We start from the raw sequence: 576,716 nt of genomic DNA, 5'->3' as shown, positions 1-576,716 counted from the left end.
CACTGATCACGATATAATATCAATCTCGGGTACAACTTTCAGTTGTTAACATGTTTGAAACCAATTTACTACCTTTTCATAGTGTGAGTGATTTTTGTTAGCATCCCTAGGACACCAGTACTCGGTTTGTTTCAGGCCTGGTTGAAGGCTGTTATTTAACTAGTAGGGAAGAACGTACAAAAAACTTTCAGAAAAGTGCATGTTGGTATAATTTCAGTGGTTCCCAGTAAATGTAGGTTTTTACCAATATTATTTTGGAGGAAAGAAGAAAAGAGAGAGGTTGTTTTGTGTATTAGCTCAGCAACAATTCAGACTAGAAATCTTACTGTGCTCCTTGCATCAGATACATTTCTTGGGTTCCTCCACAGTTGCATGTACAAACCCACTCAAAGTCTATATTCCAATTCATGTGTCTCTATAAATAAGTTACACCAGTATTTTTTTCTTAGTTTGCTGTGAGTCAGACATGAAACTTTCTTTATACTGTTTTTGCAGTACAATTAATATTAATTTGTCACTTCAGGCTTTTTGAGGCCAACAGAAAAAAAAATCCTCTTTCACAAGTCAGGGTTTGCAATCTCCAGGTATGGGGTACTCTGCAGTCTTCTGTATTCAGACTTTCTCCTGTGTTGGTGCACAAGTGCATTGTTTCCTCTGTCCCAGTTTGCAGGCAGATTTACCATGCCTGTATGGTGGCCCAGGACAGCTGAAGATTTACTGCCCCATTTTCTTTGCCTCTTAGGCCAGGGGTTTGAGTCTCAACTCAGCTTTTGAATTGTCCCAGTTTACCATGCAAGTCTTAAAGGCAAACCAAAATCGGTAGTTTTCTTTAAATGTTGTGCCCTAAACTGGGAGTTAGTGAGGAGTTTGCAGGCAGCTCAGCCATCCTTGTACTGGGAGTGTGCTGGACTGCGAGAGGTGCACCTTAGTAGTAAGCCATTGTTAGGAATGAACAAATATCCTTTGGCCATTAGTACTATGTCCCCAAATTCATGTGATTTTTCCAAAGCTTTCTTAAACATATGCCATAAAGAAATTGAATAAGAAGTAATTTGTAATTCTATAAGATTCCAAATTTTGTAGTGTAACTTCAAAGGAGTTAAGGGACGAGCACTATAAAAGTGGTCTATAAAATGCAGTTTAGAGTTTTCCTTGTCTCCATGTACTACATGCATCCCTTTTTGACTGTCTTATGTTTCATCATACAGTTTCTCTGGGATTGTTACTGCCAAAGTAGAATGCTGATAGAAGAGGTAGGTAGTTGGGGAAACTTTACTTGCAAGGCAGCCAAACAGAAAGGCAGAACAAGCCCTTAACTTTAATTTTCCATGCATTTGTTACTCAGTGACCTCAATGCTCTTCTGTGTGTTTGAAGACTGGGTCCATCCTGCCCTAACACCAAATGTGTGAAAAGGAGGTAAAAGTAGACAAAAGCAAATGCTAAATAAGCTTTTAGTCTCACTTGTTTTTGTTTTTGAGATGCAAGGCCTGTTAGTCTCACATATGAGTGCTGCCTGGTCTTAGGAGTCTCCTCTGAAGGGCTATTTTACGAGGTAACAGAGTTTCAAACAGCTTTTTTATTATTATTTTTTATTTTTTTTTAGCTAGAATTCTTATTTCTTTTTTCCATTCTATCTGTACAACTTGTTTTAATGTTTGGGAAAATGTACACATACCCTGTTGACCAGTACTCAGAATGACCTTCTAGCACTGGATGTGTTTATAATCCTTCATTGATCCATGGTGATCTAAGCAGTCCAAATTTTGAATGTTTTTAATGGTGTTATGTCTACCATAATTTGTACCACGTATTTTAATAGATCTATATTTTTTAGCAGATTATTGGTAAACCAATATTTTTATGATTGTCATTTTTTTGTGTTGCATACTTAATGTAAATATGTGATGACACCGTCTTTGCTCTATAAGCGTCTGAGTAATCAATAAATTAACTCCATTAATTAGACCACAAGCATGTTTTTCCCTGTAAGTTCCTAGGTTTTTCTTAACATCTGTCTCCATGTTGTGTGCTAATGTTGTTTTACAGTCTTTTGAGGGTAGTTTTAACAGTGTGACTACTAGGTTTAACTAATCCAAGTGACACATTTCACTTTCAAGTTGATAAAATCACTTCCTAGCTACTGTTACAATTTTGTGAGCTGATGATGCTAAGTAGACATTGTTGTTAGACTAACAAACTTTAATGTCCCATTGTTCAAGTAAGATACAGTTTATCATTCTCCATAACTTTATCAGGACCCTGTGGACTGTAGTGAAGCAGTCATTGGCATTTCATTAACTTTGTAATTAAGGGTGAAATCAAATAGCTTAATTATTTTACTGAAGTCTGAAAAGAAGCGCTTAATGAAGTTTTCTAGTACCTAATTCCCTTGAAGTGAGTTATGACATCTGGCATGAAAACCTTTGCGCTTCATCCAACTATCAGTCTGGCGGTGCCCTATCACCTTCCAGTGAATGATGCCAGTTCACCATTTCCCCAAAAGCAGAAATTCTACTGCATACACAGTCTCTTTTCCATAGGAGTCTGGATCTTTTATTCACACCTTTTTCATAACCTCTTTTCTATTTGAGTGTTTCAGCCTCTAAGCTACACAGAATCTCCCTAGTACTACTTCAAACTAGAAGGGATCTTTTTTTTCCCTTTTTTTTGGACTGTTGCTTTAATAGCTAAGATGTAATTTCTTAAAATCCTAGCTTGAAAAGCCTTTTTTTCCTCCAATTCCTGAAATCTAATTCAGGGGTTTGGAATCTACAGTTCAAGCCAGGGCTGTAGTACACATAATAAAAACATCTACGTGATTGGTCCAGTTGGTTAATTAGCTGCAAAGATACTTGGGATGATGCAGGCTTGCCTGACAGATAAAATCCTTGCACTTATGCATATCTCAAGGGATTGGGCAAGTTCACTTATTATCCTCATTTATTAGAATAATTGTCATTAACAAAAGCTTGAGCTACTTTCCCTGTGCATGGAAATACAGCCTGTACATAGGTGGCATTAAGGCTTTTAACCTGCCTATGCACTGGTTATTTCTCTGCCAACATTTCAAAAAGTATGCTTCAAGTATTTTAAGCATACAATGCTTTAGAATGCATTATTTGTATTTTCATTTAATGAGGTTATTTAGACATAAATTACAGGCTAATGTGGTTAAAAGGTATATGGAACATCACAGGATTAGCGTGCAAGTGGTAAATGACAGCAGTATTCACTTAATTTGTGGCTCGAATAAGAAGTTGGTTTTGTAAGGTAAAGGCTCGTGAGTCTTCCAAATCCAGATGGAAATGTGCTGGGAATGAAAGAGACCCAACTCTCTGCAGTTCTGTTGAGTTTATTTTCAGTTCCGGTCCTTCATTAGTTTTTGAGCACTTCACAGTATCACAGTATCACAGTATCACAGATTTCTAGGTTGGAAGAGACCTCAAGATCATCGAGTCCAACCTTCGACCTAACACTAAGTACTCCACTAAACCATATCGCTAAGCTCTACATCTAAACGTCTCTTAAAGACCTCCAGGGATGGTGACTCAACCACTTCCCTGGGCAGCCCTTTCCAACGCCTAACAACCCTTTCGGTAAAGAAGTTCTTCCTAATATCCAACCTAAACCTCCCCTGGCACAACTTTAGACCATTCCACCTCGTCCTGTCACCAGGCACGTGGGAGAATAGACCAACCCCTACCTCGCTACAGCCTCCTTTAAGGTACCTGTGGAGTGCGATAAGGTCACCCCTGAGCCTCCTCTTCTCCAGGCTGAACAAGCCCAGCTCCCTCAGCCGCTCCTCGTAAGACTTGTTCTCCAGACCCCTCACCAGCTTGGTCGCCCTTCTCTGGACTCGCTCGAGCACGTCCATGTCCTTCCTGTAGCGAGGGGCCCAAAACTGAACACAGTACTCGAGGTGCGGCCTCACCAGAGCCGAGTACAGGGGCACAATCACTTCCCTAGACCTGCTGGCCACACTGCTTCTTATACAGGCCAGGATGCTGTTGGCCTTCTTGGCCACCTGGGCACACTGCTGGCTCATATTCAGCCGACTATCAACCAATACTCCCAGGTCCCTCTCGGCCAGGCAGCTTTCCAGCCAGCTTTTGAGCACTTCCCTGCTAGTAACTGAGTTCTGTTGGAGAGGGAACTCATGTCAACTCTGTTTTAAAGAGGAAGAGCTGAGCTTCAGAGAATTACTTCCAAGGTCACGTAGACAGCTTGTGAGCTAGAAAGCAAAGCCCGAGGTGTAATTTTTATTTTATTTTAAGCATGAGGCAGTCTTCCATTTCCCATGAACACCTGACTGTTTCTCCACCAGCCTCCTTGAGATAGCTCCTCCAGCCCCTTAAACCAGCAATTTTGCCCAGTTTCTGTCTGCAGTAGGGCTCCTTTGGTACATACAGTGGAATCTTCTCATTGCTGTCCTGTGCTTCACTGAAGAGCTGGGCCAAAATCCAGATAAACGCCTGAATGTGCCCTTTGACTGCTTGCAGTTATGTTCCTTGCACTACAGTTGAAAACATGTTCTGAGCATCATTGAGATACTCTTTTCATCTTTAAAAGCAGAAATGTGTTTATTCAAGCTTCTAGCACATGGAGAAGAGGGAATTTGCTACTTCTGATACAACACTAGGCATTGCCAAAGTGCAGCATTTCTCCTTCCACAACTTTGACGAGGCAGTATGTCAGCCTTCCAAAGAGGTTCGGAGGGGAGGAGTAGGGAGAGGTACATGGTGGTATGTGGGTACAGTGAGTTTTAGATACAGGCAGTAAGCTGTGATTTTACTGTATCAGAAGGAAAGGTCCCTAAGGTCACATAACTGTGGTTGGTCTCCATCCTCAAGCATTCCTTAAGAGTTGTCCCAAAGCAAACAACTTCTAAAACCTAGTTTATTAGCCTGTGAACAGTAAACAAACAGTGCATTATGTGCTGCCTTCTGGATAACGTACAGAATGCTCAAAGTAGTTTCTGTTTCGGAGATTTAAAAGGTTATTTTGCTCTTAGCCATGTCATGTGCAAACTAGTGCAGTGGATGCATGCCATTTACTGGACCTCACAGCCTGGATTCAGAAAACATCTCTCAAGTTCCAGGGAGGAACATTGACAGCCTCATGAGACCGCTCTGGATTTTGTTCTAAGTTCTGATGGTTCAATATGATTTTGCTAATTGCACTTAAATTCACATGTAACTGTTTTTGTTTTGCTTTTTTTTAAAATGAATTTTGTGTTCCTTCCCTCAGGAGAGGAATGCTAGTATTGTCTAAAATATGCTGATTCCACTTTCAGGAACTTTGGTTCTTACCTAAAATAAATGAGACTGCCTTAAAATGCTAGTCTTCATTACTACGAAGCACACTACTAGGAATACCGGGAAAGGTTAAAAACAGCTTTTTTTTTTTCTTTTTTGGCAAGCTGCTGATTGTTCATATTTGTATAGAAAAAATATGGTTCCTTATTTACTAGATACTTGCTCTGTGTTCATACTAGTAAAAGATCCTCCTGCAGGCCTGTAATACTGCTGCTATTTTACCTCCCATAATGAATATTCAAAAGCTGCAGTCATTGAGGACTCAGGTGGCAAAAATAGTAAGATGATTGAAGTGAGCCTTGACATAAAAGCCTAAAAGTACATTCCTAACTACATGGAAATAGTGCTGATTCCCCTTTCTGACCACGTAAAGGATGGTGCCAGGAAATCTCCCATGAATTAAATGCCTCTTTCACATACTAGCATGATCGCATCTTTCTGTATGATGTGTTGTAATAAGTATGTTTAAAAAAAAGGAAAAAGACAACAGGGCTTTCTGTAATCCTCTCTCACCAAATGTATCGGAATTGAAAAATGGGTATAAAGGACACAGTGTTAAGATATGGCAATGCATGCATTGTTTTCTACATAATGCAGTCAGGGTCTCCATGGTAAAAAGAAATTTTTATTTTATTTTTTTTGTCACCATCAGCAGTTAACCTAAAGTAGGAGCTGCTCCATTTCATTATAGGTTAAATGACTTTCCACGCAAAACTGGCTGAGAAATGTAAATCATTAATGCTATTTTTTTTTCATGCGTTTTTAAAATGTGCTTCAGGATTAGTGAAGAAAATGCAGCACAGTATATGTTATTGTTCTGGAATTTTTTTTAATAGAAAGCCCTGCTTTTCAGCATTCCCCCTTCAGTGGAGTCACTTAGACACTTCCAGCTGGTGGCAGGGGATACAGCCATAATACAGCTTTCTCTGTCCCAGCTGTCTTTTTCATTACGTTAAATGCATTACGATGGCTGCAGTGTTTTATAAAGGTTCAGGTACAGAAAGGTACAGGAAGAAATCTGCAACTATGTATTTTTGTAGTGACTGCAAGCTTCTGTGAGATCTCTGAATCCTGAATGTGTTCCTGGCTCTGGTCACAGATTTCCTTCCAGTCATTGGAACATTTGCTGTAAGGGCTGGTTAAAGGTGCCCGAGGAAATCACCTTTTACAAGGGAGCATTGTTGTAAAGGATTTCTAATGCATTATGGCTCACGCAGCATCACAGTTAAAGAAAAACAGGGATTTAGAAATTAATGCTGATGAAGAAACTGAGAAAAAAAGAAAACACAGGAAAAGATCCCGGGATCGGAAGAAAAAGGTATCTAGATCTGTGCCAAATTGTGACAGGGTTTCTTTTGTTTCAATTTTCTTACCTTGCAATTGAACTATCAAAACTCGTTCTTGCATGTAACGTGATAGCTGTCGTAGTAATTTGTTAACATTATAAAACGGCATTGATAACTACAACTGGGGGGTTTGTAAAGCAATTGAATGTTTAATTGGATATTAGTTGAATGCAGTGATGATGCAGAAGGTGTGCATTCATTTCACAGATAAATCACTTGTGTTACCTTGATATGCAAACTGTCTGTGAGTTGAAAGTAGTTTGTAACCGTGATGTGAGGTAAAATGCTGAGCTTTCTCGTGGGTTTAACAGAATAATAGTTAAGCCTTACATACATGTACTTAAGGGGAACGTGTGTGGAGGAAGATTTTTTTTCTTTGTGTTGGGACTGTGTCACATGCTTGGCTTCTGAAACATCCATTTTTGGGATAATGTTACAGAAATAAGGTGTCTTATTGTTTCTATTTTTTCTTCAGAGTGAACTGTGTTACAGAATTCAGCCACAACAATCTGTTATTAGCAACTTTCTATTGTTAAGGAAATAGGTGACAGATCTCAGAGCCTGTTTTTTTTCTTTTCTTCTGTAGATTTGTCTTAGATGCAGAAAATCCTCCAGCATACTAGGACCTGAAAAATTCAGCAGGCACTGCATTGCTCATTGTTCAGTTAAGGAGCTTCTGTGTGATTCAAGCCTGACTATTTTTCTCCGAGGTATCAGGCAAAATAGTTAGTTTGTGGTGTAATGACAGATAATGAGGACAGCCAGTTTGACTGCTCTGTGGATGTCCTTAAAAATGACACCTTATACCCTGCTCCACCGAAATAAGGCCCTGCCATGATTTTTGGTTGTGTTTCATGGCAATTTTTTAAGAAAATATCAAGAAGCCTGTTGTCTTAAGAGAAACCTGGGCATGTAGTATTTCTGTGTGCCTTTGTGAAATCCCCCTAAGGGGGATTGGATAATCTTCATATGCTTAGAGAAGCGGTGCATGTGCTTCCTAAATGACATGTAGATTTCCTCTAACATATGTGCATCTTTTGGTTGGGTGAGAGTCAGCATTTCCTTGCCCTTTTCTCTTATTCCTCTGTGGTGGCAGTGCTATACATAATGAAAAGCACTAAGAAACCCACTGCCTTCTGTTCTAGTGAACACATTAGGAGACCGTTTAGATGGCTGCAGTGAATGTACTGCAGCAAGTTAGCTGTACATATTTTTTCTGGGTGAATGTATATGTAAAGATCTTCTGAATCATCTCCCAATATAAACGGAAGTGTGAAAAATAAGATTCTGTCTTGGGGCCTTGCTGTTTGAAACTGGCCCGAATTAGTAATATTTTTTTTCTCTGCTGTTTAGGTTCTGTGCAGGTCTGTAATGTAGCTGCCGGGGTGGGTTTCCCCACCCCAGCTGAAAAGGACCACAGCAGTTGTGCATTTTAGGAGCTGGTTGTCAACCCATATTTATTTACCTATGGGTTGTGAGTTACAATGTATAGTTTGTTACCTCTGCTTGTGGTGTAAGAAGCCCACGTTGTACTTGATGTACTTAAGTTTAACAATAGTATGCTTGCCAGTATACATATACTGTCTTTGTGTGAGGGTGCTTTGGCACAGTTTGTAATTAGAGCAATGTAGAAGGGATGTGGCAGTGAGAGGCACTTGATTCAGTGAGGTGAGACAATTGCTTTGTGGACAAAAATGCTTTATTGTTTATAAAACGTAGTGCTGTAAAATGGAAATCTCTTAGCAACCAGAGTGGCACATGGATAAATATCAACCTATTAATCTCAAATGCCTGGATTTTTTTTCAGTATTTTATTTCTGCATCTTAAGAGTGAGATAAAATAGAGTTTTCACTCTATCAAAGACTTTCATTGTTTTTTTTCCTTTGTGTCATGCTGGAATTTGGTAGCTTGTTCCAATTTCTTTCTGGACTTCCATAGCACTCGGCAGATTCAGGGTGGGTAGAGGCTATTAGGAGAATGGAGCAAAACCCAGCAACTTTAACATTTATATATTTGGACATCAGTATACCTACAGCAAAAAACGGTTTGCCAACCGGTATGTGGGGCGTAGGAAGTCCAGTAATTGTGGTTTGTCGTTTTGTACTTTCCTGACTATTTAAAACATTTTCCCCCCATTTTTTCCACTATGAGTTGTGAGTCACTTCTTGTTCCTCTGCACCACCCACAAGCAAGCAGTACTCGTGGTTTTTTTTTGTTGTTGTTGATCACATGATACTGCACAAAGCTAACCCTTTGCCTAAGCAGCATACAGAGCTTTAGGGTCTTCCAGGCACATTGGTAGCAGCAATTAGTGCTAACATTTCTGGATGATTTATTCAGCAAGGTGACCGAGGCAACCAATGGTTAGAAAGTAAGGCTGGTGGGAGCACGCAGTGTCCTAGGCTGGATGATGCCAGCAATGGTCATGCTGATTTGTGTCCCTGAGTAGTTTTAGCATTGCAGTCTGAGGTTAATATTTCACAGGTTTTGACTGGTTAAGCAACTTCGAGTGTAATAATGTTTCTATTAAGGCTTCCTTCAATACTTGTATGAGAGAGATGACCTTTTTAAAAATATGCAAAACAAAACCCTGTATTATATGCAATCCCACTTTATTTCAAGCTGAGATTTTCCGAATTGCTGCACTTCCTCTGTAGAAACACAGTGCTTCTGTGCGCTGTGGGCCCACTACGGTGTGTGTTTGCTTGAATTCAAGACGTTTCTAAAGATTCAGAGTCTAAATAGTTTAGTTCATACAAGAAAAAGATGGGACCAAGAAATGCAGCAAGTACAGTGAAGGATCTGCATTATACAGTTTCCAGTTTATTCTGTTCAATTTTATTTTACAGCTTCAAGCAATCCTGCTTCTGGGTGGTTGTGCAGTGTCCTACACTGCAAGTATTTTGAGTATACCCAAGGACAGACTGCCTTAAATGACACCTCAGAACAAGCCAAGACACCTTTAATAATAAGTGTTTGATATGGTTTGCTTGATTCCTTATAGTTTGGTTTGTGAAAAGTAGAAATTGTTTATCCTGTAGTAATGTCTGGAAGGAAGTTACTTAGTGTCATTCCTAAAATAGTTTTTTTTTTTTTTTTCCTTCTGTACATAATAGCAGAGAAGGGTAGGTCTTGGCACATACTCAATGATTTATGTTTTATGCAATATTCAATAAGACTGAAGTGGTTTCCGTTTGCCTGTAGCGTTCAGGAACTAGCATGTTCTTTGGGGACACAGAATAGCACGATCATGATGCAAGGCCTGTGTGCTGCTGTCTCTGAGATGTTGAAGGCTGCTGCTGTCACATCCACTGCTACTGCAAACTTGTGGGTAGCAGGGAAAGTAATAGATGCTAATGTTCCAAGTCTTGGCTATTTCATCTTGAGACTCGTGGTGTTTGAAGGTGTTACAACTTCCAGGTGTGCTGGAGAAATTGCTCAGGACTATCCTACTGGTTAAATTTAAATGCTCTCAGCAGCGATGGACCTGTAGGTGTGTGGCTGCTGGCGGGGCACAGAGGAGCTGGCCCACCTCCTGGGCTGGGCTGCTGCTCGCTGCCAGGGCCTGCTGGGGCTGCTCAGGTGAGCAGGGCTGGGAGCACCCCTGGGTGGTGGGACCCCAGGTGGGCTGCAGCACGAGGGGCTGCTCTGTGATCTTAAAAAGCAGTTGGTATAGAATTGGTGCGGTGTTCACGTGCATCGAAGCCTAATAGTTACCAGGTAAAGCTAGGAGGGTGAGCTTCAAAGCTTTAAACTCAGAAAGCAAGTGCAAATCACCATGTATTTTAAAATTTTTAATCTCATGATTTTCAAACAAATCTGCGGAACAGTGAGATTTACTTTGTGGTTTCTGAACAGTTGAATTTGATAGTAGCAAATCTAAACATGTAGGGCACAAATGATTGTGCCTTAACTCGTTCGTGTTAAGGCACAAACCCTGAAGGTATTGCGCAAACGCACCTGGGAGCATGATGTCACAAAGGAGAGGATGTAGATTAGAACATGAAGGAAAAATTGTTGAAGTCGATGGATCTTGCTGAGGTGCTAGGAAAACTTGGATCATGTCCTTGATTTTGGACATGATGCTCCCTGTCATAGGCAAATACTAAAAAATTGCAGGACATTTTGGTAGATATTCAGGATCACTGGTGGACGTGGTATCTACTAGCAGCAGTGAGTTCTTAGCAGCTGGAGTTCTGTTGGTGAAAGAGTGTTTCTATTCAGCTGACAAAAACAATTATTTCTTTGAAGATGACCCCCCAAATAATGAAAAGATTGCATTGTATTGTGTGGGTAGCACTACAGCATCATTTGAAGTGGGCACTGTGCAGTGTTACTTTCTTGTTTATAAACCCAGAAAATGTTTTGTGCTGTTAGAAAATTACATTTAATCGAGGCAGGTTTTAGAACGTTCTCACCTCTTCCTCTGCCTCCTTGATGTCTCAGGATTGGGCAACTGCCATGGATGGCTATTAGTTATTATGGAAATGTCAGTTTGGGTTATAAACCACATTATATTTAATTAATGTTATCAGCTCATGGTGGGAGGAGATGGGGAGGACATAGGACTTAACAATAGGTGATCTTTCCATTATAGGAAGATTGTTAAATGACTAGATTTAGAGCTGGACTCTCAGTGAGTGTAAATCAATACTGTTTCAGCTACCTGGATGGTATTAATGGAGTCTTTTATTCTTCTGTCTTTTCCACCTAGGCTGGGCATTATTTGTACTTGGGGGGGGGGGGGGGGGGGGAGGGCTGAGGGCTGAGAGGAGGAGGGGCAGAGGGAAGTGTATCTTCCAGGGAAAATGGATGCTTTTGAAGAAGAAGAAAGTTGAAAAAGGTTATTTGGTGAACAATGGCTAAAAAAAAAAAAAACAACAAACCAACAACTCTTGTGATTATGAATATTCAGCACTGTTCCAAAAGTCAAAGCCCTGCTAAATGTTGTGCGTGCTATAAAGTTGCCTGAACTGTGTCTTTGGGATGAGTCCCAGGTACTTTGATACAATTCCTTGCCTATTCAGTAAATATTTGTGACTGTGAGTCAAAATATTTGTGACTAGTGTAACTGACTGAGCACCTGCTAAAACTGGCTGTTAGACTCAATTAGCCCTTGTCTGACTTGGCTAGGGTCTGCGTTATTGAGGTGTGGTGTGGGTAGAGGCAAGAAATGGAGAAGAAACAAATTTGAGTTGAATTTAACTTCCGCTCTGGCCTTCCCCCTGACTTAATTCGTTTGCAAAGCCTAATGCTTTCCTGTGTTGATTTAGATGGGAGTCAGAAGACAGGGCACTGCTGTTCAGTCAGTCATACAGCTGTTGGGACCACCGGTGGAGTGGTAATGGGGACAGCTGTGGTGCTAGCACAGGAGTTCTCTGCGAAGGGGATGGAACCAGGCCCAAAGATTTTGGTTGGCCCTGTGGGGTTGGAAACCTCTTAGCAACTCTATGAGGTAATGCCTCCCCCCAGCTAGACTGGGATATGTGGGCGCCCTTTTAGCTAATGAGCTCGATTTGGACAATACAGCTGCCCCACATTGTTCCTGCCTTCAGTTACCTAACATAGGCCATAGCCCTTTATATTTAATGGAAAAAGCTAGGTGCCTTCAGAGGATAATTCAGTGCATGTAAGTAAGACAATTTACAGCAGTGCCCTCATTTTCAAATGTATGAGTATCCTCCAGCCCTTCAGCTTCAGCTGTGAGCTATGGGCATTTGGGCATCCTGTAAATCAAGCCCTGGCATCTGTGGTGCATGTTTGGGATCGTATACCATGCTTAAAAACTGTTCTAATATGTCTGCTGCCTGAGTGGACTGTTTTTGTGAGCTCAGCTTTGTTGGCTGGCACGTTGGTTAGTTAAAGCTAACCTAGAAGAGGTAACGTAGAAGAGGTTAGCTTTTGGTTTTATTTTTGGAGAGATGGAAATCACTGTATGGAGTCTGGAAAGGGAAATACAACGGAATGCTTCTTTAGTATTTATTCAAGTAAGACTAATGTGGGCAGGAGAACTAGAGTGAAAGAAAAGGCTTGTTTTGCTAATTGAAAAAGAAAATTGCTCTGAAATGTGTTTATTTAAAAAAAAATTAAGCTGATGTTTCCCATTATTTACAAAGCTATGACTTAAGTATTGAGTTCATCCCAAGTGTGAGGTTATTAGTGCTCTGAGATGTTCCCAAGTAGTTTAACACCTTTGTGTTATGTACCAGAAATAAAACTTGATACTGCCTTTGTAGTCACAGAAGGATGCAGGACACATTGTATTGCTTCATCTCCTTCATCTCAGCAAAATCTTAGAAAATTTTCTTTGGTTTATTTGAATGAATTGAAATATAGTTTACCCAACTGTTTGTTAAGCTGTTATATTCTGTTAATAATAACTGTTTTGTTAACAGTTTTGAATTTTAGTTTATTGGGCAGGTGAAGGGTCTAAGATGTTGTGCTATAGCAATTTATGTATCAATTTTAAATGTTTGTAGTTCATTTTAATATCTTTCTAATCCTTCCTTGGAAAACATCATTAAAGAGAAAACGACAAGGTACAAGGGATTCAATTATGCTGTGCTTTTTATTGTACAAATGCTGATCTCCCATTTTAGGCAGAATATAGCCTACTCCCTATTTATCCAATTGGAATTAAGAGGATTATAGAATTTGTTACTTCTTGTTAAAGTTGGTGGTATCCTAGGCATCTGTTAACACATTGATTGTGTTCATGAGCACAAGAAGGAAATGAAGTTCTGTACCTTAACCAGGTATTTGCTACCCAATCATGGCAAATGAAACAAAGTCAGCATTTATTTTGTGAGTGCGGCATGCTATTTATCATAGTGCCTAGTGGGGGGCTCAGCAAAATCTGTCAGTAGTGTTAAACATGGTGTGTCTGGTGACCCCTTCTCTAACCGGAGACAGGAAGGCTCCTGAGGTGCCTTATGTTTCACCCATGGAAGCAGTCCTTTGCACAGTGCCAGAAGGCTGTGGTCTTGCTGCTTGTCTCCCTTGTGAGGGAGGGGATGGGTATGTCATGTTGATACCTGATCCACTGTCAGTGGAAATCAAGGAGAGAGCCTCTGATTTTTCACTTTTCCGCAGAACATTCAGTGATGGCTTGGAGAAAATTGTGGTTTGTAAACTCTGAGCAAGTTCCTGAATAGCTGTCAGTTCTGGTGCTTATTGAGGGAGAAATCACTGGGCACTATGTAAGCTTTAATTATGTTCATGTGTTCCACATCCATTTGTACTACCCCTTTAAATGCATATACGTAGGCAGGATGAGGCTATAGTATATCATTACTTTTATTTTTGAAAGCAGGAAAGTCTATCCCTTACTTTTTTCCATCCTGTGAAAACTTGTAGCTCTGAACTACAGTCCTATCTTTAACCCTGTGTCCTCTGTCTTTTGAAAAATGATTTTAAGTATCCCAGCTCTGCTGGAATAAGAACTGGGAGGGAAACTGCTGGATTCTGAAGTGCAGCAAAAGGATTTCCAGTAGCTGCTGAAGTAGTTGTTGCATTATTGTATTTAAAAGTAAGCACAATGATTATGCAAATCTTTGAACAGTGGTAGGCTACAACAACTAGTAACCAATCTGAATTCAAGTACTCTCATAGTTCACCAGTACTGAGGAATAACCATAGGGTGTAACAAGTACTTTTCTCCCTAATGATGTAGTGATCTGCCAGGCTGAGGATGGTGCTCTTGTAAACAGCTCTTTGCATGGCAGCTTTGTGCTCTGATCACAGAAGAGTTCTGAGTACAGAAATTCACTCCCTCTAAAATTAAAGGATTTATATACAGCAAAACACGTGTGTAATGCAACCACTATGTGAGTGAATTTGCATTTACATGGGGCAAGTGGCAGTCAGGGATTCAGTTGTGACTCCCCATCTGTGTGCCTTTGCACCAGTCCATCCATAGCCTCGAGCTGGGCATCTCCAAACTTTCCCTGTTGCCTACAGAGAGCCTGTGTCTGTGTTAAGCAGCACTTAGGCTGGGAGAGGTTGCATGGTGCTGCAGGTGGTTTCACTTTCGAAGCTTGTTCCTTTCGTTCCTGTGCAGCAGCTCCTTGGATGCCAGGCTCATCCCGTTGCCTGAGCTGTTGGCCAGGCTGGGTCCTGAGGGAGAAGCTTTCCACAAAGTTGTTAGCGGGGTTTTCAAAAATACACAATATGGTGGAGTATATAAATAATTTGTTTCTCCATGAATGTAGTTTATAGTGGGATTCTGTTTCTGCTTTAAATGAAAATATAGTTTCAAAAAACGAATCGTGAAATAGATCAAGAAGTTAAACAATACTTTTCAAGCATCTGCCACTTTCCTGAAATTTTTCAAATTAGAGCATCACCAGAAATTTTTACATCATATTTGGAGTTCAGAACTGCAACTCCTAGTACCTGCCTTCCAGTTAGAGCACGACGATGTGCATGTTCTAGAGATCTTTCTTAAAGGCAGTATAAAAACGAGCAATCAGTTATGCTATCCTGTCTGTACCCTATAATAAGCTGTACTTTTAGATGCACTTTTTAGTGTTGGTAGAAGATACAGTAGTGGAATTCACTTTGTCCACCACATCAGTTCATTTTCTGGGGGATTGCTCTTAAATTTCAGGACCTGGAGTAACTCTGTCGTTGACTTCCTTCAGCTAAGCGAGGCCATCCCATCTAGCTGGGCAGTTGTCCTTCACAGTGACGTGTCCTGTATGTTGTACCCAAGCTTACCCATCTGGAGGTGGCTTCCCATGTGTTCTTGCAACCTGTAGAAAACCAAAGCTGTGCAACGTCCACTGAACATATATTCCCACTGCTTGTCAGCACAAGTTTACGGGGCATTATAGCAACAAAAGGCAAAGGAAAAATTGAGCCACTGACTCTAGCTGCGGTATGTATGATTACAACCCTGAAAAAATGACTTAAAATTAGTTTATCTTATATATGTAAGCATTCATAGCTCTGGGCGAGATTCTTTCATGGGCTGAATAATTTTATTTTCTACCACACTTCATTTTCTTTTTCCTCTAACTGCATTGTTGCTCCTTCTGGACACTACCATGGTATCTCTGAAACTGCAATGATTTCCCATTCATTAATCACTAGCTTAATGTTTAGCATTTACAGCCATCTCATCAGCTAAATTTACCATTGGCCTGCGAGCAGGTATCAGCATCTGGGTGATCTGAGTCTCTAACCTCTTCTCCTGCCCACTTGGGATTTGTATGAATCCAGCAATCATCTCTGGTGCTGAAGCTCATGTGTTTTCATGCCCAGGCTGCAGTAAAATTAATGCAGATATTACTCAGATATAGATTGCTGACTAGATAGTGAAGTGAATAAGCCTGAAGTGCTCTTCATGCCTGAGGATGGAGATCCCCCAAAAGAAGAGATGCATATACCAAGCCCCTCATGATGCAGCAAGTTTAAAAAAAAAAAAAAATGGGTGGGGGCTCAGTGTGTGTGAGTAAATGCAGCATTTTCCTGTACTGCTGAGGAAGCCTCTCAAAAGAGTTTTTTTTTGGCAGGCAGTAGCAGACTTTATGTTCTGGAGGGTGGCTGTGGACAGTTTCGTTTTTCTTATACAAGACTCTGAAAAGTTAAAACATCCCACTGTGAAATAATGCTGAGAAGTGGGTGGGAAAGGTTTCCTTTATTACATTTTTACCATCTAAGCAGAGAAAACATTTTCAAGGAGAATCAGTGAATGCGCTGTATACCTGCAGTCCTAGTTTTTCATGCCACTTGATTTAATCTGAAACCACCAGCACTTTGAAGCTGTTAAACATCAAAATTCTGATAACTAAAGACTGCTGTTTTTCTACCAGTCTGAAAAGATTAAAAAGATGTTGAGAGGAAAGCGTCTTATGACAGTGGGTGCGCAATCAAAGTTCCTAAGTAGGGCAGCCTGAGGAACAGCGAATGCTTTTTAACTTCTATGGGAAATTGTATTTTGTTTGATGTGCATATCTTATGTTTTCCTGTCTACCTTTTTTGTAATATCAGAATGTCTGGTAACATTAAAAAAAAAGCTTAGTAAATGTTTTGCACACTCAGCACACGCTACCCACATAAAAGATAAAAGTATGCAAACCTCCAGGTTGTTGAAGAAACAAAAAAGGGCAGGGGCTTCTCCCACCGACTCTTCCACTGGTTTACTCTTAAGCAAAGTATTTAATTTCTGGTTTTCCAATCTAAAATATTTCCATATTTTTCTACTTCTGCACTTTAAGGATCTGTTTTCAAATAACAAACACCAACTATTTTTCTTTTCCTGTTGCGTTTTGCATACCTCATGTGAGGATGGTTGCTACTCAGTCAGGCCCATGCACAGTTTATATTTTTAATGACCTAAAAGCTGTTCTGTGTTGCCCTGGTATGTGACTTCTTGGTCGTGTCCACCCAGGGACATCTTTGCTGGTACCTTGTCATGCTTCTGGAGGAGGAATGTTTTTTTGTTTGTTTGTTTGTTTGTTTGTTTTACAGAAGTGTGTGCTTTTTAAAAATCTTTTATTGGAGTGGAAACGTGTGGTACGCTATACCAAGACATTGGCTGAAAGGCTGCTTTAGTTCCACTGATCATATAGCCAAAGTTTCATGAGAAACACATTATTTGCAGAGATTTTGTAAAGCTTTCCAAATTGTTTCCATTTAACACACCTGATATACGGAATAATCATCAGAATTCTGGTATTAAAGTGCATGAATTTAATCTGAAATGGTTAAATGTACTGGAGTTTCTAATGTTTGTAACTTCTTGTTGACCTATGTGCCTGTTACGCTTGGAGCTAAACTCGTTGAATTGTGGTCAAGTCATAGGTCCAATTAGAAGAACCACTGAGCATAAGCAATAAATTCAGCTTGAAAGGCCACATGCACAATCTGCCTTGGGTCGGGAAGCCAAGAGACGCTGTGACCAAACAAGATCCGCAGGGGAGCTGTTCAGAACTGTAGCCCGTTGTTCCCAAAAGCAAAGCTGCACATTTCTCCTTGTTTACTACCAAATGCAAATGAACAAAACTGGTGACACTTCTAAATCGATTTGAAGGAAGATGAGAATAAAGGAATGGAAGCATGAGAAACGGCCTTGATGTTGGGAAAAGGGAAGTTATGCAGGAGTGGCTGGGACAGCTGGCCCAGTTTGTTTTTGTAGGGTTGTAAAGAGCTGTTGGGAGCTGAAACCCTTGTTACGAGGAGCTCCTTATTCATTTGCGACATCTTGCACAGGTGAGGTGGGTAGATAAAACCCTGGCTGCAACAAACCATTCATCTCTTCCATCTCTGTTGGGGTCTGGGCTGCAAACCTTGCTGAATTTAGGAGGGTCTGCAGCTCCTTGTGGGATGGTGCAGATAGGCTCTGCAAGCACTGAAGGTGTGATATGTGGCCAGTAAAGGTGGCTAAGGGATGGCTTTCCTCCTTGCGAGCAATAGTGGCATTACAAGCAAGCATAGTGCTGCCTGCAGGACCGCTGAGCTCTGATTTCACTGCTGCTGTGGGATTGCAGTCGTCTTTGTGAAACCCCCCTTCCCTAGGCAGAGATGCTGGCCTGTTAGGGGCAGAAATTCAGGCGTGGAACGAGACAAATGATAAAATCCTCTAGCTTTATATAGCAGGGTGAGAAATTTAATTGGTTGAAGGACATCCAGGAGATTGCATCTGATTAAGTCCTTGAAAATATAAGATCTTTTATCCATTGCCTGGTTATGTGAATTTACACCACAGATATACAGCTTATTGCACTGTCAAGGTCTGCTTACAGAGAGGTAACCACAAATTAATCAGGGCTTGTCAGTTTTAAGATACTTCTGATACGAATTTGAGCATTTCGCTTACACCTACAAAATGGCAATTGTTCCCTAAAATAGCAGGCTGCTAAGCAAAATAATTTTTAACCCTTAAAGTTTAGGGGAGAAAATGAAATTCATATTCACTCTGCTCTTCTTTGCTTTGCAGTAAAATTTTCTCACATTTTCTTGACAAGTTAGAATCTCTGTCCTAGTTTTAACAAGATGCTCTGCTCTCTGTGACTGCCTGTTTCCTAGAAAACAGTTTCTGAAAAAGGAGCAAAGGTGATATCCTAAAAGAAAAATAAAGTCATGGGTTATCTTCATATTAAAGCTAGACAATATCTTAAGGAAATATTGATGAAATATACAAATAGGGGGGAAAAATGGGGGTTGGGGGAGATAAAACTTGTGAAGCTAGCAGCAGAAAAAATTATCTTAGCTTTTTGAGTCTTCCAGTGGGATCAGATTTGTCTCATTTATTCAAAATATTTTTGTTTGTATTTTTTCAGAAATATGTATGTTAACTAGTGGCAGTTGATTTTGTTAATGTCAGTTATTTTATGCATTTCTTGTTCAGATGAATATTCAGTCCTTTGCCTCTTGGATAGCTTTGCTCATGCAAACGTAAATGGAATATATGAAGTCTTATTAATATGAGGACTGCCTGGAATCAGTTTTGTTTCATGGGCAGTCAGTTATTGTGATGCACTAAACGTGATTTGTCTACAGTTCTTACATTTGGCAGTTGCAGATTTCAGCTGCATAGCTTTAGGGAGGATTTTCTAGCAGTACAAGTTAGGTCTAATGTGTAACAACCTTATTTTGAATACATCCTGCTGTTTGATGAAGAGACATTTATGGCTGCTCAGAGGAACGGTGGTGGCAGGAGAGGTCAAGGTCAGAGGTAACTCAGGGAGTGCGTGAACAAGCCTGCCAAAGACAAGGGGCACTTCCTGCAAGGGGCAGAACCGCAGTGTTTAGTACCAGAGCAGTGATAGTGTTTGATGTCAGTTTTTCTTCCATAATGAGGAAGTGCAGTTACATTTTGTGGGGGACTTGGTTGATGGCTGCACTGGCATTGTGTGGTAACCCAGTGCAGGGAAGCCAGTGGAGGAAAGCTGTTGTCCTTCAGCCTTACTGTTATTAGCATACTTCCCGTGTATTTAGAGAACACTTTTCTTCCATTCTGAAGTATTGTAAACATTAAGATTGGGCTTAAAAAGAAGCTGCATGTCTTTTACATCCAGTCACTGTGTACTTGGAATGACTTCTAAAAACATGTCATCCACGGGCCATGGCGTGTGCTGCCAAATGGAGTGGGAGTGCATCGAACACCTTGTAGTACAGACCGCAAAACGAAGGGAACCCACCTATCTCATCAGAAAGAGAGAATTTAAATATATTTCCCCCCAAAGAGCTAAGTTCCTTTGCCTTTAATCAAGGAAAGCTTCACTTTGCTTTGATTTTGAAAACCTCTAGTTTCAAAATATGTATTGGATATTGCAATTAAAATTCATAAGGAAAAGCACTGCTAAGTGCTGGCCACAGATTCTAGTTTTCAGAAAACAAAATATTTTGCAACTTCATAGGCTAATCAGCTTTATGTATTGAGCTGACAGAAAAGCAAAACTTTGTGCAGCTCCTGCTTCCACTTTCAGCCAGAGAATCAGATACTAAGAAGGTATACCGCTGTTCCTTAAAGCTCACAAATGACTAAGCAGACAGCATGATATCTTTGGTTCTGTTGTCATGGGTCTGGTTAGTCAAAAGTGCTAAATATTCTGGCACTAATCCAGCAAAGTACTTAAGTGTGCACTTAAACTTAAGCCTTTTTGTAATTCCACGGAGTACATAGGGAGCACTGTGTACTTAAAACTGAGTCTAGTCTTAAGTGATGTGGTGAATGGAGGCCATAGTGTTTATGCTATCAGAAAATGGTGAGTTTTTAGAGGAAAAGGTCCATACTAAAATGCTATCAGTTCTTCCAGCTCTGTGCAAACTGTCTTGGGTGTTAGCTCCTGCAGGCTGGAGATGACATCTTTAACTTTGAATATTGAATTAAAATACTGGGGAGTCAGATTAAATTATTTTCTTCATAGGTGCTCTAAGCCAATATTACCAGTATTTGTATATCAGTAAACAAAGGTCAAGAATTGACAGTGAGTAAACCTTGAAGGTGAGAACAATGATAAATCCATGATTTAAGGCAAGGAAAACCACCTAGCACTAAGTTACAGCTGAGAATTGCACTCACATTATTGATTTAATCATGCTTATTAGGCAGCTAATTAACTCGTTATTTGGCTAATGTTACAGAGGTGTTATTCCATGTTACTTATATATAACATATAAGTATATAAATTCTCCTTTGGGCAGTTATTTGTATGCCACAAACCAATGCAAATTTGGAACATACTGGCCAAAAGCGTAGCAACTAATTCAGGCCACGTTTTTCAGATAACAGTTTCTTAATTTGAAAACCAGAGTATAATACGCTTAAACTCACTAATTTTATTTAAGCTCAGCAAATGATTTAAGTCAATAGCAAGATGAGTACATATTGGAAAAAAAAAACACAACACAATAAAAAGCTGATTTTAAATTAGAAAGTGAAAAAAAAAATCAGTCCCTTGAAAGTTCTGATTTGGCTTCTTAAATGATTTTATTTTAAATTGTTTTGAAGTTTCTTTGTAAACGGTTTAGAAACCTTAAAATTCTGATTACAGTGTGTCACTTATATTCAGCAAGGGATTTGTAAAATAGTTTATGTATAATCTGGTGTTCTATCCAGATTTTTTCGTTGCTGTGAGCAAAGTGAGCCATTTCATTACTTACACTGCTCTCTTTGTGACAGCCTTCTGAATACATCATGACTATATAGCCACATTCAGTCTTGTGAAAACTATTAAGGATCAACTTACCCCAAGACAGCAAGTGAAATGAAACACAAACCCATGGTGATGGCAGTTAAGCATGTGCTGTCATTCTTGACACGTCCGTGATTATGGAGACTCAAATAAGCACTAAAATTGCTAAGTACCAGTGTTACTCAGATGAGCATGTTCTTTGTGACATTGTACAAGTGTGTATCATCTTGGAAAGTGAAGTTAATTACTTAGTGTTTTCCTAAATCCAGGAGTGAAACATGAACATCTCCTTTATCAATAATACAGGCATTTCATGCTGTGCACTCTTTTAGCAACTCTGTTGCATTGTTTGGAACTGCAGTAACACTGCTTGCAAGTACCTGCAGTCTGGGCTGCCCATTAAACTGGGGATGAAATCTTGGCCTGGAGGTTCAAAGCCCTCCACCTTCCATGCCCTGCAGGGGGAAAGCTTCATACACAGGAGGCCATCAGGGTGAGGCCCAGTGCTCGCAGAGAAGTATGCAGATTCTGTAGGTATGTTGACTCACATGTGAGCATTTTCTTTTTCAAGAGAACGGACAATTTTTTGATGTTTTGAAACCTTCTAAAAAGTATTTTAGGTCAATGGATTCAAACCTAAGATTGCTAAGAAGACTATTTAAAATCACAGCTATTATCTATTTTAATTTCCTCTGCTGGAGAGTACCCCAAAACATTCATTATGTGGAGGGTATAATCTCTGAACAAATGATATGGTGGAATTAATGAACAATTAACTATGATCATACGTTATAAACAGAGCTGATTAGAATCCACACATGCCTGGGTTTCAGAAAGACACTTTTGACTCGGCTTTGTATTGCTGAGGTAGGACCATGCCGCTCTCATTTCTTATTCATCGTGTAAGCATAACATCATTTCCTCTGAGGTAAGGCTCTGTCTCTTAGTTTTCATGGCAACCAGGCAAAGAATTCATCTATTCTTCAACTTGTACGTGTGAAGAGGAAAATCAGAATTCTTCTTGTTAATTTTCCTCTTATCCATTTTGATAATATACTTAGGCTAGAGACTTCCTCCCATATCCTGGAGAGCCTGCTCCATTATGCCATGTGGTGATTAAATCGGAGAGAATATTGTAAAGCTAGAAGAAAGGGATTATCTGTCCCCAGTAGATGCGGCTGCACGGTGGCGTATGCAGCGTGGAATGCAGTTACTGTGCTGTGCGATTTACTGTCTTCATTAAATCAGACAAGCGTCAGGTGAACCGTACAAATTCCATCTGCATTAGCAGTGGGCTTCGTGCATATTATTTACACTTTTTTTCCCCTCTCACTTTGTTTAGCTTCCACATATATGTGTTTAGTAAATGAATACCATTATAAATCACAACAATTCTTTCAAAGCAGTAATGTTACATATTATGATCAATAATATTTTCAACCTTTAAAGGAAAATGTTTTTGTCATTTCAAAATAGAAGCAGGCCCTGAGTTCTCCTAATGTCACTGGGGACACGCAAGGATTTGTTTCAGAAGCTGCAGTGCAGCACTAGGCAATGACTGGACATGCAGCTTGATGATTTTGCGTCACATAAAAGCACTAGCTTCCCTCTTATCGCTTCAGTGCTCTGATCATCCTGAAAGTGAGACAAAAGAAACGTTCCACTGTATATTGGCCTTCATTGTAAGAGCAGAAACCTTTCATTATTTTATCACATTACTCAGTACCCTCAAGGGCAATGCATTTGAAAGTAGGAAATTTCATTTAAGGGAAGAAAGCATGCAAAATTTCCATTGCATAAGGAGACGTGGAGTTTTACACACACACCGGGTGTGTATTTGAGCTTCTCAAGATGTGTGTATTTCAGAGGTGCTTAAGCAGTAATTTATATAACAGTTCTACAGTCAGAGACCACTGCCTGAATAATTTGTTTTGAAATGATAAAAAGTTATTCCTGAGGTAGGAAAAACTCAGATACAAAACTATAGGTGGAGAAATGTTTTTAATTGCACAGAGGTATGTCTAAATGGCACTTCCTAGCATGCTCATCAAGCATTTTCTCCCAGTAGCATTCTACTTCATTAGGGACTACGTGCCACCTGTTAAAAAATAAAGATATCATTTGGAGGTTTTGTTAGCAAAGTGCTCAGAATGCCAGGGTTATTCACATGCATGACATTAAATGTTGGTAGAATTGTATTGTTTGTAGGTTCATTATCTGATTCTTGTGCATTCGTTATCTTGCCTTACTGACTACTTTGAATAGTGTCTGGACACAAATAGGAAGAAATAAAAATTAGGCAGGTAAATCCCCAGATTTTCTGGTGTGACTTATTCAATTTTCAAGTGTCTTCTGCTCTTAGCGCGTTCCACTTTAAATAATGATTTATTCTAATATCTGTGCCCTTATAGTGATAGCATGAGACAGACTATTCAAAATATACCTGCCTTTAGATAAAATGCTTTTAACTAAGAATCTGAAGTGGTATTTGAATTAAGAAGTGCTAAGGGCTTTGGCCTCTCTTCTCTTTGCAAGGTAAATGTGAAGTCTGTGAAGCCTGTCTGCTCATGTACAGGCACTCAGCACTTACAGGGCTGCAGATACAGTGGCTTTAACCCAGAGGTGAGCGGTGAGCATAAGCAGGCCAAGGCAGCCCTGGGGCCATGCTCCTCCTGGGAGGTTGAAGAGCGCAGTCCCCAGCCAAAGGACGCTAAACAAAGCCCTCAGGAGCCTGGCTGGAGGTTAAGATGCTCCAGCTGCAGAGAGCCAAGGGATGGCAGAAAGTGTTAACTTCTGCGTGAAGATACAGGGGGAGTGTAAGGGTTTGGAGGTTAGCAGGCTTTGTCTTTCTTTGTGCCTACATGGACTGAGCACCAAGGAGGAGAACCTGGGTCTCAGGTATCCTCTCCCACGTGTTCAGTTTCAGAGCTGAGTGGCTTTCTGCAGAGCTGCAGCTTTTTACAGCTCTTGTGGATGTGACAACCTGGTATTAGAAAGGATTCTAATTACCTTTGGCATGAGAGAGAATGAAATTTTCTGTGTCACAGTACTACAGATTTTGAAAGCAGTAGGATTTGAAAATTTAATGTTAAGGTATGGTTTGTTAGAGCTGGTGGTGAGTCTGCAGTGAAGGCTACAGGGTCCGACTCTGCAGGAAACAGAGCGTTGTTGCTTCAATGGGATTGAAATGGAAATTGTTGTAGAGGGTGATTCCTTCTCTCTCAGAGGTGTCTGTGCTGCACACAAGGTAGTTTCAGAAACAGTACAGTTTTCAGACCATTGCTGCATATAAGCTAGTTATAACAGCTTTCCCATAGCGCTGCATTGCTGTAATTAGGACACTGCTGTCCTAATGCACGTGTTCTACTTCGAGGATCTAAACAGCCCTGTCTTCAGGGATTTTTGTTATTCGCTGTAGACACACTAGACTGTTCAAAGCTGATATGGCCGTCCTTCTTGCAGTTCTGCATGAAGTTGGGAATATGCTCTAGGGCTTCTAGCAGCCAAAATAACATGCAAGGTTTTTGAGTTGAACTAAGTCTCCTGAGCAAGCTGAGGAATGTCTTCCTTAACATGCAAATTTTTAGTTCTAAGGGATAAACAGCATAGTTGATATGTGTCCTCTGCAAGCAGTTTAGTTCTCTAATATTCTTTTCTAGGATAAAATGAATAAAAGTCATGTCTTGATGTGTTTTTTTTTCTTTTTTTTTTTTCTTCTTTTTTTTCTGCTTTCTGTCTTTCTAGACAGAGAGTGGATGTCTGGAGACCAAACCAAGAAAGCACTGATCAATACAGCCAAAGGAAACCTGCAGCCTCAGTTCCTCAGCCAGTAATGAAATCTGCTTAATAACTGGTGACATTGATTAGTGAGGAACTGAATAATGTGTGCTAAAAAATGAGAATATAGATTAATTTACAACAAAGCGGCTCATCTGTCTTACGTCTTTCAGAGAATATCTGTAACCATACAGTGAGCTACAACATGTTGATGTCTCTGGAGAAGCAACAGGGCATTGAGATGGATAAAAAATCAGAGACCTAGTCTCTATGTGATTTTGGAGTGTGGCCTGGTGTTTCTTGGAGTTCAGTCTGTTTAGACTCATTGAGCTAAAAGCCACTTGGTACTGAAAGCTGCAGGGCTTAACTCCTCTTTCTCGCCCATCTCAGTACCTGAGGTGTTCCCATGTTAGCATTGCAGGTATTCAACTCCTCTTTAAAGGGATAGCAACGATTTGGGGCAGCTGAAGTGCTGCCCTGATGGGAAGGACAGGGAAGGGTGCATGAGCACCCTTTTTTTGGCTGACAGTTGTCACCTTAACTTTACAATCAAACTGCACCCTCAGGACTTTCATGGATGGCTTCTTTCCATCGAATTGAAACAGAAACACCTTCCAGCCTCCAACGCTTAGCTGGATCGCGGATGTCTGAGAGGTCTGGTTGGTGCTGTACCTCGTGCTGTTGTCCTTTGTATTGCTTGCTGTAAAAGAGTAAGGTAGAAGAACATGTTTTCAAAACACTTTATCATTGTCTTTATTTAGCCTATAGATGTGGTGTTTTGTTGTTTCCTGTTTTTTTTTTTTTTTTTTTTTTTTTGTACTTAGGAAGTTGTAGCACAATCGCTACAACATCTCTAGGTTTTTAAGAACCTTACCAACTAACAGGACAGTATCTGTCCATTAAAAGGTATTATCTAGTGTGCACTCTGTTGTTTTATTTATGGTAGCAGATAAAATCCTGGTAGAAATAACAATCTTACTTTCCAGTTGCAACCGCATATCTGTGTGAATGATTATTGTGGCTTCAGTTTGACTACATAGGATGAGAGAAACTTCTGTGAGCTTAACTCAGGCTTTCTTAATTCATTCTCCCCATTGCCATCAGAAACTGAAATTGCTACCCATCTTGGTAGGAAATATCCAACAGCAAAAGCCTTTTTTGACCCAGCCTGTCACACCATTTATCCTTTCCTGCAATTAGAAGGGAAGAGAAGAGAACGCTGCTGAGCTGAATTCCCAGAACTTTATGGTTGGCAATGATTTGCATTTAGCTTTAGGGTTCTCTGCTGTTCTTCTGTTTATGTGCTGTGGTGGATTATGCAGGTGTCAGAACATTAAAGCCCAGTTATGTTTGTTTCCACAAACTTTATTGCTATTTTTGTCCCAGAAGTGGCTGTGAAATAAAGCAAAATGGTTTGGGTTTTGAAAACCTGACCTAAAAGACTTGATGCTGTTAAATCTCTGAGCTTTAACATTAAAATATTTTAATTTTCTGTTAAGAAGAAACTGGAAAAAGACGGTTGATAAAGACTTGACAATGGTGTGCTTTTGCTACATATAAAGCATGAGTCACAGCATCAGCAACATCAAAGCCTTTGCTGAGATAGAGGTGATATGTGGCTTACAGGTGTGATAGATGTGTTGCCTCACTGTATGGCGAATGCTTACTGATCAGGATGTTTAAGCTCAAGAGAAAGCTACAGACCGTATGGATGTAACTGTTCTCCCAGCACTGCAGACGGATGTAGTACAGCTGAGGACAAAAATGAAGTCTTTGGACTTGATCTTTCATTGAAAACAAAGTGAATGACACTGTAGATTGACTTTTTACCAATACTTAATGCTTTCTTCCTTCTTTCCTCTATCAATCTGAACATATGTTGAGTTCACTTTGTATGTTGCATTTGGCCATATGTTGAACAAGTCCTCTAGGAATGACTTAGCAAGTGCCAGAAAATGCTCTGCTGTGGCAAATTGACAGGTAGACTGATGCTTTTCTGTTACAGTGATAGTTGAACATACTCAAAGATTTGAGTGTGTTCAGGAAAAAAAATGGAGAAGGAGGGATTAAGGTTTTTTTGCTTTGACACAAGAAAAGAAACAGTGGTTTAAAAATGCCCCCTGCTATGCTGGGTGATTTTTATCAGATGAGAGGAGAGCTCAATTTCTTTGTTCTTTATGTAGTTATGTAACTGTTTGGAAAGAGTGTTAAAGACTCTGCTCTGTTAATGGTTAGTTTCTCACCTCTTTTGATTCAGATGTCCTTAGTTCCACTATGGACAAAAACCCAGAAAAACAGGCCCTAGCAAACAGGTTTATCACATGGAGTATTTAAAAGAGAAAGTTAAGAGCTTTCCGTTTAAGCCTACCAGCAAACGTGCACAGCCTTCATTGGCTAGGAAGAATCAGAATAGCCAGCCATAAAGGTTTCCTCTGATTGTTCAGTCAACTGTAGCATGTGATTTATTTACAACCATACAACTTTTCTTTTTTTTGTTGTTTATATGAAGAGTATATTAGCTTTCACAGTCTGATCTCTGTATTTGAAAGCATCAATACATTTAATTTCAGTTGCATCATCTTCTGAGACTGAACATTAACGTTTCTCAAAAGGAACCTGATTTCCAAAGGATTCCTGATTTCCCCAAAGAAGAAAATCGTGTAGGCTGGATTTTCTTGCAGTGTCATAAGGAAGCAACCTTCAAATGGAGATGGGAGTGTATATATACTGAAGCCGTAAAATAGACACATTTTTGCATGTGAGCAAATACGAACTCTTACACTGTTCAGAAACTGAAAATGAAAGTGACAGGAATCAGTCTGGAAGCCTTTGTGCTCTGCTCCTGTCTGTGCCAGGGTCATCTTGATAATTATATGAGAGCATGATTTATGGTTTATTTTGGTTCATTTGTTAATTTATTTGTTTTAAAATGAAAGTGGAAAATTGAAAATTTCTGCATGTTGTACTGAAGTCCTTAGATAGATAATGTGTTATGTGTTGTCTGTGGCTTCTCAGGAGACTGAGCAGAAGGGAGGCATAAGTAGCAGATCTTTGGAGAAAATTTTGGCTGCAGAGCTCACCAATATGTGGTGGTGTTTTTTGTTGTTAGCTATTTTTTGTTTCCTTTTTTTTGTTTTCTTTGTTTTTTTTTTCAAGATTGAGTTTCACCTTTAAGTATCCTTAATGCTACTGTAGTACATGGAATACACCTGCAATATTCAGTTTTCAGTGTTTCAGTAAGCACAGAATATCTGAGCCAAATTGTAACACTTTTACTTACTTTGAGGGTTTACATTAGCCATTTTTTTAAGAGAAATTTTTTTTATGCGAAACATAAAATTGGTGTTAGTTTACATGTGTACATACGCTTAAGTTATTGATTATGCTGTATATTTTTCAGAAAGTACCAATGAAAAGATACAGCCAAAATGACATAGAAACAGTATTAAATATTTTTCAACATTTGATTACAGTTTCCAGCATTTCTTCTGCAGTGCTTTCTGTGCTGATAAAATGAATAGCTCATCAACACCTTAGAAAACACAAACTGCAGCTTGCAGCTTTATTTTTCCTTCATTAAACAATTCACAATGTGTTCAGTATCCCAGCCCAGCTGATCATGAGATAAAGTGTGACTAAAAAGTAGATCATCTGGTGGATGCTCCAGTGTTTGATACGGCACAAAGGGCTCCTTTCTCCTATCCAGCGTGCCTGAGCTACTGCAGTTGGGGGGAGCTGTGCATGCCCATTTGAGACACGTTGCTATATCTGAAGCACTTGCTCCATTTCATCATTGAAATTAGCACAGCAATAGAGGCATCCAAGCCAAGGACAGCCTCTTATTTGTATATTCAGCTGGCTGCATTGTTAGGTTTAGTGGCTGAGCTTATCATTTTGCTTTTGTCCCCACTCCTGTAGTTTTTGGCATGAAGTGTCCGTGCAGCATTCACGTATTGTATGGTGGAAGATGCCTGTGGGTGGCATTAGACGCACCCATTAACTCTGTCTAGAGTCTTCTTTGCAGAAGGACTTTCTTTTTCCTTCTTTCAGATGACCCTTTTTTTTAAAAATTGCTTTCCTGTAGATGAATGCCTTGCAAGTAAGATTGACAACTGCTGAAGGTGCAGCTTTGGTAGTTCACACCAAGCCTGTCCTGGAAGGGCCATCCCTGGGGCACAGCAAGCAGGTGCTGCAGTTGTGTGCCTTGACCAGGTGGTGCTGAAGCCATGAGATGTGATACACAGACAGGCAGCTTAGTACTATTTCTGAACGCATGTGGGCGCATGAAGAGGGAACTGAGCCCTCCAGATCTCTTTCACACTGCTTTCAGATACAAAACTGCAGAGCTAGGATGAATTTGGACTAATGTCTGAGAGGGTTTCCTTTGGAAGACTCCTGCCAAATATTACATTACTTTTCCATGGCTGTAGTTGCTTTATAACAATTTAATTATTCAAGCTTTGTGTATTTTTCAGATGTGGTTTCTGACTGTGTTGTAGCACAGGCCATGGAGATGGAAGTGGTCTGTTACTGCATTCCTCTTTGCATTAGTGCTAAGGCAGGGCTGACCCCTGTTGGCCTCTCTCAGTGTAAATGCTTTTCTGTATCTTTGGGCATGGAAACTTAAGAGCTTTGCTTGTTCTTAGTACCTGACAAGGGACCAGAAACCTGTGGCTCATGGGCCAGATACTGCTGGAGGCTCTTAAGTATGTCATGTTGTGGGTGCCTGGGCTGCCAAAGACATTTGGAAATACTCAGCTCTCTGCAAACAGACAGCTTCTCGCATGTGTGCAGGAATTCACTGCAACTCCTTTCTTAGCCATCCCTTTTGTAAAATAAAAAAATAAAATAAAATAAAAATGTGTGTCTATATGGGCACAATGTTTAAACTGCTATCATAAGATTGCCTGTATGCCCAGAACTTGGAAGTATCCATGCACAGCCTTTGCTCTGGCTTCCTGGCTGCTGTGCAGACCACCATGAATGTGCCTGCATGGCTTTTTGTGTAGGCAGACCCTTGTGTTCCCTAGTCTGCTGGAGTTAATGTGGAGAGCCATGCTAGAAGCACAGCAAGATCTCAAGAGGTGAGGTGGCCTTCACAACAGAGTTTATTCAGGTCCATCCAGCCAGAGTCAAACGTGAAGACTGTGGAGGTCTGCTTGAGAATGCTGCCCATCCTGCAAATGGCCAGTGTATTACAAGCGTTGATATGAACTCAGTTTGGAAATAGAAATCAGAGAGAGAATGCTTGAACAAGTATGCAACATTTCAATCTTATTGTCCCAGTTCTCATTCTGTCTCTTCAGTGTATATATATATTTTTTTCCCCTCTGGGCTGAATTTATTTGTTCAACATTATTCTTCCAGGACTTGATAGAAGTTGATCATAATTGGGAGAATTCTTCTTATTTAAATGCCTGAGCTGCATACAAACAACTGTATCTTTCCTGTACACATGTATTCCTCAGCTCAGGTATGATCCAGTCCCCATGGAAATCTATGGTGTTTTTGTTTGTTTGTTTTTGCACTAACCCCAGTGGTTCTCGATATTTGGTAGTTGTGGGCTACTGTAAACTTAGCGTTCTGCCTTGTGCCATGAAGGTATCATGTGCTATTTGACATGTACGGCCTAGAAACTGTTCCTTCCTTTATAGCACAAGGACATAAAAATTGACAAAAATGCAGTTAGGGTTTTCGTGAGCTGAAGGACTAGACCATGCACACACAAGTACACATACAAGGGGGTGCTGATGACAATAGGCAGTGCGTCTGGCTCAGAAAGCTTCAATTGTCACTCAGTTCCCGCATAAATTGTAAACGGTCCTTTTCCACAAAACTAACCTTTTGCATGCATACATGAATTCTAAATCAAACTGATTGATCTGCCTCATAAGTGTAATTCTGGTATGTTCTGTTTTCTTATAAAAAAAAAGCCTCTGATAGCACTGAAGTGAATAATTCTATATTTGGCAATTATTTATGAACTGCAGATCTCATAAACACAGCAGATGCATTTCCTGGATGGCAGCCATTAGTGCATCTGGGGACTTATTTACTAGTTATTGAAAATATTGGACTGGAAGAGAAAAAGAAAAGATGCTACCACCTCTTCCTAATTTTCACCTCATTTCTGAGGTACTGCACAGCATTCTTTCCCTTGGATATGTCAAATTACAAACATCCTTCGACATCTTTCAAATATTTAGTTGTCTTAATAAACTGTTGTTCAGTCTTCAGACCCAGTGCTTCCAAAATAATCAGCTGCTGGGATGAATTGTAGACCTCACTCCTTGGAGATTTCTATCTGAACCTATTTAGGACATCACCCACTTAATTTCTTCGAAGAAAAAGAAGAAATCCTTGCAAAATGTTCTTAAAGGCTTTTCCTATTGTGCTATGTGTGACTTAACATTAGAATGACTTTTAGAGTAGATGAAAAGTAAAATTGGATATTTTCAATCCCCAGAGATTTGCTGTGATCTACAAGAAATGTACAAACCCAGGTCAATAAAGCGTGTCTTGTTCCCTGTGTGCAGAGGCCACTGACAGGAGCTAAGCAGCAAGCTGTTTCCGAGTTTCTCCTGTTGCAGGCTTGGCTGCCGTGGTCGAGGCTGATGGTAGCAGTGCCCCGTGTGATGCTTCCCTGTATGTCACTAATACACCTCTTCAGCTGGGCGGGTACTGGAGCTCCAAGTCATTTCACAGGCACCGGCAAATTACAGCCACGGGTGAAATTTTGAAGAAAAACAACCAACCTGGGGCATAATGAAATCCTTGCTGTTCTTTGATACTTCGCAAATGCAAGTGTGCATGTATTCTTGCTTTCAAAACTAAGTAGTAATATAATGGAAGAAAGACCCATTTTATGCTAATTCTGAGGATTTCATAGCCAATATCCCAAAGAACAAGATCAGGTGAATGTTACAGTTTGTCTAGTTTTTCTGTATTTTTTTTTTTTTGTTGTTCAGAACATGCCTCAGTGGTCTGGGCATGGTACTGCTTTTTCCAAATTCATTGGAATGAATTTTGTATTCTCATCTCCTGTCCTTCATTCTTTCTTTTTTTTCCTTCTCTAATGCCTTTCTTTTGAGGGGAGTTTCAGTCTTAATAAGGATAGATCAAAAGAACGGCATTTTTCTGTTTTTGATTATTTTTTGATTTGCTTTGTTTTTCTTCCATGGTTGAAGCAAGAGGAGGGATGATCTCAGGCTCTTAAACATGCAACAAAACTTGTGTATCTTTGGACTTAATATTTCCTCTCGCTGAAATTTAGAGCCTCAATTTTAATGTGGTCTTAGTCTGGGGAAGAGCATGTTCTTTATGATGAGCATTTCGTTCAGTGTGTGTTCGAATTTGAAGTGTAAATCTTTATAGCATCAGGATTGAATCCCTCTGACCTCCCCGAGAGGCAATGCCAGCGAGAGGGTTTGCAATACCCACTTCTGCTCAGGGAACATATTTTTCTTTAATGGAAGAGCAAATATCAATATTTTTTAGCAGCACGTGATCTTATTCCCTCTACGTACTAGCTGTATGTTATATTTTATATATGAAGTAAAACACTCTAAGACATGGATAAAGATGTGCCGAGTCAAATGCTGATACAAAAACACTTCTAATAGGCTTATGAGAGCATATCAATCTTGAGTGGTGGGTTTTCATGCTTGGTAGGTTATTGGGATTTTCCATAATGAGGTGAGACCAAAAGAAAAGCAGTGTAGCAAGAGTGACTGAAAATTTAGAGGTGTATGAAAAAAAAATCCACTTGTGTGCTGATTGCTTACTATCTTCATGGTGGTTGGGAGCTTTAGTCTTATCAGTACTTGAATATTTTTGAAGACATTTTTGGCTTCAATTTGTTTTTAAAACAGTATTTTTAAGATTTCTGTAATTGCCCTGTAAACAGCTTAATTGTAAATATTTATTCCACTAGTCATAATAGAGTTTGTCATTTTAAATATGAATTCATTTCCAGTTTTCAAAAATGTCTTGGGGCATATTCGTCTACAGTGTAGATGTGAATGTCATTTTTGATAATTTTCCTCTGCTGTATCTTTCCAAGAAGCATCTTGAAATTTCTAAATGGCCATTAGGATTTGATGCAAGATAGCAGACATTGCAGTAGCTCATAGCTCTTTGTAACCTATCTTTTTTCTTCTGTGCAAGACAGCAGTGTTGAGATGCAATCTTCTAAAGTGTCCCGTGTTCCTAAAAATAGGTTAATTTTTCATTAAAAATGGGTGGAAGTGGGTAAGAAAAGGGGATTCTTTTTCTGCCATTGGGTTTTTACGCATTTCTGTTAACACTGCTTATGTTCTGGCTTCCAGATGAGCCCTTAAGCTTGAGGATACTGCAGAATACATTACTAGACGTTTTAAGTAGCATACTGTATATAGCATGTGCAACTTCAGGGCATTTTGTAAGGTAGCAGTTTGCTGTTAAGACATATCCTTGTGTGCTGGCTGCACATCTGTCAAAACCAAGCTTTTTTTCTTGTGCGAACTCCAGCCTGTCATTTTATCACAGTCTCAGAAGTTGAAGTTTCAAGTCCAAGTCTGCAAATACTCTGTGGTGGAAACTTCTACTGATGTCTTCCTGTCATTACCCAGAACGCATACTGAGCCTGTAGATTAATGGCTGTCAGTCACTCATGTGTGAGCCATTAAAAGTCCATAGAGTATTTGCTGCTGAGGTGATCTTATCCTCTTTTTGCTGCTTTAAATGAAAATAAGTGGAAAATACTCGATTTCTATAAGCATCATAGAGTGTGTTGGGTCACCTATAGGGAGCTGAGGAGTATATATGCAGTAAGAGGGAGATGAGTCAATGAGATGATTGGAAATGATGAGAGAAAGCCATTGGATGACCGTGTCTACACTAGAGTTGGAGACTGAGCTTGAAGGGGACATGGTGTGACCTGAGTGCACCCGTTCTGCAGGCCCTTTACACACCTTGTCCCCTGTGTGAGGAGCAGAGTTGAGTGAAAACCATGCTCAGCCCCAGCTGCCCCCCTGGTATGGATCCTACTGAAATGTTGTGGGCTCTGGAAATGCTGACCTGGTGACACAAGTGGTTTCCTTGCACAGCCTGGGGAAGGCAGGCTGCATGTGCATTGTGCAGCAGGCAGCATTGATCTTTTGCACCTGTGCTGGGGAGAGCAGGAGCCGCAGGAACACATGTTGGTCAGCACATTTACTGAAGTCTCTTGCTCCGGAACAGCTCTTCTGAAGTCCCTGGACTCAGCTGATGCTGGGCTTGACTGGTCTCCCTCAGGTCAGTAGGTCCTGCCTCCCAATGTGGGTCACTTGGCAGCTGTTCCTTACTGCCAGTGTCACTAAGGGTAATGCCACGTCGGTAACACGGCTGACATCAGCAGGACACCTGCACTGCCACTTGCAATTACACTCTGTGGCCCGAATCGTCCCTTCCAGACTTGGACAATGAAGGGACTTCTCGTGTTTCCCTCCCTCTTTGCTGAAGAGAGTATTGGACACCAGAAAGACACAGCTTTGTCCCCTGATTTGGCAAAAGGTTTTCCTGTTACATAATAAATAGGCTGCAAAACCAAAAGGTTTGCCTGTATGAGCAGGGGTAGTCTGGTGTCTGGTGAGAATCTGTTTAGGGAAGGCAAAGCCCTGTCAAGCCCCAACGGGATAAGCCTCAAACCTGATGGTTCTCCTTGGAATCAGGGACAATGCAGGGACTTAGGAGTGGGTCACTTTCCATCTGAAGTGACTCAGGAGGACAGTGAGTGCTTACCTGCGGGTGCTTTTGGTGATGGTTTCCACTTGAGGCCCACACATTGGATGGAAATGTCAGGAGCAATGGGAGAGTTGTGCACTAGTGCTTGTACACGTGCAGCAACCAGACAACAGCATCGTACCCATTTCTGGGGACAAGAAAGGGCAGCAACCTCACCAGTCCAAAGCCGCACTGCTTTTATTCCTTATCCTCCGCAGAGTAGCAGAGGAAGAGCTGGGCATTTCCCCTGCACTTACTCAGTTACTCACCAGAGGAAAGGGGCCTCGTCAGTCAGCCTGAGCTAATGCTGCCCATGTCGGGGCTGAGCACCCCAGAAGCTCCCTGGCAGATGTGGGCTGTTGCATCCCAGCAGCTCGCTGGCAGCTCTGGCTGCTGCTGTGCAGCTCCTCAGAAAAGGATCTCCAAATCCCAATCTCCAGAGAGATTCTGTGTCAAAACCTGATACAGCACATCAGTTAAATTTTGAACAGTGCACTCTTGACCTGAGCAGTGAGAAGAAAAGTACTTGCTGAAAAAGTGTTCCGTAATTGCATGTGGTTTTAAGACTTATCGATTGTGTTGCATTGGTTTACTGAAAGATCTTAGTTGATGCATTCCTATAAAAGTAAAGAAGCTAATATCTTACTGAAAAAAAAGCAAAGTAAAAGTAATCCAATTATGCTGCTGCACATAGCTGGGATTTGTAATACTAATGTTGTCTTAAAATTGGCTGTCTTATAGTTCAGTAAAAGCTGCAGTGGAGAAGATATATTTAGCTGTAGTCGCTCTGAGATATTACTGTTCAGTATATTTTTTTAAAAGGTACACAGAACAGATTTTTAAAGAGACTTGTTTTTGCTTTACCGAGCACAAATATAACAGAATATGTTTTTAAATTAAACATCAAAGAAATAAATAGAGGGACTTGGCTGAAGCATGCCTGCACCTGTCTATTGTTAAGCTTCAGGGAGATGGCTCCTGTTTTTAGAGCTAAGCACATGCGTGGTACTACTTGTAAGATTGAGGCCAAAACCAAAATGTTTCCTATTGCAGTTTCCCCAAGGAAAGTCCACTTACGCTTCTTATCTTGCCAAGGGAAAATATTTTTCCACTGTGGTTCCTAAACCAAACAACAAAAAAAGAAATGAAAACCAGCAAAACCCCAAAGCACTTGGGCCAGCCAGGTGGCTGCAGCTCACGTATGCAAGCTCTGTCGATGAGGGCTGCAGCATTGGCCACTCGGCAGGACGTGGGATGGCTGCACAGGCAGCCTGATCCAAAACTAGCTAGAGCTTTGGTTCTAAAACCAGTGCTTTCAAAGTCAGCAAACAGGCAACAGCTGTAGCACAGTGATGCAATGTATTAGGAAAAGATAAGGAACAACCAGGGTGCTTTGCGCTAATCCAATTTAGAGGCAATATTAAAGCCATGGATCACAGTAGCAGAACTTGTATCTGAGAGCAAAGGGACATAACTTCCTCTATAGACAGATTAAAGAAGAGGTATTGATTACTGTCACTGTTATCAAGCATCTGGGACACTAATCAGCATCTCTGTTGTGCATTTTAGTAATGAAGGAGAGCCATGATTCAGCAGCTGGGAGGCAGCAGGATTGAGCAGGGAGGGAAGGGAGTCATTACTGCTTTTATTCAGCTTCTGTCCGAAACTCAACATTAAAACTGGTCATGATTAATTTTTATTTTTTTTTTAGGGGGTGTATCTAAAATATTAGTCCAGCAGGATATCTTACTTTTTAAACGTAACCTGGTTAAGTTTACTATTTCCCATATGTTTTTTTAGAAAACAGCTTGCAAAGTCTCATGTACTCTCTGAGTAAGGGCTTTGTGCCAAGGAGGGAATTAACCCATTAGTCATTTAACAGTTAAAAGTGTCTGGTAAATGAAATCTGTAAATCCCTATGAGATACTTCAGTACTCAGCATTTGCTGCTGCTGATTTGTGATGCCAGTACAACATAAAATGGAGAAACCTGGGTACTCTGTTGGGTCAGATGTCGATCTAACATGTGCACAAAAATGAGGAAAAGGACTGTTCTTGAGCATCTTTTGAAAGTGAGGAGGCAAACATAGCTTTCACTAGGACAAGATTCCTGGCACCTGAGTTAGGACCTGCGCTTCCCTCAGTAATGAGCAGAGAGAAAGCAAGCGGCATGTCCAGAACTTGTCTTGGGGGCACCTTCTTGAAGTAGTTTGGTGACTGTTCCTGCCAGTGGGATGTTACTGGCCTTCTTTGGGGGCCTTGATTCAATGTGTAAAACTACCCAGGATGAACCTGGGTCATCCTGTGCTGGACTCTTCTGTGTGCATTGCTGTTTGGCTTGCCTGAGTTCAAGCTGTGACAGCTCATTCCCAGGCAGCTCATTCCCATGCAGTCAAATTGTATCCTCCCAGCGGGTATCTCATGGTTGTGCTGACCTGTGAGGAAGCTTATCAAAATACTGTGATTTTTGCCAGTGCGTTTGTTGTTCAGCATAATGGAAGTAAACCCCTGTGCTGGAGTTCTATAAAGTACTGGTTGGCAATGATGCTATTTAAAGCACAGTCAGATGACTGTGTTAATAATATAAAATATTATGGCTGAAAATTCCAGTTTGCCCTTTCTGTATAGTACACGTGAGGAACTGGAATCTCATCTCTCTCACAAAGTTTTATTTCTTTCTGCAGTTCTTGAAACCTCATTGATAAAATTGTACGAAAAGCAGAAGGGATACTCTTTTTGCATTTAATCCTCACAGGTTTCCTCTGTTATCCCCTGGCTTCTATTTATTATATAGCTGTAAAGCTGTCTTTCCAAAAATACCAAGAATATCCTTCCCTATTGCTAGAAATCCAAACCAGTTAGGGTTAGTACCTAGCTTATTGCCTGTTGTAGCTGAGATTACCCAAGCATAATTTCTGATCATACTGGATCAGATGGTAGACTGAGTTCATTAAGTTGAAAAGCAATGTAAAATGTTACTTGAACATGTGGGGCTATGTACATGAATTTTGCAGGCAGATGTGTGATTATGAATGTTCAGAGCCACTGACCTGTTGACATTATTTATATTTTCTTGTGATTTCTGTCATTATACATTTTCACTACATTTTCAATAAAAAAAGCATTTAATTTGAAGAATCCTGAAGGACTTTGCCAAATAAACAAAGTAATTCATAGCATGTTGTGTATATCCAATATTTTTATGTGGATGAAAAGTAGAAGAAAAAAGTAAGGTAAGAAACCTCCAATGCTGGCACTGAAAACGCCAAATGTCTAGCAGCAAATGTAGCCAATAGCTGATGTCAGTGGATAAAGAAGAATACTATAGGTAATTGCCACTGCTTTGGGAGCTGGCTTAGGGAGAGTTTAATTTGCTGAGCTGGAATTTGGCCATTGCATCCATTTACCTCTAAGTATGCAAAAGGCAAGCTGGGATCTTTTAAAGCTGTGAGGTGCTAAGGGGGTTTTGTACTTGGTCTAAGCTCTTACTGGTAATAAGTGAAATAAAACTGTATAAAAATGTGGGGGAGCTTTTTAATGCACATATTTGTGCAGATACGTTTGCATATATAGTGAGATGCATGTACTGTATTAATGTTCAGTGAATTTCAAAGTGATAATTGCATTTGTACAATCGTCTTGCAAATTTAGCACCCAAATGTAACTCCTAATTTGAACCAGTTTAACTCCCAAATTTTGTTAATGTTTGAAGACGGTATCTGTCATCCTAGTAGGCCCACGTTCTTTGTGTGTTTATCATTCCTCTACAGTCCAGTGATTTTCCTGATATCACTGCTAATTATTTTATACACTATGGATTTACTTGATAGGCTAGTTAAAGCAGAAGAACAATACCAGGAGCAGCGCATCCACCAGCAGTGTTGTCACAAGAATCAAAGCTGCTGCCCACCTTTTTGCTTCTGGCTTTGTAAGCTTTTAAGTCGTGTTTTTTTGACTCTGTATGCACATGGCAAGATAAGATCCAAGTGCTGAAGTAGTTGGTAACAAAAATATAGAATGCTGGTTATTTACATTCCACTTGTATCTCTACTAAAAATTGTAACAGTGAGGACAAGACTACTTAATTTTTCTTTGGGTCATACACACTGATTTGCTGTTAGAAATATGGATTTTTTTTTTTTTTAAAAAAAACATTCTTTTAAAGATGGTTCTTTTTTAAAAGAACATTTTCTTACCATTAATTTTAGGAAATATGATTCATGTCAGTAGTGACATGGTTTTCTATCCTGGAACAGTCTATCGGAGCTCCCATGAGGGTTCATTTTAGTTTAATATTCATAGATGAACTGGCCCTTGTAGAAGAGCTTTTCTCTTTTTTTTATTTACATTTCAAATAGTTCCATGGAATTGTGTAGGAGCAAGAGAATTGTCTGATGAATGCTGATGGATACAATAGTATTAATGTCATTAGCTGTGCTTAGGAATTAAAAATAGATCACACAAGTTTGCATGTGACTGTCCTTTATAAAATTTTGTAGTCACATATTTTTCCTTCTTTTACACCGTGTTTATTGCTATTTTAATCAGAAAAGAAAATGCCTTATCATCCAGTCTGCAGAATGACATCTGCCATAACCCAAACACAACACACCCCATGGAAAAGGTTAGCATTGTGCATCTAGTGTGGGTTCTTTTTGCCAGACTAATATTTTACTAAGTGCTTGAGCTGAGCTTTTGTGGTAAGTACCCTCTTCTAGGGAGAAAGACATTTGCTCTGTAAATCAGAAATGACAGTTTATAATAGTACAGTGAGATAGAGAGGGAAGAGAAGCGGGGGAGATGAAGCTGAACTCTACATTACGTAGGGACTGTAGGTTCTCATTACAGCCTCAGGAATCCTGATCTACAATTCTTTGCAATGAATACATCAGCTATGCTACCCACAGAGCTTTGTATGCAGGTAGGTAGGGACAAGATTTCCTTAATCCTGTGGGTAGGAGCAAACCTTCTGTTGATTTTTATGTGGGTCTGGAGCAGGAGAGAGAAATAAATAGCTTTATTCTTGTTTGTTCTTTGTTTTACATCCAGGTGACATTCCCTGTCAGCTATTCAGAGAAGCTTGTAAACCACTATTTTTCTAATCGGCAGGCTTTATAGTTCCACAAGATGGTGCTTGCAACTCAAATCAAAATGGAAGTCATTCCCCTCCTCTTGAATTGTCTGTTGTTAAATCTCAAATGAAACCCAGTGTTATTGTGGAGAGTACTTGCATGCTGCAGAACATATGATATTTGTTAGCATGAAAAATCCAGCTGAACATAAAGCACAGTTACTAAAGTGCATTAATAAAGAACAATTTCTGATGCATTTGTTTTCCCTTTTGATTGTGTTCATTGCTTTAATTTATACAGTCAATCTATATTGCCTGTCCTTATAATTAATGAGGTTCCTAAATAAATGACATGGACATTTGCATCAGATTTTGTATTCAGATGCATACGTGCTTTTCCCTAACTTTGAGCAGGAGTGGCACGTGCAAATATAAGCAGTCTTTACTAGTGGTGAAAAAGATGTCTTTTACTTAGTGGTTATACTGGTTCATGTCTCGAGAGTGTATTACTTCTGTAGCCAGTAAAATCCAGTTGATGAGGACCATGACTTCCTTTTGTTTAAATTCAGGATCAACACTATTCTGTGCATTTTTCAGACCAGTAGCCTAGCTGTCTGCATGTTGAAGTGCATTGGACTGGGGAATATTTTAATAGATCCTTATTTATTAAGGATGAACTGTGTGTATATGTGTGTAGAGAATTGTTTGGCTAAACACAGAAATGCCTTTGAAAAGATCTGTAATATTTCCTACCATTACAAAAAACTTAGGTAAGTTATTGGAGAGCTGACTTTATCCAAAGAAAAGTTGGATCGGTGATACATTGATGTCTTTTAAAAACCACATTAAGCCTTGGCTCATCTGAAACAGCCTCAGAACAATCAGAGCTCGTTAGCTACTGCCCTGGAGAAGAATTGAGAAATATAGAAAATTTTTTGATTCTGGGATTATTCGCAGAATTTACAGAGAAAAGTTTGATGGCTTGTCCTGGAAGTTCACAGGATGTAGTTTCATTTTTAGTGAGTAAAATCCAGCATGCTATTTGGATGGGATAATCATTTTGGGGAAAGCGCTGGGCTGCAATAAAAACTATTGCATACTAAAATTATATTAAATACCACTTTGTGTTTTTTGTTGAGGGGTGAGGGAGAAGGGAAGGAATTAGAGAATGCCATCTCTGTGTGTTCATGATATTTTAACTATTCATGTCTTGCTCAGAACATGTTTTATGGTAACGTAAATGTTTATAAATAGGAAAATTATAGGATAAGTAGGAAGCTTCAATGTACTTACCAGGGGAAAGTCGTACTGAGTTTGCTGGAACAGCGTCTTAAATGCTTGATTTAGTCTACTTGCAACATTTTATTTTATAAAACTGTTGATATTTATTCCAAGGAAAAACATAAGAGTATTCTGCCTTGTGACTTTAGCCATGTGTTGTCAGCTCCCAGCACCAGAGCACACACTCCTGCCCTGCACCAGTGGGTGCAGCTGGGCTGCACTCCCTGCTGGGCTCCTTCCCCTCTGTTGTAGGGACTGTGCCCCGGAGGGTCCCCTCCCTGTCTCAGCGGGCTGGGTGAGGTGCCACCCTTCTCTGGGACGGCTCCTCTCACACACAGTGAGCCAGTGAAGCACCTTCTCAGCTGGCCCCAGCTCCTCTCAGTGCTGCTGTGTGTGGTTTTTATTTTACTAAGGCAAATAGATAACTAGAGGAAAGCGCCTACTTATTTAATGGTCAGCTTGTCAATTAAAGCTAAGAAGGATTTTGATCAGTCAGAAGAGGTGTATCTGCATCAGTGAGTTTTGAGATCTGTAAAACAGATTTATAATGGAAGAAGATATTCAGTACCCTAAATATAGCAGCTGCTGCCTCCTCCATAATTCAGTGTGAACACTAGCTAGTTAGTTGTGCCAAGGGACTGCTTTTTGCTGAAGCATCATGTTGGTAATACAGATATAAGAAATACTACTGCTGTACAGTGATTTCAGAAGCTCCATGAAAGCAATTTAGCATCAGATAAGAAATAACAGTTCACAAAGAGGAAAGGAAATGTGAGATCTAGCTACAGTAGTAGCTCCTCCCAAGGAAAATAAATGCATTGCTAGTAGGGCAAAGCTAAGCAGGTTAGAGAAAATAAAATATGGCCGTGTATGCTATCGTAATGACTGATGCTGGCATTGCAAGGTGCATTTGTGCATCTGTTCAAGACATTTGGTATGAAACCTGTTACCAGAAAGTCATGAGCCTGTTTTCACTAGCATAGCTGTGTCATCACTGATTATAATAATCACTAATTGTATCTGCATAAGCCAGGTCAAAAAGCAGTAGTAGTTTCACCTCATGCAGGGTGTGCAATGCTTTTTTATAAGTATAACTTGACTATTAGATACAAAATATGAGGCATGTGAATTAAGGCAGTGCAAAGAGAGGTACATAGTTTCTTCATAGACCTTTAATAGTTGTGACTTTCTTGTATTTTGCCTATAAAGACAGGAAAAGGCATCCTTAATTTTTGAACAAGGTTTAAGAGAGCTGCCTTACTGTAAAATGAAAGGTCTCATGTTGTAGCTTAAAATGCCTGTAGTAGAGCTGGAAAGTATCATGCTACAACGCAGTATAATGCAGTGTCAAATTTCTATGCATCTTGAAAACTCAGCTCTGTGTTTAGGAATTGTGTATCCTACAGTTTTGTCCTGCTCTCCCATCCTTAATTCCTAGGGAGACATAGGAACATTAATGTACTGAAGCTGCCCTTTTCTGTTCCTTTTTAGTGCTAATGTGACTTCGGAAAGTGTCTGGCTTAAGTGTGGCCAGCATCTCGTGTGTGTAATGCACATAAAGAGATGCAGAATCAAAGAGATGCAGTAGCAACACTTCAGGGATAGCGTTAATATTTCGGCAAGCTGCCAGCGCTAGGGTGAGAACTGAGAGACACTTTTACGCATCTGTGCTGACAAATGTACGTCCCGTTTGGAATGCAATTTGCGCAGCTGTCCTCGTTCCCCCACAGTATGTCAGCAATGATGAGCTTGATGGGAAGAGTGCTTTTTAGTCGATTCCCTCTGTTTAGGGGAAATTCCTGCATAACCCCAATGCAGAAAAGGCAATAATAATGACTGTTGTTACTGCCCTACCTAAGATTCGAGGAGGAAGCAGCCATAGAGGTTTCTTGTATTTGCTACTCAGACATTTCAGTGTGGACTTAAATATGGGGGACAGTTTCATACCTGACCAGAACACTGACCTCAGAGAAACTGGAAGTTCAGTGCATTATATATATTACTTCGTAATTTGTGCACTCCTTGATTTTACACTGTTCACAGAAAAGCCTACAGGTAATAATTTACGTAGCTCATGGTGCTTTCCCCTTGATGCACGTTTCCTTTGAAAACGATAGTGCCGTACAAAAGGAAGTTGATAGGGAGGAACCTACTGAACAAAGCACTTACTGAATGTCGAAGCTGGGCTTTGGGCATTTTTTCATGACAAATAAAAGTTAATATTTTTTTGTTGTTGTTGTAAGTATCTGTCCAGAACTGTGAATGTGTCCTGTATAACACACTTTTGCGCACCGCTGACCTGTTTGCATGTGTCCCAGCACGCAGTGCCCTGGAGAACAGCAGGCTGTGGCCCTGCAGGAGCAGTACGTTCTCCCATGCTGCAGCTGTAGGCAGAGCTCAGGCTAACTTGAAGTTCAGGGGTTTTTGTGTTCAATGGCATCTTTTTTTAACCTCCCTCTGCCTCCGATGCTGAGTGCAGTTTGCCTGCAGGGGAGCTTTGATGCTTCTGTATCTCACAGAACCATTAGAAATTCGGATGCTCCCTTCATCTACCTCCTTACCAAAGCCAAAATCATCTTCGCTAATCTCTTCCTGTTGATGTTTTTAATTCTGTTTTTTAGTCCTGTGTTCTTAATGTCTGTATGTGTTAGAAATCCAGTCACTTCATGGGCAAGCTATTCCCATATTTTACTGTTAGGAAGTTTCATCTTGTGTTGGCATGTAAATTTACAGTGTAATAATTTGGCTGTAGTCTGTACATCTGGAATGAGTAACAGGCTAATTGTTGTCTAGCAACCTTGGACATAATCCTGCTCTATCAAATTATCTTCATTTCATTCAGGAACAGAGTCAAATCATTAGTTATAGTTAATCCAGTGGTTCCATTTTTCTTTTATTGAATAATGCCCTGCACCATCTATAAATGAATAATAGTAAGCCACTGCAATATATCCTAAATGATGAACGTATAGGTAGTGTTAAATGGATGCATTAGGTTGTGTTTATTTCCCAGGGCATTGGATACCTCATACGACATACTTCCCATGGTGAGCTGGTACACTTGAATACTGCTCTTGGTGTTTCCTCCTAATAAAGGAGGAGAAAACTTCTGTTTTCATTTCAATAGTTCCTTTAGATGGAGGAATGAATAAAGTCAAGAAGCAAAGTCAAATATTTTGTTAACAGGGAGGCGTGGTTTTTATTTGTTTTGCTAAGCTCTTATGGAGACAGTCAATTGTCAGGTGTACTGGACAACTACAGCTTTTGCAGTGTTGTTCCTGGAGCGTATTACATGGTAGAAGTCTCTTCTTCTGTGCAGGAACCATGTCTGAGCGTTTTGAAACCATCTGGCAGTTCTGTGGCTTTGTATTGCAGTTATGTTCAGAATAAGCAGAAAAGATAGACAACAGAGAGAGGGAGTGTTTGGAATGGCTTATTTGCCAACAGTCACATTTCTGGTGCTTAACTTCAGTATGAAATACTTTGCTGTTGTCACCATGAATCGTATGGTTAATTCTTTGCTCCTGGCAATCCTGGAATATTGAATATTGCTAGAAATACAATCCAGACAGAGCCAACTTTGTGTCACATGGCTACCATATACAAATGGACAGTATACTTCATGTAACATTCCTCTGATACTTTCATATTTTTTCATATATTCTTAGAAATGTTTTTATGTTTTTATATACATATGCAGCTATGGAGACCATCAGCAGCCTGTTAGTAGTATTTTTTATTTTTAATGTTTTAAACACAGAAGTTCCATATTTACTGAAAATGCTGACTGTTGCTGTTCACATTCAAGGAATCTCCACTTTCTGGGTTCTATGCTCCAGTGAAGTATTTCAAAGGAGTAGCCAAGGCAGTTACTGTTCTCAATTTGTATAAAATCCCAGTTTTCAGCATGACTTGGAACAAGATGCATGGCATGCAACAAGCCATCTGATTAATCAGCAGAGAATTTGCAAACATCAGCAATGCTTCACGATGATATAGGAAGATTTTATATTATGTCTCCTTGTGCTTTCCATATATAGTACTTTGCCCTTGCTTTTCTCCTCATCTCCAAGAGAGTTCATGCAAGGTTTGTGGTTTTACTAAACATAGAGCTGCCTGGAGTCTCTGCCTTTTGTTTTTTCCCTTCCTAATTGGCTTTTAGTAGTTATTTTTCAAGCATGATAGTGTCAAGTCAATTTGTCCAGGAGTCGATCATGTGATTTTTATCATGATGATTATGTAAACACTTATTCTAGCTTGCAGCTTTATTGCCCCAGGTTCTTCCAAAGGCTTATTGAGGTGCTCTCCATAAAAAAGTCAGTGACATGGGTGTCTTCTAGGTGGTGAAGGATGCATTGGTGGAAGAGAAGGAAATACTAATAAAGCCAAATGCTTGTACCTGGCTTAACTGAGGCTGCTGCTGTCGGTGCTTACAGGATGGGTGTAATGAAACTGCTGCTCTCCTAGTTCTTTATGATTGTAGAGTGGTCTTGACAGCAGGAAGTTGCCTTGATAAGTATCATCTTGAGCTTGATTTTCATACAGTGGCTGATAATGGGATTTCTGTGATATGGTGGCTGTGGTTTTGTAAAGTCTTTCTCTAGGATACAGGTTGGAGATTCACCTGTAGAATCAGCATATTGAAAGAGGAGCTGGTGCTACTGAGGAAGAGAAAAAACTGTGTAAGTCTCGGTGGCGGAAGCTTTGATTGATATATTTTGAACATTTTAACGGTAAGATTGGGTTTTATCTAACTGTGTGTTCCACTAGGTCCTAATAGTTCTCATTCACAGCGGTCAGAGTTATTTTTGGGAAGAGTCTGCTGGTGTTATAGCCCCAAGGTAGATGCAAGTTGGAGGAGCTTTGGAACTTAGGCATGCAAACTACAACTAGTGGATGAAAATGAAGGTGCTCTTCCATGAAGCTTGAGATGATTAGCAGGGCAGAACACAAGTAATGTAACCATACCCTGAAAGCTTGAGGGAAGAATATAGGGTTAAGAAATGGAATTTGAAGTGGCTTTGTAGATAGCAGTTCACACTCTTCAGGCATACCACTCATACTCTACATGTATCACTTATTTAGTCCATAATCCTGAGAGCTCCTTGCCCTGCTGTATGTATCGTGGAGGTGACGCACTGATGGTGAAGTAACAGGAGCTGTTACGGATCTTGACAGAGTAAACACTGCAGCACTTCAGTGTGTGTCTTTCATGGGCATTTGGAATATCTGTAACATACTGAATTTCACAGGTCACAGCAGGGCTGGCTTAGAGGCATGCTGTTTCGAAGTATTTGGAGACTGGTGAAATTACTTGAGGCTATCCTTTAAAATGATCCCATTTCAGTCTTCGAGTTTTGATCGTAGCTGCTCTTGAGGAAGAATAGGATGAGACCGCAGGCTTTCTCTTCAATCATTTATAAAGCTGCTAAAGATAAATTTTAAATATTGTGGCAGAAGTTACAGGATTTTCTTTTTAATTCTGCAGAGCTTTAGATTATTTGGGGTGATGGCAGATAAGTATCTTTGTCAGAGTTAAGAAGAAAAAAATTTTCTAATAGATGAACTGAGCTGGCAGCTTTTTGAAAAAGTCACATACACAAATGATGCTGATTGTTTTGGTATTTTGTAACCAGGAAAGGATTTATTTATTTTGCTGTGGCTGTATGATCTCAGTATCCATAATACTAATAAAGTATAATGAGTAAATGTGCTTTTTCAGGTTAGTAGCTTTGTAGAAGCCTGGTAGCTGTCCGTAGGGGTTAACAATATAATGTGTTTGTGGGGTCTCCTGCAAGGAAAGGGGCTGTCTGTCTGACGAGGTTCATTGTTCCCCTCTTGTTCAGTGCAGTAAGCATCTTTTCTGGTCTGGCATGTGAACCTACAGCTTGTGGGTCCCACCTGCACATCTGGTTGCTGCGTAATAGCTGCACTCGAACTGCTGTTATAAAGTCTCAGCAGCCAAACTGTAGCGATAAGAAGTTTTTAGATGATTATTTTCTGTATCTTGGATACTAACACTGGCTCCTGTCACGTATGAAGCCTCTACAACTGAGGACTCCTCTTAGGTGTAAGTCGCATAAGCACACATCTGTAATGATGCTGTTTGTCAACCATTTGTTCTCTGGAAGGGGTGCCCAGAATACCACAGAACCGTAAGTCCACTGCTCTGGTGGGCTTTGGTTATATCTTTACCTTTCAGAATCATTTGAAATATCATCATGCAGTTGGGAGGGCGGGACACCACAACCACTATTTTTTCTTGAAAAATCTGCATCAGTAGTTCCAGATTGTTTTAAACTATTTCAGCTTGTCTTTCCCATTCTTGGGAATATATTTATATTGTCTGTATCTCACGTCAAACCATGTTTTTCTTTCTGCTGAATTCTGCCATGTGTTGCTTTGTTTGTAAGTTGCTTCCAAGCCAGTAATCATAAGCACTCCATCTGGTTTGGGAGCAGAGTACTGATAATGTAAAAGGACATTTCCACTATTCTGTTTAAAAGAACCCTCCATCTGTACCAAATCTGCCATTTTACTGAGATTGTAAAGGGTTTTTGTTAGTAGATCTTTTTCAAAGAGGGGAAGAGATTGAGATTTTTTTTTCTTGCTTATCTACTCGTTACGTGATTCTGTGTGCAAGGCCCTTTCTCTTTCCCAAGCTAAGAATGACTATAGGAATTTGCGGTTCGTGTAATTTAGGATGCTTAGTAACAAAAGGATCCTGATTTTTTTTTTCCTGATGTCTATAACAAATTGATTTTGATATTATCGTTGAGCCTTTGCTTTATTACCCTATGTTAATAGCATGCCTGTGAGAACCCATCCTGAATTCTGTAAAACTGATCCGCAAGGTTAAAAAAAATACAGTGTCAGTATGATTTATGACATGAGGTGTCAGAGCTGAATTGATGGATGGGAGTGTGCTCGGATGACTTTCTGGTACTGTCAGGTTTCAATTTTTCTTTGCACTTTTCCTTTGTAAATCTGATGATTGCCCTTTTAAAATTAATGGAGGGAGAATTAGGTATCTTCTCTTGTGGGAATGTCACAGCCTGACCTCGGATGAGTTCGTGGAGGTTAATAGGCAGCGGCCATCCACCGGTCTCATCAAACCAAGGTGAAGCTGAAGAGCCAGGAGCCAGCGACTGGAAAGGCAAAGCAGCTCTGGCAGATGCAGTAGGCATGGGACAGCGCTCCTGGAGGGGCTTCTGGAGGGAGCAGGCTGGTGCCTGGGCCCCACTGGCGCCATGTGCAGGACCAGGGCCATCCGTTGGGAGCAAATGGCACAGGCTGCTGGTGAAACAGGCGCACAAAAAGACTGTGTTGAATCTTTTTCTGCAAAAACTTTGTTGCTCCTTTCCAATCAAGCGGTGGTGTAGCTTCAGGAGAGCTGTCGGGTTGCCGGTTTTTTGCCAGCAGTTAAAACACCCAGTGGGCCTTGTCTGTTGGGCGAGCTCTTGCAAGTTTCCATAAAGCTGTGCAACTTAATGTTTTTATTGACAAAGAGAACTGTTCTGCAGGTTTAAAATTTCATGTGATTCCTTTGGATCCCATTGCAAAAATCGTATTTCCTTTCTCCCTGTTCTCAAGCAAATTTTTAAAGGCAGAAGGAAGGTACTTAGGCACCTGTTTTTTTCATTCAAAGCCATCCACTTTTCAGTTAGAAACAAGAATTTGGCCACAAGTTAGTAACCCTGTGCTCTTGGTTTTCAAAACTGATGTGTTTCCTTTTGGTATTTTGAAATGATAGTTCTCAGTCTTCAGGACACATAGTAACACCAAATCAAAATTCAGTTTTAAAAGTTGGATATTTCAGGAGGCTGTATTGTGGCAGCTCCCAGTGACACCATGGCCGAGGTGGCTGAAATCTCTGCTTGAAATTGAAATCTCTGATACAGGGAGCTCGGCCACAGATGTGTCAGAGAGGTAAAGACATTCAAACTGACTTGATCATTGTCTTGTACTTAATTGAAGGCTCTTCCACCCCTGCAGAGAACTGTTAACTTCTCTGGGTTTAGTCGGTGACAGAAGTGGGTCTTAGTCTCAGATACTGAAATGCCATAAGCAAAAATGTGCAGAAGCAGAGTGTAGTTGGTAATAATTAGAGTGCATCATCAGTAATATTAATGAAGTAATTTAAAGCCTGATCACCTGAGCGTGTGGCCTACGTTACTTACTAGTGATACATTGGGGCCTCAAATTTTTTGCCTACCTAGGTACTGCCGTCTCTTGGAAGCAACAAGTTCGGCATCGTAACCCAGGGGCACAGAGCTGGTGCCCTGTGTGTGGATTCTCATTGATGCAGACATGGAGGAATGTTCCTTGAAAATATGAAATTATTCTCAAAAACTTTAAAGAGGTTATTTCTGTATTTCTGGATGAGGCATTGGACATATATGGTCTGACGCAAATATTACAGCTAGATCATTTTTCATCATCTTACCCCCTTGTTCTGCTGTACTGGGGTCTATCAGGGTACAGCCTGTGTAAGGGGGAGCAGGATGTGAAACAGGCAGCGTGGATCTGAGCAGTGCGATGTGTGCTGTGCAGGTGCTTGTGGAGAAACGAAGATATGTAAGTAATCCCTTTCTCAGAAGGTGGACATTCTTTGTAGCCACTCCTAACAGCAGTAACTGTAGGAAAGCATGCAAGAAAATTCCTACTGTTGGTAGGGAAGCATGCAATAAAATTCCTACTGTTGGCAATAGTTTTCATTGTAAAGGAAGAAATCTTTATATTGAAATTGTGAATCTCTCTCAGGCTTGCCTTCCCTCTGGGGGAAAAAAAAATTGGTCTTTATAATGCTTTTTATTTCTGTAATTTTGGAACTTGAAGTATATAGAGACCAGCCTTTTAGTTCAGGAAAATAGCCTCTAGAACCAACAACTTAAATCTATAATAATGAGTCATCAGAAAATCTGAATAAATATAAAATTACCATGGAGTAGGAGGCAGGCATATGTGGTATTCAAAACACACAGAGTGTAAAATGATGTTATTGTTTCCTTTAGAAATAGTTCAAAGTAGTCTGCATTAGAAAGAGCTGATAAGCAGAATGACAAAAGCTTGTTTCATGAGTGATTCCAAGCAGCGGTGGTTTTCTGATCAGCTGATGCTGCAGCTATTTTGGGTATTCCACAGATCATGATTGCATGCACGGGGAATGATTGGAGGCTGCAAATATGGTAAGTGAGCCAGGAATCCTGGGACATGCTCTGTTACTAACTTAACAGTCTTACAATCACTTGTCCTTTGCCATTTAAATAGCCAGGGGAAGTCTAACAAGTGAGTGTGCTTAGTGCTTTTAAAAAAAAAAAAAAAAGAAAAAAAGAAAAAAAAAAAGAAAAGTACTTCCTGAGGCTGCTATTTTTAACAGTGATGCAGTGTCCAAAGTGTTAACTAATTGAGTCATCAAGTTTCATATCTGGCCACAGAAAATGGCAGTGGAAGAGGGAGAATGCTTTCCAGAACAAGTAAGCATTTGTAGAGTCTGCATTAAGAGTGAAATCTGCATATTGAGTTTCTTAGATGAGTTCTTTAAGTCTTTGATTGTATGGAACAAAAGTGGATGTAGGAAAAGGTATGTTTCAGCTTGTGTATTTTGTGCTCTGACGTTTGGGTTACAGCATAGGCTGCGGCAGCAGTCAAATGGTATATGGAAGTATTTGTTCTCTCCTTATGAATAATTGCATTCTGTTCAGGGCACTCTATAGAAGACGTGTTAAAATTGCAGAAACACTTTGTAATGTTTTGTTCTGTCATTGGGGCCTTAAGTAACCTGGGTATGCGTAACAGTTTTCTTCACTGAAATGTTTTAGCCAATCCTGCACATTTTGAAAAAAATACATTTTTTTTAAGGTGTATTTTATAAAACAACACATCTGTTTCAGTGATAATTCATAGGGCAATTCAACTGAAATGTAGCCTGCTACTCTACTACGCTGGTAGCCTCCTGTAAGGAGGCACCCTATCACTCTTACTCTCTAGGGTAGTCGCACTGACCTCCAAGGTGCTCCTTGTGTGCTTTAAAAATTCCTCATGTGAGTAAGCTGCTGTGAAACGGCATCCCTGTAGCCTGGGAGATAGCCTCTGAAGATCTTCAATAGCTTGAGTTATTCATGGCAGTTAAAAAACACAAAGTTAGAACAATTATGCTTCATGTGGCTTTACTGTGGAGTTAAAATAGAGGTTCCCAGGAAGCTGTGGTATCCTGTTACTAGTATTGATGAGTGCCAACCTTTCTGGAAACTTCAATTAATGGCAGTATTTTCTGTAGCTGGAAATGTTACTTATGATAGCGCCCAGCAGTTTACTAGCTACTTTCCATGTCAGCAATATCTTTGTGCTCTGAAAATATACCCTAATGAGTTCTCTTATGTATGTTTGGTTTATGTATGTATGGTTTGGTTTACCTCCTGTCAACACAGGACTGGGTTGTTGCTCCCTGTTAAAAACCATCTTGGAAATGCTGGTTGTTTTCTGGTGATACTCTCATTGTTTGTAAATTTGTTTCCACTAGGAATTTCAAAACTGAAAACATTTATTCCGGGGTTCTTCTTTGTGAAGCAGTTTCTTGTAGAGAAAGTTTTGTTATATTCTGATGTTTTATGATACTTTGTTGAATCCTTTTTTTTTTTTTCTTTTTTAGTCCTGCAAATAATTTTTTGCACTCCTCTGTCTCTTGGCACAATAATATCAATCTTCTGGGTGATAAATATCTTTGCTGATGCTTTATATGAGTCCGAGTAGTCCAGCACTCAGTGAAGCCCTACTAGTTTGTGTACCACAGCTTGGAGAGTAGGGTGAAATGGAAATCTCGCTGCTGCCAAGCCAGGGGCCGGCAGCGTGCGGGTCGGCCGGCTGCGCTGCAGCAGGGCAGAGTTTGCTCTTGCTTCTCGGGGCTTTGTTACGAGGCGCCTAGAAACTGGTCGTTCTGTTAGTGTGTGCACTGCTTGTTTATCGAAGGTGTAGTAGCTACTTGAAATGGAGTTGAGCTATGGAGAAGGGGTACAGTATATACCGGTTTTGTAAGTTTTCTCTTGCTGGCATTGCTTATGGTGAATTCTGATTCTCATTCCATGTGTATCTAAATCTCCTATAGGTTGCTGTGTATGTTTTAGGCATAAAGGAGAAACAAGGTCTGCTTCACTCTGTGTTTATCCTGTAGATTTGCTACTCAGAAGTGATATCTTTAACATTGTATACTAATGGCTTATTTTATCATCAGATCCTAGGAAAAATTACTGTATAGAGCTGCTAGGTAGTATTGTTGGCCATAGCTTATTTCTGTAAGCATATAATAAACTGGTCTTCACTTTAATGATTGAAATAAAAACTAATTCTAAATTTGTGCTTATTAAAATACTAAAGGTCAAGTCTTTAAAACCATCTTGAAAAGTGTTAATTCATTAGGGAAATACAATTATTTTATTTGATTAAACAGTGGTGTTTTTCAAACATACTTCATGACCATGCTAAGAAACAGCGGTCATTTTCACATGATAATAGACTGTGAAGTCTGGTTAAGGTGAAGTAAAATGTTCAAATGGTTCTGTTTTTTTTTATTTTTGTCAAAAAAAAAAAAAGAAAAAAAAAAGCTGAAGTACTTCCCTTGATATTCAAATTAACAGAGTTCTTCAAAAGGACTCCAAACCTGTGATTTGTCTGTATACTTGGTCATCTTTTTCTCACTTGAAGAATAAAAGCAAGCAATGTTATATTCTTTTTCCCTTTCTGTTCACCTCAGAATACCTGTAGAGCTAAGATTGTTCTCGGTGTTACTCACTGGCTTCATCCAGTTGGTACCTGTAAACCCTGACCCTAGACAGAGCCTGGTTGTACTAGCCTCTGCGGTTGTCCAGGCAGACAAGGCAGCTGCTGCCCCACTGGTGGGTCAGACTCCTTTTTCAAAACAGAGCTCTGTGTTTAGAAGCAGTGCTTGATTCTAGTTTAAAACTGCTGATAACAATCGAAGGGCTGTGTAATTTGTAGTTCTTGCTTGCTGATTTCAGTGCTTAGGCTGGGAAAAGCAATTTTCCCATTGGTATCTGGGTTAATTCTCAAATCTGAAATGTGCGGAGTGAGGAGCAAAACGTACTGTTTCCTCTGTGTGCAGCAGACAAGCACCCTGCATAATTCCTGCTGTGGCTAGCTCTGCTGTGCCTTTGTGGTTGATAGCAGCGGGGTGGATTCAAATGGATCTGGCGTTACTGGGTCATATCCACGACAGCAGAATCCCACCAAAACAAGATAAAGGCAGGTTGTGTTTGGTGGGGAAATTCAGCTCCCATAGAACAGCATGGCCAAGACAACGCCACCCAGGGTATCCACTGGTGCTATTCTCTAACAGGACTCAGGCGTCTTTGGCCTGAACATAAACTTGTCTCCCGGCAGGCTGCTCAGCTCCTGCGTTTAGGAGCTGTTACCTCTCCTGTGTACAAATGTCCTCATGAGTTTGAGAAGCACTAGCCAGGTTTTTCTCCTGAACTGAGGAGCCTCTGGCTCTGGGGTGTGTTTGAATCTGTTGGTTTATTGGTTCCATTGATAGCTTTTCATTGTACCAGGACATATATATTTCACAGCAGGTCTATACAAAGAGGCCAGGACAGATTGTTCTGTAAATGTTACAAGCTCTGCTAAACTGAACTGCTATTACAAAGCTCATGTGATGCCTCTAACCAGCCCTGCAGAACTGACTGTTACCAGGTTTATGTGTTGTGTTGCAAATCTTGCCCTGGGAGTCATCTTAGTATCTGGAAGCTCTTTGGTAATTCCCACTGACCCCTCGGATTCTGTATCTGTCACATGAGCCACATGGGCTTTTCCAGCCGGAAAAGCAAGGTATGCAGGTGTGTAAATTGGAAGATGCTCTTTGCTTCTGTCAGAGGTTATAATCCCTGCTAGGAAACCTGTACGGTTGGCACTTATAAACTGGTGGAGGTTTGTGAATCCTGTAAGGATCCTGAGTGAAAAGTATCAAAGCTTTTAAACTATAATATAATAAACAAAGCTTTACAACTAGCCATTCAAATGCCTCTTAAGCCCACAAAAGTGCACACTTTAATTGCATGTGGGATTTGTGATACTTGTAGTGTAAATGGGTGTGTTGGTGCATATATTATTGCCACTTCAGAAATGGCTTGACCAGTTATCCTCAAACAATCTTTTGATTTAATAATGATCAAACATCCAAGGCAGAATTATTTTGGTTTGAATGAGGGTATAAAATGGAAAAGTAGAAACAGAGCAGGAAAATTCCAGCTTCACTGTAGTAAAAGCTCTTAGTTTGTCTAAAAGAAGTTCAGTAGCCTGTCCATATAGTTTATTTCCTGCAGTTTATTTACAGAAAAGTTGTATTAAGCACTGACATGCAGTTCACTCTACTTTATCACCAGTAAATTTCACTTAACCACGTCTGATTGAAGCATGTTTACTTAGTAGTCTTGCAGAGAGCTCACTTTGACCAAGTAAAATCTCCCTCCCTAAAGTCAGCAATATTATCTGATTTAGGCTTATGCTCTACCATTATTTCTACCATTAACTTCAGAGGGGATGTATCTGAAATTACAAGTAAGTACACTTTTAAAATGTTTTAAATAGGGTTGTTTATTTTTCTCCTCTCCTTTCTGGATCCTGATTCTAAAACTAGGTACACAGGTGAGAACAGGAGGTGGACCAATGGTCATAATTCATGCCTTCATTCAGTGATCTGAACAATGTGATTTTGGCACAGCAATGGCTTTAAATTTGAGCCTGAGATGTGCTGAAATTACCTCTGTGCTCATTGTGTACCCAGTTTCTGAGAGAAAAATAGCAGGGAATGGATCAGTGGCGTCTCATCTGCCTTGACATATAAGAGAGTTGTTATCTTGTGGTGAATATAAACATAAGAAGAAACCCTCTGAGCATATCCAGCCTTTCTCTAGCTCTTTGTGACTGCAAAAGCAGTTAGGAAAGTCAGTGATTTACTTCATACTTAAAAGTGCATGAAAACAAAACTTCAGAGAGTAAGAGATGAGTCATTACAGACTTAGGAGTTGCTTCCCAGAGTTTGAAACAAACTTCAAGAAGCTGAGGCTGTCAGACCAGAGAACAAATTTTGAATTTTAGATGCTGAAATGTTTTTGTCCTAAACTATACTGGATGCTTTTCATTGGTAATATATTTGAGTTGGTCCTAACGTAGTACATGGACTCGCTGGTAAAACCAGTGATTTCTCTGCTTTTATGATCTTGAACAGTGTGTCCCAATTTACCTTGTTGTTCAGGTTTGTATTTTCACACAGGGTGGTCTCATAGCTCAAAAGTCAGTACTAAAGGGATGATATTTTCCCATTAAAATAAAATTTTCATGATTTATTGTTTGCTCATGCATACTCAGTCTGTGTAGTTGTGCAGATGTATGTCAATTTGTAGTCCAGAAAAATGAGGATCTTGCTTTTGGTGTCACTAATTTAACACATTCATACTTGTAAATGTTTTCATAAATTCTTCAGGGGAAGCTGACACATCAAAATTGTGTTTTTAGAGTCTGAAAACCTCATCAGTGCATGCTGGCAAAGAGGATTGCAAGTTGCATAGACCCTTGCCTCCTGTCTGAACATTGGCCCTGGGGGATTGCTTTGATGTCATTTCAGGTGCTTTTTATGGGGTTGTCAGACATTAATTAGAATTCCAGTTAAATTGTTCTGTATTTGTTGAATATCTGTGGTGACAAGTAACTACTATGGATGGAAATGGCAGCTTTAGGGGGATTTTCAGCAGGTATAAACATGTTGAACGTAACATCCATGTAATGTGGATGTTCGGCAAGGGTTTCCCATTTAACTCTGTGCATGTCTTTTGTGCCTTGGAAATCACACACCTTCACTCTTTGTAGAAATAGAAAGAGTAACAGCTGCTTTCCATTTCCATTCTGTGTTTGAGTTCCCTCAGGAAGCAGTCATTCAGACATTTAAAGACACCCAGGGCAGGATTAGTTGCATCACAGTTCTCATGAATGGCTAGATTTATTGTCCACTGGAGAAGACCGCATGCGTAAAGTCCAGGCAACTTGTACAGGAAGAGAGCTGCGTCACAGCTTCACAGGAGATGTTTGTCATTGCATGCAGACAACTCACCCCAGGCCTCCTGATACTGTTAAAGGCAGTCATAAACACCTCTTGCACTGGGAGGTGTGAAATGTTCTTGTGTGCCCCAGCCTGACCATCTCTGGGTCTGGGTCCTTTTCAGCCATCTTCTGCTCAAATACAGGTGGCTCATTTTCAGTGGTAGCACTGAGCACAGATTCAGCATTTTGCTGAGACAGCTAGGGTTTTGTAAATGATCTTCAAAAAGATACATGCTAAATCTGCATGTCAGCCTTACCTTGTCTTGCGGTCCAATAAGGAAAGAAACTTCTTTGTTTGCGTTGTTTTTTTTCTTGTTTTGGTCTAAGATTTCTAGAAGGGAGGAGCAGAATCTAAAATACGTCTTGAAAACTGCTTGGACTGATTAAATGTGTTATTTTTCTTGTAATATTTTTTTTCTCTGTAAACATATTAGGTTGGCTTCTGCAAAGGGATAGAGCCCTTGTAGTTGCAAGTACTGTTGATTGTGGAGTCAGGTGCAATTGCTGCAGAAATATGAGATACTTTAGTCTCCACAGGTATGACCAAGAAGAGGGATTTCACACAGCCTGAAACCAGTGTAATTTTTTTTAACTTTTGGAAATTGGATCACAGTTACATAGTTCAAATAGGGCAAGTTATGGGGACATAGTAAATAGTACAGTATTTTGGCTAGTTTATCATGCATAGTACAATAATACGACCAAGAAAACTGACGATTAAATTCCATGATAAGACAAACAAGTGGAGGGATTTTGTTTTTTGACCAGTAATTAAATCATTTATAATTCTACAATCATATTTAAAATAGCTAGCTTTCCCTAGCCAAAGGATGTATCCTTTGAATTTTCAGGCAGTGGGAATGGAGCTTTTCCTCTTGCCCTGTGGTTGTTTTTAAGGCTGTGATCCCAAGAGCATCTCTGAAGGATAATTAACAGCAGAACTGCAGATAGCAGTTGGCCCCAGGCTGTCACATTCTTATCAGAAGAAAACACTGCGGTGTGGTATGTAAAGCATGAGTACAGCCATCGTTGTTTGCACAGAGAACACTTTATCATCCATCCCATCCAACCAGCCCCTTTTCTACTGAAGAAGATGCAAGTGAATTTTTCTAATGCAGATTTAGTTACGAGGTAGGAGGGTGAATGGATGAAGAATCTCCCCTAGAAAATCATATGGCCAGCTTAGTTCACTTGGTTCAGTTATTGCTGTTAACAGGCCAGTATAATTTAATTGAAATAAATTTTGATCCCTTACCAAGTGAATGTAAGACATTTGCCTGGAGGAAAATTCTAAATTAACATAGGAGCAAAATGTAGGAAATGCTGAGGACCTCCAGTTTCCAGTGTAGTTCTTACCTGTCAGAGCTGGGCCTTGCACCAAAGAAAAAAACTGTCAGTTGCAGAAAGCCCACCCTTACCAAAATAAGCACACACGCTATCAGCTGTTTTCTCAGGTCTTCTCATGCTCCTGCAAGGCTAATTTTACTGAGCACGTTTCCAAATGGAAGTAACATAAGTTCATCACTTAAAATGAGGTCATTGCCTCCCCCCCCCCCCCCACCCCCCCAACAAATGTTAGGCATCGTTAGCATCTTTTTGTTGGGACTCAAGCCAGAATGCATCCTGCTCCAGCACAATGGGAACCTGCTGGGGGTTTCCCTTCACAACAGCTACTGTTAAAGATGGAGTGAAAAACAAAACCCTGCTCTCAATGAAAAAAAAAAAAAAAAAAAAGACCGGATTTTTAATCTGAAAAAGAAGTCACTGTAAGCAGAACACAAAGGCAAAAGGGATGAGCCGTAATAAAAATACTGTCAGTATGGGAGAGGGGCTGTGCATGTTGAAGATAATGGCTTTACACCGTAGGGGCCTGCTAAATAATACATAAGCTCTCAGTTTTCTGGAGGGACCCTCTCTATTCCCATGGAAAAGCCAAGCCAAAACTTGGGCTGACAGTCGGTGCGATATTTGCTAACAGATTTTGTCTTTACTCATGATAAATACCCTCTTACTTCACTGTGAGCACTTGCAGAAAAAGATACTGAATATGTATTTGCTAGTGTGAGTCAGCATCAGCATTTTCTGTTTTAAAATGGAGGCTTAAGGTAGTATCCAACTGACTTAAGAATTACTCTTTCCTGTAACAAGAGTGTTTTTAACTTACTTACATAGCTTTTCTTCAAAACAGGGCAATGGTCTCAGGTCTTACCCTTGCATGTCACAGGGACTAGAGGGCCGTAGGGTAAAGAAGGGCTGGGAAATGGAGCACTGTTGCCAGCACAGCTCATCCAGCCTCAGCCCTTTCCAGAGACATCCCTGGGATGAATGCTGTTAAAACGAGCTCCAGACTGGGAAACCTCCTCAGGGCTGCAGGCAGCCTGAGAGTTCATCATCATGCTTTGTGTTAGAGAGGTGAGTTGCACTGTAGGACATGGAAGGGGAATACACAAAATTAAAAAGAAAGTGTGCATTGCATAAGCGCTCTGTTCATTAGCCAGTCTGCATTTATGCATTTCTTAAAACCAGAAATGGTTCCTTTTTCTTCCGGAAAGTACAGCGGGGAAGAAACAAGTCTTAACATCTATGAAGAAAATGCTTGTTATTATGCACGCATCAATGCTGGTACTCTCATAAATCCACTATTTATGAAATACTGTCTGCCATTCCAAAACTAAATGCTGTGCGCAGGATCTGAGGTGTGTGTCTCCAAGAATGAAAACAATTGTAAGAACAATGATACTAATTTAGGTCTGGATATAGAGAATGAAAAGGCAGTATCCACAGGGAACACAACAGAGAGCAGTGAAAGGCTTTAGGGGATAAAGCCTGCGCCGAATGCACAAGAAGAAGGGCTGCAATCTTCGTGGCTGAGTGTAAGAACATCTGATGTTCAGGGTGTTTTGATGTATATCCCATGCCTGTTGTTCTCTTGGTATTTGTCAAGACTGTGGAGAATCACAAGCCAATTCTCATCTTCATTTCATATTGGGATTGATTAAAAAAAAATAAAAGGAAGTGGGGGATCTGAATAGACTGCTAGCATACAGGATGCCTCTTGGGAATATTGAGGTTTGAATAATTAAGAATGGAGTTTTTTTTTTAGTCCGTTAAGGAAATGCCCTGTAGATGTGCTGTCTGTAGGCAGCTTGTCTTTCAGACACCGGCTAGGGTGGGAAGTGGAGGTGGCTGTGAAAGAGCAGTGACCCACCAGGGAGCACTTACCTGCCTGACTGTCCCACGTGTAAACCTCTTTTGTTCCTTACTGCATTATTTAATCCATTTAACATAACAGGTCCTTGACCAGCCTTTTACATGGGCTCCCAGGCATGATGACAATCTGGATAAATAATTACTAACATTATTGTTAAACTTATTTGGACTCTAAAATCCTTCAGTGATTTGAGCCTCAGCTCTGATGCTGTTCCTGCCTATGCAATGCAGTGGCAATTACAGGCTCTGTCAGGGACTCCAAGAGTCTCTGTCCTAAGCAAAAAAGTGCCAATAGGAAACGGCAGTTCTCCATTTCATTGCAGTATTTGGAAAACAAAAGAATTTTAAATATCGAATTTAGGCTTAAAATAGGAATGTAAAGTTGAGAAAATTTTAGGCCCAGAAATGTGAGTGTTATGGTTTGATGTTTTTTGATCAATTTCTCTCTCTCTCTCTTTTTTTTTTTTTTTTTTAAGTTTCTGTCCTGGTCTGTGAATCATGGAAGTGGTAGTTCTGTTGCCTCGTACCCTTGTTTGCCTCTGTCGGCTGGTTCTCACTGTTGAACTGTGTCACCACGAGTCACTGAAGTATCCCTGTGACTTGAAACTCCCAAACGCCATGTGAGCTCTACTGCCACAGGGGCAGAAAAGGCACGTGAGGCTTCTGAACTGTACGTAGCAGCTCTGCAGTTCAGCTGTGGACTGTCAAAATACAATATTGCCCTTTTATTGAATAAAGTAGTTCAACACAGGATGACTCAGAGAAGTCTAGTGCATGTATTTTCTTACTGTCCCAGTGCAAAATAAAAATATTATGATAATACTAGAAATAGATTTTGTGTAAAAATGTTTTTTTTCATTAGAAATCCAGATGGATGATTTCTGATCAGCTATAATAATCAAACAGCTTAGACAGCAAAGTTCACATCTACTGGTCTCACTGCCATTTTCTGGGATGGGCTTATTTGCCCTGGGTTTGGGGAAGGATGGGATTTAATTGATTTGCGTCAGTTGTAGCTGATTTATTTTGGTGGTTTTGCATCTTGTTCTATTTGAAACTTTTCTGTATATGGCTGTGTTCTGGAAATTCAGTGGGTTTGGCTGAAATGATGGTGGAATATAAAACTGAGAAGTGACCGTAAACTGTAAAATATGTTTCTCCAGTCCACAAGCAACAGTAGATACCACTTGCAAGTCCCAAGACTTAGAGCAAATTAGGAGCTTAAACCGTATTATTGTAATACCGCACTCAGCATGCAAATCATAGAAGGTGGGAGAGTGCCATTAGCACTGCAGGGTAACCCATATTTAAGTGGAATTTCACCTTCTGATTTCGCCCGCCTTGTTCAGGTGGGAAGTTGGCTGCTGCCCGTTATTCTGGAATGCAAAATCTTTTTGTCGTCTTTGAAAGGTTGCTCCAGGTGCTGTGGAGCTTGTCCCCATGAGTTCTTGATTGCAGTCGCTGAACAGTATTTTCCTCGTTAAAACTGTTTTTGTGCATTTGCTTATTTAATTGGAAAAGGAGGTGATTGACCTCTGTGCTTAGCTTTTGTAAAAGTTGCATATGGTTTGTTAGTTCTCCTGGTTTTTGGAAATGGAATGCCTTAAAAACAAGAGTATTCAAGTCATTTTGTAAGATAGAAAAAGCTTGTAAGACTCTTCTCCATTGGAGTAGGTCTGAAATAATGTCTTAGTCGTAGGGAAACTGGAAGCTGGCAGTGCTGCTTTTAGAGAGGCTTAAACTGATTTTGGTTTCCGAAGATGCTGCCTCACTTTTCTGTCTGATGTTACTGCATGTTTCTGCTTATGGCAGAGACCATAATGGATGGAGAGAATCCCAGAAGCCCTAGTGAACTTTCTGCACAATTGTACAACCTCAATTTGTTGTCTCCTCAAAATTTCTGTGGTTGGTGCCCTAGAAAGGGTGAATTTTAACTCAGTCTGAGGACTTGGGAGCTTTGGCCAAGGTTAGTGTACTGGGTCTGGCTGGGATGGAGTTAACTTTCCCTGCAGCAGCCCATGCAGTGCTGTGCCCTGCACTTGTAGCTAGAACAGCATTGCTATTGCCTTTCTCAGTACGTAGGGATGTGTTACACCCTGGCTGTGAATGCAGCTCGTGCAGTTTCACACGAGCTCCATCACATTCAAGCAACTGGAAGCCATTAGTGTGGAAGCTGGGAGTGCCAGCTCAGACCACCTGAAGCGTAGGAGAGTTTTTGTTATCCCCAACGTGTTCTGAGTGGCAATTTCTCTGGGTGCTTCCAGGTGCTTTCTGCAGTGCCTCTGCACGTCTGCACTGTTTCTCCTGGTTTGCACAGTGAGAGCTGGTGAGCGTGGCTCTGTCCCCCCCAGCCTGCCTCCCCTGGCTGCTGCTGGCAGGGCTGTTGCTGGTAATTTGAGCAAAACAAGCGAGTTCTCAGTGGTGACTGGCAAAGGGAGGCATTCTCTTGGCTTGAGGGCTTTCAGGAATAGATCGGTGCATCACTTAGCAGCACCTGAGCTGGCTTGATTTGCAACATTTTTATACATCCCCACGCTGGGAGTGTGACCTAACCTTTGTCCTCCCTCTTTATAGAACAAGTGCTTCCAGGAGAAGTCCTTAAAAGACACCAGCACTGCTTTCCTCTGCAGTGAGACAGCAGTTTGCCATTAATGTGAATATTAGCCATTTATCATTCCTTCTTCCTCCTTTTTTTTTTTCCATTTCCCTGCATTTCGCTTGAGCAGATAGAAAGGTTCAAATGTTTCTGAGTACCAGCATGTTTCTTGTCTGGCAGGAATTAATGTGACTAGCTGGAACTGATTTTTCATAGCAAGCTTGTCTGGTGCATCGCTTCCCCACCCAGAAGCAGCTGTAAACAGCTGATGTTAATTATCGTCCACCTGCTGACTGTGCCAAACAGACATGCCATTGCGCTGTGACAAAAAAGGCTCCTGGTCTATTAAGCCCTTCCTCATACCTTTGGTAATGCTGATAAAGTGCTGACCTGTTTTTTACCCCAGTGACTGCTGTTGCTAAGCACTGAGAAAATGGCCTGTCTCCTGTAATAATCTGCATTGCACAGTTCAGATGATCTTCCAAATGCCATTGTTCTACTGTGTCTCTCCAGGCAGCTATTTTTCCCCATATTCTTTACAGTTCTCACCGTGCAGCACCTTGTACGTGTAGTAGCACCTTGCTTTGGATAGAGCCGAACTGAACATTGGTATTTGAGGACTGTTTTTTTGGAAGCATATCACAGAAATTGATTTGTATTCAATTGTAATGATCAGCATGGTGTGCTTGGAAAATAAAAATTAAGAGCAGAGAAGATCGTACATTAGTGATTAAACATCAAAAGTATAATGCTGTGTGGACAGAACTTAGAAGAAAATGAAGAGTCTGTAAGTAGTGGTTCTGTCCTTTAAAGAGAGAGCTTCTCATATTGAAAGTACTAGTGAAAGAGCCTTGTAGCTTGTCCCTGTGCAAGCAGGAAAGCCGTCTTCATGCAGCTTGCTGTTCTGCTGTCATTATGCCCAGGATTGCTTCATCCTGCATGAGAAAGTTACTTCAGATGGGCTTGGAGGCAGTGCTTGAACAGAACATCCAGTTTGCAGCAGCTGCATTGACAGGAGAGGAGAAAAGTCTATAGCAAATCTAGAAAATGCGGAATGAAAAAAATCAGTTAAGTGCTGGATAAGTAACTGAGTATTGGTGCCAGGATGTTTTATATTTCAGCAGTTACTGCCTTTATTTTGTTCCGCTAAAGGTAATCACTGCATTCTTTTGGAGCCGTACAGGATCTTAGAGCATTTAAAGCTGCAGCAATGGAAGCCTGTGATGAAATGATACTGAGAAAAAACGTGACAGTTCCTCTCAGGCACAAAAAGATGCGTTGACTTCCCAAGATGGCAGGGGAAGCTCTGGTACAGATAAAATCAAAGATTATATGATTTTGTCCCTCTTGAAAGCTAACACCGTTCATTCCACTTGCTCCAAGGCAGGATCAGCATTATCTAAACCATTCTTTGTGATTATTTGCATAACTCATTGTTAAAACCCTCTGGGGATGGGAATTACTTTTCAGTGATCTCTTTCATGACTTAACCATCCTTTCTGCCATCCTGACATTCAAGCTGAGGTCATAATAAAGCAAATTTGAAAGCCATCTTGAAAAGAAGATCTGAAAAAAATAATAATATGCAGTGAAGAGATAATGGCATTGTACCTAGGGATTTCCGATTACTTCACTGAAATGTGGACAAATATCGTAAATAAAATGTGCCATAAAGTGAGGGAGAATGGGGAAAATAAAACATTATCAAGTCACTAGATTGTAAAATGCCTTATCTCATAGAATCATGGTTTTCATTCAGGTAGTCCAGCCTTTCAACACAGAGTATTTTGCTTTTTAATCTGTCATGTAAGATCTCATAGTACTGGTCCAGTCTGTTCAGCTTGGATGTTGAAGATGATGCAGCTCTGTTGGAAAGAGCAGAATGGTTTCCATGGAGTCCTATCCTGAGTCTCACCATGTTTGTCTTCCTTGCTGAGTACCAGATGTGTCCCTGGCTACTAGACTTGTGTGTTAGACAGTGCTGCATAATTGACGTTTATATCTGAAGTCAGACGTGGTGCTGCCTAGTCAGGTGGAAAGCCTGTTTACACCACAGGGAGTTTGCATAAGCAAGGAGGGCAGGATTTGACCCATATTTGATAACTCAGTTTGAAATCCTTCCCTGTCTAGTTAAATGTGTGCACAATACATTGTGTCGTAAGTAACTTCTTTGTCAAGGGAATATATTTCTATATGGTGCTGTAATTTCTAACAGAATTTTTCCTTCTTTCTTCTAGTCTGACACGAATGCAAGTTACTTGAGAGCTGCTCGAGCTGGCAACTTGGAAAAGGCTCTTGACTACTTAAAAAGTGGAGTGGACATCAACATTTCTAATCAGGTTGAAAAATACTTTCATGAAATTTGCTTGATATGCTCTCTCCCTCTTTCTCGCATCTGTTTATATATTTGCGCTTCATGTCAGCGATAGCTTATGTTTGTTTTTGATGAGCCAAGTTTACGTATCTTACCCAAGTGAAACTTTTGTTTTTACACCTTACCAAGACATCATTTCAATTCCACTTACCGAATGTTGTGCTCTTTAACATTCTTTCATTTCATTTGTTTTACATCAGGTCATGGGACAGCATTCGGAACTTGAGACCCCAGAACTAGCATGTCCTGACTTAGTTCATACTCTGTCATTGCTATCTAGTTGTAAAGTTCACATAATAATAGTTTTTGGAAACAGCCCTCTCACTGGGATGTAATCTTTCATCTCCTGATGTGGTGTTTGGTGCAACGGAAAACCTGGTTCAGTCTTTTGTGTTTCATTTTCTTTTTTTCCCTTATATTTTTAAATAGAATGGGTTGAATGCTCTCCATCTCGCTTCCAAAGAAGGGCACGTAGAAGTTGTCTCTGAACTGATACAGCGAGGTGCCAGCGTGGATGCAGCGACAAAGGTTAGTCAGGCCTATCTAATTGTTCTCTTGTTCACGCTTATGCCATGGGTGCAAGGTGTTGGCCAACTGATTACAGACATTACTGTAGCACTAACTGCCCATTTCCCACTGGTGAAACGGTCTCAAGGATCCTTATAGAAACATTTTAGATTATAGTAAGTGTCACAGATTATTAGGGATGCAATTTACTCAACAAATTGTACATTTCTGTTTAGGTCTCCATGTGTAGGTTTCTGTATCTTCTAGAATTAACTTAGTCATTGGAAATATTCAGTAAGAGTATTTTATCCAAAGAAATACTGTATATATTAGACTGGACCATGTTCTTGAAAGCATTGTCATGTTTTCAAATTTTGTACTCTTTTCAAATATCACTCTCTCATTTCAGAAAGGAAACACAGCATTGCACATAGCATCCCTCGCTGGGCAAGCAGAAGTAGTCAAAGTGTTGGTTACAAATCGGGCCAATGTCAATGCACAGTCTCAGGTAAAGTAGTATTTCTGGGTCTTGGTCTATCAAAAACATTGCTGACATGAAAATCCTTCTCCCCTTACAGTGTTGTTAGGTTTGTTTGGTAGAGTCATAGTATTAATGCTGGTCCTTGAATGTATTTGATATATTCAGTAAGATTAATACAATCCTGAAAAAATCAAAAAACATCCTTTTCTGGCTGTTCCACACAATGCAGATAAAGGATGACAGGTGCAAGGACAAAGTTTAAACACACAGCTGCTGTTTTATTACTGAACCAGACATTTTATTGAGTGTAGTGCTGAGTTCACTCCCACCTTGTAACTCAACATACAATTAAAACTTCAAATGCTTCCAGCTCTTCTGCTCTACCCCTCACCAGGTCGTCAGCTGTGAGAAGCATTATGGAGACATCAAGTCTTGTTTTCCCCTGCAGACACAGTGAAATCCCAAATTGTGTTTAGGTCTTTTCCCACATGGTATGTCAACCATGAGGTGGGATTAACTCTGAGTTGCTCACCTAATTCACCAGCAGAAAAAGCATAGAAATAATATCTCCATTTTAAGCTGTCTGGGAGCCACACAGACACACCCCTGGAGATGAAAAAAGCACATCCATGTCCAGGGGTGTTTGCAGGTTACTTGAAGTCGTTCTGTAATAGGCAGCACAGAAAAGCATTTACCCTTCAGCCTTAGATCTGCCCTCCAGTGTCCTATGAGCTGCTAATTGTTACAGAGTCAGAGGAGATACTGATAAAACCACAGTGGAAGAGAATTTACTCAAATGAGAGGGATCTTGTTTCACATAATCCAGTGTCTCAGGCTTCACTGAGCCCTTCTCCTTTCCGTGTATGAAGAGATACTGTAAGCATATGCAGAGCTTTTAAGTTTTGTGAAGTCCTTTGAGTGAACATTTAGGTCAATTATAGAAAATTTGAAAAGAGGGAAAACAGTGTTGGTGTTCAGAGCAGCAGAATGAAACAGAGGAAAATGCTGGTTCAAAACATGCATAAACCACAGCCAGCTGGAAGCTGGGTGGCTCTGTCACAGGAGGTGTCCTTGGGTGCCTGCCCTGTTTCTGTTCTTGCTGCTCAGGGGCTGGCACGCAGGCAGTGTCAGAGAAGGGGGATCGGATTAGGAGGTGGCCTTATCTGGCCCAGTATTGCCATTATTCTGCACTATAAAGATGTGGGCATGATAGACGCTATTTTTTTACAAAGAAAATTTAAAAATGAACAGTAAAAATGTTGTGTAGTACATTTTAAAGAAACGTTCTTAATGTCTCTCAGATAACACAAACAAAAATTTAAGAGAATATTTCAAGCATATTAGTTATTTGTGATCTGTATTTCATGTTTCTCTCACCCAGACAAAGGAAACAGGCTACTTGGTTCCACTTTCTCGCTCCTTTATACTAGCTAGATACAGTAATATTTGGTTTCAGGCTCTACAGAATTTGAAGAGAAGAAAAATAGTTTCAATTTAAATTGTGACTTTTAGAAAGTAAAACAAAGCAGAAACATTTCCAGTGGTTTTCCTGTTGAAGTAGGATGGCTATGAAAGGATTGTCTCTTCTTGTGGCGCAGAACTTTTGTATTCAGCCCTGAAACTAAAAATAATTTGAGATTGTAAACACCTTACATAACTGCATTGTCCATATACCCTGAGGTTTGGCCACATTACCCTAATTCTGCTAGCATGTGAGAATAAAAGATTTCCCTCCTCCATTTGAAGGCCAGTGATGTGTTTGCTTGAGAGACATTTATATTGGCCATTTCACACCAGTACCTGGGAGTGATTCCACCTGAGATCAGTCTTCCTGGGGAGATCTTTGTTGTCCCTGGAGCACCCTGTTAACAAACTGCCCCGCACCAGCTTTGTCTGTGGCTCTGCATCACTTGAGCCTTTCTAAAGCTTATAATAACTTTCTGTTGAGTTTGGCTTACCCACAGAGAGACCACCCAGAGGTTTTGGTTGTTTATTTCTTTTTGATGCTGACCCTGTTTTGTGTGAGTTGGGCTTTGTTTCGTCTTCCCTTGAAGATAACAGTTCTACCTTCCTGATAGCACTAGCAATAGTAATGTTAGACCTTTTTTAACCAAATCTTCCTGTCCTTAAAAAAAAAAAAAAAAAGTGTGAATTTTGTACCACTTCTTAGGGCTTGTTGACTGTCTGGCAATTTCAGCCTCTTATTTTGAGAGGGATGAAAAAGCACAGTATGGGGGGAAAGATGATGAGTACTGTGCAATAACTTTAGCTTAGGAGAAAAGGTTCTGCTCTGCCTCCAGATGCTATAATAATACTTGGTTCTGAGAAATTTCACCTATTAATTATTTTCCAAAACTAATAATTAGGAATCATTTCCTGCTTGCTTTCTAAATACAAATGTTTAAAACTTAAAAAAAAAATTAATCTTAGTTTCCAGCTGAGTTAGTAAATAGATATTGAGTGTGCCATGAAACAATAGGGAAAAATGCCAGACACTGTTGTTCACTATAAAAATAACCTGTAATGTGGCATATTAGAGTCCTCAGCAAGCACTTTCTGGGTTCTTTCGTATTCATTAAACAGAATTTTAACTGTACAGTAGCTAAACTGTTAGGCCTTGTTTCTGGAGAGTATATTAACACATTGCTTGGACTCTGGAAGGACTTCGGTGCCCACCTTAGGCTTGTAGCTGTGCTTTACTAAATAGACACCAAATTACTCAAATACCGGAACAGCCACAGACCTTGCAGCCTGTGTAAGCCTTGTAAACATGTGGCTTCACAGCTGCTCAGTGTCTTGGTGATTGTAAAATTCTTCTTGGATCAAATGTCCAGTTCACGCCATTTGTCCAACTGTCTTTTTTTCTGAACTCCTATTTGTTTCTGCTGCCAGTGAAGCCTGCGTGCTTGGCCCCAGGTCACCTGCGCTCTCCTGTGTGCTCTGGGTTGGATGTGTGCCATGCAGCTCTGCCCCATTGCTGTGACAGTCAGATGTCTCTCAGCTGTTTTTACTGTGGCTACTATAACTCAGACATAATTCACTGCTGCAAGTCTTAGACTACAATTTGCCTTCATCTCTCCAGAATTCAGGATGTTCATGTCTTTGATGCAAATACATGGCCAGAGTTGTTACAGCTCATCTCTGTTTGGCTCTATTAGTTTCCTGCAGAAGCTAGGTCAGAGTCCTTTGTAAGAGTTGCAGCTGTAAGAGCTGCTTCCCCTGCTCCTTTCACTCTGCCGAAATGTCTGCCCTGGCCGTGTTGCAGACCTGAGAGTGCTGACACCATCTCAGCCAAACCCGGTCATATGGAAGCACTTCCTGAACTTCTCTGTTACTTAAGCCAGATGAAATACCTCTTCTGTTTTACCCATTGTTTTTAACTACCCCTTACCTCTTTGTTTTATTCTGTTTACTTCATTGACACTTTCAGACTGGGATGAGAAGTTTTCATGTCACTCAAAATCCATCTTTGCCTGTCTTAACTGTGTTTCAGCCTTTCTCTAGTGTTTGGACTTGATAAATCAGAGGAGAAAGGGATTGTTTTTGGTTGTTTCAGCAGTACCAAACAGTTCAGTCAATATAATATGAATGTTTTAAGTTGTTACTGTAAAGTGTGTTTATCCACATGATGATGACTGTTGCACTGTGGGGAATGCAGTGCTGCAGGAAGACCAAGCAATTTCAGGTGCAAATCAGCAACTTTCATGAATTTCTTTAGAAGTACCTTGAACCCAGGACACATTTCATGATTTCATTTTGCTGTTTTGGTTTTGTGAGTCATGAATTTCAGAACTGTGTAGAACAATAGAGAAAAATACAATGCTGTAATGTTAAAACCCAAAAATCCAATTCCTGAAAGGCTGCGGCCAGTATACAGTTAAGGGAAAAACAAAAACATTGACAGTAAGTGGAAAGCAATTGCCAAAGAATGAATAAAGCTCTTCAGTTTCTAATACTTGTAATGCATTGTCTAAAGTCACTCACTTAAGCATAGTTGGAGAAATGCTCTAATGTGGTCAGAAACAGTGATAAAACTCTATCAAACTACTGAGAACCAGCTGTCGTTGGGATCTCCTGGTGCCTGAAATAGGAAGTAGCTCAGTGACTTAAAGCAGGCTGTGCACTAAAGGCAGCTTTTTGAGGAGACAGAAGCTGTAAGTTGGAGGCAGAAGTGTATGAGAAGTCAAAGGTAATGGAGAAGAGATTAAAAAAACTGGAAAGTATTCTGAAGAGTCATTGTCCTTGCTGTTGCTACAGACTTGCCTTGTATTTGCATGTCTCATTTTGCATTTCCATTGCTGCCGCTGTATTTACCAAGGATCGGAGTTTCTCTCTTCCAAATGGTTTGTTCAAGCTGTTTTTTAGTTTGACTTCACATTAGATGTAAAAGGAAGTACTCTTGCGTAGCTGTGGTAATTGTATCTGAGCAGCTGAAAGATTCCATTGCGTCTTTTAAAATAACAGTACCCTTCTCCTATCTTCAGTTAAATCAGTAGTGATCATGCCACTAACCTGTATGTGAGCATGCAATTTACTTGTTTTCCTGCTAATCTACCAGTTTGGCAGATTTTTGGTATGTTTAAAATGTTTGTGTTTACACTCTTGTTTTCCTATTTCAGAATGGTTTCACTCCACTGTATATGGCAGCCCAAGAAAACCACCTGGAGGTTGTTAAGTTTCTTCTTGACAATGGTGCCAGTCAAAGCCTTGCCACAGAGGTAAAAGTTTGAGTTTTACAGTTCATGAACAAAACAAAATGTGCTTCAGCAGTGATCCTTGCCAGCTGATACCAAACTTGTCTTTTAAATACAAAATCAAAGAGCAGTAAAAATTCTCTTTGCGAAGTGTGCTAATGAATATCGAGTTACTGGCTTTTAAAGATTTTTAAACCTTCTCTTGCCGTTTCTAAAATAAAAAATGACTCTAACTAGAAACAGTTCTAAAAATAGGTGTGCTCTTAGTCATTACTGGTAATCTTTCAGGTTATGTACTCAAAAAGGGAAGCTGTGTGCATGATACAAAAATTCTCCACACTTTGTTAAAAGTACTGAGTGATGTAGGGGGCAATCATAAAGCGAGAAGTGTTCATCTATGCTTTGAAGCCAGCTCTGGGATACCAGTAAAAACCCAGGGTTACTTAGCGCTTGGAGTATTTTCTGAACTATATTTATTACCATGTTGATACCCTCTCTGCAGCATTCAATTATCCTGTCTGGTCTTGCAGTGATAATTTCAAGCTGACAGCATGACAGAAGATCTGTCCTTGAAGGGTGTTCTGTGATCTTTCTACAAAAAAAAAAAAAAAAAGAAAAAAAGTTTTTATTTCTTAATTTAAAAAGTAATTCTAACTCAAGTAAGGCAACTTGGAAGGAAAAAAAATACCGGTGATTATAAGAATAGCAAACAGTAATAGGCTTAAATTTAGTCTTAAATAGTACCTAAATGTACTGAATTTAATCTGGTTTAAAAACAAAAAGAAGTATTTCAGTATTTGCTCTAACCTTTTACTGACATCTGATTGCTCTATCTGAACTTAAATCACAAAGGAAATAATGCTAATTTGAGAAGGTCACACTTCTTGCAAAATACAAAGTGCAAAATCGCTTCATTGCATCACTATACACTGATACATGTATGGAAAATTTCATCTCTTTTGAAGACAGTATTATAGCAATAAATCATGGATCAAAATAAAGTTTTCAAAATCACTAATCTTTTCTTACAACTAGCGATGTGCATCAGAGAGTACTTCCTGGAAAAGCTCAAAGACACGAAAGCCAAGAAATAATAAAACAAAGTATTTTAAATGTAGAACATTAATTGAAAAATACAGCTTTCAGAAAACTAATTTCTCTTAGAAACAGTGAAGTCATTAGACACCCAGAGACCTACAGCAGATTCTGACTTTTGAAAATATCCTAGCCACTATATGATTTTCTAAAAATAGATATATACAGTTGTGCACAGGTACTTGGTTCTGATTGTTAGGTATTTTTACCCATGAGCTTTTTGTGTGTCAGTCTAGGCTGAGCTTTTCTCCAACTCAGCCTGATAAGGCGTGATCTAATTTTATCCTTGGAGAATTCCTTTGAAGATAACAGACTACAAAGCAGTGTTGCCTTTATTGCCCTACTTGTTTGTGGTAGTTGCTTATAGGTGCTTTATTATTTTCTCTTGGTCAAACCTTTAATACAAAGATTATTGATCTCTGTCAATTTAAGTTCAAAAGCCTTCCTTATTAAACAATTAATACGTAGCTAACTATTCACTAATAATAACTCTATAACAAAGGTGTTTAAATAAAAAAAATAGAACCACCTGTTTTCTTTAAATTGTTTTTATTTTTAAATTAATTATTTTTTTCCAAGGGTGGGCTTTACTTTATATTTTAAGGTACATTTACTAATTATAGTACTTGACGTTAAGATACTTGCAATTGCTTTTTGTAGGTTGGCATCTTCAGATAGCATGTGGTGGAAATGCATTTTTGTCATTGCTAATATTCTTGGTCACAGTTTGATTGGCCATGGCACAGGGATCCCTGCATAAACTAAAGCCACGGGCAGCTCTCATCAGAGTTAGGAAACTGGAGTATAGAAGATGGCAGCTGTTCTGGTGTTGAAATGAAGTGCTCCCCTTTGTCCACTCCCTTTTCCCTAAGGAAAGGAGAAAATGAATTCCTAGGACTTTTATTTTCTCATGAGATTTTTTTTCTCATTTTTATCAGAAGAGAAAGCCTGATAAGAAAAGATGATGTTGGTAGCTTGTCGTCATGAAGCACTGACTGTGCTGCAGCTGTTGGCTGTATAAATAGAGAGGGAAGCGGGTGCCTCCAGGTCACCAAGGCATGTGCTGTCTCAATCAGGGTTCCTCCAGGCAAGAGCATCCATTTGTGCAGGTACAGTGTAGCTATATTTCTGGAGCCCTCTTTGCGGTGCTCATGATGTTTTTTTGGCCTCCAGAGCTGTGCAGCATGTAAAAAAGAGGAAAGAAAAACAAAAAAAAACAAAAAAGGAAAGATAACTCCCTGCCGCCCCCACCCCGCCCAAAAAAAAGGGGGTGCAAAAAAACCTTGTTAGTATTCGAGGAATTTTAGTGATATTTTCCATCTGTTTTTTTCCTCCAAAATTTTGCAAAAATGCCTTTTTTTTTTTTTTTCCCAGAACTCCCTTCTGCTCTTAAAATGCAGTTTCCCCAAAAGTTAACATTTTAACTCCGCACTTTTGACGTGGTAGGGACCTGCATTCTTCTATGTCATTGCTGCACTTCTGTTTCACACTTAGACATACAGATTCAACATGACAGAAGTGGTTAAAAAGTCACAGAATGTGTTTGCCAACCAGACTGTAACAAAGTTTGCTAATATAAACTTCAGACATATTAATCAAGAATCACAAGTAATAGTGAAATAAATATCCCAAGTAGAGTAATTTGCATTTGTGGTTTTTGAGGGGTTTATGGGTATTATCTTGGGCAAATCTGTGTGTTTTTCTGGGTTGGAATGCTACTTAAATGTTGGGGAATCTAAATAACAACTCTTTCATTTTTCAGTTTTCTAAAAATCCATAAAAATAAAATTATTAAATCATCTCAGACTGTATTTTTCCTGTGTTTGAGGAATCCACTCTAAAATCTTTTAAACAAAAATTCTATTTTTCAGGTCTCTGATTCCAGATTTCTTTGGTTGGCTATTTACTAGTCTGAAAGGAAATAATTTCTGTTTATAAGTGGATTGTATGTCACATCTATATTTTCATAAGTGGAAATGTGCTCTTTGGTGTTGTAGTAAAACAACTGGTTTCGTGGGAGAAAGTGGAATTCCTTTTCAAGTGTTATTGAAATGTATTATTAACAGATAAATATATTGATAATTTAAAAATATATATATATGTTTAAAAAAGCATATATTTATGTTTTAATTGCCACATTTAGATATTTAAGAGGATAGAGATGAAATTTAAAAATAAAATAAAAATAAATGGATGCTATAACCTGTAGGTTTGCGGAAGAAGGATGATAATTTGTCTTGGAGACATCATCGCCACATATACTTATGTATATAATAAAATGTATTAAATGATAATGAATAATTCCATGCTTTTTTCCAAGTCCTAGTCAGTTTTGCTTGCTTGTGTCTTGTAATTTTACTCTCACTAATGCTGAGATTTCTTCCCTTCCAATTTCCATCCCCTGCAAAGTTCAGGATAGGTGTTGAGAGTCCCCATTGTATGTTGCAGGATGGTTTCACACCTTTGGCAGTAGCTTTGCAGCAAGGTCATGACCAGGTGGTTTCGCTGTTGCTTGAAAATGATACGAAGGGAAAAGTCCGTCTTCCTGCTCTTCACATCGCCGCTCGGAAGGATGATACGAAGGCAGCAGCTTTGCTCCTGCAGAATGACCACAATGCTGATGTGGAGTCAAAGGTCAGTTGTAAAAAGAAACAACTTTTGTTGCTGTTAAGTGCTGACCACATGTATTACGTCCAGTGAAGATCTCTCTTAGTGAGGTACTTTGCTTATGAGTTACGTGTAAATTTCTCCTATAGTGTGTAACTAAAAATAATATTTACTTTGCTTCCCTTGCCTCTTTCTCCCTCACCTCAGTTTTATTTAAATCAGGGTTAACTTCTCCTTTAAAATCTTTTCAAATGGTAAATAATAAACAATATATTATTACAGCTGTTCACTTGGAAATGAAAGACAATACTGTAGTGGTGTGCTTTAGAGGTCATCCAGTTAAGTCATTTGATTAGTTGTTTGTGAAATTGCCACTTAGAGAACTCTGATAAACATGTAACAATTAACATTCAAAATACTTGATCATTCAGCTTCCATTCAGTCAAGCTTCCTTTGTGCCAATTGTGCTGTCATCCGAGCTGCCGTGCCATGTAGCAACCATGACGCTTTCTGCATCCATATCACCAGTGGTGAACTAACCGTTCATTTTTTCCCCCTCTTTGCTTCCAAATGTGTTAACCTAGATGATGGTGAATAGAACAACAGAGGTATATATAAATATATATATGCATCATCACTCCTCCATGACTTAGTGCTTCTGCATCATTTCTTCCTCCTTTTTGCATTGCCTTTTATAGGATAGACACCCGCTTTAGGTGAAATAAAGTAGCATGTGCTAGAGAAGACTGTAGTTTAGATACCAGGGCTTTCTGCAGCTGAAACTAGGGTTTAAAAATGAGAGTCAGCATTCTTGGGAATTAATTGCCATCATAAAAGAGCTGTATTACGTAAGATGGAGTTTTCAGGGATTCTCATGGAGTAGATGTTTACCAGATGTGTCAAGAGCTGCAGACAACCCTGTCGTGTTGTGCATCCAGGACTGATTTCAGGCTTCTGCATGACACTTACCTTGATGGTGTCAGCAAATAGAGCAATCTGAGAGTGGTTTTAAATCTGCAAAACTCCCGAAGCAAGGCAGTGGCAGCTAGCATGGCTTGCTAACAATTTAGAAATGCATCTAGTTCCCATAAGGTTTCATACTTTGCAGGACTGATGGAATTGCTGCATGTTTTAGCATTATTTTAAAAGGAAGTAAAACTACTTAAATATGAAAATAACTCACTGAAGTGGTGTTATCAGTAAGGCATCTTCTAATTAGGTTGATAACTTGTGGTGTCTGAACATAACCCAGTGTGATCGCCCTCAGTGGGAGACTGATCTTTATGGTACTAACCCTTGGAAAAAAAAAATCTATATTAATCATTTAAAATGGTCTTTGATGTTGTTTTCATTTGCATCTACTTTGAATTTATTTTAAAAAAAAAAAGCAAGTATCATCAAATGACTTCTATCTGAACTTCTGCAAAGAATCTCTAAGAGATTTAACTTGCAAGACTGACAACACTGATAACAAGTAGATGTTTATATTAGAAACTATTTTCTTACAAAAGATCATTACTTTAATACTCACATGTTTTGTTGCTGTTTTTCTGAAGTAACTGAAAGTTTTGTCCTAGTTCTGGTCTTCTAGAATAGTTATGCTTATTTTTTTCCCTTCTGCAGAGCAATATGTTTTTATTTAGACTCAGTGTGTAAATAATTGTCAGTGAGTAAAAACTAGTACAGAATTGGAATGGTGACTTGCAGCACACTCCTATTACTAGCTTTTGTCAGTGATGTGATACAAATTTGGGAGTACCAAAGATATATATATATAAAAAAATTATCAATTGTTTGTTTGTTTGTTTTTCCAGAGTGGGTTCACGCCCCTCCACATAGCTGCTCACTATGGAAATATCAATGTAGCTACACTGCTGTTAAATCGGGGTGCTGCTGTGGACTTCACTGCAAGGGTAAGAGTGAAATCATAGTTACACTTAAGTTTGTTTCATCTTTACTTTGAAACACTTTTTCCACAAGGTATAGAAATGCCCATTGTGCAGCCAAGAGGCCTGGCCTGACAGCTCTCGTTACCTTAAGGTGTATGGAGCAGGGTGTCTGTGCTTCTGAACTGAACCTAAGCTCTAGTCCTCACTCTTGAATACCTCCATTTTAATCAAAACCAGCTGCTGATTTCATAGTGTTGCAAAGATTCAGTGAGATGAATGCCTCCACCTGTAGCCTTACCATATGGCAGGAATGCTGTCCCTGTTGAGTTGTCCTCAATATGCAGTTGTTTCCAGTGAACATGGAGGGCAGGTGTTGGTGGTGAATAAAGCAGCTGTGCCTTCACTGCGTATGCGAGTGTCAGACGATAAAGGAGATCTGAGAAACAAGACAGGTAGAAAATGAAGTGAGGTACAGAAATGAATGGGAGTCGATGATTTGAGCCGTATGGCAGAAGTCACGGTAGAGTGGGGGAAATAACTCTCCTGATCCCATAAGCTATGCTTGAAAGTCATGACCACAGCCCAGGAAGCGACAGGATAGTTCCTCAGATAAATGGAAAGGAGAGGAAGCCAGGAGGGAAATGGTGTGGGCTTCCCAGGTGTCTCCCGGTCCAGTGTAGAACAGCATTTCAATTAAAGTGTGTGTGTTCTGGGGTGATCAAGTGTGTATTGGAGATGGTATTTATGAGGGGAATTACTTGGAATGGTATCTGCGATTAGACAGAACTGAACTGGAAAATTCAGCAGCTCCTTTTCAGAGGTTTTGAGTATGTGTTGTTTTAATTGCTTTTGCATGAGAATAAGTACTGTGCTACTGCTTAAAGCATTTGCCGCGTAGCAAAAAGCAAATTGTAATGTTTTCTTTTACTTCGGATAATTGGTATATCTAAAAACTTCACTGTTTCTATAGTTAAAGAACATATTTACATAGAATTATAGAATCATTTAGGTTGGAAAAAAAACATATCAAGCAAAACGTTTGATAAACATTGCAAACCCACAAAACTGATAAAATAGTATCACGTTTATTTACTGGGGAAATTATTTTATTTATGGGACTTGGAGTTAAACGAAAAATGAACATTTTTTGGTAGTGTTCATCCATGGTTAATAAGGGGAATTGATGGAGGATGTAATAGACCAGGAACAGAAATGCTGGGGAAAGCACCCTCAGTGTTTTGACCCAGAATGTTTTTTCACTATAAGTAGGAGTGCAGGTGGAAAGTACAGATGCTGGCCACTATTCACTCAACATAGATCTATGAATGTAGTTAAATGATTTGTTAATGGAGATAAGTCCCCAAAGCTAAAAAATGCTATTATAAGGCATGATCTAGCACTTAATATTGCTGGTGAGAGGAATGCTAGTAGATACTGGGTGAAGCTGGTAGGTGCATATCAAAGGTAAGGATCTACTCATATATTTCTCACAAATTATTTTCCACATATGTGCATCACTCATATGGATCTTCTGTTACTGATGAAAGAAAGTCTGAGGTTAGATCCATGTGAAATTCAGAAACTAAAGGTAGATTTGGGGTGTAAAGGGCTTCTGGGAAATTTCTAACTGCATGCTTGATTTTCACTGATAACGTTACTCCCTCTTACTCCTGAGGCCTTAATCCAACCAAATTAGAGCATTTTAAGTCATTTCAAACTGTCATAAACTTTGGTGTTCAGTGTTTGATAGGTGCTAATCACAGGAGCAAGGAAGGTGAATGGGTTTGGGACAACTCTTTCTCACTCAGAAGCAAGATGAGGGGTTAGCCAAACTACTACATTAGCAATTAGCAGTGTTTATTACCAGTATCACTAAGCATCATCTGCATATGCTTATTTCAATAAAATAATAAATCCTGGGCTTCAGCAGCTCTGTTTCGGATTAAGAGCACTGTTGGAGAGTAGATCCGAAATAATAAGGGCATCCTCACTTCCTCTTGAAGATTTGGAAATCCCAGGTTCTGCCTCCATTAGTTGTCATCGTCAGAGGCAGACTGCTCAGAGAACCGGGAGGTCCAGATGCACTGACATCAGCCTGAAGAGCAGCGGGCTGATGCTGTGACTCAGAGCACGAAGCAGCTTGTTGTGCTTGCGGTAGCTGGGTGGGGGCATCCGCAGAGCACATCTCTACTGCATGGTGGCTGCAAATTTAGGTAAGGCAGCTCTGATGGGAGGAATAGTAGCATAAATAACAGTAATAATGGAGTTGAATTTAGTTCTTCAGTGCTTATCAGACTGATGAGTCAGATTCTGGGAGAGCAGTGAATTTGTAGGGAAATGAAGACAAATGTAAATGGAGTGTAAAGTATCGTTATCAGCACCAGGTAACAGACCTTACTTGATCCTTGATTGCCCAGAGTGCACAGCAGGCAGAGGCACTACAGCAGATACTAAAAAGGACCCGCAGGTACTGCCTGCCCACTGCCACCTCATTGTTTAATTTGTGTAACCAATATCCACAATGTGCAGCATGTCTTGCCTGGAGGAAAGCCCCTTGTTTGAGTTGCTCACAATCTGGGAAGACAAGCAACGAAGCAAAGTTCTGGAAGGGATATAACCCAAATAAAATCATACGGTGTGTCTGTACTCTTCTTTCAGAAGTACAAAGAGCAAACTGTAGGATGGGGGTATCAAAAGGACTTTTGACAACCAACTCTTCTCCCTTTGTTCTCGCTAAATAAATACAAATTGACACTTCTCTATCTCTAAATTCGTGTTAAAATGTTTAGGGAACTATCAGTTCTGGGGAGGGATTTGAACAAGAGCAGGGGATTATGGTAATGGTACACTTGTGTGGAAGGTGATAACACGAAGACACCTGACTGTCAGTGGAGAGGGATGGAGGTAATGAGAGGGACATGTAAGATGAAGGCAGAGCTCTGAGCTTTAAGGGGAAGGGCAAGTGTGGTGAAAAGAGGAGCTGGTGAAATGATGTAAGAAACAGGAGGTCAGATGGGAGGCAAAAGAGATTTCTTCAGCTGGTATGTTTTCAGTGGGTTTCTGAGAGGCCCAAGGGAAGAAAAAGGTTCCAGCAATGAAGGCAGGGAAAGATGAGAGCTTGATGATGGCTCCTGGTGTGTGTACAGGAGGTGAGCAGTGGTGCTGTATTGTAAATAAATGATGTCCCCAGTGATACACAATAGCAGCTGCTCCCCTCACCCCTGCCAGTGTACACCTGCCTGCCTCTCGGCTGTCATAAACTCCCTTGTTCCTTTCTTTCATTGCATCTAAGAAAAATAGGCATAGGTCCAGGAGCTCTTGCAGGTGTGACAGCACCTGCTGGCCTATGTACCTGCGGAACATAATGGCTGGGAGGGAGGGCTGGAAGGGTACCTGCTTCTGGTTTGCGCTCTTCCAGACCAGCAGTTGATTTAGTGTCAGCTCTTCCACTGAACTGTGTTTGCTCTTCTGTGCCTGTGCTTTCTCCTCCAACCTTGTTGCAAGTGCAGGGAAGATGGCACAACATGGAAAGTTCCCTGCAGGATGGATGGAGATGACTTCAGTAAAATCAGCTTTGTGATACCCCTGTTTCCACCCATTTATAGAGAGGCAGCTCCAAGGTTCTTCATAACCTCGATCCAAATGAAACAGAATCTCTATATTGGGCTGAGTCTTTGCCACTTTGTAGTGAAGGAAAAATACTCACTCCAAATTGCTTGACTTCTTGGGCTCAAAATCTACTGTAAACCTGTTACAATTACTGGCAGGGTACACACTGGCTTGGACATAGCAGGCATTTTACATCCGTTCATCATCTCTCTCTGTAAGAGACTTGCATGTGTGTGGCTATGCTTCTCTGAAACTCTTCAAAGCTAAGGAAATTCCTTCATCACGTTGCCTTGTTTCCCTCTTGCTTAACTGTGAGATAATCACATATGGGCTAAAGAAGGGGAGGAATAGAACAAAGGGTAACTGAGGGTGAAGTTGGTCTCCTTTGTAACAAAGCTAACGTGAGTATGCTCACTACTTGTGCTTTGAAGGATTGCAACAATTTGTTGCACCATTTCCTTACGAACAAATATCAACCACTTGTAGTTTCGAATCAAACTGTATCTGGTGTGTTACCCAGAGTTTTGATGGTTTTAATATCTACTTTCCATCTTCTGGAACTACTAATCTACTGGTTAGCATAGAGAAATGCAGTCTGCCAAGTGGGCTCTGCTGTTCCAGGCTTTCGGTTCAGGAGACCTGTTGCTGTGGCATGCAGTGACCAAACGCATGGTAATAACTGCCATGCTCCCATCTTAGCTGCTGCTTCTGGAGCTGGATGCAGTTACAGGGGCTTTGTGCCATCTGCTTGACTCTGATTTACCAGGAATCAGGTCTCCTTCAGCCTGAGGGCAGGGGACTGTGCTGGACATAAAGGACAGAAGGTCACAGAAGGTTTCCGTTCTCTTTTTGTCTCTCTGCTGCCCCCATCAAATTTGCTGTAGACTGCTTTGCACTTTGCTATCTAGGACTTGGAAAGATGCATCGAGGTACATGCTAAAACCAACTAACAGCCACTGGAAGGAATGAGAAACCAGTTTCCTTAGCAGTTCTGGTTACACCTACAGTATCTGGTGCAAGAAAGCTTTTTTTATCTAAATCAGCTCTAATCCCTGCAGAGTGCCTGCGCTTTCCCATTCAGGCCTTGCTCGTGCATCCCTGGGGCAGTGTGCAGGGAGGGCAGGCAGTTTGATCTGCTGTGCTTCATGGCCAGCTGTGATGGAGCTGTGGTGCCAGATTGCCCTGTGCGAAGTCAGCAACAAGAAAGCACAAAAAGTGTTTCTCCATGGCTGCTGTGCAGACCAGGGAGGCGGGAAAGGTGCTTTGAATAAACTGTATTTTCTGAGAACTGTAATTAGGCAAAAAGTATCTTTGGGGGGTTCGCAGAGTCTTCAGGTATCATCCTTCTGTCTCAGATTGTCTTCTAGTAGAAATATCTGTGTAGCCCAGGTAAGGAAATGCCTCACAAGCTCTGCCCCTCTCTGAGGAAGTGTAATGGCTAGAAAAGAATCAAAAAATCATTCTCTGCAGCTTCCAGGGCAGTGACTGAAAGAAACTTCTGTGACCCTCACATCCATTCCATACTTGAGCAGGTCAGAAGATTCAGGTAGCAAAGTAATTCTCGATGTGAAGGTGATCTCTACCCTCATCTTTCTTGCCAAGCAGATGGGAGGTAGTCACTGTGCCGTGTGTCTGCATCCAGCCCTGTGAAGAGCCTCCCAGATTCACAGCACTCCTTACTCTAGAGCAGATCTCAGTTCCACTGGGAGTGGGCTTTGCATGCAGAAAGGAAGGATTTGGTAATCTTGAGAGGGTGGTGTGAGGACAGCATGCATTAATGATGACCCTGAGGCTGAGGAGCAGAACACCATTAGCCCGTCAAAAAAAGCAGGCAATATGTAAGTGACAGTAACATAAGAGAAGAACATCTTTTTATTTCCCTAGTGGTAGTTTCCCATAACAGTTCCTTGTTATGTTCTTCCTTCTTTTCTTCCAGGATTCATTTTATACATCTCAGTCCTGAAGAAAGAGAAGTACACACAAGAATTAATTTAGCACAATATAAGATTCATTAACAGTAAATAGAGGAGAAAGAAGCTGAAGATTCTTTGAACTGTCTTAAGGTTTCCTGAAGAGCATCTGATTGTGTGTTTGTGGTTGTATGTCTAATTTCTTTTATAGTTGAAAATCCCGTGCAACTCTCAGTGATCCCAGTAACAGCTACTAGAACATAATACTTTTATCTGCAGGGGTTGTACTGAGTTTTAGCTCCAGTTTTGAATTACAGAAAAATATAGGAGGAGAAAATACTGATTGTTCTCATATAAAATGTGTTGTAGCTGCATGGTTACATATGACAGTCTTCACATACACGGCACAATCCTTCTCTACCCACACAAACTGGCAATGCTAATAATAGCCATGCAGGATTGTTGATGACAATTCCAGTATATGGCAATCAATGTTAAGCTCTTTTCTTAAGGACTCATAATGGTGGAGAGGTTTTCCAAACTTTACACTTCAGCAGTCTGCCTGCTTTCAGCTTCTATTTTCTTGATGCACTCTTTGTCAATTCTGAGTCTGCTCTCAGTTGGGAAAACTGAGGACAACCTTACTAAATTCCAGCTTCATCTGAACATTTTGGTAAGAAACTGTATTTAAAAAAAAAAATGAAGGTAAATAAATGGAGTTTTTTATAAAACTATTCTCTGGTGGGGGTCTGGGAGGATTGCTAAGCAGTGGAGGTAAGCTCTCTCACTGGTAGCAGGGAGAAATACCAATTTCCTACAAGACTGGCAGTGGGTCTTCACAGTTCCCTGCGTGGTCTGCCCCTGGCAACAGCTGCAGTGTGGGAATGAAGAAGGTCCTTCAAACCAACCAAGCAACCAAACTGCTTGCACTATCCATAGCCAGTGGCTGGCCCTTGCAGGACTGCGAGAGGGACAGTTCCCCCTTCTGACTGTGGTGGAGGTGCCTGGGGAATCAGTTGGGTATTGTGTCACTGGTAGAGCACCATTGCCTCAGGGGGATTTCTTGTTCTGTTCATCACTGTGTTACCAAGCTTATCCCATGCAAACAGCATTTAAAACAATGTAAGGCATGAACAGGAAACTTTCACCTGTTGTTTGTTTGTATTTAGAGTTACACTTCAGAGCCCAATATGATACTTATAAGTGGAAATATTTACTTTTCTTGTTTATTATTGGCATCCTTATGTTTGTAAACTCTGACAGCTGACACGAGTAAAAGGCAGTCTGTAGGATAGCATATCATACCAGAATCTAGGGGGGAATTCTTCATTTTCTAAAAGCATTGAAATAAAGCCCCAAGATACATAGTGTTTGCACTCTGTCCATTTTAAGTTTCTGTTTTTTTTTTCTCCTGACTTCCTAGCCATTTGTGTTGCTAATTTGTAACAGGAATAATTTGGACTGCTGTGGTGAACTGTGATGGATGATGGCATGTGTCAGAGAGGAGTTGATCTCATTTCAGATGGGAAATGTAGGTTGCCCAGCATAGGATAACTTGAAGTTTTTTGAATTTTCTTATGAAGCTGTAGATAGAGATGTAGTTGAAAGGGCTTAGTGTCTCCTCTCATCAGCCATGAGCAGAAGCCATCAAAAAAGAAAAGCAGATCAGTCTTCACCCATCAGATTTCTGAACGTTGGGAGACTCCAAGGGAAGGCACAGGCCCTTCATAAGAGGGTAGCAGCTGCAGCAGACAATGGGTAGAGATAAAGGGAAAACAGCCGTCCACAATGCTGTGAGGTATAGAAAAAAACGCATGCATATAATCCATCATACTTTGATCTGTATACACTTTCAGAATACTTTGAGTCGTGTACACCAGGACATCTGCCAAGGGGGAGAGAAAAGGCCATGTGCTGCTTCAGAACGCTACAAACATTTATTTACAATTTCATGTTGTTGTTCTCACAAGTTACGTTATATACTCCTTACAGAATTTGTTAACTCTCAAGTTGGATGACAAAGATCTCGCTGTCAAGGGGTCTGCATGAGACATTATCCAGCATTTGATTTTTCAACATCGAGGGCAAGGAGTGCTCCAATAGACATTCTAGATCTGAACCGCATCTTTTTCTGGCTACTTTTTGAAGGCATTTCAGCTTTGTTACAGCAGGAAAACATCTTCAAAAGTTTCCTGATTTACCATTCTATCTTGAGAACAAAGGGAGAAATTTATAGATCAAACAGTTAAAAATAGACTGAAAAGACAGCAGACGCTGTTGATTTAGTGAAGAATTCAGAACCTTACATTTGGTGGATATATTGTTTGCTGATACCACAGTTTTAATAACCTACACCCAAGCTGTGCATATTATTAAGCTTTTTTTTTTTTAAATCTCCGTTTTCGTGTGACAAGTACAAACAACTGGAGTTTGAATTTGCTTGCTTTATGTTTTGTCATCAGAAATATTAATGATGATGATGTCTGAGGTTTATTTTTATCTCAGTTGTACTTAATTGTCACAAATGTATGCTGAGAGGTGGGAGGAGCGTAATGCATCTGGGTGTGATACTTTAAGCCTTGAACAAACGCAGTCTTGACCAAGGAAGAGTTACTCACCCTAAACTTCAGTGTGCAGTTGCGTGAGCATTCACATAATGCTTCCCTTCTTCTGTTCAGGGTTCAGGACTCTCAGCATGCACAATTATTACTTCATACTGTTTGCTAACAGTAAAAGTGCAAATAGCTAAATGCCGAACTTAAATTCTGGATGGAGAGCTGTCCCCTCTCTTTTTTCCCTTTGATTTCCCCACAATATTTCCCTGAGCTGTTAGGGCTGAATAGGGCCAAATATGCTTTTTCTTCTTCGTCTCTTAATTCTTTTTATGAACTGTCTGAGTAGATTAATAGTGTGTGATGAAAACTAGAGAGTGAGGAAATACTGCTCCTGCAGTGCTCTTTTCCCAGGAAAGGGGAACTGATCTCGTTCATTCATAAGGACAGATATTTCACTGGGTATGTAAGGTTTCGTTTCTTTGATTCTTCCTGTTCAGTTCATTATTTCAGAGTAGCTGTGTGAAATTTGTTTACTTAACAAACTGTCTAAAGTGAACATATCCTTTACTTACCTATCTCTTCCTAGTGTGATCCTGCTGCCTGTTTTCAACCAAATGTAATTCAGAGTTTCAAGATCCTCAAGACGTTAAATTTATATGCTTTTTTTAAAGACAGTGTATCAGATGAAAGAAAGATGGATTGCTAGCTCTCCAGCAAAGGAATGAAGTTAGTCCCTATTAGATGCTGGAGAATTTCCTCATGTTCTCAGCCAGGGAGCTTGTCCCCTGCCAGAAGCTGAGACCAGCTGCACAGGGAGCAGGTCCTGATATTTCAGTACTAACCTGAAATGCGAAGGTCTTTTGAGGAGGACTCCTCTCTTTGACCATGAAAATGGATATTCCCCCACCTTTACTCTTGTTTCTAAACCATCTTGCAAATTGCATGTTATGCAATCACACAGTTTTACATCCCTGGGAGGATCAGGCTGAGCATACTCTTTGTTTAATGTGTTAAGCAGCCTTTTGTTTTATTTCATGTTTTAAAGAAATCACAAGTTACCCTGGAATAGTAACTTAGATGCTCTAATGGTGATTATTATTAGAGAAAGAAGTTATTTCTTCTTTCTAAAATGTGGTTTGCCTCTGTGGTAGTATTAATTAGTATTTTCTAGTAGCTGTAGGTTAGCTTTGTAGTGTAATTGCTTGTAAATAAAGATAGAGCATACTGGGTTAGGTGCTCAGCGTTACTATTAAACTGTGAGTCAACTTGTCACATCAGAGAGGAGATATTCTTTTGGTACTGGTTCTCTATCATTTCACTCACCTGCGGTTTTGAGGAAGTGCTGTTTAACGGTCTGTTGGCCAGGTAAGACACTTGTACAGCTCTCCAGCTATTCAAGGTGATGGGTGCCTTTCCAATTCAGTCAGCCATAGGATACATGCTCACTAAAATTTACTGCTTTCTGCTCAGTCATGGGGAAGCCAGTTTTACACAGCCAGCTGTTTGGCTGCCCCTGAGTGCTCAGGAACATGTTCTTGATAATTCTGTTTGTCTCCATACCCTAGCTGCATGCTCTGTTTAAGTTATTTTATCTTCACTTGGCTCCGTATGATCAAATATATACAGGATGTGGCCTTCATACACCAGAAGATAAAGGATTCATCAGAGCATGAAGAAATGTCCTAGCTACATCTTGTTAAAAAAGCATGTTTGTGTGCGCACGCATTGGTTATGTAACTGCCCTCAATGTGCAGCACAGCTACAAGCTGCCATCCTGCAAGGCGTTGTTTAGCAAAGCATATCTGCCTATTTACAGTCTCACTTGAAGAAAAGTATTACATCGATTGGAGGAACAATTTGTGTAGAGGAAATTAGTGATGTAACTGTGACGCGAAGGTCCTCAAGAGGCTATCAGAGATTGCTGACAGAAATAAATGGCACTGACATCTTGTTGGTTTTGAATTACACCTGCAGATGTATTTTTTATTATTTATTTTTCATGAATTCTAATTGACCAATGAAGTTTTGAGGTATTAATCCCTATCACTAAATATTCAGAAACAACTGTAGCTAAAGTAAATTGCTGGGGTTTAGAGAGTAAAATTGATGATATTTAACTCCTATACAAAAACTGAGGCACAGTCAGGATGTCTCATTTGAACTTCAACCACAATTTGAACATTTGCCTCGATAATATAAAGGTTGTAGTCTCAGACCAGTAATTCACATGTGTGGAAAAGAACAGCTTCCTTTTGCTTGCATGCTCCCAGGGAAACAAAACTGTTTTACCCTTTAACAAAGTGTGCATAGTTCATTCTGTGAGCAAAACTGATCATGGAGGTCCTGAAAGACGGGTAGATGAATATTTGTTTTCATGTGTTGTTTTGTGTTTTTTTTCTTTCACAGAATGATATCACACCATTGCATGTTGCATCGAAGAGGGGAAATGCAAATATGGTCAAACTCCTACTTGATCGAGGAGCTAAAATTGATGCCAAAACAAGGGTAAGCTTCAGTGTGAATGCTGTAAGTGACTGTATGGAGTTCTTGCCTCTGACCTGTTAGCTGCTGTACAGCTTAAATCATTTGTCTTCCTGGCAGGCTACCAAAACCGTAATGCATTTCTTTTTTGTAAAAACGATTTCAGTAGGATGCTAAGAATTTACGTCTCTTAAAACTCTGTGTGAAATACCATGCATGGCAAAGCTCAGACTCAACTACTTTCCATGTTCTCAGAGCATTTAATTAGATGCTGCTATGAGCTAGTTGCGATTAGATGTGAATACACTAAAAGCCAAGAATTCAGTTCAGATCTTTCAGAATTTGAATATTAAAAGAGTAACGTTCAACTGCAGCGTGGTTGCCTTTCTTTCACCCACAGGGCAGTGTCACAGAGCACAGTACTGCTGATGAGTCTCACCTCCCTCTTGCAGGGCTGTGCAGCAGCTCAGCCTCTGCCTGACTCAGTGCTTAGCTGCTGCCTTGGATTTGTCACCAAATGGGCCAGGTGTAGTGATGGTTTCCAGCAGGTTGACACCTGACTCGAGTCACTGAGTGTCCTGGAAGGTCAATGCAGGTGGTTATACCTAATTGTTGTTGTTAAAATCCAATCTAATTAGTTTAGGAGTGTTTTATTTACACACAGTGGTCTAAAGAAAAGGAAAGGTTCCGAAGTTTGGAGGTAAACCCAGAACAAGTGCTCTGGGCTGTCACAGCAGTCTTTGCAACATGCTCCTGTGCATGGGGGGAAATCTTCAATTGTGACACTAATTTTTTGACAATTTTCAGTTCCTCAAAATATTAGCTTGTCACCTATCCATCTTCCATTTTTAGTTATTCTGTATAATTTCCACCAGAAAAAAACTCTGAACAAATAAAAAATATAAAAAATATATAAAAAATATATAAAAATATTATAAAAAAAATATAAAAAAATATAAAAAATATATTTAAAAAATACCTTTTCTGCATTTGTTACTGTATCCACAGGTTTCTGTTTGGTTTTCCAGTGTTTCAGCAGTCTCTAAGATATCCTCTGGTGTTTGTTGAGGCATGTTTTTTTTTTTTTTTTTTGTTAATTTCTGTCAAATTTAGAAACTGGGTCAACTTACTTTCTCTTCACTCTGTCCGTGCATTTTTTATTGATTGTTTTTTTCCATTTTAGCTTATGAAGTCATTCATGATTTCCTTGTAAAATGTGTGGTGTTTTTTTTTTCTAATTGGGGGATATGGAAGAGATGATTTGTCATGGGTAACATGGAAAGTGGGTTCTTCTTGTGCTTGGCACTAGCAGAGGCACAGTATCTCGAGAGGGTTTACAGAGCAGCTTGCATAAAGTCTTCAGTCCTATGCACAGTATGATGAAACTAGCATGCATAGAATTGGAGTCTTTACAGCATCCCAAAGAAGCCTGTACTCTTGTCAGGACATAGTACCCCTTGTCTACAACATCTGTTTTTTCCTTTCATGTTACTTCCCTTTACTTTCTACCTTTGTGTTTCAAAATGACAGTGTATATAGCACTTGACCAGAATTAAACTTCTTTTCCCCACTCTGCAGTCTTTGTCTCGCACCTGATTTTTTGCTTTGTTAGCTTCTTAGAAGCACTTTGCTACCTCTCAGGGGTAGGATTGCCTCCTGGGTTTGTTTTGCATGCAGGCATGTGGCTGTTGTTCTGAGCAGCCGCCTCCTCTCTTCCTCTCTCTTTCTTCCTCCTTAAAAAAAAAAAAAAAAAAAAAAAGGCAGTTGTACTTGAGACATTTTTCAAACACTTCCATCCTTAACCATTCAATGATTCTGATTGATCTGTTCTGGACTAAAATACCAGCCTCCTATGTGGCACACTGGGGCTGCCAGGTTGAGGGGGCAAGTTTGCCTCTCCTGTCACATCCTGGACTCGGCTCACCTTGTGTTGGGGTGGGCCACGTTTTGGTGATGTGGCAGATGTGCATTTGGTCACAGCAGGGAGGAAGGGACCTGGCAAGGGAATCTTTGCGTCCTCTCTGCAAGAACTTACGTGGCCCACTGCAGCCAAAATGTTGGGACCAGGACTTTAAATAGTTTGAGTCCAGCTTGTTCTTTTCCTGTAGTTAAAAAAACTCCTGATATGTTTCATTTTTCTGTATCACAGACCCCAGGGTCAGATACTAGGATAATTTCTGTAACTAAAAATACAGGCTGCAACGGAAACAGGATCCAGGAAGAGGGCAGAAGCATTAACAGCTCTGGAGTCTGGCAGAGCTTCCCAGTGAGGCAAAAGGCAATGGATGAGTGTGCTTCATGAAGGTTTTGTTGGTTTTAGTTTTTGTTGTAGTTTTTGTTTGGTTGTGGTTTTTTGTTTGTTTTGGTAGTTTTTCTTTTTTCTTGTCTAACTTCCCCAGACACTGCCTGTTTCTCCAAACACCCCTTCTCCCTATAAATCAGAAAGGATTTGCATAACTTCTCCTGCTTGTGTGTCACTCATCATTGCACTTGTCTGACATTACCAGAGGCATCATTTTCTGCCAGTTAGTGACTAAGTGGAAGTTTAGCTCCCAGCGTCACTGACTCATCCTGGCAAGGGTTTACCAGCCCCTGGTCTGGGCAGTAAGTGGCTCTACCAAGGAGACTTGGAGAGGCAACAGCATCGCTGGAGTAGATCAAAACGGATTTATGAATCAGTACAAGAAGGAAGAGAGGTCTCAGAGTAATGTGGTGTTAAAGTTAAAAAGAATATTGTTTCAGGAGTGTCTGCCTGGCTGTCGTATTCAATACCAAAAATTAATTGCTGTGAGCCATTATAACACATGTTCCTGTTAAAGCTCTCTTTTTATTCCTACCTGACCCAATGTTGTTTTCTAAGGCAGAACAATTGAGGTATGTCAACTTTGCGGACGTTTCATTTTTTCTTAAGTGCCATCTGTTTTTTTTCAATGTCTTAGACTTAGAACGGTCTTAAAAAAACACGAGATGACAAAAGCTTCAGTCATATCTTTTTGCAACAGTATGACCACTTCTAAACGTATTGGAAGTCAAAGCAGCCAGGGCTGTGTTTTCTGATACTTGTGTCAAGTCACATCTATCAGCGGGATGCCCAGTCTGAGCCCAGCCTGGTAGTGCTCTGCAAGGGTAGGGGCATGTGCTGAATACACACACAACTTGAAAAATAGATGTGATTTGCATGTGAAAATAAGTGAGGATTCTGTTAGCAGATTTTTAAATGCAGGTGAGACCTCTCCAGGAATTTTAAACGAAGCAGAATTCTGTAGCTTTTTTTTTCTGCTTTAAATAAAATGTGTTGGACACATTTTATTATACTATTTAATATAGATACTATTTAATATAGATGTTGATTATGGAACACAAAATAACTCCTTAAAGATGAATGACAAAGGTTTTGTCCCCACATGAAAGGAGAACAGTTTTTGAAAATTGCTTGTTTCTCTTGCTCAGAGGCAGGAATTCCTAGCCCTTTGTTTCTCCTTCATCATGTAATTCACCTTTACATGAGTATGCAGAAGATACTGTCTTATGTTGTTGACCAAACACAGAGAAGACAAGGATTTGCTACTCTTGGATGGGACAGGTTTAGCTATTCAGCTGTCATTCTGTGATCTGTGCTCGCAATCCATTCTCTGGATGTGGTACTGTAAATGTTCTCCATGTAACATCAGTTTTTATTTTTCTCGAACATATTTTATAGATAAATACACACACAGTCTTTTCTGAGCATTAAGTTAAGTTGGGGTAATCATTTCTTTTCCTTAGTCATCTCCATGAGCATTTGTGTTTGCTTCTGGCAGATGGTCCTGGAAACTGCAGTGCTGAAGTACTGTACAAAAGGTTAACCTAAAGGGCTAAATCCTTATTCTGTTAAAATTACTGTAAAAGACATCTCTGGACTCCAGATTTCTCTGTATTCCTTAGGAGGAGGATTTGATGAGCAGCATAAACATTGTCATGCACCTACAAACTGCAATTAATTCAGATAAGGTGTGAGCATATGAGGTTATTTCCCAAAATATCTATTTTGAGGCTCAGCCATGTTTTTTTCTTTTAGTTCAAACTTACATTGACTTGTTTATTTTTAACCAGCTGCTTATCTTCTGTCTGTCCTTTTTTGTACATGATGTCTAGCAGCTGGCAGTTGGGGGTTTGTACTGAACTCTAAAGTGTACTCCTCAATAACTAACAATGCAAAGTCCTAGCTATGTGCCACTTCAGTCTGCCCAGGGCAACTTTTATCACTCTGTTGTTGTTTGTTTTTTTTTTTTTTTAAATAACATTCAAGCAAAGACCTACTGATGCTTCACATAACATGTTTACTGAATGTTGCCCTAATTACTTTTTCTGTCTTCCAGAAAAGACTTTAAAAATAGTGTAATTAGAGAGCTTGATTAAATTAGCTTGATTTGCTTTGGCTGTCTAATACTGCATATGCCAAAGTGAATTTGTCTGAAGGCAGGCAGTGAGCACATTTTAGCTTGGATTAACAATAAGTCTTCATAATCTTCATTTTACTGATTTTGCAGCTAAATAACAGGCCAGTACTCATATCTGCATGAGAATGTGCGGGATACACTCTTTTAAGATGCCTCTGATCATACATAAGCTGCTCCAGAAAAGCTACATATAGTAAGATATAAAATAATGACAAGAATAACACTGACTTGTTAATGTAAGTGCATTTTGCATGTGTAGGCAGAGCAAACCTCCTTTGTTCCCCTGCTGCACTGGGGTCTCTTTGCAATAGTGCGAGTGAAGTGAAGACTTTGGGAGTTTTAGGGCATGGAGGCACCATGCGATGCAGAGCCCTGCTAGGCTGAAGCACCTGCTCAGAGGCTCACTAAGCAGCTATGGGGATGATAAACCCTGGAGGCAGCAGTAGTTGCCCCGCTGGGGGAAGGATGCCTTCTGCCTCTGACTCAGGGGATTTCGCTCGAAGTCTGCCAAGCTCTTGCTGAGTATTGGCCTCACAGGAAACTTTTTACTGGGTGCTTGCGCTTCATTTCATCACTTACACACTGGGTTAAAGCTGCTGCTCACTGGTGCGAGCGCTGTGGTACTGGATTTGTGCTGACGGCCCAGTGGATCCTGTCATGCAGGGGAGCTCCTGGGTGGGCATTAACGGGGAAGGAGCCCTGAGGGGGACAGGGAGGCTGGTCTGTGCCAAACCACACTGCTCAGGGGTCCTTACAGCCACATGTAGGGGCAGGGAAACAGCAGCTAGGAGGCCCAGTGACCTGCACCAGCATCTGCTAAACTCAAGCCATTTGTGACCTCCATGCAAGTCTCAACAGGAACCAGAGATAGGAATTGTATTGCACTTATTTGGGGGATGGGGACCTTTGAAATAAAAGCTAAAGAAAGAGCTGCGGTCCCAGAGACAGTTTGTGCAATGTTTATGGGAAGCCTGTGTCTAAGCAGAATTCTTCCTATTGTCCTCCTGGCTTTTGCTGGAGCTGCTCTCGGGCTCTCTGGAGGGCTAGATAATACAGATGATATGATTTATTATGTCAGCACATACTTAGAGAGTCCTTAATCTGCAGATTATTGTCATAATCGTTTGTAATGGTTTTTCTGAGCCATTGCAGACTATCATATTAAGGCAAGTTTGTTTCCTAATCCACGTGATAGATTTTATGCTTCACATGGTATAGTTTATATCAACAGTAAATAAGCAACGAGAAAATCTCCTGACATAATCAGTAGAGTCTTGCTGAGTTCAGAGCAGTCTCTTCTAATCTCAGATTCTTTTCTTTTTTTAAAACAAAATTGTATCTCTTTCTCATCTGTTTGTTTGCCTCTTCATTTCTTTGCTTGCTTTTAGGGACGTATAGCAATTGACCATGCCAGGTGAATAGAGGGTTCCTTTTTAAATTCCAAAAAAACCTCCTTTGCAGCCAAGTGAGCTGTCTTGAAGTGTATTTGCTTTTTATGGTGGGAGTCCTGACATTCTCATAAAAATAGCTTTAGATGTGCTGTCCCAACAAGAACCTACAATGCATTGTAATGTTGTGTCATGCCGTGTGATGCACCTGCTGGTGGTGACTGCTGCAAAGACCAGAACGAACTCTAGCTGGCCGAGCATGATGTCCTGCCACCTCCTGGGCCCCAGTAACCTTGCCAGCCACAGGAAGGAGCCAGAGGGATGGCACCATGAGAGGGCTGGGGCTCGGTGCCCTGGGGAGCACTGAGGTAGCTCTGAGGGGTCTGTTCCAGCCTGTGAAGATGAGCAAACGTGTTTCGTTCTCTGTGAGCTTGGTGTATACTACCCCTGGCACGTTTGTTTGAATGAATTGTGGGGGGTCATAAAATGTGAAACATGTAAGAACATGGTGAGTCAAACTGTGTTTGTCTGGTGTGAACAAATGGCTCCCTCAGTCCTAATCAAGTTAAGTCTGAACCAAGAATCTTTCCTTCACCTACATCAGAATCCTATGCCTTCATTTAAGTGGAAAAACATGCACAGTGAGGGCCACATGATATTTAAATGAGAATAGCAGGAAAAATAAATCACAACAATTACAGGCTGCTATGTTTCAAAGGTTATTAGGAGAGGGCAATGTAGAAGCAGAAGAGCTTGAGGCTCAGAATCAGTACCTCCATCTCCCCAGCGAGCTGCACTTTATGAGTCTTAAACTGATAATCTACCAGAGAGTAATGGATTAGGAAGTATCAAGGAAGAATATTGCAATTATGCATGGCAAAAATGGGTCTAAGGAGGTAAACTGGGACTACTTGTTACCATACAGAGAGGGTGTGTGTGTTCATGAATTAACATGCACAGGATGTATGAAAAGAAATTTTAGATAATACTTTTTATTAAAACGTTGTAAAATACTTTAGACAACATAAAATACTTTTAAGAGTGCTGAGAGGCACTGGAGAGAGCCCCCTTCCTTTATGGCCTGTGTTTGGAAAATTAATATTTATCTTGCTGCTTTATTCATTTCAGTCTTTGTTATAAGGGCTTCTCCTCTGACATGTTTGATGAAAATACAATGTAGTTCCTGTCTGACAGTAGCTCCCGTGTATTTGTTTTGCTTGTAACAAAAGAAGTGCTTGTTGTTACTAATTCCAAAACCACAAATTTTTCTTCCTATTTTTTTTCAAAGCCACGACTTCCCTATTTGCAACAAACCATTATGTCATATAGTGTTTGAAGAACTCCATGTGACTTTACTCACAGTTGCTGAAGATGTGTGCTATCTTTCGTCATAGCACTCATGTAAAACAGGATATGGGAGTATTGTAAACAGGGTACAAATCAAAGAATAAATTAATTTGAAGTAACTTGGTTAAAAACTATAATAAGCATTGAGAGTAGACTGTGACTAGACCCTATTCAGCTGGAATTCACATGATTATGGTCTGCAGTACAAGAAACAGGAGTTAATCCAGCATACTTTTACCACCTGGAGTTAAGATGGTTTACTCATCTGCTGTACACCTGTCAAAATCAATGTAATAAAATCAAACTAAATAAGAAAGATTTTTTTTCCCTCCGATATCGCTATCATCCCTTCACTTTGATTCATACTGACAAATGAAATACCCATTTTTCTTAAAGTCATGCAGGCAAAAAGTACCTGATGTACAATTTCGTCTTTTTCTTGTATGTGCATTTACCACTTCAATGTATGTAAAGTGAGGGCCTGGAAGCAGCCCATTGCTTGAGCACCAATGTGATATGACTATTTACCTGTTTATAAAATCAGCCAAAATGTACTTTGTCTATTTGTAGGAACAGGTTTAGCTGTTCAGATATGCAAGATCAGCATCCTGCAGGGATTAATTACTTTCTTTAGATGTTGTAGGTTTTTATAAAAGTGCAAAAAGTCTTCCTGTGCCTAAAACTAATAGGTTATAATGTTTGTGTCCCACAGGATGGGTTGACTCCCCTCCACTGTGGAGCAAGAAGTGGCCATGAACAAGTTGTAGAAATGCTGCTGGATCGTGGTGCCCCTATTCTTTCCAAAACCAAGGTAACTGATACTGTTCTCTTCTCTGCTAGGATAATCCTTGTACTTTTTTCAAAAAATGTAATTCTGCATGTTTTTGATATTTAAGGGCTTGACAATAACTTTCCTCTTTCATAACTATTTAAAGTAACTGTGTGGGAGGTCTCCAGAGTGGATGCCGTATGTAGTGGTTGTCTGCATATCTAAAATATGTTAAATCAAGATACACAATAAAAGGCTTCTCTGCCAACCAAAAAGGCATGTATGGTAACACTATGGCTCAGAATTTCAGTAGCTAGAAAATCTCTGTACCCTGAATAAATACATGATGATTACAACGTATCTTCAGCTTGCACCAAATTACCCTAGAGGTAGAGTAGAGATAAGAGATAAAAATAGAGTAATGTCTCTTTGCAGGAGACAGCTCGTATTTCCTTAGGAGTTAGACTGATAACCAGTTTCTCCACTTCTTATCTCTCTGCAGTTTATCACACAAAGTTTTACATGGAAATTGCAAATCACCTGCACTAGGGTGTGCAGATTGCTTCAGAGCCAAGGGCTGGCATTAAAGCACATTCTTCCCAGAACTCTTCTGGTGGTGGTCTGTGCTGCACAGTTATTGCTGGCTTTAAATCTCAGTGCAGCAGCCTTGTTCGTAGCACAACACAATCCGTGACTTTCCCATCCAGGTCTGACAGTTGGATTGTGCAGTTTGCTGAGGTTCTTTCCCAAGATACTTTCTACCACATTTTTCCTCCCAGGCTGTAAGCCATGTATATTTCAACGTGTCTTGTTTCCTTCTGTTATTTTTTTTTCTATTCTGTCATCTTGTCCTATTCTGTCTCAGTGCCCTTCTATATTCTGCTGTTCTCCTCCCTCTTCTTTCTTTCTTTTTTTCCCCTCACTGGAATATATTTAGCATGTGTTTGGGGAGGTTGACACCAGCTTTTCTCTGCTCAGTGAGTCACTGGCAAGTGCTGTCATGGGTAATCTGACAGACAGGACCCACCCATCCTCTGCATGCGGAGTTTCCTTGGGCTCCCAGAGCCCTGACTTGCAACCTCCGCAAGCAGAGGGAGACAGCAAGGGGCTGTCCAGGAGCAGCCTGGGGCACGTCTCCGTGCCACTACCATGCTCAGAGCCTAGAGCTCATACTCGAGGCAGTCAGGCTCTTCCACACTCTCTGGTAGATCAATTAATTACTTAAAGGAGAAAACGTAAAGCCCATTGCTCTAGTTTTCACCTTCTTAAATGAGACCCTCTCCTAAGGAACTATGTTTCTTCACTATGCAGATTTTGTGCTGACAGGTGTTATTCTGAAGCTTAACCTGCCGTTCAGGGCCTGTGGGTTTTGAATTTGTTCCTCATCCTGGGGAGTTTCACACAGCTTGGCCCAGAGTTCACTAGCCAAAATTAGACAGATGAGAACATAGGATGGTGGGTTGGAAATAGCACAAGGCTGGAAGGTGCACTTTGGGTGTTGACCTGCAGAAGCTTGCGTGAACATCTACAGCAAAATGGGAGCTCCTCTTTGGAGGAGGGAAAAATATGTATTAAAAAGTGAGCAGAAGAAAGTGTGGAGCTTCCCGAGTTTCCCTCTGATATGTTAATTCTGCTGTTTTCAGAAGGTATGCTAAGAAGTAGAGGTACCTCTGAATGACATTAATGAAGCCATTCATTTGGCACTAAGCTGTGGTACAGTTCTCTGGAAAAATACATGGCTCCATTCTCTTCAAATGAAGTCATATATTATTGGCAATAGGACATATCCTTGAAAGAATTTTAACTTTTCAAAGTTTTCCTCTGTTATATGAAACTATTTAAAAAGAATACAGACTGCGGTTCGATAGCTATTTCCTGTTAAAGAGTATTTAGGGTAACAATGGCCCTTTTCCACACTGGAATAACCTTAGATTTATTTTCAGGGGTGTCAGTGACCTAATTGGTTATCTAAGTTTTCTAAGAAGAAAAGGAACTTGAATTGTAGTCATGAATATGCCAATGATTTGCCGTGGAAGCTATGACATCTCTTGTATCAGTTTCTGTCTTTTCTCATTACTGTTTTTGTCAGCTTATTTGGCTCTTTTCCTTTTTCTTTTTATTTTACATCAGAATTAATGACTTTCGTTGATTAAAATCTGTAGACACAGCTATCAAATAAGCTATGTATCACAGATTTTGTCTTTGCGAAGTCAGGCATTTGATGCTCTGCTTAATCTCTGTGGTCATGTTCTGATTTTTATTTAAGGTATCATATGGCCATCAATCTCTTTGAATCCTTTTAAACTTCACCTTTTAATATTTTCTTGGCAATCTGCATGAAAACAGTAATAAACTAATTATATAGTAGCTCCATCTCGTAATACCAAATCACTTCTTACAAACATGGGTGGATTGTCTCACGACATGGATATGGTACAGGAGAACGTTGTTGTACATAATATTTTTATTTTATTACTGGGAAGTTGAAGGCATTCAAATTTTACCTAGCTTGTTTAAGATCGCAGTATACCTTTATCTACAACAGAATTAAGAGCAAGCCTGTTTTAGATTGTAAGAAAAGACAGTAATCCTTTGTCTTCATCAACTTCTTTACCATCTGGTTCTGTCTCATGCTGTTCTGCAAAAAATCTAGCTATTTTTGCATACACAACAAATTTTTGTCAAGCATCTTCTTGATTTTCTGGAATGGATGTGTGACTGCTCTCTTTCTTCCCTTCTTTTTCAACACTGTCAGCCTCCATCATATAAGTCTCCTGTGAGGGAGCACCATGTCATCATCTTAATTTCGTACTCTATTAGTAAGTGTGGTTTACTGGCCGTTGTTAAATGAATGACACTTTTCACCTGGAGGTTTCTCCCGATGGTGGAACAGAATGATGTATAAACTTTCATGATATTTTGCTGTCACCTAAAAAGCATTATCAGTTCATAAACTGTTACAAGGAGGGCTTGGTGATTGTGGGAAATGAATGATTTATTTTAATTCCGCTATTTAACTAGAAGACAGAGAAAATATTTAAAATTCAATGCTTGTATCCAGCTTCCACGTATATAATTACTGTAGTAGCCTTTGGGCATGGGAGAGAGGCTTACCCAGGCCAACATAAATCACAAGTGAGATGCTCATGAGATAATTGTATTTGAAAGATAAAGCTGTGTCCAAGAATCTCCGCTTTTCAGCACTGAATGTAAACTGCTTTCAAATTATGACAGTATTAGCCTGTTTGTTTTTATCATCCTTCTTCCATTTCACTTTAAAAAATTATTTCACTCTTTGTATTTCCCCCTTATTTTTGAGTGCTTGTTATGCTATTATCCTGGTGTGTGGGAGAGGAAAGAAATCATCTGTTTCAGGTAGCCTGAGATCTCAGCTGGTTTTACAATGCCAGTTTGCCTTTGCTAACTGTGGTCACATGAGGGCACTGCATCTGAGAGCAAGTTTTTGTTTCTCCATGATGGCAAACAGTGTACTGTCAGTAATTTATAGTTTATATATTATTATGTGTTACCAGAGTAGCTCCTGAATTTGAATTTAATTTTGGCATTGGAAGGACTAAGTAAAAAAGAATACAAATGACAGAAGGTGTGTTGAGGTTTATCTAAGTAAGGTACCTCTGGTAACAGGAACTCTATGATTCAGGCAATATTTTTTAATCTTTGGACACGAAACAGAATCAGTCCTTTGAAGTTCTCGTAATTATTTCTCTTTGCGTTTGACCTGTTCTTACTCTGCAAGAGTAATATATGCAGCAGCTTGTTCATGAACTGCTGTAAGCAGTGCAAGCAACAAGTCTTGATAGAGATTTAGAAACATAAATCTTTCAGGTATTTCCCTGGCAAAATAGAGCTTTACTCTTTCTGGTAGGTCACAACATGGTTGTCTCATTCAGATACTATTTTTGTCCAGTTGCATATGAAGATTTTGCTCTTGTAAAAATGTTAGCAGGGAAGAATGGTCTCCACAGGTGTGTAATGTGATGTAAGGCATGTGTACAACCCAAATTTAGGAAAGCACTAGTGGAGGGAGCAGGGAAGGTTATAGCGATTGCTGAGTGATGCTCTGGCCTGCTTTCTCATGCCCGGCACAGGCAGGCTCTATTACTGTGGTGAGTTTAATGCAGCTTTTAAAAACAGCAGATTTCCTGGTTAGAGTATTAAAAGTCACAAAGTGCTGTTCTTCACATAACTCATTTAACTCTGCCAACTTGTCTGTGCTATGCTAGCTGAAATAAGCTATGCTTAGAACATTGCTGTTATGGCTGTTTTTTAAGGTAGAGCTGTCTATAAACTCTGACAACTCCATTATTCCATGCGGCTTTTGCCAGAGTAAGAACTTTCATTGTTACACTGAACACATTTAGTTCATTTTGAGTGCTCTATGGGCTTGTAAAATGCTTTTCATACAGGACATGCTGTAAGGTGAGAGTTTAATTTCTCTGAGCATCCTGTAACCCATCAGTGTTGGGTCCTTTTTTTTTTTTGCAGAATGGTTTGTCTCCGCTGCACATGGCAACACAAGGAGATCATCTAAACTGTGTTCAGCTCCTGATCCAGCACAACGTGCCTGTAGATGACGTCACTAATGACTATCTGACTGCGCTGCATGTTGCTGCCCACTGTGGCCACTACAAAGTAGCCAAGGTTCTCTTGGACAAGAAAGCTAATCCTAATGCCAAAGCACTGGTGAGTACACAGTGGGTTACTATTTGCAGCTTAACATTCTTCCAAAGTTGCCATGAGATTGATTTGAGAGTTTTCTGCCTGCTGACTGTTGACAGTGAGGTTATGTCGTGTTACTACAGCCCAGGAGATGATGCTCGAGGTTCAAAGCTTTGGTAATGTGTTTCGTGAAATCTGAGCAGACCCTTGCTTACAAATGATCAATGGATTTATGTATTTCTAGTATAACTAGAGCACTTTTGCCTCCTGGTATCTCATTATGATTCTGAATAGATGAAGCAGCTGCAGATTAACTGCTGTAGTTTTTAGTATTGAGAGATTTCTTACTTTTAAATGTTTGTAAATAAAAAATAATTACCTTAAACCTTAAAAAAAAAAAAAGAGAATTTTTATTAGCTCTCAAAGATGTGAAATGGTAAAAAGTAAGAATGAGTTGCATAAGGATTATTTGTGGTATATTGTAATTATATCAAAGGAGCCACATGCCCTCTTAGTTCAAAACCAAAAATAAAACCTGTTAGTGTAATGAAACTACATACAAACTGAATTCATTTTGTTCTAAATTTTACTTGCAATCCACTGTCTTTAAAATGTTGGGCTTATTTGAGGGGTCTTCAGTAGCTGTTCCAAACAGTCTGAAATGAATTGGGGTGATGGGTTTCACAGCTAGTAACTCATTCAGTACCTGCAATGTTACATGAGCTTCTGAAACCCTCAAAAGCTGGGTGGGATTGATTCTGTTTTGAAAATAGCACGGACTCCAAAGATTGGTTCTCACAATCCCTTTGTTTTCTGTGTCAGATTAGGTGTCTTTGGTCAACGTATTACGGGTTTTGTTCTCTGTAACTGGCAAGTGAGGAGGCTTGTGGACCTGTAATATTTGTTCTGGCCTTGTGTTATAATCAAAGCATTAACAGTTTTAGCTTTTCAGAGTTGCCAGCAGCGGCCTATGATTGGTCTTGTAACATAGCCACAAATTTCCATTTCACCTAAATCATTTAGGGTGTCCTGTTATTCTGTCTGATCCCCACTCAGGATGATTAAGCAGAAGGTAGCTTGAGTGCAGTACCTGGAATTTGGGCTCACCCTTCCCTGAAACACATCTGAGCTTACCCTGGATGTTGTCCACTGTTAACAGCAGAGTTGAGAGCTGCTCACACTTAACTGGAACAGACAATTGCACTGACCCGATGTTACAAAAGCATATGATATTATTTATCATCTGTCAGGTAACAAAGCTATTTTTGATCAGATCTGAGCAGTTTTCAGAATTACTTTGTGAAGACTTTTTTGATGAGTGTATAGAGTGGCATCAGCATTCAGTGACTAGTGTTGTGGTACCAGTCTTGGATGCTGTGGACGGCTTATTTTCTTGTGTTACTTGTTTTTGCTGTATCATCTCATGCTAAATAAGATGGTAGTTGAAAATGTTCACACTGCTGTACAAGCAATATTTTTTAATGGAGAAGACAAAATAGTAAAGTGGTAAGTAATGAAAGAAAAAATAGTAGTAAGATTAGTTTAGAAAAGGATCCAAATGTCAGAGCTTGTAAATGTGAAGTGCTCTTTTTCACCAGCAGTTCTGAAAAGTCCAAAAAAAAAGTAAACACTTAATAAATTTAAGCTAAAATGAAGTTTTTGGTAGCTTTAGGTGAAAAGATGTTTTTTAGAAATATTTTTTAATATGAGTGGACAACGTATTTCATAATAAAAAGTGGTTGTATAAGACATGTCTTTTTCTTCTTTAGAAGTTTTTTCTGTTTTACACGAACAGTTTGAAGCCAAAACAAATCTGGGAGGTGTTTTGTTATCACAAAGGAATGTTCTATATGAACTCCATAACCAATTCTACTTTTTAATGACATATGCAGTATCAAAAAGTATGTTCTTTCTCATTTACAGAATGGTTTTACACCTCTGCACATTGCCTGCAAGAAGAACAGAATAAAAGTAATGGAACTTCTTCTGAAGCATGGTGCATCAATCCAAGCTGTGACTGAGGTAAGAAGTGGTCCTTTCACATTTATCTTAGGTTTTCTTATATTGATTAATATTTGAATATTTCTGAAAGAGCATGTGCCATTCAAGTGAACAAGAATTTTCAGATAGATATCCACAAATAATAAAACTGAATAAAGTCAGTTGCACTAATGGATCACAACACCCAATTAATATGCTTTGGGAATACAGTGGCGATAACAAGTGAAACATAAGAGGCAAAATTTTCTACATGCTCATTTCTGCTTATTTCTGTCTGTAATTACATGCACAGAAAATGAAATTCACCCTGTTAAGGAGATGAAGGTGAAGACTGTGCTTCATTTCTTCATGTGCTTCAAGTTCTAATTCTAAAGGTGATTTAATTCACAGACCTTGTTTGGCTTTCCACACAGAAGTGATACTCAATCACCGTCACAGGTCATCACAAATCTGTTAGACAGCAATCAATATGCTGTTATTCAGTGAGCATGAGATCGTCAACAACCCTGTTATTGACACAATTCAGAGATGAACTAGGAACATGTGGCAAAATTTGGGTTCTTTTTATATGTGTGTTCAGCTAAGTTAGGAGCAAAGGTCACATAGATGAATGTGTGACCACTGTGGAAGAAGGCAAATTAGAAAATGATAAACAAGGTACAAATGGAAGCAGCTCATCTCCCCAAAATGGAGTTTCGTTTGATCCATGGGGTTTTGTTCTAGTTATTCAGTAGCAAATCACACAGTTCACTTCCTGGCTTTTCTGAGAGAACTGAGCCTTGCTACAGCTCATGTAGCTCCAGACCAGTTTTTTTTTAAAGCCACAGGGCTTGTAGATGCAGTTTGCAGAAGTCGTTAGCAGATGAGTGAAAGGCACAAAGAGAACCTTAACAGAAGAGTTATGTCTGTCCTTTATATTAATCAGTCACCCTGGATGTAGAAAAGCTATCTGTTCAATTTTATCCCTTTTAAATACAAATAATTACTGAAGAATAACAGCAACACATAACTACATTTTCTTGTGTGAATAAACCAGGTTAACCATCTGATCATTACGCTCTGAATTACGTTTTCAAGCAAACTTTCCAAACGCAAGAGCTCTTCCTTTATTTCCTGCCGCTACCTCACCACATGATCTCATACCACATTTGACTGAATTTGTTGAGATTCATCATGGTACTTTACTGCAGGGCTCTGCCTGTCTTCCTGCCTCTTTCACTGGCTGGCTGTACTGCAACAACCTTTCAAGGCAGAATTCAGAGCTGTGGTACTCAGCATCTGTACCTTACCAAATGTATTGCAAATAGCCATTGATGCATATAAGCTGTGTGCTAAAGATAATGCTGTTTATCTTCTTCTATGGTAAATTCTGTTTTCCAGGTAGATTCCATACTTTCATTCATACATTCATTTTCGGCTGCAGGCTCGAAACCCTGCAGTGTGAGTTAGTGTTTATGGCCAAATATGACACGTGTTCTATTTTCTACAGTCTTATTTTAAAAGTATTTACAAAATTAGTGAAAGAGGAAAAAAGAAATAACATACTCAACCAGTTATTCTGCCTTTCTGCTCATGTTTGCTGTTCCGCCTGAGAAAAGAACAAAAGCCTGTTTTCCTCACGTCTACTCTTCTGGGACTTGTCTACATTAATGGTGAAGTTGCCTAATCAGGGTATTTCCAGAAATCCACTGAGTTTTCTCCTTCTCCTGGTAGCAAAACTCCCTTTTGCAGGCTCTGGCTCACTTGCTGCAGCTGTGCAGGAGCATCTGTGAAGAGACTTTAGGGTAATACTGTTTGGAGAAATATTAAATATTGATTGGATCTCTGAGGCAAAATCCTTGAGGTCATGCCCTGCTAAATGACTACTCTTTTCTTCTCTCCTTCTCCCTATTTCTCTGTCTCTCCAGTTGGTCCTTTTTACCCTGTAGAAGGGCACTGGTACAGATTTACGATGGTAATGGTGCTGCAAGGTGCTAAGGGAAGGGGGAATTCTCTTCTGTGCGTGTTGTTTGTGCCTCTCTGGCTGGATGCCATGGTTTTGAATGCAATTTCTCATGAAGAAACAGTAGGGGTGGAGCTCACCACTGAGATCAATAGGCCTTTTTGTTCACCCAAAAGCAACTGGATTTGGTAGGGACAACGGACTCTGAATCTTTTTTTGCATTAGCTGTATGTTACAGGAAGTCTTCCCTTTGTACTGAATTCCTATAGCGTTCTTTCTGTTTGCTTATGAATCATACTTATAGGTATTTCAAAATCTGCCCTTTAAGGATGTGTGTATGTTTTTAAGTCAAGATCTTATCAGCTCTATTAGTAAGTATCAGCTGTAAGAGTAAGTGCTTGGGTTTACCGATTTCAGAGTAACTTGTTATTTCCCCACATCAATCTTGTAAAAGAGTGCGGAAGTAAACATTTATGTCTGATGTTGATTTGGTTTCCAGTCGGGCCTAACTCCAATCCATGTTGCTGCCTTCATGGGACATGTAAATATTGTATCACAGCTAATGCATCATGGAGCATCACCCAACACTACCAACGTGGTGAGTAACAGGTTGCTTTTCAGCATGGCAGAACTGCAAATGCATTAGAGTATCTGTGAGCAGTGCAGTTGTGAAGTGCCAAAGTCTGGTGTTGGCCGTCCACCTCCTTTGCATTGTAGCTCCTGCTGGAGTCATGGGAGAAGGCAGCCTCTGGCTCCGGCCTGGGAGGTGCTTGACAGGTTGAGGACACCTCACAAGAGGTTGACCTTAAGCAGGCTCTATTTTCGTTATTTTCTGAAGTAAAGAATGAGAATGTGCTGTAGCTTCCCTCGTGTGATTTCTGAGATGTGTACTTGACTGTTGAACACTGTTTTCCCAGGACCCCGGGGGCCTACCATTTAAGGGAAGTTCTGCTGTTATCAACAGATTGCAGCAGATTGTTGGGACATATTGCCTGTGTCCATACAGCCATACAAGTGTGCCTTTCTACTGGATGTGCACTGTGTGCCCAAGGGCTCCTGGGGCACATGTAAGAACTGAAGTCATTGTTAGATGGTACTTGAAAGATGAGAAATGGGAGGAAAGTCAAAGCTTGTTAATGGTTTTTAGCATTTTGGCCTCAAAAAACATTTTGGTGCACTTAGAGAGCCCTTTGTTAAAGTCTTCATCTGCTAACTGTATAAATTAAATAAATTTGCAATGCCATTTTTTTAAACTAGGTATTTGTTCCTAAAGACACACTGACGTCCAAAAATCTAGAAAGCTGTTTCCTTCGTGAATTAATTCTGGTTTCCATGAATTTTCCTTTAATTAGGTCTTTGAAACCTTAATGTAATTAGTAGTGATTTTTTCCCCGTGATCTTTCATTTCAGTGCTTCTCAGATAACATGATCCTAGGGACATAGGGCATAGCAGGAGAAAATCCAGGAAAAATATGTTTCTAAATATACAAAATTTGAAAAAAAGAAAAAGTTGGACCAAATTAGGCTGTATTTAAATGGTCATAAGTTTTAACGCTGTTAATAATGAGGTAATAAGTACAAAAATTGCGCTCTCTTTAAAGCAAAAGGCCTAGGCATACAGGCACTGTTGTTTTGAGCTTTGTAGCATACAGCTCAGAGGTCAACTATTGATTTTGTCCCCCATCTTGCTCACAGGAAAACTTGTATCAGATATTCTAGTGGTGATTATTCTGAATTGGATCTCCAGTATGTTAGTGTTTATGAAATATGTTGCATTTGTTTTTCCTGTATTTTTTCTCTGCTGATATTTTGTTTTTGCTGCTGCGTTTTAGAGAGGAGAAACAGCGCTGCACATGGCTGCCAGAGCTGGCCAAACAGAGGTTGTTCGATACCTAGTACAGAATGGAGCTCAGGTGGAGGCTAAAGCTAAGGTAAGGCAATGATCCAGGTCTACTAACCCCAGCTTATTTATATTTAACAAAGCAGGGAATTGCATTCATCTGACATGTAGTTTGGGAAGAGAAAGACATGTGAAGCCAAGGGTCTTAGCATAATGATCACTGATGTTTTATCACGTACTTTGTTACTGTAGTCATGAGTGAGCTGAATGTAAGAAGGAAGTCTGGAGATGTCAAATTGATACCATGTCTCCTTCTTCACCAACTTTTAATATAGAATATTCTGTCTTGGAGATTTGTTTTGGGGTAGGAGGCAGGACAAGGTGGGAGGAATGCCTCAGATCTGTTTTCATTTTTGTAAAACTGTAAACCCTATTCTGCCGGTGTCTGCTGTCATGTCGCTGAAGCATCAGCCTGTATGCATTCAGAAATAGTTATGCTTCTAAAGAACACTTCTTAAAGAGCCCACCAGAGAGATGGCAGCTCTGAAACTCCTTAGAAAACAGGTGTGGGAGCTTTGGGGAGAGGATACAAAGGAAGAGCTGGAGGGGACTGTCTCAGGTAAGCTGGAAATGCAGTGATATCAAAGGAGAAGAGCGAGTTACCTGTAAGAGTTGCTCAGTAGCGGATGAAGATTAAGGAGAGCAAGTTGAGTAGTGGGTGGATGAACATGGTAAGCTGTTTCAGTTGAAAGATCACTGTTGTGGATGGATGGGAAATGTATTAATTTAAATTATTTCTCTGCATCTCAAAGAGTGGAATAAAAAGGAGGATATTTTGACAGTTCCAGATAGGAAGGAAAGAATTTGGAAGACACTGGAAGAGCAAATTGTTATTACAAGGTGGCTCAAACACTGATGGGCATGTTCAAGAGAAAAGCAAAACTCCCTGTGTCAATACAACCAGTGACTTGATGTGGCTGTAAGATGGGTTGGTCTTGATGGGTTGTAAGATGGGTATGGGAAAAGCAGGCTTGAAAAGAAGGTGTGGGCACAAAGTCAAGTAAAGTTTGGAAGGCACAGAAAGGGAATGTGGTATAGGGCTGGAAAAAAGGAGCAGAAAGAATTAACAGAAACAATTGCAAATGAGGAAGGTAACGGAGGAAGAAAAAGAAACGGTCAGGAGCCACTGAAGAATCATAGAAAATTACAGAAATTTTAGAAATGATAGAGTTCCAGGAAACACAAACGGAAAGGCGATTAGGACTGCCATATATTGTGTCTGTTTTTAAGTCAAACCAGGAAAACTTTTTTTCAAATAGTGGTTAAATGCATACAATTTCCAATAAATCTGTTGGCGCTGTGAAATTATTGTATATGAATTGGCTCACAAATAAAGTTGCTAGTTAGAACATTTACTTATGAGGAAATCTTGATTAAATATTTATAGCAGACGTGTTTCGTATCAGGAAGCAGTCTGACAGCAGCAGTGAATCATGGGGTCTGTACATCTACAAAGAAAGTGACCAGCCTCGAAGGTGACCAGCTTGTACTCAGAAGTACTGTCATGCAAATAGTCTCTAAATAATTTCACAAAATGAATTAATCTGTGCAAACTGCCATTGCCTGTGATCAATTTGTTGCCATAAATAACAACTAAATACAAGTAATAGATTATACACCAGTGATAGCAGTGGTGAGGAATTTGTGGGAAACAGGTGTAAACTGGAAGTGTTTAAGAATCATAAAGGCTTTTCACCAGCTGGAGGAGAATTTCCCTGCAGTGAAGCAGCATTCACATCCTGACACTCTCTCGATCTAAATCCCAAGGATGTAAAATCAGCGTTTTGTAGGGTGGACATGGGCAGAAGTTTCCCTGTCAAAGAACACCCCAGAACATCTCTGTGGCAGGACATGGGGCTGCACTGCTCAAAAAGTAGGGGAAAAAATGGGTAGAGAAAGCTGTTTCAATAGATTTATGAGGAAGGGGAAAATGATAAAGTCACAGATTTCATTGGCCATGCTGCTGTGATAGTGTGCTTACTCCAAAGATGGTACAACTAGAAGAAGGAGGACAAAAATACAGAATCAAATAATGAAAAAGGAAGAAATTATCAATTAGATGCTCCAAACACAGTCACAAACTACAGCAGTATTTTCACTGAAAAAAAAAATATGCAGACTCACAGCAGTACAACCCCTACACATAGAACCATTAGGGTTACTGTGTTTGGAATAAGCAGTCAGAAAGACAGGGAACTTAAGCATCACAATTTTTTTTTTTCTTCCTAGTCTTTTTTTTAAATAGTTGAATTTAGTAATAATACGTCTTTAAAACATTGTGTATAGGTTAACTTTTCCAATTTACCTCCAATTGCCGCTACTGTAAAGTTATCTGCGAAATAGCAGTGATAAAACAAAACCCACAAAATACAGTACTTAATACAAGTTAATAGGTAGTAACATGCTAAGCACCTCAACTCATTCCGGACAACTAATGTTGTTGGGATCCTAAAAGAGATCAAGATGTGAGGAATGGAGCTATATATTCTCTGCATTTTGAGGAATTTCAACATTAAACTCAATGCGCTTCAGTGGCAAAGTAAAGCAAGGCAAGTCCAGATTAATAAAGTTGATCAGTTTATTTACTGTTAAGGATTATGCATCTGTCTGGAATATTTTGTGATGCATCAACAAAGCATAAATGTATCTTTATTTTATGACAAAGAGAAAGCCAAGGTTTGATACTCATCAGGTACAACCTCAAGTAGAATCAATGTTCATCTGCAATTTCAAAAAACAATGAATCTGAGCATTTTCTGTCAAAGTATGGGCTCAGTTTTCTTATGTAGAATTGTGCTTTTTCCTTTATGTTTAGGATGACCAAACACCACTGCACATTTCTGCTCGACTGGGAAAAGCAGATATAGTACAGCAGCTGCTACAGCAAGGAGCATCTCCAAATGCGGCTACAACGTCTGGCTATACGCCCCTGCATCTTTCTGCTCGAGAAGGGCATGAAGATGTAGCTTCTGTTCTTTTGGATCACGGTGCATCTTTGGCTATCATTACCAAGGTAAGGGAATTGCAAAGTGATAGCTTCAGTAGTAAAATGCATTCGTAAGAAGTGCTTCTTTTGAGTTAAATATGGCTAGCATCATAAACCTACACAGTGATATACATGAGCTGCATGTTGTTAAAAGAGTACAAAGCTTCACATTCTTACCTCAGTCTGATGTATAACACATCCTAGTGGTCAGCCATGCATTTGCTTGGAATGAAAGGAATGCAGGGCAGAAATTCCTGGTAGGAGTTGATAAACTCTTGCCCAGCATTGTCCTTGGGTCTTTGGTGGTGTGAAGAAAGGAACTGGCTCTTCCCTTTTTACAGTCATTTTAATGCAGATGGGGCGTTTCCTTGCAAAAGAGATCCTTCAGACCTGCCAGGGCAGTTGGGAAGCTGCAGACTTGCTGCCTGGACTTGGGACTTTCTAAGGGGTTGGATAGAAATAATATCCTTGTAGGTCAGAGGCAAACTTTGAATGCCTCTGATGTCTAGGCACTTTGGGAAAAGAGTGCTAGTGGATATTATGTAATTGATTTCTCTTACAGAAAGGATTTACTCCTCTACATGTGGCTGCAAAATACGGGAAAATTGAGGTAGCGAACCTCTTGCTTCAGAAGAACGCATCTCCTGATGCTTCTGGAAAGGTAAGACAGAAGAGGTCACTGCCACTTGCACAGCACACATAATGTTCTAGTAATATCCTTCTACCATTGCATGCACTAATATCCACACCCTGGGTTTCACTGGAATAGGCTTCTTGTAATATTCCAGTCCCTGTTGGGTCTGTCAGGAGTCTGCAATCTCTTTAACAAAAGTGACTTTTATTATCATTAATTGACAACAAAATTGTTATGCTCTCTCTGTATCCATCCAGGGGAACAGAGACAAGCCATTCCTCTACCTTCCTGCCCAGACTATTTATAGTCCTTATTGGAGTACTCAAGCAGCTGGCTCTGCTCCCCCAGGTCCCGTGACAGGGGGCAAAGCCCGGTAGGACCTCAAGCTTTTTAAAACAGCCCAGCTCAGAGTTTTACAGATCCAAGGGAAGGTTTACTTTATCCACTGCAGAAAAAGAAAACATTGCCGAGGTTTTGACCTCAGGGTCAAAATTCCTTACTTGCTCTGTCCTGGGGGCAGCACAGATGTGTGTTTCTCTGTTCACCTTCCCTGGGAAAAGTAAAAAGGGGTTTCACAGCTCAGTAAAGATTTTTAAATCCCTGTTTTGTTTTTTGATTCAAAATTTAACAAAGACTCCTGATACATGAATGAATAACAAATGTATTTTTTCACCTACCTGCTCTAATTTTCCAAACTCCTAAATTTTCTCTGAAGATCTGTAACAGCACTTGTTTGTTCTGCATGTGTTTTTAGAGCGGTTTAACACCACTGCATGTAGCTGCACACTACGATAATCAAAAAGTGGCACTCCTGCTGTTGGACCAGGGAGCTTCACCTCACGCATCTGCCAAGGTACAAGTACTAGCCACTCTGGGGATCAATACCTAGGCCTTTTGCCACTTATTTCCTATCTACCTCTGCTCTTTCTAGAATGTGTGTGCTTGCAATTACAGGGCACCCAGTTACTGTATCAATGTCTCACAACCAAATTTCTGTAAGTTGCTAGAATGATTCTGCAAGTGAATAAAATAGTTGTTTTACAAAGAAAAAAAAAAGCAAGCATAGGCATAGAAAAAATCTGAAATACTTAATTTCATTGAAGTTCAGTCTCAGTGAGTAGTAAGTCTTGCTTTCACTTGTCTAATCTCCTTAATACCTCAAAGCCATCTTAACATCTGTTCAGGGCTTGGAGTGCTTTGCTACACAGGGGTAGTAATGCTCATGTATTGTGCCAGAGGAAGTGTGAAAAGTTTCTCAGTATAACATACAGTATTATTAATGTGCTTCATGGTATTTACACCTCAGTGTAAGGGCACTGTTGAGAAAATAAAACCAGTCACAGCTCTGCTTGGTTTGTAGTATACTGTAGGCAAGACAACACAGTGTAAGATTTCAAGGGATGTGAAGGAATTTGTACTTAAATGCATAACAATTTGATCAACGGACAAATTTAGAGAAGCTTAAAGTCTCTATTTTCTGTGGATCCCAGTTTTAAATACTGGCCAATTGTTGGACAGCAGTGATAAATAAAAAAGGGTGGAAAGCTATGTAGGATCAGGTGGGGTGCATTGTAAATACCCCATCTGAAACAACCCAGATACATTCCTAAAATCACCATGAGGAAACACTGTGTAAAGGGAGAGCTAGTGGAGCAGCTAGTTTCGTACACAGACGGCTCTCCTTGATTGCATTCCTCTCACACATGACTGAGTACAGCCATAATAGAGGAGCCCTTCTGCATGGCTAAAGAGGAGGACAGTCTGTCATACATGGTAGGTCCCCAAGCTTATGGTGCAAAAGAGAGGAAAGTTAAACAAACATGGACAGCCAGCAGCAACGGCACAGTCTAAAATCAATAATGCCAATAGTGGCAGTCTGCCAGAGCAATGTCCCAGGAGATGAACTGGAGTGATCTCTGGTCTTTTACTGTTGCAACACAGCACTCTTAAATGTCACTGTGGAGAAGGAAGGACCTTCTGAAAGGGACGAGAAGACATTGACCTGGTTTTCATGGAAAGAAACTGCCAGAGGAAGCTATACATCATGTAGGGGCAGGGATTGCAGCTCCCGCTGCCAGGGGCTTGGGAAGCCCAAACCAAGGTGGAAACCCTATAGACTACAATATAATATTACACAAACCCATGTGTCAGGTCACGTTAGCTTCCCTGCCTGTTAGGGAAGAAAAAAAATAAATAGTTTTGACACTGCCACTTTGTGTCTTCAGTGCGAGCTGTAAACTTCCTAAAAGAAAGCATTTGTTACTATTCTGCAGCAAGTGAGCCACAGCAACACACTGAGCAGAGCATCAGTACTAAATAAAATTAATGGCAGCATGTTTGTTGCTGTAGGCACTCACAGTGCAGTCATCTGAAAGAAGATGTTGGTTTACAGCAGATGATTTCCTATTCCTTCTGTAAATGTGGTCTAATAAAAAAATGTGTTACATCAAAGTTCTCATCATTAGCTCCACAATTAGTTTCATCGGCATTTGTTTTCTCTGTGATGTTCCTCTGTTTAATGCTCATCTTAGGAGTAGCTTGTTAGCTAGGCCTTGAAGAAGAATCAGTGAAAGGGGATGAGAAGTGGCCAAGTACAAGTACAGCACTGTGATACAAACAGTTATTCAGATGAACCATTCATTCTTACAGACTAAAACAAGGCTTGTGCCCAATTTTAATTGGGCATTCATTGCCTTGCAATGTTTCCCTTCCTTCCCCTCCATCACCACAAACCTCAGTCTTTTTCTCTGTCCTTCCATCTTTAACCTTTTTCCGTTTTTACCTCTTTACCATGGCAGCCAGAATAACCCAATACTCGCCCTCCAAACTTCTCTGTTCCTTTCTGCATTTATTTGTAGTGACAGAACACAGCCCTTATTAAGAGAAGGTACAGTCTGAGACTGAGATGAATTTTAGTTTTTGTTTTTCATCTCTTTTTGCCTTTTCTTGGCAACCTGCTGTTTTCCATTCCACTGAAAGCAAACTATGACCGTTTCTGAAGAAAAGGCTTGAAACTGCATTTGTTATCTTACAAAATACACATGAGTTCCATTTAAATTATACAGGGTTTAGCATATATGCAGGATTTAACACAACTAACAAGTGCTCATGTGGTAATGGCTGTTCTACACATCAGTCTTGTGCAGGAAGTCTGAGAGAGGGGATTGTTTTTCCTGATATGTTTTATCTTCAAAGTGAACATTAAGTGATTGTGTGCTTCCCTCGTTAGCCGTGGCACTGCACTACATTTCCTGGGTGTCATTTTGGCAGCGTTGCAGCCTGCTTTGCTGAGGTGCCGAACACTCTGACCCCACTTATTTGGTGCATATTGTACTTTGAACAAAGAGCATGAGCTGTGTCATGCTGACTGCCCTGAAATATCTTAGTATCTAAGGCCTAAACCAAATCTGAAATGAATTTTGAAGGTTTCAGAGACTTTTCCATATGGAGTTAGTGCTGTGCAGCTCTCACTTCCAGATTACTACTGATGCAATCTTGCACTCATTGGTGTACCCCTGTGTATTTATTCTTTGCTCCTACCTCCATCACCCTCCATCTGTTATGTCTAGCCCTGGTGCCCTGTGAGGTACAGGGAGGACACAAGCCAGGTAAATGCTTTGTACATTTAGATTTTATTGGACCGTGTAATCTGAAATGCTCATGGTAATTATGATACTGTATGAAATGGTTTATGCAGCTAAGGTCTTGCGCCCTCCCACCCCTTCTTCCTTAGTCACATGCATACATGTTCATGTTTACTGTTTGCTTCAAACTGAGGGCTAATACATACCTGAAAGATAGAAAGTTCTTGATTAAACAGGTATTGCAATTTGTATCCAAAATCCTGTCATGCTTTGGTTAGTGTTTTGGTATGTGCGTTCTAATCGTTTATAAATATTCTTCTATTTTCTGTCAAATCCATTCTCTTTCAAAAGTAGAAAATTTTATCATGCAGTTTCATGCAGTTTCTGTTCATGGTAGTGGACTTGATGGGCTCATGTATTGGAAGGAAAAAAAGGAATGCAAGACTAAAGTGATATGTTTTAATTTTCTCTTGACCTGAACCAAGAGTCTCAGTAAGGTTAGAGTACATGCTGCAAGGAAGGCTATATTTCATATACATAATGCTTTCATTCATACTGAGAGATAGGAAAACAAAAAACAAAACAGCAACAAAAAAAAACAAAACAGCTGTTCTGAGTTATGTACATGCATCCTGCTCTTCTCTTTGTTGAAGATTGTATCACATTGTTTAATGAGTAGCTTGCAATGAAGTGCTTTCTGTTGACAGAATGGCTATACGCCACTACACATAGCTGCCAAGAAAAACCAGATGGACATAGCAACTACACTGTTGGAATACGGTGCTGATGCCAATGCTGTAACCAGACAGGGTATTGCCCCTGTACATCTGGCCTCTCAGGACGGCCACGTGGACATGGTGTCGTTACTTCTTTCTAGAAATGCTAATGTAAATCTCAGCAACAAGGTAAGTGTTTCCCCTGCTTGGTGCTAAGACAATAAACATAGCAACATGACATTTGAATGCACATCATCATTTCTTCTAGCAAAGAGAGCAGTTTGCAGCAAACATCCATGTCACATTGGATAAACTGTATTTTGTAGTACCTAAGTTTTGATGATGGCTAGTACCACGTGCTGCAGAGGAATTTATAAATCCATCTCCTTTCCTTCCATATCATGCTAGTCTGCCACCAGAGAAAATGTCTTCTTCACCCTAATGGTTAGCGGGGTAGGAGTGTGTCTTTTAGGATCCTCTAGATATACGCCTCCCCATTAAGCAATGGTAACAACTAACTTGTTGATTTTTAATGGGGTAGTAACAGTGAGGTTGTCTGAGATTTTGTTCATTAATGTAAGTGATTTTTCCTCCCCAGGGGTTGTTCCTCAGAGCATGGTGACTTTCAGTGTAATTTCTCCAGGGGGCATGAAAAAGAAGCTAGTAGATTTTAGTTTCTGTATATATGACTTTATAGGCTATTAAGTCTGCTCTATGGTAATGTTTCTAGCAGATCTGTAGCCTTAATTCTTTAAATGCCCCTCTAGCCATCCGAGATACTGTAAAGTGCAGTTTCAGTGTGGATTTATGTGGGTAACATAGAAGGGCAAGAGACAATTTTTTTCATGGAGAGCGTTTCTTGTTCTCAGCAGGGAGAAGGACTCTGTGTCCTCTGAGGCTGTGGGTGGTGCTGCACAGGGCTGCTCTGTTTTCCCATTTCTAACTTTAAAGCTTAATTATTTTTGGTCCCTCCTTCAGGTAGTTTCTCTTGCAGTTGTTGATTTGCCCTTGTCTTACTCAAGCAAATACTGTTGTGCAGTGCTGAATACACCTTGTATTCCCATAGTGCAATTTGCCGTGGGCACATTCTACATTACATTGGCTAGCTTGGTTTTGCTACTGAGGCTAATACGGAGAGCACAATTACTGTTGCTTGGCATTTTGATTCAGCCCCACTAGACATTAATTATCTGCAACATCCTTCAATCTGTTACTGCTCAGTTACAGTCTCTCGTTTCTCATTATACAGATAACAGCACCTTTTGAAAATAGTTCTCCTCTACTCACGTAGGGATACACATTTCCTCTGAGCTCAGCACCTACATTTGAAGCCAGATATTTAAAGCACGCCAACTTCTGAGTTTTGCCATGAGAGTAAAAGGTCATTTGTTTTCTTCAGGGTCCACAGGACAGTTGGGAGCTAAGTACTCAGAGCCCCAGCTTGGGCACTGAGCACTTAGTAAACATTTTTAGAAGGTTTGGCCCATAATATCCAGGTCTCATTAGGTAATTTGCAGTTGGTTACTTTTACATGTTTATGCAGTGTGACCCACCTAAGTTGTGTTGTCATCAGCATTGCCTGTTCAAGAGCAGTGCAGTTACTGCTATTGGTAAGGAATCCACACTGCAAGATGTAGGGGACAGCTATGCAGTTCTGTGGAGATGAATTTGGGTTTAAGGGTAGGAAACTACTATCAGTAAAAGGTAAAGTTAAAATCTGAGTGAATATTGGTACTAGAAAACTTATACAAGTCTGAACAATCATTCAATATTTCTTTTAAAATCTTTCTTACTCTGAGGAAGTGAGCTCCCTAGGAGGGGGAAAAAATGCTGTGTTTTTTTTTTCTTCAAGTGCCGTAATATAATTTGGTATCCCACATTTAACGTTGCATGATGAATTGTTCCTTGTGTAAAAGAACCATTATGTTCCTGGTTTTTAAATTTTAGTTTCTTGCAATTCAACAGATGTAATCAGATAGCACAATACACAGCTTGTAAGTGAAGGTAGAGTTTTTCATTTATTTATTTAATTTCAGTAAGACTTTTTGAATCTTACTTATAGTTGATTTTGTGTTTAATATTCACGTGTCACCTCTGAAGATTGTTACCTATTGCTCCTAATTTACAGAGCGGGCTGACACCACTCCATCTGGCTGCTCAGGAGGACAGAGTCAATGTAGCAGATGTTCTTGTTAACCAAGGAGCTGCTGTTGATTCACAGACAAAGGTATGAACACCATTATCGATATGTATTGTTTTCTTTCAGGGAAACAAGAGCCTGTAGACCGGTCTAGCAATCAGTTTCAGGGTGAAAATGAAATAACAGCAGTGAAATGTTTCTTGTAATAAATTGCTATAGAATATATTTTGAACACTGAAGACCTTTAAGCTTGAGTGTTTAGTGTTATGCTCAGTCTTTGAGCTATAAGCTTATTTCTTTCTTCTGTGCCAAATATTTAGATCAGCATAGCTGTATCCTACTATTTTACTGAAGGTAAGTGGGATTGATCTGTATTTTTATGTAAGGAAACTTTCAGAAAAGCTCTCTACAAAGAGTCATGTACTCTTTTACCATATGCATACTCTCGTCTGCTTTTGGTGGTTCTTACATGTTGCACATACTTCCCGCCAGCTGACAGTAGAAACCAAGCACAGGAAAACTGTTATATAAAATATCTTTCTTTACAGAAAGAAAAGCAATGAAAATGCAAAGTAGGCATTTCTGGTTATTAAGTGATTAATAGTTTTTCCGGTGACTTAAGACAATTTATGAAATGAAGTAGTCTTTTACTGAGCTGTTACTAAATACCCATCCATAGGCACAATTCTGCAAGTACAGCCATTGTTCATTTGTAAAGACTTACCCCTACTCTTAGAGCTTGAATCAGCCTTCAAGACTGCCTCAATTTCTAAACCATATTGTTTTGCAAAGCATGGTGGATTGGGCTGTTTTATAATATGGGTACATTTAGGAAGCAGACATTTTCTTGTATCCCAAAGTGAGACTTGGCCAGTGTTCTCCTGATGTACACATTAACCTGTTAGTTTCTAGGTAAATATTGCTCTATTCTGTCTTCAAAAATAGTATTAGGGATGAACCAAATAGCTCTTTAGGACAAATTCGATTTTTTTTATTGCTGTTACCTAACATGAAATACAGATACATGATGGTGGTCCATTTCAAACTTACTTGCCTAAAAATACTTTTGTCTAAAGTAAATATTTGGACTCTTAAATAAGAGACTTGACTTTCCAGGGTGTTTGGGGATGGATTTTGGGATTCCAAGCAATAACTACTCCCACTTCATGGCATTGGTTTGAGTGTGATGTCTGTGGCCTAATTCCAAGAGCCTGCTTAGAAATTATTTTATAACTGAGGGTACATACAGTGCTCAGAATTTAAAGATTCCCTCAGTGTTCGTTACACCTAGATTCTTCACGCATTGTCGGTATCTAGTAGATGATCATTAGGTGGATAAGAAATCAGTTGTGATCAAGTGCTTGAACAGTAGTTGATCAAATCAACTAAAATTAACTCAGTCTCACAGTTTGATCTGCAGATTGTAGAGAGTTGTGCAGCTTTCGCAACTTGTAGCAGCTTTCACAACTCCGTTACGTGTGTGTGCTGAGTTAACTGCTGTGCTTGCATCCCAGAAATATCCCCGTGTGTCAGACTGTCCAGCAATATTAGCATTTTGTCGTCACACTGACATCTCAAAAAAGGCTGAATCCATCATCCTTTCTGTCTGCAGGTTGGTTGATTATAATCCATGGTAGAGGGAAAAGTCATTGGTACCTGGTTTTGTGTTGTGTAACTCTAGCTGTACCTTTACATTAGGCTGTTGATTTCGATTACAGTATTCTGGCGTGAAAATTAAATAGTTCTGCTGAAATCCCAGGATTTTGACTGTCTTTATACTTTTGTAACATGTCTTCAGCCTCTGTTTTGCAGATGAATCAGTGTGGATTCTTACCAGCTGCTAGATCATCCAGCAGCAGATGAGATCTGTCCTGGTTCGTTCTTTGCATGATTTCCTCAAATGAATATGGTTGCCTCTCTGAAGAAAGGAAACCTTACCTGGTTTTGGTTTCTGTAAAATGACATTGCAGAACCTGCTCTTTTACTTTGGTCCAAGAGCTGAATCACTTCCTAATCTGTGAAGCTTGTCTGTTTGCCTTCTACTATTCCCTGTCCCACAAATAGTAAGTAGTCTAAGGAGACATTTACATCAACAGGTGCAGGCAGTCATGTGTCCCCTTTGCCTTCTCTCCAGCGTCCAAATCGTATCCAGTTCAGGGCTAATGGCCTTTTAGTCACGTTAGCATGGTGCAGTTTGTGAGATGCTGTCACAGCTGAGAAGGAGGGCATGTTAGTTGGGTCTCAGGGCTTGGCAGTACGTCTGTGTGGTGGAGCGGGCACGAGACTCTGTAGAGATGCATGGGAAAAGGGCTTCAGTTTCCTCATTCAGAGGTCTCCTCTGTGTGGAGCTGAATTTCTTAATAGCATCTCTGAAAATTGAACTAGTTAGTAAGTAAAATCATGCACAAGTTTAAAGAAAAGTCGTATTTGACTGCAGCTTGAATCCTATCATCAGTAATTCACATCATTTAAAAAAAAAAAAAAGGAAGTTTGTTTGTGTTTTACCTTCCTTCTTCAGTTACGTATGTAACTAGTGCAAGTAAAGAACAGTTTACCAGTATACGCTTGTTTCCATGGGATTTCCCCATAGTTGTCAGGAAGTGGAGCAGGGATTGATAGATCAGGCGAAGTCCCCAGTGTACTTAAGCAGAATTGCTTTGCGGTGTAACAAATTGCATGTCTGGAAAAATGTGAATTATTAATGCTGTAGGCCTTCATGGTGAAGAACGCCTGCAATGGCTTTATCCTTCTGCCGACCATGCTAGCTGACCTCTGCTGTAGGGGACCGTCTGCTCCTTCGGAAGAAAGCATCCACATGCCTTGTAGGATTGCATTAGAGTGGGGTGAGCTTGACGCTTTTTCACTGGCTTCAGCAGGGTCCCATCTGCCAGGTTTGCAGTGGGTGAGCCCTGCAGTGCTGTCTCCAGACTCCACACAGTCAGCCACATGGAGGTCCTCTGTCAGATATCCACTCACTGTGGCCTGTGACAGTGGGCAAGTGACAATGCAGTGCTATGTATTTCTGCATGGGATAGTTTCTGGATAAACTGATGATCATCTTGAGTTCCTTATGATTAGCTGGCAAACTTTGAACTGCTGCAGCAAAGGAAAAAGTGTTATGGTTTAAGAACTGCCACGCCTTGACCTCTTGTTCTATGCAGGTGAGGTTTTAGATGACTGGCTTGTAATATAGCAGCTCTGTAGTTGCAGGCTCTCTTTCTGAGATGGATTAACTATGGAATTAAAATGTCTGGGAAATATAAAATGTCCGTGCATGCTGTCCCTAAGAACAGAGGCACTGGGGAGCAAGATCCAGCAACAGCTGAGTGGGCTGCAAAAGCACTGTTGCTATGCTTGTGTGTTTGCACAATGCCATCCAGCATATACAGTTCAGATTCATGACATCGGGCATAGAGTGGCAGAGCTGTGGCCATCTGTGCCTTAAGTATCAAAAAGTCAAGCCACACAGCTTAGTGGCATTGTATTAGGGATCTCTGTGTGCCACCAGCAGTGTCAACACTGACCTTTCATTTTCTTCTCTCCGTTTCGCATCCGTATGTTTTTGTTACCTCATTTATTGTAGGCTAGGTGAGTAGTCAATAGTTTTTTTTGCCTTTTTTTTTCTTTGAATAGATTCTCTCATCATCGTGTTTCCAGGTTAGGTAAGTGTTGGTTGTGTCACTCCTGTACAATATCTGTCAATGAAGGGAGAACACAGTATCTCAGTAGGTCATTAAACTTGTTGGGTTTGGACCAGTGAGCTATCATCTTCCACTTCTGGTACATGTTCTTTAATCATCATTTATATATAACTTACACTCCCTATGAAAACATGTAGAGTGTGCAGCTGTAACACATGGAAACACTTCTTATCCCTGCCTCAAGTTCAGAGAGCCACACACATGATTTGGGGTTATTTGGGGATGAAAAGGGAAGATTGGACAGAAACATATTTGGTACCTTCAAACAATAGCAGAGAAGAAAAAGAATGTAATACTACAGAAAATCTCTTGTGTGGGAGATTGGTCTGTATGATTAAGATCTGTTCTAGTTCTAAAACTTGAGAGCATTATACAAATTACTCTCAGTAACCTTTGCAACTGTGGTTCTGACTTGGGGTGGTTTCCCTCTCAAGAAATTTTTTCCAGAACTTCGTGGTTGACCACTACAGGTGGTGAAGCTTTAGAGTCCTTCACATTTAAAAAGGTTTTAAAAAAATAATTAGTGTTTACAGGAGGCATGGTAGGGCCCTGCTACAAAGGCCGCAGTTTTTGTCAATTCTGACATTCTATTCAAGTGCCTGAATTTATGTTTGTAAGAGTATTTGATACTGAAGCTGCTATGTAGTATCATGCAAAAGCAAGGAAGTTAAAGCAAGGAGTGCTCATCTAACACATCATATTGGGAGTTAAAAATGAATTTGAAGCCCTGGTTGCAAGCAGATGTTCGTTCTGGTGATCATATTGAGTGCGTAAAAGCTATACTGGTACATGTGATGTTGGTTTTTGTTGCAGGGCTTATGTGCTGAGAGTTGGCACAAGTAAACACCATTTCATGGATCAGCAAGTCTCCACATGTTATTTTTCAACTCTTTTCCGTGTTGGATAGTGTTATGGTAGGATACAGCATTAAGGTGATGGATTGGCCAAAGAAGCCCAATGGGAGAAGAGCGCTGGTTCAGTCAAGGATGAAGAGCAGATTCGGAGCGTTTATCTCTGTGCAGGTCATTTTAGCCAAGCAGTTGTTACTCCGCACTTGGGCCTCTGCCAGGGGAACTGATTGTCTCATAGTCCTTGGCTGACGACTGTCTGGCTGACAAAGCCATCATAAAACTGTGTTTGTTTCTAAAACTGTAATACTGGTAGGAGATAAGGGTGACTAAGAGGTCGTGATGTTGTTTTGCAGGTTGGGCTGGGCCTTTTATTTCAGATTTATTCAGCTCTGCCTGCTCTCTTCCAACAGGAACTCTGTACCAGCCTGAGTGCTACAGTGGCTTATAACTGTGATCTTATTTTTCAACTGGAATACCTAATTTTCAAGTGCAGAAGAAGATGGGAAGGAGCAGGGAGGGTGGGAAGTGCTGTCCAGAAGAATCCCTTTCACATAGAACAAATACTCAGACATGGTATCTTCATAGTACATTATCTGTCTCTCCTTGGCTCTTAGTGCTCATTTGTTACCCAGGCGTTTATGTGGAAATGTCTAGCCTAATAATCTGAGATAAAGAACCTTTGTAAGGTACTTCAATACATTAGGTCCCGATTCAGCAAAGCTGTGAAGTGTGTATGTACATACAGGTTTGTTTCATTGGATCAAGGCTGGATGCCTTTGTGATCTTTAGAACTAGAGCATTTTCAGGTCTAACCAACGCTAATACTGTAGCTTCATTGTCTGACATTTATAGCAGAAAAACAAAAACAGAGCAGCTTGAGAGTCAGCATGACAAGAAAGATGCAGTAATTCAAGCTGTTAGGATTTATGGCTATTGCCGGTGGAGGATATTAAAGCAATATACTGACATGATATACAAGGCTTGTGATAATTTCCCTCAAAAAATGCTAGGGCAAGAAAATAAGGGGTGCTCTGTGTTTGAGTGTTCCGTTAGAGTAGAAAAGCTAAGTATTTCTGATCTTTTTTGGCACTTACTCTTGTGGCTTTTGATAAACCCTTCCCAGCTGCTAACTCCTGTATTGCTGCTCATTCTTAAGAACAACTAAAAGCAGCATGGCAGCTGACTACCAGAAGGTGATGTGCTTTAGAGCTGTATTAAACAAAAGGCCTGATTTTCTTGGAAGTCACTTATTTATATAATTGCAGGCTTTTTTTCTTTTTTTTCCTTAATAATTATTAGCAGTTCTTGTAGCAAAATATTTTAGCCTCCCGGATACATTTCTGTAGAGAATGAAAGTAGCATGCTCAAGTAGCAAGAATTACTGCTTTTATAGTTAATTTGGTTGCATAACCACAGAATCTGCCATTGTTTCAGAAAAGTTAACAGAATATCAGTTTTCAGTGAGGATGTTGGGATACAAATACATTATTTTTTTCTTTACTTTCCTGAGATAGAAACAGTTGAATATAGCAATCTGTGCTGTATCTGAGAAGCAAAGGATATCTTTTCTGGGTCTCAGGCACTGAAAAGACATGCTAATAGCGTTATTTTTGACCAGTGCCTTCACTGGTGACTGTTAACATGAAAGATGTCCTCTGGTGGCTGAGGAGGTCTAGCATGCCCAGTGAGATGTGACCCGCTGTGTCATATCTCTGTCACTCTGCCATCAGTGACTGAGTGCTGCATCAGGCACTGCCTCATCAAACATAATGTGATGTGACCACAGGGTACTTCAAACTTAAAAAAGAAAACTCCCAGGCTCCTCCAGGGAGTTCAGATGGGGAAACTGGTGTTTTGCCACGAGTCTAGCAGGTGCTCACATCACTACCCTGGACGTGCATGACTCCTGTGCAGAGAAGCTGCCTTTCAGTGAAGGCGTCTCCAGCTGCCAAGTCAGTGGTGCCAAGGGCTTCAGGAAGAGACTGCTTCAGCTCTGGGACACCAATGGTTGTGGTGGGAAGAATAGTGACTGTGTCACCACAGAAATGTCATCATGAGGCTTTTTAAGCCTCCCAGTTTCTACCACACATTTAGAGGGGAAAGAGGGAAAGCTTTCACTTAATCTCAGATTTCAACAGTGGGCTGGTCAGTAGTAACATAGAACATCACTAATTACTCTTCTAGCTGTTTATGGAGGTACCACAAGTAAACCTTTTATATGCCATTTGTAGGAGGAAATTGATGTTGTAGTGCAGTGAATACCAGGGTTTTGATAGTTCGTTCTTCAATATTCATTGTTACAGGCTGGAGAGAGGAGCCTTTATAGATCACTTCGAAGGGAGAGCTGAGATCAGCAGTTCTTGGCTCTCCAACTCTCTCCAGATTTTAATGTTTTAGAGTTATTAGCAGAGAGTTCCCAGCAGGTGGCCCTTGACTTTGGATTTCATCTCCCCAGTTGGTCTTTCAATGTATGATTTTTGTTGACATTGAAGGTCAAGAGGCCTGTATTTTGAAGGGTTTGTAGGGAGTTAAGTTCCTGTATGAGGAGGTTTCACTGCATTCTTTTGAACTGATGTTTTGATAGTTCGCCTGTTTTAGTCTGAATTTGTGTTTGGAAGCTGTGTTTGAGGTACATTAGTATGTTCTGAGCCCTGTCAGACTCAGATCCTGGGTACTGCTTGGAAGCTCTTAGCCCTGTAATAACAGTAACTGCAAGACAAGGTTCCAGCATTCATTACACGATGACTACTATTCTGGGGAAAAGTTCCTTGTAGTCATTTGGCATCTGATCCAATGTTCGTATAAGTCAGTGGAAAAAATCATTCTGCTGATGCCAGTGGAATTTGTATCCGTCACTGTTTCTTGCAATGATTAACTTGTCCTGGTTGTCAGTGCTAGTAGTTTCTTTAGATGGCAATAGGTATGTAATTAACTGAAGAAAATATAGACACCATAATTTCAAGTAGGTGGCACTGCTACCATCTATACTATCATTGCAAATATAAGTGAAATTGGGTGAATTGGGTTCACTACTAAGTGAAGTAGTGTCAGACGCAAAGCGACACGAAGAAAATGGTGCATCTAAACCCACAGATAGCTGAAACTTCTCTCTAGTGGAAATAGTTCACATCTGAGGGGTCTTCTTTCTTTAAAACAGCTTGAACATGTAGTGTAGGGCTGGCTCCTGAACTCCCAGTAGACCTTGGACTTGCCTCCTCAGTGCTTTTGACCAAGGTGTCTGACCTGGCCACACCTCACTGAGGTGGACACACGAATGAAGGATGCCAGGCTATGGCTTTTAACTCTGTGCCTCTTGGGCACCTGACTTTTCCCCTCGGAGCAGAAGAGCGAAGGAGCTTGGTCAATATGAGAATAATCCATCTTTCAGTGTTTCTATACACAAAGTTGGCTTTTGGATCTAGTTCCAGGTAGTTCAGTCTCAGTGTTAAATCTTCTGGCCATACGGCTGTTTTGGATTCTACTAGGAGCCAAGGCATGCATCATGGCCACATTTCTCCAACAATATTATTACTGATCTTTCTGCCACTGGAATAAATATTCTCAGACGGCCCCACCTATTGCCTTTTTCTGAAAGCAGAATTCTTACAAATTAACAGCACAGCACATTTGCAGTGTATTTTATGAAGCGTTCAGGGTATTTGTGTTCCTCATATCAGATATGATTTTTGCAGACTAGCAGTTAATTTTTCCATTAAAAACTGGTAATGGAGCATGGGTCCAATACCACATTGGAAGCCCCACTGAGTAGCAAAAGGACATACTGGACTGGCAGTGTAGTTTCATCTAGCTCACAAAATGGTGAATCTCTATGTGGACGCTGGCTGATATGACCCTTCTGGCATCTCAGAGCCAGTGGGCCCTTGAAACCTGACCTTTCCAGCGTAAAAGAATCCTGATGACTCACCTTCAGAGGAGGGGAAGCGCATCTCTGGGAGCCAAGCAAAGCATCTGCTGGAAAGCCATTGAGCTATCAGTGTGAGCTGGGGGGGAGATTTTGGGAAAAGCAGCTTCTCTCCATGTGGGGAAAAACGTAGCAAGTGTACTGTTTAGAGGTGGCCATCTCCTGAACTGTTGTTTGTGCAACTCTAGATTGATTGTAAGTATGTTTGCTAAGGAAGAAGAGATAATGATGTCTTGAAGGGAAGATAAGGCAGGAAAAGATAATTACTTCAAGATAGATAATCTAATCATTTCTACTACGTTAAGAATCTCAAATAAGTCCAGACTGTTCTAAACTGTTAACAGTGTTCTCAGTAATTTAAGAGATTAGAAAAAGAGCAGTGAAAGCAAACTTTGATCCTCTTTGTTTTGTTTTATTGTATGTTAACTCTTGATTCAAGTGTTTATTACAATTAACAGGTTTCGACCTGCTGTTTGACTTAAAGTGTGTGGATTTCAAAAAGAGCAAATTCAGACTCAGCCTAGCAAGCCCTCGTTTGCTACCCTTTTAGTCATTTTTTTTAAAGTGATACGTAATCTCCTTCTATTAAGCATTTTTGGAAAAAGTTCCAAACACTTAACTATAAAAAACCTTTAGTTGTGTTTAGAGCATTTGATAGGCGAGTCCTAATATTGACAAATGATTTTAGCCTGTTCACTAGTAATGAAAACCAAGTAGCAGGGACTAATAGGAAACATTCAACTTTCCCATCTTCACAGTTGCCACGAAAAAGCAGTTTCTTCTATTTTGTGTAACACAAGGCCAGACACATGAAAAAATTAAACCTGGTTGTTTTAGAGGCTTAATTTAAAAGCTGGGGTTCCAGTTTTGGTAGGATTATGTTGTTCTTGCAAATATGGCACATCACTTACATGGTTTCAGATTTACCTTTTGGATTTTTCAGCCAGAATGGATGGGCTGCACATTGGCCTATATTGAGGCAGCCCTCAGCAGGCCTGGTTTTTAGTAAGTTGCTATTACTTATTTACTTATTTGTTTGTTATCACACTGTAGGAACACCCATCAAGCATGAGAACCTCACTGTGCAAGGCAGTATACACACATTCATTCAAAAAACAGGCTCACCCCAGGGACCTGATGATCTTAGCATTGGAGAGGAAAGCAAATTGTTAATCAACATTGCATATGTTGAAGATTACAGAATTACAAGGCAGAGAGGTTCACAACAAACGGGACTTGAAATGGTATTGTTGGGAGGCATATTTTTCTGTAGTTGCATATTTCTTCTCATGGGAAAAGAAAGACAAAGAAATAAAGTTTGAAAGACAAAGAAATAAAGTTTGACAGGATTTTTGCTGTTTCATTTCTTTTTTTTTTTTTTTTTTTTTGTCAGGGGATGCATGGGGTTAGTCACATTTGCTATTTGCTTACATCCATTCTAGATGGGATACACTCCTTTGCATGTTGGCTGCCACTACGGAAACATAAAGATTGTTAACTTCCTTCTGCAACATTCTGCAAAAGTCAATGCCAAAACAAAGGTGAGTTTTCTGCCTCTGCCTTGCTCGTTCTGTGAGGGTGACAAGCGTGCTGTGCCCAACGCAGCTTCTCCCTTTCCTTGTGCCTGCAGAACGGGTACACGCCACTGCACCAGGCTGCACAGCAGGGGCACACCCACATCATCAACGTCCTGCTCCAGCACGGCGCGGCACCCAACGAGCTCACTGTGGTAAGTGCTGAGAGGCCACTGCTCAGGCTTGCTTGGTCATACCATCCTGTATAAAGCGTTGTGCTCCCGCTGTGTTGGAGCAAGGGAAATGTGAGGAGGGAGAGGAAAAGAGCAAAGGAAGCATATTCCCATTGCCTCTGTGTCCTCCATGTCCTCCATTGTCTCTTCCAAAACTAGGACAGCAAACATCTGGACAGTGTTTTTCCTTTTCATCCCGTTTCTGTAAAGAGTTAAAAATCTAGTTACATGTCCTACTACCCCAAATGTATTTCTTTCAGTCACTGACATGCAAACATTTATGTGGCCTTTATTGTGCATTTTTCCATAGCTAATTAATAGTTTGTACACTTACTATTGCTAACATTCAGCTTTTGTTTTACATGTTTCAATTGCTAGAATGGAAACACTGCCCTTGCCATCGCAAAGCGACTTGGCTACATTTCAGTCGTTGACACATTGAAGGTGGTGACAGAAGAGACCATGACTACAATTGTAAGTACAGCTCGCTTCAGTAGTGGATGGAAGGGTTTTTCCTAAGCCAGTGTATTCAGTTTTGTTTAGTTAATTGTCTACTGAGATTTCAGTCTAGTTTCTACCTATCCTTTTAGTGCTTACGGAGTGGATATTAAATCAGGTAAAACTAATACATTTTTAAGGTAGGCATTATTATATGTCTGTAATATATTTTAAGACAGACATACCAACAAAGCAGAAAATGGACAGTTTAAATAACTAGTCATAATTACTGTGTTTCTAAGAGTGCGTCTTGTTTATGTCACAAATGAAGTGAATTGGGGCTGATTTATAGTCGTGAAAAGACATTCCTAGAGGCTTCTGTAAACTGAAGTTGCTTCTCCCTTTTAAGAGAGTGCAGTTTGCCAAGGAATGATGTGTATTGGGTTGTATTTGATCTAAGAGCAACTATTTCAACCAAAAAAAGTGGTTGGAATTTTCTTAGAAGCTCCCCTTTGCCTAGGATCTGATTTATTCTCAAAGATGGCTAAGGCCTGTTTTCTGTACTCAGCCAAAGCTCCGCAACCCCAGCTCCCATTCACTGACATGTACATGATATCCAGGTCATCTGTCCTGGCTTTCAAGAAGGCCTGCTGCAGTGTTAGCCAAGGGAGATTAGAGGCAGTGGTCAAATATTGCCAGCAGAAAAATGGCAATTCACAGAATGTAAAATACTGCTCAGAGATACTTATTCACTAACATTTTGCCAAATTGCTTTATGAAGACTGTTCTAGTAAGGTGAGGAGCTTTCATGAACCACCGTAGTAGTTAAGCCAGAACAGAGTATTAAGAACATAAATTCAGAGCATTGTCTCCAAATTGAGTTTTTCCTTTCTGCAACTTTTTTTTTTTTCTGATTAAAAAGAGAAATATGTGCATGTACGTATTTTTAGGCATCTCTGAGGTGGAAAATGTTTACTGTATGTCCTATGTGTTGTCATCACCTGTTTGTGTGGTCTGTTGGTGCAAGCAGGTGGTTGCAATATAGTGAACCTTTGGGAAGACAGGCAGGTTTTAGTTCTACTTCATGTGCCTTTACTTCTTGTGACTTTCCTGGCTGTGGTTTGTAATACAGTAGCTTACATAAAATCCACCACATAGAAGATAAAATTGTGCCACAATAAAATACAAAGGAATATGCCAGAAAATAATAATGATTCTTTCTCACAGCCTCTCTTGATTTTCTCAAGGAGATCTTTCTTTCTAGTAAGATTCCAAAACAATTTTCTACAACCTGACAAATTTGTTGTTGAAAGTTATCCAGAGTAGCATAAACTTGAATGATTGCCTAGTATACAACTAGATAGCTGCAAGAGAAGTAAAACCATGTTGTTAGCTAAAAACTCCCGATACCATAAGGTCACTCTTAATTTGCAGAATTTATAAGCTATGTGAGTTTGTGCCACAAAAACGACATCATTTATTATGTTCCGTAGATGTAGAAGAGTAAAAAGGTGGTAGATCAAGCTGTGAATTGTTTTAGAAGCAATGTTAGAAGCTGCAAGGCCTGTATTAATGCCTGTGAATGTCTACTCTCAAGCCCAGAAACATTTGCATGAAAACCAAAATATGCTGCTTATCAGTCAAAGTGTGTAATTGGCAGACTTTGGAAGCCTAATCATGAAATCTGATTTATAACTGAGTATCTTAAAAATTCAAACTATTGAGGGTATTTCTGGGGTAATGTGGCTAAACAACTCTGAAAGGTAAGTTCAGTGAAACCAGGGATGAGCATAGTTAGTTTACTCTGATTTATATTCAAACACCAATAAAAATCCAGTAGTGCCTGAAAAAAAGTCCTGTGATTTTACCAGTTTAACAGCAACATGTTAAAAAAGCTGTGCAAGTAATTCTGACAAAATGAAATACTGTGAGGCTTTTTATAAGTTTTGTGATGTTTGAGCATGCAGGCGCTCTTCTGCTGTTTCAAGTGATGGCAGTAGCCCAAGAAACATGAACTGCCACAAGTAATTATGAGGCTATAAAAAATCTGAAATATTTTAAAAGAAGATAGAAAAGCTGTTCTGTCCTAAACTTACAAATGATTTCTTATTTGTATATGAAGGATGAGAAGTGATGGTGGTTTAAAAATATAAATAAAGATGGAACTGTTTTGTTTAATTTTTTTAATGCCACTACTTGAATGTTAGCCCCGCAGTGTCTCCTGCATGATCTAAAACTTTACCAAAGTGCTTGTTGCACTCTGCCCCAGCTGGAGAGTAAAATGTGCATGGTTGTGTACTTTGTGGGATGCATGGGTATTCTAGGAACAGATTTCAGGCATTCAGAATATCTTTTTTTCTGCTTCTAATTTTTTTATATTGGTTTTTGAGTCTGAATCAACGTAAACATCAGGATTAAAACCAACCACTTCTGAATGTCTTTCATGCACAAATTCCTTAAGGGGAATCATTTAGCCTGCATGTGGTTACAATTGTTCTCATTTGTGGGGAAAAAACACACGATTACTGACGAGGCACCTCTGATAATCTTCACATGGAACAACCCTGCTCCCAAATTACAGCATAGTTGGTACTTAATGATCTTAAGGGTCTTTTCCAACATAAAAGATTGTGATCCCAATGAAAAAGACGAAATAGGTCCCTCAAAATGAATAACATTACAGTTGAAATTTAGACGATGCATTCCTGCTTTAAATTTAGATGACTTTTTAGAGGGTTCTTATAAAAACCCTTGACTTATATAAATATAATATTGCATATTTCTGTATTATTTCAATGTAGTCTTTTTTTAATTTGTAGTTCTATTTATCTATGAAAAGCAAGGGAATAAAAAGCTTTAAAAAAAATCAAATCTCGTCTTGCTAACTGCAGATAAAAACGCATCCTACCTTGTGTTTAATTTTTTGAAATAACTACAATGTTAAGAAAAATTTAGTGAGCTCTGAAATATTTTTTTTCTTTGACAGACTGTTACAGAAAAGCACAAAATGAATGTACCTGAAACGATGAATGAAGTTCTCGATATGTCTGATGATGAAGGTATTTGAAAATAAAAAAAAAAAAAAACTTGTCACTTATTTTTCAGTCTGTTGTTTTTGGAAGAAGTATTTGTTTAACAACAAACAAAAAATGTATGAGTTGGATATGGTATCTGCACATTCATTGTTTTACATTGTTTTTTGACTCATTGATAGTCTATGCTTTTATTTAATTATTTTGTTTATTTAAATCATGCAGTTCGTAAAGCCAATGCCCCTGAAATACTCAGTGATGCTGAATATTTGTCAGATGTTGAAGAAGGTATTTGTGCATTTTTGTATTGCAGTGTTACTTAACTTAAACCTCTTCCTCTTATTTCCTGTGACTGGAAATTAATCCTTTCAGATAATTTTCTTGTTATCCCACTAACAATTTCTACTTCACAATTAAGAATGCTTTCAAAAATTCTTTGAGCTGTTGCTGATAATCCTCTAATTTTCTGAGTGTCTTACTCCCAGTTTTTAAATCAAATTACCTCCACTTTCCTGGAATAGTCCTTTTGCTGCTGCTTCTGTGGAGAATAGTTATATTATTGAAACTAAAAAAATTAAATATCAGACAAAAGAGTCAAATATCAAAATACTTTGGAAGAAATAGCTGATAGTGAAAGTGAAGACAGGAGGAATGAGGTGGGTTTTTTTTTGTTTTTTAAATTCTGCCATGTGTTCAGCTGTGGAATGATTGATTTGCATTGATAGTCAACTCTTAGTCTGAAAAGAAGTATTTTTAGGCTTTAAAACAAAGAAAATTGTATTTGAGTTGTCATATTCAATAAAACCACATCAGATTACTTTTGTGTTGAGTAAAGAGGATGCTGCATCGAATTTAGCATGTTATTTGTTGGGAGTAAGGTAGAACTTTTTAGCTGAGATTTCAGCTCTATCATTCTGCAAAGTGGCATGAAATCTGTGAGCAGGGTAATAAAACCTTATGGTTTCAGTTCCTCTAAATAGGATTTATGTGCTATTGGCACTAGCAACCTGCACATCCCAGCTCGATCCTTGGTGCTGGTGGCTTGGTGTGGCTTCAGTGGTCCCTAGCAATCTAAAACTCATTTGGCAGCTGGTTCCCTCCCTTCTACCAACAGCCTCTGCTAGGTCCGACCTTCTGTGGTGCGGATGCACAGGAGTCTGTGTGAGCCTCATCAGGAACTGCAGGTTTCCAGAGGCCACAGTGGGATTAGGTTCCCGGGTCACATTTGGAAGTAGGAAGGTCTTGAGTTGATGAAGAGAAGGACGACAATGTCCTGAAGGTTTTTTTGTGTGTGCCCTTGGTCACTAGCATTAGAGCTGCATTTTTTTCTTCTGTAGTAGGTAAAGAAGTGACCGGGTCCAATTTACTTGTGGCACTTCAGTTAGCCTTTGTGCCTAGCAATACGTTTATTTTTAATGTTTGTAACACTTAAGCAGTGAGGTGTAAAACCTCTTAGCTAAGCTCATTGTGTGCAGCTTTTGTTTAATTCATGCATTGAGGCTTCTGTTTTGTTTTCTGCTCGTCACTGTGTTCATATTGCTGCATTCTCAAATAGATCATGTTCTTACCATGCACCTGTGTTTTCCAAATAACTCTTCTAGGCTATTGTACCGCTCAGAACAATGTATTGTTTTAACTGACCAGAACACTGAAGTTAGTTAATTGAGCAGCAGCTATAGCCTCAGCCCATGGTGCAGATGAGAAATGCCTGTGTGGAATCAATATTAGATATGAAGACGTAAAACCTGTCTTTAATATATGGGATCACTTCTTATGGCCAAATGCAAAGGCTGAAGGGATGTGTGAGCTTTGTGGGAGATTTTTGTAGTCACTAGCTCTCATTTTGACAAAAAAAAAAGTACAACAACAACAACACAAACATATATATATAGAAGATATGGGTAATATAATCAATTCCTGACCTAGAGACTGTATTCTGCAAGTGTGTCGTTACTAGGGGACCTAAGAGACTGGTTTATATGTAAAAGGTCATTTTCAAAGCCTAATGCTGAACAGGAGCTCTCAAATTGAATAATAGGTATTTTATTAATCCATGCTGAAGCATTTCGGTGTGCAAGGCAGGCAGTGAATTACAGGCTTTGAGATAGTACCCGTTGGCCTGTCTCTCTTCTGCCTTGTGCGGCCATGAAGATAACATACTGATGCATTTCCCCACAGCTCCCCAGTGCTGATAGGGCATTTATACACAAAGCACCCGCTTAAGCTAGTTGAAACAAGTGTGTTCAAGGTGGTAACACACTCTGACAAAGCCAGTACCTGAGGAATGAATTCCCAAGTGCGAAGGGCACTAATTTACATCCCAAACCTGAACTCTCCTTCACGGAACATTCATGCCCTCATGATGAGCATTCATCAGCTACATTGTTAAATGAGAAACTTGTTCAGTGATTTCTCAATATGCCACAAACCTCAAGGTTTCTCTTGTAAGAGGAATTGAAGGCTTGGAAGGTATTCTCAGAGCTTGGAGACAGGTGTCAGCAAACTATTTCCTTCTGTTTGTTTCTTACTATGTCTGCTAAATAAGTATTTACACAGAAATTCTGTCTCTTCCCTGCAGAGGACAATTTAGTTAGGAGTCAGACTAGATTAGAGGGGGACATCTTCCTTCCTTTTCCTAGACTACCTAATTACACCTAAATGAGGTTAGGTGCTGGGAAACTGCTACACCACAAAAAAGAAATGGTCTTTTTTTTTCTGAAAGATTTCAACACGATTGTGTGGGAAGAAATGAAAGCTCATCTTCTTACATAGCAGAAAGTTTGTATATGAATATAGAACACTTCTTTTTCCGCTGCACGCTGAATAAGTGCTCTGCTTTTGTTTCTGAAGAGATTTCAGATCTTACAAATGTGAAGTCTGAGGCTGCCAGAACGAGGTCTTTCCTCTCACCATCTCCAGATGGAGCTTGCACCCCACCCGCTGTGCAGCTGCCAGCAGCACACCCTGTGGCTGGTGGGGATCCAGGGGGGCATCAGCACAGTGAGAGCCTTCTGTGGGAGGCCCCGAGGGAGCCTCCTCCTCTAGAGTTGGATGCTCAGCCTCAGAGCATCCCTCTAAGAGGGTGCAAGAGATTTGGTGGTGGAAGTTGGAGCCCTGCTGTGACTGCCACAGAGTGACAGTGAGCTCTGTCACAGCAGTCCCCTGTCCCAGAGGCGAAGGAAGCAAAGGAAGCTGATACAAAGAGGGGTGAAACTATGTGAGCAGTAAAGAAGAAACAAACAAAAAAACACAGCAAAAACCAGCAGTAGTTCACATGCTGAGAATTTAGATGGCCATTAAAATACAATGAGCTCTTTTTTTTTTTTTTAATTTGGTCTTTAGTAGATAACTTTATTTTGGTGTAAATAAGGACAGTGCTTTAAACCCACTTAATGGATATTCCTCTCTCTTGGTAGGAGTAAGTATCATGCTAATCAGTCTCTGGCAGATTAGGCAGATGTCCTAGGAGGACATGAGGACACACTGCCTGATCCCTGAATAGGTGCTGGGTTACCAAAAATGAGCTCCTTTCAGACAGGTCTGGACGTCCTCATGCGTTAAAGTCTGTTACTGATTTTAGGAGGGATGGATTTATTATATTTTTATGCTTTGTTTTCTGAGACTGTCTCCATAAACTTTTACAGATTAATAAAAGTTTCAGTGGTTTGATACTGGCTTTTCTTCATCCTTGCGTGAAACCAAAACCTTGGCTACAGCTAGAAGCACCCTGCTCTGCCCTGTGGCTGTACCTCTTCTGCCATCAGGCAGCTCCTGACAGGCTGTGAGGAGGGAGTGGCGAAAGCTCCAGAGTTCTTTAGCAAAGCCAGTGTCAAATGTCCATTTGGATCCCAGGCTATGATTAAATTTTGTTTGGGACTTTTCCCAAGCCACACGATCCCTTCAATCCTGCTGCCAGAGAGCCTGTATTTCTCACTGGCCTCTAAAAAGAGCACCTACCCTGTGGTTTTGCAGTTCCCAACTGTATGAGACAGGCTCTGATGGATCAGAAAAATGGGGAAAGTGTGGGAAAAGGTGACAGAGGTGATCAGAGATAGGGAAAAGCTGCTAGGGAAGAAAAGAGTAAACAGAATGGGATTGTCTATCACAGAAGAAAATCTAAATGAGGGATAGGCTAGAACATACGAAATAGTGGGTGGCAAAGTGAGCAGATAATGGGCTGCTTGCTGCCTCCCCCGAAGTCCAAGAACAGGATGCACCAGTGAGACCAGCAAGATGCAGGTGAGAAGCGCTGCTCTCCGTGCCACAGCTGGTTACATCCTGGGACTCCTTGTGCAAGTCCTTGCTGTGGGGAATGCAAGAAGCTGATGCGAGTTCAGAATGTAACTGAAAGAACTAAAAAAAGGAAAAAAAATAGCCTTTTTTGACTATACTAACTTCTCCTGGGTTCAGAAAATGTGTTCAAATCACTGCCAGCTAGAAAGTGTCCTGGAGGACTTTACACTGTTTCATGTTCTCGTATTCTTCTGTGAAGCGGGGCTGCTGTGAGAGAAGGGATATTCTTGACCAGACAGACCTTTGCTGTGACCTGCTGCTGCCATTTTTCCGTGGACTTCATGGTTTCCTGTAACTGCCAAGCGGTGCTTGCCCATGGTGTACAAGAACATCTTTCTGCAACACCTAATGTACGGTGAAGGAAAACAGAAGGATGGCAATTGAAAAAAAAAAAAAAAGTGATGCAATTTTCTTTTTATTTTTCATTGGGGCCTCACTTTTGGGGCATTTCTGTGTACTTTGTGTCCAAGAGGCATTTTGTCTTCGCGTTTTGGTGGGACGTCTATGAGACTGCAGCGTGCTGAGGGCAGCGCTCCTGACCTGGGAGGCAGAGGATGAAGCAGCGTGGGGCTGCTGCAACGTGCACCGCCCGTTTTGCCGGAGCCTCCCACGATCACAAAGCAACGCGGGGAATTCTTTGAAATCACCACTCCTAGGTGCAGCTCTCCCTTTGAAGGGAGCACCTCTCCAGCGCGCTCCAGCAGCTCGGCAGCGGCACGGGCTAACAGCCCGCAGCCGGCGGAGGAGCCGTGTCACCGGTCCCACCTCACCGCGAACCGGCGCCACTCCGAAGCAAAAACCTCACCGGCTGCCAGCGCCACAGCGCTCGCCTCACCTGCGGCAAGGGCAGGAGATTCCCGGCTCGGCTTGGAGCCGCTCTCGGCCTCCCCACCTCCTCCGCCGGGGCCTGGGGCCTGGGACCGGGCCGGGCCGGGCGCTGAGGGGCCGGGGCCGGGCGCTGAGGGGCGGTGTGAGCGCGGCGCCCTCCCGCAGCCCCGCTCCCGGCCCAGCCCCGCTCTCGGGTTACGGCGGAGCTGCACCCTCACAGCACCCCGATTTACATACAAATAACCCGAGAGCCTGCGCCTATGTCACCAGGCGAGAGGCTTGCCAAGGGAGGCTGTAATCCAATCAGCAGGAGCTTTAAAGGGATGTCTGCGGAGTGATTAAAAAGGGATTTTTTTTTTTTTTAAACCGTAGTCATTACTTTTCATTTTGTTTCATATTTGAAAAGAACTTTGATCCGAGTTGCGAGGACAAAGATGCACATGGCCTAAAATACACGCGAAGAGATCAAGATGTTAAGAAGATCTCAGTTGTGTGGGAAGCGAATATGACCCACAGGGATTAGTTTGCTTGTGCTGGTTTGGAGATTAACTCTAAATCACTGCTTTAAGGACTAATAGGACTAATAGGAATTCTTGGAAACATCAGGGAAAAAGTCTTCACCAGGCTGGTGAAAATGGCTTTCCAAAACAGTAAGACTTTTTAAAGTTTAACTTCATATGTAATGTTTCTGTTTCTGTTTTGTTTTTGTTTTTCCTTCCAATGTTTTATGGTATATTATAAACTATTTTAGCTTTTAAAGTGTTACTTAAAATAATCGTTGTTGCTGGGTTGGAGGAGAAATTGTCGTTTGTTTGCCGTTTGCAGAGCAGTAGCCGAACGGGTATTTTTAGAATTGATTGTTAGTTTAAAACCAGAGCTCGCCTGTGGTTTCCTGAGTTAAGTGAATGGAAACCAGCCGAAACTCCTTGAATGAAAGCTGGAACCGGAGCCGGGCGTGCAGAGTCGCTTACCTTTGCGAGTCCGCTGTTAAAGTTCTCTGTTGTGCAACTCTTACACGCCTAAAGGATATTCACAACAAAGGAGGAGAGCGTGAGCGTAGGCAAGTAATGAGCTTACAGGGAGCTCTCTGCTCTGCATTGTAGAAGGAACAGGGAAAAAAAGCTCCTTCAGCCGCATAAGGCATATTTTGGACTTGCTCTGTCAATGCAGGAATGTAGGTTTTGCATGATGTAATGGTATGCAAATGCTCCCAGCCAGCGCGAACTGCTCCGTTAACCCTTTGCGACATCTGCCCTCCTCCCCCAAGACTTAACTTTCCTATCCTTTTCTCTAACATGCTGATCTTCTACTTCTCAGCTGATGTCTGTGTATCAAACATGTCTGACGGTCTGAGCTCTGCGAACAGTGTCACTTTGGTGAATTTTGGCTGCCAGATGCTGCCGAACAAGGAGCGCTTGTCTGGGGCACGGCTTTGTTCTGCTCCCCGCGGGTGATATGCAGGAGCCATGCCCTAGCCCCTTGCCCCCCAGCTGGCTGTAAAGTCCAGAGCCTTGATAAAGTGCTTGTCTTACCTGGATAAAGTCAGTCAGGGCGTGTAGAGCACTGCATTGGGAAAAACGAAAACCAAAACCCTCTTACATTGAAACTTGCAAAAGTTATTGAGAAATATCAAAGGTGGAGGGCAGGCCTCTTGTATTACTCAGTGTCTGTTCAAGCTTCCTGCACTTTTCAGTACTGATGGGCAAGCGGGCTGTGCCTCAGAGCTCGTTTCTTTTAGCATACAGAGAGACCCAACGTAATTCGTCAGCTCAGGCTTCTTGGTAAGAAAAGCAAGAGTGAGTGTAATGGTTCAAAGTACAGAAGAACCTTTTAGCTCGCTTAAATGATTGGGCAGAAGTCATCCCTTGTATAGCTTTATTGGCTTTATGTCAGTGTGCAGACTCGCCTTTTACATTTGCCCCCAATAAAATTATTTTCTCAGGCCTGCTCAGAGGGTGCGTAATTGACGGTCTGCATGGAAAGAGCCTTAGGGAAAGTGGGGTTGACGGGATTGATTACTTGTTGGCAAGCAGAGAAGGGCGTTGTGAATTACTAAGCACACAAACATTTACGATACATGTAGCTTCTGATTTCAGCTTGGCTTTTCTTCTGGCAGGTGAGGATGCAATGACAGGTGATACGGATAAATATCTTGGACCCCAGGATCTAAAAGAGTTGGGAGACGATTCTTTGCCCGCTGAAGGATACATGGGCTTTAGCCTGGGAGCCCGCTCTGCCAGGTATTGCATTTGATGTTTCTTGTGTTTGTGTGTTACCACAGTTACAAGTTCTTGCAAATCAAGAGTGCTCTTTCACACAAAACTGGAGTCTATTTTGAAACGAAGTAGAGGGGGTGTATTTCTGTGTTATGATAATACTGCGCATTTAATGCATATGTTCATTGCTGTTTTATTTCATAATCTTTATTCATGTTGGCTTCTTATGGCAATGATACAGAAAAGTAACTTCATTTTTTCTGGTATCTGCTGATGTTCTGATCCGTCTCCAAGGCGTGTCTTTCCTGTCAGTTTGCAACTGGTCTAGAAATTGATCAAGAACAGCCAGGTTTCTTTTCACTACCACCTGTCAATTTGATACTCGTGTCTGAGTATTCTTTAATAAATTCATTTAGCTAAGGAATGTAAGTGCCAGAAAAACTGAATGAAATCATTTTGCTATTTTACTGCTTTTATTTCTTTAAAGGTGACAGTAAGTAAACAGAGATAATCAATATTAAAGAAATTGCTCCCAAAATTAAAAATAATAAATAAATAAATAAATAGGCATACCCTAAATTTGTAGTAGGGTTTCATTTGACAGGAAATACTCTGCATGTTGCAGCAAACAAGCCAGAGTTTCTGTGAACCCAATAAAATATTGTAGACTTAATGTAATGTCTGACTACTGCTGATTTAAACTCGTGTTTCTAGATCAACATTTTAGATTTCTTCTTTGAATCTTGCTAAAGCCTGCACTGTGCATTGCTCAAAACAAATAAAACTGTATGAGTAGAGATTACCTCCATAGTTGTGGATTTGCAATGTGTTTACTGACAGTTGGATTGTACTGAAGCTAATAATTAAACCTCGTAAGCTGGAGCCCCGAGGACTTTTTCCTACACTGTAGTTTAAAGATCTATTTCAAAAAGTGAGTTCATTGTCTAACAGTGAATGGCAACTCCCATAAGGTAAAGCTTAGATGTCTGCTCTTCAATCTTGTTTGTTATGGTTGCATTAGAAATGCAAGCATGCAGTGCACATTTGCTCCTTATAATAGCCCAGCCATGTTTTGCTTCACTTACAATTTTTAGGTAAGCTAATAAGTATTTATGTGATAATACATTGGCAAGGAATGCCAAAATGCTTTTAAATAGTCTTATAGCTAGAAAATCAGCAGAAGAGATCTGAAGTGAGAATCTTACGTCTCTGTAAAGTTAATTAGCAAAGTTGGTGTGCTGCTTTTAAACACGAGCTGGCATGAACAAGGTCATCACACACAGCCCTAACCGATGGGGTCAGTTCTGAAGTACTGCAGCAATGGTGGAGAGTGTGAAGTCTGTGTACAGAGCTGGGCACTCTGGTTTACAGGACACCTTCCCCACATCACACTGCTCTTCCTGCACTGGCCTAAATTCTCATTCTGCAAGTGGGAGAGCAGAATTTCACTGTTACGTAGATTTGAGGGTTCAACTTCATATTATTTGTTTCTTTGAGAGAAGTCTAATATTCCCATGCTTCTGATTTTAGCAGCGCCATTACTATTTGTTGCTGCGTAACTCATTTTTTACATTGCACATATGTTATGCTCAGAGGAGACAAATACAGTGTTTTTTACTTAGCAAAAAGTTTTCTGGGAACGTATCTTACTACTGATTCTGAGTGTAACATTAAGAAATAAACACATTAAATATATAAGCCATCCAGCCATAACATCTTGCTTTTCCCGTCTGATTCTTTGCTTTCTATTTCTCCTGTTTCTTTTCCACTGTAAATTGCTTTAGTCCAAAAGTCAGGTAAGAAGGCATGGCATCGTGTTACATCCTTCCGCTGCTGCCATTGCTCATCTTCATTTTATTCAGCATTAGAAAGTGACATGCTTTTATTTTTGAGTGGAGGGTGGGGGTAGATTGCTCAGTGTTAGAGATTATCCCTATGTTCTAACAAATGTAACTTGATTTCTTTATACCCTTTGTCATGTAAGAGTTTGCTTAACATATGTCTACAGTATGTAATAAAGATCCCAGTTCTGCTTCCAGCACAAGGAGGAACGTGTGCTAAGGGACTAGAAAAGTTATACTAACAACTACGAAGTGCATGAAACAAGTTGTAGAGTTTTGAGTCTGAACAGTGTTGCTAGTTCAAAAGTGTTAATATGTTGTTGGATGTTGCTTCTTATTAATTCACATTTTTTACTACTTTATTTTTTGTCACGTAGCAAGCATGTCTAGGCCTGCAGCATGTTTTTAGCACATACCATTATGTATCTTCCAGGGTTAAGTGTAACACACTCCTACGTTGATTTAATTGCAGCACATTCAGAGTGATCATTGTTATTTTTGAATAGTCTAACATGCACAAAATAATCCCCAAAGCATTGGCATTTGTATTTAATCATTAAGAAGCAAATCTATTTTCTTTCTTCATTTTTTTTTCAAAATTCTTATCCTTTTTTTTCCCCAAGTGAGTAACTAGGGCGTTTACAACAAAGTCAGGAGTGGTTCAGCCACAAAGAGAGAACACCACCGCATAAAACTTACTCATGGTTTAACCTGATGCAGCAATCAGAGCTGTATTGGCAGTCACTGTAACCTACCCACAGGTCCCCTAGGACCTGCCCTCATGGGTCTTCTTGCAGGATTAGGACATGAAGACATTTATCAAAGTTCACCTAAATACTCGAATACACTTTTGTGGACTTATTCTAGAGCCACAGCGTTGCTGCCAAAGCAGTAAACATCTGTTGTGATTTTGCTTATGTATATTTATAGGGAAGGAGATATTGAAATAGAGTCAAATACTACTTATTCCATTTTTCCCTTGTATTTATTTCATATATTATGTATATTTTGCCATCTTATGCTATCCCTGGAAGTTGCATGTATTAATTTTTTATTTTTATTTTTTGTTCATCTCATTGTCACCTGCACTTTCTATGATATATGGTAAATACAACAGCCTCCGCTCCTTCAGTTCGGATAGGTCCTACACGCTGAACAGAAGCTCTTATGCCCGAGACAGCATGATGATCGAAGAGCTGCTGGTACCAGCAAAGGATCAGGTATGTGCTGCCTCTCTGGCACCAGGTATTTGTGCTCCTTGTTTATAAGGAATGTCAATCTGTAGCCCTCAGCCATGCTTGCAGCAGCTGTCACTACTCATTGAAAAAGGAGAAGAGGAGAGCTGAAAGAAAGAAATCGTGGGTTTACCACATTGTGGTTTTGATCCTGCAAGAGACAGGATGATGTGTTCCCAAACCAAAAGTCTACAAGGGACCAGTTACATTTCTGAATGTAAGACTGTTCATTCAAGTCGTTGGGAGTATTCATGAGCTTAATGTTACATGCATCTTTAGAGTGCTTTGATAAGCTGAGAACAATAAATTTTACATTAAACAACCTTTGTCTGTACTGTATAGACCATGGATTATGTCTGCCCATTCTGTCCAAGTAGACTGGACTCCCACTGCTGTTCTTGTTTTTCCACCCTTGGGAAAAAATTGGCCTTGTGAAGATTAAGCTAATATGCACTAACCAGTTTATGTATCTTCCAAACATTTGTGCAATGACTAATACAGCAAAAGCAGAATCTTTTGACCTGACTATAGCGTGGGAAATTATTTCTAAAAGCTAATGCTGGAGGTGATAGGGTGCTGTACGCTTTATTTTGTGAGTTCCTCGGTGTTTGGTAGACTTGAGAGAATTACTCAAGAGTTTCTAGATCGTAGAAGCCAGAGGTCTGCTAGGAAGCTGGATAAAAATTCACCATAAAGTCTTTACTTACGAGTTAAAGGATTGTGAAGTGGAAATGTTATGTCGTGGAGGAGCTTAAGGTAGATTTTAATGAAACAGGTTTTCTGCTGCCCTTTACACAGAGGTACCTTTCAGCAGCGGCAAGTATTTCTGCACAGGGGTTTATTGATCTCAGAGGATGCTATCATGGGGAAAAGGGTCCACAGGGTGGGACTCTAGCATTTTAAGTCATAGTTGTATTAATCTATAAGTTCCAGTGTAGTGCAAATTATCCAGTTTTATTACAGCTTTTGCACACAGTTTTATTAGCATTCTGAGAATGGCATAAATTGGATTCTCTAGCAATTAAACTTTTAATAATAGGTTGCTACTTTCAAATGAAATGCTTTAAACCTCCAATAAGCTTAGAACAGCCAGCAAAAAAAAATTATTTTGAAGCTGAGAACCTAAAGTTGTTTCGACAGTTACTTCTCCTAAGCCTTCATTAAATCTTCTTGATATGATAGATGTAACAGAGGAAAGGAAGGCCGTCTTGTCTGAGAACATATTGTATTGTTTAATGGTTCTGGTCATTTTTGTGATTACCATCAAAGCATTGATTTAGCACTAGGTTGCATTTCATAAGTGACAAGACTTAAAAACAAGCATTGCACTAAATAACTCCATAGAATGTTGTTTGTTCATAATGTGTATTGTTAACCTGCTTTGTATTACAAAATAACTCTTGAAAATTAAGAATGACTTATCTGTACATGGAGGAGTTGCAGTGACGCCACATCACATACAGGAGCGAACTTAATATTCTGTATGAGTGGTTATGGACCTCTGTGCTTTTTGGAGAATCCCTTGCAGTGGTGGCTCTTCAGCTAAAAAGCAACAGATATGAAAACTTCCTAGTGTTAATGCTGAGCAGTAGAGTTCAGGCTGTTTTCGTTGCATTTATAGTCTTCATATTTCTGTAATTCCAGTTTTCATCCAGCAATGATTGTGCAATTATTGCAGTTCAGCTCTGATCCAAATTTGTCATGCAACATGAAGCCAGGCTGGAAGCCTGGCTGACAGTCTAATTCTAAATGTTATTTTAATCTTAATGCTCTAGACAAACTTCAAGTTTCTCGTATCCAGGAACAGAGCAGGAATGATGAAGGTAATAGTGGGAACAACGTCAGTTCTAGTTCTGGGCTGTCTTGAGACATTAGTAAGACCATGAATTCCCTGAAAACAAACAACAGTTAAACAAAGAATTACCTTCATGAGAAAAAAAAAATGCTGTGGCTTTTGCAAGTCTTAAAGTCCTGGCAAAGAGATGCATCTGTCCTCTGGAATTTTCTTCAGCCCAGCCCAAACATGTGCCAAAGGGATGTGGTAAGCTTTATGGTGCTTTGGCTGAAGCAGGAGGAGTACATCTGGGCAAAGGAGAATACTCCTGCCTCTACATCCGTCATCTACATCATTGGGCTTCCAGATAATCTGCGCTGTGACAGGAGAAAGTGAGGAAAAAAAATCCTGTGTTCCAGCCATGGAAGTCATAGGAACAAAGATCATGATGACTCAAAACCAATATCCTGAAAGACCATCTGGAAGCTGATAGTTGTTAAGGCTGTGTTTTGGGGCACTGGACAACTTTGAAGAAGTAGTGAGCCATTGCCTATCTGCGTATTTGGTTTCTTTTCTTTTGTAAACCTTGTAATTGTCTGGAGTTCATTACGGCAGCAGCAGTCTCAGAGTAAAGGGAATTAATTTTATCACAAAAGTGTATAAAAGAGAAGGGGCAGCTGTCGGCCTCTTAGGTGGAATCAGAAGATCCCATGGTCACTATTTCCCAAGATCACTGGGAGACTTGGAAGTCTAAAAAGAGTCAAATGAGGAAGACTTGAAACTATTCTTGGCCGAACCTGGCTGCCAGCATGACATGTTGGGTGTTTGAGAGGATTTTATAATAATAATCCTGAGAAGTCAAGACATTCCCTCTTGTTTGCATTTAGTGCTTTAGGTGACCTATTCAACAGAGATGGCTGAGCCCAGGCCATACTGTGCCTCATAACCAGACTAGAGCAAAGTTAAAATTGCTGTGTCTAAGTGCGTTACCATGGATGCAGTAACTCAGACCAAATCCAAGCGACTTTCCTCTGTGGAATAATTTACATGAGCCAAAGGCAGGATGATTCAGGCTGTCCATTGCATAGCAGCTTGCTGAATCTCTTCTGTCTGGATAAATTCATCTGGGAGGAAGCATAAATTCTTCCGTTTGCTGAACTCTGGCATTACACAGCCTGGATATTCAGTTATGCAACCAGCGGGATTCTTGCCAGCAGAACTGTCAGTATTTTCATACATGCATTTGCATCTGACAGCGCCACACCCTGTAGCAATGCATGTTTAATCTCCCTCAGCCCAGGTAGGGAATGCTGCGACCTGACCAAACGCAGGATCAATCCTGCGATTTGGTGTCAAGTATGATGTACCATCTCCTGGACTGCTCATATTGCAGCTTGCACAGGAAGATTTCTTTGCCTGCCTGGAAAATTCAACACCTCAGCAGATCGACAAAATGAGATCAACAGATGTGTGCTGTGTGTAAGATTCATTTGTTCAGCCATTAGCTTTTACTAGCCTGTTTCTCTGCCAAAATTATTGGCTGCAGGTTTTGTGCTTTTGCTGGCTGTAAATAAGTCCAAAAAATCTGTTTGAGTGCACTTTGTCAGAAAGGAATGCATCCAAAAAAAAAAAAAAAAAGGTCATCTCATACACAGACAGTGTAGGAATAGAGCAAGGAACCCTATGCATACATGGAAGTAAACTTACAGCAACTTGCATGGATATAGCAGCGTCTCTATCTAGCACAGAGTATCTTAGAGGGGTGGTATTTCCTTAGAAGTTATATGGCCACATTGAGTTTTCTGCATCGCACTGCTGGGAGATCTTAAGCATTGTTCATTTGTTTACAGTAAATGTGATCCCCTCTTTGTCGACGTGTGTGTCCTGGTACATGTCTGGGACTCAGCGCAGTGACACTCTTGCGGCTCAGAAGACGTTTCAATGACAAACTCTAAATTATGTTGACCTCCTTTTTTATGCATTTTTTACAAAATTTGTGTTGTCCTGTTTTTGATGATAAAGTTCATCGCTGGGCAATGGAATAAATGTATTTTTGTTTATCTAAATGTTTCAATTTTGATACCAGCTGTTTGGTGTCAAAAGCGATCACGTAGTCCGTATGAGCTCTTATGGAGTTAAATCACTTGGAACAGCAGAAATCCACAGTTGTGTCTTTCCTGCTGAAACTGCAGGCCCTTCAAAAATGTGGAAGAATCCCTGATGTTTTACTGAAAATTATAAAACTGTCTTCGGTAAACTAAATTATGATATATTTTTCAAAGCAGTGCTAATTAAATCCACTGCCATTGTTTAATTACCATTGTTTTTAATGGCATTCATTTTATCTTTTATGTCTCTTGGTGTATTTCAGTATTTAGCGTATGCCATGCTTTAGCAGTGTTTGCCTGTTACTGTTGTCTGTGCTCGTACCATCAGGCCTCGGTACCTATCTTACAGCACAAAGACTGATGGAAGATCCCCATAAAAGAGTTAAAGTAGCAAAAGAAGGAGGTATCAAAAAAATGTGTGCTACGTATGACAAAGCAAAGTTGTACCCTGCAGCTAGTACTACTGATGGGCAGAAAATGATAATATTGATGGGTTTTGGAAGTAAACCTGAGATGCTCATTTGAATTGCAAGGAATGTTTAAAGAGAAATTTTCTGGAACCCGGAGTAATGTAGGAAGGTTGCATGCTCTGGCCAACACCAGAGCACTGTCTGCCTGCTTGTCTTGTGGAAGCTTTTGAACAGAAGTATTTTCGTATGCTTATGACTGGCTTTCTCAGATTTACTACTAATGCTGATATTTCCATTTCAAATAGTTCATTTACAGTACCTCTGCATGCCAGTACATAATAATACATAATACAGTAAAATTAAAAAATAAAAAATAAAAGGTGGAAGTTATAAAACTTCCCTGTGTAAAGAGTATACATTTGGCTCAGGTTTGAGTAGAACGGTATTTAATTTGAAAACAGCCCACGAGGTTTTCATCTTCACAGTGTATGAGGAAAAAAGCAGATAACTGCTCTCTCTAGATGCATTTACCTGTGAGCAAAAAATAACCTGCCTAGAGGAAGCATGGACATTTTTTTAACACTGTCTTGGCTGAAGATGGTCTGTGCACATTGCATGACAGTATCTTGACTTAGTCTTATTGATGTAACTTCTCATGGTGCTTCCTTAAAAGGTTCAGAAGCTTTCATATTACCCTGGAAATATGGCCGTACAGTATTTACAGATGTAATCTGTTTGATTTTCTAGGGGGAAAACTGTATATATTTGACTAGAATGGCTTTGCTATCCAGATAAGAGGATGTATAGCGTGAGACCTTGTTGTGGGACACAGGATGCCTGCATGCGCGTGCGCGTGTCCACAGGGAACAGTCAGAAACAAATTGCGCCTTGATGTCTGTCAGATGGGGCAGTTTATTTATAGCACTGCTGTGCCAGTGCTTCACAGGGTTAAAACTATTTTTATATAGGTGAGTAGGGACTGTGGCACTCCAGAACAGTGTCCATGGTGGTGATTGTACAGATCTAAGTTCTGCTTTTAAAGGGTCGATCCAATGGCATTTTCTGTGTGGGAATGTTATGATGCCTGTCTGTATGGTGTATGATTGCAGTACAAATTGTAATAATCTTCTCTAACTTTTCACATGTAAATAAAGATTGGAGAGAGACACAGGTGTAACTGAAGGAAGTGGCAAAAGCAGACAAAAAGAAGGTTTGAAAGTATAAAGATGTGTAAGATTAATTTCTCTGTGGATTCCAAATTCCTGTTATGGGATTTCTAGTAATTTAACACCTGGGATATCAGCACTGTTATGTGGAAAGGGGACAGATTGAATTTTAATGGAATTATATTAACAAGCTTATATTTAAGACAAGCATTTTACATCTTAATTTTAAATTTCAATGTTGTGTTTCTTTTTTTAAAGCACCTGACGTTTCAAAGGGAGTTTGATTCTGATTCTCTCAGACACTACAGCTGGGCTGCAGACACCTTGGACAATGTTAACCTTGTTTCAAGTCCCATCCATTCTGGGTAGGTCACTTAACAGATTTCTTTTATCTTTAAATGTGGAAATGTATTGTTAGCTGAAGAATACAGCCTGCTGTAATGGCTGATAACATGCCTATTCCTGCTCTGGTTGAAGCCAGTGGCAAAATTTGTACTGACTTCAATGAGGGTGCTTAATAACAGGAGTCAGGCTAAATTCTTGCATATCAAACCAGAAGCTTGCTTCTGCACTTAATTTTCTGAATGCCAAAAACATTGTAATCCTACAGGCTTCTCTTTAATAGTCTTGTTTTGCTTTTTCTGTTGCTTATGCTTTGCTTTTAAGTGTCACAAGGTCATTTTGTTTGAATTGTATTAAATTATTTGAAGTACGAAATCAGAGATAGAACGTTATGATTTCTGTTCTTTCATACAGGAAAAAATAGGGGGCTCTAACTTCTTATTTTATTTATACCTCCAGACTCCTGTTTATTCTCCAAAATATGTAGTTCGAGTTCAGTTATTTACTCACGAGTCATCACTGCACTTACAGTGCTTCTTGAAAGTACCACATACACTTGATTTAAATGCAATAGGAGTAATTTTGGATTGCGTGTTTTAAAATTTACAAATAAATACATAGCTGAAAGGAATCATTGCATCTGAGATTGTCTAGTATAAATATTTGTTATAAAATTTTCAAGATCAGGACATAAATTTCATATCCTTTTTAATTTTGACTAATTCCATTCTTATAATGAAAATGTGTTCAGCATATACCAAAAGATTTCAGTTCAAAGCAAGTCCACAAGTTCCACAGAAAATCTCACAGCTCCAAAGCTACAGTGCCACAGTTAAGTGTAAGCACCTGATAGAGCTGAATAGAACTAAAAAATGTTGGATTTGTAGGTCCTGATCTAATAAAACACTGCATATGGTCAATGCTAGGGTTGAAATATCAGGAGCTGTGGAATGGAAAGCTGCAATCTGTTGGTTAGCACAGAAGGGTATGTTAGCAAAGGACCTCAGAAAGCCGGTAGGCCATCCACTTGCATTATAACAGCATAAAATGTAAGCAAGCCATTCCTGAAATACGTTCAATTTCTTCATGGTCACTTAAAATAAAAGAGGGTCTATAGTCCCTCAGCTTCAGTGGCTTGCTATCCTGTGCTGCAATATTCCTTTTCCTGATGTTCAACTTAAAATCTCTTTGCTGTGACTTAAGCCTATTTCTTGTCATGTCCATGATAGTCATGGAGAATAATATCCTACTTGTCTCTTTGCAATGTCTTTATTTTGCAAGATGCGTAGTTCTCTCTTTTGTAAAGTGTAATTTTCCAGGTTTTCCTAGGTGGTTCTTTGCACATATCACCAGATTCTTGCTTGCTGTCTCCTGGTTCTCCCCTTTTTGATGTTAGATTATTTCTAAGCCAGTTTTGGCACCAAACTCCCAAAGAGATGGCACCAGTACTGGCTAGGTAGGGCAGGACCACTACCTCCTTGATCTAACACATGACACACCTAGTCTAAATCCCGCAGTGAGAATTATCATTTTGGTAACTATAGCTCCTATTAACTGATGTTTGTGATTTGCTAGAGTTTCTTAGTTCCTTTCTGAAATTCTGCAGTCTTAGTATTTTTTCTATGTTTTGAGTTTGTGTTTGGATTCTTCCTTATGTTTGCATTTACCTTTACTGCCTTTCAACTTGTTGGTTTCAGAACCCTTTTCCATTTTAGCAAGATAGCTTTTAATTTGGATCCTCTTTTCCAAAGTAGTATCAGCCCTTTCTGTCCAGTCCTCAAACCATGAACGAAGATGTTATCTCAGTACTCGGCCCAGGACAACACAGTGAAATCCCTGGTGGAAGTTTTCTTTCAGTTTGACAGTAAAGCACAGATGGTAACTCTTTTGAAGTAGTTTCTCTGGTGATTGTACACTTACCTTATCTGTGCTGTTTCGTTTGCGTACTGAAATAAAAATACAGACCTTCCATACATCCACTGAGTAAGTTACCCTGTCAAATGAGTTAATTTGACAAGTTACGTATATTTTGTCTCTTTGTTCTTTTGAAGGACATGGGATCTTTTGAATCAACTACTTCAGATCTGTTCACTTTATACATCAGTCCTCACTATTGCAGCCATGGCCTTAGCTGCTGTCCAGAGGGGAAGGGCTGCAGACCTGCAGCAGTGGGGCAAACTGGGGAGCTGCAGGGGAGGTGGTAAGGGAGAGAATCTGATCACCAGAATATTCTGCCATGAGGTATAGCTTTTCTGACGTACCACATTTTTCTTTTGATGGATAAAGTCCATCAGAAGTGATGTTGTGATGACTCAGTTCCTTTCTCAGAAAAAAAGTCACTGTTTATTTTCTTTCTATTGTGGCTCCCTATTATAATATGATACTGTTTGATTTTCCTCATTATCTTCATCTAGGGGCAATCAACATATGATGCCTTCTCATCTTCCAGTAGCTCAGCATATCTGATATGCATAGGATCATGACTCCTCTTTTCTGAAAAGCAGCTCCTTTTCTGCTTGGTGGCGGTGCTTTATCCCCTTGCCTTGTCCCTGTCTGTTCTGTGGCTGTAGGCAATGGTGTGGCAGCTAGGGTCACCAGCCATCAACAGTCCTCATGGTCTGCTCTTTGCGTTCCTCATCCCCCCAAGCCCCGCAGTGTGCCATGCCAGGGGAGCCCCTCCGCAGTGTGTTCCCTCGGGTTGCTCCTTTCCCCTTGTACTCACTGTCAGAAGAGAGCATCAACATTTATTCCCATCTCTAATCTGAGGCAGAAGGGGAATTCTGGAGAGCCAGGGTGTGGATATCCAGGAATGTATCAGTGAAAGAGGAAGAAAGAAGGAAAACTTGGCAGGAATTTTGATTCTTCTGGTTTTTCCTTTTTTTAAGCCAAGATGGTGCTTCATGTTTTGTTTTTGAGTTCAGATAAGTTGTTTTGCCAGTATATGCTTTGAACAGGGTCCATTATAAGTAGTGCACTGAAATGTGTCAGGAATCTTGAGGCCTCTGGAAAGGTAGAGCTCCATCACCAAGGTGGCCTTCAGCTTTCAGATGTGAACGTCCTTGTACATCTTGAAATGTGGCTGTGCTCTCTTCATGTTGCCTTTTTTAACTCCTTGGTTTCCTGAGCTCAAAGAAATAAACTAATGTGTCATATTCTCTTCCATACTGAGAAACTCAGAAATGCTTGATCCACTCTTGCAAGGTGTCATACTTGAAGTTAATTGTAGTTTACACCAACCTCCTGTACACACAGAACTTTTTTGAAAGCAGTAGCACGAATGGCAAGGATTCTATGATTCCATGATTGATACTCCCTTCAGGCATCCTGCTATACATATCTTACACATCATACTCTGGGAAATAAAACTGTAAGAAAGCACAAGAACTGATTTTCCATGGTGCAGTGAACCATGTTTTGGGAATTAAAGAAGTTCTATTACAATAAATTCTCTGTTGACCTGAATAAATCACAAGCGCTCTCCTCTGTTCCATGTACTTCTGCACTTCCCAGAGAAATTACGGACTTGTGCTGACTAGTAAAAATGAATGCTTCTTTTTTTTTTTTCCATGGGTAGCATATTTTATATGACATATTTTACAATATGCAAAGCAAAAGCCAAATCATTTCTAAAGTTGGCCTTCAAATGTGTTGCTTTTGTTATTTTTCTGATTGTTACTTTTCCTTTGCGCTTATTATTGATATTTTCTGTTGCTTGCCTCTAATTATCTTACATTAATTTTTCCCATTTGCTTTCTAAATTATTTTGCAGCTATTCCTCTCCACTTCCCCAGTATGATTCAAGGTGATAACTCTGTGCTTTCTGTGAATCCTCATTTTGTGTTTTTTTTAAACTTGTTTCCCACAGTCAGAGTGTATGTAGATGTTCGTAGTGCATCCGCCCACATCCTCATCCCTTCCATGTATGCAAGTAGAAATTGCTCACCAGCATTTAGCATTGTGTTTTAGAGATCATATTGTAGTTTCCATTATTAGTGCAGCATTAATTTAGGCTACTAATCTTTGTGATAGAAAGTGCATGAAATACTGTTTGGAAATACTGTTACTGTTTCAAACAATAAAATACTAACTTGAAAACTAAACAAAGAAAGAAACGATATGCTGTTGATAATGATTACCTTTATGGCATCAATGTGTATAAAGGCTGATCTGCTAAGGGTTTTGTCTTCACTGGAGGCTGCAGTGTGGTGTAGACACCCAGGCTGGCTGTAAACGGGCTAGTTCCTGCGGTGGGGAGTGAGCTGGTGTGGAGGACTAAGCTCCCCTTGCTGCGAGTAGTGCGTGTTAGCAGTGCTGAGCCCCAGGCTGCCAAGGCTGGACCAGTGTAAGTGCCTGTCATCAAACCCAGCGTAGCTGTCCCTGCACAGCCTTGAGATCTGCAACATAAATGTTCCTGAGAACTCTGGGCCCAAATTTCATGCATACTTACTTCTGACTTCCACTGCTTTTTGGTTAATTTAAGTCCGTTGATTTAGGTGCCTAGGTTGTTGAAAATCTACTCTTACATACTTGCATCACTTAAATAGTATGGATGCAGAGGCATCTTATCTGAGTGGGAGCTCTGGCATTTTTGCATGAGATGAAAACCTTTTTGATTAATTATGAGCTGGCATAACATGCCAGTAATCATGTACGCGATAGGCAGCTCTCCAAAACACTGCCTTGTACTGAGCCATCAGGCCAGGCCCAGATTTTCCAGGCTCCCCGGGAGGCCTCTCTCTGCAGCTCTGCGGTGCACCGTGCAGATGTGCCTCCCTGAGCTGCTGCCACATCAGCCCTGAAGGGATGGATGCTCCAGCCAGCCAGGCCCCTGCTGCCCTGTGCACTTCCATCTAGTCAGGGTTGGCCCTGTCTTCTCTGCAGACCAAAACCATATACAGTTAGTTGTAAGAGGACGCCAAGGCACAACTGTAACAGATTCCTCTCAGTATTTTCCCAGTGGTGACTAAGGACTGCGAGTCCCCACTTAGTATTTTACCTGGCTTCATAGTAAATTTTAACGGATTGTCTTGAACTCCCCTCACAGCTAGTCACAAGCTGGCTCCTTGCCAGCTCTGAAGACCAACATTGGCCCACCTTTCAACATGCTCAGAGGCAACTGTGTTATCCCCTCAACATTCACCACCCACTGTATAGAGCAGTCGTAGGGAGGACAAAAAAGCAACATACACAAGCTGACAGGCTCATAGCACTTAGTGAGCAAAGAGAACCAAAGGTCCAGGCTCTACAGCTGTTGTCTCTACTTGTTACAGCCCCTTTGTAGCGAATGGAAAAGGTTCCAGTCAACAAAGTGTGCAGGACATCTAAGATCTTGTATCTATAAATAGTAACATTAGCATAACTTACTTACGCTGTAATTTAAAGATCAGGAATACTGCCTTTGATACAGATCTTATATTTGTAGAAAGTGGTTAACCATTCAGCAAAGATCCCCTTCCACTGAAACATAATTCCTCTTACCTGGAATTGGGGTACCCTAGTGGCAACATTTTGGATTTGTTCAGTGGTATGCATGGTGTTATCTAAGAGAGAAATGCAGATACAATTTATTTGTATGAAAACTCCTGTAAAATATGGTCAATATTATTCCATGCTTCAGTCTTGTGAAGTATCTAGGGCACAAAGAACGATAAACTGGAGTTAGGGTCATCTCAGAGGCCTGTTTTACCTTCCCATCTCTACTAACATATTTTAATTTGGCTTGAAGAACAGCATAGCATTTTTTTTCCCTGTAATACAGTTGGACAACTTTTTATTTGCTTTACAGCTCACATCCCCTATCTGCCTGTCTCCTACAGAGCACTAAATTCAAAGTTTTGATTATGCTCCTGTTTTTGTGCAGATTTTTCCCACCCACGTTGGCTGGACTTCGAATGCAACTTATCTGCAGGGCTGGCCAATGCATGTCAGCTGGTACTTTTGGTATCCCGCTGGTCTAAAAAGCAAATGAAACTGTCTTACATAAATTCACATTCATATTTAAGAGCACTTGGGGTCTTTTTTTAAAGGATCTTCACGACCCCCCCTGGATTATTGGCTCTTACCCTAAGTTCAATTTACAGTAGGGAGCCAGGAAATTGAATGGATTCACCTCTTAATCATCTGAAGATTTAGTCCATAAGTTCTGGAAGTTTTTGCAGCAGCTTTGAAAATAATTAAACCCTTCAGCAGATGTGCCAGCTGTGTCAGTGCATACCAAAGAGAAGGAGCAAAGAAAAAAATACTGGCGCCAAGGCTGAATTCATAACTTCACGTCCCCACTGATGCTGGCCCATTACCACATCTATCTGAAACTATAATCTCTCTTCAGCTTATGGTAGAGAAAGAAGGGAAGGTATTTTGAACCCCGAAGGAGTCCCTCAGTAACTACTTAGCCCTGCAGTAACCTGTATGTTTTGATCCACTTAAATGGGAAGGAGCTTTTGCAGCAGAGTTTTGAAGGAACATGAGGTGTGTTGCTGGTCCTGGAAGGAGGCTCCATTTCCCTGTCACTGTTCTTAAGGACAGTAATTTTTCACATACACAGCTTCTCATCATTTCAGAGGTGAAATAAACCATGGTTATTAACAGTAACTCATGTTAATATTATTATTCACTTGTTAACAAATAAAAAATAAAAAAAAATTCCCACTTCCCACTTAAAAATGTAATTGTTTACTGTTTTGTTATTAATTGAAAAATTATGCATTGGAAAATGTGTTTTTTCTCTAATGTAGCTTTTTGCTAAAGAATGTCATTTTCATAGAGGAGTAATGACATGACTTCCTCAAGAGTGCTAGCAGCCTAAATAAAGTTACATACTTCTACTGATTTTTATATACTTTACTTAAAGTACATACATACATGCATACTTTTACTGATACTAAAGAAAGTTACTGATATTACTCATTCCCCATCAGCAGAAGCAATTAATAGCTTGGACTGTCACCCACAGTGCCCACATTTGCTCTGCGGGCCACCAGGAGTGTTTGCAGAGGAGAGTGTGGGGAGATTTTGAAGACTGAGATCCCCAAAACAATAAGCAGTTTTGATTTTCCTTTTTCTACACTGTCTGGTTCCTTTCTGCATGTGAGGCTAGTTACTCATTTATGGGTAGTAGAGCTAACAGTAACAGAGGGCTGATTTTAAATTCCAGTATGTCACTACTAATATAACACTTGTGTGCTCTTTAATCCAAATTGCTCAGTAGCACCTGTTTTTTTTCGCCATATGTTGCTAGACCTTGAGAAATTCCTGCTCTTGTTAACCAGTAGTTAACATGTAAGTATAAGTGTTAAAACAATCTTCAAGTTCTTTTTAGTTTAGCTGGGATTGGGAGGACTTTTACGATAATATTTTGAAGATTGTGGTAGTTGAATTTTTGCTGTTTTTTTTTTTTTCTTGCTTATTTTTTGACTGTTTTCATTGACATGTTTCCTTTTCCCTACAGTTTCCTGGTTAGTTTTATGGTTGACGCCCGTGGGGGCTCGATGAGGGGTAGTCGCCATCATGGAATGCGGATTATCATCCCACCACGCAAGTGCACCGCACCGACTCGCATCACCTGCCGCTTGGTGAAGAGGCATAAACTGGCCAGCCCACCACCAATGGTTGAAGGAGAAGGATTAGCAAGTAGACTTGTAGAAATGGGGCCGGCAGGGGCACAATTTCTAGGGTGAGTTGTTTTATGAATTTCACTGTTTACACTCATGTTGCATCTTTTGTTTCCTTTATCCTGTGGATCTAAGAAGTTAAACATTGACTCTACCTCATATGACCATGTAAGATAGGCTACTTGTTTGGAAATAGTGAAAAATGCCAAATTGCCATTCCTACCTTGAAAGTACCCTTGTATTTTAAGGGGATCTTTGCCTCTGTGATGATTGTAGGGTGAAGCCAAAGGTAAGGAAAGCCATGAAAAGGCCAGATCCTGTCCCCTGCTACTCATGCAACCTCTCTTTGAAGTCAGGAGGAGTTGAGCCTGTAACCCAGAACAGGTTATGACCCTCTTGCTCATAGAGTACCAGAGTAATGTCACTGTCACAGAAATGTGGCCTAAAGTCACCCACATTGAACTCTGTTCCCTGTGCCACAGTGCATGCAGAAGCCATGCACGAGTTGCTGGGAGCTGCCTCAGTCCCTCTCAGTGAGCAAGGCCACTGCGAGCAAGGGTGGAGTGCTTACTGGAGAGTGTCAAGTAGTGCAAATGCTAGGAAATGACTTTTTTAAAGCTTAAAATAGGGGAAACAATCCACTATGATGTGGCTTTTTTTCCTAATTATAAATTTTGTTCATTACCGTGAGTGGCACCCTGGTGTAAACTGCCGGTTCTGTCGGGAATGACAGCTTGTTCCTAATTTCCCCTTCTCATTTCTCTTCCTGCTGCATGGATGTTATTCAGTAAACTGCATCTTCCTAAAACTCCTCCCCCTCTAAATGAGGGCGAGAGCATGGTTAGCCGAATCCTGCAGCTTGGTCCACAAGGAACAAAATTTATTGGGTAGGATATGTATGGAAAAGATACAGAATGTCTACAGTTTTTCTTTTGTTTCTAATTTTTTGTTATTCCCATTTATTTATTTATTTATTTAGTTTTCTGAAGCTTTCAGTTGATTTATGTCACTGAAAGAAAATCATAGTGGCTTGATTTAATATAGCTCTGCTACTACCTTGTGCTTACAGGCATGTAAAATTCACTGCCAGCATTCTGCTTTCATAAGTTCTGTGCTTCTGTAATTTTTTAAATTTGAAGTGTTTCGACTGCATCAAATACATTTTAATACACGGTGACAGTCCTTTAAGTTCAGCCCTGTGGTAGAGAAGGTATTTACAGGCCTTGAGTGAGTCTGTTTTGGGAAGAGCATTGTAAAATGTGGTCATATCAAGTCTATTATTTATGAAAGATTATTTAAGAAAATCTTATTGAGCAAATAACTTATTTTAACAGTGGAGAAACATTAATCTTTTCAGACTGTGAGAGGCATCTTGTTAAAATAGACTTACAAAGCCAAGTATGCTACCCAAAGGAGCTGCAGTGTATGGTCTAAAATGTAAGAATGTTTCTGTACATTTTTGACTGTTGTTTTCAAGCCATATTGTGAAATTTATTGCAATAGGTTTTCAAAATATTGGTGAGTGTTTGGTGTTCAATACCTGTTTAATACCTTCTCACTGAGTATTCTTGTTAAATGTCATGCACAAAATTGTGTGGTTTCTAAATATTTACAGAGACAGTATCTGAAATATTAGCCTGCAAAGATTGTACTACAGTGTTAGTCTTTAGTTTACACTCCTTTTGAACTAGAAAGTAAACATCTGAACAAGCAATGTATTCAAATTTTTGGTATTTACTTGCTGCACACGATGGGAGACAGCAGCCATGTTTCTATTCCTTGCTAAAGGACTTGAGATCGGAGTAACAGCCTGGGTGTTCTTAAAAGTATCTAAAATGCGTATTAACTGGGAAAAGTACTATATAACTTTCCTCCCTTGGTATGTAACACGAAAACTGGACTCCAGTTCATATTTTACTCATGATGGCTGTTGTGATTTCCGTACTCAGGTAATCGATAGGTTACTGCAGCCAAGCACCTTGCTGGTGCACCGTACTGTGGAAGTGCTGCATACTCCTCCCATCACATGGTGTAACTTTTCACTGAGTTGTTACAAAGAGGTGAAATCCTTTACAACCTCTGTAGGAAAATAATGATACTGTCTATTTAAATGTCTTAAAGCTGCATAATCCATAATTGTTCACTTACTGCGTGATTTCAGTCGGTTGTCGTAGCATACTTGAAAATGCATATCTTGCCTGTGAAGTGTTTGGCAAAAATGTCTGTTTTGTTAAGGAATGGCACATGAAGTGAATGGTGGTTTCTGTCGATTGTTCACAATAATTGTTCAATAATGCACTTGCAGTCCTCTGTTTAAGGTACATTGTCTGTTGACTTAGGTGTATGATTAACCACCTTCCCGTTCTCTTCCCTTTCCCCAAAATGTTTGACAGTAACTAATATAAATGTGGTCATGATGTTGCTAAACTCAGAAAAATCCATTCTGTAAGGATCTAAACATTCCCCAGTGATGTTTACAGATGTTGCAGCTGTGATTTTGGGCATGAGAACCAGAAAGTGAAACTAATGAGAAACAACCTATTGTATTTCACAGGAGCTGCATCAACAGAGAGCCAGGGAGAGTTTTGAAAAGTTTGGGACTTGGTTTGAAGCCTAAAATCTACACGCACACACAATTCTTGCTGCAGTCAATAGCTGTGGCATAAATTCGATTTCTGAACTAACTTTGGCCACTTTAAATTCCTTAAGCCAAATCCAAATTTTTGACTATGGTAATGTCAGTTAAAGGTCAGCAGTGCTGCATGTGCTAGATTGACCACAGGCCAGGATATATGTGCATGGAGAATTGTCTTCAGCAAAATTTGTAGCCATTTCTTAATGTAGGTAGCTATTTCAAAAGATTTATATTAAAAATAAGCTACATACAAATGTTTCTGAGTTATATATGATCTACAGTTTAAATGATAAAGGATTGTGCAGCTTTGGCAATTTTAAAAGTATTTTTACTGTAACAGTGCTTACAATTTAAAACGACTGTAGTTTTCTTAAGGATTTAATAACCATTTAATAACCAAAATTAAGGGTGGTGAGGAAATATGTGACTTAAAAATAATATGATTCCTTTTTTGTCTAGCCCTGTCATAGTGGAAATCCCACATTTTGGATCAATGCGAGGAAAGGAAAGAGAATTAATCGTACTTCGAAGTGAAAATGGTGAAACATGGAAGGAACACCAGTATGACAGCAAACATGAAGACTTAACTGAAATACTCAATGGCATGGATGAAGGTAAACGTTTTCTCAAAGTTTTAGCAAGCCTTATCTTTGTGCAGGCTTGCTGACATGAGCAGACTAAAGCAACCTAAAATAAAACAGTGCAGAGGATATCTGACTTTGGGGAATACAGCGTGTGTTACATATTAAACTAATGGAAGGATTGTAAAGAAAAATTGTTCAGCAGTGGCCTGGAGACATCCTGAAAAGAGTGGTAAGCTTTGGTCTGAAGTCGTGCCAAGTTTAAGCAAAGTTGCACGGTTGCCTTACAGCACGGAGTTGAGAATAACATCCCAGCTGGAGGTAAGTGTGTTTCTGCTGCTCAGGCAGGGCCATGTGAAGGTCATTCCAAACCAAGGGTAAAGAGTAAATACCAGTTCTGTTTGACTTTCCCACAGATGCAGACCTCATCCTATAGCTCATTCTTAGAAACAGTATTGTTTTCTAAGGGGTTGCCTACCCCAAACACACAACCTGCTTCTCGGTGCCCATCTGGGAAGTCTGGCTCCCTTGTTTTGTGTGGATGTTGCTGTTTATGTGAGAGTCCCTTAAGATGAGAGGACTCAGCTGTACTCAATTCATCAGAAGATGCTGTGACAGATGGTCCCTGCGGACATGTTGTGAGCAAAGCCAGGCTGGGGCCACAGAGAGCCCGTGCCACCACTGCTTTCTTTTCCTAGCAAGTATTTTTCAGTGCTTGTGCTGATAAACCATTGCTCTAGCTCTTTGCATCTGAGTGTGAATGAAATAGCCTGTGTGTAGGACTTCAGTGTTCTGTAAGGGTTTATCCACAGGATTTTCTCTGGATAACCTTTTACAGAAAGTCGCGGTGCGGTGAGCTTTCCACAAGCTGCAGGAAAGTTTTTTCATTATCAGAAAAAGTGTTTGAAGCAAATGATCAGGCTGTGGATGGCAGCTATGAGGTGTATCTGTGAGTAGGCTCTGTCTTTGATCTTCCTTGTTTGAAGAGGGCAGCCTCAGTAGAAGACAAACTTTGAGGATATAGAAAGGAAAATAGTGCTGTTGTGAGGGGTTCCCTGGGCAATGAGATTAGCATTTTTACTGATCTGGTCATCTGGGAATGGGATTTGCAGGATGAGCTGGTGTAGTATTGTCACTTTGAAGTAACTGAGCTGCACTTGAGCCTGTAAAAATACAGAGCAAGTGCAAAGTTCTGTTTGTTACATGATGGTAGCTATTTATTTGGAAATAAATATAATAGAACCAATCAAGCACTAGGGCAGAAACACTGTATATGTAGGGTCAGTGGGTTTGGAAAAATATAATAAACCTTATCACAGAAAGGTACCTAAAAGCAGTGGAGCAGGCAAAAGAGCAAGTGTGGCCCAGGATGGTATTGCTTGGGTAAGAATTGCACTAGGGTTGAAGGTGTAGTTTTAGTCTTTCTGAAAGAAAAAATCTCACCACCACTCCCTGCTTCTCTGTGCACTAGCATATGAAACAGAAAATAATGATTTGGCACTTGGGTGAAATATCTGTGCCTTGTCCATGATGAGGTAGTCAGAACTGAAAAGCAACTTGCTTTATTATTTGCTTTTTGTGCTTTTTAAACTGAGCTTAGTTCAATTTGGGGATAGGAAATCTAGGCACAAAACCCTGTTCTGGAGTGCTGCAACTTGCATTGATAACGGAGGCGCTCCCCAGGGGTGCTGTATGGATAAATTCACATCTTGCAGAGAAAGAGGGCTCAATAAATAAGAACAATTTGAGCGGTGGGCATGCAGCCTTCTGTACTTAAAGCCTAAAATAGTAGGCTTCACAGTTTGGAGCCAGGGTACAATTGTTGAGGATTTCAGGTGACTCTTCCCTTCTGGGGAGCTGCTGTTTGAGGTTAGTGGGCAGAAGTGCAGCTCGTGAATCACAGAAAGTGTGATGGACACTGAGCTATTCCCTTAGAGTGAAAATATTTAGCACCTTAAACGCCAAGCCACAAAAATGTCATTTATGAACCCAGGCGATCATTTATGTGAGAGAAAGGAGAAAAAATATTACAGTCACACTCGGAGCATTGTGTTGATCATTTGTTCAGTTCATTTTACTTTAATTCTTCTCTAGTTAGGAAAACAAAACCTTCATTAAAATAGTACAAGGGCCTTGACAAAATTCTGTTCCATACAGATGACACCTTTTCTGTTTCAAAAAGTCTTCCAAGTGATAATATAAAATATAAATGTGTGGAATTAAAAGCATTTTTTATCTGAGCTTTTACTGGTTTGTTGCAATATGCCACAATTAGACCTGGCTTTGAAGCAATATTTTGGCTCTCAGAAGCCATAGCTTTGTTAAGAAGTTTGATTCCAGGTATGAACTCTGGAGGTAGAAGCAATCTTGACTGAAAGAAAAAGCAACCATCTAGATGCTCAGTCATTCTTAGAAGTTTAATCTCTTTGCAACAAAATTCATCTGTGCAATCATCCCTAAATGCTGGATGATTCCTGACTGTTTCCATGCTGCAGGAATGGCCATTTTCCTATTAAAAGCAGTTGGTCTGTTCTGTGTTAGACCTGCTGTGTTTTACTGGTTCTTCCTGTCTGTGTAGAAGGATGGTCAGACTTTTATTCTTGAATCTTTAATATGCTGACTGTTTTAAAGGTGCAGTCTGCTCTTCTGTTCTGTTTTTCCTGTTTTGCTGTGCTGCTCAGCCTTTGGGGATGACAATGAGGAAGGACATCTTTGCTCCTCTCCCAGCATGGGGACTGCTGAAAACCTGCCTGTTCTTTACTTGAAGCAGCACCATCTGCTGGAAAAATGTGTCTCAAACTCAAAATAATCCAGAGCAGAAGAAAGTACTTCAGGGTATTAAATGCAGGATTAAATAATAGCAGAACTTTGCTTTTATTGCCATGGAAGAATAGTTAACCATGATGCAAAGAGCCTGTTCCTTTGTTGCCATCAGGCTTCTGCTTAAATTAATTTTATTTGAAAGATGGTGCTGGGTAAATATAGGGCTGATGGAATACAGGGAATATGTGTTTTTTTTAGGAATAGGAAGGGTTTGATTCCAAATACAAGAGTACTAGTTCACAGCTTTTGACCATATTACATTATTTAAAATTAAGTCAAGTGAAATATATGTGTGTGTGTCTTTATATATATGTAAAAAGGAAAAGCTCTCTGTCTTATAAATAGGTTACGTTTTCAGTAGGGCTCCTTTTAGGTATAACTTGCATTTGCTTTATACATTCTTGCACCTTTTACAGGTACCTTTCTGTACCTGTAGATAAATTATGGGCACAAATGCACACACCAGGGCAGCGAATGTTTTGACAGTCATTTGCAAACTATGGAATGAGACAAGAATTGTAATTGTTTGTGGCTACAATATGCTGGCAGCTGCACAGTGTGGTTTCAGATGGGAAGCGGGAGTTTTTATACAAATGCTTCTTTGAATCTACGGATCAAACCAGAATGACCTTGTTTATGCTTGAAGTTTAAAATACCACCATAAATCACTCTGCAGTGATTTTGCCACACTTCCAAGAAAAGTTTTTAAACTACCACTGTTAAACCTCATGTTGTGAACGGCAAGATAAGAGGCTGTCCTAAAACAGACAAAGCAGCACATAAGGGACATTGCCTCATTTGAAGATGAGGCCTCCTTGCTAGCTGTGGCACTGCAAGCACCTAGTTATGTATGTAAAACCCTGATGCTGGGAGGGGGCATTATCAGCATTGTTAAGGCAAGCCTCAATGCCCTCATTTTATTATTGGCCCTTCCCCTTTCTGCATCCCTCCATCTCCTGTAATTTTTTGCATGTGAGCACCTCCTCCTGTGTGACCTGCCTTTATTGCAACAATTTCTTAATGGACATGTCTGTTTACTGGGGAAACCGGTGTCCTGTGCTTGTCCCGTCTTTCAGTCTCTGCACAGAGACAAGGTCAGCTCTGCTCTAGCTAGTCAGGAGTGTAGGAAGGTTGCAAAACTCAGAGAGCTGTTCAGTCTGCTAAATACAGGTGAGCTTTGCTTTTTCAGAGCTAGCAAAACTCCTTTTAAGGCCCTGGCAAGGGAAATAAGATCCCAGATCACACAGAGACACCTTGGAGCTCATGGAACAGCCAGGTGTTCTGTGTCTTCTCTAGTACCATTTCCAGGTAAAAGTCACTTGCTCTGTGTTACTTTATTTGAAAGTAAAAATGAAAGGTATCAGATATGAGATGAAGCTGATCCACAGCTGGCGCTCACCTGACAAAACTGGTGTGATTGCATTTCTTGACCTGAGCTAGTCTATGTGAGGTCCACTTCTGACCTTGGAGAATGTGGCTGGGTTTCTTCCCTCCTGTCCAGGAACCATAACACTCATATGGCATGGGCTAGAGGGAGGGTAAGGAGTGATCTTCCTTTCCTCCCTTCTTTCCTTCTCTCCATCTCATCTCTGGCTACTCACTCCCTCCAGCCGCCTTACGATAAGTGTACCATATACTTTGGAGGCAGGGGAAGACCTGTGCAAGGAGTATGTGTAATACCTTTCTCTTGACATACCAAAACTCAATGGCAATAGGTGTTCTTTGGACTATTAGCACAATCTTGGACAGTGACACTGGGAGACTTCCCAATTCTGCCATTAACCTCTCTGCTTTGCTTCTCTGCTTTGCCATTCCTACCTGTAAGTTAAGGTGTAAAGCATACTTCTCTATGATTTAAAAACAAACAAAAGCTTTGAGGTTTTTAATTGTAATGCATTACATAGGAATGAAGTGTCAGCAGTTGAGGAAAATAGTGATGCTTGTTCTTGCTGTGAAATGCATAAGGTGTGTTCAGGAAACGTGACCTCTCCCAAGGCAAGTTTTCCCTGTTTCATTACTTCTGTCATGCTAACACTGCATTCCTTATGCATCCAGAGAGGTGGTTTAAGATTGCTCATCTTCTGTGTTTTTTGTGGGTCTTTTGTTTTTGTTAGAGGGCAACTTCACATAGAAGCTTACATACATATTACTCAACGTAATGTCCATATATGTAGTCCAACTCCTCTCCATGCCTGCCACTCTCATCTGTGCACCTTCCTCCTCTAAAGGAGAGTGCCTGCCACACTCAAAGGATTTTGAAAAGTTCTTACATAAACCACTTGATTTTCTACTTTAGGAGAATTTTAATTATCCTTCAGCTCTGTGAGAATTTTACAGTGGGTTTGTCTCTAGTGACAAACACTAGAGTACACAGGATTTACCAGTCAAGATTATACCTGCCTGTGAATTGAAAGATCCAGTTTGTCTCCAGCACAAGCCATTGCTTCCAGACGCTGCAGGCAGAATACCTAATTCATTAGAGGGCTTCAGATATCATCTCTGAGTCAAAGTAAATGGAAGCTGGCGTTATGATAAGAAATTATCATTTTCTGGTAGCTTCTTATGATCCACAGCAACACTATGCAATTAATCCAAATTAGCTGCTGAAGGTTTAAATGGAAAACTGACATTTTACCAAACATAAATTCTAATTCTTTTGGAGCTGTGATTGAGCTTACATGCTCCGTGGAGGAAAATGTCTCAGCCACACACAGACTTGTACAAGTGTCTGTTGTTGTGATACCATTTTTGGTCCTCTTGCTTTCTCTTGCTGCATCTGTTAGAAGTATAATCTTTTTGAGAATAAACTTTCTTCTTCAGAAATGTGGTGCTTTTTAAAGGATGAAAATAAGTGTGGGGGCTTGTGGAGTGCTGGAGTAAAACCCAATTACAATAGCTAAAAAGGCAAAATGCAAGAAAATTACAGGAGAAATGCCTGGTAGTCACATAATTATCTCCATTTGTGAACAGTGTTTATATCCCAGGGATTTCATTAGTGCATATATATACGCATACATACAGTTGCATGGTTAATTGTTCTTGTAACATAACAGTTTTCCTCAGTGCATACATGTACACAGAATTTACTTAATGCAGGTGGATCCTCCATATCTCTTTGTGAGTCCTGGTGACCCCACATGCTGGGAACGTGGCAGAGCATGCAAATTCTTGGTGACCTGTTTGTGTTCCAGGTGTTTCTGAGAACTCATTAAGTATCTCTGGGAACTGAGGAGCACAATGCAGTTATTTTGGGGCATATACCTGCATGACTGGAAGCCTTATTTGGGAAAGGATCCTCACTGTGGTTTCCCAGGTAGTGCTGGCAGACAGCTCTGTCACATCCACAGTCTACTACAGCCCTCAGTGTCTGGTCAGGAATATGTGGATGCCACTTTGGGAGATAACTTTCTCAAGTGCTTTAGCTGGGCAAGCTCTGGCTTGGACATCTGGTGTAAAGTTAGTCCATGAACTGACAGTGATTTTCTCTGCATGCCGGAGCTGTGTGAGGGAGGGGACTGGAAATATACATCTTCTGAAGGTGTACTCAGAAAGATCAGTGCACTTAGTGCTTCCAGATTTACATGAGAGAGGAAAGAAGCTTGACTACCTCTTCCACATCTCGGTGGGTTCCAGTGGCAGACCTGCCATCCTATGGCAGCTGCTGCTGCAGAATGTCATGTGCCAGTGCCTCAGTGCCGTGGCCGATCTGTGTCTGATGCTGCTGGCACTCAGAGTCATGATTTCAGCAAAAGTTCACTGAGCAAACCAAAGCTTAATGATTAATAGTGTTATTTTTTGTCTTGTTTTGTTTCTTTTTTTTTCCTGTAGTAAATTAAAAAAAAATGTTTAAAAGTATTTTAAGGCAGACTAAAAACCTTACACATTCCAGATATGTCTGGTCTGAACCTGGACAGGTAATGTCAGGTATTTTTAACTGTCTTCTCCCACCAGAGCTGGACAGTGTTGAGGAGCTAGAGAAGAAGCGTATCTGCAGGATTGTCACAAAGGATTTCCCTCAGTACTTCGCAGTGGTCTCACGAATCAAGCAGGAGAGTAACCAAATCGGCCCGGAGGGAGGGGTGCTGAGCAGCACAACAGTGCCGCGTGTCCAGGCGTCCTTCCCTGAGGGTGCTCTAACCAAAAGAATCCGCGTGGGGCTCCAGGTAAGGACATAACCTGTGTGGTTGGTCTTAATACACAAAGCTTACAGCTAAGGAGCCTGCTGCTCCCTAGTCCCTAGCAGTGAGTTGCGGATCACACATGAGCTCTGAACTGGTGTGTGGCTGCCCAGGCACATGCTCTGCATATCAGCGCTCCCCTGGTGCAGGCAAAACACAGTCCTCCACCCTGTGGCAAAAACCCAGCTCACCTTGAGTATCACTTAGCCTCTGAAAAACAGAAAGAAAAGGCAGAGGTTTGGAGCCACAGCAAGCTGCAGTGATAGTCTTCTATGAGCTGCACAGACACTGTGCAGTCCAGTCTCCTGTGGCCAAGTAGCAGCTTGTGGCTGGTGTCAGTGGACATAGTAGTGCATTTGGGATGGAGCTTATGCACCTGTTTGCCACCTGTTTCTGGGTCAAAGACCTCCTATATACATCTGTTGTAGCTTAGGACACTGGTGTTCCTGGCGATGGGTAGAATTTGGGAAGAGCAAATAGCTTAAACTTTCCATGAACAAACTGCACAGAAAGTGGAGGAATACTCTGAAGGATGTATCTTTTCATTGGGTTCTGCTAATTATCACTTAAAATTACTTAATAACTTGAGAGGTCTGATGGGTTCATGAAATCAGGATGCTGGGTGCTGAAATCAGGATGCTGGAATCTGGGTGCTGAAATCAGGATGCTGAAATCAGGATACTGGAATCAGGATTCCAGTGCTTGGTATTCACTCTGGAACGTTTTTCATCCACTAACGATATTTCACATAAAGGCAACTGAACTTGAGAAACTGGAAGCTCTGCTATTATAGTTATACAGCTGCTTTTCCAGAGCTATCTAGTGTGAAGGAAATACATCTCTATATGCAGTGTTGTCACTGCGGAGTTTGCAATGTAGCTGCATACTCTATCAGTACAGTGTGTAGTTTGAATAATACAGCAAGTCACAGTTCAGCCCGATTGAAACAAGGACTTCAAAATTATTTAAAAAAAAAAAAGTACGTGCAAAACGAGGGTTTCCCATGAGATGCCTATCATTTTTGAGTTCAAGTCTTGCATGACAAAAACTGTTAAAATTACATAGTTTTTCTTTCCATACTGCTTATTCTTTCTTCTTCCTTTACCCCTATAAAAAGTTAGGGAATCTCCAGAGGCACAAAACTGAGGTAGAAAGTCTGAAAATTGCTTATATCTCAGCTGCTGCTTACAGCAACTATTTGCACTCTCTATGAATTTGACCCAAGCAAATAGTAATCAATAATGGAATGACCTAGGAAGCACTGGGGACAGAGGTAAATCAGGAGTACAAAGTGTTCCTTAGGAGCATGGGTTCATGCCTGGCAGATGTGAGAATTGTGCAGCATCTGAGACAGCATGTCTAGTCCTCACTTCTCAATACTCTGCTAACAAAGTAGGGCGCATCTTGCATTTTGAAATTTTATTTGATACCACCCATCACTGTAAATTAAAAACAAGCAACCTCATAAAACCTCTTAGCAAACACTACAGGCAACCTTCTGAGATTTATAGCTTTGCTCAACAAGTTAGCTATTAGGAAATCATAAGTGGATTGTGGAGAAAAATACTAAGGCATGAATTGCACTAATAATCACACAAGGGAGCTATAGGAGAAAGCTCCCTAGGAAAAAAAAAAATCTATAGAAAATTAAAGGAAAATTGAGCTACCTTTTCAAAAACAGTTGTGCATATCTACAGCCAATTTGTAGCACTAGTTTAAAATATTTTCCCTGTGTTGACAGGCTCAACCAGTTCCAGAGGAGATTGTTAAAAAAGTCCTTGGAAATAAAGCGACTTTCAGTCCCATCGTCACTGTGGAGCCAAGAAGAAGAAAATTTCATAAGCCAATAACCATGACAATTCCTGTGCCACCTCCATCAGGAGAAGGTGTAACCAATGGGTACAAAGGAGACACGACGCCCAGCCTTCGACTTCTATGTAGCATTACAGGTTAGATAAAATCATTCTCTTTGCAAAGGTTTTGGTGACAGCAGTGCCCCTGTGCTCACTCAAGTAGCTGTACAACTCGTTCTTTCCAGTTAGGGAGGCTGATGTGCTCAGTCCAGTAGATATCAGATCACTTCTTCTCAGCAAAGCCAGCTGAGGTCACCTGGTAGGCTCCCACTGATTCCCTGGGCTTTTAGTCTCATCTCATGCTATTGTAAAAGAACTCCTGCCAACAGATATTAAATACTATTTTATATTTAGCTAGTACAAAGAACTTCAGCCTTGACTATTAAATGTAGTTGTCAATAAACGTAGTTTGCAGAAGTACTGGCCTACCTGCAGAAGTCATTCTGGCCTAGCTGATATCAAGAGAAGTTTCCCTATAGACTGTAGGTATGTATCTTGCTTACATCAGCATCATTTCCTGGTATGTAACATATGACATAATGCATATATAACGTGTAACTCAGCTCTTGGAAAACATTATCTAAGTTGTTTTTTGCTGTGTGAAGCAAAATAAGATAGAAATATTCCTGTGTAGCCTGTGCTTGACTTTTAAAAGAAAATCTCCATGATTTATATTTACGCAGGAGGTACTTCACCTGCACAGTGGGAGGACATCACAGGCACCACTCCATTGACGTTTTCAAATGACTGTGTGTCATTCACAACCAATGTTTCAGCCAGGTATGGTGGCAGAGCTTGTCAAATGCACCCAGGGAGTAGTTACTGTTGGTTAACTGTGTGCATTATTGTGAGGGTGCTTTTTTTGTTGTGGTGCTGGTGTTGTTGTTGTTGTTGTTTGGCTTTCTATAAGTCTTCTGCAAGACTGATAAAGCAGTAATGGACCAGATGCTTCTTTGTCACTGTGTATCAGCATACTACATATTTGAGGTTGCATATGAATCTTTGTCCTGGCCTTTTCTGCTAGGGGTGAGTCTCCTGGCAATCACACACGCTGTTTCTTTAAACAAAGGTGGCAGTGCCACACAGGGGTTTGTTTTTCTGGAAACAGCAACAGAATAGGGAACTTGAAAATGGACATTCAATAAAAGAATTTGGAGTTATTTACATTACATACATTGGAGAATTTGGAAAATGTACATTAAAATGTAAAAGTTGCTGCTCTTTGGCTTTTTAGTTGAAGATTATGTAAAATTACTTTCACAAAAATATAACTTACAAAAAAACCCAAGGTTTTAAATTAATTTTATGGAATTAGTAGAGTTCTTTTTGGTTTATTTTTAAAGGCTTGAGCAATGTTTCAGCATAATGAAAAGCTGATTTAATATTTCTTTTTCGTGTTCAGATTTTGGCTTGCAGACTGCCATCAAGTACTAGAGACTGTTGGGTTGGCAACACAGCTTTATAGAGAATTAATATGCGTTCCTTACATGGCAAAGTTTGTTATATTTGCCAAAATGAATGACCCTGTGGAATCCAATTTGCGTTGCTTCTGCATGACTGATGACAAAGTGGACAAAACTTTGGAGCAACAAGAGAATTTTGAAGAAGTTGCAAGAAGCAAAGACATTGAGGTATATTTCTTACAGCTGGCTTCCTCCTTGTAAACAGACAGTGTGTTTTCCAAATGGTAGTAAGTTCTGCAAAAGTCATTGTGAGCCCAGTTAAATAAAGGTTTGCAGCAATGCTGTTTCAAAAAGCTTCTTGAGGTGATGTCAAAAAAGGACGAGGGAGGGGGGAACATGAAGAGCTGTCTCCAGATGGATGCCCCAGGCTAGCCTTTGGTGGGGTTTGCACCTGCTGTTGTCAAGTAACCTTGGGTTTTTCAGAAAGCTGACCTGGAATTCTTTCTTGATGGCCTCACAGACACACAGTCAGAACTAGGGCTGGTTTATGGTGAATAGGCACCAAGACATAGTTTCTTGAAGGAAATCTAGATATTCTTACTTCAGAAAAGCCACTCATATAGCACAGTTTCCCAAACTGCTGGCGCTCAAAATGCCTTGCCATAATGCACAGTGATTTTCTAGTTTGTCATTGAATTTAATCTGAATGGAGATTTATGCTAAACTCAGGAACTGTAGTGGGGGAATCATGCTATACTTACTTGTGTGGATATACTATGAAATGAGGTTTTATTGATTTTCATTTTATTACTTTGATAGGTTCTGGAAGGAAAACCTATTTACGTTGATTGCTATGGAAACCTGGCCCCTTTGACTAAAGGAGGACAGCAGCTTGTTTTTAATTTTTATGCTTTCAAAGAAAATAGACTGCCATTCTCTATCAAGGTAAAAGCAAAACAAGCCAGCTAATTCTGCTGAGGTGTTTTTTTTTCTTGTGATAACGCTTTTTCAGCTAAATAGAACTAACTTGCCCTGAGGATGTAAGTGTCATTGTTTAATATGTGAATAGTGTGGAGAGTGCTTTGCATGAAGCCACAAAAGAGTTGCTGACAAAGCTGGGACCAGAAAACCCATGACAAGGATTCATGAACTTCTGTTCATGAGTAGCAGAATATCAGGATTAGATCGCTATGTCCCAGGGACTAAGAAAAGGTGATATGTTTGATAACATACTGTACAGCAGAACAGGCTCCAAAAAGTGCATACAGACTGGTCTCCTCTAAATTACCATGAACGGATGCTCAGTTTCCTTTGTGTCATCATAGCTTTTGTGCAAAAGAAGTTTTTAAGCACATAAGTTTTGAGCATAAGTGCAGAACATTGCAGAAAAAAATGAAGGTGAGCTGAAAATACCTCTCAGTTTTATACTGGGATATTGCTATCTGTTTGGACTCACCCAGTGTCCTTTCTTACATGGATTGCAGGAACTTTTTTCCCATCAGAGAGTTTCATGGTACCACCTTTTATCCTGCTGAGAGAGGAGGCTGAGTCCCAGCTCAGTAATATTGGTCTTGACCCATTAGATAGTTTCCTGTGGAAGGAAACTCTGAAAAACCCACCAGAAGCCTCCTCTAGCTATCTAAATTACTGCATATTACTCAACTATACTGTAATTTCTTCTCTAGGTAAGAGACACCAGCCAGGAACCCTGTGGACGATTATCATTTTTGAAAGAACCAAAGACTACAAAAGGACTGCCACAAACAGCTGTTTGCAACTTGAATATCACTTTGCCAGCACAAAAAAAGGTATTTGTTGGGAAACAAACATTTGTGTTAGGGTTGGTTTGATTTTATTTTTGCTTTTTTAGTTTGTCTTTTTTCTGCTAAAGAAACTTAAAGAAATGCTGGTCATGAGAATGCTTTGGAATATGATAAAGGCTTTTTAAATTTATGTTTTATTGGTTTCCTGTATGTAGAACGCTTTTAGAGTCTCTTGTTACTGTGGTGTCAAGTTCCTATAATTTTTATGATTCTGTTTACAGCTCATGCTTCAGCCTGCAAGTCATAGGTTTATGCTTTCAGTAATGTCACACAATGATTTGCATTGGATGTAAGATTTTTTTTGTGTGTGTTGGCATTTTGGATTTGCTTTGCATTATAAATCAGCCTGCATTTTGTGCTCCCAATTTGGTCCTTTTCATATCCTGATATTCTTTTCCCTGCTGTCCATTATAATATTCCTTGTCTCTGCAATGCATCTTTGGACCAAAAGGAAACAGAGTCAGATCAAGATGATGAGGTAATATAAACACTGTCTTCTGTTTTTATTTTCTTCAGATGTAGTGAAGTAGTGAAGAAAAGTAAATATGTTACAGAAAGTAATAAATACTATTATTAACTATGGCATTGAAGTAATATTTACAGAATAACCATATCCTCAACATACTCTGTTGCAAAACAGTTGAAGTTCATGAATGGACAAAAAAAAAATAATTATATTTTACAAAATTAAACTACATGTTGAGTAATAGTAGTCTAAAATTTAACTAATTTCCTTTTGGGAAAAAAAAAAAAGAAGATATAATTACTACATTCCGACCAAGTCCATTTTTTACAAAATTGAGAGGAGCTTATTGGGTGTGATTTTTAGCTCTTCAAATAATGCTGCCGGTACTTTGGTAACTCATGTGTCTGAGGAAGTATTAGCAATGGTAGCCTATAATATTTTATTTCTGAAAATAAACTGGACTCTTCCAAAAAAGCAAAATAACTAAGAAGAATTTCAAACTGTTGTGTATAAAGCTATTTTCAAATAGACCTCAGTTATTTGCAGCTTAAAAATCCCCAGTTTGCTGGAAACTGCAACATTAGATTGTCAGGAAATTGAGTGGATTTTACTCTAGAGATAGCAATAAATGAGATCACCTTATAAAAGAAACCACATAGATGCATCCGTTTTACCTAGCAGCAAAGTTTTCTTCTCTTCCTGGTGGAAAACAAATATCAGTAGCCACCTGCTGACTAAAATAAAAATAACACACTCCTTACATGTTAAAAAATAATAATAGCAACCATATCACTTTGTATTCACAGTGTTTGATCCCAGTGAGCTATTATATAGCTAGAACAAAAGTTTTCTTTCTAAACAAAGCATATTTTTAGACACAGTCAAGTGAACTGATTTCTAAAGGACTTGTAATATTGAAGACATCACACTAGCAGCTAACCCATCGAATGCAGCAACTTACGATACAATTTATTAGTTAACAGTAGTAGTCTGCTTTCTAATCTGCATCTTTGCATTTTGTGCCTATTAAAAAAATCCCCTCCCATGCCTTTTTTTTGTCCTTAATGTATTCACTTTAAAGCCAGTGTACATTGTGGTGTATGTGTTTTCAGGACAAATCAATCTGGGGAGAAATATTTGATCAGTCGAATTTGTACTTCTCTGAATGTTTTATGTCTGTATCTGTAGTCTTCTGTGTTGATCTCCTGTTCTCCTAGTCAAACGTGGTTTATTTTACAGAGAATTAAAAATATCATGCCATTTCTAGTAGTATGAAGCAGTTTATTTAGTGATAATGGGATAAGCTAGTATTGAGATACAGTAGGGCAGGATCATGAGCTATGTCTGCTAAGCTCTTCCACCTCGTAAGCAGAGACATTGAGCAGGAATGAGTTCATGTGGTCATCTCCCAGAGATGCAGTCTCTTCCCTGCTTGCTCTAGAAGGTTGGTGGTTCATAGCAGGTTTCTTTCACCTCTGGTAGCCATGCTCCCCGCTCCATAGTGCCTGACACTCATTACACGTCAGACAGGAATGGAGACCAGCTCTGGCCATTCCCTGCCAAATCTGACTCCAGCATGCCTTCCTGAAGCTGAACGGAGACATCCGTTCTCCCTTGTGGGGATATGTACCGCGATATGTGGCCTATCATGCTGAGGTTTGATGATTGTCCAAATGGGGGATGGCACCAAACAGCATTATGTTTTGTTACAGACGGAGAAAGCCGACCGGCGTCAGAACTTTGTCTCCCTTGCTTTACGTAAGCGCTACAGCTATCTGACTGAGCCTGGAATGAGTGAGTTGCTCTTAACAAAGTACTAAACCATATATACGTGACTTTTCATAAGAAGAGACATTTTTTCTATAAACGTTGTATTTGGTGTCACTTTACAAAAAAAAAAAAAAGGAAAGAAAAAAGGAAAGAAAGAAAAAGGAAAAAAAAATTAAAGCAAAACTCTTGGATGGTCTGTGAAATCTTGTGTTGTGAGAGCTTGAAGAATCCTGACTGGCAAATGACGTGCTAATTAAGTAAAAATACATTCTTTTAAATGCCATATAGCTCCAGATGAGTAGGATTACAAATTGCTTTCAAAATGAGTCTGTTCCTCTTCCCTAAGGGAGCAATATGCAAAAGTTCAGCAAAGCTGAAAAATGCCATTCAGATAAGCGCTTAAATGTTTAGATGCTTAGCCAAAGCGGACTCTCATATTTTATATCTCCCTCTTTTCTCCTTCTCTTCCCTTTTTCCTCTGTTCACTGCAGATGCTTTTTATTCCTTGGCACCACACGTTGCTTCCTCTTAAACTCTGTACTCCTTTACTAGACCCATGGCATCGCTTTCCTTCCCTATTAAGTACAACAATGCATTCGGCTTAGCTTTTCTTCCTTCACCTCCCCTGCCTGCAGTTGAATGCTGTTGTTTCCCTTTCTCAGACTTTTCTTGTCTCTTTCTGCCTCATAACTTCTCAGTTGCTACCCTGCAACAGACCCTTTGATATAATTCCGTAAATCCATAGACAAACTTCGTCAGGTCTTGGGAGTTTCCACTGGATGGCTGCTCTTTAATTATCCTATAAGATCTGTGGCTTCTTTGGATCAGAATATATCCAGAATATATTACACTTCTCAGTCCTGGAAGAAGACTTCAAGCATATAACATCTGAAGAAGCTATCAGATCCACTGAGACATCTTGATGGACTGTTAAGGTACCGTCAAAGGCTTGTTGGGAACCGAGAGACAGGGAAAAGGAAGCTGCTTGAAAGGAGCTTGACTGTGTATGTTGTTTACAATTATTTTTTCAGGCCTCATTGGAAGAAAAAAAAAAGTCTTATATTTATTGACCAAAGGTTCATTAGGTCTCATTTGCAAAAAGTGGAGGGAAAGGGAAAAAAAAACAAATGCACTTAATGAGCTTTACTCTAAGAAAAGGTGTGTTGATATAATAGAAGTCCCCAGCCATTCTTTAATTGTTGTATCCCTATTGGCAATGGTTACTACTTGTGGCAGTGAGCTACCCAAAAAGGGTATGCAAAAATTACTGTATTTGTCAGGAAAGATGGCAGACAGGGTTTGGCTATCAGTCGGAGTGCCACCACCTCCTGTGCACATGTAGCATGCAGTCATCAGCCACCACCACCTGCAGAATGCTGGTGCGAGGGAAGGTTGCAGGTTTAGAGGTGCAGCTCTTCCAGAGCATGTGCACACTACCCAGCACAGAGCCAGGATGGCTGCCGTGGCTGCTTTACACCACAGGGTGTTAGCTCTGTTGATCAGAGATGAGTGATGAACCTCTCCCTCCTTCCAGCAAATTCAGTGGCACAACTCTGCAGTTCTGTAGCAGCGGGGGTTGGGCTGTTTTCTCTCTCGAGCTCATGCACGCACACTCAGAGTTTTTTTTTTTCCTCTGCACCCTGGTGTCAATGCCAGTGCTGGTGCAGAGGAGAGTGAGGAAGGTGGGGTATTCCCCTGCCTACCTGTCCTTATCCCTGCTCAGGAAAAGTGGCCAAAGGACCCCTCTGCCCTCCCCAGCAGTGAGGTCTCCCACAGAAGAGGAGTGGGTTAAACCTGCTCAGTGCTCACTGTTCGCTTGCAGCTGAAGAGCAGCAGGAGCAGGGCTGAGCTGGAGCTTCTTGTATGGGTTCACTCAGTGCTTTCAGTTACCAGCTGCAAGCAAGGAAATGCAATTTGGTGCACAGAAGGTAGTAACATCTGTTTCCTGATAAAATCTTGGATACAGAGTGATGGAAACTGCTTTGGCCAAGAGTGTCCAGTAGCCAAAAAGGGCTGTTATGAAAACCACTTCACTTTCTAGAATATTATCCCACTCTAAATTCTGGCATGGTTGTGGGAATTTCTTTGCTATTTCAGAAAGTAAAATGGCCTGGTTTCATCCTGTTTCAGTTGTCATAGCTTCACATGCTGGTAAATCACTCCATTTTCTTTGTACCAGTTCTTCTTGACTGTGATACAGAGCACAGAAAAAGCATCTTAGACATGTTTGAATTTGTGATTTAACAGGAGAAAGAGCAGTTAAAAGGGCGGCCTGTTGATTGGTTGCCTCGCTAAGCAGCTGTGGCACAATGGCTCATCACAGTGCAGTGGGGTCCCTCTAAAGACATTCCCAAACATGAACTGCTGAACAAGTTGTTTTGATGTTGATTCTTCCCTGAGTGATTTTGGGGTTTTGGTTTTTGCACTTGGGACTGTATGAACTTCTGGTGAATGTTAGCAGTTGCTGATAGTTAATCTTTATTATAAAGTCTAGTTCATTTTATGAAGTACACAGTGTTTTCTTCTTTGGGGGAAGAAAGTATGTTTGTGCTTAAAAATAAAATTGCAATAAGGATGGGAAAGTGGATCTTTCTTGAAATAGGCTGTGCCAGTCAGGCCTCATATTCAAGCTCTCTTCAACCTAAATGTTCTAATACTGCAGTATCACCAGCCATCCACATCAGCTTCTGAGCTTCAATTGGCTTTTATAGGACCCGCATATTTCTCCTTGCAGGATATGGACCTGTGGTATACTGAACACTTATTTGCTATTGTATGTGTGTGTGTGCTTTAAGTTTAACAGTTCAGTATTAGCCTTGCTAAGCTTCTTTCACTGTATGTTACTGTCTGTCTATAAGACAGATCAAGTAAGTTTGACAAATTATTAGTGTAACTTCAGAGAAAGGTGTGTTGAATAAGTTGCTTGAATATTTCAGCCCCATTTCTAACTCCAACTTTAAACAGAAGGAAAAAAAGGAAAAAAAAAGAAAGTCCTTTAAGTTACTTTCAGTGTCAACTCTCTGAATGTTATTGCTGTATCAGAGGATATGTATGCTGTAATGGGATTCCCAGAAATACTGTCTTCTGGCATGAGTATTTCCTGTGATGCAAAATGTGTTTGATGATGATTCTGTTCAAAATGGCTATGAATAAGCTGAGTGTTCTGGGGGATGATAACAGTTAACAGGTTTGTCCTTGCCAGGAAGTTTTTGCATAATATATTGTTCTTTGACTGCTTTTCTAATGTTACCTTTTGAGAAATGCAAAGTTGAACAGGTCTGTCTTTGAGCTGATGCAAGAAATCTCCTCAAAAGGTACCAAGACACTACATCTTGTAGAAAAAGTGTACTCTTCTTTTAATGGCCTCTTGTGAAATGGTTTTTTTAAGGTTTACATATTTGTGCTTAATACAGCATACAAAATGTATTAATGTGTGCTCGTTTTGACATGATATATTGTGCATGAATGAAAACTGATTCAGTTGCTTTGCTTGCTCACGTTTATCATATATCATAGTTTCCATATTTGATGTATGACATATGCTTCTTAAAATCATTTCATGTAAAGTTTTACTTTAGTTTTTCCAACCAAAAGGAATATCGCATGATAAACAAATGCAAAAGTTCCTTTTCTTCATTTATTTATATTATTTTTTAAAATATTGACTCAGAAAAGCTCTTGCTCTTATTGGCTTTGTGAGTGTGAAGCATATCCGAATTGTGCATGGGAGATAGAGATTTGAATTTATTCCAGTTGCTTCACAGTTTGCACATCAATTGCCTGTCACTTAAAGGAATTTTGGGTTCTGCATGAAATAGTTCTGACTGGTTTAAAAAAAAATATTTTAGATATATAATGTCTTTTTACACAAGTTTATATTTTGTATAGGTTCAATATCTGAATAGAATGACAACAACAACAGAAATAATTAAAAGGATAATTCTAATAGTTGTGCAAATCAAAGACATACCTAAACAGGCAAAATAGAACTGATACAAATATTTCAGAATTACGACATCAGAAAGTCAATAGGAAGTAAGAGAAGAATTTTTGATGTGGTTTTTATTTTTACCTTGTGGATTCCTTCTTTGTGTTTTCTGTTCTTCATTTTTTGCAGACTTGGTTGCAATGTGCTTTCTGTCTTTCATTTTATGTTGCTTTTTGTTTTGGACCAATTGTCAGTATATGGTTCATTCCTATTGTTTATTTCCTTTTTAATCTTCTTTTGCCTCCTCCATCCCAACTCATGCAAACAATTGTATTTGCTTTTTGTAATATTACAACGTTTACTGACCAATTTTCTTCTCTGGTCTCTCTGTTTTTCAATCATTTTTGTTGATTTTATGTTTGATTTTAATTTAACAATTTAAGAAACAGTTGAACGGAGTGCAGGAGCAACAAGATCCCTACCTGCTACTTACTCATACAAGCCATTCTTTTCAACACGGCCATATCAGTCATGGACAACAGCTCCAATTACAGTGCCTGGGCAAACCAAATCAGGCTTCACTTCCTTATCAAGCTCTTCCTCTAACACTCCTACAGCTTCCCCATTAAAATCAATATGGTCTGTTTCTTCTGCTTCTCCAATCAAATCCACGTTAGGAGCTTCTACCACATCTTCAGTTAAATCTGTTAGTGATGTAGCATCTCCGATTAGATCATTTCGGACAATCTCTTCACCAATAAAAACTGTGGTATCACAGCCTCCATACAATATACAGGTTACTTCAGGCTCTTTCGTCAGAGCTCCCGCAGTGACAGAAGCTGCTAGCCTAAAAGGGCTGGCATCCACTACCACATTCCCCTCTCGGACATCTCCAGTGACTACAGCAGGGTCTCTCTTGGAGAGATCATCCATAACCATGACGCCTCCAGCATCCCCCAAATCCAACATTAACATGTACTCTTCAAGTTTGCCTCTTAAATCGGTCATCACATCAGCATCCTCACTTTTATCGTCCCCTCTAAAGTCAGTGGTGTCACCTGCTAAGTCAGCAGTTGATGCTGTTTCATCCTCTAAGGTCATGATGGCCTCGTCTCTCTCGTCGCCAGCAAAACATGTAGCTGGGCACACAGATGTACCGTTGCTTAATGGGTCTGTGTCACCTCTGAAATACCCATCTTCTTCCAACCTAATAAATGGATCCAAAGCTGCAGCTGTTTTTCAAGACAAGATCACTGCAGCTGCACATTCTGCAAGTTGTGCTGCTAGTGCAGTTGCTGACACAGCTGAGAGGGTGTTTTCAACTGCTTCAACAATGTCATTTTCTCCACTCAGGTCATTTGTGTCTTCAGCACCATCAGCTTTCCAGTCAATAAGAACTCCTCCTGCAGGTGCTTTGTATACAGCCCTTGGGTCAATATCAGCAACTACCTCATCCGTAACTTCATCAACAATAACAGTGCCAGTATATTCTGTAGTCAATGTTTTGTCTGAACCAGCATTAAAGAAGCTCCCAGAGTCATCTCCGCTTACAAAATCAGCTGCTGCGTTACTGTCACCTATTAAAACATTGACTACAGAGGCACGCACACAGCCTCCCTATAATCGAACTTCTTCTCCAATAAAATCATCCTTGTTCTTAACACCCTCTGCTCTCAAATTGTCCACACCATCTTCTTTATCCTCCAGTCAGGAGATACTGAAAGATGTTGCTGAAATGAAGGAGGATCTAATAAGAATGACTGCAATATTGCAGACAGATGTCGCAGAGGACAAACCATTCCAACCTGAGATACCAAAAGAGGGTAGAATTGATGATGAAGAGCCCTTTAAAATTGTTGAGAAAGTAAAAGAGGACTTAGTAAAAGTTAGTGAGATACTGAAAAAAGATGTGTGTTTAGAAAGTAAAGGGTCGGCTAAAGTATCCAAAAGTGATCAAGGACACCTATCTGAGGATGACTGGGTAGAGTTCAGTACAGAGGAGATTGATGAAGCGAGACAGCAAGCTTTGACAACTCCTATATCTGTTCCAGAGAAGGTCCAAATTAAAACTAAAACCATGTCGGAAAAGGATTATAACTTGTCAAAAGTTATTGATTACTTAGCAAATGATATTGGTAGCAGTTCATTAACAAACATAAAGTACAAGTTTGAAGAGGGGAAAAAAGAAGGTGAAGAGAGACAAAAACGCATTTTAAAACCAGCTATTGCTTTGCAGGAACATAAACTTAAAATGCCTCCAGCCTCCATGAGGCCTTCAACATCAGAAAAGGAGTTATGTAAAATTGCAGATTCCTTTTTTGGAACAGATACAATTTTAGAGTCTCCGGATGACTTTTCTCAACATGATCAAGATAAAAGTCCCTTATCTGACAGTGGCTTTGAAACAAGGAGTGAAAAGACACCTTCTGCCCCACAAAGTGCTGAAAGCACAGGACCAAAACCCCTTTTCCATGATGTACCCATCCCTCCTGTCATTACAGAAACAAGAACTGAAGTAGTGCATGTTATCCGCAGCTACGAACCGTCATCTGAAGAAATTCCAGAGCAGAAAGCAGAGGAGCTACCAGCCTCGAAACCTGCACCTACATTTATGGAGCTGGAGCAAAAGCCTGCTGGGTCTATTAAAGAGAAAGTTAAAGCATTCCAAATGAAAGCCAGCAGCAGTGAGGAAGATGACCACAAATGTGTCCTTAGCAAAGGTGTCCGAGTAAAAGAAGAAACTCATATCACTACGACAACTAGAATGGTTTATCATAAACCTCCATGCACCGAAAGCACATCTGAAAGAATTGAGGAAACAATGTCTGTTCATGACATAATGAAAGCCTTTCAGTCTGGACGTGACCCTTCCAAAGAACTAGCAGGTCTGTTTGAACATAAATCATCAGTAACATCCGATGTTAGCAAGTCTGCTGAAACTTCACCACAACATGCAGAGAAGGACAGCAAAATGAAACCCAAACTGGAGCGAATAATAGAGGTCCATATTGAAAAAGGTAATCAGGCTGAACCTACTGAAGTGATTATTAGAGAAACAAAAAAGCATCCAGAAAAAGAAATGTATGTATATCAGAAAGACTTACCTCGGGGAGATATTAACTTAAAAGAGTTGGAAAAACATGATGCTTTTCCTTGTTCAGATGAACAAGGTCAGCAAGAAGAAGAGGAGCTCACAGCCGAAGAGTCACTTCCTTCTTATCTGGAATCCTCTAGAGTTAACACTCCCGTGTCCCAGGAAGAAGACAGTCGCCCTAGTTCTGCTCAACTCATGTCTGATGACTCTTACAAAACACTGAAGCTTTTGAGTCAGCACTCAATAGAATACCATGATGATGAGTTGTCAGAACTAAGAGGGGAGTCTTACAGGTTTGCTGAGAAAATGCTTCTTTCAGAAAAGCTAGATGTTTCTCATTCTGATACTGAGGAGTCAGTTACTGACCATGCTCTACCCCTTAGTGCAGAGTTACAGGGGTCTGATAAACGATGCAGAGAAAAAGTAGCTACTGCCCCCAAAAAAGAGATTCTCTCCAAAATCTATAAAGATGTTTCTGAAAATGGTGTGGGTAAAATGTCTAAAGATGATCATTATGATAAAGTGACAGTGTTACACTATACTGGAGATGTTAGTAGTCCAAAACATGCGATGTGGATGCGCTTTACTGAGGACAGATTAGACAGAGGTAGAGAAAAGTTGATATATGAAGACAGGGTGGACAGGACTGTTAAGGAGGCAGAAGAAAAACTGACTGAAGTATCACAGTTTTTTCGGGATAAAACAGAGAAGTTGAATGATGAGCTACAGTCTCCAGAGAAAAAGCAGCATAAAAGAAATGGTAAAGAAATACATTCTAGCCAGAGCTCTGCCAGCAGCAGCCCTGAGAAGGTTCTGCTCTCTGAATTACCAGCGTCCGGTGACGAATGGAGTAAGGTGAAGCAATACGCACATGATGGGAAATGTTTTCCCAAAGTGGATGAAAGAAAAGTGTCCAGTTTGCCCAGCAGTCCTGAAAAAAGGATATTTGTGCAACCAGCAGAGGACTCTAAACAAACTATGGAACACAAAGGGAGTGCTCAGCAGACTGGAGTACCTGAGGTTTCACAGACTGGATTTCAGCTGAAGCAGTCAAAGCTCAGTTCCATTAGGCTAAAGTTTGAACAAAGTATAAGCCCAAGGAGTAAGGATCTAACTCAAGAAGAAAAAAAGCTGGACAGTCAGTCCAAAATTCCAGTAAAGAAATTGCAAGAAAGTAAGTTACCAGTGTATCAGTTTTATTCCAGAGAGAAACATGCAAAACAAGTAGAGCTCGTTGATGGGAGCACAGCTTTACAGAAAGAGGTGAAAATACAGGAAGATTTTGTTCCAGGTAAAGGAAAAGCTATAGAAGACTTTTGTGCTTCAGAGACACAGAAGCAAAGAACTGAAATGAGTAAAAGCGTGCCAGAATACTTTTCAGAACTGCAGACAAAAGACCTGGTCTATGGCTCAGACTCAACAAAGGGACACTGGGACAAAAAAATCTATAGGACATGGGAAAGTCCTGGAACTTCTAATCATAAAACACAAAAAGAAAAACTTTCACATGTGCTTGTTCCAGATACAGTGAAAGAAAACCATGTTGATCATGTTGAAGCTAAAACTGACAAAGAAAGTGAATTTATCACTGTGACAGAGCACAAATTGGCAGCAAATGGAATTCATTCGGAAGAAGTGAAGGAACTGACTGTAAAATCTCCCTCAAAAAAGGTCTTATACAGAGAATTTGTTGTCAGGGAGGGAGAACATAACGGTGAAGTAGCTGATAAAATGTCCAAAAGGAAAGAAGAAATTGCTGTGTCCCATATTCCAGTCAGGATTGTTGAGGAGAAGAGAGCCATGCTTGATGGAGTTTATCAACTTTCAGCTAAAGTATCCCAATCAGCTGTGATTAAGGAGAAAGTTGAGAGACAGATTGATTATGTGGAAGATGATCAAATAAAGCATTCAGAAATCAGAAAAGTTACCAAGCAGCAGAGCTCGATAGGTCTAAGTCCTCCTGTTGAGGAAACTGAGTTATCCCCTAGCAAATCACCAGATTCTTTAGAATTTAGTCCAGGAAAGGAATCTCCTTTGAGTGACTTAGTTGACCCCAGTGCCAGTGATTACTTGAATAAAGTTGCACCATTAGTAAGTACTGAGGGAGTGAAAGAAATTAAGACCTTACCTGTTTATGTCAGTTTTGTTCAAGTCGGAAAGCAATATGAGAAAGAGGTGCAACAAGGAAATATAAAAAAAATTGTCAGTCAGGAGAGTAAGACAGTACAAGAGACAAGGGGGACATTTTACACAGCTAGACAGCAAAAACAACCTCCTTCTCCACAAGGCAGTCCAGAAGATGACACCCTAGAACAAGTGTCCTTTATAGATAGCTCTGGCAAAAGCCCTTTAACACCAGAAACACCAAGTTCAGAGGAAGTGAGTTATGAGTTTACATCTAAAACACCTGACTCACTAATAGCATATATCCCTGGCAAGCCCAGTCCTATACCTGAGGTATCTGAGGAATCAGAGGAGGAAGCAGAGGCTAAATCAACCTCTGTAAAACAGGCAGAAGTTGAGGAACCACAAACTGACAAATCACTACCTAATCATATAAATAAGGACTCTAACAAAAGACCAAAAGGTAACAGAGTTGCCTACATTGAATTTCCTCCTCCTCCACCACTGGATGCAGACCAAGGCGAGGCAGAAAAGAAGCCCCACTATTCCACTGAGAGTGAAATGGAGATGACAGAAGTGAACTTGCAAGATGAACACGACAAATACCAACTGGCTGAACCAGTTATAAGAGTGCAGCCGCCGTCTCCTGTGCCACCGGGAGCAGATGTCAGTGACTCCAGTGACGACGAATCTCTCTATCAACCTGTTCCACTTAAAAAGTATACATTCAAACTGAAAGAACTGGAAGATGACCAGAAAGAAACCTCAAAACCCAGAGCCCCCGAAAAGGTTGAGAAACAGAAAGAGTTAGGACATCCCACTTCTGGGAAACCTAGTGAGTTTGACGTTGGGCTTGATTCACCCCAGAATGATGTAGTGCAAAATGGGAATAATAATGACCAGTCTGTCACAGAGTGTTCCATAGCAACCACTGCAGAATTCTCCCATGATACCGATGCGACTGAGATTGACTCTCTTGACGGTTATGATTTGCAAGATGAAGATGATGGTTTAACTGAGAGTGATTCTAAACTTGCAGGTCCAGCAGTTGAAACCAAAAAGGACGTATGGACTACAGAAGGTATTCTAAAGCAGACTGATCGCTGCTTTAGCCAGAGTAAACTTGAAGTCATTGAGGAGGAAGGCAAGGTAGGCCCTGAAGAAGACAAGGTGCCTTCGAAGGGTCCAGCTTCTGAAAAGGCCGGAGATAAAAGCGAACAGAAGTCAGGGGCACAGTTTTTCACTTTGGAAGGCAGACACCCTGACAGGACTGTGTTTCCCGATTCGTATTTCAGTTACAAAGTAGATGAAGAATTTGCAACACCTTTCAAAACAGTGGCCACTAAGAGTCTAGATTTTGACCCGTGGTCCAATAACCGAGGTGACGACGAAGTGTTTGAGACTAAATCAAGGGATGATGAGGCTAAGCCATTTGGTCTGGCAGTGGAAGACAGATCTCAAGCAACAACACCTGATACAACTCCAGCCAGAACTCCAACAGATGAAAGTACGCCAACTAGCGAGCCCAACCCCTTCCCATTTCATGAAGGGAAGATGTTTGAGATGACTCGCAGTGGTGCAATTGACATGAGCAAGAGGGATTTTGTTGAAGAAAGACTCCAATTTTTTCAGATTGGTGAGCATACTTCTGAAGGGAAGTCAGGGGACAAGGGGGAAGGGGATAAAAGTACAGTCACTGCCATCACACAGCCACAGGCAGGGGACAACACTGTAGAAACAAACCTAGAGAGACCAGTAGAAACAACAGCAGATGAACATAAGCCCATCATCCAGGCCAGTGGAGATTGCATGGAACAAACACTTGGTAGTAACTCACTGGAAAAATCATCGGCAGCAGTAAACGCTTCTAAAGTTGATCCCAAATTGCGCACACCAATTAAAATGGGAATTTCTGCTTCCACCATGACTCTGAAGAAAGATGGCCCTGGCGAAGTGACAGATAAGATAGAAGCTGTGATGCCAAGTGGTCAGGGATTAGAAAATGAAACCGTAGAAGTGATTGCGAGTTCAGCTTCTAGCCAGACAAGCTGTAGGCAAACAGAGAACACTGAGTTTCCAAAAGATAATTTTAATAACAACAACAATTTGGATTCATCTGCTGTCCCTACAGATGATATTACCTGTAATGTAGTGCTAAAAGAACATTCAGAACCGAAATGTTCCCTGCAGAAAGCTAATCAAGCGAAAAGCACTTCAGGAAAAGGTACAGGGACAACACAAGGACACAGAGTAAGAGATAAGCAAAAAGCACACGGAGAGCAGCAAAAGTCAACAGAGTTGGTAGGGACTAGAGGAAAATCAAAACTTCCTGTAAAGGCCAGCTCAGTAAAAGACGTCTTGCCACAAAATAATGTCCAAAGCAATGCAGGGAGTAAAGTGAGACGGGCTATTAAGCCTGACAAAGCAAAACAAGATAATTCTCCTCCCTGTCTAGAAGCAAGGTCTAGGATTCCTGTAAAAAATACACATAGGAGCAATCTAGCTAGAAAACCTGCAGCCCTGCCAAAACAAGAGCAGGTAGAGAAAGAAAAAACAAAACAGCTTCCTTCTAAATTACCAGTAAAGGTAAGATCTACCTCCGTCACAATGACAACAGTTAAAGTAAGAAAAAATCAGCTTAGGGAGGTATGTAAACATTCTATTGAATATTTTAAGGGAATTAGTGGTGAGACATTAAAGCTTGTGGATCGTCTATCTGATGAAGAGAAAAAGATGCAGTCAGAGGTCTCTGACGATGAAGAAGACAGTACATCAAGGAACACATCATTATCAGAAGCTACTCAAGTTTACCAGCCTTCCATTACATCGAAGTCTGCTAGAGATATGAGAACAGAGGCAGCATCTATAAAATCAAAGATTGAAAAGGCCGACAGTGAGAGGAGGAGGAGTAAGAGGACTGGTGAGAATGAAGGCAGTCAGGTTTCTGGAGCTCTCATGGCTCACCTCGTGGAGATCAAGCCTAGTTTGTAAAACTTTCAACTTGTTGATCCTAGTGCATGAACTGTTGTGATTGCCTGTGGAGTGACTTAACCGTAGTTTTCATTCTGTCATTGTCATCTGTACGTGCTGTCTTATACTCTTCTTTCTTCCTTTAAACAAATCCTGTACTGTAGAAAGCTAGTGAAGCATGCCAAAGACATTGTTGTAACTCAGAAATGGAAAGTTTTCTTTTGTGACAGCAAATTTGTTCTGTCAAAGTAGAGAAAATAGATGTTAATCTGGTCTTGGTGGTTTCCACCAGTAAATGAACAACTTGTGTACAGTCTAACGGCTAGATTGTCAGCATGTTTGGTTTCATTACACAACATCATGTAGTTTGACATTTGGCTTTACACAGGTGAAAAAATGTGCTTTGTAGGTTATTAGGACACACAACCATTCTAGTAAACAATATAATCACCGGCAACTTAGTTGAATTAAAGCTATTATTTATAATAAACTATTGTCCGGTATTATGGTTTTCTGTGCAAAACCCTTTTAATCAAGAAATTGTAAATCACAGGTCCACAGAGTCCATGTGAACGGACAGATATAAGGATGGCAATTGTAGCCGATCACCTAGGACTTAGCTGGACAGGTAAGCTTTTCTGCTTTTATATTGAAATCAGCTGTTACATTCTCAGGTAGTCTTTTTACTAAAAGCTGCAGCAAGGTCCCCATCAGGAGAAGGCCTCCCTTCTCCTGAATTTGCACTGAACCTGGCCTCCCAAAATATTCAGCAGATCACTTGGCAAAGATGCCCAATAAGAAATAGCTGTGAAGAACTGTCTTACGGGCTCACAATAAATCAAACAGAAACTGATAGCGCAAACAGTTAAAATGAGTCATTTCCCAACATGTTACACTCAAATAGTTGAGAGAATCTTATCTGCTCAGGGTCAGGGCTGTCTGTGTCTCAGGGCAGAGAATCCCCCAAAGTGCTGGAGCTTTTTAGGGGTCCCAGCAGCTTGGTGCCATGTGGGGTTGCCTCGTCATACACCCACTGTACCCTCCGCAAACTGACGTGCAGAGCTGGCCCTTCATGGGCTTATGGGTGCAGCAGCCAACTCTCCATGGGCATAGGTGAACACAGTGCTGGTGCCTGAGCTGCACAGCAAGCTCGCAAATGAATGATGGTCACCAGAACAAGCACATTATCAGTGAGCAGTGACGAGGTCTCCATGGAGCTTTACTTTGCTCTGGTTAAGTGTCTTACTGGGTTTAAATACAATAATAACTCAAAGAGATGTGATTGAAAATTCAGAATTGTGCCTGTCTTAGGAAATTAAAATGTAAGTGTATAATGCCATGTTCATTATTATCTGTTAAGATACCCATTTATGTCAGGTAGTTTTGTTGATGTCTGTGTGATCTAAGAAAGTTAATATTTCTAAGCCTGACAGGATAATTGAGAGATATGTGCTTTGTTTGGTGTTTTTGTTGTTGTTTTCTTTCTTTTTTTCCTTTTTTTCCTTTTTTTTTTTTTTTCTTTTTGCTTTATAGAACTGGCAAGAGAACTGAATTTTTCTGTGGATGAAATAAATCAAATCCGAGTAGAAAACCCAAATTCTCTTATTGCTCAAAGCTTCATGTTATTAAAAAAATGGGTTACCAGAGACGGGAAAAATGCTACAAGTAAGTTCAAGCAGTTACTTCTGTTGTTTGTAAATTATAGCCCATTCCAAATGTTGCCTGTTCTAAGTAGGTTAAATTGAAGAAAACAAAATGAACTTCTTTCACAAACCACTAATGGAAAAAAAAAGTTTTAGTTATATTTTTACCAGAAGCCAGAGATGTGTCATATTTATTCAGTACATATGCAGAAGGAAATAATCTGTTCTCCACATCCATAATTGATGGGACAAGTAATAAGCTTAAATTCCAGCAAAGGAAGTATTAGGGAAAACTTGCCAATAGCAAGGAATGTGAAACATGGAAATAGGCTGCCTGGAAAATTTAGGTAGTCTCACAGTACTGCAGGTTGTAACAAGACTATATACCTTTCTGTGAGGAGTGGCGGGTGTGACTGGGACAATGGATCTCTTTGAGGCCACATTTCTGGGCAAATTCTGCTATTTTTATCTGTACTTGAACTGCTCAAGTTGAAATAGAGGGTTGATTTTTGCATTAGGTCAGTAGTGTTTGTTACAGTTGTGTAATCCACAAAACCCTACACGGTATTTGAGTCAACTTGGATCTTTTGCACCATAAAAGTCGTTTCCAGTATTACTGTGTTCTTGTAACACAGGATTATTGTAAATGAGATTTCAGGATGGATTGCATGAATAGCCTTACATGCATTATTACCTGCATGGCTACCTGTTCTGTTCCTCAAAATAGAATGGTAACAAGGATCTTTACATTCCCTTTATGTTCCAGTAAAAGGATATTTTGTTTCAGTAGTAAGTAAATATATTATTTAAGAACTCCCTGACCTTATTCTTTGTGGTTCTCGTGTTATAATAGGATTATACTTGGGGAGAGGAGAATCTTAATAGGTATATATCTTGAGTTAGTAGGCAGCAGAATGTCTGCTTAGACAAATGGAGTTTGCTAGAACCAAAGGCATTGGGACAGAAACGTATGCAAGCAACTTATAATTAGCAAAATGTAAATGTAACTGAGAAAGACAATTACACAGTTCTGCAATGCTGAACTTTTTTTCCTGACATGTCTTATTTGTTTTTCAGCTGATGCCTTAACTTCTGTATTGACAAAAATTAATCGAATAGATATTGTGACCCTATTGGAAGGACCGATATTTGATTATGGAAATATTTCAGGCACCAGAAGTTTTGCAGATGAAAATAACGTTTTTCATGATCCCATTGATGGTAATTGAATTCCATGGTCATATTTAGTTCAGTGGCAATAATGCAATAATGTTGTATGAACTAGATGGTTAAAAAAAAAAAAGGAAAAAGTAAATTCTAAACAAGTAACTGGTTTTCATTTCAAGGGTTTTTCCTCATAGTATGATATTTAGGTTGCACATTAACATCTCAGAGAGTAAGCTCAGGATCCCACAAATGCACGCCTCAGTGAGCTCGTTCCTACCAGCCTCGCCTCAGTGTCAGTTGACAAAACCTGATTTTTTTTCTCCTGTGGTAGTTGTGTTTTGATGCTTGCCCATGTATATTTTTAATGTGCTTGGTATTGCATGCTTTCCAAGCTTGCTGGAAATAGACACACATGCACGCGCACACATGTATATATATTTTCTTTGGATTTCTGTCTAGGTAAGTAACAGAATTCTTCAAAGAAAAAAAAAAGGAAAAAACAAATCAAGTGTGTAGCAGTTGCGTGAGATACGTTAATGTGCAGTTTACTACCCAGCCTGAGACAAATAAATATCAGTTATTTTGAGATTTTCACAAAATTTTTGTGATTTTGGACCATTATTGTCCAAATGTACAGTGGCAGTAGAAAAATAAGAAAATGTTTTATTATTGCATGAGAGAATATCTTTGTCAGCCTACTAATGAATAGAACTGTTCAGTGATCTTCACATGGAAGCTGTACCCACTGAGCACAGAATGGTGCTGGTTAATTTTGAGCCAGATCTTTAAAGGATAAATGGAGTTCTGCTTATAAAACAGAATTGCCGTAGGTATACTTAATATTTATCATCATGTTGAAGATGCTAAATGTTGTTGTTTTGTCTTTTAAATGTTAGTTAATGGGCACTGGGTTGCTGCATCCTTTACTTTCATTTTTGACAAATTTATTATAAATAGCTTGTTAAGTAAGACTTTTCTCTTTTGAGTTCTATTTCCTTTGCTTTTTGTAATTGGTTCAAATATTTATTAGTCTCTGTATTTTAGTAGGATGTTTTTGTAGTCAGAACATATAAGCTCAGTGTACCTCCATTACTGAGCAGCATTACTGGTCATTGAATCATTGCATTACAGAAAAAAATTTCTGTTGACATTTTAAGAAAGTTGCTCTTGAAATGTTACTTGCGCCTTTCAATAGTAGCATCAGTATTTTTATGAAAAAATACGCTTTTCTGCAGTTGCTTTCTGTCTCTCCTCTTCTCTGAGCCTTCCTCAAGCTTCCTTTCCTCACCAAGACCAGACCACCTTTACCTTTCTCTCAGCTGATTCAGGAAATAAAAAAAAGGGAAAAGAAAAAAAGAAAACCCAACCCTGTAAATGCACGTCCCTTTGCAGGCAGTACAATGTCCAGTTAACCCCACACAATGTATTTTTTTTTCCTTTTGTAGGTTACCCAACCTATAATTTGCTGGAGAAAATTTCAGATTTTGTTGTCATTTTATATTTATATTCAGTTTAATCCTTTTGTATGATTTTCCTGTGTTTTCATCGATTTCCTTTTCTTTTCTCTCTTTATTTGATCAGTGTATCTGATTGTACCCATGTCGCCAAGATCACCTCAGTCTCCAAGATCACCAAGATCTCCTTACTCACCACAGTCCTCTCACCTGTATAGCTTTACTGTACCTGAAATATTCATATAGCTCTCCCTGTGTTTTTGTGTTCTTATCCCTTTGCTAAATTCCCTTTTTGGTTTTTTATCCTGCTGCATATTTAGATCTACTATTCTTTATTATCCTCATTGAGATCCATTTCTGTTCCTTGTTCTTTAACTATTCCATTCTTGTGGCTCTGTGGTTAAATGGAGATATAGATTAGTAGCATTGTATTGCTAGTATTGTGTACTTTTTGATATAAGTAAGTTAAAAATGTGGACCTGTTTTAAAAATAATACCTACTTGCAAAAAAGTGGCTGTCCTATGTTTTGATCTGCTTCTGTCTTTAAAGTTTATTTATTAAAATTCCAAATTCAAGGAAATAAAAACTGGGAAAGAAAGATATACACAATTTGGCTGCAAGATGTTGGATTGGATATAAACGGACAGCCACCCCTGTCCACATTTAATTCCATGCATGCTTGTAAGGCAATCTGCTATAGCTTGAAAATGTTCAAATGGCTGCAAAAAACAATTGTTGAAATCTTTACAAACTATTTACAAAATACTCAAAAGTACTGGCTTTGCTGTACTAGCTATTTTGGCAATGCTCATTTTTGTTCATCTAATTAGAACAAAGTAAATGAATCTATCAGAACTGCATTTGTTCTTAATCCGCATCTTCACAGTTTTCATACTTTATGTAATTCATGAATCATTTGACATTTGCTGGTTCGTTGCTCCATGCTTCATCCCAGTTAGTCCAAATGTGCTGTCTTCCTTAGGTTATCCCTCCATTCAAGTGGAACTGGAAACTCCCACTGGGTTGCGCTTCGTGCCGCCCACCCCTTTCCATCAGGACGATTTCTTTAGCGACACCTCTAGCCTAGAGTCACCCCTTAGAACTCCCAGTAGACTGAGTGACGTGGTAGTGACCTCCCAGGGACATGTAGATGGTACAGCAGCAACACCGCCAGTGGTGACTGAAGAAGATACTTCTCTGGACGACAGCAAACTCGATTTCTCAGTGCCTAGAGAAGGAACTCCCAAAGATATTTCTGTAGGCCAGAGCCAATTGGAGGAAGTGGACCTTAAAGATTATCCGCGGTATCTTGGTAGTTATGGCGGGATACCAAAGGATGCTAAACAAAAGCAGAGTGAAGAGACTAGCAAAACAGGAATAAGGACTGAACAGCCTGAGAGAGAAAAGTCTGGTAGTGATGAGGAGATGACGGAAGAAAAGTTTAAATCTCTGTTTGAGGACATTCATCTGGAAGAAGGAGCTGAGTCTGAGGAGATGACGGAAGAGAAAGTATGGTCAATTCTTAAAGGTGTTCAGCAAGCAGAACGCGAAATGTCTTCAATTACAGGTTGGCAAACCGACTCGTCAAGTGTCACTGAGCCACCAACGTCGGGACGCAGAATAGGTGGTAGCCTGCTAGATCGTCTGGATGATAGGTGAGAATCTGCTTACAAAGGTGTGCGTGTAAGCGAGCCTAACTGCGCTGCTTTCACCTTCAGAAGCAGTGCTCAGGCTGTGGTTCCGTAGTTCCCTGTGTGTATGTGTTTATATACATATACGCACGTGTATTTAGAAGAAAAAGCGGTGCTTAACTCAGTTAGGCCTGAAACGCATTTAACTTTAAACATGTATATATAGCAGGTTTCATGCTTAATATAAGATTAGTTTTTATTACATTTTCTAGATAATATTGCTTTTCATGTTCTTTGTAATTGTGTGTTTCCATTCTGAAGGAATCTAAGCAGGCATAGATGGAATTGGAATGTGGGGCTACGAAATGTATATCAGTTGAAACTGTAATACTGCATTACTCTTATTTCTAGAGTACCTTTTTAGCAGTCACCCTTTTCATGGCATATCTGCCTTCCCTCAGATAGTCATCACTTTTCCATAACCCAATTTTTAAATTGTCACTGTTTTTATAACACTTACTTAAGTGTGTTATGTCATGCTAATTTACTTGACGTTTTAAGAGATGAGTTGCAAATCATAGGAAGGTAAGAATGACAACACCAAATCCTTTTCGTCCCATATACTGCCTCCCAACAGTGAATGAAGAGGATGCTTGGGGAAGAAAATTCCATTTTTCCCTCCTCTGCTTTCCCAAGGTCAATTTGCTTTCAGCATAATGACCTGCTAAGATGGTGAATGCTTTCTACATATTTATCCTCAACGTATTTCTCTTGCATGAGCCTTTGCAGCCTCCCCTTGGACCTACATAAGTTTTCAGCATTTACAGTATGTACTGGCATGTTTGGCCATACTGGTACCCACTGGTGAAGATCTCCTGCTCTTATTTTGAACTTGGCTTCTGTGATTACTAATGGAAGGAGCCAGCTCTGCATGAGGTGTAAATCAGCAGAGAATGACTGTCTGCAGAGTAGTTTTCTCTCTGTCAGCAGATCCTTTGCATCTTTGACTCAGAATGTTTAAGGGTTCCAGGTAGCATGAGGTACTCTTACTGAATCAAGCGGGAACATGGCCGTTGATTTCAGCAAGCTGATTTTTCTAACAAGGCCATAAAGCACTTGATCTACTAGTGTTGTGATTCCTGTTGTTATGTTAAGCAATGCTTGTTATTCTGCCTTCTATACTCTGTTCAATTAATAAAATATCTCTTCTAGAAGTAAAAGGCCTTCCTTAGAAGATGACCTGTCCATTTCTAGCTAGATGAATTCAATTTGCTATCTTCTATAACAGTTTTGCCAGCAAATAGCTGTAGTATTTTTATGTGTACAGTCCAACTGTTTATTTGAAATGTAAGCAAAATAAAACAGAAACCTGTGCATCAGAAGTGCAGGTTAAACCTGCCCGAAGGTAATCTGAGATAAAGTTTTGGCCAGAGCTTTGTATCTCGTAGTAATGTTTCTTGCTGTTGGCTCTGTATATTATTGAAACTGTACTGAGGAATTATTCTTGAGTACTAATATTTTTTAAGATGCATGAGTTATTGGAGTACAGGTACTACAATCGGAGGGGAAAATAACCAAAATTATTAGTAACTGCAGAGTAACAGATACTTTGTTCACCTCCTTGGTTAGAGAGCAGGTTAAAGAATTACTGCCTTGGGGATTTATCTCGTGATTATACAAGGGAAATGGTAGGTTTTGTGTATTTTTCTTTCTCTTTTTATTTTTTTCTTTTTTTCCCTTAAGTTGAAGGGAATTAACACATAGCATTTGGTCTTGATTCCAGTGTCCACCATGTTCTCATTGCTTCTGAAAAGATACCGTGATGCAGACAAGGCTATTAAATAGATTGATGCTTGCACGCTGAATTAAAAATTTTACTTTGTCTGAAATGTGTGCGCTGAGTAAAGGCTCAGTAAAGGGGTTCAGTGCTTCTGCCTTCTGTTGCGTGATTTAAACACTGAACGGCTGTCTATTTTTTTCCCCTGTAGCTTGGACCAATGTAGGGATTCTGTTACCTCATATGTCAAAGGAGAAGCAGGGAAGCCAGAAACAAATGGAAGCCTCTCTGAATCCACAGCTGAGATGAAAACTAAATCCTATGTCCAAGAATCTTTAAACGATGTGGGAAAACACAGTGACAAAGAAGCCCTGAAAACAAAGCCCCAACTTTCAGCTGGTACTGATGAGCAAACGTTATCATCAACCGCATATCAGAAATCTTTGGAAGAGACTAGCAAGCCAACAACAGAAGGCAACAAAACATCTGTGCCTGTCAGTGTGAAGAAGATGAGCTGGAGTTCTTCAGAAGATGGCAAGCCAAGAGCAAGCATCCAAGAGGAGGAGGGAGCAGTAATGTCTGAACAGAAGGTACAGTATGTCCTGTAATTATTAACTGCTTGAGGAGTCCCTATTGCTTAACATAATTTTTATAGGACTTGTAACATTGTGCCAGGTGTGGTTTGGTTTATTTAATCTATCTTTATGCATTTTCTATTTATTACTAAATTAAGAAAATTGGAAATTAGTGGAAATTTATGTTCTGCGGTGTAAATAGAACAAAGTGTAGTCGGGGCAGTCAGAGGAGCCAAGCAGGGCTGCATAATCTTGTTCTTAAGGGGGCCCCGAGCCTTGGAAGAGGTTAGAGCAGGTTGTGACTGCTGTCCTGCATCGCTGGGGAGCAGGCCCCCCTCCTGCCTAAGTACCACCTGTGCAGACAGTGCCAAACCACTCGGCTGTCCTTGAGCTGCTTCCATAAAGGTGATGCCACTGTTTTCATCTCTGTTTGTGACATTGAGGTGAGCAAAGAGAGGTACTCTGTCTTCTTCGTTGTCCCTAACACCCCTGCATTTTTCCTTTTCATTTTTTTTTCACTCTGTTAAAGTGCAGGAAAATAAATCTTGAGTAAAATCTAATCTCTTCCATATATTTTGTTCCCTGGCTTCATTCATTCCAACTCCAAGGTGCATCCAGCCAAGAGGAATCAAAAGATGTGCAAATGTATAAAGCACTTTTCCAGGTGGTGGTTTGTTCTTAAAATACTGCTGAGGGGCTCTCTTTTGGTTCTACCTTGCCTGGCTTGCACATCTTTACCTATGGTGTCTCATTTTTAAGTTGGTTTCAGACAACGAAAATTTTAATAGGTTTCTCAATGGCATATATTTATTTCCCAGAAGCTTAACAGTAAAATTGATGCAAGGAATTGCTTATAGCCCAGTGTAGGGATTGGGGCTGGTGGGCAATCCCTAGGCTCAGTGATTGTGAAAAAGGGAATTACTGAGTTTCTTCTACATTTCTCTCTCTACTGATACTGTCTTTTCTTGGGTGTAGTACAGGAGGAGACTATAACTTCTGAAGTGATGCATTTTAGTAGATGCATTTGCTTCTACATGATGTGGCTTTTTTTTTTATTGTAGCACAATAAAAATTGTCAGCTGTGGTGGTCTGCAATAAATCATTCAAGTTTAAATTACTTCATTTTAAACTGTTCTTTCGATTATACAATCAAGAATTCTTTTATTAGATAGTACCATAATCAGTCTCACCAGTTATGCAGTGTATGATTGTTATTATCTTGTTGTTAATTCATGACATAGTTAAAGCAGCAAAGATCTTTCCTAATGATCACTAATTACTGAATACTTTAAAAAAAAAAAAAAAGAAGAGCCTGCTGCAAAGGCAGCTAAATGCAGACATCAGAGTTCCTTTATTTGGCTTTGGGGCAGACCTTGGGCTGATGATGTTATACTCAGTTTAAACACAGGGATAAGCATAGAAGCGCACTGTAACACGTGCTGAGGGGTGTGCAGCAGTGGTGCACTCCCCCCTCTGGATTCCCATCAGTGAGAAGATAAGTTGTCATCCACTTCTGTTTTGTCTTCACTTCTGGATCTGGATTGGTAAGAATAAGTGTGTGCATTTCATATGTGCGCTTTTTGCACTACTTTTGCTTTCTTGGTAAAGGGTGATAATCTTATCTTCCAAGTAACAAGTCTTTTTTATGGACATGGTCTTTGAATCAACTGGTATCAGAAAACAATGTGATTTCTAAACCTGGGTCTCTCACTTAATCTTCTTGAAGTCGGTAGTTTAATTACTCTGAGTCCAGTTCATAGTGAGATACTTCAAGTGCTGTCATGAAAAAAGAAAGAGTTTCAATTGTAGTGTCTCTGGAAGGCATTCTTCAGAAACGAGCCATAAAGGGGTAAAGGTTTGAAAGAAGCAGATTCATTTCTGTGGAAGGAAGTGGTGAACAAAAGCAAATGACTTCCTAAAGTTAGCAGTTTTTTCTGTGACCATGTGGGAAACACCTAAGAAGTAGTAAGCATTCACCTGCCTGGAGGGGCCTGCATCAGTGTTTGGCACACGGTTCTGCACCAGAAGATAAACTTGGTCCATAGGTACTGGGCTGCTGCCTGGTGAGGTGGATGAAATGAATTGTTGGCTTAATCCCATGTCACTTAACTGCCCAAAAATTTAAAAAAGCAGTGCAGTGACAGTGTAGACCATGTAATGCTCTGTCAGTGACCAAGCATCACATTCAAGTGACCTTTGGAAATGAGAGGAGTGCAGCGCAGTTATTCTGTTACCCCAAAGAGGTGATGTCCTGTGGTCACAGTGACTCCCAGTGTCAGAGTTTCAGCAGGGCTAGAACACTTGAAGCTGTTTATTAACCACTCTTCCTCCAAAAACCTTTGTGCCCTCTTGGGAATCTTCTGCTTCCTGTTACTTGTTCAGGATAGCATTGGGTGTGGGTTTTTTTGTTCTTTTTTTTTTTTTTTTTTGTATTGATATATTTGGCTAGCGTCAGAGGACAGCAGGAGACTTTGTGTGCAGATGAGTACTGTCATCCTGCCTCAACTGCTTTTTGTTACATAGCCCTTTTTCTCCACCGCCCACCTATGCCTACTCTTACTTGAAACATCATTTCTGAGAAGTGCTTCTGGTTTGGGATGTCTTGGGACAGATTCAAAAAATAGAAACAGAGATGCAGTTAGCAATATCGACTGCACATGTCTTTAGAGTCACTTTTGGGATGCTGTTGAGTTATTATAGAGAAAGTTATCCAATTTCTCTGCTCAGAAAACAGTTGTTTGAGCCTAGTCCATCAAAGCCCTCTCTGCCAGCCATGTGCACACACAGCTGCTCAGCCCCAGAGCCCAAGAGCTCTGTGGGTTTTGCAGGGGAAAGCATCAGGGCTGTCGGAGGGCCCCAGGATGGAGCGGACGCCTGCATGCAGCTGCTGCACGTCCCCAGCACCAGGCTTCTGACCTGGCCTGAGCTGAGCTCTGCCAGTTCCCTTCTTAAAAAACACAGATGATTGTGCTTCACAGATCAGCTAGTACCATTTAAAAATAGTTAAATACTGAGTAGGAAAACCACTTGCATGGAGAAGGTCTTCAAAATGCTTATTTTTAGTCTTTGGTAGGTGGGCCACTGAATCTTTGTGTGACCGTTGCCTTTCTTTGTAGGGGAATTCACTTCCATACCTTGTGAATCCATGTAATTAGTCTGAATTGTTAATTTTTGAGGAGGAAACAGCAAGCAGTTATGACAGGTTTTTCTGCATACAATGTTTTTAACTACTAAGATAAAGAAATGTAGGAGGTCAAATGCATTCCAAATACCATTTTCTTAGGCTTAAAAGCTGCTGCAATATTCAATACCTGGTATACTTGTCAAGCTCTACAGCATATCAAAGAACAGAGGCCTCCCATCATATACTTTAGGAGCAAGACTGCGAGTTATGTATATAATACAGACAGGAAAAATGTTGTCCATGATATCCTCTGTTTTCTTCTTATAGTTCTGGTAGCACGTTGTGTCTTGCAAATGTGCTGTTCAAATGTACTAAAACTGCATTTATTAGGAATGTAGTGACAGTGACAGTGAGATTCAGAGTGATTCAAGCTCAGGTGAGGAGCAGAGGATTACTACAAGAGTTTATCGACGGCGGTTGATTTTGAAGGTATTTTGTGATTCGCGTTCTTGAGGCGACGTTGGCATGGATGTGGGTTTGGACTGCCGTGTGAGACTGTCAGTTCTGGCATAATGGAGTCCCTCTGGTACTATGCTTTCCATGCCAGCTTGTTTTTATAACCAAATGCTACGTGGCCTTTCCTTGCTTAACCCAGAGGTTTATGGTTTCTTCTGCTGGAAAACTACTGTGCTGCATGGCATGTTGTGTTCTTCACTGTTTTGCATGCCATCTTAAAGACTGCAGCTAGATGCAGCATGTTTATCTGATGCAGAACAAAACGAATTACAGACAGATATGGCTGACACATTTTTTTCCTTTTTTCTCTTTTCTAAAAAAAATCTAAACTACAAGTTTAAAAAAAAAAAAAAGCAGGAATGTGCAAGAGTGGGATATAGGAGAGTCTGGGCCATGTACTCTGGGTGAACATTGTCATCCAGAGGCCCTGGTGTGTTCTGGAAAGCCTCTCCAAAGCAGCAGGTGATCCTGATTTGAAACCTACTGCAGTTAATAAGAGGCCTTGCATCGCCTTCAGTAGGCTTTATTTAGTGTATTTATTTACAGATGCCCTAGCACAACATACTTTATATGCTAATAACAATGGTAGAGACAGAAATAATTGCATTTGCCCTCATGTAGTTTCTTGTATGGTCGCATAGTATGGTAGTGTTTGCCTTGAGCATATAGCATAAGAAAATAATTCTTCATCAGAAATGATGTTAATTCTCAGTAACTTAAAGGATTTATTAGATTCTTATTAGAAAATCATGTAGTAAAGCCATGAAAAGGACAAACAGCCACTGTAGTACTATTACAGCAATAGCTGAGTTTCCCTAGGATATAATTGTTACTTCAGTAATGATTAGTGACACCTACCTATGTTGCTGTTATTTGTGTGTTTAGTGGAGAAGGGTACATATACATGCACTGCACCTTTTGTATAATGTAGATGGCAGATAGGCTGCTATGCACAGCTGTTGATCTCTCCAAGACACAGACACTTGGAAAATGCAGAATGACATTTCTGACCGCCTTGACTCTGTATTTCTTCAGTGTGCTAGTTGTGTTCCCATTCTGAACTAGGCAATAATTGCAAAAATGAGCTCAACAGAAGTAAATGTTTTATCCAAGACCTCATTTTTACAGGAAGAACCTTCTGTCTTAAATGAAAGCACCTGGGCAGGTCAAGGGTATAACCATTCATCAGCAATTCCCTCTGTAGATAAGACATGATAAGAACTAGGAATGTTTCTGTTTTCAGATGGGGGCAGGTGGCCTGAGGGTGATAGCAGACCCTTGAACGCTGTAAGAGCATTGCTGGTAAGACATAAAGCATCAGTGGGCTGAAAATGGTAAAGGCAGTGCATAGTCAGCTTGTTTTTGGGATTTGCCATCCAATCTGTCTGAACTATTTCAGTGTCCACTGGTTGGGCATCAGGAAGTGTCAGAGTACAAAAGAGGGTGAAAAAGACAGTCCTCATTTTCTTTCTAAGTATATCCGCTGGGTTTAGAGAAGTGCATAGAACAGTTTTTAAATGTGGTGGCGTCATTTGGGGTTGCACGTACACAGCAACGGTAGAGCAATTGTGTAGAGTGGTGCAGTCTGCAGCTCGTGCAGAGGGAGCCAGGCCCTCGGGGATGACGTGCGTGCTCGGGGGCGGCCAGATCTGCACTGTTCGGGACGTGGCTGTGCTGCACCAGGGCAGATTTGAAGGTACCTGTGATACTTCTGTCATTTTCTGATGATTTGTAGCTGCTGCTTGTTCTGCTGCTTGTTTTGTTCTCCCTCCCCGCAACTTAAGGCGGGGTTAAAATGGAGCATGAAAAATTTTAAAAGCAGCAGTCACCAGGCCTTTTAGAGAAAGAGTTTGATAAGGGAGCAACCATTTCCGTAGGTGTATGTTGATCATGTGTAGCTCATGAATTGATGGCATGAAATAGAGGGATCAAGCTTTGAAGTTGGAAGGGATCTGGACCTTGATGAATTTTTGCGAATTCCTGGGAGCTGCAGTGGTTGGGTGAACTGAAGTCAAAGAGGAGGCACGCACTGGGTGAGGACCAGCTCCTTGGGCAGGAGGTCTCAGGGTGCAGCACACAGGAATGCGGAGCAAAGCTCGCAGCCTGCAGGGAGGACATGACTCCCATGTTCCTGCCATGGGACCACAAGAAGTGGTTGGGAGCCTCCAGCAGGCTCCTGCATTTGCTTGCTGGCACTGAGCACCCTTCGAGCAGCTGCTGCACCTGACCCCTCAGCCCCTGCACCCCACTCCATATGTCACAGGTCAGCCAGCATCAGTTGTGCAGGGCGGTAGTGAGAGGAGAATCGGGCTGTCCCCCTACTCCTATGTTTCCTGATGCTCCCCACTAAACATATTGCTGCTATGGGATGGATGCACAGGAGGCTGTACAGGGATGTTTTCGTCCTGGCTTCTCCCCTACACAGCAAGCCTGCGACTCCCACCGGTGGTGAAATGCCCAGCTGCTTTTTGGCAGTCATGCCTGGGCCTTGGGAGCACTTATCCTATACTGTCTTATACGTTATGGAGCCAGCCCTGGAAATCTGGGTTGAGCTTGTCTTCTCTGGAATAAAGAATATTTTGAACATCTGCAAAGCCTGAGCACGGGCTTCAGAACTCAATGGCAGTGCTGTGCCTGTGCCGGGAGCCTGCTCTGCCGGTTTGTGCCAACAGTAGCAAAGGGACGCGGAGAACGGTGCACCTGGAGCCTCCACCGGCCAGAGCTGCACGTGGGTCAGTGTTGTTGTACTGCAGTTAATATTCATTACTGCCTCCATGCTGCATTAAAAGCAACAGAGGTACTTACATAGCCTGCAGGGATGAAGTTTTGTAACACCTAAATCTGGAGGATAAACTGAGTCCCGTGGAAAAAAAGAATTTGCAATGTGCCTCCACAGTTACTGTCAAGACTGAATTGCTTCATTGCCTTTGTTCTTCTTTCCCAACTTGTTTTTCATTTCAATGCTATTCTGAATTGTTGCTAACGCTATTATTTCTGTTTAACTGCTACCTCAGCCCTCTGTCCTGGCCCAAATACGTGGAAAGGCTTTTCTGTTCCCGGAGGTATTTTCCCAGCAGTCCAAGAGCAGGGTTCTGTCAAGTGCTCTCAAGTACATTCCCATGGGATTTAGCACTTCAGAGGGCTGAGACCATAAAACCAGACAAGCAAGGGCTGATGCCCATTTCCACATGTAACAGGATCGTATTCTAACCTCAAGGTAATGCAGATGGTTTTGGTTTTGCTTCCTTTCCCTCTTCTGTTCGCCTGGCGGATTGATGAGACGGGAGCATTGCAAAAGAAACGGGTTTTTATGGTAGTGCAGGAATGTGAGCAATTAGCACACAAGGGAAAAATGAGTGCTGCCACAATGCGCACATTCAGAGCCTGATCCAGAGCTCCTTTTATTCACTCATGACAGAAATCAGTGTCTGATTTTTCATGCCTTTTCAAAGATTGTTAAATCTTTCATGGGTACAAATTTTTGGCAAAAATTGTCCAGTAAGATTCTTGCCAAAAGTTTTATGGTAGAATTTTGTAATGGAAAACAAAAGAGACTTCCAAGCAGGAATTACTCAAATCCGATATTACTTTGTATATTGTACTTCTGTTATTTCTTGCTGATTTTTGTTATAATTTGTATCTTCCCATGCATTTTACCCATGAAGCTCCCCATTACTGATTGTGGAGGGTTGGTTCAGCCTGCACTGGAGGAATGGCACAGAAGGATCCTGAGCAGCAGTTAGTAATGAGCAATATCAGCAGCTCTCATGATGTTATTACTCAGAGGAGACTTATTTATGGAGAGTGAAAATGTGGCCACCCTGTAGGTGAGACCAGTTAAGGGCCTGTGCCCCACATGCAGCACATGGAAGTGTTCCCATCCATGTGCTCAGCTGGGCGCAGCCTCCCTGCTGCAGTCCTGCCAGCTCGGAGAGCTGCAGCATTGCTCTGCTCCCAAATGCCCCCACACCCGGGGAGAGACCAGCAGGGTGGGAGCTGCCAGCCGCAGTGCAGTAACACACCTGGGAAGTGAAACTCAGGCTGCAGAGTGCTGCTAGCAGGTCTGTTTGCACATGGTCCTCCTGTATCAAGCATCAGAACAATGACCCAGCTCCCACTGTTGGGCTTGTTGGGCTGCTGTATTCGGCACCATGTCCTTATGGGTCTCCTTGGCTTGCCTGCTGTTCCCCCCCAACAGCTTTAGCAATACAACTGTAAACAAGCAAGTACAAACTCAGCACAGGCGCAGGCAGACAGTCGTGGCATGTGATTAACAAGGTCTCTCTGAGTAGGCAGAACTCGCTAATGAAAATGACCTTAATGAAAGATGTTTGTTTCTACTGCCACAGCAGCTTGAGATCCCAAGGAGACAGAGGTGCAGCTGCTGGTTATGCATTACAAGAATGTGATCTCGAGACTGAAAGGATTATGTCCTGCTGGTGGCTTAGACCAGAAAAGGAAGAGGTCTCATTGCTCTGTACAGCTCCTGTTCCAGTTGCAGTACTGCCCCCAGTCTTTGGAGAAATTAAATATTTAGGATCTTTCCATCTTGCTTATTTCCGTCTGCTTTTAAATTTCTTTTTAAATTCTGGGTAACAGACATCCAGCCGCACCTTTTATCCTCCGCTGGTACAACAACACTAGCTATATAGGAGGAATAAAAGAGACTATTATCCCTCTAGTAACAAAACAAACATGAAAGAGAACCAGAGGTCTGACAAATCTGCAGTGAACTTTGGCACAGTACTGCAGCACCAACTGTATAACTCCTGCATTTATCTGGAGGTCCCTGGGAACACCCATCATCTGCAAGTAACTGCTAAGAAAATCAGTGGAGTTGGCAGAAGACTTTGAAGAAGCTGCTCTTTAGTTCTCCTGCCCTGGAGAGCAGCAGCGAGGATACCAGCTGGTTTTGGCAGGACTACACTCCAGCGAACAGGGTGACATTAAAGCACTCTGCTTTGCAAAGCTTCCTGGCATGTTCTGGGGCTGAGGCATGCAGAGTGCAGCTTTTGTATGGTTATAACCCAGGGATATAACTGAGCTTCCAGTAATCACTGTGTTAAGTTTCCTCCCTGAATTTTTAAAGCGCTCGGTATTGTGACAGTGATTTAGACTGGTCAAGGGTGAAATGAAGCCCGCATAAGTATGATGCTGCGGAAATAATTTTATTCTTCAGCTGTGACGCAGATGCACCAGCTTTGTGTTTAAAAAAGCTTTTGTTGACAAGGTCATCTAATGTGCCATTCTAACCCAAAGCTGTTCTGAGGTCTGACAAGTAGAACTGCCAGTGGGTAAGGCAGTTGTGTTTTTTTTTTTTTCTAGCAAACATCCGTCTTTATAGCTGCAGAGGATTAGAAACGTCAGTAAATCAGATCTGCCTCCTGCCAATTGTGAGCCCTCCTGCAATTTGTTTTACTACCCACAAGAAAGAAAATTGTGAAAGCTGGATTTCGTGCATACTGGCTGCTGAGTGTTTACAGCATTTATCCTTAGACCGTGCTTAAAGGAGCATATAGCTAATTAAAAAACAAGATTCACAATACCTTTAAAACTGCATTTATCTTGCAGTGTATCAATGCGTTTTCCATTTTAAAACTGAACACACTAATTCTCACTAACTTGTTTTAAGGAGCGACCTTGCTTGCAGTGGCGGTAGGGGCCAGGACGTGCGAACAGTGCTGTTGTACCAGGTAGTCTGGCAACCTTGCTGTACCGGCCGTGGTGTTCTGTTTCTGGTTTTTATCCTAGTGGGTTTGGAGGCCCTACTTGCACGAGGGAAGCTCTCGGTACCTCTGTGCACTGAGGGAGAGGAACATCTGGGACAGGGCTCGCTCCTGTCCCAGCCCTCACTGCTTGGGAGCTGCTGGGGACTCTGAGCCCATGGGTGGGAGGCCAGGGAAGAAGCGGTGCAGCCAGCTCCCTGTCTGCTGCACTGCTGATAAAACTGTCTCCAAAATCAGTATTTTCCCCTCGTTCCACTGCAGCTAGGAGGCCCTACAGGTTTCAGTTCTCAAAACCTGTACCCAGTCATAGGTGCCCCTGCCTGCAGCAGCAGGCCCTGTGCCATTTTCATTTCTGCTATCTTGCTCATGAGAAAGGAAGGAGCTGGCTCCCGCTAGGGCCCTGCTCATCGTCAGGCCCAAGTCTTCCTTCCCTCATCCTGGGTATGGAGTGAAATTGGTCCTTAGGTAGGTGTTTAGTTTCTCCTTCCAGGAACCCCTTGGAAGAGTCCTTCTGGGGCACGAATTGTCCAGTGGGCCCAGCCTGGGCTGTCCCAAAGCTTCGGCAGCGATTTGTTCTGCTGTGCTGCTTGCGAGGGTGCCACCCTGCCTGGGCTTGGGGACCTCGGCCCGGTGCCTGCAGTCCCAGCATGGCTCGGACAGGGGGGCCTCACCCAAGTGGCCCTGGGCAGTGACGTCCCCTGGCTGTGGAGACTGCTGTCCCTCCGTGATGCTCCCTGAAGCATGAAAGTTTGGCGAGTTTTACAGTTTCTATATACCCCATGAAAGCAAGGGGAAAAAAACATGTCTGAAATGGATTAATTACTTATTATCAAGTGGTAATTTCAACACAGCTTTCAGTATGAAATAAGCAGAAATTCTGCACTTTTGAGTAATGACAGATACTCACTGGAGACGCGGTTGGCAGCAGAGCTGCAGCAGGCTCTTCAGTGTAGCTTTTGCCTGGTGTAATATCTCTAAAGCAGGGAAAAAACCTTGACTATAGAAAATTGCTTGTGAACAGAAAGGAAGGTTTATTTCTTTTAGCACTCTGAAATAACATACAAGTCTAATGTTATAATGTACACATTAAAAAAGCTGTGTTTAGAGAGAAAATAGTTACAAAAAATAAACCCGGCATCACTATATCTGTTCATTGTAAAGCAGTGCCGGGAGCTTATGTAGATAACTGTGTAGTGTGTAGACCACAGTAAGTATGGTGCTTCTTAGTACTTGAAAGCATTATGACGTTTTGACATGTAGTTTTAATAATGTAATTTCAAATATTATTTTGCTGGTAATATTGATATTTACAAGTTTTATATAACAATTTTTCCACTTCCTTCTTCTAGTTGCTGTTTTTTCCATGGTGGGTTGAGGATAAGGGGAGAAGAAAAGTTTTAAGGTTTTTTGTTGGTGGTGGTTTTTTTTTTTTTTTAAAGGTAAAATTTCTGGGGAAAAAACAGGGAAGTTCCCTGACCATCTCATCTCCAAGTGCTATAGCTCTGCTCTCAGCAGAGGAAAAAGGCAAGTCATCTGCAGTCTTGACTTTTGAACATGTCTCAGTCTTTCAGATGAGGCAGAGCCTAGTTTTGTCCATGATCTCATGAACACAGTCAATAATGCTTCCTTCCTTATGGGCTGTGCTTATGGGTCGGAGAATACTGATTTTAGTGCAGCCAATGTTTGTTGGGAAGCATGGAAACCAACATGTATGAACTGGATATTATTGCATAGATTGCAATTTTCTTTCTCAGTTTTCTGTTTTCAGAAACAAAATGCTACGTTAGATTTGTTTTATTTATACAAAATAAGCACAGATGACGGATATTTCTGGAGCATCAAATGTGGTGCTTTACTTCAGCACCCACATTTGGAAACATGACTTTTTGAGGTAAAGTTGTCAATGTTCTTCTGGAACAGAAGTTCATGGCTGCCAGTTAGCCTTAGACTTTATTTATAATTTTAGCAACAATTCTTGTCGTAGTATTTGGTCCTAGCACAGCAGTTAGGACACTGCTTAGCGATTTATTACACTGGTCCCATAAATAGTGGGTACTGCGAGGACTGGTGGATGGAGTGCGATTTCAGTAAGTCGTGCACCAGGCTGCTGAGACTCCTCGGCAGGCTGGCAGATGATGCTGTGCCAGAGAAGGTTTCACGTAAGATACCTTTTACTTTTTCCAATTTTGCAAATGCTGAGTAGTCTTGTCTTCTTTGTGCATTTAAGATCTTGCATTCAGCAAGCTATAGGCGGAGCTGTCTTTAAAATCCCAATTTTTCCCCACCTTATTTGGTGTTAGAACATGTTTCTGTGTGTACTGGGCATTGAGAAGCTGCGAAAAGCCTCCTGCTAATGGATGCTGTTCAGAGATGTTATCATCACGAGTTTGTGCCTCCATCTCATAGGACTCAGGCTAACAGAAAGATTATTTGTCGCCCAGAGAGCATCATGTCATGAATTAGCTGACAAATGTGCCAGAAGCTCACTACATGTTTTAAGGACACGCTTTGTGGAATAAATACGCAGGTATTGGCATGCTAAATTAGAAAGGCTTTCACGTTATTTGTGTGACATAAACCAATCTGTTACATAAAGTTGAAGCTAGCATGTGCTTGTTGCTTGGATTGGTGTGGAAATATGTGTGGGTTTGGCAGATTATAGGTTATGTTGCTAATCTTATAACACGTTCTTTAGGGTGAGGAAGCAAAAAACATTCCTGGTGAATCTGTAACAGAGGAGCAGTTTACCGACGAAGAAGGCAACGTCATCACAAGAAAAGTAATCATGGCTTATATCGCTGCTCTGAGTCTTTGCATTCAAGTAACTTCTTTTAACATACTTTCTCCCCTTAGAATTTAGGAAAAAAAAATCGATACTTGTCATGTATTGCTTCCTACAGATCACCCGGAAGGTAGTAAGACGTGTTGTTATCCCACATGAGAGGAAAGTTGGTGAAATGGTAATGGAACGGGGACTGCCAGGAAATAACAGTAAATGCAGAGGGTTGTGTTGACTGCTAGAAAGCGCTGCTAAAGGGCTGGAGGTGTGCATTTAACAAGAAGCCTTGGCAAAGTGCAGTGCTTGCAGTTCTTGACAAGTCGTGCATTGGGGCGAAGGGGCAAGGATTTACCTTCGTGGCATTTCCTGGAAAGGGATCTCTCAAGGAGGCCTCACAGAGCTCTGCGGTGTGCAAAATGCCTTCCCCATGAAAGCATTATGGTCTGCCCATGTAAAACAGGCAGCAGATTTAAAATGTAGGTTTGGGGCCTGTTCTGTTTCATCAGTGTCTGTGAGTAAGGTTAAGCCCTTGCAGAATTTGTACCTGACACCCACAGGTATGCTACGTTGCTTTTTCACCAGCCCAAAGGAGCTGGTCCCTACCAGCCTCTCACTCACGTGTGCAATAATCCCTTGCTGGAGACTGGGGCTTTGCAGGATTCAGGGTGATGTGAACATATCTACGTGACGGTATCATATAGTAACACACATCAAGATGGGGTTTTGTCCTTCTGTGCTCTGTTTCAGTGCCTGCAAAAGGAAAGGAGGGCTGCGAGGCTGCAGGAACACCCCATCCCTCTTCCAGGGTGCCCTGTGGGTGAGGTTGGGTTGTGCCTCGAGCTGCTCTCCATCCCAAGTACCCTGTGGTCCCTGGCACGCAGGCGGCCTGGAGGCCTCGGGGGGAACAGGCAGGACATCTGGAGACAAACTGCTGCAAGGAAATTCATGCCTTGCTCCTAGTGCGTGGCCAGGGCTCTTGTCTCCAGTAAAACTGACAGTGGGGTTAATGGGTTTTTGTCCGAGTGAAAACAGAATTGAGGACTCGGAAAGAAGCAAACATGAAAAATACTCTTTTTCTGCTGGTGAAGAGAAAAATGAGGTAGGGAGCACAGAAATAGAAATGAATTAAACATATTTCAATCCCTTCTTTCTTAGCCCTTTATCAGGGAAAATAGAAATTCTGCCCAGCAAAGGAGAATTTTGCTGCACCAGATTAGATTACTGAAAAACTACAAATAGTTACAAATGCATCAATGCAGATCAGCCAAGGGGTAAATTCTGCCGATAACCACACATAAACAGATGCATTCTGTGATGTGAATGAGGCTTGTGATTACTGGAGTGTTTATTTTTAGATGATTATTGAGCTATTTTTAATGAGTACAGATGAACTTCGTTTGGGGGTTTGCTGTTTTAAAGACACCGAAACCTGCACTGCTTGTCACTGTTAATGGTTTTACTTCTGCTCTGCTTTGGTGATGGTTTTTTGCTGCTTTCTTCCTCTTCCCTTTACTCCATTACTAACCTGCTCACTTTAAAGCACAGACTTTGTGAAACATCACAACAGCAGCCATGGCCTATGCTCTCAGAAATGTCCACCGACCCTGGCTGGCCCAGGGGTCTGGTTGGAAAGTGATTTTCCTTGAAGGTGGTGATGAATCCAGCTGTAGCTGATGGCAGGGGCTCTTCCGAAGGCTGCGTGCTCCAGCCCAGATGCTCTTTCCCAAATTGTAGACCTGTATTTTCTACCTGAAGATGATATTTCAGGCCTGTGCTTTTGCAGCTCAGCAGAGTGGATAGATAGATTATGTGTATCTTTGAAATGAAGTGTTAATGTGATTTAACTGCTTTTTACTTATCCTGTTACAGCAAAATGTGGAGCCTGTTTTGGAAGCAGGTTTATAATTACAAGCATTCTCCACAGGCTATGTTAATGCTTATGTTTTCCTTTAAAGCAGGGTGAAGCTTACAAGGTTAAGACAAAGAAAGAAGTCAGACATGTGGAGAAGAAAAGTTACTCATGAAAGTTGAAAGCCAACCACTGAACGGTCAGTTTGATCAATTTTCTTCCCTTGTAACGCTTTTGCTAGCACAGCACTGTGTAGAGAAGGGACTAGCACCTGAGCAGTGCAGTGGCTTGCTTTCTGCCACCTTGGCATCGCTTTCAAGCTGCAAAGCTGAATAGGTGGTCCTCGGTCCCGTATGAAGAAAATGACCTTCAGTTCATGCATAGAAGCTGAGCTTTATCTGTTGGAACATAAAGCAAAGCAAAACTGAGCCATGTGTAAGATTTGGGGAGTTTCACAAAGCATAGAGTTTGTAATCCACAGTGTTTTCTACTCCTAAAAGTGGACTTAGACATGACTAGTGAAAGAACTGCATACCAGTAAATGTACTGAGTGAAAGACTTCTTCCACAGCTGGACATGTGATCTGCGGGCAGTTATGCAAGTGAGTGTCCTTGTACAAGCCAGTAAGTGTCTAAATATTTGCCAACAAATAATCCTTACCAAATGTTTCTTATAAAATTTATTGATCCAACTTCAGTGATTGTAAGAAAAGAGCAGCTGACAGTATAAGGGCTCCCCAAAGTAAATCCAAATGCCACCGGCTGACACAGACTCACAGAACAGCATAGGTTGGCAGGGACCTTTAGAGATCATCTGGTCCAAGCAGGGAAATGCAGAGCAGGTTCTCCAGGATCACGTCCAGGTGGGTTTTGAATATCTCCAGAGAAGGAGACTCCACAGCCTCTCTGGACAACCTGTTTCAGTGCTCTGTCACTCTCGCAGTGAAGTCTTACCTCACAATCAGGTGCAATGTGGCTTGTGCTTGCTCTGTAACGGTGTGCCGGAGCATGTGAAGCAAGAGGCTGCTTTGTCTATAGCTGTAATCACACAGTGTATTTACCTTGTGTCTTTTTTCCACTCAGAATTTCTCTTAGCTTTGGTGGCTTTTAGGAAACAGGCAGAGGAGGATTTGGGGAAATGGGAGTTTGTTTTATCATTTTCCTATATATCTGGTATAGGGATTGTGTGTAGGGTTAAAGAACAGAATAAACAGGGCCTGTAAAACATAACAAATAGCGATGTGGAAGTAAAGAACAGAGTGTCCTTAGTCCCTTCCAAGTGCTGTAATATGGCCCCCTAAAGCCACCTGGCCATACCAGTTTTCTGAGCATGTGAATAATGAGACAGCAGGGACTCGATGTGTGGGATCTTGCAGAGAGCTTTATGGGATCAAGCCCTCCAGAGCAAGCACCATAAAGTGACTGGCTTGCTTTCAGTGTGCTTTTAGCAACTCATAGCACCTACTGGGTCAGTCAAGCACAACCACTGAATTCCTGCTTTTATTGAGAGCCCTCCCACATGTGCTAATAGAATAATACCACTTCACATGGTTTGCTGCTGAATATACTCATAAAATATTTAACATTTTGAAAGGGCAGGCCGTTCTCCTTCATGGAGCTTGGGGATACTAGAGGAAAGCAAGCCAAAGCGACAGCATTGCTTGTATGAAATTGTGTCCCAAGTTAGCTCCCATGCTTCTCTTTTGAAATTTGGAATTTTCCTTTCCACCTATCTGAGTGCTATCTACATGCTTAAAGCTAAGATGAGATCTGTTGGGCAGTTACCTCTGTGCACCCGGAGCCACTGTGGATCCGCAGGGGGAAACCAGTGGAAATGTGTGAATTTGAAGGCACTGAAGGCAGGATGGGCATTGAACTCCTTAAGTGGTGCAGATGAAGAGCCTGCCAGCCTACAAGTGTGATGCAGCACATATTTGGAATAAGGGAGGGCAGATATTTTAAAATAAAATGGCATTAATAAAGCGGTCTTTGCCTAATGTATGAAACATATTCTGACCTTGAGAAAGCCAGAGTCTGACTTCCTCAGAAGCAGATGTGCTCCCATGGCTGCTGATGCATTTCTTTTGTGCTTTCTAGGAGGCAATTCTGCCCTTGTAGAGCCCCTCAGAAACTCAGAGTCCTCCTTAGATGAGCCCTTGCTCAGGGAGAACTTTGTCATGTAAGACGAGTCTTTGTGGTCCGAGCTTTGATACGAGGTCATGAGCAAAGGTGTATTAAATAATTGTTAGCTCAGTCAAGTGTCTGAAGTGTCTGTTGAAGACATTCCATCTGAATATAGAAGAGGTTATGTTCTCAGAGACCAAGGATTCTGATAGAAAACCAGTTGGTTTCTTGGTCCCAAAAGACAATAAATAAATATATTTATATATATATATGGGGAACAGAGGTGCTGCTTTTCCTTTAAATGTTTGGGGGGGGGGTGAACATTTTTTGCTAGATTTTGCTGTAAAAATTGCTTTGTGACCATTGCAAAAAAACCCATTGCAAAATACGGGTCGAAAGGAAAAGCCACGATTTTTTTTGCATGAAGCTCTGCAGGGCTATGGGACAGGTTTCCGCCCAGTACTGTGCGAGCTGGCCTGACTGCTGCTGCATTGTGAACAGACAGCTTTCAGCTGCGGAATAGATCTATGTCAGCCTAGATGTGGGCAAGGACACATTGTTTCAGCATAGGAGAGCGCAAGCACTCCCAGGGAATGCGCGTGGACCTGTGACCTGATTAGTAAACAGGCATGTCCATGCCAGCCGGAATCCCGCAGGCACTGCACAAGCCACACTCGCAAACAGCCTTCCCAGCACCCAGGTGCTGGGGAGCTCGCAGGTCTTGCAGCTCCTATTCACCAGTGTTTTGTTTCTGCTTCATGCGTCCATACTGAAAGACGTCACTGTCACGCAATGGATTTAACAAACTTGTCGTTACGTGCTGGCTGCATGATCATTTTGGGATGGGCAGGAGAAGAGGGGTTGGACCCTCTGTCTCCTCGGTGCCACTCATGGAGCCAGGTGGAAGATGTATTAGGCAGCCCTTCCTTGCTCTGTCCTTCATGAACTGTCCTTCATAAAGGCTTGCTTCCACGTTCCTGGCTCTTTTGGTCCCATTCCCCAAGCAGCTGAGAGAGGTGGATGTCCAAGGAGCGCAGGTTTTAGACCACTGTGGATGGTTGGAGACAAAAAACAAAAGTGGGTTGAGAAAGAAGCGGCTCCCGGAGATAACGAATGCTATTTCTCCCATTACAGAGCACAGATTTCTTGTAATCCTTTCCGAAGAGCTGTTACTTTGTCTGGGGTGATGAAACACAGTGTCTAGCAAACATATTTGTAAATCAGTTCATGAGCAACGTGGATGTCTGTGGATGCATTTTCCCTTCATGCTGGGAGCTCAACTAATTTCATTACATACCTAGAAACAGTATGATTTATCCCATTACAGAATCCCATAATGCCAATTAGAACTATTTTGTTTAGTCAGGGAAAGGCATGAAATTGATTCTGAGATATTCTGAAATGACTTTGTGCTCTCTTTTCTTTCCGTAGGACTGTGTGCTTTTACTGCCAGTATTCTGGAAGAAAAATCAACAGGAATTAAACATTCACCTATAAAAGTGTGCGTGTGTTTGCTGCTTCCACACATTAACCGCATGGTTTTTATGCAAAAGCAAAAACAAAACAAAAAAAATTAATTTAGCATGAGCCAATTTACAGAGCATGGAAATTCACTTTCATTCACAGGATTGGAGAGTGCGCAGTTAACAATGCAGTGTATATACAAGATGCCATGCTGTTAACAGCTTATTTCAAGCAGTTTGATGTCATCACAAAACAAATAAATTCCTGTGGCCAGAGGAGATGTATGAAGACGAAACGGTTAAACCATGGAAAGACACTAAAATTACTAAAATCCACAACAGCTCGCCTTATTTTTCTTGGACCCAAACTGTCAGGGTATAAAACACTGTTTGTTTCTTTTTTAAACATCAATAGTTTTGCTGTAAATAAATAACACTGTATAAATTCTAACAAATAGAATAAATGTTGATAAGGCACTGCCTTTTCGATCACAAACAGAATACTGCGAATGCATTGAGCAGGCTAGGTGTCTCAAGCGGCTACACCTACAGGGATATTCTGGGTGTATCTTCACAGATTCTTGTATATTAGCAATTATAATGTTTGTATATGCAAAAACGCTAGCTTGATTTTAAAAAAATCTTTAAAATCTGCTGCAAATTTAAATGATTCCCAAAATGAGGAATTCTGTAGTTCTGTGAAAATTTTTCTTCAGAGTACTAATATTTTGATGCATGTGTTTCACCTTATTTTGATTAAATCTTTTCCAGTTTTGCAAACACTATACTGCAACACGAAAAATAAGATTTTATCTGTAAACACAAAGCCCTTCATCTAATATTTGTTGCTGTTGCCAATTTTTCAATGAAATGACCTAAAAACCATAACATATACAGTAGTTGCATTATGGGGAGGGGGGTGCTATCTGTTCTCGCTTTATAATGGGGGTAATGCTTGCAGCTTTAGAAGTGGGTTGGTGCTCTGACGGGCACAAGTTTGGGATATTTTTAAATGAACTGAAGAGAAATTATTAGCTAATAGACTGGCAGCACGCTGTAAAATTATTACTGTATTGTGTACTGGCTATAAGATGTAGAATCTTTCAGTAAGCCAATCATCTGTAATCATCCTAGCAGTGTAATATTAGGTTGTTAAGGCTGCTGTGTTTTAAAGGGCATTTTTATTTGGGTTTTGGTGAAATACTTTGATTTGTTGATTATATTCATATGGAAACAGCATTCATTGATAATAGCTCTAATTACATATGTATGAAAACAACAAACACTGGATGATCTAGTTGATTATTTAAGCATAAAATAAATTGTGTTAAAACTCTTGGATAACGTGTATTTGGCAGTGTTATTGTACCCTATAGAAGTGTTTTTGGAATGTCAGCCATTAATTATCCCTGGCTTTTTGCTTCTTTTCCTCTCAGTTTCTTTTGTCTGATCCACCTCCTCGTCTTCATAGTGTGACAGGTCATCACTTGGCAGGCTGTCCCAGAGTGGGTGGAACAGGAGTAACACAGCAGCCAGCACATCCTCAGCAAAAGTAAGGAAACCCCACCTCTCTGGGACGTTAGGAGACCTCCTCAGACCTGGGGAAAGGACAAGTCTAATAGGTTATGCACAGCCTCTTCTCCAACACGTGTCAACTCTGGACCTTTAATTTATTTCACCCCATCAAGAATCAGGAACACCGCTGCTCCCAGCGTGTATCAGTCACACCAATAACCAACCCGTTGTAGATGATGTAAATGAAGTGTACATCTCCTGTATATTGCATGCACTTCCTGTATATCATAGGTGATGGGCCATTACATATGGTCCATGGTGATGGACCATTATATATAAATACTTGGCTTTGTTGCCAAAACAAAGTTTTGTAAGCAACATCAATACACGCTCATTGCTCTGGACTGTGGTCTTCTGCTTGAGGGTAATAAATAATTTTATTGCTCAAGGTTTCACTTTTACCTGACTTTCAAGGCAATACGAAGATGTATTTTATGCTATCTTGGCACCCGAGGAAGCTCCACTGCTACAGAGATGGCTCAGTCTGCTTGTTAAATCCGCATTATTCTGAAAGCTAATCCCCACAGGAACCAGTCCTCACCTGGGGTCAGTCAGCAGAGCTCTCAACTGGTGAAAAGTACTTGGCTTCAGCAGAGCATAACAGGTTTGTTTGTCAGTGCTTGAGTCACTAGGGCTGTGAGCTTTTGAAGTAGTGGCAGTAAACAAAGGGTTTTTCTTAATTTCAGCAGCCAGTCTGTGTTGCCATGCACCTTTTACTGAGCTCGGGATACTGCTGGTACAATACTGTTGGTTCCAGTCCTTACACAAGCTAGTCTGCAGGGCAAATGTCACTTACAAAAGTGAAGAACAAATACATCTTATTGCAGGTCACAGTCCAACAACGGCAGCGTTCATGCTTCTGAAGACCTCACCGTCCAGTTGCCGCACTCCCAGTCGCAAGTATCCACATCAGTTAGATGAAAATGAATGTTTTTTTAGTAAATGGTGTGTAGATGTACATATTTACTATTATATCATGGCTTTACAGTTTGAAACAAAGGCTGTAGTGGCCAGCAGCAGGAATACACGAGCAGCACCGTAGGAGAGCCTCTCTTCATCTCTGTAGCAGCATCCAAAATACAGAATTTCATTTGATCCATCTGCCTGGTCACCTTTCAGTACCTGACACTGACAAGGGAGAAAGCTGGCGCTGTAGTTCTGGTAGGCAGAAGGTCTCTTTGTCTAGACAAAAGTGGGGTTACTTGTGTGGGGTAGCAGAGATGTGCAGGTGAATCTCAACAGGTCTCCTGCTGGTGGTGGTGATTCACCTGTCACCATCAAGCCTGGGGAGTCGGTCTCGATCATGGAAGTACACGTGAGCAGGTGCTGGTTTGCCTGAAAGCTCCAGAGACATCTTTCACAGGCAGTGACCAACAAAGATGCATATTTGGGCCGTTCGGGGCAGCGCTGCCCGTGCCCAGGCAGTGCTGTGCCTGCCGCCAGCGGGTCCCGTGCAGGTCGGCCCTTTGGCGCTTGCTGCCTTCCAGGGAGGAGCTGCGCCTGGAGCTTTGATACAAAGGAGAAACTGGAAGTCAGAACAGGAACCCTGCACCTACATTTCCAGAGTTTAAAATTTCCCACGAAATGTTGCACAAACAGGACTTTCTGGGTGTTGGTTTGTTTTGCTCTGAATGTATTGATTCCAACAGTAGCTCAGGATATTTGGGAAAAAACAAGGTTGAAGCATAAACAATCATTTTAGAAGGAAAACAGAAATCTTGCCAATACTAGCAACTGATGCAGACAGCCCAAGTGAAGGCTCTGCCTTTAATATTTGCTTTCGTCTTTTTTTCGTATTTTCTCCAGTGAGAACATTCCCCTTAGAGGCAAAATTGTAAGTCATGGGACTTTTATTGCATCTATTAATATAAACTAGATTGCTAAATACGGGGTTCTTTTTAGCCTTTGATATTTGTTTTTGCACTACCTAGTAATAATATTCTACAGTACTTTTTCCATTTCTGGAAGACTATCCATTACATTTTATTTGTGGCCGGTAATAGTTTTAATCTCAGAAATTAGAAGAGTTCCTGTAGCGCAGAGATGACATTAGTGGGGATAAATGGCAGTAGCTTGCAGGATTACAGCACCCTGCTAATTAATGCTAATTTCCTAGGGGATTGTTTAACACAGGCTTTTGTCTGTAGCCTGCACTGAGCAGGCAATCGAGACATGCTCCATCGGCGGGCTGCTGCAGCCTGGCATGCAAGCACGCGTGCTGAAAGGCTCTCCGCGCACCCCTAGGAAGGAGACTACCAGGAATCGGGGACTGTCAGGGGTGTGGGGTGAGCACTGTGGGCTCTAGGGGGCTGGGGACCAGCTCTCCCCTAAGCCCTGGGAAGCTGATGGTCACGGGGGCAGCCCAGAGCTGCCACGGCCAGGCCCCAGCCTCCTCCGTCCTTGTGGCCTGCCGTGCTCCATTGGCTGGGGGTACGTGACCATGAGCCTTGGGTTTTGAGTTTTAAGGGAAAAATTAAACACTTGTGAAATGCCACCCAGCCAGCTATTCAGCACAAGTACAGATAACGATGTCTTTTGGGGGAGACCCACCTGCAGGGTCGTGGCAGTGCTGTCACCTGCCCGGCAGCGATGGCTTTGGTGTAGCCCCTGCTCCATGGCCACCTCTCTTCAGGCGCGGGCTGGGGGTCGCCTGGCTGAGGCCGATGCTGAGACGTGGGAGGAGGCAAAGCGGGACTGGGCTGGATGCAAACAGGACCTCCGCTTTCGGGCTGGAGGAGGAACAGCCCCAGGGCAGCTCCCCTCTAACCCTGGGGTGAGAGAGAGAAAACACAGTGAGAACAAGGAGGAAAATTCTCCCTTTGTGGAGAGCACAGAAGTTTTCAGACTGAGATACAAATCCTAGGGTAGGGAAGGGGAAGACAGAAAACTGAGACCTGGCCTGCTACAAAGTGCTTTACATAAACTATAATCCATTACTGCAAAAGAAAAAGGTTAGTGAAGGACAGAAAAATGAGCTGCTCAAGAAAAATCTATGTATATGCCACAGTTTTCATAACTGCTGATGCTAAAAACAGTATGCTAATTGTGCATGGCTCTATTTATTTGACCCTAAATTCTGGAGGAAGGCGAAGATTTATAATAAAAATTTTATTGGTGCTTTTCCCATCACGCTAGTGTTCAATAATTGAGAGCCATTTGGTCTATAAAACAGCAAAGCACAGTGATCCACTGTTCACCAACTTCTCTGGAAAGCTTCCAGAAGCTGGAAATTGTTACGGCATGGCCAGAACAACAGAACAAACTTATTACAACTTCTGAAAAAAATTCACTGGGAAAATAAGGATACAAAATACAAGCCCAAGAGCTGAAGATTCACTAGCTGCTGAATTGCTACCGCACAGCAAATTTTCATAATCATACTCTGTCCTGCAGAGAGACTTCTTTTCTAATACAAGTTTCTGATTAAATAATTGTTGGTCAGAAAAAGAAAGCAGCACATCATTATTTTAGTATGAACTGCTTCTTAGAAAACATGTTTTATCTTGCATCAATAGACAATCCACATTATTAGTGAACTGTTTTCTTTTTTTTTCTGCATATACAAATGTTTTCCAAACCTATGTTTCTCCTCTCCTTAAACAATTCTTCCACCATGGTAAAATCTCTACGCACACAATCAGTATTCTCCTTTGAATACTTGCTTGTGTCACAATTCTTCTTGACCCTGCTTCATTTTATTTTCCTAGTAATATTTTCCATTAATTGCATTTTCATGCGACTTTGTCTTTCCCCCTTTTTTTCCCCCTCCCTATTTCAGTTGGTTACTCAGCACTGCGCAGAATTCTTCCCAGGGTTAATTATCTTTGGTTGGTCTTTTCAGTCTATAACTACTGAACATTTTAATAAAACTGTATTGTTAGAGAAGTTCTTCCAGCTGATTGATGGGCCTACAGAATTATATTACGGATTCAATTAAATCTCTGAACGTCCCTCTTCTAATCCCTCACTCCAGCAATATATTTGATACAAATATTTCTACTGTTGATGTAAGTTTATGAAATAATGTTTCTAATTGCCCATTACCTCCTGTATCGATAGCATCTCTGAATAAATTCCTACCTTTTTATTGCTGCTTCTTGATTTGATATCTGCTCTTATATTTTTACAGTGCTGGTGACATTTTAAGATGCTTTATTTGGAGCAACCCTCCCCGTTGCCCCCTTCGAGCTTTGCACTTATTTTTTTGTACAAGTATTATTGCGACTCTTTGCCTGTTTTGCTGAACCACGGAGCTGCACCTCTGCAGAGCAGCTGCCCCCACGCCATCCTCGGGTTTTCCTGCCAGGCTACAAGGGACCCCAGTCCCCCTGGGCCCTTGTGCTGTTGGTGTGGTGGTGGCAGCAGCCTGGCCATGCTGGGTGGCAGTGCCACGCGAGCCCCTCATCCCCTCGGTGGGGACAGACCCCGTGCCCTGCCAGTGGGGCTGGGGCCATGCCCACGCACCCAACGACATGGGGACGGCTGTCCCGCTTAACCCAGAGCCTTTAAAAACAGGGGGTTGCTAATTGTGCTCCTACCACGTATTTGTACTTTTTAATTGGTTGGGTTAACATTTTACTGATGTGCAAAGCATGTGATTTTTTTGGATGCTAATTAGGCTAACATTTTCTCTCCCTTTTTAATCTATTAATTTGGAGTAGTTGGATGTAATTGTAATTAAATATACGGGTGCTATTTTTCAAATGACTGAAATGCTTTTATGAAAAGAAGGATGCAGTCTCAGATCTAAACATCAAGGGCCCTTGAGTGTTACTCCCACTCTCCCACTGACTCATTGTTTGTCATTGGGCAAGTACATTAGCTCTCTACCTCCGTTTCTTGCCTTCCAGGGCTATTGTGAGAATTAATTAGATAATGTTTCAGCACAGCTTTGAACTGGAGAGTGCTACAAAAGTGCCAAGTTATAATTTATTATTATGAAAGCAGGCGTGCGGGCTGGGGAGCAAGACCTCTGATGCAATCCCAGCAGAGTGCGGACGGCGAGGAGGCTGGGACCTAGGACAAGAAACTCTCCTGTTGCCTTGGGATCACCTCAGCGGTGTACCTGCAGGTCTGTAGCAATTTCAGCCTGTTCTAGAAGTTTTCTGCTGAAAGAGACACCGACAGCTGCACGACTCTTTCTGTGGGCACAGTCCCTGGCTGAGCAGACTGGTTCAGCCGCCGGATGGGGGGCATCGGCTGCACCTCCCCGTGCGCTTTCCAGGCTCGATTTGCTGTGTGAGGTAGCAGCGGTGTCTGCCCAGTCAGCCCTCTTGACAATTATGCACCTCCAAATCAGTAAAGCACTTAAGATTAACATTGATAGGGCTGAAGAGTGGCTTACAGTTAAGCATGCTGTGCAGTTTGCTGGATAGGATTAGGCCTCAGCACAACCACTGTGCTGATTCAGGTTTTCAAAATATTTAGGCCTCGATTCCACAAGGTACTTGAACGTGAACAGTCCTACTGAAGACAATGGAAATAATCGGGTAGTCAATGCTAGGGAAGAAAACCAAAGCTAGATGAAGAAAAAACATGAAATCTGAAACCTGTTTGCTTAGAAATGAGTCTGCTTTGAAGGGAACGCACGAGCATGGATGGAGGCCATAGAGGCAAACCGGCCTGTGTGCTGACAGACATCTGAAGGGGGGCAGCACAAAGAGCTTCACGTTTACAAGAAATAACCTTTCCTCATGATATGCCTGTGTTCAGCAGGCTTCTTCAACACGAGCAGAACTATTTACAAGCAATTTTACTGAACCGCAATGACCTGTCCAGAACAGCTCTCATTACTTGTTGAACCCCGTTAGTACAGGGCAGCACCATTTGCCTCCAACCAGCGACCAGCCGCGTCCCACATCCTTTTTCCTTTTCCTTACATTCAAACCCTAAACCTGCTCTCCCAACAGCATGGCCCTGCAAGTATTTGGCGCCACACACAGCAGACATGCCCAGGCTGCTGTTACCATCGCACCCTGACCTGACAGACAATGAGGAGAGCAGCAGGCAGGGTGGGATCTGTGCCTCACCTGTGCAGTTTTAATCCCAAAGCACGGTGCTGGCAGAGCACGGCAGTGACACTGACAGCTCTATCACGTTTTAATGGCATTCCTCCTCCTGTAGGAAGGGTACCACCATTCCCTCCCCATGTTTTGATCTCTGCATGGCAGCATGCCGTGCCCTTTTCAGGCGTGCAGACAGGCAGCTCAGAAAATCCCACCTGCTTCTGAAAACCAGGAAAGGCCCTTACTACTTTTCTTGTGATTAAGAAACCAAAAATAAGATGACCTACACTTGTATTCCCAGGCAGACAGGAAGAATAATTACTTTACAGAGAAGGAATTCCTTCATATATCATAGCCACTACAAATAAAATTTGAAATTTGCTGTGGCATAGAACAAAAAGGTAGTATAGTAAGAGATAATGAAATCCCTCCTTGCCTTTAATGGAAAAATTACTGTTGTTAAAAGACCCCTTCATAAATAATTAAGATACCAATTATAGAGTCTCAGTGACTAATTTATCCAGGAGCAATACGGACCACATTATTGCATATAATGAACAGTGTATATACTCCATTCTATTTCCCTACAACTCATTCCTTTTTTCAGCTACTCCTCAAAGAAATAATAAAGAAGGGCAACTAATGCACACAGTAATCAGAATGTACATTATCTAAAATGAGAGATACACATTAACATATCTTAATTTAAAACAGTTTTACAGAAGTACAGAGGGCTGAATTAACGAGCCATTTAGCCTCTGTGCTGGAAAGGGGAGGAGGACTTCAGGGAAATGCGTGGCCAGGGCTGCGGCCGCCCGCACGCTGGTCTGGCTCAGTCCATGGCCAAGCCCTGTTCACCCTAACGCCCATCCCAGTGGGGTGCTGTGCCGTGGCACTTGTGTTGCACACTTTGCTCTCAGCAAAACCCCTGAGGTACTGGGGGTGAAAAAGCCGTGGTGGAATGGCAGGACCATGGGCTGGAGGGGTGAATAAGCTGTCATTGCTCCTTGGCTGCCCCAGAGCTGCCCAGGCGCCCTGTGCCATCGTCCCCACGCAGCAGTCCCTGCTGCTTTATGTCTTCTTGCCCAAGGGAAAAACCACCTAAGTGGTCTGCGGTTAGATTTTCTGCCTGGTTTAGATATTTGTGCTATTAAAGTTGCCTGGACAAGCTGTGGCATGCTCTGCAATCTGGTCTCCAGCTATCTGATTACAAACCTAACTTCATCACAAATCGTCTTACAGCATCCAGTAGCAAAGTCTCTGTCTTGTAGCTGAGGTGTATTCCAGTAACAGCATACAGCTTTGCACACCTCAGAAAATGATCCTGAATGTAAATCAACTTCCAGTAAGGAATTTTCCTCCTCCTTCTAGTCCCTGGGACTTATCTGATCTGGCCAAGGAAAATGCTTATAACTCTGGCAAACAATCAGGCAGGAGACTGATGTGATTAAGGTGTTTTTTTCCTTCTTTCTGAAGAGTCTCCACTGCAGCCCCTGCTGGAGTGCGCTCAAGCGTTAAATGCTCACTGCTGCAGCACACAGCCCCCCTTCCAGACAGCTTCCTGATGAAAACAGAGAAATGAAGAAGTCTGCAAAGCCACAACCTAAAATTCAAGATGCAGAGCGTGAGAAGGAGATGTAGAGCATTTTGATGTCATCATCGTGATGAAGTTTAGCTGAAGTCATCGATGCACATCAATGCGAACTGGAAGTGCCAGAAGCCAGGTCCACAGCAGCCTCATGCTGAATAAAGTGGAAGGAATGTCCTCAGATCTGTTTCCAGGGTGATGTTATTTCCAGGGAGCGTGCTTTTCCCCTTCGGCTCGAACACTGCTTTTCCAGGAGCCATGTCCAAGGGAACACAGCTCTCCTCTCCTGCTCCCAGCCCCAGACAGGAATTAACCTGGACAACAAACATATTCTGGGGGCACTTTGCCTAGAAAAATCCCTATTCCCTTGAATTTGCCATATGATTCTTAAGACACCTCTGAAGAAAATCGTCCTCCATTTTGCTGTGCCTGGTAACCTGAACGTTTATCACTTATGAAGTTTTTAGCATCTTGAGATGTATTTGGTGGAAAAAAAAAATTAATAGCATGGCTGGCTGCAGGAAGCTGCCAGCTTGACAGAAGATTACATCACTTTTGTTCACGGGCAGTGTGAGGACGCAAAGAAAGAGTACGTGACCAGAGGTTCACCTCTCATTACACATCACACAAATAATGAGGGACAGCCAAAAGGAAAGAGTTGGGTTCCTTGCCCATCCCACTACAAACGTGGAAAAACAACACTGCCATACCTGTGTAACGCTGCTCTAGCATGAGGAAGGACTTGACCCTGTATGTTAAAAAGCACAAGCCTTGAAGCACGTTACTGGTGTTAACTTCAAACACTGCCAATGAAGGTTAAAGTCACTTCTTACCGCCTTTTACATGTACTTCTCTGCAATCTGCTGAGGCTGATGACTGAACTTTTCGGCATCAGAGGGGCTTTTCCCTCTCTGTGGTACTTCCCCTTTCTCACAAGGCAGCACTGTGTGTACGTGTATATTTTATGTGTATATAAATATATATATGTATCTTTCAAGAAAAGGGGTTTCAGTTGTTTCAGCTGCAAGTAAATGAAACTTTGGGGCTCCAGCTTTGTGTCACCTGGAGCAAAGAATTGCTGTGGGAGCCCAGATTTTTTTCCTACACAGATCGTGGAGCTAGTATTTTTTTTCCCCGTGTATTTAGCGGTAAAACCCAAGGTTTGTGTGTAAGCTGTTTGGTATTACTATTTTAATATTTAAACATTCAAAAGCCTTACCACTGGGGGGATGTTTAAGTCGGTATTAAAGCAGAATAAAAGTGCTTTTTGACACTGTTAAAATTGAAACAGTGAGAGCCAACGTCGTCCCTAGCAGGAGGAGAAACCCCTGGGTTTCTGAGACTCGCTGAGACTTGCCGCTTCCCAGTCCGGAGCCCGCAAAGCTCTTCCCATCGCGACAGGCCGACAGGGGCAGGCAGCGGCCGCCGGGGTGCGGTAAGCTGCGGAAACGGGGCCGGGCTGGTGCCGGTGGGTGCGGGCAGGGGCTGGCGGGCACCCCGCGGGCCGCGAGGGGCAGCACGGCGAGGCCGCGGCTCGCTGAGGAGATGGCGGAGGCGCGAGCGGGGGGGGCCGCCCCCGGGCCGCCAGGGGCCGCCGGGAGCCGCCAGGGGCCGCCAGGGGGCGCTGTGGGCGGGCGGCGGGCGCGGGCGGAGCGGGGCGGCCGCTCTCGGCGCACGGGGCGGCGGCGGCGGAGCGCGGCGGGGGCCGCCCCCTGCTCGCCTGGCGGCGGCGGCGGCGGGGGAGCGGCGGCGATGGCGGACAGCGCCAGCGAGAGCGACACGGACGGCGCCGGCGGCAGCGGGGGCGGCGGGAGCGGCGTGGCGGGGCCGCTGGCGGCGGGCGGCCCGGCGGCGGGGCCGGGCGGCGGCGGCGGCGGAGGAGGAGGCGTTGGCGGCGGCGGCGGTTCGGGGGGCGCGGGCGGCGGCAAGGCGGGCGGCATCGTGATCTCGCCGTTCCGGCTGGAGGAGCTGACGAACCGGCTGGCCTCGCTGCAGCAGGAGAACAAGGTGCTGAAGATCGAGCTGGAGACCTACAAGCTCAAGTGCAAGGCGCTGCAGGAGGAGAACCGCGACCTGCGCAAGGCCAGCGTCACCATCGTGAGTGCGGGCGGCGCCGCCGCCGGGGGGGAGCCGCCGTGGGGCCGGGGGCCGGGCCGGGCCTCGCCGTGCCCCCGGGGCCGGGCAGCGGGGAGCGGGCAGGAGGGGCCCGGCCCGCACCCGGCCCCCGCTGAGGGCGGCAGGCGCGGCCCCGGAGTTTCCCCGAGCCCAGGTTTTCCGCCCGCGCCGGTCGGGGCTGTCCCCTGAGGGACACCCCCGCGGGCAGGCCGGACGGGCAGGGGCTGCAGGAGAGCGCCCTGGTCGCCAAAAGGCTCTGGGCCAGGCTCGCCGCCGTGCTGGCAGTGCTGTTCCCAGAGGTTAGTGAGAAACTCCCCTGAAAGTCCCTCAGAAGCAGCGCAGGTGACACGCTGCGCTGTCCTGGCCCGGCTCGGCTCTGGTTTATGAGCGCTGAGAGGATAAACTGCAACGCCGCTTTATGCGATGCTGTGAGGCATCGATCCTCAGCAAAGCACGTCCACAACATAGCTAATATGACATTTCCTCCTGTCAGTTAGGCGTTTGGGGGTCGGAGCAGGGTATTTGCGCTCCTTCAGCTGCCAGAGCGCTCACTGAGGTGCTCACGGCCTGTGAGTGGGCAGAGGGGTAACGTGCCAAGGACCGAACCGAGTAACGCTGGTGGCTGCGGGCACCGGCCTGCACAGGGGTGCCCTGGAAGGCTCTCCAGCCCACCTGCGTGTGTGTCTTTTTCTTCCCTGATTTTTCACAGGGAATGCTTTCTTGCAAGCATATCAGCTATCCTATTGATAATCAGGTTTTCACTGTTGATATATCTAGCAAAGGAATGGGATCTGGAGCTTATCTAGGCAAACCTCGCATCTGGTCCCCGTAGTAAGCATTCAGCTTCTAGCAGGATGTGGGCCGGAAGAGTGCATGAAATACAATACAGAAGTAATTTATTCACGGATGACAAATATAGTGCCAGTCGGGGAAACGCGTGCTTTGTTAATACTTTACGAGTAGAGAATGTGTCTTAATTAGGTAGCAGCGGAGTGCCTTCTAATGCTGGAAGGGGCTAAGACATCTTGTCAGTCAGACATTTTCTCTTTGCCTGTTAGAAAGACAGCATCTTTCTGAACCCCTGGTAGGTGTGTTATTGTTTGTAAACAAGTTGAAAAAGTGTTCCTGTGACTTAAGGTTGTTTTGGTGCTTTCCTGGGGACTTATTACCTCACGTTTTCATCAGATTTCAGTTGACAAAAATGAAGTATTTTTCTTAAATCTAAAACTGCATCTTTTCTGACATCCTGGCTAAAGAGAGAAAAAGTGTTAGACCTTTATAGCAACCTGTGGGCTGTCTAGAAAACCAGCATCTTCAGCAGACACTCTCTCTTTGGTATGCTAAACTGTGTGCACAGCTAAGTAAGCCACTTCTCATTCAGCAAGCAGCAAAATAATGAATGCAAAACAATTTTTTATTTTCAGGCCACCAAGACTCTGTGCTGTGGTTTACATAGTCCTTAATGTAAACACGTTTGCAGTCAAAATACTTTGTCGTGTTGCTCTAAGTATGAAAGTGGTTGGAGATGAGCTGTGTTGGAACACAGAAATGTGTGCCATTTGCATGTAAATGTAGTTAAATGCAAAGTTTTCTGATTTTCTTCATTGTGATTCTAAACCTTTGTCAATTTACTCCCACAACCCAGCTCCTGCTCCTAGAGGAGAGCCATGCGGGCAGGGCTGTGGCACGCCAGCTTCCTGCTGTAGGCACTGTAATGTCACGAATCAGCTTTGATTTTTATCATTTGCTACGGATGAGCCGTGAAGCGCAGATAAAACCGACAGGTAGCTGAAATAGCAGGTGAAATGACTAAACTTGTGTGCTGTAGGTGAAGGTGACCCTTCTAGCCATGAAGCTCTTCATCCCTGAGCCCTTTGCTGTCCCTTTGCTTGAACTTGGCCATGCTAGTGCTGCAGGGACACTAAACTTTCCTTAGTTCCCTCCGTTCTCTTTAATGGTTTTGAATATTTTCCCTTTAAGCTTTACCAAGTAGAAAGTGGTCTTTTTCCTCCTTCCTCTTGCACCTGTACTGCTGAATATGTTAACACAGAATCAGAATCATCCAGTCCGGAAAAGACCTCTAAGATCATCTAGTCCAACCTTAATAGGACATCTTTTTTGTTCCTGTGTCTGTGCGTGGTATTATTGGTGTACATGTTATATATGAATGTGTACAGTTTGGGAATTACTTAGCAGGTTGCTGATAGTTCTGTGTTGTAGTTAGTCCTTGCATCATAGGGTTGAAAATAAGTGTTCAATGCAGGGGACCTATGTTAAGTAGTTGTGCTTGGAAAACTGTCTGAGAAAAGGTGTTGGCTTGGCAGGCTTGCACGCTCACTAACTTTGTATGAACTCTCCTCTAAAATGTGTAAAAACAAATACTGGTTTAATACTGGGGTCTGTAAAACGAGCTTGGACGAGGTGTACTTCCATAACGCTGTGCAAGCTCTGCTCTTTCCAGTAGCCTGAGATGGAAATGAAATTATGCTGTTGGTCATGTGCAAGGCTGTGAAATTAAATAAATATACATGATAACTTTAATCGATCCGCTGTTATTGGTAACTAAACACGGGGGAGGCAATGTGTGGTGAGAGCTGCGTAAATTAGAAGTAGTATCTAGTAGTGCAAGAGCAAGTACTGGAAAGAAATAACTGAGATCCCTTGAGCTGTTTGAAGACAGTTCCCTTCGTACACGTTTAGCAATCTTTAATTATATGATCGCATGATGTTTCTGCAAGATTCTTTTCAGGAAACAGACAGGATGGTGGGTGCTTAGGTTGGGAAAAAAATGTGCATTTGAAAATCTTAAAAGCTACATATTTGTGATATTAAGTAGTTACTTTTGGTTATAGCGCTGCGGTACGACAAGTGGAGTTCCTGTGTGAACTTCCTTTATTTCTTGGTGAGAAAGGTCTGCAAGGAAATGTCATGTTTAGTGGGCTAAGTGTGGGACAGCACAACTTCTCTAGTGAAATAAAAGTACATTAAAAACTGGGTGGGGGAATGACAGCTTTCCAACCCATTGAATTGTTGCCTGTCACAGAAGCTGAAGAACTTCAGCTAGGAGCTGGGTGCATGCATGTCTCCATCAGGAAGTTTCTTTTGAAGTTGATAGAACTTGGACTTCTAGCTGTTTTTTTCCACTTTTCAGTGTTTGATGTTACAAAGTCGACCTATTTCACAGAAAGCCATGTAGCCTTTAATTGATAGTGAAGCATTTTGTTTTTCTTGGTTATTGTTCTGAATTGACAGGCCTCATAAAAGCAGGCTGCTTTTGATAACAAAACCAGTTTCGGTCTCTCGTTCCTACAGGTACATACATGCTTACCCTTGGTTGTTAGATTCAGCAATTTAACTCACGTGGATTGGCCTCTTAAAGTCAGGCATCTCCTGTAGCGTTAGAGAAAGAAAGTAGAATAAGCCTTATTCCATTATTTTCTATCTAACTGATATCGTGTACTTGAGCAGCCTTAATGTGAAAATGTTCCCACTCCAGAGTGCCTGATACAGCAGTTTGTAATGTAGGTTTTAAAGAATGGCTTCTCATTTTTTCCCCAGTTTGCTTTGCAGGGAAGGAAAGACTCCTAAAAGTCCCACGTTGTGGGGGTGCGTAGATGCCCAAAGGAGCATCAGTTGGGATGAAACAGACTGATCCAAACTGCTGACAGCATAAGTAACCTCTGCAGCTAAACCTGCACCTCAGGTGTGAGCTTGGCTGTTGCTGTTCTCTGGGTGTTAGCAGAGGGCAGTTGGATCTCCTGGCTTTTCCTTCTCCTTTGCATTTCTGCAAAGCGATGTGAACAGGCTTCTGCCAGCTGGGAGAAACAATGGAAGAGAAAGGCTTACTCAGCTCTCATTTCCTTGCTTGTAGTCACAAATTCTGAAGAAATTTGTTGTTTCCCATAACAGACATCTCCTGAAAACAAACAGGCTTCCAGTGACTTACAGATTGGCAAAATCCTGTGTGGTACTGTAGAGTTGTTACAGTTTTCTCAGTAAACAACCAGAGTTAGACGCTGGAAATAAATACAATTTTAGCAGTTTGTTCTCAAGGAAGTGTGTGGTGGGATGTGTGTGTGTTTGCGATCTGCTGCCACGGCTCTTCATGGAAAATGTCAGCCTGGATAGGTAGTTTGGGGAGGTTAATGGGTGTGATAGAGTGCTGAAAATCCTCTGCACAAATTGCTTTTTAACAGCTTTTTCCAATCGTGGAGTTTGCATCAGCGTTTCAGAGCAGAGCACCTGTTCCAGTGCAGACTATGAACATGAACAGCAGGAGAAAGGGCGGAACAGGCTAACTGACTGAAAACACGAACCTTTGAAAGGCGCTTAGTTAAGGGCAGAGGGATCAATGGGAGAAATCAATTAGTAGGTACAAAGGTACAAAGTGGATCAAGAAAGTGAAGAGATTAATGTTTTAAAAGAGGTGCCTGTAAGTTTATCATTTACTCTCGATTTTAAAGTAGGTCTTGCATGTGTGAAAGAGATGGGTCTGCTGTTTTGTGGTGTCTTCTGTTGGTGTAAGAAATGTCTTTGGAGCTCCAGTATCCAACTGGTTCAATTCTGGTTTGTAGTCAGACTAAAAATCTTTCTCAAATACCTTATTTTAGAAATGTTTTGTTTACCTGCTTTATAGAGTAAAGACAGCATTTTTGCAAAGATTAGCAAGTTCATACACAGTGTAACTTCATGCACAACTTTTCAGGAAGAGCAGATGTAGGTAATGACTGCCTTGTATTTTAATTTTATGTTTGCCTTATTCTCAAGAAGTTTCTAATGATCTTCTACAGAATGTCTGGAAAGGAAGAAAGAAGCTTAATAATGGACTTAATGTTTTTGGCCCTTAGGTTAACATGATAAAAGCAGTGCTATTTGCTGCACTGCTGACAAACTAACAGTAGGAAGGTGTATTATCATCTGCTTCCCTTTGGTACTTGGGTATGGCCTCTGGCATATTGAAGTCCCGGGGAAAAATAACTGTAGTGGTGGTAACAGCACGTCACTGTTTGTCTGTGCTGTAGGACTTCTTCAGTACTGGTTAAAAAGCAAACTAAAAAAAAAAAATAGTTTCTGTCCTCGGCAGGACTTGATTCAAATAGTGAACACGAGCACTGAACACAGCCGCTTGCTCTTTCAGGAGTCTTGAGGCTTCAGAGGGTTGCTGCCTCACCTGCTGGGATTTCTGCCACATCTTCATGTGTTTCTGAGTAGTTCCCGTATCAGATCTTGTAACTCTTATTGAAAAGTGTCTTTGGGAAGAGTATTTGGTTGTAAATAAGTCTCTGAGATGAAGAATCTGAGTGTCCTGTTTGAGTGCTCCTAGTCAAAGCCTTCCTCGTTGAGCCATTATGTTCTTGCAGTGCCTTGTGGCTTGGTTAATGAGTTTTACAAAGATACAGGCTTCAACAGATGTCTTCTACTTTACTTTGACAACTGAAAGAAGCTCTCAAGCTCTGAGATGCTGGAACTCTAATGTGCTGGATCAAAAACGCTGTGGCTAAATGATGCACTGTCTTGTCTAAACACATTTTCTTGCTTCAAGTTTATCCAGATGTTTCTGAGAGCTTAATTTGGAATGGATAAGCTTTATTTTTTTTATCTGGTATCATTGGTCTTTCTCTGTGAGCTTAGCGTTGTGCGCTCTGGCTAATTTGGCAGAGCTGCAGCAGCACACGCGTGCCTTTTCCAGACCTGGCTTGTAGTGCTGGGTTGCCCGCTAGTTCTTGGTTTGGTGCTAGTAACTGTGGAACCATAGTCTGGGGAAGGGTATTTTCCCTTGTTCTTGACTTTCGTGAGGATCTCTTCTCAGTACAAGCAACCCCAATGAGTTTTTTTCCCCCATATCAATTTTACCAATGCTATTTGCAGCAGTGAAGGTGAGCTGTCTCTGCTGGGGACTTTACTGAATAACAATGCACACTAAATGTTTTGATCAACATTGTGCTTAGTACATGTTGGTGTGAAATTGCATTGGAAATTTCCTACTGACAAGTATTTTTCAGATCTGTAAGCTGCTTTGGAATTCCAGCTGTATACTTCGATTATTTTACTGCTATTTTAAATATGGTATGGCATGTATTACTAAATCAGAAAGTCTTATGGGTGCCATGGACATGCCCTACACCTTTGTGGTTATCTTTATTACAAAAAGTCCTTGGCTGAAAGATGAATCTGTGCTTATTTGCCAGAACTTGTTCCCTATAAAAACCACGCTGAATTACTCTCTTAATGTTTTTGTCCTTTATATAGTAAATGAATTTGTTTTCAGTACTGCCATTGGGTTGATACCCAACTCTGATAACCATCTGTGTCTTGCTTGCCTTGAAAGGTTGCACAACACTTCTACTCCTTTGTCTGTGACTTTATTGGTATTGCTGTGTTTAATAATGGTGGCATGTCTTCAGTCAATATTGGCATATTGTTCTGAATTAATTTGGGGCTGGAAGTGAAATGAGAACCGGTATTTCAGAGTACATTTGGGAATTCTTAATAACGCAAAGTTCTTGGTGTTTCTCTAGGCTTGCTGTTCTGTATGTGAAGTCGTTTTGCTTTTCTCTTAGATGAACTTTCTCATCAAAGTGGTCTTGAATTGTGCGTCAGGCTGGTTTGTAGCGAGTTTTTATTTTAAGAATGCCATTTAGTGTCAGGTTTGAACATTTACTGACACTAATGGCCCTTCTTCCTTAGTATATCTCCAGTGACTTAACATTTTGATGGAGAGGGTTGTTTTAGTTTCTTCTGCATTGCTCCCCTAACGGGTTTACTTTGACCGAAGAAAAAGTAATTCCTGTGCACAACACATCTGTTGCTTTGGATGCTAGAGTAAAACATCAGGCTTCTTTAGAGGTTCTAGCCCTGTTGCTAATCCCACTTTGAAAAGCTGGTATAGGCAAGACTGCAGAATAATTTCCAAATCCCGAATGTTCAGTACTTCATTTTAGTTGAGGCTTTGAGTGTGATGGAGCTTTTGATTTTTATTGCTGATTTTGAAGGATGAAGAAAAGCTGACTTTTAGAGCAGTTACGTGATCTTTGGTTTTCTTGCATGTGTTAATTCATTTTCCTTGTTGGTAAACAACTAGTTGGTAGTCTCCTTCTACTGTTGATACTGACTTCAGTTAATATTGAAGTTATTTTCTAGGCTCTTAGTCCTAAGTGTTGGTATGTATGGGATGTATTTTCCTCTATGGGCTTGTAATGCTAAAACTCCTTGTAGTACGTGAGGAGATAGAACTGTGTGCAGCACAGGTGTGTTAAGCAGTCTTACACAACTGCTCATGATTTCAGCGACAGATTTTGTTACCGCACTGCATCCCATAAGGTACTCTTTGGTGGAAACAGGAAGACCATAAAATGCTTGGAAGGGTGACTCTGCACTGCTGCAGACAGGGCTGGTCAGGGAGCTCTGCGCAGGGGGTGCTGCGGGCGGACGTAGTGCTGGTTTCTCATGAGCTGTTCTTGCAGTGTGCAGTGAAGAACGAGGCAGTGCTCCTCCAAAGGAGCAAACGTTGTCAGCGGTAGGCATCTGATGTATTTCAGCATAGCCTGTTAAAAGCAGCAGAGAGAAACAGTTGCTTTGCTGCTCTTTTTTATGCTTGGGGGTAGGAGGAAGTTGCTGAATTTAGCAGCAGAGCAAGGGGTGAATCCTTTTTTGTCGTCCTCCTTAAAAAAAAAAAAAACCTGGAGGAGGAGAATGATAGGGACAAAATGTACAAACTGAATTTTGCACAAGTTTTGGGATCCAAGCAGAATGAATGTAAGAGGTGAAGACATGCTCTAGAAGAGGCAGAAAATGAAATACAAAACAAATTCCTATGGATCAGTAACAGAAAACATTGCTGTGATGTTTTGCTTCTAACACAGCAGCCTGGGGACATCCAGAAAGGAAGATCTCAGGTTCTACTTTGTCAGTCGAGTGCTGCTGTCTGAGTAGAGAGATGTCTTAGTTTTGTAAGATGGACCATTATGGTCCTGCTGAATACATGGGATGGAAGAAAGAAGTAAAAGTGAAGGCAAGACAGTTGAGGTAAACTATTCCAAAGTAAAATATGAAATGTCTAAGTTGGAAACTGTAGCAGAAGTTGCAGATGTGCAGATTTCACATCTGTGAGTTGTAAGGATTCCTTGATTAAAATTGAAGCAAATTATTTGCAGAAATATCAAATCATTTTTTAATTGTGATATTTACATCTGTATTTTTTCAACTTGTCTGTTTAAAACGCAGACATTGCATGCTACCTGATGCCTGTAGTGACAGTTATTTCAGTCCCTGGGAGCTGTGTGTCCCTTCCTGTCTTCCATTGCTGCGACTTGGTTCCTGGAAAGAGGGCATTCCTCCAGTTGATACTCTAATTGAGGGAGAAACTCTTAGCCTAAGGCCTTTTCTTTCCCTTCAACTCTGAATATAGCTGCTTAAAATTTTCATCTTCCGTGTGTTAATATTGCACTTGGTCTGCTTTTTGGTTTGGGGTAAGCTTTAGGAGGTAGATATGCATCTCCTCAGCTGTGCTGTAGATGAGTGTCCTGGCAGTTTCAGCTATCTGTAAACTTTGGTCAGATGTTTTAATTCTTTAAACTGCCTCGGAATGTGATGTTTCTGCTTATGTCTGTAGAGCTTAGGGGGTTTTTAATTCCTTTATTGTTGTGGATGCTAATCATGATATTTAAAACTCCTACCACATAGATTAAAAAAAAAGCAATCCTACAATGATACCGTTCAGTCCTGAATAAAAGTATAAATGATTCTTATCAAGTCAGAAGTGATAAAGTCTGATGTTTAATGCACTGTAGTACCAAGTTTCTGTTCCTTACAGTTTAATTTCTACTTTCAGCAGATTATGTTGGAAAAGTGTTTCTTTTTTTTTTTTTCCTATAGTGGTGCAGTTGCCACTTTGTTTCCCTGCACTTCCAAATAAACAGCAAAAGCAGTTACTAAGAATTTTGCCAAATGGATTTTTTTGTCAGTGCTTTTCCAAGAGCTTCAAGCAGTATGTATTTTGCACACCCGTGACAAATGAAGAGTACCATTTTTCTCCAGCTAGTGTTGCCAGGAACTGATTCATAGGCAAAACCCTGCCCTCATAGACCCTAAAGTAGTGACAGAATCAGTAGAGTGGACACGTCCAGAGAGTTGTCTCCTGAAGAGTAAATTCAACCTGAGATGAAGGTCTGTAATAACCTCCCTTTTCTTTGAAAATCGAGATATTTACCTGAAAGTTCTTGCTCCACAGGTGGAAAGGTTGGTAGACATTTCCTGTTTTTTTTTTGTGTGTGTGTGGTTACTTCTCAGTCTTAGACCTACTTTTCCAGTTCTTTTTGGAGTGAATAGTCAGGGATTATTGTATTTCCCCATATCCTGCAAACTTCTGCTCGTAGAGAGACAGAACAGAAGGATGTGGATCTTTCGTTTTCCTCATTGTCTTCTGCAAATGTAACAGACATGTTTCTTGTCTTGAAAGCCAGAAAAGTGATTGCACTTCAGAATATTGTGGTATGTATGATAAGAGGTCTGAACTGTAGGGAAAAAAATCTCCATTTACTGACTTGTAGAGAATCATAAGTGGAAACACTTGTTTGCTCTGATGGAATTAGAGCTAATACGCATTAACATTGGGACGGATGGTGCCTTGGGAGCTTCATAACTGAACTGGCTTGGAACAAGGTGTGATGAACATCAGGAACAAGATGACAAGTGCTTTTCCAGAAAACCAAAGTGTGAGGGAGGAAATAAGGGTTTTTTTTAAAGGAGCGCTCTTAGCAGGCTAGTTCTGTTGAGTGACTAGGCATGCCTTGCTAGTGGGGTGAAAACATTGCCATCCCTGACGATTATCTGTGTTGTATTGAAACGAGACATTTAAAAAAAAATGTGTTTTTAAGAAAGTTGTGGAGGCACTGCATCAGTGATCCAACACGTTCTGCCTAGAAGCATGGGGTGTAACGGGGTAATGCTTGGGCTGTTGTCTCCTCTCGTGAAGAAGAGCAAGAGTTTTATATGCACATGCTTGCTGTGGTTTACCTGAGCTGTGTAAAGGGAAGTAGGGCTTTCATGAAGATGCCTTGGGTGGTCAACCTCTCTCTCCTCTCTGCCTGAATTTGCACTCCTCTGTCTGCAAAGAAAAACAGTTGTGACGGGATAGATGCTTTTAGCAAAAGCTTGCTGTGGTTGCAAAAAGTTTTTTGTTTTAAAACACAGGTCAGTGCCCCCTGGCACAGGCATAGATACCTATGTGAAAAGAGGCTGTTCAGTAAATTAGTCACCTAGTAGTTATTCTTCTGTTTTCTTATTTTTCTTTTCTTTTTTGTTCTTTTGAATCTTTTTTTCCTCCTCCGAAACTTTGTGAGCATGCAATACTGAGTTTGCTAGTTGGTCAAACCAAGGCAGCGTATTTTGTAATTACTATGTGCCTACATTTAAAGACAAAATGTGATTTATCAGTGAGGGAAGAAGAGGTAAAATAGTACTTAGAATATATTAGCTTAAGAAACAGTGCTAATTATATTTTTTGTGCTTTAGACATCTGATATTACAGAGTAATCTGGACTGATTTGCAGCAGGACTGCATTTCTTGCAGATTCTCCTGCCGAGTGGTGGTGTTGCTGGGTTTTAAGCTGGTATTGATTATTGGTTTCTAAGTAGCCCAATGCAATTGGATTGCATTGAACTGGAGTGTTTTAGATGCAAATCAATCATAAAGTCACAACATTTCTAAAGAAGGGTGATGGTTCTAGTGATCCTGTAGCCATGGAATATAAGTTTTTATATAAAAAAAAAAAAAAACACCACAGAGAACTTAAACAAAAACCTCACCAGTATATGCTACAAGAGTTGCTATATGCAGTTTGATCTTTTTTCCCCTCTTTCACATCCAGAGGGCTGTGTTGTCAAAAAGTCAGGCAAACTTAACATGAAGCTACAAATGCAGCTATGTGTATATCTGTGTACCCATATATGCCTGCATCTTTATTTCATTTTTCAGCAGCTTTTAGACTGAGGCTGAACAAAAGAAAAACCTGTTCCACGTGCTTCTGTATTCTATTTGTTTTGCACTTATTGATTAACTAGCGAGCTATTTACAGCACAAGATTACCGACGAGTTGACCAGTAAGCAGCAGCAGCAGTGGACGCCAAAGAGTAACACAAAAACCTTTCAACTACTCTTTGGTGAAGGTTTAATAGAGAGATGCCAGGCTCCGGTTCAGTGGCCCTCTTGACTTTGTGTGCGCACGCAGCACCGAGGAGCATCTCATCTTGCCTGTATTTTGGAGTACCTCGACACGCATGCACATGGGAAGTGCGCCGCTGTGGAGCGTGCGGGAAGCGCGGTGCAGTCACACCTTGTGTGCGTGGGCAGCGCTGAGGCGGGGAAACGGCTCGGTGAGATGGAGCCACTCGCAAAGGCCTATGGGCTGGATTGTCTTTTCCTGCTGGGGCATTCCTGTCTCGGCCCGTAGCTGCTGCTACCTCACGTTACAGGGCTTGTGTGCCGGAGGCAACAGTGGCTGGGAGCTCCCAGCTTCTGCCTGGGGATGGGCAAGTGACAGGAAAATAGGCACTAGAGCTGTGTGTCTGGTTGGCGGTATGGCTGCTACGGTGGTGTAGGGTTGGGCACTCACTGTAGGAAATGTTTAAACACAATTTGCCTCTGCAGTCCAGCTACCTTCCTTCTGGGGAGCTGTATTAACACCTAGGCTTTAATTACACTAAGACCTGCACAAGGGTGCCTAATCATGGTTAAGCTACTAAGTAGAAGTGATTTGAAGGTTGATGCGTCTTCTGGGCCCTATATTGACATTTTCTTAGTTACAATGGCTTTTTCAAGGGCTGTGCTTTTATTAACTATTTAATGCCAGCATTTTGATACAATAAACTCCCTTGAAGAGAGCAGACTCCATTTTTATGTTTTGAAGAAAGGCATTTACGTTATTTTTAAACTATTTAAATAAATTCAGGAATTACACTGTATTAATTCATAATCACATGTAACTTGTTGTAAGTTGTATACAATGAACCAAATACATTAAATTTGTAAGTATTCTTGCTTAGGAAATGACTCTTTCCATAACTTGCTTATTGCACTTGCACCACTTGTATATTTCAGTTGTGCAAGGCTCTTGCAGGTCAACATCAAACTGCAGAAAGAGAAGCTGTTTGAAGTGTTTACAGATCTGAAGTGGAATGGAATTGCATACCATCAGACAATTTACTGTAATCCTGATGCTCACAGATTTAGTGTGTATGAATACTGCTGAACAAGTCGGTATTTAGGAAGGTAGTCAATTTTGAAGGCTCCTTTAAAGTGCTGTTTCTTGCAGAGCTTTCCGTACAGTAAGATGCATGCACGCGTATCTTGAATGTAACTTCATTTTTGAGAGAAGTTCTCACGAGGCTGCGTGGGTGATGTGTAGCTGAAAACATCTGATTACAGTTAAAGCTGATGTGGAAGAAAAATGTGTCTCAAGTCATTTGTCTCAGCTCATTTCTCTACGTGGTCTATGCTGGTGGAGATGAATAAGGCAATGAGCTGGGTTGCTTTGTAGGTATCGGGTGAAAAACTTGCTGTGCCTGGAGTTGAGCAGCAGGGGGTTGTGACACAAGTGTTTTGATGCTTCCAGCCAAAACCTGGCTGGCCTTTTAGAAAGGGGGTGGGAGGGGATGAAGGGGGGAAAGAATTGCCAACTATAAGCAGAAATTAAAAGAACTGTATTTTAGCACTTTAATGGCTCATCATACAGCTATTTCTGTATTACTGTAATAAAAGCTACATATCTTCCTCTCGTACAGCAGAACAAACCTGCTGAAATGTAATAGGAGTTGTATTTTGAGGCAGTTCTGTGTGTGGCTTTAATGTTACAGGATAGGTAACTTTTAGAGTAGTTGGAGTTAGTAGGTTGAAGTCTGGTGCTGGTTTATTAATTTATTTCCTCTCCTGTCAGTGTGTGTTGGAAGTAACATCTGTGGCATGCCTGTAAGTTTAAGAAAAAATTAAAATGAAAAGCCCTTCTGCCTCATCTACCAGGTGTGCTTTAAAAAAAAAAAAAAGACCAACACCTGGGGTTTTTGAAGGAAACATACCAAGGCATTACTGCTTGGTGGTTGTTTTTTTTTTTTTTTTTTTTTTTTGCGAAAGTATGTGGCTTCCACTGTGTGCCCAAAGATAAGGATACGCAGCTCTGCTATTTGTGTAACTCCATTACTCCTGAAAATTCCTCTTAAAGAAGGGAAAAGGAAAAAATCTTAAAAGAAAAGAAGAAGAAAGAAAGTAAAAAGAAAGAACATACTTGTATGTCAGAAGTGAGGAAGTGACCCTGGGGGTTGCCCTAGATTGAACAGGAAATCACACTACGAATCGAACCCAGAGCTTGAATGCCAGCTCACCACTGTAACCGCAGGAGCGTTCACTCTTTGCTCTGCAGACAGGCCACCAGACTGAAGAAAGTGCCTGGCTGTGGGTGCAAAGCTGCCCCCACAGCACATGTGGACTTCAGCAGACCTTCATTGTCCTTCAGCCCCACAGCTTGCTGCTGGGCGGTCACAGTAGTGTGTAGTGGTGTAAGCCTTGGTTTCTGAGCTGATTTTTGTTTCGTGTTCCTGAGAATTGCCTTTCCCTAGGACGTTGGTTGCAGTGGTTTGTATTTCTCCTTGTCTGAAATGGGCAGGGTGTGCAGCGTGGTTGTTTCAGGTGCTGCCGGAGGATTTGTAGGAAAAAACAGCTCTTGCCCGGGAGAGCTGCAGCGTAAAAGTTCCCCTGTAAGGGAACAGTATCAGTTCACTGGAATATTTATTTCATTTGTAGACCAAGAGTTTTCCATATTTTAAACTGGTGCCAGAAATTGTGGCCAGAACAGTATCTTTAGTTAGCAATGCTAGAGGAGGGGTGTGTACTACAGCAGATTTGGGAAATGTAGCTCTTGTTTTGTGCAAGAATTTTATATTTCTAAAATCCTGCTGTTGTGACTTACTGCTCTTCACACCCTTTTTACCTCTTCCTGTTTTCTCGTAGGACTTTGGGCCAGGCTGCTTTCTGAAGAGACAGCTCTAGTTCAGCGTAACATGCGCAGCAGCTGAGATCATCCCTTCTGAAGCTGTCCCAACTTTTCAGGCTATATTCAGTAGCAAAGATTGAGTTTCTTTTGTACAGCCAGCAGATTAAATTGCTCTTCAGCTCCATCTGCAGGCTTATATTATCCATAGGGTAGTATGCATATGTCAGTTCCTTGATAACGTAGTATTGACGTTCACTGAGTGGCTCTTGGATTGTTGAACCTGCTTCCTTACCTCTTTGCAGTACTGGGGAGATTTGTGAAACTTTTAGAAGAGCTAACCTGGGAGAAGAAGGGAGCATAGATAACTGAAATTTTTATTTGACTTTGTTAAAGCTGATGCCTCATTAGAAAGCCTGGGTTTTGCTGTTTCATAAAATCTCACCATTAAGGTACTGTGGTTGGAATATGGTACAGTGATCAGAGAGAGAGCAGCCCACCAGAAGCAGAAACTGCTGCAGGAACTAGAAGCAAGTGGGCAGAGGAAAATCTAGCAGCGTGCACTTTGCTAGAGATGTATTTACAGGAAAAGCCGACAGCATAACAATAAGTTAAACCTAAACTTTTCAGTTTAGACTAGTGCATGCAGCATGTGGAAAAATAACTTGTGATGAGATTCACTTCTCAATGCTATATTCAGTTACGATATACAATTTAAGAGAAATATGTCTCTTTTTTCTTTTAAAAAGCAGCCCATTGGGTTGTAAACTCACAAGGACGTGTTTGTTTTTTTTTTTACAACACACATCAGCTCTACTAGTAATCAGGATGTCCCATTCTATTGCAATAGAAATGGAAAAAAAAATCTTAAAAAAATACAAGAATTTCTATGCATTTCATGTGCATAAGAGCGTTTTAAAATCCCCTCTTCATCCTTTATTTCTTGCAAAATAACATGATAGTCTTTGACCTTTATGTTTTCGACCACAGTAGTTACAGGTTTTTCCTCAGTGGGTGTGCCTGTGCAGTCCTGTGAGTTTGAGACACGGGGACAGGTGGCTGTGGCTGTGTTTCTGCAGGAAATCTGTGCTGGAAGCACATTGCTCGTTTCAGGTTTCCAGAGACTGACTGAGACGGTGTTATCATTTTATATCACTCAGGGTCTCAGCAATTTGTTTTGTAATCTGGTATACAGAATGAAGTGAATTGTTGTTTGTGGATGTTGAATGTAATATGAGTAACAGGAACCACGAACTCTGTACCTTGACAGACCCACTGTCTCTGATTTCCTCACCCTTTCTCATTTTCTGCAGATCCTATCAGAGCCTCTTTTCAAATGCAGATACTTAATAATGAGGCAGATTGTTTGTATGGAAACACAGTGTATATATATGTCCAGAAAAATATCGCAGTGACAGTCTGTGCAGGAAATAGGATGAAAAACACTTTTTACTGCCTTGAAACATCAGCTTGACTGTGGGCTAAATGAGTAATAGTTTCAAGATTTCAGGCATTATTAAGATAAACATGAATAATTTTATCATTTAAGATAGTCAAACTATCTCCAGTGTAATGATTAACACGATAAAGGGAAAGAATCAGAATGGAAGTATGCAGATTTAGAAGAAATGTGGTAACACTTCATGTGTTTTTTATACCCAGTCTCATAACTGTAGCATTATTTTTTTTTTTGGACTTAATAGTTTGTGTTGAAATTGCTGACCATCGGGTAATTTCAGTGGACGTTCATTGTATTACATTTGATGTATGGATATCTGGAATTTACAGATCCTGTTTGGATTTATAGGCTTCCTGTTTGTTTAGCTGAGGAATATGTTTCTGGTGTGCTGGAGGCAGATGTAATCCTATTCAGCTTTTCTTTTGAGCCACCTGAATCAAGCCGGTGTCCTACGCAGTGTGGGCAGCGGGGTTGTTCCCGAGCAGCCTCCCCAGGCCGAACGTGTGGCCCTTCGGTCCTTATGGCCCCGTGCCAGAGCTCTGCCTGTGTGGTAAGCCAGTTTAGGAAGCTGATCCCGGAAAGAAAAATGGGAGGAGGAGAGGAAAGGATGACTGCTTGGGTGTCTCCTCCTGCCTGCTCTGGCCCATCGCCTGCTCGCCTCAGCTCCAGTGCAGGCGCCGAGGAGGGGCAGAGCTGTTTGCCCAGGGCTGGGTAGGGATGCTGGCAGCTCCCGGGCATGCTGACCTAAGCACCCAACATTAATGTGCCACCAGCATCTGGCTACGGGGTGCTGCTCTTCAGGTCAGTGCTGCAGTGCTCTCATGTCAGAGCTTTAGATGGGTGCAGAGCAAACTGGTACAAGTTAGAAATGAACAGAAACCTAAGTAGAAGTACCTTGCCTCTTTATTTTAGAACCCAGTGATTTCTAATTTAATTTTAGGTATGCCTGGTCTGTCTTTCTCGGTTTTGTTGTCTTTGAACCATTGAAAAGCAGACACCAGTAGAAATCCTGTGTAGTGAAGACAATGGAGGAGATGGTTTTGGAACAGAACAAATGAATTTTAACGATTTGAGGACAATGAACCCTTGCAATTTGACTTGTTTACTCTGTTCTGACATTTCTCTGAAGACATAAGATGTTAGTAGCTCAAAGTAAAGCCACATTTAGAAAGTGATAGTGTTATTGAAATATTAGATTCCTTGTGTTGTAGAGTTCTGAGACATAAAAATTTAAAAGCTGACACTTCAGTATTTCTTCAAACCTTCTGGGCATCCATATATTGTCCTGATGTGACAAGTGATGCTACCGATGCCAAACGTGCTGGAGTAGTGGTTCTCTGCCAGTGAGATGCAGTAACATTAGAGCATTAGCAAGGAGGTGCTGTGCAGGACCTAAGCTAATAAACTAAGCCAGATCTTTTTTTTCTTTTTCTTTTTTTTTTCTCCCCTCCCTCAACTTGGGTTTGTGCCAAGGGAGAGGGGAACTGGTAGCAGATAATGAGAAGGGCCAAGACACAAAAGCAGTAGAGATGGGAGAAGACTCAAGAAAGCAGTGATGAGGATGTGAAGAGAAAGACGGAGGGAGGACTCAACTGATAAGTTTCCAAATTATTGCTCTAGGTTTTATGATACTGGAGATACGATGAGGATATTTACATTGTCCCTATTGTTCCGCCAGCTTTAAAGACAGTTACGTTCTTTAAGGAACTTTTCTTGTTGGCATGGAACGTGTCTCTGCTTAAGTAATTGCCTCTTGGAATATTAGGGAATACATCATTACGGCTAAAAGATCACTGGCACAATGAAATCCTTTAAGTGCCTTCCATTGTGCCGTATGTATAAAGAGATGGTTATTCTGGCACGTTTTGGGCAGAAGATTATGGAAGTTAAACTTTCAGTAAAACTCCAGTTATGCTTTTTGTTACTTCTTAAATTTTTCTCTCTCAAATTTTACCGCAGTAAAACCTAGTGAATCTTTATGTATTGCTAGCTATAACCTGTGTTCTATTTCAGATACATTCAACTTCATTAGAATCAGGGCAAATCACACATCTGCAGTTCAGGTGATGTGGATTTAATTGTAGGGAGTGAAAATATTCCTTAACATTACGTGGTCTCATTTAATAAAAGTTGGGGCTTGGGAATTCTCTGTTTTTGTCATCGTGTTGTTTCAGGCTGGTTGTCCTTTGATTGTGGAATCAGGAGTTGGCTTCACCCCTCTGTAGCTGCAACCTTTCATTTGCACATATGAAATACCCTTTGTGCTCTATCAGAGCAGACTTTCAAGAGAACTTCTTTATTCCATTTATGAAGTTTCTAAAGTCTACAATAAAAAAAAAAAGGAAAGAAAAGAAAAAGAAACATCTGAATTGCAGTGCTAGTGAGCTGCCTTTCTTTGTAGCAGTGCCTAGGTACTCTAGGAGAGCTGAAAAGGAAATTGTCTTCTCTAGTGATTTCTTCATGGGGAAGATTTCCAACAGAGCTCTCCTCATATGAAATTTGGAAATCCTCAGGGTAAAACTACTGCATGCGTGTTTTTTTTTTTAAGTTGATTTTGTATGTAGTGAGGGAACAGGTCTGAGAAATAATCATCAAATCATTGAATATCCTGAGTTGGAAAGGACCCACAGGGAACATTGGGTGCAGCTCCTGGCTCCACACAGGACCACCCCAAAACCAGACCCTATCTCTGAGAGCGTTGTCCAAACACTTCTTGAACCCCAGCAGTTCAGTGCCGTGACCACTGCTCTGGGGAGCCTGTCCCAGTGCCTGACCACCCTCCGGGTGCAGAACGTTTCCCCGACACCCAGCCTGACCCTCCCCTGTCCCAGCCCCATGCCGTTCCCTCGGGTCCTGTCGCTGTCCCCAGAGAGCAGAGCTCAGCGCCTGCCCCTACACTCCCTTCCTGAGGGAGCTGTAGAGCAGTAGAAGAATGTTTTCCTATTGGGCTGGTGGTTGAGCAGAAATCCTCATGATGTGAACTGTGCTGCCTGTGGCTGAGAAGCAAGGCAAATCTGCGTGAAAGGATAAACACATTATTTGACTCCTAGAGAACAGTGCTGTAATCAAAGGGATCTGACAAGAAGGCACAGTGCTGAATGCAGCACAGTCTCAGATCCATGCTTCAGCTCTTATTGGAGAACATTTAGAGAAGAATTTGTGGTTTTTTTTTGTTTCTTTTTAGGAATAACAAAGGTAGAAGTTGATATCTCTGAATCAGTAATCTTTTTATAAAGTCTAAAAGGTTGGGGAGTTTATGCATTTGGTTGGGAGAAGCCACTTTAAACCGTCAGTGTAGTTTCCAAAGTGGAATGATGGGCAATAAAAAGGAAGAAAGATGCTGTTCTGCTGGAAAAGATAACAGCAATTAGATTCATCCTACTGTTCTCCAAGATGGAAGGGCAAGATTTAAGAAAAAGTGGGGAAGAAGAAGGGGAATATAAAGGGGAACAGAGTAGTTATAATTTTTAACATGGAAACTTGCTTCCTTTCTTAAAACTGTCTTTATTTCACAGCAAGCAAGGGCAGAGCAGGAAGAGGAATTCATCAGTAATACTCTGTTTAAGAAGATTCAAGCTCTGCAGAAAGAAAAAGAAACACTTGCAGTAAACTATGAAAAGGAAGAGGAATTTCTCACTAACGAGCTCTCAAGAAAACTGATGCAGGTAAGTGGTTCCTTTGCTGATGTTTCTCCCAGGAGCCTCAGGGCCGAATGGTGGTTGAACTTTTGATTTTGTTAGCATGACTGCAGCCAGAGGGACGTGGTCACGTTGTAGCTGTTTAAAGCTGACACTTGATAAATGCTAAGTACAGTAACTGTAGTGAGTGGTTTTTTTTTTATTATTTAATACATTGATGTAGAGTTTGCATCTCCAAATTCATACTGTTGAGAACCGGAAAGTTTTTACAGAGATGCAAAGAAATAGATGTAACTTAAAGTAAATGTTAACTGTTCAACAGAATAGTTGCTATTTAATTTTAAAAGTTAGTGAAACTGACACTTCTTTTTTCCTGGAGTATATGATATTTAAAAGGAGCCCTGAAATATTAAATTTTGCATATAAAAATGTGCAGTGATGCTTGAAGGTTGCCAGGAGACTATCTGTAAGTTTATCCATACTTTTAACAAAACAGTTCGTTCTCTTTAATTAAAATGTTAATATGAGTTGGGTGGTAAAAGTAAAAAGTTTAAGGTGCTGTAATGATATATGGCAGAGAAACTTCTTTTGATTACCTGTGCTGCTAATTTTTGGAGACTGGGTGAATATTTGTGGAAAGTATTGTACATGCTTGCTCTGCTCTGAGAGACATGCTTAAGTATCTGCTATTGTCCTCTGAAGGAGACAGGGCAGTAAGTTAGGTGAATTGTTAATGTGACCCACTGTGGCTCTTCCCCTGTGATTATTTACAACCTCTCCATGAAAAACTAGTTGAGTTTAAAGAACCTGATTTGTGTGTTGTAAGAATTTCTTCTATTCTGTGGCTAAAGACTTGAGACATGCTTAGCCCTGCAGTTAGGAAATGCATTGTTTCTAAAAAACAATTAGAGCTAATCCCATCTGACACTTTCCTTAATGAAAGCTGGGACTTCTGTGACTTTGTCAATGTAATGCCTAATGTCATGTAGTACGTTAAGCATCAAGATAACTTTTCCCAATCTTGTATTTACTTTTTCCCTGTCTTTGAGGACTGATGAAAATGTTTCTGAATAAGATTTGCATTTGCTTTCTAAAGCATACATTTTCACAAAAAATAAAGCAGCAGATGGTAGTAAAAAGAAAAAAAAATAGGTATGCGTGGGGAGATATTGAGTGTTCTTTTCTATTTGAAGATGTCAATGTTATAGAAAAATCTTCATACTAAAGTCTCTTCCAGGAAAGGAAGAAATGATATGCCAGGCAATGTTGTTTGAAAGGACTATGTAGAAATCAGTGACAGAAGCAGGTTGCTGGGGGCCGGCCATACCACTACATTGTGTGCAGCAAAGTAACACTTCAAAAGTAAAAGCATGAATTACACTTGATTTGACTGAAGGATTTTAGACTTGCACAAATGTGTACTGCACAGGTTCTTCAGTAACTAAATTGACTAATTTTTAGTAATTGCTTAAAATACACTTTGCTGGTAAGATTACCTTAGCCTTTTCCTAGACTTCAACTGTCATATACATTCTGGAAGGTGAGAGATTGCTTTAAAGCTGTATCTTTAACAGTTCTTAAAATGTTAGTATTATACAAAGTAGGTTTGAACATTACAGAGAGAAATACAAACTTATTGTCAACTTAATACTACAACGAATTTTTATTATTTTCTGCTGTGGGCTTTCAGAAAGTATCCTTTGGCTGTCATCCCAAATTAGGGAAAAGTGTAAACAATCAGTGATCCTCAAAATGGCCAAAAGTGTGCTGCATTGTAGCGTATGACATAATTCTAGGGCATTATGCTGTTTACCCATTGGAAGTTCAGGCATAGCTTCGTTCTCACTATTGAGAGAAAGATTCAGAGAAGCAAAATGAAGTCATAAACCTGATGAGGATATTCTAGCCTTTTATTTGGCATTTGGAGAAAATCCTCAGTTTTGGATTCATCATCATCCAGTAGATATTATCCAGCTTTCAGTAGGCAAGCCACAAGTTCCTGCTGAAGGGAAGTAACAACATAGCCATAACTACAGGTAATAAAACCACTGCGTGCTTTTATTGAACAGTATCTCAGAATTTGTTTCATGGGACTTTCCAGTAAGTCTCATTCAGCTTTTGATAAATGTGTTTATGTCAACCAGATTTTAAAAGGTCACAATTTTAAAATGTACCAGTGTTCAAAATTGATAGCACTAGAACTGTAATTTTGGCCAACATCCGTAGGTAACAGTTTTTGAAAGTCCTTTGTTTTTCACAGCTGTAGGGGCTTATGTATTGGCATTCAGAGCAGCATCGGGAGTGAGCTCCCAGAACGCTGATACGCTCGACATGTGAAAGCTGTCTGCCAGCACGAGCTGCAGCACCCCTCGCTAATAGCCCAGCGAGAATTCCCCAGTTCAGCATGATGTGCCTTGCTATTATAAAACATTACATTACATCAGGTTTTTGATGTAGTTGTAAGAAACTAAATTTGAAACATTCAGTGTATGCCAGACTGATTCTGAACATACATAGTAGCATGTAAAAAAAAAAAAGCATTTCCACTGGAACACTGCTGTCTTCCTGTGGCCAGGCTTTCTGGTGGTACACTATTGCTTGATAATAGCCGTTTGTAACTATGGCATTAACTTTTGCTGATTCTACAAGCCCAATAAATAACTGTATGTTTTTGCTGGTTAAAGTTCCTTTGATTAGGATAATTTTTGGTTTTTCTAGACTGAAGGTGACAGATATAAAGGAGAGCATCCATATCATAGATGTTTTGGAGTAAACAAAAGATTTTCATCATATACATTCCTGATACACATTTTATAAGCCCTATATAAATTCACTATACTTTCTCACATACTCTATATTTTTGTCTGCCTGGCTAAGCATCTGAAAAGTTGGGCACAAGTGTTTTTTAGGCTCCTCGATTCCTAGTCATTAGAGAATAGTGGTAGCATTTTACAGAGTATCATTAGAACTGTTTTGATGCACAATATATTCTTGCAGCTGTGTACATGGAATTTTGAGTTACTGTTTTGAGGTTTAAAGAAGTAAATCTTGAAAATCACATCTGTTGTGAAACGAGGCTACTCTAAAGAGTAATCAATTTTTAATATTGCTTTAATTTGTAAAGTCAATTATTCTTTAAGTTGTCTAGCAGTCTATTTCAAAATCACAGATTTTTCCATATCATTATTTTTTTGGAAGTGCAAATTGCTCCTAGTAAGTACCTGGCCTTGGAAGTAAAATGTTAAGACTTATGGAGATAATAGTGTAATGAATAGTCAGGAGAATTAAGTAATTGGGAAGCTATAGTGAGAGGTTTCTCATGCAAATCTGATTCTTGACAATTCTTTCAAAAATTGTAAGCATGTTGACATAAGCTATTACCCTTCCTGCTCTCCAAAACACCATGTGTCAGCTTGAGGATGCAAATAAATAATAATTGCGTGAAATAAACAGAGTCAGCTCATCTATCATGTATTTGATGAACATCTGCATGTAAAGAGGAGTCACACTGATAGGAATTTGTTAATAAAAAGGACCTTCCGGATGCATCAGAGGACGAATTGGACAACTTTTAAGGGCTGGAATACTAAAAATAGACTGTTAGGACAGTGTACAAGGTCACAGTCTGAGGGATAAGTGAGAGTTGTTTTTTTTTTTAAAAGGGAACTTCATCCATTAGCTCCATTATTTCAGGATAACACTTCCAGCTGTCCCAGGGAAGGGTCGTAGTGTAAGGAAGTAAGGAAAATGTGGTCCTACATTGTATCAGGAATCTTCTCTGTAGAGAGAAGAGGAAATTACTGTAGTTGTGTAGAACTTGCCTGAAGTAAAGTGTGCACTCTTACTGTTAAGCTTTATATTTGAAAGCCCACTTCTCTAAAGTATTTGCTCTCTTGCCCCAAGGCCATATCTGATCTTGTGTAAATGCTTACAGTATCTCTCCTACAGTTTTCGCACGCATTTCAAGGTCTGTAAGGCATTGTCCTGAAGGTGGTGTGTTCTAACATTTTTTTCCTTCTCTTCAGCTGGCAGCTATATGTGTGTATGTAAACAGTTCTTGCTATAATTGCATATAATTTAGAAGTTTGAAAATGCTCTCTTTACTTCTTTACTAAGGAAAATAAACACCTTGTCTCAGTGTTAGCAATTCTGTTTCTCAGTGATAGGTTTTCAGCATTAAATTTTTTTTTTCTGATCAAAGCCAGTAAAAGGGAAGATTTTACAGAATTGTGAGTGACAGATACCATTAACATGTGTTTTGGGGGAGTGCTGGTACTCTTTTCTTTCCACTTTGAATAAGTCATTTTACTTCCTGGTGTATTTATGTTCAAATCAGAATAGAAAATGTTCCTGTAGTCAATCTTTCCTGCCTTTACTTATTAGCCTTTTGATCAGCTAGAATTGTCCTTTGGCTATGGTTCACACTCCCAAGAAAGGATTTAATAGATGCTACACAGCAGCTATAGATCTAACAAGCCTCATCAGTTCCCGTGTGATGCAAATTCCACACGAGCTTTAGAAGAAATGATTTGCCAAACAAGATTTTGTTCTCACAGCTCAATTTGTTTTAAATATGATAATTGCATTTGTGTATAGGACATGAGAGCAAGAAATAGTATTTGCTGGTAAGTTGGCTTGAGGTACCTTCATATGACCATACCAGCAGCCTGACTCACTAAACTGTCTGCAAATGCTAGCAGCCCCTAACCAGACACTTTGTTAGCAGCATCTGGCTTTAGGCTGAGTAAGAGATTTTGGCAATGTGCCTTTTCACACAGTTTATTTTGCTAACTAAATATAAGCTGATTACAGCAACTGGCTTTGATTTCAGTTTTTAGCTAGGTGAAAGAAATAAAGTGTCTAGAGCAAAATGAAGATTGATGAAAGTGCGAGCACCTTGAGCTAGGTCATCTGCATGCTGCTTGCTCCTTGTGCGCCTTGGCTGTCTTCAGTCTTAAACTTGAGGCTGCTGGATGGGGTAGAGGAGAGATTTAGAAAATTGAAAAACTAAATGATATCCTGTTCATATGAAGACTGTTTTTTCCAACCAAGTTGAACTCCATTACTGAAGCAAGAAAATTGCTTTGTTGATTATCAAACAACACAAACGGTATCTTGATTTATAAGTGTGAGTGTAACTTCTTGTTCTAATGAAAAATCTTACTTAGCAGCCCTGAGTTTTCTCACACAAGAAAAGAAACGGCTTTATTTTTGACTAAACAGTTTAACAAAATTTCCCAACCATTCAACCTAGGGTGGCCAAAGTAGCCTCAGTTACTATTGCTCTGTAGTCCAACTGGCTTCCTCAAGTGCATGGGAATTTCTGTGAACTTAGGGAATTTTTGGAGAAAAGTGTGATTTTTTTTTTAAGTGAATGGAGAAAACTCACTTATTTTACACACCATTCTGGTGTTTACATTAATATGTGAAAAATGAAGTCTCAGTACTGATAAGCCCTGAAAATAGAGTTGAATTGTAGACTTCTTCCATATGTATGTTGCCAAGCTGTTCCTGTCTGTCTTCTGTTCTCTCCACACTCGCATTTCTTATCTGAATCTTTTGCCAGGCTACATTTCAGATTATTTTGTCTCCAAATAGCAGCAAAAGGAGCTGAATTAATGAACTAATGAATTTTAGCTTGTTGAGGAAAGACTGTTGGGTGCGCTGTACATTTTGAAGTCTTTTGAGAAGAATTATCAGTATAGAATTTAATGTTCTGTAAGAATCAACATGTAAATAAATGTAAAAATGGGGTGTAACTTCTGTTTAAAATACTTCCATATCTCCTAAATTTTTAGCTACAGCATGAGAAAGCTGAACTGGAGCAGCATCTAGAACAGGAACAGGAATTTCAAGTGAACAAACTGATGAAGAAGATTAAAAAACTGGAAAATGATACAATTTCGAAGCAGCTCACCCTGGAGCAGGTAACTCCTCGCTTTCAAAATTATATGATTGTAAAACGAAAACAAGGATTCAAAAAAAGTCTAATTATTTTGTATTAGGTTTGACTTCATTTTTAAGTCTGTAAGAAACTGGCCAATATCAACAATATAATTAAAAGAAAGTGATTTTAACTTGTAGTCAAAGCAGTACAGCATTAACAGAATTTATTATGAAAAACTTTTTTTTTTCCCATGGTCTTTATGACTTTTAGTACTCTTAATGCAGGCTTTCATGTCGGCTGGACAGCTGTGACTATTTTGCAAATGCAACTTACTTTTTTGTAAGTTGTACTTCTTGTTGCTGTTTGTCAGCTTCCACTGTCATACTACTGTTGAGAAAGACTGCCGTTTCTAATAGCAGGTAGGCACAACAGTAAACCATATACATATGGTGTAGTTGTGCTCTAGGTCACCTCTTTATGGTAGCTTGGGTAGCACAAGACTCGATTGTCAGATGTCAGCTCTGTGTATACTCACAGATTTGAGATTGACTATGTCCAGTTCCCTTTCTCCCTGGACAGAGCAATGAAGAGGAGAGATAAAATACCACTTGTTTTGGTCGTGTTTCTACTGGAAATTTAGACTTAGGGATTGCTTCCATGTCAAATTTTAGGCATGTGTATCAAAGCGTCTTGGTGGCCTTAGTAGTAATCATTTTAATATGAAGGCAAACAGATGAAAAAATACAGGCTTATTAAAGAACTTCAGTTTTTCTAGCTTGTGAAATTCCAGTAATTTTGAGTGGTGAAAATATAGTACATTATTCCTGAGAATTTGTTTGCTGTTCTTATCAGATGTATAATTTTTATGTTGCTGATAATCTGAAATTCTACCTTTTTTTTATTTGACCGTCTTATTTGAGATGAAATTGTAGGTAAATTAATAGCTAGCTTAATGATAAAATGGGTTTTCTCAATTTTTACGCTAACACTCTGTACAGATCGATCTATGGAACGAACTTAAACAGAGAAGTAGGAAGATGTAGTTGCCAGCAAATCCTTAACCAGTGTGGAAATTAATGAGATCGAAATAACTCTCTTAGCCACAAGGTGGTGGTGGCGGCCACATAATCAAAATTGAAATGAATGCAAAGTAAGATTGCAAATTAAGCTGGTTTAGTCTTTGAAATAGAAGCACGAGCCACAGGTGGTGTTTCAGTAGTATTTATTTTTGTATCGTTACGGACACACAGAGACTTGTGAAATTGTAACGTTTGATTTTTTTTTTCTACATTTGATATCAACAATACTTCTTTTGTAAAGAAGTGTGGAAGTTCAGTGATGAATTACTTCATTTTGGTGATATCAGGTCTTTCTCTCAAATACCTGATCTTGAAATCTTACTTCAATTAAGAAGGTGTTAAAGTTGGTTTTGAGTCTTACTTTGAAAGTCCATGTGTATTTAAGTGTAATCCAATGTATATCTTAATTTCCTCTTGCAGTAAGATACAATAAATCTCAAGTTACTTCGAACTTCAGCATGCTTTCTTGGGGCATGTGCTGTACCTAATAAGAAGCAACCAAAAATTGTGAGCAGAGCAATTTTAAGGAGAGGGGATTGTCACAGCTCTTCAACAAGAGCCCTGTTAAACAAGACTTGGAAGGAGTACTCCAGGAATGCTTTAAATGTAACCTCCTAGAACTGCATTACTTTTCACTTCATCTTCATGAGATCTCTTATCACTGGAACCAGTGATCAGACAGTTATGACATGTTCACCAATTGCTGTTTTTTAAATGTGGAACATGAATTATCTGTGCTTTGATTCCTTCCTCCTTTGCTTTCTGTCATCTGGAATGCTTATGGCACAGGTGATGAGTTAGCTGGTTTGTAGCAGTGATGGTCATGTGGAATGTTATTCCTAATTCAAAAAGTAAGGTTGCATCTTAAGTTTCGTATGTGACCTGATTTGATTTCTTTAAATCAGCTTCAAGAAGCAGAATATTATTCTCTGAAGGCTAACAGTGAAGAAATCTGCAACATGTGACTGTTTCATTAACTGAACGTTTTAGTTAAAACGAACAGTGCCATTCTTCTGTGATGTAGTTCAGTGATTTGATGGGAAATACAATAGCTGCCAGTTTTGTCCTACAGAGGTCAAGTGTATATAGTCATACTGTTACCCTTTTTAACTGCTTTAGTATTTCATATGGTACAGCGTGTAACTGGAAGGGGTGCAGTTAGAAGATGAGAAATAAGAATTAAGTTGGTAATAGTCATCTCTTATGTCTGCTCCTTTGAAAGGAGAAGATCGTGAAATGTGAAATCTTCTGGAAAGATATTCTTGGAGAGCAGCAAAGAATTAAAGATTAAAATTAAATTAAAGATTTAAAGAATTCAAGATTAAAATTAAAGGGAGGGGCAGATCAGAAGCCAATAAGTGAAATTTGGGATAGTGGGACTACGCTGAAATCATACTCAACTTTCACTGATTTGGAAGATCTCCATCATTTTAGGAAGAAACACTTCTGCTTGTCAGTAAGTTGGCAAGAAGACTCAATAAGCACTAATGCAGGAATACACATACGGTGGATATTTTAGCTGCATTTGAAGTAAAGTAAGTGTTAGAGAGACAAAGAGAAATACAATGGGATGGTGAGGAAGGTTAAAAGGGATATTTTTCTCTTCCTCTAAAGGGAAGACTAAGGTCCAAAATAATAAGCAATACTTCCTCACTTCCCTAGTGTGATGATTAAAAAATTAAATGATATTTGATTGGAACATAATTTTGAACCCATATAAAATGATGCAAGTATTGACAGAGCTGCTAGTTTGGTGTTGAGATGTGATCCCACCCTGTTTTATTTTGTTCAAAATATAATCAAGTTCCAAACAAACTCATTGACTAGATCTAGACTTCGTTTTAAAGTGTACCTGAAATGTCTGTTACAAAACAAATATACCTACGTTCTTTGTGAATTCACAGCTCTGCTCAGCATGCTGCAGTGGCTTCTTCTGTAGGTTCAATTCATTAAAGCTTTAATATCCTGACACTGGGAGGAACTGGGAAAAGACTCGAAGTTAACAAGGAGGATACTTGTTTCCAGTATTTTCTCATATTTCTTGAAAAGTGAAGTTTTAGATCTCCTTCACAGCCCACTGTCTTTGGTGTTTCATCAGAACAATTCTGTCAGCCTTCAGGATTGAACTCATTTGTCTCTTGTCCCTGATGATTTGACCTTGCCATTGTGCATACCTACCTACGTTCAGATGCCTAATTAATAATGGACTCTGCTGCCTTGGTGATGGCTGCTATAATACTAAGTGTAATCTTAGATTTTTCAAATTAGAGTTTATAAATAATTTGCTTTGTCTCCAAATTCCAGTATGCTCTTTTTTCCTACCATTAAATGAAATAGATTTATTTTCACTAGTATGCCTTTGTATTCTTGTTTGGTGCTAGATCAATAATGTAGCTGTAAAATAGACTACGAAGGTCAGACCAGGTGAGTCTAAACCACACGGCATTGAAGTGATGCAAAAACCATTGCTGTACAATTAGTCATCTGCAGTCAAACGTTCTTCATCATGTGTTTGTACAGATAGCTATCTGATGTAGTGAAGATCTGCGTGTTGGTAATATAGGAGCATGATGGGCAGATTCCCAGAAAATTTTGTGCACTTTCTTCCCTCTGAACTCAGTCAGCCCCAAGCATTGGCCAAGCTGGCTATTGAGCTGCAAATCACTGTCTCTTTCCAGGGGCTGAGCATTTTGCCTTTGTACCATTCCAGCTCCTGCTGCTGTGGGCAAGGCAGAAGTCAGGATACAAATTCTCATACCTCATGTGAGACTGAACCATGTTGCTCCTGACTTCTGTGTTATTGAAGTCTAAATTCCCTCAATTGTTAATGTACATCTAGAAATGCAGACATGGACAAGTTGTCTAAACCTGTTTTTTCTAAGTGTGCTCCCTATTGCTCATCAATATAAGTGTATTTTTACTTACAATATTTAATTGCCCTAAATTTTGAAGAATAAAGTTGTGCAGTCACTGATTAAACTGTTACTGTTGCATTAAGTGTGTAAGTGTAAATTCTGTTTATTTCAATATTAATTGAGAGTCTAGAACGTGGCCCTTATGGATTTAGATGGTGTAACAGCACTTCAGGCATAGTGATGCAATAAACACGTGAGGAAAACGTTTAATCTATTTGCACTATTTCTTTTTGTAATGTGTTTTTTTTTGCCTATTGGGAAGGTGGTGAATGTTAACTACAGCTTGGTTGGGAAAAATACCTCATGGTATTTTCCGTCTGTAAAGGCAATGATTGTCACATCTGTTTTGTCATATTAACTCCTGGAGTTCATCTGCCAGTGTTACTGAGTAAGATCAGATGTGCCTCTTAATATTCTAGTGTGAACATGAAAAATGCCAGGTTAAGTGTTGTTGTTTATAAAGTCTTTGCTGAGATAGAAATTAAATTGTTTCTGCTAGTAAGGCTTGATGCTGTATCACTGAAGGTAGTTCAATTTTTTTTCGTTTCTGTTTTTCATGTTTTCTAACACAAGTCAGACATGGCTTTTCTTCTGTTTCTGGCTTACATAAGTGTGATTCTTCCACTTTTAACATAAAATTTTTTCAAAGGAATAAGTGCTTAAATAGTGAACTGTAAATTGCATTTGAACTTCAGAGGCTTGTGGAATAGGAGACCTTTCTGAATAAGCTTGTTATGGTATCAGTGACCATGTGTCCAGGTTTCAAGCTCCTCTTTACTGGCAAGCAGCAACAAGTTCTGTGTAAAAAAAAAATCTGTTAAGGTGACGATAATTGTGCAACTCGTGAATCTCTTAAATTTTCCAGAGATAAATCTCTGTGACCAGTGTGTTTTGCCTGAATTTTGTCTCTTCTTTGCATTTGCCTTGATGTTTTAAAACATCATGTGAAAGCCTTATTTTTCTTCTAAGACAATGATCTTTTCTAATGATAATTCCTTGCAAAAAAAAAAAAAATAATGTTCCCATCATTTTAATTCATTGCTTTCCTCTGCAGCTAAGACGTGAGAAGATTGACCTTGAAAATACCTTGGAACAAGAACAAGAAGCACTAGTGAATCGTCTCTGGAAGAGGATGGATAAGCTTGAAGCAGAAAAACGGTTTGTCTTGTTGCCCTGTGTTACTGTGGGAGATGAATGATTTAATACTTAACCTTCTAGTTTTAAGTATGTTTGTCTCTGTCATACAAGGGCTATTTCATCTGTGAAAACCTGGAGGTTAACACAGGTGTAAAGCTCCTTGTTTACCCTATACCACATGCTTGAGTGCCTACACTAGATGAAACTAAGTGGTATAAAAATGATCTGGGAAAACTTGAAGGAATTTGCTGATTTTTTTTCAACTGCTGATAGTTTTTAAAGTTTCTGGTTTTGAGTCAGGTTTCTATTGATGGCCCAAAGAAATTAACATGGCATTTTAGTGTAATCATTATGTGAGAAGCTCTTGTTTTTTCCATATCTGCTTGAAGAAAACTTCAGCTTTTTCTCAGTGGTTTGCACTCATGTCATTGAAACTTCCTGCTGCTTCTTCAACAGAAGATAAGACAGAGATACTTTATGTTCTTGGGAAAGCTAAGATTAAAAATATGTATTAAAGTGACTCTCTCTTTGCTGTATTATAAGAACTCTGCTTTGGGGGCAATAAGGGAGAAGAGGCAACTAATTCCTTGTTTTCTACTACATGTTTTAGGAGAGTTATGTTAGTCTGACTCCATGAATCTTGACTGGAGACTTGGAAAACACCTGAACCTATATGAACTGCAGTTCTTGTAGTTCTATTTTACAGAGCCCTGTGGAAAGTGCTCTGAAGAGCTACATGTAATATTCAACAGTGGTAAATCCATAGTGAATGGGCCTTTGGTATGATGTGAAAAAATCCTAGCTTTAAAGTCTTTTTTTTTTTTTTTTTTAAATCAAACCATTCCTGGTTTAATTTATCTCAGATGGTGTGCCTTCTTTCTGGGAGATAGGTGGAGTCATAGACCATGCTTTAGTACTGCATTGAATGGTGTGTATAAATACCAGGCCGTGCGAAGAGCTGTGCTTGCATAGTGCTGTTGTCCCTGTTCTTTAGTGCAGCCTTCGATCTGGCCAGTCAATGTGGTTCTGGTGAAGAACAGTTTCCTGCTTTCCATCTGAAAAATACATGTTAACTTGAAAAATATTCATTAAAACATTAATATGTACTATCTGCTTGTTTCATCATGAAAAATGATCATTACTCCTGAATTTACGCAGTCAGGTGTTTGAGGTATTTGAAACCTCGACTGTATGGAAAGAACAATGTGATGAGAAATATTTTTCTGTTTGATGATACTTTAAAGGAGGATAATATCTGCTTCAGAAAATGTCTATGAAGTTTTCTCTCTTTTGCTAATGGTGAAATGCAGAAAAGCTTGTATTTCACCATAGATAAACTACACTCATTTGTTCATCTTGAATGTTTATTCTTCCTCTAAGAACATAAATGTAAAAACTTGGAAGAGATTAAATGAATTTGCTTGGAAATTATCATGAGGCTTAAGTACAGTTTGAGTATAAAACCGAGGTAACTATCTAAAGTCTGTAACTTGCTTTTTCCCCAGCTATATGCAGAAATATTTGGCAGTGTCAACACGTGAATATTTTAGAAAATCCATCTGTCCCTGGACAACAAATTTTACCTTTTGTATTTTTGGCTTAAAAAACAACCCACAACATTATTAATCCTCCTGAAATTTTCCTAAACAAATGCAGTAGTTAGCATAAATCTTACATACCTGCCAAAGCCTTGTAGTGTCTTTTTGGGGAGTTTAAGGGGTTTTCTTTTCATTTAAATTGAAAGTAAAGTTTAAGCTATTTTTCATTCAGAATTTTGCAGGAGAAATTAGACCAGCCAGTATCTGCTCCGCCGTCACCCAGAGACATATCAATGGAGATAGATTCCCCTGAAAATATGATGAGACACATCAGGTTTTTAAAGAATGAAGTGGAGAGGTTAAAGAAACAACTGAGGGCTGCACAGTTACAGCGTGAGTAAACAACTTGTTTTAAATCTTTTTAAGTCTGTGTAATGTAAGATTTTTATATAGACTTTCAGGAGTTTAAGGTACAAGTGAAAAAATAGGACAAGTTTGAACTAAGACAGCTTGATAATTGCAGTAATTAATGTATTTATACTGTATTTATTTGCTGGGTTTCTGTTTTTCTTTTTTTTTGGGGGGGGGTGGTCTATGTGGTGTTGGTGTTTTAGCTTTACTAGAATGGGAAAATATTGCCAAATATTTCTTGAATATATTTGGGCCATAAAAACGTTTATTTTTTCCCCAGAGACCTTTAGCAGTATTTCAGCACACAGATTCTTTAAAACGTACTTAAGAATTACATTGTAAGAATCCAGATACAACTTAAGAATTAATGGCTAGCAAAGTAAAGTTCAGTTGTATGTAAGAATTTCATTTAATGGTTGCAGGCTGTGCTGAGGTAATTTTAGCTTTGCTAAAGACTAATTTTTCAAGCAGCTGATTTGGCTTCACAGTATAGCAAAATGAGTAATCTTATTTTGTTCTTCCTTAAGTAAGATCCCTTTGAAATAGCTGTGCAGAAGTCTGTGTATTTCTGTTGTGGGAGGTGTGGTGGAGCCTTGTCCAGAAGCGGACGGCCTGCTTTCTGCTGTGCCTCTTGAGGGGAGGGAAGGGGGGTTTGGGTGGCAGAAAGATCACTTGTGCCTCCTTGCAATCTGCTATGCTGTTCCATCATCCCTTCATCCTAAATCTAAAATTTCTGTCTAAGGTTTGTCAGTTCTGCCTTTTTTGGTAGTGTAGTTTCTAGTCAGTAGTGTTATATTTTGTCTGAGAGATAAGAAGGTGCCTACCTACACGGACAGATTTGGGAGAGCAGGAAGCAGGCCGTCATCCCCCTTTGTGGTGCTGGTCCTGAGAGGCTGGCTGCAGCGCTTCAGCTCCTGTTTAGAGACACAGCTCAGAGGGGCAGCAGCCTTCCTTACGGGCAGAGACGGCGTGAGAGTACTCTTGTGCAGAGGCCTTGTGCACAAGTTTGTGGTATTAATAATTTGTGTCAGTTAAAAGAAGCTAAGGGCTGCTAATCTCTGTACTTGAATGAGAGCAAGGCCTTAGATTTAAAGTACTCTGTACAAATTTGGCCTGATTAATTTCATTTCACATGTTCTCTGCTGTTTTCAGGTAGTTTGTTTTTGAAATACTGTAATTCAGAGTAAAATTCTGAAGCAATTGAAGTCAAATACTTATAGAAAATGAGATTTAGGTTTAGAAGTACCCTTTTCTGTTGTGAATAGGTTAAACAGAGCTGCAGTATGTACAGCAGTACTGATAGAAATTGTGGATATACTGGTTTGTGGGCTGCCGGTAAAGCAGAAGATGAAATTGATACACCTTTCTTTCAGGAGGAAGTTTCGTGTTTGCAATATGTGGTCATTTGAGAACCTTTACTATTATTCATAAATACTAAGTCTGCTTACTGAATTCTCATTTTGGTATTACATTTCATTTTCCTAAAACACTTACTTCCACTCTAGGAAATGTTTTGATATAATAATAGTTGTAAATAAGTGATACTGTTACATTTACAAGTGGTATTTCCACTGAAAAGAGACAAGCCGTGATAGTTGATAGTTTGGGAACAGTCTTCTGAAATGGGAATATTCTTTTGATTAAAGGGTACAGCATAAAGAAATGAGCACAAAGAGTGATGGGTCGTATTTTTATTTAAATACCAATAAATTCACTGTATACTTGATCAAATATTAGAAAACCTCACAAAATACATAGTATGTGTAATAAGTCTTCCTCAAATGTTCCGTTTTATTTAAATAATGTGTCAAAATGCTGCATAGCTTTCCGTGATATAATTTAATCACTTAAATGGTCTGCTAAATGTCTTTTAAAGTAATGTTCGCTGAACTCAGTTTAGAATTGCAAACTCAAATTGTCTTTTGATGTAGAGAGTAAACCACTTGTTGACTTTTAATATTGGTAGATGACCTGCTGGCCCATCTCTATCATGAAATCTAATTGAATGCATGCTATAGAATATTTATAAGATAACAATTTAATACAAGTTTGAGTATTTTGTGTTTCAGCACTTGTTTTGTGATCCCTCTCTTGGAATGGAAATAAACCTTTAAAAGTATTTCTTTGCTGTTACAGTAATATTTTTGTAGATGTGTAATTGCATTACTTTAAAGGGGCAGGAATTGATTTGATTGACTTACTATTTTCTTTGACTTTTTCTCTGCTTTTCAAATTCATTTAAGTAAATGCATGAAAGTTCTTTTTCTTTTTTATCCTTATTTACAAAATTGCTGTCAGTAATTTATTTTAGTAACTACTGTTACAAATTAGCCTTTGATGTAATGACTTAGAGGTGAGAACTTTGAGTGATCCATACTGAACATTTTCTACTCCCTCATTCTTGAAGTGCTGGGGTAAAATTAGGCACAACATATGTGCCTGTCTGTGAAATTGAATGTTAACCAAATTTTAACAGAATCCTGAATTTCAGATTCAGAGAAGATGGCACAATATTTAGAAGAGGAGCGACATATGAGAGAAGAAAACTTGAGGCTTCAAAGAAAATTACAGAGGGAAATGGAACGTAGGGAAGCACTCTGCAGGCAACTGTCAGAAAGTGAATCCAGCTTAGAAATGGACGATGAAAGGTATGTATTTTCTAGCTGTCCAGATATGTTGGCATTGAGCTTGTTAACTAATGCTCATGCTTGTTTTTTTAATATTAGAAAATGAGTACTCATATGAGTAACTTAGATATGGGTTTAATATATGTTTCAAATTTCAGCATGGTCCAGGAGTGTCTTTAGTAGAATTATATCAAACTTGTTTAGAATTTAGATTAATTACAACAGTGAAAAATAAAATAGTTTTCTGAAGATTGTTTAGAGTTTTAATAGTGTATAGTGAAATAAAAATACCTGTGGGATTGAGCTTCAAGAGAATTAAATCATGGTACCTTTGTTTTTCACTTAACTTGGTAACTGCAATGAATTCTGTGAGGTAGGAAAAATATACTTACTTGGGGTAATTTTTCTTTTGCAGAAGATAGAAAGTGTTCTGCCAAATCCAAAGGAATTGCATATAAAGCATTAGAGAGAAGAAGCATTTCCAGAGCTAGTGGGTTTGTTCTTGATGTCCAAAACGTAATATCCTTGATTTCTTTTTTTTTTCTCTACTACAAGCTGCATTGCTTGCAGTGACCTTAGAAATAGCCTTGATTTTTTTTCATGGTTTTATGTGATGCCTTGTATTTTCTAACATCATAGTGATATGAGTGTTATATCTTGAAAGAGGTTTTAAGTATACTTTGAATAGGACATTCTTAGTTCTTATCAAATGTTCATTATCTTATTATATAGTTTTACGTTATTTTGGATTTATAGTGGTACTTAAAAAACAAAACAAACAAAAAACCCTCATTCTGTGACGTGTATTCTTCTGATACTAAGATGCTTCTTCTTGGGTCATCAGTATATTTGTTATGAGAGATAATTTACCAGAAAACAAAGTACCAGATACTTTGTTTCAAGGAGTGCCCTTAAAATTCAAGGTAATGTTTTCATTTTAATGAGATACTAGGCAACTGACGTGTATCGCAGTAGCATCTAGTATCACGATGTAGTGAATGCTGTGTGAATTAATTATTGTTAGAAACACAAGGTTCTCGTTTTCAAATCTAATTCTATTAGCCTAATCTTTTCTGCCAATATTTATGTTGTTACAGAAATACAGTCAACATTTATATTCATATGAATTATCAGTATTCATTTGAAAACTCCAGAGTGTTCTAACTTTCATTTCAACTTTTTGTAGGTAGAGGTAGTAATAAAATGTAGAAAAAAAAATAAGAAATGTGATTGTCATGTTGATTTATTATGGTACTATAAACGCATTACAGAATCACTCCAAAATAGGTGTTTGCATGCTAAGAAATACAAAGTAAAGTGAGGGAAGAGGCAGCTGTTAGAGTGGTTAGTCTTAGAAGAGAACTGTGTAGACAAAAATTGTAGAACTACGTGCAGTAATTATTTAAAAACGGAAATTTGTCAGCTTACTTTGTCTTCCTAAAAATGGTTGTGCTGACAGATCAGATATCCATTTTTTCAGCTGCATTGTTAGCTGATGATATTTATTTTTTATAGAGTAGATGAAGATGCTTTACTGAATTCAAAATGCACAGCTCTTGCAAAATTTCTTCCTCCTGACTAGCAGTAGCCTTGCTTTCTCAGTCCTCCATCTTACTCTCTTCAGTAACAGGGAAATTTCTAAAACCAAGAAGCATATTAACGGTGTGCTGCTATTTCATATGATACAATCCAGGTAACTGAGATGACTTACAGAAAATTGTCTTCACGTAGAATAAAATAAGATTAAACCACAAAGATCACTGCGTTGCTGTAATACAATTATTGTCTGCATTACAAGTTACTGAGCACTATAGAAGTAGCCTAGTCAGTTCAGTTTTGCTAACCCTGCCATTAGTAGCTCTTTGGAAAACTTAAGTTTAAGCAAACTCTAATTTACCAGCTGTTGTTCTCTATTGTAGCTACTGTTACTACCTTTTCTGCCCAATTTTAAACCAACTTCAGCATCACTACAGTGCACTGCCTCTGTTAAGTGTTGTGGCTTAGTGACTCTGAATATCATGGTTAAACGTTAATTAGATGCAGCATCAAAGCATGCATCAGATTGCTTAAGAACTGGCATACAGAACTCAGAGTAGTAATTTTTGTGAGTTCCATTGAATATGAAAATTCTTAATGCTACCCCACGTTTTGTTTGTTTTGTTTTGTTTTCCTGTGATCTGAAAATAAGTGTAACTACTAAAAATTTCTGAGCAGCACAACGGTAGAAGGGAAGACAAGTAAGAGTCAGAGGGCATTTAGGTAGCTAATTTTATCTTCTGCTTTGCTGCATCCAGTAAAGAAACACAGATAAATGCAGTGTTATTCTGGGTGCACTGATGTACAGGTAGAGAAGGAAATTAGAAGGGAAACCTGTAATCCAGACAGTGACTGAAAAATCTCCAGGGAGTGTGCGTAAGCTAGTCAATTTAACAGCTGCCAGCATGGTGCTTTGGAAAAAAAATCATTAACTTGCTTCTGATATATAAACAGTGAGTGGCAAGTAGGAGCAATGGTATGATTCTTATTTCCTTTTATATTAAAATGGATTAGCAGTTGATGGTTGTGAAGAAACTTCACTGTATTCAGTGAAGAAAGTACAAATCAATGCCACTAACTAGTTACGGGTGGGATAAAATGCCACCTGTTTATTTTATCAAAATGAAGTGTGGGAGTCATCTTGCTACACAGCCTGCAAACATCTTTAACAGGTGAAAGTGCTGCATTCAAAATGTCTGTCCGTTTCCATGGCAAAAGACGTGATGAGCAGATGGCTTAATGTTGAGAGTAGACGGATTCAAATAGGAAGCAGGGCTGTGAGGCTGACCAGCTGTTGGAACAAATTATCAATACTTCAGTGGCTTTTCTCCCCTTTCTGTGATTTCAAATTAGTGTTTGATTCCCGTTCTGAGAGATACGCTCCAGGTAGACAAGCTGTTGAGTTCAATGTAGAAATTATATGTAAAATGCAGGACTGCAGCATAGGTCAGATCGGTTGATGTGATTTATACCTCTGACCTTAATACATACTATTCCGACGGTGTACAGCTTGTACAGTTTTAACTGCAAATGACTAAGGTGAGTCCAGCTGTTTCCATGGAAATCTAAGCCGTTATTAGAACATTCAGCCATGAAGAGAGTGTTCCTGTCATGGCTTCCTAAAGGTGACTGGTCCTACACTAATCTAACATGATTCTTACGGGAATTCAAAATGCACAGTGAAACATTTAAAGCATGGCATGTTTTAAAAGGTTTAATCTAATTATTCTTTACTTTTTTTTTTTAGATATTTTAATGAGATGTCTGCACAAGGATTAAGACCTCGCACTGTGTCCAGTCCTATCCCTTATACACCCTCACCAAGTTCTAGCAGACCTATATCACCTGGTAAATATTTTACCCAGTTTGTAAAATTTTTGTATGCATCACATAGTAATGTTCCCTGGGTTGATAGCCTTTCAAAGCTAGTCTTGGGGTAAAAAGTGCATCATAAATGTAAGAATAGATTTGCCTTACATTTATTTTAGTACAGCATGTGTTTTTAGGTAGGTCTGTTTTACATTGTGATCAAATATTACAGGTCAGTTAAGTAGTCATCTTTTGAATCCCTTATCATCCCTACCTTCCCCCCTTTTTGTACTTCTGCAAATTTCTGATGTAAAGCAATAGCATATTAAGAATTTCTGTCTCTAGTACTTTTAACAAAGGCAAATTAACTTTTTTGAGTATAGTAAGTGGATGATATAGTCTTCAGAATTCCAGAAGAACCTGAATGGCTTACAACTGACCTTAAATTATTGAATTTTTAATTATTGAATATATTTTTAACGTTAAAGGAAATGTATTTTTGTTATTAAGACATTAGTTGATAGATATAAAATCCCTTGAAATTGCTATTGGACATTCATTATAAGTTGTTGGCCATGGATGTCACATGGTGATCACAAATACACTTGTACTTAGTAAAGTGAATCCTGCATGCCCTGCTTTCCCAAGTTCACCTTTAGAATCTATCACAGAGAGTCCTACAAAAAGAGCAAAGGAGGCATGCTCTATATCAACACATTCTACAAAATGGGATTTAGACATTTTATTACGCAGGTCTAAACATATAAAATGTGTTTAAATCTTGGCTTTCAGGATTTACTTTAGTTTTTCAGAAAGACTCAAAACGATTTTCAGGCTGATGTTGGTAAAAGAGTGAGCACATATACCCATAAGCCAGTGTTAGAGATATGATAATTTAGCTTTTTAAGAGTTTTTTGGGAGAGTTCTAAAATGAGACAGATTGCTTGGCTTTCAGTGTTTTGCAAGTTATATTACCAAAAAAACAATATATGATTTTTTAATCCTTTGCCTGTAACTGTATACAGAAATGTAGTCATACTAAAAACTGTTCTGGAGTTAATGTAATAACTAAATAATGTAATAATGTTAACAGTGAATATTTTGCATGGAGTGCTTTTATGATTTGGCATGTTTCTTTTAGGAAACAATGTGCCTGAATTTGTAGAGACATAATTTGAAACACGTTAGAAATGCTATAATTTTATGTGGATATCCAGGTCAGGTTTAATGGCTCAGATTCTGGCTCCTGAATCCTGGGGCCTTTTGTGCTTGTGTGGCTTGAGATGCTGCTTTTAAGGGCTCCTTCAAGCTGAGATACTGCTGAGGTTTATATCACCCTGCATGAATCTGAGAAGACTGGGTGCATTGCTACCCCTGGGCAGCTGGGGAATGGTTGCTGCAATTACTGATTAGTCTTTAGCGTGGATGAATTCATGTATATTTTGCTTCTACAGCTAGGCTAGGTAGATATTTTAGGCTGCAGAGGTGCAGATGAGCTACTTTAGGTGTATGTGCACTGCTCTGTTAGCGCTGCTTTGACTGCCACGTTGACTTGTGTTTATAAAAATTTTGGAGCTGATTTATCCCAAAGCAATCCACAATTGTAATGTTGTAAAGATGTCTTAAACTGTGTGTTCTATTTTTTATTGTTCAGGGCTCTCATCTCAGACTTGCAATGCAAATTGTCACCTACCTGAACATTGACTTGTGTTTCTGTCTTTATGCTTGCAAAAGTGCTTAGCTATAAAACGTGCTGTACAGACAATTAGATTACTTTAGTCAAAAATCAGATTTTGTTAATCTCTATTGTTTAGCTACTCTAAAGTGATTGATTCCATTGGAGTCGCTCATAATTTGCACCAGATGTACATTGAAGCAAGGGTGGTATAATATGTTTTCTTATATAACTTTATTAGTAATCTGAGGGTTGGTTTTTTGTTTGTTTGTTTTGTTTTTGTGTGTGTGTGTTGTTGGTTTTTTTTTCCCTGAGATCTCTCTTTACTCAAACATAGGCAGAGCCAGGTGTTGTATACTGTAACTGTAGTGGCACTTTGTTGCATTGATTTAGTGGAGAAAAAGTGTGAAAACTGTTAAATCCAGTGTGGTGTTCTAAAAGTTTAGTAGGCTTTTAGAAGAAATATTGGTCATAATTCTCCAAAGCTGTTTCCAGTTTTTAATAGTAAACAGCTGAGAAAAGAGTCTTGTCTCCTATCCTACTGATATTTTTGCCAGAAGGCAATAGTGAGCTAAAGGTTTTGGAAAATCTGCAGTTTTGAGAATGTTCAGAACGCTTCGAGGTCTGAATTTCAAGCACTTAGCTGCTGTCATTTTTTTTTACCTTGGTTAGTTATACAGGTACTCTGCATTTTTATAAACTAGTATTTACAGAAAGAAAGTACTCAGAAGAATTAGATTAGATTTTTGCACTTCTGAATATTCTGAATATTATGGTTACCTTAATATGGATAAAACATGTTGTAATTTTAAATGTTACTTGTAGTGTAGTCCAGCTATGGAAGATTATACCAGAATATTTTAACTTCACAGCCCCAAAGATCATTGGGTCTCTGCCTGTAAGCACAAGGGCAAAACAGGAGGAAGTCTGGGCTGCCATTGGTTTGGCTGCAGAGGTGTTATGCCTTGAAGGAGCCACCTCCATCCAGTTTCTGTCATATGGAAACTCTTACTGTTCCAGTGCTAGACAGCTTTTCCAGGCACAACCTGTCTGATTCTTCAGACTGCATTTTGTTCAGGGAGCAATTTGCTCTGAGAAGAGATGGAAAGCTGGATGGAAATGTCTGTGAACTAAAACTAAGCTGCCAAGGGAGCCCTACCCTGTTTATGTTAAGTGAAAAGTTGTTCTATGTTGTGTAATGTGTGATTTTGAACACATGGCAGTTTACTACAGGAAAAGAATAAAATAAATTTTACATCGCCTTTGACTATTTTTAGGTGTCTAATTTGATACCAGTTACAATTTCTTTAAGCCATCATTGTTTCAAAATATAGCAAATAAAAACAAACAAAAAACCACAAAATACTTAGTTTGTAAAATAAACAATAATATTGATTTTTGCCTTGTTTTAACAATTTTTAGGTCTGTCATATGCAAGTCACACAGTTGGTTTCACACCACCAACTTCACTGACTAGAGCTGGAATGTCTTACTACAATTCCCCAGGCCTTCATGTGCAACATATGGGACCATCCCATGGTATTACAGTAAGTATTTTAAATAGCATATGTTTGTTACCAGTGTCAGTTTGGGTTTTAAAAGTTATGATTGCTTGTCCTTAAGCTTTTGTGCAAAATGTTTTTGTAAATGTTTGTTTTTGTCTCCTTACTCCAAGATATCTATTGCTGCTTTCTTCAACCCTGATTTTCCTCTTCACCCCTCAGAAACTGATTCTTTTTGGAGAACCTTATTTTCTGCAAAAGAGTAGGATGTATTGTCATCTTAAGGACAGTAATAGGTATCATCTTATGGATCAGCAGGCAGGGTGTGAGAAGTGATGTTCTAAGCTACTGAGCCTATCCCAGGAAGTAAAAACATTGCTTTCATTTTTCTCCTAGTCTCCACCATCTGACGGATGAGTCATCTGAGGTTGCTCCAAGCTCAGGTTTTCTTCAGGATGACACACAATGCTACCACCATGTCACTGTAACAGGCAGTTAACTCTTATTTTCTATTCTCATTGGCAAAGAAGAAAGTTAATATAATAAACATTTGTTAGGACAATTTCTCAGTATCTTTCAACTGGATTTATTTCCTTTTTAACTCTGATGTTTGATGCATTTCTACTTAATTGAGTTTCTTCTAAATATTTGTGGAGTTTAACAAGAAAACAGAGCCTAAGTATTAACCATTTGACAAGATAGCTTGTAAGCTCCTAATGTGTCAAGACCATTTTGATTTTTCTCAACAGGTATGGTAGAATGTAAATATTGTCCTTTAAGATGTTTGCATATACTTGTCATTCTCAGATGTGAAAGCATGTTTCAATAGAGTATTTAGTAGAATGCTAAAATACGTCTGCTTCTTAAATTACTTAGGTGGGAATGCTAAAGTAATTGTTAATTCCATTGAGCAAATGGAGATGGGAACTGTATAGTAGTGGGTAGAACAGGAGGCTGGAGCTCAGCAGGAAGGCAGAATCCTGGTCCAGGTCCAACCCTCTGATGTGATTAACGTGGTGGTTAGTCACAGGAAGATCTGGAAAAATCTAGAAACTAATTTTATAAATAAGTTTTTAAAGGAACTTGTTCTGTTTGGTCTCTATGAAATTTTGATTCTGCTCTTTCTGATACTATAAATTAATTGGAGTAACATTGAGTCACTGACAAAGACAACCACCAGGACAAAATACTAATTGTTTAGAGGAAGGTTTTGTTAAGTGGCTCATGGCTTTTCCTTTATACTTAAGCCAGGTCCCTCCATATTATTAGACGTACGCAAACGCAATAGATGATTTTAAGTGTTTCAGAAACATCAGTCAACTGTTGATAATCCTTTGGCTATTTTTGTAGAGCATTTAACTAATCTATTATACATAATTGTTCAAAAAAAATAGATACAATATATATTATTTGACCAAACTGAGATTTGCTTCTTGACTCTTCATTTTTAATCTCCATTACAGAACAAATTGATTTTACACGTAGTACATTTGATATAGCACTGTAACCGTTCTTCTCCTCAGAGCTGATTGACTTTGGTTGATTTTTAATTATGGGTGGGTAGTTTGTCATGCCATGAAGTTCTTGATTAATGCTAAGTGGATTGGTAAGTAGTAAGCATTTTGGTTTTAAAACTGCAGAGTTTAGTGTTCTGCAGTGTAATTTATATTTTTATGTTGCTAACTTTTAAAGATTTTTACTCCACTGGTTTGTAAAAATGGATTTTAAATCTTTGTGTTTAAATGTGCAGGTTATTGCAAATCTGTGGTTTCTGTTGAGGGAAGCTTAATAACCATTGTTTCACTCGTACAGCTCAAGGGGTTGTAATCTTTGTTGTATGATATTCAATCTCAGAAGAACAAGCTGAATTACGCTTCAGTCTTGCTCCAGTATGCAGGCTAAGAGTTTTTCAGAATGCAAATGATTCTGGGCAAATGCTTTGGCTTTTGAGACATTCCCACCCTCACTCAGGTACTGCATAGTTGGACTTCACACACCAGCGTTGTAAAGCTAAAAGTTCATCAGCATCATCAGCACCTACTGCTACCTACTGCTTGGGCGGGCTCAACTGAGAGGTGCTGTCTCTATGGCATCTCTTACTTTTCTTTTATAGGTTGCTGGTCATCAGAGGTAAACATAAGTTCAGGACATAATTTCTTACTTTCATTTCCTGCAAGCTGACGGGAAAGAATGCCTGTTTGGTTTGATTTCAAAAATACTTCAATTTTCCTTTGCTACTCCATTTCAGAGGAACAGTTTATTTTACATAAAAATTGCGTTGTGATTCTTGAAATGTTTTAAAAGGGATTCTTCCCAAATAACTGTGTTTTTTCTTTTCCTTTGCCAAGCTCAATACATTGATTAGAGGACTTGCACCTAAAGTTGTTCAGGAGTGTGTTAAACATAATTTCAATATTTGTTCTGCAGAGGCCTTCACCACGAAGAAGTAACAGCCCCGACAAATTTAAACGTCCCACTCCTCCTCCTTCTCCAAACACGCAGACCCCAGTGCAGCCACCTCCGCCACCACCTCCACCACCTGTGCAACCTACGGTCCAATCCGCAGCATCGCAGTCAGCCACTTTTCAACATTCAGTGCATCCCTCCTCTCAGCCTTAGTGCATGTGCTCAGCAGTCTGTATGTCAGAATTGGACTCATAACATGGAGCAGTTTACTAAAAGCCAAAGGCTTACTTGGCATATTTGGATTTGACTTATTTGCACTGAGGTTATATAGGCTTCACTGTTAATTGTGTTGTAAACGTTTGTATAAAATGCAGCCAGTGTTGTGGGTCTACAACACTAACTTAACAAAATTTTCCATCAGTGTTTACTTGAACTACATGTATGTCCATTCTCTGGCTGGAACATTTGCTACTCTGTTTGGTAATACGGCATTATGTCGTTTTGCTTGGCTCCAAAGCTTCATTTTCCTGGCTTCTAAGTTTGTAAAATTAAAGGGATACCTTTTTATATTTTTTCATGAGAATTTGCATAAAATTTAAGGCATGATGGGCTATCTGATGAGTTCTGAAATATTACAGTGTTTACCAAGCTTGTGGAAAATTAGCACTACATTTCAGTCATTTGAAATAACAGCTTCTAGTGCAAAAGTGAGTCAGACACCCTAATCAGTGCCCAAGACACATACTCTATTGTATTACCTAGTAAATAAGCTTAATTCAGCACACAGGACACATCCATACTTATCCTGTTTAAAAACACCTCAAACGTATGGTACAGTCTGAATCTTTAAGTGAGGGAACTGACTTGCTGGAGTATATGGAATGTATAATTTGTGGACCTTAAGGTTTGATTATTTCACTTGACATTTACATTAACCTGTAAGCTGTCCATACTGTGTGATCTGTCACAAGTAACTTCTCTAAGTGTGGTCGTGCCCACAGGTTACTGATAGCTGATTGAAGTGTGCTCTTTGATTTTTTGCTGCAGAAGGCAATGTGATTGTAGAGAACAGCTGATTATTTTTTTCCTTGTTAAAATATATTAATTGTGATTCCCCTAAAACAAAGTTTGAACAAGTATTCTAAATGTTCAAGTCTGTTAGATAATAAGATATAAAATGAGCATATAGGAATATACTGGCATAACAGCCAAAAATGTTGTATTGCTCGGTAGAAACAGAGTACAAGAAAGTAGCACAACATGGCACTAATGAATGCTTATTTAGCAGCCTAAGCCGGTACAATGTATAAAGAAATGTATTCCGAATACATTCTTTCCATTCATCTAGTACAAATAAATTGTTTGGTTTCACTTTGCAGTGGAACGAAGTGTCACTTCTTGATATTGACATCTTGCTCAGTTTTATTTTTCCTGAGGTTCCTGTTGAGTACTGAGGTTTATATACTGTTGATGATTTTAAGTGGTTTACCTCATAGATACGGATATATGGGCCATGGAAAATGACAAGAGAATGTTTATTTTATGAGAATATGTATCTGGCTATAATCAGAGCAGAACATGAGTAATTTATCTTTTGTTTACAAAAGTTTGTTTGACATGCCTAATGCTTTATTAAGGACACTTTTAAGAAGGAGGTAGAGAGTTCTGGTAGTATACTAACATTTGTACATAGAGTTTCATGTTTGCCGCTCAACTATTCAGGAATTGCAGACTGAATATAAAATCAGTGCTCTAAATCAAAATAGTAAGTTAAAATAATGTTGTAAAAGGTTCAGCTTAAGGCAAAACTAGAAGTTCTTCATTATATCTATGTAGTTTCAGCTCTGAGAGAATTTAGAGAAATGCATATATAGTCTATTACACTTGGTAAACCAATATGGGATCAAGTGCATTATCCGATTACATTAGTTATGGTAGTAGTGACTCTCTGATAAAGTGATGCTCAAGATTTTGGCAGACGTACAATTTGACCAGTGCTTCCATCTGAAAATAATTGACCACAGCTGATGCTCACTTTTCCATAGAGGAAACTCAGCTGTGAGCATTGTTATTAAACACAGCTCCCGAAGCCGTGGTGGGTTTGCATGTGAGAAAACTACAGGCAGTCAGAGGTGGGACTAAGGTCAAAATAGGATTGGTTGTTTAGTTGAACACTTTTCCTTTTGTAAACAGAAGAAAAAGGAAAAATATATTATAAGCAGGATTCCAGCTCAAGTATGCCACTATATAAAATGGTGCCCTCCTTTCTGAAGTGCTTTGAGATTTTTGGACATGAGGTTCTATAGAGTGCGAGCTCATAGTGGTAGTAGTATAAATGCAGGGGGGGAGGGGAAAAGCCTTCGACAGTGTTGTCTTAAGACCTTGAAATAGAAATTTGCCTAGAATAAATTACATTTGGAGCATATTCCAAAAAGGAATTTGTGTAACCCAAGTTCAGCTGCTGTTATGAAGTGTCTTAGTGATCTCTCCTTACTGTTGCAGTGGGACCGTTACCAGATGAAAGTAAACAACTGACAAATGTATGCTAAATCCTGAAAATGTAACAAGGCACTAAATTGGCCTTACCTAAGAACATTGGACAAACATTTGCTTGCAATCAGAAGTGTTAAACTCTATTTGTAGACTTTTTGAAGACGATAAGGAATTGTGCACAACCATCTCCTAATAAATGTAAATGGATTTTCAGTTTTCCTTGTGAGTTATAGTCATGAATTACGATTCTGCAGTGGTGATTTTATCAGAACCTCCCACAGACTGGAGAAACTCCCTTGACAGTGAGGTCCAGCTTGTCTTCTTTATTTTATCTCAGAAGCATCTGGGTGGATTTCTGCTGTTCTTTTCGTTACTGGTGTCTGTCGGTTGCACACTTGCATCATCACGAGTTGCGCAAGGTCACAGAAGCAACTTTTAGCAGTGATGAGCATTTTGTAAGTGTGTGTGTTTACAGCCAAAGGGTTTTTGTTTTTTTTTGAAAAAAAAAATCTTTTGGCTGTTTCAGCGGTACTTTCCTCTCTGACAATCAAACAGTTTTCTTTTTGCTTTTTCTCTCAAGGGATCTGGCTTGGACACTGGAATGCAGCTGATCTCTGTAGAGCATTAAGAGTTCATTTTATCCACAATTTGTTCCAGAGGAGTTCTTTGGAAGAGGAGATGGAATTGTTTGGAGATAGTCTTCCAGCTAACAGCCAGATAAGATTGTTTTAATTATGTATACTCCTCTAAGAGCATATTCCCAAGGGCAGAAAAGACTATCAGAGTTTTCCAAGAAAGTAACATTGCTTTTCTATTAGCAGTCTTGCTGTACTGGAGCTAAACAGGACAGGACTCCTTTTCCTGTTAAAATGCTCGTAGTTCATGAATCCATCTGCCTGAGTAGAATTTCTGTGCACTTCAGCTGAATGAAAAATACAGTCTTGGAAGCAATGAAAATGACAGAGCTTCCTGGAACTGGTGCGAGCTGAACTGCTGACAGGAGACAATTTAGACTCCATATATTTTGTTAAATACATGGAAACCAATCATGGAGCCTTGAGTACTTTGTCTGTCAAAGAACAAAATCTTTCATCCTCAATATTGATTATTGCTTACTAAGAGGATGCATCCAGGGACCTTGTTTAAGTATTCTGGTGGGTTTTTTTGTTGTTGTTTTCTTTTTTTCCTGATCCTAATGCTTAGTTTTACAAACAGCATAAGTTCTAATATTCAACTCTTTTTGATGTTTCCTTTGTTTCAGTCATGGCAGTCTATTTCTTTTTGATCCTTGGGAGTCTACAGAGCATGGACTATGCAGAGCATATTTCTTCAGTTCAAGCCATCTCATAAGAAACCAGAAGGTTTATGAGTGTAAGCTATAAAATTGATACATGCATATGTTACAACAACCTTCTTAAGGGGAAGGAACTGTCTTCTTGAAGGGAGAGAAAACAAAGCCCCCTAAGTACCAAATGAACTGTATGCAGAGACAATCTGGTTTCCTCAGTTTCCTGAGGAGCTGAATTCTTCTTCTAGCCCTTTTTGGATTTGGAGTAGTTGTTAATCTTTTACTTTATTTTATTTTTAATTCCATATTTCACTGTAATAAGTACTCAGGATAACATTCATGTTCCTTTTGGGTAAAAACCACTAGTCCCAGGATAAATAGAGGTTAAGAGACATTGCCACTTTGTGGACTAGAGGAAGTCACTCAGTGTGCCATGCTGTGGCCTTTACGATTCAGCTGTAATTCAGGTGGGTTTGTATGCTCATCTTATGATTTCTCTTTCAAGCATCTGTTCCTGTGCTCGCATTAGTAGCGTGCCCTGAAGAAGGGAGAGAAATACAGAGGTTTTGCACTGCATTAACAGACAGCTGCTACATTAGGGAGAATAGTGCTTGTTCCTATTCAACTAGTTAGGCTCCAAAGACAAGTACTACCTCATCTTTAGGTTGGGATGATGTGGTTGCAGAGTCAGGGGAACTGTTGTAGCTATGCTAGGTTTTGTTTGGCTTATATTATCCAGACAGGAGTCTTTCCTCACTGCAATTGGGCTCCAAAGGTTACAAAGCTTTTGTAGATGGGGAGTGGGAAGTTAGGACAGGTGGTAGAGGTTGAGAAGACTGTGTCCCTGTAGTAAATTGTTGCTCAGAGTACCCTTCAGCTAGGCCTGGGAATTGTCTGTACTAGAACGACAACATTTTTCTGTTTGATTTCCTTTCAAAAAGTGCTGTGTTGCAGTTGTTCTTCAAGTTCCTGGCACTGGTGTCTAATTTAAAAAAATAAGTGATTCCCCTTTCCGCAGAAATATCTGAAATAGTATTCTACTTGGAAAGGCGAGTTTTCTCACTGTATAAGTTAATACTGTATCTGTACACAAAGGTATTTTATTCTAGTGGTAAAACCTAAGCTGTCCAAGGCACTTTAGTTTGTGATTGCTGACTTTTGTTTTGGCAGGTGTTTCAGATGAAATCTAAGCCTCCTGTGGAGGAAGAAAAAAAAAATCACCTGACAGATGTAGACTGTTCCTTTCCTGCAGAAATACAGCAATTTCCTCAAATGCAAGTAAAAGTGGAACAAACATCCTTGAGCTTTTCTGAAGCTTATATTTAATTTCAGTACATTGGTGATTGCCCTTATGTATTTAGGGAATCTCTGAAGCCTCATTCTAGGTTGGCTGGGTGTCTAGTTGGTTATTTCTATGTTTTCCCAGTCTTAGGGAAGGAAGCCTGTTCAAATTTGGATTAAATGTATACACTGGTTAACAACAATGGTCAAAGCACAGATTGTTGAGCGTGAATCCAAGTGGTGACTTAAAAACGTTACACTGTGTTTGTGTGAATCAGATCTTACAATTGAAAGAACCTCGGATACAAAGACCTTTTTTTTTTTTGCAGGTTACATTTTATTCCTGTATTAGCTGTATTATTGCTTTGTTGTATATCTCAACGTGTTTACATACATTTGTAATTGTTAAAATGTGTCTGTAATCAAGCTCATTTGTGCCTTCATGCAGACTTCCAATAAACACTTGATTTTTTTTGTATTTACTTGTATTAGAAGACAATGGGGTGGATGTATATGTCCTTCTATCTGTCAGCCTATTTTCTCTTGGAAGAAGAAAATGAGAACTAAAAATCAGAGAATATGGGCTTGTCTGGTTTTGCTGTCTTTGATTTTCTAGTTGGACCATTTCTGGTATTTGCACTTAAATGGCTGAGTGGAGAATCTGGGGATTATCTTATTTGCATAATAAAGTTTGTATATGAGATGCACCTTGCTTTGGATTAGGTGGATATTTGAAGTATAATCACACGTGCTTGACTACTTACCACTTCAGCTTTGCTTCCATCTTGGAAGAATGTAGTTTTATCTCTAAAGCTATTATTGTGAGAAAATTCCAGAGTATCTTTCTCCCTCAAAGTTAAACATGTATCTTATGTATCTTTAACCTCCAGTTGCCCTCCAGTGAGATTTCTTTTTTTTTTTTTTTTTCCCAACAGCAAGAACTGCAATATCTTTTGATCTTAGTAGGTCTGCTCACCTTGATGGTACTTTTTGATGATTTGGGGCAGAGGTTGAGGTGTGGAAGTATAGAACAGAATTTTATCTGTTCTTTTCTAAGCTTTTAGGGACAGAGGTGTGCATTTGTACAGTGTTACAAGAAAACTTTTTGTATATGTTTTGAGTCTGAAGCAGTATACAGCAATGCAGCTACTTTTCTACTCTAATACCACGTATGAGAGGAAGATAAGGGAAAAAATGTTTCCTTCCCTGTATTATGGGGTTTGCTCTGTATTTTGTAGTCCGGAGAAAAGTGCTTTTCCAAACTTGAAGTGCCTTGCAGTGGTAAAGGTTATAGTGTCTGGTGGTCTATTGCAGCTTTTCTGTATCTGATATTTATTTTATTTCTGATATCAAACATGATGACAGTTAAGTATACACTATTACTGCAGTGTGTTGAATTGTAAACTTCAGGTATCTAAAGATGATGGTATGCATTTCTGAAAATTCTGTGGGTACTTTGTTGTGTCATCCCTTGTGAAATCTGTTTTTGTCATCTTTTTATTGTATGCATTCATTCATCAACTTAGCACAGAGTTTACTTACATAGTATACCTTTTGTAAGTGTTACTTGCTGTATTGCCAAGTTCCTAGGTTTAGATCTTAATGTCTCAGTAGCACTTAACAGTTGTGTCTTTTGGTTATCCTATACTCAGTGTCCAAGTCTTGCTAAACTCCTTGGTTGGATCCACTTGTCTCTGCCTTGTTGTTCAGCTCCTACTCAGGCATGTATCTGTGGACCACATGCTCTGTTCTGCACCCTGTGTGTTCCTGCCTATAGAAAAACAGTTGCTGCTTGACTTGTTAAAGCCTTGCTGGCGCTGCAGTAAAAAGCATGTTCTCCATTTAATCTGGTGACAGCATAAACGGTAAAGTCCCTGTAGCATGATGGCTGCAGGTTCTTGGGCACAAGGCTATGGAAGTACTTCTTCGGTGAAACGCTTATCTAGCTAATCCATGTCACTCTGTTTCTAGAACACACAGAGTATTTCTTCAAAAGCCTTTTTCTTCTCTTTCTGCTGCTGCAAATGCTGAGCACTCAGTGGTTCTGCTTGTCTCTTTGTGAATACCCTGCCTGACACCAACACGCCTGGTGGGAGTGTTGATGAGGTGATGAGCTGCGTTGATGCTGTCTGTCTGTATGTCATTTGTCTTCTCCCTGACATTTGTCTGAACAGAAACAAGTCACTTTATCAGAAGACCAGATGAAAAGATGTATGTGATCAATTTAATTTCAGTTTCCTTTGTCAGGTGATCTCCTCTAAATGGTTCTTTATTTCTTCTGGTGCTTGTTGTAAATTGCTGAGAACAAGAGAAAGAGCTGTGCATTGCCAAGCAAGTGATTTTTATAAGCCTAATCCTTCCTGTACATAAGATGCTAGCTTGGATATCAAACTTTCACGTATTTTTGAGGCTATTTCATACTTTTCAAGATAAAAGGTGAAAGATCAACAAAACATCCTTCAGCCCAGAAGCAAGAGAAGGTTGAAGTCAGCTGCACGTTTCCCAGATGGAGACTGAAGATGGATATTAAAGACCACTAGTTCACTGGAACATAGAAAGCACTAAAGGCAAGTATTGGGGAGTTTTGCTTTTCAGACTCAGGGCTCATCATGAAATCAGCTTTGTCTCTTTTGTATCCCTGTCTTTTCTCACTAACCAGTGAACTGGTGGTGATGCCTTCTGTGACAAACTTTTTTTTTTCCCCTTTGGGTGATATGAAAAAAGGGTTATCTTATTTAAAATGAAGAACAAAAGGTGGAAGTTAGATATGGCTTGGGTTTGCAGAGTGGAACAAGTCCCGAATTCTTTTTTAGTGGAAATGCTTTACAGCATGCCCATATTTTGAACAAAATCTGTCATGAATTTAATGAAACCAGAACAGTGGTCTCTGATAGTCTTGGATATGTGTTGTGTGATCATCTCTGTTCCTTCTAAAAAGGAGGAAAATGTTTTTGTCTAATGGTTCTGGTCTAAACTTCACAGCATGAATGCTTTTCTTTTCATAATAGAGATGGGAGTCAGGGAACACGGTATGGTAGAGCGCACATTGATAACTTGAGATTTGACTTATAATGGAGCTTTATTTTGCTCAGTTGCAGCATGGAATATATTTCTGGGAGCTGAACTTCAGAAGCCTACCACTCCTACCTCTTTTCTTCCTCAGTCCCTGTATGCAAACTCTGGCTTTTCTTCTGTAGCTGAAGGCCCCTTCAATCTAGTGTGAAAAAGCAGTGCTGTGAGCTAGGTTCTGCTGTTACGGATCTGAGTGCATTCTGGCAGTTACTGCTGAATGAAACACCTCGTAATCCATAGTGAATATTAACACTGTCAGCAGCAAAAACTAAATGGAGAAAAGGTCAGTAATAAGTACTCTATCTTACCTGGAGATGGGAATTCAAAATCTGCTGTGATTTATCTTAATTTTAATGCTTCCTAAAATGATTCCTGATTTTTCTCTGACTCTTCAGCTATCTACTTTTGCTTACTTTCTAGGGAGGGAAAGGAAGGAAGGTTAATAATATGAGCTAATTTTGCAGTTCAGTCAAAACCGGTACCTAACTTTCTTTGGGATATGCAGATTTGCTCTTCTGCATCTCCTAATAGGGCAAATTGTTTTGGATGACTTGTTTGTGCATTTTTTTGCAGTCATTGTGACACTGGGACAGTTAGACCATACTTAGGTCCTCAGGGCCTCCTGAGCCTTGAAGTGTTTAATGTCACATGGACTGGATCCAAAGCTGCGGAGGCCTTTGGGAGACTGTTGTAAAAGCCTTTCTCGGTCCTTGTAGCCAAGCGCATGATAAGGGGGAGGGAAATAAGTGCATAGGACATGCAGGTTGAGCTTGCATTGCAGCCCTTGGCTCTGCAAGCAAGCATGCTGCGAGCCCCTGCAGCTGGATACTGGAAGGGTTGGAGCCCTCCCACCCCCTCTGGCTGTCAGCAGCTTTCTGTTGTTCAGAACCTGGAACAGGGATTTGGAGATTTTAGCAGCCCTTTCCCATGGGCTGTGTGCTCTGCCACAGCACGGTATTGCTTGAAGATCCTAAACCAAAATGACATGATGGCCAAAGAAATCACCTGTTGATTGGAAAATGGCACTGAACCCAGTCCTGTATCTGAACGTGCATCTAATACAGATATGTAAATCCAATAGACAACAAAAGGAGGATGACAACATTGTGCTGCTGTGATGAGCAGGAGAGCAGATGGGCCTGGTTAAAAGGGTGTCTGAGGCTAATAAACGGACAGAGAGAAAGTAGGACAGGTGTTCAAGCATCTTTTTGATTTTCTTCTCTGCCAAAGGGGAGAGCTAGCTAGGACTCAAACTCTCCTCTGGCTGTGAACAGTCCTAAGCTGAACAGTAATAGGGTTTGTTTCTCTTACACAGCAATGCTGGCACCAGAAAGTATTGAAGCAAACTCTGTTTAGGTGAGAAAATTGAGAATTGGATGAACTTCAGGGTGACTTACTTGCCAGAAAGCCAGAATCAGACAGGAGAGTAGACGGTAGTGCCAGATGGAGAAGTGTAGTACTTCCTGATAGGGAAAGAAAGGGGTTCTGTCAGAATCATTGGGGCAGTTGATTATCCCAGAGGATTGAAAGCTCCTGGAAACGGCATTACAGGAGCCAGGATATAATTTCTGAGATGTTAAAACTCCGTATTAGCCCTGGCATTAAAACACCCTTCTTTACCTGAAATAGGATGCCATTTATGTCAGTGTGCAATTTGAGCAAATGAGGAAAGAAAAGGTTGGCACTGAGTTTTGGGTTTACTTCCCTGCTGTCCCATGTCTTCCAGATCTAGATCTATCTCTTGAGCTAAGCTGTCAATTATCTAGGCCCCAATGTAAGTAAAAAATACAGCACAGCCTTGGCAGTAGAGAAATTGAAGTTCCTAAATGTGTTTAAATCCACATCTGCAGTGTTACTTATCAGTAACATCTCAATTTTCACAGAAACTTTATCTAGAAATGAGTTTCTGTGGATGGGTGGTTAAAGTGAATAAGTCTTTAATATACCCTTGTGTGCTTTAACTTTTAAAGATGTATTTGTGTGTAATTTTTAAATAGTCTATTCATTGGTCCTACACAGAGATTTTACAGCAGATTTAGTGAACTGTGAATGTCATAAGTTAATTTTCCTGGGTTTTCTTTCCAAAACAAGCAATAGCCATGACAACACATAAGGAATTAAACCTGTTAAATCTTACTGCATTCCTCATGCTATTAAGGAGCTCTAGGATTAGTATGACTGTTGTCTTGAGTGTTTAAGGACTATTTCAATGCTGTTAGTTCCTGAAGATAATTAAGGGTTTTGAAATTAACTGTTTCATATTGTGGATAGTCATGAAGTTTCTTTTAAAAACTTGAGTGTAGACTGAAGTGTCTCCTATTTTAAAGTGTATATTTATTGGCTCTGTGTAACTGAAGTTAATTTCTGAGTTAAGAGTGAAGTGAAACATATGTTTTTGGCTGAAATACCCCAAGAGAATGCTATGCCCTTTTCCCGGCAGTCTTTCTGATTTAAGTGACAATGTATTGGGCAGACAGTTTGTGAGAGTCAAGATTACAGAATAAAGTTTTGACTTTTATCATGTATTTTTGAAACCTTCGTAACTGAAAGGATGGCCCTTTGCACTAAAATTCATGTTAACTATAATTTAAGCCCAAATCTTACCTAGATTCTGGTGAAAAAAATGGTCTCTTGACAACAGTAACCCTGCTAAGCTTGTATGGAACTTAATGTTTTGTGGGTTTTATTTTTTTCTTCCAGAGAGATTACTAGGGAAATATCCATGCCTGTGCAGACGTGACTAGAAATATCATTAACATCCTGCCAGCTTTACCACCTCTCCCAGCTCTACCCATCCGCCTGATCTGTAGCAGAAAAGCAACCCCCCCCTTTTGGATTGAACACTAGCACAGCTTTAGCACAGCCTGCGTGTGACCTGGAGCCTGGCATGGTGTCTGCTGGCGGTAGGCTCTCATCTCACTGTCAGGCTGGTCCTGGCTTTTTCCTATATTTTGTCTGCAAAGTGTGGGGAGGGGGGAGACGTGGAAGGAAAAAGAAAGAAAAGCATGATGGAAATAGCTTGTGTGAATGCCCACTCCCACATCTGTTGAGTGCAAGAACCCCTGAAGTGTTTTTACACTTTGAACTTCTACCATCCAACATGGGCTATTGCTTCCAGGGCATGCCTGTCAGGCAAGGAAGGATCTAGTTTCTGTTTTAGTGTTTAGTGGCTTAACTTATCCACACTCCATTTTACAGAAAGTTGATCTGAATAACGAAACAAACCACCATGAGCAATACACGAAAACAGTTTGGATGTGCAAGATGGATAACAAGGGAGGACAGGGCGCAATGTGAACAGAGTATGGTCCTTTACGCTGCTCGGGAGCCCAGTGAGTGGTAAATCCAGCTTGTTTCCTAACAGGAAATGGACCTGAGTTTGGTACTTTTGGTAGAATTAGACAGCTTTTTTTTTTTTCCTCAAGTATTTTCACTTCAATTGGTTTTTACAAAACTATTCTTTTGAAATATTCTGAATATTCGTATTCTGAAACTTCTCAGTTTCAGGTTTCCGTTACGCTAAATCAGGTGTCTCCATTTTCCCAGGTTCCATACTTGAAGAAAACTATAAAAGTAAATTTGTTTCTTTCCCAAGGAGTCCTAGTGTTTGATTAGTAAGGATGTCTTAAGATAATACAGTTTGCTCAAGATTTGCTAAAGGTTTACTAGGAAAAGCTGTTAAATGTTGGAAAAGCTATGCACTGATAGAACAGATTGTGACTGAGAGTCATTCAGGCTACAAGATTCACATCTTCAGTAGTTTATACTTTTTTTTGTTAACATGTTACTTGCCTTCCCCTTTTCTTCTGTGATCTTCTGCTACTTACTTCTATTGCAGATCTGTTTCTTTGATCCACACTGCATTTTAGCAGTCTCCTTATAATTACTGGGGCAGATTCCCTTTACCACTGCATAAATGTTCTTCAGCGTGTTTTTCTTTAACGATAAATGTCATGTAACTTACAGATGATACTGAAACTGTCCAGCTTAACTGTCATTCTGTAATAGTCTTGTCTGCTGACAGTACAACTTTAATACTCTCACATCCTTTTCAGTTTATCTCCTTATCATCCAAATTCCTGTTTTAAAATCTGTCCTGGAAAGAAGAGTTTGTAGTGGTTTGCTTGTTTTATAGTACTGCCATCTGTATTTATTGCCACCTGATCTTACTGAAATGTGTTAACATAAGGAATCTTTTAAGATATAGTTGAGCAGACATCAGTGAACCTTTGATAATTTCCCAAAATATTAGGATTTGTAGAGGGCAGAAGTTGGTACTTCCTAGGTATTGTGAGTTGGCTGTTGCTCTTGTTCAGACTGATGAAATAACTACAGTGAAGTAATTTGGGATTTAGACAATAAGAAATGTAAACTGAATTTGTTTGCAAATTCCAAATGGATCAATGGGTTTCAAAGTTAGCTTTGAAGTCTTCTACACCTTCCTGGAGACGTCACAGGGGTTTCTAAACTGAGCGCTTCCTCTCAGGCTCAGATCTCTGAGTTCAGCGACAGGCAGGAATGCATCATTCCCACAGGGGCACAAGGACCAGGGTGCTGCTCTCTAAGCATTTGTCCCCTGATAGTAAAGTTGCCCACATGATGCTCAGGCTTTACTTTCTTCCTCTACAGCCAGTGCCCCCCAAAATAGAACAAACGATACAAGCCTGACAGGCTCTCTAGTGCTTTCTCATCCCAGTTGGCCTAAGGCTGGGGCAAGGATTCAGAGCAAGGATTCAGCAAGGGCTCTTTTGTTTGTTTTCCCCTCCACAAGTGCTCTGCTCAGAGGCAGGGATCCCGCAGCTCCTCTTTGGTTTCCAGAGCAGTTGCATAATTACTGCAGACTTCAAAGGCAGGTTACGGAAGCCATTAAGGATGTTTTCCATCTCTGAACTGGAGAAAATTAAGGTGGTTTGTTAGCCTCACCTGAAGCGAAAATCTTCTTTTTAAAGAAAAGAATAATTTTCTGGAAATGCAGCTTTAATTCACTGTTGACCTATTCAAATTTTAAATTCACATTTCTTTATCTGTTTTACTTGAGGTCTTTTAACTGCTGTAAATCTGTTATGAGATTATTGTCCTTAGTGCTGGATAAAAAAAAATAAATCTCCAAACTGAAGCAGTGGCATTTTCTTTGAAGACCCTGGCCCTGTATTGAAGATGCTGCCTAGTTATATATTAGGTCAATGCCTGTTGGCCTTTTTAACTAATTCCATAGAGGCTTCTTTTAATGACTATGCAATGAGAAGGAAAGAGGAAGAGGAAGTGCATGTCAGTTTGCATACATTAACTGTGTAGAAATGCTTTGTGTTAAAAATAAATTCAAAACCTACATAGATAAGTTTAAGATAAAACTTGCCTCAGTATCTCAAATATTTCCAAAATATTTCCAGAAATAAGTATGTCCAACTAAAAATAACATTTTTTTTTTGGTCAAATGAACACTTTTCTTTGTCTAACTCTCAAATCCTTTTAATATCCTTGCGGATACTGTGCCTCTTCTGAGGAGTTTCTCAGTGTTGTGGTTTAACCCGGCTGGCAGCTAAACACCACACAGCCGTTCGCTCACCCTCCCCCCTCCCTCTCTGGGATGGGGGAGAGAAACGGGAAAGTGAAGCCGGTGAGTTGAGATAAAGACAGTTTATTAAGACAGGAATATAATAATAACAATAATAATAATAATAGTGATAATGATAATAGTATTAACAATAATAATGTGTAAGAAAACAAGTGATGCACAATGCAATTGCTCACCACCCGCTGACCGATGCCCAGCCTATTCCCGAGCAGCCGGCCCCCCCACCCCGGCTAGCCACCCCTATATATTGTTTAGCATGACATCAGATGGTATGGAATACCCCTTTGGCCAGTTTGGGTCAGCTGTCCTGGGTCTGTCCCCTCCCAGCTCCTGCTGCACCCCCAGCCTGCTCGCTGGCAGGACAGAGCGAGAAGCCGAAAAGTCCTTGGCCTGGTGTAAACACTGCTCTGCAACAATTAAAACATCAGCATGTTATCAGCGCTCTTCTCATCCTAATCCAAAACATAGCACCCTACCAGCTACTATGAGCTACTTAACTCTGTCCTAACTGGAACCAGGACAGATATCCACCCCTTATTCCATACCATTTATGTCATGCTCAGGTTACACTCTGTCCAATACATTCTAATTAATCACCATTTTCATCTATGATATATAGCAATCATGGTAGTGATGACATACATTATTATATAATAATTAACATACTACAATTCAACTCATGGGCTATTCTCACCCAGTATCAAATCCCCTTGAGGTACACACCGGACCTCCCCATTCTTTTGCATTACCCACCAAGTGCATCCAGGTCCCTGAGCAAAAGCAATTCCACGAATGGGTTTGCCTTTTCCTGAGGCAGGAGTAGCCCAGACTGTTTTACCCAGCATGTTTCTTACGTGCACTACAGGAACTTTATCCCCTTCTACAGTGCGTAACAGGTTTGATTGGGCAGGTCCAGCTCGGTTGGCAGATCCCCTGGTATTGACTAACCAGGTGGCCTTTGCCAAATGTGTATCCCAATTTTTGAATGTCCCAGCACCCATTGCTTTCAGTGTAGTCTTCAACAGTCCATTGTATCGTTCAACTTTTCCAGAGGCTGGTGCATGATAGGGGATGTGATACACCCACTCAATACCATGTTCTTTGGCCCAAGTGTCTATAAGGTTGTTTCGGAAATGAGTCCCGTTGTCTGACTCAATTCTCTCTGGGGTGCCATGTCGCCATAAGACTTGCTTTTCAAGGCCCAGGATAGTGTTCCGGGCGGTGGCATGGGGCACAGGATATGTTTCCAGCCATCCGGTGGTTGCTTCCACCATTGTAAGTACGTGGCGCTTGCCGTTGCGGGTTTGAGGGAGTGTGATGTAATCAATCTGCCAGGCCTCTCCATATTTATATTTCAGCCATCGTCCTCCATACCAAAGAGGTTTTGACCGTTTGGCTTGCTTGATTGCAGCACATGTTTCACAGTCATGAATAACCTGTGCTATAGTGTCCATGGTCAGGTCCACCCCTCGATCACGAGCCCATCTGTAGGTTGCGTCTCTACCTTGATGGCCTGAGGTGTCATGGGCCCATCGGGCTATAAATAATTCACCTTTATGTTGCCAGTCCAGGTCCACCTGAGCCACTTCAATCTTAGCAGCCTGATCCACCTGCTGGTTGTTTTGATGTTCTTCAGTAGCTCGATTCTTGGGCACATGAGCATCTACATGGCGTACCTTTACAACCAGGTTCTCTACCCAGGCAGCAATATCTTGCCACAATGCCGCAGCCCAGATGGGCTTGCCCCTGCGCTGCCAGTTGTTCTGCTTCCATTGCTGTAACCACCCCCACAGGGCATTTGCTACCATCCATGAATCAGTATAGAGATAGAGAACTGGCCACTTTTCTCGTTCAGCAATATCTAAAGCCAGCTGAATGGCTTTCACTTCTGCAAACTGACTCGATTCACCTTCTCCCTCAGCAGCTTCTGCAACTCGTCGTGTAGGACTCCATACAGCAGCTTTCCATCTCCGATGCTTTCCCACAATACGACAGGACCCGTCAGTGAACAAGGCATATTTCTTCTCATTTTCCGGTAGCTTGTTGTACAGTGGGGCTTCTTCAGCACGAACCACCTCCTCCTCTGGTGATATCCCAAAGTATTTGCCTTCTGGCCAGTCCATAATCACCTCCAAGATTCCTGGGCGACTGGGGTTTCCTATTCGAGCTCGCTGAGTAATCAGTGCAACCCACTTGCTCCATGTAGCATCAGTTGCATGATGTGTAGAGGGGACCCTTCCTTTGAACATCCAGCCTAGTACCGGCAGTCGGGGTGCCAGGAGGAGCTGCGCTTCAGTACCGACCACTTCCGAAGCAGATCGAACTCCTTCATATGCTGCCAATATCTCCTTTTCAGTTGGAGTATAGCGGGCTTCAGATCCTCTGTATCCCCGACTCCAAAACCCCAGGGATCGACCTCGAGTTTCCCCAGGTTCTTTCTGCCAGAGGCTCCAGGTGGGACCATTCTCCCCGGCTGCGGTGTAGAGCACATTCTTTACATCTGGTCCTGTTCGGACTGGCCCGAGGGCTACTGCATGAACTATTTCCTGCTTAATTTGTTCAAAGGCTTGTCGTTGCTCAGGGCCCCATTCAAAAGCATTCTTCTTACGGGTTACTTGGTAGAGCGGGTTTACAATCAGACTGTAATTTGGAACATGCATTCTCCAAAACCCCACGACACCTAGGAAAGTTTGTGTTTCTTTTTTGCTAGTTGGTGGAGACATAGCTGTTATCTTGTTGATCACATCCATTGGGATTTGACGGCGTCCATCTTGCCATTTTATTCCTAAAAACTGGATCTCTCGTGCAGGTCCTTTAACTTTATTCTGTTTTATGGCAAAACCGGCCTTCAGAAGGATTTGGACTATTTTCTTCCCTTTCTCGAAAACTTCTTCTGCAGTGTCACCCCACACAATGATGTCATCGATGTACTGCAGGTGTTCAGGAGCTTCCCCCTGCTCCAGCGCAGACTGGATCAGTCCATGGCAAATGGTAGGGCTGTGTTTCCACCCCTGGGGCAGCCGATTCCAAGTATATTGGACTCCCCTCCAAGTGAAAGCAAACTGTGGCCTGCACTGTGCTGCTAGAGGGATGGAGAAAAATGCATTAGCGATATCAATTGTGGCATACCACTTGGCTGCCTTTGATTCCAGTTCATACTGGAGTTCTAGCATGTCCGGCACTGCAGCACTCAGTGGTGGCATGACTTCGTTCAGGCCACGATAGTCCACTGTTAGTCTCCACTCACCATTAGACTTTCGCACTGGCCATATGGGACTATTAAAAGGTGAATGAGTCTTGCTGATCACTCCTTGGCTCTCCAGTTGACGAATTAGCTTATGGATGGGACTCAGGGAGTCTCGGTTGGTGCGATATTGCCGCCGGTGCACAGTTGTGGTAGCGATCGGCACTTGCTGTTCTTCAACCCTCAGCAACCCCACAACAGAAGGGTCCTCTGAGAGACCAGGCAAGGTAGACAACTGTTTAATGTCCTCTGTCTCCAAGGCAGCTATGCCAAAAGCCCAGCGGAACCCTTTTGGGTCCTTGAAATATCCTCTTCTAAGATAGTCTATGCCAAGGATGCACGGAGCATCTGGGCCAGTCACAATACGGTGCTTTTGCCACTCATTACCGGTTAGACTCACTTCAGCCTCCAATACAGTTAACTGCTGGGATCCCCCCGTCACACCATAAATACAGATGGGCTCTGGCCCTTTATAGCTTGATGGCATTAGAGTACATTGTGCACCGGTGTCTACCAAAGCCTTATACTTCTGTGCGTCTGACGTGCCAGGCCATCGAATCCACACAGTCCAATAAACTCGATTGTCCCTTTCCTCCCCCTGGCTGGAGGCAGGGCCCCTCTAGTCCTGGTCAGAATCTTCGTTTCTGTGTCTAAAGGATTGCCTGCTGGAAGTTGGAGCAGCAAACTTTTCAGAGAATTCCTTTTTCCCACTTGTTTTCCTTTGCAATTCACGTACCCATGCCTCTAGGGTCGCAGTAGATTTTCCATCCCATTTTCTCATGTCCTCTCCATGGTCACGTAGGTAAAACCACAGGGTGGCGTGGTGTGTGTGCCCACCATATTGTCTTCCTTGCATAGATGAACGTTTACCCCTAATAGCTGAGACACTGGTTTGTACAGGTGGGGAGGAAAATAATCTCTCTTCAAGTTGGTGGATCTTTTCAGAAAGTTTCTCCAAAGTATTCTCTTTTAGCTGGTGGACACTGTTTCGTTCAGGTGGAGGGGAAGATAATCTTTCTTCAAGTTGGTGGATCTTTTCAGAAAGTTTCTCCAAAGCATTCTCTTTTAGCTGGTGGACACGGGTTCGTTCAGGTGGAGGGGAAGATAAATTCTCTTTAAGTTGGTGGACCTCTTCAGAGAGTTTCTCCACAGCCGAGACACAGGCCTGTAGGGAAGAGGAGAGATTTCCTTCGTACTGCCGGAGTAATTTAGCCGCTTCATTCACTGGGGGATTCTCCTCCGCTTTCCAGGCTATTATTGCCAATGAGCTGGCATATGATGATGGTGCACTCCGTACAAACTTCCGCCACATAGGTGGTGTACACTGGACTGCATCTGGATCTGCGGATGTTTGTGCGTTGTCTAGGTCCTTATAAATTACTTCCCGTACGGCCAATTCCCTCAGGTACTGAATTCCCTTCTCCATGGTGGTCCATTTGCCTGGTAGACATACAAGTTCTTCCTTGAAGGGATACCTTTCCTGCACAGCTGACAGGAGACGCCTCCAGAGACTGCGAGATCGTGCTCCATCTCCAATTGCTTTGTCAATGCATGCGTCCCTAGCAAGGGATCCCAGCCGCCTGGCTTCCTTGCCCTCTAGTTCCACATAATTGGCTCCAGTGTCCCAGCACCGGAGCAGCCAGGTGACAAGCTGCTCGCCTATACAGCGACCAAAATCTTTTCGCACATCTCGTAGCTCACGCTGGTATAGAGTCCGGGTAGTTACTGTTGATTTTTCGACACCCTCATCCTCATCTTCAGTCTCCTGCACCTTTGATGGCCGGTGTAGAGTCCGGGTAGTTACTGTTGATTTTTCGACATCCTCATCCTCATCTTCAGTCTCCTGCACCTTTGATGGCCCAGCCTCGTCTTCACTATGCCCAGACTTAGCAGAAGACTGTTTGCGTTGTAAACGACCTGAGCCTCTATACCATTTCTTCACCTTGTCTACAGGGGCAACTTGCACTGCTACAGCTCGTTTCTCTAATCCAGACACAGGGTCTGCCACAGGGGTTGGAATACCCTCTGTGGGGTCAACTTGCACTGCTACAGCTCGTTTCTCTGACCCAGACACAGGAGTGGGAGCAGCTGCAGGAGCTGGAGCGGCTGCAGGAGCTGGAGCGGCTGCAGGAGCTGGAGCGGCTGCAGGAGCTGGAGCGGCTGCAGGAGCTGGAGCGGCTGCAGGAGCTGGAGCGGCTGCAGGAGCTGGAGCGGCTGCAGGAGCTGGAGCGGCTGCAGGAGCTGCAGCTGGAGCGGCTGCAGGAGCTGGAGCGGCTGCAGGAGCTGGAGCGGCTGCAGGAGCTGCAGCTGGAACGGCTGCAGGAGCTGCAGCTGGAACGGCTGCAGGAGCTGGAGTGGCTGCAGGAGCTGGAGTGGCTGCAGGAGCTGGAGCTGGAGCGGCTGCAGGAGCTGGAGCAGCTGCAGGAGCTAGGTTGCTAGTAGCATCAATTGCAGCTCGATAGGCACAAGCCAGACCCCAGCACGCTACAGTGATTTGTGTCACTTTGGAACTGCCAGAGTCATGACACCTTTTTTTCAAGCATTCTGCCAGCTTTTTAGGATTTTGCAGTTGTTCAGGGGTGAATGTCCAAAACACTGGAGGTGACCACTGCTCTAGAAACCTGCCCATATCCTCCCACACTCCCTGCCACTCGCAACTATCCCGCCTCAAGACAGATCTCCGGATGAGATTCCTAAGTAGTTGTTTAACCCTCCACAAAACCTGAAGCGCATTCAGGAGACATAACAACAAGAGCAGGCTGGTCTGAGTATCCCAAGGATATTCAACATCTTGGAGAACCACCGTAACTAGCTCGGGGATTAGAGGGTGGTGGTGAAGGAGAAAGGGAGAGTGAACAGGTAGGGAAACATGTCTTCCCCTGTCCCCTTCACAGATTGGCTCCCTAACGAAAACAGGCAATAGGTGTAATTGCTAATAGTTTCTGAGATATGGGTTCCAAAGTATAGGGTCGACGTCAGTGCTGAGTACAAATACCAGGTTAAAGTCGTGACCAGATATTTCATCATTTCATAAGCCATTGCTACACCGCACAGTACCATAACAATCTTAAACCAGGGCCCGGAAAGGATAAACAGTGCAACAGGGAGCACATACAGAAAGTAACGCACCATAAAACTCAATTTGGAATACAGGTACAGCAGACTGGAGATTAAGGCAATCAACATCGTGACTAGCAACTATTAAGCAGGTCCAATACTTATACCAATTTTAATTTAACACACTCTGGTCAGATTTGTCGATATCTCAACCCTTCGTGCCCCACGTTGGGCGCCAAAAGGGCTGTTGTGGTTTAACCCGGCTGGCAGCTAAACACCACACAGCCGTTCGCTCACCCTGCCCCCTCCCTCTCTGGGATGGGGGAGAGAAACGGGAAAGTGAAGCCGGTGAGTTGAGATAAAGACAGTTTATTAACAGGAATATAATAATAACAATAATAATAATAATAGTGATAATGATAATAGTATTAGCAATAATAATGTGTAAGAAAACAAGTGATGCACAATGCAATTGCTCACCACCCGCTGACCGATGCCCAGCCTATCCCCGAGCAGCCAGCCCCCCACCCCGGCCAGCCACCCCTATATATTGTTTAGCATGACGTCAGATGGTATGGAATACCCCTTTGGCCAGTTTGGGTCAGCTGTCCTGGGTCTGTCCCCTCCCAGCTCCTGCTGCACCCCCAGCCTGCTCGCTGGCAGGACAGAGCGAGAAGCCAAAAAGTCCTTGGCCTGGTGTAAACACTGTTCTGCAACAATTAAAACATCAGCATGTTATCAGCGCTCTTCTCATCCTAATCCAAAACATAGCACCCTACCAGCTACTATGAGCTACTTAACTCTGTCCTAACTGGAACCAGGACACTCAGTAACTGAAAATAAGCCACATGAATCATCAGAGAAATGTCTTACTCTGAGACAAGACACATCCCTAGTAGTAAGGAGAAGAATCTGAAGAGTTCACTCCAAGCCCATTTTTTTTTCTACCCAATCTTCACTCAAAACAGCAGTTTGACATAGTGGATGATGTAGTGCTTTTTCTGACTTTTCTATATGTCACAGACCAAGGAAGTTAAGGCTTGTTGTCATGGTAGAGTGATGTACTAGTGGACAACACAAATCAAACAGCGTCACACAGATAAGGCAGTTCTTTATTACTTCTGACACTGATAACAAATACTGGCTATTTGAAAAATGGAAATTACTTTGGCTTATTGCTCTATGCCTCAATTGGTACTGTATAATCCTTCTCTGGGCTCCGTGATAAGCAAATATGTGTTTGGTATAATACGTGATTATAATCTTCCTTCTCTGCCCATTTCTGTTTATCTCCTCTGTTAGCTGAATTGACAGTGTGAAGAACTTGATAACTGTTTAATTATTTCAGTGCATGTTAACAGTCCTTAGAAAGTATTATTCAAATGCTTGAAGTATATGAGTTTTTTTCTTAATTTGACACACAATTCAAACAGTTGAAAAACAAATTACAGAGTAAATCGTCATGGTATATATTGACCAGGTATAGTTTCAGCAGTTCATATTCTGAGGGTGAGGAGCAGAGGCAGGATTTTTCATGCTCTCAAGATCTTTCAAAGCCTGATCATTATCCCTAAATCGTGCCCCCCTGCAGAACCATGGCTTAGCACTCAGTTTCATGCCGTAGTTACAGGTGTGTTTTGTTCAGTTCAAGGTGGGACCCTGCTTCCTGTTGCATACTTGGTGTAACACAACCTTCCTTCAGGAAGCGTTCTAGTTTCCTGCTGAAAGTGGGTATTCTTTGTCTTAAATACATGAGTTTGCTTTGTGGAAAACCAAAATTTCTTCAAAGCCTTGTGAATTCAAGGTAGAGGCTTCACTCTATCTTAAATGTGAGACATGGTCCAATTTCTAACTTTTTGTCCAAAAGCTTTTCAGATTTTAACAGCTATTTTAAGGGTTAAGAGGATCAAAGCCAGAAACTCTCCAAACGAATGTAGACCATACATGAACGTGCTATGAGATTTCCAAGACATTTATGTCTACTAGGGTATGCTTCACTCAATCACTTGGAACTCTACGTATACATGTAATGTCATTGGGTTTTCTAAGATTGGGATCAGTGAGCTGGTCTTTCAGCTTCTTTCTCCTAATCTCACTTTCTGCTTGACATTGCCTAGTCTAAAATAAACTGATAGACAGTTTGCCTTTGATGTCTTCCTGATATGCATGTTCCACAGCTTGTTTCATATTCTGTTTCTGAGTCCGGAAATTCTGTAGTTTACAGGAAACCAAAGCACAATAGACACACTTTGCCTTTTATAGCCTTAGAGGAGTTTTTTCTCTTGTGCCTCATTCATATCCAACTTTTCAGCCTGTGATACTTATAAGTTAGGAGCACCTCTTTTGAAATAAGGATAACTGTTGACACCAATTATTGAAAACTCAAGTGCTATAAAGAAACTTCCTTGTTCAAAAATGAAAGTCTAAACACTGATATATTATGTGGAGCCAGTCATTTAAACGATTGTGGTATTCCACATGATTCTAGTTTCTGGTAACTGTAATTAAGCATCTGATGTCTGATAGATCTTGTTACGTAATTTGGTTGGTAGATGATATATCTGAAATTAATGCTTCTCAGAGTTCAGGCATTACAATGAGCTCTGGAACCATCCCAGGTGCACAGCTCTGAGTCAGCACAAGAGCACAGCACTCAGATCTTGGGCTGATAGCCTTCTGAAATACAGCCTGGAAGTCCTGATCCTTTTCTCTGGCAGTCTTTGCCATATACTCTTTAAGTAGCAAAGTCAAACAAAGTTTAACGTAAATATGGTTATACATTTATGCCTGTTTGTTACAGAGGATGAAGGAGTCCCCAAGCTATTTCAGTGAAAGCATACCTTTTTGCATTTATACTTTTTTTTTGGAAAGGAAGCTATTCCATGAATAAAATGATTGGTTGTGATCAAGGAAACAGAGGGCTTCCAGTTCTCTTAACAACCACTGTGGTATAATTCATGTAAATGTGGAGAAAGTATCAGGTTAATGTGGTAAAACACACCAGATTTGTTTACATTGCAGTTGTCAGAGCAAGTAACTTTTAAGCTAATTTATTGATGGTAAATTGTCTGAGCTCCTTGCAGGTGTGGCTCACTTACTGGTACTTGAGATGGATGGTTTCAGTATAATTCAGTATTTAGCCAAATACAAGGATTAGTGATACAGAGGCAAGGATTTAGCAAGTGGGGGACAGGAGTTAGCAGAAACCTCAGGCAGAGGTGCCAGGATTTCTCAGTGGCAGAACCATCACCCACACAAGCCTAGCACTGGCTGCCTCCTGAGAGCATGCAAGCCACTGCAGAAGCAACACAGACCCCAGTTACCGGACCTTTGCAAACCACGCTGGCTTGGAGAGCTTGGCCTGAAAGCTACAGACCAGTTGTGAACATGCTTCTCATCTTGAGAGCCCTCATGGAGCTTCCCAGACCTTGGATGACAAAGGCACAAGGCCAACAGCAGAGGCAAGCTTTTCTTGCTTCATGTTCTTCCCTAGATGCAAAATCCCACTTACAAACTTTCTTCAGGAATCAGTTATGATTGAGAGTTATCTTGGGCCTGGGTGTGAATGCACAGCCTGCTTGCCATTCCTGAGGAACTCTGCATGTCTGCACTAAATGCAGACTAAGGGTGTTTACAGTGGACAAATCTATATTTAGACAAGCCCTGGTGGCAGCTTAACATACTTAAAATAAACCTGTTCCATTGTGGAATCTTCCTTTCCTTTTTGTCCTTCCACTAACTGAGTTTGTCTTGGAAGCACAAAATTAAAGTACACAGGCTTTTGGGGACACTTCACAGGCAGTGAGAAATTGTGAATTCCTTTAGAATGTGCTACGTAACCAACCATAAGCATAACTGCAAAAATGCAATATGATTTGAAATCTCAGTGTCAGCACGTGAAGGCCCAAGATCAGGCTAAGGGCAGCACTGGAAATAAGGCTACATCTTACCTGGCAGGGCTGCATTGTACAGGGAAAAAAATTGACAACATTTGTATTGAAATAATGAGATTACATTGAGAGAAATTTAGGTCACTAGCTGTTTCATGCTGCTCCTATTAGCCTCTCCATTTCATTGACAGACAATAAATGCCTTCCTCGGTATTTTAATGTAGTTAACTAAGTGAGGGGAAAGCTAACTCAACTCTATTAAATGAACTTAATACTCTAGCAAGATGAAAAGTGTATGCCTGTAGTCTTCAGAGAGATAAATACATCATGCTCCTTCGTGCCCTGATCAATGGGTGCCATTAAACTTCTTGCCATGCTGTGCTGGCAAGGTGTAGATGAATTGTCGGTGAGGAATAAGCAGTTTCTGAGGGGCTGTCTCCAGTATTCATGCTATACCGGGTACAAAAAAAAACACATGCCTTATAGTACCTTAACAAAAATACATGCCTTATAGTATGCTGAGATTGGCATCTTTTTGCTCTGGAGGTGAAATCATCTACTTGGACCATTTTTACAGAGGCTGTTTTAAATTGTCTTTAAAAGCTGTCCACCAGAGAGGAGCTGAGGATTTCTAGAGCGTGTGACTGACACAGTATCGTACGCTTGGAGACCCAGTGGGAAATCAGCAGGCATGTGATGTGGTTGGTAACAGCCCTCTCCGCGTCATGTGCTTTACAAGCAGATGCTGGAGATGGTGCTGTGTAACAAACGTGTCATTATTTTCTTAAAGGACCTTCTTTAATGCATTTTTGCTACCTCATCGTGCCCTCTGATGTGGCCCTGTTACTGCAGCAGTCAGCCATGGATTTGTAGCATGGGACTAGAGGGGATGTTCTGGAACTTGCTTTGTTCTAGTTGGTGCTGCTTTTCAGAAATAATAAAGATCTAGTTCTTCTTTATTGTCTGCTAAACACATTTTTACTTTCAGCAGTGGATGAAAAGAGATCTGGTATTCCTGATTGAAAACAAAAAAGCAGAGGTGGTGTAAACCAGTCTGCCTCCCTGTAGTTAAGGAAACAATTTATATGCCCTATATACAGTAGCTCAGAAAGAGGCATAACGTTTAGAAAGGGCGAAGATATTTTATTTTCTTATTAAAGTTATTTTCTCATGAAAGTTATTTGCTGTGAAAGTGAATTGATTATTTGTGTATTGTGTTTTTTTTTAACATACAGATACTTTCACTGACATCTGTTTCTCTCATGTAACTGTACTTGCATGTATGAGATTTGTTCCTATCTGAGACAGCTGTGATCCTCGCCTTTGTTCCATAAAGAATCCTCTTCCAACCTGTAAAGAATGTTGAATCTTTTCCCTAAAACAATGAGTGCATTCTGAGCTATCCTAGTCTTACCCACGTTATATTTTACTGTGAGGGATGCTTTAATGAGATGAGTGCCATATGAGAAGATGGGGTTGAACATCAGACAATTTTTGCATCTCAGTAAAAGTAGTGCTTGTGGCATATACTGACATTGAGCTCAGTGAATTTATGGCTAATACAGAGGTCATGAGAAACCTATGCCATAATAGAAATGTCCTTCTTTGTATTCACTGAGAGTGAGGGCTGTGGAAAAATGGAGCTAATACAATTCTTTGCTTGGAGACGTAGCACCGTAATTTTATTTCCATTCTACACTCTTAGCAAATGTGCTTCATGCTGCCAGCAGTTATTTGTCATTTCGTGTGCACTATTGTATTTAGTTGAAATATAAGTGATTTTTTAAAATTGTCTTAAATTATTGTGTTTTTTCCTTGATGTTGTAATACATAAATGTTATTATTTAAGGAACCCAAATAGTTCCTTAATAACCCAATAGGAACCCAATAGTTCCTTTGTCAGCTTAGAGAATGAAAGTACATGGGGCAGATTCATAAAATTACATTATGTAAAAGTTGTCGTAGTTCCCTAGTTTATTACAACAAACTTACTGAGCAAATTTACTTCTGAAATCTCTGAAAGATAGTCTTTGCATTAGTTGATTGCATTGCATAGCAAGAATATTTAAAAGAGCAGTAAGATAAAATTGCTTTTTTTTAGATACCTTTTTCCTGTAATCTTTCCATGGCCTCATTACTTATATGGTTGGTGTAAGAACCAACACAAAACCCAACTCTTATAGTAATGCAAAAATAACAAAAGAAATTATATTGTATTTTTTTGAACTAAATTACTTCCATATTTTTTGTTACAAGTTTTGCAGAAGGTTTGCAAATGACATTTATTTTGCACGTGTATTTTTGAAGACATAGAAAACTGATTTATCAATCAGCATTTGGAAGCACACAGATGAACAGTTCATCAGACAGTGGTTAGCCTGGTGACAGTTCATCTGAACACCTGCTCTTGTCCATGTTATGGGACCTCTTCAGAAGACTGTGGTGTGGACGCCCTGCATTGTATGTTGGCGAGACAGATGTGGTGGTTTTGCTGCTGGATCTGCATCTTTGCAGTGTAAGCTAAGTTTCTTGTCAGCACAGCCCTGATGGCACTGTCAGCACAGCCCTGATGGCACTAGGGGGTATTGTAGTACCATACTGGCAACTGGGAGGAAATCTCAATTCTTTTCAGCTTAAGAAATTTTACTCCCTTTCACACGAATCTAAGAGAAGGTGTAAAGATCCTATTTAATGTGGCCAAACAGCACCTGACAAGCCTCTTTTTTATTTTTTTGCCTCTTGCATGTAGGATTAAATTATAACAAATGACTGACCTTTAGACTCTGTAAGTTCAGTTAGTAATACATCTGCTTAAATTAAACTGTAGTCAAAATTCTTATTGCTTTCCTCACCCATTGTTTCCTTCAATCATTAATGAACATTGTTCACAAGCAAGTAAAAACACCCAAGCAGATGATGAACTTTGGACCTGTTATTCCAGAGTCTCATATCTTCTTTTGCAGATTGTGTAAAGACTGCAAATGTACAAAAGGACACTTCACAATCTGGACCACAGGTTACGGGACAGAAGTTGATGAATTATTTAGAACCATTTTATGTTTTGAGATTTTCCTCCATAGCAGATTATGCATTCTGAAAACAAAACAAAATAAAAAAAAACACAGAAAAAAACCAACAACTTTCAACTGAGGCATTAATTCCTTTTTAGGCAGCTTTGGGTTATTCAGCTGCATTCATTGCCTGGGAAGGACCTCTTCCAGGGCAGCTGCATGAATACCCTCTAAATTTCTTCTCTGTGCCCTCAGGAGCTGCTGCTGCTGCTGCACCATCTGTAGAGTAGAGAACGTTTCTAGATCATCTCTATGCTGATACAGCTGCAGGTGACCTAGATTTACATATCCTGTGACCATGCTACACCAAAAATAAGGTAATTTTTTAACTAGGTGTTGCTCTCATGCTTCACCATGTTACGTATCTTTGTCCTTTGGATTCTCAGACCCAAGAGGCTGGGGGAGGGAGGGATTTATTGGCATTATTCAGTGATTCCCTCCATTTTCTATTTTTAAAGTAAGAGTTTAAGAGTTCTGCTGACGTGTGGGACAAAAGCATGGTTATGAAAGATGCAGCTGTGGCACTGTTACAAATCATTTGCCTTTGAAAGCCCTTTAGGAAGGGTTTCTGATGTGAAGAAATTAGAAGATTAATCAGTGATTTGAGAACTTAGCCAAATGGACGTCGCCAAAATACTGTAGTTTGTGAGCAGAAACCTCGAGTTGGAGGGAGCTCCATTGCTTGTTATGAAACCAAGGACAAAGGACAGAGGACGGACTATTTCCTCTTGTCTTTTGCTTGTGTGGCTTGTTTTTATGGCTCTGTTTTTTTGCCCGCAAGGCCGTTCTCTCAGTTATGGTATGCACTTGACTGGCACATACATATGAAAAGCAGAGTTAAATTAAAAGCAGAGGACTTATCAACAAAAGGGCATCCAGAGAAGTTAAGCAAAGCATTTAGGATTGTTTTAATTCTCAAGTGGGTTTTCTTTCTTACGTCCAAAGCTGCTTGTGATCTAAATGAAGTTGGTTTGCATCTGCCTAGGACTGCTTCTTCTGCATAAAGATCCAGTGTATTTCCATGTATGTTGTGACTGATGCACCTTAACTCTTCTGAATGCTCCTCTATAAGTAAACTGCTATTAACTTTTAGCTTCTTGTATGCAGGAGTCTGATGAGCTACTTGAGAACAAACAAATATTCTTCTTCACCTTTTTTTTTTTATATGCGTATAACCAATTTTGGTAGAATGAATTGTCCCATGTTTAATTTTAACCTGCAACGTTGTTTTTTAAGCTTCTGCAGAATTTAAAAAGCAAAACACTTCTGCCAAGTGCTGTAATGGGAACTGGAGGCTTTGTACACTTGTATGGAAAAAGGGTTTTATCATAGTTATTACTTTTGTATTATGTGTAGGAAACTACACATCTTGAATGGCTGTTTCAGAACTGTTATTTTCCAGCTGTCTTTTATGTGTCTGTACTAAGATTTCAGCTAGCTTTTCCATTTCAGCTTGTGTCATGGAGCCCAAGGAATGACTGAAGTAAATGGAGACCGTGTGCTGGCTGGGCAGCTGTCTTCAGTCACTTCTGGTGTAGGCAACCCAAAATGTGCGTGTTCTCGAAATGCTGTGCTCTTCCAAAGAAGTTTCTTCCTGTATCCAACTAGCCTTGCTTTTCCTAATAATTAATGCAAAATCCTTCAGTGGATTTAAGGACCATTAACCACTTTTGGTTAAATGCATAAAAAATATTCCTTTTTCTTTGCAGTAACTTCTGATATGCTTTTTGGAAGAGTGTTATTGTGTTTCTTCTCTGTCTTCTCTCTAGGTTAAACCCCAGTTAGTTGTTTTCCTACCTCAACCAGTTTTCTAGACCCGGATAGTTTTTTTTCCTTTTTTTTTTTTTTTTTGTTCCCCAGTTGGCTATCCTTTCTGAGGTGAGATACCCCCCTTGAACCACATGCCAGCTGAGGCCTTCTCCCTACAGCTGTCTCAGAAGAGACAGAAGTGGGTATTGAGTTTATATTGTACATCTGTCAACCCTTCTAGTAGCAAGTAGTCTTATTATTTTTTTGAACACTGAGGGACATTTAGGCACTTTAAGAGACACCTGAAGTTAATGAGCCTTTATAAATGGTGCACGGAGGCGTAAGGCTGGACTGCAGCTCTGAGAGGGGGATTAATGCCCTGCATGGGCTGCAGCTTAGCGCACTGCACGGCTGTAAATGCTTCGAGTAGCTTCAGCCTTTCAGCAAGCACTGGGGGCACGTTTGCCTTGCCACCGGCAGCTCCTGTGACTGGGGCAGGGCCCGGGGGGCCGTGAGGCGCGGGGGGTTCCCGCCCGCTTCGGTAGGAGCCGGGCCCGGCCCCGCACACTGGGGCTGCGCCTGAGGCGAGGCCGCCCGGGCCCTGCGGTCAGCGCGGCCGAGGTACGCCGCGAGAAGCCGCGGGCACGCGAATAAAAAACAGCGGCGGGGGACGAGGAGGAGGAGGGCGCGGGGCCGAGCCGAGCCGAGCCGGGGGCGGCAGCAGCGGGGCCGGGGCCGGGCCTCGGGCCGGGGCAGCCCCCGGCGGCTCCTCCTCCCGCCGGGCTACAACCGGTTCGTGCCGGCACCGGCCGCGTCCCGCCCCGCCCCGCCGCGCCGGGGATGCGGGGTTGCCCCGGCTCTCCGGGGGCGGCTCCCGCCCGCCGGCCCCCGCCGCCTCCCCGCCGCCGCGGCGTGCAGGTAACCGGGGACGGCGCCGCCTCGGGGGCCCCGGGCGAGCAGCGGGTGAGCAGCGGGGGCGGCCCGGCCCTGAGGGGGGGCGGCCGGGGCCGCCTCGTGGCCGCGGAGGGGGCTGCGGCCGCCGGCAGCCAGGGGCCCCCGGGGCCGGCGGGAGGCGCCGCTGAGGGCGGCCCGGCCCCGGGCGACGGCAGGCCGGAGGCTCTGAGGTGGCTCCGCGGGGCGCCCTGCGGCGCACGGGCGTGAGGGGGCCGAGCCCCTTCGGGCACGCTCCTCGCCCTCGGGGGCCCCCGGCGGCCATCACAGGTGCCCACCGACGCGTTGGTGCCTGCTGAGAGCGCCCATCGATGGTCAAGTGGGTGCCCGGTGGCATCATCCCCTGTGGGCAGCCATCAGCCTCCGCTGTGGGCACCCAGCGGTGTCTGTGGCAGGTGCCCGTGTGTGCACCTCACTGATGCCCGTCAGCCCATCGCGGGCTCCCCTTGGTGTCTTGGAGGGCAGCCCCTCGCCCTGTTTGCATGGCCTTGGGTGCTGGCAAGGGGAGCGTGCCCGAGGATGTCGCTTGTCACCTCACTGTGCAGACGAGCGGCCGTCGCCAAAGCAGGTCTGGGGCAGGAGGCGTCGTGTGGGACTTGGCCCTGTGGAGCAGGGCAGCGGGCTGGCCTCCGGGGGCGTGGGAAGGGGCAAGGCGAGCCGGGGCCATAAAAGCGCATCTGTCCCGCACAGGACCTGGCTGAGGGCGCAGACGGGTGGAGAGAGCGGACGCCAAGTGGAGCCCTTGCAGGTTGTGATGCGTAAGGCGTGCTGTGCACTCACCTTTGCATAGGAGTTCTCTTCTGCTGAACTAGTTGGCTGGTGGCTTATAGCAACGCTGGCTTCCATCTGTCTGTATAGATGCGTGCTAGCCTCTGACAGCCAGTTATGCTTGCAGGGGGGTTTTCCATCCCTCTGGGGCAGTGAGGCTCTGAAAACAGGTAGGACTGGTTCTGCTGAGCTGACAGATTTATACAAAGCTGGCTGGTTTATGTGCTGCCTTGATTGATGCTTCTTTATGCGAACTTATTTTGTGCAATGGGAAGAAGTTGTTATGTTTTCAGGAAGTTTTGTGCTAGTATTTTGTTTTAAACTCCATGCTGCTTTTCTTATCAGGCAGAAACGGAAGGAAATGCTTATGTTGATGAGCCTCCTATGTAAGCTACAAAAGGAAAAGTAGAGGAACATGAGAAATTTGTAGACCTGAATGCTGATAACTGAGAGGGAAATGTGTATTCAGTGTAGAAGTACTTAAAGACAAATATTTAAACGTGGGGAGCTGCTATTGTTAGAACATCAGTTTAAGTCCGACATCATCAAAGTATAGATGTGTCTTTTTCAGTGCATTTAACACAGTGCCTATACGTGTTGTCACATCTGTATGTGTGCAGATGTGCAGAGGGTCTTGGCATGAATGCGTTGGGGTAACTGTAATGTGCTGCTGCTGCTCTGACACCCTAGGTATTACTGGCAAATTAAGTGTAGCACAAACTTCAGATGATAATTGTGAGAATGTTGATTGAAGAATAAACACAAATCTACGTGAAATCTAATGCATTTTAAAATGAGAGATGTTACCATTCTGCCTGGTACTGTCTTAATTTGTAGCAGTGCCTTGCAAAACTGGAAGAGCTGTTAATCACCCAGTGATTCTGCTGACATTAGCTTTCTTTGCAGCCATGTGCTGCTCACAGAAACCAGCATACTTAACGAGGCTCCAGTTGCACAAATAACAAACTGAAAACAATCGTTTTGCTACTGTCTTTCTCAAGATTCCCTTTGCCACAGATTAATACAAGTTTCTGTGCTGAGGGCTAATGTTTCGGTCATAATTGTGTTCTCTAAGCCAATTCTTTTTTTTTTTTTTTATTTTCGTATGTGTGTGTGCTCATCTGTCATCTTTAAGCTAAATTTTAACATTTATAGAAAAAGAGCTTGGTGTTTTGATAAAGCTGATTATATAAAAGAAAGTGGTTACAGCATGACACCTCCATGTTTCTGTGTTAAAACTGTTGTTGTTCAGTTCTCTAGGGTTTTCTTTTTTTTTCCTTGTTGTTGGTAGAGGCTTTCATCAGACAGCTCTCTTCCTCTGATTCTTATTCGCTGTGAGTACAACTCATTGAAAAGCTTTTTCTAACCAAGCTTCAACTTACTGTTTAATTCGTTATGCTTTATTTCGCCATTTTTCTATTTTTGAAGTGCCTAGGTTTCATGGAGTCCAAAACAACATCCTTAGGTTTTGTGAACAGTTAAGATTTGTGAAATGATTCCCACGTAAATCTTAAATCCACAGTTGTTTGTCTCTTTCCAGGATCACACAAGTCTTCCTTGTCCGTTGAGCTCTCTTCTGTATGCGCTTCTGCTTCCTTATTTTTGATGATGTTTGTCCTCCTTTCAGCCAGAGACAGACAATAGTGAGAGGCACTTTGGATCCCTCCCAGGTAGATGCGCAGACTAGATGCACGTCCAGGCAGTGCTAGGAGTAGCGATGGTTTAGTTCCCACTGCCAGCTCTTGTTCATCCTTTTAAGTTTTTGTACTGCAACTTGTTATCTGCAGGGAAGTATTAAATAATGTAGCAATAAAAAGTGCATTGATGTCCACAGCCACAGTAACCACTTGCTTGACTGGGATACCTTTAACAGTGTACCATAGCAGAGGGCTCCAGGGAATGGGCTCCTCACATGGGACTGTCAGCTCGCGTGCTGTCTTCAGGAGGACTTCATGCTTTGGGGAATGTTAGAAAATACACCTTGTTTTAGGTAGTAGGCACACAGCAATGTGAGCTAATGGGGCAGTCTGCAAGAGCAGGAAAGAAAAGCCAGGTCATGGTGGCTCATAAAAATTACTTGATAGATCATTTTTTCACTTCAAGGACGATTTGTGTGGGGGAAGCTATGGTGATTTTTACTTTGTGCTTGACAGTTACAGTCTGTAAATGGCTTGAAGTGTTTAGAAAATAGAGTTATTTTTGCCATCTAAAAATCTGTTATTTTAGCTAAAAGTTGTGAAAGATAACTTCTGTGCAAAATAGGAGGCTTCAGGATGTAGAAGGTCAGCTCTTTTGCTGCCATAACTTGACAGAGCTCTGTTAAAGTCAGTGAAGCTATGCAGACTTGCAGCAGATGAGGAACTGATCCAGATGGTTTTTTTAAGTCTATTAGAAAAGACTACATGACCTCAGGCTACGAAAACTTTTTTTCATCACCTGCCCTGCCCTCCCTTCCCCACTGAATGTTTAGAGTAGCAGAACTGAATCAAGGGTTATGTCTGTACCAAATTTTAGAGTGTCAATATAATGGAAATCAATATAACAGCTAGCACGTATTTGTCTTCTAAAGATTACTTTTTAAACAAATAGAAGTTGGGATTATTCACTGTATTCTGTTATTTTAGTGGCTTTCTGAAAATGTCCTTGTTTTATCTCAGTGAAACTGTTTTTTCTTAAGCTGTTATTTATTTCTACCACTTTTACTTCAGTCAGGGGCAAAACAAGCCAAGTGATACGCATTTAGTGCAAGGAGAGGTGCATATGCCCGCTCTTTTGGTGACTATATATGTACAGTCTAAATATCTTGTTTAGAGATGAAGGATCCGCTCATGATCCCCTCTTTTGTATAATTGTAAGGGTTATTTTTGTAGGAAAGTACCTATAAGCAGCTTTTTAATGCTTTGATGCCTTAAGGTATGTCGTGATATCTGTCAGCTGTCACCCTGGCACCTAATGTAATCAAGGGACAATTGCCAGACATTTGAAGAAGTAAATCAAAACCTAGATTTATAACTGAAAGAAAACTTTGGAACATTTGTACCTGGAATACTGTATCTTGAAGGACTGTCAGTATGTTAAAACTGTAAATCTTTCCCCAAAGTACCTAGAACATCAAAATTTATTTCATGTTAGGAAGCTATGTTTTTGTTATTTTGGTGCTCAAGGCTGCTGTCAGCTTTTGATTATTGAGGGAGGATCAGTATTTCTCCACTGAGATAATTTGATAACATGAATACTTCTGAAGTTCCTCTGAAAAGATGTTGTTTTTACTGTTGTAGTGATACTTTGGCTGAAAACTTGCTTTGCTGCTCTTTTTCTGCAGGTAGAGTTGCCACCTGAAGATACATTTATAGGGGGCTGAGGTCCCACCCCTCGTGGTGTGTCGTCATCCGTAAGTATCTACCCTCAGTGTAACACTTAAGTGTATCTAGGAACTAGAACTGTCCTTTTTCATTTTTCTATAGTCATTATTCCTCAAAAAATTATACCGCAGCTTTTTTGTAAGTTTTCCATGCAAGTTCTTAAAAACCGCTTGTGTGGAGTATGGGCAGCTTGAATTGAAGTTCTGTTATTATCTTCTCGTTTATACAGCTGCTTTCATAAAGCAGTCATTTTTTTCCTTTCCACTGAAAAGTTGAAGAGCTCCCTGCTTGTCACAAACAGGCAGCAAGACTTGTTTATTTTTCTGCTTTATTTCCTGGGGTCTCCCAGAGCAGAACTGTTACTGCAGCAGTCTTAATGCACACTCTGCAGTGTGCAAATGGTCCTTGAGAACATTTAATGAGAAAACTGGGTAAGATCTTATCTGTCTCTGTCTTACAGGGTAAAGAAAATAAAATAGTTGAAAATCACACATCTGGTTAGTTAGGGAGCCAGGAACAGAACATGGGTTTTGTGATCATCAGTTCAGCAGATTGCTCCCTAAAGAGAGGGAGGGCAGGTTAGTTTCATGCAAGGGAACTCACGTATCTTTGGAGTCATCCAAACTCCAAAGTAGCTTAGCCTGGGAACTTCTGAATTCTTCACTAAAAGTTAGAGGTGCCAGTCTCTACATTCAGAAATTACTCTTGAGAAGGTGAGGACAGTCGGTTATTTAAAGTTGTAGATGAACGGGTGATGGATCTTGCCATGCAGCAGAGTAGATAGTATTTATGGAGCTGAAGAAGTGAGTGCCAGTTTGGTGAAGGGGGTGATATGTGAAAACTGTGCAGAGGGCAGACACTGTAACAGCTTGTAAGAGATTTTTGTATGCATGTTTAATACTGTCATGTCTTGCCATACAAGCCAGACCTGTATACAGTTTTAGAACTCACTTTATTTACTTACTAACATGTTCAAAGTGTTTCTGGAGGCATCACTCCTCTACATGTCACCTGGTCAACAGAGGGAAGTTCTGAACTGTTACTGCATCCAGAATGTCAGTAGTCGTCTTCTTAGCCTGCCCCTCCCAGAGTGTGCTGTCTGGTTGCAAATACATTGTGAAAATGCATAGTACTATGCTTGAAAATGGAATCAGAATTAAGTAGAGGTTTTGTTGTTGTTTTTGGACCTTGAACCAATATTTTTATACTTCTGATTTTTTTTTTCAGACCTGAATTGTTTATTGGGGTTGTTTTATACTTGTAGTTTTTCTTGTCCTTTGAGCCTGTATTACACTTTGCTCAGGATGGTGGCGCAGCTGGCGGCCAAGTGCTTCTCTTGTTGAACTGTGCCATATACTGATGCTGTAGGTCTTCACATAAGCCTACTTAACACTCAGAAAATGAAATCTCCCCCCTTTCTGTAATACAGTGCTGATGTTTGTATGACATACGTCATAGTGCAAGAATAATGCGTGAAGCTGAAAAGGTAGAAGTACCAAGTGGTAACTGATCTTTGTTGCTGCATGCTGCATTTTAGATATTTCTTGAAGGTTGCTTGGCCGTGTCTCACTTGTACAGCTCACTTGTATTAGCAGACCTAGGTCAGTTGCATTTCTAATGCCCTGTTCTGTCTGTCTGTTTTTTGTTTGCACAGGGTTCATCTGTACATCTACGCTCATCTGACAAGATGGTGTTTCGGAAACCACCCGATGGTGGCTGGGGTTGGGTGATTGTTGTCGTTTCCTTCTTTACTCAGTTCTTGTGTTACGGATCACCACTGGCTGTTGGAGTCTTGTATTTAGAATGGCTGGATGCTTTTGGAGAAGGGAAAGGCAAGACTGCTTGGGTTGGATCACTAGCAAATGGAATCGGATTGCTTGCCAGTAAGTATAGATAGATACAGTATTTATCTGAAAATGATATGATTCCTTTCTAATAGATGCTTTCATCTGTGTGTACTCTTGGAATAATATTAAAGACAGCTGCAAATGATGAAAGAGAATGAGGGACAGTGCGTTTTTGGTTTAGGTCAAGATAGGTAAGAACATTGCATTTATAGTTCCACTTCCACTGTACATAAACCACAGCATAATGGTAAAAGAACAATAAAAATATTAACCTCAGAAAATTCAAAATAAATGTATTTTAATAACTTGGAAATACCAAACCGTGTCTGAAAAGCTGAATGGTAATTTTGTTGATGGGATTTTTTTTTTAATTTAGTGAGACTTTAACTAACATTTATATTAGTATCTTTAAAAACAGAGCAAATTCCTATTCTGAAATGGCTCAAGTGCTCCAGGCAGGAAGTTCTGGCTGGATGTGAGAGGTCACTTCTTTACTGTGAGGGTGACAGTACTGGAACGGGTTGCCAAGAGAGGTTGTGGAGTTTCCTTCTCTGGAGATATTCAAAACCCGCCTAGATGCAATCCTGCGCAACGTGCTCAGGGTGATCCTGCTTGGCAGGGGGCTGGACTAGATGATCTTCAGAGGTCTCTTCCAACCGTGGCCATTCTGTGATTCTGTGGGGAGGAAAAAAAAAAAAGTCAGTTAATAAACCAGTTACTCATTCTTCAGCCCTGGAAATAAAACCACCAGTTAGGGTGGGTGAGGGTTGTTTTTCACTGTTTGTTTCAGGGGAAGAGAACTGCTTTTGAAGCCTGTAAAGTTATGGATAACGGTGGCATTAAATAAAACAACTTTACTGAAAGCTTTTCTTTAGTAAGACATTGTCACTTGATGAAGAGGAACAGCAGCAAAATTAAACACTGTGAAAGTCCATAGGTCCATTTTGCTGTTATTGTTTTAATATTGAGCCACGGGTATTTTACTGGGTAGCATCACTAACTTCTGCTTTTCAAAGATTTGCCACGGGAACTATTATCTTTTTTCTGAATCTGGACAAAAATTGCTTGTCAGCAGAGAAATTGCTGTGGGCAAAAGCAATTAAGTAACTTCAAAATTTGGTTGAGGATTCTGAGGAAATCTCTCCTTTAGAGAGAGTTGATGTTCACATCATGGTACGGAACTGAATAAAGGCCACTGCTTTGTAGGACTCTATAAAAGGCCAAATACCGGTGCCACTTTCGTGTTGGGGATTTATATCACTAGGAAGAATAGAAATGGGCAAAGGCAGGTTGAATCATTAACCACAAGAAGACTATATTCAGTCATAGGGTGTAAGTGGGCTACTGTCTGTAGACTGATCTTCTATCATACGTTTCTGTTTTCATGCTTTAAGTGCCTTAACTCCCATTGTAAAAGAATTAAAGCCTAAATAAACTTGAGTGAGAGAATGAAGTGGGGGGAAAAAGGTCTAAACAAGATAGTTACTTTAGAAAAACTAGGCAGAAGGGGATTGCAAGAGAAAGGGTGAAGAAAAACTTTTTCTCTGGAGACCAGAAGTCTCTGGCTCATTCTCATAACAACAGCCTCAGTCCCTTTCCTCATATGTCAACACCATGCTGGTTTCCAGATTTCTGAGTTCTCTCTGCCTTGCCTCTCTCAGTATTGTACTTTATAGCAAATGGAAACTTCTGTGACTGAATGATGCAAGTAAAAGATGCTGTTGTAATTCACTTTGGTATGGAATGATCAAATTGCTTGAAATTTTGACAGGGGATTGGAGGAACACTGTCAGTGTGATTTAATTCTTTCAGTTTGGGGTTTGAGAGCTTAATAATTTGCAATATTAATTCAAAGAAAAGTACAGACAGGGCCTTTTAATTGCATTGATGTAATCAGAGTTGACTGAAAACAAAATATATGTTCCCTACTCTATCTTAAATGGAAGATTCCCCTCTCTTGCCAAGGTGGGATCTGATCTTAATGATAACTCTGCTTGAAGTAATCTTGCTGGAGGGACAGTGTAAGTATTATAACCTTTTCTGAAAACTAGAATGCTTTTGACAATTTACAATTTTGTGTCCTGCTGGTATACTTCTGTACTTCCGGAAAATTCCCCCAGTACCCTTTACATAGTAATATTTAAAAGTTAACGCTGTGGGACTGATGTAAACACAGTAATTATATTTACTAGTTGATGTGGGCGTACATAGCATGAAATAATGGAAAAATCCTATTGCTTTCTCATGAAATCTTTTGTCTTGAGGGAGTAATTTTTAGCTCTGGTAGTAGAAGCTGTTTATTGCAAATAAGGACTTCATGGAGGAAGTTTAGCAAGGACTAAAAGAATGGAATTGATGCTCTTTAATATGTGTCTATGAGAATGGGGAGAAGAATGGTTAACTTGCAAAGGAATGGACTACTGATATCATATCTTCTATTCCCTCTCTGTGGGAGATCTGTTTCTCTTCCCATGCAGTGCAAGAAGGATGCATTAGTGGCAGTCACTAAGAAGCTCATCAAAATGCTTTCATGTTGTGTTAAAAGTGACCTGAACGACTGCAGTTCTCTAAACGTGTTTTTATTGAAGAGCAGTTCTTTTAGGATCAGCAGTTACTACTAGAGAGCACATAAAAATATACGGTTATTTAATTCTTTTTATTTCTACAAATGTCTTGATCATTTAGTGTGTTAAAATTCAAAGGGCTGCAGTAGATCAGCCTTCTGAATTGGTACAGGGAACATTTTCAGCCTTGCTTGTGGAACATTCACTCTCTTACAGATTGTTTTTCATGCAGTTTTCGTAGCAAGTTTTTTTTCAGACATAGTCACTAGTGTCAAGAACATGTGTTTTTAGTGCAAAAATATTGGTATAACACGCAAAGTTAGACCCTTTTCATGAATATGGAAAAGGAGAACTTGTTTGTGTTCTCATTTTGGCTATTGCATGTTTAGTATTGCAGGCCAGATGGGACCATTCTGTGTTGTAGCCTATGATGTTAAGTGGATGCTCAGGCTAATTGATTTTTTTTCTAAATTAGCATGTTTTCATGTATGTGAAAAGGTGCAATCTACAATTTAGTAATTTAACAATCTCCCCAAGCAAGCTGATTTCATTGACAGAATTGCTTGTGTGAATGCTAGTAACAGGACAGATTTACCTCAAAGCCTTTCAGTAGTCCCTTTGCCTCTTACTGTTCCTAACTTCTGCTATTTCTCGTTCCTTTCCTTCTCCTTTATTTTTATTTTCAAGCACCGATCTAGTTATTTGTAGACATATTTTCAAATATTGATACTTTTAAAGTGATACATGTTGCATGCAGAAAAGGTTGTAATTCTCATTTAAATTAGAAAGTGTTTGTTTAGTGCATTCTTCATCTCTTACAACTTTACTTGGTAGTTAATTGCCTCCTTAAAAGTATGTAATCTTATGATAGAAGTTGCTTGGTTTTAATTTTCAGCTGAAGAACAAGTTTATCTTTAAGTGGTATATTTGAAGTGTCCCTGAGTAAGTGTGGTGTGTGTCTGGAGACTGCAATCAAATTACTTGTAAGTTTTCTTTTAAGCCTACACCTTGATGCAGTCCATTTGTCATCGATGCAACAGTCTTTTACTCTGTTAATTACCCTTAAGGCTCTTCTGTAAGCCTGATCCACCTTAACATCACCTTTCTGAAGCTGTGGGTGCCAGACTGGAAAAAGAATGGCATTGTGGTAGGTTTACAGCAACATGCATACAGGCAGTAAGTTAATGTCTGTTTTCTTAAGGGAGATTTTTCTCATTGATAGCACTGAAAAACACATTAGATGGTGTCTGTAACAGTGGAAGGTAGGTCCAGTGGCTTTTCTAGATCTATACTGTAATGTCACTGAAAAGAGGAATATGTCCTTATATGTCATTATATGCCAGCTGGCAGCGAAAAACATTTGTGTATGTCTTCTCCCCTTCCCTCTGTAAACATAATCTTAAACATTTTAAAAATAGTAGATGCTGGTGAGTCCTTTCACATTTGCTCTATTGGTATCCTTTCTACAGTGTTTACTTCTGACTTGTGTGAGAGCTAAACTTAGACCAAGACATAGAAACCTAGTACAGCACCCTGTTTATTGAGATGAACTCCCTGCTAGCCTGGTGTTCGATTTCTGTCCTCTTGTAGTACAGACAGTGTGGCTAAAGCCTGTGTTCAGCCCCTGGCTGGAGAAAAGGATGGGACAGGGACCTGATTCCTTGCAGGGTGACTTGAGTCATCGTCACTTTCTGTGATGTGACTTTACCATGTATTGAAAGGAATGTGCCTATAAAAGAAAGAAAAGCAGCAGTGTCATTATGCAGGGCAGTGGTGAGACCTCATCTACAATATTAGCTATCATAGCACTGATCAAGCTGTAGTAGATATGGGAGATGGCTCCAGGGATGATGTAGGGCTTGTTATGTAGGAAGAACTTAAAAGAGCTTAGCATGTTTTCCCTGGTAAAACAGGCCAGAGGACGCTATTTATTATGTTCTTGAAGATAGCTTGTTTCTCCTGCACCAAGTGTTCTTAATTTTACATGCATTTGGAGCCTGAAATTAAATTAGAGCCATGTTATACTTGTTAAAAGCAAAACAGACAAAGACCTTGGCGCCTGTAATTGGCACCACAGCTGTTTATAGTAAGCTGATTTCACAGTATTTGGCATTGCAGGAGACACCAACAATGTGTGTCCCATTCCCACTTGCCTTTATTAATGGAGAAAGAACAAAGGCGAGATTTTCTTGAAAGATGTCTTGATAAATTAATGGGGTGTTTCTGCTGGCTTGAGGTATTCCGTGTTAAATGTCAAAAAAAGCTTAGTTTTGTGTTTCTAGTCAATATTTGTACAACTGTGTAAAAGACCTTTGCAGCATCTGCAGACTTTGGGACAAAAATCTTGCACGTAGATAGCTCCCACTCAAAACTACAGAAGCTGTATGTAGTTTGGAGGGAGTGGAAATGTTTCCCAGATTCCTCGAAAGAGGAGCTCAGTTCATTTAATAGTTTTGTCACAAAGGAGCAATCTTTCTGATGAGGTAGAAGGGGGCTCCTGTCTGGTGTGAAAGGTTTTTTCTGATTCTTATACAAACACTTGGAGGATATTGCATGTATTATGAACAAGTTTTAGCAATGCTTTTAATATGTAAAAATATTCTTTTGTTATGTCCAATGGATTTTACTTACAGTTTGTGAGCATTGCTTCTACTCTACCATTTCAATGGGCTAGGACAGATACCAACGAGTAGGGTGGGTCACATTGATGCAGGTGATAAGAAAAAGAACTGTTGTCCAGTATTATTTGTTTAGGAAAAGGTTATGTGTGTGTGTGAGGTGAAGGAGTGAGGACCCTAGATAGAGTGGGGAAGGAGAGTATTTGCTTCCAGATTTTTTTCTCTCCATGTAAGAAGATCGAGGAAGAGTATGTTAGCTCTTGATGCCTGTAAAAGAAAACAACTCTGTAGTGAAGCTGCAGACTGAAGCATCTGCTTTGGAAGGATTGTGTCTGTAGAGGTCAGAAAATGATGGCAGTCATAAAGTTCTTGTGTCAGCAGTAGATGGCTTGTTTTCACATCTCACAAAGGACTCAGCGTCACATCTGGGTGTTACTGAGGTTAAAGTCTTTTATCTATTCATAAAATCTTAATGAAAATATCAATGTACAATTGATTCCTCCCAGGAGTTCTCTCTCTTTGATCTTTCTACCTGAAGATATATTGTAAGAGCCTGTCTGTTCTGCTGCTACTCCTGGTTTTGTCCAGGGGGCTTCTGGACCACTCGCCTGCATAAAATACAATTATCAGGCTGCTGAGCCTTGACAGGTTGCGTGCAGAAGAGCACTGGCTGTCCTTGTGCTGCCTTCAAAGTCTTTCAGAGCAATTCAGTTTTCCTCCTAGAGTTAGCTGCCATTCTGATAAACTGGGCTGGTTTCTTTTCTGATAGACTTTGGTCTAGTTTTTAAGATGCATCATTTAGAAGAAAAAAAGCCCCAGGGATTTTATATGTCAAAGAGGTAAATATTTAGCATTGTCTTCAAATACTATTCTAGTACCAGTGCTAACTCCTGGAGTTGCTTAGCAAACTGAAGAAATGCTGGCTTAAAAGCCATTTTCTGTGCTTCCTATTGAGGGTTGCCATTGGGAGTCTATTTTCTGTTTAAGTTATGGTGGGAAATGCATTATCAGTGGAAGGATCTTTCTGAAATAGTTGACTAAATAAAAACCCTTCTGCTGCCTGAAAAGCTGTTTGCATCTGATTGTACATTGACTCACGTTCTTGAGAATACGAGCATCCACTTTGAACAAAATCCACAGGGCAGGAGTTCACAGAGCAAGTTGCAGTCCCACTCTGGGAAAGTTGAATGTTTGACCAGATTTAACTGCTTTTAGCCCATTGTGCTTGAATTACTTTCTAGAGAATTACATGTTTGTGTACAGTAAACTCCTGTGCAAATACCATGGTAATAACCAAAGTTACTGCGCCTGTTGAAAACAGTGCCAGCTCTTTGGGAAATAGAAAGAATGTGGAGAGGCAGGAAAATGAAACAAAGATACTGGCTGTCATGGGGGGGTTCTTTTGTGACTTATTTTCTAACAGTATGATGAGGGGAGTGTGAGAGTAGGGCCTAGTGTGGATGGGAAGACGGAGCTGTTTTTCTTCTTGTCCTGGGGACATATAATAACTGTTTCAATAGTTACTCTGGGGCTCCTTCTGATAAGGAGTGCCATTGCTGAGATGCCAAATCTCTTGCTGTGTGAGATGACGCATTAATTCTGAGTTTACTGGAGCAGGTTCTTTAGTTCTGTGCAGGTTGTTTTCCATGTCAGACCAAAAAGATCTCTTCGTACTTTCTGTTCTCTTTTTGGGATTATTTTTCGTAATGGGGAGAAGCTGGAAGAATGTCTCCTTGGACCCTGTCAGGGTTACCTTTGATGGTGTTCCAGAGGAAAGAGCCCTTGTCAGGGTATGCAGATGTGTTGCTCAGCTCTGTGTCTCCCTTCCTCTGGCTGGAAGCCAGGAGGTCCTGCTTTACCTCAGATTTTCTGATAGCCACCAGTGCAATCCCTATCAGCACCACCACCGCAAGCTGGGCGGAGAGCTTCTCAAAGAATGTGTCACAATACAGATACTGTTTGTTTTAGCAGGGCAGTGAGTAAGAAATAAAGAGTAGAAAAGAGTGCAAATTCCTCTGCTTAATTGAGTTATGTTATCACCACCTAATGTTCTTTTGGTGTAGAAGGTTTTCAGTACGTAATACAGATTCAATCCTTTGTTTATTTTTAAATCCTGCAGTTTTAAGAAACGTACCTATCTTAATCTGCCAGTTCTACTAATTCTGAGAACCAGCATCAATCTAATGCTCTCAGCTTTTGTTCTCGGCAAGTTACTCTGCCCAAGTTATTCTGGCCAGTTTTCATTCCCACAGCATGCTGGTTTTGAGAAGCAGCGAGTGCTTACATCTTCCTTTTTCATCATTTCCAAAGTCCTTATAAACCCAGCTTCCCCAGAATGCTTTCTTGTTTCTTCTTCAACTCTTGACTCTTTGTCTGGATAAGCCCTGATTGAAACTCTCTTCAAGTTCCCTAAACAACTCTCACGCAGGGCAGAAGTTCTGACCTGCCTTCTATCTGAGGATTGTTTCACCTGTTAGCAAATCTGTGCTTCTGCCTGCCAGAACTGCTTGTCCCATGGCTGGTAACCACCCAAACACCTTGTCTACATTCCCAGCTGCTAGCTTCTGTCTGTAAACCTAGGCAAGCACCGTCATCAGCTCCAACTGTTTTTGTTCACCTTATATCGTCTCTCAGCTCAGCTCCCATTTGCCAGGAACCAGAGTTTTGCATGAGTCAGGGAGGGCCAACCTGAACAAATGGCAGACTCCTAAACTACTCCTTTTGCAGATTGTAGCGATTGATCATGGAGTGCCTTTACCTCAGTGTGAATGCAATACAAAGGTGGTGAGGGATTTTTTTGTTTTGTTCTATAAGTAATGTCATTTGTGCATATATCTAACTTATAATTTAATGGCTGCCACATTTAGGATTGTGGGACTAATAGTCAAGTCTATTTATGAATGGTTGGAACTGAGGGGTTTCAGAAGATAATTTGTCTTTTGCAAGCCAACTCCTTTCCTGGTTATTTATTTATGCAGAACACCAAGCTTGCATGCTACTTCAGACTAAAAGGCATATTCCAGGTCACACAACAGAAAATTAAGTGCTTATTCTACGACTTCTGTGAGGGAAGAACTGATTCAGTACAAGCAGGATATGAACATTTCCTGCACTTTGTTCTTGTTTTGAAAAACTAACCAACCAAGAAATATTGGGGAATAAAGAGAGGGAGAAACCTCTTCCAAACTTTTTAAATATTGCTTTGGATATTCTCAATAAATACCTTTTATTTTCCGTAGTTGTACAGTAAAAACTGATATAGGGAAATAAGCAGTTATTTAATAAAATGCTGACTGGGAAGTATTTAATTCCCCAGAAAATCAGGGAAGAGTACCGTTTGTCTTTATCTGGCATGTCAGCAGATATTTCCTCTATCTAAGCACCAGGTGGCATTGTTACTGTGATTATGATCAGAAGACATTATTTTCCATCTCACTTTTATAAATTTCATCTTATATCAAGATGACTACCAATACTGTCTTTTCTGAAATGTAATTTTTAGTCTCTATGGAAAAAAAAAAATCAACTTGACTAAAGCTTGGCTGAAGGTTTAGTTTTTTTGGTACCTACAGATGAAAACACTTTTCAGAACCTTTGTCAAGTCCTTAGGTTTGTGGTCACAGTGTTACAGGCTAAGTATGTATATGTATCATCCTGTGTTTAAATAATGTTTTGCTCTCTCTCTTCCTCCCCACCCTGGTACAATTTCATGTTCTTTTTTTCAGTTTCTCCTTGAGCAAAGTATTAGCAGGCTTGATCGTTTATGTTTTCATAACCTATCTTTTTAAGAATCATGTAAAAATGAGTACTCTTGATTGATATTTAATTATATATTTAAATAAGTATTAGACAAAACATTTCCACAGTCTGAGGTTTTTTGTAGTTGTTGTTTTTTGTTTTGTTTTTAAGTTCTTGCTGTTGCTGCTATTTACAACGAATGTTTTTCCTGCTTTTTCTCTAGGTCCTGTCTGCAGCATATGCGTATCGTCTTTCGGAGCAAGACCAGTAGCAATCTTCAGTGGCTTTATGGTGGCTGGTGGCCTTATGATGAGTAGTTTTGCACCTAACATATACTTCTTGTATCTTTCATATGGGATTGTTGTTGGTAAGAAAGAGCTCCCTTTTATATAGACACTTAGTCTTTATTGTTCTTAGTCTTGCTTTACAAATCTGGAAGAGGAAGCTGATTCACATAGGCAGCTGTAGTCTGGGACTTCAGTTAGCAAGGAGTATTTTGATTTGGGGAAGGGTCACACAGGCAGCCTGTTGCCATGTAGTAAATGACAAAAGCAGTACTGTTTGTCAGAATTCGAAAACAATTTGTCCTCTGTAGATGCAATTGTTAGAGGTGGAAAGACTCAGGTTTTACCTAAGGGATAGACTCAAGCAGTTCTTCAGTGGGCAGGAAGTGCTAATCTTAAAGGAATAAAATCTCTTCAGGAATTTTGTCATATACTCGTTCAAATTTGGTAAATTAGAGATAATTAAGGAGTGGTGTTGTTCTTCAAATAACTGGATTGAACCTAATATGCTCAGGTATTAAGCATGAAAGTGCTGTTCTCCTGGCAGGGGGTGACCTACCTCTCTGCTGCAGAGGGCTGCTGTGGGTGGTTTATCAAATTGCAGATTAACTGTGTCAAGAATCCAGGCGCCTTGCTGGCCAGCAGGACCCAGCAGGGTGTGCTGGCTTGGGCACAGTGCCACGCAGACAAAGCTGCACTGTTTGCCAGGGCCAGCCCCAGGACTGAAAGCCATTTAACTGCTTCCACATAGCACAGAAGCTGAGCTGGTGAAATCCTCAAACCAAGCCAACTCCATGCAGATTCGGGAAATGGGACTGGCTGTGGGGAGAGAAGGGTGGGACAGTGCAGGCTGCCTAATGTCTCTGTCAGTGTGACCAGTGCTGAGCCAGATCTAACTCTGTCTGGGGTACGCCGCTGTATCATATGGGGAGTAAATGGGGGCATTCATTTCCCCGAGTATGCTGCATGCTTTATTCCCAAATCTTTCTCCAGGGCTTGGATGTGGCCTTTTGTATACTGCAACAGTTACCATCACTTGCCAGTATTTTGACAAACGCAGAGGCCTTGCACTTGGTCTGATTTCAACAGGTATGATTCTTAATTGTCATTTCCTCTATCTAACTTTTCAGCGCTAATACAGCTACCATTACTCTGGCAATAGTAAAACAGAAGATTATATTTTTCTGTTACTTCCAAAAGTACTTCTCAAGTCAAAACATGAGCAATGATCATGTAACAGCAGGCTTCAGACAAAATAGTAACTACGTTTATAGGTGTATGGTGCGGGTTGTCCATAATGATGAGAAAAGGGGGTTCACCAAAACGAAAGCAGATCGTAAGTAGCTTGGGCTGTATGCCATGAGTAATGCCAGGGGAACCTTTCTGTAGAGCTCTCTTCTCTCTCTTTGTACTTATACAAGATCACAGGTAAGAGAGAGTCTGGAGATACAGGATGTAAATGCTGGGTTACCGTAATCTCACAAAGCTCTGTCTGTTAAGGAGTAATTGAAGTTTGGGCTTTTTTTTTTCGTTCTTCCTTTTTTTTTTTTTTTTCTTACTTTCCAATATAAAAGGAGAATAATGTCTGAAACCTTCCAAAAGGTCATCCCAACTTTGTCCGTGCATGTTACAGGGATCCTAGAGGAACGAGCCTCTGATAATACAGGGGGAAATTCTTTGAAGGATGCTGGACAGCCTTTCTCATTCTCTCTCTGGGTGTTTAGGTTGTGTGGTGTTGTCCTTTATACCAAAAGGAATTGATAACTTAATGAACCAAGTCAGAATAGATACAGAAGCACAATGTTCCATACCTGGCTTTCTGTGTTGTACAGTGTCTCTCCTCTGATCCCTTTTCTCATGTAGCTGTTATTAGAGAGAAGCTTGATCAATGTGGTCAGTGTTGCAAGATATTAATGCCTGATCCACACCAACATATTGAAGAGGAACCTCTACAGAAGTGTCCCTTGGAATTGTTTTCATTGGCTTTTATTGGGTTTACAAGTGGTCTGCAGTAAGGCCTGATCTTATTGAGTCTTAGTTGATTTTAGTACCTTGAAGATAAAACAAGTCTGAACTTTACAAGTTTTTGTTGTGTTTTTAGCGCTGAAGTGTATGAATTGCTTTAATAAAACCTAGGGACAGTCTTCAGAAAATCATTTCAAATTAAAGATTGTGAGTGGAGATCCATTGATTACAATAGATCTATGCTCGCTTCAGCCAAGAGCTTTTTCTTTACGTTGGTAGGATTGGATAAAATTCTTGTACCCATAGTAATTGCGTACCTTTCAATATTTTCTTCTGAATAGCCAAATTTTTCAAATGCGTGTTTGCATTTTGAGCCCCTGCAAGGCTTCAAAAATGCCTTTGGAGTAAATTCACTTGTAAAATGTGAACCACCCTCCCTAAAGATCAAACAGTCACTTGCTGTTTGTAGGAGGGCTCTTGATGAACCACTGGTCTGTTCTTGCCTTGGAGGAGGAAGGTGGCAGCAGTGAGGAGAAAGCGGAAAATAATCTCGGATGAAATTCTAACTGTATTAACTCAAAATGGTACCTGAAGGAGTATATGTATGTATGTGCATGGCAGAAGAATGGTTTAATTGTTTATGATGTTTTTTGTCAGACATAATATTTATCCTACTTGTTTCTGAAGTGTCTGCTAGTGTTAATCATTACAAATTGTTCAGGTATTTTGAAAAGCTTTCATTTTGGGCATACTCAATAAAGACGGTTGTGCATTCTCACAAAGGTGATAACACCAGTTTGTTAAATTGGGAAGAGGAGCACTAATGACTTAGCATTCCTGGGACTGTGTTTTGTAGTTGCTGAAATGTGGCAAATTGTTATTAGTGAATGAAGTTCTCAGCTCTTCAGTTTAAACCAATCTTATTTTCATTTTATAGGCTCAAGTGTTGGACTCTTTATATATGCAGCATTGCAAAGAGAGCTTATTGACCTGTATGGACTGGATGGTTGTTTGCTAATAGTTGGTGCACTGTCTCTAAATATATTAGCGTGTGGCAGCCTAATGAGACCATTGGAGTTATCAGATTCCCCTTCACCAGAAAAAACATGTGTAGACAAAGTCCCAGACCAATGTTTTGTTTACCATGAAAAAGAAAAGACTGTTGAAGAAAACATAAGCATCCTTGAAAAGGGCTGTATTGACGAGAAATGTGCGAACAATGTGCCTGATTACAAACAAGACAACATTTTAAATAAGAATGTATTAAGCTCAATAAATGTAAATGAGAAAGACACTTATAAAAAGAAAGTTGTGGAACAGACAAACTTCTGCAAGCAACTTGCCAAAAGAAAGTGGCAGCTCTATTTGAACTACTGGGAGGAAACCATTGTTCTTTTTAAGAACAAAGTATTTTCAGCTCTCTTTGTTGCCATCTTGCTCTTTGATATTGGTGGATTTCCTCCTTCCCTGCTCATGGAAGATGTAGCAAGAAGTGCAAACATTGATGAAGAAGACTATCATATGCCTCTTATTTCCATTATAGGCATTATGACTGCAGTTGGCAAACTTATTTTAGGAATACTGGCAGATTTTAAGTGGATTAACACTTTATATCTATATGTAATCACCTTACTAATGACAGGAGTGGCCTTGTTTGCAATTCCATTTGCCAAAAGTTACCTTACACTAGCAATGCTTTCTGGGATTTTGGGTTTTCTGACTGGGAACTGGTCAATTTTTCCGTATGTAACAACGAAGACTGTGGGAATAGAGAAACTGACTCATGCATATGGGATATTGATGTTCTTTGCTGGACTTGGGAATAGCCTCGGACCACCAATTGTAGGTAAGGTCAAATTAGATAATTTAAAATTAACAGAAAGAACTGCCCACAGGCAAATTAATTCTCGTTGGTCCTAATTACAATGAAAAGATGAAGTCAAAATCTTAAAAATTAAATCCTGTTTCTCTTGAGCTGGGCAGTCTGATTTTGTTCTGTTTTCATCTTTGATGAAAAGCACATTTTCAGTGTAAGTGGTCAAAGTGTGTATTAGATTTTGGCCCCTTTATTTAATGATGCTTTTCTAAATTAGGGTGCTGTGTTCAATTTAACTCCGCATTGATGCTCTTTTATTTTCACCCTCAGGTTGGTTTTACGATTGGACACAAGAGTATGACACTGCATTCTACTTCAGTGGCTTTTGTGTTTTACTGGGAGGATTTCTTCTGCTGTTGGCAGCACTACCCTGCTGGAATGCCTGTACCAATCAGAGCTCAAAGCTGCCTCCAAATACTTACTCCTACAAAGTTGCATCTAGTGCTTAGGTGACAACTGGAAAACACTTCATGCTTTTTTTATATTACAGAGCAAAGTATTTTAGTAATTTTCCACTTATTTATGAAGTCCAAAAATCCTCATCCACTAGAAAAATTCCATTGCTGGTTGGTGTTCAGTTCTTTTTTTTTCTGTTTTTTCTTTTTTCTTTTTTAAGAACAGTCTTATTTTGTCTACTATGCACTGTATTTTCAGCCTTTGTCTACTGTAATTTCCTTTCGCCTGTAATGGGTATATTCTGCTGTATTATCAGCTGTACTGTTTTTTATAAGGGTTGGGTGGTGTGGAGGGGTGAAGACTTTGAAGCAAAAATGAAGGCCTGTTTCTTGTCCAAGAAGGCTGGCGTTTCTGTCACCTTCTATAGGTCTCCAAGTTGCACAATCAGACTTTACAAAACATTAATTTGCCTTATGAGAATGTAATGCTGTGGCAAGGTGCTTATAACATTGTGTTTAGATTAATTTTTTGGACTTTTTAAAGTTTCTCTAATTTACGATGAAGTGCCAGTTGGGGAGGGGAAGAAGAGGGAGAACAGAACCAACCTTGTGTTGCATAACTGAACGTCATGATGGAAGTAAAGATTCTTACTACCACTGCAACTAAGAACTGTTTATAAATATTGCACATTTTGTGAAGTCTGTTTATAACACTGTTGAACCAAAATCTTTTAAACCAAGGAATAAATATGATTGTTGAAACCACGTAAAGAAATGCTGACTCGGTTATGCAAGTTGAAAGTCTTTAGATTGGAGTTGGAGATACGCTCACAGAAGCCTGCAGGTGAGTGGTTCTAAGCAAGTTGCTGCAGTCTGGCAGTACTGGGTGCATCTCCCGTTGCACAGCTCCGGTTTAGTTGGTTGAACCTGCTGCGGAGACCTTGTGCTTAGTCATAGAGCTTTAAACTGGGTTTGACTGAAAAAGGTAAAACGTGATAACAATATATTCTTCATTATTTTTTGAAGTGATTTAGCAAGGAGAGAAGGGAGTAAAAGGGATCAAGAAAAAGCATGGGGAAGTGATAACAGAAGAGGTAAGGGACAAGCTGAGATGGTGAGAGTTGGGACACTTGAACACCAAACAGGCTCTGAGTGAGCTCCTGAAGCTACTGCCCAGAAACTCCCTAGCTGCAGTCCAGCTCTGTGCCTGTGTTGTTTTTTCCCTTGTGTTTAGCCTGAGGCCTGAGGTTGGCATGACTGGGGGATGCTGCGTGAGGTTGAAGTCTTTCCTGAGCAAGGCAGGTGATACAAGGCAGGATGGCTCAGCTAGGTCTGCACTGCCCTGCAGGCCCTGGGCAGTAGCTGTTGCTTCGCTGCTACTCCCACACTGAAGATGTGTCTGGTTGCTCTTGCACTGTAGTCACAGGAATCTCCTGTCCACTGGTGGCACATCCTGTGAGCTTTGGCTTCTTACTCTAGGATTGAACCTTACTGGAACGTGTTGGGAAACCTTATATGAGGTGGAAGTTCTTAGACTTTCCTGAGCTGCATACTGTACAGTTGTCTGCAGCTGCCCAAGCAGAACATACTACTTCTCAGTAGTAGTATTGTCTTCAGATGTCTGCTGTGACTGACTCGTAAACAATCCATAAGATAAAAACCAGACAAGTAATGAGCAACTTTTATTGTCAAAGTACTATGAACAGAGTTACTGTTTTTGCAGAACTCATTAAGCAAGAGTGATATAACCTTTAAGTGGGGTAGACATACGTGTAAGTTTTGTTCCCTTTTCTGATCCAAGTTGGGAAAAAGCAGGTTGTCTTAAGACATTTTCTGCTGGCTTTCTGGGACTCACTTATTTCTGTTTGTATTAAAGCCTGACAAAAATAACAATGTAGTTACTTGGCTTTGTATTTTTTCCTCCATGTGTCATCTGGGTGTAACCACTCTGGTTTTTATTTCTTGGATCACTTATTTAATGCACGTGGAAAAAATATCGAGTACTCAGTGTATGTACAAATGCAACTCCAGTTCCAAATTGGTTTCCTGTGTATCTGATGTGGATTTGCATCAGTTGTATGGCAGCTATAGTCAGATTTCACTGCACGCACATGAAGGTGGTACCATTTTACACATCTTAGAGAAACTGCTGTGGTATACTGGATATAATCAGAATGTGTGTGACTGCAGATTAATATATTTTAAAGTCTTTCACTTCCTGCCAATGATACATTCTTAGTACTTTAAATACGAAACTGTTATTACATCACTTGTCAGTTTTTGGAAAAAATCAGCTACAATTAATGATTGGGCAACATGTAGCACACTTTTGCAGTGGAAATAATGTCTATTATTAGACAGCTTGATGTGTTTAGAAATCTGACTAGTGATATGTGACAGTTTGCTGATGTAACCCTACCCGTCAGGGAGGAAAGAGCCCAGGCTGTGGAATAACCTTATATTACCACTGCAGTCAATATGTGTTAGGACTCCTAATCCTAACCAGCTGGTTGATTACAGTGACTGTAATAATTGATAAACAAAACCAAGGATTTAATGCTTCGATTTTCACTTCTACTTCTCTAGTTTTGGGGGGTTCATTTTCTAAAAGATGCTTCCAGGGTTGCCGCAACTTGAGTTTTGTATGAGAGCTTTTACTTTTTCTGTCTGGCAGGCTTCATTCAAATTGACCAATAGGCTCAAATGTTTTTGTAGGAGCGGTACACCATGATTATCTATGCCTCATTTGTTTGATAACTGGGTCATTAACGTTGACAGGCTCTTAGATGCAGGTAGATATACAGTTCTGCCATGTAGAATTTAATTCTGCATCCTTTTGAATCTTACAGTCCTTGACAAACAGCTCTAGAAGGAGGAGTTAGAAGCTTAGATAATTATTTATACTCTATTGTAGAAGAAAAAGTTATTGTTGCATAAATTAATTAGTTGCTGTGGAGTCGGTCATGAATAGAACATTTATCTTATTTGCAGATCTTAAAATTTATTGTAGTTACCAAAACAAGAAAAATGAAACAGCTAAGTTTTATTAGATTTATAGGCTGCTATGTGCCTTGCTTAATTCGTAGTTTTTAAGGCTATCTGCAAAAATTGATTGCATTCCTTTGATAGTTGTTAATTTGCCTACATCCTGCTGATACTGGATTCCAGTGTCACATACTGCCATTGAAAAATGTGCTGAATAAGGGCTACGGATCTTATGAAAATTGGCTGAGATGTTTGCACTGGATTATACTGACATTGCAGTATTTTTGACCTGAAAGATATTTCACGCGAGGCTCTTCGGAAGGGCAAGCCTGGTGTATGTGTTGGCCTGAGTATTATGCTGGTAAAACGTAAATGATACAGAAATTGGACAGATATGTCAAAGGAAGTGGCAGAAGCTTCTTTTTAGTTTGAAATAGAATTCCTCAGATTCAAAGGACTATTTCAGTGATGTTTTGCTGTAGACTCAATTAATTATGCTGAAGAGCCAAGTTAGACTTGTCAGTCGTCTTACCAGTAGATTCTCAGTCAGAGCTAAAACCAAGTATGACTGGTATGAATGCAGCGCTCTTGACTTTTTCTGCCTACAGACGCTCAAGACTTCATTTAGTGAGGAATGGGAGTCTTGAGCATGTGAAGAAGACAAATCATTTGGCTCCAGGGTCTCACCACAGTGTTTTTCCTGCTGCTTCTGTCATTACAGACTGAGAGTCTAACCTCTCTTACCTTTTTCTGGTGTCACAGTTCATGTTGAAAAGTAAACATGTTTTCTATCATTAACAGTAATGACTAGATGTTGCTGAGTAACAAGACAAAAGCCTGCCCACCTGTTCTGTAAATGGCCGCTGCTCAGACCAACTCTATAGTTACAGATCATATCTAGATTATGTACTTTTTTGTGTGGTTATAACTTTAAGTTGTGGTAACATGAAATGCACATCAGGTTGCGTTAGGTCATGCTGCCTTCTGTTGGAATCAAATTACTTTGCTGTTTAGTTAAAATGTCCCGGGGTTAGAGTGGCTCTCTCTCCGCTTTGCATTACTTAGGGGGCTGTCCTTGCAAATTGGGGTAACTGAAATCTTCTGGCATGTTTTGAATTAAAATAAAACCATGTATGGGGGCAAGGGTTCATAGAAATGCTTTTATTATTTATTATTTGTTCCAAATGAAAGAGGTTTATTTGGAGATTCTGTGAGGGAATAAAGGACAAAAGAATTACATTTGTGAGAGTGGGCTTGACAATCTGGTGTCTCCCTAGGCACTATCAGTTGTAATAACAGAATTAACTAGTCACTGTTTTGGGTGTGTGGTTGGCTATTCTGGCTACCAAAAACAGAGGAAGAGAGATGGGGAAAAGGGAATTCCCACTGAGCACACCATGTATCGTGGTGCTTCAGAAATTGGAGGCTTGGATTTGTTATGACAGGATTACTGAAAACAGGGTTATGTCATCTTGCCTGGAACTGGAAAGGCTAATGGAGCTGCTGCTGCCATTTCAGTTTTTTGGAGGAAAGATATCATGTTAGAGGGTCTTCCACCTTTTTCAAGTTTTCTCTAATTTTGATCAAGAACAAGAATCACAAGGCTATAGAAGACAGAGTTGCTAAAATTAATACAAAGGAGCAACTCATTTGAAACAATATTGAATCAGTGAGGACCAAAGGTGTTGAAATTGTGTGCTATTGGAGAAATACAGATAAAAACCTGCCTCTACCTGACTTCTACATGTGTTTGGGCAGTGTTCATGCATGGTGCAAGAGGATGCTGAAGTCTCCGCTTACCATATTCCTCCCTTTTTTTTTTTTTTTTTTTTTTTTTTCAGTCCTCACCTCAGATGTGCAAGCTAGATGCAGAGAACAGGCAAGGACTAACCATGTTTTATTTCTTCACAGCTCTTCAAAGATTTCTTCAAAGAGGTAATAATGTGTTGGAACTGTATTATTTCTGCAAAATGGCAGTGTGCAGTGCCAGAGATAATTACTTCAGCTAGAGATTCGTAGCCCAATTTTTCCGATCTTCCTTCAAAACAGACAGAAATGAGGCAGCCACCAGCAAATACCAATCAAATTTGCATGAAAAGAAAGTTTTATTTTACTTTTCAGACCAAGCCCCTATTCCCATGACTCCCTTTTCTTTGTCTGTGTGTGTACTGCACCAAGTAGCAGGTTGAATATATTTGCATTTCTGGCAGGGATGGTAAGACTCTAGGGATGGAGGTTGTTTTTTCTTCCCATCACATATTTCTTTGTGTCTTTTCCAGTAAGAAATAGTGTATGCATTGGCATATGAACTGAAATAAGGAGCAGTGGTAAGACTCTAGTTGCAGAATAGCCCTTGCACCTTTGCTCAGTTTTTACCAGACAGCCTTTACGGAATACAGTTACTACTTCCCAGCTAGTTTGAATATACTTTTCCTCTCAAATTTACCATCTGTGTCAAAGTTTGGGATTTGCTTTCACACAGTTAATTCCCAGAATGGAGAATTCAGTTATCAGCTTTATTCATATGTATTTTGAACTTAATATTATAGACTAAAATATTTTTTAAATAATTTGTAAGTCCTGAAAAGAGCTTTACTTCCTTCATTACCTGCAGCTGTTTTTCCTGATGTTCCTGCTCTTTAGGAGCAAGAGCAAGACAGTGCCTTTAGATAATGAAGCAATATTGAATTTTGAATGCTGACTTGTTTTCCCTGGAACAGCATCAAGAAAATTAAGAGGTTTAGGTGCCAGATTGAGATTAGAGGAAGAAAATGAAATTCAAAACAGGAAGCAGAGAGAGGCAGGCTCCAACTCACCTTCAGGCCATTTCCCCCAAGTGGAGAAGAACATTGACAGCGATTGACCTGTCACTTGCCAGGTACTTGCAGTTCTGCATAACTGCCAAAGAAACATGCACTTATCTGCATGGTTTTCCAAAACCTTTAAAAGAAAGCTGATGCTGGAGAGCTTAGGTGGGGGAGGTGAACTGGGGAAGCAAGCAAGCAGTCCTAACACATGCCTCCTGCTGTTTTGTTGGACAGTTCTCCACATGCCTGTAGTTCAGCTGCTGGAAATAGGCTCTGCTGAGCCACTGCAGGACACCAACACATCCACTGCCAGAGATGGGTGCAGATAAAGGGAAGCAACTACAAGCTTGCCAGGTGGGTTAATGTAGTGCTGCGTCTACAGTAATAAATAGCCTTGCCATGACTCAGGAGATATTTGCTGAGGCACAGCACTGGAGTGGTGTGTGCCTGGCTGATGGAGAAGGGGGCAGTTCCTTTGTGCTTGGCCTCACTGTGCAGACATGCCCGCCGTTGCCCCAGGCATCCGCATCCTGAGGAGACCACCCGACCAGGTGTGAACAGAAATAAAGCTGTTAGAGGGGACACTGCTGGCAGCTGATGAGCTAGCCTGGCAGGAGGGACTGTGGCCTGTGTACTCTCCCCATAAGCACACTGAAAGCAATGCATGTAGCAACAGGGAAGAGCTACATTCTTGTCAGGACAGCAAATCTTCCTTTCTGATAATTTGGCTTGGTGAGTAGACATGCTTGGTAGTCAAAATACTGTGATGGGGGATATGCAGCAATCATCCTTTATGTCTGTACTAACACTTTTGGTTTATTTCTCCACAGCTAAGTTGTGGAGAAATATATTGTGTATTGATACAGTAGTGATTAAAATAGAAATACCATTTTTTCATGCCTCATTTCTTGCCAATGATTACCTAATACATGCATTTTCCTCCCCTACATACTTCTGTATTGGTTGTCATTAATATTTCCATTTTTTTCTTTTGTTTGAGAGATCCAGTGTAGTTTCTCCATTAGCTCTATCTTCTTACCTTTGAAATGTGTGATTTTTCATAATGTACTCATTTTTCAGTTTCAAGTGGTTCATGATGAATTGGAATAAAATAGAAAAGTGCAGTGTGTCAAGGGTGGCAATGAAACGTGCTTTGGAAGCCTGTAAGACAGATTTATCTGATGGAAACTCATCTGTGTATCTGGTCCTGAATGTTTTCTGTGATAATTCAGGGATACTTTTATGGGGTAAGGACATTGGAGTTGTCAAGCCTGAGATGGTGTAACTGTTGCATCATAACGCTTTTAGCAAGGGTTCATGTTGTTCCCAAAATATTACATAGAGAAGGGAAAAGATGCATTCCTGAACTGGACAGCTCTGAAGATTCTGAGCCAAGGAGTAGACAGTGTAATTTTTCTGTTTTCCTTCTGTTCAGACAAATCACTAGGGCCTTTTAGTGTTTCCAGTCATACTTGCTGAAGCTGTCAGCTGTAAGAGATCAGCACACACTGCTGGATGCTGCCAGGATTTTGTGTGCCTGTCATGGTGTATTATCCTATTTTTAAAAAGCTGTATGAATTGCAAAGTCAGAGCAATAGTGTCCCCACTTACGCAAGTGACTTTTTTGAGATCCCTACCCAAAACAAACTGTGAGGTAAAAAGGGCCAGACAGACAATGTTGGAGTCCTGCATCCCCTACTTATGCCATCAGCTTCTTGTGCTCCCTCTTCTCACAGTGCATTTCCACCTCCCTCTGCTCCCACGTGGTCTAACATGGGTCTTACAGCTGTGGGGTTGCTGCCTGGGTGCATGCGCTGATTCGCCTGCTGCCACCTGCAAAAAGCAGCACCATTATCTATGAGATCCTCTGGGATGCTACCTGGGTGGCCTTCGCCACTAGGCAGGCATTTGTTTAGATATATGGAAATTGAAGATTTCAAAAAATGACCTAGAGGTTGATTATGTGAACTTGTAGTGTCCAGTGTTCTGGATGCAGCACAGTTCATAATCTGCCTGTATTGTCAGTGTAAGTTAACACCTCCAGCAGAGCAGTCGCACAGGGTCGAGTGTTTAAGTACGCATGGAACAAATTTTGTGCTGTATTCATGAGTTGATTAATTTGTATTTAGGCTGTTCTCTGACCTCATGTGCTCAAAAGGGTTTTTCTTTTCTGCCATTATTCACTTGAAAAAAACAATGTAAAAGGCCTAAACACTCTAAATGCAACAAGGCATCAACACAATTAAAATCAAGGCGTCACAAATTCTGTTTTAGGATAACAACAAATTCTGTTTTAGGATTTTTAGGATACCAGGAGACAAGCAGTGTGACCAAAACACAAGCATTTTTAGGTGGACAGTGCTTCCAATGAGAAACATAGTATTGATCCTTAATTGGCATTGTATGCCCAAGTATCCTTGAAAAGCTGCTGTTGAAATTGTCACTAGCTAATGAGGATCATGTCATGGAAGTGCTGGCTAACAGTTGTGGTTGGGTTGAATTTCTTTGGTTCATGTCAAGCTTTATGTGTTTATTTTTGAACCCCATGGTTCTCCTCTGATCCTGAGCATCCAATACTCAAAGCCTGTGGTTTGCAAGCTACTCTTCAGCTGGGACCAGCCACACTGCCCTCCTCTGTGTTTACTTCTAACCCAGAGCCACCACGGCCTCTCCAGCTGGACCTGAGCCATGGCAGGGAAAGCGGCATGGCAGGATTGCCTGAGCTGCATCCCCACTGTGGCCTCCCCGCAGGCATGCATTCTGGCTTGGTGGCTCTTGCCCACCAAGAAGGGCTTTCTTTCCTTTTTGTCTGGCTGCTTTGAGACTCCTGAAGCTGAGATGTGGGTTACTAGATCAGCAGAACAGGCTGCTTGCAGTTTTGAAAGAAAACTAAAATGAAGGATAAAACTTCAGTTAATTGTTTTTCTTGTTGCTATCATTTTGTTTGTTTTTACTGCTGCTGACAGTGGATTTACCACAGCTACCTCTGCCCTCTCCCACAGTGTTCCTGTTGTTTCTAGTGCTTCTTTAAAAAAAAAAAATCTAAGGAAGAAAATGAAACTTTTATGTTTTCCTTTTATATTTATCATTGTATATTTATTTTTCCTCTATCTTATCAAGAAATCAGCAGGCCTCAAAAGCCAGCCCTGTTAGTAGTTGGGAGGCCATACCCCCGCTGAAGAGTACCAAAGCAACCCCTGATGTTCCCCCAGCCTCCTTGCACCACCCAGGCCAGGGCACTGACTTTTCTCACAAGCCTTCCTCTGAGTAGCAAGGTGTTAGGAGACCAAAAGTTTTGGTTTTAATTTAGAGATGGCCCTTGAAGTCAGAGTGGCTTCCTAGGGTACCACACATCACAGTCATGCAGCCAAAGTCCTGCAGAAATTCACTTTGATCAGAGGTTGTGAAGCAAGGGTTTGAACTGCAGCTGCATGGTATAAGCAGTTACATGTTTTGTTTGTCATGTCTATGTCTGTCATTTCTGCTCTTCATACAACACCAATGCATGGAGAAATCTCTGAACTGTGTTACTTTGTATGGAAGGAGTATGCCCAGGGCTTAGGTCTCCTTGCTGTGTTTGCAGTGAGGGTTGCAGGACCACCTCTGCAGCATGTCTCGTGTGCCCTCTAGCTGCTGCAGGCTTTCTTGAGAACCAAAATATCTTTCCATTTTATGTAAGCCTCACCGCATTTTGGTTTGAACTCAGCAAGTAAGTCTTGGAAACAAAGCCTTGAGTAATTGCAGTTAGAGGAGCAGCAGAGACCAAGTGGTCGATTGTAGTCACTGCTGACTTGTTTGTGCAGCTACTGCTGTGATGATCCAATAGAAAAAAAAATGTGCTTGCTGCTCAGGCAGGGAATTTGTTCCTTTAAAAGGTATTTGCTTAGAGTTTACACGTTCGGCTGAAGCAGGGGGGAACAAGGTGTCAGCAGGACGATTCTTATGAAATCTAGTAAGAAGGGAGTAGAAACATACTGTGTGGTAGGGAGCAAAGAGTTGGGGATTTTTTTTATATTTTTTTTGAACAGGTTTTATGTAGAGAGCAAATTGCTGCCAGCCTGCAGGCACAGTTAGCTGGAGAGCTGGTGGCTCTGAGCGCCTTGTGCTTTCGTCTGTCCCAAAGGGTGCTGGGGGTATGGCACCATCAGCCTTGGTGCTGCCTGTGGGCCCAATGCCTTTGAACCAGCTTACCTATGAAGTAGGTAATTTCACAGGATGGCTGTGCTGGCGGGGTCAGGGCAGGGTTGGGGCCCCTGAGCTGCAGCTGTGGTGATGGGCCCAGGTGGAACATGCCTGTGGTGACAAGGCTGGGCTGCTCAGCTGTGTGCACATCAGCAAGTAGCCATTACGAGGTCTCTCTCTTGTAGTTCTGGGGGAGACTGGGTTGCTGGGTAAAGTGGCATCAGCCCCCTGTGCAGAGCAGGTGAGGGGGCTGTGGGTGGTGGTGGTGGCAAGGAGAAGGCTGTGGCTTTGTGTGCAGCCCAGGGTGGCACAAGGGGCAGGAGGGAGTTGAGATGATGGTGGGCTGTAGGTCTGCATGTGGCTGTTTCCCCCCACACCTGTCTTCTGAGCTCTTTCCTTCACCATGCCCATGTCCTCCTCCATCACATTGGCACAATCAAAGCCTGCTTTTTTGGTGCTGGAGGGAAGTCCAGATAATGCCTGCTAAGTTCTGTGCAACATCTGCCTGGCAGGAGAGTCTGGTAGCCTGTGGGCCTGGAGGATAAAGCAAAAAATAAAAAATGCTGGAATACCCAGATCTGGAGCATGCAGAGAGAGCAGTGAGGAATTTTTGTCAAAAGGCGAACCCTGCTTAGTATGCATTTGGCCATCTTGCTACACCTGGGGGTAAAGATGGTGGTGGGCATGCACTAATACGAAAGCAAGGCCCTCACCTGTGTGCACTCATCTCATTCCAGCTGGGCAAGAAAACCTCAGATCATAGGGCAAGAAATCCTTAAACAAAGCATTTCCAGATTTCACTGTGAGGTCATGTGGAGAGGTGAGTGAGCTAAAAATCTGTATTATTTTTTTAAGTGGTATTCACTCTTCTAAGGTACTATCTGTGTTAAACCGTCACTGTGGTGTGCTGACAGAGTAACTCCTGTTGTAGTACCCTACCAGGGGAGTTTCTCTAAGCTACTGTATTTTATTTTTATTTTTATTTTACTTTTTAATGTACCCATTAGAAAACTGACTGAATTTGAGTTAAGAATCTGTTACATTTAATTGCAACATTAACTGCTTCATTGTGGTTTACTTAGTAGGAGAGGCTTTACATCTGAAAGAATTGTAACGTAGTATTACAGTATCTACATCTTAACAGTATCTACATCTTCTGGATTTCAAAATCTGGCTGGATCATTGCTCATATATTTACCAAAATGTTTGTGCAGGTGTTATATAATTGTATATTTATACCATGTGTGTGCTGTGGGCCACCTCAAAATATTGTACTTACCACTGGTGGCAGGCAGAGTGGACAGCAGGTAATATGAATAATTTTAAACCTGCATTGAAAGAAGCTGCTCAAAACTACATATCAAATGTGTGATCTGTGCACTTTCAGGAAGCTGTGCCATTGTGTTATGGTGCTATGGAAACATCTCTTGATGGTAACACATAGTGAACTTTTGCAATATGACTTTGGAGGCAAGTGTTGGCTACAAAAAAAAAAAATCCTTCCTTCTCTGCTAGGAGTTATGTTCTACCTGGGACAGACTCTGGAGTGAAACTGCTGATTATGATGATACTTAGCAATTATACTATGATAAGTTAATTACAGAGGAACAGTCCAATGGCTGTGGTTTGCTTTGGCTGGAATGCATGAATTTATAATGGAAAGAAAGGTGATGGCATCTTCTGAGCAGCACAGCTGAGATACTGATATTCTCCTGCGGTCTAATATGGGAGCAAGTGCTTCCCTTTCAATTTGTGTAAGTGAATTTAAATCTGACTTCTTGAGTCTCTCTCATATCTTTAATTCTTTCTGAGGAAGATGCACTTATTTTCTCAACTCAACTGTTGCATCTGAAGAGGTTAAGAGGAGGTATTTACAGTAGAATATCATGTGTTAAAAGTCTCTATTTTAAAATTCTTGCATCTTGTATTTTAAGATATTTTCATATTATTTTTTAACTTTTTTTAAGGCAATTATTAATGCTTTAGCGTTATTATCAAGTTCTAAGCTTGCTTATATATTGAAAGAGCAGAATAAGGTTTAAATTTTTCAGTCTTCGTGTGTGTTTGTGTGCCTTTGCCATGGCAACAAGGCTGAATACAGCCAAGTCAAGTTCTGGCTTGTGACATTGTTGAAGGTGTGCATTTTATGAGCTGAAATACAGCTTGTTCTATAGCAGTTCAGCTACAAATCCATAGGAAAGTCTTTCCTTTTTCCAGAAGGAAATGTAGTAATAAAAACATTGAAGGTTAGTTTTAGAATGTGTTGGGGTGGGGCTATAAAAAATTAGAATCCGCCTTTAAAATGAAGTATGTATATTGTTTAAATCTTCTTAATGCAGAACTGGTACCAGCATTTAAATCTGGATATTTCATGGTTGGACTTCTGCTTTCATTGTGTTGTGTAAAATGTCTGACTCTTTAAATATGAGTCCTCTTGTATGCGACTGTGAATGTACCCTGACTGATAATAAGTAAATAACACAACTTTCAGGGCTTTAACTTAAGCTTGTGACTTGTGGCCACCTAGATTTGAATGAAGAAGTAGTAAGAGTCTTGTGGAGCTCAAAATGGTTGCTGCTGTGACATGTTGCTCTTCTCAGCGGCCAGCTTTGAAGGAGGTCCTGCTTTTAGGGTTTCACATGATATCTAAACCTATTGCTCATGTCCTTTCATGTTCCTCTGTATTTTAAACTTCCTTGTTGGATCTCTGGCTGGGCTTCATCATTAGATCATTCTTTATTTGTGAGTTACGTACAAAAGTTATATGTGCTTCAGTGTGGAAACCGCAGCGAACATGTTAGTTCAGCATCCAACTTTATAAAGATGGGCTGAAGGCCTCTGTGTCACTGCTCAGCAATGCTTGTCAAACGCAAGCTGTATTTGGATTTTTACAGTTAAAGTGTTTACAGCAAACAATACCAGAAATCAGATGATTGAGTTCTGGAAGCAGTAATCTAGACTTGGATTTGCATTTGAAACAAATAGGGCAAATTAAAAATCTTTTCAATTTAAGCAAAAAGACATAAGCTGCTGCTTGCTCTGGGAGTAGTCTTCTTTCATGACTTTTGTATTATAAATAGGCCTTTCTGTCGATAAAACTTTGCAAATGCCTCAGCCACAGGGTAAAATGCCTGCAGGCTGTCCCTTCCTCATGCCGCCAGCCCCTGAGGGGTTCAGCTGAGCCCTCGGGTGTGGCCGCCAGAACTTTCTGGAACCTTCCAGAGGCAGTACGGGCAGCCCCGCCCTCTCCTCACAGAGCCCCTCAGCCAGTGTCATTCCCCTCTCAGCCCTGGGCAGCCTCTTCCTCCTCACGAGACAGAAAAAAACAGCTCCAGAGTGTATATTGTTCATGATTTCTTCTGTACGTTTTTGCATCGGTTATCAGGGTAAGAAAAAAGAAAAACCTGATGAGCAGAGGTGGGAAACCTTTACCCGGTTTGTGCTGTGGCTGCTGCTTAAATGCCTTTTCTGGCACCATTAATCTTGCTTTTTTTTTTTTTTTTAATTTTCTTGGTGAATTGGGCAGGTGGGATGAGAAAGCTGTGCCCTAGCATTAGTCAGCCCTTTGCCTGGCTGCTTGGGCTCTTTTTGGGGAAGGGGTTTAGCAACCCCTCCCTGTCTTAAACAGGGCACCTGCCTTGACCTGGACCCCTATTGCCTCGCGGTTTTTGTGCACAGCATTGTCTGCCTCTTTACACACGCAGTTTCTATAACTGCATTTCAAAAAAAAAAAAGTCTCACTTTGTGGATGGTCCAGACACATTAGTGTGCACATATGTGAAGTAAATGTGTCATGGTTTGGATGTCTTGAGGTTTTAACAGAGCAGCGTGCTGTCACTGGGCCCAAGCAGGCCTGGGATGGCAGCTGCACAGAAGGGCTGGGATTGTGCGGAGGGCAAAGCCCAGCCTCTGTGGTCACAACTTGTGGTTTTTTTGATGCTGGAGTTGGGGGATCTGTTGAGATCTGGATTTTGGACTTGAGCGGACTGTAGATATGTATAGGTTTTGTTAGGATTTACCCCGTTGTAGGTCCTGTCTTATCTCTACAGAAGGATATTAAGATTTTAGGAACATGCCATGGAGGTAAAATATGCATGAGGATGCCTTAATGAGGACAATAATTGAACCTAATATGTAAATCCTTGAACAAAAAAAAAGTGTGTGTGTGTGAAAATCTGCTTCTTCTTATTGCTTTTCTGTTTTTATTCCCCAGAAATCATTATCTTCTGTTCAAGTCAGGCACACAACAAATAAAGTCTCACCGGATCCACAGATCGACAGAGAAAGAACATTTGGTGTTCCTCTGGAAGCTCTCGTACAGGATGCAACACAATGTGGAGTCCCTTTTCTCGTCACACAGATGGTGGAATACCTAGAAGTATTTGGTAAGTTTATGTTTTGTCTGTTCTGGCCTGTTGTTTTTTGCTTAAGCAGTGCTTTTCAGCTGTAACTACTCAGCAGCTTTGTGGTCTATTTTTACAATTATTGTGCTTTTGTAGAGGAGCTCATGCTTTTTGAGATCCACTTCTCTTCACGCAGGTATGATAATGCAGCTGTTGCTTACTGTTTCATATTCCTTCTTGGGCAGGTCTGCAGCATGTTGGTATATTTCGAATCAGTGGTTCAGTGAATAAAGTCAAAGAATTGAAGCAAAAGTACAATCAAGGAGAAAAGGTAGACCTCATTAATCATGGAGATGTTGATTCTGTAGCCAGCCTTCTGAAACTGTTTCTAAAAGAACTGCCAGTGGCTGTTTTTCCAGACAATGTCTGTGCTGGCCTGCTAAAAACTTTCCAAGGTACGGAATGGACACCTTCCAAACTTCTGTCCTTTCTCTGACAGTGAATGATACTGTGTTCATAGCACCTTTGTAGTAAGCAGTGGTTTCAGTTTCCTTGACCCTAGACTGATGTTTAATTGCTTTTAATAGACCAGTCTTCCATGAAAGTGCCTGTAGTCTTTTTTTCTTTTTTTTTTTTTAATTCATTAAAGCTTTTGGACACGATATCCTGTGGCAAGGCATTGTGCAATCCAGTCCTCTGATCTGTATTCTCTGAGAATCATCCTTTGTATGTTTTCTTTTAAAATTTGGTGCCTTACTACTTACTGAGATACCATTTTTATTTTTAATCTAATCACCATCATAATGCTGTTCATGCATTTATTTATCTGCTGCCTCACTCCTCTCTTTTCCAAGCTGAGGCCTCCCTCTCTATTTCACCTTCCCTTATACAGGAGCCTTTCTGTTCCCTGTTCTTATTTAGCACTTTTTACTAGTTTTCTTATTGTCTTCTAGGCAGCAGTGAGTGGAGTGGCATGAAGTGTTTACATCTCAAAGCCAGAATGAGTACCTATAGCAATATGCTGACTAGTTTCCTGTTCTTGTCTGTAGTTCTTAATTGTGTAAAATCAAATAAAACCCCACTACTGATGGTTGAGCTAATGCTTTCAGACAATTAGGCCAAGTGATTTTGAGTGTTAACTAATTCAGGTGTTTGCATACAAATAAGTAGGTTTTGCGGGTTAGACTGCAGGCTGCTCTTGTTCAAACTTCATCTGCTGGATTCTGAGTTATGTACACATTTACAAGAAAAGAAAGCAACAACAACAAAGTCCCTTTCATCAGATCTGAAAAGCGTATGCTGAATGATCCTTCTACAGAATTTTGCAATCACCTTGTTTTGACCATCCTGAATAGTATTGCTTAAATCCTCTTTTTTTTTTTTAATTTTTATTTTCTTTTCTCCCTCCTTCCCTCCCCTTCTCATTAATATGTTGAGCAATGTGAGTCTTGCCCTTTATGGACTGTGTTTTTTAGGGCTAGAATTGCTCTTTAGGATGTGATTTGCTATTCACAATGTTGAAGCTATGCAGATGTGTCCTGTCCTGGAGATCTATGGCAAAATTGAGCATCAACTGCCAATTATTGAGCAGTACTGCTACCTCAGTTCTAATATCCAGGAGAGTTTATCATACTAATTCTGAACTGCTGATCAAATAGAGTTGTTTGTGAAGTCATTTTTTTTGCCTTGTGACTCTTCTTTGAAGAATGGGAATCAAGGAAATGTGAAGTATTCCCAATTTAGATTTTTAAGCGTCTCTTGTGTAACAACAGTTGCATACTTAAAGAGCAAAAATGTTTTGAGACTGAGAGCTACCAGTTAGTCAGGAAACGGAGATGATGCAGTGCTGAAAGGATACAATTTCTTACTCCTTGTAATGAGAATCATACAGCGTGTGTCAAATCTCTGGGGAGAATCAAGGCTGATAATCTTTTAACATCTTTAAAGGCAGCTTTAAGGATTCACATACATGACTACTGCCTATAACTCCATTAAAAAGCAGCAAGTACTTTTGTCCTAACAGGAAGAATAGCAAAACCAGAGTATATAAAACCCAGTATTTGGAAAATCCACAGTACTTAAATACTTAATATGTGAAAATAGTTTTCCAAATTTAGTGTAGAAATTCTTCATTTAGAACATATATTAGAGCAAAGTAAAGAATAAATATTTTAAAACTGTCCCTCTTTCTCAGATCTATAATAATATCTATGATGAAATCATGTTATTATTAGGAATATCTATGGAATAACTTTTTTTTTTTTAACAGAGCACAAAATCCACACAACAGAATGCATAAAGAATCTGAGACAATTACTCAGCTGCCTGCCCGAAGCCCATCAAAACCTTCTGCAGTTCCTGTCTGCTTTTCTGTTAAAGATAGCAACGTACAGTGCAGTGAATTTCATGACTCTGGAAAACCTAGCTGTTGTGTTTGGACCTGCTCTTTTCAAGTGAGTACTCCATATCTATTTACCCATCTTAAACAGTACTACTTCATCACGCTTTAAAACAAGGCCTCCCATCATAATTGTGCGTCCAATATAAGTACAGTATTTTGAAAGTTAAATGCTATATGCAATATTAAGGGCTAATGTGAACAGTTTCTGCTCAGGCTGACCAACTTGGCTCTGTTAGGTTGGCTCTTTACAGGCAGGGCCTCAAGTAAGAAACCATCTAAAAAGAAGAGGTGTGAGGGCTAGAGAGCTCTTTAATGAGACTTACTTGTGTTTTCCTGTCCAAGCTATGTACGGGCTGTAGAGGTTACTTACTGAGAGCACCAATTCTGAAATGCTAAGACTCATTTTGACCTCGTAATGGCATTTGATATCAGAGAAGAGAAGGGAGTCTCTTCTACCAAAGTAGAGGAGTAATTCATTCTATCCTTTGTGGAAAGTTTTGGATATACTGGTGCCAGTAAAATGCACATGGAAATGTGAACAGAGACCAGCTGAGCTTGCAAGAGGTAAGTACAGAAGCTGGTGAAGGTGTGTTTGGGATGACGGAGGGTGGCCACTTATCTGGATGCTAAAAAAGAAAGGTGGGAGAGCATGTCGGGTAAGTCAAGGTGGTGAGAGAGAGGAAACAGCCTAGAGTGGTGTGATGGTGGATTTTCCAGAGAAACTGAAATGTTTCAGTGCTTCATCCTGTTTGTCACGTTGATACAGAAAAGTGATAGTGTTCATACCTATCTTAAGATTTGTAAACCTTTGTTTCAGTGAATCAGTCCAGCTGAATGTAAACTATAAGTGAATCGCCAATTTGTAAAACTTAAGCATTAACAATTAGTGTTTTCTATACAGCAAGAAATGCCTTGTTGTTTCCCACTTTTTTTGTGTGTGTGTTTCAAGTGGAGGAAGTTTTTAAAAGGATAAATTCAGCAAAATTGGTACCATTTATATTAGAAATCACTGACAGGCTTTGTTTTGGGGAAACTGTGCTCATAAACCTTGCTGCTGTTTTCAGAGGGCTCTGTTTGTGTCTGCTTAACTGCTCTGTAGGCTTATCACCAGATGTACCAGCTTATAGCCTTTGCAGGTGATACAAATAAAAGGAACCTTACTTTTTAGCAAAAGTACAGCTGGAGAGGTGAACCTAACAGTGTGCTGTGTAACAGGACTTATACTGTTCACTCCTGTGAGAGTAGGTTTCACTACGGAGGATATTCAATTGTAGAACAAAGCAGTTACACAATAAAAACCCTTAACATCTGCATGCTGAAATCAATAAACGAGTGCAGACAGATGAGGTTTACTCCCAATGTCTGAAATAGTTGCATGACAATGCTTATAAATAGGTAAAAGGCTAATGTTAAAAAGCCTTCACCAAAAATCCAGCCTTTAGACCTATGCTATCTCAAGGACTGCACTGACTGTCACTCTCCTGACATTAGACCCCTTCACCATCACATCAAGCTTGGGTGCATGCACACACGCAAGTATACTTTATTACTTCTGATATCAAATTCTCTGAATGTATGCCCACTGATATCTGAATCTGCACAGAAAATTCAAGTGAACTCCCCTTTTGATGGATGAACTGTTTCGGTTTTTAAGTACCCTAGCCTGTTTTGGGAGATCATCCAGCTACTTCTGAACATGCACCTCTGTTTTTTTGTTTTGTTTTGTTTTTGTTTTTAAGACTACACTTAGTGCTAAACTAAATATTTGTGTCAAGTGACCTGTCTGAGAAACTTTGGAAACAATCTCTGCCAGTTACTTGTCAAGACCACACAGCTACCGTAAATAGAAGTTATAACTACCCTATGAACATTAACACCAGTTTTATGTAGTCATTCTGATCTCACCATCTCTGGGAGAAAGAAAAAACAAAGTCTGGAGCTCATTTTTTTGTAAAGTGTGTAAGTAGTGCTGTCCTTGGAGAGTGATTTTCTGGAATTATGAATAATCACCTTTCTAATAAATGGGTGGAGAGGAGAACCTTGCAACTGATATTTTCACTCAGTGAGATTGCTGTACCCCTTGCTTCTGAATGACCCAAGGCCTCCAAGACTTAGAACAAACCAGTTGTATTTTCCTTTATAAGAGGAAAAATTAAAGGCAGTCTAATGTTGAGGACAATTCTGGTTCTAATCTGCAGAAATGCATACCCTGTGCCATTGTTGGAAGTAACCTATTACTTCTTGGATGTACTATTAACTATAGTTATGGTGCTAACTCACTGCAGGTGTTAACTGTTCTGCATGCGTTCTGGTACTTGCCTTTTTTTGTGCAGTTACTTCTTCCTGCCTTTGCTTTGGGTTGTTTATAAACCCTTCTACTTTAAATTTTGATCTATTTATATTCAAGTGTAAATTCTCTCTGTGACTATCACCTGTCTCAATCTGTTGACACTTTATTTGTGGAGACCTGTCATGTTCACAGTTTCACTGAAGTGACTGAGCTTGAATATAAAGTAGTTGGAATATGGAACACATGGACCTTGGGGACACAAAATTAGAATATAAAACTTGCTGCTGATTGGACCTGATACTAACCTAAACTGCCTGTGCTTCACAGTTAGTAAATACACTAATTGCAAATAGAAGCCTTAGCACAGGTATTACGTTGGAAGCCTAGTTACAGGATCACAGAAAACCTCCTATTGCCCTGAATTTTAAATCCTAAGAATATAGTATCACTGTCTGAAAACTGAATTTTAAATAAGATGTCCATTCTCTATTTTTAATGTTACAACCCCCTTAACTTACTGCTGCTTATTTTGAATATTTGACTGAAATCACCTTCATACAGGAATTATTCCGTTATAATGGTAGTAGTATATATGCTTCCTGTCCCTATTCAGGGTGATGGGACCCAAAGCGTGATGAAGAAAAGATGGTATGTTTCAGAAAAAGTGTAACTTAGTAAAACACTTTATTTTTACCTCGCTCTGCTTTGCAAACCACCTCCTTCTGGTTTCTTCTACTGACCTTTCTCCCTCATGCTGTTTTTCACCTGTGAGACTGTCTTCACCACTATGAGCTTGCTCCACCAGCATCTTTCAGATTGCTTTGCTCTTAGATTTGGAACCTGGCATCTGTTTCTTATCTTCTGAAACTTCAGTCTTAGCATCTGCATTATGCAACTTTCACGTCCTAACTTCCTTGTAGGTGAGGGAGCCACAAACATAGCTCATAGGTGAAGTGTCAGGCTGGCTGCTCCCTAGACTTCCTGTGCTAAGATCTACTCTTCTGTCACCTTCTACTGGTGATTTCTTTCTGCTCATCCTCTGAATTATTTATTTCTGTTGCCATTCCTCCTCCTTCTTGTGAGCCGTATCATGTCCTGTAAGTGCTGAGGAGAAAGTGTTGCTTTTCTTTTATCAGAGATTTGACCAATGTTGCTTAGGTTTCTACAGGTACAATTTTATTTACACCTTCTCTTGGTAAAGAGATTTCTGCTGTTAATCTCAGTAAGCAATTCTTGAGCGTGTGCATAAGGATGCTAGCCAGCTAGCTGTTTGCATCTACTCACTTTGACTCAGTCTTCCTGTAAATTTACAGAAAGTCTAATACACAAGCCTCTGCCAGCAAGGAACTTTTGCAGATCTCCTGAACACAACCAAGGCAAAGCACTGTATGGCTTTTCTAGCTTGCCCTTTGTGGCAAAGCAACTTTGAAAGATTTAGGCTCTCTCAAGGAAACCATAGTTGATTCCTGATGGTCAAGATTCAGTTGTTTCTTATTTGTTAGTGTTCTCCCGTGTTTGATTTGTACTACAATTGATTAGAGTTTTTATGGTGTAATGCAGAATATACTTCAGTAGCTATGCTCTTCCTAGGAATGTATTCCTGGATTCAGCATTCTGTGAACACGGCTACCCTATTGTCAGCCTGATTACAGGATTTCTGCTAGAAGCAGAAGTATCTGAAGAGGCGCAGGAAATGTTTGTTTTACAGAATTAATTGAAACTCAGCGAGGAAGGTGGCTTCAGAGGAAACTAAAAATGTACTTTCTATATTTGGAATACCCATATGTTGCTACCCATGAGTGTTTGCAGATGAGCAGATATTGATATTTGGAGTCAGCTGTAGGGTCACATCCTAGAGTACAGCTTTGGTTTGTGTTAAGCTGACTTGAGAACTGAGCAGCCAAAACATAGGCTGCTACTAAGGGAAAGTGGGCCCCAGTAAATACAGAGAGAGCTGTTTATCTTCAGGAACAACTTGTGGAGTGCACCTTGCTAGCAGGGAGTTAACAGTTGGTAGGGATTAATTAGAGAACAAATGTTTAAGTTAAAGAAGATTAAAAAAAAAAAAAAAACAAAACTGAAAAGATTGCTTGTATGGCTTATGAGTTGAGAGTGTTAACGTTTGGGTAAACCCTGAGTAATTTCTTGGGCTTACTCTGTGCCGGAAAGGCTGTTGCTCAGCTAACCAGGTTTAAAAGCCATGCTTGATTTTATTTATTTATTTATTTATTTATTTTTGAGAAATTGAATCTGTCCTGAGAAGAGGAGGAATCCAAGAAGGAGAATTGTTACTCAATCCTGAAAAAGAACTGATGACACAGCAGTTTATCCTGTAAATCTAGGTCATACCTGCCTATAACTCTTCTTAAACCATTCTTTTTTAAAAGGAGCCCAAACTCGAGTTCTCACAGAAACAAATGTAGATTTACAAAATGAGAATGTGAATGAAAGCACTTGAACTGGGCCCAGTGCATATATTTGTACTTTAAAATTGCAAATAAATAATGGATGTACTAATTTAGCAAACAGAAGACTGGTGTGTGTGTATGTCTCCTCCTTAGTCTCCAGAGTTCATTAATTGTTTAATTATTGATATTATGTTGGGTGGACCTGAGTTGATGCAGCATTTCTGGGGAAGCTGGATTAGGTTACAAAATTCATATGCAAATATCCTCCAAGCCTCCAGATGGTTCACAGGGGGAATACACAGTCCCTTCACAGAATGAGATGAATCTCTTTATTTTGATTAAATGATTCTGATTTAGTCTACTTGTACGGATAGTACAAGTGAAGCTACTACTTATTAAAAAAGGAAAATAAAATCTGCTAAGGGAAGCATGGGAAGTTCCACTGCATGTGACTGAAGTCTGTGAAATTACAAATTATTACGCTGTAACAGTTTCTTATCTATGTTTATTTCAAGGCAGTTCTGGTAATAAGATATTGTTCCGGTGTTCAAAGTTCACCTTCAGAAGCTAAGCTGGAACAGCAAAACAACTCTTCCAGCCCCTGTGCCACTGAGTGGTGGCAGGCTGGCAGGCTTCTGGGGCTTTTTTTTTTTTTTTGTCTTCATCCTTGCCTTTGTGAACTTCATGGCAGACTGCCAGGTTCTAGCTATTTTGTTGCACTGCTTCAAAGATTCAGTGGGATGTGAACCAGTGTAGCAAACGCGGGTTCTGTCACTGTGGGGTTCCCAATGTTGTGACCCCCACCAAGTGGAGATGATTTTTGTTCCAACAATTGCTGATGGGAAATGAGCCTGGAACACTGTTTTATCCAGTTGCCTGGCTGGCTGCACTGGTGAATTATCTCGGGTACAAGGGGGTTCCCTGCATCACTAGCCCCTGGTATGAGAGCTCCAAAACTTAATCCATTTGTTCTTCCCTTAGGATCCCTGTCAGTCCCTTGGCTTGTGAAGAACAAAGGCTTTACAATGGTCTCCTGCTGTATTTGCTTCAACACTATGAGATGCTTTTTGTTGGTCCAAACCCTGGTTTCTCACCGAGTCAAGTAGGTGGCCTTCAGGTAAGAAAGTTACATTAATTGATTCAGCAAGGAATCAAAAGTGCTTCATTAGGTTGTAACCTACAAATGGAAATACATTTGCTTATACATAGTGTGAGTACTGACTATACCTCGTTGCCAGCAGCCTAAGTATTCATTGTATGCCCAAGCTAGAGCGGAAACATAAGTCTTTAAATTTCTGATTATGGAAAAAAAAAAAAAGGTGAATGTAAAAGTAAAAGGTCAAGAAAAAAATACTTTTTCCACTTTAGATATTTTAATGTAGAACTTTGTTAGATCAAAGCCACTGAATGTTTCCTCAAGTGAAACACTTCTTACTGCTCTACTATATGTAGATGATGCAGAAGAGCAAAACCAGAAGAGTGAAACCCCTCTCATCTTTTCAGAAAATGCTGAGTATGTTTCAGCTTTTCCTTGGGTATGTTCTTTTCTAAAACAATGTTAGTACTTTTCCTTGTTTGCCTTATTTGTCAAAAAATCTCCTAGTGGAAGAAGCATGATAGACTACTGCTGCTTTAGGGAGAGGGTCAATGTAAGTCTTGTTTTCAGGGTGTGATGTATCATTGCTGCTTAACTGCTTAACTTGAAATTGATTTTTAGAAAAGGACTTGAGGGGAATGTAGTAATAAGATCTGCAGTCTAATACTTTACCATGAAGTTACTACACATCCTTGCAGTTCAGATTGATGGAAGTGTGCCAGATCAGGTGAAGGATTATAAAAAAGATTTGCATCGCATGTAATTATAGCTCATGCTGCTCATGTTTGTGACTCCTTACTTTCCTGGCTTCTTTCTTCATGTATCTCTGTTAAGAAAAATCGGGAAATTTATAAAGTCAAATACTGTATTTAGAGCATATTATATATCCCAAAGCAGAATACTGGGACTGTTGTGCTCCTTGGAACCTCTCTTTAAGAAGTTTATCTTAAAAAAAAAAAATAATCCTGTTCAGTTGTAGGTACAGAGAACAGAAGGCACTGATGTAAGGATGTTTATGAAATATTCATTCTGTGATACAGGACATGGTCCCAAATCTAAAACTGGGGTCATTTCACACAGAGACCGTGTTGGAGCCCACACCTCTACCTTTCCTCACACTCTGATGTCTTATGCCACTACCATCTTTGGGGATTCCTGCAAATGAGTATGCAAGACCAAAATATTAGGAATCCAATTATATAATGTTTCTCTTCACAAAGCTAGGCAGATTAAGAAGCATCAGCAACTAAAGGAGATTGGAAAGGTATTAGAAAAGCCCAAAGTCAGGCCTTCTGGCTTTCTATTGCAACACTTTTGTTTTAAAAGCAACTTCATTCCCTGTAATTCTGAAAAAATGTCACAGTCTGTTTGAGATTGTGGTGATATGGGAAAGAATTCTGCTGGAAAAATCCTTTCAAATTCTTTAATAAAACCCCAGACAAGGCATAGCCATGAGGCACTCTCCTACTCTGAGGTAAGCTTATGAAAGAAATCCCATCTATGGTGAGAAGGGAATTCGGTATTCTGTGGTTGATCTTGTTTTTGTAATTTCTGGCAGGAAATCCAGCACATTGGATAGGTACTCTTCATCTTTCATAATGTAACAATTGCTGAAAGTCCACTAAATGAGAAACATCAAAGTTAGGTTTACAAACTAAACATATTCAACGTGCATGAACTAGTTCCAGCAAAGCAAGCAGAAAGTGAAATGGCAAGCCTGGCTCAGATCCCTTGTTGCTTCCTGGAAATGGAACTTGCTTTTATTGGCTGTTTCTCATGAAATAACTTGAAGCAGTAACGCTGATACTTGCATTTGGACTACTTAATTCAGGAGATTTTTTTCATTGTTGTTGCGGTGCTTTTTTTCAGTGTAGATTTTTTCACTTCAATTTTATATGCCACTATAATTAATTGAGCTTGAACAAATAAAAGCCATACTGATCTGTCAAGCATGCTATACAGCTGACATAAGCTTAATAGGCAGCTGTGTAGTTTGTAGCCTGAGATGAACAAGACTGATTGTTCCTGATCGTAGCTCTTAGGATACCTAGAAGTGCCTGGAGTCATCCCACCTACTCTATCCCTGTAGGCTGATTCAGGCTGGCTGCTTGGGAGAAGAATTTGCAGATTTTAGAAAGCTGCCTGTCTAATAGATCAGAACTAGTATCCCAGGCTGGCTAGGAGACTGTTCACACCCACCTATTCCATCTAAAGATAGTTGTTTAAAAGATGTGTGCAAGCTACTATATGGCTTTAGTTTGTCCTTTTTCCTGACCGTTGCTGTAATGACAATGTAAGGCCTTAATGGAACCCCCTTGTAAAGGGATTGCAGAGATTCAGGTGGCTGGGGAAGGGGAGCAGGGCACTCTCCTAGACCTGCAGAAAGACTGCAGACACATCAGAGTGGATTTCTCAAACTATGCAATGTGGTTAGGAGTTGGTTGGGATCACTGAAAATTAAATATTAAAATATTAAAAGCTAAATAATATTTTATGGAGGCTATTTGAATGGTTTTTTTTGGAGAAGGGTTTTGTGGTCTAGGGAGTTTTGTCAGTATCAGACTTATAGCTTTTTTTTTTTTTTCAAAGAGGGAGGGGATGTTTCAGCATTAACCCTTTTCTTAAAAAATAAAAAATGAATTGGTGCCTCACTTTCATCTGAAGTTGCCATAAAAAATTGTGGTCTCCCTGATAAACTGCTCTCAATTTCAAGGACAGCTAATAACTCAACTGATATTTTCCTTTGATAATCCCATAACAATGCTTTTGAAATTAGTTTAAACCTTTCAAAAACAGAACAAACATGATCTTATGATACAGTAAACTCAAATTTCCAGGTTAGACTAAAGTGTCTTATTGATGAAATCCTTCTTGGATAGGGGAACATATTTCCAATTCGTATTTGTGGCTCTTAGCACTTTTCCTTTACTTTAAATTGGTACAGATCTCGATTTTTTTTTTTTTTCTTTCACTTAAGTTCTTTGCTTAGCAAAGGTAACTTCCAGTTGCACTTAGGTGTGAACATAGTGAGTCCTGTGTGTGCCACCTGAACTTCCAGGAGTTTTGTCAATACTTCTGTAGGGATTGCTGTTACATTATAGAGAGATTTCTTCATATTGCTTCCCATCCCACAGAAAAAGTGTTTCCCTACCTTTGTAAATTTAGCAGAAGCATGGACTTGTTAAACATTAAGTTCTAATTTTGTATTTGTGAACTGCCCAAACCAGAAGAGTGGATAAAAAATGCCATACCTTGGGGATCAAAGCAGGACCTGGATTTCCACAAAAATTGTGGGCCATAGATTGTAAGAATGTATTTTTTTTTCTTCTGGATAAACTGGGAAGCATATATTACTGACTACAGGCATAAGGGTTTGATAAAGAGCACTGTACTAAACAATTGTGACTTAAAACAGCCAAAGTGGATGTGGCTGGAGTATTCATTACTCATTCCAGGTCTTCAGCACCAGAGCCTTTCTGTCTATAGGTGAAGGGAATAGGGCATGGAGAGAATGAGGTGCTATTTCTGAGCACTGCCTGTGATCTGCAGCAGACCTGCCTTATAGCGGAGATCTGAAACTCAGAAACAACAAGTGTGCCTGGTCTCCAGTTTTAGCAAACTGCAGGGTGTGGAGGTAACGTCATTCATTTATTTAATGTTTGCTCCAGCATTTCTGAGGCTTTCTCCTGACCTGCTGTGTGTGTGCTGTGGGACTTGCTGTCACACTTGTAACCCTTTCTGTGACTTAATTGATTTTTGCTGGTCACCTCCCTCCTCCCCACATTATCTACGTTGTTTCTTTATTTTTCACTTCTCTTTTGGCTGTTGAGAGCTGCACCAGGAGAGAATGTCGGAAAAACATTTTGAAGGTGCTCCGCTGTGCAGAAACAAACTAAGCAGTAGTAGAGACTCACCTTTGTTACCTCTTAGTCTGTGAAGGCCTGCTTTAAGTTTTGTTGTGAACAGAGCATCTCAAAAACCCCTACCATAGTCAGACTCACAGAATTTATGTTGATTACAGATTAAGGAGTCTTAGTGCATTTCCTACCTGATGTGTTCAGAGTGGCAGCTGGTTGTTTGCTTACTAAGGTGTCAGCTACACTAGAAGGAAGAGGATTATATTAATCAGATAGCATATACATTAGGATAACACACATTTCCACTTTCAGAGGATGCATGTGGTCTTCCTCCGATGTTTTAAAATTCACCACATTACCTTAACTGAAGACTTGCGGCTCTGAGATTTTCAGGCATCTCAAGTTTGCAGCAGCGTTTTCTTCCACTTGGTGTCAGCATTGTTCTCCTTCACTACTTAGCTGTATTTGCTTTGAACATAATTCTTTCATATGTTCTGAGTATCTTAAAACTAGGTATTGTATTTCTATTTTTGTAACATATCAGCACGTCAGCCTGTTCCTTCCTCAGATAATTGCCGATATCAGAGAGGCATGAAGGAAGGGTATGAATTCACCTCCAAACCACTGTGAAATACAATCATTTTTTGGTTTATGTTCATGTCACCTTCCTTAACTCAGCAAGACTACCAATAAAATCTGTTATCACTTTTTGTATTCCTTTTCTTTGGTGTACATAAGCAACACAATTTGTTCCAGATATGCTGCTGATGAGGGCATTTGGAAAAAACAGCAGAAGTGAAGTCTTTGATAGGAAACTCATCCCTTGGGAAATTAAAAGTATTTTTACTGAAAGTTCTGTGATATCTAAACATCAAAACGTTTCAGGCTTTTTTTTTCTATTCTTATAGCCCCTGACTTTGTAAAGCCAGTGAGGGTTTAAGTTTAGGGATGGGAATGGGAAATGTTACCAGAAAAGCAGACAAGAAATGCAAAATAAAGCAAAAACCTGAAAAAGTCCACTGTTAAAAGAAAATCCCATTTTTTTTATTCAACTGTAGTCTTTAGAGAGACTTGGGCTCTCTCCAATGCAGGGCTGTGTAACAGTGAATTTAACAGACGTGTTCTGAATACAGGCCCTGCTCCACCTGCCCCCAGTTCTTAGACCACTTTTTTCCTCTTTAATGAGTTTATTTTACCTACCTAGCAGAGATGCAAACATGCCAAAGTATTTAACTTTGCTTGCCAGAAGAATATGCCAACACTTATTGCAGTTGCGTGAAGAAAGGCTTGGCTGAATCTTGAAAGCATATTAGCACATTATAGCCTAATGCAGTTTCATTCTCTCCCAGCTTATTTGTTTTTTTTGCTATAGAGCAGTCTCTGTGGTATTTAATTTCTTTGCTTCAAGTAAAAAAAGGAAATGTGTGTTCATGAGTCAGCATTGCTGTTAAATAGTTTCCAGAGCTATCAAACTAAATACTGGCTACCTTTTTATTTTGCTGTGAGAAAGGAAAAGGATGAAATACACCTGTAATAAAAACACAAATGCAGTTGAGCCAAAACCATGAAAAACATGATGAAATGTATGGCAAAGATGCATGTTACTCCTGTTTCCTGGGGGTCAGGGTTAGAAAAGTTTAGTTTGAATTGTCCTGATTTACTGACACATCTTAATTTTCTTAAATAGAGAGATGTGTGGGGAAGAAAAAGGGAGGAGAAAGCAGAAAATGCCTTTAAGAATATTACGGAAAAATCGACTTGATACTTCAGAAAGTTATAGTAAGAATAAATAAACACAACACCTCCTCATATGTTTTTTTCCAGATGTGTTCCTACTTATTTCAAAGGCCATTTTTAATTTAAACAAACATTACGGCAGTTTGGCTTTGTGCACATGGGTTGGCTTACACTGCTGGTAATTTAGATGCTTGAAGCTGAGGTTCTGTCAACAACCTTAATCCTGACCTTTGAATTTTCACTGACCATACTCTCGAATTAGATGTAGTCCTGTTCCCAGAGCACCACAGATGAGCATGCATGGATTTGTGCCAATAAGGAAATAATACTGTTGGCCTTCAGCTGTTCTGCCAAGTGACCCAACCGTTCCTGGGGATGATTGTGTTAAAGGATGCTGATCAGGACTAAATGTTTCCGTAAGCTGTTAGGTAGACAAGGAAATGAGGGGCTGCTGCCGTATGATGCAGCATTGCTTCCAGTATGCGACCGGAGCTTCGCCTGGGAGTTGTTGGTGTCACTGGGCTGTGCACAAAAGCAGCATAGGACCTAAGGTGGGAGATTCCTCTGCCAGCATCCACACACCGAGAGCTGGGGTTGGGGGGGAGGTGTTGTTTGCCAAATCAACAAGTTAAAAGCCACCTCCCCTGCATCTCACTGATGGAGTGGCTGCAAGATACAAGGTTTCCTAAGCAGAGGGTGCTGGGATCTCTGCCTGGCTTAGGAAGGAGAGGCACCCAGGTGCTAGGTCAGGGAAAAAGGCTGATCCCCATCTAAACCTTGCAGACTTGTGGAGAGGTAAAGCTTCACAAGATAAGGATATGGGTGTAAGCAGAGGAGAGCAGATGTCTTAGGGAGGTCTTTGTAGATCCTAAGCTCTAGCTTTAGGATTTTTATGTGCTATTTATATTTTTCCCTCACCCAAAGCAGTAAACAAAATGGAACTATGTTGGAATTAAAAAATATATTGCTATTAAAAAAAAAAATGAAGAAAAAGAAACCAGAGCATTTACATGATGGTTTTAGGATTTTCTTAAAGTAGTGCTGTAGATCAAGGAAAGAAACTATGATTTAGAACTCTCTCGTTGATGTTATTTCAGTTGTTAGCTTTTTAATTCTCAGAGTTTGAAAATACGCGGATAGCTTTCATAGAATATCCCAAGTTGGAAAGGACCTACAAGGATTACTGAATCCAGCTCATGATGAGTTGGAGCATCCTTTGAGCATCCTAATCTTTTTTACCAGTCAATACAAGGGTGCAATGCAGCAATAATAAACAGTGAGCTGAATTTGGTTATATGCAGCACACTGTAACTCAAAACCATACAGTACTTCTAAAAATATATTTGTCTTTTTCATATTTTCACTAGGAAAGTATAGCAAGCAATCTACCACTTAATTGCAAGGAATGATGTGTGAACAGAATATTTCCTTGACTAAATATCTGATGTGCCGCTTTATGTTTTCTTCCAACTCTTCCCTTCATGTCCTTAAAGTTTCTTCTAAGCAATTTCCTAGCTATTTTACTAACCATTTATGTTCCATAACTCTTTCCATGCTTAAACAAAATGCTGGTTGAGGTGGAGGAAAAGGGAGATGAAACTGATAAATAGATAAATATTAAATGCGCTATAGGGCAGTTCAGACAAGCTGTATCTACTTAATTAACACTAAGCACAGTTCATATAAGAAGCTTAAAGCGACTTGTGAAAACTGCTGCTGACAGAACACCAACCTGGTGTGTTCTAGATAATCAGTGAGCTCTGCACGCCTTTCTTCTCAGTTGCCCTTAGTAATTTGGATGTTACAAAAAAAAAAAAAAAAGTCTTCCTGCAAGTTGTAGAATAAAGATGCTTCTAGAAACTTTGGAATTGCAGGCAGATTTGTCAGCTAAAAGAAAATTTCCTTCTGGATCTGCCTGGAGTGTAAGTTACTAGCAGCAGCAGCAGTGTGTTGACTTCTTCTGTAGTGTTCCTTATACCCTGTGTTCTTAATGGTAGCAAAGTCACTATGCTTTCTAACCAGAAAGAGCATAAGCAGGTGAAACCTAAATTCAGATCCATGTAAACGTCAATTCTTACAAACATCTCTGTTTCTAATATATACAGTAAATGCAGGTTCATGTGATTGTCATTCTTTATGAAGTCTGTTTCTAAAGTTTAAATCATAAAACCGAATTCACCTCCTTCCTGTTTTCCTAAAAACTCAGAGATATACTGTTTCTGCAGTGTGCTTAGGGATCTCCTAAGCCATGATTTAAAAAAAAAAAAAAAAAAAAAAAACAAACACGAAAAACCAACAGCTTTGAAAAGTTTTGCTCCAAGTTCTGTTTTGAAGCCCTTTGCTGATACCTGAGATACATACTTCTAAATTTAGATGCTGTGTTTTCCTTCAGTGAAGGCTACTTACTTTAAAGAAAGAGAGAAGTTCAGATTGGGTCAAAATCAAAGAAGAAAATATCAAAACCTTTATTTGCAGAGGAAGACTTTTTTTTTTTATATTGTTATTAGGCTGTCTCTCTTGAGAAGCTTGGCACTGCCACAGACACTGCAAAAGGAAAAGAAACTCTTCAAAGTGCTATATGGTAACTTCAGTTAAAGGACAGGTCAGCTCTTAAGAATACTGAGGGGAGTGACGGTTCTCTTTAGTACAACTTCTTCCCACTTAACAGATTCTACATTATGTAACGTTCCCTTTGAAATCTTTATTTAGCATGGGATTTCTCTTTTTTAAAGTTAACTTTGGAGTTGAAGGTCTGCTGCTGTCCCTGTATGGTCTTTAGTTGTGGCTTTTTATTTAATCGAAAGGGAAGAAATATCAGTAGTGGAAAATAGAAGAATAAATTAATTCTTCAGTATCAACTCATACATCATTTCTGTGAAGTTGAAAGTGGTGTTCTCATCTTACCCTTCTGTAGTTCTTCTACTCAGCAAAATATTAATTCTGGAAGCTGCTATGTGGTCTTTAGATATACATTTTTTTCCCATTCTCTACCAAGAGTTTTCTTGAAAGTGCGAAAGTATGATTTTATACTCTGAAACTCTTGCTATTACAGAGTAGAACAAACAGTTGGCTTTAGAGAGACTCTTTATTTTTCTTTCTTGTTCCTTGCTAAATTAAAACAAATAGGGAGGAAATTTTCATCACTGAGCCACTTCACATCTGCTAAACTTTTGCCCCTTTGTCTAATATGATACTAAAGCAAAAAGTCGCCTATCTAGAAATCAGGTATTGCACTGATGGAGGTGCAATAGAAAGGAGTGGCAAAGTTTCTTTCATACCTTAATGCATCTCAGCCTGGTAGTACAGCTCTTGTTGCAGAGGATTTTTTTCTGAGAAGGGAAAATATTGGAGAAAACTCTAGTATATTTCACACTCTTCACTGGCTGTTAGTTGCTTTGGGTAGAGATTGAAGGCCTTAGTCCAACTGTTAGAAGCCTTCGATGGATCAGCACCTAGCTGTGCCAATGAAAAGATTATTCCTGTATCATGTCTACTCTGAGTTGTGTAGTTGATGTGGCAGAGATCCCTGATAAAGCTAATTTTGACTCGGGAATGATTTTGTGGAGAAGAGAGTACTATTTCTGAACACAGTGCTTTCAAGGCATTTTGCAAGAAGAAATGTTTTACTTATGGTAAAGTAAAGGAGAAGGTATTATTCTCTTGACAGAAAATCCCATCTTACTGGTTTCTTATGCTCTGCACATGTGGCAGGTGACCTCCCACCGTAGCAGAAGAGAACACGTTTCACTGTGAGTAATGCTATGCCAGTCTCGTTACTCTAGGTGGTGCTTGGATATTATCACAGGAAGCTTGGAATATCAGGTGAAGTGGAATAAACATTCTGAATTGCATAACGGTCGCTTCTTGAAATTTTCACAGGGTATCTGCATTTTTTCCCTCAAATAGGCAAGAATTCATCAAATTTCAACCAAAAAAGCGCTACCATGTAAGCAAAAACATGAGAATTTGGAGGCATAGTTGTTGGGTATTCAAAGGGGAAATCTGTCTAGTAAAAGCTGCTAGAACTAGACGTAAGAGCATTTTGGGGGATGAAGAAAGACAATATTGAAGAACCTTTATCCAATATTTTTCCTGGCACTTAAGAGTTTATTTGAAAAAACATTTTGAAGAAATAGGTTCTAAGGATCCAGGCTGAGTCCCAGGAAGAACTGTCTAGTGGCACACATGACAAACCCTCAGGTAAACAGTAATGGGTAGAGATGTAGTTAAGTAATGCAGATCTATGCAGAGAAAATATTTTCATTCCATTTTTTTTTCATAGAAGGAAGAAGGAAAAGGTTGATACAGCTTTTATCTAATTCTGAATATTTTGTTTCCTGATCCATTAACTCCATTTGCTTTATGCCAAAGGTAATTTGGGTTGTCTCTGTTGCTCTGAATAAAAGCGTAGGGGATCAGATGTGGGATGCTGTGTTAGCTCAGGCTGTGAGTCCAGAAGTAGTAGCACATCTGGAGTTTTCCCAAATGAAAGTATTGTTCTCCCCATTTCACCAGTTGATTGAAAGTTGACTGTTAATTTTGGGCAGATAGTTGTTTGTATAATAAATTCTGTTTGTGTAATATATTCCATACGAAGACTGATTTTGACTCTTTGGGTCAGCCCATGAGATTTGTGTAATCTGAGACAGATATTCCACAGTAATCCTTGGAAAACATTGTGAATTAACTATGTACTTAATAATTTCACTGGGGGAGCAGTGCTATTTTTCTTTCATTAGTCTGATGCTAACAGATTCTGTGAAGGACAACCCAATGCTGTGCAAAGGTGCCTGAGCTAGCTCTACATTACACAATTGAAAAGGGTACAGAAGGCAGGGCAAGAATATATTTGTGTTTCATGGATGTGTGTTCCTGAATATCTTAAGCGTTTTTAATTTGCTTTTAAATTATGAAAAAAAATCAGAGCAACTGGCTGCAGCAGGGAAGTAGTCAGGGAATCTCTTTCACATGCTTTTTTTTGTATGTAGCATGGATAGGAGTTCAAAAGGGTGACTGCATTCTCAGCTGAACCTTTGACTAAAGGCTCTTAAGAGCCAGGACAAATATTGGATAACGTTTTTTCAGTATTGCCTTTCTTACTGAAACCAGAGTATTAAAAAAGAATTAAAAAAAAAAAAAAAAAGGAAAGATCTGTGGTGCTTACAGAAACTCTATCTTTCCCTTCTGGAGACTTAAAACCCGATCTGAAGCATAATCCATAAAAATGCGTCAAGAGGATTTGTTCATAAGCGTACCGTGCATTGACATCAGCAAACTCTTATTCGCGCTGTCTTGTTCCATATCTTGAAGCCTCATTCTAAATCTTCTGGCAGCATTCAAGTTCAGTGCTTTCAATTTTGATTGAATTAATTAGGGAAGTTTGGATGGATCCCCTGACTGTGAAGTTGTCAGAAATTTTTAAGAGGATGTTTGTAAAGGTTATTTTTACCCTAGTTAATAACAAGTAGGACATCTGACTGCATGTCTATATTGTTTAAATGGAAAATACGTTGCCCATTTGGAAGCAGAGAAAATGGTAAATGAGAGCTGTATTTATGTACTTATCTTGCCTTTAAGTTAATCTCCTGTTACTAGTCTTGAGCCTTTCACGTTGCTATAGAAACTGCCACAGCCTCCAACTGTGCTTCCGCCAAGACTTAATTGCATTCTGAGTCTCATAGACTCTCTATTAACTGCAGCACTGGCAGACACAAGCACATTGCAGGAGTTGAATTAATGGTTCAATATGATGTATGCATTTTTTTAATACTATGTTTCCGTATCCTTTTTCAATTTTTCCTTTACCAGCTGCTTACGCTCCTCTCTAACATGTAGTGATACCACAGGGATGGATTCTCTCTGTTCACTGCCACTATATTTGATGTTTTCCAGTCTTCAGCGCCATTCAAGTATCTGAAAGAGTCATTAGTCTTAAGGATTTTTTTTCCTTAGAGGAGTCAGATTATTTATGAACTCTCTTAGCTTCACTGAAGTCTTTCTGAGACTTCTTCACCTCTGCATTTGTGAAACAGACATGGAAGTGCATAGCTGCTATCTGGTAAGCTTGTGCTGGGTCAGTGCTCTTACTGTGTGGTTTTTATGTGATTGGTGTGCGTCAAAGATAGGTGGCTTTTCAGCAAGGCCTCTTTTTAGGTCAGAAATGTCAGTTTATCAAAGTTGAAACTGAGTATGGCTGTGCGCAAGGTTCAATAAGACTTTACTTGGAATTATTTATTATGTCCTTGATGGAATTTCTCATCAAAACTAGAGAACATCTCTCATTCAGCTAGTGCAACCAAATCTCAGAGGTCTGTTTCCCCACTCGGTTCTCAGCATATTGATGATGGCCGTGAAAACACACTGTTCTTACTGATGCTGTTCTACATTCAGTGGGGATGGACTAGATTGTAGCTAGTTAACAGCAATTACCATAAGAAATGGATGTAAGTTCAGAACTTCATGATAAAAAAAGCAGTCCCCACTGTTCTGATGCGCAAAAAGAGGGGAGAAATGTATTACAACAGGAGGAAGAGAGAAAGTCATGTATTTCCATTTCTGTGTTAAGCTCTCTGTCTCAGCTCTGCATTGCTTGTGCTTAGGGGATAAGACAGCGAATAGGACACACTCTGTGCACTGTTGCTCTTATGGGATCTTTCTATACTTGTGTTAATGCTGGCCCAGAGATTTATTTCTATCCTGTTCTCATTAGAAGCATTAGAGGCAGCCCACAAACTGGTGAATGGACAAAGTCAGACTGAGGCTGGGAGCAGGGCAAAGTGAAATTTTACCAGCCTTCACTGCAAAATGTTTGTGCACATTAAGTCATGCTTTTAAATAATGAACATCCGAAGACAGCTTAAATATACCTGTTGTAACATTTAAGCTTTTCAAATACCCTTTAAAATGTGTGTAGTATTTTTCATGTGGTTCACTTTTTTTCCTTCTCTATTATTTTTTTTTAATTTTGAATACGTGCTGTGTTTATTGATGGGCCTTTATTAAAAAAGTCATGTAATTAAGGAGAGTAAACCAAGGTAGCCTTTCTGGTCTCAGCCTTACTGCTAGAGTTTCTCTGCGAATTTGTGTGGAAAACTTTGTTCTTTTTGACTCTTACAACAAAGAAAATCGATTAGGAAAGGAAGAAATTGTGATAGTATTGTCAGAATTGACCTGAAAGAGTGTAGACAGTTTTGCAGTGCTCCATTTTCACTCTCTTTTTCTTTTTTCCCTCGTGTCCTTTTTCATTAGTTACCTATTTTGCACCTCTTGCTGTGACACAGTGCACTTCCTGTCATGGAACTTAAATCTCTTCCACAAAATGTCATCTTTCCTTTTTAGCAGCTCTGAGAGTTTGCATGTTAGAGAGAGCTGCATTTCCCTGCCAGCTCTGGCTCAAGGTATGTTTCCTGGATTGCCCTACAGTATGTCAATGTATATTCTGAAAAGCTGTGTGTGATAGAGACCTTCCTCAAACCTTCTAAAAACACCTACTTTGGGATGGAGTTCATTGGGATTTGAGTATAAAATAAGCATTATTTGTTGGCTCCTGTCATTCTTGAGAAGCCAGATAGTTGCCACGTCTCCAAGTCGTCTGTCTGCTCGAGCTATTTTCCAGTCAGTGACAGCACCTCATTTACATAAAGCACTGCTTGCAGTGTTTTTGTGGGTATTCAGAATAAAGGTCTTGCCTATGAGCTGAACAGCCGGATGTGTGTGTGTGTGGAGGGCTTTACATTGGTTAAATATAGTTGTTAGCAGTATTAGTAAAGAGAAAAGCCTCATTACAAGTCTGTGATGTGCCAGGTTGTTTTACTGTACTGTAGATTGTATTGCAAAAGCCTTTTTCACAAGCCATCATTTCTTATGATTTCTGTAGAAAGGGTGGTGCGAAACTTGACCATAAAAAGGATTTTGGATAAGCAGGGGAGCTGGTGAAATGGTGCATGCATGTCTCAGGCAACTATCCCCATTGAAATAAGGAGATGCACAGAGAATGGAGAGGACAGGTAGGGACAATCCATTTAGCAGGTCTGCTCTTGGGTTCTGTATCATTTTTTTTGGTTTGGTGACCTAAATACAACCATCCTCTAGTACACACAGAGCAAGATGGAAGGTAACGCAGCTAAAATGTGTGTGTAGAGTGTAGGCTCTACAGGGCTGAACTTTAAAAATTCTTGGAATAGAGACTTAGAAATTACTTTTAATGTGATTTCCATCTCTTTATCCTCCCTCTTGTGTCCCCAGAATCAATCCCCAGTGAAATTTCTATTTTCTGTCTTAACCCTACTTACCCCAGTGGCCACTTAGCAGAAGAGTTTCACTTGTGTCAAGTAAACTGGTCATTTTGTATGTCCTTGCATGGCATGCCACGGAAATGAGCATGAACTCTATTAATATCTGTTCTTACGTAAACAGAATCCATTTTCTTCAGTTCTTCAGCTAATGAAGCGCTGTGGGAACAGGACAGTCAGAAGCTTGGGAATTACTCTACAAGGAAGAATCTCAGTGTTTCTTGGCAAAAGCTGCTTTATGCTCTAGGCTTTCTTGGTAAGAGCCAACAGTAACAAGGTCTTATTCTGGACAGAAGTTTAAACAAATAGACACAGAGTATTTCTGCTTGTCTTTGAAAACTGACACACAGAAATCCCAAAGTTGATTTCAAAGAAGGCTTAATTTTTGTCTAATTACAGCCAGATACTTAATTTGGAGGTGGGGGAGTGTTAGTCTAATGAAAGAAAAGAGGAGTACCAAATGGGAACTTAGTCTCCCTTTTCCTTATTTATTTCCAAATGCTGGCAGAATGGGAATATTTTTTCCTCAATTCTTTGTCAATTTCCTTAAAGTAAGAAGAAAAAACTAAGAGGCATAAGGTGGCTGAGGTGACTTACTCAGCAATAACTGGCTTTCTAGCATCAGTTGCTATTAAATTTCAGTTAACGTTGCAAAAGGAGCAGCTGAACTGTCATAAATGGTCATACACAGACTACCTCATTTGGGGATTGTTGGCAAAAGCTGTAGTGGAGGCATTAGATGGCATTAGGTTTTTGCTGTCATAACTTCTACAACGTCCTTTACAAATTTTCTTGCACTCTTACATTGCATGAGGAATAAATGAGAACTTGTGGCTAAAAGGTCAGTGTCTCCAATCTTGTGTCATGTGCAGGTGACCCTATACCCCCATGCACCCATCTGTCTAGTACTGCCCTGGTGCGCACTGATGGAGGAAAAGAGGGAAGCTCTCTTCCCTAATGGCTTCTTAGCTAGACTGAACACTGACAGCTCTGTGAACATGGTATAGCACGTTAGCTTCTGTCTGTTAAGCTGAAACCAAGGTATGTGCCATTTGACACTGTTGCATGATTCAGGAGATACTACTTGCAGAGGCCTTTTGGTTTCTCTGAGACTGGATCTGGCAGAATATTATTTCAGCATAAAGATATCATCAGAAATATAAGAAAAAGATGAATAATCCTGTTTATTCTTGTGTTGTTGGTTTTTGGTTTTTGTTATTCCATGGACCATAAGATAACAGCTAAGAAAAATTTCAGAACACAATCTTGCATTCTATATACTGCTGCAGATCTGGCAAGAACTAATGTGACAGAGGGCAGGACTTTCTGTGTTAAATATTTCTGCTTCATGCATTATTCTTCTCCCTTTGTGAAATCCTATCTTCAGCCCTCCCTGTCTTTCTGTTTTAATAAAAAGCTGAACTATGAATTTAAAACTCACAGGAAAAATGTGACCCAATGTATCTTTGCATCCCAGATGAAGCAGGAGCCTGTTTCTCTTGGCCTATGTTTTCTAATTGCCAGTTCACAATACGTTGTTACATTATCAGTAGAAATGTCAACAGGAAAGCAAGGAATCACTAGTTAATGCACTGAGCAGCACAATTAGTCTTCAAATAAATCAGGATAGCTACTCAGTGTTTTATATTCAGTATGCATTGCAACAGTTGATGTGCAACAAAATCATCTGCTAAGACCTGCATAAAAATACAGCAATAAAAGAGATATCAATCTTCATAAATGCAGAACAAAGCTGAAGGAGATTAGGACCATATGGGGAGCACCAGTGACAAAAATGAGCCATTTATTCCCAAGTCCAAAGATAAATTTATAACTCTCTGTATGAACTGGTTTTCCTGGATCCAAGCATAATGAAATAGAACCTGTATTTTGTTAAGTGCCCAGTATTGCACCTGGCCACCTGAAAGACATTTCTGAGGTTCTGGAAAAGCCTGTAGGAATCTGAAAAAGGCCAAAAAAGCACGCAGAAAATCTCAGTAACAAAACAATTAAAAAGCAATACATTTAAAAATAATTGAGAAAGTAGTTAGACAAAGAAATTGTCCCAATGCCCATTTCCTGGGAGTGTGCACTGCGCAAGGAAATACAAGGTCCTTATTCTAAGCACACCTGTGGTAAAATCCCTAATTATAATCATTCAGATAAAAGTTAATTAAAAGCACATCTTTAATATAGCAGTGCGCTTTTCCCTACATACCTTCATCTGGGACCAACTCTCTTCTGCCCTCTCTGTTATTTAACTTAAATAGAAACAAGTAGCTGCAAATGTACTTCCCATTTTCTTTTATCTGCCGAATAATACTATGTGTTCCAAGAGCACGCATGCGTGTGTGTGTGTGAGAGAGAGAAAGAGAGAGAGAGAGAGAGAGAGAGAGAATGAAATAGTGTCTCACTCTCTAATGCCGTTGAAAGTTAAAAGAGTAACTGAAAATGTATTTGCTTCTTGGGAACTGCCTTTTGTATTGCTCCCTTTGGTTCCTGCTGTCCACCACCAAACAGGTCTGCTCTTCTGGGAAGTGTCAACATCCCTGTTGATAGTTAGTCTCCTGAGACGACTTTCTCTGTAAAGTGCTGGTCTGGCACTCCATTCACAAACAGGTATCAGGTTCCCCGAGCTATGTGAGATGTGATGTGATTTACCCAGAAGATAACTTAAGGAACTAGGATAGGGGAGGGAGATGTAAATACAGCCATGCAGTTGAAGTCAAATGATCAAGGTGGTGTTTAAAATGCCCAGAAAGTTAAAACTGCATTTTCTTATAAGAAGGAATTTTGATAGCATTGCCTACGTGCGTGGAGAGCACTGATGGGCTCTCATGATATTTTGGTAATTAACTGTGGCATTATGAAGGATAATAGAGAGAACTTCTCTTGGATTTTTTTTTTTCCAAGAAGTAGCTCAAGAGTTTCTCGATGGTGGAAAAATTGGTGGACATTGCCAGCCTTTGCTAGGTCTTGCAAAATATGTGGGTTTGGAGCATACTCCCATCCCAGCCTCTTTTCTGTATGTGACTTCCACTCCTAAGTACTGTGTGATTTTTTTGATTTTTTTTTTAATGCAATGAAATTTATTTCCAGAGCATTCCCATGTCTCTCCCCTAAACTAGCCGATACTAGATTATTGCTAACAGGCTTAATGTTTCACCTAGCTAGAGGCTTCCCAAATCAGAGTTTCCCAATACGCAGTTCAAAAATAAACCAGCCCCTACACTATTGCGATGGCCCATGTTTCTGCTTCACAGAAATCAGATTAGTAATGAAATGCATCCTCTTTCTGCTCCTTGCCCCCAAAAAGTCAGTTACATTGTGCTAACAAGTACAATAAGACAAATCAGTTCTGAAGCTTATAGTTGAGGTATTAGCAAGAACTTTTGAAAAGAGACTAAAAGGGAAATGTTTGAACTCCTTTGTCTTCAAAATATTTGTCTAGCTTGCTTGCAGTGTGCCAAAATAATTGTGCCCTGTGAGGAGATGTGTCAGTTGGAATTTGAGGTAGGTAGTAAGCTGATTTCCAGGCCAGCTTGAACGATAACTGAACAGGACAAACACTTCCTCCCTGTGTGGCTTTTTGAGCACTACAACAAAGTGGCATTGCAGTGTTTCATATTGCAGGTCTGAAAGTTTGTGCAGAGAAACAAGTACAGAGTAAGAAGGCAACATATATCCAAACAAAGGTTTTAATACAGATCAAACAGAACAACCAAAAAAAAAAGGGGGGGGGGGGGGGGGGGCGGGAGGAAGGGAGAATGTGATAGCCACATTTAGCTATGTTCTTTATATAATGTTTTTAGGAGTTTAGTGTGTTATCTTCCTGCTCGTCAGTGTAGAGGAATGCTGAATTCACAATTATTTGCTACTGCAGTGGATGATACCTGTTTTCACCGAGTGGGGTGTTTAGAGTTGAAAACAACTGTTTCTTTTAAATGAATAAACATTTTAAAATTTTAGTGTGTGTTTTTACAAACATTTCAACTAATTAAAAATGATAACATGCCATCAAATTATCAACTGAGATAAACTCAGGCTGTATCAAATTCTATTCTAATTTCTAATTAGAATAGAAGTTCTATTCTAATTTCAGAAAAACTAAATTTACCTATTCAGGCCTTGGAAAGAGATAGAAAATATGGCTAAAACTAAAATCTCAGCCCCTGCTGATTTTTAATATTCTGTCCAGAAGTTTCATTAATACATTTTGAGATTAAAGTTGGAGACAACTGATTGTGGCAGTAAATACTTAATTGTCTTTCATTTCAAGACGTATTTGTATTAATCTGTTTCTTTAAAAGCTTTATTTTTGTAAAATTATATTTTTCAAGCCAAGAATGAAAGTGAGAAGGCTTGGGTCTCCAAGCTGGTATTCTCACATAATAAACCATTTTATGTAAGTGTTGTTGAGCTCGTCACCTTCCTTTTCACCTGAGCATTATTACTATTAGTAAGATAAATAAATGGAAATTGTGTAGTTTAGTGCTATGCATGAAATTCCTCTTGGCAGGCACTGACAGCTCTGTATGTGTGTGTTTGTGTGTTAAAGAATTAGATCTTGCTTTATTTAACAAAACAGTCCAGTGCTTGCCAACCTACTTAGCAAGTGCTTAGCATATTTAGGTTCTTAAAGTTAAATATATGCATAAGCATTTTCCTCACTTGGAGCTTAAATCACAGGTTTTCTATGTTTATGGTAATTATCATAAAGTTGCTTAAAGACTTGGCATAATAGAAGGTTACTTGGCACTTTTTGTGCGTGACAAGCTCTTCCTGGGTAGCTCTGTTTGAGTACATAATGGATATTTCATTACTACAGAATAACTACATGACAGAGGTAGTTATGATAACACTTATATGTGTACACAGCAAAATGGTGAATATTTGTGGTGTCCTGATTCCTGCACTGTGGAAGGAAAAAAATACAAGGGATGAATAAAAAGTGAAAAGTGTAGCAAAGTAAAAAATATTTTTTTCCAGTTCCCTACTACATCATGAACTGTTGAGTCCAGATAACACAAGATCTGATTGAAAACTCTATTTTCTCTTCTCTTAAAATAAATGAAAATGGTACTGCTGAGATTTTTTTTTTTTCAGCTGAACCCTAGTTCTGTCTTAAATGTAAAAAGTACAAGGTAGTTTGGGGAGAATTTTTGTAGTTTGGCAACATTGATGTTTCCCGTATTCCCATAGATGCTTCCCATTATTGAACTAACAATTCTTACTGTTTCAAATTTATATCTTCTGTTTGCCACACTGTTTACCAATTATAGGGTTATCATAGCTTTTAAATTGTGTAAAATTGCAGATTCCTTGAACAAAAAGGGATTTAATATATGTAATGCATTAGATTAGTGTGAAAAGCAGCAGAGCCAAGACTTCTGGGAGCAGAGATGACTGCACGCAGGCTACAGCAATGTCAGAAAATTTGGGCTTGGACAAAGTACTCTTTTGAATCTAAGATAAAGTGTCCCTACTGGTTTGGATTTATTACCATTGAAAATTGAAAACAGGAAAACAAACAAACACACATACGCACACAAAAAAAAGCCTACTATTGCTCAATCAACAGACTTACTTTTTTTCCCCCCTCTCTAAGGAGATGCTATATACAGTTACGTTTTATGGTCTGGGTATTTTTTGTACACTTTTCGTTTATTCCTACTAAGTTAATGTATTGCTTTATTATATGCAGAAAGATGCCACTAATTTAGTGGTCATTAAAGTATTATTTTAATACTTTAAACAGAACAGGTTTTCCTCTGTTTCTGTTAGGATTGTCTTTTTTTTCCAGCTCTCTTGCATGGGCTGAGAAATAGGAAAATGATAGCATGCAATCTTGAGTACAAGAAAATTACAAATGCTTTAATAAACTGGAATTGTGTATGAAATAATTAATTTTCATGAAAATTGACAAGAACAGCACAACAGAACATCGGACAAACTTGTCTTGAACTGAAACCCGGTCTTGTACATTTTGTTTCTTTTCTTGGTGCAGAAGAACAATACAGAAGATGAGGAGAGAGACAGATCTGCATTATTAAGGTAGGATGAAAGCACCTGTTATTTAATGGCTCCATGGAAACTTTTGATATCTCATTACCAATCCATATAATACACATCTATAATGTAATGACAGTTGGTTTATTGGAGCAGTAACCCCCCCCCCCCCCAAATGAAAATTCTCAAATCTTAATGGTAATGTATATGAACTACAGACAGATAGCCTAGCAGGCTAAAGTCACTCGCTGACACCAAACAGATGTGTATTCTAGATTCTTGGGTGCTTTAACTTTATTTCTTTAATTATTTGGTATTTCTCTAATTTTGTATTCTGCTTGTACACGGGTATATCTCTGTATGAGCCTATATCACGGGTCACATGTTAGGATTTCCTAAAGTGCAAGCATGAACGGCCTGGTTTCACAAAGTGTTTCATGGCTTTTCACTGGTGTGGTATTGCATCAAGAGGCTGAGATATGTTCAGAATAAATATATAAATAACTATGTTCACTTACTCCTGGGAAGGGGAGGATGTTGGCAGTGAAATCAGCATCTTGATAGCTTACTTTTGGAGCAGAGTGGGGTGGTCAACGACTATGCCTTATGCAGATGGTTAAATTTGGTGGAGAGAGGAAAACTGATGCATAAACAAAGCTGAAATCCTTTGCTGTGTTTGTCAGAAGGATTTGGCTTTTACTAGACTTAAGTTTATGTAAGCAAGCAGTATTTTGTTATGCCCCAAGACTAGATTTTCTTGCATCATTTCTCCAGCATATGACTTGGGGGCTGTCTGACCACGGGACCATAGCTTAGCCAAAAAATTTCTTAAGGGAATATTTTTTACCTATAAGGCTTAAAAATATAGTAATGCCTTCACACCCTTTTTTGCATTTTGCAATAACTATACTTGGACTAAGCTAGCAATCACTGGAAAATCATAGTACATGTTCCCATCTTTCAGATTTTGTGGGTTTTGTTCTGAGATTCCACTGAAACACTGCAGTGGATGCCAAGTTAATTGTGCTCTGCAGTGAAAAAGCAGAGGTAAAGTTGTTATAGTTCAGAGCAACTTTAAGTATTTCCCAGATATTTTGGAACACCAGACACTGCTACTTAATCCCACTTAAAATTCTGCTTGCTTTGCCAGAAATGCAGAACATTAATAAACTGCATTAGTTAGGAAATAGCTTTCTGAGTGAAGTAGGGAAGATAATTCAAGGTTTTAGACAAAGCTATTGAAGCAGAGACAAGCTGGCATTTCCCAAAAGCTAATCAAATACTCATAGAGCAATAAGAGACTATAATATATCATTTGGGAGACAAAAGTCATGGGAGAAGATTTCAAAGGCTACTATCTCTATTTGCCAGCAGGTAGTACCTCCTGGTGTTGAGACTTGAACATTATAGAAATTGCCAAACACTGCTTGAAGTAATCCTGTTCTGTGAGAGGGTATCTTCTAAATCATGCTGATTGTTTAGGCCTGGTGGAAGACTTGCATATAGACCTAACTCATATCTGAATCTGAGATTCAGTGTTGGGTTCAGTAGATAATAACAATTCTGGACATTTTTTCTCTGTTTTTGGATCATAATGGAACAAATGGCAATTGTTTTTTTCTGACTGCACTGAGTATAACTCCTTTGTGTCTTACACAGTCATTGGTAAGTGATGATTTGGATGTTACAAAACAGACGAATTTCAGTATTTACAATGAATAAGTGTGTATATTTGTGTATTTGTATATATATGTATGTATAGATATATATGTGTGTTTCACTGTTTACATAATAAATGTAACACATGTATGTTCCACTGTTTATTAAATACATACATGTATGTATGTGTTTTATAAACAGCAGAACATAATAGTAAGGAGACTGGAAAGGCTCAGCTTCAACTCTACTGGAATTAGGACTTTCTTCTCTGGAATTTCAGTTAAAGTCTGGGGAAGGAGGGGAATTTAAAGTCAAATTTTCTATCTGGAGTTTGTGTCATAAATTTTGGTTTAAAAAAAAAAACAAAAATAACAAAACTCATCCAAAATATTTTAGTGAATACATTTGATGTGATTTTTTTTTTTTGCTAAATGAAACTTCTGCAGCAAATTCAAACCTAGTTTGTGTTTCTTTGGGACAGCTGGATTCACCCGTCTCACTGAACTCAGTATTCATTATTCTACAATGTATGCAATAATGGTGTTCGTTATTCTACAGCCAAGATCTGGTGAAGATCGGCAACAAGTAATTTTTTTCATAGAATCAACTTTGAATATGCCTGTCTCAGAAGCAGTGCATTGTTATTTTTTTAATACGTATCAGCAAGTGGGCCAATTACTGTTATGAATTTCCTCAATTTTTTGTTTTTGTTCAAACAAAATTAAGAGAATGTAGTTGAATAATCACTTTACAGACCCTTAAGCCAGTAAAGGGTACCACTTACAAAGCTGTAAACCCAACTGTTTGTTACTGCAGCTCTGCTGGAGTGAAAATGCATAGCAATTTGTTTCTGGTAAAATAGGATGGACTACCCATAACAGGTCATTTGAGTTAGCTTGGCAGATTCTTGTCTAAACAGAGAATGGAGCACCTCAATGAAGTGACTAGACTTCTGGCAAGTAGGGGCACTACCTGTATTGGGCAACATTGTTGGTTTTAAAAAATTATCCACCACCATCAGAAGGTCACAAATCTGCCAGTCTGCTACCCAAAAGATCTGTACTGCACAAAGATTCATGAAGTAAATATGTAGGAGAGAGCCATAGCCTCAGTATGCTGTGATGGGAATAGGTACTGTAATTAAGAAACCTGCTGGATGTACTGTAAAGCTTACTGATTCAGAATCAAAGTACTGGTATTTTGTTAGCAAAAAATCACCTTTCTGTTAAGTCTAAGCACAATTAAGTGCTGCCCAGTTTCTCAGTATATACATCAGTAGAGGAAAGTGTTATCAAGAGTAAGTGACTGGGAAAGGACAGTAAATCTACTTCAGCTTGCCAAAATTCATGTCTAGCTCTGAACTTAGTGAGACTAAATACCTCACACCTGCCTTAACATCACTGACATTAAATACAGTAGTTGTTGTTTAATACATCTATATGGTGGAGCTAGTTTCTTTGGCAATTCAGGCATTCTCAGATAAAACAGGATAGCGGTTCCCTTTTTCAGTTACTGCATTTTTGTATCATATTCTAGAATGAAAACTTTTCCTGATTATTTAACTTTTATCAAATTCCTTTTATAATGGAAAAGTGAGGATGACTCTCACTTTTGGTTAACAAGCTACAGACTTTCATTTACTTTACTTTGATGGTATTTTAATTTTCTGTAACCAGAGGTGTCTTTCATTTAGCTGGTTTACTATTATGCCCTTTTAAAGCAATTCAGTAGGCTATCACAAGATAGCTATTGACTGATTTTCTGTTGCTTAACTTGATGCATATACAAACCTGTCAGCTTAGGAATCTGATGTACAAAAACATGTTTGACAGACACCTATCAGTATGCTTAGCCAGGCAATTTTAGTCCCTTTAAAGTACATTTGTTATTAAGGGCAAATAAAGTGTCTTTCTTGGGGACAGACATTAGCATATATGGGATTCTAGAAACACTGTGGGGTATTTCTCTTTTGCGAATAATTGATTTTGGCAGATGCATTCTGTTGGGCTTTTTTTGTTGTTATTTATTTTCATGTAAAAGCTAATTGTTAAATATAACTAGATTTACCAACTGTGCGTGGTGAATTCAAGGATAGCTTCAGGAACACCCCAGAGCACCACACTATAACCAGTGTAGTGTCACTAGTCTGACTGTACATGATGCTAAATACTGTTGAATCTAGTAGGCACAAAAACTATCATGGGTCTGTTATTGCTATGGGAGACTGATGTTTTGTTCTGCCTAGATCCATTATATGTCTCCCAGTATATATAATTCCAATGACCTTTTTGAAAAAGATGTGCAAAGTAGCCAGAAGGCTTAGAGTTTAAAATTTTAGCAATGTAAAACTGATGTACTTAGTCCCACCTATCAAGATAGCTTTGTCAAAAATGATATAGAACTAGCAAGTCCACAAAAAAAAGTTTGAAATGGATGAAAGTGTGTTTTGAAGGAGAGGATCATAAGGCTGGTGTTTCACTTCCCTCCTTTACTCTTCTAACATGCTCTTCATAAAATATGCAAATGAAACAGCAATTAAAATTGAAGATCAAGGATGGCAAAATTGATGAGCAAAGGTTCACACAGTCAGGCTCGTCAAGAGAAGGCTAGTCCAGTGATTTTGAGCATTGTATGTAGGTACTTAGGGAAAGATCCAGACTAAGCGGATGCAGGTACATCTTCTCTAATAGATGTGGAAGGATCATCATGAATGTTTGTAGCTAATGTGATCTGCTTTCCAGAACCAGGTCAGTCCTGCTGTATCTGTCCATGTGTGTGCGTGCACTCTTGAGTCCTATACATCGATATAGTGTATGCAGCAGGGAATATTTCAAGTGGATTTGATGAGAATGAAGCCATAAATTATGTAACTGAAACTCTTTGTAAGTAGGTATTGTGCCAAACATTAAGATTTCATTTTTAACTTTCACTTTGGGAGGGGAGGAGGAAAAAATTTTTGAGTATTTTCCAAATGAAAGTGAATAGTTTTCATCCAGTCACCAGTAAAATTAAATCCAATGACAACTGACATGTGCAAAATCCTTGGGAGGTGCTGTTGGCAGTCATTATAAATTGTAGTTCAGTGGGCTCCCTTTCAGCTTTGGGGGTTTGACAGTAGATCTCTACAGAAGCTTTAGGTTACTGTATTTCAATCTGCAAGTATAATTATTCAAATTTCCCTAATTTCCCCTTAAAAGCAGTCATTAAAATTTGCTGACTTTTCACCCTTTCTTCAGGGAGCATGGCAGACTGAGGAAGAAGTTTTCCAGAATTTATGCCAAAGCAAAGTTTTACCTTACTTGCTGTCAAGTAGCTTATTTTTCACGCAGCTGTAAAGCAGGTGTCTGTATCTCAGTATAACTACTGCTACAGTAAAATGAATGAGGCAAGTCCTAATATCCTTGAAAGCTGAAACAACTTTGAGGATCATGAGTCATATCAACTGTGTGGGTGGAGCTGAAGAACTGGAATTACACAAACTGTTTCCTTATTGATTTCTTATGAAAATACAGTTTATTTAAATTAAGAGCTTTGGGCAGTGTATGTAAAAGGAGAAGGCTGTCCGATTTGCAATAGGGACAGTACTGAGCTACAAAATCCAGAGTTTGTCCCAAGTCTGAGATTGGGTTTGCTTTACTTCCAAATTTCACAGTCTGTCTCTCATTAAATTGCAGCATCTCAATGCTGGCACCTTTCTTTGCTACTCTGGAATAACAAGGCTGCATTTCTGGATCCAGCTGGTGACGCATCTTGACTGGGAACTGAATGTGATCACCTTGGGCTTTAACAGTGACAGTGATAAACCACACGGAACCATTTGGTAACAGGGCTTTTTCCTAACTCGAGGTAGTTAGTAACTGTCTCTCATTTAAGCCTTACCTAAAGTAGTGTAGCTGATTGTATTTCTATTCTGAAATGTTTTATGATGGCATATAACTTGCTAAGCCAGAGTTGCATTTGCTCTTAGCTCTTGATAATTCAAGACAAAATTCTTCTCCAGAGAAACTATATGGCAGTTATTTCAATGAGAGGAAAAATGCTGGAGAACTGAGTCAAGAAACACGTTCCCAAGTCAGAGCCCTTGTTAAGAACACATTTCAAACATATGATAATTATACTTTAAGTTACAGATTTATGTTCTGTCTGTAACTTCAAATACTATGAAGACTTTCTTTCTTCTAAATTTTTCTCTTTTCAACTATTGCTGCATCAAACAAAATCTGCCTGTGTTTTGAGAATTGCCAGCTAATTGGGCTTTCTAATTATCATAAAATGTGTCGGTGCTTTATAAAGAATGTTGCTGTTGTGTGCTGTAGTGATAGTGTAATTCAATCATATGCAAAACATATAAATAGCCTTGTCTTTTTGCACGTACAGTAAATATATGCTGTCTGTGGGTGAGCTCTTGGACAGAGATGTTCTGGTGTTAATGGGCAGCGCAGAGGCATGGGGAGCAGAGCGGTGCAGGCTGCGCTCCTTGCTCTTACTGCACCTCTGCCTGCCAGTGTAAGCAGCTGTGGTAATCCAGCCTCGTCCTGGGCTCTCCTTTTGGAGCAGTTCCTTAGCTTTAGAGGCAGTTAATGAGTAAATCTTTCTTCACACAGGAAGGGTATGAAAGAAAGCGTCTCAGAGCTGATTTTATTTGCTGCTGAAATGAAAAGCAGAACTCTGTAATTAATTGAATTTATCTTAGCTTCCTACCCTAGCTTCAATATCTTGTGGGTTTTTTAGTACTCAAACTTCATGGGAAAGGTGGTATGCAAAGATGTTTTCATAAAATGACATCGTTAGTGTGGAATATTTTAGGTTTTTGTTTTTATTCTTATGGTCAAATATGTTTTGCTTTTTGGGATCTGTTCCTTTTGAGAAATATTGAAGACCTCTATTGTCTGTTGACTTTGTTACTGTTCTGCAGATATACCTTTGACAAGAGCTGAGCCTAGAAAATAGCAGATTATGAATTTTATGAACACCTTTCTCTGAAATGGCACTTAGGATGTGTGGTTTTCTTCTAGTGTGACATTAATGCTGTTTATGGCACAGCAGGACTGTCAAGAGAATTTGAAAATTAGAGGATATGATTTATCATAAAAACAGTGGTAATGTTATTTTCCATGACTACTGGCCCATGATGTAAATCTGGATCAGATCTTGCCTTATTATTGGGACAGAATTGTGGCAGGTTGGGAAAGAATTTCCCTGATATCCCTTGAAGCTTTCTTTGATACCATAGGCAATCCAGCTGTTTAATTTTATTTAATTGTTTCAGAATAATGTAGTAACTGAGAGTAATGACACGAAAACGTGAAAAAAAAAACCTCTTAGCACAAGAGAGCAGAAATGCTAGATAGTTATTGTAACATCCTGCAAAACGTTTCCAGAGAGGATGGATGTGGCCTGAAAAGGCGTTCCTGCTCATTTCAGATTGCCAAAGAGGAGATCATCAGGCCCACTAATTAATTGTCAAGTTTAATGAAGCATTCTGAACCTCAAGTTTGAAGGCACTTATAAACCACTAGCAGTATGCAAAGCCTCTGATTTTCCCTTATTTCGTAATAATTATAAATTTGTTCTAATATTTCAACATCCCTGAATCTCCAGCATGTGGGGTTAAAATGCTCTGTTTTGCTTTGGTTTACCTCTAAGCTGAAGACTCAATTACGGTTAACTTCAGTGAATTAATTAAAGTAAGTTTTGGCTCTTTATGTAGTAGTGAAATTTCGGTTGCTAACAAAAATATTATTTATTGTTGGTTTTCACTACGCATTCCTCTGAACACTTGTGATAAAATATTTCTGGGGGTTTTAATGTAACCACTGGGGATGATGCTGTAGATACTCTTTCGAAGTATCGGGGCATCCTTTTTCTTTTACCACTTAAAGGACTTGAAAGCAATGTTCTTATTCTGCAGAGAAGGCTGAGAGAATTTACTTATTAAGTAAATGTCCCAATACCCCCTTGTCATGTGCCACAGGCTTTTACGTTAAAGGAATAAGGGAAAACATTGGTAAAATCCAAACTCCTAACATGAAGAAAAGGGACCTGTTTCAATAGGTGTGGTGTACAGTGCATGATCTGTGCTCTAAAATGTCTTTGCAAATGTCACAATTGAGGGGAACAGAAAAAGGCTTGTGCTGTGATATGCACTTAAACCTTTTTTTTTTCTGTTAAGAAAAAAAAAAGTACTGCTGTGCATATCACACATCTGACACTTGCAGTCAGCGTCCTGCAGCAGCAGGTCTAGCAGGCAGCGGTCCTCACGTCATGATGCTTTTTCCTCTCCCCTTCTGCCTTCTGTTATTTGAGCTCTGTTTCTGTGATTGTGCTTTAGATTTTAAAATATATCTGTCTTCTTCTGATGTGTCTCACTGTTCTTCTCAAAACAGAAACTTAGTTTCGCTGCCTTGTAGTTAATTCTTAGCTCTCCAAGAGGTTGCCTTATTCATGAGGGACTGTTCTGTACCCTTCGTTTCACTGCAGAATGTTTTATTTTCAGATCACTCTGGGTCATCCTCTTACCATGTTCCACAAGAGTTTTTAATCCAAAAAGATTTCTTGATAAAAACTTTTAGGAAGACCCATATCCCTCTGCAGAGTGTTCCTTCCTGATAATACAGGGTGTTTTGGTGACACTTCATTGAGTGTAGAATGAAAAAGATTCTAGCCAGCTCTCTGATAGTGGATAAGTGTTTTGCGAGTATTACAGCTGACAGCTGATGTTCTGGGTAACTGTGAATTTATTCTTGTTTATGGCCAATGTCAGAAATTCATTAGTAACTGTGTAACTGGATACTGTTGAACATCTGAGTCATAATGTATTATTCTGATTAGAGTTTGTTGTTAGATAAATTTACAAAGCCGTAGACCTTCAGATAGCTTTTTCAATATGAGGCTACTGGCAACTGGAAAAAAGATTTGGTTTTGTTTTTGAAGGGCAATTTTGTGCACTGCTTGGATTTTGTCATGAAGGGAAATGTTTGTAACTATTTGCCTTTTCTTAAGCCACATTGCTACTAGGAAAGGAAAGCCTCATCCTGGTTTGTAGGAGCCTTTTAAAGGAAAACTCTTCTGCTGAGGAAAGAAAGCAGAATTAAATGTTTTCCCTAGTTCTTGGTGCAGTGCTTGGTACTGTTTTATGGAAGGAATGGAAACTCTGGGTATTTCATTTTTGCATGCCTCAGAAGTGGCACAGGTACTTTTCTCATAGAGCAGTCAGAAAAATCTCATGCAGTCCATCTGTGGCTAACGAAGACATAGGACATGTGGATGGTGCCTCCAGGCGCCTGCTGGGGTTCTCTGTTGGGTAGCACCGTGACAGTCAGCACCAAAAGCCAACAGTGCTTAGGAACATGGCTCTGGAATTTCAAAAACTTTCTCTAATGTCTGGGCATGACTGGAGCTAGGGTTTGGTTTAACCCCTAGCAGTGTTTTAGAGTCTGTAGGGCTCTGCTTGTCCCACTGCGTACAGGCAGTGGCACTGCCCAGGCAGAATAACTGGGAGCATGCTGTTGGCTTTATAAAGTCCCCTTGCAAACTGAGGCAGAGTTTTGACTTTATACAAACACACATATTGGCTATTTTGTTCTTACACTTTGAAAGATAACTGCACCTTGCATCTATTTATCAAACTATGCACAACACCATGATCTTGAACACTACTTTCATCCTTTTTACTTTTTTTTCCCAAGCATGATATACTGACTTAGTAGGGGGTTGCTAAATTTGTGTTACAATTGCTATACTATACAGTGGGCAGTATACAAGCTGTTGTTACCTCGGGCTTGACCAGGTATGTGTTTGAATATGTAGGTCAATCTGCAGTTTAACAGTTAAGGCTGTCATTTTTTTCAGTGACTGCTGAATTACTTTCTCGGATACTGATTTTTATTCATTTATTTATTTTTTTAATGAAACTGACATTTCTTTGCCAGCTAGTTTTCCAAAGAATTTTCCATTTCCCTTCAGGGCTTTCCAAAGCTTTGGCATTTTTACATCACATATGTTACATACAACATTTTTCCAAATAATAATGGGGATATAGTGAGTTTAGAGTTATTCAGAAGGAATAACCTTACATTTCACATTATAACCTTCATGAAAACAAACTCTCTGAACCTGCTATGGTTTCATTGTAGTATGTTGAAATGGATATGTCAGCAGCAGTATTTTTCATCCTAGATTTCAAGTTCAGTACTTTTCCATATAAATAGCATATTCCTGAGTTAATGGAAAATTCATGCTGAGCTACTTCATATTGGCTAGCTTTGCGTGTCACCTCCAATGTTTCTGTTGGCTGGCAAAAAAGGCTGGTATTTTCTATTTATCAGTTCTTTTGACTCTTTCTCTGCAACGAACTAAATCTAATAGCCTGCAGGTGGAACACTTCAAATATAAAAGGAAAATATGGCTTATTACATCAAAAGCCAGCAAGCTTCCAATCACACTGCTGAAATGTTGTTTCTAAATCAATTTTGATATTTAATTCGTTTGATGTGTTTGATGATTTTGAAAAATATTTTTGTAACTCCGAGAAGGCTGATGTCTGGATCATTTACTCTTTTAATGTGAGAATAAATAAACAAATATGTTAGAGCTGTCAAGGTAAAAAATATCTATGAAACAAAAAAATTATGGTGCAACCTTGTTAGGTTTTAGTTTCAGCATGAAAAAAGCTTAGCTGTCTTTCAGAGAAAGCTGTGAGAAATCTGCTGCTTACATTTTTCACTTGCTTGTTCTAGAGACTGTACAAAACTGTTAACAGGAAAGACTATATGCTGACTGAAATTCAGACTGTAGTTGGATTTTTGCTGTTTTATGACTATGTATCCTTACCAAAACAAAAAATCTAAGAAAAAGTTTTAGCTGAGCTCTTACAATTGTCAGCTTTCATCCTTTACCATTGGCAGTTTAAAAACATAATGTGGTGACACAGATACAGTATCTCATTAAAACTGCATGCTGCAGCTGTTTTCTCATGGAAAATGTCTTTCCAGTAAAATCCTTGATGCATTTTTTTTTCATTGCCCCCCCTTCAAAATACCAAATCAACAACTCCTTCACCATCTGCTCTTAAGAGAAGCAAATTGACAGAAGTTTTCAGCAGAGTAGTTAGAACCCACTTCTTCTCCCCAGTTCTGTTCTTAACTGTGTATATTTTAGGTTTTCTTAATTCTGTGGTGCAGAAAATGTAGTGTTTTTTTCAAAACCACAATTTTATATGAAAAAGCACTTCCATATCCTCATCTGTTCAAACAACTGTATCCCTTTGTAGTCTGTAGAATCCTGTGGGAATGATTTGTATCATGGTTTCTTGCTTTTCTTTTGTTTTGTTTTAAGAGATTTGTTCAGAAGATCAGGGATTGCCCTGCAAGATGGTAACAGGATTTTGAACAAGCTGTACACAATTAAAATTGGAAAATTTTCTAGAATGTTGTGGGTTTTTTCGAGAATATTTTAAGCCTGGTCCCATCTGAGCACCAAGAAAGACCATACAAGAGTTTATGAGACTTGTAAAAGTGTAATATAGTTATGCTGGGAAAGCAGATGGTGAAAGTACAGTGTGGGTGGACTCCTGGATAATATCCATATAAAGACTACAGTCTCAGGTGTCACGAAACCATAGAGAAAATACAGTGTCATTTTGCAATGAAGCTGACATATCGTTGGGTAGCCAAGTAGGGAGTAAATTTACACCTTGCTCCTGCCAAAGCTGTGGTGCAGTCAGGGTAGGACTGCAGGAGCCAGAGGTGCAGCAAGCATACAGACCGTCTGTGTCCGAGCTCCAGGATGGGAGGCGGCACACTTATCCCTTATATTTTGATATGACAGACAGCTTGTTTAGTCTCCCTTCAGTGGAGCTGAAAGGTGTGAGGCAGGCTAATGAAAATATTATGAAGTGGTCACCAGGAAAATACAAGAATCTTACAAATGTTACATCAACATCCCACTTCATTCTCTGTCTCTGAAATAACTTCATCTGTCCATTTCGTTCTGAATGCATTTGCTCTGTTCTGTGCCAAAAAGAGGTTCATTTTTAAATACACCTCTAAAGCAGTAAAGTATTTCATTTATTATATACTTATGCATCAGTGGTTTGATTTGCTTTTGTGGTTTGGTATTTTTGTTTGAAAGATTTCTATATGTCTGCTTGTCTACTGCAGTCTGGTAGCTGAAACTGCTTTATAATGTATGCAGAAGAACGGTTCTGGGTACATTAATTCAGGTTAGCTGAACTAACATCAGTTTAGCTTAGAGCTCCATGTAGATTATAAAAATCAAATTAGGAGCTTAAATACTGAGAGAATGGAGCCCATGCTGAGCTCTGGGCTCTCTCTGGCTAAGTAAGAAATGCCTGTAGTTGAGCTATCTGGTTTAAAATTAACTTGGCTATATCTACGTGCTCTGTTATGGTTGTAGCAGTGACCACTGGAGAACTGGTTGCATGTTCCCAGGAAAATTATGCTAGGAATACTTGAAAATAACCAGGATATGAATCTGTACATTTTGTTCTTGTACTGTCTTGTATGAATTGACTTTTTGTGACAGGCTACAAGTATTTTTGTATCAATTGAGTGACAAGCCAAACATGTGCTAGTAACATACTTTTTACTCTGGTTCACAAAGCTGCTATTTGAAAGCAGCACCCTGACAACACTTGAGATAGGAACAAAGTTTCTTTTGGAGAAACTTTATGACTTGTTAATGACTTCTAGGTGGTTTATTTTATCAGCAGGAATCTCTCCCAGTTCAATTTGAAATTGGCAAAATGACTATTTGCTCCTTTATTACCTGCCCATCATACTGAGATATTCATGCTAGAAATATTTCTAGCTATGCAGTTCTCATATCAGCATCCATATAAATCAATTTTTATGAGAAGGCTGACATTTTTACTTAATTACACTGTTTTAGGATAGACATTTGAAATCACATTTGGTGTCTTCTGCTTTTTCTATCATCTAGAATGCTACTGGAACACCCCTCACATCCTGCTCACACTACCAAGTTAGCACAGGCACCTAAGTTGGCTGCTGACTTCCACTTAGGGCTCTTTCTCACTCCCTGCTTCAAAGAATAATGTTCATGTTGAATTTTGATTTCTTTTGAGGAGATGGCTTTTATGTTATTCAATAACCAGGTAATTCAAAATTCAACTAAAACTTTCATTTTGACTGTGGGAGATCTCTGAACTCCTTCTAGAGTCTCCCTTTCATTATGTGACAGAGTATAAGGGTAGGTTTATCCAACTGTGTCTGTTTGGGGCTTCTTATTTTGTGTGTTTTGTTGTGATATTGTTAAATCTTGGTAGACAGGACAAAAAACTTTGGCAGATAGACTTTCAGACATTCCTGCTGACAAGGTTTCATCAATGGGTGAAGCAGTTACATTGTCATTTTTGCAGAATTTGAGAAATGACATTTCTGAAGGTGATCAGTTCTGGCATTTGTTACACTGTTGTTCCTTACAGTAATTTTCAGTATTCAGACACATATATCTGTACCTTCAATGTATTGCCAGCTTTTTCTTCTTATGTTAAGTTGAAAATAGTATTTCAGCTTTCAGTCAGGCCTTATATACTTGTTTACTAAAGCTGTATTTTATTGTAAAATGTTCTTTAGTGCTGTTAACATTACAAATTCCATTAAGAATAGCTGCAAGTTCTCACCTCACGCACTGTTTAACCCCTCAAGAGATCAGGTTATCAATTTACTCTGAAAGAATGATATTGACAGGCAGAAGCTGCTGTAACCTTCTCTTGTTTTCACCCTTATCTTCAGATAGTACAGAAAATGGTGCAGAAAGAGCCCCTTGGGTGGGTAATTTTCCTGTTGAAACACTTGCATAAGTGCCATTAATACTAATGGACCACATAAGTAGATATTAAAGGGCAAACCATGCATATGTTTTACTACCAGTGTCTTATTCTGCCTGATCATTGCTTATCAGGGAAGATCAAGGTAATGGTGGGGGAGAAACGATGGTTTACTTCTTCTGTTGTTTGTATTTTGAACCAGCTGGGCAATGCAAGAAATAAACATTTTAGGGACAAGTCTTTGAAGGAATATGTTTCCTAGCTCCCAGAGACTGTGATTAATCTCAATTTTGTGTGAGTTTCTGCTGGGAGACAGTCACTGGTGTGAGAAACATAAAGGACAAAATGAAAAAAATCTGCATACACCTATTTTTAGGCAATTTCCTATCCAGATTGGTGTAATATTTTGTCTAGTTTTCTCAAAAACTAAAAATAATCTCATCATGTCATTGTTCTCCACCAGCAGAGTGTTTCTGAACCGTTTCAAGCCCAAAGAGTTTGTAACCTACTGAAAGTTTCTAATGTGATATTTAAAAGCCAAGGTAATAAAACAGGTTCACGTTAAAAAAATAGACATTATTACAGTTGGGTAAGGATGTCTAATGCAGTTTTCTCCAGACATGCTGCTGACAGCTGTAGGCCATTAGGTCATATTTGGTACCAAAAGATGCCACACGTTATCTCCCAGAGTCACTAAATTAATGAAAAACATCTCAGCATCTGGCCACCAACTCAGAAAATAAGTTCCTCTCACTGAGACAGGCTGATGAGTGGTGAGGATTTACCAGTATTCTCTGAATTTCTGCCAGTGTAATTTCAAGACATTTTTAGTATTTGCTCTCAGTTATTGTACTTCTGTCTTCCTTAGATAGGAAATACAGATACAGTCTTAATTTGGCCTATGAATTTCCCAAGACAAGCAATGAAAATTATATCCTAGCTTGCAAAGAAAGAACAGGAGGCTGATGCCTGTGAGGGTTGTCAACATTTTCAGATGAACCTGCATAAAGGGATCCACTACTAATCCATAGTTAGTTACAGGCTGCTTCGCAGAAGTACCGAGACACCAGGGCTGTGCTGAGTAGAGTACGAGAACAGCTGCCAGTGCCCTGTTAACCCAGCCATCCACCCAGCTGGGTTAAGTGCTTGCATGCATGTTGCCTTCCTGAGCCAGCACCCTTGAAACAGACCTATTTGGGCCCTGATGTCTACCTGTCATTAAAAGTTGAATTCTGAGTGTATTTGATGCAATGAATATTTTGCAAAATGGAAAGAGAGTTTGGGGGAGGGGAGGTAAAAATAACTTCAGAAGAGCAGCCACAAAAAAGAACCAAGTTATACAGTACGTTCATCTAATGCTCGTGTATAAAGAAGGCTGAGTACTTCAGTGAGCTTTGGACTGCTGTTTGAGGGAGGGTAACATATAGCCTATATTACATATAGGGAGGGTAACATACAGCCTAGCACTTGCAGCTCTCCAATGGTAAGTAATACATAACGAAAGAACTTTACCCAATTTCCCAAAGTATTATTAAACAGTTGGCAGAAATGTCAAATTCTAGTAAAAGGACTCTCAAAAGAAACAAGCACAAAAAGGTAACTTTGTGTACATCCCAAAAAAGGGGAAATCACAATGCTCTAAAATAGCGCGGTGTGTTTCAGTGTTTTTTGTGGAATGTGATAAGCAGATTACTAATTTACTGCAGTAAGCTAAAATAAATTATCAACTGCACTTAAAAAAGTAAATAAAACCCACCAAATTAACAGATTTGAATTCTGTAATACCTAGAATTGCCAAAAAAAATTGTTACCATATTTTTGTGTCGGTCAACTTCAAGTGTACATAAACTGGAAATGCAGTGATAAGCAAGTTCAGTAGCGACATGCTGGTTTTGACAATGATGTGCCTCAGCACTGGATACCAGAAAGAACTCTTTAATTCATTTGGCAGTATCATTAGTTCATCTTCCAGCCGTGGGTAACAAGCTGGACACCAGCTGGTACCATAAATATATATTTTTTTTCATATTTCCTAAGGAAAACTTTTGCTTTTGAAATTGCTGGTATATAAGGACTTTCAGGAAGCAGGTCAGTAGTTAATGTTCTTCAGCCATTTGAGCAGAGATTCTTACTGTGAGCAAGGTCAGGTTAAACTTTTTCATAAAAAAAACTGAATAAAAGTGTTTCACAAATCATTGAACTGGGAAAAAAAATCCTTGAAATAGTGCACTGTCGCTATTTTGGGATATACTATGTGTACTTAGTATTAATAATAAGTACTTTTTTTTTTTTTACTGGTTTCTCATCTTTGATTATTTTCTGAATGTGAAAACAAGACAAATTGAATTACAAGGTCATGACATACTTCTTTCCTGTTCTCCTGCTCCTGACCTGTTTCTCAGTGCTGCCTTAGTTTGTTTTGTTGTTGTTGTTGATTGGTTGTAGTTTTTGTATGTGTGTGGTTTTTTTTGTTTTTTTTTTTTTGATATGCCAAGTTCCCTGTAAACCTCATGCTTTCTTGAGCTAAGACAGATATAAGTTGGCTGAATCACAATTAATGACCCCCTAAAATTGATGAGCTAAAAACAGCTTCTTTAATATTTAGTAATGTAAGGAAAAAAGCAATTTATCTTAGGACTTTAAAATAATTTGTAATAAATACAAGATAAGCAAAAATATATGTGCACATATCTTACTTAGGAATACCCAAGTTCTAATTTTGGTAAAACTTGTTTTTTCTGAAATAACATCAAGGCATGTGAAGATAACACCAAGAAAAACAAGTGCTGGAACTGAACAGTACATAATTCGCCTTGGGATACAGTTTCCTTTGTCATTTTGTGATCCTTTGCTGTTGCATTTTGAAGTGTCTTGCCAGGTGTGTATGTCACATAAAAACAGCAGTTTGTGTAGGCAACTGATAGAAAAATCAAAAAAGGTGGTAGTGATGGTCTGGGCGAGTCTTTTCCATGGAGACAGTAGTACCTAACTGCCATAGAAAGTTCTGTCTGTAGGTGGTACCTTTGCACAAAGAACACATGGTAAATTAACTGTTTACTGAAAAATGTTTCTATAATCGGTGTAAACATATTGCATGTGTTCACCAACATGTCTGTGTTTACATAAAAAAGAAATCTATTATGACCCAGAATGTGAAAACCTAAAGGTCACATTCAGAAAATGTCTATTTCCAGAAACTGCAAGGAAGAAGAAATTTCTAGAGCAGTTTAGCAAAGCTAAGCTTGCTTAGCAGAGAGAATTATTTTAAAATGTATTTATTGCTTTGTATCTTAATAGAATTTCAATGTGTTTGCAATTGTATGACAGTCACCAGTCTGGCTTTCGTGTTGAGAGTGAAAAATTTACTTTCAAGATGCTAGTAATGGAGAATTATCTTACACTTTTTGAAATGTTTTCACATTTTACATACAGTACTGATTTCTCTTCTCTACAAAAAGAAGGTACGTTTCGTGATCTATGGTACAAATATATCTTTTAACAAGCTCTCAGATCAGGAGAGTGTTCAAGATTATCATCAGGTGTCAGTGAAACATAAGTAAGGGGTGATTGTAATAGGTCAGCCAGAGAGATTAGTGACCTGAGGACAACTCAAGGCCTCAAGATGTTAATACTTGTTCTTTTTTTGGAAAGAAAAAAAAAAGAGGTAAAAAAGAGAAAACTAATAAAAGACAATACTGCTGCAGTTCAAATGCTTTTGTTTGCCTCTTTATAAGGAAAAGCATTGTATTACTTCTCAAAAACGTGGAAAACAGCCATCTTCATAATTTTGAACGTAGGCATAGATATTTGTTGTACTCCGGGAGTTCCAGTGTTAGTTTTGCTTTGTTATTAAGGTTGGCATAAACCTTACTATCTAAGCTGTGTGACAGCAGCATGTTCTTCGTCACTCAGTATGAATACCCATTGTTCAGTAAATCTGGGATTTGTTTGCCACTCATCAAGAGTGTTGATGTGTCATGGTGATGGCCCTGCTATTCCCCCTATATGGTTTATCTCCATGGATCAGCAGCACGGTGTTTTTGCAGATGTTATCAGATACAGTTAGATAGAAAATTGTTGCCTTGTGGCTGAAGATCTTTCAAAGTTCTGATGTACCAAAAGGGTATGGGTGTTTTATTGAGATCTTCTTTGCTTTAGTGTGTGCAGTCTGTTAAAATGGTCCTTTTTTACTGAGAACATGATGGCCTGCCAGATGTTGTCAATTGTGAGGTATGTTTCCTTTGTGTTACTATGTTTTTGTTTCTGTTTGTTTCTGTAAGAGCTGATTCACCCCAAATGCCAAGAGAAGGCACTAAGGAGAGTTTTGCCATGCTTCAGAGTAGCCGATAAAGCCCTTTGAAACCTTCCAGATATGAGCTAGGCAGTGAGACAGGCTTGGCTGTGAGACCAATGATATGCCCAGCCCTTGGCCTTTTCAGTGGGAATGCTGGTGGGGCTGCCATTTGGCCTGCAACAGGAGTTTGGTGTGGGTGATGTGTGTGTTTGCTCTTGGAGTGAGTTAGTCTCTGGTGTGCATGGTGACAGACTCTAGAAGGTGATTTCATTCAACATTTTCCAAAGCACTCCTGTAAAAGAAGAATTGGGAGCCAAAATTTCAATGATGGATCAATAGATCTGAACACCTAGCTCACTTAAACCTCTAAAATTTTATACTAGGCTGCTGTGCAGTTCTTTGGTGCTAGCAGTACTACTCACTTGCATCATTTTTCATCCTGAAGTCACTTATGTGCTCCAATGATGCAAAACATTTTATTCCAACTGCAGTGATGTAGCACAGGTCCTACTGGTGATCATGATAGCTTTTAATGAAAACAGAGTTAGGGAATGACTAAGCAGAGCAGAACTCTGAAATTCTGCTTCATCAGCGGGGTTAAAAATAGCAACATCAAAAAGCAGTAGAATATATATAAAACATACAAATATGTGTGTGCATATATGCATATAAAGGAGTCCCTTTTTCTTTTTTTCATTCAGTGGTGTGCTAAAGATATTCTGTGATGAAGGTCCAGCATAGTAAAGACATTTCGGTAGTTTTCCTGCAGATTCTTAGGACTTCATACTTTATTCTTCATTTGTCATTCTGCTTTTAGACTTTTTAGTTCATGTTATTGAAAGACTTGCTTTATATTAGTGTCTGTTTGAATGTCATCTTTGTTCCTTGTCGAAACTGTGTATTTTACAATGTACCTATGTCCTCAGATAGGAGGTATCTTGATGTATTGCTGAAAACTAAATAGTTTTCACTGTCACCAAGAAAGTATTTTGGGGATTTTTCCAGATTTTGTAAAAACAGTAGTTCGATTGATCTTGTTCATAAATTATGTGCTACATAATAAAATATTTTAGTTTTCATTAGTGCCTTTATAAACCAGTAGAGGAATTTAATCAGAGTATTTTTTCATGATAAAATCTTGACTGTAATAAAAAATAAAATACCTTCCCTACAATTTTTTATGTCATTTAGCAGTGTATATAGTGTCTGTCCAGATGTGATATTGATCAGAGATCACAGGGGATTTGATCTTTCAACCAAATTCACAGCCAATTCCACCCCCCCCAGAAGTTTTAGAAAATTTTGAAATCCTTAGTAATTGATAGAGCTGAGTATTGAACATGTGTAAACCAAAAAACATTTGTAGTGTACGTTTTAATGAAATGCAAAATTCACAATAGATTTTGCATCTGTTACTTTGACAAAGCAGCTGATGCTTTGACCTCCATCGCTCACTCTGAAGCATGGCAAAACTTAATGCAGTGTGTGCTATTCTCTCCTTCCTTCAGCATATGGGACTAGTTGGCTCTTACAAACAGGAACAAAAATCTAATAACGCAAAGGAAATGAATAATACTACTATTCTGTTAAGACAATTCGTAACATTTCAGCCAAGTGCTCACTTCAAAGCAAAGAGAATAAAATACAAGTATAATCTTGCTTTCTTATCTCTGAATTGCTCCTTGTTTACTTCTTTCAATATAGCAGGCTGCTTTTCTGTTGTATTAGCTGTAATTTACTTTGAGACATATATTGAAAGAAGAAAAACTAAACTCTGAAAATGCTTTCTCCTGCAGTTTTCCTATTATTTTTCAAGCCATACTTTAGTTATAATTGAATGAATAGTTTAAGGTTAAGAAATAATTATTTTGGTTAAAAAACTTCCTTTTTTTTCCCCAAATGCACACAGGATTACAGTATCACTTTCTATCTGCCAGCTCCACAGACTCTGCCTGTATCTCTGGATTTCTTACTAGCATAGAACTGCATGTTCCTGAAACAGGCTGCTGTGGATGCCAAAGAAGAAACTGAAAACCTGTTTCTAACCTGGAGATCTTGGGTAGTGAGTAGGTGATAAAAATGGATGAGGGGCTTTCATGCTGCTATTACCATCTCTTAGCTCCTGCTAAGGAAGGTAGGAGCTCGAGAATCTTTAAAATGGAAAGAATTATTTTAGTTTATAGTAGCTGTATAGAATGGTAGCAGGCATTTGAGAAGAACAGAAGAAGTATGAGTGCACCAAAGCAGAAGAGAACAGCAAAAATGTTTAATACACTGAATGGACAAAGCTCTCCTTCCCACAGTTTTTTGCACAGATGGTCTTGGGGCAGTGCCAGGCATGTACAGGTGCAGCAAGCCTTCCCCTGGTCCTCATTCCCTTGAAGCAGCTCTCAAACTCACAGCTCCTCAAATCTTAGGAAATGGATTGCTTTTTGCTTCTCACCAGATAATTTATAAAGGTTTTGCCAGCCACCTAGAATGTGTGTTGCTTGAAATCCCTCAAAACATTCTGTCTTACCTGGTAAGATATAGCCAGCTGAAGGAAAAAAAATGTATGTTTCAGTACTGATTATTGTGGTTTTGCCCTGTAGAAGAAGGTGAAGTAGCTCTGTGATGTTGCTATAGTAGCTGCAGTTCTTCTTGAGCATCATCCTGAGAGTTACAAGGGCCGTGAAGGCTGCTCCAAAGACAGACAGTGATTAATGCTATATTCATAGACTCACAGATCTGGAAGAAACCTCAGGAGGTGGTCTAATCCATACTTCTGCCCAAAGGCAAGGTAAACTCTGCTTAAAACATTCCTTACAGACATTTGTCTAACTTGATCTTAAAACACCAGAAGCAACATCCCTGGACAATTTACTCCAGCACTTAACCAATTTGTCTCCCTCTTCTTTATCTTCAGCTACACAGTGCTTTTTGTCATCTGTCATAGTTCCTTAGCTTTCGTGATGTGTTTATTTGTGAGGCTTAAGCTGAAGGTAAAATAGGGTGATTCAGCCCTCCTAGATTTGTTTAAAATACTGAAGACCAAAAAGAAAAGATAAGTTTATTTTGTTTAATGTTAACTGCATGAGCTCTGCCTGACTTGGGAATGGGTTAAATAGAATCACTTGGCTTCTAACTACATTTCAACCAAAGAAATATGAGCAAATTCTGCTTCTGAAGCACATCATGCTGAATAATTTAGGAACTCTTGGGCTGTTTGCTATATGTGAGGTATTGCAGGGGGTAGTATATCATTAGTTTGCACAGAGGTTTTATGTATTTTGGAATGGAATATAGAGCGTATTGCAGCAGATAAATCCTATCAGATAATAATGAATGCTTGATGAAAATTATCTGTCCAAGCATTAGTTGCTCTGTCAAAATAACAGATCCAAAATCTAATGTGAAATTTGTGTTTTGATAAAATTAATGGAGCCCATCACTGGGACTTGTGAAGGTAGTTTACGATGCTCTCACAGTGTAGTGGCCATAAATTAGCTGGATCAATTTCACAGAGAATGTCTAGACAGGCAAAACAAGTCTATACTGCAGCTTCTGGTAGCCTGGAGTATGCTGGGAACATTAGAACCAAGGGGCATGGCAGTAGTTCAGCTCTAGTTATTTGGGATATAAATGTTTCATGCAAAGACGCGTGTAGCTTTTGGCACCTGAGTGCAGTGTCAGTTGGCCTACAGTTGATTTGAGGGCACACAGGACTTGGTGACAGATCGTGTCTCCCTTGTGTCACATGCTGGTGTGTTGAGCACAGCTTGCTTAACATAAAGTGGCCTGAGAGCATGTTGCTTCTGATTTTGCCTTTTTTAAACACATATCCAGTTAAAAGTACTTACATCTGTTGATGAGCAAATATCAAAGACAAAATTTTATATGCTTCTCTGTGCTTGTTGCTTATGAGGATTTTATAGTAGGGTTTTTAATTGGAGCTGGGAAGATAAGTCAAGGTATTCCACGAGGAAAGATTGAGACACACACGGTTCATTCATCTGATGCAAAATATCAAGTGAAAATGCCTACAGTACATCAGGCACAAAGAATATCTGCTTTATTTAATTCACTGGGAATAATTCACTAAACAGCACTTCTGATTTTTGTCAGTCAAAACTAGATTTCCATCTTGAGTTAGTTCTAACTTTATGGCCTATTTCTTTCCTGAATGTGTGCTGGATTTGACCTTAAAACAGTTTTCTGCACACTATACTGTTTGATGCAGCTGAGTCCAGGTGTATGATTTTAGTATTCTAATGAATACCATTACTTGTAAAATGATGTTAGTCCTGAGAGCTACTGCAAGTGGTAAGAATACTAAACTCAGTGCCACTGCAACATCTGAGCTCTGGTGCCAGTTTTAAATCTCTGATGCCTTCAGTGGTGAATATTAGAAAATGTAAAACTGGATGCACCTATATGCATGCTTATTTTTGTGGCAGTCGTTTCTTTGCCTATGCAATGAACTGACTGAAAGCAATGTAACTGCCCTGGTAAAATGGATTTATTAGTTCTAACTGTAACACGCTAGACTTAATAAAAGTCTTTCAGCCAGCTCATATAACAAACTTTTATCTAGGATTCCTCTGCAAAATACTGTGTAAATGTCTGGTTAGTAGCTTGATGAGGGAGGGCACTTGCTTCCTTCTAGTACCTCTGTTGAATGGCATGAAACTTTTCATTTTGTCTGGTAAAGTAGCTGTGGAAAAAGGTTGGCACGTCCTTGCCTCATCCTCCAGAAGAGGATCTATGTCTTTGACTGGCATAGTAAGATTAGCAGAGAAGCTCAGGGTGTGCCATCCCTCTGCCCAGGAGAAGAACAGATGTATTGAACGTGGTCATATATGAGGATGCATTCAGAAAACAGGAATGGCACCTGAGCTCCTGAACTACTTTTTCCTGTTGGCTGGCACTATGTCTCAAGCGAGACATAATTAGTGATAGGATATTTGAATAAATTTCAAGTCAACTCCAGCCAAATGTTGACTTGGCTGTGTTTCTGTCCAGCAATATATTTTAGAGCTTTACTGTGCCTTGTAAATAGAATAATGTGCTGATTAAAAAGTGCAATTTTATGCAGATTGCATTTGGTGAAAGTTTTAGTCCCTAAACTCCCAACTAATTTTTCTTTTCCAAGTTTATTGAAACATTTTTATAACGTCTCATTTTGGGGAATGGAATTCATATGGGAAATTGCATGTCACTGAACTGAAGAGATGCGTTCTGAGTCCTAGTGCTCCCTTCTGTTGAATTAAATACAAACTGAATTGCTTAACAAGAGAGGTCAGGAGAGACTCATTCTTTGTAGCCCACAGTCTGGGGCAAACTTTGGAGATGAACAGCCACAGTTCATATTCACACTCCAGGAAAGAAAAACTGGGCTGTGATTCCTGGTACCCCTCATTCAGGTGAGAATTACAGGAATGGTAGGAGATTGAGAAGCTGAGAAAGAAAGTGCAGGGAGAAAGTAAGCATCTCTTTTGTTGCTCTTTTATGTAACTCTCTGTGTAAGGCTACTTTTTTCCTTTTAAAAAAAATGGGAATGTTTTGTTTGGATCAAAATAGGTATTGAGTTGGTACTCTTTACTTCTTTTTTCTTTTATTTGTCACTGATGACTGCTACCTGATTGAGTTCTGAACAAGTGTGTTTTCTAGTTTAGTTCTATTAAGCCATAAAGAGTTCTCTTAGACACTGCATTAAATTAGCTGGATACATTCTGCTTTCATGCATTAGCACTGAACAAAACTCAAAACATTTTTTATTTCATTTTATGAAAAAAATTAAATCCATTAAGAAATACTACTGAAATATTGGAATCTAAGCTGCACAGAAATATTCTATCTAGAGAAAATGATTCATTTATACTGCTTTGTTGCAAATACACTAGCTTCCAAATAAATCAGTACTCAGGCAGCATCAAGTCCTATTTATTTCCATCCCCAAGTCTCACCTGCCTATCTGTCCTATCTGGTTAGCCCCTATCACTACAGATATGAATGTCTTGCAAACATTGAACATGCCAGAATTTTTGCTTCTGTTTTAGAATGAAAGCCTACATGCACAACAGCTGCAAATTAGAGCTGGTAACAGGAGATAAGGAATTCAAATATAAATCTAGCAGTGGCAGATACAAATATAAATCCGAGTGTAAGTCTTATACTCATGTGAGGTGTTGTATGTTAAAAAAAAAAAAGTTTATCTAATTCTGTTAATAAACAAAAACTTTTTTTTTTTTAAGCTAGTCTGACTTTTATCAAATCCAGAATAAAGAATGGGTACAAAAATATTTATTTATAATTCTAATTATAAACAGTAAATTTATTTATAATTCTAATTATAAACAGTAATTAATAACAGTTCTAATTTTAATCCAAGCTCTTATTTGTCAGCTCTGTAATTATTTCTAATTGTTCCAAACTCACAGAGGTTAAGTTATAAACTGTACTCTGTAGATTATTCTAAAAACCAGAGTATAAGTGAACTGCCAGAAGATCAAAATAGTCACAAAGGAAAAATATGAAAATATAATTTGCATTAGTTGCAAATAGGTATTGCACACATACTTAACCAACTGATTATTTGTGCATGCAGAAATCCAGTTTAATGAATACATAAACAAATGAGAAATGCAGATTGTGTTTTCCTGTTTGCATATGTTACTGGTTGTGTATGTATTTCAGAAACATTGAATCCTATCTATCGGGGGTGTTTGGGTTAAGGAGCCATCATTGGGCTTGCTTCCATGGCTGGAATTACCAGATGGCTTTTTATGGTCATGCATATTTCCTAGCATTAATTCAATGGAAAGGAACGTGTAACAGCTACATTTTTTTTGGTTTGTTTTTGAATGAAATACAAAATAAAGGAAGCGTAGTTAGCAACCCAAACCTCTGCTCTGGATTAATTAGATTTGCAAATTTTCAGAGATTTAGTAGTCTATTTTTGGATACATCTGGAAACCGTATCAATCATGAAAGTTTCTTTAAAATGCTTGGTAAGAGTAGGTTATTCACAAGGGGGCTCATCAAAACAGTTTCGTTTGCAGAGTCTTTTTTACAGGTTTTGCTAAAAAGAAAAAAAAAGAATTTGTCTGCCTATAAATACAGGAAAGATAAATTACCTTGACTCTTATCAATTCTTTTTCTTCTAGCCTATTATTTCTCTGTTATCATAGTTAATTTTTTCTGTGCTTTTGGAAAGCTTATCATCAAGATTCAGCCTTTCCAATTCTCTGTCTTCTCTTTTCCTAGTTCAACATGAGACCAGTTTCCTCTCCTCAGATTTTAGTGCACCATCCCACTCCATCTGAACAATTCAGCCTTCCCCATAAAGGTGCCCTGAGATACTTCTGCTTGCTTCAATCTTTTAACATTATATTTCTCCTCACCCCCCAGAATTCATTCCCTTTTCATTTCCTCAGGTTTGGAGCAGTACACTGATCTTTTTTTTACATTGCCCAGATCTGTTTTAAGTCCATGAATATTTTTTTTTTTTTTTGGCAGGCACAGTGGGTGGAACAAGGGGCTCTAACATGTTACTGAGGTATGGCAGTGAACCCGAGAGTGTCAGCACATTCCTGCCGGGCACTGACTTCTTTTTGTCCCCTTCAGTGATGTGAGGAAAGAGGACTTCTGGGGCATCCAAGCCTACAATATTCAAGAACTAGCAGTAAGTGTAAGACAAGTCACTCAGAAAGTAGTTCTCTAGAAGTTTAAATACAACCAAGGTCAGAAAGGAGAGTTGTGGCCTCCCAGCAGTCCTGCTGGGCTGAGGAAGGTGCTGGGCCTGCTTTTGGCTGAGATCAGGCGCACAGCAGAGCCTGGGGCAGTGGTGCTGTGGAGAGCAAACGTGCAAGAGCAGCCCCAGGAGGGAGTGTGCAAGGCAAAGAAGGGAAGTGATTGAAATTGTTCCAGGGCATTAAAAAAAAAGGCTTTTGAAGAGGCAGTGGTGAGAAAGCAAGAAGTTCCAGCTGGAGATTTTGCTGGGATAATGATGGGGGGAGTAGCTAAGCAATCAGGGAGAGAATGGAGGATTGCATGAAAACAGAATTCATGTTCTCTTAAAGTCTGATAGCCAGCACATAACCAATTAGCTTATATGTAGTTTATTTTATGTAAATCAAAAGTTTGCCTTAAGACATGACAGATTGGAATTTGATAATGGCGAGTTGTGAATGAGTCCTAAAAACTGGTCACTGGAAAGGCTACAGACCATCTTTAGGAAAATTTGCAATGTGGCAGACCTCAGCTAATCCTATCAAATGAAAACTGATATTCATCTGTGAGAATATTGTAATCCTGAGATTAAAAAAAGAAGTTTTTCATGCTACTGAATTCCATTTATTTTTGTTGTTGTTTATATTCTTGCAAGATATACTCATCTTTAAAACGCTAGCTTGGCAATCAGAAACATTGGACTTCCGTTAGACTGACTTTTAAGGAAGCAACAATACTTTCTTTATCTCTTTGTGTACGGCTCCAAATCTTTTTCAGTTTTCATCTTATTTTGGGTAGCCATTGGAAAGCAATATCCAAACTCATATTCAAACTAAGGACTTAGCAAAGTCATGTTAAAGCCATGTTTCAAAGTAAATAATATGAAGCTCCTTTCAAATAGTGCTGATATATTTCTAATTTACATTTGTGTAAATGCTAGTAGGAAGGTATGTTATGTAGATGATGGCTGTGTCTGCATCTGAAACATTTACAAGAATGTTTTACTAGATTAATGACAGGCTTTCAGATTCCTGAAATTGTGTGGTTGTTTTTAATCTTACAACTGGGTGACTTCTTCCTGCTGAGGAAAGTGTCATGTTGATCTCAGCAGTAGCAAAAATTATTCTGAAAACTGCATACTGTGGAAACATATATAGAAACACAGATGGCTAACTGATGGTTTGAGCTGTGGGGACTATGTGATTCTTAAGATTCCTAGGATGTTCCAGGGCTTAGATAGCAGTTCTGCACTAAGACATGGATCGTGCTGTCTACATCAGTGCTATAATGACACTTTATGACAATGGTAAAGGTCTCAAGTTGCAAGCAGACTTGTTACTTGTGTCCTTTTTGCTCATGGGGAAAAACTGGAGGTCTGCCTATAAATGCAAAGTTTTGAGATTCGTTCCTTAAAATTTTTAGTTTAGGCCATCAGGTAGCAAGTGTTACAATTTTTAAGATACCTGAGCCCTGTTTTTATAGGGCTGTAAAGAGGTAACAGTGCAGCTTACTATTGACCTTTGAGTTATGCAGATGATGATGTTTATATATTTACAACTGGTATAATCAGTTATGTGATGTTGCATTTAGACCAAAAAAAAAAAAAAAAAGAGGCCAACAAAGTAAAGACTATTGCTCATCAATATAATCAATATGGGACAAGGTCACAATTTTTCTAGACTAAATTTGAGGCACATGCTTCCGGTTTTACACTTTCTCAGTTATCGTATTAAATAGGGAAGTTATTTTTGCACAGACCAGAGGACATTATGAAAAAAGTTGATGATTATTCATGTTGAGTGGCAGCAGTGTTCTGACTCACCCTTTTCACGGGCATCATTCCCTACATTCTTAATGGATTGTGAAATTTGGAACAGGTTTCTGCCAACAAACAAAATATTAATGAAATGTAGAGTTGCATAATATATTTTTTGCGTAATGTAATTCTTCCCAGAAAATGAAATGACCACCTCCTAAAATAACTGAGGAAATGCTTCATAGTCTTATTTTGCTGTGAGCTAAAAGGTGTTTGGGTAAGTGCATTGGCATACTTACTTGCAGAGCCTCTGCAGCTTTGATGCACAACATAAAACTCCTTAACCTTTTAATATATGATTTTTCACAATGCCTGATACATTAATTACAATCAGTTTCTCAGACTTGAGTAAAAAGCATTTCATCATTTTTTGTAAAGTGTGCAGTGCACAAGCAGGGAAGAAAGGATGCTGAGGACAGCTAGGAAACGCAGGAGTTCACCGGCACAAAGAAGTAAATATTTTTCTGAGTAATGACCTAGAAACTTTCTCCCAGAGAGCAGAGAGATGCTTGACTAGACTGCCTCAGCTGTTAATCAATCAAATGCTTCCTACAGTATGGATTAAATTAAGTATATCCTTGGTTACTGCCTAAGCCCCCTGGTGACAGCACAAACTTTTTGTCCTCTTTCTCTCGCTTCCCCACCTAAGGCTGTAAGTAGATATTCATATCAAGGCCTTTGGCAACAACCTGGTTGAAGCAACTGGATTTTATACAGTCAAGGAGAGAGCAGTAAATAATAATAAAGCCCATTAATCCTCTTTTCCATTAGTGGCAATGTCAGATAAACCTGCTTAGAGACTCTTGGGAAATGTTACATGGATGATTTATTATATGTGTAGTTTTAGACGTAAGTGTAATTTTGAAACATGGTACCTCTATATATTCACATAGTGACAGAGCAGAATAGCAGATGAATTACAGCACCATATAATGGGCAGTTTCAGTATATCTCTTTAGCTGATTTCAGCTGATGAACTGAAAAGTTAGTGGTGGGTCATTGGGGTGACAGGACACTTTGTGGTAAGAATTGAAATTAAAAAGCTTATTCTGGTCATGCACTGGGAGAAGAGGTTTCATTTGGTTCCTTTTCTTCTGCCTTTTTGCTGTTTGACTTTGTCCCATGACTATTTGCAAAAATGAACTAGCAATAAATTTATTTGCCTACTGTACATCGCAGATGCAAAGAGTAGTTACGGTTTTATGAACTTTTTAAATACTGGGGATTCATCTTAATGGTGTATGAGGAGGAATATTTACCCTGTATTGAAGAGAGTGGGCTAATAATGAACGAATACTAAACTTTCATTTCTTTTATGGATTTAACATCCCTAATAATTTAAAAATGCAAAATGCTTTTTGCCAGAAGATGGCTGTTCCTCAAGCTCTCCCTAAAAGCATAGCTGTTCCTGACCGCAGCTGCATTTGTTTCTAAGAGAGGACTCAGCTACTTTTTTATTCTGCTTGAAATTCTCTACGCAAAACTATAATGTGGTTGAGCAGGGAGTTGTAGAGCACCTGCAGGCAGGGTGCAGGCACTTGATAGCAGGATGACTCAGCTCTGCATCCCTCTAGTCTGGTGTTCAGTTGTATTTGCCTTATGCTTGACAAAGATATAAGTCTTTTTTATTTCTTTTAGATTCTGCTAGATTCTAGAAAAAAAACAAACAAAAAAACTTTCCTAATGCTAACTTTCTACATGTTTTATTTAAAACTTCAAGCTCCATTTATTTGCTTAGATTTACACCGTGATTCTGCTTTGGTAATCATTTCAAGATTATGGAATGCAAGGCAATTGAGAACAGACACACAGAAATGATTTAAAGGCTGACTTTTAAAAAGAGAGCTATTAAACAGGTTAGTCACAACCATGAGTCACTTGAATTGAGTCATGCTCAGTTTTTTCTAGCTATAGATTATCTGGTTTTCCTATTTCCCCACATAGCTATGAGTAATGCTGTATTAAGAAATATTACTGCTTTGGAGAATGTTTTTTCCCTACTCTGTGTGATGCCCTCCCTATCTGAATACATTTTTACATTGGTCAGTTTACAGTGTCATTGTTTGGCTCATTCTTTCAACCACTGAGTCGCTGGCTGCATAAAACAAGCAATGAAATATGTGCCAAGTGTCAGGTTGAAGAGAGAGATGAGCAAGTAAGGGACCTCACCATCAGTCTGGGATTTGCACCATTTCTGTGGGGGTTAATTTGAGATGTTAATAGTTATCTTGGCTTACATGAGCCTGTAAGCCACCCACAGCAGCTGAGGTGGGAGCTTTGGGATAGTTATACAGGATGGAGATGGTCTGTGGAGAACAGTTCAAACAAATGTGAAGGGGGGACAAAAATATGTCCTGACATGGTAACGGAGTTGATGGCTTAATAACTGTTGAAGCTGGGTTTGGATGTTGTTTTTTGTTTTTTTTTTTCTATATTTTTAGTGAACGTGCATCAACACAGCTGTGGTGTTAGGCATAATCACAGAGCGCTTACAACCATCATTCTAGAAATAAATTTAGCATAATATGTATTGGCCAAATGTTTTCAGCTTGGTGGCTACCAAAATTAGTCTGAAACTGTGTAGGTGCTTAAATGTGGGTTTGGGAGACTGGATTTGGGCTAAAAAGTGTAGGCTGTAGTTCTCCAAGCATCAGAAAAGAGAGGGGAATTACTGTAGCTTTGAATATTCGTGAATATGCCTACATTTAGACTGCAATATTCATTGCTGTTTTTTAAAAAGTACTGTCAGCACTTTTGTTAATATAAAGACAAAACTATGTTTCCATGCAATCATTACAGAAAGAAAATAGATATTACAGATGAGGTTTCAAGGATTTTTTTTTCCACTGGTTCTGCTTTTGGGAATTTTTCTGAAATCTCTGATTCTCTCCAAAATGGATAGCTCACCTAGAAATAAGGCTTTCTTCCATGACTGGTGTCTTTATGATTGGTGCTGCATGGTTGCTAGATGAAAAATGTTACTAAAATTAGAATGAAAACATCTTTCTTATTTTTGAGTCTCTGCTGAATAACCTAAAACCAAAACCAATTTTCTCTAATTTATCAAAGAGGTCTGGGGACAAACAATTTGAGTTAGAAAATGTGATGATGTCATGAAGAGCACTCAATGTGCTTACAACAAAGAATTCAAATGCCTCCAAAGAGAAAAACAATTTTCACTGCCGTTTTGTAACAAAACTGTTGCAATAGATAGCAAAAATGGTAAAGCTGCTGTCAGTACAAATGTCTTTCCCATATGCTTCTGCTTCATTTCTGCAGATCTATACAGGAAATACTTGAGTCACGAATAGTTTTCGTAGAGGCCAACTTTGTATGAGAAGGGGTCATTTGTTCAGTGTCATCAGTTGTAAAGCTGCACAAGGTCATTCCAGAAAAAAATCTCACATGCAAGTTCTTTCTGTGCCTTAAAAGCTGTTGCTAACCTTGGATGAGAACATGTTAAAACAAATAACCAACTGAAAAAGAGCATGAGGGACGTGTTTTATAACCAAAGGACTGACTGGTGTCCACTGTGTGTGCTTATATCAGTTCAGCGAACTAATTCTGGAGACCTCTGTGAGGTAGTCTAAGTCAGAATGAAAAGTCGGCTCCTGCGGAGTCTGGTTAAGATTTGTCTTGATCCTTGGAAGAGGACCTGCCCTCAAGACTGGAAATTGTGGGCTATCGTAAGGATCTTTGAGTGGTGCCCAGGGTGACAGATCACCTGCGGACCAGCTATGTCAAAATTCACGTCTTGGTAAGAGAGCAGGAAGGTCTGCTACCTGAGAAATGGAGATGTACCAGAGTCTCTTGCACGGGACATGTCTGCAGACATACTTGAGCTCACTGCTATCTCAGGATACTTCTTGCATGGCAAGGGAGCCAAGCCAGCTCGCAAGATAAAAGCACACTCTCTTAAGCAATATGCGGTGCGGCAGGACGGTAAAAAGCAGAATGCAGATGACATGTAGTTATGTGGATATTTCCTCAGTTTTGTATTGAAATTAGGTCCTGTGTTTCTTACGTTTCAGTGCCTGCAACAGGTTTATCTTTTCCCCAAACAGCCATCAAACAAAAGGAAAGGCTTTTAAGTAATGAGAAGGTAAATTTGGACATATGTATAAGACATCTCTGTGCCTTTTATTTACGTTTTCTGTAGGGTTCTGGTTTTATGCCACAAAGCTGAATATTATGTTACAGGATTATATTATTTAATTTCTGTAGAGTGCTGTCTTGTCCCACCAGTTCTACTATGCTGAAAGACGTAATCTGCTGAGAATGTATGTTCAGGTAAAATAGAATTTTCTGTGTTTCCCTTAACCTAACATATATATGTGCTTAATGGGGGGGGGGGGGGGGGGTGGTGTAGAGTTAAATGCATGAGTTAAAACACTTTCTGAAACTTCTGAAAAGCAAACTTTTATCTGTGCTGAGGAGTGATGCATCATCCTTTAGGGAAATTAAAATAGTAGGTGGTAGGATACTAGCACAGATTGGGAGCTTGGATAGAAATAGAAGCTGAATAAAAGAGGACTACTTTTTATGAGAAGAAATTAAAACAGATAGGTAGAAGCTGAGCAAGAGTTGACCACTGACTGTGACTGCTAATGTTGACTGGCTTATTCACGGCTTTTTGGTGAAATACAAGTGCAGACGAATGTGCCATAACTGATGAGATTTTTCTGATGTCAATGGATCATGATATTGAGAAAGTTAATGGTCTGAATCAGCAGTTTTCAAATGTCATTGACTATACATTGGAGTGAATAGAAAATCAGAAAAACAACTTGAAAAAAAAAAAAGAAAAAAGGTGGGATTCATTACCATGCATGTTTCATAATGGAAATGAGAATGAGCAACTGGAGCTACAAAACTAGATGAGCTAATGCCCATAACTAAAGGAAGGGATTTCCCCCATCTGCCTATCACAACTGCATTTTATGTTGTGATTCGTTGCTCATGTTACTTGTTTTGTATGTGCTGTTTCTTTCATGCTGTCCTTTTATTTCCTCCAGTATCAGTTTCTTTCCTTTTGCCAGCCAGATTATTCTCTCTTCTGTCTTTTCTCCCTGCCCAAAATTCCTAGCCACATGAGTAGCTTTTCCTCTCAATGAGAGGTAAGATAGCTGGGAAGAAATATTGTGCAGAATTGACATCTAGACAGGGGGAGGAGGGTAGCTCCAAAGGTGCCTGTGAGAAGTTGGATATATCTTGCTTTTAGATTTATGCAGCACATGCAGTGAATTTAGAAAAGGACATATAAATATTTGTATTATACCAATTGATGAGGCACATCATATCAAATGGATTGTATGTGCTGGGCTATAAGTACTTGTGCAGCATCCTCAGGTGGTGTAAACTAGCGTGGCTCTGTGTGGACCACCAGTACACCTGCCTCAGAGAGCTGCCTGTTGGTGTTTCCTTGTAACCGAGTGGTAGAAGTGCACACACTCATGTTTTGTAAACTTGAAAGGGGCTTAGAGAGGACTGAGTGTGAGTCTGTTTTTAATGTTATCCGAACTGTCCCTCAGACATCACCAGGACCAGTCAGCAGTTGTCATGTGGTGCACAGTGCATGCTGGGGGAGAGGGCCAGGCCTTGAAAACATGTTATTAATGATAATGAAGCTCTTTGATAATTCTAATTTAAGAGATTTTGCCTATATGTCACTGAGAATAAGCTCTGGCATCAAGCAGTGTTTGTTTTAAGTTAATATTATTATGTGATTTCTACACTGGTTTAGATTTCATTTTCTATCATTCTGGCTCATGTGCTTTTGGAAGGATAAAGCTGCAGGTGAAGCAAAGTCAAGTGTTACTACTGTGTTAGTTAGGTGGGAGTTAGTGGTTTGCAAAGCACCTCACAAGTAAATGAGGAAGAGCTCTGAGTAAAAGCATGTGTATACTTTCTTGCTTATTTTTTCCTTTCAGGAAAAAAAGTAGATTGCCCAGCATAGTCAGCCTTATTCTAAATGGCCACTGTCATTCCCTGAAGAGACAGAAAAGAGTCATGAGGGCACCTTCATACATACATGGCATATCTTTGTCATGTCTGGGCTTAACTTGAACCAAACTGACTGGGTGGCTCCATGTGTCTACAGATGCAAAGACCTAACAGAAAAAGGCTTTAATGTTTCTTGAAGGTACGAGCAGCAGTTTGCTTGCTATTCCATTTACTTTCAAATGCTCCGCCTTTTGAAAATAAGGTTGAGCTCAAGTTCACCTTTCCATTTAATTCTGTATTGGAAAATGCTAGGAACACTATGCACATTAACTTTAGTTTGGCTTTCTTGCACATGAATTACAGTCTGGCCTTTACCTATATGGTCACATTCAAGTTGTTCAGCAAGATCTGTACTCTTAGAAAGAAAAGGACATTCTTGAATTTTGAGACTGAATTCCAGAACTATTTTCTATTTCTGACTAGGTCTTTTTGGTGTTGTGTAAGGCTGTTGTACGTGAACAGATGAAATAACATAAGCTATGGAACTTTCCTTAATTTTCGTGTTCATACTCTATGTAATAGTAATAATATAAACGTTTTCCAATGTTTTCTAGGGAAAAGTAGTGTGTTTCTCTAAAGTAATCAGTCTGGGATGCTCAGAAGACAAACTTGATTTTGAATTAGTGCTCTGTTGAGTCTAGCCCAATGTTGGTGTAAGCCTGCTGGAAATTGTTTTGTCATCTGTGGCAATACCAAATTACCTGCAGTGGATGACTGCAGTCAAGCAAGTGTTAGTGTCTGTAATGGTTCAGACACCAGCACCAGTTTGACTGGTACAGTTGAGTTTGTCAGCCAGCCTAGTGCATGCTGGATAATGATACTTGGGCATCTCTGCATGACGATTTTCAACAGAGATGACTGGACTTCATAAAGCAGCTTGTTCTTTAATAACATGCTTTGAGGTACAAATCTGTATTTCCAAAACAAAATAACTTAGCACACTTACTCAAGTCTGCAGACCCGTACGAAGTTTGCTTGTGCTAACTAACCAGGGCACCAGTAGCACAGCAGGTGTATGCACCAGAGCAACAGAAACGTAACCTAAGCAATGGGAATGAAGTGGTTCACAAATCAGAATTTCCAGTCTGCATAAAATTGTGCATTTCCATGATATTTTTCCTTTTGAAAGGCTAGGGATTTGACTGGTGTGGGGCTGTGTATTTTGGACTACAGGGTAGACATACCTCCCCCAGTACAAACTTGGATGTATTATGAAGTGTGTATGGGACTTACGGGCCCAGTGCTTAGAAGGCTTGAGCAACGACGTATGTGCGGTTTAATTGCTCACTAACTCATCTTCAGAAGATGTAACCCTGAAAGTCTACGCAGTTACACAAAACTTTATCGAATCCAACATATATATGCTTTATAGAATTGCCCTGGAATGGATGACAACAACTGTGTCTGCACCTACACTCCGCTCGAGTCTCTTCGTGTGTGAGCATGTCTATGCATTTTAAGACATACAGCAAGATCAGCTGAATGCTTTTTTCCCCCAGGTCCATTAACTCAGATGATGTGCTAATTAGGTCACTGGGAGAATCAAAGATAGAGAAACTGGACTGAGTGCTCACAAACCGGCTCCTACATGTAATTGCTGTATTTTAGTTTAATTTGTCTTAAGATGTTTTCTGATGTCTCTGAGAATGTCACCCGTAAAAAGGCAGACAGCATGTCAAGCAAGCAAGTCAGTGAACACATGAATATTTTCAGCTGCTTGAATGTATCGTTCAGTATTTATCACTACAGGAAAGAAGCATATGGCTTCTCTCTCACACGGCAGTTCCTTGGTTTATGCCTTACTGATTGGAGAGTAGCAAAAATATCCTGCAGGATCCCTCATGAAGAAAGGGCAGAGCACTGGAATGATCCACAGCGCTAACATTTCCTGCAGAATGATCCCTGCTCTTATCCCATAAAAAATCCCTGTGTGTTGGAAGAGAACAGACGTGCTGAAGGTGGAGATGAGTGACTGCAGAGTCCATCAGTTTGTTTTCTGCTTAAATGAAAGTGTTCTGTCATAACTGTGACCTCAGAAGTAGCAGTGTGACCTGACAAGCAAACATATTTAATCTGCTGTTTGGTGAGTGAATGTATTTTGTTCATAAAAGCATATGTAGTTTGTGTGTGCACAGGTAAGATTGAGTGTATCTCTGTGTTGGTACAGTCTGAGAGGGGGATGATGGACTGTTGGAGCACTTCAGGGTATTGCTACTTGGCAGGAGCACACATACTCCAAGGCAAACAAATTTGCTCAATGTTTTTATGAGTCTCTGAGCTCAGCTGGTTCTGGCAGGGATGACTTGACTTAACCCGGAGAGGCAGCAGGGGAGAGCTCATTCTAACTTTCCCTTTATTTGGGTAGTGGAACATGAGTAACATCTTCCCAGACAGGAGGGAGCCGCCTTGGCCTCCTCATCATGCGCAGCGTGTCGTACCATGTCTCTCGTGTCCCTCCGTAGTGTCTAGTGCAGCTCCCTTGTATGGCCTAACTGTAGTGCAAAATGTAATTGCCTTTGATGCAGCCATTTCAGCACAAGCACTTTGGACTCTGTGGAATAACAAATAGTAGTAAAGAACACAGTCTTGCAATAAATGTTAATCACACCCTGTAGGATTGCACTGAATTTGTCGTTAGCAGATAGTAGATATTAAATGCACAAATTCTAACTTTACCAGAACCTTTGAGAGATTAGAGTTCTTTGCAAATAAGTAATTCTCCCTCTAAACATACAGGTTATTTCCCAATACAAATTCTTCATTATTCTGCGGTTAAAATTGAAAAGCCTCGTCGTTTACTTGAGTCAGAAATCCCCTTAGGAGAATACAGTCATTTACTCAGATGGGCAAAGTCTGGAAATTGTGGCTAAGGTTCTGTTGTTCGGTGAAACCAAACTGCCAGGAAGTCTGCAGGTGGGTGACCATTCAGACAGCTGCAGCTTGGCAGGTTTTACCATTCCTCCTTTTTGTCTGGCCTTTTGATCTTGATCATTGGGCTTTCTTCTGTACTCCTGAAGCCAGAACTACTATTTGCACATAAATTACAGTCTGGCCTCTGCCTGTATGATCACATTTGAATTGTCTCGCTACCTCTCTCTTCTTTTGAAGTCTTCTGCAAATAGACCATACTGTCTTTGTATAGCATTCACTGGCTGATATGTTTATAGTGCCAACTAATGTTGCTCGGAGTTTATGAATCTACAATCTGTATTGTGCATGTGTCTATTACATGCAAAACTGAGCTAGAGGCTAAACTGATTCCCATCTCAGCCTTCCTCCTGAGCTAGCAGTAATTCTCTTGATGATACAAACAAAAAAATAATGAAATTTCTATGCCAATCTATTTGTCAACCATAAAAAGACAATATTTTACTCAAATTTTAAGAAGTGAACAGCAACATATTTCTGAATCCCAATATCTCCAGAATATAGGTAGATGTTTGCTTTGGAGTCCTCTATATTTATTGCCAGCTGAGAGCTGGCATGTGATATTTATGTTGGTTTGATCAACTTTTGGCAAAAGAGGGTGAAAACAAAACTGGATATAAAATAGGAAGCTTTTAAAGACAAAATTTTCTTTCCATAGTTAGGATATTGGAAAAATATAAATCCTTTAAATCACTAGACGTAAGAAAGGAAAAACTGATTTAAAGTCCTTTATTTTGAGAATAAAAAGATGTATTTTAACGACTTCAAAATATAATGTCCTTAAAAGTATACTTGCTCTTCAGTGGCATAGTCCAATGCTCACTTCACATACGGGTGTAGCATTATTTTCATCAGGATGATGAGAGACCAGACACATCATGTGAAAGTGGTGACAAAATATACCAGGCACTGCAAATTTCAGTATGTTGAAGAGTGATGTTTTATAGCATTTCAAGCCTGATTGACTTTAACTTCATTACTGAAAATGAGGAGGTTGTGCTTGGAGCTTAGAAGCAAAAAAGATGCAGGTTTGAGCATCTTTGGCTTTGCCGCACCTGACTCGTCGTGTTCTGGTCTTGCCCAGAGCGTGTGGATGGGAAGCACATGAAAGGAAGTGGGGTTAGCCAATAGGGCCAAGCCAACATCACTGGTGAAATAAGTGTTTCCCCTTAAAGAGAAATTCCTTCCTTCTGGGAGTAAAAGAAAAGAGGTGAAGTTATTGTGAGTCTGCAATAGTTGCTCCCTTGGGCTCCCCCAGGAATAGGATGGCTTCATCTGTCTGGTTGGAAGATTAGCTCTGAAACAGGATCCTGGTTTTAGCTGGCCTTTATTTTCTTTATTTATTGATGTTACTCTGTTTTATGTGAAATATTGTTTGTTTGTTTGTTTTCCCCCCCAGATGATTTCACAACCTTGCAAAAAGAGACTATCCCATAACACTGGTCAAACACCATCTTTAAAACAAATGGAAGTTTGTTAGTGACCTGAAATAAATTTAAAGTGCTTGCCTAGAAGAGATTTAGCAACAGCTGTTTAGCACTGAAGTTCATACAAACAATGCAAGAGATGACATTTTAAAGTTGGTCTCCGTCCAAAGCCTCCCTATTTTACAAACCGGTCTTCAGTCATGTTCTGTTATTAGTAATAACAAGAAAGCACTGCAGTATGTTTGCACAGGGAGTGAATTAGCAGAGAATTTGACCTTAACTTTACAGTTAGAAATGGAGAAGTTATGTTTATAAAATCCTTGTTTTCATTCTCCTTCTTGTGCATGTATAGGAAGGAGAGTAGGGATAAAAATGTAGTGTTTCTTTAAGCTCTGCTCTAATCAAGCTGTGATGCTTGTCAGTCTGATTTTGTGATAAAAAGCTGTGATTCCTCCGTTGCACACTTGAAATGCTAGCTGTAAAGTTAGCCTCAGCATTTAAAATCAAGAGCCAAGCATTTACAGATTCTGAAGTATATTTATAAAAGTAATTTAAGATTTTTTAGTTGCCCTCCACTTTTTTTTTTTTTTTAGCATGCAAACTGAGTTTTTGATTGCCACAACTGCTAGAAGCATACCTTTTGTTCAGGTGCTGTCCTGCAAATAGAAAAACAAAAAAATGAATTTAGATCTGTACAGTCAGACCCGAATAGCTAGAAACAGGAGGAGAAAAATTGAACTTCTCCGTCTAGGGCAAGTTATAAATGCTAATTATTAAACTTAGTTTTTCTGTTTGCCCTTCTCTCACAAAACCTGTTTCTTTGTAGGGCAGAAGTCCCTAGAGACTGGCTGTAATATTCTGATCCCCAGATAATTTGTGCTGTGATATGAATTGATACATATATAAATACAGGAAAGAAAAGAGCAAATAGTCTGTGCAAGCAGGTAGGAAGGCTGGGAAGAGATGAAGAAAAGATGCACTGCCAGCACTGTTGGTGAGAGAAGGGAAATTGTCACGTCTGTGGCTCCTGCCTGCTGCTGCCACCTGGGAAATGTGTCGATACCATGCAGCAACACAAGCTGCTGCAGGGAGGGGGACGCTGTACCTCTCTGTATCCCTGCTCTGCTTGCTGCTGGCGTCTGTGAGGTGCCATTGTCACAAACAGGAGTGCTTATAAGACGCTGTTGTCTGCACTGCCTTCTCTGCTTCCTCCCAAGCAAAAACAACAACAAAAAAATAATAATAATCCGAGTTCTGATATGTATCAGTGAGAATGGATTTTGTTTGTTTTGTGCTGCTCTAAGATTTCAGAATGATCCAAGAGTGTATTTACTGGCTTTGAGAGGTGTTGTTTGAGGGGGAATTCCACTGCTGCCTCAAAACCAGCCGTTTACTGTATCCTGAGTTGACCCTCAGTGAATATATTACATCAGGTCTGAAACATTTTGCTGCAGGAGGGCAGCAGCCTATTCCTTTCATAGGAATGGTTTCGTCTATTGCTTGTGGTTTGCTTAATAGCCTTTTGCTACTTGAACTGTCCTTTCTACTAGATTATTTTTTCATAGCTTCCCCTGGGGTCTGGCCACGAGCTGAGCATGTAAGAGACCACCAAACAAGAAGAAAAAACATCCAGAGATCTTAGCTGAGCAGCCCTATTTAAGTAATAAAAACAACATTGTGTTTGATGAGCCAATTACATAGAACAGGCATTTAAAGGACAGAATGCCGAATACTTGTTTGTAAACCTAAGACTGTATTAGCAGCAGTGTTACAGTTACAAAAGAACATGATCCTTTTCTGAGCCTCACGGACTACCTGCATCGCCGTATTAATTCAAAGCACTGCTGGATGGGCTTTGTGAGTGCTGTAGGGCTAATCCCTATGGTTCCTTGATTATGAGCATGTGCAGAGCAGCCGAAGGTACAGTCGTGCATGTAGAGCTAACACACAGAGACTTGCCTTGCAATGCCATGTTTGTACATGTGTTCTTACAACTGAGAAGGATACAGGGAGCCTGCCTGCTTTGCTGACTTGTCTGATGTTTTCTTGTTTCTGTTTCAGCATTCAGGATAATTCCTTCAACACCACAGCTTTAGCAGAGTAAGTGAACACTTTAAAGATGTGCCTTATTTTTAAATAAGAATGCTGAGTTTAGCTACTGTAGAGAATAATTGTAAGTACTATGTGAGAAGTCCCAAGCTTTCTGTCATATGTTTTAATTCAGTTTTCTGTAATCTAATTTTATTATTGAGAATACGGGAAGTGTTGCATAAAACAGCTGCTTTTACTATTTTTTTGACCATTTAGCAATGAAATACCTTTCTAGGAGGATATAAATATGATGCACATCACACATGTTTAAGTGCATGACTTCAGTGTAGGATAAATCTCCTGTGAATATATTGCTCGTTTCTGGTACTGATGATCTTAACAAACTCAAGTATGTCTGAACACATGCTCTGTACTTCCTGCATACATTAGTAAGAAAAAGAATTCTTTGCAAATATTTTGAAAAAATAATCATACATTATTTAGATGGACCAAGCACCAAATACATTGTTTCTTTGTAATCAATTCCATAAACTCATTGGAAGGGTTTTCATCTATATCATGATCATAAGGATATGTCTGTTGATTTTGTTGTTGTTTTAGAGAGACAACAAAACAGGACATTAGAAAGTTAGAAAGGTGAAGAGTTTAGGAAGGATTACAAATGAAATGGTCTTTTTTTTATTTCAGTCTAAAATGTTTCAGTTTACGTATTCTCTCTCTCATTATTTTGCACGCTTCTGATTGTTTCAAAAGCTTTTAGGGAAGACTCTTCAGCAGTAATGTGCCAAGCAGTTTCTCAGGAAGGAGATGATTTATAGATTTGTTTGTATATTAGGTGAGTTCTACACTGCTAAAACACTCATAGTTTAAAAAACCCTACCTGGACTGTGATGTGTTTGCCTAAGTGTTGTGGGGAGAGAATACACTCTGAAAAGCAGGCCAAGTTGTAATTTGGTCTGAGCCATCCCAACATATTGTCAAAATCACTATGGGAAAATATAAGCAATATTTCTTAGGGATACAAATAATTAATCTCTCCTACATTCCTGCCTTACTTTAGTTGATATTTTAAATTAGTCCCTCTTTCTGTGTGATTGTGGTAAATACGGAAAGATTTGACAGGAGGTAGTTAAATCAGTAAGTCATTTTAAATTATTTTTTTTTTGTGTACCTGTAAGTTAAGTGATTAATTGTGGTATGTGAAATTCTGGGATGCTCCTCCTTCACAGAAGAATAGCCAGATTTCAGATAGTACATTTTTCATATTTTTGTCTCCTTTCCTTTGCTCTGTCCCCTAAATACACCCATTGTTTCCATGTTCCCCTGGTGTGGCCTGGTGCCTGCCTCACTCTTGAGGTTTTCTAGAACCTGAAAGTGATAGCTTTGCTCTGTGGTGCTTTGTGTGACATTATGATAAGGGCTAGGATGGCAGAAAAGCTGACAGCAAAGCATCAGTACTGCCCTCGTAAAAGGGAGGAGGAGAGGGGTGCAGCCCGTGCTGTGTGGAGTGAGAGGCAGCAGCGTGGCAGAGCTGGGCTAGGAACTGCCTGCAGGCTGAATCTCCCTCATTTAAGCTGTTGTTGGTTTTGTTTCAGGGGCTTTGATTTTTAATCTTATTTTCCCAAACACAGAAGTAGTAACATGCTTTTAGAAAACAAAGCAAGCGAACATCATCATCTGAAAATCATTGTCCAAATGAACAAACCTGGTTTCCAGAGTTGGTTTCCCTAAATCCTGTTTTAAAGCCTCCCCAAAGAGCCTGTTTTGAGAACTGCTGAGGATACATAATTCTTACTGATTTCAGCACTAATTGTTTGTGCTAGCCATCTCTGAAAAGAGGTACTTCTGTTTAACAGAATAAAGAGGGAGCTTGCCGTGCAATTTAGACAACCCCATTGACATTTTGTCTTTACTTGTGTCAAAGAAAAAAATCAGGGCTTCCTGAATGACATAAAATCACTGAAACAATGCTTTCAGGAACATTTCTCCACATAAAGCAAGTGCCTGGGGCTGCTATGCTCCCAGCAAGCCATGCGTGCAGCCAGGTGGAGAAGCAGTTGATATGAACATCTTAAAGGTCAAATCTGCAAAAGGAAGCAGTTTTCCAGCTGTACTGAAATGGCTCCTATGGAAAGGTGAAAATGGAAAAATAAAAAGCCAGTCCCACTAAAACAGAGTTCTCTGGAAGAAATGTACAGAGGCATTGCTATAGAGAGTCAGAGCAGCAGTCTGTCTAGACTGGGATCCCATCCCATATGTCAAAAGGCATATTTCATGCCCATTCTAAGCTTCAACCCATATGAATTTATGACTTAAAGCTGTTCTGGTGTATACTCTGATTTTTTAGGAAAGAGTTTGATGCTGTTGCAGTTTTTCTGTTGGTCGGAACTCTCCCTACTGCATGGCCACAAGCTTTCACAAGACTTACCAAATTCTTGAGTATCCCTCTAGCTGTTAAATGCAGCTGAAGTTGGGCAATGAGATTTACAAGTGGGAAGAGATGAGTGTGAGCATCTGTGTGTTTGTACGTACAGACAAGTGGCATGAACACATAAGCTGCATTTCTAAAAGAAACCAATGTAAAAACACTGTGCTTTCATGGTGGATATTTTCATTATATCGTGAATTCATCTTTTAAAAGTTCTGCTATGATCTTAGCCTCAAGCAGCATCTTGTGCGAGTGTGTTTCCTTGGTTAATGTTTATTCCTGCAGAGAGAAAAAAGTCTATTCACCCTTTCAGATTTTGTGCTTCTGAACTGCCTCATAGTCTTTTTCATTGCATGATGGTCACTGTCTTCTATGATTCACCATTGCTTATCTTTCATATCTACTGCTATCTTGTTACTTAAATACAGCTTATTGTGCTCACAGAGTATTTATAACCTGTCTTGATTTATAACTTTAACCCGTTACTGCATGCCGAGTTAGGCTTTGCGCTTCTCCAGATCACCCTTATTACAGCCAGATGAGGGAAGGTGATCGCCGAGGGCACTTCCCCTGGTTAAGGTGTGTGCACCCAAATACGCACACATAGCCTTGGCTGATGGACCTGTGCTCAGTCACCCACTGTACTTCCAGAGAGTGTTCCCAGTTGCCAAAATGGCCTTCTGTGAGTGAAGACTTCTGAGTGTGCTGACTGGTGACAGGAGGGGGTGAGTGAAGCTGGTGTTGGAAGTGCTCCCTCCCACCTTCTCTTGTGTCACACGTGGGAGGGAGAGTGGGCCCCATTGGGGGTCCCTGGCCTTTGTTGCCTGTGGCTTAGTACACGGTGCATGGCACACCTGGTGGCATAATCACCCTGCTCTTGGGTCTGTGCTGGGAGTTCTGTCCATCCAGCTGTCCTTGGCACTGTCTCCTCACTGTGCACTTCCTGTCTATATTTTCTCCTTGCCGAAAGTTTCCATCCAGGTGCCTGGCTCCTTTTCTACTGGGCTTCCCTCTTCATACTAGAGAATATTCATATTCCCCATTACATCCTGTCCTCACGTCTTGCTCATCTCAGAGACCCATAAGGTCATTTGTGAGTGATCAGAGGAGAAGGTGTGACAGACATCCAGAGGCAAAGAAAGCTGAATTTCTACAGTGAATTTATTCACTGTGTGCATCAAGCTCTGTCTTCCATCTGTCAGCCCGGTTTGCCTTGCAGGGAGAACTGCACCCATTGCAGGAATATTATGTGACTAGGGGGAACCTGCAATTGTAGGTATACATTCCAGTTGCATGCAGTGAATGCTTTCACACAAATGCTGATGTATTCAGGAAGTATAAACACTTGGTATCCCTTTAAATAATTTCTGCAGCAGTCTGGCTTTTGGTAAAGATACTGGCAGAAGACTGGTGGGAAAATGGAATATATTAAAATCCTTGCCGTCAAATTGCAATGCAGAGCTATGAATTTATCACTTGATGTGCTCTGTCCTAAGCCGGGCAGCTCTTCTAAAAATTTGACAAGTCAGCGGAAGTACAGGCTGCTTCCCACATAATGAAGAGATTCCTCTGCCAGCAAACTTCAAGTGCTCCAGGCCTACTTAGTGTCTGTGCCCTGTGAGTATGAACTGAGGGTGAGGAGAGGGCCCTGACTCTTTCCCAGAAATCATACCCAGGAAGGGTATGTACATATTTGTTGGGAGTGTATGTGTATATATGTTTGTTTGGTTGAAGAAAAATTGATCTTGGGCTTTGCAGCAGTATCATTCTGCAAAATTAAGCAACACTGCACAGTATTCAACACAGTGTTCAACACTGGCGTTTTGCATATTTATCCAGACTTTTCTTTTTGATTATGTAGTCCTATGATAATTTTGCTATTTTTTACACAGTGGGATTGAATTGATTATGATTCTTCATGGATTTAAAAAAATTCTGATAGTTCACTTTTGACTAATGGTCACTTTGTAATTTATTTGGGGATTCCTTTCCCTGCTGCTGAAAGAATGACTACTGTACTGTTGTTAATATTTTTGTGAGTCTAAGAGAAAAAAAAGCCTTAGCTAATTGTTGTTTCTAATTCTTTTTTGAATGTGAAGTATATTATATAAGCAATCAAAACTCAGGATTTCATGTAAAATTTTTCTGTAATTTTTATGGTAACATCTGAAGTCTTTGTTGTCATTATTTCCAGCTGGCTGAGAAAGATATGCCGAATTGTGTACATTTAACATTTCAAATACTCTTCTTCCTCTGAGATGTAGACTATCACTGAGAAGCTATGACATTAAACGATTCAGCTAAGGTGTGAAAATGTGAAATGTGTTTATGGATATTTTGAGCTGCACTGTCATGTTATTAAAAGCTAAATTTTTGCAGCAGCAGCAATTATTTATCAACAATTATTTTCTATCTATTTTCAAGGTGTGACAGGAATTCAGACTCTGTACATGAAAATCAAGTGGCCAGTTGCAGCACCAGGTATGCTACTGCAAATTTTGTCTGAAATCCATTGGCAACAAGTAAAGTTGTCAGAGTACTTCTGTTAAACCATTAGAAAGAAACCTTTATTGTCAAAAGAATGTAAAATTTCTGAGGTTTTGCCTGCTGTAGCTATTACCATTTCTGGGAAGTGTGTGTTAGTATTATATATATGTAAACAATAGGAGGATTAAATGTCGTTCTATAAGAAAATATGTTATGGTCTGTGTTTTTAGCTCCAAATCATATTACTTTCATTCATATGGAGCTCTGAAACTAATACACTGTATTTTACTGTACAGCAGCTGGTACAAAGCAGTAGTAAGTGAAGTTTTGTAACTGTGCAAGGATATGCACATTGAAGAATCTCTGTGGAAAAAAATGAAGCTGACAACCGAAGTTCCACCTGCAAACTAGGCAATAGCCAGGGATTTCAGAGCAGTAGTACCAGTCTGCTCATCCTACAAACTAAGTAGGCAGTCCCACATCCTGCATTTGGGTTGTTCCCAGTGGAAGGCATTAGAGAGGTCTAAGGTGGGATCGGTTGGATGTGGATAAGGCTAACAAGGTCTCCTTAGGATAGGTTGCACCTTGTAAACTAGGCAAAGATTGAAAACATCTGTTCAAGATTCAGTGGTTATCAGAGCATACATGAACAACCGCATCTGTTTAAACCAGCGAATATGGTGTTATAAAGGGGAATCTTTCTCCAAACTGGTGGCATTTGATACTTATCCCATCCACCCAAACATCCCTCAGGTTTTTCAAACCCTACTTCGTGTGCCTACCTTCCTTGCTCTGCACAAAAGCCCTCAAAAAGATGAGGAAAGGCTGTCAGAAGGGAGGTGTGACTATAGGGAGGAATCACTCTGTGTGAAAACATTTATGTGAGATTATAAACTAGTGTAAAGCATTGGACAGGGAGAGGCCTGCTGCATGAAAAAGATAGTTCCAGGTTTTATTTGGGGAATATGAAATGTAGAGCTGAGGCCAAAGAGTGCCTCTAAAACTAGTCTCATTAAATGTCTCCACAAATGAATATGTAATAATACTAACTGTAGTTTAGCTTGTGATTTCTGAATAAACAGTAGCCTCTTACAGTCATTTTACTAATATATGCAATGTTTGTTTGGTGGGTAGGCAACAAACATTTAACATTAAAATTAAAACACCATGAATAGCTGAGATCTTGTTGATGTTCTTCATAATGTTTTGACAGGTGTCTGAAGTCCTGTCTGATGCATTTCATTTTTGTTTTTCTTACAGAGATGATGATAACAAAGAAAATTATCTGGACAACGCTGCTGTCTTAGGAGAAAGGCAGCTGCCTTTGCAAGACAACCAGCAGCATAAGGAGCAGGCAGTAACTGACTATGCTCTAAAGCCTGACATGGGCAACTTAAAGCTAAGAAAGCCTAAGCCCTTGGCAAAGCTAGAAAATGGAAAAAGCCATGAGGAAAGTCAGGTAAAAACTGAACTTACCAAGAGTGGGTTTACGGCACAGTGTCTGAGCAAACACACCTTTTGAAATGCAAAGTGGGACTCTGGTAATCTATGATGTAGCTATAACCCCACAGTAATCTACCCCAGTTTTCAGGGACCTGGAGTCCTGGAACCCTCCTGTAATGACAAGTAATTTCTTTGAGGCACGGAATTGCAGGGAGGGCTGTCTTGCGACTGTTGTCAGAAGTAAGTGGAGAGCATATCTGAAGATACACAAATCTCTCTCTTCAGATTTCCTGTGACTACTTGATAAGATTTTTCTGTTTTATATGACTGAGGATGTCTTGTACTGGTATTTTGGCTGCCCGTGGAAAGATTTTGTATATCCCCTTTATCTTACTTTCTGTTTTTCTCATCTTTAAGTAATAAATTTATTCCAAAAGTCTCTGCAGAGACTAGTACCAGTGCTCTGCCCACAGGCTTACTTGCATTGAGCTGAGGGGAGCAGAACTGTAACTTTCCTAAAGGCTATTTAAAAGACTAGAAATGAAGAAGCTTCTGCTGCTGACAGTGCAGGTACCTAGCTACATAGGCTCTAGGCTTACCATGCCCCCAGCACCTGCTGGAAGTGCCTCTGTTCTCCCCCAGTGCTTCCCAAGTCATATCTTGTGTGCAATGTAAGGGATAGAGCTCTTGTCCAGGTTTAACTCAGCTAGAAATATTCTCTTAACTAAGACTGTTAATGTTCACTTTGGTAGATTGGCAGCCCACACTAGGGAAAAGGCCCATGAAATGTCTGTATTTCATCTTTTATGTATAGCGTATTTGCCTTTTGTATTTTCTGTTTCTCCTCTGTTCTTGTTTGTCGATAGAAATTTGCAGTGTGCTTTCTGAAGTGCTTTGAACCATTCATAGCCCAGGAGTGGTTTTGGTCTATTTTTTGGGTATTCATTATTTTGGATGGCATCTGTTACCTTCAAAATCAGGAATTTCTTTTTGTATCATGGAACAAAAAGCAAAAGCAAATAGCATCCTAGTGGTATTATCACAGTCTCTTTCAGGATATCAACATTAGCTCTTGCCTTTTTGCATGCTTTTCCTGAAGTTTATCCCTCAGATGAAGTAATAACTTCTTTTTTTTTTTGGTAACTGTATTGTGTTACTAGGAAATACTGTGTAGGCTGCAGGTAGGTGAGGTGTGCGGGTTTACTGGCAGATAAAAAATAAGATTGGAAATTTTTCCCTATGAAGAGCAAGTGGAGGCAAATCAGGAAGAGGAGTCACGAGAAAGTCATAAAAACAGCAAGATCTGTCTCATAGATAATCTCTTGCTCTTTCAGCTGCCTGTGAGTCTTGTATGCCCTCTCCCTGTGTACATCATGCCTGTATCTCTCACTTGATGAAAGCTAATATAGCACAGATTTGCTGCTCCATGGTATTTTATGTGGCCTGAAGGAGTTAAATGAAAATGTTGATATTCTTTCATGGGAAACTTTTTGAGCATATAATTAGACTGCCATAAAATACCAGTGCAACTCAGATATGCAGTCTCTGGAAGGAAAAACAGTGTCAGGCAGATAATTTTCACATGACTCAAGGGCTTGAATTAGGAAAAACAAAAGTGGTCCTGTGCCCTCCTCCACCTCCCAATTGCTCCCATCTTTGTCATACTGGAAGAGGTGAGATGTGTAGGCACTATTTTATCCCACCTTTGATTTGCTGGGACTACTTGAGAGACAGGAACTAATGTAGAGCTTTGAATGCAATATAAAACAAGAACACAAAGCAAACATCATAACAGGAACTCCGCAAATTCATAGAGGGAATTGTATCCTAGTACTGTGAAAGACTTTTCAATGAATATCCTTATATCTATGCTGAGTTCAGTGGTGTTTGCAGTGTGGGAAAGTGTTTACCCCTTGGAATAGTTTACACAGGGAAGCTATTCAGGAGAAGGCATCTACCGAGCCCCTCATATGACATAGCCTTCATTCTCATTAGTAGGGATGTGCACACTCCTTGATCCCGAGTGCTTGCCTTGCTGCATCTTCAACTACCTGAAAAGCTTTTGTTCTTGAAGAAGCAAGCGCTTGGTTCATGGCTTTGTTTAAGGTGCCTGTGAAAAACAAGACTGCTTGCAGAAGTGCTCTGCAGAGTGTTTGTTTGTATGTGAGGGATTCTCATTGAGATCCTTGGTGTGTTGTGACCTTCAAAAAACTGCTGCAGCTGTCTGTGTTAGCAGCCCGAATCATAAGCTGGTTGCATCTGCTTCTCTCCATTTTGAAGCTGAAAGTGAGGTGCTGCTGTGTTTTTTTCTAGTAGCTCTTGGTTTTGTGCATATGGCAGGTTGTTGTTACCTGGGGAAGTGGGCCAGACTGATGCTTTGAAACACTGTGCAACTGCATATACCTTCCTTTTGTGAAACAGCTTGCCACCAAGCCATTCAGTGAGATAAATGATGTACTTAAAAGCAGCTGATGTCAAGCTGACAAACAGTAATATCTGAGTACTAGCATTGTAAAAGAAAAGTATGATGCGCTGCAAATGGTGATTAAATTGTTCATCCTCGTTTTCTTGAGTTTATTGATACTGTACTTTTCCAACAGCCTCAATTCCCCAACCTGAGTTCTCTGTGGCATAAAAAAAAGAGACTGTGACAATACTGCAGTGACAGTGTCTCTTTTACAGATGTTGTTCTGATAAGTCAAGAATGCTTGCTACTCACATGTATGTGTTATAAGCCTGTGAGCTGTATTTTTAGAAACTAGTCCCTTTAAAATTGGAACAGGCTTTTGGTAAATAAGTTTGCTGCATGTGTTGGAAGGATTAAAGTCTGTTTGGATGGAAACGATTTTGTGTGCCTTTCTGCTAGCGAGAATCCAGGGGATTTCCGCTGTAGAAAGGTCACTGAGAGGGAGCAGGTCTCTGTGCTCAAGTAGGGGAAAGATGGCCATCTTGGGGATTTTGAGCTTCGTGAGGCTCGGAAGTGTGTGTGTCTGCTGAAGTGTGATTTCTGTGCCTCTGATTTTTATGACACAAGTGTAGTACATGTGGTCGTGTCTTGATGAAGAAAAGGTTCTTGAATTTCCAGTGATGATTAACAGGACCAAGTCTAATAAAAGCGCAGTACCAAATGACGTCAGTTGACGAAACATCAACTGATAAAAACTCACTACAGCAAAGCTGTTTCTTGGATATTGCATGTGGTTATTTCTTTGGAGGCAGGAAGTGGGTATGGAGGCAGAAACTGAGTGTGGAGGTTGGAGCTGGGCATGGGGGCATCTGTAGATTTTCCAAAGTATGGAAACAGGGGCAGGCTGCTGGAATGTGGCTACAACTTTGTATTAGAGCTACCTGGGTTCACCATTCCACTGGTTTCATGAGCTCTGTTTAGTAATTCTGCAATATTTATCTCTAGAAAATCAAATTAATTAGGATTTTTGGGGCTTCAAGAGATAAGGAAGCATATGCTTAGAAAATAGTTCAGGCGTTTGGTGTGAGAACAGATGGTGAGGAATGGAAAGTCTGCTCTTCTTGCCTAATCCTTTCTCTGGTCACTCACCATTAGTACACAGTCATGAATATAGATTATTAAATTAATTCATCCTCTGAATCCTCATTGATATTGAGATATTTTTATATAATGACACTAAACGTACTAGCTAATTGGTATAACAAGTATAAGTTCAGTTTTTAAGTCATATTATTAAAGTAAATGACTATTAAATTGAAATGGTGGCTTAACAATAGATACCCAGAGATGGGAATGCTGAAAACTGCTGTGTGAAATTTTGTATTTTGAGTATAAACTTAAGTTATCAGCCTACATTAATTTCAGAGGACTTCCAGTATTAAAGTTGTGGTTTTAAATACACAGAAAACAAACAAACAAACAAAAAACAAACAGAGCCAATGTAAAGACAGTAGCCACACGAGCACGTGAACATATCAGGTTCCACTTTGTTTTTTACATATACTCTGTTTATGTTCAAATTATACCTCCTGTCATGGATTAAATCTGTTCAGTTCACTGTCCATTAAATAAATCTGCTTCTTTTCCTGTGTAGACTGATGATTTCAGGTGGGGGAGTAGGCACTTCTGCTCAGGACTTTAGTCCTGGCTATTTTCTGCATTGACACAGCACCATGAGGTATACCAGAGCTCTGGTCCCAAGTGCTGGTAAAGTATTCCCAGGGGCAGGAATCACAGTCAGGAATTTGCATTTGAAGAGATCTAGAAGTGTTTGTGTGTTGGGTAGGGCATGTTAAGGTTGCAAGGCACTTTTGGGGGTTCAAGAGCAGATAAGCTGCTGTGTAAACACAGCACAAGTTTGTATGTCTGTACCATCATTCAGATGCTGTGACAGAGATGGTTTATGATATGCTGTGATTGGAGGAAAACATTAAAAAAAAAATTAGCCTGTGAAACAGAAACTGATTTATCTCAACATGTGTATGATGGTTGTTTTTGGCTGCTTCCAAACCCATGTATTATTTTGTGTATAAAGCAAAACTCACAGCAGTGATTACACAGCACTGAGTCTACTCAGTATTGCCTGGAGATTTCCCTATTCACAAACTGCTTACAAGATGCAGCCTGACTAGAGAAGCCTCAATCCGTAGTGAAGAAGAAAGAAAATCATAGAATGGTTTGGGTTGGAAGGGAAAGCCCATCCCGTTCCAGCCCCCTGCCATGGGCAGGGACACCACCCACCAGCCCAGGTTGCCCAAAGCCCCATGCAGCCTGGCCTTGACCACTTCTAGGGATGGGGTGTTCATGTCTCTGGGCAACCCGTGCCAGTGCCTCACCACCCTGATAGTAAAGAATTTCTTCCTTATATCTAATCTAAATCTACCCATTTTTAGTTTAAAACCATTACTCCTTCTCCTATCAAAATAAATAAAAAATAAAATAGAAGACAGCTCTATGCTGTTTGTTTCATCTGACACAGCAGAAAGAGATTTTGTTGCTCTTAAGAAACAGTTGTCCCATCAAGGGTGATTCCCTAGGGTTTCTCTATAACATCATAACAACTTAACTTACAAACAAAACAAGTAAACAACCAAAACCCACCACCACCACAAAAATAATAATAATTAAAAATACAACCACCCCATGTATTATGGTCCTCAACTTTCTCTTTCACCTAAGAGAAAGCATCTTGAATTGTCATTTTCTTTCTGCTGATAGTTGAGAGTGGAAAAGTGGCAAAAAAAAAAAAAAAAGTGGCTTCTGCTGAAGCAAGTTTACCACTTGTACTTTATCAAATGCAGGTTTGGTTTAGCACTTTTAACTGGGCTGGCTTTTTGGAACTTAATAATTTAAACAGTCCAACACTGAGAAGATTTCAGCCTCAAGATAGAATTGCTAAACTTGAAAGGCCGTTGTTTTGATCATTTACATAGCACCCAAAGTTTTATTTTTGCCTGTATTAACAGCTGTTGTCGTCAACTTTTGAATTTAAGCGCATCTAAGCACAAATATTTACACTTCTGTGAAAGCAGTACACAGGCATATTTTTACAGATCTCATAGACCAAGTAGAAATTAATATTCCCTTATTCAACAAGTATCCTGGTACTTTATAAGAGGACTTAGATTAAAATAAATTGTAAGAGTATAGTTAAAATATCATCATAAGAAGGAAGTAAAATGCCAATTATTGGACTTTTTATTTATTTATTTTTTACCAGGTCTTTTTACAAGTTCCTTTAGTCCTTCAACATTAATTTTGAGAGGCAAGCACTGAATATTTCTCCTGAGAGGAAATCATTTAGGCAACTTTCTTAAATTTTATAACTTTTAGTAGAGTTTGCAATTTTATAAAAGAATAATTTACTTTTGTTTAAATAGTGTATCTGTAAGCAAGATTCATTCATAATATGTAAAGATAGAACAGGCTAAGAAGGAAGTGAAAAGCAGCCATGGTTTTTGTAAATGTAGAATGACTTCAGCACTCCAAATTCCCATCCGAGCAGTCCTATCCAATCTTCTGACTTTCAAGCTTGCATCTAAGCTTTGAGACTGGAGCAAACTCAGGAACATTGTTTTACCAGAGGAAGTGAATGTGTTGTTTTGCAAAACACATTGCATTTTAATTTTGTAAATGAGTAGAATAAAATATTGGCTGATAAAAGCTAATAAAGAAAGTAAAACAAACAAACAAAAAACAACAACAACGAAAAAAAAACAAAAAAACTTTGATTTGAAAAAACCTTCATTAACTTACCCCTTGGCAATGCAATGGAAATATTATAACCCATTTTATAGGTAAGGAAATTAAGACGTGCTAAATAAATTGTCACAGCCATACAACTGGTTTCTGAAAGCTTGAAGTCAAGTGTATTCCTTTCTAATTCCTTGTTCTGGCTTTGATTTGTTGGACAAAATTGCCTTTTTTATTTCCTTTGTGGCTAGGTGTCTGATGTGACTGGTTTTTTTTGTTTGTTTGTTTGTTTTAATTTTGCTCACTGATTTTCACTCCTCTGCAGAAATACTCTATTCATTAAGCTATGAATATGCTGGGGAAGGGAAAGAGCAATAGGAACAAGAAGCTGGGTAAACTTTACAAATTATATTTAAGTGAACTGAATTTGCTTTTGTCAGCCAAAATTTTTCTGATTATGCCCAAGCAATGAAATATTACCGACATGTGAATAAATAATTTCAATTTAAATGTAAATGTATATATAAAGCAAAAAATATTGAACTCTACATACAGCACCTTTTAGCTCAGATGCTTACGTATGTTATCTAACTAATAAACATCAAATGGGTTACAGTAGCTTCTTGTCTGCATTGGTTTCAAAAAGCATTTTACAGTGAATGACAATGCTGCTTTGTTTAAAACCTTTTCTACTCTGTGTTTTCCAATTGTTTCCAGATTGTTACCAAAAAATAACAGTGAACCACAAATCAGCATCCAGTTCCATAAGCTTTTTCTTCCTTAAAGCAAAATATTCAGCTGAGTTTGATCAGTACTGACAGGACATTCAACATTTTTGTTGCTTTCTGCAGGAGCTGGAGAGCTCATTGCCAGGCCTCTCAGACTGGCAGGAGAAGGAAGGATCCTCAGCTAATGACTATGCACAGAACGTGTCCTTCAGATGCCAGGAAGAAGTCGTGAGGTTTCAGCCAAGGTAAGCTTTTGGATAAGACAGTGCATTTCATTTCTGATCATTTCTAGGAAAGGCTAATTAAGTTGCTGCCTTTTGTATAAAATATTCAGACTCCTGGCTCCGAATTGGCAGTTGTATTCTGTATTTATGTGCCTAGAACTGTTTGGAGAAAATGAAAGGGATGAAGATAAGAATGCAAATTTCATCTTTCTTTAAACCCCTTTAATTTCAAACAGGAAAAACATCGTCAGATCAGAAATTTCAGTTCCTGTGTGCCAATGCCAAGTTTCAAAAATAGCTCAATACCCCCCCCCCCCCAATGCTGACTTGCCTCAGTCTTTCTCAGAGCTGTATTCCCACTGAGAAATGGGAAGCCACACATTTGATTTTAGCATGGGTATGTATACATTTACATATTGTTTACACCCTGAGCACTGTGGAACTGTGCTTCTTTCAATGCTGTGAAGGGTATTGGGGGGGGGGCGGGGGAGTGGGACACATTCAGATCAAGTGTTAGCTGGGTCTTGATTACAGACAACTCAGCAGATAATGAAGTAACCTACCTCTGGTAACTACTGGGAGTCAGAATTCCATTCCCAATCTTCACAGCTCTGCAAAAGGCTGGAAATGGGGCTTCACCTCACCCAGCTGACCTGACCTACCAGTAAAGGCATGTCCCAAGGATAAGATTTAGCTCTTACTGATGGGCTTGGACTGTGTAAATAAGGTCATGCTCTTCAGAGTCATCAGTTTTCAGGGTACTCCTTACAGATTTCCCATGCTCAGGTGCTGGATCAGCCCTGCTTTGCTGTGCACTTAGAGTTTCAGGCAGGTGAGCCAGGACTCTCTGATCTCTGTTCTCTGCCCGAAGGTGCATGACAGCCTTGGTGCTGTGAGCGCTTCCACTGCAGTGTGACAGAGGCTCTGGCTGTCTTTGGAGGGGACTTGAGCAGCAGCTGTACATCCTGGAGGTGATCAGTGGGTCAGGACACAGCTAGTGGACACACAGAGCTCATTGCCTCCAAGGCCTGTCTCAAGTTGGTGCTAGGTCAGTTATAACAGTTGCCATCTAATGGTATTTTGGTGCTTTATGTGAAAGGAACCGGTTGCCTTCATGACAGCCTTTAGTAGGCAATGTTGTAAATGATTTTAATTTGTGCACTCAAAGGAAACTTTAGCAGAATGACCAACCATTTAATTAGCTTTCACAAAGAACTATATTCACTCTCCAATGCTTGTATCTGCAATTGAGACACTGCAAATCCTGCATATCAGAAAGTGTTTCTAATTACCCCTAGCCTAGGAAACCTGCCTTCTACATCTCTGGGAAAAACCTGCCTTCTACATCTCTAAGAAAAAATCACATGGATTACTTGTCAAGAGGAGAATAGTGAGTTTGGTACCAGAGAGTTAGACCTACATAACGCTCTGCTGGTAGGATCTCTGTGTTAGGATAGATAAGGAAGTAACATTGATTAATTTTGACTGGTGACAGAAACATAATGAAAAAAAGATGGACTTTAAACATAAAAGCCATAGTGTGCACGAATTAAACGGCAACAACAGCAAAATTACCCTGTGCACTTGAACTGTTTGGCCTTTTCAGTTTGCCTGGTATGAAACTGTTGCTTGCTATGCTATTTACTTGTTTAACGCCTGGGTAGTTCCTTAGGAAGCTGGCTATCCACAAATGCTAAGTTTTTTAAATAGTGGCACCTGGATTTATCATGCTAAGAGCTGTGAAAGCTTAGTCATCACATCTCAGTTCTGGCCATGTCTTAGTTTGATTATTAAAACAAAATGGAGGTGACTTTGCTGCCAAAAAAGGGACTTTGAGCGTGGAGTGAACACACATTAGCTCACGGTCCTTGGCCTCACACACACACCTTGTATTCACTTTAGCTGTCTCAACTTCCCCACCACCCAGCTAGGGCAGAGGACTTTGAATTGCATATGATGAGGTCAACACTTTTCAGTTTCAGGGTCACTCTGGCTGGTGACTCCTCTTAAGAGTCACCAACAGCTTGCCTCATCTCTTTGCCAGCAATAGGCTTTGATTGGGCCAGAGAGTCATTTTGTGCCCATGTCTCAGCTTGTGCAGATCACTGGCTGCTGTGTCAGGATCACAGAACTGGCTTGTGCAATGGGCTGTGAAACACAGCTGCGAAGCTATGATGTCTTGCCTTGTTTTCTGCCTTCTCTGCTCTGGAACATGGCAAAGGTTAAGTATTTGGGCTTGGGAGCAGACAACGGTCATAGTTAGATTTTGACAGAATGCATCTGCTAGCCCTGCAAAACTTGAGTTTCTCTACCTTCTAGCTGAGTTTTGCTGGGTTACTGGTAAAAGTGAAAGTTCGTCACAACATTGCAACTTCCTAGGATACACAACTCATAGACCAGAAGCTTTCTGGTCTTTTGAAGAAGAGGAGATGACTGCATTACTGCAGGCGTGCCACTACTATCTATCAGATGTGTGTGGGGAGGATAGGAGAGGAAGGATTTATTTGTCTCAGACTAAGGTGAATTATTTCTAGTAAGCTTTGTTGTTCCTTCTTCTATAATATAATTTCTTCAGATTGCTATAGCTCTGTAATTAGCCTCATTGGAGTTTAAAATCTAAATACATCTGAACTGTACGGAGTTTTTGAAATCTGTTCTAGTCAGTGCAGAACCAGGTCAGTTTTAATTTGACTAGATATGGATAAAAAACTGCTGAGATACAAGAAACTTTTGGGCACAGTCCCCATTTAGCAGAGCAGTCTAAATTCAGGGTGACGTAACACAGTAATTTCATAAACAGATACGTGACAGAAGAGCAGAACTCGCAATGTAAGAGAAACAATTCATAGAAATAGGGCACAAGTGCATGCGTAGATTGTTTGGGTGGAGGGGTTGGTTGCTGGTTGGGTGCTTTCATTTTATAATGACTCACAACCACTGAAGCAGTGAAGGAAAAGTTAGTGGGATTTGAGAGAAATAGGAGAATAGACTTGGTGAAGAGATTTAAGGATAACTCTATATTGCATTTGAAACAGAAGAATGAGGGGATATTGTCTTGGTCTTGGCTAAGCTGTATTTGCCCTGTGAATCAAGGGTTTTAACTTTGAGGTGTTTATCATGCATGATTTTATGAAAATCAGCATCAATTTAGAATATGAAATTCCATTTGTGTAGATGGAAACCTTTACATTTTATTAAAAGAACATGAATTTTTAATACTGTTGCCACTGATTACATTGAATGCTGCTCTAGTCATTGTGTGTAGTTGGGTTTGGATAAGAGTGTAATATAATCTGCACCTCTGGGAGATAAAAATTACATGCAAGCCCCAGGAACAAATGGTGCAATAAAGAGAATCGTCTTTTTTAAAAGAGAACAGGAAAGCATGTATGATTTTGCATGATTGCAAAAAGCTGCTCTTACTGATTGCCTTCTTAAAGTCAATCAGCAAAACTGATCCAGATTGCAGAGCTGTGCCCGCAGTTTACCTGAGTGGAGGATGGTGTTATCTTCAGATACTTGTTACACAGGCGGGGGGCTGAAGCATGGGACTCCTGGGCAATGGGAATATCAGTGTTTCAGAGAAGTTTGTGTTCCAAGTCAATGGGGGAACTACATTTTTTTTTTCTGACAAAGAAAAAGTTCCCTCTGCTTTATATTCCCCAAATAAAATAGAAGTGGAGCGGTTTCATTCAGTAGGACCCAGCTTGTCCCTGGCTTGGACTGTAATTTCTGCAGAGGTTTCAGGATAGCTGTTGCTGTCAGACCTACAACTCTTCTCCAGGAAACCTGGGAATGCTGAGAGCCCTGGGCTTCCCTGGATCTGGGGCTCAGCCAGAACCTCCCAGGATGTCTGTGCCCCCCATGGGAGGCTGAGCTCTAGCAAGGCTTTCAGTAACAAACTTTTTAAGGCAAGTAGCTTTTGAGAGTGCAGTTCAAGTGGTGACTGATATCTTCCATACTTTCTGCTGAACAGATACATCTCAGAGATGTGTCAGAAAGAGCAGGGAAGATGCAGAATTGCTGATGTCCCCATACCATGTGGCAGAGCCTCATGGGTGAGGCAGGGCTGGGGAGGCTTCACTCCCATGCAGGTGGCCAGGCAAGCCGGGAGAAAACCTGGCCATATTCCCTCCGATCTGGCAAAAATTCATCATGACCAGTCTGTGTCTGTGCTTACCTCTGTGTCAGCAAATCTTGATTTGCTGATAAAGCACTGTTTTGCTGGGAAATGATGGATCAGTTCCTAAAATCAGTTTCTTCAGGAGTCTTGTATTAAAATATTGATGTATAAGGTGCTAATGATACTTCTTGTATCAAGAAATGGAAAATCCACGAGCAAACTCTTGGGTTGCCATCCACTTTAAAAAAAAAAAAAAAAAGGTGGCAGTAGTGGTGGTGGTATGACACAGGGGAAAAAGAAAAAAAAGCATATTACTGTAGCCCAAATAAGGACTGTGGGTGAGTATGAGATGCACTCATAATAAGAAAAGCAGATAATGGTGGTCCACAGCCAGCCTTTAACTACTGCAACTTGAGACGGACAATGCTCTGCTGGCTCTCTGGATGTCTGCTTGCTCCAGCATTCAGGGACTGCCCATAGAGTAGCCTAGGATGTGTCCAAGCAGTCTTGTGCCCTTAGAATGTGAACTCTCAAAAAAACATCTTTATGTTAATCCAAAAGCCTGTTGTCATTCTGCTTTGCTTTTTAAGGATTCATAAGCCGGCTTTTTAAGCATTTACTTGCAGCCCTGTATGAGGTGGTGAGTATGTTTGAAGTTTGTAGTGCTTTTTGCCATTTGTGGGGCTCAGAAATGATGTTTCCATTTCCCTGATGCTGAGGTGTGTCGGTTGTGGGGTCTGCCATTCTGTGAACCCATGTAATGTAACCTCTGGATAGGCTGAGTCAGTCCCCTGATGTGGTACTGAGACTACATTTTCTGAGCTGTTCTTCTGACAGGCCATCCTCACAGTGGGCAGGGTAAAACTGATAGACAGACTGGAGATGAGGAAGGAATATGGGTCCAGGACAGACTGAAAGTGAATCTGGAAAAGAGGTTTCAATCCACTGCACAGAATAGAGTTTGCTTTCAAGGAGTTATCACTAGTGGCACCTCTAATGTATTACTTGGCCCAAGATGCTGAGCGCATGTGGCACTGTGGTGCATAAATGTCTCCAGAGAATGGTGTTAGTGTAATCCAGGGTTACACGGGTTTAAACATACAGGAATCTAGTCCTAATCCGAGGTAGAACTGGGAGGAGTGTAAAGGCTGGAGATGTCAAGATTATAGAATGTAATGCTCCTTTCTGGTTTTAATCTGGGAAATAAGAATTAAATTTGCTTAGGTTTAAACATTTTCCCTAGTTTTTAAAATTGTGTGTTTTTATTTGAATTTTATATGAGTTTAGAAGTGGTATCATGCATAATTCAATACTTTACATGTTTTGATCTGTTTTTTTAAACAGCTCACTGCTCATGCAAATTCGTCCTCTCCTTGAAGTCTGTTAGGAGCTCTGTTATGATAATTAACATTTAGATTTTTTTTTTTGTTATGTCCACAAGCTTCAAATGTACATGTTATTGGATTGAATCTTAGTCATCTGTGCCATAGCAGAACACAATAATTCTGCCAAAGCCAGAGTTGCCAGACTGCAGGAAGGGTGAGAGATCAGGCTTTTTATAGTTTGTAAAGAATAATGTTACACATATTTGAATAGTAGCTATAGAGAGAATTACATTTTCATTATTTTATGTGACGTCAATAATACAAAATAAGGGTTGCCTGCAATTATTCAAAATTTCAGCTGCAGTTCAAAATAATTTTAATGTTCTCAGTACAGATGGAAAATTAGGGCTTCTTGCTGCTGCTTTTGAAGTTAATGGATAATTTGTGATTGACTTTTAATGAGAGTAGGATCCAACCCTTAGTTATTAAATTGTAAGCCCTTTGTTGCCTGGTGACAATCAGATAACCTGCATTTGCCTAGCAGAGTGGTTAATCTTGGTGAAAACAAAGAAGCACACCCCCAAACTCTATAGAATAGGATTAGCTCAGCATATATAGATTGCTGTTAATGTTTTTTCACACAAAAATGGTTATTCACGTTAATGATTTCAGAAAAAGTATTTAGCATCTTCTGAATCCAAAGAACACAAAACTAAGAACATCTTATTCCAGTATTTTCAGTGAAATAAAAAGAGTAAAATGCAAGACTTCTGCATCCCTAAAACAGTAGACAAGTACATCATCTCGAATGAGAGAGGTAGTACTGCAGGGATGCTGTAAACTTTTTACCCTCCAGAGTGCAAGATTCATGAGTGATATAGCTGTGAATTATGTAGAATATCATCCTGCACCTATAAGAACTGCTGATGTCCTTCTTTAGCTTTTTTGTTTTCTTTTGCTGAGGTAGGCTAAGTTCTGCTGCATCTGATACACCCTGAAGAGTCATCCAAATAATACCAGAAGAGAACAAATTTGACATGTCTTTTCTTCCTTTCCACTTGTCTAGCACTTGTTCAATGTAATAAATCACTCTAAATATTTTTCACTTCATTAGTGGATTGATTCTTCAGCTGCTTGTAGTCTTGCAGGTCCTTCCTTATATGTTATTAAACAAAACTATGAGCATTTCACTTTTCCCTATTCAATTAGTTCTTTGGCTCCCCATGGTATTTCACAGTCTTGTAAAACTCTTTTCTGCTGCCTCATACTGTTGTCGCTGCTGCGTAAAAGCTAGAGATAAGTTGTTAGGCATTAATCTTTTTGCTTCTGTAATTTGGTTTTCCTTCTGTTCTCTTCACATTATAGAGATGTTTGCTATTCATTTTTAGGAGAAATGGCACAAAGGATATACATGTGGAGAGCTATACAGACATGTAGATAGATGCTGGTACAACAGTCAGCCAAAGGCACCTTGCTGCTTAAGTACCTCCAGCAATCTCTCATACACTTCTGAACAACGTATCTTCACTGAGGTGCGGGCTGGCTGGCCTGTGAGGCCTCCCATGCTGGTGCTACATGTACCACCACCAAAATGACTCCTTTTTGTTCCTACAGAAATTGCACATCTCAGAGCCTTTTTGAAGGCAAGTGGATGTTCATTGTGCTATAACTATCATGTGTATTTTAGTATAGAAAGTTTTTGTGGCAGACTTTGTGCACATTTCAGTCTTTAAATGCGTAGTAAATCTATGAAGAACTATAGTTCTTGGTAAAGAACTACACAAAGGACTGTGTATCTCTGTACTTTGTTGTCTCTAGAGACTTTTAAAACTGCTTGGTTTTGCTGGGATGAGAGTGAGCACAATAGGTTGAAAAATATGAATTATTTTGTTCAAAGGAATCCGGGTTTTGTAATGATTTTGATCACATCCACAAGTGAGTTCTTGCAGGGACCAGTCTTGAACAAATATTGCCACCTTTTCAGCAATGAGAAATCTCATTCTCTGGGACAGCAATGGTTTTCTTGCTTCAGCTGAATGCTGTTGTTGCAAGTCAACTTGTGATACACCCATGTCAGTCTTCGAAGTTTTATGTGGAAAGAAAGCCTCTGCTTTGGGAAATGATAGAACTGTGGTATGAGGCTTTGCAGGTTTCTCACCTAGTGCATGGCAGGTTTTTATTAGGCTTCAGTTTCATTCCCTGATAGATGCCTGTAACTAACCCTGAAGCTGGTGTGCGTGTGGAGTCCTAGGATATGACTGCATCTGCCTGGACATGGCACAATCCTCTCACTAGCTATAGTCAGTGGGAAGAGATTTTCCCCTTGCTGGTCCAGGACCTTCCTTTCCTATTTCTGCATGGAGAAGTGGTGATAAACTGAGAGAAAAGCAAAGCTATGGACACTGATGGCTGCTAAGTGAGAGTACAAAACATGGAAATCTCTATTGTTTAAAGGTTTTCCAGCTCCTCATGACAGTCTGGTGAGTCTTTGTGAAATTTGCAAAAGAGAACTTAAGCAGAAAGTTGAAGACTGGGAGCCTAAAATATCATCAAGTAGAAATACGGAAAGATTTATTCTTTATGGCTCTGATACAGGAAAACTTTTGTTCTTAACTTAAAGCATGTAGGACAAATCGTACTTAGGTTTAAATGTTTGGGCTTACTTTTGGCTTTAACCCTATTAACTTATGATGCTGAGAGCCAATCATGCTGCTGCAGGACTCTTTGTATGACAGAGTGAGCCCACACTTTAAAGTTATAGTTTCCAGGTTCTCATTCAGAGTTTAAATATATTATGTAGAATTCCATAAAATCACCAGTGTTTTTTGCATGAGGTATAAAATACAGAAGTAACTTTCATAGAAATGTTATTTTTTGAATAAATATCCTGTAACTTGCAATTTATGTACAGACATGATGAAAAGTTTGAAATATTTGCAGCACACACAAGCAATTTATTGAGTGAAAATTCTTGTTTTATTTTGTAGGCTAGATCAGAAAGCATATATTTCACGAAAGGAAGCAACTGAGCAACTGCACAGCTTAAGTGAGGTGAGTGTAACCAAAAGTTGAAATATGGTGTTACAAATTTTGAATCAAATATTTGTTTTTTGTTAATTCTCAGCTCTTGGAATAATGTAATCACTTGTGAATTGTAGGTTAGCTTTTTAATGAATCATTCTAGTCGTGTTTTTGGAGAAAAGCATAATAATGTGATGCGAGACTACTATAATGTTTTAAAAGTTGGAAGCAAGAGATTTTAAAAATATTTTAAGTGAACTATGCTGCTTTCTATCTGTGATCAGAAAAGAATTAAACATTCAGTATTGACTAGATGAAATGCCATCTTGCAAGAACGTTTGATTTTTTCATCATATTACAGCTTAAATATGTTCAACCACCAATTATGTTTTGTTTAAAAATAAGATCTCAAGGTTGCTACATCCTGTATAAATAAACTATGAACTGTATAATGTAGTCTGAAAGATAGGCTTGTCAGTAGGAGGGGAGAGTTGGAGGGAAGAGAGAAAGCAAGGGAAGTCAGATAACACCTGTGACACTTGAAACGGGAGCTTTTTTCATAGTGATTATGTCAGGAGCACAGCATGAGAGTAGTGCGCAAAGAAACTATGTGTGTGACCATGGATGAGCCTGGGCTAAACTGTCACAGTTAAGGCAATATACGGAAGGCCAAAAACAAGTTGTGCAATAACTGAAAATGTCAAACGTTATAAAGCATCTTCCACAAACAAGGGTATCTGCATACTAGCATAGACCAAACTTAATACTTCAAGATAGTACTGCAAACATGCTTGGACTTAAACAAGGAGCAGACAAAATTTTAAGTGTAGACTAAGATGACAGTAAAGGCAGGTGGAGAAAAGGAAGTCTATTCCTGTCAAACCATGGAAAAACAGCTTTGTTTGTGTAATGAGCCACTGAATATCTATGCCTATTAATAGATGCCTGACTTTCATTAGGAGAAAACCACAACTTGTCCTTTTGAAGGAATTCAGACTTAATTTTCTCCTTACGTTTAATTATTTCCTGTGCATTTGTGTCATCGTTGTGCAGCTCACTGTTGAAAATCCTGATAATAACTAGGCACTTTCTGCGACCAATATAAGGGAGTATTCTCAGCACTAGTCAAGCCAATTAAGGTCCTGGGAAAAATTACTAAATAATCATTTCTTCTGAGAAGCTCCATTGCAAACGTCACCAGAATTTCCAGAACCAAAATTGGTGAATCATAAAAAATCCTGAGGTCAAAGGCACCCACAAGGGTCTTTGAGTCCAACTCCTGGCTACACACAAGATTTAAATTACAAGATTTAAAATTCTTGCAAAGGATTCCTTAAAGGCTAAGATAAAATATTATAATAAAAAGAGTGTGAGATATTAAAACAGATAAATAGATCAGAAATTAAAATAAAATGCAAATCATTTACAGGGAATGAGCAAGAGCTACATTCTGGTGCTAACTTTCTTTTGCAAAATCTTAGATTGTAGTATATCTCAGGTCTCCTTCAAACCCAAATGGAAATGTGCCATTAGAAAACAAGTTCCCTTCTTGCATCAGAGAAATTGTTGTCTCTCCTCACTGGTCACCTGTGACATTATACAAACCCAGGGCATATCTTGTTCTATCTTAGAGTTGCTTGTTTGTTCCTCGTAAGGGAAATTTTGAATTGGAAATGTCAGTTGCCTCAAGACACAAGTATTGCCCTAGCAGATACCACAGATTTATTTATATTCATATAAAATACATCTATCTTATTTTAACCTCAACTCTCAGATTAAAAGGCAAGGGAGATGCTTTTATATGTCACTGCTCTAGCTCTGCTTTTAATTTCCTTACAGTGAGGAAATTGAACGGGCTGATATTTGTTCAGTTTCCTTTCTGTATGAATCACTTCAAAGGCCATTAAATTCTGAAAGCTTGGATTATTCTCCTTCTCTGCCCCAGCTGATTTCATAGATCCAGTAAATCTGTCAGTAAACTGCATATAGTGGAATAGCTGCCTTCCTGTCCCAGGGTGGGCAGGAGCAGGCCCAGGGGCAGGGTGCAGCCATCCTGAATATTCAGAAACACAGTGTGGGGAAAGGCAGCTTCAATTTACACAGACTGCACCAAGCCCAGGCTTTTCTGACACTGGGCAGGGTTTATGGGAAGGGGCAGACCCATTCCCTTTCCCTCTTTCCTCAGTTCCTAAATTTACAAGGTCTTACATTTCCACAGGAATCAGATGAAGCAGGGAACAAAATTATTTCTAACAGCAATGGCTCTCTTTTGGCCATTGGTAGCTATCTGCTTTCTCTGGGAATTTGCTGTGAGCACTGATTAATTAGCAGGCTTAATGGTACCATAGCCCTTACTGCAACAAGGGAAATATTGTTGGGCTGTGAGGCTCCATTTGGTACGTTGTTTTCTCTTGGGATGCAGCTCCCTGGTCATGCTGACTGACACAGCACATAGGGCTGATGTTACAGGGCCCCATGCAGGAGACCTTCAGCTGGAGAGGCAGGTACTGATAGCACCAATTAAAAAATTAAATAAATTATATATATATATATATATATATATATATATATATATAAATCTATTTCAGGGGTCTTACATTCATTGCCAGAGAATTTTGGTGATAAACAGGGCACATTTGTTCATTCAGCGTCACATTCTCCAGAGTGATATAGCAGTGTGAGTATAGGTGTGTGGTATTTATCTTTAGATATAAGAAGTTATCTGTCATCTCAATAATTCCTTGCCCTAAGGCCTCAACCTTTGATTTTTAATAATCATTTGCTGGAAAGAGAGATGGTCAGTGGGTACAGTCTACAAACTTGCTGGTTTGTAAAGATGGTTTCTTTACTACAGGTGGAGCTTCCTCAGCAAATGGCGATCCTTTTGTATTGTTCTTTCTCCAGCAGACAAGAGTACAATACTTTAATGACTGTGTTTTCTTAAAGTGGTAGCAGGAATCACAAATAGGAATTAAATACCACACTGCATCTCTTTCTGTTTTCCTTGGACTTCTTGTAAATGTCTATATTTTTCCATTATCTTTGATCTGCAGTAATGCAGGATTTTGTTTCTTCTTCCTCTAGCGGAATTGGTATAGCTCAAGTTCTTTGAATTGTCAATTACTTTAAGAGGACAGCGAATATAAGAAACCCTTTCCCAAGACAATTATAATTTTTTCTTTTTCAAATTTGCAAAATACTGTTCTTAAGAGGTGACAATATTGGTTTTCTTTCCAATAAACTTAAGGATCCATTTTAAATATTAATATGTCCTTTCATTTCTATTAGCACGAATCAGGAATTATTGCATAGCACTAGTGTTAGGCACCAGAATAAAGTTGGAATGAGCATCAAGTCTGAAGTATTTGAGATGAGGTTGTCAGCTGCTATAATATGCCATAGCTTAAATTTCTTCAGTGATACTGGTTTTCCATGGAAGAATTTACCTAAAATTATGACGGTACCTGCCGTGACCTAACATTTCCCTCTCTCTTTACGTATTGTAGCTGTTTGTATTTGCTTCTAACTTGTTCTGCAGATCCCAGACTGGCAGGATCCACCTGGCTGCTCGGCCTTTGCCGGTACTTCAGACAGCCCCTCAGAGAGGGGGAGGGCAGGCAGCAGGGTCATCCCTACCCTTTTGTAGGACCCTCCTGTTGCTTGTGAGCTGATGACCCTAGGCAGATTTCTGCTTGGCCGCTGCTTAAAACTGTCTGTACGTGGACAGGTGGTGGCTTTTCCTGTATGGTGTGCTGTGGCTGCAGTATAGTACTCAACTGTGTTTTTTAGGAGTAAGATGAGGTTGATGGCATACTCCAGATTCATTTCCCTGGTAACATCAAAGCGATAAAAGTTTCTTACTCTTTTTGTCCCTACATAAAATCTCTGTCAAGGGCATATTCAGGAAATTATAGAAGGTATTTCTATCATTATTATATGGTGTTTTTTTCAGTATTTGGCAGGGGCTGGAAATTTGCCATCCACCCACCTTCCAAAGATGGGTGAAAAAACATCATATAAAACTCAGTATAAACCAGCTAGTGAATTAGACCACAGGCATTGCTGAAATAGTGTTTAACAATATAGTCTGTGTGAATGCTTTTATACTGAGCTTGCCATAAATATTAATGTATCATAAGAAATAGTGATGCAAAATATGTTTTCTTGACTTGGGAATTTTTTTCTCAAATGCTGAAGTCCATGAAGGTTACATGTTTTTGTCAGTTATTTGTTTATGTTCTCCTTACTGGGAGACGTAGAGACTGGGAGACTTAGAGACTCCCTTGCAAACTTTGGAAGGGTGCTTGCTAAAGGTCCATGCGATAAGGTCAATGCTGGGATCAGAATTCTCACTAGTGTGTAAATTGTATAGTTACTGTAAAACACTGCCCATCTGCTGTGGTAACTCCACAGCCACACTGGGTCTAGGTGGGGTGAGAGGTTGTAGAAAATGAGGCCCGATGGATCATGAAAACTCTTCAAGAACCAGTGCCATGGGTGCCCATTCAAGCCAGCATACCTAGTTTCACAGGAAAAAATCACTTTTTGCTTTTTCAAAACTTCCCTATTTTGAGGTATCTCCTTGAAAGAGCTACTTTCCAATCCCTTTTCACTGCCTGAATTCTATAAAAGGATCAAGGCTGAAAGTCTTCTCTTCTGTTTTCGTTCAAATTCATTTACCTTCTTTAAGAAAAAAAAAAAAGGCAAAAAAAAAAAAAAAAGGCTGGCATTCTTGGGCTTATAAAATGGCTGTATTACAATTAAAGTAATGCACAAATATATTAAACTACTTACTAAATAGGTGATATATTCTTACACAAGGGAAATTATTCCAATAAAGAAATTAATTATTTCTTTAAATGAATCAATAAATTGGGTTCAGAACTTTGATGCAGTAGGGAAAAAGGAGCATTTTAGGGTATGAACTTAAGGAATATTTTTTTATGTTATGAGTCAGATTTTTTTTTTCAGAAAATGCTCTTTACAAATATGTACCATTTGAGTGATTTAACATTTTATGTATATTCTGAATGTGCCAGCTGTGTGATTATTAAGACAGCCTTGTGTGTTTTTGTTTTAAGCTGCAAGCTGTATTTCCCTTGAGAAAGGGGAGCTGAATGCACGGGATATCAATAGTGAGTCATTTCGCCCAGTTGGATGGTGATTAGGGCTTTCACAGCATTTACATCACAGCAAGATGCTTGTGTCAGATTGTACAGCTGAATATCGCATGCAGCATTAAAGATTAAAATGAGAAATGGACCAAGCAGGACACAGTAGCTGGAAGTGATGTTATAGATAATGGGTCTCATTCCCATTGATTTGTCTGTAGCAAGTGACAATGATCTGTTAATTTTGCCTTTGCAGCAGATTGGAAATGATCTTTTTGCCCTGTAGAAGCAGCAGCCGCCTACATAAAAGCAATGTCTACATAAAGAAGTATCTCTAAAAAAGCCAATCAAAAAAAATCTCTTCCAAGAATCCCATGAGGGAGTGTATTCTCAGTAACTCTTTGTTCACTGCTGTGTACTGCACAATAGGCTGGAGAGGGATACCTTTTTTTTTTTTTTTATGAATGGTGAATGGGGAGGGACATAATATCATCAGATCGTGATGTCAGCCCAATGAATGAAATACTTGCTTAGTGTATTGCCTCAAGACCAAGAAAAGGGACACCATCTCAATTTGCCTTCCTAGAATAAATTGTCTTTTGCTGACGATGTCATCTTTCCCACGTGTCACGAATAATCCATTTAAATTGGGACTTAAATAACCAGAAGTGAGGAAACTCGTGGAATAGTGCGTGTTTGTTCTCTTGCACATCCTCTCAGAGCTGCTAGTGGAACACCCCTTTGCAGGCGCTTCTGATGGGCTCAGTGAGTTGAAGAGCTATCTCTGTATTTTGTTATTCTCTATCTAGCCCAATGTTCTGCTTTTGTCTGCAGAATTCTTTGTTGAAGCTACAAGCCCTCGAAACCGATCTGTGCTCTGCATTTCTGCCAACCCAGGAGGAAACTCCTCAGCTGCCGGCACCCAAGGATCCAACCCCTTCATCAGTCCAAACCAGTGTGCATCTTGATGGGGCCAGTTGTGGAGGTAAGGGATCGTGTCATGATGTGCTCTCATTTGCAATTATAAGAAAGCCTTGTGACTTGCAGTTCAATCTCAGATTTGCAGTCCTCCGGGAAACAGTGCAGAGCTAATGCAAAGCACCATTTCCTGATGCAAATGCTATGTAATGCAAAAAGGGATGATACCTGTTAAAAGAGCAGAAATGAATGTCTGTAGTCCTCTGTTTTTCTGCAAAGGAGTGGTACTTTTCAGACAGATTTTAGGAATCCTGATTCCTTTATTTTCAGTTTAAGTCTGTAATTTGTTCAAGTAAATTTATGCTCTTTATTTCCTATGTCTGTATTGTGTGAGATCATCTGCCATATCGTGTAATTCTATTTTTGTCATTCTTTTGTCAGACCAATATCACTTCATTTCTGCTATTATTGATTTTAGTTTAATGCATCAGCAGAGAGATAGTGAAGGTGAGTTTTTACAGCATGTGGATTTTAATCATTCATGAGGCTTTATTTAAAATTACCAATGTGGGCAAATTGTGGTGTGTTATCTTTCCCTTTTTCCTCAATATGGAAATCAGTCCTTGCAAATAAATAGCCCTAAGGCTCCGCGCTATTTTTGTCAATTCATAGCTTGTAGTCATTGGGCTGGCAGAGTCGTGATGCTCAGTAGAAGAGGAATCACTGTTCGTGAAAAATAGGTCAAAGGCAATATGACTAATACATCTCATAGACAAGTGACATGAATACACAAATACCTAAATTGTTGACCACATATGGTCAAAATTAAGGCAGATAGGTAAATAATCCCTTTGCAATTGACATTTAATGTCTGAATAAATGCTAGATTCAGAACTTATTTCAGAAACTGTTTGCTTATAATTTTCAGCAAGAAATAGCAGCAAGTTATGTACCTAAAAAGATCACAAATTATAGTATTCTACTTAAGATGTTCTACAGTTTGAGGTTTGTGTTGGGCAATAAAGAGAAATGGTACGTAGAATCCAAATTATTATAAGACAGAAGGAATGTAAAGAATACTCATTTCTTTAGCTTAAAAAATGGGTGGTTTTGCACAGTGAGGCAAATACCTTAATGGCTCTCGGATACAGGTATTTAATTTTGCAACAGTGCTATTCCTTGATGTGGATCTGAGGCAGAGACAAATCTGTATGTATGTATGTATGTGCAAAAATCCACATTTTGCAGCTTATCCAAAACCTGCACTGACTTTTTCCTTTATGACAGGGTGAGTTTTATTTCCTTTTCCTGTCATTTACTGAACTATTTTGTTCTGTTAGTTTCGTAATATATTGCTAGGATGAATTGCTAGGCTTCCTTTGATTATTTTGATTATTTTTTCTCTTTTGATTTGATTCTGTTTTAATTTAAAGTGTTCGTGAACCCCTACTTTCTATCTCTTATGTGCCTATCTCCCTCTACACATGCGAATATTGGATGATGTAGCATTTCTCTCTTGTAGTTCAGAGCATGCTCTGTAACTCTGGCAGTTCAAACTTGTGCTTTAGATAAAGCTTACTTATTTAATAGATTTCAATGGATTCTCCTTTGTGGTAACACCTGTTTTGTGGTTAGTTTGCTTGTTTTTAATGACTTTCTATTTTTTATAGATGGAGCTAGTTTTAGTTCTGTCTCTTAAATTACTAATGAAATCTTCTGAAAGATGCAGTTTAGGTACAGTTGCCACGTGGGACTGTTTGTTATTTTGGGTTGAACTTGGACAGAAGTCCAGAGATTTGCATCAGGCTAGAAACAAACTTTCTAGAGGATGTGCCATATACACTATGTCCCTAGTCATTAGCCTTTGCTTAGTGAATCAGGCAATAGAAAAAAAAACTATTTACAATGTACAGATGTGTTATTTTAAATATAAATATGACTGTGTAGTGCATTTCCTTTCTGTTGTTTCATGTCCCAGACAACAAAAAATTCAAAAAACATATGAATTTATAAGTGTGGTGAATGAAGCCAGAACAGTTTAGTAAAATGACAGGCTATTTCAAGACACAAATTTTAAGTGATTAACAGTAACTCTTGCTGAGAAATATCAGCAATTTCCAGTTTACTTTTGGATATGGAAAAAACTTGAATTAGAGCTGGCAGAATAAGACTATACAGAATTGCAAGGGGGGGTATTAAGCAAGGTTTTTTTAAAGGGAAAAAAGAAAAACAGATTATAAATTAGAGTTTTGCATTCAATGCATCTGTGGTATAGTATGGTCGGGACTAAGACAGTTCTTGGGTCCATACCAAAGTGGTATAGTTGCATTAGTTTGCAAACATTAGTGGAGCAATGCTGTCAGGAGGACCTGGTGCCAAGGAAGAGGAAGGACCCTGGCCTTTGGGAAATCTACCTGGCAGGAAGGTTGTCTCCTTTTCATCTTGCTAGCTGGATGAAAGGACCTCCTCAAATGTTGGGCAGCTCTGTTTCATTTTACACTGGGGTTGCTCCAGCCACTACTCGTCCTTTGGATTTACCTTGCGGAAGTGTTCAGTTTTGAGGGTGTCCTGTTTTGTAATTTCTGAGACTGGGTTTGGCCTACTAAAATGGCCTGGTTGTAAATGTGCAAAGGGGCAAATGTCTGTGACTGTATGGCTTATCAGTAATACAGACTGCCTCCTGTAAAAGGAGAATTCATCAGTCCACTGGAAATCAGAGTTCAAACGCTGGAAAATTTTCTCCTGCCCCTATCATATACAGACCGGCTGATTTTTTTAACATCATTTTCCTTTCACAATATGGAGACAGCTACTTAATATGACTATAAAATAGTGTCTTCATTTTATTAAGAGCGCATAAGAAATAAATAGTGAAACTATTCTTAGCCAACATACTTCACAGTGATTATATGTTTATGGAAGTTCGAAGATGGTGAAATAAATAAAAAAGCCTGTTCCTTCTCATTGACAGTATTATTTTTCAGAAGTAAAAATATAAGAATAAATATTTTTTTTTAGTCTTAAAGACTAGGGGAAGATTAATTGCCAGAAAGTAACAACACTCTTGTTTGCAGAACAGCTTTTATTCTAGTCTTTATCACTGTATGTTGTCTGTGTAAATAATTTCCTTTGATGACTGGTACAATATTGTACCCTTGCCTTCTCCCAGATGCCTTTCTGGATCTATCTTTGGAAGGACTTGAATCTCATACTCTGTTTAGAACTTTTGGGAGTTGCTCTCATATCTTGGAGAGGTGAATCTGACCTACAGATCAGGAAGTACCTAGAGGAAAGATGCTAGGTTAGAATTAATGATCAGCTACATAGTCTTATTGTGAAAATGCTTAAAATAATTATAATTAATTATAATCAATGGTGCTGTTAAAGTAAATGAACACAGAGGTACAAAAGTCACACATAACTTTTGCATGACTTAAACTAAACTGTGATTATACAAGATACAGCTGGACTTTTGTTGTTGGCAAAGCAAAAACTGTTGGATACTGCCTGATAAAATAATATTTTAGGCCATTCTAACTATTATTTTTGAAATCAATAGTTGATTTCTATGAAGGGTGCCATTTAGAGCCAGTTTGTCCCCAGTGTTCTGGTGCAGCAATAAGGACTTACAGCTTTAGAGTCTATTGGGCAGAGGTCAGAAGAGATATATTAAAAAAAAATCCATTAAAATCCTAAAGAAAATAACTGCTCACTGCGGGATTGTCTTGTCCTATGCAAAAAGGTGAAAATGCAAAGCAAGTGAAGATGAAAGAACTTTTTTAGACTTGCCTGCTCTTCTGGGAGTAAATCCACATACAGTTGTTTTTCTGTGTACTTTTAAACATTTATTTAATAAAAAGATTCTGTGAAATGTATTAAAGTGCATGCTATATTACGAACATAATACTGACTAGAAATAGCATGCATGCTGCCTGGAAATATAAAATAATTGATATGAATTCAAAGGCTGTATGTATATATGGTTTTAAAGGAAAAAATAATGTAGCTGATGTAAAATGTTTTGTACTATGGAAACTGACATAGAGGAATCTGAGAAGGAGCACTTTCTTTGCTTTAACATATACTTTTTGGTCTCATGGGGAGAGCTTTTTATGAGGATACGGAGTTTCTCCATAGAAGTATAATCTGTTTTCAAGCAGAATTATCTGATAGTGAAAATATCAACTAGGTTAGATCATCTTCACACATTTTACCCACTGAGGGGTGAGGAAGAAGATTCAGTGGTCCTCCCTATTAGTATACCCAGGAACAGCCAAGGGAAGATGAACAATTGGTCTTCCATGGAGGTAGGCTCTGTAATGTGCCCATCAGTTTCCTTGTTAGCCATGAGTAGAATCAGTGTGATAAGGTTCACCAGTTCCTACTTTTTCAGACCAGAATAAATTATTTTGATTTCTAGCTTGACCATTTCTATAAAACAAATCTTACCTTTTGAAGCACCTGAGGTGAGGTTTCCATTTATAGTCAAAGACAGTATTAACGTAGTATTGTTACTGTGACTCCTCCAAGTAGCAGTCACTGTACATTACCTTGAATAACTGCTGTGAATGTTATTTTTTGTTATTGCTGTTTCATATCCAGTGTTCTTCAGACCCATATGTATGTTATTGGCAAAACTTAATGAGATTCTCCAGGATACTGCAAGCAACACTAGGGATTCTTAGCATCAGGAAATACTGTATTTCTGTTCTGGTTTTCTCTTGACCAAGGGACAAAATGCTAAATTACAAAATTAAGCTTGTTTTGTATATTTATCTTCTGCTTCAGGAATGTGGCTTTCAAAAGCAAAGAGATTTATAAAAAAATAATGCTTCTTTTCTGGGAAACTCTTCATCTTTATATTATACTCCATAGTTTACAAACACAGCCACCTACCTTCTCTTCTGGAATTTAAAGATACTGTATGTCAAGTCAGTAACTGTCCTTTCTATTTTCTCATCCTCAGTATTATGTTCAACCTGCATGTGGTACTTTGTTCAACTATTTGCTATGTTTACTTTGACTACTTAAGTCTTTTAATACTTCTGTATGTATAGATTTGTATTTATGTGAGTAACTAAATATCTTGTGAATGACCTTCAATCCATATTGTTTTATGTGTTTTTTTTTGTTGTTGTTTGTTTGTTTTACTAGAGCCTTTACCAGCCCAGAGAGACTGGCAGAATGACATGGACAGCAGCCCACAAGAACATCACTCCGTAGGGACCAGTCGACTGCTGTATCACATTACTGATGGAGACAATCCTCTTTTGTCACCACGCTGCTCTATCTTTAGCCAAAGCCAGAGATTTAATCTAGACACAGAGTCTGCCCCTTCTCCACCAAGTGCTCAACCTTTCATGACGTAAGAAAATATATTTTAATTCTTACATATTTTAAGTACAGTGCGTGATCTCTGACTCTTCAAATTTCTCAGTTACTTCTATGTCATAAATAAGAAACTTTCATATTATAGTGTATTTCAACATGGCTAATTTGCAATACTGGAAGTGAGATCTAGCATTTTCAGTAATAACACAGTACAATATTGTTCGAAGACTTTGTTAATTATAGTTAGCAATGACAGTTTTAAAGGTTATTTAGTAGTTAGTCTCATAAGTGAACTTAAGGTAGAGGGAATTATCAAGGTACTAAATAATAAAAAATTAATCTGTAATTAAACTATAGCTTGTGTCATTCACTAGGTATGAGGGGAGTCACAGAATATATGAACAGTCCATATCAGAAACCAGGGTATGAGTTTCAGTCAGTGTTGTGGTTTAACCCGGCCGGCAGCTAAACACCACACAGCCGTTCGCTCACCCTCCCCCCTCCCTCTCTGGGATGGGGGAGAGAAATGGGAAAGTGAAGCCTGTGAGTTGAGATAAAGACAGTTTATTAAGACAGGAAAATAATAATAACAATAATAATAATAATAGTATTAATAATAATAATGTGTATGAAACAAGTGATGCACGATGCAATTGCTCACCACCCGTTGACCGATGCCCAGCCTATTCCCGAGCAGCCGGCCCCCCACCCCAGCCAGCCACCCCTATATATTGTTTAGCATGACGTCAGATGGTATGGAATAACCCTTTGGCCAGTTTGGGTCAGCTGTCCTGGGTCTGTCCCCTCCCAGCTCCTGCTGCACCCCCAGCCTGCTCGCTGGCAGGACAGAGCGAGAAGCCGAAAAGTCCTTGGCTTGGTGTAAGCACTGCTCTGCAACAATTAAAACATCAGCCTGTTATCAGCGCTCTTCTCATCCTAATCCAAAACATAGCACCCTACCAGCTACTAGGAGGAAAATTAACTCTGTCCTAACTGGAACCAGGACAGTCAGGAACCACACTTTCATAAAAGCTTATATACATAACTCAGTCAACTGTGTATAAATAATAATCAGATCTATTGACTTGTGATTATAAAAAATCAGAAACTAAACTGCTTTCAAAATGCTTATTCCCAGTAATAAACTCCCTGGGTTTACTTTTACAAATCATGTTATTGTACCTGGAAGATTTGTGAAGTAAGATGCTGCTGTTAAATGGAAATACTGGATCAGCTTGTGACCTACTAAATTAAACTTGAAAAATATTCAAAAATCCCACAATTAATTAAGAGAGAGAGAGAGAGAGAGAGAAGGATAGTAAACCCGTTGCTACATCCTAGGGGTAACCTCAAGCAAAAACAATTATTTTATGCTTACATAGTAAAACTAAAACTAAACCTGTGAAAGAATCTACCTGCAAATTCCGAAGTGCTAAGAAAGTGTTAAGTATGCCTGAAAAAGGGCACAGTCCGTTTTAGCCAGTTCTTTTATCAAGCTGCTATGTATTCGGCTTTTTCAGACCAAGAAGTTCTTCTAGATGTAACTGTGAAGAGTGCAAAGAACCACAAACAATAGCACAACTTACCAAGCATCTTCAGAGTCTCAAGAGAAAAATCAGAAAGTATGAAGAAAAGTTTGAGCAAGAGAAAAAATACCTGGTAAGATAATCATTGAAAAGATAAAGGGAAATACTGCAAAAGGCAGGCAGGAATCCCAGTGTATTTAAAATTATGCAAAACAAATTATGAAATTGGAAAATAATTAGTGAGGGAATGTATTTCATCATCTTTCAGTATATTCAGTAGTGCAGAGACTAATTTGCATTTCCTTTGGATTATCTTTGTTAGAAAATGTGCATCTTCTAGCTGTGTGAGAAGTGCAAATCAGTTAAACATAGCTGATAGGCTTGTGAACCAAAAGGGTTCAAAAGATGAAAAGCTACTTATTTACTTTGTGGATGAAGTTATTTGCTTGGAAACTTTTGTTCTGCCATGCAGATTCCTTCTTTCAGGCAGATTCCTTCTTTCAGGCAGATTCCTTCTTTCAGGCAGATTCCTGTAAACCTCCAAAGCATAATATCCAATAGAAGTTGTAAGTTGATGTAAGAAATAAGAGAAATAGGAATTGTGAGGTGTTACTGGTGGGGGATGTTTGAGGCTCTATGCAGTGTATTGAAGATCATTGGTCATTATCAAGCTAGTTCTGTGTAATGTGAATTGTGTCATATAAACATATAAAATATCCATGATGCTAAGATGTGTACAGTATGAAACAGGAAAATTTGTGATATGTTATAACCATGTTAAAATGAAAATGGAGCAAATTGTATTATTACCTTGTGATCTCATTAATGCCTGCAAATCTAAACATACATCTGTGAATTGTACTGCCCTGTGGTCATCATATACTCCTAGGAGTAAACTTTCATATTGAAATAGTCATCACAATGTGAAAGAAATTATTTCAGAGGCTTTATTTTGCAAAACTTCTTTGCCGTTTAAAATATCTGAGTTTTGAAATTCCAGTGTAAATTGATTTTAATCTGGAAGCATTCTAAATGCAAAGAAAGAACTGATATACAAACCTTTTGTTGTTGCTTGCTTTTGAAATCACTCAGTTGCTTTTTTTTTTTTTCCATTTAATTAGTTAAGCAGTTCAGTTGAAATGTTTAAAGTGTTGTTTCCCAGAAGAATCCCTGTTGTAAAGCAGTTAAGGCTTATCCCTGCAAGGGATGGAGTGCTTCAGTTAACATCCTGCACATCACTTAGGAACCTGACCAACATTAGGTATTTGACCAGTCCTTTTGAAGTCACTTAGGTTACTTATCCAATTAGTCAATGAAATGTTTTTTTTTGGAATCAGAGCCAAAATACTCAGACCCTTGTAGTGCTGTGCCACAATGAGGAGAGATAAGCCATGATAAACTCATGCTATGACCAAGCCAAATTTTCTGTGCAACGCTATGATATAGTGGAGCTGGAACTATGGATATTTTAGCACAGTATGTGGATAGGTTTTAATGCGTTTGTGCCTGTCTTTTTCTGATTGTGTAATCCTTACTTCTCTTTTTTTCTTCCTTTTTATTTTACATTCAGCCTTCACATGGTGACAAAACTTCGAATCCTGAAGTTCTAAAATGGATGAATGATTTGGCCAAAGGTCGCAAGCAGCTCAAAGGTACATAATAGCATCTCATTTCACTTTCTTGCTGAAGCATTTGGAAGCAGCATGAATGCACCTGGAATGTTTTAATATTAGTTTTCTGTTCTTAATGCTTGGCTTATTTTTCACTAGTGCATGACAATAAGTCTCTTAATGACAACAAAGGTATTAGGTGACATGACTTGCCCTGATTCCTGATGGCAGGGGTTAACATTAAGTCAGTCAATCCTCATAACAAGGGTAAAAAGGGGAAGGAGGAAAAGACGTCATCTGTCCCTCATAAATGTCAACATTCATGTAAAAGGCAATGTTATTGAGAATATTTTCTGACTGTGTATGCTGTTCCAAGGTCACTAAAATTAACGTAAAATACTGAATGAGAGAGGTAAAAGTTTCCTTGTACAGAAGGAGCAAAAATTTTCTTTAGGACTGAGGTTACATAGCTCTAAAGCTTTTATTTATTTGACCATAAAAACAGATCTTTCTCTGCATTTGATTTGGTCTTGGAGGTCAAATTTTGCCCTTGACTGTCTGCACACAGCTCCATTAATGTCTTTGGGTATATCATGTGCTTGCCCTCAGAGAAAATGTAGCCAGGATTGATTGATTGTTTTTAAAGGCTATTTATAAATTACCTACATCTTTTTATTTTTTTTCCATTATAAATGAATTCTCACTACTAATTAAATCCTAGTATTGTATTTCATATGTGTTTTGGATATAGTTGAGAATGTAGATGTAGACGTTGTTATTTTGGTAAATAAATAATTAAAAACTCATCTTTCAGTTAATTTCTGCTGGAAAGTTCTCCCAAGGCTGCATAGTTATTAGATTCTTTTTTCCTTGAACCTTGTGTTATAAATTTAGGAAGGGCAAATGAGAGGATGTGGCCAAACAGCATATTTTACTTTCTGAAAGTTATCTCTCTGACTCAGCCATCCTGTGAACACCCTTGATTGTATTATCCTGAATAATGACACTGATTTTAAGTGAAGCAAGATCTGTAATGTCCATGAGACAGGTACAATTGAAATGGAAAAACACTCAAGTTCTCGTAAGTCTTTTCGCAAGACCGTAAGGCTCATCCATTCTTCCTACCTCTTTGAGTTTAATAAAAATTAATACTTTTCCCTGCAAGCTTGGCCTGTGTCCTTAGACTGTCACAGCTAAAACAAACAAACAAAAACATTACTGCATAGATTTCAGTAAATTTAACAGGTGTGGGGCGAGCAATTTTCTGCGTTGTCCAAGGTCCTGTACCAGCCAGGTATGAGCTAGGAAGAAGGCCTGCTTTTATGGGAGCTACTTGGGGGAGTGAGAGGTCTCTGCTTCCGCATCCTTACCCCCTGAAGAAAACAAGCCTTCTACAAATACTTTGAAGCTCTGTTTGTCCTTTTGAGTCTTTTTCCTAACCTTATTCCAACTGAAATTCTGTGCTGATTCCTACCCTGACTGTACTCATTAACCCAGTGCCTTTTCAGTCCTCCTTCATGGTAACTTACACCTTTTATGTCAAGGATGGGTTTGGAGAGGTAACTATGTGCTTTCCTAAGTGTCATTGATCTAGATACATCTCATCCTTCATTGGATTTTGCTTTAACCAGTTAAAAGATGTTCCGTGCTGAAGCAAAGCAGAATTACTTTCCTACACAGCTGTGGTGTAATAATTGTATGCAAAAAGTTGGGATGGCTTTTTCTTATGGTGTTATAGGAAACTTCTTTGCAAATATTTCTCACCTATTTACTTGCCAAATAATTTGCCTTTCAGAGTTGAAACTCCGAATGTCAGAAGAACAAAACCGTACCTCCAGAGCACCCCAAAGAAATGATCATTGTGAAAGTACTGGGACCTCTAAGGAGACTGGGACGCGGGAGGCTACAAGCATGGAACCAGCTCCATCAGTAGAAGAAACCATGGACAGTGTACTGAGACGACTAAAGGAGAAAAGACAACACTTCAACATTCCAGAGACTATTAAGGTATTTAACAAATCTGACTCTTTCTTTCATAGCTTTATCATCTGAAGCAGATACTAGTTGCTGTGTAGCTGTATTAGCCTACTGTACGACAACATGACTGTGTTGCTTACAGCCTAAGATAGCGGCTGTGTTACTCATGGGAGATGGAGATACCTGCTGCTAGCTAGCAAATTCTCACTGTCACAGGAAAAAGCATTTGAAAAGTTACTCCTCCCTCTGTTGAATCTATACTGGTAATGTATTGAGGCACAGCAGCTGCTGATCCTGCTTCTCCTGCAGAGGATCTCCCGAAGCAGGAAGTTAAGGGCACTAATTTATCTTGATGGGTATTCGTTTCTGCCTTCCAAGTGGGAACACGTCGGGCACTCTTATGAAGGCTGAAAATGGCAAAGGCTTTGAAAAGGGAATGGGAGCTGGGAAATGGCTTTAAGAGCAATTGAGCAAGCATTTTCAAAATGCGTATGCTGGTGGGTGTGCATCCTGTGCCCTCTGGCACTGCAGTGCATTTTCTCTCTAACAAGATGGGAGCTCTAGTACAGTTTTCTGAAGTGATTTTTCTCTGAAGAGTTGCACAGAAAATCAGTTGCAGAAGGTTTTTTTGAATAGTGCCAAGCACTTTTTATTCAGAGATGCAGGTAAAGAACCATTTGCCACATGTATTTGGAACCTGCGTAGTTGAGGTTGTGTGCATGTGAAGTGCGCATTCTGATGCATCAAAGATGGTGACTGCAAATGTGATCCTATCTTGAGTCCACGGAAACTGCATGTCTAAAAATGTTCCTGAAGTGTCAGCCCCGTGTTCCCCCACGGCATGCCTGAGGCAGTGGCTTTGCTTTTAAAAGAATAGCTCTGTGCTATTCCTCCTGAGGAGCCTTAGCTGGAATAAGGGACCAGGACTTCTCCAGTAAACTAGTTTTAGAAGTTGCATCCAAACCCAAATCAGACTGCTCGTTGGCTCAACTAGGGCTTTGTTCTTATTCCTGACCACCCATGGACACCTAGAGGACTCATCGTGGACAGACTGGGAGGCTTTTTCTGGCTCCTGTATATAGGCTGAAACAGTTAGTTAGTTCTTGCTTGTATAAAAAAGTGCATTTTTCTCAGTCTTTCATTGCAGGATTCAAATGCACCCAAGGGTTCAAATGCTCCCAAGCATCTTCTAATGGCAGGCAGGGTGGCTTCAGCTTTGGTTCCTACATGGGACCCAAAGGTGCCTCCTTAGTAGACAAGTAAACCAGCAGGTCTGTTTGGTGGATCTCTTCCAAGTATTTTTGAAGCAGAGGAATTAGGAACATGTGCAAAGTAATTTTGACAGTAAAGGTCCCCTTGCACCTGAGAAAAGCTGAAACTGTTTGTCCAGTCGATAGCATTAAGATCACACGGATAGCACAACTATCCAGGCTGCTCTGCCCTTCTGATCTGGTACATTTACTTGTGTTGATATTGCCCCTGCTCTTCCACATTCTCAATTGTTCTCCTGAATTTAAGAGACGATTTCATATTCCATGAGATGTGCCGGGCATCTAATTACTTTTTTTTCAAACTAGTACCTAGTTTAAAATTCTGCTGTACCTCCATACTCCTGGGACATTTTAGGATTTGTATAAATCTGTTGTTCTGCAATACATATTTTTCATAAAAAGAGTCGTTTAGTTTAGTTTAGTTTTACTATTTTTTACCACCAAATGATGTTGCTATGCCTAGTGCTGTATATCTAAGCACGACAACAAATTCTGTTCCCAAAGGTTCTTGAAATCCAAACATTGACAGTAACATCTAGACTGTGGCTGCTGAAAGAAAAAGGGGGGAGGGGTTGAGAGAGACAAAGACAAGTGAAGAAGAACAAAATGCTAAACTATGCTAGAACATTCTAACACCAAGAAATGATTTTGGTTCAATTTCAATAGCAGAAGGTACACAGTAGAGGTAATTTTAAATTTATTTTGTTTTGGTTTTATTCTTGGTTCTTAACACCCAGTTAGTGTATTAAAATTAGAACCGTGCAAAACTATGCCATGCTCTGTAACTGAAATTTTGAGTTCTGCATACATGACGGATTTTTTAATTCTTTTTTTTTATAAACTACATTTTTTGAAAACTTGTAATGGAAAAAGTGTTGTAAGAAAACAAAAGACAACAACAAAAACATACAGTTCTATATATAGTCCTAAAGCCACAACAGTACAGACTGTATATGAAAATATTTTTAGTTGTTAAAATTTTTGTTATGCAAAGAATCAAATCAGATGACTCCAAAACAGATGTCAATGAGGAAATCCTTTCTAGAAAACCTCTTTTACAAGGAAGAGAGTAAGTTGGCTGGGGGTCTCAGTCACTGATTAACTGGGCTTCTCTTTATTTTCCGATTGAGAACATCCTAATTCTGTGCAATGGCAGTGCTGTCTTCAAAGTTTCTCATGAAGAATTCTGTAATGTACATGAATTTTTTGCAATAGTTAATATTTTCAAATTTTTTAAAGGTTCATTTGCACATTTTAATTTATTTTCTTCCAGCATTCCTGTAGAGAGAATTTGTGTAGAAAGAATTATCCATTTGATAGTAAAGGTGTTTGATAATAGTTATATGGAATCACTATGGAACAGAGGCTTGAAAAGGAGTAATATGAAGCTGAATTGATTTATTTCAAGATAATGTATTTCAGTAGATCCTTATGTTTAACATTAATATGATTGATTTTTATTTATGAGTGATCTGGGACTTTGGGGGGAGAAAGAGCTTTACAGCAGTGGTGATGCGAAATGAATCAAGGATGTCGGCTAGTTACAGAAAAGATCAAAGGCTTCATTTAAGCTACGTGCAGCTGTGCTGTTACTGTAGATAATCTTTGTGTGAAACATTTTATTTTGTATATAACTTTTAGATCCTGTACCAGAATGTGAACTGGATTAATAGTAATCTAAATAGTAGCTTTTTAGCTTTTTTTTTTGGGGGGGGGGGGGGGGGGGGGGGGGGGGGGCAGGGGGGAAGGGGCGGGACTTGTGAAACTGGGCTTGGTAAACATTTCACTGACTGGAATTGACAATGGGATTCATAGATCATAGAATTTTCATTTTTAGGCCAAAGAGGTGAAATCACTTTGAGGGACATTTTATTCATCAGATATTCAACAGTCATCCTAACAAAAAGTCAAAAATGTGAGGAAGGTGGGACACACAGAAGGGATATAAGATCCTGAATGATCCAGTATGTCTAAAAATGACAAATCACAAAATTTGAATATGTAATAGCAGAATGTGGTTCTCAGAACAAAACATCCCCTCCCCTCTCCTCCCCCAAAAGCCTGAGTAAAGTTATTCAATTAGAAGACTTAGGGAAAATAGAGATTGACCTGTGAATGATTCCGTAACCCAAAAAGGGGCAATGACTTGTACTATCACTAGCTCCTGGTATGTCTATGGGAGCTGGTGGTTTATTTATGTATTTTCTTAGATTGTTTACCTTTATGTATCTGTCCTCTCATTATAGACCCATTTCAGTTAATAATTTCATGGGCTATAAAGCAGCTTTTGTTTAAATTAGCATTGAATTTCATGTTGCTGTGTACAGCCTACAGTCCTAAGATGTTCCAGACAATTCTGAAGTTTGTGATTCCAGTTGCCTTCTCTGATTTTGTTCAAGCCTAGCTGAATACAAACTCGTCTTGAGATTGCTAATGAAATGATCTAATGAAATAAGCCCAAATGCTAAACACTCTTGAGATTGTTTCTCATGTGTAAAATCAATATTAATGATCACTCTCTGTTTCCTCCTAAGCATTCAACTGCTTCAGGCTTAATAGTTTTTAAAAGAATTAATCTTGTATTAATTGCAGAACTAGCAATAAATAAAATAGGTAGCTGTTTTATAATACTCCAAAATTCTAGTTAGCAGCTCTTCCCTTAATGTGAATGGCAGATAATTTTGGATTGAGTCACTCATGCAGATCTTTAAGAACAAATGTGATTAGAGGTTCTGCGCTGTTTTTGCATTCGGGCAATAAACAGAAAAGGTCATGTTCCTGACGAAATGAATTGCAAGGCTCTCCTTTGGTATTTGAAAAGCATTGCTTCTTCAGGGTTTGATATATATTTGAAGACGCAAATGATTAAAAATACTTCTCCAGTATGTCAATAAATAAAACCTAGTCATTGACTTCCTGCAGAAAGGTATCCTCACACCCCCACTCCATTCTTCTGCACATTACTTCACTGTGGTGGATGAGCTCTGCTCCAAGCCTTTGAACACTTGGCCCTAACTTGTAGAGAGATCTGTTGTGATCTGGCACAGACCGCAGGGGCTCAAAGGGTTCCAGTAAATGGGGTTACATCAGGCTGGTGGCAGTCACTAGTGTGGTTCTACAGGGCTCCATTTTAGGGCCCTGTGTCAGGTAAAGGTTCTCCACTGAGAGGGTGGTCGGGCACTGGAACAGGCTCCCCGGGTCAGTGGTCATGGCACCGAGCCTACCAAAGTTCAAGAAGCATTTGGACAATGCTGTCAGACATAGGGTTTGGGTGGTCCTGTGTGGAGGCAGGAGTTGGACTTGATGGTCCTTCTGGTTCCCTTCTAACTCAGGATATTCCGTGATTCTATGAAAATTACATTAGCTTCATGTGCTCCTTGTTGTTTCAACCCAGATGCAAATGTGCACCTGTCAGGAACAGATTTTCTTGGGAGAAGGAGGAAACTGAGAGAAGAAGAGAAATAGCAGCTAAATACTGTGTTCTCTGCACCAGACACCTATATTACTGTATCACCACCACTAATAAATCACATTGCCAAAAAAACATCATTCCTTTTTCTGCTACCAGTGCTTTATATTGTGATTTTGAACAAAAATAAACTGCGTCACTTGTGAGTCTTCACTTTAGAAGGAATCCTATACTTGTGGGATCCGTAGTTGTTAAGCATTCAGCCCAGGAGAGCAAAACAGGTGTGACTGGGGATGAAGCCCAGAGCTGCTACCATTGTTAGAACAGTGCTGCACTTTCTGCAGCTTCTCCATAGCAGTTCTACAGATGCACACTATCCAGCTGAATTTCCTGTTGGCTGATCGAGCTATTGTTCCCTTTCATTTTAAGGATAGCACCTTTTTCTAGTATGTTCAACTTTGGAGGGTTTTAACCATGGTATCACAATGTTTGGTTACTTAAAGATTTCATTGTAAATCTATCATTCCACCCAGTAAATGTGTTATGTTTGCGTAGCTGAAACTTCTGTTCTTCATCCCTTACTAGCCAAGGCAAATCTACTTCTCCTTCTCAATGAATAATTAAAAAGTTGAGCAATGTCCTCTCTGCATTTTTGCAAGTTTTTAAGTGTTGTGTCTAGAATGATTTTGTTGCAATTATTTGTTGCAACTAAATCATGTTTAATATATAATAGAGAATTGTATGATTTACAAACTGATCTTGCAAATAGAAGCGAGTAACATACTGTTCTCATTAACAGCTTTCTCCCTAGGATGGATGAGAAAAGTACTTCTTTAATTTTTCATTTACTACAACCATTTATAAACATTACCTAAGCATCAGAAAAAGTTCTAGGAAAGTACTGATATCCATGGGACCTCAGTGTCAATACATTCCACTCACATGCTGTAGTCTTTTTTGTGAGCCCACCTTCCCAAAACCCAACCCACAAGATACACCCCATATACATTCAATCTGGTTGTGATAGTCAAGCAAAAAACTCTGCTTTTTTATACTTTCTGTCAACATCTGTTTCCCAGATACTTTTTTTTTTTTTTTTCAGATACAGGCTCTGATCCAGCAACTCGTGAAGATCATTGCCTTATTGAATAAGACCATAGTTTGTACCCTTTAAAGTTCTCCAGATAAGGATGCAGTGTTTTTTCATTAGCCTAGTATCATTTCCTAATTTTAAGCTTGTTTAACTGCTTTTATAGAACAGTCATTTTGAAAAAAAAAAAATCAAGGAAATAAAATATTAGATCATCATAGAATGACAGTTAACAGGAAGATTCCAACCTTCCAGTACATTTTCATTTTTGCATCTTTCTACAGGAGAAAGAGTACAAGTTCTGGCCACAAAGACTCCACTTTGGTGAAACAAAGTAAACACGTTATATTTCTTACTGGTAAACGCCTAACCTAAAACCTACTCTATTTGCTAGAAGTACCTCTATAGATTTCATCAGCTCTGTATTAGGCCTTGACTGGGTAGGTAACGTATTCGCAATCCATTTAAAACGTCAGTCACGTAAATTTGGATTCTGTTCTTACCAAGTCAGTGCCAAGTCCCTGTTGATCTGAGGGTGGACAGAAACAGAATTCAGTGTTAATGTTTATTTGGGGAGCGCAGGTTATTGAGCAAATACCTACCTGTACCCTTGTCATGAAATCCTGACTCATAATTTCATACATAACTTTTTTAAATAGGGTATGACAAAAAAGCAAATGGCTTTGGAAAAAATCAATCTTCAGAAATGCCTACTATATTTTGAGAGTATTCATGGACGGCCTGTAAGTATACCATGGAAAGATAGGTAAATTAAAACTTATTTAATTTCACTACCAAGTATTTTTGGACTCATGTATTAAATATATTTAGATTATTTTTCCATGATTAACATAATGTTAGTTATTTCAAACTCATTTTCAGATATAAATTACTGCTTTATGAATTTGGTTTATATTAAAAAAAAATAAAAAGGCAGGTTTCGAGTGGTCCTGTATCTCTCCTCATGACTAGAAGTTGCAGATTTTTACGATAAAAATGGAGAATTATATATCCATATCAGACTTGGCTCATACATACTGCAGCTGTGCTACAGCATACAAAAGATTAGAATATTTAGCAGCTGAGAAAGGTTTGTAGGGCAACATCAGAGATGAAATAAAAAAATAAATAGCCTGTCATCTGTTTTCCTTTTTTTCACAGCAGCACTTAAAAATATTAATTAAATCATTTCAAGAACTCTGTATTAAAGGGTTTTCAATGCTGAATGTAGGTACAAAACAAAAAATTTCCAACATTGGTTAGATGATGATTTGAAAATGTGTCTATGCAAATCCCTGGAATTCCTATTTGATGTGTAGGAATGCCTGTATTCTTATGTCTGTTTCTGTTTCTGCCTTGTAATTGTTGTGGTAGAGGAAACGTGGAGTGGCACCAGCAAGTGTCCAAAAATATGCCAGCTCTCAAAATTACCGTGATCTGAATCTGATCTCTGTGCATCTTGGATAAAATAATTTTTAATAATTAATAAGCCTCTTTAGGCTTTGAATGAGAGCTGAGGGATGGAGAGAATATGTAGGAAGGGTCTGAAGAAATGACTTTTCCTAAGGAGAACAAGAAAGAAATGAGTTATTAGTGCTATATACAAACGACTGAGACTTGAAAATCCAAAGATAGAGAAGAGAATAATAGGGCATGCTCTGTAGCATGGAGTACAGAGAGGGTGTTTCTTCCCAAGGTAGAGGCAGCTCTAACCATCTGAGAAAGAAAATGCTAATTGCATAATGGAAGAGATGATCAGTGATGCTAAGCAGCCATGCACCAATCTTGAATCTGCCAAACAGCTCTGACTTAAGGTCACAGAAAGCTTAGAGATTTAAAGCAGGGAAATGGAAGTTAGAAAAGATTTTTACATCTTTTGTTGTTCCTGAAAATAAGCAATCTGTAGACTGAACAGTTAGAGTTGCATACTTAAATAATCATGTATTTTAGAGAAGCAAATTTTAATATTTGTATCTATATTAATGTATTTTCCTGTGTGAAAGGGCTGGAGATTCTGCGTGCATCCTGGTCACCAAGAACAGCTGGAGAGTGAGGCCAGCAAGGCCCAAGCTCAGTGTCGAGCACAGGCTCTGTGCCCAGTTCAGAGCTGGCAGGGCCCAGGAAAGAGCATCTCGGGAAGCTCGTGTTTGGTTTTAAGACATGCAAGGATGACAGCTTACAGAGTGAGTGCCCAGGCAGAGGCATTCTGGTGAGGTTAGCCAACAGAACAGGTGCATCTCTGCTATCAGAGAGTTGTCCCAGGGAAGCAGAAAAAGGATTTTTCACAATGCATGAACATTGACTACTGAATACTCAAGACTTAGTACTTGAAATGTTTGACCTAGCAGGCCGTGACATACCTTGCCATTTAACAAGTATCATTCTGTATCATTATCAAAAGGCTAATTTGAATGGAGTATGCTTGGCTGGGATTACAAGAAAACTACCAGAAACTTAACCCACAACTCAGATTTAAGCTAAATTTCTTTTTAGAAATTGTTTTTGTGCTACAGTTCACATGGAATCCCTATGGAAGCAAAATACACATTAGTATTTCTTTCTAAGACTTTTCTCAGCTTTACAGGAACAAATGAGGAATGTATTTATTTATTTTTCATTTTGGAGAAGTATATTTTATTATGATTTCTCTTTAGGTAACTAAACAAGAAAAGAGTCTTATGAAGCCTCTTTACGACAGATATAGAATTATCAAGAAGCTTCTTGCAACTCCATCTTTGATCACAACAATTGTAAGTTGGAAAGAATTCATAGCCATTGTGAAGAAAATGTGCTGAATGCAGTGTTTGATTTGTACCTGTATGCCAATTTAGCAGCAATATAACTAGTGCTATTTAAAGAATCTGCTTATTAGTTAAAACAGTGTTTATATTTCAGCTAGATCAAATGCTCTGTAAATTCATCTTCCAACCATACCGGAGGTTGTAATGTAAGGCAGCAGTTCTGGAGGCAATTGTTTCAGATCACTGGGCAAGAGATCAAAGGCTGTCAGTTTTCTACTACAGCTGATGTATACAACATAAAATGAAACCTATCATAAAGCACTATACTGTCACTGTAACTAGCTGCTAAATTTTGTTAAAAAAAAAGCTTTTATTAAACATGTCGCACATAAATATCACTTGTAGTACTTTGATTAATAATATATCAATGTAATTTAACAGTAATGGTCTCACTGTGAGTAGAGGTGGTGGAGTTCCAAATTTAGTTGGGTTGATTTTAAAAATTATGAACTATTGTCCTGCTAGAGGTCAGTGGAGCTTTAGATTTCTTTGAAAATGCTGGTCTAAATCCTTAAACAAGTGCACATGGACACTTCATTTCAAAATGCAACTGAAGGTAACTGAAGGTGTTACTTAGTTTTTAGGAGCTTCGCTCCACAATTTCTCATTTAAACCCTCATTTCAAAAGCCCAAATTTCTTACGAGGCTGAAGGAATGTGGGGAAGACAGCAACATCAATCTGTTTTAGTAGTTAACATTTGTAGCTATAAAACCAAATGTAAAATGTCTACTTCCAATGCATGTTATAGCTATAATTTCTGGGCTTAATAAAAGCATTAGATGGTATTTAAGAGCAGTACAAGTTCTAGCAAGACTGCAGTGTTTGCGTAAATACAGAGTGCTCTTTAAATCATTTCTACTTGTAAAGGCTTTTGAGTAAAAAGAAAATCGATGGCTGGGAGGTACTCAGAAACAAGGTCAGCTTCTGTCCTGTTTAGCCATAGTGAACAATACCCAGTAGCTCAGCAAGCCCCATGAGAGTTCTCATGAACTCTCAGGTAGAACTGGGTAGAGCTTTCAATATCTGTGATTTTTCAGTGAATACATCCAGGAAATGAACATCAAATTCTTTGTGTTGTCATCCTATTAGTTGTTATATTGTAATGTAAATGACTAATTTGATAATGCTTATATTTTACAAGCAGGAAGAAGAAGACTCCGATGAAGACCGTTCTCAAAGCAGCCATGAGCTATCATCTGGTCCAATATCTTGCCTCCCTGTTGATGAGCATCTGTGTTACTCTCAGGAGGAGAGCGAGCCTGCATATGTTTCACCTCTAGATGAAAAGAAAGTTTTCAGACAAACAGCCCTGTCTATGTCCAACTTACATGAGGCAACAATGTGAGCTCTGTCTTTTTGTCATGGATGTTTTAAAATATTTTGTAAAGAATTTGCAAATGAAGCATGATCTATACTTGTTAAATAGGAGAAATACACATTATATGTCCATGAGAGACCACTCCATGTGTGTAAAATCTTATTATTCCTTGCAACGAGGGTATTTACTGGTGTCTGGATACCCAGAAAAATTAACAACACTCTCCTGCTCTCCTTTAAAAACAAAACAAAAACCTCCTCCGGATTTGTATTTAAAAATTCCAGGTTGCGTGAGGCAACAGGTCTCAAGATGCACATAGGCTGTTATTACTCAGCTCTGAATATGCTTTCCATGACCAGGTATGTTCTCATAACATATGGGCCATTATCTTTTTCTCAGGTTTTGGTTGGTATCACTTAGATGCATACATTATAAACTGACTAGGTTCTACCAAAAGTGAGAGTAAATTAAAGTTTTGTTTTCCTGTGTAACACAACTATGTATGCAGCAGTGTGCTCACAAATTCTGTGAAGATATTTCTGTGTGTTGTGTTCTTAGGGAAAAATATAGTAGGGGATATAGCAAAACAAGCAGAATTATTTCTCTGCTTAAAAAAAACCTTATTCTCCAAATAATACCAACTAAAACATATCCTAAAAGAGAAAAAATAATATTCTGGGTACCACTGGCAGTATTACTGAATCACAGTAATATTTGGTAACAGTTGCTTTTCAGAGTAGGGCTTTGCTATTGACTATTATTGACTATTATTAAGAGCAAGAGAATGTAAGGAGTTTGCTGTAAGCCACTGAGCCCTGTCAAGTCCCTTAACTCCACATAGGATTGAGCCCACTAACAAGCCTCAGTCCTGAAAAGCTTTTCTTGCCATGTTGTCCACAGAGTCTCTGCCTTCACTTTATTAGAAGGATGAGACTAACAGTAGTAAATGGGAAGGAACACAACTGTTTAATCACGTGATTGATTGTACAAGCAGTGATATCCGTACTTGGAGGGATATGTTAGATTGCTTGGGGGCACTGAGATGAGCACCTGCCGTGGCCAACAGCAGAAGCCTGACTATTGCCTAAAACCATGGCTTTTACAGGGATTCCCGGTGCATGGGGTTTTCATGGTCTTGCCTCTGTTTTACAGGCCTGTTCTACTTGAACATCTCCGAGAAACAAGAGCAGATAAAAAAAGGCTTCGCAAGGCTCTGAGAGAGTTTGAAGAACAATTCTACAAGCAGACAGGAAGGTAAATAAACCAACTTCACAAATTCCTTCTCCTTTTCCCCTCTGGGCACCTATGCAGACATGTTTGTTTCTACTAGAGCAGGTACTCTTAGGTGAGCAGGCCAAAGAAAATGCAGTCTGGGACTGGAAGGTAACAGGGAGGTGACGGGTCTCTGTGGAGATGGCCAGCTCCCTGTTAAGTTGAGGATGTGGGCAACCCTGATGGCCATCTGGCTCTGGGGATCTTCTCAGAATATGCCTGTACTAGACATAAACCATGCAGCATGTCAGCACAGGATCTTCCTGAGGTGTAGAGAGTCTGCTAAAGAGGCTTCCTGAAGATGTCAATCTCTAGGGACTTCACCGGGAAGTTTGGCCATCTCTAAAAGGCTAGATATAAAAAACTAACTACTGTTTCTTTCACTCATAAATATTACTTTTCACTTTTTGGTTGTCTTCCTCCCATTATTTAACAAACTTTTGCTGAAAAGGTAGTAGTCTGGTAACAGTTTTCAAAGCAATGCCTAATAACTAACTTCCCCTTAGAATGAAGTACTTACACTTGCATAGCTGACTAGAAAGAAAATTACCTGATATAGGAAACGTTAATATTTAAAATCCATTTCATTTCTGTCTATGAGAGGTTGTTTTTGTTTTTTTTTGGCCCTGTCAAATTAACTTTACTCACCTACTTCTAGGAAAAAAATATACATCTGACCCCAACCTCATTAGTTGTTGCAGAATTCACTTTAAAGACTGTTTCTCTGTTTAGTCATGGAAGTGATTGTACTTTTATTTGCTTTTAATAGGAGTCCTCTAAAAGAAGATCGTGTACCAATGGCAGAGGAATACTCTGAATACAAGCACACAAAAGCCAAAATCAGGCTCTTAGAGGTTCTCATCAGTAAGCATGATGTTTCCAAAACAATTTGAAATTAATGCAATGAAATGGTGTTATTCTCTAGCAAAACAAACAAGAACAATAACAACAAAAAAAAAGAGGCGGTTGTCTTACAGGTCTTGGTCTGCAGCACAATTATTTGACACACTGAGATTTTTTGATGCACTTTACCAATTATACAAGCTGGGATGAGCGAGGACAGCAATATACGAGAATATTAAGTGTGGGTGAGTGAACTATAGTATATATATATATATATTTTTCCTTTTGAAAAAGCCTTGAAGTGCACTGTGAAAATGTTAGAAATTCAAATGACATTGAAGTATTGTTCAGACTCAGTTTGACCTGTTCTTAGGTTTAAAAAGTGCGAGGAACTGTTCTCCAGGTTTCTAGTATATCTTAGTATTTGGTAATGTACCACCCATTTCTTAGTAGGATTTACACGCACTGTAATTAACTATTGCTGTTGGTTCTCAATGTGCTGATTTGCTAGATTAAAGGAACCATGAGCTTAAACCAAACAAACTCACTCATGAACATACACTGGCTTTCAAGACAGAGTTGCCATTCAGTTCCAGTAGCTTCAAAGAAAGGTGCGTACACAAAACCAGTGACAGGATTTGGTCTATAATTCTGGGAGTAGAGCAAAGTGATGCTGCCTATGCAAAAAAAAAAAAAAAAAAAAAAAAGGAAGGAAGGCAGGAATATGACTGCCAAATGGAGATAGTTTTTTGGTTTTTTTTTTTTTTCAGAAATAAGAGCAAGCATTTGGCAAAATAAACAGGTAGTCTACTGGGAAGAGTAACATAAAGGTACTGGATGCTGTCCTTTTCACTATGGTTTACAGGACCTGGCTTGTGGTACATAAAATTCAGTAAATAGGTCAACTACATGCTAATTTTCATTTCTGTATTGAACTTTTGCACTTTATTTTGCCTGATGCTAATTTGCTTTTCTAATTACCAAAGCTTGTTTAGAAGCATGCACTTTGTAAAATGTCAAACTATTTCCTGTGTTATAAATTACCATATATATATATATATATTAAAAAAAGACAAGACTAGATTATTGCATTATGCTAAGATATTTTGGATAGATTAAAGTACATGGTATATAATTGAGTGTCACAGTTATCTGATGAGGAACGCTAGACTTCTCATTTACTATAAATAAGATTATAAAAAAGATATTTTTCCATTGGAATTATGCGTCTTTCTTAACTTTCAGAGCACCACACTTTGTAATATTAAGGTGGTTTTTTTTCACTATTTGTGATAAACCATTTGTGTTAAAAGTGAACTGTTAACAGAAGGCTTATCAACATTTTTGTACTGCAAATGAAAACCAGGGCTTCGGGGAAATACCTATCCCAGACATAAAGGAAGGAAGAATGAAAACAGAAAAAGGGACTTCAGAAAGTTGAATCATGTTTAGTGTTCTGCTTTAACTGTCATTTTGTATTGACCACATATTATAAGCAACCTGTTTTCTATCTATCTTGGTAAGAAAAATTTCATTTTATAAAGCCTATTATGTACTAACCACGTTTGTACTTATATTGTATGTAATGGCTCAGCATGATTTTGAAGATGTACGTACCTGTTTTCAAGTAGCTTGGAGGAAAAAGTATGACGACTAAAAATGATTTTTTTATTTCTTAGAGGTTTGTTGTTTCAGTGTACTGATTTAATAATTTGTAACTTTTATGAATCAGAATGGTCTCCTTCGTAAATCTGTTTTAATTAAAGTCATCTAGAGCAACAGGAACAGATACAGAGCTATTTGAAGTTTACAAACTACATCTTTGATAAGGGAAAATGATTTCATGACATGTATACAATTGATATTAAAATGTGATCTATATATTCTATATGATTGTATAATATTTTATACAACAGTACAAATAAAATATTTTTCTATTATATTTATTATGTCAAGACACAGTTTCTGTTTTCAGTTAGCTAATATAAATAACATAAATAACACTGTCAAACAACACGTTGTAAGTGCTGACATTTCTAGGATTTGAAATTTAAATCATGCTGCAGTTACAACCTTTCATGCTGTTTGGAGTTATCCCAGTATTTGTTCAGTAGTTAAAATGAATGCATATTTAAACACCATTTTTAAGCCGTTATTTTTGTTTTGCTAAAGCAGTTTATATAGGATTTTGTTACGTTTGGCAAGAAACAGAAAACATTTTTTGCAGCATCTAGGTATAAATGGTTGCCAGAAAAAAAAAAAATCCAGGACTTCTAATCATTTAAAGCATTGGGTGAACAGAAGGGAAGGAGGGAGAGAAGAAATACTAAAAACGCTATTGGAGATTTTGAAGACCCATGTTTGCTTTTGGTGACAGTGGCATGTGCATGCTTCTGACAAAAATGTCTGACTATGGAAATGGGCAACAGAGGTTTGAAGGCTCCTAAGTAACAAGGGAATTTTTAACGTCCAACACTGATATTGCAGGTCTTGCAGCTGGGATCTTTCTTTGCATTTGCAGTAGACAAGCTCATTAGTTGGTGACCAGTAATTTCTGCAACTGTGCCGAGGGAGAGATCCACAGGATCAGTGTAAATTACTTCCAGAATAACATCCTGGGCATGATGGTAAACCATTACACCATCTTCTTCATCACAGGTCAGAAATTTATTATCTTTTATATTTAGTTGAGGAAGGCGCTGCTTACAGAATTCGTCTCCTGGCGATCCAACAGGGGCGATAACGAGAATGACATAGTGGTAGGCTGTGTACATGCAGTAGAAGTCTCCAAAATACAAGTTAGTATTTGGGTTGAAGAGTTTTTCAGCTGCAATCTCAAACCTGTATCTTCCGTATGGTGAATCCTGTGGTGGTTTCCCAGTGTTAAACTCGGTGTTGCAGCTAAAGAAGATGCCTTCCAACTTCCCGCTGATTGGAGAGCCATGGCTGCCACTGTTATCCTTAACAGAAGGCTGCAGAGCGTTCCCGTGGTGCTCTCTACAAATGAATGACTGCTGTTGTTTATTGTGTAACACATTAAGAGAGTGATAAGTTAGGACTTCATGCTGTTCAGTAACAGTTCAGAAGAGACACAAAGGAAAACCATTAACTGAGACCTGTGGTTAGTGTCACGATTTTCAGACCAAGAAACTCAAGTGAAGCCAGACTCAGAAAGGGGTAGCGTAAGTCCGGCTCAAGGGAAAAGAATTGCATTTCCAGTCTACCTGCTCTGTCAGCTGTGAGCTGGCTCAGTATTATATGAAAGAAGGCAAACAATAGCACAAACCAAAAAGTCCCCAAAGCACCAATAGCTTCCATTAGCTGATCTGTTCAGCTTTCCACTAAAATTCTAACAATAAACATATTTCAGTTTAATCACATGTTGAAAATGGCAAGTGAATCTCAGTATGCTGAACCTACTGTTAGTTAATGCATATTTTTAGCATAGGCAGTATATAGTTCATGTAGGAAAGCTGCCAAAGTTATTTCTGAATTATGTTTCTTTCTGAATTATGTTTCTCAGAGACATTATAGGAAGGAACATACTGTCTGATATCTGCTATTCTTTTTTTATATTATGTTTTATACATTTTTATTCTTTTACATTCAGATTTTGTATTTATATCTTGTATTATTATCTTGGCTTGTATCTTGTATTATTATCTTGGCTATCTCTGCACCTGCAACCATTTAATGCCAAAAACTGAAACATTCCCTCTTTTAAGTCCTGTTAAAAAAAAAAAACACCTTACCTTTAAAGACCTTTACCCTTAAAGATTGCATTTATACACGTTGACAGATTAAGGAGGTGTTGGGGTTGTAGAGTCTTACATCTCCCCTCCCCCCTTTTTTTTTTTTGAGGAGAGGAGAAACTAGGCAAGAGAGAACAGTTTTTATTCTCTCTCTTTTAAATTTGCAACAACTCCAGGTAAAATGGTGCTGTCTCTGAGAAAAGGATTTACCTGGTTAAGCTGGAGGTAGCAGTCAAAGCAAACACATTCAGCGTACAAGTAACAATGTAAGAAAGCTCTAATCAACAACACAGTAATGTCGCCAATTCTGGGTGTTCCCCCTCCCCTCCCCCCCCCCCCATTATTTCTAGTCTTCTCAGAAGCATATCTTAATTTATGCTTAAGTTAAAGTTCAGAGGTTTTTCTGGGCTATTCAAATAGTTATTGTCTCAAGCCCTATTATGCAAAACATCGGGCTTCTCAGGGGAGGAGAGTGAGATACAATTGGTATATTATGACTGAAGTGAATGCAAAGGAAAAAAAATAATCAGCTTGAATAACCACTCTCTCTGCAACCTAAGAAAACAGGCTTGCAGCTTTATTTCTGTGGCAAGATACTGACATCCAGTGGCCAATTATGCTAATTATAGGTCACTCTTCCCCAGGGAGCTGAGATGCTCTATTGCACTTCCAGACAAGGGAAGCAGCAGCGACGTGTGCTACTTTCAAACTCACATTTCAAATTCCTACATTTAGGGGTAGTTGCTCATTGGCTATTGGTACTACTAGAGCTACCCTATAAGTGTTTTCAAACTTATTTACTAATTATGATACCACAGAGGCCCCTGGAAGAAATGGTATGACAAAGGAATTTTTCCTAAAAGGAAGTCTGTGATTAGGGTTTTTAACACACCATTCAGAAGCATACCTTGCAAGACTAACCCTTGCAACCACGTTAGTACATTTCTGATCAGAAAAGACCACTGTTAGACAGTTACAGGTATCCTAGCTTTATATTGGCCTGGCAAAACTCAGCCTTTTGGCTCTTTAACTCACTAACAGAAGGACAACAAATTTAGTCTTCATTTGTATCAACCCAAGAAAGACCATAGGAAGAGGGAGGGAAAAGATACAGTGCAATCAATTAAAGCGTCACATTTGGCAGAAAAAGGCCAAAACCACAGTTACAAATGTACCTCAGTAGCAAGTCTTAAAGCTCTGTGAACACAAGAGCAGGCACCTTATGATTACACAGCTGAAAATAAAGCTGTAAGAGAATCAGAAACAGCACAGGAATTTCCATTCATTGGTATCTAGTCCTAGTCCAAGATGGCAGTAGATTTACTAGGTCCTCAGAGACCTCAAAATGCAATTAATTTGCTACCTCCATTGAATATGCAGCTCTATCCATGTGCAACAATGTAATTCTCCCAAAGCACAAAGGAAGGAGGAAACCCCATGCTCTGGAATATATGACAATCCTAGAATCCCGTATGTACTCATGACTACAAAGAGGAACATTTTCAAGGGTGGTGGACTCTGCTTTTTGGAGGTGAACCTACAGAATATTTTGTTTCTTCACCAGTTTTTTTTTTTTTAAAAATAGTTCTATGCAGGTACTAATGCGAAACGCACCTAAAACTGGCATTATATAGCACAGGAGCAGCCCCTGCACCAGTGCTGAAACAGAAGTTGTCACGCCACTTACCTCTCAACCACTTTCTTCTAACAGCAGAAGGTTACCGCTGCATGGTGGCTGTTCTTGCTCAGTCATGTACGTGAGCTGTGACTCCATCCATTGAAATGTCGTCTTTTCTATTGTAATGGTGCTTCTGCTTGTGTGTGCAAGGTCACACTGGTTCTCCATGCAGGAACAAGGAACCTACCTCCAGCTATCCCATTTATTCATTCCCACTGAAGCACAGTGTTCTCAAATTGTCTACACATCCCTCCTCCCCACACAAACATGATCTGTAAATTAAGGTTTGCATTACAGAGCCCCAGTTACGCCATTTGGGCACAGAAAAGGGGTGATTGTATGTGGAGAGCAAATACATGAGATAGATAGAACTCTTATGTACAGGCAAACACTTACTGATACATACAATTGTGCATTCATACTATTAGCCATCTCACCGTGAATTTCTTAATACAATGGCAGTATTTGGCTACTAAACACTTATAATATCATAGGCACTTTAATGAAGCTGGAGACTCTGTGAGTACTTAAATTCCTGCTCTAAAACACAAACTTTTGTTTCCTAATCAAAGTGCTGAACAAGACAAGGTGGAAGAAATTAGTTACCTTTTATTTTTCCCTTCTTCTGAACTGGCAATAGTGCACAGACATTCTGCTCCAGCTTTACCACAGCTGCCTCCATTTACTTATTTTCATTACTACCGTAATTTGCCAAACAATTTTGCATATGTTTACTTTCTTACCTGATATAATCAAAGTATTCTTTGTGCTGATTCCGATAAAAAACAGACAGTTTAAGCATACGGCCTGCAATCACTTCAGCTTTTTCCAAAAGCTGTGTTAGGTGAACTTTTGAATAATCTGAGGAAAAAAAGACAAATCTGCTAGTATAGGAGGGGAGAAAAAACACAATGCTCTTCAAAAACTACAGACATAATTGGGAACAGAGCCTAAATAACATACCTCACATCACGCAGCAGCTATCGAGCAGCTATCAAGCTTGGCATCAGTTTCCAGCAGCAGCAAAAGACAATTGGCAGGAACGCGCATATTTGATCCCCCCCATTCCTTTCCCCATGAATACTTTGCAAGCCTCCAGTAACTCTCACCTTGGGATTCCTTGTGTTAGAGGTGGTTTCCTTGTATTTGGGAAATGCAGAGGAGCTCAGAATTGCCCTCTGACTTAAGTCATTTGATAAAATGTTTGCCGCAGTGTACCTGGTTGTGAGCCACACAATTTAAAAACCTTGCTTAGAACCCAGCCTAAGCTACGTCTCAACCAACATGGGCTTCATAGAGAGCTTGCTACAGCTCTCAACTTTCACACAGGCAGGCGTGTTGACGTTGGGTGATGTTCATCCAACAGACTACGTTTATAAATCAATGACAGGCTAAAGGTACATGTACTAGTCCTTGAGACAAGGTATTGGTGGTACTCAGGCTTTGCAGCACGCAAAGAAGGGAGAACAGCAGAATGGCTTAGGCAAGCTGTCTGTTAGGGAGCTGCCAGTGTCTTTTCTCCACTGGGGCTTGCAGGCAACAAGAGGCACACAAGTGGCCCTGCTCAACTGCAGTTCACCAGTCTCCTTTCCTGGTTCAGAAGAAGCAATGGTACAAGACACAGCAGTTCTGGGCAGCTAAGCTATTGTGAAACACAAAGGGGCACTGCAGCTGCTTCCCTCCTCTCATTAATGCATCAAACCAGTGTGCATACAAAGCCTAAAGCTAGTATTGCAGTTTCCAAATGTAACTATTAAGCTTACCAAGCTACTGCACACTGGTAGATGGCTAATCCATTCATGCAGCAAAGCTAGCCTTAATTGCATACATCCTATGGTGCGTTCTTTTCTCAGCAAAGTTACCTGCTGTGCAAAACTCAATGATTTCACTCCACTCAGAAACAACGTAATCGCCGTCAACTTGCTTTGATGCTGTCTGCACTGCTACTGTGTATTCTGTTCTTGGGCTCAAGAACCAGTGCCCACGGACCGTCATAGGCAAAGGAACAGCTTTGGCAACCAATTTAGTTGGTACATCCTGATGGGAACAACAACAACAACAACAAAACAACAAAAAACAACAACACAAAAAAGTCAGCACAACGACCAAACCAATCCACCACCACTCCCCAACCCTTGGCTCTTCTGTGTAAGCATTAACTACATCTCACAATCCACTGGTGCAGTGAAGTTAAGAGCGGCCTAGGACAATGGCCTGAGGTCTGCTCTAAAAGCTACACTGGTAACTGGCACATATGAGTTTATTTGTGGTTCCACGCGAATACAGACCATTATATATAGCCCAAACACACAATTCAGACTAAGGTCATTTATGCTTAAGCATGCAAGCAGAGCACGAGGACATCTTAATTTAAGTACTACTTGGGCTCTTATTGACAAGCTTTTCTTTCAGTGCAACCAAGCAGGATTCCTCCTGCAGTCATTGAGCCCACCTATATTGCTGTTGATATCTTCCACCTTGAACAGAGAAAATCAAACGTTCCAGAGTAACTTTGCACACTATACATATTTCAAGATATCCTTATGCACAGGGAATGGCCAGAACAAACCGAACATATAGCTAGATGTTCTCTGCTTACCATCACACCTCTTGCTCCCCCACATTTCAGGTGTTCTGTCAGCACATCCCATGGTAGTGCAACACAGAAGTATACTTACTACTGTAGGTATACAGAAGTATAGCTACTTTTTGTTGTTGAAATAGTTAGCTTCTGCAACAACAAAGCCTGCAGCTCAGACCACCAAAGGGAAGAAAAAACGAACTGGACAATTTATACTAGAACTGTGGGTAAAAGGACTCACAGTGAAGTTGAATGACTCTCTACGCAGTGTAGCTGAGAAGCTGTGAGAGAGTGAGAGGTGTTCTTTAACATTTACCAGTAACCACAGAACAGTAAGATGGCTGCCACGCAAAAAGTAGACATTTTAGGTAATATCCATAGCTATCCACATATAAATGCTAGTCAATAGTTACCCACCTATGAATTCTAGCAAAGCAGACCCTTAAGGAAAAAAAAAAAAAAAAAGAAACAGAAAGTAGACTTGTTCTGTTCATGATCTGTAAGCAAGACATGGAAGATTTTTTTTTTTTTGAACGTTTTCTATTATGGAAAAATCTCTTTTTATCATTTTTCTTCAGTTTCTATATTAAAAAACTGTAAAACTACCAGCTTGTGATATTACAAAACTGAAATGTGAATGACTGATGATCAAGGGTAAGATTTTGTTGTTATTTTGGTTTCTTTTTATGTTATTTTTCATATAAATCAAATTACAAACATCTTGGAGAAAACTTTCTATGTTAAGTACTCAGTTCTGTATTCTGAAATAAATAATATATACAAAAGAGAAAAAAAATACTGGTGGGAGGGGGGTAGTGACATTTAAAGTTACCACCCTAGAACTACATTGTAAAGGCATCCCACTGAACTGGATTTACCAATGCTAATGCAGTCAGCAGCTGCTACAGTTCCACTCATTAGTCTTCCTGTCATCTTTTCTTTGGCTGTGGTAAAAACTGACTCCACCTGGGTCTGCTCTCTGTGCCCATAACACTGTAGCGGTTTTTGCCCCCATTAATTTTCAGGGTGTTCACACAACATTAAAAGCCTCATTACCCCCATGGCTCAAAGCCTTACCTCCTGGCTGTGCATCAGGAAACTCTTTGAACTGCACAAGAAGAGGCCAGAACACGCAGAGCCACAACATCACTTAGAGGAGTTTCTCTCTTACATGGTGGGGTACGGGGATGGGATGGGATGGGAGGGGGAGGAGGAGAGGGAACGGGAAGGGAAGAATGATGCTTTTCATAAATTTAATTTATTGTTCTTTTTCTAAGCAAAACCTTTTTTGTTTGTTTGTTTTTTATAAGATCACTATGCTGACCTCAGGAAAAAATGTTCATGTTGAAATTTCTCTGGGCATACTCTGCTCTGCTCTGGGCTGAACAAACCAAGGGACCTAAGGGACCTCAGCTGCTCCTCATACGTCTTGCCCTCTAAGACCCTCCACCATCTTTGTAGTCCTCCTTTGGATGCTCTCTAATAGCTTTATTTCCTTCTTACACTGTGGCACCCAAAACCAGTATACCACTATACTAGTATACCAGTCATACTACCTCACTTTTTTTGGGAAGAGAAGCCTGCCTATTCTGTAAGCCCTTTTCTTTTCTAAAGAAGCTGATTTCAATTTTCAGCTTTCTTCCATTTCATCTCATCCTTCCCTTTGCCAAGTCTGCTTGTAGGACACAATGCAGGAGTTCAGTACGCCTAGCTTTGCTGCATATCTGAGCCTCATTTCCCTACCTATTATATGGGAATAATCATACATCCATATTCTAGTCTTTACATACTACTACAAATCTCCTCCTTCCCAAATATAACAATAGTCCTACATAATAAAACAATACGTACCCTAAACAAGTTGAGTATGTATTTGCTAACAGAAAAAGCATTGAAAGGATAAAGCATTCATGTTTGCTCTTCCAGAAGGAAATAAACACCATTTACTGCAGTACAGCATCCATTTACCAGGTTAAATCTGCATCCCAACTTACTTCGGCTCACAACCATCTCATATGGCACACTAACTCTCTGCAAGTTACAAAATAGCTGAGCTTATCACCCATGAGAGAAACAGGCCCTTGTAGACATTCATGCGACCCTTATGCTGAGTAAGGTTTTTAATATTACTACAAATATTTTTCCTCATTTTTAACACTAGTCTCATCACTGCAATAAAGATTTTTAAGAGAATTTAGCATTTGGTCTGCTAGAGTGGCTCTGCCTTTTACAAAATCAAATTTTACAATTTAAAAACCAGTATGCATATAAATGAAAAACATGTAAATTAATAAAATGAAACAATTAAGACAAATCCATCTCAGTAAACATTTATAGTGGAAGGCATATTTATTCTTGCAGCATAAAATGGGAATGGGAGTTGAACTTCAAAGGCTGCCAGTCAAAATGTACTAATAGTAAGAAAAAAAAAAACACAAACAAATCATTCATTACCACAATTAAAACTGGATCAGAGTAAAGGCTATTATAACATTAAATTTGGTAGTGCTTTGCGTACCACTTCCTAGCAACTGCAGCATCTTGGCCAAACGTGTGAAATCCTTGATTTCAAATAGCAGTAAGTGATTCAAAAAGCAGTAAATGATTTTTGTTATGCTTAATGAATATGCTTAATGAATATTTAACAACCATGTTAAAAACAACAAAAAAAATCAAATAAGGAAGCATAAATGGAAGGTTACACACATGCTATGAACAGGGGTCACAAGAAAAATAGTCTCACGGTATTTGCAGTAATATTTTCTGGTTGTCCCATTGGTTTATACACTAAGAGTAGTTTAGGTGTTAGTAAAATTAGAGCTCTCATATTTGTGTGGATGGTTATTTGTGCCTTGGCAAACCTTATCTTTTAGGGATCTTGCCAAGACTGCAGATAATTAATTTGCAGATGACTGTGGTGTTTAATCTCCTTTTCTATCTCATTCCATGTTTCTGTAGACATCTCAGTATTTGAACTGTTTGAGGTCGAAGCAAATTTTTCTGTATTTGATAACAATAGACTCGGCAATACGTTCAGTATGTCTCTCCATCAGTGGTTTAAGGAAAGAGGCCAGATGAATATTCAGGTCAATGCTGAATGCTGCAACCTAAGGTTGCTGGAAGCCTTCCTAGAAGTGCATTAGAATTTTTGACTCTTCTGTTGAAACAACATGTATTGCCATCATGGGTCTGTCGCTGATTGAGGACAGGCACAGAAAACATAAATTGTTTAAATAATGATTAAGAACTAGTCAGGAATAAAAATGTCTGTCTTACAATAAATTGTACAGCTTCCAAAACTGTTTTAGTATCAAATGAAATAGAAAAGGTAATATTCCTTTCTCTATGAAACAAATGTGTTTGTGTGTACATGCACATAAGGTCTAAGTGGAAGTATTCTATGTAAAAAAAATATTGCCAGTCAGATTAATCAAACCCACCTTGCCCAGATGTCCTATACTTGGTTTTGATCAGTTAATAAACCACTGAGATTCATGTATTTAAAGTCATGCATTTCCACCTTGATTTTTAAAAGAAAATTACCTTGTGTTTAAATTTGTTGGAATTCTTGTTTTCTTTCTTGTTGAGATCAATGAAGTAATGAGTGATGCGATCCTTGGATTTAGAATCCATGTCCCAAGAAATCTTGAAGGAATCACACGTGATGTTACTTATTTTGATGTTGTGTGGGACGGGAAGTTCCTCCATCTCTGCAATCCCACTATCTTGTGATTTATTCCCTGCATAAAAAAACAAGCATGATCAGCTAAAAAGTCCTACTAGATTCTGTTTTCTGTGGTCTTATATGATGATATCTCTGAACAGCCTTTAACAAAATCTCATAGGTGGTACTTAGAAGCAATGGTAAGGCATAATTATGCAAGCCTCAATTTGAATGACGAGAAATACTGAAAAGGGATGGCATTCCTCATATGAACAAGCACTAGTAACACATAAGTGGGCTTCATAGACTGGCTAATATCACAACTTTGTGCAGTTACAGTTTGAGAAAAAGAAATATCTGAAGTTTTCTGGTGCTACAATGATTAGTTAAGATGCCGGCAATGTCCACAGTTCAGTTAACATAATGGCCCTATCCACACTTGTCCATGAAATAAATACAAATAGAAATCACATGTGTCCTAAAAGTATTTTTCAAGCACAAAGTAAAACCACCCTTCTCAAGGTTTATAGATGATCTCTATACATACACATATGGAAAATACTCTCCTCCACAATGAAACAAATAACAAAGGGGTCATTTTATTGAGCCATAGTAAAAGGGACATATACACCAGCATCATTTTCTTATCTTTTTTCTATTGCCCGGTTGACACCCCCCACAGTTTCCTTAGGAAGGGTGGTGTTTTTTGTTTTTTTTTCTTCTTCTTCTAATATCGCTAAGTGCATATATGCTGAATATAATGAACAAATGTCCACTGACTCCCTAGAAGCATCACAGGTACCAAAATTAGGTCTTCCCTTAGTTCCAGGGCAACTTTGTTGCACAGCATCCAGTGAATATTATAACTCAGAAACATTAGGTGATCTTGTACTACGTAAAACACAATTCAAAAGCAAGCAAACAATAAAAAAGACCTGAAAGACAAGAGAAAAATAAGTGGGTAAAAAGAAAAAAAAAGAGAAAATGATGTAAGAGAAGGAATGAAGAAGCATGGGGAAAAAAAAAAGAACAAAAACCCCACCCACCCTTAAATAAGAATAGAAAGAAACAAAGGAGAAAAAAAAAAAAGTATGTATAAAAAACCAAGGAAAATTCCCAAATTGTGTCCAGAGGTAAAAGGCAGGGAACTCATGCTACAGTTGTACCAGAGATGTGTGGGGAACACATTATCAGAATTATTTTTAGTCAAATCTAAGTATAGCAAGAGGTAGAATTATAGACGTCCATCATAACTGATAAAAAACTGGACACAAAGGGATCCAGTCAGTGATAATAATAAAATATGTGACTTGTAAATCATTAGGGACTTTTCAACCTATCAGCGTATGTTATCAAAGAGTTACATCAACACCTCAGTTCAGGAATTGTTCAGGTTGTTCTGGCTGTTCAGAATTCTCCACGTGGATACGCAAAATTCAGTTACTGTGCCTGAGAAATCCATATATTTCCAGGTGGTATTACAACAAGGTAATTTTATTGATGATGATTTAAAGAACCAATAATAATACTTTTCTATTTTTGTTTCATTTGATATATTTACAACCAACATGTCTTCTATTTTTTAAACATCTTATTGCCTTCCCCCCCATCACCCCCACCCCTTTTTAATCAATACCCGAGTCAGAAAGTGTGTGGTCTTCCTCAAAATGCTATGCTATTTGTTCCAGACACAGGGACTTTTTCAACAGCTGCACTGACTGCAATAGACTCAGGAATACCAGTCATTACTGAAGGCTTTCTGTTCATACAAAATACACAGTACATGCTTTTCCCTCCATGAGATTTCAGAAAGCTAGAAGGGAGAAAACAGCATTGTTTTGTTTTGTAAGCATTCTGTATTTGAAAAAATGACTAAAAGCTCTACCAGGTACACTGAAAAGTAACACGATTGCTCTTCCAGGAGCAAGGCTTTGTGTTTAAGCAGAAGATGGGGTGATGCTGCTGAGGTTCTCAGACCTACAGAGCTGGAGGGACTCAGATCCCAGCACACTGAATGACTGAATAAGGACATGAGCACAGACACTGCCGTATATATCCATGATACTTCAATGCGCAACTTCGCTTCAAAACTGATCTTGTATACTCCGCACCTTTGGGCTCTAGCCACGTTATAAATGGCCCAGGTAATTTAAACTTCAGGAGACGTGCAAAGCAGTAATGACCACTGACTTGAAGTAACCAAGATGAAAAAAGACTTCAGAGCACACTCATGACAGTTAAGAGCAAAAGTGCTCCCACAAATGGCTACTGTTTTCTATATAATTTTTGGAAGTAATGTTTAGATTCTGTGCTCCTCATCCATTTCATAGAACCATAGAATCGTACTTCCTTTACTTAAAAAGTGAATAAATAGCTTGAATGAATGCTTAAATAAATATCTCCAGATAATTTTTAGAAATATTTTTAATATGTCTTGAGAAAATAAAACTACTCACATTACTAAGTACAAAGCTATCTTTTGCGTGTGTGTGTGTGGTTGCACAAAATCCATAATAAAAACTTCTCTGAAATCTTTAAAATTCTTTGGAAGTGGAAAAAATAATTTTAGAGATTTTGAAATACAGAGTATAACAGAATATGAAATAAATAAAGCATCTCACAGTCATCACTAGCAAGCAATATTCTAGTTTCCCTCGTATTTAGAATATGAAGTATCTGTGATATATGTAACGCATATGTATATTTTTATACTTGTGTAGTTCTGAATGTCAAAAGGCATTGAATTGACAGGCAGTATTAGGAACCTGGTAATGACCAAGGATGCACGTACTAGACCAGCTTTCCCCCCACACAGATACAGCTGACTAACAAGGTAACATATTTGTACCTTGCCTTTTTCTCACCTGTGCTTTGGTAAATAGTTTGAACTGGTTTTCATACTGGAAAGCATATCCACTTCAAACCATTTCTTCCTTATACCAGCATCAATTAAAGAACAGACAACATTGGGAAATAGGAAATCTACTAAAAGCACAGATAACAGCTGAACTTACTCAAAAATAGAATATATTTTCCCTAAAGCATCCAAAAGTCCAGCTGACAAGAAGTTAGTACTGTTAGGATATGAAAATAAGTGGAGAAGGCCTTAGAACAAGCTGCTTTCATGTTAATCGTCTTCCCACTTCACTGAGGCTAAATTCGTCTTTCTTTGATGAAACATCACAATACATACAGGAATTGAAAACAGAAGCAGCATAGGAAATGTCACTCTGAATAGCTTCATATCAAATTAAAACAGATCAGCTTCCAATTAAAATGGCTGCTTTGTTTTGCATTCATGTTGCTTCAACAGTGGGTGCCACTGCAGGACTTGATAGAAACATTGCTCTCTGGTTTCTTTCAGGCAGAAAATTGTACAAAAGCTAGTAGTGAAACAAACCTGGTCTCACTGCCAAAAAACAACAACTAGGCATGTCATCCCTGCGTGCTGCAGAAACACCTCTGTTCCAACAACAGCAACAAAACGGCTTATTTCTATAACAAGCAATAGGGCTCAGTGATTCTTGACCCTTATAAAAAGTCAAAAACCACTCGTGTGCATAGGTCACACTGGAAGCATAAGACATTAAATTTCTACAAAGCCAAAGAATAAACACAAAATGCTAGCTTTACTGAGATCAGCTGAAGAAATGCAAGATTCATGTTTTATGCTCCTATTCACAGGCTTATCTCTCTCTGCCATATCCAGAGTTAAATTACAAGTTAAATTGTCTAATCAATTTTAAAGCAGTCATGATAGTCACTGCTGCAGCTGAGCCAAAATGCTGGCAAATGGGTAACAAACCAATTTTATTTATACACACACAGACACACTTAATTTAGTATCCTCATTATATCCTCTACGTACATAAATTATGTCTGAATGGGAAAAAAAGGCAGAAAATTCCCATTGAACATCCATGGCTTTCATCTGTCCTTACTGGAGACAAATGATAAGACTCAGAAATTGGTAAATCTATGCTGAAAATATTTGGAAGAGGATTTTTTTTTTATTTGCCTCATCACTCAAACCAAATTGCTGAACCATGACATCTGCAGCAGTGGCAAGGCGGTAGGGACGAACCTGGACACATCTCCAGTTGGTAGTTACTGAGCCCTCACAATCACTGAATTTTTATAATTTTAGAATATTTTATTATTCTTTTTCCTTCATTCTAAAAATGCAGAACTTTGCAGCAGGGCAAGGTAATACTTGCCTGCTTTTTCATTTCTCAGGCAAACTGTTTATGTTATCCACAAAAGAAATCCTGAAAGGACTAATTTGTAATCCATCCTTTAAGGCTATTTACAGCTCCCATAAGTAAGTTTTATGTAAGTAGACCAATAAAATAACACCTTGATTCCAGATTCCTGTGACACTGCACGTGGAAATTATGACTCTATTTCATTATTTGGAAGCACTAAAAAGATGGGCTCATGCTCAAAGTCTGTATACCAGACACCTGCAGTAGGACTCCTAAGCATTCAAGAACTCACTTGATTTGTACTCAGCAATCAAATCACGCCTCCTTTCCCGTAACTCCATCCATAATACTAATATGCCAGCTTTCACAGCATTAACTATGTAGCTGACTGCACTGTGAAAGCACGAAAAGTTATCCAGCAGTCAATAAACAAATTCACAGAAAACAGAACTTGCAAATGCTGGAATACAATGACATAATAGGCATCCATCAACTGGGGAAAAAAAAAAAAAACAGGTATTGCAGCCATAATGAGTGCAATTGCTTGTACTCACTGTGAAGTGAACTCATGAAATAGTCATTCAGCTGCAACGATGTCCATTAAGTGTTGAGAAATTAAAAGAAGGAAGGGCCAGGTGAAATCATTTTCTCTGCTGGAGCTGAGAAAGCCTCCCTTCACTAATTGTGGATGAAAAAACATGTCTAAAATACTACTCTCTATCTGTAACGCAGACTTGGATACTAGGGAGAACAGCAAACAAAGTAATATAAGAAAGCTTTTCATAAAGCTATTTCTTCTTCATGGCATTGGACATTTGTCCAACATCTGGATAAAAAAATATCCATTTTACACATGGGAAAACTGTAAATATCTAAGCAGACTTTGGAATTAAGGGAGGGGCACTTTCAAACCATCACTCAACCAAAATCAAAGCTGTCCTAAGTAATGGTGGAACGTTACATATCTCTGAAGTGATGTAAATGCACTTTATATCACAGATCTCAAACATGCCAGGAGAACAACCAACAGAAAAGAGAAGAAAGCAATAAAATGGCTCTTCCCTGCATCATTTTAAAAACTCCCGTTGACTGTGTTTCCTGCTAAGGCATTGTCAGACTCACAGAATGGCTGAGGTTGGCAGGGACCTCTGGAGGCCATCTGGGCCAACTCCATGCTCCATGCCACGCAGAGCACTGTCTTTAAAAAGACACTCAAGGTAGTAACCCCAGCAGATTTATCTGTGAAGTGTCAGCTACAGGAAAACCTAGGAATTTGATCAAAGGAAACAAGACTAAGGTTTGTAAGCCAGAAGAAAAAAAAAGAAAAGAAAAGAAAAAAAAAAAGGCAAGGTGAGATCGTACCCACCTAGCAGAAAATTAAGAGCTAAAGCTGGATTCTTAATACATTCTGGTGGGATATCTGTAAACCCGAGATAGGTAAATGGGGATGAGAGGCACAGAGGAATGAAATACAAGATACAGTGAAGTTTTCAGTCTCAGAAGATCAGGTATGCATTATACACAGATACCAATAACACATGTAATAGACACAATAAAAGCCAAATAAAACCTTATGATACAAATCTGTTTTGTTTTTTTGTTTTTAATGTCACCTGGTTTAGATATTAAAATATATCCATTAGGGAAAACAGAAAGTGTGTTTCTCAAATCAACATTTCCAATACAATGAGAGGCATTAGCTATGACCTTTTGAAGTAGAAATCTTTGATGAGAGGGATCAACGTGAAAAAGAGCACATCGGTACCATGGGGTAAGAAATCCTCTTAGTAGAGACTGGTATTATCGACTGAAAACAACTCGTTTAGATACAACAACTTGCGCAGAATGACCAGACACATTTTTATGAGCTCTGAAAAATTTCTAGCTTTCTTTGTGTTGACAGATCAGCTGATCGGTTATATATCGGCTACATAAAGGCAAAACATTAAATTTGTGATTCCAGGGAACTGCTTGTGTGTGACATTGAGTACTATAATTCAGTCTGAATTTTCTAACTTAGTGTGGAGGTATGTTACTTCCTCAAAAAATAAGGGAGAAGAATTTAATAGGAGGGAGAATTCTTCTTTCTGTATAACCATCAAAAATGACAGGAAAATTGCCAGGAAATTACATATGAGTTACACACTTTAAATTTATTTCATCATAAATATAATATCATGTTTTTCTCCTCAGCTTTGAAATGAATGGGGCTCTGTCCAACTGCTAGCTATGTAAGACTGTTCTACAGGACTGTGACAATATGTCCCTACTGAGCAAATTAATTAACCTGAATCTCAAAAGTTTCAATGTTCACTGCATCATCTTGCTTAAGAGACAACAAAAACACATAGAGGAAATACAACTACAACAACATTTATAAAATGATCAAGTCAAGGCAGTTATTTCTTAGGCCACGTCAGTGACACTTCTCCAGGATGGCAATCCTTTTTCAAAATTCAACTTGCTAGCCGTAGCCACCTAAGTAATATTTATGTGTTATTCAGTATCTGTGCTTCTTTTCTTGTACAAAAAATGAGTGAATTGTCTCAGACTCTTAAATGCCTCTCCCCCTCTTTCACCCAGAATCCTGGTAAACCAACTCCTAATACATATTTTTATGTTTATATAAACATATTTTAAAATATTTTCTAAATACATATCCTTGTAAAACCAATTCCCACATTAAATAAAAAGAGAATGCCTGGCTCGATAAATCCTGTTAGAGGAATAAACCTCTCTAAATCTTTCTCCTCATTTCCTCCCCATGTCTGACGCTAGTGTTGTGTATTTTCTAGTAAGATAACGTGCACTCCTCTGTCCAATTTTATTTTTTGTTTAAGTTCTGAAAATTAAATATTATTTATAACAAGAATATATCTATATTTACTGAGAGGTTTGGAAATGTTTGTTATACATTCAGATTCCCTTGTTACTTGGTTTAACTCAAAGCGTAATTCCTTCCTACTAATCTACACCATTGACTTCAGCAGCAATACTCCACACTGCAAAACGAAGAAACCTAGACTTTGCGAGCACAGTTGACCCTTCAGCACAGCCAGCTTCTTCAGCAGTGAGTGCACCCCAAAACTGTGCCTACGTAAACTTCACTGGGTGATATCCACAAGGGTTACCTAGCCATTGGCAGAAATTTGAAGCTGAATGAGTTTATGAAAGCGATATAAATTTTCTAGTTTCTGCATTAAGGAATTTCTCTTGGTAAAAACTCTTACAAAAGGCTCAATTCTTCCTCTCTCTCCCATGGAGAACAAATGCCCTGCACAATCAGTCCCATGATTCACATCAGGAGCAGACCAGTACCTCAGTCCTGCAACTGACAGCAACAAATGTGCAGGCTTAGTTCCCACCGAGCAGTGCCCCGCTCTCCCCAGCATCATTTCTCACTGCCTGCTGCCAGCTACAGGACTGAGACCCTGTTCCACAAGCAGCCTCTCGCTGCACGAAGACAGCTCAGAGACTCGGTTGCTGCCTGACAAGAGGTGTAGTACAGTAACCGAAGGAAAGCGTATCATGAAAGAAAAGCATTCAGCAGTCTTGAAGGTTTGCCATCCGCATGAATACTAACTCAGCCTGGATGTTGGTCTGCCCTCAGTGAAAGTGCTTGAATATCACACACTGAGATCTTGGGCTGATGGGATGTCAGGGGCTTACCTTCCTCAAAGGTGTATGTCTCCACTAACACCATGGGAAATACACAGCACAAGTGTGGCAGACCTGACAGCCAGCAGCAGCAAATAGAGAGTTTCGCTGATATATTTTGGACTATGATTATGCCATCAGAACTAAAGGGCTCTGGTCTAACATTCTCTCAGCAGACACTGAATGCAACATGAGGTTAAACAGGAAATTAAATACATCTGTACAGAGAAGGTCAGTATCGTTAGGAAGCAGAAATCAAATAGTCCTGTTGTAACACTTCTGTGGAATATAAATTTTGGCTTAGACACAAAATTCTTGCAAGTGGGTTTGTTGGGCCATACATACATATTCCTTCAAAGTTAAAAATAATAAAACCCAATCATTTCATTGACACTTAAAAATGACAGTAGATACAGTACCAAGGAAAAAGCGGGAACACGGGAACAACACTCCTGCCATAGATGTCTGTGGAACACCTGGAATAAATTTTACGCAAAAGATGTGTTCTCTAATGTAAATACAGACTGGCATGCGAAAGATTTTATACATACTACTTGCAATGATGTTCATGCACAATACTTATATATATACTTGATTACAAATATCTAATGATTCATATCTAAAGGTGACAGTGAATCGTGGAAGCTCATAAGTTTCACAAACCCAAAGCCTAAGGCAAAACCTGACCAAAAGTCCAATCAGCAAAACTTTGTGCAGTTGCTAATACAGCAAGGCTGACCTCATTCATTCACTGAGATTAAATTTTTCTTGGGTATCCTAATGTCTTAGAAGTATTTAGTATTTACACTCAACTCATTCAAAACTAAACAACATTTTCAGGATGTCAATAGCAGCCTAAAAAAAAAAAAAAAAAGTGGCTTTCTGACAGACTGAGTACTAAACTGGAAAATGATGTGAATCCTTTTTCAGTTTCCCAACGCCTTATGGATACTTTCGGAAGACAATTCTTATAACTGCATACCTTCATGTTTCTGGAAAGTACACACAAGACTGGACCCCTATTACCCTATTTTTTCTGCTTCCTTTCTATATTTTTCTTACATGTAAATTGAGGTGTGTTACTAAAATGCTAAGCTAAACACACAGGTGCACACAAAATTTCATTTTCACCATGTTAAAAAATTGTAAGAGGAAATTAAGAAAAAAGAGACATTTCATTATCAGATAAAAATGCACAACTGGAAGGTTGTGAATAATCATGTGGGTACATATTTCTTCACCAAGGACCAGCAAAACTGTAGGACACTAAAATGACACACACACCATGTTTACTTTTCCCCCTCCTCCAAAGTATGCAGATCTCCTGACCTTACCATGATCTAAGGACTGATCTAATCTTCATGGTAGAGAGCTGGGAATTACTGTGATCTCCTTTTATGACCTATGAGTAGCAAAAATGAATAAACCGAACTGGCCAGATGAGCTGTGACTGAGTACAACCACCAACAACTGTGAGTGTCTCCTCACCCTTTCTTCTGAACCAAAATTTATACCAATATATTGTTCCCACTAAAGTTCTCTTAGGCTGCTTATATTATAGATGTATTTTTAGTGTACCTTGTCACACTGAAGCTAAAAAAGGCTTCTCTGGAACCTTCTGTAGAGTGAGAAATGCAGTGTGGCAAAAGTGGCTTCAGCTACTGCTGCTGTGACAGATGTTGGGCTGCCCACATCTCAGTTGGAGGACCATGACAGGTGGAACAGAGACTTTCCACCTGTGGTCACTGCAATTATAAGCGAAGAGTTGTATCAGCTCAACATTTCCAAGTCCATGGTGCCTGATGGGATTCATCCCAGAGTGCTGAAGGAAAAGGCATATGGAAAAGGCTGGACCCCTCCCAACAATTTACCAAAGATTGTGGGAGTCTGGGAAGGTCCTGGCTGACTGGAAGCTAGCCAATGTTATACCCATCTACAAAAAGGGCATGAGAGAAGAGCCAGGAAAATACAGACAACTCAGTCCCTGGAAAAGGTATGGAGAAGATTTTCCTGGGAGATATTTAAAAAACAAAGCTATTATATGGTCAGCCACATGGTGGATGAAAGGAAGGTGGCGGACGTAATCTTTACGGATTTTAGTGAGGCCTTGCACTGTCCCTCATGGCATCTTTCTGGACAAACTGTCCAACTGGTAGATAAGCAGGTTCAGGCTATGCTGGGTGATGAACTGGCTCAACAGTAGGGGTCAAAGGATTATACTAAATGGGGCTACACCTGGCGGGCAGCCGGTGGCTAGCCGTATTCCCCAAGGCTCAATTCTAGGGCCAATCCTGTTCAACATTTTCTCAATGATCTGGAGGCAGGAGAGGAATGCATCCTCAGCAAGTTTGCTGATGATCCTAAACTGGAAGGTGCTGTTGATGCCCTGGGGGGATGAGAGGCCTTGCAGAGGAATCTAGATAGACTGGAGTACTGGGTGATCAGAAACCGCATGGAGTTCAACAAAGGAAAATGCCAAGTGCTGCCCCTGGGATGGAGTAATGCCAGGAACAAGCACAGACTGGGAGACGAGTGGCTGGAGAGCAGCTCAGCAGGAAGAGCCCTGGGGGTGCAGCTGACAGCAGGCTCATCATGAGCCAGCAGTGTGCCCTGGAAGCCAAGAGGGCAAACTGCATTTTGGGGCGCATTAAACACAGCACAGCCAGACAGTCAAAAGAGGGGATTTTCCTGTTATATTTAGCATTAGTGGGGCCTCACCTTTAATATTATGTGCAGTTCTGGTCTCTACTACATAAAAATGATGTCAGAGTACTTGAAAATGTCCAGAGGAGGGCAACGAAGCTTACAAAAGGGCTGGGAAGTGTGTCCTATAAGGAGAGGACACTGGGGTTCTCTAGCTTGGAGAAAAGGAGGCCGAGAGGCAACCTCGTTGCTCTCTGCAACTTCTTGAGGAGGGGAAGAGCAAAGAAAGGTGTCAGTCCCTGCTCCCTGGTCACCGATGGCAGGATGTATGGGAACCATGAGGTGCACCAAGGGAGGGTCTGACTGAACACTGAGAAAAATTTCTTTACTGTGAGGGTGGTCAAACACTGGAATGGGCTTCCTAGCGAGGTGGTTGATGCCCCGTGCCTGTCAGTGTTCAAGAGGTATTTGAACAATGTCCTCTATTAATTTGCTTTAACTTTGGCTAGCCCTGAGGAAGTCAGGGGGTTGGACTCAATGATCCTTGAAGGTCTCTTCCAGCTGCACTACTCTGTTCTACTTAAAAACCATTGGTTTTCAGGCCCCTGACCGTCAGAGCAAGAGCAAGGCTAGTGCAACCCCACCTTCTTGAAATCAAACAGGGCATCATAGTAGTCTGTTAACGCTAAGCCACCACAGTATTTACTACTAATTAAAGTAATGCTCCCGTTTTGTTCAGCACAGCAAACTTACTGTACATGGGTGGTAAGTGGCTCTCCTCAGCATGTGCTGACTGCAAGATGCATTTTAAAAACAAATTTTAATTAAAATGAGCATTTCTCAGCTGCTGAAAGAGAAACAAGGTAGTAAGGGATGTAAACAGCTCTAAACCATCTTCTAGCTTAATTTAAATGTCATCTAAAAAATACAATGAACTATACAGCCACTTATATGCACTAGAATTTGCATGTGGACAGTTATAAGAAATTCAGATTTTGAGAGGTAGTTGCTACACCAGAAACACTACTACAGAGGCAGATCAATTTATCATACGTAACTTGTTCATTTAGCAGGAGAAGCCTGCGTTGTCAGATATCTATGCATCCTTATGAAATTCTGTACGACCATACTTTGGACTGCACTCAGACCCATTTTGTGGTGTATTTTTGGAAGGATGCTGTCTCAGTATTACAGCAGTTCAGTACTGTGTTGCTGGAAAACAGAGAATGACATTTTCCTGCATGCAGACTCCCAAACAGTTGATTATTAAAGGACAGATTTTGGAGCAGGAAGTGATCTGGAGCTTCTTATGGCATGAGGTTTCTTTCTCCTGATGAATAAACAAGTACAGCTGCCTCCAAGACGGTGAAATTGCCTATGTCTCCAAGACTAACAATGAAAGAAAACAGATCTAACAGATGAAGGCACCAACTGTATGGCCCTGGACAAGTTGCTTGGGGCCAGACTCTTATCCAAGTTACTCTGCTCTAGGTCACTGACCTAATTGCTCCAATGCTCTTCATCTAACAGTGTAACTGAAGGCAAAGCATTGCCCTTAATCTTCTACTGCTGTTAATATTAACTGTGTATTAGAGAAATGAGTAGCCTTTCGAACATGATTTGTACTTTCACATGACACTGAACAAAATGGAGAGGCAAACAAACTTCAATTTTAGTTGAATATTATGAAACTCACATTCACACTTGTTCTACCTCATTCTTATTTGACTGGCAACAACTTGTGCCATTTACTGCAGCTGTGTCTTAATCAAAAACTAAAAATGTTACCTATCTCAAGTTAGGTCAAGTGAGTTCAAATCTAGCAAGGAGAGGGAGCCTTGTATTCACGCGAGCTTTAATTTGACCTGTCAGCATGTCTGAAAACTACAACTGCCTTAATCGCACAAGAATTTTCATTTAAGACCCACTTTTATTTCAAGCAAAGGGAAGCCCACAGAGAAAGGCAAGACTCATCGCTTGAAGGGCAGCAGAGAGAACTCAAGGCTGAGGAACACAATTTTACTAAGCTTTCTTGAGCATGCAGGGTGCTCAGCATGAGTGGGCTTTTGTAACTCACTGGGTACACTGGCAGTCTGCAGCATGAATGAGCATTTCTTTACTTCAACACACTGGTAATTGCTGCGTACCTCTCACACAGATCTCCTGTAAGGAACAGAATTTGGCTCTGTTTTACACCAGTTTCTGCTTTTTAACTGTGATTTGAAATGTATTACATAATCTCAATAGCCGAGGACATTCTACTTCATAACTAACTCTTGTACTATTTTTTTAACGTAATTTTTATGCAGGTTTCCAACCTTCTCTTAAGACACTGACAAATGAAGGGGTTTTAAGAGCCTTTTTTTGGCAGGGGCTGTATTTGTCTGTTTTGTTCCACTTTTAGTTGGTTTTCTAGGACAACCAAACATAGGCAAGGTCTTTGCATCCACATAGGATGTGGGTCTGCCACTGGTTCACTGTTACTAACTTTCGAACCTCTGACAAGAGCAGAGAGAAGGTCATAGACAATTTAGGTTGCTACCACCGTTACTAAGGTAGGCAGACATGCAGAAATGAGAGAGGATGCTGTTAAATACTCCACATCAAGGGCAGGGCTACAATGGATTCAACCTTTTCACAGATACTAGAATATACAAATGACATAGCTGTGAATACTGTAGTCAAAAGCAAGCTTTAAGCCGTGTTTTCACCATGTTAGAATTCACCCTTCCCTAGGAGAGAAGCTGCATAGAGTACAGGCTGTGCAGGCTTATTAGAAGTCTTGACTCCAGCTCATCATTTTCGTACCCTGATGGCATCTGTAATAGACAGCTCATATAGGTTCCCTGATGTCTAAATGAAAACGAGAAAATTCAAACTGAAGTCCTGATGTAATTAAGTTAAAAGAAATCTATAACAACTCCAAACCGTCAGATTTAAATCCATTGGAAATCCATAGTCCTCAATAGCTCCAGAATTTTTATTATTTTTTTAAAACGCAGCTCAGCTGGATGCTTTAAATAGTTTCCATAATGAAGTCTTCTGTGGTCTTATCACCCAGCCTATCAAATAGTCATTGGATCATAATAACATGGAATCAATCATGACCATGCTAAGACAAAACGGAATTAGTGCCTACAGAGAAATAGCTGTACAACTTACTACAAATTTGGTAAGCCAATCAAGTCCCCTTGGATATGTTACTTAAAAATAATTCAGACTCAGATTCATTTTTCATGTTTCAGATTTAGAACATTCAAAGGCATCCTAAGTAATACTTTCCAATTCACACTCCCTACCACGTGAGCTAAATTTAACAAGTGTACTAAGATATACTGAAGGATTTAGGTTCACTTTCTGCTTTCTGCTTTTCTGTTGGCCTTTCTGCTTTCATCTCAAGCTCCGCATACTTGAATTAGCACTGACAGCCTCACCAGACAGCCTAGGTAGTTTGCTGATGGTTTGCTCAAGGAAGCAACTCAGAAACCAGCTGAGCATTAAAGAATGTATAAAAATAGGAGGAGGAGAATCAGTATTTTGTTTCCACATACAGGTCCTGATTCTGTCTTTCCTGCACTTGTACAGTTATGAGGAAGCACAGAGTACTGGACATGTTCCTACCTAAACAAAGTGACGAAGGGAGGTACGGAAGCTACATGCAACTTATTCAATGGGTTGAGGTTCCAAAGCACGGCACAAAGCACTTCACAGACAGAAGAAGCAACGAAATGTACCTGGAGCTTCAGGTGCCTCCAATTAGGAGAAAAAAGTAAGCTCTACTTAAGGGCAGAGCTCAGACAATCTCAAGAAATAGTGTATGCGTGAAGTCCTACTGCTCAAATTTGTCCATTCATGAAGGGTAAGGCGGTAGCTGTATCACCACAGAGCACGTGACGCTGGCTAAAATTCCAGCACGTTCCACAAGCGAAGGACAAAATTTTGATGTCATGGATTGACTGAGCTGTAGTGGGTTTACGTGGCAAGGTTTTGGCAGCAGGGGACCATAGGGGTGGCTTCTGTGAGAAGGATCTAGAAGCTGCCCCATGTTAGGTAAGGGCCCCACTGCTGACCAGAGCCGAGCCAATAAGTGATGTTGTTTTGTGCCCCTGTGAGAGCATATTTAAGACAGGGGAAAAAAAATGCTGAGCCACACAGCAGCTGGGAGAGTGAGAGGAGTGAGGAACAGCCTTGCAGGCGCCAAGGTCAGTGAAGAAGGAGGGGGAGAGGTGCTCCAGGCGCCGGAGAAGTCCCCTGCAGCCTGTGCTGAGGACCATGGTGAAGCAGGCTGTCCCCCTGCAGCCCATGGAGTACCACGGTGGAGCAGGGTTCCACCCTGCAGCCCATGGAGGAGACCACGGTGGAGCAGGTGGGCCTGCACCGACGGAGGCTGTGGCCTGTGGAAGACCCCTGCCGGAGCAGATTCCGGGCCGGACCTGCAGCCCGTGGAGAGGAGACCACGCAGGAGCAGGTGACCTGGCAGGAGCTGCTGCCCGTGGGGGATCCAGGTTGGAGCAGTTCGCTCCTGAGGGATGGACCCCGTGGTATGGACCCATGTCTGGAGCAGTTCTTGAAGAGCTGCTGCCTGTGGGCAGCCCACGCCGGATCAGTTCGGCAGGAACTGCATCCCATGAGAGGGACCCCACAGCACAGGGGACGAGAGTGACCGAGAAGGAGCGGCGGAGAAGAAGCGCTATAGACTGACCATAACCCCCATTCCCCCGTTCCCCTGCGCCGCTCGGGGGGAGGAAGTGGAAGAGGGTGGCTGGGGGGGAAGGTGCTTTTGGTTTCTTTCCTTTGTTTCTCACTTCTCTAGCTTGTTAGTAATAGGCAATAAATCTTACTTTCTCCCTATGCTGAGTCTGTTTTGCCCGTCATGATAATTACTGTGTGATCTCCTCGTCCTTATCTCAACCCTTGAGCCCTTTTCATGGTATTTTCTCCCCATTCCTCTTTGAGGAGGGGGAGTGAGAGAGCGGTTGTGGTGGAGCTCAGCCGCCCACTCAAGTAAAACCACCACAAAAACAGATAGGCCTAGGGGTTTTCACGTCCTGTAATTAGAGATGTGTCTGGAAATTACATTTAGAGTTTAAAATCCAGAAAATAATAAGAAATGTTACCACTCTGAAAGCCATGTTTACCACTAACTTGAACATAAAATTACCAGCGTAACATCCATCATTAAAATGTAAGTGCATATTTACTTTATGTTACCAGATGCACCTTACAATTAGCATTAAAATACAATCTGCTACACACTCATCCTTATTCTTATCCCTTAGTTTATATAAACTTGCGTATAATTTCCCTTTACATACGTGAGATTAAAAGGACCGAAGACACAACATGAATCACTCTGCTGATGCTTGCATACTTGTACTTATGGCTGGCCAAGATTGAAAGAGCTTTTAAACATCTTTTCACCCTGCTGATTTTGAAGTCCATATGTCTTCAACCATAAGTACACACAAAAGAGAACTGAAAAAAAAAATCCACCACAGAATAATCTTTTAAAAATGTTTTTTCTTCTAGCCCTAAAAGAGGCAAGATGAAATCCAGACAAACCGAAACTTGAAGAGATAAAGTTTGTATTAGATACGTGTCTGTATGTGTCAGGACTGAATGCACACACCCAAAGTTAGGAAGAATATAGTTGTAAGATTGTTAAGATGCTGAGTTATGAATCTAAATTTACTTTTACACAGTCCTATTGAAGTCAGTGGAAAAGCTCAGGGACTAAACTCACGGGATACCTCTGACAATTGCAAACTGCACAGTTCTCCTAACTAGAGTACATTCATACACAAAGCTCAACATGGGAATTCCTCAGACTGTTCTTATCGTCCTAGAGCTGCCAGCTGTGTCTGACTTAACAATATTGGAGAAATAAACTCCAGATACTGGTCTGTATGTGGAACTGAGAGTGCAACTCTGGTAACAGTTACTTCCTTTCATTCCGCAGGAATAAAAGAGTAACACTAAACTAGTTTTAAGGTTTCCCCTTTTTGGCAGCAGCTAGAACTGTCAAAGCTCAGAGAAACTGTTGTTAGGTTATGAAAACACTATAGCTAATCATTGTTTTTGAAAACATCCATGCAAAACAGCTTACTCATTCAAGCATAAATAAAACAAGAACACTGTGAAAACAATAAAATAAAATTGATTAATGATTCAACTACAAACACCACTGTGAAAATTGATCCAGCTACAAACACTAAAACAAATTCTAAACAAACCTTCTGTGCTGAAGGAAACATTTTCAAGGTCACATAAAGGATGCTGTGCTGTATAACAAAACAGCGTTGAAATCACAGGAAGTGATGTTGGAGCAGAGCTTTCTTTCGTTCCAATATCATAAGCATTTCGTTTGTAGTACTTTCCTATGACAAATTTTTATACATATATCATTGATTGAAAATGGCAGCAGAATTTTTTCAGACATGTTCCTAAATATTTAGGGTGGTGAGGCACTGGAACAGGTTGCTCAGAGAATCTGTGGGTGCCCCATCCCTGGAGGTGTTCAAGGCCTGGATGGGGCCCTGGGCAACCCAATCTGTTGGGAGGTGTCCCTGCCCATGGCAGGGGCTGGAACTGGATGAGCTTTTAAGGTCTCTTCCAACCCAAACCCTGCTATGATTCTATGACTTGGAAAAAGTACCTCAAGTGATATGCTTAAAACTGCTATCAAGACACAAGAAAACAGTGGATGATTCTGGGCCATGTTCAGGCAGAATTAAAAATAGCTTTCCAGGTTACATAAAGCACAAAAGGCCATGCATGCTGGCAGCATGGCAGACGTATCTACTGTACAAAGCAGACAAAGAAAAACAAGCCCAGACTGGAAGGACTTTTAAAGATTACCTCCTCAGTCGTGCGTAAAGATGCTGACACTACTTCAACAGCACAAAGAGAACTGAAACCTACCCTATTCCAAAAGCTGGGGCCTCCAAACCTGCTTTACAGAAGCCATGAATAATAAGAGGTAGAACAAATTACAGGGAATGAGTAAAGAAGGTGATCTTTCTAGATCATGGAGGGAAAAAAAGGAAAATTAATGAGGCAGAAAAGTCCCAGAATGAAAAAACAAGGTCAGGAAGATAAGCTTCAGCAAGTCTTTGGAGCCAATTTAAAACAATGATGCCTGACTGAAACCAATTCAAAAATAAATGAGGAAATACAAGACATCTCTACATAATAATGTGATATAGCCCTTCCTCCTCCCTCTCCCCCCCCCCCCCCCCCCCCCCCCCCCCCCGACAAAACAGTCTTCTGCTCATTCTAGAACCTATGACTTCTGGGACCAAGGACCTCACTGGAAGGGTCCTGTAAAAGCTGAAGTGGCCTGTAGCACAGACTGATCTAGGTTATACAGGCTTAACTGTAAGGTAAGTAACAAGCTCAGGGAAGTTTGACTCATAGTAGGCTGAGAAGAAAACTGCTACATATAGTTTAAGATAGAAGCTGAACAGATGAAGAGGTTACTAACAACATTTACTCAAGAAAAACAGCTTTTGTCTTTGAGATTTTCAGTTTATGTGAAATTTTAAGTGAGGGGGTGGCTTGACATTCCTACTTCTCAAATGCTGGAGACAGTAGTATTTCTCTTCCCTAAATGATTCCTCCTGCCATGGTAGTTACTAAGAACTTGATCTGCAAGGCTGAACACCGGCTGGCAGAGAGGAGACTGACACACGGCAAAGCATGAAAGGAGTTCAGGTGCCTAACGGACTACCACAGAGCCCACAGCTTTTTTCCAGGCTAAATAAGCATCTTCACGAACGTTCTAGAAAGAGACATCACATTTCTTTATTGCAGACAACATCAAAATAGGAGCTGCAAACACGGTGTGGCTTAGAAACGTAGACAGAAAGTGATAAAATGGATTCTGCTACAGAATAAATAAAAATGCATTTGGAAATTATAATCTGGAAGAACAAAAGCCACAAAAGAAGGGACATACATAGGAGGCAGTAATGTTTAAAATACCCTAATTTAAAACAGTGAAAATTAACTACAAAAAACTCATCATACACTTGAGTTTCAACCTAGCAATATCAGCTTATAGCACTGAGAGAGAACAGTGTTTCTGTATGTGAGTCTGGCATAATTACACATCAAGCATTTAAGATGATTTACAGCAGATCTAGGAAAGTTTCAGTGAGCAATAACTGAGTCAGCTAGGGGCACAAATAAAACGGCAGACGACTTAAATAGCTAATCATATGTAGCTTGGTTGTTGACAGATCAAACAGTTAATAATCTATTAAACAGATTGCATAACGCTCTAAAAGGAGAAGAGGAGGGAGGAAGAAGGAAGGAAAATGACCCTAAAAATAAAGAATATTAAGGAAGGATGGAAATAATTGCATTTCTTGACACAAGAATGTTGAAAAGTTATTTTTCAGCAAAGTCTCACTAGTTATTAATGGCATCACTGCTTACAATACAAAACAAGAGTGTAAAATATTTGCATCAGTGAGATGAAGTGAAAGACATAAGCAAATCATTATTCTTCTTCTCTTCCACAATTCTAAACATCATTTATGAAGACTTCAAATAGTTGCTTGGACCCTTTTAATATACTTCTGTGTCCTAACAGTAAGGAATGTTACATGTGGAAATTTGTGCCTCTGGCAAAAATGTCAAGCTGAAATGATAATAAGTACTTCTATTTGCAACAAGAGAACTTTTGAAGCCATATGCAAGATTCTGGCTCCTACCTGACAATAGCATTATTGCTTGTCACAAAAAAAATAACCCCTAACTTTGCTAATTTGAAGTTCTGCCAAATAAGATGAAATTTTATGGAAAAAAAAATGCATTAATCAGTTGTCCCTATCATTCAAATTCTAGAAAAGTGATGCAGTTTGCAGTTGAAGAGCATGTGTTTAAATCTACAGACTTGCAGTTAGGGAGAGAAAGAGAAATGACAATAACCTCTGAACTTTGTGTGATATCTGAATATCACACAGGCATCTCTGTTATACTAGGTCTTAACATAAGGATTATCTATTATGCTCAGAACTCATTATTAACAAAACAAAACACAATAACAACAAACTATGCAAGTCTCATTCAGGACACTGAGTATTACTTCCAAACTTGTATCTCTCAGTTGTTCTTCGTGTAGGAGTCCACCTAGAAATTCATTTTTTTCCTGTCTCTCTGACTTACAGGACAATATTTCCAAAATAGCAGTGACACTGCTCCGTAATGCCATGAAAGGGATTTGAAGAATGGCTTCAGAGCCTGGATGATGCCACTCTATCCCTCCTGTTCAAAAGACAAATATGTACATGATATGGCCAAGGAAACTCCTCTCATCTACAAATTCCAGAAATGTGTTGCAGAATGCCCTGATAAACCCAACATGACAATAAACTTCTGAAATAAATAAGAAAACATGAGACAACCTCAAATAGCATGGAAAGCCAGAGATACAAGTTGTTTATACAAGACAGAAATGCCATCTTAGCTTGTATGATGTAATACCTATATAAAAGCTTTTTAGACTAAACAATTTTGATGGTGTCAAGTGTTTGGATGGTGATTGAATTGATTTACGTAACTGAAGCTGGCTAAGACCCCGATTCCAGTTGTGATCCTGACACCCAAATACTATCTTCATATATTATGAACACACAGAAAAAACAAAACAAAACAAAACACTTTAAAAACAGGTTAGTAAGACTGTATAGTTTAAACCATCAATAGTAAGAAACATCAGAATGAAGCATACTTGAATAACCTTAAATTGTCCCCTTTGTATGTTCAAATTATGATATAGTCTTTAATTGCATGATTACATACTATTTTTCTACACAAATTCTGACTCATTCAACATATTGAATAGTGCGTACATAATGAACTATTTTTCTTTTAACAGCTATTCACTATTGTTCAGTGTGTAGTCCCAGGACTTATTTATTACACATTATTCAGATTCTGCTCTGAAGACAAAATTATGAATTTAATCATGGGCTTTTCCAAGTACCTCATGGGTTTTCCAGGCTACTATGGTGCCTGGCTGCTTAACAAACATTCATTAGTTTATTTTGAAAACATCTCTGTGAGGGAAGGAAATAATATTACTTCCATTTTACACATAGAAAAGTGAGGCATGGAGAAATTAAAAAAAAGTTACTTTCAGTGCCTATTTAACATCATTAATATCTCTCCCCACCCCCCAAGCATTTAGCACCGTGCTTTCTGTACGTTCAAAGTCTCACTCTCACTGACATTACCTGCAAATGATGACTCTCAGTACCCTTGAAATCCTGATAGCACGGTTCCAGAATCAAGCACCCAGAAAAGGAGGAACACGAGTAACAAATCCCTGTGAAAAGTAGGTAGCTCTTGCTCAGCTTCATGCAGGTCAGACAAAATTTTTTTTCTCCATTATTTCTTCCCGTACTTTGCTTCCAACACGACCACTCAACATCCCCAGTATTCACGACACAACCTTCAATGTCCTAGCACCATGCCAGTTCTGCATAGAGGACTGTACTTTACCATTTCCTAGCTTTAAGAGCTTAACTTGGTAACCCTAACAACCCATTATGTCTGCCATTTCTTAGGTCTTACAAAACAGCACCTGAACAAAAGATGAAATTCTACTTGTAGCTTCGTATCAATCCTCACATAGGTAACCAGCAGCATTGGAACATTTAGGTGCACAGTTAACAGCCACCTGCATAGTACCACCTGAACTAAAGAGCCTGCTGTCAGCCATACCAAACTGCCATCCTTCAAATGGATAAGCACTGAAAAAGGATGTCATGCTTTGCCAGGGGATTTTAGATATCTTTGCCGGTAAATAAACAAGGAGATGGCATCTGGCTATGGAACGTTGCATGTACTCATACACACTGACCTTTGTCTGCCTACCACCAAAAGATAGCTACTTCTGTCCTCTTCCTTGAGCTTGTTCCTGTCCTGCCCCTTCTTCCACTGCCCAGCCACCCTCCAGAAGTCCTGTTCTTCATTCCTAAGGCTGTCATTTTGGTCCCAGCCTCTTTGCTCAGCAAGTCTCAGTTACATTAATTTACCCCTAATCTCTGTGGTCCCAACTGCCCCGTTCCCCCACCCACATTGTCATACTTTCCGTCTCTTCTTTGCAGACAGGTCTCCAGGTTTTCTCTTCTTCACAGGCTCCCAATTCTAATTCCATCCTCATTCACCCAACTCATCTAATCTGGGTGAACACCTCCTCCTCTTATTTTCCCAACTTTTCTTCTCTGGGTACCCCATCCAAATCTGGATTTCCTCCCTTGCTACTTCATCTTCTTTTCCCATTCTCATTCGAGGTCATTCTTCCCACCCATTTTCACATGCAATTTAATCCTCATAAACATCTCCACCTTTTAAGTTTCTTCTGTTCTTTCGCCCTCAACCAGCCGCAGCCTGTCTCTACTAGCTCCATGCCCGTGTGCCTTCTGGGCCAATCCTCTCGCTCCTCTCCCAGTCCAATACTCCCAAGTTCCAACATCTTCGTTGAAGATTTGCTGCTCTGCTTTTCTCCTTTTTGCATTTGGATAGGTGCCTTTCTCTCCCCAGCTGCCTGTGCCAACTGCGGGAGCACAGAAAGCAGATGACAGCGTTGCTGCTCTCCCGCTGGCAGGACTCCAGCAGCCCAAGTGCAGGCATCTGTAGGGGGAGCCCTGAACAACGAAGGAAATTCAGCTCCTAAAATCTGTCACTGTTCTTTCTACCAAGTCTCTGAAAAGGAGAGTTTTTTCAAAATTTCGGAAGTTATATATACATTCACAGAATTGGCCTGTTCATGACGCAAAGGCCATCTATCTACTAAAGGTTAATACCCAGGTAGGGTCAATACAAATTTCGCAAAATGGTCACCAGAATTTTAAACACAGCTCAAACATTCTTTCCCTGCCTAAGTTCACAAAAATATGGCTGCAACATTCAGATACGGCAAAGGAAAGCAACAAATGATGTGCTTTTTTTCTGCAAAGTCAGTTCATTAGAGTTCTAAGGAACTAAATGTTGCCCTGTGCAACAGACTAATACAAATCTGTGCTAGTAGACACAACTAAAATAAGAAAAAAATGCAAGATATATTCATAAATAACAAAGAATGCTGAAAATAAGAGCTGATAATTGGCTTTATAATTTTGCATTCACTTTAAACCAAATCTTACTAGGTGTTTTTATTTAAAGATCTCCAAAATGCATACATTTCTTTTATTTTGCCTGAAATTTTTAAGTTTTCTAAATGGTCTGATTCATTAAGAGAGGTGGTGATATCTGTAAAAAACCTGAAACAAACAGGAAAAAAAAACTAAAAAGATATGGATTGTGATATTATTAATTGCTCACTCCGATTCCTGGATTTCTGGTTCCTGTATATTCTACCACAGAAGGTATAACCCAGTTTTCTGAATACAAAATGTTTCAATATCAATTCCCTCATCTTAAAAATACAAGAAAAATATTTTGTTATCTGTGTAAATATTTCATTATTGCTTACAGTTTTACTGCAACATTGCCTGCAATTCCAAATTAAGAGTGCAGCAGAATTTATATCATGGTTGAATTTGCTGTGCTACCATTTCGTTGGCTGTCTTCATGGCTGCTATTGTTTAGGGATAAAGGACATTTTCAAAAGATTAAAATCTAGCTTAATTCACGACAGGTAACACATATTTATGTTTATTGCAAAACTTTGACCTCAGTGATACCAGCATACCATCCTGACAGCTCAGTCTTTCACAGCTAAGATACACTAAAATAAATCATAAGTATTTATAATATAAATGCACTAACTAAACCCATGCACACAGTTGGGGATATAAATGTGTTGCACATGCATTTGCATGCTTACCTAGAAAGATTAACACCCAAATCTTTGCTTGCTTGTTTTTATGATCCCATTTAAACAAGCTTTTTGATACATAAGTGCCACCTGTAGGAAATACTGAAGTATGCTCCAGTGTGATCTTGTGCCAAGTAAGGTACTGAGTTGCATATTTTGTATGCCCGATGTAGGTGCCCCTGTCAGAAATTCGACCACATATGATAGGAAGGAATGACCCCGTATGATACGGGCTTGCTTGATGGAGATTGGTTTGTCAAGTCAGATCTACAGGGAAGCTGTTGTTTTATTGTGAACCCCACTCAAACAGGAATTAAAATGAAAAATAAAAAGCACTATTTTTTCCATTTGCCGGTCTCTATGACTCTGTTTCACAGAAATCATGCATGTTTAACTACAGAATGTTGAACCAAATAGTGTCTGAGATGATTAACATGGAGTACTTCACTACAACTGCCTGGGGCAGACAAATATTAGGGATTGCATAATTTTTCCATTTTCACTTCTCGCCAGCATCAATAAAAAGAAACAAATGTGAAATAGTGTTTTAACAAAGCAAGCCCAGCCTCTGCTACTACATATGTAGTTCATTTTTTCTAAGTAGTGCATTAGGCTTGAGAGGACGGAAGTGGATATTCTACCTTAGATCAAACATCAAAAAAAAAATCAAAGAATTGCCAATGCCACTGCAAAAATGATTACTGAAAAGACTTTTCAGTGCATTAGCAATTAATTGATTTTTTCAAGAAAAACACAGAGCTTACAGAATTTCATTGTTTAAAAGGTTTAGTCTGTTTTGGTCAAAGGAGCGAAGTATTTCATCAGAACTAATTTGTAAAAAAAAAAAAAAAAAAAAAAAAAAAAGGCTGAGGAAGCTGTCTGCCTGTTCCTGTATACGCTACCTATGACAGGCTCTGACAATCCACCCACAGCAAGGAAATAGTTGAATTAATGCCACTGTGTGTCATTCACTCGTACGGGATTGCCGTTGCCCAGTATGTGCACCTGCTAACACACACCGTACGCTCAAAGCACGCTACATCCATCAAAACGAGAAGTTATTTTTGCCAAGCAGACACTCGGACGAGAGGATGGGCACGGTCGGGTATCGGCACGCCACCGGTGGCTCTCTCCCGGCCGGCAGCCCGGGCTTCTCCCCGCGGTCTGCCCCCGGAGCGCTGCGCTCCGCCGCCCCCCGCGGCCCCGCCGCCCGGTGCTGTCCGCGGTGCTGACCCGCCCGCCCCGTCCCTTTTGTTCTCGCTGGCGGCGGGGCGGCGGCGGACAAAGGGCCGCGCGGCGCGGCCTTACCGTCCCTCTCGCAGAGCTGGATGGCCTCCAGGCTCAGGTTCTTGAGCACCTCCTCGCAGGGGCTGCCGGGGCTGCTCATGGTGGGCGCCAGGCGCGGAGCCTCCATCGCGCCCCTCGCCGCTCCCTGCTGTGCCTGGGCGCCGGGCGGGGCGGGCGGGCGGGGAGGGAGCGCGGAGCGGGGCCGTCACCGCAGCGAGCGGGGAGGGGGCGGCCGCGTTTAAAGGGGCCGCGCCGAGACGCCGCGGCGGCTCGCCCGCTCCCCCCCCGCCCTTATGTAACGGCCGCGCCGCCGCACCCGCGCCCCCCCCGCCGCGGGCACGCGCCGGCCCCTCACGGCGCGACCGTTACTAACGGCCGGCGGCGCGCGAGCGGCTGAGGCGCCCCGCGGGCAGCGGCTGAGGCGCCCCCCGGGGAGCCCAGCGCCGCCGCCGCCCCTCTGCGGCCCGGCACCTGCCGCTGCTCGCCCTCGGGCCGCGCTGTGGGGCGCGCTGCCCTTGCGGAGGAGCCCAGAGCGCTGCGCCTGCCGCGGGAGCTCCCCTCGAGCCTCCCGTCACGGATCTGAGGGAGGAAATACTGCCCGTGGCTAGACGGCCGCAGCACGGGGAGAAGGTCGGGGGTGGCAGGGCCGGGGGCGAGAACTGCCACTTGCGGCCACCTTCCCGGCGCGCCTTCACTCGGCGCGAAGGACGAGTAACCCCGGTGCACCAGCGCCAGCCTTCTGTGAGAAGCACGGTTCTTTCTCAGCGGGGACAGGAATCCCACCCCAGCTAACAGCGTCAGGCACAAGAACTGGGCTGGCGAGAGAGCACTTTTAATTCGAGAGCAATAGAAGAAGAAACTAAAACGCTCACAGCACCGCACCCTTGGTGTGTGACAGCTCAGCTCCCTCACCGCAGGGCCACGGTGGAGATGAAGGGCAAACTCCTGGGCTCAGGCTGTGGAAGCACAGCGCGCTTTCCCAGTTTTTCCCAGATCAAATTTGGGATCAGGGTACTCGTGGTCGGATGAGATTGCCTGCCTCCAGATAAACCAGTTTCAGTCCATTTCCTACCTCACAGCATAAGTGTTCCTGGCACCTCTCTGCTCACCTTTTTGTTTCACAAAACCGAAATTGGCCCCATTTGGCCACTGATAAATTACCCTGCACAGGTCCCTGACAACCTTGTGGCAGTGATGTCTCCGGGCCGGTACCGCCAGCTGGCAAGCCTCAAGTACCCCTAAAGCTCCCGTCCGCCAGTGGAACCCCAGCAGCCTCCCAAGCCTCCCCCAGTGCGTGCTCCCTGATCTGATGCGGTCCCAAGCTCCATGCAGTCAAATGTTTGTCACTCAGGTGGCTTTCCACCGGACTTTGGGATCATCCTGTTCTTTATGATGGTTTCTAGGGACACTAAGCTGAGGAAATGAGCTCTGGCATTATCTTTCACAAAGCCATTGCCAAGAGCTGCTGTCTGGGAGAAGGGAACAGATTTGAGGAGCCCTGACTTCCACAGCACCTTCAAAGGGCCGTGGTGCAGCACAGGAAGAAAGCACAATGCTGAGCACCCTTCCTGCTCCATCTCCTCCCTGCTCCCTCCCTCTCTCGCTCACCTTCTATTTTCTGCTCCTCTGCCTCTGCTGTTTTTTTCACCTCAAATGAAAACGTGTGAAGAAGGGTCAGACAGAGGAAAAATGGAGTGAGTGGGAAGGAAACCTAAAGGAAGAGAAAATGAAAAGGAAGCAATAACAGACAGGGTGGGAGAGTGTGAGTCAACAGGGAGGTGGGGAGGGAGAGGAATATATGAATGAACACACAGACAGAACGAGGACAAATGTAGAATCTGAGAGGGAAGAAATTAAAGTGGGTGAGACTGCATTCATCAGGTTTTAATTTTGGCTCTAACAACCATTCATTCCCTGCATAGAAGCAAACCCTTCCTACTCATATTGCGACTGTTCTTAGCACACCGTCATCTCCTACATAAGGCTGGGTAATTTCTTTCTTTGAAGACGCTGTGTTTAGTCTCTCAGCCTTATGCTCCACGTTCGTTCCTTTCCACAACCGTGGCCGACTTCTCAGCAGCTCACAACAACCATGTAACTTATTTGCTACAACATTACATAAAGTCCATTTGAGGCAGATGGTGTTGTTTAATACTGAGAGAATTCCAATTTTATTCTCGCTGCCTCTATTTAATACATCATTCTCTCCTCTACTTTTTATTTTGAGCTAGTGAGATTGGGATTTTAAGGACTGATGGATTTTGCATAGATATTTGAAAGCAGACAGTCTTGGGGGTGTTCCCAGTCCTCCAAGGCCTCTCATTTCTCAGCTGCCTTTTAGTAATAACTTCTGGCTGAACTGCATCTATTTATCTCCCCAAACCATCACACTTTTTTTGAAGAAAAGACTAGATAGTGTACAAATACTGCCAGACTCCTGTGGAACGGTGCCACAGAGAAACCTATTCCACAGCTCTGCCCTTCCGAAGCATGAAACAAGCTAGACCTGCCTGTGACAGCTTTTTGCAGAGTCACTCTTCAGACATGCTTCCTTCAGCCGATAGCTATTCCCATCACCTGGGCTAGGCATAAACACTCTGTAAAGCTCAAATTACTCCCAGATTTCATTCCATTTACTGTACTGGAGTCACTCCGTGATGCCCTAGGTATTTCAGTCTCGAAGCACACAGCACTATCCTAGTGTTCCTCTTATCTGAGAGAACTGTATACTCAGCTTGTCTCCTGAACAAGGAATAGCATTATCTGAGGCACAAATTACATTTGTGCTAAAGGATGACAGAGCCTCAGCCTATAATCAGAAAGTTTATTCTGAGGTGGATTATCCCTGACAGTGTTTAGCAAAAAATGTCACAAATCACAAATATGGGTCAACATTATGTAATGGGAAGCCTGCCAATGGCAGCAGAATATTAGAGACAACGAAGTGGCATGTGTCTAGAACTGCAAAAGCTTGCAAAAAATCTGCCACAACACCAACCTCCAGCACTTTCAACATTAGATAAGAAGGGTATTACCAGTTTCTGTAGTTCAACATGGGTGTATCTGTTATTACGGCAACCTTGTGCAAGCAGAGAGAAGCAGCATTTTCTAACACATTAGCAGTACCAGCAAACATGGGCTGTGGCATGCACCTCTTGCCTGGCCAGGTTCAACAGCCTCAGCTCTCCTGCGTTCGCCTGGCATTCACAGCCCCCAGGCAGGGCACAAAGGTCTTGCAGCAGGGCTACCATGTACAGCAGACAGGCAGAGAGGCTTCCCACTGGGAAGCTTCTTTCCTGCAAGCCATGACCTTATTCAAGCCATAAACACAAGAGGAAAAGGTGCTCTCCTCCCCACAAACAAAACCGCGCCATCACAAACTTCAGTCCTGCCTCTGTTATCTTAGCACTCCATCTTGGTAAAAGTGCTTCGTAGCAGCAGAGTACAGCACGGAGCAGTAAGGAAACAGCATTGTCCTTATTTGAAAACACTTTTTCAGTTCACACTAGCAGGTTTTCATTTGTGAGTTAAAAAAGAAACCTTTCTCAGACTTCCGCAAGACTCAGAGTTTCAGCCATTTCTTCCCACTTGGAAATAAAAAAGACTTGTGTTATTGCTCAATGGACTGTGGAAACAGAAGGCAGAAAGGCTACAGACATGGTTTTCAGTAAAGCAAAACAAGGGAGCAAAAAAAGGCAGCCCTTTTTTCTATTAATGTCACTTCTGAGAAGAGCAAAACATTAAAGGTCAGAAGCACGGAAGGGTCAAAAATAGTATCCAGCATTTTGGGTCATTCCTAATAAGACCAAGACTAAACTTAGCAAATAACTCCTGAAGACTCATGGAAAAACACTTTGCAATTTCATGGTCATTCTTTGTCTTTAGTGGACATCCCAGTGTTTCAGCATGCAAAGGCATATACTTGCAAATGATTGTGTGCAAGATATTCTTGGAATACCATAGGACTGAAGTAAAGTCCACACAGTAGTGACAGGAAGACAAAAAAAGATTTAAGACCCTTTAGTGAAAGCCGCAACTGTGTAGAGTTAATGCGCAGTGTGACACAGCTTCCTTTTCTACACTGAGAAAGACATTGATGTATGACAGTTTGGCACACCAGGCACGGTATCTCGCTGGGAACCTCTCTGCTTTTTCTCAGATAGCTTAGCAAGAGCCTCCTCAAATGCTCAGACAGAAAGGGTGATGGCACGGATCCCCCTTTTTTCTCTGGGAAAATCCAAGGCAGAGCAGCAGTGTTTGCGTCTTAAATCCCAAGTGAGTCTTTCACACTCTCCCCCCTCCACTGGGGTCACTGCTGCAGACAGGCACCCTGGCACTAAGTCCTGTGGCCAGGCTGCGGCTCTCTCAGAAAGGGGTCCTGTCGGTTGGTTTCTGCTCTCGTCTTGCTTGTGATGCTGGGAAGCCCTCACGACTTGTGGGAACTGTCCAGTGGTTTATATACAATAGCTCATACATCTCAAAATGCCTCTCCTTCTCTGTTTGGAAGGCTCCACTGCAGTAATTGCATTCAGTTTATGCATTCAGGCTTTTCTTGCAAGGCCAAAAAGCATACTATAAAACACCAAAGATACAATTCTGAAGTAATCTTTTGAATTCTGGTGCCAGGGATCCACTCACAAATCTAGTTTTTTGTATAACATGGCATGGAATGGCATCTGTAAAACTAGTCTGCTACTCACTCAGGTAAAAAGCCAGTCAGTGTGAGAAAGAGGCAACACAGAAAGAGAGTCACAAAAGCATGCGGAGCACAGACAGGGCAACAAAGTGTGACTGCTTTTCAAGTCTCCCAGCACAAATATTAGAGAGTGTCAAATGCAGTTAACAACAACCATCTTCAAAACAAAGAGGAGGAGGAGGTGATACTTCACACAATGCTTATTACACTTGTAGAGCTTTTTGCCAAGGGAGAGTGTCGATGCTAAAAGTTTGCACTGGATCAAGGAGAGGCTAGAAAAGTTCAGGGGAAAGAAATCCTTCAGAGTTACTAAATGCACAAGTGATTCAGGGTCCCTTAGCTGGAAACGATTAGAGTCTGGGGAAGAGTTACTGAAGAGAAGTATATGTGCTTGTCTTGCTCTTCTCTAAACAACCATTTACAACCATTGCTGAAGACAGGAAGCTGTGCTTGGTAGCTCTTTGGTCTGACCCAGCACCGTCAAGGAAATGCTCTGGTATCTACCCTTTCATCCCTCATTCCCCATCCCCACTCATAATAAACACTTCAAAATTTGGAGCTCTCCAACTGTACCATCTGGGTATGCAACTTCCAACTTACTCTGAGCATTGTAAGCAGTTAAAAGGAAATGTTCCTCTCATATTAATGAAAAGATATCAAGCAAATTATTATTTTATTAATGCTATTTATACTTCTGCTTTCTGAATTTCAGTTTTCTGATCTGCTTTGTAAAGCCCAAATAAGCATTTAAGAAAGACAAATTCATCACAGACGACTATAATGTATTTGTGGCTTCATAAAATTTATTTGTTGCCTAATGGGCACAAAGTACTGTTAATGATTGCCATTATCATTTATTTATTTGCTTTTCTTTAAGTTTAGCCTCACTTTATTAGATCTGTGGTATCTCTAGAGAACAACTAGAACCGTTTATATTCCCTCTCTCCTCTGTGCTGTTAATCATTCTCCTTACTTCAGTATCATTTTCACATTTAATTAGTGCTTTATCCTCCACATACTGGACCATATCTTGACCTTTAAAGGATACTACTGAGTACATATCCTCATGCATATCCCCACGAATGCTGACTGCTATTCAGATTTAATTTCTGTCTACAGTTCAGTGGCCAGCTTGTGATACCTTTAAATGAATTTTAGCCCAAGCTGACTTGATTTTGTATTTCCCTTAAGAAATTGTGCAACAGAGCATCAATACCTCTGTAAAAGTCTTAATGCTACTCTGTACTCTACTAACCTGTCACCATCATTAAAAAAAAAAAAAAGACAGAGGAACTTGCTAATTTGCACGGTTTAGTTTACTGTAGTACACCTGTGTCATATCTGGGTCTCATTATACTATTCGCTTCCATATGAATAAATTTTCTCCTCCTGCTTTCATATTTATACTATTACTTTCAATCTTGAACCATGCTCTTAAAACAATAGTTTCCATAGTTACTCTTAATTCAATTTTTAAAGCCTGTGACATGCTGATACTTCATTAGTCTCCCAATACCTCCTCAATTCCCTGTGATACTTTAACAACTAGCTGTTCTATCAGTTCTATAAATACCCAAAGGGACACCTCAGCTGTATTTGTTCAAGTGATGATATTTCATTATGTATTTCTTAGTTACTTTTTCCCAGCAGTTCACAATTACATCAATGATTTCTTAACCAAGCCATTATTCAAAGTTTAATCCCCTTCCCAATAAACTTCATGGCAAAAGTCCAATTAGTTTTAGTGGGAATAAGAACTGGTCCCAAAATTTATCTCCCTATTACAAATTAATTACCATTAGTATTTTCTTGGTAAAGTCATTTTGCTGCACTGTGCCTTCAGGACTTACAACAGTCTCTTCATATTATCTTTAACCTCTTGGCACCTTTTTCAATGTATTTTCTGGCTGTCCCCATTTTTCTTTTGTGCACTAAACTTGGAATATAAAAGCCTATTTTGGTGGCCCTCCAGTTTTCAGTTTCCTAGTGTGGTTAATATTTTACTTTTACTTGCTTAAGTAGCCCACGGTGACCAATTCCTCTCTTTGGTGTTTCCCATTTTCATTGGAACAAGTTACATTTCTGCTTGCTTTCCATTACAGTATCTTCTAGAGTCTTTCCCACTGCCCTTCCCCTTTCCACAAAGGCTTTTCACGATTACCTGGAATGATCCTGTGCGTTAGATTTTCCTTATGATACTACACCCCTTCACTGGATGACATCAAAACTATTTGAAGACAGCCACGCAGGACGTAATACATAATAAAGTCTAAGTGACTGATTCTTCAATGTCATCTACTGATCTAGCTTTTGTATAACTACAGAGGTTTACATTTTTTGTTTGTTTTGTCTTTTGTATAGGCACAGAAGATGGTCATTTCAGATTAATGCTGGTGCCTGCCAGGTTTGCACTACCAAGATCTACTATGGCTGAGGTCACGTGGCAAGACAGGAAAGACTTCACTGTCTTATCCCCCCCTGCTACCATAAAAAAAAAAAAAAAAAAAAAAAAGCAGCTAATTAACTGCTAAGGAAACAGAAGGAAAATTATGCTAAATGAATGAGAAGAAGACACCCAGACATTCCCTCTCCTTGGCTCAGAGCCTAGATGCGTAGTGAGACTAGGCTTGTATTTCACTCACTTGACTCACAGTCACTTACTACAAACTCTTGCACTCTCTTTCAGATCTCTGATTATTTAACTGTGAGACCCACAATTAGAATTTCACAAAGAAATACATTAGAAACGGCAATTAAGAGTTGTGTTTTACGTGGTTTTGTTCTGGTAGGGATGTATGCCCGCTTCAGCAGCCATATACAGGCAGATAAGATAGGGAGAGAATACAAACAGACAATAAAGTGGCTATTAGTTTATAGCACTGTTTTAACATTCATCAGCATTTCAATTAAACCATGCTCCGCTCTGAACAATGTCTTATCACCATTACTTGCGTTCTGAATATATGCCAGCCCTACAGCGCGTTCTTTATATGCATTATAGCAACCCTTACAGATTGCTGTTCCTGTACAGTGCCCCGGAGCGCTTAGAATCAGTGGAGAGATCATAGCATTGTGAGCCTTGAAAATCACAAGACTGACTCCAAAATCAGTCAGTGACTGATGCGCTGCTCGTGATTCTTAGACCAGGCTGCACAGGAGGACAGTTGCAAAGGCTGATGTTATCCTAAGGAGCTTATTCGCCCTAGGATCTTTCCACAGCCAGTGGGGAGTGGCAAATTCCTCTACAGCATGTCTCCACAAGAGCTCATTGTAGGTGCACTCGGTTGCCCCAGAAGAAGTGCTTTCTCTTGATTCTGCAAGAAGCTGAGGAAGAAAAGCACCCTGAAGCTAAAGCCAGTCTTTGTGAATGCCCCCCAGCTTATTCTTATATGGTTGTAACAGCCGCCTCTGATAATCTGCAAGATACTTTGCAATGAGAAACGAGAACAGCAGATGTGTCAAAACCCCCCTTTGAGGCTAACATTAGCCCCTGTAAAAGCCTCTCACCCCCTTGTCCGAAGTTCAGGCAGCTTAATATACATGGCACGCTCCCAGGGACAGTGCTGGCTGCCAAGCAGAGCAAGCAGTCATTTGTCCAGGCACAGCTGCTGCCTGATGACAGAGGTCTGACAGTGGCTCCCCTGTGATGGAGCGTGGGTCTGTTTTCAGACTTGTCTGATCACTGCTTATCTGTGGCCTGCTGAACTCGCATCAAAAGCTCATCATCTGTAAATTTGTTTTTTCTAATTTCCTCTTACTCTTCCACTAATCGCTAACCTGATATCTTGTGTGAGCTTTTTTTTTTTTTCCTTTTGGTATCAGTATTTTTTATTCTTACTTCCTTCTAATTGTTCTCAGTTTTCAATCTAACCTCGTCTACTCCCATCTGTCTCAATGCCAACTTCTGAATAATGTATCTCCACATAAATTCAATTTAGCCACTGATGTAATTTTTTTAGGTTTCAACACATGACATCTACCTGGTCATATCTGGTGTGGGGAGGAGAAATGAGGTAGAGAATAGCAAAAAAGGCAAAAAATTGCTTTCGTTGTTGACAATTTTTTTAGTGAAATTAAATTTACTGGTCTCTTCTCCTTAGCATGACTATTTACATTATCAGCTGCTAGATGAGAAAGTTGTCTCTATGGATTTTATCAATTTCATAACATATTCCTTGTCATGCTGTGGAGAGATGAATCTGTGCATATAAGCAGCAGGAAAGTTTTAGAACAGCAGACCAACAAAAGTAACCAAGTAAGGTGGAGCTATACAGAGTTTTGGAGTTTAAATGCTAGTCGCCTAGATTAGCTCCACCATTTTGCGTGGGCAATAGCTACATTACTACAGTTTATTTCCTTAATTTTTTAGAACATTCACTACCCTTTGAAGCTGTAGCTCCTTCAAAATAATTTAGAGGTTGCACCAGTCTAATTATACACAGGTCTAAAGTGATACAGTTAATGTCATACAAAAACCGAGCACAGAAAACCCCTTTAATTTCTATGTACCATTAAACAGCACCTGCCAGGAATGAGTTAGCCCTGGTATTAAGATAATACCAAAGCTTGTGTGTATTTTGGGAGCAGAGCTAAACATTCATTTGTAGCCCAAAATCTAGAAACATATTACTACTACCTGTGTGTTTACATGCATAAAATGTATACAAGCAAGGTTACTCAGAAAAGGCAGATATGGCACAGAGTAAGCCTAAGGAGAGGCGGAAAACTGAAATTCTTCAGCACTGATCAAGTACTTCTCACATTTGCCTAATAGTGCAATAGAAATGATGCCAGTGGCACTACATTACATCCAAATACTCCATTCTCAGCAGAGAGTTTGAGACCAGAGTGAAAATGCTCTGCCATAACTTTTTATCATCTACCCTGTGGTTTTGTTCTTTCTTCAATAATATATCACTATAAACTTAGGAGAGTATACGTCAAGCTAAGTCCAACGGTTAATGAGATTAGCAGGTATCAGACCCATAGGCTATCTATAGCCTGACCACTAAGTCTCATGCCCTCAGGCGTTAATAACAGGGCTGTCACAACCATCAAAAATGCATGTAGCTGGCCTCTACCTGAACTGCAAGCAAAGCTTCCTGCTTCTAGCACAGCAGCAGAAATGTGTCTGATAGAAATGTGACAGCAACTAATTCAAGGAGAAAAACCAGGAAGATGTTCAAAGATGTTTTTAGGGCTTTTCCTCATGCTTAGGAGGAATAAGGGATGCTTACTGACAAACAAGACACACGTTGGGAAGCCCAGCTGTGAAAGCAGAGATTGCTTCCCCCACCCCTCTCACCAGGTAGCTCAAAACTGCATTCCAAAATAAAATTTGCAAAAAATGATCTTAAAAAAAGTGTGGTGAACACAATAGTTAATATGAGGAAAAACAAGCTATCTGGAGCTTGGTTTTATTTTGGTGCACGGTTCAGCATTTGAAACCTTGCCGTCCAGAATTTCTGAGAACAGTAGTTACCGGCAAGCAATATTAAATAGCAGACAGCTTGGGCAAAGATGTTCACTTCCAACGTGCGGCTGTTTGGTTGCAGAACACAAATGCCTGGGAGGTGCCAGGAGTGTCAACACAGAAATAGGAACAAGCAGTAGGATTAGACTACAGTTGGTTTAGGGTTTTCAGCACTCATTAAAATGACTGCCTGACAGTACTGTCTAAATGGAAATATTATGCGAGCTTCTGCAAACTGTGAATTCATCTTGGAGTAAAGCCTTCTTCCTGTATTTTGCTGGGAAAAACACATTAAGCACAAATATATTCAAATTGAAATAGATCATGCAACCAATTTTAGAGAGAATGCATGGTCTTATCCCTATTTTCTCATTGTGGATTTCTCCACCTCTCTAGGGACGGTGCTCTGAACTCCCTATTCCATCAAACATTCGCTGACCTTAACAGAAAATTGCTCATCTCAAAACACAGCTGAGCAAAGCAGCCAGCTGCCTTGCCTTCAGCCAGTTGTTCCCAAACCGGGGTTGCAATTCTGTGTGCAGCTGCAAGGGAGGGAACCGAGAGCGGGCTCAGTCCTCCAGCTCATCATGTGGTGGTTCCACAGACCATGGGAGCAAAAACTTGGCTACAGCAATGGTCAGGAGTATCTTCTTTCGCTGCTTTTAAATTGTTTTCTCCTCTTCCTCCCCCTCAATCAGCCATGGAGACTTATTACTGCTTGATCCATCCAAACCCTAAGGCAAAGTTTTCAGCACTGGGCATGCTCCTGCTGAGACAGTTTCCTATGAATTATAAAGTCGGGGCATTCAAGTAGTACATCAATTCCCTTCCCTCAGGCTGTCTTCATGAACGTTTATTCATCTTGAAATGATGGTACACTAAGAAGTCATTTAAGCTCTTAAGCTCCCCTGATCTCATGTCACAACTTGAAGGCAAACAACCAAAAGGGGAGAAGGCGAATGCTCGGAAAGCAAAAACAAAACAAAACAAAACAAACAAACAAAAAAAACAGAAACTCTAGCCACAAACATCTCTGCTGTTGCTGCAACTGCCTTTAAATGAAAAGATCACTCCCTGCGCAGGTACAACAGTGTGTTTTGCTGTATCACTTATAACAACCTTTGACTCAGTCCAACATTTCTGTGGACAAAAGATGATTGCTGTAGCGTCCTCTCTGTAGGGGGGTTTGGGAAGGAGGAGCAACAGATAGGAAGCCCCTCTACAGGCACCCTTTTAGAGACCGTACAGGAGGAGAAGAAATGCCAAAAAGATAGCCAGCCCTTTTCTGCTGTGGGAGGACTGTTGTCTATTTCTGACAAACAGAATACCAATCTGAGAGAGACGTAGCAGCTTAAAAATATTTTTCCTGTCATTATTAACAGCAGCATTGGCAGCCTTTGCAAAGCACCCTTGTGTTTCAAAGAAAACATTACCACGTGAATGCTAGCAGGGCACTTCCATAAAGGCTAGCGAACTCATTTCTTACAGCCTTAAATCGCATCTTCCAGGCCTGCTGGATACCAGGGGGATTTGCGAAGTCACTTGTAATGTTCTACCTGCTAACTAAAGAGCAGACAAATGCCTGCGGGCTGGGCTGGAGCTGCAGGCACACGATGCTCGCTGTGCTTCACTCCAGGAGCATAGATAGCACCGCTCCCCTTTCTCTCATGGCCTCTGCCACATGCCAACAAGCAAGCAGGAGCAGGGAAGCAGCTGACCGCTTCTGATGCCAAGGTGGACTGTAACAGTCTGTGCTTGCCAGCACTTCTCAAAGGAAAGGAGAAGGCAATGTTCCTCTTGAGCCTTGGGTGAGGGCAGAGGGAAGGAAGAGGAGGGGAAGCTGATCTCTCTACTCTTTCTCCTCTTGTGGGAGCTAAGCAGAGGAAGCCAGATTTCAGTAAATGTATGAACATCCCCTTCCCTGCCACGACACAGCAGCTACAGCAGCATTGTCAGAGCCTCAAAGCCAGCTCTCGACATTGAACTCCCTTAGTGTGGGCAAGACGAAGGCACAGGAGCCCCTGCGCACTCTGGTGCTGTTTCTTCCCTTCCTGGGGCACAGTCCAGTGGCTGGGACAGCCAAGGAAGCTCACACACCACAGAGGTGCTCTCAAGACCTCTTTGTGCTTCTCCTCCCCTCTCTTTGCTTACCAGTGCTTTCTGGGGGAAAGAGAGAAATGGAAGAATAGGTGGCACCTGCATCTTCCCAGTTTCAGAGATAACGCAGCACTGCAGCAGAGCTCTGCTCTGCAGCCACGTGCAGGTGACACTCCTCTCCACGAGGACAGAGCAGGGCACACTGAGAAACTCGGACTTTTAGGGGTGAGGAGACTTCAGCCAGAGATGCACCCTGCAACAGTGTACCCCCTCCTCATGCTGCCCTAGCTCCAGGTCCCTGAGCCATGGGAGGCCAGTGGAGGGAATGGAATCCAACATTTACATTATTCAGAGGCAGCTCATTGATCATCTAAGGACCTGTCCAGGTCAAGTTTGATTCTATTTTCAGAGCTGCATAATGACTTTTGATGACATCTGACCACAACTGGCAGCAAGCATTGATGACTATTGTAAACAACCAGTTTTCAAATGTACAGCCACGTGTCTCCTTTCTGCTTCAGGCAACTAATAAAGATCCATTGATGGGAGCTGCTCTTTAATATGGTAAATGATTTTGGAGATTACAGTCTTAGTTTATGTAATCTTATTACGTAAGGACTGAGAAAGCAAACATGCAAAGAGCAAAATGTGAACAGCAAAACAGCAGGGGCTCTGTACCTCAACACAGGTATTGCATTCTTGAAGTCTTTTCTGAGTATTCAAAGCTAAGAAAAAGCCAGCTGGAATAAAATTCACTGTCTTTTAAATATATACAAGAAAAATAAGAGTGGCACCTCACCACAGAATCCTTCGTGATAATGCCTTAACTGGCTAAATAGATGTTTGGTGCATGAAAAGGCAGGTAGCTAAGTAAGTAACTTTTAATTATAAGTAAAACCAAAATAAGACTGAACAAAAAGCTACAAAAACTGGAGCCTAGAGATTGCAAATGGGTTGTTCGTGGGGTAGATTCTGGTTGGAGACAAATGAGTTGTTCCTCTTAACCAGCTATCACAGGGTGACACGCACTGACATTTTTTGTCTGCTGATTTATGAAACAGCGCTGTGTTACTCTGTTCACAGTCTCCCCACGTGCTGCATCAGCGGCTCCTGCTGTAAGCATGTTGCTGGCTGCTCCTAAGAAGTGCTGCATTCACACATTGCTGTTTATTCCTCAGAATCCAAGCTTGTAGTAGGGAAAGAAAGGGAAGGGCTTCAAATGTTTTAAATTTTGATGGCAGAGAGAGGAGAATGTGAAAGAAAAGGTAAAGAGAAGGGAAAAGAAGAAGCAAAAGCAGCAAAATAGACAGAAAAGGGAGAGACTCTATTCCCATTTTAACTCATATTTATTAGTCTGCTCTGTTCCTTATCTTTCCTTGCGATATCATATATCATACTGCAAGCTTTGAGAACATTGTGCTCACCCAGACTGGCAAAAAGCCAACACATGCAAGACCTAAACATGCCAGAGAGATTAAAAATGCTCATGGGTGGAGGCTGTTTGAAGCAATGCAAGAAGACCTCAGCAAGTTTCACACCCACAGAAAAAAGGTCAAAAACAGGCGGCAGTCTGTCCTGGCTTCTGTGCATAGGGTATAGAAGGCTCGCAGATTTATGAAACTCAGTAAGTGATGGCTCCTGTGATTTTTTTTTTCACTGTTTTTATATGAGATTTGAATCAAGTCTTAAGAGAGGTGAGAAAATTCAGAGAAAGTATCCACCAGCATTTGCTCAAACTTTTTTATGAATTCAGTTCAACTGAGTTCAAAGTTCCTTCTCTGTTTGTCCACTGTATGCATTCTAATAAACAAATTCAGTGGTGATGAGACTCACAGACACTGAAATTATGCAAATTATTCAGTGAAGGATTTGGAGTAATGCAACAGTAAAGACTAGATTCTTAAAGACAGAGCAACTAAGGAAATGTCACCTCTGCTTTGCTGCTACATCAGTTATAAGCAAAAGGGCTCATGTGAGTTTTTTTTCTATTCAAAAAGCTGTAATTCTGACATTAGTTAACATTAAAGTGCTTTTCATGCTTGACTTTATCAGCCACTTGTATGAAAAACACTGCCTAAACATGCGTATTTTATCCAAAACTTGTCTTTTTTTTTCTGTTTGCATTAATTGTTCTTTAAAATACAAAACATCGGTTGGTGTGCATTTCCATGGCTGTGAGATCAAGACCAAACTCAAGGAAAAACAAGTTAAAGCTCCCAATATTGGCTTCATTTACAATGAAATATCAGAGAGAGAACAAAACCAAACACAGTACGTGCACCTTTCTTTGCTTGCAGTATAGCTCCGAAGTACAAGGTAGACAAAATGGCCAAAAAGAGGGAAAAGAAGAAAAAAATAAACACCAAAGCTAGTGGAAGATAGGCTGTATGCTCTTATTTCATGGGGGAAAAACAGTAATGAGAATGTTGATCATCTAGCAAGATTCAGTCTATTAAAAAAATGAGGCTTTCACATGTTTAGTGTGAAACCAAATTACCAAATGTGACTAGAGATGTTGGCATGGCAGCTGACACTATTAACCCTGCTGCACTCCCTGGTTCTGTAACTCAGTGCTATTGTTAACAGACTCCAGTGCTGCCAGTCTCCCACTTCACTGTCCTATGCCCACCACACAAACCTGTGTTTCTCGCTGGTGCTATGTATATACAACCACATTCATCCTACTTGAGATGGACTCCCTGAGACAGTTCTGGAGAGCTGGTAACCAACAGCAAGCAGACAAATACTTGACTGATATTTCTAATAACAAACTTGCTTTCTTTGTGGGACAGACAGTCGTAGCAAGAAAAAAAAAGTTTGTAAGGCATTTGGCTATCATTACATCAAGAAACAGAGACACAGGGAACTTCAGAAGGCTACCATTCTGCTCAGAAATATCTTTTCTATTAACAAACTATCCATGGAATTTTTATAATGTTCCTACAGTGCTCCTCCTCCTTCCACTTGCAGCGTTGTTCTCCATCATGAGCAGTAAGTTGGCTGTCTGGATCTCTTCATTCACTGTGACATTTAGGTACTTAAGCCTAAGGCTCCAATGTCTTTTGAAAGGTTGCACAGGGTGGCAGTGCTTTGGTTCAGAAGATGAAATGCATCCAGGCACCGAATTCTGAATTTCAATTACTTCTTGACCTATACTGACAATTTGCACTCTTTTTTCCCCCTCACTCCCTTCTAGGAGGGAGACATTCAGTTATCCAAATATTTCTTTTGGACACAATATAGCTTAGTTGCAAAAATAACTGAATGTATATGAACGGTAGATCTTATTTATGACTGCTCTGTTTCATATGTGATTGATTGCCTCCAGTAAGAATACTTAAATGGAGCTGAGCTATTTGTGTTGGAGGCAGTGGCTGCAGAGCAGTATCATTTGGCAGTCACCAGATAGCTGAGCTGTCTTAGTGCTCCTCTGTACGTGCCCAAGCAGACATTATTATTTTAAAGTCAGTAATACTGCATATTAGAATCCTGAAGTGACACTTTGTCTCTGCTTCTACAAACTTTTTGCTGTTCCTTCTACACTGAAGTCATGGTTTTCATTCTCCCCCTCAACCCTCTTTTGCCAAGCTGTCTCTTTAATTTAGTCACCTGATAACATAGCATGTAAATATTTCTGTATTTATCTATAACACCTATACATTTGCCAAGTAAGGAATAGAGGGAAAGGAGAAGTGGAAGGATAAAACATCTCCTCAAAAGTCCCATAAGATGGAGATTATGTTCTCTCTCCCCAGAGTGACAGCAAGAAGGAGGTTCACTGACTTCAACGAACAGGTTGGAACAGAAGGATCCAGCCCAATGCTAGCCTCAGCAGAACAGCACGGAAGGATTTTCACAGGAAGACATTCTAAAATGACACCTGAAACTCGCTCGTACTGTATTTCAATATTAATTAGTATAATTAGTTGATACCTGTTTTGATACTATCTCAAGTAATTTAAATGTAATATGCCCTGAGACTGTAAACAACAACAAAAAAAAAAAGGTAACGATCTGGAGGAACACCATGTCCTCCACAAAATAAAGGCATGAAACTATCAGAGAGTCTTAGCAGCAGAAGACCCCTGCTTTAAGAGATGTACATGTGGTTGTCGGTTTTTAGATTTTGCTTCTAAACTATTCAAACATCCAACAAAATAACATTACACCAGAACACTGACTAGGTCAGAAGGGAATACTGGCAAATACCATTGCCATGTAGAGACCCTCCAGGATTTTACTCATGAGTAAATAGTTTCATGCAGATGCAAAGCAAGTACAGAATTAGAACTGCTGAAAGGATTACCTATGGCCTCCTCACATTTCATCTTCGCAGTAAAACATCTTCATGAGGATAATAGAATAACAGACGGTGACGGATTGTAAGAGCAGAAGCTTTTGAAAGCGTTCAAACAAGGATGCACCAGAAGAACCTCTCTTGACTTAGTATACAAACTCCAGACGAGAATGGTACTGTGGTATTTTATAGAAATGTTGGCATGTCATTTATATATACTTTGATATTCTGTGAGTGTTCTGTTTCAGAACATGGAAGTGGCCATCACATTCTTAAAGAATGTGCATCAGAAGTTGCAGATTTTTTCCTCATGCTTTGATGATCAACACCACCACAGAATGGTCTTTACACGCCTCATGTTTCTCACAGGTCAATACAGTATTAAATTCCAACTGATAATCAGAATGAAACTTCATGGACAGAGGAAAGTGATTACACAACCACAAAAATGGCACACACCAAATTCAGCTGATGTTTTTTGAACATGAGAATGTAACTCCACTGTTAAAATCATGTAAATATACTTAAAAATAAAAATGGACACCGATTCAGGTCTTGAATATGATCCTGCAGCATATTTTGCAGGTCACCAGGCACAGACTAACTTAAAGCTGAGATAAAATACTTCTAGAGAGGGAAAGTTGTCACAAATGATTGTCACCTCCACTTCTCAGCACTGAGAAAGGGTATGCAGCTCCCATGCTTTGCCTTGGTAAATACACCATCATAGGCTGAAGGAACATGGTCTAAGAACAGGAGGGCAAAACCTAAGGGTGCAGTTTAGATATAGATGCTGATTGTGGAAGTCACCTTATCTTGTTACAGAGAAGTACCACACCATGGGGAGTCTTCTGTAGATGCATGTTTCTACACTGACCTAAGCAACATGTCCTCAAGCAGAAACCCAGTCTCAGGGCAGGATGAGAGGTAGGACCTGGGCAACTGCAGGAAGACTTCTGCTCCCTTACAGCTATAAACATCGCTGTCTGCCCTACCTTCTGAATACAAGCACTCATTTTAATTAGGGTTTCATCTCCTACCTTTCTGCACCTGACCACTCCAGGGTATTTTCTTGCACTGAAAAAGTCTTAGTATTGCTGGGTGTGGTCTGGTTTGACAGACTCCTGTGGATCTACCTTCATCTTTTGTTTCCTGATGAAAATCTGCTAAATACGTGAGGCAGAAAACAAATTGTGTTTGAGCATTACTTGGATGAAAATGGCAATTTGTGGATTTGAGGAATAGCAAAGGTGCCACTAGAGTGTGTAAGTGGGCAGCTGGCACAGTAGCTTTTGCCAACATTTGTGTTGATGTGGGAGTAGAGCAATATGGTAGCTGTTAACATTGCACTCAATAAATCTCTCGTCACATGTGAAGACATGACTAGCCTTTTGGAGGAAGAAGCTGCGTATTCTCTGCATTTGCAGCAGGAGTTTATGTGTAATCCCAGCAAGCATCAGCAGGCCTTCGTGGGTGCTTAAATACTGTATAAATAAAATTGCTTTCCTGAAATCTTGTGTGTAGTGAAACATGAAATAAAAGTAAAATAATTCACACATTGAATTAGAGAAAAACAGTGTAATGCTCACCACTGCACCTTTTCCCAGCTGACTCAAGCCTTAAGGCAAAACACATGGGCCTGCTGCTATCAAGTGCACATGACAATTGTTGTTACTATGAGATTTGGTTTGTGTGTGCTATGTGTATGTACATCCATAAGGGGAGGCACTTAGGTTACTTCCAACATGGTTTTGTTGTTGTTCAAAACAGGGAGGATATTAAAATTACTGTTTCGGAGTAAGGAAATTGTTTCTGTTTCACATGAATTTGACACATTTCATAACTATTTGTGTTAAACAACAAATACAATATTGTAGGTAAAAATGGCACTGGAACTCAGTGGAGTATGTTTCTACAACTATTTCTTGCCACAAAGTTTGAAAATCTCATTTCTTACAACTCTGACACAACAATTTGATATGTTGTACTATTGGAAAAAACCTTCTGGCGTTACCTCCCAGAGCCCAATGCTCTGTATTTCTGCTGTACATGTTCCCTTAGAAGAAAGTAATCTATAATAAAAATTTATCATGACACCAACAACTGAAACTCCACCATTTTGAAGAGCCTAAACCACTGAGATTTTCAAGAAATGTTGTCTGTGATGTTTCAAAAAGGTCAATTCACAGAAGCAAATAGCAATAAACACGGAACTAGAGCAAAGTCAAAATATATAACATAACCCTTGCTTGATCTTTTAGTCCATTTCACTGAAAATGAACATACTAGATTTAATAAGATGATAAAATCATTATTTGTTCTCAGGACCTGTAAAAAGACCCCAAGTTAACCAATCCCCCATTTTTATTTCTTCATGTATTGTCTACAGATATCTGGCTGCTAACATGTACATTAACCGCAGGGTAAACACACAGAAAAACATCAAGAAATTCTAAAAGAAATACAACAAAATGCCCTATTAAGCCCATTGTAAAACTAGCTGGCTAGTGAGGTGAAAGTTTTACAGGCTTTAGTAGTGGTGATTACCCAGTTTCCAAAACAGCTTCCAAAATGAGGATACATAACACCACTCTACTCACAGAACATCACCCATGGTTTTATTTTTACATGCAGAAAATTCTGTCTTTTATGAAAGAATTTGAGAATGTAAGCTGTTGGGGGAAAAAAGACGGTACTAAATAACAGTACTATTTCAAACTAAAAAGACTCATTATAGTGCTTATGTTATCACGTAAAAAAAAATGCACTTACGTGTGTATGAAATTAAGTCTTATAGTTTTACATGCAAATATCAAGAAGGGCCATTTACATTGTCTTACTGAAAAGTTAATGGCTTGCATTCTCTAATAAGATACTTTCAGTAAGCCTCATTAATGTTAGCTATTTACATCCACAGTTAATTGCCATAAGCACAAAGGAAGATACTTTCTCCACCCTACCCTTTTAGCTTAAAAGCTTGAATTCCTATCTGTACAGAAATGCCAAACTGCAATATTCCCTGACACCAAAAACCAAAACACAAAGTTGCACCTTCTGAATGAAAGTGAAGATCGTGCAATATTGCTCTGGAAAGTGAGGTTATCAGCAGGCTGATTTTAGCAGCAGGCAGCCAAGACAGACCGGGCCAGGGGAAGGTCTGTTTCCTCCTACCAGTGCGGAGACAGCTTGCTGCCTGAGAGCAGTGAAGAGCTCGTGGGGCAGGGCTAGCCCCAAGCTGGACAGAGGGGCAGACAGCCTGACTGCCCTGCGAAGTCATCGCTTCCCTTCCAGCCAGATGGAGTTGGAGACCCTAGCTGTATCTTAAGCCGGCTCACTCGTATTTGCCAAGGAGGTAAAAAGAGAGCCTCGTGCAGCCATCACTAGTCTGGTTGGCCAGCAATGTGGAGGGATGAGACTGCTAACCGTCCTCTCCCTGGGTGCTTCCAGTGCCCCCAGGACACAGGAGAGCCCCATCAGCCTGCCCGCACACCCTCACATTTGCTGCAGAGGTGGCCGGGATGCAGCACCACCATGTTGGCTGTTCCCAGTTCTGATTTCTCCTTTCAAGCAGATACTGCCTAGTGAGTTAAGTCTGACTTGTAGCCACTCCAGGGACAGCGATCCTATCCTGTATTAAGTTTCATGTGTTTTGTGCATTTGATAATGATAGGCTAAGGCTTAAGCCGTGGCTGTATTGGCCATCTGTCTCCAGCATGCCTTCTAAGTACCAAACAAATTGTAGGAGAAATGTCAATAGGGAAATACTGTAAAATAGCATTTCATATAGAAAGTACTCTGCCATGACATTCACAATGAGTTTCTTAATCAAGCAGTACACAATTTAATACCAAAGTAATGACAGCCAGAATTCAATACCCCACATACTAGCTTTCCAATAAGAATTTAAATTAAAAAATAAAATAAAATCAAGGATGTTGACACATGTGAGATTCATGCAAATAGAAGGTGATATGCAGGAATTTGACAGTGTGGAAAGTGTTGAGAAATTTATAAACCCAAGAACTAGTCGCTCTTCATTTTCCAGTCTACCACCACACCAATGGGTTTTACAGTCCTAAGAGTTAACGAAACATTTATCTGTACGGTAAAAGCATCTATTTCCCAAACTAGGTGCCAAAATAAACAGTCTAACATCCCACCCAGTAGAACAGATCATTCTGCAGATATATAAATAAAACCCCACTCAGAAAACAAGCAACAACTAAACAAGAAAACCTTTATCCTAGAGCATCTGGGATCCAAAGGCATTCAAGTCCAAGAGAAGAAATCATGTTTGAGATTTATCACATGTTAAAGAGCAGGTCTAACCATTCTTCTAGGAGAGGACACCACCTGTTATATTTTCTTCCCAAATCACATACATGTACTCTCTCTCTCCGCCCCAAAATAATTAAAAAAAAAAAAAAAAAAGTATTCTTTTGATGGAAGCAGCCATAACTTTTTGAACAGATGGGAAACCTGATGGACTGAGATGCAATGATTCCCTTACTTATTGATTTCAAAAAGGGGAAGTTTTGGTTTTGAAAGTTGTTTTCAAGGCAGTTTTCCAACTCCACAGCTTAGAAGAAGGTCATCAGTGTAGAAGACTGTAATTTTATGTTGTTAAACTCTGGAGACATAGGATCCAGACAAACCTACTTAATGCCAGCAGAGTAAAAAATTAAAGAAAAAATGCACATCAGATTTGTCTGTATAACATGGGCATTCCCACTCAAACCCCTCAGGCGTTGCATACTCAGGATTGCATCCAGGCCCTAATTCCACAATAAATCCTCCTCCTGCTCCCCAGTGCATCCCTCTTCCCTACTTCCTGCGTATTTGAGTTTCTCATTCAATCTCACTGTCCCTGCAGGCAGTGAGTCATATTCTTCCAACTCCCTCAGACCCGGCTTCTCACTTCTCGTCATCCCTTCCTCTCCTAGTTGTTAAGCTCTTTTCTAGCTCCATTTCTTCCCTCTTTCCAGTCTCCCTCTGCCCCAGGACTGCCATACCTCATGCACAGTGTGACTGGCTGCAATCCTTGCTCGAGGAGCCACCCTCGCTCGTACTGGTAGCTTCTCTGAGGGCCCTTCCCCTCGCAGAGGCTCTGCGCTGCCCGCCCAGTGCTCCTCCCCCAGCTCCCGCAGTCCCCTCATTTGGGCACAGAGAAGAGAGGTTTTGTTCAACGTGGTGCTGGGGCCTCATGCAAGGAACGGTCCTGCCCACTGTGGCCAACAGCCAAACACCAAAGACACTGCAAGTGAAGGGACATTAAGGACCTGGGATGGTACTGGTCCCACCCCGAAGTCGGGCAGGTGTGAGCTTTGGGCTCTGAAGGCAGCCTGCCTCCGCCAGCCCCTTCACCATCAGTGCTCCTGCCAACCTCCCTCTGAGCATATACGCTTGCCCTGCTCTAGCACGGGGCAACAGAGGAGGAGGAGGTGGCTGTGCAGCCAGGCTTCCCCTGCCACACTGCTCCCATCATACTCACATCGCACAGAGATGATCTGGCTGCCTCTGTGGGGCCCTTTGGCAGGAGCCCAGCAGCAGCCTTTCTGTGCCACTGCTCACATTGTACTGCACGAGTATAAACATGGGCTTGTCCACAGAGCAATCAACAAGAAGCTCTGGAGGAAATCCACGATCATCCTGTGTCAAATAGGCTAGAGAAGCTGGGCAACTTTCTGTACGCCAGCTCTTGCCCATAGCCTAATTTCCTACCTCTTGTAACAACATGGATGTTCACTGGCATCAGAGAAAAGATGAGAGATTGTGATGGGACTACAATAAATATTGTCATAGTTTGATGCTACAGAATTATCTTTGATGTTCCCCTGCTTTTAAAGACACTGGATAATGCTTAGCATTTCTCGGGACCATGCCATTATGCCACAGAGATAAATAAATGAGGCAGAAAATACACAGCACTTAAGAAGAAAAAAAGAGTCACCAGTGTGAGGAGAAAAACGATTTTGGAACCAAAAAAGACCAATCCTCAACCAATTCTCTCTCTACCCTACAAATATTCAAAAGCAGTAAAAATGTTATCACCACTCTACTCCCTCCCATCTGAGCTCTCTTTGGCAGGCAGGATAAGCCTGGAAAGCACAGAGACAGGATCCTTCATCTGCCTAAGAGTTTTAATACTCTACTTCTTAATAGTGCATACTCTATATGCACCACCAGTGGATTACACTAACTTTGCACAAATTTGAGTGACTGCACAAACTTCAAAGCCCAAGAACACGAGAGCAAGACCAGAAAAAAGTCAGCACGGTCAGTCCTTTCCAAGCTTTGAGATCTCTAGCCCAGCAGAAATTCCCCATGGCTACCTGAACTTCAAGTTTGGACTTAAACCCCCTGGGTTCTCCCTCCTGTGCAGGTACTGGCCTAGTCTTCTGCAAATACTGGATGGCAAACTGCCCTAGAGCCTCACCACATATGGACCAAGACTTAATGTTGCTCCTGCAGTATGCTGTGGGGAAATTCCGGTAGTTTTAGGAGCTGATGTATGTGCTATAAACCAAAACTGCATTATTTCATTTAATCCTGTTATCACTCAGGCTGAGTTGCTTTGCCTGTAAGGAGAGACTGCCCTGAACATAGAGCCTGAAATCTAGGGCAGCATAGGGGTGCAAGCAGGACCTACAGCTACTCCCCTTTGCCCATTCCACTGCAGACCAGACAGAGGGGAAAAGTACACATGCTGCGTATATACTGTAAGATACTGCTTTAGTTGCCTTTACAACAGAATGGGGCATTTCATGAATAGCCCATTTTCCACACGGACAAAAGGCAGGATTCTCCTGTCTGCCTTCCCAGTTGTCGCAGTAGTCAGCTGATCAAGTGCTTCAAGACCCCATTTGGAAACTGATGTAAATTATCTTTATTCCACTGTCTTCAATGAAGCTAGACAAATTCACACCCACTGAGGAACTACTATTCCTGCGATCTTGTACAAAGGAATATAGTTACAAAATTGAAATGCAAATATGGCTATGAAAAGAAGAATTTTTCTCTTCCCTAAAAGCTGTTACCCCATCAGTTTTCTAAAGGATCACAAAAGTGTAGGCTACAGACTTTATTCTGTATGTGTTCCTCTTGAAATTAAGATTGCTTTAAACAAGCCCAACCTCTGTAACTTTTCTTCTTTCCCAAATCAGCTACTATTTCCCGTTCTGCATTTAGTTTTTAACGAGGAATTAAATATGTACTCTGATCAAAAAATCAATTTCTTTTTGAATTACCCAAGTGTTAAAACCACATTTCTGTGGTAAAAAGATGACGCTCTGAAGAACAGAGCCATCTACAGAAATCTTTTTGATAATGGCGTCCTTCTTTCAAATCCAAACATTTCCTTGATGTAGAATACAAATTGAGCTCTAGTGTACAAGTCAGCTAGGATTTCAAAGTTGGCCTTTATACTTTGCCATTAATTAATTCCGTCCAAGAAATTCAAACAAAGATACAAACAAAAAAGTTCTCTAAATACGTTACATAAGGCATTCAGAATATTCTGATTCATTCCCCTCCAGGAACACAGCAGAGTCAAAGAATAGTGTACACAGCATGTTTAGACTGTATAAAAAGCACTAGAAACTGTAAGAATAGTTTTAAACCCATTTATTTAAAGCTCTCCATTATAAGAGCTATTGTAGAGTATTTGCTAATCAATCTACACTTCTGAGTTCTAAACAATTACAGGCTTAATGAAGTGTACTTTTCTTCACTTTCAGAAGCAGGAACAAAGAGTTTCCTATTAAAAGGGAGGAAATGAAAGCAGAAGGCAGAAGACCTCTTCCAAAACTTACTGAGGCTACACAGCAATTTAAATATTAAATAGAAAGTCAGCAACTCTTACTTGACATTTCTTCTTTTAGGGGAAAAAAAGAGATCTGGGAAAGATACTTTCCTCCCCAATGCAGCTGTGCAGCCTGAAGCCAGGTAGGATGAGTATTCTCTCCATCACAGTATGGAAAGCCTCCCAAAATCTGGCAGGGAAAACTCATACAACTTAGTCAATTTTTTATATCTCATTTTGTTGCCACTATCATAATATAACCAAAACAGAAGCTGAGAACTGGAGTCAGTAGTCAGCCAGTATAGAGAGATCTTTCAAACTGGGCGACTGACAATGTTTTTTGCTGGGTAGTAGGAAACACAGCATGGAATAACAACAGCAGATGCCTATTCAGTCTGAAAGCAAAGCAAGATTGCTTTTCCTCAAGATCTACTTAAACTAATTTATAGATAAACACAAGGGAAATGTGCCCCCTAAACTCTTTGCTGTAAAATTTTCTAGTATTCACTCACCTGAAAACAGATCTAGTAAAGAGAGGAGAAGGCAGAGCCACAAATGCTATGTCAGGCCAAAACCAACGTGAAAAGCAGACTTTGTTGTGCTCTTCAGTACTCTGCAATGCACAGATGCCATTTCCCTCCCTGTCCCTCCAGTGCTATTGTGGCAATCCTTTATAAGAGACCACAGAGCAAAGCTGACACCACACAGCGCTACAAGCACCATTAACCTCAGTGAGACTACCCACACCCATTTTATTTTTTAACTCCTACTCTTGTCTCTTTATTCTTTGGAGCCCACCTCACAGAGAAACAATTACTGTAAGCTTCCTATTTGGGCTAGGATCTTATCTGTCTTTTTTTCTTTTTTTTTTTTTTTGGTAGCCCATCTGGTTATTTTCTTGTAATTTTGTTTTATGTGCAATTAGATCTAGGAGTCCTACTGTATGACTTATACAACTTCATTTTTAACACTCCATTGCAAACATGCAGCATGTGAAAGGAGGTATTTCACATTCTTCCGGCATTTTAGTTAGAGGTAGACCTACAATAATGGACTATCTTAATAACGTTTTAGGTTAGCATCACTTGTAGCATTTCCTAGGACAGTTTCAGAAAATACAGTTCTTGTAAGGGGCATGGAAGTTAACTCTGGTGCCTATATGGGCATAGAGAAGCACGTATCTTTCCATTTTGCATTTATAATTGTTTATGATAAGCACGGCTTAGGATTCACTGTATTTCCATCATGCAAATTTAGATATATATTTTAATATACATTCTAGTTAGGGGAATCTGATTAAATATTCAGATTGCCTTTATGCACTGAACCACCTGCACTGAAAGGCACAGGAAAAAATGTTCCTTGACATGTTGTCTGGAAATTTGGTACCGTGTATCTTTGCATTTATGTTCAAAAAAAGGATAAATGACTTCAGGAAATATAACTAATAACCACAAGGATTTTGTGAAGGATAAACCAAGACATCTGTGAGAAGCAATGAAATGTTGATCTTCATGGGACGCAATCAAGTAGGACTTGCACCCTAAACCAGAAAACAAGCTAAGAAGTGTTCATGAAACCATAGTAGCCTTTGATATTAATATGGGTTTCAGAGGAAAGGTGAAATTCCATTTTTCTTAAGGAAACAAAGTCCATCTGTTACCGCATAGTTATGCGATGCATAGCCAGGTATTCAGACATGAAAAGAAGACTGCAGCATTTGTCCAAGAAAAGCAGTATCACGTGAGTAAAATGTGTGGTTTTCTTGTGACTACAATTTATAGACTACATAGTCTGGGGTGGTGACTGATGAACACTTCTGCCGCATAGTGTGGGATGATTGCCTATTATGCTGAGGGCTCTCTGTAAGGAAGGTTTCCATGACAGCATTCTGTGTATCATTGTTATTTGGGAAATAACATTGAGTTTTGATCTCTGACTTCTACAGATTTGTTGTTCCCATGAAACATTATAGCCAGGCAGAAAAAAGCCAGGGCTAACATGCATATTTTACATACAGCCAGAAATGCATGGAAGTGATATCCCCATGATAAACTGTATGACTATGTGATAAACCACAGAGCTATTTGACAAATGCACCCATTAAACACCTTTAATTACTTTTTCTACTCTGTCCAGTAACAGTTCTGTCTTGGGGCTTATTCTGTTATATTTTTGAACAGGTTCAGACAGCTGGCATTTCCAGCCTGCTCACTACATTAAAATACAGACATTTTCTTGAAAACTACCTCTGCCTCAAAGCCCAAGAGAGGTTAGGTTCAATCCTGGGCCAAAAAAAAAAAAGGCTTCTCTATACATTAAAATGTGATAGCTTTTAAAGCACAGCAGCTCGTTCCATAGAGCTGAGGATGCACTTAGCACTGAACAAGAGGGGAGCACTGGGAGAGGAACGGCCTTAAAACTGCTTCAAAATCAGATGCTCATAAAAGTTGTCCCAAATAAGTTTTTAATGTGTTTTGCAGCTCTTATTTCTCTGTGTTTGGATGGGGATTTTCCAAGGTGTCTGAAGGAGCTAGCCGCCCAATTCCTATTGAATTTCAGTAGCATTCTGCCTCTTAACTCTGACGTGCTGCTCTGAAGGCTATTAGACATGAAACATAGCCTCCCTACGTGAGTTTAAACTAACAGCGAGAATCTGTGATTTTTCAAGAGCAAGGCCAAAATACAGATCTTATCTGCAGCAGAGAGCTCCTGTGTAACTTCCTGTGGAACTGAGGACTTTCCTAAATCCACCTATTAATCTGATAAAGCGAACTATAGTATCACATTATGCATATCTGTCTGTAAGCACGTATGTACAATTTACATACAATAAAATACCTAACTAGTTGCAATCTCCTTAAGGAGCTTTTCTCTTAATCCATTTGAATTTCAAAGCCTAGCTAAAATTGCAGGGTGATTTTAATTGTATACAAGATTTGAGCTTGGATAAGCGATCCGTATGGATTCTTAATCTTTTGTGGGCAGCCATTACTTGTTAATCAGTGTAAAAAAGAATTCAATAATAAATACAAAGAACGGTGTACATTAAAAAGTCTGGATTTTCTGGTACCTTTGAAGGCACAGCACACATACCTCTGACAAAGGAAAGCAGATGCACTGTTTTCGAAATGCAACTTCAATTACTTGATTTGCCCACATTTCTTAGAGGATTATGAGAAAGATCTGAAGACATGGCAAACAGAAAACATGATCAGTACAGCATTCTCCCCACACTCCCTTCCTAGAGTAAATCCAGAAGTGTTTTTCTATATAAATGTCAGCCAGGAACATTAACCACTGGTGTCCCACTTTCACACATGCTCCTCCCTTTCAAGCTCCAAATAACCCAACAGAATATCGCATATTTCCATCCTTACAAATGCCTATCAATAACCCTGCACTGTGTCAGGAAAACTGTTTTGCTGGGATATGGCATGGAAACGAGCCACTTGCTCCCCTTCTGAAGAATGTACACATTTAACTTGTGAAAAGCTTTTTTGTGTAAAGGATGACCTAATATCCTTTGCTAACATATAACATGGAACTAGAGCTTCTGCCATGATCAACACGAACAAGATGCACTGGTGGAACCACAGATAACCCGAAACTTACTTTACACAGAGCTAGGGCATTTAGCTGACAGACCAGGGCTAACGGGGAGACTAAGGCCCTTGGCACAAGTGGTGGCAATCGTGCTACTTATGATAATAATTTCTCTCTCTCTAAATTTACCATAAGAGAAGAATGAGGCAAAGTCCTGCAGGAAAACACACAGGTGAAGTAGGGAGAGGCTAAGTTTATTGTAGTCCTTTCCTTTATCCAATGCTAAGGGAAAACAATACTTTAAATCTTCTTCAGCGTCAGGTGATATGCTCAAGGGAGTCCTCTTTTTGACATCACTCTAGAAAACTCCACCTTGCACAAGTCCTGGGAAGATAATCAAATGCAAACCTACAATCAAGGGCAAAATAAAACCAACCCAAGAACAAGTTTTGATGATAAAGTGTTCCCAATCCAGACAACCTGGACATATGTCACGTTCAAGCCAAAGTCACAAATAAAAACAAAGTGTGAATTAACAGGCTGCAGAGGAAGCCAGAGAGGATTTTGGACTCTGTGAAATGCTGGCACTAGACAGCTCCTGAGCTGCAGCAGGCTGCCTTCCCTGGGCTGGCTCTCCTGCATGGGGAAGGCTGAAGGAAGGCAGCAGAGAACAGGTAGAGCTAGTACCCACATGCAAGCAGAGCAGCAGATTTCTGCAAACTGGACCGTGTAAGTGTGCAAAGCATGTAGATAGCTTATTTTAAGGTCTGTGCACCACAGGAAAGTGCAGATAAATGTTATCTTGGAAAGACTTTCACTTCTGAGAATACAATGGCAGCATAGGTCCAGTTCCTATGTACTTAGCGTGTTTCTCTTAAATCAAAACCTTGCACTGCAAAGTGTAAAAATATTTCTTCAGGCCAGAGAGATCAGGTTCCCTTCTACTTTTTTATTTTATTACCAATGAAAATTGCAATGAACACCTGAGCTGTAGAAAATACACTTTAAAATCCCAGCTTTCAAATATACACCATTTTACAGAAGCTGGCAACAATGTATGGCTCCCTACTTGTTTTGAATCTCCTGTCTGACTGCCATGGGAGCTAGCTATGTAATATCTGATGCTTACAATTCACTCATCAGCAGCTATTCTGCCTTTTTTTTTTTTTCCCAAAAGAGAATGCTATGCAACTCTAATCAGAGTTGAAGTAAATCAATACAAGCCCTTACTTTCATTATATTTAAATGGACAAATGATTTATTGATTTGTATATCAAATTTAGCACACACATTTTCTGTTTTGTCTGTTTTCTGTCTGCTATAACTGTATATCTCTAGGTCCAAACATCATTCAGTACAAAACAGAGTAATTCCAGGAAGATAATCGAGCAACAGTATTAGTATAGGACACATTTATTTTATGTTGTCTTGAAGTTTGTACTATGTAGACATCTCCACTTGAAAATACTGAAGTAAGGTAGTGCCCTGAAAAAGCCATTAAATTGGAATATCCTTATTTTCAAGGTTTTTTTAACAAGGTTACTTACTGGACCTAAACATGATGTGGTATTTCTAGATATTGAAAACTAATTTACAAATAAAAGCTAATTTATCCTGTGGCATTGATAATCAGTTGAAACCAACAAAGAGCTGATTAAAGAACAAAGGCCACGTCCCCTACTGCCATGTATCCTCTGCTTAATATGCCTTTGTCTTCATTTTTTTTTTTTAAACAGTGTGGTCTGATTATACATCTGACATGAACCGATCACTAGAGTGAGAAATTACGTAGGATTCATCTCACTAGCCATGTATACTTTAGAGAAGATTTAATTTAACAGCCATCTAGGCTCCCTCTACAACCAATGCAGTAGGACAGGGACCTCACCACCCATCCTCATATAAGGATCCTCTCCACCGATCAACCTCCGCCCAGATGGTGGACCTTGGCTAAGAACCTGTGGTTTAGACAGCCAAATACAGAAGATACGAATTGCAGCTTTGGTGAAAGCTGCTGTTCTTTCCTTATTTTTGCAGATTTGACCCAGCCCCAAGGCCTCGCTTCAGCCATGCATTACAACCACGAGCACTGCAGCTCATTTCCGTGAGATTAGTGTGCTCTTACAGCCAGGCAGAAACAAAAGGGACTTGCTGAATCACGCCCTCAGTCACAGACAGACTTGTTCACTTGTTGAAGGTTGCATAAATCGTGTGGGGGCCTTAGAGTGGGGCCTACAGGAAAGCTGGGGAAAGACTCCTTGTCAGGGAGTGCAGCAATGGTTTTAAACTAAAGGGGTAAACTAAAGGGGTAATGGTTTTAAACTAAAAGAGGGTAGATTTAGTAAAGAATTTCTTCCTTATATCTGATCTATCAGGGTGGTGAGGCACTGGCACAGGCTGCCCAGAGAAGCTGTGGATGCCCCATCCCTGGAGGTGTTGAAGGCCAGGCTGGATGGGGCTTTGGGCAACTTGGGCTGGTGGGAGGGGTCCCTGCCTATGGCACAGGGAGCTGGAACTGGATGGGCTTTAAGGTCCCTTTTGACCCAAACCACTCTATGATTCTATGATATCCCATCCTTAACAGGCTTAATTAACACGGTGTTAAGGACAAAGGGCAACCCTACAACTGTAGTACCTCTAATATATTTGAGAGGCGCTTTTAGCACCTTTGACCTTTCCTTTCACAGCTGAAGTGCAGAAATGTCAGTCAGATTTATTTCCACTTGGATGAAAGGAAAAGGAACATGAAAAATAAGTTAATATCGATGAGCCATAGAATGATTGTCCAGTATGGAGGTGTCATCACCTACCAATATCTTATTTTTTTCAGGAAAAATAGCACATCTATTATACATGTCCTGAGTGTTAGCAACACCAGATTTGGGGTCAGAGAAGTTTTACTTTTGCTGGATGAATAAAAACGTGATCCTATGTGAGTGACTCAGTGCTGCTGTGTAAGCTTGTAAGCATTTTCGCATGAAAGATGAAGGCGTTTCAGATGAGCCTACTTGAATCACTGCTGTCCTCACAAGCTTGAGGACATTGTTCTGAAGAAGACAGACTTGAAATGCAACAGGATTTGAGCTAATGTGTTATTGGAAAAGAAATCCACCAAAGCTCAGTTAATAAGGTTTCTTTACTCCAGTACACAACTCAGCGTGGCTGTGGAAAGGCCTCTGGTTAAGATTTCTTCTTGAACTCTGACCCCAGTGACACAGTCTTCCTGAGGGCAGGTACAGTCATTCTAAACTCATCTCGGTGAAGTGGTAGGTCTGAGATGTACAGCAAATGCAGGTAATTTCACAGTGATATTTTTAAGTTATTGCAACAATAACAGGTCAATCTGTTTCTTCAATCATTACTGCAGGCTTAAAGAGAGACCTATATTTTTTTTCTTGCCTCCGTCAGGCCGCTGGGGCAGGAGAGGAACTCCCCTGGGAGCCCAAGGATGCCCTGCCTGCCAGGCCCTTTGCTTGGAGAAGCCCCTGCTCTTTCTGGCTACCAACTGTGCCCCCCATATGGCCTGATGCAGTGCGAGGAGCTACCTGGCTAGCAGGGCAGCAAGCAGCCTATTGCATGGCTTTGCCTTAGGGGATGGCATACATGGGGAGCCTTGGGAAGTGGAGAGCTGTAGGGAAGTCCGCTTTTGTCAGAACTGGCACATCCCCTTGTCACAAGACTGGAACTACATACGACCTTTACAAACTTTGGACTAGTATTTCAGGCGATGCTTCCCACTCTCTCACCAACCCAGAAAACCGTATTAGCAGATACTGCACAGATTTTAGCAATCACAGTCAAAGAGAAAAATCCTGCAAAAGTTTATCATCTTACACACGCAGTCATGCCTACAGGACAACCCAAGTAAGACACTAGAAGCTTGAGAGAAAAGACACATTTAACAGGCCCCTATTCTCTCGCCACCCCCGACAACGTGTTTCTCTGTTGGCTTTGCTTCCCCAGGCAACTGTGCTGAGGCTGCAACACTTGCTTCATGCAGCCCAAATGCCGCTTTCTGTTTTGCGGAGCTACACAATTAGATTTGCTTCAGTAGTTCAAAAGTTCAACAGGGAAGAGCTCCTGTGGAGAGGAGAGGGCGAGCAGCTCGCGCTAACAAATGGGTGCTTGCCTTGGAAAACAGCACGTGTCTGTTCGCATGCATCCAAACTGCAGGCTGCAAAAGCATCCCACCGAGAGCGAGCCTGGCAGGGGAAGCAGCTTCACAGACCTTGGAGTCATCAAGAGAAATGCAAACAGGAGCCAGAAAAAATGTTTTGCTACTTAAAGGGCAATTGTTATACAGTCCTTGATAAAGTTTATTGTACCGATTCATGGAATCAGGAGTGAAAACAGTACCCGGTTCTATGAGGAGAGCATTCAGATGTTAAATGTGACCTCAGTTCTGTGTTGTTGTTGTGACAGGATAGAGAAAAAAGAACATACAAAACTCCCAGCTAAGAAAGGGAAAAGAAAAGCTGGTAGCTGAAAGAATCCCAGCTGCTGCCTAAGGACAGTCACAGTACTAGTCCAAAGGGAATCTCCCACGTCCAAGTCCACATCCAGGGCAAAAATTAGGACAAAGGTGGAAGTACTGAGGAGGTTTCAATTATTGTGCCTCGCTAAGGTCGAGCAAAAGTATTTTCAGAACAAATGAATAAAGGTGTGTAATTCTTCACTAGAAAAGGAGAAGGTCAGAGCATGCGTTATTCCACGAGCACCACAAATTACAAAGAAATACCATCCTCAAAAGTAACGTTCACTGCCCTGCTCTACTGGAGTCAAAAAGACTTCATTGGCACTGCAGGAGAAGAATAAGACCTATACATACGGTATGCACAGATACAAAGTTTTCCACACCAGTCTACTACATTTATATAGCACCTCTGATCCTAAAGAGTACAAAAACTGTTTAATATACTCTCCAATGTTAACAGGACTGTTCAGTTGCCAGCACACCTGAGCTTCTCTACCACAGCACGCCGGCCGCCAGCCCCGCTGCCAGGACAGGTGAGCTGACAGCACGCAGGCACATGGCCCCGGTGGGTGCAGAGCCCCTCTGAGCCCCCCCAGCGCACAGGGCTGCTCCCAGCCCTCACGCTGCCTTCTAATGGAGCACCCTAGCAAGCTCCCCATCTTAGCTTTACTCGCTGCGATAAAAACCTGCAACACTTCCCCTGCAGCGGGGCAGATGCTAGACAAACTGCTCTACAACTCCTGGAGGCACTCAGGAATGGGGGACAGGGAGGGCAGTGGGCAAACCTGCACTGCCTGGCACGCAGAGGTGTCCTTGGTGCCATATAACCCATTGCCCATTCAAGGGTGCAATGAAACCCAGCCAACTGTTAGGCTTTTCTGAAGCACTGCTCCCTGCCCATGGCTTACAGAGGAACGGGGTGGAGCAGGCACATCTTGGGCCACCACCTTGTGGGTAAGCTTCACAACCTGCTGAGCTTGAACAGACCCAACGAAATGACGTAGAGCTGAAATTAATCTGCAGAGTACTCCCAACCTTTTGGGCCCAGTGTTTATAATGTTTGTTTATGACTTTTTTTCCCCCACATAATATAGCTTGAATGATGAAGTCAGATGCTGGTAGAGAATATTGTGAGGTCAAAACATTTTATACATTGTGGTTACCAAAAAAAGAAGAAGAAGAAAAAAAAAAAAAAGAAAACAACAAAAAAAACGACAACCAGTTATTTAACTCTGTGGTTTACAGAAAGTGCTCTTAAAGTTATTTTTTAAAGGCACACCAGACCTAGAAATATTCAAGTTGGGTGGTCAGTATTTTTATTTCAGTCTCATGCAACTGGTGGAAAATGGGATCAGACAAACCATGAAAGCTTAAGCCTACCTCTGGCTGCATTTCTGGCAAGAAATCATTGCTCAGCCTGAAAACGCTGCCATAGTCTACAAGAAGACAACTGTGGATGAAAAGTTATCTCAGAGATGTGTCACTTTTAACATATGAGGCCATTATCATGAGGCAGAACTAAGAAAAAAAGTCCAAAACCACTGAAGGCATTTTGGCATTTGTTTTAGACTAACAAAACTCCTGCATGTTTCTATTTGTGGTTTATTATGTGTCTGCACATCAGGAGCATGTGCATTTTGATTTGTAATGGTTCAGAAACAGGACAGGAAACCTGAGCCAAAGATAGGATTTATTTCTGCTTTTAAAATGCTTTTTTTTTTTTTTTTTCAGGCCTGAGATTAGTGGGAAATGACCCTAAAATCCTGCAATGATACTTCTGTGCCCTCTTATCAGACAAATGTATGAAGAAGAAAATGATGCCAGAAGCCACCTTTAGCCACTTCACTCACTTTTGTTGTGTCCCCCCCCCCCTTCTATTTTACAAAACAAAACGTTTCGTTAGAACAGTGAAGCCCTTGAGAAATTACCCAGGAAAGAAGTCCTGCAATGTTTAAAGAGAAGCTTAAACAAACACATATCAAAAATGTGTTTGAAGTTGGGAGCTCAGCTGGAGCTGCTACTTTGCAGCTGGGGAGACATGGGACAGCCGTATGGGCTGTCAGGGCAGCACTTGAAGCTGATGGAGCCCAGCATCTCTTGTGCCTTTGCCAAGGCGGGAGCTTTGGCTCATGTCCTGCAGAGATGTCCCTGAGCTGAGAGCCCCTTCCCCACCACCACTGGAAAGCTTGGAGCACACCACACTGGGTCCCTGACCAAAGGAGGGGGAGGTCCCTTGGAGCCCTTATGATTTATAAAGTAGATTTGCAGTTTAAAACCATCAGAACTGCAGACAAAATTAAAATATCTACTTTTAACTTGCATTTTGGATACAGCTACCTAAATTCTGCGTCCAGGCTGGGAGCACATTTTAGAGTACATGGATGGTGTAATGACCTATATGGACACTGTGTTTCTGCTGTTCTTTTGAGTGGGTGAATGACTTCTGCATCTTTCCCTGTTTTCATGCCTGCTCTTTAGTGCTATACTACCAACATATTTGGGATAAGTTTCTTTAGACTCACCCTTGTCTGCTCTGCAGGTTTGTTTTCAACTTTTTCTCTTAGCACTTTTATTGTAAAGATACTGAAATTTCTCCTCATATAAATGCTTCAGTTATTTTATAATTAAAAGCACGTAGTTCTTGAGTGGACTCTTCCAATGATTTTTGATTGTTCTCATCAAGAAGTGCAGCTGAGAAGCAGCTCACTTCTAGGTAAACGAGCTCTACACTGCACTGCAAGGAAACTAGCACTGCAGCAACTCACTGAAATAACAGCAATGAAGTCTGGCTCCCGGACTTTCAGTGCTGGCTAAGCAAAGTACAAGGGTTAAGAGCATTTCTACTGTACAGTGGTGCTCTTCTGCATAAATTTGGGGCTTTCTTATTTGTTTTCCAGGTCTGTCTTCCAGAACTGCCCAGAGAAGCTGGGGATGCCCCATCTCTGAAAGTGTTCGAGGTCAGGTTGGACAGGTCTTTGAGAAGCCTGGTCTGGTGGGAGGTACCCGTGGCAGCGGGGTTAGAACTGGATGAGCTTTACGGTCCCTTCCAACTCAAACCATTCTGTGGTTCTGTGAACTTGGAAACCTAGTTTGCAAAGATGTCAAAAGCACAACTGCTGAGATTTAGCCAGTCACATTAGGATTATGAGTAAAGTTGCCTTAGCAAGCATTTCATTGGCAGGCCATAAAGTTGACAAACTATTTTTCCATTAACCTGAAAACTTAACTCCACCAAGATGTATTTTGTTGATTATAGCAATAAAAACCTAAGGAAGATTAAAAGGAGAAGAAGAATCACCACTTGGCATAAGTCACGGAGCGTTCAAAAAGCTTTGTAGGTTCAATGAGGTTTAAACCAACGCTTAGCTGTTTTACTGACAGAACTGGATTTTCCTGCTGTCTGGTTTTGAGTGTTTGTACCACAGTCACTTGTCAGGATAGCATGCCATCTTCCTCCACATTTGTGTTCCAAGAAAAAGAAGAACCGTGCATGGGAAGAACTAAGGAACTCTACTTCATTCTCTAAATCTTTCATCTTAAGACTTGATTGATGGAAGCGGTGTCTAACCCACACAGGCATTCATTTTCCGCACTCCCAAACACAGCTATAGATGCGTGGTTTCTGGAGTTCAGATGTGGTTGATCTGTTGTGAACACTGCTGAGCTCCTTCCTCAGCTTGCGAAGGGCCAGCTCCGTGTCCTAATTTTCACTATTAGGATGTTTTTGAAAGGCTCCCTTTATTTAGTACTTTGAAAGTATGCTGTCTCTTCAAGCATAAAATGTTGGCACTGATAAACCCTGGGAGTGTTTATACAGTAAATTGATCAGATTATTTTGTTTAAAACTATTGTTCTAAACACAGAGACCTCTGCATCTTAGATTGTGTTCATTTTGGCCCCATCACAGCTAACATTATGACCTGAATCCCATCTAAACATTTGCCCTCTTAGCATTTATTTTGACTTTAATCATATTCTTATCATCGAGCTAGTATTTGATTACTTTTTTAGAGAAGAAAAGTATTAATAAACCAGATTAAATAGATCATTTTGTTACGCAGTTTTGACATGAAACTCTCTTCTGTAGAGCAAGTTTTTATTGCCAGATTTTTCTTTCAGCCTCTGTAAACATTTACTTTACTGTCCTATAATTGCTTTAACATACATTTTTGTGTGCAAGCTAACTGTTCTCCATTAATTTTATTAGCAGGAAGATTCTGTGTAATGTTCAAACTCCTTAAAGTTGTTCACTTATTTATTTAAACACCCCATCAGTCTTACTAAATTCAGTGCTGTGTTTTGCAAACAGCCTAACTTCCATCTATCAAAGTGAGCCTTGCAGTGAAACACAACAATTTTAGGCACACACCCCAAGCCTATTCAGAAACGATCCATTTCAGCCTGTAAGCACAAGTGTCTCTGACACCTATTTATCCAGGAATAGTGTTTGAATGTTCACTAATGCATCTGGGGGCAGATCTTGGCTTCAAATTTGGATGAGATGAATGGCTGGCAAATTAATACATGTCTGGTTTACAAAAAGGAAGGTCATATTTTTCTGAACAAAAACAAAATTCCTTTTTTTTTTTTTTTTTAATTTTTAGATTAACTTCAGCTTGTGGACTGACTCTCCCCACGTTCATGCATATGCTTTGGCAAACACATTTTGTAGTGAACTAACTCAGGACTATTATACGGAGCCTTTTAACTCAGTGTTGCTGATTCAAATGAGTATTTTTTCAGCATGGTCATGGTGGCAGGCATTCTCTTTTCACAGTATATATAGCAAGAGCTAGCATTTACTGTGATGTGAAGCCTACACACTGCGGCACTGTAATGTTTCTGAGAGAGGGGAAGGCGAGGGAGGGAGAGGGACAGTGAGCAGCAGTAGGGAGCTCGAGCCTCTGGCAAGGTAGAGCTCCCAATCTGCATGCACCGCAAGTGCTTTATGTAAGATGTAACACATTGTTTGAGATCACTTATTTGAAAATATTGACACAGAAATTTATCAGAATTATCATGAATTATTGCCTGCCTTGCCAGTTTCTGCAGTAGTCAGTGAACGGTTCTGGAACTATAAAAATAGCCTCAGTGCAATGGATGTTTTATTGTGGTCAGGACTGAAATACTGGAAATCCAACAGTATTGCTAATTCAGTGCAGCTGCTCTGCAAATGCACAGTGCCTTTGGTAACCTGGCTTTGGGGTTGAAAATCCAAAGGCTTCCAGAAGAGTCGAATTCCAAAATTTAGATGTGGCAACTGATACACCACAAACATCTTTTGCCATGTGGCACACGTGTCAGGAGCTATCTGAGATTCTTCAGTGCATCACACAAAATCCTCTTCAGTATATTTGCTCTGAATACTCAAAAAAATAAAATATAAAAAAAATCTAAGTATACCCTGTCAGAAGATATCCCATTTTTACCAGAGCTTTAGGGAAAGGGAAGAAGAATTTATCAAATGCATATTTAAAGGAAGCTACAGAAATGTTTCTAACTTTACCACGTGTTTTTACAGAAAAAAAAAAAATCATGTTTCAGCCAGTTCGACTTACTATACAGTAACAAGATATGCTGGAGTTCATCATTATAACCAGTGAAGTTTCTAATGTTCTTTACTCAATATACAAGTGTATCTATGCTATAAATATATTAATAGAGTCAGAAGGAAAACAAGCAGGTCTTGTAACTAGACCTGCTTATTAAAGGCTCCTGAACTGAATCCAGTGACTTGTTGGACTAAGGCATGATACGCTGAAAGGCAGGCAGTAAGAAACTGAATAGTTCAGAATATTTCATTTTCTTTGATATCTTGTTCCAGTAGTAAGTTGCTGTCACTGTTAAACATTCCTGTCTTACTATTTGCACTCATCTGGCTGCAGCTTCCAGCTGATCATCTTCCTCATGCCTTTCCCCACTAAATTAAAGAGCCCGTTAGAACCCATTAAAGTATTTATATCTTGTAATCAAGTTGCCTCTCAAGCCTTTTCCTGATAAACTAAACAGATTGAGCCCCTTAAGTCTTTCCATGTAAGGCATTATCTTCAGCCTTCAGATCAGTTTGGGAATTTTTACCACACACTGCCATTTCCTAGAATCATTTATTGATTTATTTATTTTTACTATGCAGCTCGCAGAGTATCTTCTGCAAATACCCAAATACCAATTGGCCAAAGGTATACAAACCAGTATCACCCGATTATTCTTATTTATTATGTTTCCTGCCATCTGTGGATTTTTTTTTCTTTTTTTTTTTTTTCCGGTGCTGAATCCACACTGGGAGTTGCATGTGGAACTTAGTTGCCTGTCACATGCATGCAGCTGGCAATCTTGTTCCTAAAGGTGTGTTCTTCCAATCAATCAGTTTAGTAAGCAGCTCAGATAATTCTGATACCACGTCTATCCTTAATATTACTTCTTGTTACTTACTTAAAAAAATATTATTTAATGTTACTTAATATTCTACCAGTGCCTGCGTTATAGCATTTTTAATGATTACTTTCAGATTATTAGAAACTGTCTCATTGGGCATGATCATCACTCACCAAAGTGCACTTTACAGGTTCAATGTTGCAACGCTAAGTGATAAAAACATATATCTCAGACAAAACACAGCTTTACCTCAAAGGCTGAAATCAGGTTTGTCTGACCACATTAATTATACTTTTATCTTCTGATGGGCTTCACAGCAATAATGCATTTGAATCAAAACTAATCTGTTCTTATTTGCCAATTTAATTAATACAAGCAAAGGTCTCTATAATATTCCAATTAACAGACAGATGCAGCAAACTAATTCAGATCCACTCCCTTCCAGATTCCTGCTTTTCCCTAAATATTTTCTGAATTCTGTGCAGACTTTTTTCAGGCTTTTGACAAACATGGCAAATTAAATTGTTCCAGTTACCTTAGTATGGATTGCTGCATTCTGTACTGCTTAAAATCCTATCTGTAAAATCCATATGACTCAGAAATACTGCCAGAGAAGAAAAAGAATAAGCCGTTTACGACAGTTTGAAAATCAGATCAGATTACTGCAGAATGTAACAGTTTTTCTGGAGAAAATCTACACGCAGGGCAATTGTAGCAGCTAGAACTGGGTCTCCTGCTCATTTCCGCAGCTGGGTAAGGACGAGCAGAAGGTGGGTGTGCAGCCGCTGCATGCTGGGCTCTGTGCCCGCACCCTGCTGCTCTCCCACTGGCCTGTGCTCAGCACTGATCCGTCACACGGAAATGCAACAGGAGGACTGCCCTGCCAGCACCCTTTACCCCGGCGATCTTTCTCCTACTGTGCCATCTCTTTGTGCAAAGCTGCATAGCTTGTTTTATGAGTGACTAACATATCGTGTGACTATTTCTATTTTTGTTCCTTATTTCAACTGACAGATACATAAACATGTTGCTACAGCATGAGAACTGAACTTTCAAGAAGGTTAACCTGCAGGCTCCACAAAGAAAACAGTGACAGCAGAGAAAAGCTAACATGAAGAAGAGAAGGAGGCTCAGATCAGAGCATAAAGGTAAGATCAGGCAAGAATATGCTTTATTATCTATGTGATTTTTGCCGTCTTTCAGTCTCAGTGCCAAGTGACACCGAGTGTATGGCAAGACCTGAAAAACTTGGGAGTGAAGAGGGAAGGGAATACAAGTTTATCTAACCCAAGTGCCAAGGCCGTGACAAACAAGAAGTCCTACAGTAATAAATGGCTCTCGTGATCCCAGTCGATGTCTAAAACCTGCAGCTCCTGATACTTCTCCCAGTGCGGTGCTAGCAGCTGCTGGGGCCTCAGCACTAACACGCAGGAGGAACGTTTTGATCAGGACATGAAGGTGTGCTGATGCACGTCTCCGTAACGCTGCTGTGAGTACCAGCTTCTGCCCTGCTTCAGTGCAAGGCCAGGAGACCTGCCTGCATGGCCAAGGGCAAGGAGGGGAAGGAAAACATCTCACCCCTGCAGAAAGCACTTTTGCATTTAAGAGGTACAGCACTCACAGCTTCTTTGTGCTGGCAGCTGCTAGCCTAAAATGACTTATTACTATCAGAAGTCCAGCTTCTGATATCAGAAGTCCAAGCCCACTAAGTCAGGAAGGCACTGAAGACAAGAGAAGGGAGGTGTTTAGAAAACTGGTGTGTGCTTTGGTACACTGCTGCCTGGCGAGCACAGAGAAGCACTGGGGACGCTCTGTGTTTCAGAGCAGCTTTATGTGTCACAGCACAAAGCTGCATGGAGAATGACCTCCTTGTCATGTGTGGCAGGTAGCGGGGCACGCACAAACCATGTGGCACATTGCTTGTTTTTCCCCAGGCTGCATCAACCAGGAGATGATTTCAGAATACCTGATACAATCAAAGAGCTCCCATCAGGCTTTCAGACAAGGGGGGATGCAATCAAGCCAGTCCAGGAGATCTTTGCTATTGGTTAAACTGACAGCATAAAATGGAAAAAAAAAAAAAAAAGGAAAAAGAAAAAAAAGAAAAGAAAAGACCAAGGAAGAGCGGAACACCCATAACAAAAGCATTACAGTGGCTAGAAAATAAAGAAATTTTATTGTTGCTAACAATGAACAGGAACCAATGTCTGCAGTGAAGCAGAAAAAGCAGTGAGCAAACACAAGAACAGTGGCTGTGACTGCAGACTTGCTGAAGTCATTAAAAGCCATGACAAGAAACGTATAGACACTTTATGCAAGATTTATGATGCTGCCTGTGGGAGAAGTTTTGAAGCAAACACTGCTGAAGAGATATATGCAAGAATTAAAATGATATTACTTAAAACGTGTGTAAACAAGGTATATTGGGAAGAAAGAGCCCTGGGAATGCCACAGGAAGTATCCTAGACATCAGGTCAGAAAACAGTATCAGCACTTTGCCCTACACCAGCAATCATGAGGAAAGGACATCAAGGAACAAGTGCATGCCTGCTCAGGTAAATCAAGTTTCTGCTCATGTAGGTCACTGAAAGCTGCAGCTAAGAGGCTCTCATGCGTTTCTCACCCTGCTGGGCTATCTGTATTTTAGCTGGGAAACTACAATAAAGAAGAGAAAGGTGGAATAAAAATGTGAAGCACTTGTGCCAAAGTAACAAATCAGAAGGCCTGAGAGAGAAACAGGGTTCAGCAAAATAGAGGTACTAGAACAGACGGGCATCTGATCCTATTTTGAAACCCACAATTTTCACAAACTTATTTACACATTGGCCAGAGAGAAGACATAAGCTGAAATATGTGTTATTTTCTTCTTTTAATATATGTTCTGATCAAAACTTGAGATGAAATTTCTGTGCTGTAATCAGCAGTACTCAAAGCATATTTCCTTTTTGCAGTCAGTGTCTAGCTGCAATAGCACTCTTCTCCAAGGCCTACAGCCACTCTGAAACAACAAGCTACATGGATGATTTCCAAAGCCCCTTTGTTACTTTTGGCTGTCACAGAAAATTTTCACCCGTGGTTTTGCAAATGGAACTGGATACTTGCAACTGACATGACAAACTTCAGGCAGGGTGCTTTGAATCCCACCCCCTCCAGCCCACATGTTGTCTGAGGAATTGCCACGACCAGAAAAGACTGACTTCCCTCCGCACACTGCCAGCACAGACAGTGAGTACCAGAAACACACTGCGGCTCGCAGGCTGGTTCCTGATGGACAGCACAAAAGGGCCTTCTGCAAAGGCCTCCTATTACACTGGAGCAGAAAAAGCTGTGCAAGTAACACAAATGAACTTGTACCGTACCAACACGAGAAAGAAAACCTTTTTTCACACCTCAACTACATTTTGGTAAATTCCTTGCCCCCAGACATCATTGCTCTTCTGTTACCTGCAGTCCCCCTTAAGCCTGCTGGTGGTACAACCCTTCCTCATTCTGTTGGCTCTCCCTGGGAATGGGGACTCGTTTCAGTGGGATGTGACCAGCCAGGTGTCTGGCAAGCACTTGCAAAGACTCCAGTCCAAAAACTCAATTTCTTCCACTCTCCAAATCTGTAAAGGCTTTAATGAGGTCTTGGGGAGAAGCAGCAGTTTGCAGAGATTCATTAAAGATGAGGACACCCTCACACAGCTACTAATTGCTCTAACTCACTTGTTTGTAATGTTTGTAAAAACTGGAGCTTGCCAAGCGGTGCTCTCAATGTAAATTGCTGCGGTGCTTCGTGCCCACTTTGGAACTTTCCCGCTCTGCCCCTGAATCAAAGCACAGCAAGGAGTTATTTTCCTTTTCAGCCTGACAGAAGAAACTTGTTTTGCTGGGGTCTGTGTGCACCCTTGTCTAGATAAATATTCAGCTACTGAGAGCTGTGCTATTGGAAGCTTTTGGAGGAATAATTATACAGGTGTCATCGATAGTATGGTCCTACACACGCTGCCTCAAAGGAGGTTGCAGCGAAGTGGGGGTCAGTCTCTTCTCCCAGGCAGCAAGCGATGGGGCAAGGAAATGGCCTCAGGTTGTGCCAGGGGAGGTTTAGGTTGGATGTTAGGAAAAAATTCTTCACTGAAAGGGTTGTGAAGCATTGGTTTGGACTGCCCAGGGAAGTGGTTGAAAACCCACGATGTGTGCTTAGGGGCATAGTTAGGGGTAGACTTGGCAGGGTTAACGGTTGGATGTGACTGCAGAGGTCCTTTCCAACCTAAGCGATTCTATGAGTCTATTTAGTGGTTAACTACTGGACTGCACCCTTCCTAAACATCAGTGTGGCAAATGCTTTGTTGCTGTAGGTCTGATTAAAAATAGTGCAACCGTAGCCTTTCATGAAGAGATGTGGCAAATCAGTACTTGATGAAAATGTATTTTCTCTGTGAAGTCAGAAAGCCTCTGGCATACACTGTTTTTGATCTTATATATAAAAAAATATATATATCCTTTTTGATTCATCTGCTCATGCTTTCTATGCATGCAGTATTTTCCAGTTTACCCAAACATTCCTTAGCTGTACCATGAAACCTCATTAAAATATGGCACTTGTCATTTATAATCTACTTATCAAAGTTCATGTCTAAGGGTGTTTAAATGAAGGACTAGGTAGATCACAGCTGTTAGCACCACTCGTTTTGCTTAGAAGTACCTGCTAGAATTGCGGTTTTGTCTCAAGTGTTGGAAAATTATCTCTGAAGCTGCATTTATACAGGGAGAGAACTACCTGAGAAACTGAAGCCTAAGTAATTCCACTAGACCTAAGTATTTCCACTAGAAGCATTTGGGGGTGACATTAACAGAGGGCTTTGTAAATTAAACACAGCAAGGTATTTTACATCTCAGATGGACATTTTCAGAAGAAACAAATGGCAAGAGATGCCCACCTGCAGCTCCCAGCTAGGCATGGGTGACACCATACCTGTGAAAATCTACCCTGGTGCTGTCTGCTCCTCACCTGACCTGCTCACTCAGGCAGTGGATAGGACATGCACCTGACACGCACAGGATTGATTGGTTTTGTTTTTCTTGATTTTTTTTTTCTTGGGAGGGAGTATTTTCCCAATATGACTCAACACCCCAGCCAGCTTTGTCTAATTGCAAGAGCAGACTTGAAGGCAGAAATTCTGTTTCTAGAGGAGGAGCTCAAAGCTCAGGTTGCCTGAAAGACTGTCCAAAGTCCTTGAGGGAATGATCATGGTTAACAGCTTTGCACTACAGAAGGGACAAACTTTGTCCAAAAGGATAAAAATTACCTGATGAAGATATAGTTTCTTGTCTAGTTCGTGGCTATGAAATAATCCTCTTTCCCAAGCAGAAGGAATCAGAATCTTCATGCCCTACTTGCAAAAATGTGAGACAAACACCCATGGGGGTATAAAAAGGCAGAAAAGCAAAAAAAAATTCTGAGGTAAGAATACAAAATTCTCAACTACCTTTCAGAAAGGTCAGCCTGTTCAGGTATTAAACAGAAAGCCCAGGAGAGTTGCACATGCTGCTACAACGGCACTCACTGGCTGAGCATCTCATGTTGGCTACTCACCCAACTACTGTGAGGTGCTGGGCTGCTGTGACCCCAGGCAGCTGTGTCCCAGCTGAGACTCAGACTCCCACTATGCTTAAACACCCTCTTCCCACTGGAAGATGAGTTTGGCTTTCAGAGAAATCTGCAGAAAATTGGTAATAGCTGTGAACTAAAATCCTGTGCATGGCATTTTGAATAGACCACAGTTTTTACTGAAGGAGTGAAGTGATGGGTCATCATGGAAACAAACACTCTTCGGAAAAGCAACAGTTATCACTAACTCTCCTTTCCTAGTCCCTGAGGATCTGTCAGTCTTAAGGCAAACAGGATTTCCTTTGCCTCTCTGGATTTCCCACTGAGCTGCTGGAAATAGCCTGGGAGAGCAAAAGCCACAGTTGCTTTTGCACAAACCAGCCACTGCTGCTCGGCGAGAGCTCCCCGCTGAGCCCTCATCAGCCATCCCCTGCAGGCACCTGCGAGCGGCGGTGCCCGGGTGACCTCCTCCCCGCCCCAGCAGCCTGCCGTCTGCCCGGAGAGCCATCGTTTAGCTCTCGCCAGCTACAGCAATTACATTCTGACAGCACGGCACTTAGCCAACAACTCCATCCCGTGAGTCTTTAGTGCACTCCTCTAGAATTGAATGGCCACAGCAGCCCTATGGTCAGAACGGGGTTTTCAGCCCCATGGGAGAGCAGACGTTGCTCTGAGGTTCAGTCACACCGTCAAGCACTGACGGACACCGCCCGGGGTTGCAGCCCACAGCCGAGATGTGGGAGCACCTGGAGGTGAATCAGCAGCATGAAGTTCCTCAGAAATCTGCTGGAAAAATCTGCTTGCACAAGGCATTCATTCAAAAAATGAGCAGCAACTGCATTTGAAATAACAGTGTGGAACTTCCAAAGCAGGGAAAGGAAAAGCATTTCCTTAAGCATGCTGTGTGGCATGGAGTGTTTCTTAGCACTTCGTATTACATTACTTCAACAAACATTGTTCTACAGCTATTCTACTTGAAATGGTATCATCCTTCCTAAATATTCTGTAATATTCTGTAGACTAAATGACGGTGTCTGCGAGTTCATGGCTCCCACCCTATCCACCCCTGTTCATGCTCTGGGAAGGGATTCACCTTGGGAGACCCACAGGGAGGCCCTGTTCCCCATACCGCTGTCTCAGAGGCACTGGGCTCTGCAGAGCAGAGGCTACTCAGAGACTCCTCTTTGGTTTCATGTGTTGGTGCTTGCAATGTGAGGTGTCAGGCACGGCTCAAACATCCTATAAAGAACTGCACAGTTCCTCCACACACAGGGCTGGGCTTGGGGCTTCAGTGTAGGCTTTAGCCAAGTGGCAGTTTTATTCTACAAAAGTAAGCAACGAGCAAGCAAGTACACCTGCTTCCAGAGATGATGGAATACAATAAGGCAAAACCCAAAACTACTGTGCTTGCACAAGGGTCCATAAAGTAAAACCAAAAGACAAAACCTCCGCGCTGTAAGACAGGATTGCTACACGAGCGAGAGTGAGCATAGGACTGTTTCTGGAAAGCATTTTAACACAGTAGACATGATGTAAAACTTTATTCAAACCAGTGCTGACAGGATCAAAACAGAACTGAAGCAACCTTCAGAGGAGAAATGTGGTGGGGTGAGTTAAGGGAATTAACACAGTTAATAAGAAGTATGCAGAATAAATTAGTTATGATAGCTAATTTATCTTCAATGAACACATATATAGGCTTACATGAATGAATCAGATGAGCAGATTTTAACTTTGCAGGTAAATGTTCTCCAATTTGCATTCTCACTGGTTCTCCCTGTGCAGCTATATCTGCATTTAATTATTAAGAGGGTGACAAATCTCTTTCCTCAGCAGCACTGCAAAAGGCAAGGAGGTTTGTCCAGTCTCCGGCCACAGCCACAGGCTGCACTGCCCTGAGCAAGTCCTCCAACTCCGCTGGGCTTCCCCTGGTATCTGTGTGCCAGAGACTGGAGCTCCCAGCCCACAGAAATAATGAGCCCCACTGCACTGCAGGCTAGAGGCAGGAGATGCAAAAGGCCTACGGACAGAGACACGCATTTCACGAACTCTAAGAATAGGCATGAAGAAATGGAAAGAGAATTTTCCTCATTTCATTCCTTCAAAATGTTCTGACAACTGGTTATTTCATATTCTCACCCTACGAAGGGACACAAGCACAGGCTTAGGTGCTGCAGCAGGGAGGGTTTATGCAGGGAGGGCATAAGAACCAAAATAATCAACCCAGACACCTCAAAATTCTTCTGTGTAAAACAAAGGAGGATCCTTTTTGATCGCAACCAGCCCTTCCAGCCCTCCAAAGAGAGTCAGGTCTTCAGAATGAAATTCTTCCATTAGTAGTGGATGAGCACTTGAGTCCACTTACTTCAGTATCCAAGACTCCACCTGCTATCTTTGCTGGTATTTCTCTCTTCTCTCTCCCTTTTTAAGGAGGAATTCTGGTTAATGATATGCCACGTTATGTCAGCGTCTGTGGCTGACAATACTGCGAACACGGTGTGCTGTACATGAGCTGCAGGGTGCTATTCCACCTCAAAACAACCGGTGAAAGCACCGTGTCCTGCAGCTGTCACTCAGCAGTGCAAGTATCACCTTGCAGAGAGACGATTAAGTCTCTGCCCACCAGAGGCAGCGTCTGGCCCGAGATGACAGCAAATTAAAAAGGCGAGGCACTGCTAGAGGCACCATAATGACTCAGATACCTCCTGCAGATTTACTCAGGCAAGAATCCCCCATCACACAGCTACAATTTCTCCAGCTTTCTCAGAAAACCTAGCTTGTTTCTTGGACAGATACCCACCAGCCTCACCTGTACCTGCTCTCCAGAAGACAGCTCTGTTTCACAGCTGAAATGCACACATGGGGGGCAGCGATCCCCAGCTTAGCATGGAAGCCAGGCTCCATTAATGGTTCATGAACATCACAACGTACACATGTGAATTCACTGCAGCTACATGGTTTATCTACTGTACCATTTAGTATCACCCTCCCTGAGTGGTAAATAATTTACTATCCTCTTTTCAAAGAGGACATCCTATAGTACAGCACACAGAGAAAATCAACATGACGGACAAAAACCTAGCTTGTGAAAGAGTTCTTGCACTTCTTGAATATGAATAAGTTATACCCTGTTCACAGGAACTTACTGTAACTACAATATTTAGCTGTCATACTATTCAGTATCATCTTGCCTGCACAGTAAATAATTTATCTGTTTATTTCCATAGGGAACGTCATACGAGCGAACTTGAATGGCAGTTGATTGCACGCATAGTATGTATAGCCTGAGACAGGACTTGCAGCAGCCCCGTGGTAGGAGTGCTGGCTCCTGCTGCCAACACAGAAGGGCTGAGAGGCGCACAAAGCACACGCTGGCTATCGATGAGCTTTCTTTAGGGGAGTAGGCCTCAGCAGATGTGCCCGGTGGCAGCAGGCCAGCTTACCAGCTCGCTGGCGGTTCTCAGAGGTTCGCATGAGCCTGCTAGGGAGGGACAAATGGGCCCTCGCACAGGGTGACGTTTGGTCAGACCACATTCATCTTCCAAAGCTACATGAAAGCTCCTCAAGGAAACATTAAAAAGTCATTCTCGTATCTCTATGGCATACTTTTTTTTAGTCAAATAGCAGATAAGCAGACCTTTTCCCCTCAATAATTTTCATGAATAATAATTCTTTGTGATATTTGTATCTTATACTTGAGCTAGGAAACTGAACTGCAAGGCCAAATTTCTCATAATCACCAAGAATAAATGATTTGTGTGGACCCACTGCTATTTTACCAGGAACATCCTCCAGCTTTTCAGGCCCTTGGAGTTTTCAGGTCCTAATCCCCACTTTGCCACTAAATGTGTAATCCTAAGCAAGCAGCAACCATCTCTGACATGATATATTTCCCCACCCCACAAAGAGGCTGGTATACCAAACTGGTATTTTTAAAGCACTTGGAATGAAAGGTTATAGCAGCAACTTACCAATTTGCCTGCCGCTCCTTTTCCATTTAACCAGTAATGTGTTTTTGTGCATTTTTTTTGCTGTGTCTGTCACTGTGGCATCCTGGCTGTCACAGAGATGTGTGTTACTCTAAGAAGTCTCCCCAAAAACAGACTGGTCATACCCAGAAGTAGCTCACCCCTAAGGACCAGGTCCTAGCTGCACTCTTTATGCCACAGCACTCCTGAAAGAAGCCCTTGCACCGGTTCATAGGCTAATCTGATCCTCAGAAGAATTAAGGGACCAGATTCTGCTGCTAAAAGGAGCAAATTCATCTCATTTCTAAACTTCGTGCATCTCTGTACTGTTTAAGGAGCATCACACAAAAATGTGCAGTTGGATCAGAAAGGTTATTAATGTGTGCCAAATGGGGATCTGTCACCAATCTAACGCAAATCCTTTCAACTTCTACAGGAAGTCAAAGCTTTCAGCACTTTGCGTAGCTTCTGAGGGTACTGGTTTTGATTTTAAAATATTAATTTGGACTGTAAATTCAATGAGATTTACTTCTCAAAGCAATTGTACAATTCTATTGAATTCAATTAAGCTACAACTGTTTATGCCAGTGTAATTAGGAAGAGGATCTAGCCTGATAGGATACGGCATGACCTAAAGATGCAGTGCTCAGGCTGCACTGTAGAACACAGAGGTACTACTGATTTCCCCATCTCTCATTCTTACCAACTTGGAAAAAGAGACAAGAAAAAAAATATGCCTGTTTGGAGACTTCAGAATTCCTTATTGACCTCCATAATCAGCAAAACTGGATTTTGTGCTGGAATGGAAATTAATGATCCTGCCAGGTTTATTTTATTGACGTTCTATGCTTTTATACAACGTGTGGGTCCCTACTGGCTTGGAAAGTTCTGGTGGCTTTTTATTGAAACTAGGCTCTGTTTGTATTAAATCTACAAAGACTTATGCCATTGCCTACACTTGGGAAGACATTTTGTTGAATATATTATTAGTTTCAGAACTGTATTGTGAAAATCTTGAGTTACACCAAGATGAATTACACTTAGGATAACTAAAGCTGTGCAGTTTGCAAACAGCATGTGTTTCCTTGTTACCTGAGCTATAAATTACTCCTGGAGCTTGGGCACAAGTTTGCCCAGAGGTGCTAATCAAAATGGATACCGTGCAAAAGCTATGCCAGTGTGACATGGAAAGAAAATTTACTCCTAGAAGAAGCTTACATAGAAGACTGAGTAGTAGAACAGAGTGATTTTTTTTCTTTCAGTTTTGATATTTGCCTGGCCAAGTGATTTGAAATGTTCTGTTCCACCTGGAAAGGAACATTAACTTTTCATTCGTTATCACATCTTTCCTTGACTTTCAGTTAAATGCTTCCCTAGCTGAACGAAAAAAACTCAGTGTATTTCTGTAGTTTCAGTCCCTGCCCGTACTTACATAGGTTTTCTCAAAGAAGCTGCCCAGCAAATCCAAACTGAACGTGGTAACAGCTTTGGTTATCTCCAAATGTTTGTATTTTTTTTTCCCTAACCCGAATTTTAAAGGGAAGCTACTGTTTAGGAAACACGAACACACATGCACACAAAACTCCCACTGTTTCATCTGCTATGAATTGCTATGAATCCTTTAACATACTTGTGCAGATTATAGTGATGACGAATATTAGTTCTGGCACCAATGTGTCACATCGTGGCTAGGTGGACATTGATAAACATGTGTTATTAGGCAGTAGGATTATTTTGTCAAACACCAAACTAACAAAAAGGGAATCTCCATCATAAAAATCTCAAAGATAAACACAACAGATGCAATGAAAAAAAAAAAAAGGTTATTCTATACAGGGAACTGATCTCAGGAAACTTGCAAATTGCAGAGGAAAAGATCCACAGCACAGCCAGAAAATTCCTAAGATCCAGGCTAGCAGTTCAGCCAGATGTCTCTCTCTAGCATGAGAGTAACTTTGTATATTAGCTTAGATCACACAATTTATAATCTATGCTCTCATTAAACCATTTGTCCCATAGATTCATCTTCAAAAGAAAAAAATAAAGTATTTATCCTTGGATTTCCCCCTTTCCAATACAATCTTAAAAAGAAAAACTGACAATAATACCAAGATTTAACCTGCTTTCCTTAATGTTTCAGTAAGAGAGAGCCTCTCAAATCTCCCTGCTTTGCCCTCTCCCTGGAGAAATTCTTCAAATAATTCAGAGCAGAAAAGGAAAACAACAACAACAAAACTATAAAATGCTGCTTCATAAACTAGTTGCTTGTTTTGGCTGTGTAGCTCTGAAAAACTACTCCAGTGCCTGCCTATAGTTACCTCACAAAGCAGCGTTTAAGAAGAAATGAGCTGTTGTCCAACACAGTTCTATTCAAAGCATTTCCCAAGTATAAGCTAAACAACCCTTCTAACATGCCCACAAGATAAATACATAAATGGTCCTTACAGAGAGAGATAGGAGACAGGATCTGTGTGACTTGCAGAGGCCACAAGGAAAACAATCAGCAAAAGATGGCACAAACTCTGAATTTCCTATTCCCATTCACCATTTCACCTGTTGGTTATTTGACTTACAAAAAAAAAGATTCCTGCCTTTTTAACAGGTCAGCAGGAGTTAAGATATGGCAATCAATACAGAGAAGCCATCTCCCCCCCATCCTTCAGTAACGACTCTCACAGGGCCATCCTTGCTCCAAGCCCCACAAAGCCTACCGAAACTGGCCACACACATGCAAACCTGGGTGAGATGGCGCCCAACGGCTCAGCACAGCTCTTACAATATATTGTGGCTGTAGCTCCATCACACTGCAGAGGAACATGTGAATCCAACCACTTTGGAGTATTTTTTTCTGTGTTTATTTTAGCCCCAAATTACGCAAAGCCTGCATCATAGCCCAGATGCCTTTGGGAGTCAGCAGTTGGATCAAGAGGCTGAACTCCCAGGCAAATCGTGCTGTTCTTTGGAGAAGCAATTATTCTGCACTGACAGACACAAATTTTAAATTACCAGGGTTGAAATTATTTCACAATCCCTATTGTGTTTCTGGCAGTTCTATACTGTCTCATTAAAAAATTTAAATTTATAGAGAAGACAGAAATAAGAGGTGGCAAAGACTCTGCACATTTCCCAACACAGTAGAAATTATTCAGTAATACTAAAACCACACAAACAGCAATCAGGGTTCCCACAATTTGAATACGTTCTGGTCCTTGGTAGTTTCTATTGAATTCAACAACAAAAGACGAAAAGTTCTTCTACCACTTTGCCTTTTTTTTTTTTTTAAATTTTGTGTGAGATGGCTGTTGCTTTAATAAAAGCTAAAAAAAAATAAAACAGTAAAGCAAATATGAAAAGCTGACAGCAAAAATAACAGGCACCAGCACTGAACACATTAAGAATGAAAAAAACAGGTTTTTGTCTTACAACAATGTGTCTTGGGAGCAGTAATAATAGGTGCCTCTTTTCTCTCCGAGCCTGACTTTTTCTCTTCATCACACATGACCTGATGCGGGCCTCGTCTATCTCCGATATCTAGATGCAGAGCAAGTGAGAGAAGGAGCCTGTCTGCTATTTTAAAAGCAGGAGTTCTGACTGGAGAAGGGATGATTAAAATGCTTTGTGTGGCAACGGCAGACAAGTGACTGTCTCCCTGACAACAACGATAATGCTCATATGAATAAAATCCTGTGTTTACATGCAAGCATGGAGGTGCAGGTCCTCGAAACGTCAAAAGCAGCTGAGCCAGGTGTATCATTTAGTATTGTTATTGATTTCTTAATTATCAGGCATGAAAAACTGATATTCAGGTTTATTCTATTTATAGTTTTCTCTTTTTCTGTTGCTCTCTCAGAGAAATACATTTCTAAAACCGTGGCTCTAACTACATCGTTTTTTCCAGCACATGCCGTTAAATGCAATGTCTGATACATTTACTGCTTTACAATTTCTAAACTGATTCATTACATTAGGGAAGAACATTATTTGGTTTTCTTTATTGCCACAAGGCATATTTTTATTAATTAATTACAGTAGATGTTCACATAATTTTCCCTCATTTCTGGAAAAAACATACAAAGTTAATGTTGTGTAGCTTTGGGGAAATGATGCCATGAGGCCCTTGTGAAGAACTCCGATGGGAAAGGTGCTTCATTTCTGCAGAAATATGGGTTTAGGCTTCAGAGCCAATTGCCTTTCTCTTGCTTTAAATCAAACAGCATGCATCCGTAGCTTCATTAAGGCAAAGGAAGGACGTGCTTGAGAGCTGTAATCAATAGATAAGTGCAGGTTCCCAGAACTAAAATATCTCTATTTCAGTTCAGCCACAGTCCAGAGGCTTCCCCAGCTATGTGGCCTCAGTCCCTCCCCTGGCTGTGCCTGCCCTGAGGAGCAGGGGATTAGGCAGCACTCCGGGCAAGCCCCTGCACCCCTGCACCGGCACCACTCAGTGAGGTGCCAGCACCTGGGTCTGGGCAGCTGGAGCCAGGCTCCCTGTGAGGCCTGGATGTCAAAGAGACACCCTGGCTCTCTTTACAGCCCAGCTCTCATCTCCCAGTAGTTTTTATACCAATCAGGAACATAATAATACACAAAACGTTTAGGTCTCCTCCAGTGGTGCACTTGCTATTACAAGATGCAAGTCAAAAGTTGTGCTGCGACTCCACCAGAACTAAGCTCAGACGGAGGGATGACCTCTTACTCCCACTGCTCCAGGAAGTCCTTTTCCCGTCCCCACACCTCTGCCACCCAACAAAGCACGATGCCAATCTCACCCAGTGAAAGTACCAGGAGATCTTACTGTAGCTGATGGCTTTTCAGCATCCTGGCTGTTAGGAGCATGTCCACGGCACGACAAACTGCTCTTTGGCCAGCACAGCCACCCTTGCACCAGGCACAGGGCTCTGAGGGCTCAGTGCTGTGGCACGAGTCAGGGCAGCCCTCGGGCAGCACGCTGAGCTCAGCATACAGCCACGATGTGCAGAGCCATGCAGAAAAACGGCTCCATCTCTGTCTACACATGGTATATGTAAGTGAGGCTTACTTAATATAGTTTACTCCAACCTGCCCCAGTCTTTTTGCTGTACTTTTACAAGTCATGTCAGCGAGCTGTTCTGGAGGCCAGCACCTTCCTTGTGAAATCACACATTGCTTCCTTCCATCCATCCGTAACGGCGTTTGCTACAAACATGCACATCTGGAAGCGGGGGCAGAACTCGGCTGACCAAGATCACGCTCCAAGCCACCAAACTACCTCAGCCCACAAATCTCCCCATGGGCGCAGGTCAGCCCTCACCAGCTGCAGGGGAGCTGGAGGCTGCAGGCCGCACGCTTACTGCAGCCAAAGCCCGTTCCCCCAGCTCCACACGGCTGAGCCCTCTGCAGGAGGTGCCTCTGCAGCGAAGTTCCTGCCCTTCCAATCTCCCGGTGAGCAGCAACACATGCAAAGGAAATTCCTCAGACTGTACAGTCCGGGATTTCAATAGACTTCCTTAGGACACCTTTGCTACTCATGACTGCCATAGCAGCGCCCAGATGCATGATTGCTCTGAGCACTGTACTAATGCAGGGGAAGGCGATTCCCTGCACGCTAATTGTCTGCACAAATTATGGTGTATTTTCCTGTAGTTATGGGTTAGAAAAAGATCTGTAAACGCACTGCTCGATTTTCAAAGATACAGCTTTGATAGCAAAAGAAAAGTAATTAGTAGTGTGGGCCCTGGCAACCTGACAATAATCATTTGAGAGGTTTACTCTGAATACTTTCAGAGTATCTATTCAGAATATGCTAGTTTAATTCCTAGGGGATGACTAAAAGACAACAAGCCAAAAAAAATTTCCTTCCTTTGTTACAGGAAGGCACTCCGATTGAAAAAGAACTTGAAGCGGCAGTAATAAAATCATATTTAAAATGTAAGTAAATGAAGTTCTGATTTGAAGTATTTGTTAGAAACAACAGTTAAGTTGGTAACAAGAAATAGAGTTAGAACTTACAACAGTGCAAAAGACAATATCAAAAGGTAACTATAGCATATGCTTGTTTGTGCGACTGGTTCTTTCAATTGATTTTACCATAACTATTACTGCTTTTCAATCTGTCCATAACTGGCCTTCACACCAAGGCTTTGGCAATGCTTCAGTCCAACTTGCTATAGGACTCTTCTTCCTGAAAAGCTAAAAACAAGAACCGTGATGCTTTTGCCACTCAGCTCTTCCACTTCTGGGCTATGAATTGAAGCATGATTTCTTAGTCCTGTGGCCAGGAGAGTGGCAGCAGCCTAACAGGAGGCAGAAAGAGGGGTCATCTCATTAGGATGAACAGCTAAGACAGAACAAATGCTTCATACTGGAAGTTTTCAATATAAAAGCATTTATGAACCAATTGTGTAAGCCGAATCCAGCCATTATAACCATCTGTTCACAGCTAATTCACAATAAACAGGAAAAATAATTAAAAACCAAAAAACCTAATGGATTGTTTATTATGAATAGTTTGCCAGGTTGTGGGCACAGTAGTAGCAAACCTTGCATGTTTGCCTGCTCCAAGCACGTTGTGAAATGCAGTAGGGGCTGCAAAGTCAACGTGCTCAGGGGGTGGGTGCTCTATCACCTAATTCACAGCGAAGGGTCAAGGGCCTATTGTAATTACAGCCAGTGGAAGTTTTCCCACATATTTCAAAGAGCAGCAGAGTTGTTAATTGGTGTGAGCCATGGCACAACCCAAGGCCATGCTGCCACAGAACTACTAACATTACGTAGATAGGTCACTTGATCGTAAAAGGTTCTTCAGTAAGGAATGAAAGTCTTTCAAACACTCAAGAACTGTTGCAACTACCTTTTTAATTATTATTATTTTTAAACAAAACAAAGTCTTCAAGGTAGGGTGCAGTTTTCCTAAGAACAGCCTTTGAGTTTTGTCTCATTTTGTCCCTTGTTCTATAAATGATAAACAATTAATTTAGAAGTAATTATTTGTCCATCCCATTTTTTTGTCTCCATGAAGGTTTGAAATAATCAATTTACTTCAATTTTTTATTTATTTGTGACTATTTTATACCTATTTTTCCTCATGCCAGCTTTTACTTGAATTCAAATAACTCTCCCATAGTGTTTCTCTCCCTGATTCACCAACTGCGAGTGATCACAGATCCTCTTGTCCTTTCCTAGGTTGAACAACTAAAGCTCTTCTGGTGTTCGCCCACATCTCAGTCGCCACTTCATCCCTGATCCAGTTTCAGATCCTCATCACTCTCATGCACAAAAGAGGGCACCATACATTTTCCCAGGGTAACTGTTAGGGGTTATCTGTATTGGGGCATTATTAGAGCCATGGCTTTCAAAACACTTTAACATTTTACATTTGTCTTTCTCATGTGTGCAGCTTGGTGCAGACACTACAATCACACTCAAGTCCTTGAAGGTCTGGCAGCTGAGGCAGAGGAGTTTCTGTTTGTGGAATGGCTGTGGGGTGGGCTGTACAGGGCAGCACCAGTGGCAGGTCTCAGGATTTACCCTCACCTGAGTCATGCAGCACCTGCAGTGAGGAATGTACCCAACAACAACAGTCAAGACCAGGAGGAGTATAAAAGCATCAAACCTTACAGCTACCTTCTTCAGGATTTCTTTTCCCATTATGTCTCCTATTTATATATCATTATTTGTTTGGACAGTGCAAGGGTAAAACTACAGAAACAATAAGACTTACGGAAGGGGAGAAAATATTTTCATGGTAAAACAGTAAAGATCTCCTTTAAGGCTAACATTTCATAAGCTTTAGTGCATTGCATATTTATCACAGAAGTATTTTTCTTTTAAAAACTGAACTATTTTGAGATCTAAGTTTTCTAAATCTATGCTGGGTGTTTTGTATCTAGTCTTACTATCAGCTGCTGAGACCCATCAGGCAAACATCCTTTTTTTTTTCTGTGCGAATGTTTTATTTTGGTAGAGAGGGATTTGTCCAGTCTGCTTGGCTTTCTATTGGATGTAGGTTTCAGCATTGGTAAAAGACCATTTCTTTTAATTTCTTTGAGAAGAAGAGCAAATATCATTTCAGGGAAAGAAACTCTTAAAGACTATGAAGACACCATAACCAAAAATTTGAACTGAAGCTACATCATCTCCTACATTCTTTTGCATTTCTCATGAGCAACATCTTTAGGTACTGTCCCTCTTTCTAGGCAACAACAATGACAGAGAAAGAAAAGCTACTGATCACTCTTTCATCACCACTAACTTTCCATTTCTAAACATACTTGGTTAAATCTCCTCTTTTCAAATCAGGCTTTTGCAAATGACAAAGAATCACTTTATTTTCTCTGCTGCACTGCAGAGCAGCCCTGTGTTAATTTATCTGGAATAAACATGCATTCAGCCCACATTGTCCTCTGATAACGTTGTTTACAGTTGTTTGCCCTGTCCAGTGTGTTGTAGATGTGGACTGTTACAGATGTGTGCTGTGTTAGAAAGTACTATCTTTGCTACCAGCATGAAGTAGCTATCGCTCTTTGTCTCCCTACAATTTTCATTAGGTCTTATTCATGTGCCCCTGAGAGTGAGAGGGTCAAAGTCATCTGCCTGCTGGTTATTATGCTGTTGCACAAAGAGGTTCTTCAGCCCAGAACAGGAGACTGAAAACAAGTCTGTTGACAAATTATTGTGATCCATCCTATTCCTACTTAGAACCACTGCAGCTGTTCTGAAGCTGAGGTTAACATCCACATCTGCACATACCCAGGATGATTTTAGAGCCCTAAGCAGAGCAAAACCACCACGGACAGAGATCACGCCAAGAAATTCAGGCAGTCCTAAGCTATCTCATACCGCTTCTTCAAGTACCGAAAAAATCTTTTAAGCGCATTAAAATAAACAAGCAATTTTTCTACCCAGGCTGGTATCCTGAAGCTGAACATATCATTGGGCTCAAGTTTTTATATTAATGGAAGATTATGTTAGAATAGGTACAGAAAACAATTTTCGCTAATCACAGTCAATAAGACACTGCTAATCAGCAGGTATCCTGTCTTATGTGTTTTTTTTTCTGCATGCCACAAACCCCCAAATTACTGTAGCAATAAATGCACAGTATTTCCTGTGGTTTGGGATGTAAATACATTTATCTTAAGATGTGCATTGGGGAAACCAGGAAGTCAATAACATCCTGGAATAACTGAAAATTAGTATCTAAAGCAGTTATTAATATTTCTGCAAGAAACAAAATACATAACACCTACAAAATGGAAATGAAATCCCTCCACTGTTACGGAGCAACTTTCACAGAGTGAAACTAACTGTACTTTAGAAACAACGTTGATTTTCAAAGCCACATTTGCTTCTGATATATACCTTTCCTGTCTGGCACGATTCAAAATATTTTATCACATGCAAATCCCTACACTGAGGAAGGCAAAATCAAATACACAGTATTATGTCAGTAATAACGAGTCAGGCAGCAATATGTAGGAAAGCATTAGGAGTCATCTTGAACGGAACAAGAGTTTGCAAAGCAATGCTGATGAACAGGAGGCAGATTTCATGGGCTGCATTAATAAGGCAGCCAGTGATTCCTCTCTGTTCAATGTTGGAAAGGCCTCAGTTGGAATAATGAGTACAGTCCAGAGCCTGACACTCAATTCTTGTCTTTAGAGGCTGGGGAAATAGATGAACTTGGTCTTATCTTAAAGTTGGACTGAAGCCTCTTCAGAGGTCTCTTCCGGTCTTATATAACACTACTTATGTATGTAAATATTAGCTTTAGTGCTCCTGGTTAAAAATAAAAATAAGACAGAAAGCCAAAATTAAACTAGAGAGCATCTACTGCACTAATGGATTTTTGTGCATTGGCCTAATGATGATATCAATGATTGCTGCATTAAGCCTTTTCCCAAAGATGTGTATTCTACAAGTGTCCCAAACATGCTTAAATATTCTTAGATTTTAGGATCAAACCCACTGTTTTCTCACTATAACCTCCGCATACTGATGCAGCTATTTTTCCAGAACTTAATTGTGAGATGACAGCCATATCAGTCCTGAAAACAATGGACTTTAGAGGGAAAGAGCAAACATCTTGCTCATCCCAGTGGCATTTTATCTCTGTGCTAAGGACCCTTCTCCTCTGAGCTAATTGCAAAGAAATGGCTTTGGCAGAAATGGATGCTATCTCTACCTGGGGAGAAAAAAAATTCCAGGAGTTAATGCACTAGCACAGAGCAAGTCTGCCAGCACAACCAGAAATGGGGACTGACAGCTCGGCGTCCCAAGGAGCATGCAGCCTCACGCAAGCTGACCTGCCGCTGGCTTTCCTGGGACCCAGGAGAGCCCCAGGCTGCCCCCAGCTCATCCTGCTCTGATCGTGCTGCAGCGCTGAGCAGAAGGCAGGCTGAAAGTACCTCTGCCGATCTGACACCAGCACTGCTGCGGCTACACGTGACAGTGATTCATCGCTTGCCTTCAGGTTTTTGCAGATGCAGCTCCAGCTTTCAGCCAGGGCAGTACAGGCGCAAACCAACCCCTGATGTTGCCTCAGTGCGTCCTCCCTGCAAGTGCCTCAGCCTGATTCAATTAACAGGTAGAGGGCACACCGAGTCTAATTCCCTCCTGCAGATCTATCATCCAGCTACTCATAAACAAGCTCCCTTTTAAAGTGGCATTAAGTCAGCCCACACATAGTTAGACCTGGAATTATAGCCCACGAGTGCTGGTGAGTAATTTATTTTCCACATTTACCTACATGTGGGTTTCTGGCTATCAGGTACCAAACCAAAAGCAGCATAAGGACTATGCCGTTATTCAAACCTGTTAGCAGGAAATAATCTCAATGAGTAGTTTACTAATTACGTGCAGAGGGAGGGAGTAGTCTAAGAAATTTTACAGCCTAAGTACAATGCCTTTGGGAACACTTTAACTACCTTTACCTGTCAACTCTTTCCTGATGCAACATCAGCTTCAGGCAAAAAATTAAGCTCACAGAATGGAGAAAAGCACATCTGGATTGAGACTGCAGCTTTCTGCTGGGAAGTGAGTGTGCCTTTATGGGACACAGCCTCTTGGCTGTCCCTCCTGCAGCAGGACTGACCTGTGGCTGGCAAGAGCCAGGAGCAAAGCCATCGGAGAGACGAAAAAATGCTACAAGGCAATACAAGTCAGGACCTGTAAACACCCAGGCTAAGCAAAATACAGTGCGCCCAGTACCAGGGCAGCAGAGGACAGAGGCTGGGCTGGAGGAAAGGCAGGCTCATCCTTGCCTGCACGGTGGAAGTAACGCCATTCCCCCCACCATGCTCATGGTGGAAGTAACACCATTCCTATTTCTCAGCAGTGAGGCTGCAGAGAGCTCAGCTTCCCTGCGGCTGTGTGATGTGGATGACCACAGAGGTGCTCGTCAGGCTGCTCCTCAAGTACTCCTTGGGGGAGACAAGGTGTCCCAAAGGTCCCTTAGACCAGGAGCCAAACCAGGCCTTACAGATCACCTCCTGCCTCCAGTGTCCCAAATAAGCCACAGAGATTCACCTACTCACATCTGTGCCTGGGGACTGGCCCAGGGACTGCCCCATCCCCAGGGCTGTGGGCAGGCTGCTCACTGCACAGGGGGACTTGCACAGGGGTCCGAGATCTCTAGCTATGAAATTATTCATGTTAAATTTCTACAGGAAAGAAAAATTTGAGTGGGGTTGAGAGGGTTGTTAACCTGGATTTATCAGAGGAGAGGTCTGACTTACAACAAAAAGAAACTTCTGGACAAAGCAAAAGCTGTAACCACCTCCTAGAAAGTGGGAAAGTACAGTGTGCAGTGACACAGAAGAAGGGCATTCTCTCTGTCACTCTTACAGATCAGCTCTGAAATCCTAAAATTGCTTTGGTGGAGCTTTCCTCCAGCTGATGGCCACCCTGCCTATGCCACAAAGCAGATTTCACCTTCATTACCCGCAGCCAACAGCTATTTGCCAGGACAAAACCTGTTCACCATGTTTCCCCTGCAAGAGCTGCAGCAGCGCTGGTGAGATCTGCACCCACCACAATGCCCCAGGGTGGTTCCCCTTCATCTGACACATAAACACAGAGAACATGAGATGTAGGGGATGATGGATGCAGGGGGGGAAGCCTCAGGGAGATGAGGGCTCCTACAACACAGTTTATACCTCAAAATATTTGTACCCTAGAAATGTCACGGTGTTTTATTTCCACTTGCTGTAAGGGGAGGGCTGGTCAGGAGCAGCTCAGCTGCAGACATTGAGGGCAGGATTTATTGCCCTCAGTCACTTCTCCAGAGAAGCCATGGATGTTGTTTCAAGGAAGTGCTGCATACCAGGCTACCGGTCTGAATGAATGCCCACCCCAAAAATCAAATAAAATGTTCATCATCTACCAGGAAAGACAAAATCCAGCACGGCTTTTCAAATATTATCCCAAGTAGATAGGAGGTTTTTGTTAAAATGTGGCACATTACCAGAGCCCTTGCAGTGCCCGCTGAGCAGAAGTGGCTCAGCTACTGGCTAGAAGGATATTCTAGATGTTGTTTCTGAAGCCTACTGTGCTCAGCATGAGAGATTTCTGTTTACAAAGAACCAAAAATCTAGCACTTCCTATATGCAGGCAATGAAGAGTGCAAATTCCAATTCCTCATGCTGTTTTTCCGGACCTGCAGCTGCTTTGACACTGTTGCCCAAAGGTGTGAGTCAGAGTCATCCCAGACAAAAAATGAGCCCAAACCTCACTAATCAATACTGCTGCCTTGACACTCTGCACCTTCCTAGGTGTTTTGCCGGGATCCCTAGGAGAAGCAGCAAAAAGGGGAAACGTACAGCTAATTCCTCCCCCATGCAGCGTGGCCAGGCTGCACCTTTAAGGAGTTGTTATGATGATTGTTCGCAGCAATCGAGCTCAGCAGAGGCTTTCGTGTTCAGCACACTGCATCATCTCCAGGGAGCTTCCTTTACAACACTTATAAATGAGAAAACAAGATAACTTTAGACTGCACAGCTGCAGGGTGCAGGAGGAAAGCGATAAAATAACACTGAATTAATCCATTCATTCAAAGGCCACTGAATTGTAATGGATGGATTTAATGAGACTGGACTCTAAATAGCAAACAAGAAAAAAAAAAGAAAAGAAAAAAAAATAAATTCTTGCCCCCTTCCCATCCCATACCCAGCTCCCCCAGCTCATCTCCCAGAAACAGTTGCAGGCAAGGCTTCCCACATTATGTAGGTCAGCGCCCACTCTAAAATTCATCTGTTTTAGTGAAAATAGAGGGCAGGCACCAGAGAGATGTTTCCTGACCCCAGCTCTTCAGAGCAACTTTGTCAGAGATTGTTTTATTTTTTCCAGGTGCTCTGTGGTTTGCACCTCATGAGGCTGGAGCGTGCCAGCACTATGCAGGTCAGGCTAATGCTCATCCTCACGGCTGAGCACACTGCAACGCTTTGTGGCTCTCAACTGGGCACTTGTAGTTCAGACTTATGCACTGCTAATATTTTTGATAATTATGACTTGAGTCAGGAAAGAAGAGTACACCGTATTTTACTAAGACAGCAATGTGCAGCAACATTTTCAGTTGTTGGGAGAACACTGAAAGAAGTTGAATCTTAGGTAGTCCCAGCCCCTCACTGCCACAAACTGCTGGACGGAGGCTGCGGTGAGCCTCTCCCCTAGCCAGGCATGCTCAGCCATCAGGGCCCAAGGAGCCAGAGCAACCTGGGCGCCAGCCTTCCCCCCACACAGGTGTGTTCCTTCTCACCTGCCCGGGCATAAAACATCCATCCTCAGAAAAAAAACGCACACCCTCCCTCCCTGAGGAACAGGACAACCACCATGTGTGACAAATACATGACATGGTGTTTACAGCCTACGGCACTCATATTTCAGGCTCCTCAGACAGAGGTAAGAACCTATGTACAACTGAAGATGGGGAAGAAATGCAAATTAATATTTTTTTTCCACATAATATTTAGAAGAGTCATGCTTTAAACCACAGGTGCAAATCACAGGAATGTTAGGGCTATTGCATCATGCTGGACACGCAGCAGTAGCACAGGGTGGAGATCAGGGATCGCATCTTCATCTTAGTGCTGCATTGCTGAGTCAGAGCCAGGGCCCGCGATCCACCGAGATGTGCTCGCGCAGTGCCAGCACCGGCCACTCTTGGACAACAAAACTCCCGCAGCAGCCTCTGCAGGGGCAGCTATAGCAACGCTCCTACAGTCGGGCACAGGCTTACAAAGGTGGCTGATTTCAGCCTGAGCACAGTGATTTTCACACAAACCAAAAGTGCTTATTATCTGCTGACACGGAAAAAGCGTATTTAAAACAGATTACTCCATGCATACAGTGAGCTTACTTACATGAGAATTAGTATTCTATACACCAGCCTGTATTTATGAAGTGTGTGATCTGTGTGATTAAAAACTAAAGACAACTACTTGATTCGTGTACTTTTATCTTGTTTGAAAAAAAAAATATTTTGACTTTTCAAGTTGGAATGTACAAAGAGCAAAACAGTTCCTCACAAGCACTGTTTTCCTCTGGGTGTCCAGAGGCCCCACACATGGGACCAGAAATAGGAGAAACGTGCCCTCAGAGCCCCTCCACATGGGGTGAGACACTACTGTGTGCAGGGGGACTGGTACAGATCATTTTTTCAGATCAGTCACAGTCCTGGATGGGACTGCACCGCTGGCACTTGGTAGAACCAGGCTTTAGCATCCTGGTTTTCCCCTGCTAGGGCTCTGCTACGAGTTGGAACCAGCAGGACCTTATTTGCGAGGAGTTAGAAAGCACAGCAAAAATACTAACACCATGTTACAATCAAAAGGCAGACAGGCAAGCTAAACAGGACACCTCTGCATAGAGAAACTACTAGACAGAGATAAAATACTTCCCTGTTTAAGATCTACTGCCAAATTCCTCTCTCTGATAATTTTCCCTACTGGTAGGATGATACTCTCCATGTCTGATGAGCACAGAAGGAACATGCAGTAAGAAAATGGCTCCACGGGGGGGGTTCAGTTCCAGCCTAACCCCAAGCATAATTTAGGGAATGGCGGTGGTCCTAAACTTTGGAAACTTCTCCAAGCTCCAGAGCCACACCAGCATACAGCCGTGTACTCAGTACAGCACTCTGCCCCACACCACCTCTCCCACAAGGGCAGCCCTCCAGCTGCCTCACACTTTGCCAACCCGGAGGAGATTCCCAGCCTTGATGGTTCAGCTTTAGGAAATTTGTACTGCTGCTAAAGCCTCCGAGTACAGCGTCTACCACAGGTCAGGTCTGCAGGTTTTTTGGTGTGAAGAACTGAACCCTTAGGTTAGGCTGGATTTTGAACAGCTAACATCTTATGGTAGAAAGTGCCTCACACACATACAGAACAACTTGCTCCAAACTTTGTCACTGCCTGCAGCAAAATGCTGCCTGGTCCAGAGCACAGATAGTCTCAGGGAAGCAAACCTCATGCCATTCCTCCCAGATGCACATCTTTCCAATAATTTGTCACTTGGATAATCTGCTGCCCTAAGAAGGATTATTCATAATTCCTGGGGACATTTGGTGAACTCCCAGGGAGCAGCTGAGGACACAGAGAATGCCACAGGTTGGGGAAACCAGAGGCACAGACAGGCTGAGAGTGACTGTCAGCTCTGCCTATGTCTTTGGTGCAGCAGGCACTAGCCAGAGGGCAAACCATACCCCACACCAGCTCTCGTTCCCCTGACTCCCATTCATAGGGAGAATCTAGCTGCAAAAACACAGGGGAGGTAAAGACAGTGCCCAAAATTCTTTCAGAATTAAAGCCTTGCAATTCCTCAGCTCTACAAAAGCTGGGCATACATATGCAAGATCAGACAAAGACAAAACCTATCCCCCCTAAAAACCCTCCTTACACAGACTTTTTATCCTGTGTGCCAGAGAAAAATAATCCACTAAGGATTTCACTATTGCTATTGACATGGTGTAAGAATTATCTAATACACCAAAGCACCGGGTGGCAACGAAAGATCTTTAAAACATGTTGAAAGGATACAGTAAGAATAACCAGATCAATCGAAACCACACACAGTATTTCCTCCATCAACTGAATGAAGTTGAACGAGTTTGCAAAGCTGAAGTTCACTGAGATCAGAGTTTGGAAATTCAAAAATTCCTCATTTTCATAAATCTAATCCTAGTTCAGCTGGCCAGTGCATCTCCATGTACCCAAGACATCTTTACAATCTTAGCTGCACCTTAGCATAGCACGTTGCCTAAGAACTACGCTGGCGCCAGAAACAGCCCATACTGCAATAGCATTCCCCCTTTCGTTTCTAAATATAGTTTGACTCTCCTGGAAACTTAAGACATTTTTGGATCTTTTTTTGCAGAGGTTTATCCTGGTTCAGTGCAGATTGTTTTTAAGATATCTATCTATGTACAGAGAATGTGGAGGTAAACACACTGTGTGTAGGTGTGCCTCTGACTCCATCAAAAAGGCTGTGCCCACTGGACCGTGAAGAGCAAAATTAATTCTGCATGACAAGGTTTTTATTTGTGTGTTTTTGGTGACAAACCCTTTCAGATAGACAGGAAAGGTGTTATTATATTAGCACTGTTACTGCAACGCTGTCACACCCAGAGCCCATCAAACAACCTTGCTCCCTTCCCCACCCTGTCACCTTCCCGCCAGCCCAGGAGCAGCGTTTGCAGCCACCGACGTGGATTTACAGCCCCCCAAAGCCAACCTCATGAGCCCAGGGTTTCTCCAGATTATAGACGGCATGAAAACTGCTTTAGACCTATTGCAGCAAGATGTCGGTGGCATGGAGAGCACAGACGCAAGAGCAATGCAGGGAGACCAAGTGGAGCATACTGAATGCCACTGCCGCTGGCACAAAGGGGCCGTGGAGCTGCTCCCATCCCCTCAGGGACATGGGGCGTGTGGGCCATGGCTGTGCCAGTCACCTCAGCACTGCCCAGGGACACCGCTGGGTGCCAGACCTCTGCCATCAACATCACTAAGTTATGAGGGGTTTTATTTTTAAAAACGGGTTAAAGTTTAGGTTCTCCCTGACTGGGATTTACCATGGTCTGTGTTCACATGCTACTGGGTATAGCTTGGTAAGACCTGTGTAGCACAGAGAAAGGAGAACTGGCGTGTAATTCAGCTAACTCTCACTTCCAGTTTATGATTATTAATGACAAACTATATTGCTGTTTGGGGGGGGGGGGGCGTTTGTTTGTTTGTTTTTAAATGGAGTATGGTTTATATTTCTAGCAGCAGGCAGGATTTCTGTTAAGCACTATAAGCACTATATGTTAAGCACTATATGTTAAGCACTATATAAGCACTATACTGGCATCAAAATTAGAATGATTTAATCAAGAGCACACAGGTTTATCTCAAATCTGCATCTCTTCAGTCTTCAGATTCAGAAGGTGCATATTTTATCCCAGTACTTCTCTGATTTAATCAGCCACTTCCAAGAAAGGTTAAAGTTTCATTTCTATATCGTCTGCAGCCTAATCAAAAGAGCAGAAATACCAGGCTTACTAGGGAAAGAAAGAGATGAGAGATGGAGAGAGCATTTGAACACACTTCATTTACAGAAAACAAAGATGGCCTTGTTTTTTTTATAGTGCTGCACAGCAGTTAGTGCTGTCTTCATCTTGAACCATTCAATCTCTTCCCAGAGCTCTCTCCTCTTTAGTATCTCCTCGCATCCGTTTCCATCCGCAGGCAGCAAGCCCAGATTGAGACACAAGCAATTTCAAGCCTCCAGGTAATGCAACCAGTCGTTGTATGTTGCCTGATGGAGCAGCGAAGGGTTCTTTGTCCTGAAGGCCTTTGGTTTTGTTTTTAAAATGTTTCACGTGCTAATAATAGATTAAAGGACTAACCGTGTGCTTGTCAGCACGTGGTCATGGAATCCATTACCGAATGACTGTGTTGCTCAAGAGAACATGCTGTTGTACCTAATGGGGAAAATTTCAGGAGTTCACTGAATTCTTAATTTCTTGAGACACTTAGTGCCCATGACACTACCCAGCAGAGGAACTGAGAGGTTTGCTCTCGAGACAGCAGGGAAGGAGCAGCATCAAACTGCTCCTCGGCAGCACCCAAGGCAGACCCACAAGGGCCACAACTCCCTAGTGGGTCAGCTAATGCTGCCCTGCCTTCCCCCCAGTGAAGGCCAGCGCTGGTTTCTCGCTTCCCCAGACCTCCTCAGACGGGTTCCCTCTCACCCCGCTCTTCCATCCCATTGTGACAGCCAGCCTGTGTGGTCAGAGATGGTGCTTCAGACCTCTCAGGTTCCTGCAACCAAAGTGAAATGTTTTCCATCATGCTGTCTTTTATATTTGGAAAAAGTGGCTTTTGTGGTTATTAAATGCTCCCATGATGTGCTGACATTTAGCCATCCCTATAAGCTGTTTAGCGTACATTGCAGACTGTACTCTTTTACTATGACATTATTCTTTAATTCTTCTAATGAATCGTGTGTTTTTTGTAGTAAACCAGGCAGTAAATCACACAGGCAATTGGTTTTACAACCCAGACTTCAAGGACAGCTCAGGGAGAAGACCACATTATTAAAAAAAAAAAAAAAGGCAGTTCAGTTACTACCAGCAATTCCATGCTGAGCTTCTACTGCCTATTTTCTTCTGTTTCTCTGACTTTCACCTGGGTTCATGCGCTTGGAGGCTGCCCCCTGAGCGCGTGCCTGCTGAACACGCCCAGCGCTCACCCCCTCCCACCACGTGTCCCCCATGTTGGGACACATTTTCTCTTCCCTGCTGCTTCCCAAAGCATGCACAACAGGCATTTCTTGTGTATTCAGAGGCTGTGCAGCCAACTTGAGCCCAACCTCGATGACAAGCAGTCAGGACAGACATGGGGCAGGAGATGCAGCTGGTGGCTGCAGGGCTGTGGAAACCTGCATGCAGTCTGGGTGGTGCTGGGCCCAGCCTGGCACGCCTGGAGCAGCTTTCAGCTCTTTGCCAAGCACGGCTCGGTAAAGGGAACCCAGAGGATGCAGTGTAGATTAATTGAGCAGCTCAGGTACGTTGGTGATGCTGTGCACTTGGTAGAGATAATTAATACACTCCATCTCTGTGCAGAGAAACTACTTAAGGTTTGCATTCCCACTGCAAGAATCAACTGGAGCAAGTTTTCAGCTTGCATACTGCCTTACGCTGAATCCCCAAAAAGCTTTCTGACTTCAATAGCAGGGTGAGGACACAGCACAGCACGCATAGCTACCGGCACTGGCTGCTCTGCACTGACACCCCACAAACAGTGGTGAGCTGTGGGCAAACAAGGCACAAAGAGAGGCAGAAGGTCACAAGCACAGGTCTCAAAAAACATGTCGCCAAATCCTGGGAACAGAAAATTTCTACGTGTTTATGTTATCTGTGATGCCCAGCATGAGGGCAGGGAAGAAATTTGGAAGTACAGAGTCCCTGTGGGATATTCAGAGCAGATGGGAAGACCACTTTCCCTCCAAGAGCACCAGTCTGACCCCTTGGTGCTTGGCAGGCTGAGAGCCATGGGGAGCTGGTGGATTTTAGGAGACATGAAAATCAGACTGCTTCTCCAGGCTGTGCCACGCAATACCACTGTTGTATCAAACAGATTATAGAGCGTCCCTGTTCAGCCTGCAGCTGTGTGTATTACTGATGTAATTGAAAGCCATGCCAGAATGAAGATTTAAAAAAAAAAAAAAAAAGACAAAACAACACATTTTAGCTTTGGCTTATGACACTTGGGGCATTTTATATCAGAACAAGTGGGCATTTGTCTGGGGTAGGTCTGCAAAGACACTCCAGCAGAGATGCATTTATTATTTATCCAGGCTCTGGGCCTAGAGAAAGCAAAAGGCTTATGTAAACACCCAGTTGGGATTTCTAGATCCTCATTTAGACATTTGCTGTACCAGCTTCGCATGGAGACAGCCCACTCAATTAGGGATAGAGAGCAAAAAGGATTCCTTCATCAGAGTGTAGGTACCATTAAGTGCATGACTTAGAGCTGCTCTTGCATAGCTGAAATGTAATTTTCCCCAAAGCAGGGGTGAGTAGGCAGGAAAGAGCCTTGTGTACCCATGGCTGAAGGCAAACTGCAGCCATTACATCTGCCAACGCGAAGCTGTCCAACCCCGTGCAGCTGGGCTCTGCTGGTGCTGGCAGGAAAAGGCAGCCCCAGGAAGAAGGGAGGACAGAGGGGCTGCCCCCACGGGCCGGGACATCCCTTTCCCTTCCCGTCCTTCACAGAAAAAGGGGAAATCATGCATCTGAGTGTCCAAAATCAATAACAAAATGAAGTCATCTAACCTGACTGTTTACACTTGGGTCTCTCCCCCTTGTTGTTGGACAAAATCATCTTGCAGGACTGCTTGGTATCAGGTCCCCAGCACCACGTAGCGATGGACCCAGCCAGATCCTACAGCCCAAATTTCGACCTTCTATTGGTCCTTACTCTGACAACAGCAGAGCCTGGCAACATGAAGGTGTACGTTGCGTACCTTATGCATACTAAGGTTTTAAGACCAGTGGAGTCTGAGACCTTAGGAATAGCCACATGCTGCTTCACAGTATTTTGGTGCTTAGCTTTGTAAATGTAACTCTCAGGAATTCAACCATATCTCTGTAATTAAAAGGCTTTAGCTAATTATGTTGGCTCTGAATTAGTAGGCGGCCAATTAAAGCTCACATTGCATAACAAAGGTCAAAGAAGCAAATCAGTTTTAATTGAATATGCAAATTATATGAACTATCTAGACGTCAAGAAGGTAGAAAGCAAAGATGCAAGTTTGGTAAGTTACTCTAGAAATCAAATGAGATGTGTCTGTCCTTTAACTAAGTGTAGTTAGAGGGCTCGAAAAGCAGCAGAGGGACGATTCCCACCTGCATTGGGAACTGCTGCCTAACCACCGGGGAGAGGGCAAGAAACTACATTTACACTTCCAGGCTGAAGATAGCTTGAGCTTTGAAGGAACATTGCTGTTTACTACCAATCTAGCCATTTTCAGTTAGCAGATAGCTTCAGGCAGTGCACTTCTGCATTCCAGCTATTTATTTTTGTGACTTCACAATCTTCCCTCCATTATCTCTCACAATGCATGTGTAAAAGCCCCACAAAAACAAATTCTGACAGACTGTGCAGGGGAATAGTAAAACTGACTATACACAATGTGCTGTGAAATGCAAGGAGATAAACAAATAGAAAAGCAGGTGGCATAATTTCTTAATTTGTTTCATCTACCTTGGGTGTTACTTGAACAGCACTAGGTAGGCATTTGCTAACAAACATGTGAGTTTGCAGCAGATGGTCCTCCATTAAAAATGCAATCTCAGACAGAGAGCTCTGGGAAGCCCTTGGAGGACCAAAGAAACTGTCGGTCTCGTATTTATGCCTCTCTCCAGAATTCAGGATATAAAGCCAACCCATGTGAGCCACATACCCAAACAAGAAGAATAAGCAATCTTGTCCTGCCTCTATCTTGCTGAGGTACTAATCCTCTACATGGCATGTGTGGCCTGCAGCCTTTTTCTTTAACCAATGGTTGCAGAAGAATGGTCAGAAGCAGCAGCAGCAAACCTCAGTGGTAGCTACTTCACCAGCCAAAGAGTGACCATAAATAAATCAAGGTAATACACAAATAGGTTCTTGACAAAGAGCATAAAATACAAGCTAAGAATGTAGCAACCACATTTCTATTACACTTGAATGCCCAGGGAAGGCCAGACTGTATGATTATATCTCATCTCCTAAATTTCACTATTTCTGCTCATGGATGAATTTTTAAAACCTAATTTTAATGCAGTATCTTTGAACCTCAGCTCCATCAGACATGGGGGAGAGTTGGCAGACATCATCTAACTCTGCATAAAAGGGCTTTTTAAGGTTTGGGATGCAGAGTAACCCTAGCATGTCTGGAAGGATGAGTGTATAAAGTGCCCTGTGCACATCACAATGTGTGAAAGCTAATTTGAAGGCACAAAAGTGTTCTGCACTGCCATCACTGCAGTGTGACCACTGGCAGCCTAGCTGGCCAGGATGCCCGAGCAGCCCGGAGCTTTTCAGCCTGCTGTTGAGAGCCCGCACAAGCCAGCCCCGCACAGCAGCCCCTACCCACCCTGCTGCCACCAGCACCTCCACTCACACTGCAGCCAACCCTCCAGCACAGTGGACACCCAAAAACTACTCTAAGAGATCAGGTAGACATTAATCTACCTTTCAGGCAAAGAACCTCTCATCTTAAGGGGCTGTGCAGTGCGACCTGCCATGCCACAATACTGCATGTCAGCAGATGAAGAATTAATGCACTCTGGAAGATTTTCCAACCAAAATCAGGGCAGATATCCTAAAGAAGGTTTTTGTCCCTTGTCTCCCATCATTGAGGTGCCCCGGGTATATACATGTATCCCATCTGAAGTAGAGTCACAGGATGGAGTAGGAAGGGAGAGAGAGGCTCTGTTCCTGTGTATGTGTGTACACTCATGCTCTCTGTTTCCTCATATTTAAAATAAAACTAATTCTTTTGTCCTGAATGAATTATTTCAAGATTTCTGGATAATAAATCAAAAGCTGGTGACTTCATGAAATAAAAAAATTACCTCTATTTCATGTCACAGAAATGATTTGCTGCTACCCAGGCACCTCAACTTCCCTGGGTACACATTGCACTGCTGCTCTCGTACCAGCACTTTCTTGGTTTGAGAGGAGCACTGACCCAAGATTTCCCCGAAGGAAGCATTTCTACAAATCAAAAGGGAAAAACTTCCACATATCGTTTATCTCCAGGCATGCTGTGGTACATGACAGACTTCTCATAGCCAAAGGCATGGAAATAACAGACCCTATACAATTTACTCCATTGATAAAGTTTAGAGTCCTACTGGAAAATCTGGTTAAACATAAGAGGTCTTCCTAAACAGCAAGCAGCAACCACACAGGGGATAATTGCAACTCTTGCCTGCAGGCATCTTCTTTTCCTTCGTATCTTTGACTTCCAGACTCTATCCCAAAGACATTATTCCTCTCATAAAGTACATGCAGCAATAAAGCACACAACTGCTGCAAAACATTTGGCATTCTAGTTGCTTGGTGGTGGTATTTGAAAGGATATAAACACTCATACATATATTTGTCTAAGCTATTTACAGTAACTCCAAGTGCCAAAAAGATGCAGGTGTACTTATTTAAACACATTTTTATGGCTCATTTCTGAACTAACATTGATTTGGGGTAACTGAGCTTTCGCAAGAGGATTCATCAGCTATGACAAGCAAACAACAAGGCTCATGTCTGCTGCGTGGTGAGGAGGCGGCCGAAACCCCATGCAGACCTGGTGCCTGCTGGAGACCGGCAGGGAGAGGTGGCACCAGCAAGCTGCACAGCCTGCGGCATGCTGGCATGAAGGCAGCTTCTTGTGGTATGGCTCATTTCCCTGCCTGCACAGGTAGAGGTGGGTGTTTTTATAGTTGCTACCTCTATGTGGTGGTTGCACCACTTTAAATATCCTCCCCAAAATAGCACAGCGATACCTTTAGAGAAATAAAGGTGCTTTACAAAGGAAAAGGACTTCCATAGGAAGTCTGGAAATTTTTACACAGCTTAGTAGAAGGCATATCCGCTCTGTAAGTAGCAGCGCATACAGAAAGTTGTTGAATTACTCTAACACTGAGTCAAAACACTGACTAGCACCAGACCCTGATCCCAGCAAGTAAAGTCATCCCAGGGGCCTGCAAGAGAAGGCCCTGAGCACGTGTTACCTTATGCTTCTGCCTTGAACCTGCCATGAGCTCTCAGGTACCCAGATGGTTTCTTGGCCTCGGGAGCTCTTTTCAGAAATTTGTTGAACCATTTATGCCCTCTCTCCATTTCCCATGTGAAGCTGCGGGGTGTGTGCAGGGGCCAACAAATGTCTGGGCGCCCCCTGGTCTCAGGGAGCCACCCTTCTGCTGCCCCATACCACAGAAACCTTTGACAAGCTGGGACAGGGGCAGGGGAGGAACAGGAAGGGCCGGTTTTGCAGAGTACCTCCCCAAAAGCACGCCAAGCTCCAGCATGGCTCAGCTCCTGGTTCCTTGCAGAGGAGCTGCGGCATTGCTGCTGAAGAGCAGGGCAAGTCTGAGTCATCCGCACGCACCTCTTGCAGATGACACGCTTGATGTGCTTCATTACAATCAAAGGCTCCAGCACTGCTGCCTGGCTTCATTTCACAACCCAGAAATGTAAATGCACTTTCCCCATCTAGTGGTCCAGCAGAGTAAAAATGCCTTTTGTCTCCTGCAGCTGAGGGGGGAGCCACATCTGGCAGGAACATCTCCCGGCTGTGCGCTCATCCACCCACAGCTCTGCCCATCTCAGCAGTGGGCCGCAAGCAGGGGAAGGACGGAGACAAACGCTATGGCAGGATGCATGTCTGCTGAAAAGAAAAGCTTTAATAGAGCTAGAAAAACAAATAAACAAACAAAGCAAAGTTGCTTTGAGTACTCCAACAAGAAATAGCATATAAAGAAGCATGTTCCTTAGGCTGATGCAGGATGAAGCCCAGTGCATTTTAAAACAATCAAGAAACCGGTCTCCTGAAAAATCAGAATTACCTTGGAAACTCTGACAAGCTATTAGCCGTGACAGCAACAAAATGGCTTCCTGGAGCTAACGCTCCCTGATCAAATCCTCGTTCACTGGATACAGGCCTGACACCCGGTGTTATTAGAGCGACACACTTACAGAAATAATAAACCAAATCCCTTCAGTGAGGCAGCTTTCAGCAGCAGTGATCTACATTTCCATGGGCTTCACTGCTATGATTCTCCCTGCTACAATGGGATTAAAGCAATGCAGGCAAGTGGGCTGCAGCACCTAGCCCTTCTCTCCTCATTCGCAGCCAGTGTATCTAAACCACACAAAGTGACCAGAGCAAGAGCAGCCCCCATTCCAGGTGGCACATGGGGAGCGGTGTCCAGGCACCTCTCGTTCCCTACCTGCTATGAAGACGTGGGGTGGTAGTGGCCACCCCTGGTGTGATTCCTGGTGCATTTTCTTTGAAGCAACAAAGGCCAGAAACCAACTTTGACATTAGCAAAGCAGCAGAAATATTCCCCTCATGCGGCAGCACCAAGTCACTCTCCTTTTCCCGGTGCCTGGTCCACACAACACTGAAACTAAACCCAAATCATGAGATGTGCCATTCCTTTCTAGTCCAACACCAAACCACACTCCACTCCCTTTGCTTTGCACTTTGGGTAATTACACAAACATTGTTTGAAACGGATATGCTGTGACATTCATGATTAAAGGTACTTATAGCCAAGAGAATTTAATATCACAAGTAATACAACCAAACTCCCTTGATCCAAAACTGAACCAAGTAGCCCAGACTGATCCCGTTGGTATGCAGGACTTCTGACTTGTTAAATCTTCTTTTGGAAAGAGTACTCAGGGAGGTATTTTAGCTAGACCCATTATAATTCAGAAAGTTCCTCCTCTGTCATTTTGTATCAGCAGCAGAGAAAGTTTCTTATTTTCCCTTCTTGTTTTTAATGGATTTTCCATAGGGAGCATCCATTGTAAGAAAGGATAAAATACATTCACTTCTGTAATATAAAAATATCCATTTCTTTTACACATATTGCAACCTATCTGTTCCATGCAGTTTATATGTAGTTTGGTCTGTTCACACACACAAAAAAAGTATCTTTATAGAGAATGAGATATTTGCATAAATATCAAATTTCATTTTAAGAGAGAAAGTCTAGTTAACCTCACAAGAGAAGAGAAAGAAAGAATTTGGCAAACCAGCCCGTCTTTTCAGAGCTTTTACTTGGGGCTTTTCTTGACTACTCACATTAACGTAACAGACAGCGTTTCTTCCTAACAGCCTTTGGTTCATGCTGGCTGGAGCTGGGAAATAGTTGGATACCTCAGCTTAAGCCATACAAAATATTTCACTGGTGACTTGAACAAGGGAAAATTCCCTTGGGGTGATCTGGTCTGTGCAGCCAGGGGAGAGAAGCTGCTTCTGGCCTGTGCCTTCAGATGACTTTGAGCTTGGAGAATGCAAAACGTGCGTGAGACACCAGAGGTGGGGAGCAATGGGCATCAAAGGGAAAAAATTTCCCTGGCCAGCACACGCTCCCTGAGCTGAGCCTTATCCCTGTGATCAGCTGTGCTCATTCCTCACAGGGAAGACTTGGAGCGAGAGAAAGCGAGCACTGCCAGATAACTGAGGGGAAAAAGCATAGCTAAATCTACATCCATTTTGTTGTAGCTGTACAGAGGACAAAACAAGCCTTTTCACGTTTTGTTATTATTACTGGAAGCAACAGAGGTTGGGGACTTGGGGAGTGCAAGGATGTGGTGGTGAACTTCAAGCACAGGAAGCTAACGATGTGTTTTTTTTTTTTTAAAAAAAAAAAGGAAATTTAATTGTATAAACAGCCTATAAGAAAAAATAGAAAGAGTCCATTCATATCCAAGGGAAACAGCACAGCAGGGCTGGCTGTGGAAAGGCTGGGAGCAGCTGAAGCAGCACCCAGTTAAGCACGCACACTAGCACAGGGTGCGGGGAGCCCCATGAGTCACCAGCCTGGAAGGTGCCTCGAGGAATGGGTGCTCCCATCACACCCCACTCTCAGGGTCTCCTAGCGCGGCTCTGTGCAATTCCAGCACCCTCAGTGGCCATCACTCCAGGATGAGGTGAAACCCACATGAGAGATGTCACCATGGTCCCCGGTCTGACAGCCTGGGTCACACGAGGTGGTTTGCAGAGGTTAAGCACGAGGCAGCTCTGAGCTCCTCCCAGTGATTTCCTATTTCAGTGCTAACCTTCAGATGAAGTTTTGTATGATACTTTTCTGGAAAGTACTGTCAAAGGGCCACCACATTACAGCTCTGAAACCACCAGGGTCTCACTGCTCTCCCCTCAAAAAGCAGGCTTTCTTTCCTCCTTCCCCTAAACAGATGAATAATTCTTTCAGAAACACGCAGTTGGATTCAGGAGACCCAAACCACTCTCTCCACAGAGCACAAACAACTTGGAGAGCAGCCCTGAAAACTTTCCCACACTGAGGCTGTCACCTTCTCCCCTCCCTCTAGGAGGATCATTGAAACCAGGACAGTAATTCGGTTTTCTGGCCCTCTCTCCGTCTTCACTCCTTCATTCAGTGTTCACAAAAACACGACCGTGTGCCAAGCACAGCGCAACGTCTGCAGGGAGGACATGCGTCTGAGATGGATGAAAGCAGGAGATGCAGCTCATTTCCCACAGGCCACCTCAGATCTCCCCAGGCCACCGAGTCTGGTTAAACCACTGCCGCAAGTGCGGTGTGCGCTGATAGCTGCACTATGCAAGTAGTGCCTTGAAAACTTCAGGTGACCTACAAATAGCAGTACTGACCACCAGTAAGCAAACTGAGGGAAAAAGAACAGTCCACGCAGCATAGACCAATGTGCCGGGGAAGCCCTGCCAGCAGTGCTGGGACTGGCACAGGTTGGTCAACCACCAGGGACTGATGGTGCTCAGGTTGGGTATTGCCTGGGCCAAAAGCAGGCACCTGCCCTTCCTGGCTTCCTTCCCTTCAGCCCGTCCTCCAAGCAGCTTAGCGCTCGCACAGTGCTGAGGGTCGCAGAGGTAACCTTCCCTCAATAAGTGAAATATCGAGAAGAGATGTGAAAAAGCCTGGGCTGGAGCCTTTAGCAACAGGAAGGAGGTTGTTACAGCAGTAATTTACTGTGGTAGGTTTTTGCAGCATGATTGCAACATATCATTACACCAGTTTTATCCTTTTCCATTTGGCAGACGCTGATTCCTTCCCCCCCATTTCTTACAGAGCACAAGCCAACATGGCAGTATTTCAAATGGTTTTAAACCCTGCCAATGGCAATAAAAAAAATAACTGAAAAGTTCTCACAATTGCATTTGCTTACCCAAAACTAATACATACACACACACACGTAAAAAATATACACGGTTCAGCCAACTTGCAAGGGTGGCGCCAGAGAAATAGCGGGGCTGGGCTCCTCTCCAGGGAGGTAAAACAAACCAAAGATGGGTTAAGTGGAAGTCTGCAAGGAGGGGGGCTGTGCAGGCCTCCAGACAGACAGAACTCCTCCTAGGTAGTCCACCACCTCAAATGCATTCGGCACTTTCCAGGCCCACTCTGCAAGACGTATGTGCGCTACAAGACGTGGAGTCAAACATCACACACCACAGGGATGGCAAAGGATCAGTGCTCTGTGCACTGTGAGGAGGAAGGAGGCATTCAAGAAATATAATATAGTCTTGTATTCCCCCCCCTCCCAGGCTCCTCTTTGCTCTTCATACAAATCATCAGTCCAGCAGTAGAAAGTACATGGTGAATGAGTCATTAGAAACCTTTCTTCGGGAGGCTCAAAAAAGCATTTTTGCAGCCGAGCCCTTCACTTACACTAACGTAAATAAGAAATAACTCCTGTGAAGTTGCCGAAGGTTGTCTGGGGCAAAGCCAAGGAGAAAGAGGAGTGCTCTCGGTCTTTCGGGAGCTCCACAGCTCCCCTACAGCGACTGAAAGCCTCTGCGCAGGAGCCACAAATGGGGAGGGGACCTGGGAGGAAACAGGGCTGTCGCTGCCTCCACCAGCAGCAAGAGGAGGGTGGGATTTGCTATACATGGCATTTTGTATTTCTTCTCCCTTGTTTTAAGCTTTGGGAGGATGTGGCAGGATGCTTCCTCTGGTGCTGGAGCCATTTTCATTCACATTCAGCTGCTTCTTCCAAGGAACAACTTCATTGCCAACCATCATCTCCTTGCAGAAGCTGCTGTTCCTTCTTGCTCCAGTCAACTTTTCTCTTATGGAACTGCAGATCAGGAGCTGGCAGCCCAAAGTACAGAGGGGAAGAAGGTGAAAAACACAGGCCAAGGTGAGGAAGTGCATCTCTCCCCGGGGTTTGGCCAAACAGATCTTCACAACAGGACCAGAGAGCCACCACCTACAGCAGCCTCTGTTGTTTGTGCCAGGAGGAAGGCATTTTCTTTCCTTGCTATTTTTTTCTGTAGGCAGCACACAACTGGAGCTATACACAGGCATATCCCAGATGTAGGAAGGTACACTGGAAGGCACGAAAGCCTAAGTTCTCCTACTTAATCCTATTTATGGTTTGATTCCTACTTGAAGGCAAGGGTTTACGCCAAAGTGATGAGGCAAGAGGAAGTGTATATCAGCTCTGATTAGCTCTCACTTAATGGAGGATGCTCCTGAGATTTCAGAAGGATGATAAAATAGGACAATATATTACTTTATTATTTAAAGGAAAATAAACTGCAGTATTGAGATTGCCTTTCAGAGGATCTATTTATAATGGAATTGAACCAATGTTATTCTCAGAAGTATTTAAATTTAAGTTCCTTCTCAGAATGTATAAAAGATATTAAAGCAAATATTTGCAAAACTTGCAACTGTTCTTTAGCTTAGGTCTAAGTAGTCAGCAATTAACATACGGTGATAATTCTGTCTTTTTGTTCTAGATTTGAAACTTTGGTTGAGCTCCAATTCAACCAAGAAACACCTGTTTCTAAAATATCTACTACCTTGTTTATAACTTGCGTTCACATTTCTACCAGCCTTGGTGGGGACGAAGAGATGAGCAGAGAGGCTGCTAATCTTTCTCCCGTTTAAATTCTTGTTTATGATTTCAGTGGTGTTGCATAAGTAATCACTCGCAATGAAATAATTTATAATTTTCACATTTAAGAATGTGATTCTTAGAAAAATGTTTTCATTAAAAATGTACTTCAATATCTTGTCAGAACAATAAAACCATTCTTTTAAAGGTCAGCTATTATACTTTTCATGGAAAAAGAATAATCTTATTAATCCTAAGCGACTTCTTCAAATGAAACAATAAATGACTTGACTTCTTTTCATTTTTCCTGCATATATTATGAGCAAGGCATTAATGAAAAGAGGCTCCAGTGAAAAACCCTCTGATTTTTTATTTTTTTTATTTTTTATTTTAAATGTGGATCAGTTCAGCACAGAATAGCAAATGCATCTGTGTGGGCAGAGCGAACAAATTTGCAGGAAACAAATCTGCTGAACAAGTTATCTTAGCAGTAAGAAGGAAAAGCTTGTATGTTGTAAAATGTTTCTGTATGACATACATTTGAATATGAATACTTCTATATGCGGATATACCCTTCATCCAAGCATGAGAAACTGTTTTTACAGTTCATTTTGCTGCTTAAATTTCATAAAACAATCTACTCCCTCATTCTCCCTGCACCATGGTGGGCCTCCCTTCTCGTCCATCTGGTCAGCTGCTCTTGGGCACAAATCCTAAAACCATTCCTTGAGGAGATAAATTTCACTTGCCCAGCAGTTTGTGTTTTCAAAACTGAGCATGAATGTGGGGGGAGTGAACTTCACTCTGTGTGTAATAATCCAGAGAAGGAAGATGGAGATTTACCACATTTTGATTATTTTCCTACACAATTCTCAAATCAGTGAATGCAAGAGAGACTTCTGCAGTAGCTTCTGCTCTGGTCAGCAGTCCAAACACAATTTAAATATTCACATCCAAGTTATAGTGGTGTAAAAACTAAAATTTATTTAAAAAGATTAAATAGCAAAAATCATAAGGGAGAGAGGCCTTTTTTTTTTTTTAACCAGAAGGTTCTTTTCTGATTGTTTAAGAGAAGTTAATTTTAAACACTATGCAGTCAGCCTCTGAATGGAAGCTTATAAAAGACAATCCTTCAGAAATTAAACTTCAATGGAACAGATTTTACTTTACTTATTAAATAACTGTTTCCAGCATAACTATCAGACTGCACCCAAGCCTTCTCATGTCAAGAGAAAACAGAGCAAAGAGAAGAAGCTGGGAATATCTACTATTGATAAGAAGTGCCCACAAAGCAAAAAGAAGTCCTTACAAGAAAACCTACAAATGCCACCAAATTTGCAAAGTATATATCACCCCAACTGTATAAAATTGTAACCAGTGCTAGATCTCAACTGAATTATTAAAAACCCCTGATACAGAAGTCAAGGGTTCTAATACTGAAACAAACAAACAAACAAGCAACCTCTACACAAATACCATCAAAAGCTTTTGAGAAGATTCAGAGCAAAAACTTTACACGAGAAACTAGGCTGGAGCAAAACCAAGATTATAATGTTTTAAAACAGGAATGTACACACACCCACCCAAATACCAGAGGATTAAATTAGAAGTGAAAGGGATGGATAATAAGCTTCATTTACCTAACGTGATAGCATGAAGATGATCCTTTCCTTGAAATAAGAAACATAAGGAAAACCCTACCCGTTGGTCACCAGGGAGAAAAACTTCCCTGGATATACTCATTAGTGGCACTGAACTTACATTTTCAGACAAGTTCCTTTAATGACCTTACAAACTCTTTCCTAAAAAGCCAGTAGATCATTTTGAGCTCATCTCTGAGTTTGCACTGCTGGAGGCATTTCCTGCCACTACTGAGCTTAAAATTCAGTTTCCATCAGTATAAAATTCTCTGACATTTTCTTATCTAGCGGCTCAGAATTGCAAAACCCATATTCTCACTGCCCTGAACAATCCTGAATAACATCCGCTTAAACTGTCCCAAGTGATTTGACATCTTCAAGAAACTTTGTCACTCAATAGCCACCTATTTCCCCAGATAATTATGAGTTCATTGAACAGTGGTTTGCTCTGGCTTCTCAATAGACATCCTGGCTATTTATTAATCTTTTTTCCCCCTTCAGCTACTTATATCCATTAATCCACTAAAAAAAAAAAAAGTGAAGGAAATCCTCTTTCCCTATAATGTTTTAGTATCTGTAGGAACAACATGGGCTGAAGTACTTACAGTAACTTTTCTATGCATCTAAAGATTCCACAGCAAGTGGGTTGTTTTGTTGTTCTTGACACCTTAAAAATGATAGATGCATAAGTATGCCTTCTCATGGTGAGAGCTGTCATGACTGTATGATTTGTTTCTTCTTATTACAGCATTCCACTTCTACCAAGCTTTTGACATATTTTTTGTGTCTACATTCTTATTTAAACCAGACATTGCTTTTCACACACTTTTTTTTTTTTTCCTGCTCAGGATCTGCAGCATTTGTGCATAGAATATAGCTAAATTTGCTTCTTGCCATGCCTATTTTTATGTACTGTGATTATCAAGGACTATTTACTTTTAATGTTCTTTGTTATTCTTTCACAAGTTTTATTATATTCTATTATTTTTATTACCCGATTAGAGAATTTTCATCATTTTCTCTGCTTGTGATGCATCATCCAGATTTATGCACTCTTCCAATGTTTTTCTAGCTTGGAAAACAAAACAAAACCAACATATAAGCCTCAGTGATGAATAATGCCACCAGAATAACCGCAACCAACCAGGCATGGCCGAGGTGAAGCCCATCTTTCTTGTGTACACTTGCTCCAAAAGCTGTCCCGGTTCATAGAAAACCTAAACTATGCATCCTACTACTACTTTTTCAACCAGCTATCAGCCTTGGCTTCTTCCCCTTGGCTGTGCAGGCAGCCAAATCCCGCAGAAGCGCTCTCAGCATAGCAGTGCAGCGGTCAGAAGGGCCCATGCACCCCATGCACCCTCCCCTCTCCCCTTCCCTGTGCAAGTCATCCCTCCACCTCAGAACCACAGGTTTCCCAGACTGCAACAGAAATGCAACCAAAGCCCCAGATGGTTTCACAACTGCAGGGAGGAAAAAAGAATACATGAAGCCTCCCTGATCTACGAAACTGCTGGCATAGCAACCACAGAGAGGAAAATCAGAGCAGAGCATTTTTCAGTGTGAAACCATTATTTTTAAGGAGTCTATGGGTAAAAGCCTTCCCTGCTCAATAGGCTCCTTGTCAGAGAGCTGTCCTTGGTTATTGAGAACCTTGGTTATTTGGAAATTTGAAATTGAATTTTCCAAAGCCTCACATCAAAAGTGAATTTTCAATAGATAATATAGCAAGAACACGTATTCTGTACTACCCAGCATGAAATGCTAATTGAAACTGAGGTCAAGGTGACTTGCATCTTGACAATCAAACAACATATGTTCATTAAAGGAAAATATTACCAGATGAGCTTGATTGCATTTTTAAAAGAAACGGACAAAATTAGACTAAAGAAATGAATTGGAGACAATTTAACATTTATAGATTTCAGTAAGGAATCTGATATATTACTATTTAATATCCCGAGGGAAACCATTAATTAAATTGGCTCATTCTAAAATGCAATTAAATTGATACAAAGCAGACTACTGAGCTTCAGAAATCACGTAATAGCAAACCAGAGTCCTCACAGCATCTACAAGAGCTTCTGCAGGCCCAGGTTAAGTCCTTTCTGAAGCACCATAAAGGACCTGAAAAGCCATGCTGGGAGAAGCTTGTCTGAGAGTAGAGATGGTGACAAACACCCAGGGAGCTGGGGAGAACAGGACCGACGGCGAGATGGCAGAGCTAACAAAGCCCAGTCTGCCCGGGGTTCTGCCTCCAGTAACACGTCTCAGGAGCGGGGCACCTGATGGGTACTTCACCAGTCTTTGAAAACAGCGGCAGCAAAAACAAGCCGGCTGTGAGAGCTGAGAGCAAATTGCAGCCCGGTGCCCAGGGTGATGCCGTAGTAAAGGAACTCAGAACCAGGCAGCTAACGTTGTTTTTTTTTTTTTAATGATTTGTGTATCTGAGGTCTGCAGATAACACCGCGGTGTTTTACTGATTTGGGTAGTACACACGTATCTCCAAAAAGTGGATTTACGAGCTTGAGCCCGTGTGGCTGTCATCAGCCTCGCAGTCAGGTTGCCAACATTCAGCTGCCTGTCAAAGAGCCTACTCTGCAGCCCAAAAGGCACATAATTTAAGAACAAATGGGTGAACTTGGCTATTAGTATCAGGCCCAAACAGCTGGAGACTGGTTTATTGTTGAACTAAAGCCATGGCTGTGCCTGAGCTGGATACAGATTGGCAAGTTCACAAGAGGTTTCCTACCAGAGTCGTAGAACTTCCTTTTTGGGGGTCTTGGTGGAAGTAGAAGGGGAAAAAAGAATTTTCAGCCTTTGAGGACTTTATTTTCTAGCCTAAACAATATCAGAAAACACAAAAATGCATTTAATGGGAAATGAATGCTACATTTTTCCCTGAACCTTAAAATATATTTGCTCTCGTTAGTGGAAAGGCTTGTGCTGGATCACTGTCCATTTGAGCTTTAAGGTCTGAAGTGCATTTAAGACAAACAACGATTTTTCCCCTGAGTGAAGGAAGTAGCACAGCTCTGTTCTCAGTGATAGACTTTGCACTCCTAGGCCTCTGACACCATTTCGCAGCGCACCAGCAGCATGGCAGGAACACGCAGTGCCTTCGGCACAAAAATGCCTACACCCAGTGCCCTCTCCATCCCCACACCCCATCTGCTCACCCATCAGGCCTCACACCCAGACAAGTCCTTCGGTGGAAGCTGTCACTGGACCACTGCAGCCCTTTGGCTCCCAAAGAGAGCAGCACTGTGCCGTACCAGAAAACCCGAAGCTGTAGGGGACTTGGGGCTGGCATATGTATTTCGGGGAAAGGGCCCTTCTGTAAGGGGCAGCACTTCTGCTCTGTGCGAGTGTTGCAGTGGGGATTTCTACTTCTCAGATGAAGGAACCACCTGGGCTGCAAAACTGCCCTGGTCCCTGCAGCAGCCAGAGGGGGTGATCACAAAACCATGCTGGAAGGAACGGCACGCTGGGGAGGCTGGCTTGGATTACAAGGCAAATCTCACTCACTCCTTTCTCTAAGGCTTTAAATGCTGTATTTAAAGCAGAAGACCGTAAAGTGCTCAAAACATTTTAACATGCCTCTAATGGGCTTCCACCAGAAAAGAGAAACAACTACTATTAAGACTCCTGTAAGCAGCTTATTCCTTATCCCAGGGATATCGTTTCTTCCTTAGTGCGTGCAGAAGTGTGGCATCAAGTCCATGAAAGCTTCCCAAAAAGTAGAGAAAACTGGATAAGAACCAAATGGACCAGGAACTTTTTTTGTGTGTGAAAAAAATATCTACAACATTTACACTTAGTTTTTATTTATAATGTTGCATGCTTTGTGATTTTTTTCTTTAACAGAAAGACTTGTGCAGTTTTAATTATGCAGAATATTTCAAAAGAAGAGAATTCAGTCTAGAAAGTTATCCCATAGTCCTGATGAAACACAGCTATGCTAAAAATGAGAAGAAACCAAAACTCCTAGCTGATAACATGGGAATTTGTCCCTTGACATAATTTCTGGAAGCACAGCAAGTTTTCACACCAATACCAACATATTTTCATTGTTAACAGTAAACAGCAGAAATTCTGAGTTGAGGGCAGTACCACAGCATGCAATTCACAGCACTCTCAAGCAAGAGGTCCCAAACCTCAGAGCTGCTCTGAGGCCTGGCAGAGGAGGGCCCTGCAGCGATCAGCACCAGGCCCCGAGGTACCCATGGTGCTCAGGCCTGCACCACCACTGTTGATACGGCCCTGTGCCTGATGAGACCGTGCTGTACACAGATCCTCCAGAGCACACTAGCTTTATAGGCACGCAAGCTTAGCCACAAACAAAAATGTGGCTGCTCGGGAGCTGCCTCGGCCCAGCGGTGGAAAGAAAAGACATGCTCACAGCAAGTGCTGCTCCAACAGAAGGCACTGCTGAGGTCTGCATAACCAAATTCAATTGTGTCCTTACTCCGCAGGTCAAAAAACTTTTCAGAACTTGCTAGGTCTTTACCAGCCTTATTGCTTGCAAAAATGTTGCACAAATAACAAGTAGCCCCCCCCATTAACCAAGCTGCTATTTATGTAAGTGCCTCAGATTGAAAGGTGAGTGCAAATGTGTTGAAGACATTGCTCCTCAGGCAAAAATCTGTTTGGTAAAGTCCATTCCCAGCCTGTCTGTAGAGAGAAACTAACAGAGAGGCATTTAGTAGAGGTTTTGAGCAGAGAGAAATTTTGAAGTATTCCAGTTCTCAAGTTTGGGTTCATTTTCATTTCCAAATGACATACAAGTTTTGCATGCAGGTTAATTTGAAAAGTGTCCATCAAAAGAAAATTTGGTCCCATGATACCTATTATTTCAAAAACATTTCATGAATTTCAGTCACCTAGAGGATTGCTGAAGATCTGTATCAATGGTTTAGTCAAGCCATTGCTGTCCACATGTGCTCTATCCAAACTGCTGTGGGAGTGGACACTGGGAAGCCCACACTAGGCTGAAGGGAAGAAAAACATTTAAGCCACTCTTGGAGTTACTGAGGGTGATTTTTTTTTTTTTTTTTTTAAGTATGTATAAAGACTTTTGGTAGCTCACTAAATATATCAGTCTATTACATTGAATTTCATTCTGTTGACCTTTTAGGTCACTGTACAATAATGAGATAATGCAGTGGAAATGCTCACTTGGATAAGCAAAACCTTTTATCTTCTTTTAGCCTTAACATCTAAAAAAGCTTGTTCATTACTGTAGAGACAAACTACGCTTTTTCCTGGGAACTGAGCGCCTACAGGGTATGAAAGCTGTCTGGCAAGTTTCACACCTAAGTAGAGGAACTGAGAACAGATTTTTTGTTCTTTCCTGCTTTATGGGGAGAAAAAAAGAAAAAAAAACCCAACCACCACCACCTTTACAGCCAAGTAGTCACAGAGTTTGTCTTAGTTATTTTCAGGAAAATTGGCATTGTAAGAAGGCAATCAGGAAGGTGGAGAGTATAGTGGTGTAAGCAGCATGAGGTATATTAAAAATAACCAACCTTTTTTTGATGTGGATGCTCCATGGGACTCGGTGAACTAATTTGCCTTTTACTGTCTGGGGAGCCCAAAATATTGCAATAGGAACGCAAGAAGGAAGCAAGCACATGTTTGACTTTTGCTGGAAGGACTTGAATAAATGCTCAAGTAAGTCTTGGTTTTTAAACTCTCTACAAGCGGCAAATGCTGGAAGGGAACATCTGTGGGATTTAAAGCACACTGTAGGAATTGCCCTGATCCCAGGTGAACTGCAGCTATCCAGTCCCAGATATCCCTCGAGCCTTAACAGAACACCAGGGTACTGAAAGAAAAACTCTGGTTTGCACTTGTGCAAAATGCCAGCTACGGTGGCACATGGGAAGGGCATGTGGAAACAGGAGGAGAGGAAAGCAGAGCAGCAGGGAAAGTCTTTGCTTTGTGACCCAACCTTTATCCCAATATTATCCTCAAACCAAAACTCTGCATGCGCTGGGGCACAAAAGCCACTGACAAGCTTTTGCCTGCACCTGTTACTTGCTGTAAGCTAAAAGGTCTGAGGGTTATGGCCCTCACTACTGCAACATCTGTGAGTCAAAACTTCCACTTCCAACCCTGGGATGCAACTGGAGTTGACAATATTTCAAAGCTCACAAGACTCTTAGATTTTCTTAATTGCAAGCTAAAATCCTGTATCAATGTTGTGCCATACTTATCCTGATAGGCTGCAAAAGAAAACCCAACAACAAAAAAAACCAGCCTCTAAAATACTCAGTTTCAGATCCAGATCTAGATCAAATGCCTGGCAAATCTGTAGTTGTCTAATTCAGATGTGGACAGCTGGAGCATGCAGCACTGCCATCAGAGGATCAGCCCCAACTGCAGAAGACCTGGGCCCATTAGAAATGATTCAGGCGGACAAATAACAAATACTGTGTGACTGCAGCTTTAGATAGCTGGGATATAGCAATCAGAGGGGAACAGACCCTGCCGGGACTCGGAATACCTAGGGTGAAATTCTTTGGAACCACATGCTTCATGATGTGCAGAAAATTCACTTCTGTCTTTATTTAGGTGCTGAACAAACCCAGCCCCTATAACGTATGGAGAGCAGACTATTTTTGTTGGAGCAGAGAGAGAAATGGTATACATTTTCACAGATGCTGAAAACTCCAAGTTTCTGCAGTCAGAGCCCAACACAGCCCCAGTGACAAACTCAAGCACATGTTTATGTCAGCCTTTCAGTGGGGACTGCCCTGCCCTTCCCCTGTCAGCCCTCTCCCCGTGCTTTCCCTGGGGGCACACAGATGCACAGCTCTGCAGCACAGAGATGTGCAGGCCTTGCAAACACAACACCTTCCGCACCCTTGAGATACTGTCAGAAACCAACACCAAGGAACGCTGCGCCTGCAACCCTGAGATGGAGAAAAAATAATAGTGAAGAATAAAATAAAGTCAGTACTTTAAATTAACATTTTTGCTATAAGCAGAGCAGCAGGCTGTCTCAGCGAGGAGCCTAGCTTTGAGAAAGGCCACACTGACAAATCTCAGCACCCACCATGGACCAGCACCACTAAGGAGAAGCAGGATGGAGCATTTCCCCAAGGCAGGGGCAGCCCTGCTGAGCTTGTAGGAACACACCTGAGATCCTGCACCTCTCAGATGGCTGCAACAACGTCTGCTTTGCCAACAGGACTTTAAAGAATCACCTAAGACAAATGTCAAGGTATAAAAGTGCCTAATAAAATAAAACATTGGCTTACATTGAATTGGGACTATATTTTGGCTCCCTAACAAGAGCAGAAGCACGCCGGGACCGGTTTCATTGGTGAGAAAAGGTTAACACCCTAACAATTAAAATTCTTTGCATGCTGATATTTTCCATTTGTTCCTTAGCAGTGGATATAACCATAGAGACTTCGTAGTGATTTTTCCTCCAGCACATAAAAGCAACAGTTCACACACCGTCCTTGCTCAGAGGTGCTTCTGCCTGGAAAAGCAAGTGGCCCCCAGGGGCTGACTGGACCAGGACAGGCAGTGGCTGGGACCCCAGGGACTCCTCTCCTGCCTGGCTGGGAAGCCAAGAGCAGAAAATAATTTCTCCTCACAGCCCTCATCTCCAGATGAGGTGGAGCTCTGCTTTTCCTGCAGTGAAAGCGCAGCTCTGCTGACGGCAGCAGTCGATGTCTTCTTGAGGAGCTGCTGTATTTTCTCCCGTGTCCAAAGTCATCTGTTTATTTTGAGACAGTGACAAAGTCTCTGCTGCTCTCCAGACAACACCGTTACCATGTCAGTACAAAACATCCCCCCTCCTCTGCCTCCGTCTGGCCACCCCTCCCTGCCTGCATGCGTGCGACGGGTGGGAGGACAGCGATTTCCTTTCGCTAAATTATCCCTCTAAAACGTTACCTCAGTTGTTTCTGGACAAGCCTAACACTGCATACCTCTTCCAGCCACATGCCTCTGCTGTTTTCTGAGCTGCGGCTTCCTTTTCTGGCCCACGACAGTAACCCCAGAGAACGATGTGCTGCCACAGCTGCTTGACACCAACCAGCTCTTTAGGCTGGCAGGAGCTTCCCTGGCCACTTCCCAAGCATACGTAAAACGGGCCGGGCCGAAGCTGAAGGTCAAGGAGGTGATATGCTGCATGAATATTTTTCTTTCATGTTCCTAAAAGCACTCAATGTACTAGCAAATAAACTTCCATGAGAGCAACTTCAGCCCCTAACATGTTCAATGCTGAATTTGTGGGTGTTTTTACCAATATTGATATCAGTGCTCGAGAGAATGAAGGTTAGCAGAGCTGCCAAAGCCTGGAAGAAACTGCAAATAAGCAAGTGAAATTCCTGCTAAATTTTTCAGATGTTATGGAGCTGGAAAATAAAGGGTTTAAAATACTTAGAAAAAAGTAAAGTATTCCTATTCCTAAAGATTCCTATTTCAGCAAAGCCAACATGAAAAACCGTCCTTAACAGTCAGGGTGTATTGTCTGCTGTCTCTTCTGGATATTTTAATCATGGGAAAAAGCATCGTTTTAGTCCCTAAATAAATGTACGGCATATGATACATGCTGAAAGCGAGCTGAAGCCGAAGGGAAGAATGACAGCAGTTGTACACGTTTGTTGGCCTGTTGGATGGGGCAAACGGAGCCCCTCCCGAGCAGGGCAGGAGCTGGGCCAGAGCACAGGGGCTGCGCAGCGCATGCCCGCAGGCACGGCCCGCTGACCAGGATTTGTGTCCGCTGCATGCACCACTGCCCGAATCGCCCTTGCTAGAAGGGGACAGTGCTGCCGTTACCCAAACACGAGGTGGTAAATCACAAAGTATTTCACGGACGTCCCAATGGAGTTATCTTTCACTGGTCATAGCAGAAGAATGACTTCAGTTTGTTTTTTAATTTTTCAAAAGGGATGGGCTGGCTTGCACATGCCAGAGTCCTGACCACTGTGAGGTACAGACAACCTAAGGTCTGGGGCTAACATGCAGGCCTCCTCTCTTTTGCGCAAGAATCACCACAAGAAGAACCTTTGCGCCCTTTAACAGAAGGGGCTTCACCTCCCCTTCAGCCTCCTCTCCCCAGAACAGCCACCAATGGGTCTCAATGCAGTTTCCATGAGGCAGGTGTTTCTCCCAGCTGGCGCCCAGGGATAACCAGAGGAACTTGCTGACCCCCAGGGAAAATGCAGGGCAGTCAAGCACCTCAGCTGCCTTCCCCAGCACCGAACTCGCACCCATCCTCCCCTCGGCAATGGCAACAGAAGAGAGAAATTCAACTCCGAGAAATGCTAAAACCAAGCCAAAAACAAAAGCCAACAGAGCAGGCGGCCAGCAGGGTCGTGTAAGTATGCGATACGTGACAGCGTGCTGCGTTTTATTAAACAGCAAGCACCTCGCAACAGAGGAACTGTCTCCAAAACGTTAATTTTCCTACAGTTGATTAGCTGTCCAGCATCCAGACTCACATTACCTCTGGGACGGAGCACGCGTGGGAGGGAAACTGGCAGCGAGCGCAGCAAACGAGTGCCAGTGTGCGGTTGTGAAGTGCTCTCGCACCACGGTGGGGATCACTGCATTCCTCAGAGAAATGCCAGATACTCCCCCCGAGTTTTTCACTTCTTTTTTTGGTGGATGGGGACAGTGTTGCCTGTTAGTCATTCAGTCGGACATTCCTGCCCGGTTCTTTTGGGCAGGCTGACAGACACAAATGTATTGTCTACCTCCTCCACACTTGCGTGCAAGGCTCTCAGGAGCCTCCTGCCTGCAAACACGTCTGTCTTTATTTTTTAATTAAAAGCAGTCTTGATGTGCTTTTTAATGCAGACAATAGCATTTCTATTTTGTTGTTGTTTTTCACTGAACTCTGCAAACAGGAAGGGGACTGAGCTGCCCCGCCTCCCGGTGCATGTGGCTGCTGCGCACAAACGTCAGCCTGTTTCTGAAGGCCAGCGTGCAATGGGAATGATCTTGTTCCCGTAAGTCAACAATGTTTAGAAAGGTCTGTGCTGTGGGAGGATTTCCTAACATAACGTAAATCAGACTTAAAACACATGTCTAAGCCGGTAAAATTAATAAAGCAACAAGGCTGTGTTGGAAAACAGATACAGGAAAACAAGAACTTTCTCCTGATGACTTCACCCCACAGGGGTCAGCTGCAAATCATGGGCTGCATTGGTTGGGAAGGGGAAGCTCTGGAGATTTCATGAAGAACTTGAAAGCAAACTTGTTGACTTGAATAACAAAAACAACATTTTTCTTCTAAAAAAAAAAAAAAAGAAAGAACATTTTCCCAGCATTGTATCACAAGGGCATCACTCATGGGGCAAGTGTTGCAACCTGTATCAGCAAGGAACAAGCCTGGCCTCAGCCACTGAAGAGTTTGTTTCACCCCTTTCTCACTCTGGGGACAACACAATAACACATGGACATGTCTCTCCCACACCCGACATTCACCCATGTATTTTACTCAGGCAATCTTAGGGAAGATCAAAAAATGAGGTCAACACTTTAAAATATCAGAAAAGACCAAAAAAAAAAAAAAAAGTCCCGAGTTTGCCTAACGAAGCTCGGTTAAGGCTGTGTCAGCAATGGAAGTTTGCCCCTGCCTGTAAAGCAGGCAGAGAGGGATAGATCCCCCAGAGAGGGCCAGGCTGCCCCAGGGACAATCCTCAGGTGCACTTTGAAAAAAGACATTTAGATAATTAAATTGTGGACCTTTTTTCTTCCCCATCTTCTCAACATAACTATCAAAATAAAAACTGATCCAGTTGTCTGGAAGCTTCTGAGTAATCTGCTAGAGTCTGAAAGGAAATTCTAGGGAATATTCTTGGCTCTTGACAACGCACTCCTGGACCAGATGGACCTTGACCTACCCCACCGTGGCTGTTCCCAGGTATACTATCATCTGCTTACACCAAACAGGGCTTTACAAAGTTGCCTTTTCTATTTTATTTTTTAAGTACTTTGCATGCAAATGAAGTACTTGTGCAGCACACCGCAGTTATAAAAGCTTTACTCCTTTTCCTATGGCCTGGGGAGCACAATAGATGTTTTTCATTTATTACCATGAAGATCTCATCCTCTACAACTTCAAGACCTCTAAAGATCAATCATTAGCTAATCTTCTGATTTTAATAAATAAGTAGCATGTTGCAGAAACCTGCATTAAAATCCCACAATCACATATACATGCAAAACCAAACATACAAAAACTAAACTTTTACGTGGTAAAAACGAACAAACAAAACCACACATGCTTATCTTAACTCTGACAATCAGCTTTAGCCAAACTCCTAATCTACCTTAAACTTGACTGCATCTCCTGTTGTTTGCACTAAAACTTCTATTTACTGTACTGCATTTGATTCAATGCCAACTCACTATTTTCCTAAAAAACAACTTCCCAATACCTAAATTTATTTAGAATAGGACAATCACAGAAATAAAACAATCACTGACTCCCCTAACCACATCTCAAGTCTTTTACCTTTCTTCCTGAAATTACATGAACCATATGAGCAAAGAAAAACATAGAATCAGAAGTTATTGCAATTCCACAAACCATATAAAACAGTTGTTACTGAAATGTCCAAACTACCAAAATGTTATTATTTTCTTCAGTTAAAATGTAAGAGAGCAATAGCCAAAGTACTCCAGTGTTGACTATGGAACTCTGAGGATGGAAGAAAGTTTAATAAGCAGTAGGTAATTTTCTCAGACTTCACCAGTTATAAAACCTCTAAACATGTGATATTTTTATGTAATCTTGTAAAAGCTTGTTTTAAATTCTTTAATATGTGTGGCTATAATGATCTAATGAAGTTCATCATTTGAGCCAGAACGATGTTGTTTTGTGAGGCTATTACCCGGCCAGCTTCCAGACTCTTATGAAATACAGCTGCTTCACGATTCCTGACGAGTCCAGACAGTGCCTCTGGGCACCTCAAAGCTCAGCGGCAGATTTTAAACCACAACTCACAGGTCACTGTCCTCAGACAGAGTTTCAGCAAGCTACAAGTGTATTGTATGAACTCACCAAGAGCAACTTTGACACACTACAGCTTTACATGCAAAGGAAAGAAAGATCTTTGATAAGTGAGACCCACACAGAAGTTTCCTTTATTGCTTATGACCTACATGTGAGCTGCAGCCGTCCTTGGGCTCCTCGTTGACACCAGAAACTCATTAACCTCCCTTATACCACTCTCACAGCACAACAGAAGCACACCTGTTCTCACTGCACCAAACACACTGTGAAGTCCCAGCAAACTTTTCTACAGGTGCAATAGGGGATTCACATCAGATGTGCCAGCCCCATAACTACCTGAAAGACACTTCATTTCCACACAGACAGTAAAGCTTGCAAAGCAGAGAAGAAAATGCTGTTTCTATTAAAACATATTCAACATTCAGCAATGCAATCAATCAACAACTCTTAAAAAAATCCTCAATGTTTATAACTAATTCATTTGGGAATCTTTTAATTTGTACTTCTTAGCAGTTAAGGATATCGTTCCAAAGCCCCTAATAATAATTAGCTAGTCACCACTAGGCCAAAAAGCTGACATTTCCACATACTAATCCGACTTCTGGAACCACAGTTTCAAATGTCAGAGCTACAGAGGTTACTTATAAAGTTGCGAACAGATAGAGAAGTTTTATTATTTTGGATGGGTTAAGTGATTTGCAAGAAAACAGGAGGGGGTATATAAGGCATGATGTAAGAGAACTAACCTAGAAGATTTCATTAAAAAATCATTTTCTACCAGTTCTGATGAAATCAAAGTTGTAGCAGAAGAAAAATGGGTTCTTTTTCTAGCACAATTAAACATTATTTTAACATTTTTGCTAGCAAGTACAGATGACAGCAATTATCTGAATGATGTGCTCAGATATTTAAGTTTGATTTGTCCCAGAAACAACAGGGCACAGAAAGATTTTGAAGCTTCTGGATGATTTGCAGAGGTTTACAGAATGCTGAAATGCCTTTGTGTGTGTGTGTGTGCGCATGCGGGTTGATGGAAAGCCACAGTACTGATATTTTGCCCTGGAAAAAAAGTCACAAAAGGTCAAAAGCAATAAAAACCTCAAAACGCTATTAGAAGTTTTGCTACATTTTTGTGGTACCTTTGGAATCCCCTTCTCAGCATTTGTTACTCTCCCCTCAGCCCTGGCTGCTGCAGCGTGCTCTGTTCTGCCAACCCGGCTCACCCCAGCAAAGCCCGTCTTTCGGAGCGGTGCACGCCATGGAAGTAACATCCTCCCTACTTGCCAATCTCTCCATCTGCTGCCACAGCAGGGGCGTTGGGAAAGCTCTACTTAGATGTCATACTGCCTGTTGCTGGAAATTTTTGCCATCTGCTGCTAGTGCCTTTACTCCTATCCTTTGCAAAAGCATCAGAGACTCAAAATGGAAAGCAATTCCTTTATCATATGTTTAAAAATACTCTTAATTTGAATCACAACTGCTTTTTGATTGCTCTTGTATTTACACAAAGATAACAAATAGGCGCAGACTAAGGAATTAAGATGTAAGGTTAGATTGCATAGATATTAAATAACCAAACATATTTAACTGTCTACACCAAAGCTACTTCTTACAACAAGCTTTTGTACTTCTTGTTTGTTTTTAAAACTGTGATTTGGATGACTCACAACCTGTGTGAATAATATGCGATTTCTCACAAAGCCAAGCCCTAAACTCATCACACAGCTTAGAATCATAGAATATCCCGTGTTGGAAGGGACTCATAGGGATCATCAAGTCCAACTCCTGGCACCGCACAGGTCTGCCCAAAAGTTTAGACCATGGGATTAAGTGCACAGTCTTCTTAAATTCAGACAGGCCTGGTGCAGTGACTACTTCACTGGGGAGCGTGTTCCAGTGTGCATCCACCCTCTCGGTGAAGAACCTCTTCCTGATGTCCAGCCTCAACTTCCCCTGCCTCAGCCTAACACCGTTCCCACGGGTCCTATCACTGGTGATAACGGAGAATAGGTCCCCTGCCTCTCCACTCCCCCTCGCGAGGAAGTTGTGGACTGCGATGAGGTCCCCCCTCAGCCTCCTCTTCTCCAACTTATCACATTGGAAGGCAGCTTAAAATCATGCAGTGTCATACACAGAAGCACACCATCTCTGCTTGCACAGCACCCTGAGCATGTGACTGGCCACACAGGGGACCTTCCTTCCCTGTGCCTGCTTCTATTTCACGTTATGTAACCGCTTATGCCTGCACCTGGCAAACCAGGCCTCAATGAGACTAAATATACAATTTGAAATACCCCTGGCTACAACACAGCACCTTAAAATAAGTTAAAAATCAAGTATTTGGAGAATAAAACATCCTCTACAGTCCTTCTGTGGCCCAAATCCAGGCATCAACACCCAACCGCACAGCCAGACCTCGAAGGCTTTACAGACCACCCAGCACACGGACAATGCATTGCCTCCACGGACAGAGCCCCAGCTCCTGCTGTGAAGGGCCCCATTGTGTGTGCAAGGGAGAGCAAAGAAAGGGATCGTGCGCCCAGATGCAACTGGGCCACAGACAACTTTCCAGACAGTTTCTTCCACAGGATTTTTAAGAGGACTTACCTTAGCGTGGTGCTCCTGGATACTGCTCCTCCTGCCTCTGCTCACCAAGGCTGGCATTCCTCATTTCGCAGCAGCTCAGGCAGCAGCTCGAGGTGATAAACGCAGGTGCTTCCCCTCACAACCCCACAGCACAGCGCTGAGTGCCCCATCCCTCCCTGGCCCCGGGGCCACTCCTCACCACCAACCCTCCCTACCTGGAGCATCATTCATCAGCAGCCCCTCCAGGTTTGCCTCATGACACAGAAAGGCTTTTGCACCCAAATTGCTCCCCACAGCTGGGAAATCCTTACCTTTGTGTGCTAGACAGCATGGCCGGCCTCAGCTCGGCAGCCTGCAGGCGCCATCTCCTTTCAGTCACAATGGCGAAGCAGTGGCTGGGGGTCACCACACGGGGCTGAGCTGGCTGGGGCTGCTCCCAAACACGCCTTGCATGGAGGAGCCAGGGAGCACGGTGGGGCTGAGGGAAAATTTGGAGCCCATTCTGAGTGCCCTGGTGCGGGCTGAGGGCCTGAGGCTCTCTGTGAGGAGAGGGTGGGGCCACCCCCCCACACCTGCTCCCACCGCTTCTGGAAGGTTCCAGAAAGTTCTGGCAGCCGCACCCTGAGGGCACAGCTGAGCCCCTCAGGTGTCTGGTGGGGAAGTTAATTGAAGAACAGGCAAAAACACCACAGGGCGGGGAGCGAGGGAAAAAAGTAGGAAAGTACACACCTTAAAGGGGTGATACAATGTATCATCAAGTCTAGAAGCCTGAATTTGACTTAAAAAAAAAAAAAAAGCATGTAAGATCACAGCATGGGTAGAGGGAAGAAATCATTGCTCTATTATACACTTCTGTGCTTGAACACAAAACAACATGATTTTCACTTGCTTCAAGTAAAGGGAAAATCTGACATGAAGAGTTAGAGGTCAAGCAAAAAAGCTTTTGCCATCTTTTTGAGGTTTTCACACACCCCTCATGTGGACTAGCATGAAAATATACTGGAATGTTTATTGGAAAATGATTTTCCTTTAGGAGTCACAAGTATCTTCATTTGCCTGCTGCCAAATTTTGTGAGCTTGGAAAATTTCAATTAGATAAAAAATGCTTTAAGATGAAACACTGAACTGTTACTGCTTTTGGGAAGGAGGGTGAAAGGAACAGTCTCGGTGATTCTGTCACAGCATTCTGGGTTTTTATGCGTATGTACAGACCCTGAAATGTACATAAAGTTTCACTTAAACCCAGCATAGACCAAGGGTACAATGCCTCCAGTTGTACTCAATTTATAGTCGAGATTTTAAAAAAAGTATTTTCATACAGTACATGATTTAATGCCTGTTTTACCCCAGATAATATAAACATAAAAAAACAAACACTTGAAAGTGATTTGAGGAGCAGACATAAACAGTCTCAAAACTTACAAACTCATCACAGAATGATTAGGCAGAGAGATGATTTGAAAATGTTGGGTTTTAAAGTTGCCAGCAGACCAACACACCTGTTGAGTCCAAAGACTTTATCTCCCGACATGTTTATGCAGCGAGACGATGCACTAGGAACTAGACCATATGCAATCCTAGTTTTGGGGTTTCATTATACTGTCTCTGCAGCCGCTCCAGGAAAGAATAACCCCATATTAATATGCAACTGAAAAACGTGAATACATCGGTCTTAGTAATAATATTACAGACAGATGGGAAGCAAGGAAGAAACATGCCATTGTACTCCAACAATTAAAGAGGAAGTGGGTGGACTTTAAAGAATCCTTCTATGTATAATTGTGTATTTATTATTGGTTACAGGAGATGCCCTGTGGAGTCACTTTGCATAATCATTTTTAAACTGTAATAAAAACACCTTACAAAAGGACAGATGCTCCTTTTTAGGAACATATAAAAAAAAAGAACCAAAGAAATAAACAAATGCTTCCTTCACTTATTCTTCATCCACAATCACCCATCCGAAGAAATAACGGCCTCATCTAAACTGGTCTTGTAATCAGTGTGCTGTTCATGTTG

General features: G+C 40.5%; 6 protein-coding genes and 1 long non-coding RNA gene across 63 annotated transcripts in view; 4 read left to right on the top strand and 3 right to left on the bottom strand.

Moving 5' to 3' along the window:
• Positions 1 to 209,150, top strand: part of ANK3 (ankyrin 3) — a 363,472-nt gene extending 154,322 nt beyond the window's left edge. For 3 of the 14 annotated variants that reach the window (XM_083845296.1, XM_083845285.1, XM_083845289.1), the window contains 41 exons: positions 64,329 to 64,430; positions 64,895 to 64,993; positions 65,382 to 65,480; positions 70,073 to 70,171; positions 73,691 to 73,876; positions 75,664 to 75,762; positions 86,219 to 86,317; positions 94,180 to 94,278; positions 98,743 to 98,940; positions 100,840 to 100,938; positions 103,359 to 103,457; positions 104,692 to 104,790; positions 107,575 to 107,772; positions 108,308 to 108,406; positions 109,134 to 109,232; positions 112,671 to 112,868; positions 114,808 to 114,906; positions 124,736 to 124,834; positions 124,924 to 125,022; positions 125,419 to 125,514; positions 128,465 to 128,537; positions 128,736 to 128,798; positions 135,748 to 135,871; positions 138,806 to 138,908; positions 144,640 to 144,746; positions 152,171 to 152,395; positions 155,428 to 155,582; positions 162,324 to 162,535; positions 164,292 to 164,499; positions 165,087 to 165,183; positions 165,806 to 166,034; positions 166,626 to 166,751; positions 167,492 to 167,614; positions 169,808 to 169,889; positions 182,535 to 182,609; positions 183,515 to 183,646; positions 184,702 to 184,845; positions 187,229 to 187,901; positions 189,866 to 190,244; positions 204,330 to 204,422; positions 207,778 to 209,150. In XM_083845296.1, coding sequence (XP_083701422.1) covers positions 64,329 to 64,430; positions 64,895 to 64,993; positions 65,382 to 65,480; positions 70,073 to 70,171; positions 73,691 to 73,876; positions 75,664 to 75,762; positions 86,219 to 86,317; positions 94,180 to 94,278; positions 98,743 to 98,940; positions 100,840 to 100,938; positions 103,359 to 103,457; positions 104,692 to 104,790; positions 107,575 to 107,772; positions 108,308 to 108,406; positions 109,134 to 109,232; positions 112,671 to 112,868; positions 114,808 to 114,906; positions 124,736 to 124,834; positions 124,924 to 125,022; positions 125,419 to 125,514; positions 128,465 to 128,537; positions 128,736 to 128,798; positions 135,748 to 135,871; positions 138,806 to 138,908; positions 144,640 to 144,746; positions 152,171 to 152,395; positions 155,428 to 155,582; positions 162,324 to 162,535; positions 164,292 to 164,499; positions 165,087 to 165,183; positions 165,806 to 166,034; positions 166,626 to 166,751; positions 167,492 to 167,614; positions 169,808 to 169,889; positions 182,535 to 182,609; positions 183,515 to 183,646; positions 184,702 to 184,845; positions 187,229 to 187,901; positions 189,866 to 190,244; positions 204,330 to 204,398 — 5,763 coding nt within the window. In that variant the 3' untranslated portion in view covers positions 204,399 to 204,422; positions 207,778 to 209,150. Of the gene's footprint in view, positions 1 to 4,062; positions 6,635 to 64,328; positions 64,431 to 64,894; positions 64,994 to 65,381; positions 65,481 to 70,072; positions 70,172 to 73,690; positions 73,877 to 75,663; positions 75,763 to 86,218; positions 86,318 to 94,179; positions 94,279 to 98,742; positions 98,941 to 100,839; positions 100,939 to 103,358; positions 103,458 to 104,691; positions 104,791 to 107,574; positions 107,773 to 108,307; positions 108,407 to 109,133; positions 109,233 to 112,670; positions 112,869 to 114,807; positions 114,907 to 124,735; positions 124,835 to 124,923; positions 125,023 to 125,418; positions 125,515 to 128,464; positions 128,538 to 128,735; positions 128,799 to 135,747; positions 135,872 to 138,805; positions 138,909 to 144,639; positions 144,747 to 152,170; positions 152,396 to 155,427; positions 155,583 to 162,323; positions 162,536 to 164,291; positions 164,500 to 165,086; positions 165,184 to 165,805; positions 166,035 to 166,625; positions 166,752 to 167,491; positions 167,615 to 168,080; positions 168,108 to 169,807; positions 169,890 to 174,236; positions 181,932 to 182,534; positions 182,610 to 183,514; positions 183,647 to 184,701; positions 184,846 to 187,228; positions 187,902 to 189,865; positions 190,245 to 202,290; positions 202,375 to 204,329; positions 204,423 to 207,777 lie in introns of those variants that run through there. The other 11 variants (XM_083845297.1, XM_083845286.1, XM_083845284.1 and 8 more) reach the window with 10 other exon arrangements.
• Positions 207,833 to 218,521, bottom strand: LOC310902936. The gene is made up of 2 exons (XR_014587134.1): positions 211,935 to 218,521; positions 207,833 to 210,890 (listed from the first exon to the last, which is right to left on the bottom strand). It is a non-coding gene; the product is annotated as an uncharacterized lncRNA (long non-coding RNA).
• Positions 218,522 to 218,714: 193 nt separating this feature from the next.
• Positions 218,715 to 265,399, top strand: CCDC6 (coiled-coil domain containing 6). 3 transcript variants are annotated; one of them, XR_014587125.1, is made up of 10 exons: positions 218,715 to 219,074; positions 238,046 to 238,195; positions 243,967 to 244,095; positions 249,104 to 249,207; positions 250,957 to 251,117; positions 253,627 to 253,783; positions 257,046 to 257,146; positions 260,205 to 260,329; positions 260,681 to 260,775; positions 262,712 to 262,848. XR_014587125.1 is itself a non-coding variant. In XM_083845266.1 (9 exons), the coding sequence occupies exons 1-9, from the start codon at positions 218,730 to 218,732 to the stop codon at positions 262,901 to 262,903; spliced, it is 1,464 nt and encodes a 487-aa protein (XP_083701392.1). In that variant the 5' UTR covers positions 218,715 to 218,729; the 3' UTR covers positions 262,904 to 265,399. The 3 variants fall into 3 exon arrangements, 2 of the variants coding, with proteins under 2 accessions (XP_083701392.1, XP_083701393.1); XM_083845266.1 differs by lacking the exon at positions 260,681 to 260,775 and having other exon boundaries at positions 262,712 to 265,399; XM_083845267.1 differs by lacking the exon at positions 262,712 to 262,848 and having other exon boundaries at positions 260,681 to 261,707.
• Positions 265,400 to 268,065: 2,666 nt separating this feature from the next.
• LOC310902923 (uncharacterized protein) lies at positions 268,066 to 280,130 on the bottom strand (the record flags this gene model as incomplete). The annotated part of the gene is made up of 2 exons (XM_083845256.1): positions 268,066 to 279,478; positions 279,647 to 280,130. 2 exons carry the CDS (start codon positions 280,128 to 280,130, stop codon positions 277,077 to 277,079), a joined length of 2,886 nt encoding a protein of 961 aa, XP_083701382.1. The 3' UTR covers positions 268,066 to 277,076.
• An 11,477-nt stretch (positions 280,131 to 291,607) lies between these two features.
• On the top strand, positions 291,608 to 312,553 carry SLC16A9 (solute carrier family 16 member 9). 9 transcript variants are annotated; one of them, XM_083845257.1, is made up of 8 exons: positions 292,162 to 292,328; positions 293,052 to 293,109; positions 296,452 to 296,520; positions 298,146 to 298,374; positions 307,482 to 307,625; positions 308,536 to 308,631; positions 310,445 to 311,353; positions 311,654 to 312,553. In XM_083845257.1, exons 4-8 carry the CDS (start codon positions 298,179 to 298,181, stop codon positions 311,830 to 311,832), a joined length of 1,524 nt encoding a protein of 507 aa, XP_083701383.1. In that variant the 5' UTR covers positions 292,162 to 292,328; positions 293,052 to 293,109; positions 296,452 to 296,520; positions 298,146 to 298,178; the 3' UTR covers positions 311,833 to 312,553. The 9 variants fall into 9 exon arrangements, with proteins under 9 accessions (XP_083701387.1, XP_083701383.1, XP_083701385.1 ...); XM_083845259.1 differs by having other exon boundaries at positions 292,162 to 292,373; XM_083845261.1 differs by lacking the exons at positions 292,162 to 292,328; positions 293,052 to 293,109 and adding an exon at positions 291,608 to 292,031.
• On the top strand, positions 312,490 to 446,242 carry FAM13C (family with sequence similarity 13 member C). 24 transcript variants are annotated; one of them, XM_083845251.1, is made up of 25 exons: positions 312,490 to 312,622; positions 316,605 to 316,698; positions 317,805 to 317,924; positions 325,966 to 326,137; positions 326,341 to 326,550; positions 328,365 to 328,548; positions 334,176 to 334,311; positions 354,183 to 354,229; positions 393,895 to 393,933; positions 398,738 to 398,794; positions 400,061 to 400,259; positions 407,255 to 407,376; positions 415,791 to 415,854; positions 421,770 to 421,920; positions 422,295 to 422,360; positions 427,008 to 427,218; positions 428,705 to 428,843; positions 430,281 to 430,362; positions 432,116 to 432,327; positions 438,727 to 438,810; positions 440,071 to 440,250; positions 440,722 to 440,817; positions 442,011 to 442,210; positions 443,340 to 443,441; positions 444,229 to 446,242. In XM_083845251.1, exons 3-25 carry the CDS (start codon positions 317,886 to 317,888, stop codon positions 444,350 to 444,352), a joined length of 2,916 nt encoding a protein of 971 aa, XP_083701377.1. In that variant the 5' UTR covers positions 312,490 to 312,622; positions 316,605 to 316,698; positions 317,805 to 317,885; the 3' UTR covers positions 444,353 to 446,242. The 24 variants fall into 24 exon arrangements, with proteins under 24 accessions (XP_083701377.1, XP_083701369.1, XP_083701376.1 ...); XM_083845250.1 differs by lacking the exon at positions 312,490 to 312,622 and adding an exon at positions 312,703 to 312,872; XM_083845243.1 differs by having other exon boundaries at positions 316,605 to 317,924.
• PHYHIPL (phytanoyl-CoA 2-hydroxylase interacting protein like) lies at positions 446,042 to 575,164 on the bottom strand. Of its 11 annotated transcripts, none has more exons than XM_083845269.1 (6): positions 477,840 to 477,908; positions 476,724 to 476,815; positions 455,857 to 456,053; positions 451,595 to 451,769; positions 450,476 to 450,593; positions 446,042 to 447,299 (listed from the first exon to the last, which is right to left on the bottom strand). In XM_083845269.1, exons 3-6 carry the CDS (start codon positions 456,019 to 456,021, stop codon positions 446,765 to 446,767), a joined length of 993 nt encoding a protein of 330 aa, XP_083701395.1. In that variant the 5' UTR covers positions 456,022 to 456,053; positions 476,724 to 476,815; positions 477,840 to 477,908; the 3' UTR covers positions 446,042 to 446,764. The 11 variants fall into 11 exon arrangements, with proteins under 11 accessions (XP_083701395.1, XP_083701396.1, XP_083701401.1 ...); XM_083845270.1 differs by having other exon boundaries at positions 477,580 to 477,904; XM_083845275.1 differs by lacking the exons at positions 476,724 to 476,815; positions 477,840 to 477,908 and adding an exon at positions 575,009 to 575,164.
• Positions 575,165 to 576,716: the final 1,552 nt, after the last annotated feature.

This window comes from Anser anser (genome assembly GCF_964211835.1).
Source record: "Anser anser genome assembly, chromosome: 7".
In the NCBI taxonomy this organism is placed as follows: Eukaryota; Metazoa; Chordata; class Aves; order Anseriformes; family Anatidae; genus Anser; species Anser anser.
The sequence above is the reverse complement of the archived record's forward strand: the minus strand, read 5'-3'. Positions and strand labels throughout refer to the sequence as shown.

Bases quoted from the DNA above. Each gene is read 5' to 3' on its own strand.
- PHYHIPL (XM_083845268.1), bottom strand. From the start codon at position 532,669: ATGATACACCTGGCTCAGCTGCTTTTGACGTTTCGAGGACCTGCACCT. The intron at 456,054-532,338 runs GTAAGACAAAAA...TTTTTTATGCAG, and splicing joins TGCTCCCAAGACACATTGTT to GGAATAAATCACAAGATAGT. The intron at 447,300-450,475 runs GTAAGAAAGTAA...ATTCATTTGTAG, and splicing joins GAATACTTTGATTATATCAG to AGAGCACCACGGGAACGCTC.
- CCDC6 (XM_083845266.1), top strand. From the start codon at position 218,730: ATGGCGGACAGCGCCAGCGAGAGCGACACGGACGGCGCCGGCGGCAGC. The intron at 257,147-260,204 runs GTAAATATTTTA...AACAATTTTTAG, and splicing joins TAGCAGACCTATATCACCTG to GTCTGTCATATGCAAGTCAC. The intron at 260,330-262,711 runs GTAAGTATTTTA...TTTGTTCTGCAG, and splicing joins GACCATCCCATGGTATTACA to AGGCCTTCACCACGAAGAAG.
- SLC16A9 (XM_083845261.1), top strand. From the start codon at position 298,179: ATGGTGTTTCGGAAACCACCCGATGGTGGCTGGGGTTGGGTGATTGTT. The intron at 298,375-307,481 runs GTAAGTATAGAT...CTTTTTCTCTAG, and splicing joins TGGAATCGGATTGCTTGCCA to GTCCTGTCTGCAGCATATGC. The intron at 308,632-310,444 runs GTATGATTCTTA...TTCATTTTATAG, and splicing joins ACTTGGTCTGATTTCAACAG to GCTCAAGTGTTGGACTCTTT.
- FAM13C (XM_083845251.1), top strand. From the start codon at position 317,886: ATGGGTGCAGATAAAGGGAAGCAACTACAAGCTTGCCAG. The intron at 407,377-415,790 runs GTAAGCTTTTGG...TTTATTTTGTAG, and splicing joins GTCGTGAGGTTTCAGCCAAG to GCTAGATCAGAAAGCATATA. The intron at 427,219-428,704 runs GTAAGAAAATAT...CGGCTTTTTCAG, and splicing joins AGTGCTCAACCTTTCATGAC to ACCAAGAAGTTCTTCTAGAT.